The sequence below is a fragment of the Heptranchias perlo genome, chromosome 6, assembly GCF_035084215.1.
Source record: "Heptranchias perlo isolate sHepPer1 chromosome 6, sHepPer1.hap1, whole genome shotgun sequence".
NCBI classification, from domain to species: domain Eukaryota; kingdom Metazoa; phylum Chordata; class Chondrichthyes; order Hexanchiformes; family Hexanchidae; genus Heptranchias; species Heptranchias perlo.
In genome coordinates this window covers 59,655,162-60,176,946 of record NC_090330.1, presented here as the reverse complement: position 1 = coordinate 60,176,946, position 521,785 = coordinate 59,655,162, and the positions used below count along the sequence as shown (strand labels likewise).

The window sequence follows — 521,785 nt, the reverse complement described above, 5'->3', positions numbered from 1 at the left end:
GCAGGCTCTTCAGCCGTGGGGGAATCAAAACCCAGCCTGATTTTGTCCTCACATAATGTCCCACACACGTGCACTTTCACTGGTATCAATCAAAAAGAGGAACCTTTTCCCCTCCACCTGGAAACTATGGTCAAATGTAGCACCCCAGCTACCGTGGCTGACTTCACGGATTGAGCCTGGAATCGCCCTGTTTTGTATGGCTCAGTACTACACCACAAAGGGGAACTACTCACTAACTCATTGGGAGGGCCTACCACAAGGTCTGACTAACTGCAAATTCTGAAATTCCATACAACTTGACTCAAAATTGTTTGACTGGTCATAAATGTGTTGAGCTAAATTTTCCACTGTGGACATTCTGACTGCAGTTAAGTTTTTGGGTTTTACACTACATATTCTATTTGGGGTTGGCATTACCGACCACTCCCATGAGTGGACCTTGCATCCCCTATGATTTAGCATGTGCCTTTATATGCCCAATATCTAGGTAAATGATAGTGAGACCCAGGGATCAAACAGAGAACCCTTGCCACCGTGCGCTGGCTTACTAGAATGTATCACATGCCACCACATGATTCTCCTTGTGTGTGGTAGGTGGACTGAATAGACACTCTATCAGATCAAGAGTCAGGCTATAAACCAACAGACAATTTATATAACATTTACACGACAGGTAAATGAACAGTAATCAGTACAAAACAGTAATTTAAATTTTTTTCTGTTTTTCACGAGGCATACCAAAAGAATAAAGGTACTTCTCCCTGAGTTACCTCTCTACGTATATTGAATCTTGAAAACGGATGTTGACTTCTTATGTGGTGAAACGGTACCACAGAGTCAAAGTAGTCCAGACATTCTGCTAACTGTAGACTGATGAGCCAAGCGCTAGTAGCCCAATATAAACCTGTCCATCAAAAAGGACTACAGCCTGTCATTGACCCTGCTCCTTCCCAAATATCTTAGACCCAGCTGTCAATCAGAATCATGGCCCCTAGGCTGACTTGATTCTTTGATCTGTTTTGGATGCTTTGAAACTGGCAGTTCCAGAATCTGTGAAAACTCATCAGAACAAAGGACATTAACAAACCAGCACATTGAATTACAATTGTCATTCTTTGTCAATTATATAAGATGTTTGTCCCCCAGCTTGAAATATTTGTGATTGTTGGAGCTTACCAATTTGTCCATCCAGCTGTCAAAGATACTGTACGATACAGTAGATTCAACCCAATACCGTCTCATTAAATTCAACATTAGCACATTAAAAGTATCTTCTGTTTCAACAAGAACCAGTCACAGGCATAATAAACATCTTCCCATTGAACAAAAAGCAAAATACTGCAGATGCTGAAAATCTGAAACAGAAACTGAAAATGCTGGAAATACTCAGCAGGTCAAGCAGCATCTGTGGAGAGAGAAACAAGTTAACATTTCGAGTGCACAAACTCTTTGTTAGAACTATCAATTCCCCTATTGATATCCATCCGGGCAACCTGCCTGGGTTGTCATCCATGTGCGTGGCAACAATCAGGCATGGATACCTTGGACTTCCTGAACTATGCCTTACCCTTAGATGTGAATATTAACCAGACTGTAAACTCCTTCTAGCTTGCAGAAAACAATTAGCATTGGTGATCTTAACCCTAGGTGTTGATTGTTACTAGTAATAAGGAATTCCAATCAATAATCTAATAAAAACAAGAGTACCTTTTTGTCACAGTAGTTAAGAAGTGAGGCTAAGGGATTCGCATGCTGGCAAAGCCCAACCAGATTCTATGGCCATATTCTTAAACATAAGAAGCACAAAAGTACAATTCCCTCTAATTTTTGTCCTTCATCCATTCCCCCACTTGAAGGGAAGTATTTGCTTCCCTACTTAGCATCTTCCTACTGTAACATAGTTAAGACCAGGAACTCAGTTGAGCAGAGAATCAAACCTGCATTCCTTCAATCTGTGTTTTCATTTTAAGAATTGTCATAAATATTTATGTTCTTCGGAACGTAGGAAGAGGAGTAGGCCAGTCACCCCCTCGAGCCTGTTCTGCCATTCAATTAGATCATGGCTGATCTGTACCTCAACTCTATTTACCCGTCTTTGCTTCATGGCCCTCGATGCCCTTGAGCTGTAAGCTATCATTTCAGATGAATGAAACGCTTTCCCATTTTTTGTATGTAGGTTTAGCATCAAGCACTCTCAAGGCAACTCTAGAATTTGCTAGAGGTAGCATAACGCTGTAATCTGCCCCCACACTGTGCCATAATACCAACCTCAGTACTGTATGCCTACACTAGCTATCCTATGGCCTCTCTAAATGAGATTGGTAACTTAATGCCAATTAGTGCTGAGTTTAGGCAGTTTTATGTCATGGATTATGTGTCAACTCGAAACAGGGTTCAAACTATTCAAACTCATTTCATGGGGAACCCCATAGTCCCAGAGAAGAAATTTTCATCATGTCAGCCTGACTCAATTGTGAATCTAACTTGTAAGAACACTTGGGGCATGATTTTAACTCGGAAAAATGGGTGGGTTGTGGGTGGGGGGGGGGCATTAAAAATTTTTAACATCTATAACCTGCCCATTTTCAGTTTGAACAGAGGCAGGACGAGGGGCGGGTGACCAACCCGCTCTCAGGAGATGGGTTGGTCACTGAAAGCTTTCAAGGAGGCTGTAGGACTCCATTTTAACAGCTTTTTTTGTTTTTAACCTCTGGGGACCGGGGTTCCCAGGCCTTCCACTTCACACCACGTGAGAGGAGGTGAGAAGGCTCGAAACAGCAGGTAAGTGCCTTTGTAGAACTGCTTGTGGGCCAGGAGCCCTAGGCCCAACAAGCCTATCTGCAGCGACCCTCCCCACGACCTCCGACCTTCCCCATGATCTCTGACCTCCCCCACAATCTCCAACCCCATGATGACCCCTGACCCCAATGACTGAGCCCCTCCAATGTCTGAGCCCCCCCAATGACTGAACCCCCCCCCAAAATGATTGACCCCCCTTGTGACTGAACCCCCAGATGACTGACCCCCCGGTGACCTCCAATGCCTTCCCGATGACTGAACCCCCCATGACCCCCGAACCCCAATGACTGACCCCCCCTCCGGTGACACCTGACCACCCCCCGTCAGGACTGATCCCACAATCCCCCAATGACTGACGCCCCCCCCGGATGACTGAAACCCCCGATGGATCCCCAACCCCCCCACCCGATGACCCCCAACCCCATCTAACACTTACCCATTCATGTCCTCTTCCTCTTCTCCCGTCCAACTGAAGCCGCCTATCAATCTGGCTGGCCTGTCGGGCGGGAAACCGTCAAAAAAAAAAGTCATCCTTACGTCAAAGTCGTAAGAACATCCAGGAAACCCGTACTTCCGGGTTTCCTGTCAGGAATTCCATCCCCGCTCTCTTCTTGGCTCCCCGATAAAATCATGCCCTGCGTCTCGGTATCCCGACAAATATATGTTAAGGAACCAGATGAATCCTTCACCCCCTCACCATAACTCCTTATTAAGAAACCATCTGGGTTTTACCGCCCAGCTTAAGTCTAGGAGTGAATGATGCCTTAATTTGACTCATGGGAATGTCTTGCATCACCCAGTTCAGATTGAATTTGAGTTTACATTACCAACTCGAATTAGGATACCCAGCAGTCACTGGGTGAATGAATTAACTCTTTTTTGCCAAATCATCAAGGAGGTCAGACAGCATATCATGCAGTGACAATTATTTATTGACTTTAAAATCATAATTATCACTACTTAAACTTAAGGGCCCCGATTTTTGGATGGCAGAGCAGGTGCGTTGGGGGGAGGGGGGGGCTCCTAAAATTGTAGAAATCAGGAGTGGGTTTGGAGCCCGGCTCCAACCTGCTGACTTCCGGGTTCCCCAGTGACACGTTGGGGTGCACATGTGTCTCCCAAATGTGGGACTCCCACCGGCAATTAAAGCCGGAGGGATGATGATTTACATACCTTGACAGATAGCTAAGGTACATGAGATACCTGATTGAGTAGGCATTTTGGCAGGGGTGCAATTTTGAAGGATACTCAGCCTGTTTCCCGTGCTGTGGGAAACACTCCCTGTTGCAACAGACGTGTTTCAGCCAGCAGCCAGTGGGATTTGCAAATGATTATTTGGCAGGTGGGGAGAAAACATCATTTATTGCAGCAGGGCCCTCTCTCACTTCAGACAAAATTTTGGCTGCAACACCTTCGTGTTTCCACTCAAAATTCTTACTTTCCACCCAAAACTCTGCTGTGAAAACACATTTACCTACTTTGCAGACCCCCTCAAACTCACACCGTCAGGATGGGGGACGCCATGGTTGCATTCATCACTTCGTTCGAGGACGAGCAACATCACCAGCCTCGCCAGGCATGGCGTCCACCTCCGCCACGTGGAGCTCCACAACACAGTGTTGCGCCACAGATACCTCTACAAGAGCACGGAGGGCAACAACAGAGAGAGCGGCGTCGCAGGAAGCACTACCCTAGCCAGAGGGTCTACAGACCAAGGCTCAGCTTCCTGGACCTCTGAGGAGAAGTGCATATGGAGGCTCAGAGTCAGTCGCCAGGTAGTCGCAGACATCGGCAGCCTCCTTCATGCTGAGCTGCTTCAGGCTGGGCCGAGCAGCATCTCCTTACCTGTAACTGTCAAAGTCACCACTGCCCTCAACTTCTTCACCCCCGGATCATTCCAGGGTGCCACCGGGGACATCGCCAGGGTCTCTCAGTTGTCTACACACAAGTGTATAAGGCAGGTCACCGACAGCTTGTTTCGTAGGGCCTCGCACTATGTCAGCTTCCCCATGGACGACCTAAGCCAGACGGAGAGGGCAGTGGGATTCCACACTGTGGCTGGCTTCCCACGGGTGCAGGGTGTAATCGATTGCACCCATATAGCAATACAAGCACCTCCACACGAGCCAGGACTGTTCATCAACAGGAAGAGCTATCACTCCATCAACACTCAGCTCATCTGTGACCACCGCAAGAGATTCCTGCGCGTGTATGCCAGATTCCTGGCAGCTGCCACGATTCCTTCATCCTCCGGGAATCCAACATCCCGCCCCTCTTCCAAGCACCGAGCACCCGCAAGGGCTGGCTCCTCGGCGACAAGGGATACCCCCTGCACACGTGGCTCATCACACCTCTGAGGAACACTACCACCAAGCAACAGTGTCGATATAATGACAGCCACATCGCTACAATTGAGCATACTATAGGGCTGCTCAAGATGCACTTCAGGTGCCTTGATAGTTCTGGGGGAGCGATTCAATACGCACCAGACAGAGTGGGACGCATTATAGTCGTGTGTTGTGCCCTGCACAACATGGCACAACAGAGAGGGGTGCAACTTGAGGAGGCCCCATCCACATCTGCCACCCACATTGAGGAGGAGGAGGAGGAAGAGGAGGAGGAGGAGGAGGAGGAGGCAGAGGCGGAGGAGGAGGAGCAACCCAAGGGCAGAACAGCGGTTCACCTGGTTGCTCGTGAGGCCAGGGAGTCACTGATTTGTGAACGGTTCTCCTAACATCAGACAATGTGAAGATTCCAGTCCTCACCACCTGGATCGAGCAGCGGCCACACCCCCACCCCCCACCCTCCCTGCACAAAACAGTCCTGCAATTACACATATGCCAACTGTAGAGTGACCCAATGGGTGGCATCAAGTGTGGGCGTTCATGGTGAACCTCATGAAAGGGCCTTATTACAGAAGCCAGTCAAGAATGGCCAAGACGCGGCAGTAGTGGTCATAATAATAATATTTAATGTGCGATTAACAAAAAGCAAATATAAGTAAAAAACATGACTAACCATCCAACACCCTTGTGCATCCCCTTTGCGCTTACCAAGCTTTCGCCTTTCGCTTCTGACTACTTCTATGTGGTGCATCCCCTGTGGCTGCAGCAGAGGTAGTGGCAGGTTGCTCTTGTTCATGCCCCGACCGATTAGATGCTTTGGGCCGATGCCCTCTGGGTTTCAGTGCCCGTGAGGGCCCCTCCACAGACTGCTCCACCTGCACCTCTGCAGGAGCAGACTCGGCCACCTGGAGAGGAGGCAGCATTGGTTGAGAGGGGGGCAAATGGTGGGACGTGGGGGCGCTTTGAGTGGCATCCCCACTTCCATGTCTCCTTTCACCATCATCCCCCCCCGGACCAGGCCCACACCGCTCCTACCACTCTGCTGGACGACATTTTGGAGGACATGTGTGAAGCCTTGTAAGGCCAGTGCTAGAGTATCTGCCTGCCTGTTTAAGGCGGCAGAATGTTGTTCACCCTGAGTCCGAACGGCCGATGTCAGGGCTTGAATGGACTAATTTGTGAGGCGTGCTTGAAGCTCCATGGAGGCTAGCTTTCCCTTCATCGCAGACATTTCTGCACTTACCTGCGACTCTATCTCAGAGATGCCCTCACGTCCCTGTGACAGTATCTCAAAGATTCCCTCCTGTACCTGTGCCACCATTCCACTCATGCAGGAGTTGGACTCCTCCATCCTCTGCGTGATTGTGGAGAGTGTACGTGGCACCTGTTCCAGCACCTCGCAAATGTGCTGCTGCTCCTCGATCATTCTCCTTTTAAAGGATGGCCCCTGGGGTTCAGCATCTGTGCCCAGCTGAGCAGAGCCTGGAGAGGAGTGCTCCCACCGACACGGACTCTCTACAGCTGCCCCTGTCACCAGTGTCTGCTTGTGCTCACATGTGTGTGTTAACTCACCATGTGTGACACCAACTAACTGAGGTCGGGGACCCACCGAAGTGTGTATATCTGCGCTGGTGGATGGCACGCTCAGATGTGACGGTGCCCCCTTAGAGGCCGACAGGTCTTCTGAGGAATCGCCCTCCCCCGTCACAGCGGTCGCTGAAGGCCCTGTAAGAGAACAGAAGGCAATATTAAGCATGATGACAAATGTTGAGGTGCTGAAGCTGGCAAGGGATGTTAAAAATCAATTCATATTGTGTGTGCTGAATGTTAAAGTTCTGTCACCAGACGTTTGTCAGGTGCCAGTGTCGGCGTCCCCGACGGATAGGCACTCGAGAGTGCGGCTGATCTCCAGTGCCTCCTGCTCTGCATCTGTAAGCACGACTATCTGTTGCAGCCCCCCTCCAGTCCTCGCCCTCTCCCGTGCATTCTGGGCTCTCTTCTCCTATAAGGAGAGAAAGTAGAGACGTGTGAGTGAGTGATGGTGACGTGGCCAACCGCTGAATGCATTGGTTTGGGTGCAGCTGACAGTGAAAGAGATGCATCAGAGGGTGAGTATGAGACAGAGCCATGACATTGTATGAGGATTGGGTTGAGTGGTAGTGGTGGGGTGAGTACTGGGGAGGTAAGTAAGTGGTGAGGAAGTGCGGGTAAGTTGAGGATGAGCTTTGAGTGGGTGTGAGGAGTGATGTGATCGAGTAGTGTTGGCAGTGCAGAATGAGTTGGGGGGTAGGGGCGGTGATGTGGAAGACAGAATGTAGGAGAAAATGTAAGTGTACTCACTTTGGCTGACCCAGTTAGGTCATTGAAGCGCTTCCTGCACCGGATTCAGGTGTGGGAGATGTTGCTGCTGCTGGTGACCTCCTCTGCCACCTCGAGCCAGGCCTTCTTGGTGGCAGAGGCAGGTCACTTCCTCCCGAGCACCGGGTAAAACACATCCCTCCTCCTCCTCACCCCATCCAGTAGCACCTGGAGTGAGGCATCACTGAACCTTTCCTCTGGGCTGCTCCATTGTGCTATTTGGGTGTTTGCTCCATTGGAGGACTGCCCCTCTAAATAAAGCTCCTCCAGCTGACAGCCTGTGATGCGGGTGCGCTGTCCGTCCGCTGTGCAGATCTCAGACGCCAAACCCGGAAGCCACGTTAAGTGGCTCCAATTTACCCGCGATCGTGTGGGGAACGGACAGATTTATTGGGCGGGTTACCCACCCGCCCAATCGTCCCCCACTGCCATCCCGCCTCCCCGCTAATATCGGGGCCAAGGTGTCAGATTTGGCTCACTGGTATCACTCTTGCCTTGGAGTCAGAGGTTTTGGATTCAAGTCCCTCCCCAGAGACATGAGCACATGATCTAGGCTGACACTCCAGTGCAGTACTGAGGGAGTGATGCATTGTCGGAGGTGTCATCTTTCAGATGAGATGTTAAACTGCGGCCCCGTCTTCCCTCCTGGATGAATGTAGAAGCTTCCACAGCACTATTCAAAGAAGTGCAGGGGAGTTCTCCTAGTGTCATGGTCAACATTTATCTCTCAACCAGCACCTGATTTCATTGCTGTTTGTGAGACTTCACTGTGCACAAATTGGCTGCTGCATTTTTAAAAAATTTTTTATTCATTCACGGGATGTGGGCGTCGCTGGCGAGGCCAGCATTTATTGCCCATCCCTAATTGCCCTCGAGAAGGTGGTGGTGAGCCGCCTTCTTGAACCGCTGCAGTCCGTGTGGTGACGGTTCTCCCACAGTGCTGTTAGGAAGGGAGTTCCAGGATTTTGACCCAGCGACGATGAAGGAACGGCGATATATTTCCAAGTCGGGATGGTGTGTGACTTGGAGGGGAACGTGCAGGTGGTGTTGTTCCCATGTGCCTGCTGCTCTTGTCCTTCTAGGTGGTAGAGGTCGCGGGTTTGGGAGGTGCTGTCGAAGGAGCCTTGGCGAGTTGCTGCAGTGCATCCTGTGGATGGTACACACTGCAGCCACAGTGCGCCGGTGGTGAAGGGAGTGAATGTTTAGGGTGATGGATGGGGTGCCAATCAAGCGGGCTGCTTTATCTTGGATGGTGTCGAGCTTCTTGAGTGTTGTTGGAGCTGCACTCATCCAGGCAAGTGGAGAGTATTCCATCACACTCCTGACTTGTGCCTTGTAGATGGTGGAAAGGCTTTGCGGAGTCAGGAGGTGAGTCACTCGCCGCAGAACACCCAGCCTCTGACCTGCTCTCGTAGCCACAGTATTTATATGGCTGGTCCAGTTCAGTTTCTGGTCAATGGTGACCCCCAGGATGTTGATGGTGGGGGATTCGGCGATGGTAATGCCGTTGAATGTCAAGGGGAGGTGGTTAGACTTTCTCTTGTTGGAGATGGTCATTGCCTGGCACTTATCTGGCGCGAATGTTACTTGCCACTTATGAGCCCAAGCCTGGATGTTGTCCAGGTCTTGCTGCATGCGGGCTCGGACTGCTTCATTATCTGAGGGATTGCGAATGGAACTGAACACTGTGCAGTCATCAGCGAACATCCCCATTTCTGACCTTATGATGGAGGGAAGGTCATTGATGAAGCAGCTGAAGATGGTTGGGCCTAGGACACTGCCCTGAGGAACTCCTGCAGCAATGCCCTGGGGCTGAGATGATTGGCCTCCAACAACCACTACCATCTTCCTTGGTGCTAGGTATGACTCCAGCCACTGGAGAATTTTCCCCCTGATTCCCATGGACTTCAATTTTACTAGGGCTCCTTGGTGCCACACTCGGTCAAATGCTGCCTTGATGTCAAGGGCAGTCACTCTCACCTCACCTCTGGAATTCAGCTCTTTTGTCCATGTTTGGACCAAGGCTGTAATGAGGTCTGGAGCCGAGTGGTCCTGGCGGAACCCAAACTGAGCATCGGTGAGCAGGTTATTGGTGAGTAAGTGCCGCTTGATAGCACTGTCGACGACACCTTCCATCACTTTGCTGATGATTGAGAGTAGACTGACGGGGCGGTAATTGGCTGGATTGGATTTGTCCTGCTTTTTGTGGACAGGACATACCTGGGCAATTTTCCACATTGTCGGGTAGATGCCAGTGTTGTAGCTGTACTGGAACAGCTTGGCTCGAGGCGCAGCTAGTTTTTTTTTTCCTACATTACAATAGTGATTACACTTCAAAATTATTTAATTGGCAATGAAGCACTTTGGGATGTCCTGAGGTTATGAAAGGCGTTACGTAAATGCAAGTCTTTCTTTCTTAAAGTTAAACATTGAGTATGTAAATAGTTGTAGGCATAAATAGTTGTAGATCGGATCACCTAGCAATTTGAATAACAAAATAATTAAGATTTACTGAATAAAATAAATGATGGTGGTTGTAAAGGCAGTTTTGTGCATTACCATAATTCAGCATTAATTACATCGCTCACCATTAAATTATAGTTGAGATCAGTGCCTGAGATTGATATAAATTGGTGTGATTAATCTAGGATTAAACTATTTAGATAACTAATAAGTTAACAGCATTAGATAGCCAGTCAATTAGATAGACTAAAGTCTATGTGCTGGTGGTTAGCATTATTTCCAGAGCTTATACAACCTCGTCCTTATAAGCTTCTGGAACACTGAGTTGATGAGCCCTCTTCGGTGGGGGAGTTATCTTACTTGGATCCTCTGCTCCAGATTAATCCACTTTATGAACGTGTGACTGTATCGAGTTAGCTGGCTTAACTCTCACCTTCCTTGATCTCTGACAACTTGTACAATTAAGTGATCCACTTATCTCTGCCTATAACTGGATTATATAGCCGTACAATTTGACTTCCATCACCGCTTATTCCCTGTCCTGTATATACTTTATACTTGTAAAGGTACCCTTCTACATTTGCTCGTTCTAGATTACAACAGAAGAAGACTCGAGAGGACAAACAGCATCTAAATCCAAGAAAACAAAGAAAATCTTCTTTTAACTAAACATAGAGAATTTGCTGAGAGGTGTGCCAACTGCCCTCTTATATACCTCTTCATTTAAATTGATAGAAAAACCTCATTTTATTCAATTGACTGATCTGAGTGACACGTGTCAGGAAGGTTTACCTTTTTTGGTGTCAATCACCTCTAACAGCTATGTTAGTGCCCTTGGGGTCCCCTAAGTTAATGAGCCATGTACACCTGGGCATTCTCCGGCAAGGACTCGATGAACCGAATGGCACCCTTCTGTGCTGTAACCATTCTATGATTCCAAATCACATTTTTACTCCCTAGCTCCTCAATCTTTTCTTTAACTAAGGGACCGACAAAGGACCAGATAAGGCATGACATATTTATATCCCACTGATGAGCTATCTCTGGGCCTGGGCCTTCAAAATGGGCCTTCCATCACTAGTAAGGAATGTTTTGTTTATATACACAAGTCTTTATGGCTTAGCCGGCTTTAGAAACTTTCATGGTTTTAATTAGTTTCACTTTCCCTGCTGTCAGTTTAACGACTGATTCCATTTTGGATACCCTTAAGCTAAAACTCCATTTTGAGAACATTTTTCAGGGAATGTATGGGGCATTTTCCCTACAAGGTCTAATTGATGAAAAAGCTGCGTTCTGACTCTGTACACCCAATTCCTTCAAGCAGAATTACTTTTTTTGGCAGGGGAAGCTGGAATAATATCCCTAATTGCTAATTTTAAGAGCTTCCCTGTATTCACCATATCCCCCAAGTAATCATACAGGGTTAATCTGGTTTATAATTATTGCTAGTAACATTAACTTCAGAAAAATATTGAAATGTATCAAATTAATGATTTGAAACCCAGAGCTTTCTCTACACAAATGGTAACTAGTTCAGAGACTCAAAGAGCGTAGCATAAAGGCAAACCCATTGCAGTTTTCGCAGTATAATATAATTTGTGTGGAATGCTAGATATCTGGCAGTGACCTCCAAAATTGTAACTGAATATTTCTGACAATCTCAATCTGTGAAAGCAAATCCTGAGAACTCGCAGAGTGGCAAAATTGAATTACTGTTTCAAACGTGCTATATCACTGACTGCTAATGTACGGTGTAGGCTTTGTTTTTAAATGATGTCTATTTTTACTTTACTTTCCATGATGTGACTCTTACCATAGAGGTAGCACAACTTGTTGAGGTTATAAAACTGTCAATGATGTAAAAGTGAAAGGTGTTTGACAGTAGGATACTGGTACCAGTGTGTCCAAATCAGGATAGTTGACTTTTCCTGTTTATTTTCTTTATACACGCAGGTGGAAAGCACCTGAAAAGTATGAAAAAAACATTGAACTGTTAAGACGCTTTGGTCCAAGGTTTTCAAGAAAATTACCAAAGAAATGCCGGAAAAGAATGTGTAGTGTACAGGAAAAGTACATTTTTTAGATATTACGATCCTGAATATACTCACCATTTTTGCCAAGCTTGTGGCTTAAAATGAGCATACCGACATTTTTCGAGGGGGAGTCTGGGACAGGACCAGTTTCCACCATGTTTCCTCCCTGTAATGGCTGTGCTATCATTTCTATCAGAGCCTGGGGCCTTCCGTGTGTGTTCAATGAAACTGCTGGGAGCTCATTAGCATTTATTAAAAGAAGGAATAAAACGTTGGATTTCCCAAGTCCTTAACCACAGTACAGTGTGAAGGATCACTTGTGCAGCTAATAAGTTTAGAGAGTGAATGATGCCCAAGGAAGAAAAGTGACAGATACCAGTGTGTTACCTTGTCTGCCCTCGTCATGTCATTGAACTTTTTCTGGCATTGGTCTTCAGTCCTGAGGGTGAGAGAGGTGACGCTCAGTGCCACTGCTATCCCCCTCCATATGTCATGCTGGACACTTTCCTGAGATTTGCTGGATGGGCACCCCAAAGTGTTTGTATCCTTTGCTGTATTTTAGCCAGGAGTGTCTGAAGGTCGGTCTCATTGAAATTATGTTCTCTTCTTTTCTGCCTCCTTGCAATGCCCTTCTCCCTTCTTTGGCTGCCTCTGCCAGGTCCTTCACTTGAAGACATACTTTCAAAGTGCCATAAAATCACACAATGCCATCCATTACAGCTACCTGATAAACAACTCACTGAGCTAAACACGTTTCTACTTACCTGCTGCTTCCCCAGCCTGCTGCTGCAATCTTCAGCTGTTTTTGGTTTTTAAAGGTTGCACTCCTAATTTCCAAAGTCCTTCTATGTACGACTCCCATAGAGTATAGTTGATCTGGGGTTAATTGGCACCCTTAAAAAAGGGCTGGATCAATATCTATTGAGAAGTGGGATAAGGGTTATAGAAATTTTAAAAATAGAGTACAAGATTATTTTTCTTTTTATGGAAAATCATGGAAGGAAATTAGTGCTACAGGAAGCAAAGTATCAGAGGAAGAATAGAAGGAAAGTCCACAATAGAATATTCATAAGCAAAATACTGCAGATGCTGGAAATCAGAAATGAAAACAGAAAATGATAGAGAGGTTCAGCAAGTGAGGCAGCATCTGTGGAGAAAGAAACAGAGTTAACGTTTCAGGTCAACGACCTTTTGTCAGAACTGAATATTCATAGAATATTCATACGTGGTTTCTGGATGGCATGGGCTTGATGGACTGAAAAGCCTTTTCTCATTGGATTTTCTTGTTTGTATAACTTCCTTTCACTGAGCACTGAATATCTTTTTAAAATGAGCCTTGTAATGCCTACTGTATACTGTAGGGTTTCCTCCAACCTCTGGAACGCTGTTGTTTGTAAATCAACAGTATACATAATCTGACACTCTTGCTCCTTGAAGCAGCAGCAACCTCCTTGAACAAGGTTTTCATTCACTACCTTTGACCAAAAGTGTTGCTGGTGGCAAACATAAATAGCATATCTGTGGCACATAACTTTCGGCGTTGCTGGCCTGTACCTTGGAGATAATTCATGTCCAGACTTCCATTATCACAATGGCGGCTTTCTCACCATATGCAGTTTCCCTTTGTTACTAACTCTGCTCCACAGTACAAACACTGCAGATTCAGCTCAACAGAAACTGGTACAATTACTGAGCCGCTTCCATTAGAAATACCTCTGTGATGTAAAAGGCGTATAAAAACTTTCTTCTACTATAGCTTGTAAGAACAACAACAACAACTTGCATTTATATAGTGCCTTTAATGCAGTAAAACTCCCCAAGGCGCTTCACAGGAGTGATTATCAAACGAAATTTGACACCGAGCCACATAAGGCGATATTAGAAAAGAGGTAGATCTTAAGGAGCATCTTAAAGGAGGTGAGAGAGGCAGAGAGGTTTATGGAGGGAATTCAAGTGCTTATGGCCTAGACAGCTGAAGGCATAGCCGCCAATGGACATGGGAAGGAAATCGGGGATGCCCAAGAGGCAAGAATTGGAGGAACGCAGAGTTCTCAGAGGTTTGTAGGGCTGGAGGAGGTTACAGAGATTGGAAGGGGTGAGGCCATGGAGGGATTTGAACAAGAGGATGAGAATTTTTAAATCCAGGTGTGGCTGGACCGGAAGCCAATGTAGGTCAGCAAGAACAGAGGTGATGGATGAACAGGACTTGGTGTAAGTCAGGATATGTGCAGCAGAGTTTTGGGTGAGCTCAAGTTTACGGAGGGTGGAAGATAGGAGGCGGGCCAGGAGAGCGTTGGAATAGTTAAGTCTAGAGGTACCAAAAACATGGATGAGGGTTTCAACAGCAGGTGTGCTGAGGCAGGGGCAGAGATGGGCAATATTACTGAAATGGAAGTAGGCAGTCTTGGTGACGGAGAGGATATGGGGTCAGTAATGGTCAAATAGGACATCAAGGTTACAAATATTCCGGTTCTGCCTCAGACAATGTCCATGGAGAGGGATAGAATTGATGGCTAGGGAATGGAGTTTGAGATGGGGCCAAAGACAATGTCTTCGGTCTTCCCAATATTTAATTGGAGGAAATTTCAGCTTATCCAATACTGGATGTCAGACAAGCCGTGTAACAAATAGATGCAGTGGAAGGGTCGAGATAGGTGGTGGTAAGATAGAGCTGGATGTTGTCAGTGTACTTGTGGAATCTGACGTGTTTTCGGATGATGTGGTCGAGGGGCAGCATGAGGATGAGAAATAGGAGGGGGTCAAGGATAGATCCTTGAGGGACTCCAGAGGTAATGGTGCAGGAGTGTGAAGAGAAGCCATTACAGGAGATTCTCTGGCTGTGACTGGATAAATAATAATGGAATCAGGCAAGGGCAGTCCCACTCAGCTGGACGATGGAGGAAAGGCGTTGGAGGAGGATGGTGCGGTCAACCGTGTCAAAGGCTGCAGACAATTTGAGAAGGATGAATAGGGAAATGCACCATGGTCACAGCCACATAGGATGTCATTTGTGACTTTGATAAGGACCAATTCAGTGCTGTGACAGTGGTGGAAACATGATTGGAGAGGTTCAAACATGGAGTTGCGGGAGAGGTGGGCACAGATTTGGGAGGAGAGAGCTTGTTCAAGGACTTTGGAGAGGAAAGGGAGGTTGGAGATGAGACGGTAGTTTGCAAGGACAAGGGTGGGTTTTTTGAGGAGAGGGGTGATGACGGCAGATTTGAAAAGGAGGACAGTATCAGAGGAGAGGGAACTGTTAGCAATATCAGCTAACATGGTGTCTAGGAAGGGAAGTTGGGTGATCAGTAGTTTAATGGGAATAGAGTTGAGAGAACAGGAAGTAGGTCTCATGGACAAGATGAGCTCGGAGAGACCATGATGGGAGAAAGGAGCAAAACTAGAGAAAGTTGCGAGTTCAGGGCTAGGGCATGCCCTTGGGGGAAGTTTGGATTTGTGGGCTAGAGGAAGGGAGTGATGTGGCAGAGGTAGCTGAATAGATGGTCTCCATCTTAGAGACAAAGAAGTCCATTAGCTCCTCGTACTTGTTGGAGCTGAGGGTGGGGGGGGTGGAGGGGGGGCACGGTAGAGGGTGGAGGAGAGACACTGGGGGTTATCTTTGCATTCCAGGATGAACACCAAGGTCAATACCCTGAAAAGAATATTCATCAAGAGCACCAAACAAATCCTTAACTCCTACACCTTAACTCCTCATCAAGGAACTCTGGGAGGATGGTGTTAGCCTTCTGAGGTGAAGAATGATGAGCCTTCATTTGTAGAGGTGCTATCTTTTCTTCCTGGATCCTATGCTCATGCTGTGAATGTCCCTGGTACCTTCCATGCTGCTAGCTATATCTGTAATAGCTGGCTTAAATTTTATCCCCTTTGACCTCAGGGAAACTTGTATGTCTAAGTGATCTACCAATATCTGGCTGGTATAGCTGTACAATGTTAACTTTTGTTACCTTTCTCTCTCTCTCTGGCGGAGATGCACTTTCCGATTTTACAGAGTCACTCTTCTACATTTAATAGCAAAAGAACTCCTACATTTTCTATTACAAAGAGTACTGCAATAACTACTAAAAGAACTAAGGACAAGGCTGAAGACTGATCTTTAGTGTCAAAAACACCATGTTATATTTCCTTAATTACCAAAAAAAACTCTTCACTCCTATTGACCAATCTGAGTGACAGATATGTTCGAAGAGTTCAGCTTTCTGGTTTCAAGCACCTCACACAGCCTTGTTGGTACCTGAGATAGCCAGTGTGCGAGATCTCATACTAGCTCTGCTACAGAGGACTCAGATGCTGACTTCCACGGTCCAGGCTACTGATGGGCCTGCACCAGTAAATGCTAGGTGCACTGGACAGCCTGCCTGTGAGCTTGTGCACAATCCCTCAGAGCATGGAGGATTCCAGCTCCAACTTGTGTCGCGGCTTCGCGCAGAGCATGAGACCATTCCATCCGACATTGGCTGAGAGGTCAACTCCATGAACACGACAGTGGCACCCACCATGATGCAGCCGTTGCTGACAGCTCTCACAGCTTCCATGTTGAGAAGATCTGAAGGCTGCCAGCTTAGCTCTAGGGGCCAGAGTTGACAGGTACTTCCAGAGCGTCAAATCACTCCTGCACTCTGTTCTTGTGCAGAGCCCTAACAGTGCTAAGACGCAGTGACCTTGGCTCCATGAGAGAAGTGCTTGCTGCCCTCTCTCAGGATGACAGGTAAATTGGAATCAAAGATTGGCAGGCAAAACTGTAATTGAGCCTTTAAGGAGGAGATGATTCCGGGTACAGTCTAGGCACATTCCCACGAGGCAGAAAGGTAGGGCAACTAAAGCCAGAGCTCCCTAGATGATAAAAGAGATAGTGAGTAAGATGAAACAGAAAAAAGGGGCTTATGACAGATGTCAGTTTGATAACACAAGTGAGAACCAGGCAGAATATAGCAAGTTCAGAGGGGAAGTGAAAAACAAAATAAGAGGGGCAAAGAGAGAGTATGAGAATAGACTGGCGGCCAACAGAAAAGGGAATCCAAAAGACTTCTACAGGCATGTAAACAGTAAACGGGTAGTAAGAGGATGGGTGGGGCCGATTAGGGACCATAAAGGAGATCTACTCAAGGAAGCAGAGAAGATGGCCGAGGTATTAAATGAGTACTTTGCATCTGTATTTACCAAGGAAGAAGATGCTGCCACAGTCTCAGTAAAGGAGGATGTAGTTGAGATACTGGATGGGCTAAAAATTGATTAAAAAAGAGGTACTTGAAAGGCTAGCTGTACTTAAAGTAGATAAGTCATCCAGTCCGGATGGGATGCATCCCAGGGAATTGCGGAGGTATTGGCCATAATCTTCCAAACATCCGTAGATACGGGGGTGGTGCCAGAGGATTGGAGAATCGCAAATGTTACACTCTTGTTCAAAAAAAGGTGTAAGGATAAACCCAGAAACTATAGTTTACAATTTAATCTCAGTGGTGGGGAAACTTTTAGAAACGATAATCTGGACAGAATTAACAGTCATTTGGACAAGCGTGGATTGATTAGGGAAAGTCAGCACAGATTTGTTAAAGGCAAATCGTGTTCAACTAACCTGACAGAGTTTTTTAATGAGGTTACAGAGAGGGTCAATGAGGGCGATGCAGTTGATGTGGTGTATATGGGCTTTCAAAAGATGTTTGATAAAGTGCCGCACGGTAGGCTTATCATCATGATTGCGGCCCATGGAATAAAGGGGGCAGTAGCAACATGGATACAGAATTGGCTAAGGGACAGGAAACAGTGAGTAGAAGTGAACGGTTGTTTTTCAGACTGGAGGGAGGTGTACAGTGGTGATCCCCAGGGTTCGGTACTAGGACCACTGCTTTTCTTGATATATATTAATGACTTGGACTTGGGTGTACAGGGCACAATTTCAAAATTTGCAGATGACACAAAGCTTCCTCCTTTTCACATTCCGCCTCGTTCTCCTCCTCCTCTTACTCCTGTCCTGCTCTTGTTGACCAGGTGGTGGTAAGGGTTGTTCCCTCATGATGGCAAAATTGTGCAGCATGGAGCAGACAACCACAAATCTGGATACCCGCTCAGGGGTGTACTGCAAAGCTCCTCCCGTGTAGGGTGTTTTGGGGGTGTTCTCACCCTATTGATCGGTGCCGATATCTGGGCCCCGGTCTAGCCCAGAAACACCTATACCTCACGGATCAGGGTCCGGGAAAAACGGGACTTATGCTAACGCACCCGGTGATGGATCACATAGCCGAATATCGCAGAGAACACACAAACTCGGTGTTTGATTTTTGAATTGGAAGGTTGGTTTTATTGTACCGCCAACGCGAAGAAAATGACGATTAAAATGGTCCTACGCAGTACATTGGGTTACACACACACTACAGTACACTACCCTACTAAACTAAGAGGTTGGTGGGGACCCTGGAGACACCTATCACACACACACACACACACACACACAAACACACACACACACACGTGGTCGAGGCTCACCAATCCTTGCGCACTTGCAGGTCTGGCTGATCTGTTCTCTCACGTGGGGTTCGTTGGTTTCGCTGGAAGCCGCTCTCCTCTCTGGAGAGCTCGGGTGGCGGAGGATTCAGCCCAAAAGTCAGGGCTGAGTTGCACGAGTGAGGAATCCGAGAGATAAGAGAGGAAAGGGGGTTTCGGGCTTCCACTTTTATACCCCTCTCTTACAATGGTTTTTAACATTAACAAGGTTACTTCAATGTTCGTTTAAAAGTTCTTTCAAAGCCTCTTAAACGTCCTTAATGGGTTTCGATCGCCCCTCGTCTTGCTGCAGTTGCCTCTCTCGATGGGCTATTGTTCTTCAAATTAATGCTGATTGTTGATCACCTGCTATACAGGGCTCCTTTTGTTTCCAACGTTGATCGGTTTTGCTTTAAAACAAAGACATGGCCCCACCATGTCTGGAGATGTGATTCACTGGGTGGTGGCTGTTTAATTCAACCTTGTTTTTTTTCCCCACATTCCACTGTGTTTTGTTGATTCGTTTGGTGACCTTTCAACTGCACCTTCCATCTTAGAATTTTGGTCAATGGCCAAATTTTACAGACTCAGGGAAAAGGTGGAATTCACTGAATTCTACAGTATGGTCCGGCAGTGGAAGTGATGCTTGAGCAGGCCGACTGTCTGTTTGTTGATGTTTCTGGTGCCAGCATGGCTCTCATTGTAGGCCACCTCTGCAGCTGTATGCAGGTTCCTGACTGTAGTCATGAGCTAATTCTGAAGGGGATAGCCCTAGTAGTCAGCCTGTAACCTGACAGCCTGGTTAGAATAAAGGTTCAATAAACTAAGTAGAGCCCATGACAGTGCAAGTGCTGTGACCTGTTGGGAGAAACAAATTCAATAGCTTTTCCTGGTTCCATACTTTCTTTCAGTCTACGAGATTAATAATTATAATAGTTTAAAAAACTGTTTAAAAACGGGTTGTAAAAATAAAGCATTAATAGATTATGGGCCGGAATTTGTCGTGAGAGGTGCCACTCATTAGACTTGCACTTGTCCATCGACTTTCTATGAGCTTTTGCACGGCAAGTTACTGTCACTGGGACAGCCAAACGGCGTGGCATCCTGTACAGGGCATCTGGGACCTGTGTGAACAGAGCAAGCAACTATGTATCTCCTTAACCCATCTGATTGAAGAATTGTTAATAACAGCACAGTCAGATCTAGGAAGTGTAAGTTAGAATAGTGAATTCAATGTCAAATCAGGTACAGAAAGTGAAATAAAGAGAGGGAAAGAAAGAATGGATTAAGAGACAGATAAAAGAGACAGGAAGAAAAAGTAAAAGAAAATTATTTACATTTTTTTTTAAATGTCCAACAATAATTGAAATCTGAAGGAATGAGACTCCACACTTGTAAAAGTTAATTTTCAGTGCCAGAGAAGTTGTTTGGCAGTAATTAAGACTTACCAAGCCGTTAAAAGGGTACTTAACGTTTCTTGGCACGTTTATTCTGTATCGATGAGGTAAGTACAGAAACTTCACGCCGTCAATACATTTGAATGGTAAGTCAGCCAGTGAGACGCTGTTTTTGAGCAGCCTTTGGAGGAGCATCGCATCTCGAACAGCAACTTCCCAATTTCCCATTTAACTGCGCGTGCACGGTCGCCGGAAGTTACTGTTGAATTTGCACATACGTAACGGTGAGCGCTGTTAGCCTCACCATTATTTTTACAGAAAATCTGGCTCACTACAACTGTGTCTTTGTTGTAAATGGTTGAAAATTTGCTTCTTAAACATGTTTACATTTGATTACAATTTTTGTAATGTTGTTTGATAGTGGTTAGTACAAAAACATGTTCTGTGCATAGATACAGATAATGCATCAATGAAGCTCACTTTCAGATGCATAAGTACCTGGTTAGGAAAACATTGATTAATTAAAATAATTACATGAGCAAAGAAAGACAGCCATTATTTTTCCTTAAAGCAAGACAATTATGTTCCACTGTGATGCAGTTGCCGCTGTTATAATTCTTGATGCCTGTTTATACAATCCAGTTAACATTTTTAATATAGATTGAATGGCCCTCATCCAACCTGAATTAAAATCACTATATTGAGGTAGAATATACTTCATAGTTAAGATTGCAGCCCTGCTAGTTACATTGTGTGTTATTGTCTCTTGCAGCTAATGGTAGTTTCCGACTTTTGCCACATTTTGTTTGTTATATTCTCCTCACTCTTTTAAGTATCTTTTGCACTGGACCTCAACTTTCCTCTCTAAGGTCATCGAACATGTTGTTGTCTTCTATCTCCATGCCCATCTCTTCCATCATTCCCTGTTTGAATCCCTCCAGTCCAACTTCCACCCTTCTCACAGCATCAAAACGGCTTTAGTGAAAGTTGTGAATGACATCCTCTAGGCCTGTGAGCATGGTGACTTATTCCCCCTCAATATTTCTCCAGCGTTCACTATAGTTAACCATGTCATCCTCCTTCAATGCCTCTTCTCCAGCTCCATGGATAGATTCATTGCAGAGATCCATTCTTATCTATCTGAATGCATCTATAGCAATGGCTTCTCTTTCCTCCCCTGCACTGTCACCTCTGGAGTCCACAAAGATCAATCCTCAGCTCTCCCCTCTTCCTTATTTCCTTGCTGCCCCTCAGTGACATCATCGGTCGGGATGGGGTCAGCTTTTACATGTGTGCTGATGATACCCAACTCGACCTCTCCACCACCTCCCTCGACTGCCTCTGTTGAACTTCCTGTGCCATTGTCTTCATTACCCACCAGAAACTTTGCATCCTTCCCATTGATTCCATTCATTAACCCTCCCCCAGGCACATTCTTAGGCTGAACCATATCATCCATGACCTTGGAATTTTGTTTGATCATCAGCTGAACTTTAAATCCCACATCATATCCATCACCAAGACTGCTTACTTCCACAACATTGCTCACTTCTGCCCCTAACTCTTCCCCTCTAATGCTGAAGCCTTTATATATCCCTTCATCACTTCCAGGACTGACTACTCCAATACTTTCCTTAATGGTCTCGCATCCTCCACCCTCCACCCTCCATAAACTCCAACTTGCCCAAAACTCTGCCGCACCTGTCCTGTTTTGGACCAAGTCCCACTCAACCAGCAGCCCCTGTACTCACTGGCTTATACTGGCTCCTAGTCCCCCAGTGCATTAAATTCAAAATCCTTGTCCTTGTCTATAAGCCGGTCAATGGCCTTGCCCCACCCTATCTCTACAATATTCTTCAGCTCTATATCCCCTCCCGAAAGCTCTATCCTCTAATTCTGGCCTTATGTGCATCTCCCCCTCCTTTGTCTCACCATATATCTGATGTGCAATCTTACAGATTAATTCCAGTTCTTTTTGAAAATTAGATGCTCCCAAGAGGGAGAGGGTGTTCGCATGGCGCACATTTTGGGAAGTTGTGGGCGCACAGATATTAATCAACGGAAAGAGCGATTCCTCCGAGCACCATTCCATTCAGGAGGTCCCAGATTGCAGAATGGTCCCTCTAACTTTGAATGGGTTAACGCTGCCATTAAAACAGCAGACAAGAGAATTTCACACAAACACATTAAACTTAATATTTGAACAGACCAATTTCAATGGGACTTTCTTTTCGCTCCTATTTCATGAATCCAACCTGCATTGGTGGGATGACAATTTTCGTCTTTCCATCAGTGTATAGGTGCTACATAAAATGAGTCTGGAAGTCTCACCCAATTCCTGGAAACATAGGAACAGAAATCAGCCATGTGCCCTATTGAGCCTGCTCTCTCCACTGTTAATCAATTTGGCTCTATCCTTTAAATCTCAATTACCTGCCCTTTCTCCATAGGACCAATTATACAGTCCTGTTGCAGTGCACAAGAAGTGCAAGTAGTGTGTACAGCTGACCTCAAGTCATTTTGCAAGGTTAGCCCATTTTAATAATTATTGTATGCTCTTTGCATGGATTGGCGCTCGAGGGAGGAATATCTAATGAGTTGGTACTTCTTAAAGGCCTGCTGCTCGCAATTAAAACTGAACTGCATGTTGAAAATGGTAAAATTTTCCTGATAGCACCTTTGTATGAGGGTGTAGATGTGAAAGGATTTTCTGGATTCATGCAAATTGACATGGTAAGAGTATCTACACTTTGCTACCTTTTAGTATATAGCCTTATGTTGAATGCCAACAGAAGTTAACTCTCACCTTGGTGCTACTTCAATGATGGCAGTTGCAGAGGCAGTCTGTAAACACCATGTATTATTCAATATGTATAAATGCGTAGGCTTCAAGGAGATCTTGAAACATTTACCTGAGGAAGGAGAAAATCTCCGAAAGCTTGTGAATTTAAAATAAAATTGCTGGACTATAACTTGGTGTTGTAAAATTGTTTACTACTTCAATGAGGCAGCATGCAAAGCACTCATGCAACCTTTCAACTGTTTGACAAGTAAACATACAGCCCATGTTGCTGCAAGGTTCACTTTGTTGCTGGCATTGAAATATGACTCTAATGTTGCACAGAAATATTGCACGTTAGAATCACAGAGCACCCCGTCCACACGAACTACGTGCATGCTGCAAACTCATGAACTCACACAGGGTGCATTGTGAGGGTGGACACTTGGATACCACTGTCTTTGCTTTTCCAAATTCCAACGTGTGTATATTTTGTATCTGCTTACAGGAAAAGGCGGCACATAACAGGTGGGAACAATTTTGGAACAGAGTGGAACCTTGCAAGTATGAAGAGAGAGTCCTACAAATTCATGGAGCTAGTGAGGGAGGGGACATTTGAGGCCTTCATGATGCTTAGAGCTAGTATAACTCTTTGCTTATTTTTCCCACTCCTTACTCACTCAGTGATTCAGTAAGACACAGGCATGTAAGATACATTCACCACAGCAGCACAGCACTCAATACCTAGCCATATAAACTCTCTTTCCAGAGGTTCTTACTGTCAGTATTCTAACATATTTTCTTTTGATCCAATAGATGCCCATGAGGAGGTGAACATAGAGGCTAATGTTCACCCTATTCCCAAAACCTCACAGCACCCTGTGTCACTCACTGGAACAGTGATAATCACCACCACAGATACATCCACTCCGGGGATTTTGCTAATGAGTTATAGGAGGGAGAACTGGGTGAATCACAGAGCATGAGTGAGTAGTAGCATAAAGGTTACAAAACTACTGACCAGAGAGCCACCTGGTGAGCCCAGTGGTTGGGATCTCATAGGGCCTGTCTACAAACAAAGTCTCACAACTGAGCATGAGCGTTTCCATTTGAGTGTGTGCCAAATACCCTGCAAATCTGGGGGTGACTATGGAGGAATCCACTGGTCACATCAGCATCATGATGCTTGACCACCCAATCAATCTGCAGAAAACCACGAAGAGAGTAGCCACTTGAGGGCCAATCTGCAGTAGAGCCCCTGTGACTGAGGTCTTCAGCTCATTTCTCTAATGAATGCCCATGTTTCAGCCTATAAACAATTCCAATACATTGCAGTTCCTACATGCTGCATTGGATTGAAAGAAGCATAACACAATACTTCGAAAACCTTGTTGATGCTCAATGGTCTGCACCCACACACCTCATTGAATAAGCTGAGGCAGTGCCTAACAGTAGGAAAATGGCAGGAGACGGCATGGATGATTGAGCTATCTCTCAAGGCAACGTCATAACTATCCAACACAACTGTCGCTCAAATGACTTATGCTGTGCCAGACACTGAGCAAGACCAGGTTGTCACCACAACAACTATATGTGTCACCTGCATTTTCAGGGCCATCTACTGACACAGCACAAATAGCTATAGGACTACCTCCATTCCAGGGAACACACACTGACACCCAACAAGGAGAAGCACTGGGATAAGATACAAAAAACCTCATGGTATTAGGGAGAATAAAATGGCTGGATTTTATTTGAATTGTGTCCTTAGAGTTCACTTGGGTTGGGCAGAGTAAGATAGGAGCAGTAGAATGGATTAATATCCATATAAGTTGCTGCAGGGCAGAGGGCAGTGATAGGGATGAAGTATTAGCCCACTTTATTGGGCTCGTGTGGATGTTAGTGTTTGAACATTGGGTGGAATAGGCATTTAAGTGAAAATCTCAGTGATTAGATACTGCCTTAGACTCTTCCTTTTTGCAACTGGGGTTCCTCAGGCATAGTTTCTGACATGCTTAGATTATGTACTGGACAACAGACTACAGTGATCTTTGAGATCTTTTAGCATCTGAACTCATGTTTCAACATTCCAGTGCATGATGATGATCCTGGTGGCTTCATGTGCCTTGTTATATCATACTGGCTCGTATTTATGGCTGTTTCAAGGGGTATAAAGGATATCCTTGTTCCCTGAGGAGCCATCCATCCAGTCTTCCTGCTCCTTCAATTAATGGTGGCACCATAGATTGCCATAAAATGAAGGAATCCTTACTGCTAATGATGTGCATTCATACATATAATTTTATAACTATTCTCATAGGCCTTAATGGAGTGGAACCCCTTTCTGTTCATGAAGGCTATGGGATTGGGGCTAAGGGTTCATATGACCACTTGCAAGCCATCAATAATGCCCTGCACTTTAGGGGATGATTGCATCTGGGCCATCTCTTTACATAAAGGGCTGTGAGAATCTGGAATGCACAGCCCTTTGTGTAATTTTTTCCCCCCGGATTCACTTTTAACTGACTTAGTTCTCATTTTAAAATTATGTTCCCTTGTTTTGAATTCCCCTATGAGAGGAAAGATTTGTTTCCTATCTACCTTTTTAATTCCCTTCACTATTTTAAGCACCTCCATCAGATCATCATAGCATACAAGGCTACGGACCAAATGCTGGAATATGGGATTAGAGTGGACAGGGCTTGATGGCCGGCGCGGACACGATGGGCCGAAGGGCCTCTATCCGTGCTGTATAACTCTATGACTCTAACTCTATGACACCCCTTAACCTCCTCATGATCAGGGAGTACAGCCTCCAAGTTTACTCAATCCTGCTCAAGTTCCTCCTCAATGTCAGCTCACAACACAAAACTGACCATAATTTGGCACCAAGTGGCACTCCCATCTAGAGAGAACAAAGGGATATTTGGTGTGGGAAACAGAAAATAAGTAAGGGGGCTCTTCTGAGGTTGGAGTTCGGAAACATTGGTGTAAGAATTCATTTGGATGCAATGTTTAGCAACATCAGAAATACAATTGTGAGGATTTCCTCTGTTTGCAATATCTACCGAAAATATAAACATGTTCTAAAGCACTTGGCAGTCTGAGAGTTCTTACCCCATTGTTGGGACAACATAAAAAGAGTCCTTCTCTCTGCATTGCCTTTATGGATCCTATGTGGAATTAATATTGGCGCTCTCAATCCATTTTCCTGTTGGTGTTGGTCCTTAGCACTAAAGTGCTGAAAATTTGGGCCAAATTGGTGCTAAATTGGTAATCTCAGATCATAAGGATAGGTGATGTAGGAAGTGGAACAATTCACATTGTTGTATCTTCTGAATGTGGGGCTTGATCCTTGTTTGGGCAGAGTAGAGGAAGTTTTACTCTGCACTTAAAACTTTGCTTGATGCTAATATTGAATGGTAAAAGTGAAAATGTTCCATTCTCCAGCATTGGCATCTTTCATCTTAGCAAGCACATAAATTTATTCCTGCAAAATTCTAGTTTATTTATTTCTTAGGACTATCTATAAATACACTATAGTGGCAATTTTAACCCTGCCCACTTGGCAGAAACCAGTGGGCGATCGGTTAAAATCGGCCATGGGACTCACCTGCCGACGTCCCACACCGATGTGGCTACGATTTTAACCTGATCTTCTGAGCTTGCGAGAGGGACACCAATGGCGGGGTCCTTCTTTAAATATGCAGATCAGGCTCCAATGACATCATCGGGGCCTGACTGCTATCTTAACTGTGGGCCTGAGGGGGGAAGTGGTTATTGCTTTCCCGCCAGGTCGGAAGACGTCAGGACCAGAAGAGACCTCAAAAGGTAAGTCCTTTTACTTTTGTTTGCTTTCCTTGTGAGGCCAGGAAGAGTAGGAGTGCTCCTCCAGGCCACGCAACAAAAGTTTAGCCCTCCTCTGCCCCAGGCTTCCCCGTCCCCTCCCCAATCAACCTACCTGAATGCCAGGGACGTTCCTTCGGTCTCCAGAAGCAGCCTCCTGCTGCCCGACATTGTGCTCCCACTTGCTGGCTGGCTGCCACTTCCCAGGCTTCACACTGCTGAGGTCAGTGTGGTTTGCCACCCTGCTCAGCCCCTGCCCGCCCGATTACTGCCCTGAGTTAAAATTGGGACTTACATATTTATATCATAGTTATTTATAGCCCTGCTTACTGGAAAATCCTAGCTAAAGTGAATCAGTCTTATGCAAAGTAACTTTACTCCACTCTAAGAATGGAAAAAATGTACTGGTAGGTAGTTTTCAAACAAACTGTCACCTACAGTAGCTTATTGACTGATACAGAAATTTATGACCAAACCACTTTGAACAACTCAGCAAAGTGTCTGGCGTATAGAAGCGAAGGTTAGGAACCACTACACTGGTCTCTGATCTTTAATGCACTTTATATGAGTGAATTTTTAATTTGTAAACTGTTAAAACATTTTTTGTGATAGGATGTGTGGAGAACGTTGCTGAGCGTGTGCAAGCACACATTCCCTACATTCTCTGGCAGCTGGCTTAAAGGAGCTGGGAGTCTGCACATTTGTCTGCAATCAGTTTGGATTTATTGCCAAGTCAGTGTTATTGGTGGGGCAATGCTTTCTAGGTGCAGAAAGTGTCAACCCTAATGTAGCTTTATGTTGTGTATTAATAAAGTAACAAAATGTGAGAAGTTTTCATTACATGAACCAGACATTACATTCGCAGACATTCTTTAATGTGATCCCAGACTTTAAAGGGCTTCTCTGTTTGAGTGTGAAAATGAAAATGAACCTTGTACAAATAAAACTAATCTAATGACCAATGTGTATTGAATTATGAATAACTTAGCCTGGTGCTTAAAGGAAAACTGTATATTAAACATGTTGCTTACAACTCCTCTGATATCTAATTCCTAACACTAATTAATTATCATTGTATGCATACAAAGTAAAATAAAGCTTTGAAGTGGATGTTTTCCCCTTTGCTGAGATTAATTGCTTTAATAATCGGGACGTCAATTGTTTCTGACCAAAATACAGGAAACTAAGCTTTTTATTTTGCAAGTGTCTTACAATTATAGTGCGTGTTGTATTCAACCTTATAGTGTTTTTAAGCATTATATTTGCAATAGTTTGATTGCAAATGTACAGTTGTGTGTGGCTTAGAGATGACCCTGGCAGCTCATGTAAATGTTTACTATGCTTCTCTGGGGATCCTTTGGGAGATAACTAAATTAATGGACAAGAACTATGCACTGGATATAATTTACTTCTATTTTCAGAGAAATTGATAGCATTCAAAAGATCGGGTCCAAATAAATGAATTTGGCTAAGTAATGGCAGATTGATATTAGTGGGTAAATGTAAGCTGATGCACATTGGAACAAGAAACATGAATTAAGTGTTCCCCACGGAGGTGTCCTATTGTGCAGTGGACTGAAGTGGAACTGTTGAATCCCACATGGATGCATTAAGTGCCTTCCCTAATCTGGAACTCGCTCTCCCAAAAGGCTGTGGATGCTGGGTCAATTGAAATTTTCAAGACTAAAGTCGATAGATTTTTGTTGGGTAAGGGTATCAAGGGTTTTGGAACAAAGGCTGTTAAATGGAGTTGAGGTTCAGATCAGCCATGATCTAATTGAATGGTCAAATGTAAGGAATCTTTCAACACCAGGTTATAGTCCAACAGTTTTATTTGAAAATCACAAGCTTTCGGAGCTTACCTCCTTCGTCAGGTGAGTGAGGGGTTCTAAAAACGCATAGCATATATTAGGCTGGGAGACGATCACAGCAATCAAAGATGTCGTTGGTGTTCAGACAGGTTAGCCACGGAAAACATTACATCCCAGTATACTGAACACACAATGGGTCAGATTACAAAGACAAAGAGAGAAAGAGACCCGAAAGGCAGAGAGAGAGAGAATGTCCAGTTGTATTAAAAACAGATAACTTTTTTTTTCTGTTGGTGGGGTTACGTGTAGCGTGACATGAACCCAAGATCCCGGTTGAGGCTGTCCTCATGGGTGTGGAACTTGGCTATCAATTTCTGCTCGACCATTTTACGTTGTCGTGTGTCTCGAAGGCCACCTTGGAGTACGCTTACCCAAAGATCGGTGGCTGAATGTCCTTGATTGCTGAAGTGTTCCCCGACTGGGAGGGAACCCTCCTGTCTGGCGATTGTTGCGCGGTGTCCGTTCATCCGTTGTCGCAGTGTCTGCATGGTCTCGCCAATGTACCATGCTCCGGGGCATCCTTTCCTGCAACATATGAGGTAGATAACGTTGGCCAAGTCACAGGAGTATGAACCATGCACCTGGTGGGTGGTGTCCTCTCGTGTGATGGTGGTATCTGTGTCGATGATCTGGCATGTCTTGCAGAGGTTGCTGTAGCAGGGTTGTGTGGTGTTGTGGTCGCTGTTCTCCTGAAAGCTGGCTAATTTGCTGCGAACGATGGTCTGTTTGAGGTTGGGTGGCTGTTTGAAGGCGAGTAGTGGAGGTGTGGGGATGGCCTTAGCGAGGTGTTCGTCGTCATCGATGACATGTTGAAGGCTGCGGAGAACATGGCGTAGTTTCTCCGCTCCGGGAAAGTACTGGACGACGAAGGGTACTCTGTTGGTTGCGTGCCGTGTTTGTCTTCTGAGGAGGTCTATGCGATTTTTCGCTGTGGCCCGTCGGAACTGTCGATTGACAAGTCGAGCGTCATATCCTGTTCTTACGAGGGCGTCTTTCAGCGTCTGTAGATGTCCATCGCGTTCCTCCTCGTCTGAGCAGATCCTGTGTATTCGCAGGGCCTGTCCATAGGGGATGGCCTATTTATTGTGGTTAGGGTGGAAGCTGGAAAAGTGGAGCATCATGAGGTTGTCTGTGGGCTTGCAGTAGAGTGAGGTGCTGAGGTGCCCGTCTTTGATGGAGATTCGTGTGTCCAAGAAAGAAACCAATTCTGAGGAGTAGTCCATGGTGAGTTTGATGGTGGGATGGAACTTATTGATGTTATCGTGTAGTCTCTTCAGTGATTCTTCGCCGTGAGTCCATAGGAAGAAAATGTCATCGATGTATCTGGTGTATAGCTTTGGTTGGAGGTCCTGTGCAGTGAAGAAGTCGTGCTCGAACTTGTGCATGAAAATGTTGGTGTATTGGGGTGCGAATTTGGTCCCCATGGCTGTCCCGTGTGTTTGGGTAAGGAATTGGTTATCAAAGGTGAAGACATTGTGATCCAGGATGAAGCGGATGAGTTGTTGGATGGCGTCTGGAGATTGGCTGTTGTTGGTGTTGAGTACTGAGGCTGTTGCAGCGATGCCGTCATCGTGGGGGATACTGGTGTAGAGTGCTGAGACGTCCATCGTGGTGAGAAGTGTTCCTGGTTCAACTGGTCCGTGGGTTCTGAGTTTTTGTAGGAAGTCTGTAGTGTCGCGACAGAAGCTGGGGGTTCCCTGTACGATGGGTTTCAGGATGCCCTCGACGTATCCAGAGAGGTTCTCACACAGGGTTCCGTTGCCTGATACGATAGGGCGTCCGGGTGTGTTGGCTTTGTGTATCTTTGGGAGGCAGTAGAAGTCTCCCACGCGGGGAGTACGTGGGATGAGAGCGCGTAGGATGTTTTGAAGGTCTGGATCGAAGGTCTTGATCAGTTTGTTGAGCTGGTGGGTGTGTTCTTTGGTCGGATCTGCGGGTAACCATCTGCAGTGTTCCTGGTTGTCCAGTTGTCGGTATGCTTCTTTGCAATAGTCCGTTCTGTTCTGTATGACGATGGCTCCTCCTTTGTCCGCTGGTTTGATGACGATGTTGCGGTTGGTCTTGAGAGCGTTGATGGCGTTGCGTTGTGCTTGGGTGACATCCTGGACTGTCTTGTGAGTGTGGCTGATGAATCTGGCATTGACGCATTTCCTGACAGCTTGGGCATACATGTCAAGCTTAGGGCAGCGACCCTCCGGAGGAGTCCAGTTTGACTCTTTCTTCTTCGGTTGCTGTACCGCGGATCCCTCTGTCTGCTGTTCCGGATCGTTGATTGTCTCATTGGGTTCGCTGCTGAAATCTTGGGATTTGTGGAAGAATTCCCGGAGCCTCATTCTCCTGATGAATTCCTCTGTGTCCGCCGCGAGACCAATGGGGTGGTCATTTTGGTGGTGGTGCAGAAATTGAGCCCTCGGCTGAGAACTTCGATTTCGTCTGGTTGAAGGGTGTAGTCGGACAAATTGCCGATAGACTTCCCCGTGGTTGCAACCATGGTACCGGGGGAGGCTTGGTTGATACTGGTGGTGATGCCGAGTTTCTCAAGCTTCCTGCTCTTGGTTTTCATGTTTGGCGGTGTCTCATAGCTGGTCTGCTGTGTCCTGAGTACAGGTTGAGAGTATGGACTCTATCTTGGTTTCGAGGTTGCGGCGTCTGCTGTAGAGTTGGTGTACGAGATGGTTGCGGAGTGTGTGAGAGGTACGACGGCAGAGTCTCTCAGCGTAATCTGAGTTGTATGTCGACTTGAGTGGGTTCGTGATCTGTAGTCCTTTCGGGATCTTGTCTGCTTTCTTGCAGCTCTGTAAAAACTTGATGTCTGTGTCGATATGCGCGACCTTCTTGGAGATCCTCTCCACTGTGAGCCGACAGTTTGTGGTGTTGATAGTAGCCATGATGTGGAGATGCCGGTGATGGACTGGGGTGGACAAATGTAAGGAATCTTACAACACCAGGTTATAGTCCAACAGTTTTATTTGAAAATCACAACCTCGGAGCTTACCTCCTTCGTCAGGTGAGTGAGGGGTTCTAAAAACGCATGGCATATATTAGGCTGGGAGACAATCACAGCAATCAAAGGTGTCGTTGGTGTTCAGACAGGTTAGCCACGGAAAACATTACATCCCAGTATACTGAATACACAATGGGTCAGATTACAAAGATAGAGAGAGAAAGGAGGGTTCCCTCCCAGTCGGGGAACGCTTCAGCAATCAAGGACATTCAGCCACCGATCTTCAGGTAAGCATTCTCCAAGGCGGCCTTCGAGACACACGACAAGGCAAAATCGTCGAGCAGAAATTGATAGCCAAGTTCCGCACCCATGAGGATGGCCTCAACCGGGATCTTGGGTTCATGTCACGCTACATGTAACCCCACCAGTGGAAGAAAAAGTTATCTGTTTTTAATACAACTGGACATTCTCTCTCTCTCTCTGCCTTTCGGGTCTCTTTCTCTCTTTGTCTTTGTAATCTGACCCATTGTGTATTCAGTATACTGGGATGTAATGTTTTCCGTGGCTAACCTGTCTGAACACCAACGACACCTTTGATTGCTGTGATCGTCTCCCAGCCTAATATATACTATGCGTTTTTAGAACCCCTCACTCACCTGACGAAGGAGGTAAGTTCCGAAAGCTTGTGATTTTCAAATAAAACTGTTGGACTATAACCTGGTGTTGTAAGATTCCTTACATTTGTCCACCCCAGTCCATCACCGGCATCTCCACATCATAATTGAATGGTGCAATAGGTTCAAAGGGCTGAATGGCCTACTCCTGTTCCTATGAGTCTGCCGCTGATTACTCATGGAGTGGTGTCAACTTAAACTGATTCATTTTTTTCAGACAAAAGAAACAAAAAGTAACTAGAAGAACAAAATTAAATTGAAGCAATTTGATCAGGAAGAATCAAACAAAATATTGCCCACTGCTCACAGAACACATCCAGAGAACTGCACTTTGAAAATGTTAAAGGATGCCCCAAAGCACTTCATGGCCAATCAAGTACTTTTTTGAAGTGTAGTCACTTTTGCAACGAACAACAACAACTTGCTTTTATATAGCGCCTTTGATGTAGTAAAACATCCCAAGGCACATCACAGGAGTGATTTTCAAACAAAATTTGACACCAAACCACATAAGGAGATATTAGGACAGGTGACCAAATTGAAGGAGCGTCTTAAAGGAGGAGAGGTAGAGAGGCCATGTAGGGAAACATGGCAGCCAATTTGTGCACAACAAAGTTCTACAAACAGCAATGAGGCAATGACCAGATAAACTGTTTCAGTGTTGTTGATTGAGGGATAAATATTGCCCAGGACAGCTCCCCTACTCTTCTTCTAATAGTGCCATGGGGTCTTTTATGTCCATCTGAAGGGTTGATGGAGCCTTGGTTTAACATCTCAGCCAACAGGCACACTGAAGGACAACAATGTTTGCTAAGTGTGGGAGTTCGGTGAAGTGGGGGAAGGAGGTGCTGCTTTGCCTTGCTTTTCCTAACTTTTTCCCCAGAGCGGCAGTGGACCTGAGCGTAGAAGACTGAGATTGGGGAATAAAAGCAGCAGCAGACCTGCAACAAGAGACAATTACTGTGCGACGTCACAGGTGAGGCAGGAGAGTCGGAGAGTCTAAGGCAAGTCATGGCAGCACAGCTCGCACCCGTGATATGCTCCTCCTGCACTATGTGGGAAGTCATGGACACTACCTGTGTCCCTGGCGACCATGTGTGCGGGAAGTGTGTCCAGCTGCAGCTACTGGCTAACCGTCTTTCAGAGCTGGAGATGCAGGTGGATTCACTGTGGAGCATCCGTGATGCTGAGATTATCGTGGATAGTACGTTCAGTGAGGTGGTCACACCGCAGGTAAAGATTACGCAGTCAGAAAGGAAATGGGTGACCGCCAGGCAGAGTAAAAGGACTAGGCAGGTAGAGCAGGAGACCCCTGGGGCCATCTCCCTCTCAAACAGATATTCTGCTTTAGATACTGTTGGGGGAGATGGCTTATCAGGAGAAAGCGGCAAGAGCCAGGTTCGGGGCACCACGGGTGGCTCTGCTGCACAGGAGGGGAGGAAGAAGAGTGGCAGGGCTATAGTGATAGGGGATTCAATTGTAAGGGGAACAGAAAGGCGTTTCTGCGGCTGCAAACGTGACTTCAGGATGGTATGTTGCCTCCCTGGTGCTAGGGTCAAGGATGTCACGGAGCGGCTGCAGGGCATTCTGGAGGGGGAGGGTGAACAGCCAGTAGTCGTGGTCCATATTGGTACCAACGACATAGGTGAAAAAAAGGGATGAGGTCCTGCAAGGTGAATTTAAGGAGTTAGGAGATAAATTAAAAAGCAGGACTTCAAAGGTAGTGATCTCAGGATTACCACCAGTGCCACGTGCTAGTGAGTATAGGAACAGGAGAATAGACACGATGAATGCGTGGCTGCAGGGATGGTGTAGGAGGGAGGGATTTAGATTCCTGGGACACTGGGACCGGTTCTGGGGAAGGTGGGACCTGTACAAGCGGGACGGGTTACACCCGAGCAGGACCGGGACCAATGTCCTCGCGGGGGTGTTTTCTAGTGCTGTTGGGGAAGGTTTAAACTAGAGTGGCAGGGGGATGGGAACCTGAGCGGGGAATCAGAAGGGAATAAAGTTGAGATCAGTAAGAGAGGGGAAGACCCGGGGGAAATCTACAATACAAATAGTACAAACAGTTGTTCAAGAACAAGTGAAAGGGAAAAGCATAGAGCAGCGGAAAGAAAGTGTACTTTAGGCACGACTGATAAAATAAAAACTAGAAGGCGTAAGGCGATTAACCCAGCATCAAAGCTGTGGCAGGGGGTTGGGAACCTGAGCAGGGAGACAGAGGAAAGCGTGTCAGGAAGGGACAGAAGGTATGGAGTAAAAGGTAAAGTGTTAAAAAAGGAAAAAGCAGGAACTAAGTGTCACAAAACATATTTGAAAGTTCTTTATCTGAATGCACGTAGCATTCATAACAAAATGGACGAGTTAACGGCACAAATAACTACGTATGGGTATGATCTTGTGGCCATTACAGAAACATGGCTTCAGGGTGACAACGACTGGGAATTAAATATGCCAGGGTATTTAACAATCAGGAAGGACAGGCAGGAAGGAAGGGGAAGTGGGGTGGCTATGTTAATAAAGGAAGGAATCACTGTAATACAGAGAAGTGATATTGGGACAAAGGATGAGGATAATGAAACAGTTTGGGTAGAGATAAGGAATAATAAGGGGAAAAAAACACTAGTGGGCGTAGTATATAGGCCTCCTAGTAGTTGCAACTCTGCTGGAAGAAGTATTAATCAGGAAATATTCGGGGCATGTAATAAGGGAACAGCTATAATTATGGGGGATTTTAACTGTCATATTAACTGGACAAATCAAATTGGGCAGGGCAGCCTTCAGAAAGAGTTTATTGAGTGTATTAGGGATGGATTTCTTGAGCAGTATGTAACTGATCCTACAAGGGGGCAAGCAACCTTGGACCTGGTCCTGTGTAATGAGCCAGGATTAATTAATAATGACCTAGTTAAGGATCCCCTTGGAATGAGTGACCATAACATGGTTACATTCCATATCCAATTAGAGGGTGAGAAGGTTGGTTCTCAAACAAGCGTACTGAGCTTGAATAAAGGAGACTATGATGGTATGAGAGCAGAATTGATTAAAGTGGACTGGGAAAATAGATTAATGGGTCAGACGGTACATGAGCAGTGGTGTTCAGTTAAGGAGTTATTTTACAACTTTCAAAAAATATATATTCCAATGAGGAAAAAAGGGTGTAAAAGAAATGACAGCCATCCGTGGCTAAGTAAAGAAATTAAAGATAGTATCCGACTAAAAACAAGGACATATAAGGTAACCAAACTTAGTGGGAGGATAGAAGATTGGGAAGTCTTCAAAAGACAGCAAAAAGTAACTAAAGGATTGATTAAGAAAGGGAAGATAGATTCTGAAAATAAATTAGCAAAAAATATAAAAACAGATAGCAAGAGTTTCTATAGTTTTATAAAAAGAAAAAGGGTGGCTAAGGCAAACATAGGTCCCTTAGAAGATGAGACAAGGAAATTAATGGTGGGAAACATGGAGATGGCAAAAATGCTGAACAAATATTTTGTTTCAGTCTTTACGGTAGAGGACACTAAGAATATCCCAACACTGGACAAACAGGGGGCTCTATGGGGGGAGGAGCTAAATACGATTAAAATCTCTAAGGAATTGGTACTCAGTAAATTAACGGGACTCAAGGCGGATAAATCCCCTGGACCTGATGGCTTACATCCTAGGGGCTTGAGGGAAGTGGCAGTAGGGATTGTGGTTGCTTTGGTAATAATTTTCCAAAATTCTCTGGACTCAGCAAAGGTCCCGGCAGATTGGAAAACTGCTAATGTAACACCGTTATTTAAAAAGGGTAGTAGGCAGAAGGCTGGAAATTATAGACCAGTTAGCCTAACATCTGTGGTGGGTAAAATTTTGGAGTCTATTATTAAGGAGACAGTAGTGGAACATTTGGATAAACATAATTTAATAGGACAAAGTCAGCATGGTCATGTCTGACAAATTTGCTTGAGTTCTTTGAGGACATAACGTACAGGGTGGATAAAAGGGAACCAGTGGACGTAGTGTATTTAGACTTCCAGAAGGCATTCGACAAGGTGCCACATAAAAGATTATTGCTCAAGATAAAGAATCTCTGGATTGGGGGTAATATTCTGGCATGGGTGGAGGATTGGTTATCTAACAGGAAGCAGAGAGTTGGGATAAATGGTTCATTCTCAGACTGGCAACCAGTAGCCAGTGGTGTTCCGCAGGGGTCGGTGCTGGGTTCCCAACTCTTTACAATCTATATTAACGATTTGGAGGAGGGGACTGAGTGTAACATATCAAAGTTTGCAGATGATACAAAGATGGGAGGGAAAGCAGAGAGTGAGGAGGACATAAAAAACCTACAAGGAGATATAGACAGGCTGGGTGAGTGGGCGGAGATTTGGCAGATGCAATACAATATTGGAAAATGTGAGGTTATGCACTTTGGCAGGACAAATCAGAGAGCAAGTTATTATCTTAATGGCAAGAAACTGGAAAGTACTGCAGTACAAAGGGATCTGGGGGTCCTAGTGCAAGAAAATCAAAAAGTTAGTATGCAGGTGCAGCAGGTGATCAAGAAGGCCAACGGAATGTTGGCTTTTATTGCTAGGGGGATAGAATATAAAAACAGGGAGGTATTGCTGCAGTTATATAAGGTATTGGTGAGACCGCACCTGGAATACTGCATACAGTTTTGGTGTCCATACTTAAGAAAAGACATACTTGCTCTCGAGGCAGTACAAAGAAGATTCACTCGGTTAATCCTGGGGATGAGGGGGTGGACATATGAGGAGAGGTTGAGTAGATTGGGACTCTACTCGTTGGAGTTCAGAAGAATGAGAGGCGATCTTATTGAAACATATAAGATTGTGAAGGGGCTTGATCGGGTGGATGCAGTAAGGATGTTCCCAAGGATGGGTGAAACTAGAACGAGGGGGCATAATCTTAGATTAAGGGGCTGCTCTTTCAAAACTGAGATGAGGAGAAACTTCTTCACTCAGAGGGTGGTAGGTCTGTGGAATTTGCTGCCCCAGGAAGCTGTGGAAGCTACATCATTAAATAAATTTAAAACAGAAATAGACAGTTTCCTAGAAGTAAAGGGAATTAGGGGTTACGGGGAGCGGGCAGGAAATTGGACATGAATTTAGATTTGAGGTTAGGATCAGATCAGCCATGATCTTATTGAATGGCAGAGCAGGCTCGAGGGGCCGATTGGCCTACTCCTGCTCCTATTTCTTATGTTCTTATAATGAGTTAACCCCTGGTGTGAGGCTTTGCTTGCTGAGAGCCAAACCGCAGAACGAAGGGACCTCGCTGCAAGAACAAGGAACAAGGATGTGGTCAAGAAAAAACAAACTGTTTAAAGTGACCATTAACACCTGAGCGTAGCAAAAACTTGCTTGTCATCTGCTAACCTTATTATCAGACAATGGGGTGAGATAAGCCTGTGTGCGGTCAACCGTCAGCAGGTATAGATGGCCTTTGTGCCTCTTACAGAAAGATTAAAACCTGTTTAAAAGGAACAAAGGCATAAGTTGACGATGTGGAGATGCCGGTGATGGACTGGGGTTGACAATTGTAAACAATTTTACAACACCAAGTTATAGTCCAGCAATTTTATTTTAAATTCACAAGCTTTCGGAGACTTCCTCCTACTCTCCATTTACCTGAGGAAGGAGGAAGTCTCCGAAAGCTTGTGAATTTAAAATAAAATTGCTGGACTATAACTTGGTGTTGTAAAATTGTTTACAATAAGTTGACGAGATCAGCCAAGTCGGCCGCCAGCTTAAAGGGATAATGTGGAAATCAACATTGCGTGCGAAAGACTGAATAAGAATGAACTGAGATCTGCAGTTGAGGACTGGAACCACAACCAGTCACAGGAAGCAGGTAGAATTCGTTCAGCTCTACCAGGACCTACATCGCCGTCAGAAGACCAACCACGGGATGATTGTAAGTATTATACTGGAAATAGCTAGCTAAGAGGGGGATAATCTTGGGACTTTCTCCTCATACGGATCACGCACGCAGCTGAGTGTAAGCTTACTGTAAGTTGGAAGTAAAGTGGGAACTGTTCAATAAAGACTGAGAGTTGACTTTTAAAATTGTGCATTCGTGTTGTTCTGTTGAACCTCGATATACTCACCATAATTCTCGGGTCACGAGCTTAACAGGATCATCTCCCTACAGCACCACCAACAGTGCAGCACTCCCTCAGTTCTGCCCACGAGTGTCAGCCTAGATTATGTGCTCGAAACTCTGGAGTGGGGTTTGAACCCATGACTTTCTGACTCAGTGGTGAGAGTGCTACCATTGAGTCCAGGCTGCCACCGAATGTAAACAACCTACTTGCACAGTGTTCAGGTGTCCTCCCAATACTTTGCCATTTTGCTGTGAAAGCAGGTTAATCTCCATAAGCAAACCTACTCTCCTCAGGACCAAAATCTGCATCCTTATGTGTACTGTCAATGGGATAGCCTGTCACAGGACTAACAATTGCCCTTTAATCACAGTAAAACATACCAGCGACCACGTGGGATGCCCACCACATTCTCCTGTCTACTTCAAAAGGTGTTAAATACCATACTTTCATCACATTGTGTTCATGTTAAAGCTAATTATCTTATTTACAAATAAGATAATTACACAAAAGCAGAAAAACAAAGCAAGCCACTGCTAGTAAAAAAAAACTTCAGAAACAAAAAATAGAATCATTCCACAGGGGTTAAAATGTGTTCTTCACAATGCATTTTTTACACTTTAAAAATCTGCAAAACTTTTAGAAAAACGAGATTCTTTCAATATCCTGATTGGAAGTTTGTAATGGATATAGAGATTCTTAGTTATCCAATATAGAGATTCTTAGTTATCCAATAGGGTCAATGCCAGGAATTTTCTCGGGCCAAGATAACTTTGGCGTAAACCCCGTGTACTGGTTTTTCTGCCCATCTTCTGCTGAAGTTACAGTGGTCATTTGGGAGAAAATTCCCAGCGCAGGTGTCATTGATAGTGAGGATCATAAGAACATAAGAACATAAGAAATAGGAGCAGGAGTAGGCCAATCGGCCCTTCGAGCCTGCTCCGCCATTTAATAAGATCATGGCTGATCTGATCCTAACCTCAAATCTAAATTCATGTCCAATTTCCTGCCCGCTCCCCGTAACCCCTAATTCCCTTTACTTCTAGGAAACTGTCTATTTCTGTTTTAAATTTATTTATTTAATGATGATTTATCACTAGATAATGATCAGGAGCCAATGTTTCCCTTCTCTAACGCAGGGACAATGAGACCAATTGTAATGCTCCTATCATTGCTTGGCTGTGATCAGCTACCTGAACAGGTATTGAACCTGGTAGCTTCCTAGTCTGCATGGCTCAGTTATTCACTGGATAAACTCATAAAGGGTAATTTAATTAATTTGTGTTTCCAGTGCAGAGCTTCACTCATGGGAGTGCATATCTGAAATTTGGGCAAGGAGCTGAGCAGGCTCCACAGAATCATTCATACATTAATTTTAATGTGCTGAAAATCCTGCACCACAATATCGGATATTCATCCCTGGTGGGTACACCAGGAGTGAGAATGTATAAAATATATACTCCTGAGCCATCAGGATATCTGTGAACAGTCTAAACGTTGTAATCATTGTATAAAAGCCTTTGAATGAAATGAGTAAATGAAGACATATCATGTGTGGGGAAACAATATTGACTACTTTCCACTAAGTGACATTAAATGACCTTCAGTGTTAGACGGTGGTAGTTTTTACGAACTGTCTATTGACACCATTGTGTCAGCCAACGAGTTGATCTCTATCTTTACATCTCTCATCCTAGGATACTGACTCAGCATCTACACTGTCACCCTGGCATCCCTGTGAAGCACCACACAGACACAACTTTTGTTCCTCTTCTCTGTCTCCTTAAGCCCAAGTGGGTGGTGCTTAGCCATTGTTAGCTTTTACCCTCCTTTCCTGCAGATCCATCTCTGCAGCAGGCAGTACCGAAAGAGGAAGATGTTGACGAAGGTGAAGAGGATGATGAGGACACGCCACCCTGCTGTCGCAGCTGCATGCTACTGCCGTCCCTCAGGACAGCAACACATGCCAGGCCTTCAGCCGATCTTTCTTAGCACTACACCTGTGAAACGTGGGAGGCAACACCAAGCTGCCAAGAAGCAAGCTGACATGAGACAAGGGCCATGGGCCTTCTGTAGAACATGAGCACCCAACCACCTCCTGTGATCCTGACCCTCAGGTGGCACTTAGAAGAAGTACAAGATTAGGTGCCAATTGGGAATACCCTACCTGCTCCTGAGAAGCCCTGATGGTGGGTTAAGGGTGTAGGCGATCATGAAAACCTGCTGGTGGTCCGAGCTTGTGAGAAGCAGTCGAAGCAACTGCAGGTGTCTGCAGATGGCATAGCAAAAAAAAACTGCTTTAAAAATCATTTCCTATCCGTAGCAATCTGAATTTATAGATCTCCAGCCACTTCTATTTCAGGAACCCCTCACTTCCGCCTTGAACAGCTGATCCTGACAGCTGCTGTTCCTCACTGAGCTGTGTCTAACTTACCCCAGGCAAAGCAGTAGTCCAGCTTCAGGAAACTCAGAGGTGTTTCACCACTGGCTGTCACTTTGACATATTCAAATGAGGCCAGTGGTGATTCTGCGGGCGGAATACAGGCAAGCTGCAGAATTGTAAGGAAACTCGAGCAAAGTTGTTAAATGCAGAATTTTGGGCAGAAATAGCTTCCACCCGACACCTTCCTCACACAAAAAGTTTCTTACACCATTCCAACACGGTAAGTGTGCGGAAACGGCGGGGAAATTCACCCCCAAATCTTTCCACTATGTGGCACTGTGTATTAGTGATCCAACATGCAGTACCACCCCACTGTTGGGAGTACAGAATGATTCATGCTTTCATTCAGTGAATTAATAAGCAATTTAGTCAGCTAATATGCCAATCACAGATAATACGGTGGTTTACTGCTTTGCTTTTCCGCAGAGTGGTAGGATGTGGCTTTGTGTTCGTTATTCTCCAAATTGTAAGTTGCAGATTCTTATGTGCCATCTGGCAAAGTAGAAAATAGAGGCTAGGTATTTCTGCACAGTGAGAAAGGAGGGAAAAATTAATTGATGAAGTCACCGTGAGCCGTTATTGCATACCTCTAAGTGTCCTGGAAGAGGAAAGAGAAGGGAGATAAAATATATTTTAAAATAGGGTAACATTTTTTAATAATAACACTTTCAACTTTGGTGAAATTTAACAAATTAAGAAAGTAAAATCACCAGGGCAAAGTTTTTCACATTGCAAGTTTTTTAAAGACTTGGTAAAAACAATCCGTGAAAAACAGCAGAATACCATTTATCACCCATATTGATTATAAGATATAAAAGTGGAAAGAATTAGAGATTAAAGAAACTAACTTATCAATTGTTCTCTGTTCTGGTTTAAATCTCAATAAATGGCTCGAATGCACTGTTCCACAGATTTTTGGGTACAGGTTTCCACCCATTTTTCTTCAAGTGGTGTGTTTTCTATCTGGACAGTATCATGGAACGGCCAGGAAATGCCCCACAGGGAGAAAAGAAACTAAAAGAGCAGAATCACCCTAGACTGCTGTGATGTACCTGCTAATGGTCAGTTATAGAGCAGCCTTGGCTCCTGTACTATAAAATATAAGATGTCAATTTTTACTAGCCCACCAATATATTTACTGCACTATAAATAGATCCTTTAGGAGAAAAATGAATGAAACTCTAATTAATCATGAAAAAGAGAGACGAAGAACTAGGATTTATATCGTGTCTTTCACAACCTCAGGACGCCCCAAAGCACTTTACAGTCAATGAAGTACTTTTGAAGTGTCCATTTCCCCCCATCTCTCCTGAAGATACTGACTGGCGGGCTCAGTCTCAAACTCTGCAGTGCATTTATCCACTGAGCCATCATGGCACCTTTAAATATTATTTGTTTATAGGCACTTTTCCAATGTTCCTATGTTCCATTGCTGTGCTGTGCGGCCTTCGAGACACACGACAACACAAAATCGTCGATCAGAAATTGATAGCCAAGTTCCGCACCCATGAGGACGGCCTCAACCGGGATCTTGGGTTCATGTCATGCTACATGTAACCCCACCTGACGTAGAGTCATCCAGACTCAAGTCGTAGTTGGCTTGTTCTCCATACACAGATGTGGCCGGACCTGCTGCGATTTCCAGCAAAAAAAAGTTAACCGTTTTCAATACAAACCCCAGCATCTGCTACATTTGACCCCTTGTGACCCCACTTCAGTATTCTTGGATGTAATGTTTCCCTGACTAACCTGTTTGAATACCATTCACTCCTTTGATTGCTGTGATTATCTCTCTGCTGAGGTGTGATAAAGGGCAGTTACAAAGATTATCTGTAATCACCAGGCATTGTTCTCTGACTATATATGCTGTGCCTATATGCATCTCTTCACTTCACCTGACGAAGGAGCAAAGCTCTGAAAGCTTGTAATTTCAAATAAAGCTGTTGGACTATAACCTGGTGTTGTGCGACTCCTTACATTTGTCCATCCCAGTCCATCACTGGCATCTCCACATCATGTGCTAGTATTGGGAGAGCAGTGTTATGCTAGCCCAACCAATATAGGGCTAGTATAACACTGCCTCCACCACTGCTGTCCATCATTTACATTTCCAGCGACACCATTCTTTGTCAGACTTCAGGTCGATTTGCTAACCTGGCAACAGTCTGCAAGACCCACAGAAAAGTGGTCTCTCTAGAACAAGGTAAATCAGGAGGTTAAATTTCTAAGTGCTGCTGATGGCAAAAGAGCCATGTGTTTTCCATTGGCTGCAGTTTTACAATGTAAAAGCACTCTTAGGATTGAGTGCTTGAAAGAGTTAGTCTAATGTTGTGAGTGGCTTCAATTACATAAATGGCTCCAGGCAGATGGGAGTGCGTCACAACTATATGGGAGAAGCTAAATGGACCAATGGGTCTTTTCCTGTCTGTCATTGTCATATGTTCATATGTTCGCAACAACTGAAATGACAAGCTTGCTGAAGCATCTTATGTTAATGACCCCATCACCCCGTATGGATATTCTGTTCTCTCACACAACTGGTCTCACTGGTTCATCCTACTCAACCCCCTGATGATGTCATCAGCACTCACTGATTAAGCAACAGTAATATGAACAACATTTTAAAAAAAATATTAACATTAATCATAATTCCTTGTGTAACCATTTGATTTTTGAGCAGAGTACTGACCAGGGACCTAAAGGTACAATAAGTTAAAACAGCACCTTTTCACATGAGGAAAAGGAACTTTCACACTGGTATAGTAAGAGCTGCACTGCTGAGAATGAAAGAAAGAACCTGCTTTTAGGGTGTCCCAAAGTGCTTTATTCTCAACGAATTATTTTTGAAGTGTTATTTAGCAGGTAAACATGGCAGCCAAGTTGCACACAGTAAGGCACCACAAATGGCAATGAGATGGATGACCACTTCATCTGTTTTTAGTTGTGTTGGGTGAGGGATAAATATTGACCAGGAACTGCTCTTCTTTGAACAATGCCTTTTATGTCCACCTGAGAGGGCAAACTTCGTTCGACATCTCATCTGAAAGATGGCGCCTCTGACAATGCAGCATTTCTGAAGAGTCATCCTAGATTATGTGCTCAAGTCCTCAATTGAAGCTTGAACCCACAACCTTCATACTCAGAGTGCTACCACTGAGTCAAGGCTGACACTTTGGAGATTATTAGATGGATATTTACCTTTAATCTGACGTGGGAGTGCTGAGACTGACCTGGGATAGAGAGTGGAAAGCTGTTCCATTTGCAACAATGATATTCTTCACCTCAAAAAGCACAAAAAAATTCACCCAAAATGTAATACCGATGGCAATTCTCCTCATTTAACCACTTTGAATTGAATATCACACACACATATACAAACACACAAGAAATACTTCTTCTGTACCTTGCCATTCTACTGAATGTTATACCATTGGACTACTCAATTCTTCAAATTAAATATTTTTCACATCATTTCAGCTAAAATGGCTCCTATTTCCAACCGTACCATAAATTTATGGTCTTTTGCTCTATTACTGCAATAACAAATATTAGTTAAAAAAATTGTGATTACACTCAGCACAATTGTGAATTGTGAATGTGTTTATAATACTAAAATACCATGTTTACTGTACAAAGCACACTAATTGCCTGCTGAGTGTTATTACAGATTGAAACTATTTCCTGTGACCAGTATATTTTTGTAGCTCGCGTGTTTGACTGCTTGGGTTAGATTTCATTTTCCAGGACCTGTTCCTTAGTTCCCATTCTTGTTCTTTTCCTGTTTTAAATTCCGCACTGCTGCCTCCCACCTTCTCATTTTAGTCACGGCATCGTCACAGCAGCCACTCTGTGACTGGCTGACAGATGGTGGACTTCTGCAAATTGAAGTGGTCTTTCCTCTGCCTCCTACTGAGATGGAGGACTCCATCTCATTCCACTGTTTCATCTGTTGACCTCCCCAAGGACTGTCCATGGTTTGTTCCTTTGGTTTCATTTGAAAGTTAAATCTATGTTGCAATAATTCATCTATAAAAGAAAATGGATGTTAGAACCACACAGGTTTCATATGGAGCCAAAAACTGTTTACCAAAGGTTCATAACCCCTTCCCCCTTATACATATGAGGTCATTTCATAAACCAACTAGTCTCCTATGTTACAACAGTGACTATGGGCTCGATTTTCCAGTGAAGTAGAGGGTGCGTTGGGGACGGGGAGGCTCCGAAAATCGGGACAATCCCGTTCGGGTTCGGAGCCCAGGTTCCCCATTGATATGTCTGGGTGCGCACGTGCCTCCCGATTGCGGAAGTCCCACCGGCAATTAAAGCCGGCGGGCTGATCATTTACATAGTTGTTGAGGTAGTTTAAGTATTTGAAGTACTTAATTTTCTCCACATTTTGGCAGGGTTGCGATTTTGAAGTATCCTCAGCATGTTTCCTGTGCTGTGGGAAACACTCCATGTTGCAACAGATGTGTTTCAGCCAGCAGCCAGTAGGAGATTCAAATGCGTATTTAACAAATGGGAAGAAAAGGTCACTTATTGCCGCACGGCACTCTGTTATTTCAGACGAAGTTTTGGCTGCAAGATCTTTCTGTTTGCACTGAAAATTCTTACTTTCCACTCAAAATTCTGCTGTTCAAACATATTTAACTACTTTTCAGACCCCCTCAAACACACACCGTCAGGATGGGGGGGCGCCATGGCTGCATTCACCACTGCATCTGAGGATGAGCAACATCACCAGCCTCGCCAGGCACGGCGTCCACCTCCGCCACATGGAGCTCCACAACACAGTGCTGCCCCACAGGCACCTGCACAAGAGCACAGAGGGCAACAACAGAGAGGGGTGCTTCTTGAGGAGGCCCATCCACATCTGCCACCCACATGGAGGAGGAGGTGGAGGAGGAGCAGGAGCAACCCATGGGCAGAGCAGCGGCTCACCTGGCTACTTGTGAGGCCAGGGAGTCACTGATATGTGAACAATTCTCCTAACATCAGACAGTGTGAAGAGTCCAGTCCTCACATCACCAGGAAAGAGCAGCACCCACACCAGCAGACCCCCACCCCCCACGCTCCCTGCATAAAACAGTCCTGCAACTACACATACACCCACTGTAGAGTGACCCAATGAGTGGCATCAAGTGTCGTCGTTCATGGTGAACCTAATGAAAGGGCCCTACTACAGAAGCCAGTCAAGAATGGCCAAGACATGGCAGTAGTGGTGACAATAATAATATTTAATGTGAGTTTAACAGAAAGCTAATATAAATAAAAAGCATGACCAACCGTCAAACACCCTTGTGCATACCCTTTGTGCTTACAAATCCTTTGCCTTTCTCTTCCGACTACTTCTACATGGTGCATCCTCTGTGGCTGCAGCAGAGGTAGTGGCAGGTTGCTCTTGTTCATGCCCTGACCGATTAGATGCTTTGGGCCTACGCCCTATGGGTTTTGGTGCCCATGAGGGACCCTCCAAAGACTGCTTCACATGCACCTGTGCAGGGGCCGACTTGGCCACCTGGAGAGGAGGCAGCATTGCAGGTACTGGTTGAGAGGGGGGCAACGGGTGAGACGTGGGAGTGCTTTGAGTGGGGTCCCCACTTCCATGTCCCCTTTCGCCATCATCCCTCCCCTGGGCTAGGCCCACATCATTCCTACCACTCTGCTGGACAATAGTTTGGAGGACATGTGTGATGCCTTGTAAAGCTAGTGCTAATGTATCTGCCTGCCTGTTTGAGGTGGCAGAATGTTGTTCACTGTGAGTCCTAACGGCTGTTGTCAGGGCCTGAATGGACTCATTTGTGAGCCGTGCTTGAAGCTCAATGGAGGCTAGCCTTCTCTCCATCGCAGATAATCCCGCACTTACCCTTGACAGTATCTCAGAGAGTTGCTCACGTTCCTGTGACACTCTCTCAGCGATTCCCTCCCATACCTGTGCCACCATTCCATTCATGCAGGAGTTGGACTCCTCCATCCAGTGCGCTATTGTGGAGAGTGTGCGTGGCACCTGTTCCAGCACCTCGCAAATGTGCTGCTGTCCCTCGATCATTCTCCTTTTAAAGGAAGGCTCCCAGGGTTCAGCATCTGCGTCCAGCTGAGCAGAGCCTGGAGAGGAGTGCTCCCACCGATGCGGACTCTCCACAGCTGCCCCTGCCACCAGTGTCTACCCGTGCTCACATGATTCTGGTAACTCACCAGGTGCCAACCCAACTAACTGAAGACTAGGACCCACCGAGGTTTGAGTATCTGCGCTGGTGGATGGCTCGCTAAAATGTGACTGCACACCCTCAGAGGCCGGCAGGTCCTCTGAGGAATCGCCCTCTGCCATCACAGCAGTCGCTGAAGGCCCTGTAAGAGAACAGAAGGCAATATTAAGCATCATCACAGATGTGTCATTTTGCAATGAGCAGACTGAGGTGCTGAAGATGGTAAAAAATTAGGTAAAAATGTTGGATTTAATGGCGTTCTATATTCCCATGTGGTTTGATTCCCGTGCAATTGAAGGCAGTGCAACTGCTAATTAGTCTATTTAGTGTGATGTGGATTATGTTGAACATTGTGTTCAAATTCAATTTCAAAGGAAAGTTAAAAATCTATCGATAGAGTATAATATGGTGATGAAAAATACTTGCTGGACGTAACACCATCCTACATGGGTGTGATATAGCTTATATGTTACAGAGGAAATGCAAAGCTTTAGTTGCCATTGTGTGGCACTGCTCCTGAAAATGTATGGTATATTTCTATGAATTATAACTGGGCAGCACAAAGTGGCAGGATGCAGTTTTGTGCTCACAGCCGTTCATGTGCTGAGTTCTCAGTCTCAGCTATGGCACTGTAGGAATGTGGCAAGCCAGATGAAAAATAGGAGGAGACATATGGGTTATTCTCCAGACCCCCTGCTAATTAATTTCAGAGTGGCACTGGCAGAAAGATTTTTTTGTTTACAGAATGAATGCTGATGGTATCATTAAGAGGTAGTGGCTTGGAAGGATTGTTGCTGATTTCCAAAATACCTTTGATAAAATGATGCACAAAAGGTTGTAAAGTAAGGTTTTAGTCTATGGGATCGATAAGCAGATTGAATGCTGAATGGTGAATTGGTTGCATTCACAGAGGGTAATAATTAATGGAAGCAGTCTGCATGGGGTCGTCACTAGCGGAGTCCCACTGGGATCATGTTGGGACAGTTGCTCTTAACCATCTTTATCAATGATTTGGGTGAGGGCATCAAGGGAACAATTCTTAAGTTTGCTGATGACCCAAAGATATGTGCAGGAGTTAGGAATGTAGATTAAATGAAACGACTGCATGCTGCTTTAGATACACTGGGGAATGGGTCTGTTTGTGACAGATGTCCTTCAAAGTAGATAATGTAGTGTGATACATTTGGGTAAGGGTAATTCTAGGCATGTGTATACTATGTAAGCTTATCCACTTAAGGTTACAGAATGGGAGAGGGCCTGGGGGTTGCAGTTGACAAAACAATGATAGTACACGCAATGTGTTGTGAAGCTTTAGGGAAAGCAAATAGGGTGACATGGTGTATAGGCGGGAAAATTCAATATATATCTAGAAATACAATACTTACCTTATACAAGGCCTTCGTACATATGCATCTAAATAGTGTCCAGTTTTTGTCCCTTTACATGGCAGAGGGTATTGGGACCCTGGAGAAAGTCCAGACAAGAGCCAGTAGAATGATTCCTAGTTTTTTTTTATTCGTTCATGGGATGTGGGCGTCGCTGGCAAGGCCAGCATTTATTGCCCATCCCTAATTGCCCTTGAGAAGGTTGTGGTGAGCCACCTTCTTGAACCGCTGCAGTTCATGTGGTGAAGGTTCTCCTACAGTGCTGTTAGGTAGAGAGTTCCAGGATTTTGACCCAGCGACGATGAAGGAACAGCGATATATTTCCAAGTCGGGATAGTGTGTGACTTGGAGGGGAACGTGCAGGTGTTCCCATGTGCCTGCTGCCCTTGTCCGTCTAGGTGGCAGAGGTTGTGGGTTTGGGAGGTGCTGTCGAAGAAGGCTTGGGGAGTTGCTGCAGTGCATCCTGAGGATGGTACACGCTGCAGCCACTGTGCGCCGGTGGTGGAGGGAGTGAATGTTTAGGGTGTTGGATGGGGTGCCAATCAATCGGGCTGCTTTGTCCTGGATGGTGTCGAGCTTCTTGAGTATTGTTGGAGCTGCACTCATCCAGGCAAGTGAAGAGTATTCCATCAAACTCCTGACTTGTGCCTTGTCGCCTCAGAATACCCAGTCTCTGACCTGCTCTTGTAGACACAGTATTTATGTGGCTGGTCCAGTTAAGTTTCTGATCAATGGTGACCCCCAGGATGTTGATGGTGGGGGATTCGGTGATGGTAATGCCGTTGAATGTCAAGGGGAGATGGTTAGATTCTCTCTTGTTGGAGATGATCATTGCCTGGCATTTGTCTGACACGAATGTTACTTGCCACTTATCAGCCCAAGCCTGGATGTTGTCCAGGTCTTGCTGCTTGTGGGCACTGACTGCTTCATTATCTGAGCGGTTGCGAATGGAGCTGAACACTGTGCAATCATCAGCGAACATCCCCATTTCCGACCTTATGATGGAGGGAAGGTTATTGATGAAGCAGCTGAAGATGGTTGGGCCTAGGACACTGCCCTGAGGAACTCCTGCAGCAATATCCTGGGGCTGAGATGATTGGCCACCAACAACCGCTACCATCTTTCTTTGTACTAGGTATGACTCCAGCCACTGGAGAGTTTTCCCCCTGATTCCCATTGACTTCAATTTTTTAGGGCTCCTTGGTGCCACACTCGGTCAAATGCTGCCTTGATGTCAAGGGCAGTCACTCTCACCTCACCTCTGGAATTCAGCTCTTTTGTGCATGTTTGGACCAAGGTTGTAATGAGGTCTGGAGCCGAGGGGTCCTGATGGAACCCAAACTGAGCATCGGTGAGCAGGATATTGGTAAGTAAGTTCCGCTTGATAGCACTATCGACGACATCTTCCATCTCTTTGCTGATGATTGAGAGTAGACTGATGGGGCAGTAATCAGCCAGATTGGATTTGTCCTGCTTTTTGTGAACAGGACATACCTGGGCAATTTTCAACAATACTAGGGCTCTTAGCTTTCAGGATAGGGGCTTTTTTTATTGGAGAAGTGTTGACTTTGTGGTGATATTGTTAGGAAAGGGTTAATTCATTATATTAACTTTTTGCTTTTTCCTGTTAAGTAAGTTTCTGTTCGAAGGCTGGAAATGTCAATTTTGGTTTCATTTCCAGTGAAATGAAAAGCAAAGACAGGGACATGTAGCTGATAAGGCGATTCAGCAGAGGCCACAAACGGTCTTTGTTCGCTCAGCCTTGAGAGCTACCATAGATATCTCTCAGCAGTGCGATATCTATGGACGTGTTTTGACCATAAAGTCGAGAAGCTATGGCTTCAGATAATGACTCCTCCGAGGACAGCTGTGTAATGTTCCTATAGAGGGCCTTTGTTCTCTGTAAATGTCTCCAGTTGAATTACTTGATTGACAGTTCAGTCAAGGTGAAGGCTTGGGGAGTGATTCTTGTTAAAACTGAAGTTATTGCAGCTAATTGGATGAGGTAATGTGGAAACAGACAGATTCTCATGTAGGCAGAGTGAAAGAAAGGTTTAAAAGGTGGATGATTAGAATAGATACTTCAGAATTCGACACGGCCTGATCAGCCGTTAACCCTTCGAGCTCGAGAACTGTAAAGTGTGAATTCTCCGGTAACTTGTACCATAAATGTGTTAAGTATATGTGTAATTATTATCAATAGTAGTTATCATTGTATACTTATTTCCTGTGTAAGCCAATAAATGCCTTTGAACCCTATTGTCTTGTGGAATGATTTATAAACTTGTAAGAAAGAACATCCATTCCCTCACAATGTGATTTAACTATATAAAATGAAGAGAATAGATTCTGTTCAGGTGGATAGGTTATTTGAGCTAGATAGGGATGGGAGAACTAGGGTGCATCAGTGTAAAAGATGAAAATATGGTTAAGTTAGATATCAGGAAGAATTTCTTTTCACAGAGCATCATTAATCTCTGGAATACATTCCAAAAACTTGCAATAAGTGTGGGTTCACTGAAGTTCTTCAAAAGGAAGCTAGACAAATTACTGAGAGTCGAGAACATCTCCAGTTATAAAAGGTATGTGAAGGGTAGTCATAGATATTGATTTCAGTTATTGCAGTCTCCTGGAGCCTGTTGATTGTCTCCATGGATTTGGAAAGGAAGGTCCCAGAATTTTTCCCTGGTTTTTTTTGCCTCTCCCTGAAAATTGTGTGACGTGGGAGGGGGGGGGAGGGAGGGGATAGCAGTTTTGAATCTGCTGCCATTCGTGGGGTTAACTTATTTGCACAGTGACTGATGTTGAGGCAGAGCAACTACGGTGTAAAATGGAACTACAGTGCTGGGGAGAGGAGGGTGTAAATTTGTTCCTGCATCCTTTAAGAGCAGCCATAGACTGAGGGAGCAGCAGGTAAGTACTGATAGCGCTAACAGCTCGGATTGCTGGTCAGATTTTTGTGGACAGCAGTCTGACTGGAGAATTTCTATAATTTTCTAAGAATGGCTTCAACTGCTGGAGGGAGCCAAAGAAGAGAACAACATGCTGCAAGGAAAACAACCCTAGCCTATCCAATCTTTCCTCATAGCTAAAATTCTCCAGTCCTGGCAAAATCCTCGTAATTCTTCTCTGTACCCTCTCCAGTGCAATCACATCTTTCCTGTAATATGGTGACCAGAACTGTATGCACTACTCTAGCTGTGGCCTAACTTGTATTTTATACAGTTCTAGCATAACCTCCCTGCTCTTTTATTCTATGCCTCAACTAATAAAGGAAAGTACCCTGTATGCCTTCTTAACCACTTTATCTACCCCTGCTACCTTCAGGGAACTGTGGACATGTACTCCAAGGTCCCTCCGTTCATCTGCATCTCTCAGTATCCTCCCATTTATTGTGTATTCCCTTGCCTCCCCAAATGCTAAACCTCACACTTCTCTGGATTGAATTCCATTTGCCACTTTTCTGCCCACCTGACCAGTCCATTGATATCTTCCTGCAGTCCTCCTCACCATCCACCACATAGCCAATTTTTGTATCATCTGCAAACTTCTTAATCATGCCCCCTACATTTAAGTCTAAATCATTGAAACATAGCACAAAAAGCAAGGGACCTAGTACTGAGCCCTGCAGAACCCCATTGGAAACAGCCTTCCAGTCACAAAAAACACCCGACCATTACCCTTTCCTTCCTACCACTGAGCCAATTTTGGATCCAACTTGCCACTTTCCCTTGGATCCCATAGGCTTTTACTTTTCTGACCAGTCTGCCATGTGGGACCTTGTCAAAAGCCTTGTTAAAATCCATGTAGACTACATCAAACGTGCTACCCTCATCAACCCTCCTTGTTACCTCCTCAAAAAATTCAATCAAGTTAGTCAGACACGGCCTTCCCTTAACAAATCCATGCTGACTGTCCTTGATGATCCTGTGCCTTTCTAAATGATGATTAATACTGTCCCTCAGAATTGATTCCAATAATTTGCCCACCACTGAGGTTAGTCTGACTGGCCTCTAATTACTCAGTCTATCCCTTTCTCCCTTTTTGAACAACAGTACAACGTTAGCAGTCCTCCAGCACCATGCCTGAAGCCAGAGAGGATTGGAAAATGATGGTCAGAGCCTCCACTATTTCCTCCCTTGCTTCACTTAACTGCCTGGGATACATTTCATCCAGGCCTGGCGACTTATCTACTTTCAAAGATGCTAAACCCTTTAATATTTCCTCTCTCACTATGTTTATCCCATCCAATATTTCACACTCCTCCTCTTTTACTACAATGTCTGCAACGTCCCCCTCTTTTGGGAAGACAGACGCAAAGTATTCATTAAGAACCATACCCACATCTTCCGCGTCCACAAGTAGGTTACCTTTTTGGTCTTTAATAGGCCCTACTCTTTGTTTAATTATCCTCTTGCTCTTTATGTATTTCTAAAACATCTTTGGGTTTTCCTTGATTTTACTTGTCAGTATTTTTTCATGCCCTCTCTTTGCTTTCCTAATTTCCTTTTTAGTTTCACCCCTGCACTTTCTACACTCTTCTGGGCTTTCTGCAGTATCGACATAAGCTCTCAGCATCTGACATAAGCTTCCCTTTTTTGCCTTATCCTACCCTGTATGCTCCTTGACATCCAGGGGGCTCTAAATTTTGTGAGTCTCACCCTTTTTCTTAGTGAGGGTTCAGAGCAAATAAGTTCCCACTATCTCCTCCTTGAATGCCTCCCACTGCTTTGACACTGATTTACCTTCAAGTAGCTGTTTCCAGTCCACTTTTGCTAAATCACATCTCAGCTTAATAAAATTGGCCTTTCCCCAATTGAGAACTTTTACTCCTGTTCTATCTTTGTCCTTTTCCATAACTACGCTAAATCTAACTGAATTATGATCACCACCACCAAAATGCTCTCCCACTGATACCCCTTCCATCTGCCCAGCTTCATTCCCTAAAACCAAGTCCACAACTGCCCCCTCGCTTGTTGGGCTTGCTACATACTGGCTAAAAAAGTTATCCTGATTGCATTTTAAAAATTCTGCACCCTCTATACCTTTTACACTGATTTTATCCCAGTTAATATTAGGGTAGTTGAAATCCCCTACTATTACTTCCCTATTGCTTTTGCACTTCTCAGAAATTTGCCTACACATTTGCTCTTCTATCTCCCTCTGACTGTTTGGAGGTCTATAGTACACTCCCAGTAGTGTGATTGCCCCTTTTTTGTTCTTCAGTTCAGCCTATATGGCCTCATTTGATGATCCTTCTAACATACCATCCCTCCTCACAGCTGGAATTGTTTCTTTATCCAATATTGCCACCCCTGCCCCTCCTTTTTTATCCCCCTCTCTATCTCATCTGAAAACCCTGTAACCAGGAATGTTGAGCTGCCATTCCTGCCCTTCTTTGAGCCATGTTTCAGTAAAGCTATGATACCATACTTCCATGTGTCAATCTGTGCCCTCAGCTCATCTGCCTTATTGACTATACTCCTTGCATTGAAGTATATACCATTGAGCACTAGCAAACTCCTTTGTTGACTATTTTCTAGCCTTTGTTTCCTCTGCCTTCCAAACTCGCTTACTAATTTTCTGCCTTCCATTTCTAGCTCTGCTTCTCTCCCTTCTGAACCTACGCACTATCTGCCTGGTCCTCCTTGTCCGTCTGGTGGTCACCCATTCCCTCTCTGCTTGTACACTCTTAAGCTGCGGGGTGACCGCCTCCTGAAACATGCTATCCACGTAGATCTCAGCCTCGCGGATGCACTGCAGTGACACCAGCTGCTGCTCAAGCTCCAAAACCTAGAGCTCGAGCTCCTCCAGCTGATGACACTTCCTCCACATGTAGTTGTCCAGGACACGGGAAGCGTCCTGGAGTTGCCACGTGGCACAGGATGTGCATTCGACGGGACTGAGGAGCCTGACCATGCCTCTATTGATTAGATTATTAATTCAACTTACCAGAAATAAACTTAAGACTTGTCCCTGATCTGGACCAAAAAAACCAGAAACACTCACCAATGAGCTCCTTCCCTTTAAGTGTTTTTTACCTTTTTCCTTGACGCTCTTGCTCTTGGGCCTCCTTTATTCGCCCTCATTTCGTTCTCAGGCCTCCTTTATATCCACTCTCCTCTCATTCGCCTCGTTGATACAAGAGGACAAGACCAGGCTGCCCAAGCACACACACGAGATACAGCCAGCATTGGCTCCTTCCAAGGACATACCTTGGGGATGGAAGAGTCTGGGATGTTGGCTGAAAGGCGTCAGGCTGTTGCTTGACTCATCTATGGGGCAGCTCTCCCAATTTTGGCACAAGTCCCCAGATGTTAGATGAGGAGGACTTTGACAGGGTCAACTGGGCTTGGTTTGCCTTTATCATGTCTGGATCCCAGTGGTCCATCTGGTTTTATTCTTATTATGACTTTTTGTAGTGAGATTGTACAACTCTGTGGTATGCTAGACCATTTCAGAGGGTGATTAAGAATTGTAAACAATTTTACAACACCAAGTTATAGTCCAACGATTTTTATTTGAAATCTACAAGCTTTCGGAGGCTTCCTCCTTCCTCAGGTAATTGTCAGGAGCTCCTTGAAGCCTACGCATTTATACATCATAGAACAATATATGGTGTTTACAGACTGCCCCTGCAACTGCCCGTTGTCAAGGCAATCACTGTGTTCAGACAGAGAGGTGTCACCTACAGAACCCCCGAATATACATTCAACAAAAAAACAAACAGGAAAAAAAAACAGAGAGAGAGGCAGAAACATCCGGAAGGCAGAGAAAGCCAGCAAATGACCCATTATATTAAAAACAGATAGCTTTTGTTCGCTGGTGGGGTAACGTGTAGCGTGACATGAACCCAAGATCCCGGTTGAGGCCGTCCTCATGGGTACGGAACTTGGCTATCAATTTCTGCTTGACGATTTTGCGTTGTCGTGTGTCTCGAAGGCCGCCTTGGAGAACACTTACCCGAAGATCGGTGACCGAATGTCCCTGACTGCTGAAGTGTTCCCCGACTGGGAGGGAACCCTCCTGTCTGGCGATTGTTGCGCGGTGTCCGTTCATCCGTTGTCGCAGTGTCTGCATGGTCTCGCCAATGTACCATGCTCCGGGGCATCCTTTCCTGCAGCGGATGAGGTAGACAACGTTGGCCGAGTCACAGGAGTATGAACCATGCACCTGGTGGGTGGTGTCCTCTCGTGTGATGGTAGTATCTGTGTCGATGATCTGGCATGTCTTGCAGAGGTTACCGTGGCAGGGTTGTGTGGTGTCGTGGACGCTGTTCTGCTGAAAGCTGGGTAATTTGCTGCGAACGATAGTCTGTTTGAGGTTGGGTGGCTGTTTAAAGGCGAGTAGTGGAGGTGTGGGGATGGCCATAGCGAGGTGTTCATCGTCATTGATGACATGTTGAAGGCTGCGGAGAACATGGCGTAGTTTCTCCGCTCCGGGGAAGTACTGGACGACGAAGGGTACTCTGTTGGTTGCGTCCCGTGTTAGTCTCCTGAGGAGGTCTATGCGATTTTTCGCTGTGGCCCGTCGGAACTGTCGATCGATGAGTCGAGCATCATATCCCGTTCTTACCAGGGCGTCTTTCAGAGTCTGTAGGTGTCCATCCCGTTCCTCCTCGTCTGAGCAGACCCTGTGTATTCGCAGGGCCTGTCCATAGGGGATGGCCTCTTTGACGTGGTTAGGGTGGAAGCTGGAAAAGTGGAGCATCGTGAGGTTGTCCGTGGGCTTGCGGTGGAGTGAGGTGCTGAGGTGCCCGTCTTTGATGGAGATTCGTGTGTCTAAGAAAGAAACCGATTCTGAGGAGTAGTCCATGGTGAGCTTGATGGTGGGATGGAACTTGTTGATGTTATCGTGTAGTCTCTTCAGTGATTCTTTGCCGTGGGTCCATAGAAAGAAAATGTCGTCGATGTATCTGGTGTATAGTGTTGGTTGGAGGTCTTGTGCAGTGAAGAAGTCCTGCTCGAACTTGTGCATGAAAATGTTGGCGTATTGGGGTGCAAATTTGGTCCCCATGGCTGTTCCGTGTGTTTGGGTAAAGAACTGGTTATCGAAGGTGAAGACATTGTGATCCAGGATGAAGCGGATGAGTTGTAGGATGGCGTCTGGAGATTGGCTGTTGTTGGTGTTGAGTATTGATGCTGTCGCAGCGATGCTGTCATCGTGGGGGATACTGGTGTAGAGTGCTGAGACGTCCATCGTGGTGAGAAGTGTTCCTGGTTCAACTGGTCCGTGGGTACTGAGTTTTTGTAGGAAGTCTGTAGTGTCGCGACAGAAGCTGGGGGTTCCCTGTACGATGGGTTTCAGGATGCCCTCGATGTATCCAGAGAGGTTCTCACACAGGGTTCCGTTGCCTGATACGATAGGACGTCCGGGTGTTTTGGCTTTGTGTATCTTTGGGAGGCAGTAGAAGTCTCCCACGCAGGGAGTACGTGGGATGAGAGTGCGTAGGATGCTTTGAAGGTCTGGATCGAAGGTCTTGATCAGTTTGTTGAGCTGCTGGGAGTGTTCTTTGGTCGGATCTGCGGGTAACCGCCTGTAGTGTTCCTGGTTGTCCAGTTGTCGGTATGCTTCTTTGCAATAGTCCGTTCTGTTCTGTATGACTATGGCTCCTCCTTTGTCCGCTGGTTTGATGACGATGTTGCGGTTGGTCTTGAGAGCATTGATGGCGTTGCGTTGTGCTCGGGTGATATTCTGGACTGTCTTCTGAGTGTGGCTGATGAATCTGGCATTGACGCATTTCCTGACAGCTTGGGCATACATGTCAAGCTTAGGGCAGCGACCCTCCGGAGGAGTCCAGTTTGACTGTTTCCTCTTCGGTTGCTGTACTGCGGATCCCTCTGTCTGCTGTTCCGGATCATTGATTGTCTCATTGGGTTCGCTGTTGAAATCTTGGGGTTTGTGGTAGAATTCCCGGAGCCTCATTCTCCTGATGAATTCCTCTGTGTCCGCCGCGAGACCAATGGGGTCCATTTTGGTAGTGGGGCAGAAATTGAGCCCTTGGCTGAGAACTTCGATTTCGTCTGGTTGAAGGGTGTGGTCGGACAAATTGACGATAGACTTCCCTGTGGTTGCAACCATGGTACCAGGGGAAGCTTGGTCGATGCTGGTGGTGATGCCAAGTTTCTCAAGCTTCCTGCTCTTGGTTTTCATGTAGGCAGCGTAGTTTCGTTGCCTCATCTGTTTGGCGGTATTTCAACATGTCATCAATGACGACGAACACCTCGCTATGGCCATCCCCACACCTCCACTACTCGCCTTCAAACAGCCACCCAACCTCAAACAGACTATCGTTCGCAGCAAATTACCCAGCTTTCAGCAGAACAGCGTCCACGACACCACACAACCCTGCCACGGTAACCTCTGCAAGACATGCCAGATCATCGACACAGATACCACCATCACACGAGAGGACACCACCCACCAGGTGCTTGGTTCATACTCCTGTGACTCGGCCAACATTGTCTACCTCATACGCTGCAGGAAAGGATGCCCTGGAGCATGGTACATTGGCGAGACCATGCAGACACTGCGACAACGGATGAACGGACACCGCGCAACAATCGCCAGACAGGAGGGTTCCCTCCCAGTCGGGGAACACTTCAGCAGTCAGGGACATTCGGCCACCGATCTTCGGGTAAGTGTTCTCCAAGACAGCCTTCGAGACACACGACAACGCAAAATCGTCAAGCAGAAATTGATAGCCAAGTTCCGCACCCATGAGGACGGCCTCAACCGGGATCTTGGGTTCATGTCACGCTGCACGTTACCCCACCAGCGAACAAAAGCTATCTGTTTTTAATATAATGGGTCATTTGCTGGCTTTCTCTGCCTTCCGGATGTTTCTGCCTCTCTCTCTCTCTCTCTCTCTGTTTTTTTTTCCTGTTTGTTTTTTTGTTGAATGTATATTCGGGGGTTCTGTTGGTGACACTTCTCTGTCTGAACACGGTGATTGCCTTGACAACGGGCAGTTGCAGGGGCAGTCTGTAAACACCATGTATTGTTCTATGATGTATAAATGCGTAGGCTTCAAGGAGCTCCTGAACATTTACCTGAGGAAGGAGGAAGCCTCCGAAAGCTTGTAGATTTCAAATAAAAATCGTTGGACTATAACTTGGTGTTGTAAAATTGTGAACCCCAGTCCATCACCGGCATCTCCACATCATGATTAAGAATCAACCACATTGCTGTGGGTCTGGAGTCACATATAGGCCAGACTGGGTAAGGACAGCAGGTTTCCTTCCACTAAAGGGGATTAATGAACCAGATTGGTTTTTACAACAATCTGGTAGTTTCATGGCTACTATTATTGATTTTATTTAATTAATTGAATTTAAATTCCCCAGTTGCCATGGTAGGATTTGAACTCATAACTCTAGATTACTAATACCAGTAACATAACCACTATGCTACTGTGTTATACAATATGTTACACTCTCTTTACATTGTTATTTATAGAGCTCATAATGTCTTGCTGGTTCTTGTAGGGGCAAAAAGGAATGATCCACAAGGAGGCTCTAAACCATTTTCTGGATGACGAGATATTTAAGCAGATGAGAATGCATCAGTAATAACCTGGATACTAATCCTTCTTACAGTGGTCAATGAAGAATCAACAACAACGTGCATTTATATAGTGCCTTTAACGTAGTAAAATGTCCCAAGGTGCTTGACAGGAGCGATTATCAAACAAAATTTGACACCGAGCCACATAAAGAGATATTAGGACAGGTGACAGCGGTAGGCTTTAAGGAATGTCTTAAAGGAAGAGAAAGATGTAGAGAGGTGGAATGGTTTAGGGAGGGAATTCCAGAGCTTAGGGCCTTGACAGCTGAAGGCACAGCCGCCAATGTTGGAGCGAAGAAAATTGGGGATGCACGAGAGGTCAAAATTGAAGGAGCACAGAGATCTCGGAGATTTGTAGGTCTGAAAGAGGTTACAGAGATAGAGAGGGGCGAGGCCATGGAGGGATTTGAAAACAAGGATGAGAATTTTAAAATTGAGGCGTTGCCGGACGGAGAGCACAAATCCTCTGAACGATGGTCCTCGTGAGGGTCCACTCCATGATTCTCTGCCTCCAAAGCAGCTGTGACCATCTCCATGTCCGGGCCTATTTGAATTACAAAGTTGTGAAAGGCACAGCAAGCTACCACTATGCAGGAGACACAATCAGCAGCATATTGCAAGGCCCCTCCTAATCTGTCCAGGCAGTGAAACCTACTCTTCAAAAGCTCTATAATTCTCTCAGTGACCACTTGTGTTGATTAATGCGCCTTGTTGTCGCGTTCATTAGCTTCTGCTCGTACCACTTGCCGAGTGATCATGATCCATACAAGCAAAGGATAAGTCTTATCGCCCAAAAGCCATCCGGATACTTGACTTCCTTCCCTAAATAGTTCAAGATGCTAGAATTCCTGAGCACAAAGGCATTGTGACAACTGCCGGTAAATTTGCAGAATTCTTTGGAGCTGGTCACAGACCATTTTCACATTAAGCGAGCGGTATCCCTTTCTATTTAGCAAGTTCAAAGGGTTCACTGTTGGAGCTCACAGTGCAATGTGAGTGCCATCTATTGCACCCTGAACTTTGGGGAAACTGCAATATGAATGGTCCTCTCATGCTGCTGCTTTGCAGTCATCCTAAACTCTGAATTCCCTAGCTCTGCTAAAGATTGTATCTGCAACCTGGCGAATGCATGCTAGGCAGGTGATGTTGCAAAGGTCTCCCATTACTTCTTGAAATGAGTTGGTGGCAAAAGAAAATGAATACATTGCAGGGGTGACTTTCACAGCCACTGGCACAGCTGTTCAGACAGATGATCTTGGCTGTAGGTCTCCTTACAGCAGCTGGCAGAGTTCAGCTTTAGCCTCTTTACTGAACTCACTCTTCCCTTGCAAAGCTCCTCACTCAGATCTTGATAAGATCTGTATGACCTATCGACTCTTTGTGGGGTGTAATATCTAATGGACCACATCCTCCTTCTGCTCCATTAATATGGCTAACAAAGGAATCCCTAAAGGGAAACCTATATTAATAATGGAAAAGAAAACCGGGCGAGGTGTAAAATGAGCTGACAATTTCCATCATCTGTCTTCGCCTGGCGATAAAAGTTAAAATTACCCCCAGTGCATAAATTCAAAGCCACTAGTATCTCTACCAATGATAATTCAGCTCCCTCCCAGTTGGCCTGATGATGTTAGGAACTATTTTTTTTTAAATGACAGAAATGAGTGGAAACAAAATAGTTCTATGTATCATGTTGATGAGAATCCCTCTTTAAGATGCTCCAGTCATTTCACTGTAGCTTCAGAACTGTTTTTGGAAGAGCTGATTCGGAGGTCCTGGAGTCAAATCAGAGATGAGTCCAATTTCCAAAATGTTACTTAGGTGCAATGTCTAATTTTGCAGCAAAACTTCCTCTTGTGTGGTACATATGAGTGTATGTTTTACAGGATTTGACTTTCTCAAACTATGCACTCATGCATAACATATACATGTGGGTGTTTTATAGCTATGTATAATTAACAGTCTTTAGGGTAAAAGACAGCTCTCATGTGGGTAGTGCTGCTTTTGAAAGGAAACATTTTATGAGCACAGTACATGAATAAAACCACATGTTCACAATGGAGGGTTTCCCACATCAGAGAAAAAAAATCTAGCCATCTCACCTCAGAGCAAGTGTACTTCCTGTTGGCAAAGCTAGGAAGTGTTATTATCTTTGGGGGTTATGGTTGGGAGAGTTTGTGATCTATTTAAACAGAAAAATTTTGTTCCCCTACCTACCTATTCACAAACGATGCAGGTGAGTCCCAATGGGTCCTTTTTGTGGATAAGGTAGTTATGTGGGCGATAATTGAGCACACAAACAGCTTGGATATGTGAGCTGAGGAAGATGCAGCCCGTGGATAATGAGGCCATCTGGCCAGTTTCATCAAGGCTCAGGCACCTGGCTTTTTTTCTTGTCATCTACCAGTAGAAGTGAACTTCTGGGGTATTGCATCCTTTAATTTGAAAAAGATCTGGTATGTCATGCCCTTGACTAAACTGGTTGTTCCTGCATGGGCTCTCAACTTTACAGTGCACAAGTTGATGCTTTGCCCCATCTTCTTTCTAAACCTATGCTTCTATACATTTAAACCTTCTATGTGTAAGATAGTGCTACTTCTCACCTTGGTCTCAGAGATCAGTGAGCAACTGGCCCTAGGAATCGAGGTCCTTTGCCTCATTGGAATGAGGATTAAACATTTATTTGTCAACATCCCAGAATTCTATTTAAGGTGGTATCATATTTTCATGATGGAAAGGATCTTTCGCAATTTGGAAAACAGACAATTACATCACTATTTTGATAGAAGTATCAAGCATCTCAGGAAATCCTACCAGGTTTTGTGTCCTGTGGGATTAGAACATTAAAGCCCCAGTTCACACCATGCTCATGCCAAGCACCCACCCGTCACTTTAACAACCAGATTTTGGGAGGCATCAGGGCACCGAGTAAAAATAGGGCCTCAGCTCTTCGTCCCTTAGCCAAATGCTTATGCATTAGGCAATGGATCACATTGTTCTCTATTACCAATTACTGGTAGGCAAATCCCATTAGTGGCATGAAGGGGTATTCCACAAGAGCAGAGCCCAGCCCTGAGGAAACCTTTTTCAGATAGGATTGTGAGGCATTCGCTTACTTTCACCAAGCATTATTGCATTGTCCTTAGTGTCAACTTTTTTTAAAATTTCAAAATATACCTAATTTCATAAAATTTAAAGATACCACAATTCCAAGGGGATACAATTCAAAACAATACAACGCGGATCGTACACAATACGCAATACGATTCCAATATTACAATTTAAAACACAGTACTTATCTTCCAATACATGTTGTACAATACGAGCCTTTGCGTAGGTTGCACCTCACCTCAATACGTCCTGCAGCACGTACTCCTGGACCTTGCAGTGTGCCAGTCAGCAACAATTGGTCGTGGACAGCTCCTTCAGCTGGAAGACCAACAGGTTTTGGACGGACCAAAGGGCCTCCTTCACCGAGTTGATGGTCTTCCAGCAGCAGTTGATATCTGTCTCGGTGTGTGACCTTGGGAACAGCCCGTAGAGCAGTGTCCTGTGTTACCAAGCTGTTGGGGGTGAACCGGGACAGATACCAATGCATCTCTCTCCACACTTTCTGCGTGAAGGGGCAGTCCGTCAGGAGGTGGACAACGATCTTGTGTCCTTGGTGTCAAAAACACATAATTTAGCATTGCTGTGCTTCTATCAGCCTGTAACACTTTTCACATGAGTCTTGCCTTCTCCCAGGAGGATATCATTGTTTAGTTTACATGTGGTATATGCTTTATGGAATATACCAAGCTAAGACAAAAAGATAGATTACTCATCTTTATTTATCAATTCTCACTGTGCTTCAAATGAAGATATAGGAATCAATTATATGATCGGGCATGCTGATCCAATCGCAAGCATATTATCAAGAGAGCAGTTTTATGCTTGTTTCTTACCCAATGAGCACAGAGAGCCGACCCGTGCAAAGATTGTGAGTTAAGACAAAGAGGGATTGTACTTTCCATGCAATCACTTCATTAAACCTTTAAATATTATGCAAATAGATTTAAAGGTACCTTGCACTAGGTTACTTCACAAGATAGAATCTTTTGGTATCAGAAGAAATTTGACAAGCTGCATTAGGAATTGGCTCCAATCCTGCAACCAAGACATTGTAGTAAACGGATGTGGTTACTAGGGGTGTCCCCCAGGGATTGGTCCTAGGCCCGCTGCTCTTCACAGTCTTTATTAATGACCTGGACAGTGGTGTTGGGAGCATGGCAAGTAAGCAGATGACACCAGAATCTGTGCAAGGGTTAAGACGGTAGAGGAGTGCAATCAAATCCAAAAAGATTTAGAGGTGCTAGAGGAGTGGGCCACACATTGGCAAATGGTGTTTAATTTAGATAGATGTAGTGTTATGAATGTTGGTAGGGCCAACACAGAATACACGTATCATCTGCATGGAACAATACTGAAAAAGGTTGAGCGACAAAAAGATCTTGGTGTTATTGTGCGCAGATCACTAAAGGTTCATAACCAATGTAGAGAAACTGTAGCTAAAGGGTATTGGGTTATATTAATAGAACCATTCAGTATAAATCAAATGATGCCATTTTGACACTGTACCAGTCGCTGGTCAGACCATATCTAGAGTAGTGTGACCAGTTTTGGTCCCCCCACATGGTGGGTGATATAGTGGCCTTGGAAAAGGTCCAGAGGGGAGCTACAAGAATGATTCCTAGCTTAAAGAACCTCAGCTACTCAGGTAGACTCAAGGATCTTGGTCTATTTACTTTAGAGCAGCGTAGACTTAGAGGTGACCTGATGGAGGTCTATAAAATAATTAATGGGCTGGATAGTGCCCGTATTGATAGATTATTCCGGTTTGACAGGTTGGGAAGGACCAGGGCACACAAGTTTAAACCATGGAAGAGTAGGAATAGATTGGATGTTAGGCTGTTCTTCTTCTTTTCCCAGAGAATTCTGAGCCTCTGGAATACATTGCCAGTTGGTGTGGTGGGTGCCGTCTGTCTGCATGCCTTCAAGAGGGAGCTGGGCCGGGTCCTGACTGGGGCAGAGGTTGCATCATATAGAAGGTAAGTGTCTTTATAGATAGCACTTGGTCCATGTGATCTCCTGGACTGGTTTCGATTGCCTGAGGGGGTTGGAGAGGAATTTTACAGGGTATTTTTTCCCTTATTGGCCCTGGGTTTTTTTCTGTTTTTTGCCTCTCCCAGGAGATTACATGGCTGCAGGGGTGGGTGTGAGGGGGGAGGTCAGGGGAGAGAAGAAGTGTTTAGTCATGATAGTCTAACCATCATGGTGTGGGGCAGGCTTGATGGACCAGCTGGTCTGTTCCTGCCTGTCAATTTCGTATGTTCGGAAAATATCTGTTGGCACCATTTAACATGTTCAGTGCTGAGAAAGTACTGAACTCTTTCAGCGCGATTTTAAAATGGGCGCTGCTCTAAAGGCCCCTTCAGCCATTTTAGAGATGGCACTGTGTGCCATTTTTAAGTGTAGAACTCACTGTTCATTCAGTTTTTTTGCATTACTTTCAATACAGTTCTTGCTGGTTTCAGTTTGGGCTTTGTCTTTATATTTTTTTGGATTTTTCAGCAGCTCCTTATTTTTCATGTGTGGCATAGTGACAGCTGAAATTTCAGTTTCCACAGCCACAATTCTGAAAATAGGCAGTGTCTTCATTATAATTCATTATTTGCCGGTTTTGGAGAAGGATCTGAGTCATGAGAGGAAGATGCATTTACACCTAAAGTGGTCTTACCACACCTGATCTAACCTGGTCACCTGTGCATACAAACCAAGGCACACTTACCTAGACATGTCTGAGCAAGATGTGTCTTTACCACTTATACTTCACAATTGAGATAGCCGCAGAAATTTGCCACCTCCTTGGGCCAGGTTCCAGGACAGGGTTGGCTCTACCAGTGGCTGCCAAGGTGACTGCAGCCTTGAACTTCTTTGCTACTGGATTCTTTCAAGCAACAGTAAGGAATATCTTTGCCAAATTTCACAGGCACTGATGCACCCAGTAGGTGTCTGATGTCTTGTTGGCCAGAGTTAACTCTTCCATCTATTTCCCCATAGAAAGCAGCCAGCAGTACAAGAGAACACTGCACTTTTTGTGGTGGGTTTCCTCAAAGTACAGGACATTATTGATGGTGTTCATGTGGCTATATGGGTCTCTACCTACAATCCCACAGCCTTCATGAACAGAATGGGGTTCCACTCCATCAATGTGCATCTAGCCTGTGACCATCGGCACATAATTAATCAAACAAATACTAGCTACCCTAGTAGCAGTTATAACTCCTTCATTTTATGGCAGCCTATATTTGTCCTGAGATGCAAAGAGGACAGGCTGGAATAAGAAGAAAGCGCCAAAGTCTACCCACTCTGCCTCCTCCATCAGCAAGTCTCCACAGTGCCTCCTCTTATCGACGCTGTGAGCAGCCCACAGCCCAGCCAGTGCCATCTTAGCGCAGGAGTGGTCACCGTTCAAAGAGAAGCAACTTTATCAGCGCAAAAACTTCTGGATAAAATGTTGGAGGTAAAAATGTCTGTTTGCTAAATCTATATTGTGCATTTTACTTTATATATAAACTTGAACCAGTAAGGAGATTAGTGGCCTAAGCATCTTAACCTTCCTAGTTTTCAGTTTACTTCCATTGGAGAGTTTGCTGGAAGATAATATTTTAAAATAACTTTTAGATTTTGTGCGAGTTCTTTGGCACAGCAGACTAGATTTTGGTTGATACTCCGAAGGGCACTCAAAACCATAAGAGTTGGACAATAGCTATGGTTGTACACAAAGGGCTACAGTATTTTTTTAAAGGAAACCAAAACATTTTACAAAGTGACACGCCAATAAATGAAAACTGAAGAACTTATATTGGGTGTATGCTTAAACAGGCTGGATTTTCTGATTGGTGTTACTTTAACGCTGGAAGTTTATATTGGTGTTAAAATAATGTAATCATAAAGACCAAGCTGACATCTCATCCTCAGCATTCATTTTAAAACTTCATTACATCTTTGTTCTGTTCTATCCTGTGCTTTTTCAAAAATGATCTTAAATCTTAACTATGATATTAATCATGTTAACTGCTTGATTTTGAAAGGGGCACTGATGGTGAGACCTTTTTTGATACAATTGTTAAACTTCACAAGAAATGTGGAAGATACAAACTAAGTGTACTCTATGTCTGCAACACCTGAGTTCCAAAACATTAAGTGCATGATGATCTGATAGGATAAAACAAGCCTACCATTCCTCTGACTGATTTTGATATTTTCCACTATTATTTCATTTTTATATTCCTGATTTTCCCTCTATTTTTTCATACTTGCCCCCTTTTTGCGCCATTATTTTCTTTGTCCCACTTTGGTGCTTTTGCTATGCAACTATTAAATTATTTTCTTGTACAATACTTATGGAGCAGATCACTGCCTGAAACGCTGATTTTGGTAATTTTATCAGGTGTGATGCAGTCTCTATTTCAACCAACATTTAGTCTGTTGTGCCATATAACTCGTGCAAAATCTAAAAGTTAGTTTAAAATATTGAAGATAAAATTCAGATTTGGTTTTGCACAAGAAGCGTGCACCCTAGCCGAGAAGCCTATGGCCAGCTCAAAATCAGGCCTCAAGCCTCATTAACATTTTAAGCATGAGCTGCCGGCGCCTGTCGTATCTCCACAGGCAGCTCGCACATTTGAGGAGCACAATTGTTGGGCAGCTTGCCTCGCTAGCAGCGGGCCGAAGGTAAGTCCCAGGAGGGGGCCTGGAGCGGGTAACAGGGTGGATGATTGTGATGACTGTGGAGGGGAGGGGGCAATCCTCAAAGCTCCACAGGAAGGTTTTTATAAAAATTTCCATTAATAAAACATACTTTTGGCTGGCGGCTGCAACGGCTGCTGAAGAATCCTAAGCAGGAAAGGCCCGACGCCTGCCCTGCTAATCGCGGCCAAATTTCAGTGAGGGGACCTAAAACAGGCATTAGACCCTTCACTTACATTGGTACGGAACCTAATGCCTGTTTTAGGTGGCCACCAGGCGTTTTTCAGGCGTCCTTTGGGTGTAGGACATTGATCCCCGAAATTGGGCCTTGTTGCTCCGATTTTACATACGTAAAATGACCGCAGTAGGGTCCAATCTCTACCCTATTATCTACCAGCAAGCTCTTCACGGAACTGAGTTGAAAAATAGGAAGGGTTAGAGTGCGGGAAACGATCTACTGAAGACAGTGTTATCTGGACTTAATTCTGATTTCACTGATTTCTACAGACCTTTGCAACTGTATGCAACCACAGGGTTAGAGCTCAATGGAAAACTTCTGGAGAGAATGTTAAAAAATCGATGCTATCCAATGGGGAAAAACCTCTGGGTGGGTGGTTGATGAAATAGGTGTGCTTACTGGAGTAAAGTAGTAAAAGGTTTTACTGGGCTATTTCGCTGACATATTTGACAAGCTCAGTGAACGAGACGCTCTCTTGCAAGGTAAGAACTGTAACATTTTCATTATGCACAAAATTGAACAGTGGACAGCCTTTAAGGATAGTTCTGTTATAGTCTAGGTACATTCCCACGAAGGAGAAAGGTAAGGCAACTAAAGCCAGAGCTCCCTGGATGACAAAAGAGAATAGTGAGTAAGATGAAATGGAAAAAAGGGACGTATGACAGATGTCAGGTTGATAACATAAGTGAGAACCAGGCAGAATACAGAAAGTTCAGAGGGGAAGTGAAAAAGGAAATAAGAGGGGCAAAGAGAGAATATGAGAATAGACTGGCAGCAAACGTAAAAGGGAATCCAAAAGTCTTCTACAGGCATGTAAACAGTAAACTGGTAGTAAGAGGAGCGGTGGGGCCAATTAGAGGCCAAAAAGGAGATCTACTCATGAGGGCATGGCCAAGGTAGTAAATGAGTACTTTGCATCTGTCTTTACCAAGGAAGAAGATACTGCCAGAGTCTCAGTAAAGGAAGATGTAGTAGAGATACTGGATGGGCTAATAATTGATAAAGAGGAGGTAATAGAAAGGTTAGCTGTACTGAAAGTAGATAAGTCACCTGGTCCGGATGGGATGCATCCTAGGTTGCTGAGGGAAGTAAAGGTGGAAATTGCAGAGGTACTGGCCATAATCTTCCAATCATCCTTAGATACGGGGGTGGTGCCAGTGGACTGGAGAATTGCAAATGTTACACCTTTGTTCAAAAAAGGGTGTAAGGATAAACCCAGCAAATACAGGCCAGTCAGTTTAACCTCAGTGGTGGGGAAACTTTTATAAATGATAATCCGGGACAGAATTAACAGTCACTTGGACAAGTGTGGATTGATTAGGGAAAGCCGGCACGGATTTGTTCAAGGCAAATCGTGTTTAACTAACCTGATAGAGTTTTTTGATGAGGTAACAGAGAGGGTCGATGTGGGTATATGGACTTTCAAAAGGCATTTGATAAAGTGCCGCATAATAGGCTTGTCATCAAGATTGAAGCCCATGGAATAAAGGGGGCTGTAGCAGCATGGATACAGAATTGGCTTAGTAACAGGAAACAGAGAGTGGTGGTGAACGGCTGTTTTTCGGACTTGAGAGAGGTTTACAGTGGTGTTCTCCAGGGTTCGGTACTAGGACCACTGCTTCTCTTGATATATATTAATGACTTGGACTTGGGTGTACAGGGCACAATTTCTAAATTTGCAGATGACACAAAACTTGGAAGTGTAGTGAACAGTGAGGAAGATTGTGATATACTTCAAGAGGATATGGACAGGCTGATGGAATGGGCGGACACGTGGCAGATGAAATTTAACACAGGAAAATGCGAAGTGATACGTTTCGGTAGGAAGAATGAGGAGAGGCAATATAAACTAAAGGGCAAAATTCTAAAAGGGGTTCAGGAACAGAGAGATCTGGGGGGGTATATGTGCTACTCTTTCCTTAGCTATCCTCTTGCTCTTTATGTATTGATAAAACATTACTTTGGGTTTTCCTTGATTTTACTTGCCAGTATTTTTTCATGCCCTCTCTGCTTTCCTAATTTCCTTTTAATTTCACCCCTGCACTTTCTATACTCCTCTAGACTTTCTGCAGTATTGCGCTCTCGGTATCTGACATAAGCTTCCCTTTTTTGCCTTATCCTACCCTGTATGCTCCTTGACATCCAGGGGGCTCTAGATTTGGGAGTCCCACCTTTTTTTCTTTGTCGGAACATATTTGCTCTGAACCCTCACTATCTCCTCCTTGAATGCCTTCCACTGCTCTGACACTGATTTACCTTCAAGTAGCTGTTTCCAGTCCACTTTTGCTAAATCACATCTCAGCTAAGTAAAATTGGCTTTTCCCCAATTGAGAACTTTTACTCCTGGTCTATCTTTGTCCTTTTCCATAACTACGCTAAATCTAACTGAATTATGATCACTACCACCAAAACGCTCTCCCACCCCTTCCAACTGCCCAGCTTCATTCCCTAAAACTAAGTCCAGAACCGCCCCCTCTCTTGTTGGACTTGCTACAATAAGACAGTTGGCTGCAGCGTTAAATGCCAAAATGGTGTCTATCCCTTTAAATCAGTGTTGCACACTGAACTAACGCATGATCTCCTTACTCTACATGCAGCCGGCGTTCGTTATCTGGGCCTGCGCGAACCCCTTTACCAAGATGGCGCCCAGCGCACCTAACGCTAGAAGCGTGCGCGCACATTCCGGACGCCATTTTGGAACTTCAGGAGGCCGTATAGCGCCTATAAAACTGGTGGTACATGGCCAAATTTCTAGCCCAGTGTCTCTTACAAAGGGGGGGGGGGGGGTGGAATCTCTGAAGGGGAGCTCAGCAAAAAAGTTTGGGAACCTCTGCTATAGGTGATCAGTGGCAGAAAGTTCACAGTGGGAATGGGAGAGAGAGTTGAAGGAGTGAACCATAGGGAGATCAGAATCATTCTTACAGGCAGAATGGAACATTCAGCAAAACAGTTACCCAACCTACTGGCTGCCCCAATGTAGATGAGACCTCTGTTAGCATCAAATGCAGTACAATAGTTTGGATGGAGTATATGACAATTGGTTTCTCACATGGGGGTCTGAACAATGGTTTGGAAAGAGGTGAATGGACATGTCTTGCATCTGGTGCAGTTGCACGGAAAAGTACCAGAAAAAGAGTAGCCAGACATGGGTTGATAGATAAGTGAACAAGGGTATCCCAAAGGGAACAGTTCCTCAGAAAAGTAGAGAGAAGGGGGAAGGGGATATTGTGCTTGGTAGTGGGATCATGTTGTAGATGACAGAATTGTGAGTGTGTAACAGCGCAATGCAATCTGTCTTTATCGTGGGAAGAGGAAGATGCTGTGAGAATGGAGGTGCAGGAAATGGGGTAGATGTGGTCAACCACAAACAAGGGAAAAAATTGGCTGAGAATAAAGGAAGGCATTTCAGAATCTCTGGTGCTAAAACTTGAGTCATCGGTGCAGATATGGCAAGGAGAAAATCAGAGAAAGGGATTGGGTTTTGGAAAGAAATAAAATCTGAACCCAGACCATTTTTTACTTTCTTTACTGCTACCACATATGGTTTCAATAAACTATCCATGAGTATTCAAAAGATTTCTAACCTATATTGTGTTTGTACATTAATAGAATTTAGATATAGTCCTATTGCTTAGTCCCGTTCCCAGTTTCTTTACTTTGCATTTATCTACATTAAAGAACATTTCCCATTTATCAGCCCTACTTCCTAATCTGTCCAAATTCCTTGTTTTGTGTTATTTGAAACCTCCTCCTCCCCACTTTGATATCATCAGCAAATTTAGACAACTATGTTTCTGCCTCACTTCCAAATTATTTATGTACATTGTAAACAATGAATAGCCCAAGAAATGAGACCTGAGGCACCCCACTAGTCACTTTCTTCCATGTCACTATAGTTCCATGTACAGAAAATCTAATTCCTCTGATTCAGCCAATTTCTACTTCAGAAGTTGTGTTCCCCCTATTCTGTGCTTCTCAAACTTGTAGAACAATCTCTTGGGTGGCACTGTGCCAGAAGCTTTGCTAAAATCTACATAAAACATCCATTGATTTCCCTAAGCCTGTTACTTTGAAGATTTCTTGTAGATTTATCATGCATGTTCTCCTTCCCTCTTAATATTCCATATTTTTCAAGGCGCTTCATTATTCTCCTTCAACACGCACCATAATGTTTAACCTTTGGCCTATAGTTCTCAGAATTATCTTTGTGTCCTGTTTTATGAATTGGCATTACAATTTTCCTTCTCCAATCCTCAGGCACCAATCTTGTTTCCAATGATTCTTTAAAGATACCCAGCAGAATATGTCTGACTTCATTGGCTACTTCATTATGTACCTTACTGCAAAGGTGTCCAAGCTTTTTATCATTATGGGCCACTAAGGCGCATACCATAGAGCCTAGGGAGCCATATATAAAGTTTAAATCCAAGTTCCCATTAATTGCTCCATGTAGCTCTCCCGCAGAGAGGTAGGAGTGATGTGCCACTGGCCCAGGAGGCAAAGGGGGACATGGAAGTGGGAACTCCTCTCAAAACATTTCCACGTCTCACCTGTTGCCCCCACCTCAAACAGTACCTGACATGCTGTCTCAGTCTGCCCGTGCACAAGTGCAGGTGGAGCAGTCTTTGACGGGCCCTCATGGGCTCCAACACCCAGAGGCTGTCGGTCGCGAGTATCTCAGAAGTCATAGCAGGAATCAGAGCAGCCTGTCACTACTCGACAGGGGTTGCACCACAATGGAGTGCCAGGGAAAGAAAAAAGAAAAGCTTTGTAGTTCACCGAGGGTATGCACATGGGTGTTTATGAAAATGTTTTGTAAGTTTCTTTAATTTATTAATTCACATAAAATTTATTAATTCGCACCACTTTCCCGTGTTCACCGTTCTTGCTTGCTGAGTGCCAACTCGGGTTTTCAGTTGTTTAGTGATGAATGTGAAGACATAAATTGACTGAGACCAAATGGTGCATGTGCAATGGGTGGATGGTTGGTTACAGGACTGTTTTGTGTAAGTAGGGGGTGGGGGAGGAAATGTTATAGTTACTTTGATCCAGTGTGAGTGACTAACTGAACCTTCGAGCTATTAGGGCATCGCTGGCATCCCGAGCAGCAATGTGATCGGCTGGTCTAGCGTTGGGGCCCTGCCTTTATCTTCCTCTTCCTCCTCCTCCTCCACCTCTCTATTGGAATCCTCATCAGATGAAGAATGCTGAGCAGCTTGTTCCGCCTCCACCTCTGGTCCTCACTGCTGTGTTATGTTGTGCAGAACGCAGCACAACATGATTATCCTAGAGACTCTCACTGGTGAGTATTGAAGGGTGCCTCCAGACCCATCCAGGCACCTGAAGCGCACCTTAAGCATGCTGATGGGTTGTCATATGGCTGGCGCCATAACGTTCTTGGGGTTCATTGGTGGGATTCCTCAGAGGTGTCAGCAGCGAGGTTTGAAAGGGGTATTGTTTATTGTCTAGCAGCCATCCCTTAAGGGTGGTTCCAGGTATGAACAGGTTGGGGATATTGGACTGCCGCCGTATGAAAGCATCATGACAGCTCCCAGGGAATCTGGCGCCGACCTGCATGAACCTTTTCTCATTTGTCAGGTGAGTGACGAAGGAGGAAGCCTCCGAAAGCTTGTGATTTTAAATAAAGCTGTTGGACTATAACCTGGTGTTGTAAGACTCCTTACATTTATAGACCCTGTTGGGTGGGTAGTGCCTCCTATGAAGTCGACCCCTCTGTTGCTCCCCTCTCTGTTGTCCACCTGCAGCACCCTCCACAACACGACCTTACTGCTGTGGATGCTGATTGTCTTCCTCATCTGAAGTCCAATCAAAAGCAGCCGTGACCCCAAATTTCTCCTTGTGAACACCTCCAAACTGTACAAATAAGTCTGTAACAACAAGTAAGTACTCTCACCAAACCGTTTCCCAGAGGGAACTGAGAAAGCAGCAAAGCACTGAGCCTTTATTCATATCTGGATTCCTTACTTATTAACATCCCCATGAAGTGCTGCTCAATCTTACCTCTGTTTCGTTGACGAGTTTCTCGAACCCGTGCAGGAGTTTAAATCGCTACGAAAATCTCGTGAATGGAGCCTCATTTAAATATTATAATGATGGACCCGCCTCCCCAGAGCGGGTTATTCAGACGCTCCGATATCCGCCGCAGTGTAAACGGGCGCGTGCGTGGCAGGTTAGCGTCGGGTTTCTCCAATTTGACGATTTGACCCACGACCCTCTCCCGCCCGTCGTGGATGGGGGGGGGGGGTTAATATCAACTCCAACATTTCAGGTTGATGACCCTTCATCAGAACTGGTGTTTTTATTACAAATAGAACTGAGTTGTCTGGGACAGATTGCCATAGCTCAGGACTGCATATGACTTACAGGCCACTGTTTGGACACCCCTGTCCTTGAGTGCAATTCATCTACGTTAGGTACATTGTCCTCTTTTGGTGCCTTCAGCCTGTCCATCAACTCTTTATTTGTAATTTCTATCATTCTTAATATTCCCTTGTCTTGTTCTAGAAATTCTACCAACTATATTTGAAGGGTAGCTTGTGCTTTCATTCATGAACACAGACACAAAGAGATAATTGATATCCATGTTCACAAAGGAAACCACGGCTGATTTAATAGTGGGTGTGTCGGAGAAACTTTTTCCATTTGCCTAATTTTAGTATTTTCTTAAATTCCAAGTTAAGTACTGAGTGGCTCAATTTTCACATGCTTTGTTTTAGAGTTTAAAGTAACCCTCGTTAAATAGTGAAGATTGCACACCCAGAGGAGACAAAAATTAAAAGCACAAGATGGTAGGTCACAGGCTGGGAAAGATCGCAGTCTATCCTTTTGAAGTAAGATAACAAGGTTTTTTTTCACACGTTTTAAGGTTATTAACATCCTGTAGCTTTTTAAAAATGTGAGTTTAGGTCATGTGTAGGTGAGTAATGAGTCAAAGTACAAGACAAAAGGATGTAAAGTCACCTGATGTCACTAGAGTGCACTGCAGCTGAGAGAACAAGTAAACCTATAAGCAAAACAGCTTGCTGAGCTTCAATGTTGCAATGAACAGGAACTGACCCATAAATGAACCAAGCTTACTCTTTAGCTGAACTCCATCACAACCGCATTTTTATTGCAAAATGTTTTCATTGTCTTCAGCAAAGTTTACATTATCCAAGACCAGTTCGACCAAACCTGTCCCAGTAGATCTTCCAATTAATGGGAATAAATTTGGTGTAATCAATGAAAAAAATGGGTGGAGATCTGTTACACCAGATATCTGGCCATTTAGTGCCCATTCCAATTTTACAGGCAGGTTTTGTACTGGCACCAGAGTGCCCACCAGTCTGCAATTAGGCCCTAACGACATTATTATCTAGCATTTTCAAACGTATAGTGCGCATCTATATCCCCAAACAAAATGGGCATCCAAGGCTGCTAGGGTGTGCTCTTTATGGAAGTGCAGTTAAAGAATCTTATAGTAAGATTTGTAGCAGCATTTTGAACCTTTTCTTTTTTTATTTATTCATTCCTGTTTTCACTTAGTTGGTTAGGAGGTTTTGTGCCAAGTGTTCTGGCATAACCATATTTTGATATATCCAAGATATTGGGACAGTGGGTTTCCCAATGGGAATCCCTCTTTACTTATGCCAGCCAGGTCAGGCTGCACCAGAAGCAGAGTGAGCCCAGCTGCCTGTGACCCTCCCAGCCATATTTACAGGCAGAAACGCACCCACCTGGAAATTACTGTGTAGACCTGGCTTACAAGCACTAAGTCAGCAATCAGCTAGATGTAGAGCTATGCCGTCTACTGCAAAGATACTTGCAGTTACCATGTGCCATAAGGCTGGTACTGCCTTTGGTAGTAACAATCAGCTATGTACTGAAGTCCTTTTCATCCAGATGCCCCTGGAGTAACAAGTAGGGCCACTCTCCTCATTACCACCTTATTCTGTACTTTGCCAGCCATGAGACAGGGTTGGAGTGTTGCATCGTTCCCTCACTTGGCCACAGACTTCGTTTCCTGTTGCCACATTGATTATGCCAACAGCCCTTTCAAAGGCTGAAGTAAACACAAAAAATATTAGTAGCTTTTGTAAATCAAAATTTTTAACTCCTGCATACTGCAGCCACTTATCTTTAAATGACTGCGTCCTTTTAAATTTAGCCATCAACCCTTGTAAGCAGCACTTTAATCCCACACACACCCTCTTCTGACGAGCTCACAATACCAGGGCCAAAATGAACTGGGAGTCCACCTACACTATGTACAGGAGGGAAACTATGGGTGAATTTGAGTTACATCACTAGAAATTGGGGTGAATTTCTACGGCAGTTCTCCCGCTCAATCAGGCAGAAGAGCTGCAGAAATGCCAGAAAAATGGCATATTTACTAATTTCGTGCAATTTGGCAATATTTATTACCCATCACCCCTGTGCTCATTGACCTACACTGGCTCCCAGTCCACCAATTTTAAAATTCTCATCTTCATGTTCAAATCCCTCCATGGCCTTGCCTCTCCCTATCTTTGTAACCTCCTCCAGCCCGAGAACCCTCGGAGATCGCTGTGTTCCTCCAATTCCAGCCACTTGTGCATCCCCGACTTCCATCGTCCCGCCATTAGTGGCCATGCCTTCAGCTGTCTAGGCCCTCAGCTCTAGAATTCCTTCCCTAAACCTCTCCATCTCTCCACGTCTCTCTCCTCCTTTAAGGCACCGCTTAAAACCTATATCTTTGACCAAGCTTTAGGTCACCTGTCCTAATGTATCTTTCTTTGGCTCAGTGTCAATTTTTTTTGTCTGATTACGCTCCTGGGAAGTGCCTTGGGAAGTTGTTATTGTTGTTGCACTGTATAAATTAAGTTGCCTCTTCCACACTCCCAGGCTAAATAACTCCACTGTGCTACTTTCTTTGATGTTATCAGTACTTACAATTTAAGTAAAGAATATGTTAAAAATAAACAGAAATGGATAGAGAATAAAACTGGACCTTGTACTGTGATAGACCAGGCATGTTCCCTGCTCTGTGATAAGTTAACTGATTTCAACCTGGTTGGCAATGGGATGAAAAATGGACATCGACATTCCTCAAGCTAGGTGGGGGTGGGGGGGGGGGTGGAAATTAACCGGGGTACCTGCTTCTGATTTCTATCCACTGATCAAGTTCAGCTGAGTTACAGTCACTTCTGTAGAACATAAGACAGGATTTGGGGGGCCAGAGCTCCGCTTGGAATTATACCCATTATCATTTTCATGAGTGGAAATACAAGATCAGAAAATCAGAGGAAATTAGAACAGGAAAAAGATCCTGGCCAGGAAATTCCAAGGGCTGTGATTGCGACAGCTGCACTGGGATCTTACCCAGCGGTGCCCCTCAATACAGAAAGGAAAGAAGAATCTGCATTTATATAGCATCTTTTCCAATCTCAGGACATCCCAAAGTGTTTCACAGCCAATTAATCTTTTACATCCACCTGAGAGAGCTAATGGGCCTCAATTTAACTTCTCATCTGGAGTAGCTGTACTAATTAGAGATAGAGAAAAAAGGGACATAACTAACAGAAGGATAGAAACAGAATCCATACGGATTGAAATAAAAGATAAGAAGGGATCGATCATGCTAATAGGGGTATACTACAGACCATCTAATAGTGGAAAGGAGGTGGAAGAAGAAACATGTATGCAAATATGTGAAATGAGTAAAGAACATAGAATAATAATCATGGGAGATTTTAACTTTCCCCAAATAATCTGGCGAGAAGATGTAAGTAAAGGGGTACAGGGAATGGAGTTTTAACAATGTGTGCAGGATTCCTTCCTTACCCAGTATGTAAAAAGCCTAACAAGAGAGGAAGCATTGCTGGATCTAGTAATGGGAAATGAATCATAACAGGTTAGAGAAGTAAGCATTGAGAAACATCTAGGCAATAGCAATCACAATATAATCAGGTTTAAGATAAAAACTGAGACGAACATAAGTAAGACAAAGACCAAAGTAATAAATTGCAAAAAAGCTGATTTTCAGAGGATGAGAATGGAACTAGGGAAAATAAACTTTAAAAATGTACTGATAAACAAAGAAATAGAACAGTGGGAAGCATTTAAAATGATGATCAATAGAGTCCAGGAAAAATATATCCCACTAAAAAGCAAGAACAAACTAGTAGTAATGATACACCCTGGATGAATAAAGAGATAAGGGCAGAATTGGAACGAAAGAAAAAAGCATACACTAAATACATAGACAACAAAGGAGAGGATGTCAAAAGGGAATATGAAAAGGTTTGGAAAGAAGTTTAAAAAAAAACAATTAGGCAGGCAAAGAGAAACTACGAAATTAAATTATCAAGGAATATAAAAAGAAATAGTAAAGTATTCTACAGACACATAAATAACTAAAGAAAAATCTGGATAAAGATAGGGCCACTAAGGGATACACAAGATAAACTCACAGGTAATGACAGCGAAATGGCAGAAACATTAAATAATTACTTTGCCTCAGTATTTACCAGGGAGACTAACATGGTGAGCATAACATTAAAAGAAGAGATCAAAAAAGATATAAAGACATTTTAGATAGAAAGGGGGGAGATAATTGATAAACTAATCAAACTTAGAGAGGATAAAACCCCTGGTCCAGATGGATTGCATCCGCGAATATTAAAAGAAGTTAGGGAAGAGATAGCAGACGCACTATTATATATATATAAAAATTCATTAGAAAAGGGAATAGTGCCAGAGGACTGGTGGACAGCTAATGCAATTCCTGTATTTAAAAAGGGAGATAGAACCAGTCCAGGGAATTATAGCCCAACTAGCTTAACTTCGGTGGTAGAAAAGATAATGGAATCCTTATTCATGGATGTAACAGAAAAACATCTAGAAACTGAAAATATAATAAAGAATAGTGAGCACAGATTTCAAAAGGGGAGGTCATGCTTGACCAACCATATTGAATTCTTTGAAGAAGTAACAGGGTAGACAAGGGTAATGCAGTAGGTGTAGTATATTTGGATTTTCAAAAGGCCTTTGTTAAGATACCGCTTACTAGACTCATGACTAAGGTCAGAGCATGTGGAGTCAGGGGACAAGTAGCAGAATGGATAGCAAGCTGGCTACAAAACAGAAAACAGAGAGGAGGGGTTAAAGAACTCAGACTGGCAAAAGGGTGGAAGTGGTTCTCCACGAGGATCGGTGCTGGGATCACTGTTGTTCACCATTTACATAAATGATTTGGAGTTGAGAATCGGAAGTACAATTTCAAAATTTGTGGACAACACCAAATTGGGGGGTATAGTTACTACCGAGGAGGACTAAGACAAAATATAGGAAGACATTAATAAACTTGCAGAATGGGCGTGTAATTGGCAAATTAATTTCAATATAGATAAGTGTGAGGTATTACATTTTGCTAAGAAGAATAAGGGGGCTACATACTGCTTGGATAATAACAGTCTAAATCGGGTAGAGGAGCTGAGGGATCTGGGGTACAGATACTCAAATCACTAAAAGTAGTAACGCAGGTTAATAAGACCATAAAAAAGCAAATGAAGCTCTGGTGTTTATTTCTAGAGGGATAGCATTGAAAAGCAGAGAAGTTATGATAAACTTGTATAGAACCTTGGTTAGGCCACACTTGGAGTACTGTGAACAGTTCTGGTCTCCATATTATAAAAAGGAAATTGAGGCACTGGAGAAGGTACAAAAAAAGATTTACTAGGATGATACCAGAACTGAGAGGTTATACCTAGCAGGAAAGGTTGAAAGGCTGGGGCTCTTTTCTCTAGAAGAGAGAAGACTGAGGGGTAACCTCTTAGAGGTCGTTAAGATTATGAAAGGGTTTGAAAGGGTAGACATAGAGAAGATGTTTTCACTTGTAGAGGAGACCAGAACTAGGGGCCATAAATATAAGATAGTCACTAATAAATCCAATGAGGAAGTCAGGAGAAACTTCTTCACCCAGAGAGTGGTAAGAATGTGGAACTTGCTACCATAAGGAGTAGTTGAGGTAACGAGCATAATGCATTTAAGCTAGATAAACACATGAGGGAGAAAGGAATAGAAAGCTATGCTGATTGGGTTCGATGAAGTGGGGAGGGAGGAGGCTCTTGTGGAGCATAAACACCGGCATGGACCTGCTGGGCCAAATGGCCTGTTTCCATGCTGCCCATTCTATGTAATTCTATGTAAAAAGATGGCACCTCTGAAAATGCAGTACTCCCTCAGTGTCAGCCTAGATAATATCCCAGAGTAGGGCTTGACCTCACAACCTTCTGACTCAGGGGCAAAAGTTCTACCACTGAGGCAAGGCTGACCCCTTAGCTTGATGCCGAAGTTTGCTGGTCAGTGGGAGGGCACCTTATATTTACGGGGCCGACAGGCGCAATATCACTTCGAACACTTCAGTAACATCCAGCTGCCCCAGGTGTCTGGAAACTGGGATAGTTGCCCACCCGTGGGGATTACCCAGCCTCCCCCCCCCACCCCCACCAATCCTGCCACCATTCCTATCACCCTGCGCAAGGGGGCAGATCCAGGAAATGTTCTTTTATTTTAAAATTGTCCTCTTTGGGGAGTCCAGCACCCTTGCCAGGCCAATACCCTACTCGTGGTAACCACATACAACCCTATGGAGGCCGGTACCTCTCATCTATCTCGACTACCACTGCGAATGATATGCCAGGCCCCTGTCCAGGTCCAGGAACGGGAACTCCCAGCATAAGGAGTATTTGCCCCTGCCCATCATTTGCCTTTTAAAGGATAGATGGAATTTCTGTCTTTTACAATTCCATATGGAAACTGGTAGAAATGGCGGAGATCCAAAGTAACCAAATCTCCCCCATTTTCTTGGGGTTTGTGCCAGTCTCTCTCCACGGTTTCGGTGAGAAATCTGTGGAATTTGAGGACCCCTAAATTTTGAAGGGATAGCAAAAAACTATTTAAAATCTGCAAATATCCAGACTGTATAGGCATATATGCATGAAAAAGAACACCAACCTTCAAAGTTGTCATACAACATCTGTCCCCATTCTGCCAGTTAGTCTCTGGCCCCTTGAAAGGCTTTTGTATAAGATGAAATTTTAGATACCCAATCCTGGACAGTTGCCACATAGTTTTTTCTCATCAGTGGCTAACATAAAAAGGAATCCAAAAATCTTCTATAGGATGTAAACAGTAAACGGGTAGTAAGAGGAGCGGTAGGGCCGATCAGGTACCAAAAAAGAGATCTACTCATGGAGGCAGAGGGCATGGCCAAGGTACTAAATGAGTACTTTGTATCTGTCTTTACCAAGGAAGAAGATGCTGCCAGAGTCTCAGTAAAGGAAGATGTAGTTGAGATACTGGATGGGCTAATAATCGATGAAGAGGAGGTACTAGAGAGGCTAGCTGTATTTAAAGTAGATAGGTCACCCGGTCCGGATGAGATGCATCCTAGGTTGCTGAGGGAAGTAAGGGTGGAAGTTGCGGAGGTACTGGCCATAATCTTCCAAACATCCTTAGATACGGGGGGTGGTGCCAGAGGACTGGAGAATTGCAAATGTTACACCCTTGTTCAAAAAAGAGTGTAAGGATAAACCCAGCAACTACAGGCCAATAAGTTTAACCTCGGTGGTGGGGAAACTTTTAGAAACGATAATCCGGGACAGAATTAGCAGTCACTTAGACAAGTGTGGATTGATTGGGGAAAGCCAGCACGGATTTGTTAAAGGCAAATCATGTTTCACTAACTTGATAGTTTTTTGATGAGGTAACAGAGAGGGTCGATGAGGGCAATGTGGTTGATGTGGTGTATATGGACTTTAAAAATACGTTTGATAAAGTGCCGCACAATATGCTTGTCATCAAGATTGAAGCCCATGGAATAAAGGGGGCAGGAGCAGCATGGATACAAAATTGGCTAAGTAACAGGAAGCAGAGAGTAGTGGTGAATGGTTGTTTTTCGGATTGGAGGGAGATATACAGTGGTGTTTTCCAGGGGTCGGTACTAGGACTACTGCTTTATTGATATATATTAATGACTTGGATTTGGGTGGACAGGGCACAATTTCCAAACTTGCAGATGACACAAAACTTGGAAGTGTAGCGAACAGTGAGGAGGATAGTGATAGACTTCAAGAGGATATAGACAGGCTGGTGGAATGGGCGGACTTGGGGCAGATGAAAGTTAACACAAAATTGCGAAGTGATACATTTTGGTAGGAAGAACGAGGAGAGGCAATATAAATTAGAGGGCACAATTCAAAAAGGGGTACCGGAACAGAGAGATCTGGGGGTATACGTACACAAATCGTTGAAAGTGGCAGGGCAGGTTGAGAAAACGGTTTAAAAAGCATACGGGATCCTGGGCTTTATAAATAGAGACATTGGGCTCCATTTTAGCACCCGCTATCGGGTTTGTTCCTGGCGGGGTGGCTCCGAAAATCGGGGGAATCCCGGAGCGGGTCGGGAACCCGGCTCCAACCCACCCACTTCCGGGTTCCCCACAGACGCGCCAATTGTGGGACACCCGCAGGCAATTAAAGCCAGCAGGGTGCCACTTGAGAGTATTTATCTTGTCATTTCAGGTCATTAACAGACCTGATTAAGGGAATATGTCAGGAGGGGTGGGATTTTAGAAACAACTGGGACTGTTTCCCATACTGGGGGAAACACTCCCAGGTGAAATGGACAAGTTGCAGCTATCAGCCTGTGGCAGCTGCAAAGGTCCATTTGACAGCTGGGGGGGGGGAGACCCTCACTCATTGCAGGAGGCCACTCTGTCACTTGGGACAAAGTTTGGCCTCCACCACCCTCCTCCTGACAATCAAAGTCACCAACTTGCACACTTACCCCAGGGTCCAGACACATGTACCTACCTTGTGGACCCCCTCAGATGTACATCTTCCGGATGGGGGCCGCCATAGCTGCAGTCATGACCTCCTCGGAGGGCGAACACCATCACCAGCCTCGCCGTCCACCTCTGACACGTGGAGCTCCACAACAGAGTGCTGTGACAGATCCACCTGCACAGCAGGAGGGAGGGCAACTGCAGAGAGAGATGCGTCGCAGGGGGCACTATCCTCACCACAGGGTCCACAGACCGAGGCTCAGCTTCCTGGACCTCTCTGAGCAGCAGTGCACACGGAGGCTCAGAGTCACTCGACATGTAGTCATGGACATCTGCAGCCTCCTTCATGCCGAGCTGCTCCCGACTGGCCCAAGCACTATCTTCTTACCTGTCACTGTCAACGTCACCACTGCCCTCAACAACTTCTCCTCCGCATCCTTCCAGGGTGCCACCGGGGACATCGCCGACGTCTCTCAGTTGTCTGCACAAAAGAGCCCTGCAAATACACCTACACCCACTTTGCAGTGACACAATGGGTGGCATCAGGTGTGGGTCTTCATTGTGATCCTCAGGAAAGGGCATCATTGCACAAACCAGACAAGATTCGCAAAGACGTGGCAGTAGTGGTGTCAATATAATATGTGATGTGAGTTGGTCAGAAATTAAATATAAGTAAAAACCACGACAAACCCTCAAACACCCTTGTGCATCCCCTTCATGCTCACGACACGTTTGCCTTACGCTTCCCACTGCACAAATGTGATGCATGCCCTGTGGCTGCAGCACAGGTCGTGGCAGGTTGGGTGAGGCTGACCGTGAAAGAGATGCATCAGAGGGTTTGTCATGGTTTTTACTTATATTTAATTTCTGACCAACTCACATCACATATTATATTGACACCACTACTGCCATGTCTTTGCGAATCTTGTCTGGTATGAGATAGAGCCATGAGATTGTATGAGGATTGGGTTGAGTGGTAGTGGCGGGATGAGTACTGGCGAGGTGAGTAAGTGCAGGTAAGATGAGGATGAGGTTTGAGTGGGTGTGAGGGCTGATGTAACAGAGTAGTGTTGGCAGTGCAGAAGGAGATGTGGGATGGGGGCGGTGATGTGGCAGACGGAGTGTAGGGGAATGGGTAAGTGTACTCACTTAGGGCATTGCAGCGCCTCCTGCACTGTATGCAGGTGGGCGATATGTTGGTGTTGCAGGTGACCTCCTCTGCCACCTCGAGCCAGGCCTTCCTGGTGGCAGAGGTAGGCCGCTTCCTCCCGCCCGCCGGGGGGAAGATCTCTGTCCTCCCCCTCCTCCTCACCCCATCTAATGATACCTGGAGTGAGGCATCATTAAACTGGGAGCAGCCTTCCCCCTGGGCTGCTCCATGCTGTAATTTTTCCTATTTGTTGCAGCATCAGTCAGTGGAGGACTGCCCCTTTCAATAGAGCTCCTCCAGCTGACAGATCTTACTGCGCCTGCGCAGTCCGCCCGCCGCGCAGCTCAGCAGTGGGGAACCCAGAAGACCAGGTAAGTGGATCCAATTAGGCTGCGATCGCGTGCGGGGCAGACTGATTTCACTGGGCGCGTTACCCACGCGCCCAATAGCCCCCCCCCCCGCCGCCCTGGCAATATCGAGCCCATAGAGTACAAAAGCAAGGAAGTCATGTTGAACCTTTATAAAACACTGGTTCGACCACAACTTGAGTATTGTGTCCAGTTCTGGGCACTGGACTTTAGGAAGAATGTGAAGACCTTAGAGAGGGTGCAGAAAAGATTTACTAGAATGATTCCAGGGATGAGGGACTTTAGTTACGTGGATAGACTGGAGAAGCTGGGTTTGTTCTCCTTGGAACAGAGAAGGTTGAGAGGAGATTTGATAGAGGTATTCAAAATCATAAAGGGTCTAGACAGAGTAGATAGAGAGAAACTGTTCCCATTGGTGGAAGGGTCAAGAACCAGAGAACATAGATTTGAGGTGATTGGCAAAAGAACCAAAGGTGACATGAGGAAAAATTTTTTTGCACAGTGAGTGGTTAGGATCTGGAATGCTCTGCCTGAGGGGGTGATGGAAGCAGGTTCAATCATGGCTTTCAAAAGGGAACTGGATAAGTACTTGAAAGGAAAAAATTTGCAGAGCTACAGGGATAGGGCGGGGGACTGGGACTAGCTGGATTGCTCTTGCAGAGAGCCGGCATGGACTCGATGGGCCGAATGGCCTCCTTCCGTGCTGTAACCTTTCTATGATTCTATGATCAAGTGTCACCTACATTCCTTTAACGTTACACAATCAACATTTGTGCAAATCTGCAAAATAAGCCAAGACTTCAGTTTGCAGCACTCCCGATCTTGTTTTTTTTTCATTATAACTTGATGTACTGTATGTAATAACTTATCAAATTAATGCATCCGTCTCTGCTATCCAAAAGATTTTTCAATAGCAATTGTCATGCTCTGCTGAGGTTTAATTGACTGTTCAGCAAGCTAGACTAAACGATGCTGATTCTAAATGTGCCAGTTCTTTCAGCTGTGTTGCCTTCTGCCACAGCCCCAGCAGCTGGAAACTTGTCTGAGGTAACTTGTGAAGCTGAGCTCCGCCTGCTGCGGTTCCATGGTTTGTAAAATCAAAAGCAGACGGTTAGTTTAATAAGCTATGAAAGTTATGATGTAAGATCACACTCATCAAACATTTTTCCATTGATAATTATTTTACGTGTTTCTTTACAACAATAATAACTTGCATTTATATAGCGCCTTTAATGTAATAAAACATTGTTGGAAAAGTTTTTGGTGAAGTTTATAATGGGCTGGATTCTACTGTAAAAATAATGGTGAGGCTAACAGCACTCACCATTATTTCTGTGCAAATCGTACAGCAACTTCCAGCGAGCACACATGCCCAGTTAAACGCGGAAATCCAGAAGGTGCTGTACGAGATGTGATCCTCCTTCATAAGCACCGTGAAAACAGCATCTTGCTCTCTGGTTCCCATTCAAATGAGTGGAACAGCGTGAAGTTCCTGCACTGACGTTGTAGATACGGACTAAACTCGTCAGATAAAGTTAGTGCTTGTCAATTCCGATGCAAGTACCCTTTTAACCGTGGTAAGTCTTAAGGACTGCCAAACAACCTCTCTGGGTCTTATTCATTTCGATTTTAATTGTTGTTAGCCATTTATTTTTAATTAAATTTTTTATTGTTTTACTTTTTCTTTCTGTCTCTTTTATCTCTGTCTCTTAATTCGATCTTTCTTACTCTCTCTTTATTTTGCTTTCTGTACCTGATTTGACATTGAATTTACTATTCCTGGTTCAGTCTCTGTGCGGTGTATTAATGATTCATCAATTTGGTTGGTTAAGGGGATACACTGTTGCTTGCCCTGTTCACGCAGGTCCCAGTTGCCCTGTAGAGGGTGTTGCGCTGTTTGGCTGTCTAATTTAGAGGAAGTTGCCATGCAAAAGCTCATAGAAAGTCTATTGGCAAGTGTAAGTCTAACGAACAGCTAGTGCCGTTTGTTCGCCGCTCATAGCAAAATCCGGCCCATTGTATCATAAAATCAAATATTTTTCTGGTTAAGCTTAAAGTGAAAGGGACAGAAATGCTGCCTGAAAGAGATAAAAAGACAAACTGGAAATACTGATAATTTAAATTAAAACAGAAAACTCTGGAAATAATACAGCAGCTAACTTTTCTCTCTCTCCTTCACCTGAGCGTAAAACAGATGGAGCACTGCATTACTGCACACCAACCGAACGCACCTAGACCTGCCCGTGTTTATGGGTTCAGGTGATTTATATATTGTTAAAAGGCTGTAGCAGTTTAAAGGCACATTATTTCTTTTGTGAATTTGGTTGCCTCTAGTTAAAAGCTTTTTTGGGGGGGATTTTAGACACAGTCCAAGTTAAACACGCATTGTTCGGAGCTTGTTTGCATCTGGTTAAAAGCACGTTGCTCCTTTGGAAGTTGCCTGAGATGCTTGACAGCAATGATGGAAGAAGCAGGTCCCTCTGCTTTGATGATGAGGTTATTCAAATCTTGCTGCATGAGGTACAGCTCAGGAGGGAAGTCATATTTCCTGGACATGGTAGTAGAGTATGTAAGCCAGTGGGGAAGAGAGCATGGCAGGAGATGGAGGACAGGATTAATGCCAGCCGCACTATCCAGATAACATGGCTGCAATGTGGGAAAAAATGCTGTGGTCTCATCAGAAGAGACAAGGTAGGATCCCATAACGTCAACTCATATTTATACCCTGTATCAGTGATAACTATCATGAGCTCTTCCTTCTTACCCATGTATCTCTTCACCTACTCTCCACCTTGCCATTAGCGACCATGAAGTTGCACTGTGCACTTCCCAGCACTTCACTGACCCTGCACCAGGAGACCCATGGCAATCCTTTGACAGCTCCTTTTGTGACCAGTATTTGCATGCTGCACTTTTCTGTCTTCTCAATAACTACAGAGAGCACCTTCCACAGATATGGGTAGGGAGATCCCCTCGCTGTGAATCTCACATAATCAATGCGTGCTTCTGCTTCTTTAGGAGAAGGCAGCACTTAACAAGAGGCAGATGTCTGCAACCAGAGGGAAAGTACCAAGCTTGCATCTCTGACTACATTTGAGGAGCATGCACTTCAAATTCAGGGACAGAACTTGGATGGGGAGGCAGGAGATGGAGAAGAAGGAGGAAGGCCCCATCTCATGTTTTGTACATTTAACCATCTTTTACATACCATTCTATTTATTCACACGTGCGCTAACATGTATGCTTACCTACATAAGCAGTTCCAGCTGGTTGGCAAAGGCTGCTGCCAATAAGTTGTTCAGAGGACATGCTCCTAACACTATTCCTCTTTCTGTGCCTGCATTTGTGAGGCTTTTGTAAGAACTGCGGTGTGAAGAGGTGTGGTCTGTGTGAAGGTAAGTTGGGTAGTCAGGAATTGTGATTTATTGCAAAAGACAGAGAAGATAGTGGGAGGAGTGCAAATGGTAAGGGTTGGAGCTTTTAAGTGAAAGTGTCCTGAAATACGGTCAGGCAAAGGTACTTATGCTACTGCCCAGTCTGCTTGCTCGGGCTCCTCAGCCTCGACCTTCAGCTGCTCTTCAGAAGCTATTGTGTAGCTGCTTCATGTGGATGCCTTTTTAATTGCCATGTTAGGAGAATGCAGCAGACCACAATGATCTGGGAGGCTTGGCTGGGTTATACTGTGGCCACTTGTCAACGCAGTGGATGTGCTACTTCTGGTGCCTATGGTATGCTTTATAATGCATCTGGTGGAGGCATGCACCTTATATTTTTGCTTGGATGGGGTGTGGAAATGCCACACAGAGATCATAAATCAAGGCAGAATAAGGTATCCATGGTCACCCAGGTTCCAAACCTTTACTTACTGGGTATTAACAAATAATGACAGCACAGTGGACTGGCATAAAATAAAGGAACCATGATTGTTGCCAGAGAATCAGGCATTTACCTGCAGTATCCAGTCCAAATGGCCACACACAATCTGTTTTACAATTGTAATTTTAAAAATGTTGGGTCTTGGTGGTGCAATGGGTTAGAACATTATTCTTTGACCTCGGGGTTCAAATCCAACTCAGACTGATGGGGATGAAAGATTTCTGTCTGCATAAAATAAGTTTAAGCAGTCTCAATCCACTTCCGAATAAGTGCAGATTCACAGCACATAACTGACCACTTTGAAACTAAATTGGCAATCTCCTTCAGAGATAAAGTGACAGGTAGGTTACTCACCCTGATCACTCAGCAGGTACCTGCTATTAATGGAACCATACCCTCGAGGGTGAGTTATTAAAAGGGGAGATAAGACATGCAAAATGTAGGAAATATTAGAAGAAAGGGGGGAAAATAAACTTAAGGATTACTTCTCAGTAATTGATCCTTCAGTGTGGACTTCTCACATTAATCACATTAGGGTCCATGTGACATTTGGTAAAAGACAGACTCAAAATGAAACAAAAGCATGATCACTAATATCACAGTATATAATATAAAACATGATTATGTGAGTGTGACTCAGGCTGTAATTACATCTTATAATTAGCTGATGGTTGTGTACTACTCAAGCATCACTCTCACGGTTTATGACGATAATCTGATATCCCATTTATGTTATATTGCTGCCAATGATGCTGTGCACATCCGGTAGAGGTAGGAAATCAATGGGTGCTAAATTGGGCCATGTAGCGCCCATTGTTACATAAGAACATAAGAAATAGGAGCAGGAGTAGGCCAATCGGCCCCTCGAGCCTGCTCCGCCATTCAATAAGATCATGGCTGATCTGATCCTAACCTCAAATCTAAATTCGTGTCCAATTTCCTGCCCGCTCCCCGTAACCCCTAATTCCCTTTACTTCTAGGAAACTGTCTATTTCTGTTTTAAATTTATTTAATGATGTAGCTTCCACAGCTTCCTGGGGCAGCAAATTCCACAGACCTACTACCCTCTGAGTGAAGAAGTTTCTCCTCATCTCAGTTTTGAAAGAGCAGCCCCTTATTCTAAGATTATGCCCCCTAGTTCTAGTTTCACCCATCCTTGGGAACATCCTTACCGCATCCACCCGATCAAGCCCCTTCACAATCTTATATGTTTCAATAAGATCGCCTCTCATTCTTCTGAACTCCAATGAGTAGAGTCCCAATCTACTCAACCTCTCCTTATATGTCCACCCCCTCATCCCCGGGATTAACCGAGTGAATCTTCTTTGTACTGCCTCGAGAGCAAGTATGTCTTTTCTTAAGTATGGACACCAAAACTGTATGCAGTATTCCAGGTGCGGTCTCACCAATACCGTATATAACTGCAGCAATACCTCCCTGTTTTTATATTCTATCCCCCTAGCAATAAACGCCAACATTCCGTTGGCCTTCTTGATCACCTGCTGCACCTGCAAACTAACTTTTTGATTTTCTTGCACTAGGACCCCCAGATCCCTTTGTACTGCAGTACTTTCCAGTTTCTCACCATTAAGATAATAACTTGCTCTCCGATTTTTCCTGCCAAAGTGCATAACCTCACATTTTCCAATATTGTATTGCATCTGCCAAATCTGTTACGGCGCTACGCGGCCTCTCGAACATCCAAGATGACGTATTGGCTGCGCATGCACGTTTCCAGTGTGACATGCGCCGGACGCCATCTTGATATAGGAATTAGCTCATGCGCAAATATCGAACACCAGAAGCATGTAAAGTAAAGAGAAAATGGATACAATCAGTGTGCAAAGCTGTTTTAAAGTGATAGGCACCGCTCAACTCAACGCACAGTCTTAACCCCGACCATCTGAACGTGTCTTAGAGTACCTGGAGGACCCCCACCACTGCTATTTAAAGGGACCATGCAGGATTTACAGGGTAGTGGCTGTATTATTGCTTCTGGCTGCTGAGACATTTGTAACTGTTTTTGGAAGTCTCCTATGCTTGAATACTAGGACTAGGGGACATAGCCTAACATTTAGAGCCAGGATATGCAGGAGTGAAGTTAGGAAACACTTCTACATGCAAAGGGTGGGAGAAGTTTGGAACGCTCTTCTGCAAATGGAAGCTGATGCTAGCTCAATTGTGAATGTTAAATCTGAGATTGATAGATTTCAGTGAACCAAGGGTATTAAGGGATATGGAGCTAAGGTCGGTATATGGAGTTAGGTCACAGGTCCACCATGATCTCATTGAATGGCAGAACAGGCTCGACGGGCTAAATGCCACTGCCACTTGCTGCCTCCTGTTATGTGCCACCTTCTTCTGCAAGAAAGTGGGACATGTGCCTCTGTGATGTGCCTGTCATGGTTGAATAGCTGCCAGTGTGTGTGGCCTGTGAGCTGTGGGTGAGCGGCTTGCAACAGTGGTGATGTGTAAGGGTAAGAGGAAGCATCTGATTGAAAGAATTGAGTACTGATGGAAAGAGTTTGTTGGTATGTGGGTGATGGGGGAGTGTATTGTGTGGAGCAGTGGATGTGGCAAGTGGTGCAGTTGGTAGGAGACGCCACTTGACAGTTGACCTCACTCAACGTGACCACTCATGTCAAAGCATTGAACTTCTTCCTGCACTGCATCCATGTTCATGATGCTGTGCGCCTGGCATTGACTTTGTCCCCCGTTGCCTCCCACTGTCTTTTGGCCATATGTCTGGAGGGCCTCTTGCCGCGCCCCCCCCCCCCCACCCCCCCGCCCTCCCGCCCTGCAGATATAGGATGTCCCTCTTTCTGTCCATCTCTTGCACCGTGCCTCTAGTGCATCAGCAGAGAACCTTGGTGCATGCACTCTCGCAGGCCTGGTACCAACTCATATCGGCAGATTGGTGAGGTCTGGCATGCAGATTGAAGAATGTGGGATTTAGTAGTGCGCAACCTTTAGTCAATGTTTTAACATAACTCATTAGTGTGTAAACATAGGGATGGGACCTGCATCTGTGTTTTATGTGTGCGATATCAGATCTCCATTCGGACTCTGTGCAGGCAGCAGACTGTTATTTTTAGCAAATAACAGGTACCAGTTACCTTTAAGAGATTGGCGCTCCCCCTGCTGGTGGAAAGTGCGAATTGCGTTGAATTGACATGCAAGGCTTGGACATCAACGCAAATTGACGGCGAGTACCGAGGCTGGACGGAGTTCTTGTCCTGCCTGCGCAGGGGCCAGTGGGTGCTGGTTAATAGCGGATCACGCTACCCGTGCCCAATAATAGGCCTTATCTATTTTTTTCCCCCCCATTATCTTCAAGAGTAGTTTTGTCCCCTGTTTCCCCTGATGTATGCAGTGGGAAATAGCTGCAAGATTGCATGTGTTACAGAATCCACCTGCAGTATAACTGGGACAAATACAGTCCCATGGGAATTGGGTGTTGCAAAACTTCTTCAAGTGGATGTGATTCCATAACATAGCTGGGGATTTAATCCATTAATATGACTACTGCCTTATAATCTTCTAGCCTATCTACGATCCCTCATCTTCACCAGATGTAATATCTATGGAGACAGTGAAAATAACAATAGCCCAAAATTTACAGAAAAAATAATGGCGTCTGAACGACACAAGCCGTTATTAATCTCATTGGTTAAGGAGAAACACTGTTTGTCCTGTTGTTCACCAAGGTTCCAGATGTCCTCTAGCCCTTGCCACGCCATTATCAGCTCGCCCTTCCAGCAAAAATGTTTTGAGCTGAAGGGTGCAGGAACAAGTCTAACTAACAGTGCATGCCGTGAGATACCCTGCTCCAGCAAATTCTGGGCCATTAACTTCCATAGCACCGATTTATATGAAGGAGAATATGCATGTGTTTCCAAAGCTACAAAGGCCATTCAATACTCAGAAGGCTTAAGTACAGCTAACAGAATTGCCAATGGGCGATTTTTAATCATTCAAGAGTAATACAGAATGTGTAGACACTCCCAAGTGACAACTATGTCTGTGCTCTTGTAGATAATTAGGCAACTTAAGTCAATCTGTATCATGCTGAGCAAAGTAAGTGCACACTCTGTCACATTTATTGCTGTCTGATGTGAAAGCATTATACAAATTAAAAGTGCAGGAAAAGTTTTGAAAGTAAAACTGTCTGTCCTGATGACCCAACTGAGTTTATCGAGTGATACACAGACCAGAAAAATCTCACGTTCAATCTTTGGTCTCTGCTGAATTTGCCAATCTCAGCTGGGACGACAGTAGGTGTATTATAATTTTCCTCAGTGCTCCCAGGTTAAGTATCATAAAATCTTACAGCACCGAAAGATGCCTTTCAGCCCATTGTGCCTTGCTGGCTCGTTGAAAGAGCTATCCAATTAGTCCCACTCCCCTGCTCTTTCCCCATAGCCCTGCAAATTTTTCCTTTCCAAGTATATATCCAATTCCCTTTTGAAAGATACTATTGGATCTGCTTCCACTTCCCTTTTAGGCAGTGCATTCCAGATCATTTCAACTCGCTGCGTAAAAAAAATTCTCCTTATCTCCCCTCTGGTTCTTTTGCCAGTTATCCCAAATCTGTGTCCTTTGGTTACCGACCCTTCTGCCACTAGAAACAGTTTCTCCTTATTTACCCTTCATGATTTTGAACACCTCTATTAAATCTCCCCTTAACCTTCTCTGCTCCTTGAAGAAAAATTCCAGCTTCCCCAGTTTCTCCATATAACTGAAGTCCTTCATCCCAGGTATCATTCTGGTAAATCTCCTGTGCACCCTCTCCAAGGCCTGGACAATCTTCTTAAAGTGTGGTTCCCAGAATTGTCCATAATACTCCAGCTGGGGCCGAGTGTTTTATAAAGGTTTAGCATAACTTCCTTGCTTTTGTACTCTAAGGATCCTGTATGCTTTTTTAAGAGCCTTATTAATTTGTCCTGACACCTTCAAAGATTTGTGTATGTGAACCCCCAGACCCCTCTGTCCTGCTCCCCCTTTAAAATTGTACCATTCAATTTATATTGCCTCTCATCATCCTTCTCTGCATTTCATTTCATCTGCCATCTGTCTGCCCATTTCACCAGTTTGACTATGTCGTCCAGAAACATAGAAACTTAGAAAATAGGAGCAGGAGTAGGCTATTAGGCCCTTCGAGCCTGCTCCACTTTTCAATATGATCATGGCTGATCCTCTATCTCAATACCATATTCCCGCTCTCTCCCCATACCCCTTGATGCCTTTTGTGTCTAGAAATCTATCCAGCTCCTTCTTAAATATATTCAGTGACTTGGCCTCCACAGCCTTCTGTGGTAGAGAATTCCACAGGTTCACCACCCTTTGAGTGAAGAAATTTCTCCTCATCTCAGTCCTAAATGTCCTACCCTGTATCCTAAGACTGTGACCCCTCGTTCTGGACTCCCCAGCCAGGGGAAACATCCTCCCTGCATCCAGTCTGTCTAGCCCTATCAGAATTTTATATGTTTCAATGAGATCCCCTCTCATTCTTCTAAACTTGAGTGAATACAGGCCAAGTCGACCCAATCTCTCCTCATATGACAGTCCTGCCATCCCAGGGATCAGTCTGGTGAACCTTCGCTGCATGCACTCCCTCTATGGCAAGTATATCCTTTCTTAGGTAAGGAGACCAAAACTGCACACAATACTCCAGGTGTGGTCTCACCAAGGCCCTGTATAACTGCAGGGAGACATCCTTGCTCCTGTACTCAAATCCTCTTGCAATGAAGGCCAACATACTATTTGCCTTCCTAACTGCTTGCTGCACCTGCATGTTTGCTTTCAGTGACTGGTGTACCAGGACACCCAGGTCCCTTTGTCCATCAATATTCCCCAATCTATCACCATTTAAATAATGCTCTGCCTTTCTGCTTTTCCTTCCGAAGTGGATAACTTCACATTTACCCACATTATACTGCATCTGCCATGTATTTGCCCACTCACTCAACTTGTTTAAATCGCCTTGAAGCCTCTTTGCATCCTCCTCACAACTCATGATCCCACCTAGTTTTGTGTCATCAGCAAACTTGGAAATATTATATTTGGTTCCCTCATCCAAATCATTGATATATATTGTGAATAGCTGGGGCCCAAGCACTGATCCCTGCGGTACCCCACTAGTCACTGCCTGCCACCCCGAAAAATAAGCATTTATTCCTACTCTCTGTTTCCTGTCTGTTAACCAATTTTCAATCCATGCCAATATAGTACAGAAGTAAATAGTACAGAAGTCTGCTACTATCTCAGCCATGGTTCTCACTTGTGATTGCTATCCTGCTGAAAGTGTGCGTCTCTATGTGTCAGGTGAGAACAAGATCAGGTGTTTCTGTGATGCTCCCTTGCAATCAAATATCTTTCTGGAACTTACTGTGAAGACGCACACTTGAATAATGGTCAGTTGGTCGAGGTACCAGTGGGTGCCCAGTGCCTGTGAAACTGGACCCAGCAAAGTGTTAATGTATTCAGGAGGGAATCAATGGATGAATTTGGCAAAAAGAAAGAAAAAAGAGTAGGGAGAAAACTTCAGGGAAAAGAAAGCAAAGACTGTTAAAAACAATAAAAAAGTAAACTGAAGTGGTAATAAATATGCTGTTCCCCTGACCCTGCTGAAAAGCTTTGTGTTGTACAATGCAACAAAGAGTATGGCTTTCCTTTCTTAAAATTGTTTTCCCTTCACTCTTGAAGATATGGATTTATGCTGGGATATTAATCCACAGATATGGCTACTCTCTCATACAGGTACTTCTCCAAGTGGCCAATCTTCATGCCAAAACCCACACGCCAGCCTTGGCTCTGAGTCAGAAGGTTTAGTTATTTATGTGCTTTATGCTAGGCTGATAATTTAGTGCCCTACTGAAGGAGTGCTGCACTGTTAGAGGTGCCATTTTGGAGAGGAGGCAGTAAACCAAAGTCCCTTCTGCCCTCTCAGGTGGATATGGCACTACTTGTAGACGAGCAGGGGAGAATGTGAGACAGGGCTGCTTTAAAATACCCAGGATTAATACTTTGAGCAATTGGAAATATGAACAATGCTCACAAAAGTCTTCATTTGAAGAGTGTTGATAAAAAAGGATGCAAAAATAAAAACAGAAAATGCTGGAAATACTCAGCAAGTTAGGCAGCATCTATGGAGAAAGAAAGTTAATGGGGCAGAACTCGCTCCCGAAATAACGGAGGACATCAACAGTGCTGGCAGTTTTTAGTGGTGAATCAAAGGAGCAAGTTCCCGCATTTGCACACGCGCAGTAAAACGCTAAAATTGTAAACTTGCTCCCAGTGGTGAGCAGGCGATATGACAGCTTTGAATTGAAGGGCCATCGCACGCTGTAATCAGGGAAATCATTGATAAAGTGTAAACTTGCTCATCTGCCCAGCTGGAAAGTAACTAATTACGTCATCAAACAGGTACGCTTAAAAATACCAGGTGGTCTTCGAGCCACTACTGGCAGCGAATGAGGGAGCAGCATTGCTGGAGAGCCCAGGTGTAGGCCACCTCACCTCTTGGGAAAACCAAGACCAGGGGGAATAATTTTAAAATGAAGGGACTGAAAATTAAAAATGTATGGCTCCCAACAAAAGAATGCATTAATTAAATCATGGCCCTCAAAAGGGAACTGGATAAGTACTTGAAAGAAAAAAATTTGCAGAGCTACAGGGAAAGGGCGGGGGAGTGGGACTAGCTGGATTGCTCTTGCAGAGAGCCGGCACGGACTCAATGGGCTGAATGGCCTCCTTCCATGCTGTAACCTTTCTATGATTAAACTAACTTTTAACAGCACAGATAGTCTTAATGACTGCCAAACAACTAAAAATTAACTTTTAAAAATGTGGAGTCTCATATTACTCAATAATTTTAATTGATTTTGGCCATTAAAAAAAATCTAAAATTAAAGAAAAATTTAAATTTTTTTTACTTTTCCCTTCTGTCTCTTTAGTTTAATGCAATTATTTCTTTGGCTTTTTATTTAAAAAATGAAACTTTTTATTTACAATGACATATAGAATAACTAACTTTAAATAAATGAAATCTGCCTGCCCGCTTGAGCAATGGCGCCTGAATCTGTGGACGTGACTTCTCTTCCTGACAGATTTTGTGAGCGTTGCCTTGCCGCTCTGCGATAGCTTCAGGTCAATGACCTTTCGTCAGAACTGAAGAAGTTAAAGATTTAGCAGTTTTTAAGCAAGGGAGGAAGGGGAGGGGAGGAAAGAACAAAAAGGAAGGTCTGTGATAGGATGGAAGGCAGGAGTGATAAATGACAAAAGGGATGATGGTGCAAGGCAAGGAGGACGGTAATGGGACAAGTAAAGAAACAAAAGATGGGTCTAGAGGAGCTGTAAATGGCAATAGCAGAACCATTACCAGCACCTGCTGTCCGAAAAAATAGGAGCTGTGGTTATGATCTGAAGTTATTGAAATCAATGTTGAGTCCCGAAGGATAAGAGGCCAAAGGGAGGGGCATTGTCTAATGCCCACCTTGAAGAAGTTCTGCTCTTCTCTCCGACAGGATTTCCATTTGTCTCTTTCACCTTGTTCACCATCGTTGCTTTCTGATTTCCTTCTCGTGTTTGATCAGGTATTTACTAAAACTCGCTTTCAAGGCCACATTTCTTTCCTCAGCAACTGTCTCCAGATCCGACTTATTCCACGTGGCTTCCAAATTAAATTCCACCCTTCGTGTTTCTGATCCACCCATGATTACAGATATCTCCATGATATTCAGCGTTCCTTGAACCACTGCTCTCACTGCTTCCTGAGATCCTGCTCAACGACATGTGCCACTACATGCACACTCTCGACCTCTCTCTTCAGCAGCACCGACTCACTCTATTTCAGAGCTGTCCTGATCCCCAGTTCCATTTCATTCTTCGCCTCATTTGGCGCTTTAACAAAAAACGTTTTTCTTCCTTTCAGATATCAAGGACAGCAAACAACAATACTTAGATACCAACATCCCTCTTTATCCTTCTTCCCCTTCACTTTCCTCTGACCCCATTCCTCCTTCCAATCTCACCCTTTGCCGTGTTTTCACTATCCCCTCTGACCTTCCCCTCTCTGACCCTGAACGATCAGTCCTCAGCAAAGGCCTTAGCTTCATTCCCTTGCGCCCCAATCTCAATGAATTTCGAGCTCGACATGATGCTGAGCTCTTCTTCCGTCGCCTTTGCCTCCACGCCCACGTCTTTGGTCCCCGTACAGTGGACCCTTTCTCCCGTTTTCAGTATTCTCGTTCCACCTGGACCCCCTCCTCTGGCCTCTTACCCTCTCTCGATCTTTTCACTGGGAACTATCGGTGTGACAATGGCCGTCTCAATTTCTCCACTTCCCTCACGCACTCTAATCTACCTCTATCTGAACTTGCAGCACTCCATTCTCTCAGGCCCAACCCTGATACTGTCATCAAACCTGCTGACAAGGGCAGCGCTGTTGTTGTTTGGTGAACAGACCTCTACCTTGTGGAGGCTGAATGCCAACTCTCCAACAACCCCTCCTACCTCCCCCTGGCACCATGACCCCACCACAGAACATCACGTCATAGTTTCCCAGACCGTCACTGACCTCATCTCCTCTGGAGATCATCCCTCCCATGACCTCCAACCGCGTAGACCCCCCAACCCCGCACAGCCCGCTTCTACCTCCTTCCCAACATCCACAAACAGGACTGCCCTGATCGACCCATCATTTCAACCTGTTCTTGCCCCGTGGAACTTATTTCTTCCTATCTCGACTCTATTCTTTCTCCCCTTGTCCAGTCTCTTCCAACCTACATCCGCGACTCTTCCGACTCCCTCCGCCACTTTAACAGTTTCCAGTTTCCCAGCCCTAACCGTCTCCTTTTCACCATGGACGTCCAGTCACTCTACACCTCCATCCCCACCAGGATAGCCTGCGGGCTTTCTACTTCTTCCTTGAATGGAGGCCCAAGCAGTCCCCATCTATCACCACCCTCCTCTGCCTGGTTGAACTTGTTTTTATGTTCAACAACTTCTCCTTTGACTTCACTCACTTTCTCCAAATAATAGGTGTCACTGTGGATACCCATATGGGTCCTAGCTATGCCTGCCTTTTTGTGGGATATGTGGAACATTTTTTGTTCCAGTCCTACTCAGGTCCCCTCCATCACCTCTTTTTCCAGTACATGATGACTGTATCAGTGCCGTTTCCTACTCTTGTCCTGAACTGGAAAATTTCAACAACTTTGCTTCCAATTTCCACCCTTCCCTCGCCTTCACAAGGTCCATCTTTGACTTTTCCCTTCCCTTCCTTGACTTCTTTATCTCCATTTCTGGGGATAGGCTGTCAATCAATATCTACTATAAGCCCACAGACTCCCACATCTCCCTTGATCACACTTCCTCCCGCCCTGATTCCTGTAAGAACTCTATTCCATTCTCCCAGTTTCTCTGCCTCTGTCTCACCTGTTCTGGCGATGCCACCTTCCACACCAGTGCTTCCAATATGGCTTCTTTTGTCCTCAACCGAGGATTCCCCTTCACTCTAGTTGACAGGGCCCTTGACTGTGTCCGTCCTATTTCCCGTGCTTCTGCCCTCACCCCTTCCCCTCCCTCCCAGAACCATGATAGGGTCCCCTTTGTCCTCACCTTTGACCCCACCAGCCTCCACATTCAACGGATCATTCGCCGCCATTTCCACCACCTCCAGCGCGATGACACCACCAAACACATCTTCCCCTCCCCTCCCGTTTCAGTAGTCTGAAGGGACTGTTCCCTCCACAACACCCTGGTCCACTATACAAGCCTTTCCACCATCTGCAAGGCACAAGTCAGGAGTGTGATGGAATACTCTCCACTTGCTTGGATGAGTGCAGCTCCAACAACACTCAAGAAGCTCGACACCATCCAAGATAAAGCAGCTCGCTTGATTGGCACCCCATCCACCACCCAAAACATTCACTCCCTTCACCACCGGCGCACAGTGGCTGCAGTGTGTACCATCCACAGGATGCACTGCAGCAACTCACCAAGGCTTCTTTGACAGCACCTCCCAAACCCACAACCTCTACCACCTAGAAGGATAAGGGCAGCAGGCACATGGGAACAACACCACCTGCACGTTCCCCTCCAAATCACACACCATCCCGACTTGGAAATATATCGCCGTTCCTTCATCGTTGCTGGGTCAAAATCCTGGAATGCGCTGCCTAACAGCACTGTGGGAGAACCTTCACCACATGGACTGCAGCAGTTCAAGAAGGCGGTTCACCACCATCTTCTCAAGGGCAATTAGGGATGGGCAATAAATGCTGGCCTTGCCCACATCCCATGAACGAATTAAAAAAAAACTCTTCTATTACCCCCAACATCCGCTCCCTTTCCCATGGCACCTTCTTGTGCGAGCGCAGGAGATGGAACACCTGCCCTATCACCTCCTCCCTTCCCATTGTCCAGGGCCCCAAACACTCCTTCCAGCTGAAACAGCAGTTTACTTGTACTTCTTTCAATTTAATATACTGTATTCGCTGCTCACAGTCGGTCTCCTCTACATCTAGGAGACCAAACGCAGATTGGGTGATCGCTTTGCTGAACACCTCCGCTCAGTCCGCAAGCATGGCCCTAACCTGCCAGTCACTTGCCATTTTAATTCTCTGTCCCACTCCCACTCTGACCTCTCTGTCCTCAGCCACTTACACTGTTCCAATGAAGCTCAACATAAGCTTGAGGAACAGCACCTCATCTTTCGTTTAGACACTTTACAATCTTCCAGACTCAACACTGATTTCAATAACTTCAGATCATAACCACTGCTCCCATTTCTTCGGACAGCAGGTGCTGGTAATGGTTCTACTGTTGCCATTTACAGCTCCTCTAAACCCCTCTTTTGTTTCTTAACCTGTCCCATTACCACACTTCTTGCCTTGCACCATCATCCCTTTTGTCATTTAATCACTCCTGTCCTCCACCCTATCAGAGACCTTCCCTTTTGTTCTTTCCTCTCATCCCCTTCCTCCCCCTCTTCGCCTGGCTGTGTACTTGCTTAAAAACTATTAAATCTTTATCTTCTTCCAGTTCTGACAAAAGGTCTTCGACCTGAAACATTAACTCTGTTTCTTTTTCCAAGGATGCTGCCTGATTTGCTGAGTACTTCCAGCATTTTCTGTTTTTATTTCAGATTTCCAGCATCCACAGTATTTTGCTTTTGAAGGATGAAAAAATATCTTGGCCAACATTTATCCCTCAACCAACATCACCAAAAACAGATTAACAGGTCATTTATCTCATTGCTATGTACATTTGACTGTTGAATTTCCCAATCACATTGGGACTTCCTGAGGTCGTAAAAGGTGTTACATAAATTCAAGTTCTTCTTTTCCTTTTAGATAATGTCTGTCGGATGGCTATTCTACTATGATGCGTATCACCTCCACATCCAATTCTGTTCTCACACAATTTGTACAGGAACATTTCCCAGCATGAGTGACAAATCAAGAGTGCGTACCTTCCTAGTTCAGTGTTCATTTGCAATACCATGTCCCTGCTCCAAGTAATTAGGTATAGAATGAAAATCGAACCTGGAATCTTCTTGGTCTGTATGGCTCAGTTCCACGCCAGACAGTGCATGCACCAACTAAGCTATTGAGAGAGCTGTGACAAATACTTGTTCATTGATACTCCCTTGACTATATAGTTAGCTCTGACAGTACAAGTGCTACCAAAGCCTGCTGGAGATATCTCAGGAAACTCCCTCCAAAGGGACATTTTAGTGGTTCCGTGGTTGCTAGAAGCAGCACTTAAGTTGGCTCTGTAGCCAAATGACCTTTCTGCTCGCTCATGCAGACCAGCAATGTGCTTTGCTGTTGCTAACCTGCATAAACCCTCCTACAACATAGGGGAAGGCCCTAACTAGACTTTGCACTAATTCTGTATGCACGAAATTTGTACAGGGGCAGTCACTAAAATCATTTCTGTAACTTTGGAGCTACTGCACAGGGGCAAATCTCAAACATGCACAGTTAGCCATTGTTGCCAAGTTCACCTACAGTATAGACAGCAAGGAAACTGGCACATCTGTGTAGAACCACTTTCAGTGGACAAATGTAAGGAGTCTTACAACACCTTTGTCAGGAGGACGAAAGCTCCGAAAGCTTGTGATTCCAAATAAAGCTGTTGGACTATAACCTGGTGTTGTAAGACTCCTTACATTTGTCTACCCCAGTCCATCACCGGCATCTCCACATCATGACTTTCAGTGGAAGCAGATCTATAATATAAATAGGATGTGAGACAGGGCTGCTTTAAAATAGCCCAGGAGTAAGACTTTGAACAATTGGAAATATGAACGATGCTCACAAAAGTCTTCATTCGAAGAGTGTTGATAAAGAAGGATGTAAAAATCATTTAAAAAGTAACCAAAACCTATCTGTGCAAAATTTACTGAAAGGTTTATTGGGAACGCCTGCAGAAAGCACGATAAAATGTAAAAATGTTTTGTCTATTTTGTCCTTCAGACAAAAAGTAAGACCAAAGTGAGTCAGTCAACAACTCCCCGTCCCCTTCCCAGTCTAATCAAACCTTAGTCCCAGAAATGTTTAACACTTCAGGAACATGGGAGTGATCTTGTAACCGTTTATTTTAACAGACCGGAACTTGATGGAAAAATAACGATATGTGAAGGACGCAAGCCGTTATTAATTTACAGACTGGCCACCGAATTTAGGGGATTAAGAGGTACACCGTGAGTTGCGAATCTCCAGATTTACGCTGCTCCGCCATTTGCTTTGCACAAACAGCATCTCGCCCTTAGCTGCCCCGTTATTTTTATGAACTTGCTGAATTTGTACATTAATTGCCCATTAAACTGGCCACAGAAAGTTAAGTCTAGTAATTAATAGTGTAAGTATTCTTTTAACGTTGTGATAATTATTAATGACTGCCAATCAGATTGGAGGAGGGGTCATAAGTAGCAGGCTCATCTGGGAAACTCCATTCCTATACATCTTCAGGGCCAACAATGCAGTCCCAGCACCACTGTTTGGGCACTTCATGAACCTATAGCCCTATAAGCTGATATTGCGCCATAAATGCAAGGAAGTCAACTCCTTTATATAATAATGCAATAATCCTGGTGCACAACACATTAAGCAAAGGGAAATAATCCCTGTTAGCAGCACTTCTTAAAGGACTGCTCGTCATCTTAAAGCTGCACTGCTATTGAGGGATAGAAATGGATGCTGCAACACCAAGATGATGAAGTCGCCTTTTAAGGTGCAGCCTTGCTCGAGAAAAGGATGGTTCTTTTTGAGTTGAGAGGCATCCCCCTGTGAAGAGTAACATTAGAGCAGCTGAGAGAGTGAATGGTGTTTCACCTGTGACCAGATTTGGAAGCAGGTGAGGAAGAAATTTGCTGCTCTCCGAAAAGCTGCCTAGGTAAATGTGCTCATACTTTGCTTAACTTTACAATGTTGCCTTACAAAGCATCTTAACAATACTTTACTGTAAGCCTAATGGAGCATCACACAGGGAGAATAGACAACATTCTGGCAACTTTTCACCTATTTTCCAAATGCACAGGCTGCCCATGGATTGGCACTGCACTCTGTACTGATGCCATGTGAAGGGATCTGCCCTGTGGCCTATGAAATGTGGCAAGGAACAAACACCAAGCATGCAGGCAATATATGCTCTATGTGTATACTAAATGTTCACAGACTTATATAAGTTGGCTGATGGCTAAGTTCCACTTCTACCAGTGCTTGAGGCAGGTTCTCTTCTTATCCATCTGTTCCATGACAATGGCCCTTTGCAGGGGAAGCTCGTGTAAGGTGCATCAGGTTGCAATCCCCTTGTATACCTAGGCTGGCCTGCATTGCATGCCTCCTCTGATCCTGTCCTCCCTCTGCTCAAACCAACAAATAGAGAGGGATGAACAGCAGGATACCCATACATCCCATTCAAACAGAGCTTAGTTACAATCACTTGACTAACACCCATAGGGAGCAGATGGGGTACAGCTTTCAGAAGGTGTGAATAGCTGCAGAATTGAAACCCAAGAACATCATGAAATAAACTATGTGTGATGTATTTTACACAAGACTTAATTATACAGATAAGTTACAAATGAGAAACAAAGGCTTCGGAGAGTTATCTCCTATGGGGAACCATCTTAGAATCAGGACATAACAATAGTAGCAATGAAAATTATTTTCAGATTTGATTCCCTCATATCACTATGTTCCCAATCACAGCTGTGCAGTTATGGAAAGCCACTGAATGGAGGCCAGAGGAAGGGAAAATGGGAAGAAGTATGAATCATCCCTGTGCTTTCGTCCTAGAGCTGAGTTGGCAGAGTCCAGGAACAGGCCAACTGTCCTATCTGAGTTGCTGGGAGAATAGGATTGGACAGATCACTACAACTGTATTATTGTAATAGGGGCAGTGCTTACAAAGGCCGGGAAATTTTTTTGAGCTGATCCAACTTCGCCGCCATACCTTAAAGTGCATAAATAGGGTTTCCGTCACACTTGCGGAGAAGTTATGGCAGCAGAGAGGGAGCAACGCTGCAGAAAATCCCAGCCATAATGTCAGCGTGAAAATAACAAGAGCTGCTCGAACGCCATATTTTTAATTAATTGTACCATCCCTTTCCCCCACTCCATCTCTGCTGCTATAATCTGCCACCAGATTTCCTCTTTCAACTACAGCAGCAGAGCAGCTTGGCCCATAGTGCACCATACCTGCTGCCAGTGCTGTATTGTGACTGTGAGTGGCCAACAAGAGGTTCACAGAAAGGTTGACTGGGTCCTTCTAGTAGTTTTCTCCCTTGAAACAAAGCATCATATTATCACAAAAAATCCAACTTAAAAGCCTAGGATTTATAAGGGTAGATGTAGACTGATATGGTCAAATACTCCACAATCTGATGGCTGATGGTTCTTGTACTGTTGGGTGCAGGGCAATGTTGTCATGATGGACACCAACCCAGGACTGACTGTGAAGATGTGTAGATGGGTGATTATTCTGGAGGTTTACCTGATGACATTTGGAGATCAGGGAATATTTATGCAGAACTTTACCTCAGGCAATTAAATGGAAGAGATAGAGTCCATAATAAGGTAGATTGTACATGATCTAATTCCATACGTTCTTATGCTCTAAGCATCACCAAGATATATTTCCATCCAGATGTGAGTTAAACCCATCCAATAATTAAACCAAGAGATATCACTCCCTTGGATCTGGCTAAGAACTAACAATGATAGACCAGGCCCAAAGCACTGAAAGAGGAATGTAAGGAGGAAAGAACTTACATTTATAATACACCTTCCCTCATCTCTCAAAAACATGCTAGCGTATTTTGCATACAGTGAAGTTCAGTCATTGCTGCTATGCAGGCATGTAAACGTTTTGAGCACAGCAAGACTCCACAAACAGCAATGGGATGAATGACCAGTTAATCTGTTTTTGGTCAAGGGAAGAATGTTAGTCAGAATACCCTACTCCTCCTTGAATAGCGTCATTAAATTTTAAAGTCCACCAGAGCAGACAGACGGATCTTCAATTTAATGACTTCTTCAAAAGGTAGCAGTTCCGACAATGCTACACTCCCTTATTACTGCACTGAAGCGTCATGTTGTTAATGTGCTGAAGTCATGGATTGGAGTTTAGAACCCACTGCCTGTGTGTTTTAGAGATGCGCGTGTTATAAGATAAGCCAAGCTGACACTCAAATAGTAATCAGATATATTTCAAATGACAGTCAGATGGAATTTCAGGCCCAGGATCTCCACATGAGAATGGTATTTTATCATTAAACTGACCAGGCCTTCTACTACTTACATACATTTCCTTCATGATGCTTATTTATATGTGCCAGATTTAATATGTGATTGTTAATTTGATCAGTGAGTTCCAAACAGATAACTCTTCAATAGAAAGGATGTTTTATTAATGAATAAAATAGTTTTAAATCATCTTTTTGGCCTTGTGGCGTAAACTGGTTTCAAAAGTCCTTCCCTTCACATCAGAATGTTACAGAAGAGTGAAGGGGGCTAAAATTCAACTTCAGCAGGGGCTGAAGTCAATGGAAAGGAAATTCAGGCAGAGTATACAACTGCTCATTTTGCACCCCCGCCGAAGTTGAATTTTACCCCCAATATTTTCAAACAGTCAACCTCAGAAAATAGTTAGTAAGAGCTCACAGCAGAGGACAGCTCACCTCCTTCTATACCAGACAACTCCAGAAGTACTAAGGCCAATTATAGCACTGATGCCCCATCTGAGATCAGCAAACTCAGTTTAGGCCAGGACTTTCTAGTCTGGAAGGTTGAGTTTCAATGTACTGAGTTATTGGGGAAGCCCCCACCTGAATCCATTTAATAGTATCTTTGAGGAGTCTTGAAATTATTTATAAAATGCACACCAGCTGAACTTGTTCATATATTAGGTACATAATTGAATTCAAATAAATTAAGTTAAATTAAAGTAAAGGAAAATAATTTTAAAATTGTACTGGTTGCAAAATTGGTGAGATATGACAAAATAAATTTCAATGGGTTTCTAATAATAGAATCTATTTGGAGCTGATGGGTACTAACTGGAGTATCACAGGGTCTATCACTGTTTCGCTTTTGAATTCATTCTGTGTTTTCTATTTATCTAGCGTTGATATATATGAAAAGATTTACTAGAATGGTTCCAGGGATGAGGGACTTCAGTTACGTGGATAGACTGGAGAAGCTGGGGTTGTTCTCCTTAGACCGGAGAAGGTTGAGAGGAGATTTGATAGAAGTATTCAAAATCATGAAGAGTTTAGATGAAGTAAATAAAGAGAAACTGTTCCCATTGGCGGAAGGGTCAAGAACCAGAGGACACAGATTTAAGGTGATTGGCAAAAGAACCAAAGGCGACATGAGGAAAAACTTTTTTACGCAGCCAATAGTTATGATCTGGAATGCGCTGCCTGAATGGATGGTGGAAGCAGATTCAGTCATGGCTTTCAAAAAGGAATTGGATATATACTTGAAGGGAAAAAATTGCAGGGCTAAGGGGAAAGAGCAGGGGAATGGGACTAACTGGACTAACTCCTACAAAGAGCTGACACTGGCTCAATGGGCCAAATGGCCTCCTTCTGTGCTGTAACCATTGTGATTCTTTGATTTCTATGTTGATGAGCATACGTCGATGTTTACATTGTCCTCACTAAATTATTATGCACACATTTTATCTTGATGAGACAGATCAGCATGTTATTAGATAGCTGAGTTTATGGTTATAGTAAAAAGAATACAATTTTAAAAAATGTAACCAGAACAGGGGAAAGAGGAGAGGAATTCATGAAATGTGTACAAGAGGACTTTCTTGATCAGTATGTTTCTAGCCCAACCAGGAAAGAAACAGTGCTGGATCTAGTTCTGGGGAATGAAGTGGGGCAGGTGGAGTATGTTTCAGTGGGGGAGCATTTGGGGAACAGTGATCATAATATCATTCGGTTTAGAATAGTTATAGAAATGGACGAGGAACAATCAAATGTGAAAATGCTTAACTGGAGGAGAGCGGATTTCAGAGAGTTAAAAAGGGATCTTGCCCATGTGGATTGGAATCAAAAATTGGTAGGCAAAAGAGTAATTGAACAATAGGAGGCCTTCAAGGAGGAGTTGGTTCGGGTACAGGTTAGACGCATCCCTACAAGGGGAAAAGGAAGGGCATCCAAAGCTAGAACTCCTTGGATAACTAACAATATAGAGCTTAAAATGAAACAGAAAAAGAAGGTTTATGACAAATGTAAGGTTCATAATATTGTGGAGAACCAGGCTGAATATAGAAAGTACAGAGGAGATCTAAAAAAAGGAAATAAGAGGGGCAAAGAGAGAGTATGAGAATAGATTAGTGACTAACATAAAAGGGAACTCAGAATTCTTTTAAAAGCATATAAATAGCAAAAGGGTAATCAAAGGAAGGGTGGGACCGATTGGGGACAAAAAAGGAGGTCTCCTTGTGGAGACGGAGGACATGGCTGAGGTACTAAATGAATACTTCGCAACCGTCTTCAGTGGGGAAGAGGATGCTGCCATTGTAGCATTAAAGGAGGAGGTAGTAGCGAAATTGGAAAGGATAAAAATAGATAAAGAAGAGGTACTTAAAAAATTGGCAGTACTCAATGTAGAAAAGTCACCCTGTCCAGATGGGATGCATCCTAGGTTACTGAAGGAAGTAAGGGTGGAAATTGCGGAGGCTCTGGCCACAATCTTCCAATCCTCCTTAGATATGGGGATGGTGGCAGAGGACTGGAGGGTTGCAAATGTTACACCCCTGTTCAAAAAAGGGGAGAGGGATAAACCCGGCAATTACAGGCCTGTCAGCCTAACGTCGGTGGTGGGGAAACTTTTAGAGACAATAATCCGGGACACAATTAATTGGCACTTGGAACAGTATGGGCTAATAAATGAAAGTCATCATGGGTTTGTTAATGGAAAATTATGTTTGACTAACATGGTTGAGGTCTTTGATGAAGTAATGGAGAGGATTGATGAGGGTAATGCGGTTGATGTTGTGTATATGGATTTTCAAAAGGCATTTGATAAAATACCACATAATAGACTCGTTAGCAAAATTAAAGCCCATGGGATTAAAGGGGCAGTGGTAGTGCGGATACAAAATTGGCTAGGGGACAGAAAGCAGAGAGTATTGGTGAATGGTTGTTTTTCAGACTGGAGGGAAGTATACAGTGGTGTTCCCCAGGGGTCAGTATTAGGACCATTGCTCTTTTTGGTATATATTAATTTGGGTATAGAGGGTAAAATTTCAAAGTTTGCAGATGACACAAAACTTGGAAATATAGTAAACAATGTGGAGCATAGTAACAGACTTCAGGAGGACATAGACAAACTAGTGAAATCGACAGACACATGGCAGATAAAATTTAACTCAGAGAAGTGTGAAGTGATGCATTTTGGTAGGAAGAATGAGGAGAGGCAATATAAACTAAACGGTACAATCTTAAAGGGGGTGCAGGAACAGAGAGACCTGGAGCACACATACACAAATCTTTGAAAGTGGCAGGACAAGTTGAGAAGGCTGTTAAAAAGCATATGGGATCCAGGGCTTTATTAATAGAGGCATAGAGTACAAAAGCAAGGAAGTTATGCTGAACCTTTATATAATACTGGTTAGGCCTCAGCTGGAGTATTGTGTTCAATTCTGGGCACCACAATTTAGGAAGGATGTCAAAGCCTTAGAGAGGATGCAGAAGTGATTTACTAGAATGGTACCAGGGATGAGGGACTTCAGTTATGTGGAGAGACTGGAGAAGCTGGGGTTGTTCTCCTTAGAACAGAGAAGGTTAAGGTGAAATTTGATAGAGGTGTTCAAGATCATGACCGTTTTTTATAGAGTAAAAAAGGAGGAACTGTTTCCGGTGGCAGAAGGGTCGGTAACCAGAGGACACAGATTTAAGGTGATCGGCAAAAAAGCCAGAGGCGACATGAGGAAACATTTTTTTAAGCAGCGAGTTGTAATGATCTGGAATGCACTGCCTGAAAGGATGGTAGAAGCAGATTCAATAGTAACTTTCAAAAAGGAATTAGATAAATACTTGAAGGGAAAACATTTACTAAGCTATGGGGAAAGAGCAGGGGAATGGGACTAAATGGAAAGCTCTTTCAAAGAGCCGACACAGGCACGATGGGCTGAATGGCCTCCTCCTGTGCTGTACCTATTATGATACTATGAATTTAATATTGCTGCATTATGTACTATAGCATAAAGTGTTGGATGCACCATGATTTTCCCTAGTGTGAGTTCCTGATCTTGGCAATATCACTAAGGGATACACAACGGCATGCCTGGAGGACTCATATTGGGAGGGATAGAAAATCAGTGAATTAGACAAATACTGCAGCTGTTTGGCATTCCACAAACAGCAATGAGATCAATGACCACTTCATCTGTTTTTGGTGATGTTGGTTGACAGATAAATGTTGGCCAGGACACTGTGAAAACCCACTGCCCTTTTATAAATAGTAGAATTCCACTTGAACAGACAGACAGACCTCATTTTATCATCCCATTCTAAGGATGGCACCTCTGACAATGCAATGCACCCTCAATACTGCACTGGAATGTCAATGTCAAACTAGCTTATGTGTTCAAGTCCTGGAGTGGGGTTTGAAGCCACAATTGTCTGATTGAGGTGAGATTGCTATGAACTGAGCCAAGCTGATACATATTTTAATTTTACACATTTTAATTTTAAATATATTTAGCATAGCATGCCTATAATTCATGAATAATTAATGTTTGCACAAGTTTGCAAATCTCAATTTTACCTTCCACCTCCTTCCCACACCCCCCACCCCCCCAACCCCATGCAAATCAGGAATAGCACAGCAGTTAATAAATGATTCTCAAAAAATATTGGCCTGGAATTTCCTGGAACTTTTCAGCGTAACTATAGCATAAGAGCAGAGTTGCACCATTTTTTTCCCAAGGAAATTTGTGCGTAACTTATTTACGCTGTTTTAGGGCTGACCATCGTTACCCACGAATTTCCTCAATGGTTTACGCCAGTTCCGAGATATGTCCGCTGAAACCCTCTGCCAGCTCGGCCCCACGAGCAAAAGACCAGCTCATGCGAGTTTCCTGCATTTATGACAGTAATGCACGGACGTAGATTTAGCCCCCAAAATTTAGGTGCAGCAGCAGTTGAAGTCACCTGGTATCGGCGTAACTGGAAGAGTAACTGCATTTCTCTGAAACTTTAATTTTTTTTAGGAAAGAGACACTTTTATAATTATTGATGCTCCCTTGTTCAAAATATACCATTTTTATTTCCTTCAATATAAATAATTTGAACTGATCAATAGAAACTACAGTTTCTGCCCTGGAGATTCAAGTATTTTTTCACGTTCCCCTCCAGCATCATCACGTTATTTAAATGAACATTTAACCTGAAATACATAAATTGCAAGATCCAGAGCATTCTCTGTAGAACTGTATTAGTGCATATGTGTCATTTCTACAGAACTGTGGTCATAAGATTTCATTCTACCACTTACATTTTGTAAATAACTAAAGCACAACTGCAGAGTTCTTAGAGTCGCTTACCTCTTCATTATGGTGATTCGCTGAAATGGAGATTGATGCATTGGGTAGGAGAGATTTTGCAAGTATATATCAAAATAAATACTGGTCCAATTCAGCAATACAATTATAAAGGTGGTTGTATGAAACCGTGTGATCCAGTTATCGCTGCAATTCAAATCTGGTTTTCTAAAAATTCACATTTGGACTTCCTGAATTAGTTGCACTTATCAAAGACTAACATAGTGAAGAATGAAGTTTAATTTATCAGCAAGTGTAATTATTTAAATAAATTTACAACGAAGCTACAATGTTAGCGTACATGTTTATAGTTTTGATCAACATTATTAGGACATGACTAAAACACCCATTAACTTAAGGCCCTGTGCAGCCATTTAGAATATAGATATTAGAATGTAAGATGACACCACTGAATTTGCACTTGTTTTACGCCAGTTTTAATGTTTGATAGTTGGCAAATGAACACCACAGGAAATTTGGGTTTAAGTTCCCAGCAGTAAGATCGGCGCAGAAACTGCCGTAAATTTCTACGTAATTTCTGCGTATGTGTGATCCAGGAAATTCTGAGCCACAGTGTCATGTCAGGCTAACTTTCGTAATTACTGCTCTACTCACAATGGTGGACCTGCCAAAGCACAGTGAGGAGTTCATGATCATGATTTATATTTTGTTACAACTGTAGCAGTTGTCACAGTGAGAATAAACCTTATTTAAAATTTACTTCCATGTCATGACAGAGAAAATACTATGCCAGTGAGTCCAATTGTCCTTTCTTTAATTGTATTGACTACAGACTATTTCCCATTTGAGAGAGTGAGCAAAGGACTTATTCCCAAGCCTCTAACAGCGTAGTTCTATAACTGGCCAAATTGGAAGGCGGCTCAGGAGTTTGTTATTTACTGTGATATGGCTTTACAAATAGTAAAAAAAAACAAAGTGAAAGTACTGTTGAAAAAAAACATTATCCCAGAAATTGCTGTAAAAATAATGTCACGTTCACAGCGCCTTCCATTATTAGTGCATAAAAAAACCCAGCAATTTGTAGCAAAGAAGACATATACCATGAGTTCCGATACGCCACCGAAAAAATTACCATCTCGCTGTGAGCCTTCCCATTGTGTATCATGAAATTGCTGGATTTGAACCATTATTATGAATTAATCTCACCGCAGCCATTTAAGGCTGGTCATTTATGTCGTAAGGACCCTGTTAATGACATGATTTATGTTCCTGCAATGCCACTCAACCTTGGAGGCCTAGGTAAGGAACAATGAAACTGTGGAGTCTCACTCCTGCAGGTAGTAAATTATTCCTAGAGGTTTATAAAATTTTACATTTTACATGTTTTTATTTTTTTCTTACTTTTCCTTTCTATCTCTTTTCTCTCTCTCTTTTAATCTAATCTTTCTTTCCCCCTCTTTATTCCTCTTTCTGTATCTAATTTCATACTAATTCACCCTATTTCCTTTTCTGTAATTCTCTCTGTTTCTTTCTCTATCCTTAAGTGTCATTGGTTAAGGAGATAGACCATTGGACCCAACATTCAGAAGGTCCCGTATGTCCCACAGTCACCGTGCTGTTATCAAATCGCATTTCCAGAAATTTGCGGTGCAAAAATAATCCCATCTGAAGGGTGAGGTAAAAAATCCAATTCATGGCATTCGCCTTGAGATACCCCACTCCAGCAATTTCTGGACCATTATAATACTTCAGTAACATTAAAAGAGTAGTGGGAACTCTATGAATAGGCTGCAAACCAGACTGGTGCTGCATTGGAAGGTCACAAGTCTTAATATATTCATATGTTTATTTGTGGACAAATTTTGATAAGAAAGGAATTATGGAGTTCAGCTTTAATAATGGTGCACAATTCAAGTTAGTTAATGGATAACTCTGTTAATGAGAACGTTCCAATAAAGGGAACATTTTGCTCAGACACAGATTAATTCCCAATACATTCTGATGGAAATCTGCTGGTTTGTAGGAATAGTTTAGACTGGAACCACTGCTTCGTCTGTATGACTCAGACAGCACTGTAACTGATCCACGACTGGCTTAGCAGACATAAATATTTTAAATAAACGAAGCCTAGTTAGAATAGATTTGGTACAAAGGTCAGCTAATGCCACAAATTAAGCCTTATCCTATGAAGTTACTGTATTTCTTTCACAGCCTCGTGTTGTCTAAGAAAGACTTGGTTGAGGTATTAATGCCTTGGCTCAGTCATAGCACTCTCGCTTCTGAGTCAGAAGTTTGTGGGTTCATAAGCCCCATTCTGGAGACTAGACCACATAATTTAAACTGGTACCTCTGTCCAATACTGAGAGAGTACTGCACTGTCGGAGGTGCCAATTTTCAGATAAGATGTTAAACCAAGGCCCTATATGCTCTCTCAGGTGGATGTAAAAGATATCCAGGCATTATTCAAAGAAGAACAAGGAAGTTCTCCTAGTATTCTGGCCAATATTTATCCCTCAACCAACACCTAAAACAGTTGATATGGTCATTGCAGTTAGTAAGACTGTGTGCAAATTGGCTGTGGCGTTTCCCTGCATTACAACAGTGACTATACTTCAAAAAGTACTTCATTGGCTGTAAAGCGCTTTGGGATGTCCTGAGGTTGAGAAAGGTGCTATATAAAGGCAAGTCATTCTTTCTTTAATTTTGGGTTTTTTCTTTAAAATTATAGTTGCAGCATAATGCCTCAAAATGGCAGCATCATTACAACTCCCTGGGGTCGAAATTCCATAGAAACTCCGTCAATCTCCTGCTGTAACTCCGCGCGCACACAGGTGGGTCCCTGGGAAACTCGTAAGTTGGCGGGTTGGAGCCGGCTTCTGAACCCGAACGGGATTTCGACGATTTTCGGAGCCCCCAACGCACCAGCAATTGTCCCCTAAAATTGAGCCCTAGGAGTGGAAACCTTGCCCATTTTTACCTTTCCCTTGTCCAGGGGTGCTAATGCCTAGTGATATCGGGGTGAAACCTCTGATACCACCTCAATTGAGACCAGCTAACTCTACACAAACCAGGGATCAGACCAAGGAGCTTGCTGGTCTACATGGCTTAATAAAATATTATTTACTCGCTAGCCATTGCCAATCTATTTCATCCTGTATGGTTTCTAAAATTTCCTAGAGGTGTTTACTCAGCACCAGTTGAAAGCACTTTGGTCCTAAAGATTGGCAGGATTCCATCATTCTCATTGTCTGTGTATTACAGTTGTGTGATTCCCATTACTGTACATAATTTGTAATTTTGTAATCGGATACATCCCCAAAGCATGTCATCTGTTTCATGTTGCTTCATGTAAAGGTAAAATACCTCTTCAGTCAGTTTTTACAAGGGACCACTTTCCCTGCGTCTACCACACCCTTCATAAAGCTGGTTTTGTAGAAGCAGTTCACGGGGCAGATCAGGCTAATCCTTTGATAAAGTGTGTAAGAAAAGCCCAGTTAATCCAGTCTAGGGTACTGTATTAAGTGTCTAACAGTAACTGCCTGAGATCATTGTTATTCGTGCAGTGACTTGCTCCACACTTGATAGAATCAGATGGCATTTCACTGTACTGGAACTGCTGAATGCCATAAAACAAAATGTCTTCATTGACAGCACTCTCAATAAACTTAATTGAATTGTTAGTGTTTAAAAATTTGCAGTTTGGTGGAAAATAAAATCAAATTACTCTAAAAGTTTTTTTTAAAAATAGGGACTTTTAATAAGTCAAGTTGCCAATGGGATCGGCAAAGTCAAGTCCCTTTTTCCTGAATTAAAATTTAACAATCAAACTGGTTTTAGCATAGGCCTGTTGTATTTTCAGAAGTAATTCATTTTCATTCTTTCTCAACCTTATTCCTCGTCTTCGTACACCCTAACACCCTCCCAAATGTTGAGCATGAGCTGGTAAGGTTTACATATATTACAGAAGGCCATGTTCTAATATGCTTCTCCTTATGCTCAGACGATTAGAGTACTGCTGCTGGGTATGGAGTATCATTGGCGAGCAGGACGAGACCACAAGCAGAATTAACCTATAGTATCCAAAGACAAGCTGAACATCGTTGCCAGGGAGAATCTGACCTCTGGAAGCATATTAAAAGTCATTGTTCTCAAAAGATTAAAGACCATGGATTAAATTTTAACATACGGGCGGCGGGGTGGGGTGGCGGGGGTCAATACGCACGTGGGACACCCGGAAAAATTTTGTGTGCATTGTCTCAAGTGATCGCGACTCAATTGAAAGCCCTTAATGTGACTTCCGGATTTCGCATCTCCAAGCTGTGCAGTGGGCATACTGTGCACCTGAATGATATGCTGGGAACTGGAGTATTTAAAGGGCCATTGCAACCATGGATTTTGAGGGAGAAAGAAGGAATTTCAAGACATGGAGCAACAAAGGAAGAGGCCAGCACCCTGGTTCAGTGACTCTTCTCTTGAGTTGCTACTGGTCGGTTTGAGGAGCAGGAGGGACACACTGTACCCAGCTGAAAGGAGGAAGCGCCCTGCCTCTGTCACCAAGAAGGCCTGACTTGAGGTGGCAGAGGAGTTGAGAAGCAGAAGCATGGTGGCAAGGTCATGGATACAGTGCAGGAAGCGCTTTAATGACCTAACCAGATCAGGAAGAATGGGTATAGTTACTGATTCACCTACATCCTGTGGTGCACATTACGCTACCCTGCACCCTCCTCACTTTGTCCTGCCAAGCCTATTCCACCACATCATTCCTCATATAAGAACATAAGAAATAGGAGCAGCAGTAATCCATACAGCCCCTTGAGCCTGCTCCGCCATTCAATCAGATCATGGCTGATCTTCAACCTCAAATCCACTTTCCTGCCCGATCCCCATATCCCTTGATTCCCCTAAAGTCAAAATAATTATCTATCCCAGCCTTGAATGTACTCAACAACTCAGTATCCACAGCCCACTGGGGTAGAGAATTCCAAAGATTCACAACCTCAGTCTTAAATGTCCGACCTCTTATCCTGTGACTATGCCCTCTAGTTCTAGAATCTCCAGCCAGGGGAAACAACCTCTCAGTCTCTACCCTGTCAAGCCCCCTCAGATTCTTATATGCTTCAATGAGATCCCCTCTCATTCTTCTAAACTCCAGAGAGTATAGGCCCATTCTACTCAACCTCTTCTCATAGGACAACCCTCTCATCCCAGGAATTAATCTAGTAAACCTTCATTGCACAGTCTCTAAGGCAAGTATATCCTTCCTTAGATAAGGAGACCAAAACTGTACACAGTACTCCAGGTGAGGCCTCACCAAAGCCCCGTACAATTGTAGTAAGACTTCCTTACTCTTATCCTCACATCCACTTAAGGCTCATTATCAACTTACCTTCACTATCTGTGCACTTCCGCACCTCCCTATTTGTGAACCCACCACTGCCACTCACCCCAATCCTGATACAATGTCATGAATCTGTCTGGCACTCAACCTCTGATGCATCTCTTTCATTGGCAGCCTCACCCAAAGCAATGTATCCATCAGGTGACTCCATCACCCTCACTCACTCACTTGTCCTTTCTCCCCTTGTAGAAGAGAGTGCAAAATGTGTGGGAGTGGAGTAGGTCAGGAAGGGACCACCAGAAATAGTGCCCCTGACAGAGGCGGAGGAGGAGGCCATGGAGCTGAGCAGCATGGTTGAATGCCTGGCCATCGGAGATGGCGAGACTGGCAACCCACAAACGGCTGGTGACAGAACTTTAACATCCTTCACACCTCAGGATGCGCATTGCAAAATATCTTCTGCGATGATTGTTAATATTGCTTTATGTTCTCTTCCAGGGCCTTCAAGGATTGATGAAGCAGCGTGCGACACAGATGAGGGTGATTCCTCAGAGGAGCTCCATTCCATTACATCATATCCAGCCATGCTCCAGCACGGATACTCACACTTCGGTGGGTCCTGTTGGGCAGATAGTTGGGTTGTCATCTGGTGATTCATCACTCACAAGTGAGCACGAGCAGACACAGGTGGCAGGGGCAGCTGTGGAGAGTCCGCGTCGGGGGGCGCACTCCTCTCCAAGCTCTGCTCAGCTGGATACAGATGCTGAACCCCGGGGATCATCGTTGAGAATGAGAATGATAGAGGTAAGGTTGCACCTTTGCGAGGTACTGGAATACATGCCATGCACGCTCTCCACAATAGCGGAGAGGATGGACGAGTCCACCTCCAGCATTAGTGGAATGGTAGCACAGTTAAGTGTGGGAATGTCTGTGATGGAGAGAATGTCAGCCTCCATTGAGCTTCAAGCACGGTTCACAAATGAGTCCATTCAGGTCCTGACAACGGCCGAGAGGTTTGAGGCTGCCAACTTTTCTGCTGCCTTAAACAGGCAAACAGGTATTTTAGCAGTGGCCTTACAACGCATCGCAGATGTCCTCCAAGCTGTTGTCCAGCAGGGTGGTAGAAGTAATGTGGCCATGGCACTGGAGAGGGATGATGGCGAAAGGGGATGTGGAAGTGGGGACGCCACTCAAAGTGCACCCATGTCTCACCCGTTAACCCCCCCCTCACCTCAACCAGTATCTGCAATGCCTCCTCTCCCGATGGCCGAGGCTGCCCCTGCACAGGTGCAGGTGGAGCAGTCTTTGGTGGGGCCCTCATGGGCTCCAAAACACAAAGGTTGTAGGCCGAGAACACCTCAGCAGTCAGGGCAGCGACCTGAGCAACCTGCCATTACCTCTGCTGAAACCGCAGGAGATGCACCACATGGAAGCAGTAGGAAGAGGAAGGCAAAGATTTTTTTTTATCACCAAGGGTATGCACAAGGGTGTCTGACGGAATGTCATGTTTTTCATTTATATTTGTTTTTTGTTAAATATTATAATTCTCACCACATATTGTCCATCCTTGAGTCTCTTTTGTAAAAGCACCTTTGCATGTGCTTCATCATGAATGCCAAGGTTTGATGCCACCCATTGGGCGCGTTTAAAATGGGTGTATGTGTGGTTGTAGGAGTGTTTTGTGCAAGTGGAAGCGGGGGGGGGCGGGGGGTGGGGTGGAGGGCGGCGGGGGTTGGTGATGGTGGTTGTTCCAGGCAGTTTGAGTACTTCACTATCTCCACTTTGCAGATCTCCTTATGAGAACCGTTTAGATATGAGTAACTCCCTGGCATCACGAGCAGCCATGTGTGCCACTGCTCCAACGATGGGTTGCCCCATCTTTGTCATCCTCCTCCTCCTCCTCCTCATCTTCTTCAATGTTGCCGGCAGATGAGGATGCTTCATGAGCGCATTGGAGCCCCTCTCTGTTGAGCGATGTTGTGCAGGACACAACACACGACTATTATTCTGCACTGGTGAGGACTGAAGGGGCTCCCCCAAATCTATCCGGGCACCTGAAGCGCATCTTGTGCATTCCAATGGCTTGTTAAATGACAGACCTGATGATGTTGTGACTGTCATTGTACGCAGCTGTGCCTCGTTGGTGGGGTTTCTCACTGGTGTCATGAGCCATGTCTGCTGGGGGCATCCCTTGTCTCCAAGGAACCAGACCTTAAGTCTGTCTTGTGCGTGGAAGAGGGCTGGGATGTTGGACTCACACAAACTGAAGGAACCATGGCAGCTGCCAGGGAATTTGGCACACACCTGCAGACACCTCCTTCAGTGGTCGCAAATCAGCGCAATGATGGAGTGATATCCCTTTTGGTTGATGAACAGTCTCGGCTCATGTGGAGGTCCTCGGATTGCTACGTGTGTGCAATCAATTGCACCCTGTACCCGTGGAAAGCCAGCCAGAGAGTGGAAACCCACTGCCCTCTCAGTCTGGCTGATATCGTTGCAGGGGAAGTTGACGTGGTCGGATGCCCTGGCAAACAAGGATCCAGAGGCGAAGAAATTGAGGGCAATGGTTACTTTAACTGTGACAGGCAATGAGTGGCCACCAGGCCCAGCCGGGAGCAGCTCTGCATGAAGGAGCATGCAGATATCTGTAACCACCTGGAGACTCAATCTGAGCCTGCGTAGGCACCGCTGCTCAGAGAGGTCCAGGAAGCTCAGCCTCTGCCTGTACACCATCTCATGTGGGTAGTGCCTCCAACGACCATGGCCCCTCCATTGGTTCCCTCTCTGCTCTTCTGCAGTTACCTTGTGGCGCATCTCTGTCTTGTGAAGCTGCAACTCCCAGAACTCCACGCTGTGCGTGCCACAGATGGTGATGTGCCTCCTCCTCAGATGTACTGCTGAATAAATCCATTGCGTCCCCCATCCTGATGATGTCAGTTTGAGGGGGTCCAAAATCTAGGTAAATATGTCTGAACACAAGAATTCTGAGTGTGAACCAAGAAAGCTCAGTCTAAATACAAAGAACTCCCAGCCAAAGGTTTGTCTGAGCGAACTGATTGCCCTGCTGCAGAACCTCACCTTTTCTTCACATGTGTCAATCACTGGTTTAAATGTGTGTATGAGGGCCGGCTGCAACTCGCTTCTTTTTCCATGGTGTGTTTATGAGGCCACAGGAGACATGTTCAGGAGCAGTTAAATTGTCTTGTGTAGGTCAATACACAAAAGATTCACAGGTTTAAGCATTTCAAGTACCTCAATTGGTCCTTTAAATATTGTCGTGCCGGCGGGACTTCCGGGTTTCAGAAGCGCCCGCACATCTAAATGCGTCTGGGTCAAACCTGGAAGTAGGTGCGTTGGAGCCGGGATGCGGTCCCACTCTGAAAACAGAGAATTTTTACTCCCCATCTGCCCCAAACCCACCCATTCTTGGGGGTTAAAATTTACCCCCATCTTTTAGAAGTAAACCAAGACTCCGTCTGTTAGTTCAGGTGAACATTAACGATCCAATGGCAATTTTCAAAAAGGAGCAGGGAGTTCTACTGGTGTTGTGGCAACATTCCTCTCTCAACCAACAACACCAAAAAAAGTTATCTGGTCATTCATCTCATCTGCAGTTTGTGGGACCATGTTTGCAAATTGGCTGCCATGTTTGTCTACACAACAACAGTGATTTCACTTCAAAAGTAATCCATTAATTGTGAAGCTACTTTGGAGTTCCTGAGGACATGATAAACCACTAAATAAATACAAACTCTTTCTTTCTTTGACAGTTTTATGTAATGCAGAATTGGCCTGTGATGCCCATCCAATTTTTTAAAAATTATTTATCTTCTCCCCTCTGGTTGTCTCCTGAAGGCACTGACTCTTATTTGGGTATTATTCTATAGTCTCTGACAACCCATTAGTACTTCACACATACAGCCAACTTTCATATGTGAACCTAGACAATGAGTGTCAGAAGGCCATTCAACTATGTAGGATATCACAGCCGAGCCCAATTCTGTCTTTGCCTAACATCCACTTTCCAGCAGGCATTACTGGTTAACAATCAGGAACAGGAACCCCAGCTGATTTTTCTCTTCCCTAGACCAGGGGTGTTGAGGGAAATTTCTGCCCTTGATAAAATCAATGAATTGAGCACTAACCAGAAATCAAACCAGGGAGTGTCTGGTCTATATGGCATAGCACTACACTGGGTGATGCCTTTACCCATTAGGGGAGCTATTTTATCAAGTTCAAATAGGGAAAAATTGCTGAGCTTGGAAATGGAGGGGGTCAAAATTTGTCTGGGCCCATTTCCGGGCCCTGAATTGGTACAGTGTAGGCAGCGCACGACCCATCTGGGATGCCCGAGGCTGGGCCAAAATTGTGCCTCGTGCCTCATTTCAATAATGTAGGCAAACTGCAAGCACTTAGCGTGCCTCCACAGGCAGCTCGCCCTTTTCAGCGTATGAATCTCAGGCCACTTGCTTCACCAGCAGCAGCCCTGAGGTAAGTGCCAGGAAATGGATACTAAGGAGCTTTTTCCCTTCGTTGAGGGTTCTATAACAAGGGGACATAGATTCAAGGTAAAAGGCGGGAGGTTTAGAGGGGATTTGAGAAAGAACTTTTTCACCCAGAGGGTGGTTGGAGTCTGGAACTCACTGCCTGAAAGGGTTGTGGAGGCGGGAACCCTCACAACATTCAAGAAGCATTTGGATGAGCACTTGAAATGCCATAGCATACAAGGCTACGGACCAAATGCTGGAATATGGGATTAGAGTAGACAGGGCTGATGGCCGGCGTGGACACGATGGGCCGAAGGGCCTCTATCCGTGCTGTATAACTCTATGACTCTATGAGTCTATGAAAGCTCCTCCTAGCTCCACGTGACCTTTTTAAAAAAAGTTAAAACCTACCCTTTCAGTGGCAGTCGGTTCCTAGGCCCCATCCTAGCAAGGAAAATCTGAGAGGAGCAGGCCCAGCGCCTGCTCCACTCAGAGCAGCCCAATTTCTCAGAACAGTCCTAAAACAGGCATTAGCCCCTCATTGACATATGTTTTAGGCAGCCGCCCCGAGTGCCTGAAAATCGTCCGAGGCCAATATGGCGTTGGACATTTTTCAGGTGCCCTTGAGGCATATTTGGAAAACGGGCGCAACAATTACCAATTTTTACCCCAGAGTCTCTTTACTTCCCCCAACACATACAAACTAGTGCTGTTTGTCTGTCTCAACCATTGTCAATGTTATAATTACAAAAGACTGCTATCTGTACTCTTGCAATTGGAAACTGTGTGATTTGATTGGCATTAGTGGTATGGTTCAATTGGCTAGCACTCCATGGCGATATATAATACTGATCAATGGACCCAAAGGAAAAAAAATAACTATTTCTATTCAAAATTTGATAGGAGATTGCTGAGCTCAGCTGTTAGGCACTCCAGATGTGCTCTAGATATGATTGAATAATTCCATTCTGCAAAGGTTATTATGAAGTGGAATTTTAATTATGCAAAATCATTCTTACAGCCATCAGCAAGCTAAATAATGGCTTTTAGTTTCTAGAAGAAATACAAACATAAGAGATTTATCCAAAGATGAACACATACAAGATATATTAAGCTACAATGCATTAACAAGTCAATAATTTGTGAAGCAAAAATCATCACATAACTTGTGTTTGCCAGCAACAAGTCAGGTTGGGTTGCTTCTTATGGGACATCTATTTATATATTGTACAGAAATAAATGACAAGAGGACATGTTACATCAGTGTTAGATTTACCATCTTGACCCCAATAAAGGGCATAAGAAGGATTTTAAAAACAATTATCGCGACAGAAAATCCTCAGCTCTTCTGGTGCACTCGCGCTGTAACTTCAATGGACTGGAATTCTTTTTTCATTCATTCTCGGCATGTGAGCGTCACAGGCAAGGCTGCCATTTATTGCCCATCCCCAGTTCCGCCATGGCATATCCGAGTCTCAGCCTCACATTGGAGTATCCGAACAGACTACTAAAGGACGGAGCCCTGCCCACTCTGTACAAGACCATTAGCATGAGCAGGGGCAGGGCTGATGCATGGACTCACTACCCTCTCCTGATGTGTGGTTTGCACACAGCTGATGGCAACCCCAAAGAAAACTTGCCAGATTCTCTGTGGCCAGCCTTCCCGGCCATTGACCTTAATGTGTCCAGTAGGTTTACTTTGGACTTCTCACCAGCTGTGCGAGACCTGCACATCAGTAGCAGTGGTATTCCCAAATGGAAGAGAAATACTTGAAGGAAAGTCACTGTGGGCCGTTTTCAAGCTCCTACTGGCAGCAGGCTATAGAGTGGCATTAACAAATGTCTTTAGCCCGGCCCCTCCTCAGGGAAGATACATGGCATGGGGAAACTCTGTAAAAGGAAAAAAGGGGGAAAAAAGCCGAACATTTCATTAAAAGGTAAATCATAGTTCACAAGGTTCAAACAAAAATACAACCTGGACCAGCTTGATTGGTTAGAGTTCAGATTTGTTGTAAAATGGTGGGATTGTCCATCAGAAGAAATTTGAAGCTGAACTGCCAGAAGTCTTGGAGCTAGGCCAAGGTTCCACTTGAACTATTGATTTTGGTGGCAGCAGTTTGGCTCTGGCTCTAAAGTCTGACAGGCTGCGGTCAGCTTGAGCTTGAATTGAAGTGAAGCTGAGTCATTCATCCCTATTAAATAACTTAGGCTGCGGTAAGATTCTGAAAAATTCTCTTGTAAACAGCCTGCAGTCATTTTGCATTTGTTTTTAACAATCCTAAATTTGAAAGTGTTTCAAAGCAATCGATAATTTTGAGTTCTGGAGACCTTGAGGCTCTCACTGGCCCCATTATTTGGACATACTGCTGAATTACTTTGTTTCCATGAACCCATTAGTGTCAAATTAGTTTCAGATCTGGTCAACAACTTTTTAAATGTGCTTTGGATTGGAACTGGCTCAATAACTAGCTACCTACTGATGTGTTGGTCAAAGAAATTGTGGCAAAAAATGTTGTCAGGGGTTACCTGCAATGGATTGATTACTGTAGATGATGTCCAGTGTTGAGTTCTTTATTTAGAGTAGTTCAATGAAACATTAAGATCCATATTGGTACACAAGTCCAATTTAAAACGAGAAGGAATAACGGAATAGATTTTAACTATCGAGCGGCTGACCAGCGGAGCCCGCCCAATCGTGCCAATGGGGGGCCTGTTCTGTTTCGAGAGCCAAGCCTCATTTACATATATGTAGCGAGCTGCGTGGCCAGAACAGGTGTCCGGATACAACCTGTCGAGTCTGGACTGGCGCAATGTCAAGTGACCCAGAGGCCGACCCAGCTAGGAACAAGGTAGGTCGGTTGGGGAGCCGGCAGCAAAAACGACCCACGTTATTCTTGTGGAACACTCCTCCTGGCTCCACAAAAATAATTTTAGCACTTAGCTTTTAGGGGCTCATCTGCTGTACCGCCAGGTTTTACTGAACAGAGCATTCATGGTAGACGTTGTCCCCAGCAGGCAGTTAAAATGGCATCAGGGTCCTATGTACGTCATAGGACCCCGATTTGCATAGATTAATGAGGCTCTTGCCTGATTCAGATGGTTGCCTGGGTTGCCCAGTGAAAGGCCTTGGGAAAAATAACCACGGAGTAGGAATGGGGCAATAAGTCCACCACCATTTTAACTCCACAGCGGCTCCTTTCCACCAAGTTATCTTGAGACTACAGCACAGAAACAGGCCATTCGGCCCAACTGGTCTATGCCGGTGTTTATGCTCCACATAAGCCTCCTCCCTCCCTACTTCATCTAACCCTATCAGCATACCCTTCTATTCCTTTCTCCCTAATGTGCTTATCTAGCTTCACCTTAAATGTATCTATGCTATTTGCCGCAATTACTCCTTGTGGTAGCGCATTCCACATTCTTACCATTCCTTGGGTAAATAAGTTTCTCCTGAATTCCCTATTGGATTTATTAGCTACTATTTTATATTTATGACTTCTGGTTTTGGACTCTCCTACAAGTGGAAACATTTTCTCTACGTTTACCCTATCAAACTCTTTAATTTTCCTAAGGACCTCTATCAGGTCACCCCTCAGCCATCTCTTTTCTAGAGAAAAGAGCCCCAGCCTGTTCAGCCTTTCCTGATAAGTATATCCTCTCATTTCTGGTATCATCCTTCTGAATCTTTTTTGCATCCTCTCTTATGCCTCTATTTCCTTTCTATAGTATGGAGGCCAAAACTGTGCACAGTACTCCAAGTGTGGTCTAACCAAGGTTCTATACACGTTTAACATATCTTCCTTGCTTTTCAATTCTATCCCTCTAGAAATGAACCCCAATGCTTGATTTACCTTTTTTTATGGCCTTATTAACCTGCGTCGCTACTTTTAGTGATTTGTGTATCTGTACCCCGAGATCCCTTTGCTCCTCTATCCTGTTTAGACTCTTATTATCCAAGCAGTATGTGGCCTCCTTATTCTTCCTATCAAAATGCACCACCTCACACTTATCTATATTGAAATTCATTTGCCAAACACCCAATCTGCAAGTTTATTAATTCCTCCTGCATTTTGACACACTCCTCCTTTGTGTTAACTACATCCCCCAATTTGGTGTCATCCACAAATTTTGAAATTGTACTTCCGATTCCCAAATCCAAAAAAGGTGGAGTGAGTTAAAATCTCCCCCAATTTGTCTAAGAAATAAATCCAATATTTGGTGTGATGCATGTAAATGGAACTTTTTGTAACATAGAGAACTTAAAGAAAGAGCTTGCATTTATATAATGCCTTGCACATCCTCAGAATGTCCCACAAGGAAACCTAAAATAAAATAAAAGCAAAAGAACCAAAGGCGACATGAGAAAAAATCCTTTTACATAGCGAGTAGTTATGATCTGGAATGCACTGCCTGAAAGGATGGTGGAAGCAGATTCAATTGTGGCTTTCAAAAAGAAATTTGATAAATACTTGAAGGGAAAAAATTTGCAGGACTACGGGGAAAGAGCGGGGGAATAGACTAACTGGATTGCTCTAACAAAAAGCTGGCACGGGCTCGATGGGCCGAATGGCTTCTTTCTGTACTGTAACACTTCTATGATCCTATGACCTGCTGGGTCTTTTCTGGCCCACGATCCGGCTCCCGGCAGGTTTGGCCTGACGGGGAAGCCATCACTGCTCCTCCGCTCAGACCTTCAACTAAAATTGCTGCTTCTTTAAATATGCAGATCGGGTCCTGATGACATAATTGGACCAGATCTGCATATTTAAAGAAGCAGCCCGCTGCTTTCCTACGGGTGTCCCGCTCGCCTGCTCAAAAGAGCAGGTTAAGATAGGGAGATGGTGGGAAGGCGGCAGGATCAGAGGAGGTAAGTGACTGGCCTCATTTTAACTGTCCCCCCGCCTGGCGGAATCGAGGCCTTCAGCTCTCATTTTTAGCAACAACAATAACATTTTTTCTTTTTTGCTGCTATCAATGGAGCACGTAGCAGCTGCATTGGAATCTGAAGCAGACCCGCACATCAGAAGTGGCCAGATGTCTCCTTCTCCACAAAAGTACAAATTGCAGCTCTGGTGACATTAGGGGACAGTTAAAGAGCACCCTGTGTACCGGCTTGCAGATCCTAGCGGATGTAGGCCATTCTCTTTCAGGGCTTTCAGAATCTGATAACTCTCATTAGACCAATCAGGCTGCTGATCAATGGGGACAAAAATCCAGGGCCCTATGAAATGGCAACCATTGGAACAGACCTGCCTGAGGCTGTCATTTCTCAGGAGAGCAGCACATGCCAGTCATCCAGCCTTCCCCCTCAGAGCACAAAAAACTAGAAGCATGTAAGAGGTGCCAGCTCGCAGCCCAGTAACAAGCTGCAGCCAGGAGCAGTTCCCTGCCAAGAGCTATCATCATGAGAGGCAGGCCACCTCTGTCCCAGGGGTCTTTTGTCATACAGGAGCAGCCAACCACCTCTCATGACATTGGTCCAAAAGTTTCACAGTGTCAACAAAGAGTAAGTTGGCTTCTGTTCAGTTTGGAGTTTTTTGTATTAAAAGAGAATGTGCAGTTGTGTTGCGCTTTATTATTTATGGAGGTTTGTCAAACAGGAGAAGGTGCACTTATTTTGAGCTGACTTATTCAACCAGTTGATTATTATTGGCCAGGTCATATCGGGGCAAAGTGATCTGGTGTTTTGCAATGTTCTAGGATGGGTACTGGATTGAAGGATTTGTTTCTTTATTCAAAGATGGGGGGAAAGGCATTAAAGTGCTGGTGTCAAAGGTGGATTATATTAAATAGAAGAGAAGACCTTAATGATCGGTTGTGTTCTGATGCCCCTTGCAGCAGTCACTAAGGAGTCCTCTGAGCGATGGTCATCCTAATGCTCGCTTCCATGTGCTTCTGCCTTCAAAGCAGTTTAGGGCCATGTTCAAACCTTTTTTGAATGGCAAAGTTGCACTGCAGGTTACAACTATATAGGCACATGACCTAGAGCATACTGCAGAACCTCTCCTAACGTGTCAAGGCAGCAAAAGTACCCCTTTAATACTCCGATGATCATCTTGATGACCACTCTGATAGAGGCATGTGCCTCATTGTAGTACTCCTCTGCTCCTGTTTGTGTAACCCTTAATGTAGTCAATAACCATGGGAGCAGAGGGGTATGCCTTGTCGTCCATATGCCACCCATTGATATGATTTTCTTCTTTAAAGAGCTATGGGATAGCCAGGTTCTGATGGATGAATGCATTGTGACAGCTTCCAGCAAATCTCATGTTGACATACCAGATCCTTTACATGTTGTCACACACAAACTTTCTGTTGAGAAGGTAAAGGAAACATTTTGGGTGTCAGTTATTGCACCGATGTTGTTGTGCGAGCTCCTTCAATTGGGTCATTGGAAAAGCGAGCAACCCCATAAAATTGGATGGCTCTTCCTCAATTGCTGTTATGCCAAACTGAATGAATTCCCCAACTTGCAAACCAAAGTCAGAAAACCATGCACAGCAGGTGACAAATTTCTGACAAGCTTTCCCAACAGCCAAGGCTCCCTGCTGGGAGCACGAAGTTGGACAATTACTCCCAAACTGTTGGGCACAGTGAAGGAAATTTTGTAAAAATGATTCTTCCCTACAGCTTTTCTCTTCAAGGCTGAATCATGCTGGAGAATGGTTCCACGGGCACTGATCACCCTCCACTACTTTGGCCATGTGGCCATTTTTTATGTGTGAACCCTAACTGATATTCTGTCTCCCTAGCCTAGGAGCACTGGGGTCAATTGTAACACCAATGCTATCACCTGGACCTTCTAATCTGTATGGCTAAGCAACACTGACTTTTATCAACTAAACCATCAAGAAGCTGCCAAGGGAACTTTACTCGGCATTTAACCTATGTTATGCCTAATCTTGGAATACTTGATGTTGACATTGGGCAGCCAAAATAGGAAAATGTTCCACTCCCCCAATATTGACATTTCTCATCTTCATTTTGACAAAAATTCAAGAAAAAACACTGAGAAATAATAAAATTATAAACAGGGAAGGACTTTTCATAGAACTGTTATGACTTCAAGCATAAAGATTGTTCCAAAGATAGTAGTAGGCAAGTGATGTAGTAGTAGGGAAATTATGACAGCAAAAACATTTTTTTACATCTACATATTTAAAACTTTCGCAAACATAAAATGGATGCCCTCAATTGTTGATTCATTATGGAAATGTTTTCTTCAAATGACACATCAGTTATCTCACAAATAGATCTGTCAATTTATAAAAATGACTTATGAAGCATTCAAAATTATTTTTGTAAAGATTGAGAGAAGTGGCATATTTTGCTTAGGCTCATGACATTCGTTTTGATTTTTGATCATTTCCAATTATAGCCCATGGTGCTAAAAAATATATATATACGGGATAACACAGTGATGTCCTATTCCTGAAAGACCAGGAACATGGCATTCATGAGTTATGCCAGCCTTTGACATAAATCGGCAGGTAGTTATCATTCATAACCATATCATTTAGTCCCCCTAACTCCAGTGTTCACTGATCATAGATTGAGGTGTAACAATGACTGCGCTGTGCGAGAGTGCAGAGTTTTTATTTTACATGTCCTGATGATGCACCGATACAGAAGCTGGGTCAGATGCACATGCTCCAATAGCATCCTCAAGCATTTACACTCCAGTGGATCTGATTGGATGACTGTGTGCCAAAAGCAGCTCATTTCCAATGATAGATGTATGACAATGATAAGTGTCAGCATTGCATCAGTGATGACACTACTGATACCAAGTTATCATGGACACAAATAACTATGAGGTAGGGATACTGGATTTACATCAGCCTTCCTTTTATGGAAAAGAATTAACTATAACACATTGAGCTTTGTGTTAGAAATACAGTGCAGCATATTTAGTTTCCATTATGACTGACCAAGCTGTCTCTTGTTCAGAGTTTTTTGTTTTCTTTGTTGCTTTCTGGCAGATGAACTGAAGTACAGTAAATATAATGGATTTACATGGAAATTAAAGCCATACCTCTCAGATAAACATGACTGCTATCAGAAATAAAATGGATTGGCACTGTCAGCTGTTTCAATGTGGTGTAAGGATGTATTCTCTGCATGCCCTTAATCCTTTCAACACCCATTGAAATTTTCAAAATTCATTTTTGACTCTTAAATAAATTTCTATATTTAACAAAAACACTGTATTTTTCCCCCTGCACTCCTCTCCCCACCCCCCAACCCCACCCAACAATTTACTCTGCTCCTCTTCTGAAGGTGCTGACTCACACTGGGTGGAGTATGGTGGTTGCACAGACAGCAGTGTGAGCTGTATAGAGCCTGAGGATTTCTTTTACTACGTAAATATCTATATGTAGATTGAGGGAGCCCTGGCACATTCCAGGAAAGAAGGAAATCATCCCGGCTATTCTTTCACACACATCCTTACAACCATTTGAAGGATAAATAGCAGTTCACCTGGCTGTCCTTTTAGTCAGGGAATGGTCAATGATTCACAGGTAATCTAAAAGAGATAGTTGGGAAAATTTGCCTTTGCTGCTATATATAAAAATCTAGTTAAACTGCAAAGGGAGCCTTGGGAGCAGGAGGAGGGCATTGAAAGGTTTATTCCATTCTGCCAAAGAAAGCTGACCTATTTACTCATTCTGATTCAGTGGATAAATGTACCACCTAGTGTGACGCTGAGCAATACAGAACAGTTCCTCCAGCACCTTACACAAGTGCCATTCATTATGTGTGAGCTGAGATAGTGAGGTGTCGGTATGTTATTTTACCCATGATGTGGAGATGCCGGTGATGGACTGGGGTGGACAAATGTAAGGAGTCTTACAACACCAGGTTATAGTCCAACAGCTTTATTTGAAATCACAAGCTTTCGGAGGCTTCCTCCTTCTTTCTGAGGGGGCTTGAGAGGGTAAATGCTGAGAGATTGTTTCCCCTGGCTGGAGAGTCCAGAACTAGGGACATAGTCTCAGGATAAGGGGTCAGCTGTTTAAGACTGAGATGAGGAGGAATTTCTTCACTCAGAAGGTTGTGAATCTTTGGAATTCTCTACCCCAGAGTGCTGTGGATGCTGAGTCATTGAGTATATTCAAGGCTGAGAACGATAGATTTTTGGACTCTAGGGGAATGAAGGGATATGGGGATTGGGCGGGAAAGTGGAGTTGAAGTCGAAGATCAGCCATGATCTTATCAAATGGCAGAGCAGGCTCGAGGGACTGCATGGCATACTCCTGCTCCTATTTCTTATGTTCTTATGTTTTTATCCTCGGAAACACCTTCTGATCTACTTGTACAATAAAAGAAAATTCCAGACTGTGAAAAGCTTATATTTAACATGCACCAAATACTCTTCCAATTCCTGGTTCCAAGTGTTAATTTAATCTTTTAAAAGGGTATTGTCATCCTAAAAATTGGTCAGGCAATTTCTTTTGTGCTGATTATAAATGCACAACAATGTCAATCAGGCTGGACAATGTGAAAATCTTGTTGCCTTGTTTCCACTTCATATCACTGTAACTAACATTAGCTGCTTTTATGTTGTGTGAGACCCATGCTAGTAGGCTTTGCGCAGCCAGCTGAAAGTAACCTTGTTGGGATTTGTTGAGGCTGGTGGCTGGGAAGGGCCAGTATGGTAAATGTAGTGAATACAAATTGCTAAGCAGCTATTGTTGATGTATTGGTGTTATCAGGAATGGGGGGAAGAATTGATCTGGTGACTATGTGCAGCAACATAATAACAGCTGGGATTTAATTATGACTTCTCCACACATTGTGACCAGAACAATTTAATGCACATGATTAACAGCCTTTATCACCAGGTGATATGCTCTGATCAAATTTACTACAAAACTGTCGACACAGGCTAATTTTAATTAGAAGATTTCATAAGAATTGTTGCTTTCTGCTAATTAAACAGGAAGTGAGTTTTCTGGACATTCATGATCAAATTGCAATCTGTTGAAATTAACATAAACCCTTCCTTGTAATTTCAGCTCATAGAGAGCAGAGCAAATCTGTCAACTAAAGACAAAAGCCTGCTAGTGCTCTCTACAAACCAGTTAATGGTTGCCTACAGTAAGTGGGACACATTCACAATCACATTGGTCTTCTTTCTGTGTAGGTGAAGCTCTAAAAATGGATTCATGCTAGAAAATAGATACTGGAATCTGCAGTTGACTTCCTCCCATTTTCTCTCCAGAATGCAATGACTCATGTTGGAGTATGGTTCTGCAGGTACCAGCCGCACCTTGCCATTCTTCATGTATGAACCTAGACAGTGAGTCTCAGAAGGATATTCAACCGTAAGAGGCATCACAGGGGCAAGAGCACTTGCCTTTTTCTCTTTAGTTTGAAGTCATGGAGATGAATAGTTGAATCCGACTACCACCCTAACTTAAGACAGTGCAGAAACTGAAGTTAGAACCTTCTTGCACCTGTATGCTTTAATACCACATAATGGTAGGTTTTGTAAGGTCGCACCAGCAGCGCAGGACTTTGCATGCAGCCACCACATATCAGATAATCATGGATGCACTGTCCGTGATTTTCTGTCCTTTGATTTAATTGGATGGAAAATCATGGGCAATGCATCAGTGATTATCCAATATGGTTCCCCTGATGCTCAGTGGCTACCCTATTTACCAGTTAGTATCAAGGAAATCATCTTCAGTACCAGTTCAAGGCTATTGACTGTGGGCAAGTACAAGTGCAAAGAGGTTAAAAAAAAACTATGAAGTTGACACCACTCGACTGGCAAATGTTTGGATCAAACCAAGCATATCCATACGTTTAGAAAGAGAGATATGGCTTCCCCAATGTTTCATTTGGCTAAGACTGGCTTTGTACCTAGAGGCGTAGAATTCAAATGCAAAACGGTAAGGTTGAACTTGCACAAAATCTTAATTAGACTGCAGTTGGAATATTGTGTAGAATTTGAGCACCCCATTATAGGGAGAATATAAAAAGCAATGGAAAAGGTGAAGCATATATTCACTAGAATGTTACCAGGGATAAGGGGTTACAGTTATGAAGGGAGACCTGAGAAGGTAGGGCTTTTTCACTGGAGCTGAGAAAATTGAACAGTGATCTGACAGAGATCTTTGAGATTATCAAGGGTCATGATAAGGTAAATAGTGATAGATTGGTTCCACTGTTTGGGGAGATGGTAAAAAGAGAGCACAAGTTTAAGATAATCACACAAGGAATTAAAGGGAAGTTAGAAATCAAAGCATGTGAGATTGTGAATTTTCTGTCACAAACCATTTTTGAAGCAGTCCATGGGGGTAATTTTAACCTTTAGCAATAGTGTGAAACAGGCAATATTGAATTGGCATAACATTATACACCTCTCCCGATTTCCCTTTCCATTGAAGTCAATACATTCTTTTAAAAGATAATTAGAAAGTTACTTGAAAAAGAGGAATATTAAAGGGTATGGGGAGTGAGCAGGAGAATGAGATTAGACTAGGTGCTTCCTGAGGAGAAAAGCACTGACAGACTTATTGGCTCAATTGGCCTATTTTTGTGCTGTAGCATTCTATGATTCTATAAGACAGTGTACAACTAAAACATATAGATCAGTAGGTCCCAGGATCGATTCCTAGACTGTTCTGAGCTAGCTGATCTTAGACCGGATAGAAAAGGGGGCATTACAATTGGCCCCAGCTAGGGAGTGGAAAATCAGTCAGGAGTCCCAATCCTAATCACTAGTCAATAATCACTGCTGGATAGTGTGCATTTGTTGTGGACAACATGTGAGGAGAGGACAAGGTTTGCCTTTGATGCCTGCATGGTCAAGTGCATAGGAACATAGAAACATAGGAACAGGAGTAGGCCATTCAGCCCCTTGAGCCTATTCTGCCATTCAATTAGATCAAGGCTGATCTGTAGCTCATCTCCAAATATCCACTTTTTCTTCATACCCTACCTAACAAAAATCTATCAATCTCAGTCTTGAAAATTTCAGCTGACCCAGCATCCATAGCCTTTAGGGGGAGAAAGTTCCAGATTTCTACTACCCATTCTATGAAAAAGTGCAGCCCGATTTCACTCCTAAATGGCCTAGCTCTAATTTTATGATTGTGCCCCCATGTTCTGGATTCCCCCACCAGAGGAAATAGTTTCTCTGTAACCTGCTAATAATTGTGTAGGCTATCACATGAAGAATAACAACTTTGGTGAGCTACTGGAGTGTACTAGTGCCTGCAGAACCATACCCTGTAAAGGTTTGGTTCATTCAGGAAAGAAGGGGTAAAAAACAGAAGTATACTTCACTGTAGGAAATGTTTTTAAGAAATATATTGTGAACCATATTATCAAGCCTTCTCAATGCACATTTAAACTATTGAGGTTGATAGGCAAGCAATTCTGGCCAGAAAAATGAGCCCATCTAAATTTGGTCAGTTCAGGCGAATTTGATTCAGTTCAAATTTTTGCCATTTCGGATAGACCCAACTTTTTGCTGTGTTGGACTACGTGCAATAGCACCTATATAAGTGCACCTGTCCAAAGTCCGTACCTCTGAACTGGTATCTGCTGTGAACCCCACAAACATCGAGACAGTATTTTCTGAGAAATTGCTGAGGCTCAGGGTCAAGTAAGTGATTTCGCCTTCAAGCTCAGATCATTCGGGTTAAAGGGATAAATTTTGTCTATTCTCAATTTTTAAAATTAAATGAGTTGAAATCTTAAGTCATTTTGATTTTAATTGTATTTACTGCATTCCAGCTTTTAGTTTTGTAAAATCAGCAACATCTTGATGTAAGCTGAAAATATTGGAAACAAACACTATTACTTGGCTTTTTTTTGCATTAACCTAATTAAAATGAAAATGATGAATTATGCATGAGATTGTGCATGAACCAAGGCAGAGGAGGTTGTGCTCTGTAAAATATTATATGATTTCTCATAGCATGTTTCAAACTGAGTCACGAGGGAGAAGAACCAGAAGAGATGGACATCATTGAAATTACAGTCATGTCACCCACTAGTGATACAAGCATGTTTCAAGGAATAATTATGTATTTTAACGTGATTTACACCATTGTATCCTGTGTTATCCATTTTCATCTCCAGTCGACCTGACCTCATCTTTTGTTTCTCACGGAAAATCAAATTTCACCTCTTTCTGACTCTCCCCCTCTGAATTTCCCTCCAAAGCCTGATCCATGTGCTTATGTTCATTCTGATATCCCAACTGATCACATTCGTCTCTTGAAATACCTCACTTGGATTTTCTCTGGCTAAAAATATATTTCACTCATATCACTAAATTCATTCTCATAACCGTGATAACTTTCAAACTTTTTGACAAGCAAACACAAATCTATCAATTCTAATTTCCCCTCTTGGCAACTTCAAGTTTTACCATCATCAATGGCTCTACAGATCAGCCCAGTGCTAATGCCAAGTCTTCTGCCTTTCCCTCACATCCAATCCAACCCTTTATAATCTGGGTTTTTCTGATCTCTACCTCATATCTGCCTCTTGGGGAATGCCCTGTAACGAACGAGTCACATTCTGTAGAACAGTCCCAACTTGTTTGGCATTGTAGGCCTGACTTTACAAAATTGAACTCCCAACATTGAGCCTCGCCCACTGGGAGCGCATATCAGGAAATTACGGTCGCACTCCCTACGATTTGTGTCAATTAATCTAATGGATACAAAACTGTGAGGGTTGTGCCCATAATTTCCTGACATGTGCTCCTAGCAGTCAAGAATCTCTGCTGGAAGTGTAATTTCATAACATTGCCCCTTGTAAGTCAACCAACTGGGAAAGTCTTCAAGAATTCTTTGCTGCCTTTCCCTGCTGCAACTGTTACTTTGACTCCTCTGATCCTTCTGTTTGTGCCGGTGAAGTAACTGGAAGTATTCTAGCTGAGATGGAAGGTTTCATACCTCATTCTTCCCTTTCTGTCAGGTATGTTACTACATCTTGGTTCACTCCCCCTTGTTGTCCTGCTTTCTCTTGTTAACATTTTGCACCTGGTGTCTTGATCACTCTGAAGGTCTCAAGCCCATTTTATTTTTGTTCACAATTTCTATAAATCTACTAATAGAGCTTTTAAATAGGACTTTATCGAAAGGAAGTGTCAGCTGATATTTCTCTGCCATTTTAGCATCCACTCCTTCTGGTACCTTGCTAAAGCTGTCACTCATAATTTCTAAATGCTTGTCTTCACCATCTTCCATTCCATTTTAATGGTATAAGAGAAACTTGACTTTTTGGCTTACTTTTCTCTTCCAACTATAACTTCAGTAAAAAACCTTTCTTCATTATTCCATTCTGTTCAATTATTATAACCGACACAGAGTTTCATCTTCATCAGGACTGTTGACTCCTCAGTTCCCTCAACTTCAAAAACACATCTAGTCCTGATGATATCCCTCCTATTGTGCTCAAGATATGTAGTTTCTGAACTTACCCTGTCCTGTGCCATGTGTCCAATCTCTTTTTCAGTCCGTCTTTCGTTCTGCTTTAAAATTTGCTTAAAGAAAGGTGACTAATTTAACCTTCAAGGTCCTACCCTATTATCTTTACATTGGTACTTTCTAAACGTATGGAAGCTGCTGCTAACTCTTAAAGTGTCCATTATATTGAAAGATTTTGTCTAAACATTGATTTCTACTTTCTTGCCTACCACGCCTTTACCCTCTCAATAAATTTAATTCTCTATGGAGCCTGAGTTCATTCATACTGAATACCTGGGGAGACTCTTGCATCACCTCTCTCAACTCCTGGACAGGACATTCTTTTCAGCTTTTGTGGTGTCCTGCACAATGGGCTTTGGCCCTTCACCTTGGTTTCTTAATAATAAAAAGTTTGTCAAGAAAAAAAGGTTTGTCAGCCACTTTATCAAGGAAATAATACTCCCTTAAATTTGTCAAAATGTATTCCGCAATTGGGATGCCATCAAATTAATGTTCACTGATCAGGTCCCTATACCTTACCTCAACAACACATTATTTAAAACTGTTTCAGAATACTTTTTTTTCTACAGATTTCTGGAATCCAATACTCAAACTGTAAGTAAAGTGAGGTTAATCCTGTGTCTTCATGATGTGATCCAGTACCATAAGCCACAATGCACCTTACTCCCTCAGAATTCTGCAGGTTGTAAGTCCAGGGCTGCAGGTCACTCAAGCTCACCTACTAAAATAATAAATATCAGGGCATATAATGGTGGTTGGCAATGGTAATGGAAAATTTGGCAGTGGCATTGTGAGACATGGCTACAAACAACAAAAGGTGGGAAATGCTTACAAAAAATGGACTGAAATCTTCTCCACAGCAAGAGACCAAAACACTTCCTGTTTTTAAAACTATTTTTATGGTGGGGGGAAGAATATGGATATGTTTTCCTTTTTTTCCATAATTTACCCTCTTTCTTTATCTGCCTGGCCTGACAACCAGTTCCAGACCACTGCCAACGACCTCTGTAACTGGCCAACAGGAAGCACCAAAAACTGCCTCAGTGTGACACTCACTTCTGAGGTTCTGTCCCTCGGAGTTAGTCGCGACGGCTTCAGCTTGGTGCCTCCTCCAATGTAGTTTCTTCATATAACAGATCAGGTACTGAGCGGAGTGAAACTTGAACATGTGTCCACCTCTGCCCCATGCCATTCAATGTCCGTGCACTAACTCCTAACAACATCTAGTGTCACAAAACCATGTTCTTCAAAAAAATACTAAACGTCAGCCCACACAAGCTGATGGATTTTTCTGAACAACACAGATATAAGTATCAGCAGTGCAGAGCTGCCTGAATGTTTAGTGGGTAAGTAGATCATCCAGCGTGATACTGAGCCATAGAGACCAGGAAAGTCTTAGGTTTGATCCTTCATCTGTGCAGCTAGTTGAGATAGGAAGGGGAAAATTCAGAAGATAAATATGAATGAGGAAAGCCATCTTAGTTCACCCAATCAAAAGACCCTCCATCCCCCGTTGCAGCATCTAATTATTTCTTAAATTATTCCAGGATTTTTATCTTCACTTCTCAGTCCAGGAGTCCATTCCATGTATTGATCACTGTATTAAGAACTTCCTGACATTAGTCCTAAATTTTCCTTTTCTTAGTTTGAATTTGTGTCCGCTTGTCCTACTCACACAATTTATTTTGAAGTCATATTCTGGATTTAGTTCTTCAATCTCATTTATTATCTCTATAAAATCACCTCTCAGTCTTTTCAAGGCCAAAAAGTCCAAGTTTCTCCAGTCTTTCCTCATAACTCAGACCTCTGAGAGTGGAACTGAGCCTTCTCTGAACTGCTTTCATGGTTTAAGTGCCTTCTTTGTGTCTCAGAGACCAGAACTGGACACAGTACTCAAGGTGTGGTATGACTAGGCACAGTGTCTGCTGGCTATACAGTTCAGCGTCAATCAAAATTCTTGCTCCTGATCACTATGTATTGATCCCTGTTGGAAAAACCTAAACTTGTGGATATTGGGTGAAGACAGAATCTGGCTCACCTGTGATGTCTCCCATGGTAAAATAGTCTGCCAACATTCATTGCCTAGATTTGCAAATGAAAAATGCTCATTTGAGGGCACCCATGGAACCGTACCCCATAGCCAGCAGGAGTCACTGCCTTTAAGAAAAAGTGAAAATTGAAAAGATATCAGCTGAAAATACTTTGAAAAGTTCTCAGATATAACAAGATACATTTACACTAATCACTGAGCTTCCAAGAAAGTAGAAGTTAAAAGTAAAGATGAGACTCCAAACAGCTGCCAGTTTGAATAACTACATCTTGCATGTTCCTGTACTTTAAAGGGTTAAAAACTGTCCAATTCTATTTAATAAATGCTGTGATCATAGCATGCGCCAGAATCTGCAGCACTGGATGTAAGTGCCAGTAAACTGTAAAAGTCCTTACATAACACACAATGAAGTATAAAAGCCAAGTGGCTCACTTCAAAGAAATGCCATTAACACATGCATCACTCGTTACATGATTTCCCAAGCACTCCTTCTTCCCTACCACTGCCAGTATCTTTCTCATTCAATTTCTCGTGTCTCCATCTTATTCTTTTCACTCAGCAGATGGTTTGGAATTAAAACAAGCATGAAAGACAAGTTTTCTTTGCTGCATTAAAAATGTAATTCTGATACCTGTATGAAATAAAACTCAAAAACTATGGAATGGTAAATATTATTGTGAAGCCAAGGCCAATCTGATACGTGGGAAAGAAACATGAGACGATAGAGATAACAGCTCAAAGTCATCCATTGAACTAACATTTTGCACTATTTCTAACCAACTTTTTACATTGTAAGTTCAATTGGTTATGGATTACAAGCGGTATCATTTTGGACAACAAAACAAAATAAATATGAAAAGGATGAAAATTAAATTTCTCCCAATGGCTCAGTTGTAAAGGCACTGTGTAGGTGAGCTGTACACACTAAAAAGTTCGCAGTTTGATTTCCAGTCTGTGCTGAAATAGCTGATGTCAGCCAGCGTATCAGTTTGGGAACTACAATTGTCCTCAACACCCCTGAGTTAAAGGTGGGAAAATCAGCCAGAGTTCCCACTCCTGATCACTATCCAGTGACCCTAAATGGAAAGTATGTGCGTGTGGATGTGAGGACAGGATTGGGCTGAGCTCTGTTCTCTGTGGTTGAATACCCTGCCAATGCTCACTCTCTGGTATGAGACTCTTAGATGAGGTAGCAGTGGGCATCTTACACCTGTGGAGATATATCCCAGAATTAGTCATTGGACCTCACCTGTAGGTTAGGAGGGAGAAAGTTAGATAAAAAAGAAAAACATGTATTGAACAGTAGATCATGAAGGTGATGGAGCAGACAATGATGTCGCAAAGGCATAGAAGATAAGACCTCAACATAAACCAAAATCCCTTGAAAACAGCTGTTGAGATTTACACATGCCGCACTTAGCTCCCTAATACCATGTAGAATTATAGACGTTTACAGCACAAAAGGAGACCTTTCGGCCCGTTGTGTCTTTGCCAGTTCTTTGCTGGATGGTGTGACATTTAGCCATACAGGCCATGAAAGTTCCAGATTTGAACACTTGTGTCATTTGATAAGTTAGTTGATCTCACCTGGAGTGGCAGTGGTGCCTCTGGGCTAGAGAAGGGGAATATTGTTCAGGGGCTCCAGTTCCTAATCCCTAATCAATGACCATTGCTAGTTGTATGAGTGAATGTCAGATGAGGATAGGATCAGGCTTGGCATTGAAGCCCTACACAAAAGAATAGCCTGCTGTCTGGCAGGATCACTCATGAAAAATGGTCAGTTGATTGTGGTACTGGAAGGCATAACATCATTCATAATGGGGTTGAATTTTCATGGGGGTTCTCCTGATTGTCCATCATAACTTCGACGGAAAATCCGTGAAAGCCCCGAAGAAATGCCATAAATATTTATGCTGTTTCTCCAAGGTTCCCACAGATCTCCTGCCAATGTTCTGGTGGCCAATCAGAAGAAAGTCTGCGAAGATTCAATCCCAATGTGTTTAATCTCATAGATTGAACAATAGAAATCATGGTGTAATAGACTGTACCAGATTTGCCACTCTCAATAACAGTGAAAAAGAAAGAATTAACATAACTACGGATTCAAAAAGATAACAAAAAAAGGTTTTCGGCTTGGTCCCTTGGGTTTTTCTGGTAAATTGAAACCATGAAGTTTGACATTCGTAGAATGCATCTGGACTGCTACTATTGAATTTTGGATCTCAGACTTCTAAGGTTCAGAATTAAAACATGTTATTAAGTGCTGCAGCCTATCAACACTGATTGTGTGAGTTCACATATGAAGGGTGGCTACTTTGGCAGATTGCCTGAAGACTGGCAGTGCTTATGGAAACCCTGCCCCATAATGAGTCACTGAATTCAGGAAAGGAAGGGTAAGGAGAAAAATAATGGGAAAACATTGAGGAAAAAACACAGAGAGATAAAAAGAAATCTAATGCCCTTCAAAATTATAAAGCAAAGGTTTTGTCTTAACATTTCCATATTAGTTCAGTCAGATAGTACTTATGCAAATCAGCAATTCTAATATGTGGTAGATCTTCTTGGATCACCAGGCAGTACCTGCCATCTCCCATAGACACTGGTAAGTCTTACAAGGATGTTCCAGTATCTAAAAGTAGTCTTTTTACTCTTTCTACCTTTTCGTCTATCCAGCCCCTTTGTCTCACTAACCACTACATAACTAAATTTAAAAGGTGTTGGCTCACTGACCATGGGGTCATCAGCCCATGGGAGAGGGTGTGAAGAAAGAGGTATATCAGATCCACACCTTCAATGCTTCTAACCAGTCTTGCTGTGCAGAATTGGACCAGTGGGTGGTATATTGTCGGGACTGCAGGAAGTGGTGTTTCCACGGAAAAGATAGGCATCAGTAACCAGTGGCAGATGATCCCAACCAGGAAACAGAAGATGCGCCTGCACACAAACTGGTCACTCAGCAAGAGTCTTAAGGTAGACTCTCATAGATGACACATTTAGTTAAATGCCCAAAAGATCCAATGTACAACGCTCATTTGCACATGTGCTCAATACCCTTGCCAAATAAAGCAATGTACCCATTAGCCATAGCTGTACATCAAAACTCATAAGTAAAACAGCATTTCACTCCAACTACATTAATCTATCTCACACCAAAGGAACTGTCACAACACAATACGGTATTAGTCATCCTAAATATTATTACCTCATATAGTGCACGATGCAAATGCATTTGGTGCCGTACTCCAACTTAGTGAAAGTATGGGATCGGATTTCAGTCGGGCTGGGGAGGAGGGATTGGGGTGAGTGTAAACCCCTGGCCTAAGTTTAGAATCCCTCTCTACAGCCAAATCATCCTAATACTTCAGGATCATCCTGGATAGCAAGGTAAATTCCAAACTTTTCTTCTCCACTATAAACCACTTTGTTCAAGCTCCTTCCCCTGCATCTTCTGTCTTTATGTTTGAGCCCAGATGCGAGGAGCTCATAGATTTCTTTGTCTCCAAAACCAAGGCTATTAGCTCAACTGCTTAGTCTCCTCCAGCCCTCTGCTATATCTGACCCCAACCATAGCTTCTCCCTTATCTCCACACCAGCCTTCACCACACTCATTTCTTCTATGAGACCCAACTCAGGTTCCCTTGACCCTTTACTGGCTCAGTTTTTCATCACTCAACTGCCCCTCCTTGGTCCAATGCTTGCAAGCATAATTAACTTCTCCCTCTCTTCGGACACTGTTCCCCTCCTTTTAAAGTTGCCATTATCGCTCAGCTCCTTAAAAAGCCTAGCCTTTACCCTCTGTCCTCTCCAACCACAATTCCATCTGCAACCTTCCTTTCCTCTCTAGGAACATAGGAAGAGGAGTAGGCCATTCAGCCTCTCGTGCCTGCTCCGCCATTTGATAAGATCATGGCTGATCTGTGATCTAACTCCATATACCTGCCTTTGGCCCATATCCCTTAACACCTTTGGTTGCCAAAAAGCTATCTATCTCAGATTTAAATTTAGCAGTTGAGCTGGTATCAATTGCCGTTTGTGGAAGAGAGTTCCAAACTTCTACAACCCTTTGTGTGTAGAAATGTTTTCTAATCTCGCTCCTGAAAGGTCTGGCTCTAATTTTTAGACTGTGCCCCCTACTCCTAAAATCCCCAACCAGCGGAAATAGTTTCTCTCTATCCACCCTATATGTTCCCCTTAATATCTTATAAACTTCGATCAGATCACCCCTTAACCTTCGAAACTCCAGAGAATACAACCCCAATTTGTGTAATCTCTCCTCGTAACTTAATGCTTGAAGTCCGGGTATCATTCTAGTAAACCTACGCTGCACTCTCTCCAAGGCCAATATGTCCTTCCGAAGGTGCGGTGCCCAAAACTGCTCACAGTACTCCAGGTGCAGTCTAACCAGGGTTTTGTATAGCTGCAGCATAACTTCTGCCCCCTTGTACTCTAGTCCTCTAGATATAAAGGCCAGGGTTCCATTTGCCTTCTTGATTATTTTCTGCACCTGTTCATGACACTCCAATGATCCATGTACCTGTTTTTAACTTTTTACCATTTAGAAAGTACCCTGTTCTATCCTTTTTTGATCCAAAGTGGATGACCTCACATTTGTCTACATTGAATTCCATTTGCCACAATTTTGCCCATTCACCTAATCTATCAATATCGCTTTGTAATTTTATGATTTCATCTACACTACTTACAATGCCACCAATCTTTGTGTCATCGGCAAACTTAGATATGAGACTTTCTATGCCTTCGTCTAAGTTGTTGTCTCTAACTCCAAGCCCACCACACCTTGTTTGAATCCCTTCAGACTGGCTTCTGTCTTGCCCATAATACTAGACTGCCCTGGTCAAAATTACCAGTGCCATTCTGTAGCTGATATATATTTTTCCTCCTTGTCCTCTTTGACCTCTGGGACAAAAAAGTATTTTTATCTGCATTAGATTATTCATTTGAATTCCTTATTACTGGTAATGGAACACATCTGAATAATTATAGTTTCTGTGGGGTGTTTTAGCAAGGTACAGAAAATACATACTTCATTCTGGTCATCAAATGTAAACTCATATATATCTATGATGTGGAGATGCCGGTGATGGACTGGGGTTGACAATTGTAAACAATTTTACAACACCAAGTTATAGTCCAGCAATTTTATTTTAAATTCACAAGCTTTCGGAGGCTTCCTCCTTCGTCAGGTAAATGTTCAGGAGCTCCTTGAAGTCTACGCATTTATACATCACAGAACAATACATGGTGTTTACAGACTGCCCCTGCAACTGCCCCTGCAACGGGCAGTTGCAGGGGCAGTCTGTAAACACCATGTATTGTTCTGTGATGTATAAATGCGTAGACTTCAAGGAGCTCCTGAACATTTACCTGACGAAGGAGGAAGCCTCCGAAAGCTTGTGAATTTAAAATAAAATTGCTGGACTATAACTTGGTGTTGTAAAATTGTTTACATATATATCTAAATCTAGGTTTCTTCCAAACAAAGAGACGAATATGTTAATGTCAACTCAATCTAAGGACTAGTATGTTGTATATCTTTTTAAAGAGTTGCTTGAATGGTTCTGAGCTGTACAATGTGTTAAGGGCTATTGTTCTGACATATCTTCACAGGACAGGTCGGTCAAGGTAATTGGCTCAGATCAAAGAATCAGGCCAGCTTTGAGGTGGTGATTTGACAGCTATGTCTGTGGTCTGTAAGAAGGGGCAGGGCCAATGATTGACTGTGGTACTTTTGATGGAAAACTCTATGGCTAGGGGTTTCCAATTAGGGCTGTATATTGGGCGACCTATGCTCAGTTCATCAGTTTACAGTGTACAGCCAGCAGGGGGTCTAGACTAGTTTGGCTTCATGCCGGTATTTCGTCATGTAAGAAGTAAACATTCATTTTCAAGGTTAAATATATGTTGGGAGATAGCCCAGGGAGAGGTGTCCTTATTGTTTTGGATATATATTGTTGAGTGCAGCAAAGTTTGTATATTACTATAAATTCACTGCTTTAGGCTGAATACTGTTCATTAATCAGTTCTATGTTAAAAAAGTTTTCTGTCGGTTTATAGCCCTGAGTCTCTGTCTGATAGAATGCATATCAATGCACCGACTGAAGGTTTGGAGAATCGCATGGTGGCGCGTAAGCCAGAATAGTGTGGCAAGGATTCTCTGTTACAAACCCTGTGACTTGCTATCAGTTACCCAGATTTTGGCAGGTAAAGGCCTACTGGATTGTAGGGGAATGAGCTGCACTTAAATGAGTGGTCGGTGATGCTGAACCTGAATCAAGTACAGTAAAAACCCAAAAACATAACACCACTCTGCAGCATTCAACATCGTCTTCCACCCACAGCTTTCCTCTGTGTCCACCTCCGTGGTATTGCCCTCACACGGCTCTGATTCTACCACAGGAGCCAGCACATCGCCTGCAATGGGATCTCCTCCTATATGTTTTTTTATTTGTTCACGGGATGTGGGCGTCGCTGGCGAGGCCAGCATTTATTGCCCATCCACAATTGCCCTTGAGAAGGTGGCGGTGAAGGTTCTCCCACAGTGCTGTTAGGAAGGGAGTTCCAGAATTTTGACCCAGCGACGATGAAGGAACGGCGATATATTTCCAAGTCGGGATGGTGTGTGACTTGGAGGGGAACGTGCAGGTGGTGTTGTTCCCATGTGCCTGACGCTCTTGTCCTTCTAGGTGGTAGAGGTCGCAGGTTTGGGAGGTGCTGTCTAAGAAGCCTTGGCGAGTTGCTGCAGTGCATCCTGTGGATGGTACACACTGCAGCCACGGTGCACCAGTGGTGAAGGGAGTGAATGTTTAGGGTGGTGAATGGGGTACCAATCAAGTGGGCTGCTTAGTCCTGGATGGTGTTGAGCTTCTTGAGTGTTGTTGGAGCTGCACTCATCCAGGCAAGTGGAGAGTATTCCATCACACTCCTGACTTGTGCCTTGTAGATGGTGTAAAGGCTTTGAGGAGTCAGGAGGTGAGTCACTCGCCACAGAATACCCAGCCTCTCACCTGCTCTTGTAGCCACAGTATTTATGTGGGTGGTCCAGTTAAGTTTCTGGTCAATGGTGACCTCCAGGATGTTGATGGTGGGGATTTGGCGATGGTAATGCCGTTGAATGTCAAGCAGAGGTGGTTAGACACTCTCTTGTTGGAGATAGTCATTGCCTGGCACTTGTCTGATGCGAATGTTACTTGCCACTTATGAGCCCAAGCCTGGATGTTGTCCAGGTCTTGCTGCATGCGGGCACGGACTTCTTCATTATCTGAGGGGTTGCAAATGAAACTGAACACTGTGCAATCATCAGCGAACATCCCCATTTCTGACCTTATGATGGAGGGAAGGTCATTGATGAAGCAGCTGAAGATGGTTGGGCCTAGGACATTGCCCTGAAGAACTCCTGCAGCAATGTCCTGGGGCTGAGATGATTGGCCTCCAACAACCACTACCATCTTCCTTTGTGCTAGGTATGACTCCAGCCACTGGAGAGTTTTCCCCCTGATTCCCATTGACTTCAATTTTACTAGAGCTCCTTGGTGCCACACTTGGTCAAATGCTGCCTTGATGTCAAGGGCAGTCACTCTCACCTCACCTCTGGAATTCAGCTCTTTTGTCCATGTTTGGACCAAGGCTGTAATGAGGTCTGGAGCTGAGTGGTCCTGGCGGAACCCAAAAGGAGCATCGGTGAGCAGGTTATTGGTGAGTAAGTACCGCTTGATAGCACTGTCGACGACACCTTCCATCACTTTGCTGATGATTGAGAATAGACTGATGGGGCGGTAATTGGCCGGATTGGATTTGTCCTGCTTTTTGTGGACAGGACATACCTGGGCAATTTTCCACATTGTCGGGTAGATGCCAGTGTTGTAGCTGTACGGGAACAGCTTGGCTAGAGGCACAGCTAGTTCTGGAGCACAAGGCTTCAGCACTTCAGCCGGGATGTTGTCAGGGCCCATAGCCTTTGCTGTATCCAGTGCACTCATCTGTTTCTTGATATCACGTGGAGTGAATCGAATTGGCTGAAGACTGGCTTCTGTGATGGTGGGGATATCGGGAGGAGGCCGAGATGGATCATCCACTCGGCACTTCTGGCTGAAGATAATTGCAAACGCTTCAGCCTTGTCTTTTGCACTCACATGCTGAACTCTGCCATCATTGAGGATGGGGATGTTTACAGAGCCTCCTCCTCCCGTTAGTTGTTTAATTGTCCACCACCATTCACGACTGGATGTGGCAGGACTGCAGAGCTTTGATCTGATCCGTTGGTTGTGGAATCGCTTAGCCCTCTCTATAGCATGTTGCTTCCACTGTTTAGCATGCATGTAGTCCTGTGTTGTAGCTTCACCAGGTTGGCACCTCATTTTGAGGTACGCCTGGTGCTGCTCCTGGCATGCTCTTCTACACTCCTCATTGAACCAGGGTTGATCCCCTGGCTTGTTGGTAATGGTAGAATGAGGAATATACCGGGCCATGAGTTTACAGATTGTGCTAGAATACAATTCTGCTGCTGCTGATGGCCCACAGCGCCTCATGGATGCCCAGTTTTGAGCTGCTAGATCTGTTCTGAATCTATCCCATTTAGCACGGTGATCGTGCCACACAACACGTTGGATGGTGTCCTCAGTGCGAAGATGGGACTTCGTCTCCATGAGGACTGTGCAGTGGTCACTCCTACCAATACTGTCATGGACAGATGCATTTGCGACAGGTAGATTGGTGAGGACGAGGTCAAGTAAGTTTTTCCCTCGTGTTGGTTCGCTCACCACCTGCCGCAGGCCCAGTTTGGCAGCTATGTCCTTCAGGAATCAGCCATCTCGGTCAGTAGTGATGCTACCGAGCCACTCTTGGTGATGGACATTGAAGTCCCCCACCCAGAGTACATTCTGTGCCCTTGCTACCCTCAGTACTTCCTCCAAGTAGTGTTCAACATGGAGGAGGACTGATTCATCAGCTGAGGGAGGGCGGTAGGTGGTAATCAGCAGGAGGTTTCCTTTCCCATGTTTGACCTGATGTCGTGAGATTTCATGGGGTCTGGAGTCAATGTTGAGAACTCCCAGGGCCACTCCCACCTGACTGTATATCACTGTACCGCCACCTCTGGTGGGTCTGTCCTGCCAGTGGGACAGGACATACCCAGGGATGGTAATGGAAGAGTCTGGGACGTTGGCTGAAAGGTATAATTCTGTGAGAATGACTATGTCAGGTTGTTGCTTGACTAACCTGTGGGACAGCTCTCCCAATTTTGGCACAAGTCCCCAGATGTTAGTGAGGAGGACTTTGCAGGGTTGACTGGGCTTGGTTTGCCTTTGTCGTGTCCGGTGCCTAGTGATCCAATGCCAGGTGATCTGTCCGGTTTTATTCTTATTATGACTTTTTTTAGCGAGATTGTACAACTGAGTGGCTTGCTAGGCCATTTCAGAGGGCAATTAAGAATCAACCACATTGCTGGCAAAGCCACCTTTGGCACGAGTCGAGGTTCTATCTTGGCCCCTTCCTATTCCTTAATGATACACTGTCCCTTGTTAACATTATTCATAAATATTGGATGAGTTTTCATTTGTATATCAATGGTATTCTGCTTTACCTCTCCACCACACATGATTTCTTGACTATCACCCTGCTGTCCCACTGTCTGTCCAACATCAAGAACTTTGTGCCACGCAAAAATGACAATACTGAAGCCATCCTGTTTACTGCCGCCAGAAACACTGTGCCATAGCCATATACTTCATCCCCCTTCTTAGATGCGCACTCATGCTCAACCTGATGGTGCACAACCTCTTTGTGTTGCTCAACCCTGAGCTTAGCTTCAAGTCCCACATCCAGTCCATTACCAAGACCACCTAACTCCACCTCCAGAATATAATGGGGAATAAGGAAATGGCAGAGATGTTAAATAAATATTTTGTAACTGTCTTCACAGTAGAAGACACAAAAATAGTGGGGAACCAAGGGTCTAATAATGTGAGGAACTTAAAGTAATTAAGATTAGTAAATAAAAAGTACTGAAGAAATTAAAGCAAACAAAAGGACCAAAAGCCAACAAATCCTCTAGACCTAATGGCCTACATCCTAGGGTTTTAAAAGAGGTGGCTGCAGAGTTGGTGGATGCATTGGTCTTGATCTTCCAGGGAGAGAGGAAACAGGGAACTATAGGCCAGTTAGCCTGATATCAGTAGTAGCGAAAATGCTAGAATCTATTATTAAGGACGTAGTAACAGGGCACTTAGAAAATCATAATATGATTAAGCAGAGTCAACACAGTTTTATGAAAGGGAAATCATGTTTGACAAATCTATTAGAATTTCTTGAGGGTGTAATCAGCAGTGTAGATAAGGGGAAACCAGTGGAAATAGTATATTTGTATTTTCAAAAGGCATTCGATAAGCTGCCACACAACAGGTTGTTACACAAGATTGGGGCTTATGGGATTGGGGGTAACATATTAGCATGGATTGATGGTTGGTTAACGGACAGAAAACAGAGAGTAGGAATAAACGGGTCATTTTCGGGTTGGCAGGCTGTGAGGATCAGTGCTTGGGTCTCAGTTGTTTACAATATACATCAATGACTTAGATGAGGGGACCAAGTGTAATGTATCCAAGTTTGCTGATGATACAAAGCTAGGTGGGAAAGTAAGCTGTGAGGAGGACGCAAAGAGTCTGCAAAGGGATATAAACAGGTTAAGTGAGTGGGCGAGAAGGTGGCAGTTGGAGTATAATGTGGGGAAATGTGAAATTATCCACTTTGGGAGGAAGAATAGAAAAGCAGAATAGTTTTTAAAAGGTGAGACAGTAAGAAATGTTGGTATTCAGAGGGATTCGGATATCCTTGTACACGAATCACAAAAAGTTAACATGCAGGTACAACAAGCATTTAGGAAGGCAAATGGTATGTTAGCCTTTATTTCAATGAGGTTGGAGTATAAGAGTAAGGAGGTCTTGCTGCAATTATATAGGGCTCTGGTGAGACCACACCCGGAGTACTGTATACAGTTTTGGTCTCCTTACCTAAGGAAGGATATACTTGCCTAAGAGGGGGTGCAACAAAGGTTCACTAGATTGATTCCTGGGATGAGAGGGCTGTCCTATGAGGAGAGATTGAGTAGAATGGGCCTATATTCTCTGGAGTTTAGAAGAATGAGAGGTGATCTCGTTGAAATATATAAAATTCTTAGACAGCTTGAAAGGATAGATGCTGAGAGGCTGTTTCCCCTGGTTGGAGAGACTAGAACTAGGGGCCATAGACTCAGGATAAGGGGTCAGCCATTTAGGATTGAGAGGAGGAAAAATTTCTTCACTCAGATGGTTGTGAATATTTGGAATTCTGTACCCCAGAGGGCTGTGGATGCTGAGTCATTGAGTATATTCAAGACTGAGATTGATTGATTTTTGGACACTAAGGGAATCAAGGGATATGGGGATAGGGCAGGAAAGTGGAGTTGAGGTAGAAGATCAGCCGTGATCTTATTGAATGGCGGAGCAGGTTCAAGGGGCCGTATGGCCTACACCTGCTCCTATTTCTTATGTTCTTATGTAATATCACCTGTCTCCATTCCTACCTCAACCTCACTGCTTTTGTCACCTCAAGATTCAAATTCTCCAATGCCCTCCTTCCTGAACTCCCGAGGTGCATCCCTCATAAACTCCTCCTCATACAGAACTCCACTGCTTGCTTCTTATCCTGCTCAAAGCCCACTCACTTATCACCCTTATCCATGCCAACCCTATTGGCTCCCCTTGCCTCAGCACATCAACTTGAAAATTTTGTGTTCATCGGTAAACCCTTCCACAGCCCCGCTCCTTCTAACCATCTCTACGGGCTCGATTTTTGGACGTCCGAGTGGGTGGGCTCGTGGTGGGGGGGTCTCCGAAAATCGGGGATTCCCAGGGTGGGTCCGGAGCCTGACTCCAACCTGCCCCCTTCCGGGTTCCCCAGTGACGCACTTAGATGCACACGCAACCTCAACCCTGGTGTGCAGACACATTTACCTACCTTGCGGACCCCCTCAAATGTACATCTTCCAGATGGGGGCCGCCATAGCTGCAGTCATGACCTCCTCAGAGGACGAACAGCATCACCAGCCTCGCCGGCCATGCCTCAGACATGTGGTGCTCCAGAACACAGTGGTGTGACACATCCACCTGCACAGCAGGAGGGAGGGCAACTGCAGAGAGAGATGCGTTGCAGAAGGCACTACCCTCGCCACAGGGTCCACAGACCAAGGCTCAGCTTCCTGGACCTCTCTGAGCACCATTGCATATGGAGGCTGAGTCACTCGACATGTAGTCGTACACATCTGCAGCCTCCTGAGCTGGCCCGAGCACCATCCTCTTACTTTTCGCTGTCAAAGTCACCACTGCCGTCAACAACTTCTCCTCCACATCCTTCCAGGGTGCCACTGGGGATATCGCCGGCGTCTCTCAGTCGTCTGCACAAAAGAGCCCTGCAAATACACCTACACCCACTCTGCAGTGACACAATGGGTGGCATTAGTTGTGGGTCTTCATGGTGATTCTTAGGAAAGGGCATTATTGCACAAACCAAACAAGATTTGCAAAGATGTGGCAGTAGTGGTGACAATATAATATGTAATGTAAGTTGATCAGAAATCAAATATAAGTAAAAACCATGACAAACCCTCAAACACCCTTGTGCATCCCCTTCATGCTCACGACATGTTTGCCTTACGCTGCCTACTACACATATGTGATGCATGCCCTGTGGTTGCAGCACAGGTCGTGGCAGGTTGGGTGAGGCTGACCGTGAAAGAGATGCATCAGAGGGTGAGTATGAGATAGAGCCAAGAGATTGTATGAGGATTGGGTTGAGTGGTAGTGGTGGGATGAGTACTGGCGAGGTGAGTAAGAGCAGGTAAGATGAGGATGAGCTTTGAGTGGGTGTGAAGAGTGATGTGATAGAGTAGTGTTGGCAGTGCAGAAGGAGATGTGGGGTGGGGGCAGTGATGTGGCAGACGGAGTGTAGGGGAATGAGTAAGTGTACTCACTTCGGCTGACCTACTTAAGTCATTGAAGCACCTCCTGCACTGTATGCAGGTGCGTGGTATGTTGGTGGTGCTGGTGACCTCCTCTGCCACCTCGAGCCAGGCCTTCGTGGTGGCAGAGGCAGGCCACTTCCTCCCGTCCGCCGGGTGGAAGATCTCCCTCCTCCTTCTCCTCCTCCTCCTCACCCCATCCAGTAAGACCTGGAGTGAGGCATCATTAAACCTGTGAGCAGCCTTCCCCCTGGGCTGCTCCCGGCTGTAATTTTGCTTATTTTCTGCAGCATCAGCCAGTGGAGGACTGCACCTTTAAATAGGGCTCCTCCAACTGACAGCCTATGATGCGGGTGCGCAGTCCGCCCGCTGCGCAGCTTTCCAGCGCGAAACCCGGAAGCCAAGGTAAGTGCCTTCAATTAGGCTGCGATCGCGTGCGGAGCACCCCAAATTCACTGGGCGCGTTACCCACGCGCCCAGTCGACCCCCCACTGCCAACCCGCTTCCCTCCTAATATCGAGCCCTGTGTGTCTGCTCCATTCCAATTCTGATCGACTGTGCATTCTCTCCTCGCTCCAAATTGACACCAACCTGTAAACTTCAGCTCTTCCGAAACTCTGCTGCCTGTATAATATCCCGCACCAAGTCCAACTCGCCCATTACCTCTGAACTTCCTGACCGACATTTATACTTATATGTGAATGCATTAAGATGGTTCTGAGAGGCATAATAAGACACTATAGAAATGCAAGTCTCTCTTTCTTAACGTTGCAGTTTCTTTGCTTGATCTCCTTGTCGTGCTTTATTTCACTGACCTCAATGGCATGGATGTTAAAAATGCCAACAACAACTTATATTTCTATAGTGCCCTCACAAACAGAGAGACATCTTATGGTGCTTTTAGGGCAGAGGAAAAAAATAGTGAACGCTGATCAGAAGGGAAAAAGGGGACAACAGAAAGGTTGATGAGGGGGCAAATGCATAGTCAAAGAGAAAGATTCTGAAAAGACTTTTGGAAGTGGCAAGGGAGGTGGCGAGGGGTAAGAGTTTAGTGAGGGAGTTCCAGAGGTTGGGGCATAGTGAAGAAAAAGTGGAGGAGAGGGAAAGGAGAATAAGGAGTGTCAGAGGTGAAGAGAGTGCATATGAGGACGCATATCTGGAGGAGTTTGCTGAGGAAAGTTGGGTGAGGTTGGGGAGTGAATTGAAGGTGAGGACAAGGATATTGAAATCAATTCATTGGGTCAGTGGTGAAAGAGTTGCAATGATAGAGTTGTGAAGGGTGGAGTAAGCCATTCAGTGCCTCAAACTTGTTCCACCATTCAATTAGATCATGGCTTATCTGTACCTCAACTCCACTTATCCACCTTTGATTCATATCTCTTGATAACCTTATCTAACAAATAATCAACGATCTCAGTCTTGAAAATTTCAACTGAACTAGAATCCACAGCCTTTTGGGGAGAGAGTTCCAGATTTCCACTACGCTTTGTGTGAAAAAATATGATATGATTTCATCCCTAAATGGCTTAGCTCTAATTTTAAGATTATGCCCTCTTGTTCTAGATTCCCCCATCAGAGGAAAAACTTTCTATATATCTACCCAATCAGAACCCTTTATCATTTTAAGCACCTCAATTAGATCACTGCTCATCCTTCTAAACTCAAGAGAATACAAGCCATGTTTAGGCAACCTGTCCTCATAATTTAACCCTTTAAGCTCCTATATATTTCCTGAGGTTCATTGCCCAATACTGAACACAGTACTCCAGATGGGTCTGACCAAGGCTCTATATACCTGAAGCATCTGAACAACTGTATACCAAATCCCTTGATATAAAGGTCAACATTCCATTAGCCTTGTTGATTACATTTTGTATCTGTGCAGCAGCTTTAGTGACTTGTGTACATGGACACTTAAATCCCTTTGCTCCTCCACAGCTCCTAGTCTCTCACCATTAAGAAAATATTCAAATTTGTATTTCTTAGATCTAAAGTGGTTGACCTCACAGTTCCTCACAATGAACTCCATCTGCCATAGTTTTACCTACTCATTTAGTCTGTCTTCGTCCCTTTGTAACTTCCAGCTCCCATCTACACAACTTACTGGTCTGGTGAGCTGTTCCTGCTAGTGCTATTTGGTCCGATAGGTGCCTCCTTACTTAGTGTTGTCTGCAAACTTGGATATATAACTCTCTGTTCCTTCATCCAAGTCGCCAATATATATGATGAAAAGCTGAGACCTCAGTACAGATCTGTCAGCAACACCACTTGCCACATCCTGCCAATGAGAAAACTTTCTCATTATCCCAACTCTCTGTCTCCTACCTCCCAACCAATTACCGACCGATGTCTCAAGATTACCTTCAATTTTGTACACTCTAATTTTTGCTAATAGTCTCTTGAGCAGGTGGATGCATGAAACTTGACTAGAAGGGCATTTGAGAAGTTGAGCCTGGAGGTGATAAAGGTGTGGGTTGGGGTTTCAGCAGCAGGGCTGAAAGGGAAGAGGCAGAGGTAAGTTGATGTTATAGAGGTGGAAGAAGGCAGAACAGAAGGGGGAAGGAAGGTCAGTGTGGAGTGAAGGAAAGCACTGTAGCTGCCTCAGAGGGTCTCCAAAGGCAGCGCTGCCAGAAGGCAACATAAACACAAAGCATCTTGCGGTCAGATGCAAAGTTAGCTATGATGTTTTCTGGCTGCCTGTGGGCTGAGGGACTCAGCCTGCCTGAACAGGCCAATGAAGTGATTTTGGCCTGTTCCTACATTTCCTCCACTGTCGATGAAGGTATGCTGGCCAGAAACAAAGGCACAAATCACAATTTATAAACCACTGTGCAGGTGCAGTTGTTTTTTCTGTCCTTCTGACTGCTCTGGAATCTGCTGCGCAATAAAATGCAGCATTACAGGTCAGGGTCATCCCTCGTTTCACATCCTTAGATTTATGTGTGTAATTTGCTTTGTAAAACTTTACATTCCCTTTATTAATCCTGTTGGAGTTTCCTTAACGGAATGACATGCGCTTTATTTGATGTTAATAGTTTTGACTGCAATTCTATCACCAACAATCTACCAATTCAAAGTGTATATTTGTTTTATATTCATTCCAAGCTACATCTATTTAAGTTATTGGTGGACTGTGAAAACTGTGGCTGTGTATGCTGGCCACCTGCAGCCTGACTCCCACCACCACCCCTCCATCCCAAGTCCCTATGTAACAAGTGACAAACTCATTATTGCATCTATCACTCCAGCTGATCTGAAGAAGGTAGGGTAGTATCAGCTGGGTTGGGTGGGGGAGTAGAGTTTTATTATATAATTTTTAAAAGAACATTTCCAATGCAGAAATGAATGTACATTTTGCTCTGAATGTAATAGGTAAATTATTAATAAATTGTAATCTGTAAGTAGTGCACCTTTAATATCACTGCCTGGCAAATTGAGTTTGATAATAAGCTCATAGACACTGTTGTTAAATTCATTATTTTTTTTTGCCCAGAGGCTGATACTCTGCTTCTGGGAAGTGTCCTACTTAACTTACCCACTGGTCTGGTGAGCTGCTCCTGTTAGTGCTATTTGGTACGACAGGTGCTTTGCGCTAATGTATTATGTAAATGCCATTCAAATCTATAAATAGGTTAACACCATCCAGAGTGTATTTTAATTCAAAGCTCAACACAGAATTGTATTGGTGAGGGGTTGGTGAAACTTTTGCTTAAGAACTAGTGAAATACAATACAGACACCACAAATTACTCCACGTCATTTAACACCAGCAGCTGAACCATGCTGTGGTAAAGTGAGCCTAGTAACTGCCACACTATTGTACTTCTCTCCCTTTCTCCCCCATTAGCCATTTATGGGCTACTGTAGCATTTCTGCACTCAAATAAATTATTAAAGAAGATGGCAATTGAATAACTTGTTACTTGGAGCAAAACCAATTCAAATCTTGGAGGTAGGGATATTTTTTCCATTTGTTTTTATTGACTATGGAGGTTAACTTTTAACAAATTGCACCAGCCACTCCACTCCCTGCCAATGTAATTAAATGGGATTGTGGTATGTCACTGAGTTATACAGACCAGAGGTTTCTAGATTTTGATCCTTGTCGCAAAAAACAATTATAGCCAATATAATGTTAGAAGCTTTAATGTGCTTGGGTTCGGATGTTGAGCTATTGATCAAGGGTTTCGTTGCTTGCTGCTATTAAATGACTCCTATTGGAAATGTACATCAACAACAACCTAAACTTACATCGGGCAAGAACAGGATTGGGCTTGGCAGTGATGCCCCCCCACCCCAAACAAACTGTCTGCTGACACTCACTATTCTGGCTCACAGATGAAGAATGACAACTTGGAAAAGGTCCTGGAGGACTGCCATTACCTGTGGAACCATAACCAATCAGAATTCACTTCAGGAGAACAGAAATATCAGGAAAAGAGAAATAGAGAAAGTTTGAGGAGAAAAAATATCCCAATAATAACATGTTACATTGTCAGGGCCTAGCAATCTCACAGCTGTATGCACTATTATAAGAATAATGTGAATTAAAGTTGTATTGTTATCAAAACTTTCTGACTTGAAATTGTCAAATTACTACTGAGGGTTAATTAACACTATAGGTATCAGTCTGAGATCGGTAGCTGCATTTTGGATTCCAGCCAGGCAGATCCCTGTTTACACTGCTTGACTCATGTCTGGCTGGAACTTTAACTGTTCTGTTTAGAAGAAAGGTTCAAACTTTTCTGGATACATGCATGTGCAGACTGTAGAACTGTTACCTAAAAGTTAAAAGTTTCAATGTTTAGAAAGTGGGGAGGGGAATTTCTGCTCTCTAAACATTTATATTCAGATCAGGTAGGTTTACAAACAGTCTAGGGGGCTCAGTGGACCCCATAAGCACGTTGCAAACCAGATTTGACACGGCACTGGATATACACCCAAAGGCCAATTCTGCACTTGGGCCAAAAAAGCCAGCATTTCTGAGGCTCCTGGATGCACCTGCTCTTGTTGATTTAAAAGCTGATCTCACTGGGTTTTGCAGGGTCAACTCATTTAAATTGGCTCTCGACACAAGTTTTACATGTGTGGGGAGTATTGTTGTGGTGGGGGTGGGGGGATGGAATCAAAAGTACAACAGCTCTTAAAGGACTGCTGCACTGTTAAAGGGAGGCAGCATTTTTTATTGGAGACTGACCTAATAGACAACATGGCTGTAGGAGCACCCAGAATTGTTCCCTTCAGTAAAGAGAGCCTGGAAACTTTATTAGAGGCGATAGCCCTGAGGAAAATGGCAGTTTTGGGGGAAGAGGGATATCTTTCAAATAGAGCAAACATGGCAGGAGGTGAACAATCATTTGAATGCTGTCTCCTGGACAGACCACTAATAGGAGGAAATGAAAATAAAGATCTCTGGACTCAGGAAGAGTATCTAGGTAGAGAAGACTATTGGATGCCCACTAAAAACAAGGAGGTGACTAAACTGGTATGCAACAAGCACTCTTCCAAAAGTATTCTACCACATCTGCAATGCAGCCTGCAAACCGATGATCTCAATTCTCACTTTAAATGCCCATATATTTCAAGCTGCAACTCCAAGTTGGTGAGTGCCAAAAGGATCAATGTCCTTTCACTCAAACAACTCTGGTATGTTTTCTCACCAACTCACTATATTGGTCCTGGAACTACTTGCATTCTCTCTACTCTTCCTTTCACACGAGGTGTAATGTAAATTGTTCATTGGGGTGCTCTTCCTGTTTACCCCCAATGCTCAAAGGGTCTCTTTTTCCTTTGTTCAAAGGAGAAGGCAGCACATAATCATAAGAAATGAACCCTCACTGTTTTTGCAACAGCCAACCCGCAACACCACACTCACTGTGAGAAGCAGACCCTCCAAATAATTAGGGCAGATGCCAGTGAGGCAGTGGGCGAGCGAGACCATGGTGGCTTCGTGCCAGCCTAATAAGGATTCACTTCAAATTCCTCTTTTTGCTAGTACAAAACAATCAGTGACACATTTGTGGTATTAACTCTGTGTACAGCTATTAGCTACCTTCCCTTTGCTAACACCTGTTCCCTTTCTCCTTATGTAAGATGGGAAAGCTAGAACCAGGGAAGAACAGGAAGCAGCCCCAACACATCAGCATCTGTCACGCACTGCAAACCCTGCAAGCACCAACCTAGATACATTCACTTTGAGGAATTAGGTAGGGGAGGTCGGAGGGAGCATCCTGTGAAGCAATTAGCGCCACTGAGGAGGAGCAACTGGAGATGCAGCAGACAAGTAGCAACCAGAGTATGGGAGGATTAGGGTCAACAGGCAGCTGCTGTGGGATCCACTAACTCATACCTTACAGGGACTGCATACCGAACTACACTTATTAATCAGCAGAAGTTCTTCATGCAGTCCTTTGAAAATCTTCAGAACTTCCTGCATGGAAAGTCAGAGAACAAATAACCCTGTTGCTCCAACATCTGCGTAGGCTTATGAGAGGTTTCCAGGAACCTGCAGAGTGCCTTGGAGTGAGTAACAACTCAGCATCCCAAGGATACAGGGCCAAGGATACAGAGCCCAAGTGCTGATGCAGTTTTGCTCACCAACACTGTGTCTACCGAAATGGAGATCTTGGGCTCCAACTTACAGGAGACTGTTGCTTCTGGTCCACAGAGATTAGGAGACTGGCTTGAGAGCACTTTGATGGCAGGCTTCACGTTCTTTACAACAACAACTTGCATTTTATAACACCTTTACTGTAGAAAAACATTACAGTGTAAAGAAAGGACACCAAGCAAAGAAGAATGGAGATATTAGGTGGGCTGATCAATATCTTGGTCAAAGAGATGGGTTTTAAGGAGAGTTTTAAAGGAGAAGAGGGAAATGGAGAGATGGAGGGGTTTAGGAAGGGACTTTCAGAGCACAGGACCTAGATGGCTGAAGGCACAGATGCTGATGGTGGGGCAAAGGAAGTGGAGCATGCATAACAGTCAAAGGAATGGAAAATTGAGGGGGGAAGGTTTTAGGGCTGGAAGAGGTTACAGAGATAGGGAAGGGCAAGGCCATGATGGGACTTAAACATGCGCGTGTGAATTTTAAATTGGAGCCATTGGGGAACTGCGAGCTAATGTATGCCAATGAAAACAACGGTGGTGGATGAGCGGGAAGTGGTGCGGCATATGATATGGGCAGCAGAGTTTTGGATGAACTGAAGTTTGTAGATGGTGGAGGATGAAACGCTGGCTAGGAGACCATTGGCACATTCGAGTATGGAGATGTTAAAGGCATGGATGAAGGTTTCAGTAGCAGTTATGCTGAGTTGCGTTAGAGGCGGGAGATGTTACAGAGGTGAAAATAGGCAGTCTTTGTGATGGAGAGGATATAGCATTGGAAGCTTAGCTCAGGGTTCGTTAGGATGCTGAGGTTGCGAGCAGTCTGGTTCAGACAGAGACACTGGTTGGAGAAGAGGATGGAATCAGAGGCAGAATTACGGAGTTTGTGGTGGGAGCCGAAGGAGATGGTTTGAGTCTTTCCAATGTTATCTGGAGGAAATTGCGACTCATCCAAGACTAGATGTCAGATAAGCAGTTTGACAACATAGAGGGAGTGGAGGGGTTGAGAGAGGTGGTGGGGAGGTAGAGCTGGGTGTCATCAGAGTACCTGACCCCATGTCTTGGGATGATGTTGCCATGGGACACCGTGTAGATAAGGAAGAAGAGGACACTAAGTATAGACACTTGGAGGATTTCAGAGGTAACGGTGAGGTGATGGGAAGAGAAGCCATTGCAAGAGATGCTCTGGCTATGATCGGACAGATAAGAGTGGAATCAAGCGAGGGCAGACCCACTGAGCTGGACAATGGAGGAAACGGCGTCGGAGGAGGATGGTATGATAGTCTGTGTCAAAATCTGCAGAGAGATTCAGGAGGATGAGCAGAGAAAATGCACCAAAGAATCATAGAATCATAGAGCACAGAAGGAGGCCATTCGGTGCATCATGCCTGTGCTGGCTCTTCGAAAGAGCCTGCCAATTTGGTCCCACACCCCAGCTTTTTCCCCATAACCCTGCAAATTAATCTTCTTCAAGTGCATGTCCAATTGCCTTTTGAAAGTTCCTATGGAATGTGCTTCTTCCACCCTTTCAGGTAGTGGGTTCCAGATCTTAAAAACCCTCTGTGTGAAAAAAATTCTCCTAATTTCCCTTCTAGTTCTTTTGCCAATTATTTTAAATTTATGACTTCTGCTTACCGACCCACTTGCCAGAGGGGACAGTTTCTCCCTACATGCTCTATAAAAACCATTCATAATTTTGAATACCTCTATTAGGTCTCCTCTTAACCTTCTCTGCTCTAACGATAACAATCCCAGCTTCTCCAATCTCTCCACATAACTGAAGTCCCCATTCCCTGGCATTATCCTGGTAAACCTCCTCTGTACCCACTCCAAGGCCTTGACATCCTTCCTAAAGTGTGGTGCCCAGAATTGTGCACAATACTCCATCTGAGGCCTAACCAGTGATTTGTAAATGTTTAGCATGACTTCCTTGTTTTTGTATTCAATGCCCCTATTTACAAAGGCAAGTATCCCATACACTTTCTTAACTGCCTTATCAACTTGCCCTGCCACCATGGTCACAGTAACATACAATATTGTTTTGTGACTTTGATTAGGGCTATATTGGTGCTGTGGCAGGGGCAAAAACCTGATTGTAGACATTCTAACATGGAGTTGTGGTAAAGGTGGGCACAGATTTGGAAGGCAACCAGGACTTTAGAGAGGAAAGGGAGATTGAAGATGTGGTGGTAGTTTGCAAGGACTGAGAGATTGGGGGTGGGTTTTTCGGTGATAGGGTGGTGATGCCAGTTTTGAAAGGGAGAGGGACAGGACCTAAGAAGAGGGAACCATTTACCATGTCAGCTAGCGTGGGGCCAGAAATGGGAGACAGGTGATCAGCAGTTTAGTAGGAAGTGGGTCAAAGGAGAGGAGGAGTGCCTCATGGACAACATGAGCTCAGAAAGGGTATGAGGGGTATGGAAAAGAAACTAGAGAAAGAGGCAGGTTGAGGTCTAGGCTGGGGGAGGTTTGGCTCGGTGGGCAAGTGGGATTGCGGGGGAGGGAGCAGGAGAGGTAGATGGTCTCAATTTTAGTGACAAAAGTCCATGAGCTCCTTGCACGTTGTTGGAGGTGAGGATGGAGGGGGCAGGGTAGAAATGTTTAAGGAGATGGTTGGTAGCGGAGAAAAGAAGCTGGGGGTTATCTTTGCTCTCCAGGATGATCCAGCAGTAGTGGGCTGTTATTGCAGAGAAATGAAATCCGATAACACTTGATTTAGTCCAGCCAAATCCGGTGATGGATAGCTAAACCAGTTGTGCACCAGATACGCTCAAGTTTTTGAGAGAGATGAGATGGAGGCCTTACCTGGGGGAATGACTGGGATGGGAGAGAGTAAAGAATTTGCTGGGAACATGGACATCAAGGGCGGAGGTGAGGGAGTCATTAAGCAGATGGACGGCTGCAGAAGTATTGTGGTGAATAGGTCAAAGGCTAGGCAATTGGCAGTTTGAAAGTGAAGTTGCAAATGGCTTGAGGAGAGTTTTTTCCAAGGGCAAATGGAGAAGGAAATGGGGTTTCGGAATACAAGGAAGTCATTGAAAATGGCCTTGTCTGTGATCACGAGCCTAGGGATAAGTCATAGGGTATGGTAAGATCAAGGGGGTGGCCCTGAATATGGGTAGGAGAATTTATAAGGAGGGAGAGGTTTAGGAAGAACATTAGGACAATGTAAGATTTCTAGACACAGAAGGCATCAAGGGGTATGGGGAGAGAGCGGGAATATGGTATTGAGACAGAGGATCAGCCATGACCATATTGAATGGCGGAGCAGGCTCGAAGGGCTGGATGGCCTACTCCTGCTCCTATTTTCTATGTTTCTATGTAATCAGAGGAGAGAGGGCTTGGGGCGGTAGACAACGAGTATTTCAAAGGGAGACCAGCAGGGTGGAATAAGGTGATGTTGTTGAAGGAAAAAGTACAAGAGGGGTAGGAGGAGATACCAAGGTGTGATTTGGTGATGAACACTACACTGGCACCATGATGGTTTGGGCGGGGCAGATGGTGGAAAGTATAGCTAGGCCAAGGTGTGTGGGCAATGGTCAAGGGTCTGTACCCACAAAGATCCTGGCCATCTGCAATGGGCAATCAGCAGCAGAGAGAGTGATGAGGACTTCACCTCTCAGTGAGGACCCTTCTGCCCCCCAGAGGATTGCAGTATTGGCAGTGGGGGACAGCAACAGCAACCAATGCAGATGTGAAGGTGCTGGAGGTAGAGGTAGGGCCATCTCATAACCCAGCAGGAACAGAGTATGCAGCACAGGCAAGTCACACGGTCCCCACTGAAGAGCAGTAGCATGTCACCACACTTGCTCTTCTCACTGAGATGGCACTTAGGAGAAGCAGGAAGAAGACACACAAACCACACTATAACCAAGGGTAAGCGCTGGAGAAGCAAATGTTGATGCAAGGACTTTCAGAGGAATATATAGTGATAATTTGTTGGCCAGAAGGAACATATAACTGTTTGTATTGGGGTCAAACATGTAGGGATAGTAGTGAAAGTAGATGGAATTTGACCCAGTACATTAGTACAGAGTGTTTAGAGTATGGAGAGGCCCACATGATTGCTCAAGTAGAGGCTGCAAGGTTGCTTTTAACTAAAAGTCTGGTCAATCAGTCCTTGCCACACTAATCTGTCTGTCCATACATCAGATAGGGCCACATTTCCTTTTTTCTCTTCCACCTCCTCTTCTTCTCTTTCTCCTCTACTGTCGGTTTGCCTTTCAGTCCTTCAAGCTGCATAAGTTCCCATCCTATAATGGAGAACTTCTGCAAAGCACCACAGACGCAAATGATCTTCGACCCTTCCTCAAGCTATACAGTAAGACTCGCCTTATATGTCCAGACATTGGAAGTACTGTTTCAAGATGCTGATTGTTAATGTCTTTGAGAATTTGGGTGAAGGCAGGAGCCTCATTGCATTTCCATTCTGCGTTGGTATGGTGGCTTTAGACTAGGGTAGCAATGGGTATTGCTGGTTGCCCAGCAGCCATCTGTCCATTTGTTTTGATCCTTCTGACAGTTACAGTGGTGACTTTCACTACAACAGGCAGGACTGTCCCTGTGCTGAACGTCATCTGCAGGTCAGGCTCCAGGATATGGCACAACTCAATGACTGTCTCCCTGCTGAAGTGCAGACGGTGAAGCCAGGTCTCTACTGACACACACACGTCGTTGTGCCTGATTGTACGATTTAATATTTAGGCCACCTGCAGGTGGGTGCCAGATGGCTGCCGTGCCAGTACACCTGCTTCTCCTCCCTCCTCAGGAATTCCTATTCCTCCTACAAATCCATTGGCAGGCCTAATGGAATACCATGGTCATCTTTGCTTGCACTGGTGAAAGCAGGAATGTTGCTGTGTGCACCAAAGGAGTGCTGAATTGAAGAAAAAAAAAACAGCGAATAACAGGCAAAAATTATTAGCAGTAATGCACAAACTCATGATGAAAATAGCAGCCAGAAGGCAAATTTCAATAATATGGCAAGCTAGTTTTAAGTGGTGAAGCGCTTCAATGAACAGCTTTCAGGCTTCCAAGCACCCATTTTATACAAGTGCTCAGCGAAGTAATATACATGGGGAATCTCAAGTGGTACCAGTTTATATTAATTAATATAACCTTGTGCTGTAGTCTTCTCTACCTAATTGAGGGCTACTAGTGAGGGGCCATTACCCGAGCGCACCTCCCCAGCATCGACCCTTCCATGCAGTGTCAAATCAAAACAGTATGAGATTACCCCTTCAGGGAGTTTCACTTTGCTTTACTCCAGAGTCAGGTCATAGAAACATAGAAAATATCAAGCCTGCAAAAGACCGTAGGCCCATCTAGTTCTCTGCTTTGCCGTTGTATCCAATTATGTGTTACTTGTCCAATTTTGCCTTGAAGAGATTTAAGCTACTACCCTGCAAGCCCCCTTGATAAGCTATTGCAAAATCAACCAGTCTCTTCATCATAAAATTCTATTCAGCTCGGGTCCTGACACCAGGTTTACATTGCTAGTTTAATGTTGGTGCAAAGTGGAAATCACTTCACACTGATGTTAAACATGCAGTGCAAGTGCATCCCAAGTTATCTTTGAATTGTTGCAATGTGTGTGATCTACATCAAAATCTTTAACATGATGAGTATGTGGCACAGTGTATCAGTGTACCAGTGCAGATTGGAGAGGGCACAGGTGTTTGCCTATCATTCCCCACTTGGTGACTTCTGATCTAGATTTGGCTGTTGTGGTAAGAGGAGGTAAGGTGCTTCCTCGCTGGGCGGTATGGTCATCCATCACACTGTGTGTTGATGACACACCTTCCATTGGCTGTCACAGCAATGGATTGCCAGTGGCTTTGTCGGAGTAGGAGAACGTGCAGTAGCAGAGACCTAAAAAAAATTGGGGAGAGAGAGATTTCGACAAAAAGTGGAATAACACTATTTTATTTAGAAAAAAAACAGCATTTATCTATGAACCGGGGTCAGTGAGGTCTGCTTTGTAATGAGGCATTTGGGATGCACTCCTATTACACACCAGGATTTCCAACACTGCCCCTTCAAAGCACGTTTCATATGTGTTCATGCATTTCTCCAATTGTATAGAATGTAAATATTTAACAGAGAGAAAACAATCTCTAATTCGAGGGGAGGGGGCTAAATCAGATTGCCTCTAGAAAAAAAGAAACATTTAAAAAAAGTTTCCCTGTTTACAAATTTACGCAAAATTGACAAGAAACTTAATCGTGAAAGGAAAGCTGGAAGAATCGTTGAATAAAAGAGGGGGGGAGCCAACTCCAAAAGCTCCGTGCAATGGCAGAGGGTGAAGCTTCCACTTTTTTGGAGGTTTACTTTTTTTCAATGAATCTGAATCCTTTTCTTAAAATTTTTTTTAAAATCCTACTTCGCCCATTTTGTTTGCTATTTGGAGTCTCTGGTTTTATTTTTCTTTCCCTTCCCTTGTTTACTCAGGCAGTGGCGGTATCATTCCGCTAGTCTCTGGAAAGAAGCGCCCCCTTTCTCTCTCTCTCTTTCTACACAATACCCGCCTGTGACTCCAATCTCCATGCAATGAGCCATCAGACGGCGGCGGCAGCAGCCGACACCAAACAAAAACAGCGCCGAGTCCCACTGCCTCCTCTCACCGACAAACTTGCCGGAGATCCCCGCCGGCAGCACTGAAAAAACTCCCGCATCTGGATGGACGGGAGCAGCAGGACAGACATCCCGACCCGGATTCCGCCTGCAAGTTAGCAAGTTTCAGCGCGATCTGTTTTTTTTTTCTTGAAGACTTTTTTTTGTGTTGTTGTTGTGTCTTTTCTTTTTCCTTCCCCCCCCCCCCTCCTCTCTCTCCCCTCCCCTCACAATTTTTTTTCTCTCTCTCTGTCTCGAGTAGTTTTTTTTTGCCGGACGGGACAGAAGAGGGGATCGTGCGAGCAAAGAGGGAGATCCAAACATATCTCAGTGTGTGTGTGTAAAGAGAGAAAGAGAAAGTATCTGTGGGTTGATTAAAGGGGCCGGTGTCACCATTGCGATCGTCTGAAGGAATATTACAGTGACACAGGAGGAAAATGGTCTTCAATCATCTTGAAGGAGGTGGATTTAAGGGTGCAGAGTGTTTTTGTTAAGATTTTGATTTAATTAAAACAAAAAAGAACCCAAGACTTTTTGATTTTTTTTATTGCAATTTATTCCTTTGCAATCGCTCCGGGAAAAAAAAAATAAATCAGAATACAAAAAAACTTGTCAACATAGTGTGCTGGGAGGTTAGGATGGGGGATTACAACATGCCCCCAAACCCGAAGCACAGCGCGATCGTGGAGAGGTTGAGGCAGCGGATCGAGCTGTGCCGCCGGCACCACGCAGTCTGCCAGGTCCGCTACGAGCAGAACCAGCCGCAGCGCATCGAGCAGGAGAGAAGGGACAAACTCGCCCTACACCAGAAGTACCTGGAAACACGCAGTAAGAAGACCCCCAAAGCCAAACAGCAGCAGCAACAGCAACAACACGAGAGCAACCGAGCCACCAAAAACTGCGACAGCGAACAGCCCACAGGACCTAACGCATCCAGCGAACACAGGAATCTCACTCTGATCGCTGTAAGTTTGCTTCCTTTACTTGCTCACTTTTCCACTTATCTTACCGTTCAAGAAAAAAACGACACGTTCTGTTGTTCTATTTAGAATTCCCTTTGTTGTTGTTTTGGTTGTTTGTGTTCAAAAGAATTGGATCTGCATAAGCAGCTGTTAGTTTTTTTCAAAACGTGCAATCAGACTTTGAAAAGTGTGTCTTAAAGCTGTACTGTCCCCAGTTTCCAGCTTGTCGACAGACAAGACTTAAAATTATTTGCATGAATTTGTGAAAAACAAAATGTCAGTTTGGATTAATCTTAAGAAAAATGCATTGCAATGTTCAAAAAGGCTCTCCCCTTGGAAAATAGTTCTGTGTCACAGTGTTATATTGTTACCATATTTCTTTAAAGTTCCACAAGTGTTATCAAAGAAGCCCGGTCTATTGGTTCCCTTAATCTATTTTGTGAAATAATAAGCTGTGACCTGAGTGGAGGGTTCAGTCTTTGGTGGATACTTTGAAAAAGCCTGCCTGCCTATACTGAACTGAATGACCCCCACATCTCATTGGAAGAAACAGCCGACCAGACATGTGATCAATAAATGGCATTTGCTCACTCAAAACTACTGAATTGGCCAATAAGTTACACCTGCTTACATTAATGATTGGTAAACATTAGGATAAGAACTGCTTTGATTTAAGCAAGTTTGTTGATGTTTTTATCTACAGTTTTGAATAACAGTCACTGATTGTGTGCATGTTGTACAGAATAACAAATGACAATTTGGAAATCAAAGGCAGTTATATAATCCTCAGGGTTTGGGTTGATGTACATTGCCTGACTTATGTTTCTGTAGTACCTGAACTCCTTAGTTGTGTAAGTGCTTTGTAGCACACTCATAACTATCTGTTAATGTTTGTGTGTATGAAAGATAGTTTCTTCATCAGCTGAAACCTTTATGAATGTACAGCATATCACCAGGACTAAATCTTGTTGATGTAGGTACATTATCTTTCTGCTCTTTGAGTCATAGTTTTGTGAAAGACATTTCAGTATCGTACACCTGTACATTTTCTTTCCTCATCAATTTTCTCCCTTGTCCCCTCCTCCTGAAAGTGCTGATTCCTTACTGGGGTGTGGATCTATAGGTGCCCTCTGTATATTACCTGTGCCCGTTATTTATGTGAGCTTTGACAATGAGTGTCAGTAGGATATCTAACTGGCTGCAATAAGGGCACATCACAACTGCGCCTCTTCCCTGGTCTCATCTGATGTCCGCATGTGCACACTTCCAACGAGAGTTGCTGGGGAGTGAACATGAACCCCAGTGATTTTCCTTCCATAACCCAGGGTACTGATGCCAATTGTAGTGCCCGTACCATGCTCTGGCTGAGATCAGCTAACTGAGTACAGAAAAAGGATCAAACTAGGGATCTTCCTACTCAGTATGGCCCAGCTACTCACTGGATAAACTCATGAGCCATTAGAGAAGCTCTATCTGTACGCATATATATGTATATATAAACATACATATTTATATAAATAGTTACAAAGCTGTAATTCACTCAAGCAATTGTGATGACATCTCAAACTGTGAAGTTGAAGCTTCAGCAGATTATAAACTTCAGCACAATGTTGAGATTGAATTACAGCCTTAAATTCAATGCCAGCTATTTGTTTTTATATCATTTATACTAAATAGTTAAAAATCACTTTTTCAAAATAACTGCTTATTGACTCTGTTTTACATAAAATAGATAGTTTTACAAGTTGTTTTAAATTATAAGTCAACAGGAAAACAGTATTTAAGAAGGAGAAACATAAGAGAAAATTAAATAAGTACAATAATTATATTTCTACAGGTTTACATAATGTTGACAAATGACTTATTTAGGGCATAGTATTAGTACTGTATAAGAAAAATCATACTTAAAATCTTTAAGGTTGTAACAATACACTTGTGTGATATCTTAACTCATTACCTCAAATTGCTGTCACCACTACCACCACCTGTGGTAGACCTGTAACCATCAGGATTTTAGTTTAGTGTTCTCTTCCTCAAAACATTCTCTTCAGACACAAATTAAGTTTGGGAAAACAAAACTGAACAATTTTACTGCAGGATTTTTTTCACAGTTCAAGTGGTTAAAGCGTGAAAAATTCACATGCACAGCATTGCACTTTACTTAAGTCCTGTTGTCAACATTATATATACATTCAATATAATTATACATAGTAGCCATTATCTTTGGACAGCTTAAATAACAAGCTCTTGGTAAAAGGAGTATGAAGACTTGGGCATCAAGGGAATCCAGTTCATTATCATTCAGATAAAAATGAGGAAAAGGTCTGTGACATGGACTTTCTCAAAAGGAGAAATGTATGTTTTAAATAATCTTACCTGACCATGAGAGATGGCTTGATGACAGTAAAGGTGTGATAATATAGGAATAAATGAACATAGGAGCAGGAGTAGACCATTGAGTCCCTCGAGCCTGTTCCACGATTCATTTAGATCGTGGCTGATTTGTACCTCAACTCCATTTACCTGCCTTTGTTCCATATTCCTTGATATCCTTACCTAACAAATATCTATCAACCTCTGTCTTAAAAATTTCAATTGACTCAACTTCCATGGCCTTTTGAGGGAAAAGAGTTCTAGATTTTCACTAGCCTTTGTGTGAAAAGTGCTTCCTGATTTTAGTCCTAAGTGGCCTAGCTCTAATTTGAAGATTATGCTCCCTTGTTTTGGATTCCCCCACCAGAGGAAATAATTGCTCTGTATCTAGCCTGTTGAGTCCCTTTATCAACTTAAAGAACTCGATTTGATCACCTCACATCCTTTTAATCTCAAGGGAATACAAACCAAGTTTGTGCAACTTGTCCTCATAATTTAGTCCTTTAAGTCCTGGTATCATTCCGGGTGAAAGAGTAATAAAGCTGAGATAAATTGAATCACATGCCCAACTATAGTACTGTGTGGTTGCAACAAACTCCTGAGTCTAAAAATATTTAGCTACATTTGCACATATTGTGACATCTTGTGCATAGTAGATTTGATTGTGAATACTTTGGGAGACTCCCGAACTAGTTCTACGAACAAGAATTATTAATGAATGTATTTAATGGGCAGTGTTTGCTTTATTGCTTTTAAGTATAAAGAAAAGAAAGAACTTGTAATTATGCAGCATATTCAGTATGTTCCAAAGCACTTCAAATCCAATGAATTACTTTTGAAGTCATTAATGTTATGTAACAAAATGGCAATAAATTTGCACACTGCAATGACCATTTAATCTGTTTATGGTGTTTTGGCTGAAGGAGGAATGTTGATTCGAACACCTCCCTGCTCTTCAAATCTTTTTTTTACATCTACCTCAACAGGCAGACACCCGTAATTTAACGTCTCATCTAAAAGACAACACCTCCAAAAGCATAGCACTGTTTCAGGACTAAAGGTATTAGTTTAGATTGTGTGCTGGTGGAGCAAGGCTTGAGCTCACAACCTTCTGACTCTGAGGTGACAGTGCTACTGAGCCAAAGTGACACTGTGTGTATAGGATGATACAGAGATTAATAGCCAGGAGCTGGATCTCCACCTCCATTCTTATTACATACATTACATTGATACTGTTTTGTCTCCCTGAAGGCATTCAGAAAAAAGCTGTGGCACAAGAGTACCACAGGCAGTCCAAATCAATAAATAAACTTTCATGGACACATAATAAACTGGAAAAATGTAGCAAGACCATCAGCATCAGAAAAGAGAAAAAATGCTGACTCTTAAATCAGCTTTCAACTGTAATTTTCCAGTTGGCATATGGTGGTGAGAACATGTTTTAATGTCTGGACAGTTTGTACCAAACTTTTTTCTAAGTGTCTGTAATCATATCAAACAGGTAGACAACTTTTTTTTCAGATTTGATATTGTGTGTAAAAAGTCAATCTCTACCTGTAGAATCTAGTTTTAAATCACGTTTTCATTAAAACAATTTTATTTTGCAGAATTTTTGTTGAACTTTAAAACATTTTTAGTCAAAAAATGGATTATTATTTAAAAATCTATTAGTTCATAGTATCATAGTATGGTACAGCACAGGAGGAGGCCATTCTGCCCATTGTGCCTGTGCCAGCTCTTTAAAAGAGCTATCCAATTAGTCCCACTCCGCTGCTCTTTCCCCATAGCCCTGTAATATTTTTCCCTTCAAGTATTTATCCAATTCCCTTTTGAGAGTTACTAGTGAATCTGCTTCCACCTCCCTTTCAGGCAGTGCATTCCAGATCATAACTTGCTGCATAAAAAAATGTTTCCTCATGTTGCCTCACCGTAACTCTGTGTAGTCTGGTTACCAACCCTTCTGCCACTGGAAACGGTTTCTCCTTATTTACTCTATCAAAACCATTCATGATTTTGAACACCTCAATCAAATCTCCTCTTAACCATCTCTGCTCTAAGGAGAACAACCGCAGCTTCTCCAGTCTCTCCACATAACTGAAGTCCCTCATCCCGAGTACCATTCCAAATCCAATTTTACATCTCTTCTCCACCTCTCTAGGGCCTTGACATCCTTCCTAAAGTGTGGTGCCCAGAATTGAGCACAATACTCCAGCTGAGGCCTAATGAGTGTTTTATAATGGTTTAGCATAACTTCCTTGCTTTTGGACTCTATGCCTCTATTAATAAAGCCAAGAATCCCATATGCTTTTTTAACAGCTGTCTCAATGTGTCCTGCCACCTTCAAAGATTAGTGTATGTGCACCCCCGGGTCCCTCTGTTCCTGCACTCTCTTTAAAATTGTACCATTTAGTTCATATTGCCTCTCCTCATTCTTCCTACCAAAATGTATCACTTCACATTTCTCTGTTAAATTTCATCTGCCATGTGTTTATCCATTTCACCAGTCTGTCTATGTCCCCTTGAAGTCTGTTACTATCCTCCACATTGTTTACTACATTTCTGAGTTTTGTATCATCTGCGAACTTTGAATTATACCCAAGTCCAGGTCATTAATATATATCAAAAAGGGCATTGGTCCCAATAATGACCCTTGGGGAACACCACTGTATACTTCCCTCCAGTCTGAAAAACAACTGCTCACCTCTACTCAGTTTTCTGTCCCTTAGCCAATTTTGTATCCACGCTGCCAATGTCCCTTTAATTTTGCTAACAAGTCTATTATGTGGTACTTTATCAAATACCTTTTGAAAGTTTATATACACAACATCAACTGCATTACCCTCATCAAACCTTTCTGTTACTTCATCAAAGACCTTAATCAAGTTAGTCAAACACGATTTTCCTTTAACAAATCCGTTTTGACTTTTATTTATTAGTTCATTCTTTTCCAAATGCCAATTAATTTTGTCCCGGATTATTATCTCTAAAAGTTTCCCCGCCACCAATGTTAGGCTGACTGGCCTGTAATTGTCGGGTTTATCACTCTCCCCTTTTTTGAACAGGAGTGTAACATCTGCAATTCTCCAGTTCTCTGGCACCGCCCCCATATCTAAGGAGGATTGGAAGATTGTGGCCAGAGCCTCTGCAATTTCCACCCTTACTTCCCTCAGTAACCTAGGATGTATTCCATCTGAACTGGGTGACTTTTCTACTTTAAGTAGTGCCAATCTTTTAAGTACCTCTTTATCTATTTTTATTCTCTCCAATATCGCGACTATCTCCTCCTTTACGTTGGCAGCATCCTATGTAGTGAAGACCGATACGATTTATTCATTTGGTGCCTCTGCCATACCCTCTGCCTCCACAAGAAAATCTCCTTTTTTGTCCCTAGTTTGTCCCACCTTTCCTTTGACTACCCTTTTACTATTTAAATGTTTATAAAAGACTTTAGGGTTCCTTTTTTATGTTAGCCGCTAATCTATTTTCATACTCTTTGCCCTTCTTATTTCCTTTTTTAGATTTCCTCTGTACTTTCTGTATTCAGTTTGGTTCACTACAGTATTATGAACATTACATTTGTCATAAGCCTCCTTTTTCTGTTTCATTTTAATCTCTATCTTTAGTCATTCAGGGTGCTCTAGCTTTGAATGCCTTCCTTTCCCCCTTGTGGGAATATGCCTACTCTGTACCAAACCATCTTCTCCTTGAAGGCCTCCCATTGTTCAATTAGAGTTTTTCCTACCAATTTTTGATTCCAATCCACCTGGGCAAGATCCCTTTTTAACTCACTGAAATTAGCCCTCCTCCAGTTAAGAATTTTTACTCTTGATTGTTCCTTGTCCTTTTGCATAACTATTCTAAACCTAATGATGATATGATCACTGTTCCCTAAATGCTCCCCAGTGAAACATGCTCCACTTGCCCCACTTCATTTCCCAGAACTAGATCCAGCACTGCTTCCTTCGGCATTGGGTTGGAAACACACTGATCAAAAAAGTTCTCTTCTAAACATTTCAGGAATTCCATCCCCTCTTTTCCCTTTACACTGTTACTATCCCAGTCTATATTGAGATAATTGAAGATCCCCATTATCACTTCTGTATAGTTCTTGCATCTTTCTGTAACTTGCCTGCAGATTTGCTCCTCTATTTCCTTCCCACTATTTGGTGGCCTATAGTATACACCCAGTAGGGTAATAGCTCCTCTATTATTCCTAAATTCTAACCAAATAAATTCTGTCTTTGACCCCTCAACTACATCATCACTTTCCAGTGCTATAATAGTTTCTTTGATCATTACTGCCACCCCCTCCTTTCTTTCCTTCCCTATCTTTCCTGAATACCTTGTAGCCAGGAATATTAAGTCCTCAATCCTCCCCTTTGAGCGGGTCTCTGTTATTGCCATTATATAATAGTCCCATGTGGTGACTTGTACCTGCAGATCACCAACCTTGTTCACCACCCTACATGCATTTACGCACGTGCCCTCGAAACTCATCTTAGATTGCCTTGCATTTGCCCCCTGTACAAACATATTTTTAACCTAAATTTGAAATGGGTTTGAATTAGACCTCAAATATCCAATTTTGTCAAGACCTTGACTTTAAATGATTGCCCAGCAAGCCCTTTTCAAATATTACAGTATTTCAAATTAACCAATGAAGAATGTATTGGTACATGACATGCAAACTTTTTCCCCCAACACTGGGGATTCAGATCATATAATGTACTTAACCAGAAAATAACTTTTGTTACTGAAATTATTTGATGTAATTTCTTTTTAAATCAAATGTTAAATATTATATTTCATGGTAATTTTCAGGTGCCTTGCGTGTATTGATGTCTAATTTTTTAACTTTTGTTATTGACGTAGAATCTCAACAAAATACCATAGTTTTTGTATTTTTTCCTCCTACATTTTATTTCCAGAAACTAAACATTATATAGTAAGTTGAAGCAGGAAAATTGGGAAGCATCTAACGGTTAGCAGCTCAGGTATAAATTTTTTTCAAAATTAGTTTTTTTTTAAAGCGAAAGACAAAAATTTACTTTGATTTCATATTGATAAAGCATCTGTGTATCTATCTTGGTGCCTATGACAGTCAGTTAAGATGAAAGTGAATGTCGTGCATTTTTCTATAGTTCACAAGTTTTCCAAGTGGAGGTCGATAAAAAGCTAATTTTGAAAACTACTGAGCTGGGTGGGGTCTGTGGTATTGTTCCGGCAGTGATCTGAGGATTTCCAGTGGGTCCTAAAGACAATTCATTGAGTGCGAATGAAGCCTGGTTCATATCTGTCAACTTTCCCCTCAACCCCATTTAAAAAGTCCAGAAAATGAGAGTTAATTGCTGGATAATGTAGGAAATAGTCTATTACATACAGCATGACATATAGGCTAGAATATTAATAACATATACTATAATTTATGTGGGGTTCAAGTGACATCGTAAATCACAAAAGCAAAGATTGAAGAGTATTATCAATGTTATCAGAACCCCAAAGAGTTCATATGAAATATACTTTGATCTACGGTATTCTACACTCTTGGCAGTCGGCATATTCACTTTTTTTGGCAAATATTTGGTAGTTGCCACCAGTAGGCTCCCTCAGTTGAATTATGTGAATTGAATTTTCACCTCTGGGACCTTGCTTTGAATCCAGTCCAGGCTGACAGGATGAAAGTTTCCTTTTTCTGCTGGTCCCTACTTGAAATACGTTTGGGCAATCCCAGTGCAATTTGTGGTGGGTATGGGCCCAGAGCACAAAGATAGTCATCATTTTAATTAACACTAAATTAGCGGTTGCACTCAGGCTAAAGAGTGGTTGGTGTGGAAAATGGGCAAGATCACACTGGTGCTGCTTTGACAGGGTTAAGCTGAGCTCTCAATATTGGGAAAATGAAGATGTTAGGAATGACAACTGTGACACAGACACAAATGTAGAGCTGTGTTTATTTCTAAGAGTAATATAAAATAAAATAGGTCACAAAACAAACACTTCCTTGACTATTTTCTCCCCTGCTCTTCAAAAGGCATTGTTCTCCTAGGGTACAATTTCACGGGCACCAGTCACTCTCTAATGATTTGGTACCTGAGGTCATGAAAGACGCTATATAAATGTAAGTCTCTTTCTGAGGGGCCAATTCTAGTGTCCGAACTGCTGTAATGGCTGAGATCAGTTAACTCTGCAGAGACCAGGGAGCAAACTTGGAACCTTCTTGGCCTGTATGCCTGTTTCTAATTGGATAAATCTGTTGAATCATTGGGGAACTAATTCGCAGTTTTAAATAAAAATGAGTGATTGCCAATCTTAATGAGTGACATTCAGCCTATCTGGAGTAGAGGGAGCTTTATCTCTGCAGCTGGCCATGACCCGAGAGTGCTTGATGCTGACACTGGATATACAGAATGAAAAACTGTTCCATGCCTTAACACTAACAGCCCTCACATTAATGAGAACAAAAATTATAATAAATAATTTTATACCACGTGACTGCACTAGACTGATGAGGTTTTATGTCACTATATGGAACAGGAGAATCAGACATGCTCTGTAAATAATGTGAAAAGGTTACATGATTCATTTATATTTTATTTTAAAATGTAGTACTTTGAAATTAAATGTCTTGATAAAACGTGAGGAGGTGTGTAATTAAAGGTTTATCAAAAACAGTGCCTCCCATTTAATTCCATAGTACTTAAATCACATATGAGCCCAATGTCCTGATTTTTCCTGTTACTTCTATGATCATAATCCACTTAATTGAATGTATAAACATAAATGGCTAATTTGGATAACGTTTTGGATTTCCAGTAGTTCCCACCCACTTATTTACATGTGTGATCACTGCTTGAGTTTCTGATGCTGTTTAAATTGAACTGATTGACAGTCCTGTCAGTGACCTGACAGACAGGGTGGCCAGGCTGCACTATTTCATGAGATTAAGAACGCAGTCCTAGCACCCCTTGATGACTCAATTGATAAAGGGAGTATGTAGCTGAGCCGTTCAACCAAAAGGTCCCAGATTCGATTCCCAGTCTGTGTTGAGTAGCTGACCTCAGCTGGGGTGGCAGTTGGCACAATTGGCTTTAGCATCTCTGGGCCAGGGAGGGGTAAATCCAGTGATCTGTGCTGGAACGTGCCAGTGTCTGGATGTTGGGTGGAGACAGGCTAAGACTTAGTTGTGATGCCCCTGGCAATTAAATAGTGTGTGGACACTCATTGTTTAGACTCCTACATGAAAAATGGCTACTTGGACGAAGTAATGGTGGGCTGCCAGCTTTTGTGGGATTGTACTCGACCATGAACTTCCGAAAAGGAGAGGAAATCTGGGAAGAAAGTTAATTTATAAAAGAAGTTATTTTTTCTTTCAACACTCTTGACTATCTCTCTGACGTTCTTTAGAAACACTCGCTCAGATACAGAAGTGGAAATGTTTGTCCAAAGGATTGTGGTTGTGGCTCAGGCCATGTCAGTGTAGATTATATAATTGTATAGAAGTCTCGTCATTGTGAAAGTAAAGAGAAGATAGCAGGCCATTAATGCACTGTGGTATTTATACTCTATATACCAGCACTGATGACATGTAATGCCCATGTTCATGCCTTCATGTATTTTACACTTATTTCTTATGCCTAGTAAGTATATTTCATACATAAGAGCAGGAGTAGGCCATATGGCCCCTTGAGCCTGCTCCACTAAGCATTTGGAGTAACACTATTAAAACTCTTGTAAGCATTCTGCATCAGCTTTTCCAGCAAGATTTTACTGTGCCTCTTTGGTGGGGAATGAAGCAGTGTCTGAAGCATGCACCAATTCTTCATTATGTTACAGACAGAGTAGCTTTGTCCATGGGCAGTTGAACTGATTACTTCGAAGTTGTTGTGGTGAGATGCTAAAGGCCAATCTGTTCACTTTGGATCTTTTGACACTGAATCAAATGACCAGAGGATGAGTGGGCTTCAGTCAGAGGAAGATGTTTCAGAGGCATCCTTCAAAAAAAGGCACCAGTTATAGGAGCTTGCACTCCTCTTCAGGTGGGAGAGTCTAACCCTTTGATCTGTTGCATTTATTGATAATCACTTCAACATCTTCAAGTAATTGGATTGAAACCATTTTTCATCTTTCTTCAACTGTGTCCTGATACGGTGGGTCTGGAATAGAAAGATAATGACTTGTAAAAACTGCAGATTACTTGTGTCTGCTGTACCCCAGATCACATTTACCAACACTTTATCATTAGTTTATCATTGGTGGCTGCTCTTTCAGCCACTATTCTCCTGCCCACTGAGACTCCCTTCCTAAATCCATCTGTCTTGCCTCCTTCCTGTCTGCTTGCCTCATAAAAGCAAGACTCATAAAAACCCTTTCCTTTAACTGCGACTTTGCTTGCCCCTAACTTACTATCTTTCCCTTATTTCCCTTCTACTCAGTATCCATTCATATCCTCCATCCTGTAAAGCAACCTCAGATCTCCTCTTGTCTCTTTTTGTGAGGAATTTTATAGAAATGTAAGTTGGTAGATTTATTGTCGATCAACATTGTAGGGATAACCCAAGTGACAATTGATTGTCTGTGGAATGGTCTCAATTTCAGACGGTAAATAAAGGACGGTAGCTATTGACATCTGCTGCCATTTCCTTCAGAACGGAGTGATCCGTGACAGCAACTTGTCCTGCCTTGTTTTCCAAGTTTGGAAACTTTGTTCCGTTGTTTTGGAGTTGCTGGTCGTATCTGTTTGCAATGGGTTGTTACAACTCAGTCGCATAGATTATTCCAGACAAATTTTATGGTTTAACTCGGAGTTCCGTTTGATTATACTTACTAAACAAAAGTCTAATCACCATCACTATTTAGATCGAGAACATTTCAAACCATATCTCTCTTCCTTATTTTATTTATAATTTTTTAAAAAAACTATTGAAAGTCCTGTGCCATTTTGTACACAACACAATAATCTTCAGGAAGTACCTTACTCCTTCAAGAGAAAAAATTGCTCTTCAAAAGAAGATGATCTTATCCAGTCTGCCATCTGCAGGATGTACTTAGCAGCCTGGAAAATCTTTCTTACAAAAATGGGAGACATACACTGATGGAAACTCAAACCTTTCTGAGAACTGTACCCCAGAATATAACAGAATTAGATTTTTCCAAGATGAATTAGATACTTAAAAAAACAATTTCAGTATCCACTGTCCTTTAGCATGTACGTGTGCCTATATACATGCAAATGTTTTTGCGCATGTGCTCGCTGGCACTGTCCTCAGGTTCTCCTACCTCCTTTTAGTGTATTGATGTTTGCACATTTCACTGTATTGGGTGTCTGTTAGCACAAACCTTTAACCCCTCCATTTCTAAGCATTTCAATCTTTTGCATGTGTCTTTCCATTGCCAATTTACTAGACATTTGGACGGAAAGCTCTCTAAATGTATTCAAAATAATGAAAATTGTTTTTTATTTAATCAGTGTGTTGATGTCTTAATTGCAATTGCTGTGGTGATGTCTGAACCTCCCATAATATTCACAGTAGCTTTTAAAGTCTTTCCATCTTTTTCATTTTCAAATATGGTACATTAATAAATGCAAGAGCTCCCCATCTCTCTCACACATTTTGTAATTACTGAAATTTATGCATGTGTTCAGCATTTTGCTTCAAATAAAAATGAAAATAAATGTTTCAGGTCACGGAATGAATGAGCTACCAGCGTTGTCAGGTGGAAATCTTGTCATTTGCACGTCTCCAGACGCTGGACACATGTTGTAAATTATTCAGAGGCACAGTCAGTACCCTGTGACATGGTAATTAATGATTATCAGGATTAGTGCAAGCAATGAACTGTCATGCCTTGTCCACCTGTTAAAGTACAACTTTCAATTTGATGATCTCTTAATGAAACCTATTCACATTATTAAACAAATCTGTAGCTTGGACATCAGATAATCACTAAACTTTGTTACCAGGTAGACAATCATCCTGGGGCCCCTGGTTTTTGGATTTGGAAGCAGCTGCAGGTGTGTGGCTGCAGTTCACATGCTTTGTGCTGCAGTCTCAGGCAGAAGTTAGTTTGGTATAAAGTTGCTTTGATATTATGACAGAAGTTCACTTCTCCGAGTGGAGTTTTGAAACTTGACGCCTCAGAACCTGTTCAAATGGATAGACAAGTAGAACCTAACACAGGGAGCATTTTAATGTGACTCCTCGACAAAGGTGTTGAGAGCTGATTGTTGCCAAATAATTGCCTCATCAGATAAGTAATTCAAGAATACTTTCTCATTCTGGGCAACCTATTGCTACAAATTGGTAGATAATGTACCAAACTATAAATATACTTTTAGATGTTTCTTGATGTGTTATACTCTTATTATAGATACATTTCTGTACCTGAGTGCTTACAGGAAACAATTCAAATGTGTTCTCATAGTGCTACAGTGTAAATAATTTGTTTAGTTTTTTTGTTTTGAAACCATTTTTTAAACAGATGTTTGTGACATTCTCCCCTGCCCCCAAGGCAGCAACTTATGGTGGCATGCAGTTCCATGGGTGCTTGTGGCCTTGTGGTACTTCACTGGCCATTCTTCAAGTGTAGTATTGGCAGTGAATGTTGGTAGACAATTACACTGTGTGAGAGGGACATCACAGCAGAGCCCAATCCTCTCTTCAACCATCATCTGCATTTCCAACAGATATTTCACACTGTATGGTGATAAGAAGTAGGGACTCTGGTTGAATTCTTTTCCTCACTAGTCTCAATACCCTGAAGAAAACTGTAATCATGCTATAGTCACCTCCTTGTTTTATTTTTTTCCCTATTTTCTCGCTTTTGTCTCCCCTTCTCCTGAAGGTGCTGATCTTGTTGCGGTAAGTTCCACAGGCAATACCTTGCCCATGTGGCCATTCTTCATATTTGAAGCTTAAATACTGAGGGTTGGCAGGGCGTCACAGCAGAGGCCGATCCTGTATTCAGCTGAAGTCCACAGGTGCACTTTCCAGCAGCCATCACTGGATAGCAATTAGGAACACAAACCTCCTTTCTTGAGCCCAGGCAACTGGGACCAATTGTAGCATCCCAGCTGTTGGCCCGGCTGAGGTCAGCTAACTCAGGAAAAGCTGTGGGATTGAACTTGGGACCCTCTGGGTCTGTATGACTTATTGCCACAGCAGGTAGTGCTGTCATTCCTACCTTGAACACGGATCTGGACCAAAGCTAGTTGGTTGATGGATTTATCGTCGTGTTGGGTGATGTTTACACCACCCTGAATCAATCTATTAATTTTTGAGCCGGTTTTATGAAGGAAGCCACACTATTACACTATTGTGAATAATGGAATTCTAGAAAGCCACAAATATTAACTTGATGCTGAGTATGAGCTTGTCCTATCTGTGTCAGAATATCACCAAATACTACAGTACAGAAACAGGCCATTCAGCCCATCAGCTCTGCACTGGTGTTTTCCCCACGAGCCACCTAGTTTAATCCCACTCTTCTCACTTCCCTTAACTTTAACAGTCCTCTTTTTCAACATCTGTCTGATTCCTGTTTAAAAGAATTTAGCAACTCTGCTTCAAAAACGGGTTATAGCAGAGAATTCCACTTTCTAACTACCGTTTGGTGAGACCAGAGCACAAATATAAGATAATCACAATCAGTGGAAACAATCCATCACTATTTACCTTATCATAACACCTCATAATCTTGAAGATCTCTATCAGCTGTAGTGCAAAAAGCCCTAACCTCTCAAGTTTCTCTTTGTAACTGTAAACTCTCATCCCTGTGAATCTATGCTGTGTTTTTTCATTTGCTTTTTATAGCTTTCCTATATATTGGGGTGCCCAAAAGCGCACAGAAGTCTCCAGCTATGGCCTAAATATAAGTTCAACATTACTTCCTTGTTTTTAAGTGTATACCTTTAGATATAATTTGCCTCTTTTAGGGCCTCATCAGCTTTTGCTGCCACATTTAAAGACATGTGCACCAAATCCCTCTGCTCTACTCCTTTTAAAATCTTATAACTAAAGATGTATTTCCTTTTCCCATTAATTCCAAAATTTGTCTACATTGAACTGCTTCTGCCACATAGCTGCCTATCCTTCTAACCTGCAGTTTTTCAGAATTCTCATCACAACTTTTTCATCCCTCTCAATTTGGTGTCAATTCTTAAATCCAGATTTATTACGTAAATAAGAGCTGCCTCAATGTAGAACACATCTTTTCAGTCTAAGAAACTCTGTTTAGCCCCAATCCATTGCTCTCTGATCTTCAACCACCTCTCTCCTTAAATTCCATGTTCCATTTGTATTTTTGTGTAATTTTCTTATTTAGCCTGTCAGTTACCATTTTTACTGAGTGATCTGCCATGGTATTGCTCACAGATTTATAAGGATTGGCCTCTTCCCTTTGTCTGTTGCAGATGGGCAGTGTGCAATAGGCCATGATCAGAAGGGAAGACCTTGTTCTTTTCCTCTGCCTCCAAATCTTTTTTCTCATTCTGTGAGCTCATTCCCTGCTCTTCTCTCTGTGATTGTTTTTATTTTAGTTTATAGTTCCACAGCCGTTTTTAACTTGTTTTGCTGTACATTATGCGCCTTCTGGCCTGGCTGCTATTCTGTCCTGTTTTCTGTTTGTTCCACTCAACTACATGGTTCAAAAGTCAGGAATTCCTCTTGACATTTTGTGCATGCGTCGGAGGATGCCTAATGTGTTGCTTAGTCAGCTGGCTGGTTTACACGTCCGTTGGAGGAGTCAAGAGGTGTCTAAACACTGGCAATCGGCTCAACGCTTTGTGCATGCTACAGCTATTTGGTGCTTCCAGAATTTCAGTCTAGTCGAGGGATGTGCATTGAACTGCTTCTCTGAATTTGGAGAGACAGTCGGCCATGTGGAAATCCTGAAGTATGCAGGGGTGGGATTAGATCTAAGAGTTCAGGATATTAGAGGCTGGGGGTGGGGGGGGAGAGGAATCATGCTGTTTGAAGAGGAAGGGAGCTGTTGGAAATATATAGATAAGTTTGTGATTATTTATATTGCAGCTGAGTCATTAAATGGATCCCCATCTGCCCTTTCAGGTGGATGTAAAAGATCCTACGGCACTATTCGAAGAAAAGCAGGGAAACTTTTCTGCTGTCCTGGTCAGTATTTATCTCTCAACCAAAAGAGATTATCTGGTTATTTATCTCATTGTTATTTGTGGGACTTTGCTATGTGCAAATTGGCTGCTGTGTTTTCCCTACATTACAACAATACAAAAATACTTAATTGGCTGTGAAGCACTTTGAGACATCCTGAGGTTGTAAAAGCTGCTATATAAATGCAAGTTCTTTCTTTTTAAAGAAATGGAGTAGGATGGGTGGGGCTGAAGAGGGGACTCTTAATGCCAGGCCTCTCAATTGATTAGCAGTTCTTTGGCATCCATTATGCCTGGGTGAGACCAGGTGTACCAGGCTGCCATATGCTGGAAGTGGAGTCTACCTGATGATCCAGGCCTGGTTCACTGCCCAAGACCCTGAAGATTTAACGGGTAAGATTTTTTTTGTTTTATTTTAGCATCGGCCCCCTTCCAAAAGTAGCAAGAAAGTATTCCTTCTGGGGGGGGCGGGGGTATTCTTTCCTCAGGGCTGCATGGTAGATAGGTATGTCCCTAGTGGTATATCAAGGGACCTCTCATTGACCCCGCAAACGTCAGTGGGATCAGTGCTGAAGGTTCCAGGCAGGCACATCACAGCACTTATGCAGGGATACCCCCCACACTGTGGATTTTCACCCCAGAGATTCAATAATTTGGAAGAAGCAAGTTGATTTGCCATAGACTAGATTCAACATACAAGACAAACACCAAAATATTATAAAGATGTGAGTTGATTATGTTCAATTTATATATCGGTAGAATCATAGCAATCATCATTGTTACTTCCAGATGTATTGTCGCTGACTTTCAGCAGTGATTTTGCACTTTGTTTTCATTATGGGATGAAGTGTTTCACTTGAGGAAAAAAGTGAAGAAATGCTATTTGAAGTAGTTTTGAACCATTAACCACAGTTTGGATAGAGGTTTAAAAATGCTGGTACAGCAGGACACTCTTCGTTGTCTTCTGCTCAGCAGTGAGAAGGGGGAGATTGTAGAAATGCTTCAAAAGGGATTCAAGAGTTATCTAGACAATCAGTGCTATTCACATGTTAATGATGGAGCTGTGCCTACTTCTAGGTGTAAATAGATGTTGGAGAGTTTGCATTTAAATAAAACTAAAGCTAGTTGTTGCTCGGTGAGGTGACTTTAATGACACAAAACCAGCTTTTTCATGACATAATCATGGGATTAATTACCTACAAATAAACAAGAAATGGTTGTGTATCTTGATGTTCTAAAATAACACCCCTTATGATATAAATTGGTACATTTTGATTGGGACATAATGTTATGGTGATAGGATTATGATAATATGATTGTAATAATCCAACAAAACTGGTCTGTAATGACTATCTATGAGCCTAACCTCAGGTGATAGTTCCAGGTAGGTGGTCTCTATTAAGTATGTGGTAGGGACCAAATAACTTGCATTTATATAGCACATTTCACAGCCTCAGGACATCCCAAAGTAGTTTTCAGCCAAAGAATTACTTTTGAAGTGTATTCACTGTTGTTTTGTAGGCAAAGACAGCAGCCAATTTGCACACAGCAAATTCCCACAAACTTGCAATGAGATGAATGATCAGTTAATCTGTTTTTGGTGGTGTTGGCTGAAGGATAAATGTTGGCCAGAACTTCCCTGCTCTTCTTTGAATAGTGCCATGGGCTCTTTTGTGTCCACCTGAACAGGCAGACAGGACTTCGGTGTGACATCTCATCTGAAAGACAGTGCTTCTGACAATGCAGCACTTCCTCAGTACTGCACTAAAGTGTCAGTCTAGATTGTGTGCTCAAATCTTGGAGTTGAGCTTGAACACACAACCTTCTGACTCAGAGGCAAGAGTGCTGAGCCAAGGCTGACACTGTTATGTGGTGTTTGTAAAACAGCTTTTAGTGTGAATAGATTCTGATAAGAGGAGCTTTTGGTGCTCCCTGTTTACCAACAATTACACAATGTGTCCCTGCAGTTTTGTCTCCATCTCTCCTGAAAGTGCTGTGATGATTTAACAGGTGCTGCTCACCTTCCAGTACTTTGCTTAAGTGAATGCTGAGGCCAGTTATAACATCTATGCTGCTACTATGGCTGAGATCAAATAATTCGGTGCAGACCGGGTATCAGCATAGCACTTTGTGGTATGTAACGCTCAGTAACATTCTACTTTTACCAACTGAATTGGAAAAACTTGGTTGAGGCCTCTTATGTGCAATGTCAACCTTTACTGTTGTAAACAATTTTACAACACCAAGTTATAGTCCAGCAATTTTATTTTAAATTCACAAGCTTTCGGAGGCTTCCTCCTTCGTCAGGTAAATGTCAACCTTTACTGTCACATGGCAGATAGCAGTAACGAGGAAGCACATGTCAAGGTGTCATAGGAACAAAAGGCAGTAAATAGTGAAGCAGAGTTTCTGAAATAACTTTCTTTAAGGAGATAATAACGTATTTATTCCTTACTCAGTAGGTTTGCATCTTGTTAACCAGATTAAGTTTATAAAGCAAAGTCGTTCTGAACAAAGACATTGTTATCGTGTAATATTGCACACTGTGCATAGGATTCAGTAGTGTGCCTGTTGTGTTTTATGCATGTACAGTAAAAATGAACAGAAAAGACTTTTTTTGCCATTTTCCTCCTGTTCTGTTTCCTGAAGGCGTTGACTTCTTAATGTGGTATGCTTCCCGCTCGCACCTTGTCCATGTGGATGGTGTTCATGTATGAGCCCTGACTGTAAATGTCAACATGATATTCAACTGCATGGGGCATCACAGAGGAACCTGTTTTCTCAACCTACATCTATGTATGGGTACTTTTCATCATGCGCTAATGCTTAATGTTCAGGAATGGAAATTCTGGCTAATTTCCCTCTTCCTAACCCAGAGAAGCTTAGGCCAATTGTAATGTGCCTACCAATGCCTTAGTTATGATCAGCTTACTTAGCAAAGATAATGAACTGAACGTGGTCTGTTTGGCTCAGCTACTTGTTGCCATTACCAGTTGTGTGATAGGGGAACTATTGCAGCATTTTTAAAAAATCCCCCTTCTTAATTTGTCCTGGACCTTGCATCTCCGATGCCAAGAGTGCAAACAAATGATCTGCTTCCAGACCTTTGCTCATTTGATAGAAAGAGTGAATTATTGCTCAGGCTGGACTACCGTGTCCAATTTTCCTTCCCTCCGCTGGGAGATGTTGCAGGTTCTGCTTAGCGTTCACCTGCTTGGTATGGCTCAAATAACGAATAATGTGGGATTGAACTTGTATCCTCTCACTTTGTAGCGCAGAGAGTTAATGCTCAGTGCAACTGTGCTGCTCTTGGATCATACACTGTTAAGTGCTGTAAGGTCTCTTGTTTGTGTGTGTTGGGTGTTTTATGTTCCACATGCTCATTTTCTCAGCCTGTAGCTGCAGTTAATTCAACAAAGAAGCCTGGACTGTTTGGTGTAGCTGATGGGAGCTTCTTGAACTTTAAATTGTCAGCGTTGTGCAGATCTGGATGAGGCAAGAGCCTAATGGCAGCTACATGAACAAAGTGGAGTTGCTCCACATGACTTCTCTTTCCATCTCTTTGGGTCTGAGTTGTGCTGCCTGGACACAAAGGAACGCTGCATGGAGGGTAATGTGTGACATATGGAATACAGTGATTGATAGCTAGGAGGGAGATACCAGGCTAGTAACACAAAGCCACAAGAGCAGAGTTTGAGCATTTCAAACAAGTCATTTGAACCCCTGAGGTTATGTTACTGCTGTTAACTCCCTCCTAGCTGTGGGCTACGTTTCCCTAATAACATCTTACAGAAATGTTTTATTTTGAGTCATTTAATTTATAAATTCCTTTACAGTTATTCTTAATGTATGGGGATAGGGTAATTCTTTATTTTGTGAACTGCTGTAGATCCTGTGGAGGGAGTGCAAAGTACAAGGCTTTATGATGTAAGCAGAGGCATGATCTTCATGGATAGACTGGTAGAAGGATATTATGGTTATTTTATTCCAGTGTTGTAACATGATTAATTTGTTTTTGTCCTAATGCTGGTTATTCACTGCCTTGAATGTTTTCCAGTTAGAGATTTGCTGATCTGTTAGAAAGAAAATGTCAGAGTGACGACTCCTGTGCCTTTTATTTTGGCTGGTTTTCAATACGAACAGTCTTAATAACATATACTAGTGATCCAATTCCAAAGGGCTGAAGATACCAGATAAATGCCTGCAGTTCTTGCCGATCCTTAATAACTGATGGTTTAATACTCAAAGGCCACGGATGTCACCTATAAGTAATTGGTGCACCATTGATGGATGTTGTTACTTGCAGATCTGTCAGTTGTGGCTTGGTTTGATGCCATTGTTATATGTGTGGTATTTTAATACATAATTGCAGGACTAGTGCTTTTAACCAATGCATTTTTATTACAATTAGAACTTTTTGCATGGTTAGGAGTACTTTGGAGGTAGATTCAGGCAGGTTATGCGGAAAGTTCATTGTTTATTGTAAGGCTATTCACCAACGGAACATCAAGGTGAGGAGAGTTAACATACCAGTGGTTGTATCCTGTAATCCCTGAGTAAAGAATTAATTATGCAGTCCAACTAGTTGACTGCAGGAATGGCTTCTTCCCACTCTGCATTAGGTTATTTGCAAAGTCAACCTTGGCTCAATGGTAGCATTCTCGCCCATGAGTCAGAAGGTTGTGGGTTTAAGTCCCATTCCAGGCACTTGAGCACAAAATCTAGGCTGACACTCCAGTGCAGTACTGAAGGAGTGCTGCATTGTCGGAGGTGCTGTCTTTCGGATGAGAAGTTAAACTGAGGCCCCATCTGCCCTCTTAGATGCACGTAAAATATCTCATGGCACTATTTCGAAGAAGAGCAGGGGAGTTCTCCCCAGTGCCCTGGCCAATATTTATACCTCAACCAACACTACTAAAACAGATTATCTAGTCGTTATCACATTGCTGTTTGTGGGACCTTGCTGTGTGCAAATTGGCTGCTGCATTTCCTACAGTGACTATACTTCAAAAGTACTTAATTGGCTGTAAAGCATTTTGGGACGTCCTGAGGGTGAGAAAGGTGCTGTATAAATATAAATTCTTTCTCTTCTTTCTTTAGGTCTGCTAGGACTGAATATGGTGTGTGTAAGTGAGACTAGCTGTCATATTGCTCCTGCACAAAAAAAGTTTATTGAAGCTTTAGATACATATGAGTAAAAGTCCAGAATGACTGTCAAGAAAGTTGTTTATAAAAATTTGTTTTTGGGATGCAGGCAAGATCACATTTATCGTTCATCCCTAGTTGACCTGAGAAGGTGGTAATGGGCCCTTTTGAACGACATGCAGGCCGTGACCCCCACCCCCATATCACTTTGAAATCAGCTAAGTTTGTGTGAGAGGACTTGGCCTAAACTGACTACAAATAATTTATTGATTTAACTTTGAAATTCCCAATCGCGATTGCGTTGCTGTTTTGAGTCTGACACGAAGTGCAGTGCAGCATTGGAGGACATTGTTGTGGCTGTGTTGTGCCAAGTTGGACTGACACTCGCTTCCCCCATTCCTTTGATCATAGCTCCACCCTTATTAGGTAGGGAATTCCAGGATTATGACCCAGCAATGAGGAAGGAATGGTGATGTATCTCTGAGTCTGGATGGAGTGAGACTTGAAAGTGAAGATGTTCTTGCAACACTTCTGCTCTTGTTCTTCTTGGCAGTAGATGTTGCAGGGGAGAGAGGTGCTGTCAAAGTAACCTTGGTGAGTTGGTGAGTGACACGGGGCCACTTGTAACATAAGACCATAAGACATAGGAGCAGGAGTAGGCCATTCGGCCCCTTGAGCCTGCTCCGCCATTCAATGAGATCATGACTGATCTGATTTTTACCTCAACTCCACTTTCCCGCCTTTTCCCCATATCCTTTGATTCCCTTGCTGATCAAAAATTTGTCTAACTCAGCCTTGAATGTATTCAATGACTCAGCCTCCACAGCTTTTTTGGGGTAAAGAATTCTAAAGATTCACGACCCTCTGGGAGAAGAAATTCCTCCTCATTTCCGTCTTAAACGGCGACCCCTTATTCTGAGACCATGCCCCCTAGTTTTAGATTCCCCCATGAGGGGTAACATCCTCTCAGCATCAACCCTATCGAGTCCCCTCAGAATCTTGTATGTTTCAATAAGATCTCCTCTCATTCTTCTAAACTCCAATGAGTATAGACCCAATCTGTTCAATCTTTCCTCATAAGACAACCCTTCCATACCCAGAATCAACCTAGTGAACCTTCTCTGAACTGCCTCCAATGCAAGTATGTCCTTCCTTAAATAAGGGCACCAGAACTGTACGCAGTACTCCAGGAGTGGTCTCACCAGCACCCTGTACAGTTGTAGCATGACTTCCCTGCTTTTATACTCCATCCCCCTAGAAATAAAGGCGATAAACATACTGCAGTCCTGGGTGAGATCCCTTATCTCAGAACAGACTACAGGTTGAACCTAGTCTGGTCTGACTAACTGGGGCAGGGCAGTTACCCAATAAGTCATTGAAGGTTAGAATGTGTATTATGGCATCACCTTAGTCCCTGGCATTGGGCGAGCTGGCTATCAAATATTACAGTGAACAAATGTCCATTTCTTTCAAACCTTCTCGTATCTGATGCACTTCCTGCACCACTGCCAAGGAGAAGAGGACATGGTGAGCCGAGTGTAGCTTCACAGCACCAACACTATCAAATAAAAAAATAATTTGCTGAGCATTGATATAGCTGCATTTTACAAGGATGTAAAGCAACTTGGCAGGATTATTAAGTGAGCTGTTTTCCATTGATCACTGTAATCTGTAGCAGCTCTTTTCCCTCCTCCAGGTTAGTATTCAATTGTTTGATGAATATTAATATCACTGGCAATGCAAGGCTTGTTTTTTCTGGTGACGTACCTGAGTGGATGGTGCTAACTGACAGTTGCAGCTTAGTGAGGGAGAGCAGTCCTGAATTATTGATGTGTGATTGCCCATGCTGGCATCAGATTTCACTCTTTATTGTGTATAATTTTTTTTTGTTATTGTCTTCAATTACTGCAGCCTAGGTTTTTTGATCAATGTTATTTAATGCCAATGATAACCCTTAAATGGGTCACTGCTGATGTTGAAATAAAGCTGATCATAATGTCTAGGCTTGTGTGTCCATTTGTCTGGGGCAGAAAGGGGACATGCATCTGTAGGTACCCTTTGTGGATTGCGTTTCCCCTTAGTTTGTGCACAAGAGAAAATAAACAAATTAAATCAATGATGCCTTTTCTGAACTGGTGCTGATGATGACAGCAGCTGCAGTCTCCCTGCAGGATTGCCACTAGCTGTTAAGTATTTGTATGTTAAAGGATTTACCTTGAACTCTAAGCTTTATGTGGTGAGGATGGAGGAATGGAGGAGGCGATGATCTCCACTTGTGCTGCTTTAAGCAGATACCCTGTTGTCACTGAATGTTGGTGTCTATTGAGGGTCTGTCAGCAGACCCAGTTTTTCATCGCAGCACAGAATGATGAAGTAGTTGGCCCCTAAACACCCCTCTCCAATTTGTGTGTGTGTGTGTGTGTACACACACACACACACACACACACTCTTTAGTTTGGGCTGGAACAGGGAGTTTACTCTAATCAGTAAGCATTCTTGGGATATTGATGCAGGCTTCAGAATATTTGACTCCCTTTTGTTTAAGGTGCTTGGGGTAGGAAGCTTTGAAGGTCTACATCCTGATCTAAGATATATTGAGGACATTTTGAAAATGTCCAGGATAATTGCCAAGTAATTGCTTCAGCTGCTGTACAATATATATTTTTTAAAGGTACTAATTTTTCTCTCGGAAATACCGAAGAGCACTGGTTTTGAATAAAATCTCCTCATTTGCATCTTGCTTTAACCAAGTTTCATTGAAGTGTTTGTCCTAGTTTTGTTCCGGTAGTTTTTCATTCCAGAAAGAGTTTACCTTAATGAAGCTAATCCATCACCTAAGGATAAATGCATAATTAAATTTATTACTGTATTACAACAAAGCACTAATAAGTGCAGGGGTGCTTGCTGTAGATTACTATGTGGATATTATCACACACTGATTTTAATAGCAGCCGTTTCATAACTTGCAAAGCACAGTTCTTAATGAGCTACAGAAAAGTCTCCATTTCTCATCAGAATTCTCTGCACTCTATATCATTGATTTTCCCTGTTGTCATTACTCCATTGATAAATATTAACTGTGGTGTTCTAAATGTTATTACTTTGTACAATTGCTGTTGTAATCAGCTTTTTTTTAATTAAAAGGGTTCGTGGCAAATATTGTATCTGGTAGGTAGGTTATTTTTTTTAAAAAAGTAAATATTATTAAATTTTACTGATGCGTAACTGCCCCTGGCAAAAAAAAAGAGCATTGAGTATTAATAGAACGACGTATACAAAGGAATGTGGAATGTATAAAGCACTGCCTCACCCATTAAAGATAAAAAGAAAAAAACTGCAAATGCTATGTGATACAATAGGGATTATCACATGGCACTGTGTACCTTCAGGTCAAAGGTCACAGTCCCCAGTAATGATATCCACATGTACTCTGATCACAAACTTCTCTGTTGAAATGCATAAAGGCTGGTGGATACCTCGCAGTGAATTTGAAGGCATTATTTCAGTTGAGAGCATTGCTCAAGCCTGTTCCACATTGCTATGCAGTGATGCCTGATAGAAAATGCATGTACGTGGTTAATATAGTGCAGAATAACTTAGGACATAAATACCTTCCATTTGTGAACAACAAAGAAATGTGTAGTTTCATAATCTTCCGCTCAGTAACCATAACACAAAAACTTTTGTAATTAATTGATATATAATTCTATTTCTGCCCCAATCTGACCTAATAAAGAGGTATTGCCCTAAATGTTGAGTTCTGATTACAAAGGGCTGACTACAGTCTTGCAGTGGTTGGAGCAGATGTGTTCCAAAGTTCTTCTGTCAAATACAGGATTCAAGGACTGGGGATAGAATTTAAAGTGAAAGGTGTTGAAGAAAAATAAGACATTTAGACAGTCTGTTTGAGCAAGAGAGTGATAGAATTATGGAACAGCAGGGGTGAGGAACAGAAAGACATGGCAGATTTTCTAAAAGGACTGGATGAATTCCTGTTATTAAAGGGGATGCAGGATTACTAGTTTAGAAACTTGATAAGGAACCTGACGGGAGGTTTAGAAGGATAGGCTGGATGGACCAATGGTCTTCTCCTGCCTAAAACATTACTGATTGGTCAACTTTTTAGTTAGTTAATGGTTGGCAAAGTGAGCTGATAAGCATAGCACTTAGGGTGAGGTAGTTGTCATAGAGGAAGCACCAGTACAGTATGTTTATGATATGTACAAGCTGATCTGGGGATAACTCAGAACTCGTCTTCCATGGGCGGAAATGAATGTCAAGTCAATTGAGTCCTGATCCACGTTCTCCCCCTCCCTCCTCCCCCACGGCTTTAAAAGCCACCATGGCCTATCTTCCTGATGAAACAGGTTAGGATTACTAGCCTTAATCTCAAAGCAGATCTCTTCCTCTCTCTGCATAACCTGATGACTAGGATGGAGAATTGGAAGATGATAATTAAATGGTTAGTTTAATCCTGGGCTGTAGAAATGGTTTTGAAAATAAGATGGTAAATGAGGTCAGATTACCTGATATACTGGATCCCATTTGAGGCAGAGCCCTGCGCTAGGCAAAAAAACTTACTGTCTACCCCCATTCAACCAAGAACAGCAAAAAGCAACCCTTCCATAATCCTTTAAAGCCTTCTCAGAATACTTCAGCTGGATGTTGGATGTAAAACTAAATACCATTTTTACCATAGAAATTGTTGTCCCCCCTGAAAGAACCTCTAGATCCAGTGAATGAGAACATGGCCCATTCACTCCAAATGACCGCAAGTTGACTTTGTGGCCAGGGTTTTCTGCTTGTGCGCTTGCTAGGCCGTGATTTGCCTCGCCATTAAAATAGTGGAACATTGTGGGTTGGCGAGCATGCAAGCCGATGTGTATATTTACAGGTAGTGGCAGTGTTAGTGGATCACTCTTATTATGCCATCTTTATAAACGACAAGAAAGCAGTGCAACCTCTCAGTAATGAATGTCAGTCATTTTGAGACAACATGATTTCCTTAATGTTCAGTTATACAGGGACTACCCTATGTATGGCAACCCAGAGGAGCCATCTTGGAAAACCAGTTTGTTTCCATAGTGCACTTGGTTTGCTTTATTCAGCCATATATAGTCAGTGACTTTAATTCACCCAGTGGTCAAGGGGAAGGATATTTAATACACTGTGCAACCATAATAATAGGTGTGGTTCCATTATAGTGGAGAAAACCAAACCAAAGACATTATTGTACAGTCTCCAATCACAAAAATGTAACAGGATGTGTGGGATAATTAGGATACATTTCTTTTCTACAGTAACTTTACATATTTAATAAGTTTGTGCCTGCAGTTATATACAGTAAATTAAAATTGTGTGAGTTAAACTCCCTTGGGTTTTATGGTAACATTGTTTTACAATGAAGTCCAAAGTATGTCAAGGATAGTTTCTTCCAGAATACAGTAAATCCATGCACTGTACTTAACCTTTTGCCCTGACCAGGCCATTCTTTCACAATGTGAAGCAGCAGTTGTGATAGTGTGGGAACAGAAATAAATAAAAGGCATATGAAAGCATTCAGAATTCACAAGCATTTCAGAGCCTGTTCCTTGGCTGCAGATTTCAAAACAGAGAATTATCCCTGCAAAGTACATCCGTTTACTTCAGACAATGAAAATCAAACTAAGTTCAGCACAGGTTGCCATTAAATTAGTTTCTGTGCTTCAGATATATTCGCACAGAGTATTTCCTTGCAAGAGCCTTAACGTTTTCTTTAAACATACACTCGACATTGTCAAATTTGCTTTGTGCCACTGCCGTCCCGCTGTGAGCTGCAAAGCCTGTTGCTGCTTTGTGGTTGTTGTTGTGCTCCCTTTTGAAGCTTGCTTTTGTTTATATTTAACTAATAAGTTTGTTAATTTTTTTTCTTCTTTTTCTAATTCAGTTTTAATGTGTTTCAGATGTAAAATTTCCTTCCAGTAGTTGCATGTTCGTAAGGGAACGTCTCAATATTCAGCTCACATACACTTAGTTTTATTGTGGCCTTGCCTTTTAAATATGTCTGTTTCCCCTCTCCCCATTTCTTGATTCCTTGCTGACAGGAACAGAGGGAAGACCTATTTTTAGATCTCTGCCTATGCAACCATAAGCCTATGGGCTTGGAATAGGTTGACGTAAATGCAGGTTTTTCTCCCTCTTTCTGGGAAGGTATTTCATGATGATGATGATGATGATGATGTGGGGCGAGCTGGGTTGGGTGAGGGCAGAGTTGAGCTCTGCTGCATTGCATCCCATCACCAAGTAGCCTCCCAGCACTCGCTGTCAAGGATCACACGTGACTATTGGCCAGTCAGGTTTTTTAAACAGTAAAAGCTGATGATGATATGGAGCTAGCTAGTTGGGAAGGATCGCTGAGCTCAATAGTGTGAGAGGGACTGATGTATTGTCAAGAAGAGGTGCACTAGCTTTTCTATTGGGTTTCTATGATGCTAGTGTCATCAGCTCCCAGTACATGGGCCTCCTGCAGCCAGTGGCAACACCAGAGTAAACCTAATGGATTTGCTAACGTTGGAAGCCGAGAAGACCCGGTGAAAAGAAAACACGACTTCCCAACTGCTGGCACAGCGAATGCAGCAAGTTTACTATGGGGTTGCCATTGGGAGCCAGCAGCAGTAGAAAGAAAGACTTGCATTTAATACTGCGCCTTTCACGACCTCAGGACGTCCCAAAGCGCTTTACAGCCATTGAAGTACTTTTGAAGTGTAGTCACTGTTATAATATAGGCTGACATGAAACTAATAGAAAAGCAACTGCTGCCATTAGCACAGCATTCTGCGGTGATCGTGACTTATGAATGTGTATGTTAATTCAGCTCTCGCTATCGGGTTCAGTAGCTTGATCAAGCTGCTGTCCTGATAACATTAACAGTCTTCCCTGTTAAAATAACAACACTCAAAAAATGACCAGAAATATGTAGAAAAAGGGAAAAAGGTTTTAAAGTGAATCATTCTTTGTAAAATAACATGCAAGTGTTGGACCTTCACTCATCTAACACCAAAGATGAGCTGAGCACTGACTGGAAATAAAATTCTATTATATTAGTAAAATTCTATTAAGTAAAATTTTATTATATTAGAAGAATGTGAAAATGTACTTGCCACTGAGGTGGAAATAGCAATTTAGCTTACAGCACAGAAGGAGGCCATTTAGCCCATCATATCTGTGCCGGCTCTTTGCTAGAATAATCCAAAAATAAAACCCATTGTCTTTCTCTCTTTTGTGGCTCTATATCTTCCTCTGACTCAAATATTTAGCTAATCTTCCCTTAAAAGGTGTATGGTCTCTGACTCAAATATTTTCTGTAGTAAAATATTCCACTCTATCAGAATTTAAAAAAAACTCTATTAAATCTCCTCTTAGCTTTCTCTGATCAAGTGGAAAAGTCCCAAGTTTCCCCTCATAACTATAGTTCCTGGTATTATGCTGTTGAATGTAAGCTAATCTCTATGGCTTTAATGTCCTTTCTATAAAACTGCACACAGTACTCTAACCGTGACCTAACCAATATTTTGTACAAGTTTATCATTACTTTGCTCTTGTATTCTGTGCCCCTATATATAAAACCCAAAATGCTATTATTTTTTGTTTTGCTAACCTGCCCTTGCACTTTAAGGGAAATATGTACTTGAACCCACTAGGTCTCCCTGATAATCTACACCTTTCAGTGTCATTCCATTGAATGTATATTTTAATTGTAGTCCAGCCACTACATAGATACAAAGTTTAATTTTCAGCCAGTGACAGGATCAACCCTGATATCAAGTGAGTAGAGGACCTATTGCTCACTTCTCTACTCGGTGACCAGCACTCTCACAATTTAAAGAACAAAAGTGAAGATCAAAATGGACTAATGGCCACAATTATCCTGGTGCACAAGACACCCACTCATGGATTTTTAAGGCAGGTAAGTTTAAACATCAACAAGTACCAGGTGAGGCCCACATATATCTTTTGTAGGCCTTCCCTGGAGTACTTTTCTTGAGACACTCTATCATGTGAGAAAGTTTGGGAAGCTCCCTAAGAAGTAACTTGCAGTGCAAACTCACACATAGGCTTACGTCATGTAAGGAGATCTGGTTCCAACCTAAATATAGAGACCTTTCAGTTAAAAAGGCTAAAAAGCCTGGCTTGTTTTTGTGATTGAGATGAATCTGTCGGCTGACAAGGCTGAGATTTTTGCAAAAGCCTGAATGCAAAGGTCAAAACTAACAAATAATACACATGCTCTCCTTTCTCAGATTGTGAATCAGTGGTATTTACTGTTTCTCTGGAATTTTCCCACCAACATACACGACGTTGTACTTGATGATTATTCAGAGGTTTGGCTGTAATACTCAAGTAATGGGCTCTTATGAATAAAAGTGAAGGCTTGATGGCATTAATCTGTCAATGGTAGCCTACTGTTTTAAACTTCAAAATTTAATCCTTCAGGCCATCCAAACAGTGGTGTAAATTATCAGTTGGAACACCACAGAATTGTGAGCTGATACTATTTTACTTTTGTCTTGGTTCCCCCTTCCTCCACTGTAATTCCCTCGTTTTCTGTTTTTCCAGACTGTCGTACTTTTTTTTTAATCCAGGAAGGCAATGTGAACAAAGTAATGAGGGACTGCTTGACCTTCCTGTCAATACTGCAAGATGCACTCATTTAAACTGCAGTTCTGCAATATGTCAATGCTGTAATTTGACCTATTTGCAACAAAAAAAACAACTACCATTGCGATTTTAGCTGCGTTTATGTTGCGCTTAGACCTGTGTTTTTTTTTACTGGGTCTTTCCACTGCCAATCTTGGTAAGTCCCAGCAGATTTACTTTTAGGTTACAGTTGGCCATGCGTGATGCCACGTGTCAGGAGCTGCGCGACTGGCACAAGTCTCGCCCCAATAGCACAGCGTTCTTTTCCTCATCACCGGATGTTCCACACTGGCTGGAGAAAACTGCACTGCTGGCCAGTACAGGGAGGCTGTGTACCCAGCAACAACAACAACTTGCATTTATATAGTACCTTCAACATAGTAAAACATCCAAAGGCACTTCACAGGAGGGTTATCAGACACAATTTGACACCGAGCCCCATAAGAAGATATTAAGACAGATGATTTAAGGAGCGTCTTAAAGGAGGAGAGGTTTGGGGAGGGCCTAGGCATGGCCACCAATGGTGGAGTGATGAAAATCAGAAAAGCAAAGTCAGAAAATGACCCTTTACGACTGAACCACAACCTTGCACATGCAGCAGTGTGCATTTTTTCATTTTCTATTCTACCCACCATATTGGCCTCTGTTAACAAGACTTCCACATTTTAAACAGTTTTTTTTCTGGCGAAGATGCTTAAGGAAGGGAATTCCAGAACTTAGGGCCTAAGCTCTGCCTGCCCATAGCCAGAAAAAATGATGGGCTGTGCAGTAAACTGCAGTTTACATTTGTCACCTGATGTACATTTACAGGACTGTTACCAAACTCAGGGCAACTCTGTGATGGAAATGGAATGATAGACAGGCTGTTCTCTCTTTCCCCCCACCCCCCCAGGAGGGAGAGCTGACATTACTTTATGTGAATGAAGCTTCTGGATTTCTGTAGCCTAGGTATGGGAATCATCGCACAAATTCTTTAATGCACAAATAACATCAAACGGAATGAGAATATTAAGAGAGAGGGAGGGTGAGGCAAACATGACAGAGGTGCAATAAACTTCAGTGATGCCCTTTACCCAGAATTCATGATGGGGAAACAGGTGTTCCAGCAGTCAGAGGCTGGTTTGAACATGAGAACTAAAAACTGCAGAGACACGAGTGGGAGTTGAGAAACTATGAGAAAAGTCAAGGATACAATGCAAGGACAGTTTTCACCCAGTTATGGCAGAGTTACATATTTTGTTAAATATAAAATTATCAACAGAAATGTGTCCAAATACGTAAGCACAATAACTGCTACTTTTTGATTCTTTAAATCCTCAAAATACTAGGCCACATTTCTTAATTTACTTGACAGCATTAGGGTTGACTGTTCATATATTGTTGAGATATGATGGCTCAGTGAGTTGATGCCCTGAGTGGTTGACTCACAAGGAAGGTCCCAGGTTCGATCCCCAATCTGAGTTGAGTTGGCTAATCTCAGCAGGGGTAGGAGTAAAGGAGTTCACCTCAGTACCCCTGGGTTAGGGTGGGGAAAATCACTCAGGATTTCCATTTCTGATTACTATCCACTGGGCCCTGCTGGAATTGTGCTTGCATACATGTCGAGTGATGACAGAATGGGCTAGGCTGTAATGTAGATAAATAGCCTTTTGACACACGGGGGTGGGGGGGGGGGGATGCAGAAGAATTTTAACTCCCAAGAAGGGGTGAGTTGAGGGTGGGTGGTTAAAATAATTGATTTTTCGAGCGCGACCGCAACCTGGCTCCAATGCGACCCTAATCCCCGCCCCCCAGCCCCGAGATCCCCCCTTCCCTGTGTCCGCCTTCCCTGAACACGGACTGCCCCCCCCCTCCCCACTTGCCACCCCAACAATCTTGGACTGCTTGCCTCCCCAATAATTCAGACTTCTCCTAACCCCCCAGTGATCGCACCCCTCTTCCCCATCCAACCCCCAAAGATCACGTTCTTTCCCCGGCACCCCCATCCAACCACCAAAGGTCCCAATCTCTCCCTGACCCCTGCCCTTGCGCCATCCAACATCCAAAGGTCCCGATCTCCCTCTGACTCCAGCCTTCAACCCCCAAAGATCCTGATCTCTTTTTCCGCCCCCCCCCCCCCCGAACCCCCCATCCAACCCTCAAAGATTCGATCTCCCCCCGAATCCAAACTCCGGCTTCCCTTCCATCCACTTCCTGGCTGCTTTCCTGCCTGACAGGCAGACAGCCTGTCAATCAAGCTGGCTATCAGGCGGGAAACCGTTTGAAAAATTTAAAAACAGGTCCTACCATTAAATTCAGTGGGACCTGTGGGAAACCCTTACTTCCGGGTATCCCTCCTGGAAACCCCCTCTCCACCGCCCACCCCCCCCACCCTGCTCTCTTCCCGGCTCCATGTTAACATTGGGGCCACACTGTCTAGGATTATTCATGAATAATGGTTACTTGGGTGAGGTGGTGGAGAGGGCTCACCGAGTCTCTGCACTGCAGCAATGAGTCAACATCTTGAGACGGTGAGGTGTGAAAATTGGCAGAAACAGAAGAATTGTACCATGTGCCGAGCAACACCAATGTATTTAAAGGTTGTGTCTGTGCTGTGGAAGGTGCATACATTCAAAATTCAGGCGTATCCTGAGAGTAGGCAATACCAGTGAAGTTCATTAACAAAAGATTTTAGTCTTGTTCAGCAACTACAATTATTCAGTCTTTTTCACTTTGTGTATAAAATTTACAAGCTTCTCCACCATACAGTGACGTGTGTATGACCCAGGCAGGTGATGCGGGGGGATAGGAGGAGGGATCAGTTCTAAGTCAAGAGATAAGTAATTCTCATTCTAACTGTTTTCAGGTATTAAACAAAAAAAAACTCGACAACACTTGTAGTTGAATTATTAGACATAATTAATGTAAAATGTTGAGGCAAGTCCCCAAGTGTTCCTGGAGGATATCATATCCTTTGAAACTCAAACATTTATAGAGCTCTGGAGGCGTGTCTGGGAAAAGCAAGGGAAAACTGACAGCCAAAATATTAAGAAGTTTGCTCTCAGTGTAATCTCCAATCAAGTACTTAGCGAATGTGGAGGTTCTTTAGGCGCCTGTCAGATTAATGTCATCCTGCTATATTCGAAGTGGCAAGGAGGTAGACTTAAGCAGGAGGCTGTGCTGATATTAGCTGTAGTCTGCATTGACACAGAGTAATTACTGCTAGTTCACGAAGGCTGTCTGCCCTGAAATGCTTTGCTTAGCTGAACGGATGGAACCATTGTGGGTCGAACAATTGTTTGCAACTTGGATGAATGTGATGTTGTCATGGAAAAGCTGAAGACTTAAGGGAGGCTGTGTTTCCTTGGGAAGCATGCCAACCTTGTATGATTTACAACTTGGTGACTGCAGCGTTATTAAAGGGAAGCGAGTTATGGAGAAGGTAATTCAATACAGGGGAGAAGAGAATATACCTTTAATCATGCCGTAGGAGAATCTGTGATGTTTACTCCCTTTAGATTTTAAGAGCTTGAAAAATCAATCTGTACTGTCCCCGTGCTGTGGTGGGAGTAGTTTTAGAAGCAGGTCATGTTTGAGCACATACATCTCGTGTCGTAGTCAAGAAAGAGTTTATGTACACGTTAAAGTAAAGATTTTTAATCAGTTTTAAATTCTGTTTGAGTGGATTTTTTCAGACATTGTAGTTTTAAAACAAATTTTTGTTTTCCTTGATTTTTGTTTTAAGTTTTAATTTTCTTTACTCTTTCACTCTTCACGTGTCTCCTGCCATTCCATGGGAGATGATTTTGAAATATGGTGGCCCAAGAGGCAATATGGATTCTGAAATTGTATCTTTGGCAGTGGTGACGACTTTGCGGTCAGCATGCTAACTGATGTATTGCAAATATAAAATTGCTTAAAAACAACATAACAGAGATCTTAAATGCAGATTGTTTTAAACCAGTAGTTAGTTCACATTAATGTTCTAGGATAAAGAGAGTTTGGACTGAGAATACCAAAGTTAGCAGCCAGAGAAAAATGAGAGCACTTTCTACCTTGTGAAGACTGCTTTTTAAAAACCATTTGAAGATTGATTTTTCCGTTCAGAATGTTAACCTTTTCTATCGTAAATGCCAAAATTATTTTGTGTAAATTTTATAATGCTGAGTGAAATTGGTTACATGTTGGTGCATTGGGAGTTGGACGTGATAAATACATTTCTTCACCATATTCTCATCTATTCTTTAAAACAACTTCTTTTCGGAAGGAAGGAAATATAGGAATTGGAGTAGGCCATTCAGCCCCTCGAGCCTGTTCCACCATTCAATTAGATCATGGCTGATCTGTACCTTAACTCCATCTACCCGGCTTGGTTCCGAAACCCTTAATAACTTTGCCTAACCACAATCTATCAATCTCAATTTTGAAATTTTCAATTGACCTAGCCTCAACAGCTTTTTGGGGGAGAGAGTTCAAGATTTCTACTATCCTTTTAAGGATATTTTCTCTCACTGCTTCAGTTCTTCTATATTTTTGAAAACATTTGTTCATGGTGTACTCTGTATAACTATAAACATGTTAATCCTGTATTTTTAAATTTGGTGGAGAATGTTACTGCAGTCCTCAAATGGTTAACAGTGTAACCGTCTGCATTCAACACTGGGCTGGGAGTTACCTCCCATAAGTTTTAAGTAAGGCAGCTCCTTTCTCTGTTGTGAAATTTCCCAGAATATGCCAATATACAGTTCAAATGTGCCAAATCAGATTTGGTTCCACATGAATAATTTGGGAATGCACCAGCCATGAGCATAAGCAATTAGGGCAGTACCAACCAGTTATTTTGGTAATCAAATATCCTTTGATTTTTAAAAAAAACAACTAATGACTATCCAGACAGGTTAAACTGTTCTGAAAAGAGCAGGGCCTGCTAGTTAAATGCACGCAGAATCCATGTCCTAGTGCTTATGTCGAGGGACATAATCCAGTTCATTAAGATAGCTTTTTATGGTCCTAAATTTTGATGTTTGTTTGTTTGTTTTGTTATTGTGCTGACATTAGCAGGTTTCGGTAGACAGATCGGGTGGTCTCCTTTATTTAATTTTAATATAAACGTGCTTAATGCGTTATTTCCTGGAAATTAATGGTGGACTGTTAAGTTTGCAGTGATTCTGCCACAATCATTATTTCTTAGCTCATCACAAGACATGGAGCTTTCGGCTGTCAATGATTTGTGCCAGCTAAGGAAAAAAATTGGACCTGAGATATACATATACATAAAATATTTAGGCATTTCCTATTGTGTTGCTGATAGGAAGTCAGAAGCGCAATGAGCGATCCATTGTATTGATTGGGTTATACCCTCCAGACAAATGATTGCTTTAGTTTGGATTGGGGTGACGCAGTGATGCCACCAGTGTGGAGAGGTTACAGCGGGGCATAGAATGTGACTAGGCCTGAAGAAATAATCACAGGAGCTGGAGGGAAATGGGAGTGGGGAAACATTTTTTATATTTAATGGGAGTGGGGCAGAAGCAGAACTGGGAGGGGAGCCAGGAGAACTGTTGGCAAGGCAGGGCATGGGGGAGGGGAACTGGAGGTTCAGAGAGGCTGGGAAACATTGATCAGAGTAGGGCTGGAGGTAGAGCCAGGAGGGGAGTGGGAGCTGGAATGCAGAAGAGGTGGGTGTGGGACCAGCTAGAGGCATAGCTACAACAGGAGTGGAGGTTCCTGTCCTTACTGCACTTTCACAGAACCTCCTAAGAGTAGCCTGTGACTTCCCCAGAGCCTTGGGTGGGTGCCAACATTGTGCAGGAACATTGGAACTTGGAAAAATATACATATTTTAAATTTAAAAATAATTGTTACTCTGTGAGAAGGGGGCCTGGGAGCAGCTTCAGGGCAGGCTGGGGAAAAGGAGCAGCTGGGGGTTGAAGAGTGGTCCCGGAGATGGAGAGAATTTTCGTAGGCCACGGCGGTTGAGGAAAAGGGAGGAGGCCTGGGAGTGGCTGTGGGGCAGGTTGCAGTGGGTGCAGGAACAATTAGGGGGAAGGCGGTCAGGCAACATAGGATGTGAGAGCCAAATTAATTGGAAAACCAGCTTGGGTCAGGAATCAGATGTCACATTACTGAAAGGACAGGAAGGCAGCAAAAAATTAATTCATTTTTAATTCAGAATAGGCAGCAAAAATATTTATTTATTAAATTCAAATATATTTTACTTACAAAATTAAATAGATGGAACAAAAAAATTTGGAGGAAAAATAACAATGGAGGGAGGACCTGAGTGACTCGCAGTACAGACCACCAGCGCTTTTTAGGGGCTCGCAACTACACCAGGACAGGCAGATAAGTTTTTTTTTCGCCATTATAAAAAGTGTTGCCATTGCTCTTCATACCTTTTTCAATCATAAATGTTTACATAGTGACTTTCATTGTTATTGTTGACATGAAAACCATTGAGCAAAAATCATGACAACAGGAAGTAAGGTTTGTGGGCAGGAAATGTGTGCAGTTGCAGATTTTTAATAATTATATATTATACTCATTCTAAAAAGCAAACAGGGAGTGATTTCAAGGCAGGCAAAATACTGGATTTGAGGGTACAAGTGCACCACTAAACCTTTGCTGTTGGGGTTTATGATCTGAACCCCCTGATGAAAGCACTCCTGAATATTCTTCATTCTCTGTAAAGTGTAATGTAGAAAGGACATGCTGGTTCTTGTAACATGGCATTAAAATAAGAACATAGTTACACATGCAGGGACTGCTGGTGGAAAATACTTGTGTGTGTTTGTCAGTGAGGACAGGATCAGGCTTGGCTGTCAGCCTTCTACAGTGGAATAGCCTGTCAGCGCTCACTGTTTAAGACTTAACCTGAAGAATGGTCACTTGGGAAAGTTACCCGAGGTTTGTTGGCATCGCTGATGCCATACGTCAGAAAGACTCCCTGCTTTCAAGACCGGCAGAAAATTGGTAAAAGTGACAAAAAACCTAGCTGGAGAATTGGAATTGAAATAAACTCATTTCCAGGTACTATGTAACATTTTATTTTAGTGGAAATTTTAATCAATAATAAATCAGTTGACTGATGTTAAGTTGCTGCCCAATTCTGAAATTTGATGACATTTTGCAACATATATGAAATGTTGTTGTACCACCGGTGGTGACAGGATGTTATCACTATTGGAAACCTCAGCTAATGTGTGTTATTTCAATAGATGTGTATAATATGAAACAAATTTAACATTTTTATTTGACTATTCCTTTCGCCTAATTTTGCTACCATTGTCAAGTTATTAAGGAACAGTTATCACATAGGTCAGCCCATGGTATCAGCTTATACAGAGGTGCTTTAAAGGGAAACAGTTCTGTATTTACTATGTCTCGGTGTTTTAGAATACACCCCATTAACATTGCGGAGCAGATTACAGAGGTTTGCTGGTAATACAAAAATAATTGTCTGTGCTTTTGATATTAACAATTGTGCCTTTAATCTTCTGGCCATGCACATTACCTGATATGGGGGAGGTCATGTACACAAGCAATACAACACAAAACTGCTTGTGGCCAGAAATAATCATGGTGTGGTACTCTGTGCCAAAGGAGGCACTAGTGCCACCTCATTTATATTATAGCACCTATGCTTAAATTGGGGATGCTGCACATGGCAGATCCACAATATATGTGCAGCAGCAGACTTTGTATATATACTGTTAAAGTGCTGAAACTAGTCTGCATTTTTATCTACTAGGTATGCCACTTTCGTACTCTGGTAACAAAGGTTTTTATTTAAAAAAATATTTAAATGGTTTTCTTGCCTCTGCAACACAGTTACAACACAGATTGCTTTGGTAAGCAAGCTGTACAGGCTGCGCGGAGAGGTCTGTTTGCAAAGCCTATGTTCTCGTGTCCATCCATCTTCGAGTATTCCCGAGTAGACAATCAAACAGTGATAGATCTGCCGAACTGTATAGCAACGTGTCCATTTCAGGAGTGTGCTTACACACTGAATCTTCTGCCCACTGTTCTGAATTGTTCATGGTGAAGTTGTGGAGAACTCTGCAAACACTATTTTTTCACCACATGTCTGGTAACATTTTGGCATCTTTCCACGTACCTAGTCAAAATGGCCCCTGGCAGCACACATTATCTGAAGTGCTTTACTGCAATGGTACTTTGCAACCCGTGCAGTGAAAAGATTTGGTTTATGAGTAGACTACTGAAAGGCATCATTTTTAAAAAATGTGTTGAATTGTCCTTTAAAAGGGCTAGTACCTGCTTTTTATAACTACACAACCGTAGAATAACAAACAGGAAGAGTGAAGCAACCAATGACTTTAAAAAAAAAATCAAATCCTATTGTAGTTGGAGCAGAAAATCCACAAAATACGTTAATTAGGAATGTAGTGTAGTCATTGAAATATTTACTGTAGTGGATTCTGTTGTTATTGACTTTGGGGAGGGGTTACCCAGTCTTTTGTAGTAACTAAGTAATCCTTTTCATGCTGTACCTGTGACAAATCAGGTGAGTGGAACCAGGAAGGTTAATTGCATTCTGCTAGAAGATAGATTCTGTGCCTGTTATCTAAAGTGAAAATAGTTACACTTTTTAATTTCCTCTTACTTGTAATATCTAGAGCCAATTATGGACAAACTGTTCAGGCTGTACAAACATGCCCTTGTCAATCAATGCTGCTTTATCTTTGTGTGCAATGAAAGTTGTCAGTTTCATATACTGGCAGGGTAACCTCTATATCAGAAAGATTTTCCTTGATGTCACGGAGGGGGCAAAATATCAAAAGCAGCCAATTTGTGCAAGTACATTGCATGGTATTGTAACTGAGCGATACAGAGAGGTTTGATCCCTGGTCCCACTGAGTTAGCTGAGCTCAGCTGATGGGGTACCACAGTTCATCTCCGCGTCTCTGAGCTAGGTTTCTCCAATGCAGTTTCCCTACCTACGCGAGTGGGTGTCCTTGTCGCCTGAGCAGGTTAAAATTCCGAACGGTTGGCTCTTGGCAGCTCCAGGTCAGGCAAGTAAGCTACGCCAATTTAGCTGTCCAGCTTCTGCTGAGCGGGTAGGGTTAAAATTGCCTCCCAAAGCATGGACTTGCGTGGGCACCTGTTGCCTTCTGATACCTAGCCCAAGTGGCTACTGTTCATGCGTGATCCTAGATAGTGAGGCTATAGGACTACAAGGGCATCAGAGATAAGTGTCCATGCACTTTCAGGAAGGATTGCTAGATAGTGATCAGGCGAGAGAACTCTGGCTGACTTTTTTTTCCCCCCTAATTGCAGCACTCCTGCTGCTATCATGGCCAACAGCACCTAACTAAGCACAGACCAAGGATCGAACCTGGAACTGCGCTGGTTCGTATGGCTCAGGTACTCAACGGATAAGCTCATTCAGGCTATTTTGGTTTTTAATCAAGTTTTAATAGCTACGGGTCGGGTCTTATAAAACCCAACAATGCCGAAAAGGGTTTGAGCCATTAGGACGTGGCTGTAGTGGCTGCCAGTGCATCTTTACCAGTAACACTTTTTAGCTAGTATGGGCTGAGTACCTACAGCATTCACACCTATATTTCTCTTAAGTTGTATTGGTAGGGACAACTGAAAGGTGTAAGCTTGCTTGTTTTTATGCTTGCTATGAATTTCCACACTTAGAAACATTGCTAATCTGGCACTGGAGTGGTAGCCCTTGCAGTACCGTTGTAAATTGTTTGTTTCTTCAGATGGTGATAATAAAACTATCTTTGTTTCTATGAGCTTTTTGTTTTTTAAACCATCACATCTCGATCTCTTATTTAGAAACCTTGTAATTAAGTTTTTTTCCTTCAGAATCACGTAACAATGAAAGGAGCATTCATATAGCAATAATTAAAGTAATGGTGTAATGTAAGGATGGAATCACAACAAAATGAAGCACTGATGAAAAACACATCCAACATGTTAAACTCAGTTTTACAGAGCAGCCATTTATGAAAGAAAGACAGAAAATTCTAGAAATACTAAGTAGATCAGTCAGCATGTGTGGCGAGAACAGACAAGTTAACGTTTCAGGTATAGATCCTTCATCAGAACTGGAAAAAGTTACAGATGAACAGTATTTAAAAAGGAACAGAGCAAAGGGAAGGGGAAGGGGGAGGGGAAAACAAACACACACACACACACACACACACACACACACACACAGTAGAATGACCTGTAAAGTACTTTGATGGAAAACAGGAGATACTTAAATGTCTGAAGTAATTAACGTGAGACAGTAGGAAGAGACATAATGAAAGAAATTAAAGACATTTAACAGACACCGAGAACATGTGAATAGTTTAGGTGATGGGTAGTAAGGCAGGTCTGAAATGGAAACAGGAAAAGATGGCAAAGTGGAACTGAATCCAGCAGCCTAGGAGAAGAAAAAAGCAGGATGACACCAAGGGTGCAGACTGCCCCCCCAGGATGATGCTCCATTGGAGGGTCCCCACTCCAACTGCCAGCCTGTTTTCCGCCCTCCCCCCTCCAAAATGCTCTCACACCCCTCTCACATTGCCAGTATCCCCTGCTACGAAGAAAGTGGGAATTGAAGTTAAGGTCTGAAGTTACTAAAGTCAATATGAAGGCCAGAGGGCTGCATTTATGAATCTCCCTTAAAATCAAAAGAAGAATACAGTTGCGCAAAGCAGATTCAGTCCTCACCGTATTTGGAAAGCAAAGGATATTAAAGACAAAGAAATCTTAAAATGCTTGTTGGTTAATGATGATTTCAGAACTGAAATACAAAATTCTATTTTTTTTTCACGTTGTTTGCCGTAGAGTTTTAGACGTGGGACAGAGAGAAAGCTCACCTGTGTCCTGCTGATTGCCGTTCTCGGTGGGACGCAAGTTACCCAATTGTTTTGAATTACCGTCCTGTGAAAAGTAAATCGCTTTTTCAGATGGAAGTGAATTGTATGTCTGAATGGGAATTCAGACTGCATTGTACAGAGGGCACTGCATGCTGGGCTGAGACTGAGATTCCAGCAGTTAATTCAGAAGTAATGAATGGAAGTAGACAACCTATTGAATGGTTTAGGAAAAGTATTACACTCTGTGCTGATGCAACCTTTTTGATGCACTGTTTAAATTTGTGAAGAGGTGCCCATTGGTCACATGGAATTAGTCTGACCAATAAGAAAATATATTCTGTTTGCTGTTGAGAATTTGAAAATTGATCAGTTGGATTAAATTAAAAAAAAACACAATTTGGGTCTTTTAACATTTTAGGCATTACAACATAGCGATTTGTAGTGTTTCTTAAATCTGAGTGTGTATCATTGCAGCTTGTGGTTAAGTATAGTTGTGTCTAATTTATACTGGTGTTTTGTGTAAGGATTTTTAAGTTGAGCTTTTTTGAGCCTCCAAGAAGGTGTGGTTCTATTCACAAGAGTAAGGTACGGCGCAGCCAATGATAGCTAGAAGAATCAATGGCATTTCCAGAGTTATGTGCAAATTTATAGAAAAGCTGTTGGTCTAAACAAAGCTTCCAGTCATATTCAGTTGTGAGCAAAGTAACTGGCAAGAACTTAGAGCTGGCATAATCAGCAAAAGCACCCCATTAAATTGCCAAAATGTGCAACTCTACAGTGCACTGAACAGCACCGTTTGAATGGACACTTGGATTTAACTGTGCTTTGATCTTTGATGTAGTGGGGACAAGTACCCCTTTCAAAGTAGGACTTTTCCAGTCTAGACTAATAACTATTTATAGTCCCTCTGTGTCTCAGTCCCCTCCCCCTCTCTCACCCGCCATGCTGACTCTTCCAGCAACTCTGATGTTCATGGAGTCCATGCAAGTGTATGAGTGGCAACAACCAGGATACTTGGATGTTTACATTGACTTGTTCAGTTCTTCACTGAGTCTCGAAGCGGTGGGGAATGTACTTTAAATAAATACATTCAAAGTTTTTCTCCTATGGATATCTATCAGTTGAGAAGGAGCACTACATTAATTTTGACTATGTTACTTTAGCTATCTTAATTTGCATTTCATTTGCTTGTCAATTCACCTCCACCCCTTTTCTGAAACTTATACTCCTTGTTGGGATATGGCTCGACGGGCAACAGTCATCCTCCTATGCCTCACCAAAGTCGTCATTATCCATGTGTAAATCTCAACACTGAGTCTCTGCAGGCTATTCCACCTCAGCAGACACTGTAACTGAGCCTGGTGCTGTTCTCGACCTACATACATACCTACCAGTTAGCAGGAACATACGTTTATTCCCCTGGACACTCTCTTTGCTGTATTAAGTTGCTAAGAGTTTTGACTTCTTACTGTTCTCTCCTCTGTCCTTTTCTCAGGCGGTCCAGCAGCGGAGCTCTGCTTCCTTACCATGCCAGTTCTGATGAAGCATTCCATTCAGAACATCAATCTGTCTTTTCAATTGTTATCTTTCCAACAATTTTTTAATAAAATAAGTTTGTCAGTCTCCACGCAGTTCTAAATGGATGTAACCCATTCAAAGTCTAAATAATGACTAATAATGGATATTTGATGAATGTTTCATAATTTTTGAGGAGTAATGGCATTCTCCTGAACCCCCCCCCACCCCCCACCCACCCCACCGTGGTAGCACGGTGCCAGTGTGATCCTAGAATCACACTTCAGATGTCCCAAGGGTTCTTGTATGACTCGTATTACACATAAAATGACTTGTACAGAAGTACTATACCGTATCTGATGCTCTATTATACTAACAATTGGAAATGAGAGCGCTGTGAACTTCCCCATTAAACCCAGTTTCCAATTGCTAGCGAAGATTCTACTGAAATGATTCATAGCAAAATGATTCGATTTTTAGTTTCTTTGGGAGTTAGTCCGCTTCACTTTCCAGGAGAAATCGTCCAACAATTTTCCTGTGACCAGTTTTTCTGCTTTGGTTTGGCAAGTATTTAAATGGCCAATGCAGCAATACAATTACATTGTTTCAGCACCATCAACTGATAGATACACATGAAGACTGGGAGCTCTTAATGAGCTCACTATGTGGAGCTAATTAAAAAGCTAGAGATTCTAAAAACTGGTTACTGGAGCAAACCAGCATGGTCTTGAGCTTCTTGATCTTGGCACTTGATGTCAGAGCACAGTTTGAGTTAAAATATGACAGAGATATTTGTTAATAATGGCTGTATCGAGTGACTGCTTATTCAGCGAGGTTAAGGAATTTTGATGTGAATTAGTCACAGGAGCTTTTCAGATAGCTATTCTTGCTTTAAGAAACATAACTCCACTTTGTAAGGGAGAATGTGCTGGCTCTAAGTGGAATTACTCCCTTGTACCAATTTGTCACCTTAGTGTAAATGTGCCCGTATTGTTTCCTGTGTTGTTGTACAGTAATGCTCGGTTGCAGTTAATGTTTTCTAGCCCATCTCCGCCTGCGTAGTGTCACAATTATGGCGCCAGGCAGTAAAGCGTGCTTCCTGTGTCTCAGACTGACAGTGGAAAAGGGCTTGGTAATGAAACACATTTATCATCACAGCACCAAAAGAACAGGCATCTAATTTTTTACAACTCGACACGGAGCAGGGAAGGATTTGGCTCATATTACACTCAACTTGAGGTGTACTTAATCCTTTGAAGACAATTGGAATTGCACCTTTTTATTTTACATCGAGATACATCGAAATTACAGTACAGAAACAGGCCATTCGGCTCAACTGGTCTATACCAGCGTTTATGCTCCACATGAGCCTCTTCCCTCCCTACTTCATCTAATGCTATCAGCATACCCTTCTTTTCCTTTTTCCCTCGTGCTTATCTAGTTTCCCCTTAAATGCATCTATGCTATTTGCTTCAACTCCTCCTTGTGGTAGCGCGTTCCACATTCTTACCACCCTTTGGGTAAAGAAGTTTCTCCTGAATTCCCTATTGGATTTATTAGTGACTGTCTTATATTTATGACCTCAAGTTTTGGACTCCCACAAGTGGAAACATTTTCTCTAGTCTCCCCTATCAAAACCTTTCATTATCTGAAGGAACTCAATCAGGTTACCCCTCAGCCTTCTCTTTTCTAGAGAGAAGAGCCCCAGCCTGTTCAGTCTTTCCTGATAAGTCTATCCTTTCAGTTCTGGTATCAACCTTGTGAATCTTTTTTGCACCTATGCATCTGTATCCTTTCTGTAATATGGAGATCAGAATTGTTCACAGTACTCCAAGTGTGGTCTAACCGAGGTTCTATACAAGTTTAACATAACTTCTCTGCTTTTCAATTCTGTCCCTCTAGAAATGAACCCCACTGCTTGATTTGCCTTTTTTATGGCCTTAATAACCTGCGCACTACTTTTTAGTGATTTGTGTATCTGCACCCCAAGATCTCTTTGCTCCTCTATGCCATTTAGACTCTTATCCAAGTAGTATGTGGCCTCCTTATTCTTCCTACCAAAATGCACTACCTCACACTTATCTATATTGAAATTCATTTGTCAATTACACGCCCCTTCTGCAAATGTATTAATGCCTCTTGCATTTTCATGCATTCTTCCTTTGTATTAACTACACCTCCCAATTTGTTGTCCTCCACATATTTTGAAATTGTACTTCTGATTCCAGAATCCAAATCATTCATGTAAATTGTGAATAACAGTGGTCCCAACACTGATCCCTGTGGAACACCACTTCCCACATTTTGTCAGTTTGAATAGCTACCCTTAACCCATACTCTCGGTTTTCTGTTTTGTGGCCAACTTGCTATCCATTCTGCCATGGGCCCCCTGACTCCACATGCTCTGACCTTAGTCGTGAGTTTATAATGCGGTACCTTATCGAAGGCCTTTTGAAAATCCAAATATATTACATCTACTACATTACCCTTGTCTACTCTTTCGGTTACTACTTCAAAGAATTCAATAAGGTTAAACTTGTATAGAACCTTGGTTAGACCACACTTGGAGTACCGTGCACAGTTCTGGCCTCCATATTATAGAAAGAATACAGATGCATTGGAGAGGATGCAAAAAAGATTCACAAGGATGATTTTAAATCAAAATAATGAGTAAGCCCTAACCGTTCAGTTTTAATTGGGCGAAAATGAACAGATGTAAAATATATACTGATTTCCAGCAAAAGTCACAGGATAGCAACATGGAATGGGAAACCAAACAACTCTTCTCCCCACCCCATGGATGCTGAGGCTAAATATAATGCTGCTATTGTCATCTGAGTTGAGATCAGCCAATTCAAAACAGATTGTGACCAATCTGGGACCTCCTGGTTTTATGATTCAGTTCCATACCAGGCAGTGCACTAACCAACTGAGCCATCGGAGGTGCTCTATAAAGTATTTTTAAATTAAGATTTTTGTTTAGTAGTAGCCGTGAAACTGAATGCTTACTGCCCCATTCTGGGGTTACACCTTATAAAGCACATTGGTGATTCATCAGCTGAACAATTCCATCTAGAGGAAGAATATTAAGATATGCATAGGCATGTGTAAAAGTGTTTACATGTACACGGCATGTGGTTGGGAGAAGACAACAGATGAGCATTTTCACTTCCTTTCTATGACAGTGAAAGCTGGAGCACCATTCGACAAGCACTTCATCTGTGCGCCATGTCAGGTGAGAGCTGCATATAAAAAAAGGCCAAATTTGCCTAGTCTTTCCTCGAAACTCAGACTGTTGACACTAAGAATCAGCCCGTAGCTCTTCTCTGTACTTCATCCAGATGCTTCAAATGTTTTCCTTGTGCATGGTACTCAAGGCGTGATCTGACCAGATTTCTGTACAGTTTGATCATGATTTTATTTGAGTTGTATTTTATCGTTTTTGCTACATAGTTCAACTTTCTGTTGGCTTTGTTGATTGTTGCTGTGCATTGGTTGACATGTTGAGTATCAAGTTTATTCAGTAGATTCATAAATCTCCTTCCACTTCATACTAAACTATTACAACATAATTTATGGAGTACATAAATTGCCCATTTTCCTTTCCTAGTGCAGTCCTTTACATTTATCTGCATTAAATTTAATCAGCCATTGCTCTGCCCATTTAGATTTGGTGCAACTCATTGTGATTTTTGAGCTGCCTTCCCTGATTGCAGTGCCCCTGTTAGTTTAGTAAATCTGCAAATTTGATCAGTTTACATTGGGTTTCTAAGTCAGCATCTCTGATGTAAATTAGAAACAACAGTGGTTGCAACTCTAATCTCTGAGGTACCCCACTCTCACCCACTTCTCCCACCCTGCTGTAACTCCACCAATGAGTACCTCTTCTTTCATACCCTTGATTTATTCTGAATCCCCACAGCTTTGAGCTTCACTATAATGCTTTTGTGTGGAACTTTGTTAAGTGCTACCTGGGGGAAGTCGAGGTACAACATGTCGTAGGGCTTACCACAGTCCACTTGGGATGTTACTTCCTAAAAGAAATGAAGAAGGTTCATCAGGCAGGGTCTTCTCCTTCTGAATCCCTGTTGCTTGCTGTTTACTGAGTTATTGTACAAATAGTCTTCAAGTTTACATCTGATAATCAATTCAATTATCTTACACGAGACTGAAGTAAGACTGATGGGTTTGTAGTTGCCTACGTCTGATTTGTTGCCCTTTTGAAAATGGGCACCACATTTACCTGTTTCCAATCTATTGGTACCTCTGCAGTATTACCTGTTTCCGTTCTCGTGGTACCTCCCCAATGTCCACTGACTCCCTCATGATGATTGTTAATGCCTCAAAAGTCTCCTCCCTAGCCGTTAAGCATTCTAAGATAAATACCATCTGTCCCTGGAGATGTTTTGTTTTTGAGCTCTTTCAGCCTGTCCAGGACTTCCTTTCACTTATATCAAAGTCACTAATTATGCTTGGATTAACTTTGGGTCGGGCACATTGCTCCTGAATTCGCTTGTGAATACTTCGGGGAAGTACTTATTCAGAATATTGTGCTTGTCCTTAATTTTGAGTCCGTTTGCATTTGTAGGGTGAATGATAATAGGACTTGGCTGTGCCCCCCCCCCGCCATGAACAAATAACTTACTGTCCAGGCTTGCACATGAAGATTGGCCACTTGGGTGAGCTATTGGAGGTGTCTAGTTTCTGTGTACCTGTAGCCCAGTAGGACTCGATGCTTTCAGGCAAGCAGGTGAGAAAATTGGAGGGAAAACATTAAAAAATAATTTTAGTGGTAGCTGTCTTACTGCTGAGTCAGAAGGTTGTGAGTTTAAACTTTACTTCAGGAATTTGAACACATAATGTAGCATGACATTTCAATGCAGGCTGGGAGAGTGCTGCATTGTTGGAGATGTCATGATTCAAGTGAGACATGAAACTGCTGCCACGTCTGCTTGTTCAGGTAGACTTAAAAAGTCTGATGTTACTATTCACAGAAGAGCAGGGGAGTTCACCTGGTATCCTGGCCAACATTTGTCCATCAACCAACAATTCCAAAAACACATTAACTGGTCATTTATCTCGTTGCTGTCTGTAGGATCTTGTTGTGCACAGATTGCCTATGTTTGCCTACAAAACAATGGTGACTACACTCAAGAACAAATACATTGGCTTTGAATTGCTTTGGGATTTTTTTTTTATTCGTTCATGAGATGTGGGCATTGCTGGCAAGGCCAGCATTTATTGCCCATCCCTAATTGCCCTTGAGAAGGTGGTGGTGAGCCGCCTTCTTGAACCGCTGCAGTCCGTGTGGTGAAGGTTCTCCCACAGTGCTGTTAGGTAGGGAGTTCCAGGATTTTGACCCAGCGACGATGAAGGAACGGCGATATATTTCCAAGTTGCAGGTGGTATTGTTCCCATGTGTCTGCTGCCCTTGTCCTTCTAGGTGGTAGAGGTTGTGGGTTTGGGAGGTGCTGTTGAAGAAGCCTTGGCGAGTTGCTGCAGTGCATCCTGTGGATGGTACACACTGCAGCCACAGTGCGCCGGTGGTGGAGGTAGTTAATGTTTAGGATGGTGGATGGGGTGCCAATCAAGCGGGCTGCTTTGTCCTGGATGATGTCGAGCTTCTTGAGTGTTGTTGGAGCTGCACTCATCCAGGCAAGTGTAAAGTATTCCATCACACTCCTGACTTGTGCCTTGTAGATGGTGGAAAGGCTTTGGGGAGTCAGGAGGTGAGTCACTCGCTGCAGAATACCCAGCCTCTGACCTGCTCTTGTAGCCACAGTATTTATGTGGGTGGTCCAGTTAAGTTTCTGGTCAATGGTGACCCCCAGGATGTTGATGGTGGGGGATTTGGCGATGGTAATCCCGTTGAATGTCAAGGGGAGGTGGGTAGATTCTCTCTTGTTGGAGATGGTTATTACCTGGCACTTGTCTGGTGCGAATGTTACTTGCCACTTATCAGCCCAAGCCTGGATGTTGTCCAGGTCTTGCTGCATGCGGGCACGGACTGCTTCATTATCTGAGGGGTTGCGAATGGAACTGAACACTGCAATCATCAGCGAACATCCCCATTTCTGACCTTATGGAGGGAAGGTCATTGATGAAGCAGCTGAAGATGGTTGGGCCTAAAACATTACCCTGAGGAACTCCTGCAGCAATGTCCTGGGGCTGAGATGATTGGCCTCCAACAACCACTACCATCTTCATTTGTGCTAGGTATGACTCCAGCCACTGGAGAGTTTTCCCCCTGATTCCCATTGACGTCAATTTTACAAGGGCTCCTTGGTGCCACACCCGGTCAAATGATGCCTTTTATGTGTAAGGCGCTGTAGATATGCAAGTTACTTAGTTCTTCAAATATACTGCAGGAAGATATCAATGGACTGGTCAGGTGGGCAAAAAAATGGCAAATGGAATTCATTCCGGAGAAGTGTGAGGTGATGCATTTGGGGAGGGCAAACAGGCAAGGGAATACACAATAAATGGTAGGATATTGCGAAGTGTAAAGGAACAGAGGGACCTTGGAGTGTACGTCCACAGATCCCTGAAGGTAGCAGGACAGGTAGATAAGGTGGTTAAGAAGGCATACGGGATACTTTCCTTTATCAGCCGAGGCATATAATATAAGAGCAGGGAGGTTATGCTAGAACTGTATAACACACTAGTTAGGCCACAGCTAGAGTACTGCATACAGTTCTGGTCACCACATTACAGGAAGGATGCTTGCAGTAGAGAGGGTACAGAGGAAATTTATGAGGATGTTGCCAGGATTGGAGAATTTTAGCTATGAGATAAGATTGGATAGGCTGGAGTTGTTTTCTTTAGAACAGTGGCGGCTGAGGGGAAATTTAATTGAGGTGTATAAAATTATGAAGGGCCTAGATAGAGTGGATCGGAAGGACCTATTTCCCTTAGCAGATGGGTCAAAAATCAGATGGCATAGATTTAAAGTAATTGATAGAAGGATAAGAGGGGAGTTGAGAAATCTCTTCACCCAGAGGATGGTGGGGGTCTGGAACTCACTGCCTGAAAGGGTAGTAGAGGTAGAAACCATCATCACATTTGAAAAGTACTTGGATGTGCAATTGAGCTGCCGCAATCTACAAGGATACGGACCAAAAGCTGGAAAGTGGAATTAGGCTGGATAGTTCTTTTTCGTCTGGCATGGACACAATGGGCCAAATGGCCTACTTCTGTGCCGTAAATGTCTATGATTTCTTCTTCAGAGTGCGGGTGGAGGAAGGCAGATTCTGCTGAAGTTGGTTTGAAATTTTTTCTTTTCTAGTGCTATGAGGATTATTATTGTTCACCTCTGCAAATTCAGCAGCTAATTGCTTTATTACTGGTATTGTGCGTTAGCAAATCTAGAGCGGGTTAGGAAAGCCGCAAAGCAAATCCAGCACTTGTAGGGTTAATGCCACTGAACAAACCAATGCACAGTAACGGTCTAATTATTAACAAATCTTTGAAATTGAAGCAAATTACTGACGTACGGCTGGGAAAATTACAGGTACGTAATCCGATCTTTGATCACATTGGTGGACAATATTAGGCAGGGGTGACATTTTTTCAGACCCGAGAGGTACATATTGAAGGCCTTGCCCTGAATGACTAATAACTGCAGTGCATCTTTGGATTTTGAACAAAAAAAATGCTTACAGTAAGAGTTTTGTCACTCTTTGAGTTGAGTGAACTGCGGCCAATCAGATAACCTCATTGGTAGCGCGAGTCTACTTCTTATTCACAGTAAAAGCAGATGTTTTAAACAGATTAGCTCACCTGACACTTCCAAATTTACCCTGTGCACCACCTTGAGGATTTATAAATTTTATAAAGGTAAGCCCACAATTTCATGGTGGTTTATTAAATATTAGTGTACGGGGTAGTTTTGTTATGGAGGGTGTGCTCTTTCATGGTGTCTTGCATGACATTTTGCTGCCCTTCTCACTTGCCTGTGCTTGAGGCAATTTCTTATCACCATGACAATTGCAGTGTGTAAATGTAGAAAGCCCATTACAAATGCTTCGATAAAGAGAGGGTTTGTAGCATAATTGTAAACAGAAATGAGAATCAGCGAAGCTGAAATGGTAGCCCTAGTAATGGTGTCCTCAAACTGATTTTTCTTCTTCTTCCTTCCCGTTACCATCAGCTCTGGTGTACCTAGGACTTAATCTTTGGTTCTCTCCTGTTCATCTCCTACATGCTACCTTTTGTCATTTGCAAGGAAAGGTTCAGCTTTCACATGTGTACTAATGACCTCCAACTCTACCTTTTTTGCCACCACCATTGATGCTGCTGTTGTACTAATCAACTGCCTATTTGTCATCAAGTCCTCGATGAGTAGTCAATCACTTCTTGCAACTCATTGTTGCAAAACTGAAGCCATCCTGTTCATTGCTCAACAAAGCCTATATGCCAGTAGCACGGATTCAATCATCCTACCTGGCTGTTTGGTCAAATTGGGCCCATTGGTATGCAGCTTCAGTGTTCTGTTTGACCCTGAATTGAGCTATCTACCCCACATCTAATCCATCATCAAGACCACCACCTTCCAGCTCAGGAACACTGTCGACTTACACCATACCTCAACTCCTCCACTGATCAAATACTCATCCACTCATTCATCACCTCAGCGGTCTGTTTCTCAAATTCCATCTTTGCCAGCATCCTCCCACACCCTTTACAAATTTTAGTTAATCGTGAACTACATGGCCCGAGTCCTCACCCACACACCGTTCCCATACACCCATCACCTTTGACCTCACCTAGCTGCAATGAGTCCTCTGCCTCAGTGAATCTACTTCATGATCTGCATACTGAAAAATGAAAAATTTTCAGTATTGTTTCATTTTTCAGCACTGTATATCAAATTTGAAGGGACAAAAATAAGAGAGGGTGTGTCAGTAGCTATTTTATAGTGAGAGAAATCTAAATGATTCAGAACTGTATAGTTTTTGTTAGAAGATTTTGTGATTTTTTTTATTCGTTCATGGGAAGTAGGCATCGCTGGCAAGGCCAGCATTTATTGCCCATCCTCAATTGCCCTTGAGAAGGTGGTGGTGAGCCGCCTTCTTGAACCGCTGCAGTCCGTGTGGTAAAGGTTCTTCCACAGTGCCGTTAGGTAGGGAGTTCCAGGATTTTGACCCAGCGTCGTGATATATTTCCAAGTCGAGATGGTGTGTGACTTGGAGGGGAATGTGCAGATGGTGGTGTTCCCATGTTCCTGCTGCCCTTGTCCTTCTAGGTGATAGAGGTCGTGGGTTTGGGAGGTGCTGTCAAAGAAGCCTCGGTGAGTTGCTGCAGTGCATCCAGTAGATGGTACACACTGCAGCCACTGTGGGCCAGTAGTGAAGGGAGTGAATGTTTAGGGTGGTGGATGGGGTACCAATCAAGCGGGCTGCTTTGTCCTGGATGGTGTCGAGCTTCTTGAGTGTTGTTGGAGCAGCACTCATCCAAGCAAGTGGAGAGTATTCCATCACACTCCTGACTTGTGCCTTGTAGATGGTGGAAAGACTATGATGAGTAAGGAGGTGAGTCACTCGCCGCAGAATACCCAGCCTCTGACCTGCTCTTGTAGCCACAGTATTTATATGGCTGGTCCAGTTAAGTTTCTGGTCAATGGTGACCCCCAGGATGTTGATGGTGGGGGATTCGGCGATGGTAATGCCGTTTAATGTCAAAGGGAGGTGGTTAGATTCTCTCTCGTTGGAGATGGTCATTGCCCGGCACATGTCTGGCACGAATGTTACTTGCCACTTATGAGCCCAAGCCTGGATGTTGTCCAGGTCTTCTTGCACGTGGGCACGGACTGCTTCATTATCTGAGGGGTTGCGAATGGAACTGAACACTGTGCAGTCATCAGCAAACATCCCCATTTCTGACCTTATGATGGAGGGAATGTCTTTGATAAAGCAGCTGAAGATGGTTGGGCCAAGGACACTGCTCTGAGGAACTCCTGCAGCACTGTCCTGGGGCTGAGATGATTGGCCTCCAACAACCGCTACCATCTTCCTTTGTGCTAGGTATGATTCCAGCCACTGGAGAGTTTTCCCCCTGATTCCCATTGACTTCAATTTTACTAGAGCTCCTTGGTGCCACACTCTGTCAAATGCTGCCTTGATGTCAAGGGCAATCACTCTCACCTCACCTCTGGAATTCAGCTCTTTTGTCCATGGTTGGACCAAGGCTGTAATGAAGTCTGGAGCCGAGTGGTCCTGGTGGAACCCAAACTGGGCATCGGTGAGCAGGTTATTGGTGAGTAAGTGCCGCTTGATTGCACTGTCAATGACACCTTCCATCACTTTGCTGATGATTGAGAGTAGACTGATGGGGCGGTAATTGGCCGGATTGGATTTGTCCTGCTTTTTGTGGACAGGACATACCTGGGCAATTTTCCATATTGTCGGGTAGATGCCAGTGTTGTAGCTGTACTGGAACAGTTTGGCTAGAGGTGCGGCTAGTTCTGGAGCACAAGTCTTCAGCACTACAGCTGGGATATTGTCGGGGCCCATAGCCTTTGTTGTATCCAGTGCACTCAGCCATTTCTTGATATCACGTGGAGTGAATCTAATTGGCTGAAGACTGGCTTCTGTGATGGTGGGGATATTGGGAGAGATGGATCATTCACTCGGCACTTCTGGCTGAAGATGGTTGCAAACGCTTCAGCCTTGCCTTTTGCACTCACGTACTGGACTCTGCCATCATTGAGGATGAGGATTTTCACAGAGCCTCCTCCTCCCGTTAGTTGTTTAATTGTCCACCACCATTCACAACTGGATGTGGCAGGGCTGCAGAGCTTTGATCTGATCCATTGGTTGTGGAATCACTTAGCCCTCTCTATAGCATGTTGCTTCTGCTTTTTAGCATGCAAGTAGTCCTGAGTTGTAGCTTCACCAGGTTGGGACCTCATTTTGAGGTACGCCTGGTGCTGCTCCTGGCATGCTCTTCTACACTCCTCATTGAACCAGGCTTGATCTACTGGCTTGTTGGTAATGGTAGAGTGAGGAATATGCCAGGCCATGAGGTTACAGATTGTGCTGGAATACAGTTCTGCTGCTGCTGATGGCCCACAGCGCCTCATGGATGCCCAGTTTTGAGCTGCTAGATCTGTTCTGAATCTATCCCATTTAGCACGGTGATATTGCCACACAACACATTGGACGGTGTCCTCAGTGTGAAGACAGGACTTTGCCTCCACAAGGACTGTGCTGTGGTCACTCCTATCAATACCGTCTCAGACAGATATGTCTGCAACAGGTAGATTGGTGAGGACGAGGTCAAGTAGGTTTTTCCCTCATGTTGGTTTGCTCACTACCTGCCGCTGGCCATGTCTGGCAGCTCTGTCCTTCAGGAGTCTGCCAGCTCGGTCAGTAGTGGTGCTACCGAGCCACCCTTGGTCATGGACATTGAAGTCCCCCACCCAGAGTATATTCTGTGCCCTTGCTACCCTCAGTGCTTCCTCCAAGTAGTGTTCAACATGGAGGAGGACTGATTCATCAGCTGAGGGAGGGCGGTAGGTGGTAATCAGCAGGAGGTTTCCTTTCCCATGTTTGACCTGATGCCATAAGATTTCATGGGGTCCAGAGTCAATGTTAAGGACTCCCAGGGCCACTCCCTCCTGACTGTATATCACTGTACTGCCACCTCTGGTGGGTCTTGCCTGCCAGCGGGACAGGACATACCCAGGGAAGGTGATGGAAGAGTCTGGGTTGTTGGCTGAAAGTTATGATTCTGTGAGTATGGCTGTGTCAGGCTGTTGCTTGACTAATCTGTGGGACAGCTCTCCCAATTTTGGCACAAGTCTTCAGATGTTAGTGAGGAGGACTTTGCAGGGTCGACTGAGCTTGGTTTGCCTTTGTCGTGTCCGGTGCCTAGTGGTCTGATGCCAGATTGTCCGTCCGGTTTTATTCTTATTTGTATATTTATTCTTGTATGTTTGGAAAGGGCAGCAGTGTGGGACACTTTGATGGTTTGCCAACATGCTGCAGCATGGAATGTTACGATGCTCAGATTTGCCACATCATGTGTTCTGCAGCTCAATCAAAACATTGGTGGGTGGCATTGAACATAAGATGGAAACTTCATAAAACGTAAGGAATTTCGAACAAGAAAATGCCATTCAACCCATCAAGCCTGCTCCCTCCAGAGATTCTGTATAGTTTAACCTTTGATGCACTCTACACTGCCCATTTGATCCCAGGAGATACTGAAAGGTACTTGAACAAGCCACCCCAGGCTGCTCTGGTGTGCACCTCCTAGCTGACAGTTACACAGTAATACAGAGAGGCAGGTCTGGGAGCAGATTTGGCATACGCTATTTTTGAACCATTCATTTTGGAACTTGAATATAGTGGACAGTAGGTCGCTGTTAGCATTTGATTTACAGGCCAGGATTTTAACCCGGAGCCGGAAAGGGGGCGGGGGATCGAATTGTGGATGGAAAACCCCGAAGTACGGGTTTCCCAGACGTCCTTAATATTTTGAGGTAAAGACGTCATTTAAGGAAGAGGACGACTTCAGGTAAGTGTTCAGGTTGTCAATTTGCTAAAAGCAAAGAAGCTATTTTGCCCATTAATATATTGGCCAATGCTGCATTCTCCTAGCTGCAACATCAAAGGAGCTATCAGTTTGCCAACATTGTAGTGACTGACTGAATCTATGATTTCTGATCTGGTACCAGAATTCCAATGGGATAGATACTGCAGGTGGTGTGGTAATGGGAGTTCTTTTACTCTCCATAATTTACATTACAGTTTCGTTAAGGAGCTACAGACAGTCATATGCACCTGTTCTTAGGGCTGAACAGGCTGATTGCATTAACACTGTGTGCAAGTTTCTGTATTGTATGGAGCATCTGAAAGAAACATTCCCTGTGTATTTTGTAAGGCTGAATATTAGGACAATAATCACAACTACCAGGGGGATGAAGCATAGGTGCTTTCAATTTTTTGGGTGTAGATTGTGTTACCCTCTTCCCATTCCAAACCCTGGAATTACCCCTGATGTCCTCCCCTTCTTATGTGGTTGGACTGCTGGAAAGGCCAGCCTTTGCACTTCATAGCAACAGGCTCACAATTGACAGGCAAGGGCTTGGGAGGAAATTGTTTGTCCTCACCTTTGGTCAGAGAATAGTAGTCATGTGAAGGATACAACCCGAAGAGACAAATAACTTATAATGGGGTGTGGGGAATCAAAAAAAAGCAGTGTAAAGTAGAACAATAGAAACATATAAAACATTTCTTGATGCAAAGTATTCTCAGGGCAAATGAAGACAAATGTAACACTGATGAATTTATTTAGAATGTTTTCTTGGTCTTGATGTTCTCCTTCAGTGTCAAAAGGGTGATTTTATAGTTATATTACAGTATGAACTTGGATTAGGTGCTGGAACTTATGGTCAACTGATCACTATGCTTTGGATGACTTCTGAGGTTTTGGAGGACTTCAACTCCCGAAGTTTGATTTCTCCATGTTTCGTTATTCGGGAAATTTTAATCTTCTTCAGGGTTCTGAACCTGATCGCCATAGCTGCAATGTAGTGAATTTAAAAACTCCTCCAGGTTGTGTTTTTATGTTGAAATTTGTCTATTAGGCACCAGCTTTTGAGGTAGTTGGGGTTGACCAAGAGGCTGCTTACTCTGAAAATTGAGCCAAATGCCTCCTGATTCACAGGCAATAGGAAGTTTAATTTAGCACATCTATACTGACATAATTTTTATCACAGAAAATTTAAACAAGATCCATTTTCTCCATGAGACTTTCTATAATCATTTGATGTCCTATTTCTGGTCCAATATGAAGGAAGAGAGCATACAGGACACCATGTCCTCATTGCTTCTGGTTCATGAACAGCATTTCACCAATATAAATGTTTACGGCCTCTGATTGCATCCACTTAGCTGTGTAGTCCAAATCAACAGGCATTACATGATGCCATCTAACCAGTTAATCCAGAAGAGTGACCAATAACCCGTAACATGTGTTGGCTGCAAAAAGTCTGCAGATCAGTGGTATAAGTCTGTCACACTGATGGAGGGAGTGTTTTCACTGTTCACAGTGCAGCACGAGACTGTAATGACACTTTGAAACAGCACAGCCAACTTTCTGATTTTCTTTTCCTGTACATGTTTGTGTAAAATTATTTTCTATTTTCCGAACTTGCTTTCTTTCAAGCTCCTCCTGCCACGTGCCATCTCCCACCAAGAAGGTGGTTCCTCAGTGTTGCACTGTAATTGACTGCTAGGAGATGACACGAGATGCCACTCTGAAGTGATTCACTGTTGGCTATTCACAGAGATGAAAAAGCCTAATCGCCACACACTACCATTTTGCATGGCATCACCTGTGTGTGGAATTATTGATACCAAACCATGTTCTACCACATGATGCACTGGAGCTTGGACAGCACTATGCCCCCACATCACCTTAGCCTTCTTCCATTGAATAGTGTTAACAGCATTCTCAAAGATTTTCAAGTCACAAGCAAATTCCGATGGTAGTCTGAAAAGATCACAAAATTTTTATCAGTGATTTAAAAATAACCCTAACATCTTGCTTAGCAAAAAATGAGGCACAAACTGATATTTGCAGGCAATTTCAGTACTTGCTTTTAGCCACTCTCGTACATTACGCTATTTTGTCGAGAACCAATAACTTGGCTGTGCTTAACATAAATACTGCCTGGTAAATATTTCAACTCAAACCGACCCCACAGGAATGTGATTGTATCTGACTCGAAAATGAAATTAATTTGTTCAACGTTTTACTTTAAAGCGCTAGAAATTCTGTTCAGAGCAAATGCTGACCACTGACAAGTTTTTCTTATGTCCAGATAGAATGTACTCCTCAGACACCTAACCCGTACCCTGATATGTAAAAGTGAACTGCAAAAAAATTGCATAAGAAATGCTTTGAGGTGGAATCTGATTCCAGGGCATTTTTTTTTGCTGCTACTAGACTCTTTTGCAGTTTGAAATTTTGTAGTGCAGAGTTTAAGAACATAAGGACTGGAAAAACCCCTGCAGTCCATCTGGCTGATTCCAAAAACGTTACCTTTCAATTACCACTCCCTCAAATATGTATCCACTTGTCCCTTAAATGCTTCCCTAACTGCTTCCCTAGGCAGTCCATTACTTGCATTCGCTAACCTCCGTGTAAAGTAAACTATATAGTAGCGTGGGAATTTATATTATTTTAACAATTGTTCTTAGTTGGGGAAAAGGTTTGTGTGATATTTAGCTTGATGATATCATTCTGCACCCTTGTCATCATGTACATCTGCATTTATAAACTGAGCTGGATGGCTAGGAGGAATCTTTCATTCAGGCAACAGTACCCCTTTAAATGATGCAACTGTAAAGCAGCATCAATTGCATTCCTTTTCACTGACGTCAGTAAGTAACCGACCCAAGAAAGGAATGAAAGACTGGCTGAGTGATTTGAGCAGTCAGTCAGCAGTAGGAACAAGGAGCAGACCAGTGCACTAGTCAGTGTTCGTGCACTAGGAAAGGGTTACCTGACCTCTGGGTACAACAATAGGAATAGGTAAGACCAGACTAGTTAGTGTTGGATCAATGGGTTACTTGATCTCTGGATACAGAAATACGACAGGTCGTTGGAACAGATATGTCAGCAACGAAAAGCAAAATATTCTCAGCTCATCGGATTGTAATCTTTAAACCTACATTATCTTCTTTTGAAGAATCAGACAGACAATACTAAACCGCCAGAATGGAGCTGATCCACTTAGGATTAAGATGATGGGAATTTAGGGATAAAACAGTATTTGATTTGATTCTGTGACTTCCAGAATCAGAGTGTTTTCTATTGTTTTAAGTGTGCTGATTTATAAATATTTTCTTGGATACAAGCTTCAACTTGTGGTTCATATATCTTACATGACCCCTATCTAATCAGTAATGTCTGAATCCAGAAGAAAACATGTTCTTTAAAAGTCCTCACTTGGACCTAAAAATGAGATGTTTGTCAATCTCTGGGGTTTTGCTGTTTGCGAGCAGCACAACAGTGATCAGATCGGTGATGTGTGATTGACTTGGATACAAGGGACAGTCTGTCTCAAGCTTCAAATGCAGCAGCCTCCTGGTGCAGGTGCAAGGATGGTGACGTTAATAGGAAGGTTGGTGATGTAAGTTCTGGTGACGTGAATAGGAAAGATGGTGATATCAGAGCTAGTGACATTACTGGCACGGCGGTTAGATTTCCCAATAAGCATATTGTGTTCTCAAGAAAGCTCCCCAATGGCAGCCCAAGTAAAAATGTAGTTTTAAATCGGTCTGGGTTATTCAGTGCAATTCTGGTTACAGTCAACGGAGGATTAATAGGACAAACATGAAGCAATTTGAGAGGAGTGCTTTGATGTTTAATCTTGAGTTCACCGTAACCAAAAAAGCATAGTGCACTTCTTTAAATTAACTCCTCAATGCAGATTTCTACAGTGTTTATGACTGATTCTTGTTACATATTTAGTTTTCTGCTATCTAATTTTAAATTTGACCTCTTTTTATATTCTCCACTTAACTCCCCTTTCCCTCCACACTTACCTCCTGCAGCTAGAAAACTAAGGTGGTCTAGCCCATGCACTTCTTCATGCCCACAGTCAATGTCACTTTGTAATCAAAACATTCAATTGTGAAAATGATGCACAATGGGTCAGTTGGAACCTGAAGGAGAATAGGTTAACATTTTGGGTGTGACCCTCTACCCTGGAGATTGAGCTTTCCCTCCATCTTCAGGTGCTTTATGTAGCCTCCAGGGAAGCAAGGGTGTATTGTGTAGATACTCTGTTGCTTGATGGCAGTTTTTCAACTCTGGGCATCCAGCACTCTCTCACCAGGAGCTGCTTTGTTTTCTTTTATTGGTGATGTCCAACAGACGTGTGGTGATGTGCAGTGATGTAGTAAGGCTCTGTGAACTTTGACCCATGTAGCATAAAATCCCTTTTTGTTGCTTAGTTTCTAGCCCTTGTGCCTCACTCATGTTTTTGGTTCACCTGATGGGTAAGTGGCTACGTCTTCTTTATGTTGTGGTACTGAGCCATATAGATTGTACAGGTGATTTCCCCCTCCCACTTTTATATTTTCTCTCCATCTCTCCTGAAGGCTTGCTGGGTACAGTTTTATGGGCATTAATCACACTCTGGTGCCTCAACCTCATAGCCATTCTTCACGTGTGAACCTAGACAGTGAACATTGACCAAAGGGAACATCACAAGTAAATCTAACCCTGTCCTCATCTAAATTTCACATCTGTGTACTTCCAACATGGGTCACAGCATATAGATGAAGAATGAAACTATGACTGATTTTCCCCTCATTAGCCAGGGGTGCTGAGGCCAACTGTAGCATCACTACTGTCACTCTGATTGAAATGGGCTAACTCAGCATGGACCAGGAATTGAAGCGGTGACCTCATGATCTTTATGTTACACATACCCAACGATTAACAATTAAGCCATCGTGGCACAAGAAGGGGTTTTATCTTGTGTTGAGTTAATCAGTGGTCTGATTGCCAACTAGACTTTTTGACTTCTGCTAGAAAGTGCATGTGTGAGCATTTGTCATGCCCTACATAGCCTGCCAACCTTCAATGTTTAGGTTCACATATAAGGACTGGTTACTTGGGCGAGGGACTGGAGGACTGTTGTTGCCTATGGAACTCTCCCTCAGCTTGAGTGAGTGCCTTTAGAAGGCAGAAAATTGTTGGATGGGGAGAAATCTCCTATTTAGAGTAAAGTGTAATCCAATTTTTTTTCATTTATTTATCCTTTTGCCACTTTTTTTCCTGGTCTGTACAGCTGAGTTGCTCACCGGGGAGCTGAAGTGCAGTCTTTACTTAAAGCCGTCCTCTGCGTAGCCTTGGAAAAACATTTAAATCAAAGTGAAGTGTTTGTAATAAAATCTAGAGGAGATAATATTAGAAAAAGACAAAAATGTCTCTCAATCGATCTTTGAAGTGACTGAGTTTGTGGAAATCACTGCCAGATAGTGGATGTGTTGTGAAAGAGTCCCTCCACCTGATCAGCAGAGGGGGTCTGGTTCATTTCTACTTAAATAAAATGGCTGTCTTTTGGGCTGTACTGAAGAGACCTTCAACCAGTGACTACTAAGAAAGGAGTTTGTTAAATATGTGGAACATGCAAAGTACTAAGTGCTTTAGATTGAAAGGATCGTCCAGTTTCCCTTTCCTTTAACTTGTACAGGATTTGAATATCACTTTAGAGAGCTCTTCTCAGATGGGCGTGTATTTAAATCCTGGCTTTGTGGTTTGGCGCCACCCAATATTATCAGGACTTTGATTAAATTCTCGGCTCTTAAATTAGTCTGAAGAAATAGCAGTCTTCTACAGTTAACCTCTTACAATATTGTAAGCCAATTAAAAAAAAAATGTCCTGCTTTTTAATTGTTTTCAGTGTTCTAAGTAGCATTTTCTTTCTTCACTCCTATTCCCCCCCACCCCCCGCCCTCCATCTCAAAAAATACAAAAGCTGAAACTTTATGATTTATGCATTTCTGCTTTTCATTGGACAATTAGAACTCCTACAACTGCAGTCTTTAGATTTTGTTAAGTCTGTAGCAGGAGTCCTTTTCCCTCATCGAACTCCCAGAAACTAATTTTCCCAGAAAAATCCTACAATGTGGTGGCCACAGGCTGACGAAACTCCATCGTTGTGGGTTACCACATTTAGCCAAATGGCAGTTCTGTTATTGTCTGAATTTTTGCTGTCAGTCGGATTTCTAAAACAACCGTGTCAGAATTTGTCAGCTTTTGCTGAATGGCATAGATGAAATAGAAAAGAAAACTGCTTGCTAGCTGAAGGCAGACTTTATTTTAACACTAGTTTTGTGATATCAGCTTTGAGAAACTGAAGACTGCACCTAAGGCTGATTAAACCTGATATTGTGATTCTTCTGATACTCTGATTCAAAAATGTCACAATGATATCTTTTAAATATATTGTTTATTATAATTTACTAGTAGGTCTCCTGTGGCATTGCTGATAAGTATCACCGGGCACAGGCTGGGCAGCACAATACTCAGGGTCCACGTGTGCAGATGGCTGGGAAAACATATAATTAGAGCCAGTCAACATGCACCTTATGGACATTTTGGACACTTTGGGCTTCATTTTATGACCCGCTATCTGGTGTGTTCCTGGCGGGGGGGGCTCCGAAAATCAGGGAATCCCGGAGTGGGTTTGGAGCCCGGCTCCAACCCGCCCACTTCCGGGTTCCCCACAGACGCGCCGACGTGCACGCGCAGCCCCCGCATGTGGGACTCCCGCAGGCAATTAAAGCCGGCAGGGTGCCATTTAAGACTATTTACATTGCTATTTCAGGTCATTAACAGACCTGATTAAGGGAATATGTGATTTTATAGGGTGGGATTTTAGAGACAACTGGGACTGTTTCCCATACTGGGGAAAACACTCCCAGTTGAAATGGACGTGTGGCAGCTGCAAAGGTCCATTTGACAGGTGGGGGGGGGAGACCCTCACCCATTGCAGGAGGCCACTCTGTCACTTGGGACAAAGTTTGGCCTCCATCACCCTCCTCCTGACAAGAAAATTCACCAACTTGCACACTTACCCCAGGGTCCAGAGACATGTACCTACCTTGCAGACCCCCTCAGATGTACATCTTCCGGATGGGGGCCGCCGTAGCTGCAGTCATGACCTCCTCGGAGGGCAAACAGCATCACCGGCCACGCCGTCCACCTCTGACACGTGGAGCTCCACAGCAGAGTGCTGTGACACATCCACCTGCACAGCAGGAGGGAGGGCAACTGCAGAGAGAGATGCATCGCAGAGGGCACTACCCTCGCCACAGGGTCCACAGACCGAGGCTCAGCTTCCTGGACCTCTCTGAGCAGCAGTGCACACGGAGGCTCACAGTCTCTTGACATGTAGTCGTGGACATCTGCAGCTTCCTTCATGCCGAGCTGCTCCCGGTTGGCCCGAGAACCATCTTCTTACCTGTCGCTGTCAACGTCACTACTGCCCTCAACAACTTCTCCTCCGCATCCTTCCAGGGTGCCACCGGGGACATCGCCGACATCTCTCAGTCGTCTGCACAAAAGAGCCCTGCAAATACACCTACACCCACTCTGCAGTGACACAATGGGTGTCATCAGGTGTGGGTCTTCATTGTGATCCTCAGGAAAGGGCATTATTGCACAAACCAGACAAGATTCGCAAAGACGTGGCAGTAGTGGTGCCAATATAATATGTAATGTGAATTGGTCAGAAATTCAATATAAGTAAAAACCATGACAAACCCTCAAACATCCTTGTGCATCCCCTTCATGCTCACGACACGTTTGCCTTACGCTTCCTACTGCACATATGTGATGCATGCCCTGTGGCTGCAGCACAGGTAGTGGCAGGTTGAGTGAGGCTGACTGTGAAAGAGATGCATGAGAGGGTGAGTATGAGATAGAGCCATGAGATTGTATGAGGATTGGGTTGAGTGGTAGTGGCGGGATGAGTACTGGCGAGGTGAGTAAGTGCAGGTAAGATGAGGATGAGGATGAGGTTTGAGTGGGTGTGAGGGGTGATGTGACAGAGTAGTGTTGGCAGTGCAGAAGGAGATGTGGGGTGGGGGCGGTGATGTGGCAGACGGAGTGTAGGGGAATGAGTAAGTGTACTCACTTTGGCTGACCTACTTAGGTCATTGCAGCCCCTCCTGCACTGTATACAGGTGCGTGATATGTTGGTGGTGCAGGTGACCTCCTCTGCCACTTCGAGCCAGGCCTTCGTGGCAGAGGCAGGCCGCTTCCTCCCGCCTGCCGGGGGGAAGATCCCTGTCCTCCCCCTCCACCTCACCCCATCGAATGATACCTGGAGTGAGGCATCATTAAACCTGGGAGCAGCCTTCCCCCTGGGCTGCTCCATGCTGTAATTTTTCCTATTTGTTGCAGCATCTGTCAGTGGAGGACTGCCCCTTTAAATCGAGCTCCTCCAGCTGACAGATCTTACTGCGCATGCGCAGTCCGCCCGCCGCGCAGCTCAGCAGTGGGGAACCCGGAAGACCAGGTAAGTGGATCCAATTAGGCTGCAATCGAGCGGGGCAGACTGATTTCACTGGGCGCGTTACCCACGCGCCTAATAGCCACCCCGCCGCGAACCCGCAGCCCTGGTAACATCAAGCCCTTTACCTTTACCTACAGACAGGTTGGACACTTTGCTGCACTGTACAGACACGTCAGACATGTGGTAGATACAAAACTTTGAATTGTTTAGATAGATCTGTGACTGCCAAATGAGCAAAAGATTGGGTCTTGATGTGTTGCCCCTATGATGAGACAGCTTGCTGGCATTCACTCTTTGGCTCACACATGAAGAGTGACCATTGGGCAAGGTACCAGAGGGCTGCCAGCACTCAATTAGTTACAAAAATATATACGTCTGACATCTGGAGTCCTCAATGAGATTGCTTTTGTGCAATTGTTTCCATCCGTCCACTGGTTCTCCCTATCAGTTGCAAATTGTGACATTTGAAGTTCAGACACCTCCTCCCAATTTGCTACTTCTCAGATTTGTCTCACCTAAGCCTATATAATACATAAATAAGTTCTTTGTTTTTCTTTGTCTGCCTCAAAGGTCTGATTCACAGTGACATAAATCTGGTGTGAAATTGGACCGATACTCAGCTATGTCATGTTTGATGTCTGAAGAAAGTGTTCTTTGATTCCTGTTTTGTACTGCACAAGCTCTTCAGGTAGAAGCAAATGTGTAATCTACTGGAGTTTGCACAGTTGTTTGAAAGTTATCAAATATTACTTTTTTTCTGGCTGAATTTCTGGAATTTCCCAGATTTTTTCCCCCCAAATTGGCTTGGGTTTTAATCTGATTTTTCGTGCTTCCCAGGAGATCACATGGTTTTGGGTGGGGTGGGGAGTATATATTGTGATACAGGTATCACAATTGTGTGTGACAAGCTTGATGGACCAGATGGTCTTTTCCTGTCCATCATTGTTCTTATATTCGTAACTTGCATTTATATAGTGCCTTTAAAATAGAAAAATGTCCTTAGGAACTTCACAGAGGTGTAAGGAAAAAAAGAGGAGAGATTAGGACAGATGGTCAAAGAGGTAGATTTTAAGGAGGGTCTTGAGGAGAGAATATTGGAGAGGCAAAGGGAGGGGGATGCACAAAAGGCTGGAGTCAGAATAACGGAAGGGAGGGGAGTTTTAGGGCTGGATGAGGTTAGAGATAGGGAGAGGCAAGGCCACAGAGGGTTTAAAACTCCAGGATGAGTTTGATGGGTGAGCAGGACTTGGCGTGAGATTTAGATGAGCTGTAGTTTACGGAGGGTGGAAAATAGGAGTCTGGTCACGAGCGCATTGGAGGTGACAAAGGCATGAGTGAGGGTTTCAGTGTCAGATGGGCTGAAGTAGAGATGCAGGTGGGCAATGTTATGGAGGTGGAAATCGGCTGTCATTGACTGGATGTTGGATAGGCAGTCTGCCAGCTCAAAGGCACTGGTAGAGTTGGGTGTCATCAGCATACATGTGGAAGCTGATCCCATGGCTGTGGATGATGTCCTCAAAGAGCAGCATGTAGATGAGGATGAGGAGGGGACCTCAACTACTCCTCCTTGAGGTAAATTTCATTGTTTCCAGAGCAGCAGCGGTACCTTGTTTAAATTCTAGCACCAACGCTGCGATCAGTGCTGTAATATAAAGGGGCCATATAATTTGCCAGCACCTGTGTAATAGCCCTAATATGGCAGTTCTCATGAAAGAAATAGCCACGTAGAAGTAGCTGACCTGGATCTAGACATCTGAGCACGGTTACTGGCCAATGTGCAGCATTTTGATGCTCTACCCCCCTTTTATTAATAGTTGACTTCCTTTCAGAGTGGAGGCCATTTTTAATGCATTGCCACAAACATTAGTCCTGTCCATGAAATGAGTGTTCGTATCATGGTCATCTCCCAGTGAGGGCAGAGGGAATCCTGACGAGAAATCACGTCTGGGAAATATTTCCATCAAGTTTTCTGCTCTAAAAAGAAAAAGGAAAGAACTCATATTTACGTAACACCATACCATATTCTCATGGTGTCTTAAAGCTCTTCACAGCCAATTAATTACTTTTTATGATATTTAGTTACAATATTGGACAAATCTTCATAGTTCTGACTTTACATGTGCCCTTCTGTGGTCTTTGAGGTTGTTGTTTAATATATTAAAACAAGAGTCCTTGTTGCCCACATAATTAAAATGTATCCTAAGGGGGTAAAGTGGTGAGCACTGTGAATTCAACTTTACATCACTGCATAAACTCCGTTAAGGCTGGTAAATCTCTAAGTGAAAGGAAAGTGTGAGTCAGAAAGTGCCTATTGTTTGCTGGAATATGACATTTCAGCAATTCCTTGAGCTATTTATAGACTTCTGTCAGGAATCAAAGATAGGGAAGGAAAGAAAAACTATTTTGAACACTTTAAGTACTTCTGGTAACCTTGTTGCACCAATGACAAATGAAACAGGATTTTGATCCTTGGGGTATGTGGCTTCGCTAATGCTGCTCAATGCACAGAAGCCTCTCTCATCGAGTTCACTTCCTGTTAAGTTCTTAATCGTTCTCCCCTTTTCATAGTATGGAAAAGTATTCCATTGCAGATGGTAGATGAGGCAATTGAAAGGCTTCTGCTTTGCATGGAGATTGGAGAGATTCAGTACTTGAAGAGTTAAAGTGTTGTGGTGACAGGGGCATGCAAACAGTTGACCACAAATACAGTAATCAGACCCCTGTGCAGCTAGTAGCAGAAGAAAGATTAACCACCATTCCCCATGGAAATTAGCCAAATTTGCCCCACCCCCACCTCAACTAACTACCTCTGCTAAAGCCATCACCCGCAAACAAACACATGGGTTTGATTCAAGAACAGGGACAAGGATTCTGCGGGCATAGGAATCAACAAACAGATCCAACAGGAAGAATTTAGGAGAAAGGGCTAAGTACGATTTCATCAGGGCTGTGAAGGAAACATAGCTCATACATTCAAAATGATGAAACCAATAACGAGAGTAGGTGAGGGTGGGCGCAGAATCAGGAGGGTAAAGGTTAATGTGGATTTGATTGTTCGCCCACTAAATGTTAGTTTACTGCATATCACTTGTTCTACCTGGTTTTCATTTTTGAAACTAACAGTACAATTGCGGAAGATTTCATTGCTCCCCTGATGGTTCATTGAGTTTATCCACTCAATAGCTGCGCCATATAGACCAGAGAAAGTTTTGTCGTTGATCTTCAGTTTGTCTGAGCTAGCTGTTCTTAGTTGGACTGGTGGTAGGGCACTACACTTGGCCTCAGCATCCTTAGTTTAGAGGGAGGGAAATCAGAACAAGGTTCCTGCTCCTGGCGGTATCCGGGAGCCAATACTAGGCATATGTGTAGATATCAGGTGAGGACAGGACCATGCTGAGTTTAAGTGTCCCCCCACCTGCCATGTCTGCAGATGCTGTTATGGCTCACTTGTGAATAATGGCAGCTTGGGTGAATGAATTGAGGTGATTAGTGCCTGTGGAACTGTACCCCAAAAAGAAGTGAACACCTCAGGAGAGAAAAGGAGGGAAGGGGAAAAAGTAGTGATAAAAAGGGAGCTTCTGACTTTGTCTTACATGGAACATCAATGTGGCCAGACAGGTTCAAAATATTTCACAGCTGCCATTCATTCTGTGTGACAGTTTCTCATGAAAGCACCTTATCCTATGATTTTCCCAGAAATCCTGTGAGCTAGATACTTGACAGGAACAGGAGTAGGCTATTCAGCCCATCGAGCCTGTTCCATCATTCAATTAGATAATGGCTGATCCGTACCTCAACTCCATAGTGCAGTGTGTTAGGCACTGGCCATTCACCTTTAGAGCCTGGATCCAGCCCAGAAATGGGCAGAAAGTCTGCTCTGACTGCTGGCATTAAGAGTCCTAAACAAAAGAAAGACTTGCATTTTCATAGCACCTTATCCCAACTCTTCGTACATGAAACACAAAAAGTCAACATACAGGTGCAGCAAGTAATCCAGAAGGCAAGCGGAATATTGGCCTTTATTTCTAGGGGGATGGAGTATAAAAGCAGGGAAGTCATGGTACAACTGTACAGGGTGCTAGTGAGACCACTCCTGGAGTACTGCGTACAGTTCTGGTGCCCTTATTTAAGAAAGGACATACTTGCATTGGAGGCAGCTCAGAGAAGGTTCACTAGATTGATTCTGGGTATGGAAAGGTTGTCTTATGAGGAAAGATTGAACAGGTAGGGTAAACTCATTGGAGTTTAGAAGAATGAGAGGAGATCTTATTGAAACATACACTATTCTGAGGGGCCTCGATAGGGTTGATGCTGAGAGGATGTTACCCCTCATGGGGGAATCTAAAACTAGGGGGCATAGTCTCAGAATAAGGTATAAATCAGATCAGCTGTGATCTCATTGAATGGCGGAGCAGGCTCGAGGAGCCGAATGGCCTACTCCTGCTCCTATCTCTTATGTCTAACTCTAAGAAACGTCACAAAGTGATTCATATAAATTACTTTACGAATGCAGTCACTGTTATGTAGGCAAACCTGGCAGACAATTTGTACATAATGAAAAGGCACAAACTGAGACACTTGACTTGTTAACCTGTTTTTGGCGGCATTAATTTATGAAGGAATGTTGGCGAGGGCACCAAGAGAACCCCCTGCTCTTCTTTGAATAGCATCATGGGATCTTTAATAGTCACCTGAAAAAGCAGGTGGTGCCTTAGTTCAATGTCGCATCTGAAAGACGGCACCTCTGACCATGCAGCATTCCCGCAGTACTGAAGTGTCGGCCCTGATTACGTGCTCAGCTCCTGGAGTGAGGTTTGAACTCGCAACTTTATTAGTACCCTTCTTGCTGAAGAAAAATATTAGTGAAAAAAGGGGAAAAATGTTTGCTGTGTTTGACTTAGCACTGGAAATGGTTAAATAATCCTGTTCATAAAGCTTACTGAGGGGTAAAATTGTTCTATGCCAGTGACCTCAATGGAAAAGAAAATCGAGCGCAGTGTAACGGGCTGCCGATTCGCCCATGAGACCATTTTGCGCTCCTGGCGTAGACCAATTTCATCCCATGTCCAGGCTCAGAGTTTTGCTGCCATTTTATTGGAGCAAGTCTGTCAAGCTTTCTGGAATGTGTGATCTCCTCCTTCAGGCCCCAGAAAGCTACTTATTACCTTACCTTACCTTACACTGGAACAACTTGATGATGTATCATGCTGTATACAATATTGTGGTTGGTGTATTTTCCAGCAAAACAGCATGACAGACCATCTGCTATGGTTCCATATTCTGACAGGCACTTGTCTTCCAAATATAGAAAATGATCCCTCTGTCATCTTTTTTGTTGATATTCTTAAAATAAAGATAAACAAATGACCTTGTTCAGACATTCACTCCAGAGTTATGGATTTGACTGGTTACTGTCGAGTAATTGGAGCCAGTGGCCCATGCTGCAGAGAAAAACTTGGGTGGAGGCGGGGGGGGGTGGTGGTGGTTGTGGTGGGTAGGAGGAGGATCACATTTGAAACCCATCTGAATGAGGCTGTGTGGAGAGCAGGGATGCCACAGTGTGACGGTTTGGTGCCACAGTGGAAAACGAGTATCGGAATATTCAACCCTCGGTAATAGGCCAGAAATAATGCTTAGTCTGGCTAAGAACAATTGTAAAAGCCACAACATAGACGCATACATATAAACACAGTTTCCCCCGCCTCAGATTCTTTCACTGTTTTGCCTCAGAGCTGCTGCTGTGAAGTCAAGAGCATCACAGTTAGCAACAGAAAATGTAAAGATTCTTACAGAGATAAACGCTAAACTCATACACCCTACCCATAATCTAATGAACAGGAAAGCATATGTTCAACAATGATGTGGAGATGCCGGTGATGGACGGGGGTTGACAAATATAGAGAATCTTACAACACCAGGTTATAGTCCAACAATTTTATTTGAAAATCACAAGCTTTCGGAGGCTTTCTCCTTCGTCAGGTGAATGTGGAAATCCTTGAACGTTTTGCATTTATATTCAGAGAACAATACCTGGTGATTATAGATAATCTTTCCAACTGCCCGTTGTCAAGGCAATCAAAGTGTTCAGACAGAGAGGTGTTACCTACAGGACCACCGAATATACAAACGGCCAGAACACAAAACAGAGAGAGAGAGGGAGAAACATCCAAAAGGAAGAGAAAGACAGAAAATGACCCGTTGTATTAAAAACAGATAACTTTTATTCGCTGGTGGGGTTACGTGTAGCGTGACATGAACCCAAGATCCCGGTTGAGGCCATCCTCATGGGTGCGGAACTTGGCTATCAATTTCTGCTTGACGATTTTGCGTTGTCGTGTGTCTCGAAGGCCGCCTTGGAGAACGCTTACCCGAAGATCGGTGGCTGAATGTCCTTGACTTTACGGTTCTTTTACGGCCACAGCGAAAAATCGCATAGACCTCCTCAGAAGACTAACACAGGACGCAACCAACAGAGTACCCTTCGTCGTCCAGTACTTCCCCGGAGCGGAGAAACTACGCCATGTTCTCCGCAGCCTTCAACATGTCATCGATGATGACGAACACCTTGCTAAGGCCATCCCCACACCTCCACTACTCGCCTTCAAACAGCCACCCAACCTCAAACAGACCATCGTTCGCAGCAAATTACCCAGCTTTCAGGAGAACAGTGTCCACGACACCACACAACCCTGCCACGGCAACCTCTGCAAGACATGCCAGATCATCGACACAGATACTAACATCACACGAGAGGACACCACCCACCAGGTACGTGGTTCATACTCCTGTGACTCGGCCAACGTTGTCTACCTCATACGTTGCAGGAAAGGATGCCCCGGAGCATGGTACATTGGCGAGACCATGCAGACACTGCGACAATGGATGAACGGACACCGCGCAACAATTGCCAGACAGGAAGGTTCCCTCCCAGTCGGGGAACACTTCAGCAGTCAAGGACATTCAGCCACCGATCTTCGGGTAAGCGTTCTCCAAGGCGGCCTTCGAGACACACGACAACGCAAAATCGTCAAGCAGAAATTGATAGCCAAGTTCCGCACCCACGAGGATGGCCTCAACCGGGATCTTGGGTTCATGTCACGCTACACGTAACCCCACCATCAAATAAAAGTTATCTGTTTTTAATACAACGTGTTATTTTCTGTCTTTCTCTTCCTTTCGGATGTTTCTCCCTCTCTCTGTTTTGTGTTCTGGCCGTTTGTATATTCGGTGGTCCTGTAGGTAACACCTCTCTGTCTGAACACTTTGATGGCCTTGACGACGGGCAGCTGGAAAGATTATCTGTAATCACCAGGTATTGTTCTCTGAATATAAATGCGAAATGTTCAAGGATTTCCACATTCACCTGACGAAGGAGAAAGCCTCCGAAAGCTTGTGATTTTCAAATAAAATTGTTGGTCTGTAACCTGGTGTTGTAAGATTCTTTACATATGTTTAACAAGATTTTACATCAAGTCTTGTACCAGGCCAACATGATCCCTGCTATCCTAAAACAAACACTGAGCATGCACATACTTGTTTACCTGTGACTAATTCAGTCAGGCAAAAAAGCAGATTTACTGAAAGGTGTAATCAGTTGTCAGTTGGAGACAGTTGAACTCAATTGAAAATTGCTTGAAAATGTCCTGCCAAGTGGAGATTTTTTACTCCGAAGCGATCTGTATTGATATGGGTCAGTAATTATGGCTAGCGAGGGGCCTCCAGAAAGATGCTAGTGTCCGCAGGAGAGGTAAGCCATCGGGAGAGTAGTAGCAATGTGTAGTCAAGCACTGTATGTGAGGGAATGCTTCCAAAGATAACTACTGTCTATTTATTCTGTTTTTCATAAGATTCTTCTACATGGACTAAGCTAGAATTATTGGCGGTTGGCCAATCATCATGATATTGCTGCGTTCATTGATTAATGATAAAATTAGAATCGATGTTCCAGTGTGTTGTATCCTGGAATAGAGGGACTAAATTAATTGAAGTACAAGATTATTAATATATGGTCCCAATAAATAAACCGTATCTTCAGATGTTTTACTGACTTGAAAACTTAGAGGTGTGGCTTATGTGAGAGTTCTTTTGTCAGCTTTGACACGATTGTGACTGATACAAGAGATGTTACGGTGGGAAATAGATAGGACGATAGTGAGTATGAGCACACTGTGGCTTTTTAAGGATATGGGATTGCTGTGCTTTGAATCTTTAGATTGAAGTAACTGCCTTCTTGCAAAAAGTACTGAAACGCCAGAGGTTTCAAATGCATCATACAGGGAATTAACTGAGCCTTGGAACTTTCTCTGACTGGCTTACTAACAATCTGCCATATTCTGCCAATGTGCTAATGTGCTTATGTTCTTATACTTCAAAAAACTGATGAGTCTTTACATCTAAAATGTCCTTTATGAAGACAGTTTTTCACTTTACAAAAATAACACTATGTTTTCCAACCAGCTATGCACCTGATCTTCAAAAGCTCAAATTCTCTCCCCTCCCTCCCTCCATTTCCATCAATTTTTATGGAAGTCTGTTCTGTTAATTCAGTGCTTAAAGTATGGCTGATTTTCTTGTGAGTGGGTGGTTACATAGTATGTAAACGTTAGGGGCTATTAATATGATGGCAGGAACTTGATGGGCTTCAGTGCACTGGGAGTCTTCTCCCGCATCATAGGGTACAGAAGCCAGAGGCCGTAACATGCCCGAGGAGGCCCGATGCAGATGGCAAAAGCTGGGAGCCTGCCCACAAGGCTCATTAGGTCACCAACTTTCAATCAGATTTGATGGCCATCCCGTAATGCAGCTGGAGTTTAGAATTGGTGCAAAAACAGGGAGAACCCCTAGTCACCGGTGCCCAGTGCAGAACAGGTAACCGGCAGCTGCTGGTGCCTGACTTTCTGACCCTGGTTCTCACTTTATATTAGGAGTGACCCACCCCGAAGCACCAGGAAATTGGGTAAATGAGCTGACCCCACATTATCCAGAGAGGCCAGCTAGTTTGTGCAAAGGCACATGCTGTGCTTGGATGGCAGCACTGCACAGGGGTCATATTATCAACCCCATAAAGTGCACTAAAACAGATTAATGGCCCCAATCTCGAGCTCACCATTTTTTCCCAACTTTTCCCACATCTCTCCTAAAGGCACTGGCTGATTCTGACATGGGTACAAGTGAGCATCCCAATACCTTGCTTGAGTGGCCATCCTTTATATGTGAGTCTGAAAAATTAGAGTTGGTATACTATTTGACCAGCCAACCCTGATACTCAAATGACATCCAAACAGATTTGCGTTAAAGTGGGTGGGGGAATCACATGATAGCGATCGGAAGCATGAACCTTGTTTCTTTCCACCCCATCCTAACCCCCAGGCATTGAGGGCAATTATAGTCCCTCATTGGTGCCTTGCGATTAGTTAACGTAGAATAGACTATAGATTAAACCAGTGACCTTCCTGTTCTCTTTAGTTCAGATGGTGCATTTGCCTCAGTTGATCACAAGTCCTGCTTCGAACTGCTCATTTTAGTAGTTGAAAGCCTGGTTTTCAATGGTTTCCTTTTTTAGAAATGAGGTACGTCCATGGAAATGGACCCATTTTGTATTCGTGTTTGCAGCATCAGATGTATTTCATTCATGTGCGCAGGTTTTTTTTAAAGCACTGGCCTCCTTGCGGAGAGATCTGTTTCCAGTCCCACCCTTACTAAACAAAATTTAATGGGGGTGAAATTGGTCTTCGCCAGTAGCGTGAAACGGGCTCATAGCGATTCGGTAGCCAGTTTTACATGGCATCCGATTTTCTTTTCCATGGAATCATTGGGGAACTCACGCTTGTGAATTTTAATCTGTTAGTTGTTCACCTCATCAGGTCACTGCTGACATTTATTATTAACTATCACACTGCATCTGAGTGTAGCACCCTCAGGAATACACACTCAAAACATTTAAACTTAACCTCTGATTTTGAATTTTAGCCATTTACTTGATCCACTTTTCTTGTAGTAGTAGTTCTGCTCTGATTTTGAAGTGACATAAAATTGTTCACATTTAAAACATATCAAATATTAACAATATTTCTTCATACATAAGAAAGCACTAATAAAATATAAAGTCAGGGTTTTAACTACATCAGAGGTTATTTTAGAAATCGGCTTCACCTTATGCCAAAACAATTCCCAAGATGGTAAAACCTTTGATACACTTTTGTCTTGTCATTCCTTATTACAAAAATATTCATTACTAGCTGATTTTAGTGTCAGACGTCAAACTGTTTTAGCTGTGCTCAAGGGAGGTTTTCTTTTAGATAGAAAATATTTCTTATATATTTGTTGCACTGAGATCAGCAATCAGTCAGTTCACTTTCACATTTCAGTCAGTACCTGAGAGCTTATCTTTTTATTTGTCAAATGAAAAAAGTATTCAAAACAGACACGTATATACACACATGCAAAAAAACAAGCTTGATGAGAAACTGTTGTCTTGTTCAAGGAGTGTATGCGTGAGTGCGCATGTACGTGTATGTGTTTGTTCAGGCCCTTTTGAGAAACAGGGACACATACTGCACAGTTTTGTAAGCTTTATCAAAGTTGCTTGTGGAAATGAAAATATCTCAACCTGTGCAGTGATGTTCTTTCAGGAGCATGATCTTCATATAAAAGATTTTAGATGGATATCAACCACCTCCATCTCCCAGAACCCACTTTTGGTGAAGATGTTTGGCTTCCCTTCTTCCACCATCTTTGACTGAACTGAACCTTTATGTAAATAGCTTAAACTGTACTAAGCTGTTACCATAATCACACTGCCTCCCATCATCTCCGAGGAATGCCTCATAGCTTTCAGTAAGGAGAAAGTCACCTCGAGGTTCCCATGTACTTAAAAAGTTAAATAATTAAGTTAACCTTTACCTCAACATTGTTGGGGAGTTTTCTCTGTGGTTACAAAGCTATTTTAAGGATGTAAATTACAGAGTAATCAACATGACTAGGCTAGAGTGGAAGAGGACAATACATAAGAAATAAAGAATGTGAAAAGCGCAGCCACAGAGAAAGCTATCCTGTTAGCTGAAGCTGATATATGATAATGTCACTTGTTTGAAACTGAGGTACAAATATAAGCAAAATGTACAGAAGCAATAGAATTGTTGCTATTGTGCTAGACTAAAATGCAAAAAAAAGTACAGGATTTAAAAAGTATTTTAAGAAAGGAATACCAGGAACTTTGATTTTTAAAATATATTTGTCTCTTTGAGGATTTCAGTAGGGGAGACGTAGGTGACCTTCCCGGCCTCTACCGGTGACCACTAAGGGCAACATGAGAATGACCTAAGGGATCCTCCCTCAGTTCAACATCTGCACATATTGGCATTATTGAAATTGGGAACTCGCTGTGAACCCACATTCTACCTCTGTAACACAGCACCACAGTATTGCACATCTCATTGTCGCAGGGTTTTATTATAAAAATGCTTAAAACTATGCCCTGCTAAATTTGTTTTTTTTTTCTTCGCCTTTATACGTAAAGGAGATCATGTTCAGTAATTAAGACAGGATTTGTTGTATTGAATTTCTTTATGGTCTCGTTGAACTTCTGTTGTCCTCAAGTATTTTTGACATAGTTTTAATTTGCTGTTGCATGGCTGGAGCTTCGGGGGAAAATGCAAGTGTAGCCTGAAACATTGCACCTTCCACACAAACAGCTGTGGGAGCTTTTGAGAACAGAAGACAACATTCCTTTCTCACTCCCACTCATTTGTGAGGTTCTTGAACTTCCTTCCTGTTTCCTTTTTTACATTTTGTGTATTTTCTCACATCTGGCATCAAAGGATGTTTTGTTCCTTTTTTGTGTTGGTTGGTTTAAACGCCACAGAGATAATGGACTTCATGGGTCTCCACCATGACTGCAGGGACTTAATAATATAGAACCAAGAAAACGACAATATTTGCTTCGGCAGAGCGAAGCAACTGTGACTCCGGATGCACTGCCTGCTGTATTTCTGAACCCTATCATAGTGCTTCACAAAAGCTTGTTTTTTAAATGTAAAATTATATTTATTAGAGTAAACATAAACCCTCGAAGTTTCTGCTTTGTATGCCGATCTTGACTTGAATTCTGCTGTGGGTGGAAATTTGACTCCACATCCCTTTTTCTCTCTGTTTACCTGTCCCTTGCCATGATTTTGCTTGTCAGTAGTGGAGTCCATGAGAACAATAACAACTTGCATTTATTAAGTGCCTTTAATGTAAAAAGACATCTCAAGGCACTTCAGAGGTGTAAGAAAAACTGGATGCTGAGTCAAAGAACATACGAACATAAGAAATAGGAGCAGGAGTAGACCATACGGCCCCTCGAGCCTGCTCCGCCATTCAATAAGATCATGGCTGATCTTCTACCTCAACTCCACTTCCCTGCCCTATCCCCAAATCCCTTGATTCCCTAAGTCTATCAATCTATCAATCTCAATCTAAAATATATTCAACGACTAAGCATCCACAGCCCTCTGGGGTACAGAATTGCAAAGATTCATAACTCTCTGAGTGAAGAAATTTTTCCTCATCTTGGTCCTAAATGGCCGACCTCTTATCTTGAGACTATGATCCCTAGCTCTAGACTCTCCAGCCAGGGGAAACAACCTTTCAGCATCTACCTTGTCAAGCCCTCTAAGAATTTTATGCGTTTCAATGAGATCACCTCTCATTCCTCTAAACTCTGGAGAATATAGGCCTATTCTGCTCAATCTCTCCTCACAGGACAACCCTCTCATCCCAGGAATCAATCTAGTGAACCTTTGTTGCACCCCCTCCAAGGCAAGTATATCCTCCGTAGGTAAGGAGACCAAAACTGTACAGAGTACTCCAGGTGTGGTCTCACCGGAGCCCTATATAATTGCAGCAAGACCTCCTTACTCTTGTACTGCAACTCCCTTGCAATAAAGGCTAACATACCATTTACCTTCCTAATTGCTTGCTGTGCCTTCATGTTAACTTCCTGTGATTCGTGCACAAGGACACCCAAATCCTTCTGAATACCAACATGTCTTAGTCCCTCCCCTTTTAAAACTATTCTGCTTTTCTTCTGAAAGTGGATAATTTCACATTTCCCCACGTTATACTCCATCTGCCACCTTCTCGCCCACACACTTAACCTGTTTATATCTCTTAGCAGCCTCTTTGCGCTCTCCTCACAGCTTACTTACCCACCTAGCTTTGTATTGTCAGCAAACTTGGATACATTACACTCTGTCCCTTCATCTAAATCATTGATATATATTGTAAACAGCTGAGGCCCAAGCAGTGATTCTTGCGGCACCCCACTAGTTACAACCTACCAACCCGAAAATAACCCATTTATTCCTAGTCTCTGTGTTTTCTGTCCGTTAACCAATCCTCACTCCATGCCAATATATTACCCTCAATAGCATGAGCCCTAATCTTGTGTAAAAATCTCTTGTATGGCACCTTATGCCTTTTGAAAATTCAAATACACTACATTCACTAGTTCCCCATTATTTACCCTGCTAGTTACATTCTCAAAAAAAGTGTAATAGATTTGTCCAACACGATTTCCCTTTCATAAAACAGTGTTAACTCTGCCTAATCATATTATGATTTTCTAAGTGCCCTGTTACTACGTCCTTAATAATAGATTCTAGCATTTTCCCTACTACTGATACCGCTAACTGGCCTATAGTTCCCTGTTTTCTCTCTCCCTCCTTTCTTGAATAGCGGGGTTACATTTGCTACCTTCCAATCCACAGGGGATGTTCGAGAATCTAGGGAATTCTGGAAGATCAAAATCAATGCATCCACTATCTCTGCAGCCACCACTTTTAAAACTCTATGATGTCGGCTATCAGGTCCAGGGGATTTGTCAGTTTTTAGTCCCATTAATTTCTCTAGTACTTTTTCTTTACTTAATTACTTTAAGTTCCTCACTCTCATTAGACCCTTGGTTCCCCACTATTTCCAGTATGTTTTTTGTGTCTTCTGCTGTGAAGACAGATACATAATATTTGTTTAATGCCTCTGCCATTTCCTTGTTCCCCATTATGATTTCTCCTGTCTCTGCATCTAAGGGTCCCACGTTTACTTTCATTAATCTCTTCCTTTTTACGTACTTGTAGAAACTCTTACAATTTGTTTTTATATTTCTTGCTAGTTGCTCTCATATTCCATTTTCTCCCTCTTTATCAATTTCTTAGTCATCCCCTGCTGATTTCTAAAACCCTCCCAATCAGCAGGCTTACTGTTCTTTTTGGCAACTTGGTAAGCATCTTCTTTTAATCTAATACTATCCTTAACTTCTCTAGTTAGCCATGGTTGGATCACTTTGCCTGTGGAGATTTTATTCCTCAAGGGAATGTACATTCATTGAGAATTATGAAATATTTCTTTAAATGTTCGCCATTGTTTATCTACCATCATATCTTTTAATCTAATTTCTCAATCTACCGTAGCTAGTTCGCCTCTCATACCTATGTAATTGGCTTTATTTAAATTTAAGACCCTAGTTTCGGACTTAACTCCACCACTCTCAAACTCGATATGAAATTCTATCATATTATGATCACTCTGCCCCAGAGGATCCTTAACTATAAGATTACTAATTGACCATGTCTCATTACACAACACTAGAATACTAGATTTAAAATAGCCTATTCCCTGGTTGGTTCGTTGATATATTGTTCTAGAAAACTGTTTCGGATGCATTCCATGAACTCGTCCTCCAAACTACTTTTGCCAATTTGGTTTGCCCAGTCTATATGACTATTAAAGTCCCCACGATTATTGCATTACCCTTGTTACATGTTCCTCTAATTTCCTGATTTACACTCTGTCCAATACTAGAACTACTGTTAGGGGGCCTATAAACTATTCCCACCAATGTTTTCTGCACCTTATTATTTCTTAGCTCCACCCATACTGATTCTACATCCTGATTTTCTGAGCTAAGATCCTTTCTCGCTACTGCCTTTATCTCATCCTTTATTATCAGGGCTACCCCCTCCTCCTTTTCCATTTTGCCTATCTTTTCTAAAAGTCAAGTGCCCTGGAATATTTAGTTCCCAACCTTGGTCACCCTGCAACCACGTCTCAATAATGGCTACTAGATCAAACCCATTTATCTCTCTAGATGGTGATGTTTTTGCTGGAGATGAGGGCATTGAAGGTGGAGGTGAGGGAATGATTGAACAAATTGACTACTGCTGAGGTATCATGGTGAATGGAGGTCGAAAGGCTAGGTGGTTAGGAGTTAGGGAGTGCGCTTGTAAGCGACTTGGGGAAGAATTTTTCCCCGAAATGGATGCAGAAGGAAGTGGGGTTGAAAGAGAGCAAAGAGATGCAGCTGGTGATGGATACAAGAAAGTGTCAGAGATGGCGGTGATTGAGACCATGGGAGTAGAGAGGTCACTGGAGATGGTGAGGTCGAGAGGATGGCCGTGAATCTGTGTAGGCAAGTTTATATGGAAAGAGAATTTTAAGGGGAATAGTTTTTAACGAAATAAAACCATTTTCCCAGTGGTATTCATGCAGGTGGCAATTGATTACCACCTGTGTGAGGGAAATACGATAATGAGGAGCTAGCTGCTGGAATTACTGCCTGGTTTGTGGTGTTCAACAATTTTGCAATAAGTGCTCTTGAGAAAAGATAGAGATAGCCCTTATCAATGCGCTGACAATTTATCTTATCTCTAAAGCTACTTTTATATGCTAGCATGTTCAGTTTCTGCAGAACAGGCCATGCGCAGACGACTACAACCCAAAAGTATGGCTACCTGAATTCCTAAGACCAGCTGCCAGGTAAAAAAAAAAATGGGTCTACCTGACCACCATCCTTAGTAAATCCTGGCAGGTTTACCTTCCGATCTCAGATAGCTGGTATGACCTGCGTGTCATGGTACTAGCATTGTGTAAAATCAGTTTGATTTTCTCTCTTCTGATGACACTGAGTCACCCAAGTCGCTTGTGTAAGCATAAACAGTGAATGTTGGCAGGCTGTTCTACTGTGGAGGGTAGCACAGCTGAGCGTGTTCCTGTCCTCAATCACTCGTTTTTCAGCAGGGGTGGGTGCTACAAAGCAATCAAAAATGGGAACCCTGGCTGAATTTAGTTCATCTCCTGAGCCCAAGGATGATGAGGCCAATTGTGGCTCCATTGTCGCCCTCCAAGATCTGCAAATTCAGCAGAGTCCAGGGATTGAAAGGCAGCTAAACCCATGTCACAAGTGTGTTTGCTGAAAGACTATTTGGTATTATGGTCAGTTGGTGTTTTTGCTCAAACAAATAGCTCCTCTGGTATCTGAAACATCATGGAGCACATGTCAGTTACTAGCTCATCTCCATTAAAGATGATAGGAGAAAATTCGATAAAGGCCATTTTCGGGCGCGGGTAACATGATGCACTATTACCGCCGCCCGATGGCCACGATGCAGGCCGCGTGTGAATTTTGAGCTGCCTTTAACTTACCGTGATATCTCCATGCAGCCAGCGCTACTTGCGCTGCTAAGAGGCTGCACAGAGAATAAGGAAGTCGGAAATAGGGCGTGCTCAGCACACGTCATCGGCAGCCTGCACCTCTTAAATGCATGGTGATGATGCAGTAGAGGCCCTGGTGGAAGGGTTGGATGAAAGGAAGGCCGACATGTACCCACAGGATGACAGGAGACCCTCCAGACTGCAGCTCCGCAGGCATTGGCAGGCTGCGGCGCATGAAGTGAACGCCAGGAGCATGGCACCACGCATGTGGGTGCAGTGCCGAAAGAAGTTCAATGATTTGACACGAGTGGTCAAGGTGAGTGAATACAAGTGTCAAGTGGCACATCCTGCCAACTGCACCACTGCTCCATGCATCACACTCCCCATCACCCACCCACCAATAAACACTGCCCATCCATATGGAATACTGCACTTGGCATGCTGCATCTCACCCGCATGTAATACCAAACTTGCAGACCACTCAACCACCAGTCACGGGTCACACACACTGGCAGCTATTCGACCCCGACGGGCACATCACTCACACACCTTGCAGGATACGCACTGACACACTATCCTCTGTCTTGCAGGAGAAGGTGGCGCATAACAGCTGGTAGCAGGAGCGATCTGAGGGTAGATGGGGACGCTTACACGTCCTCCCCTAGAGGAGACAGTGCTTCGGATCATTGGGCGGGCCGTCACTGCAGCCGTGACAACATGCCGCACTGGAGGTCCCAATGAAAGGGGTCTCTGCATATCTAATACTCCTTCTCCCTTCCCCACATCTCCCTCCTCCCATAATCTTTTCTGACTCACGTGCTGCAGATACTGTCAGCACACACCTCTTACTTTCTCCTCTCCCCACTCCACAACTCAACCTGTTTCCTTTTGTCATTGCAGATACCCAAGAACACGTGGTGGCACCGTCCAAGGAGGAGGACACTGAAGCCGCACCATCACTCGATCTGACACTCTCATCCACCAGCTCAGAGACTGACACTGCGTGTATTTTAGAGGTTAGGTTAGAGGAGGGATCTGCACATGCTGCGACACTGGGCACAAGTGTGCAGGAGCTGGGGAAGGAGGAACAGATTCTACAGGTGCCAGCTCGCCGGAGGGCGAGGTCGCTCACTAGTTCTGCTGTAGAGGAATCAGATGAGGACTTCGATGGGCCAGGCTACAGAAGACAGCTGATGGGCGTACACCACCAAATTGTGTACAGAAATGGGCACTGGAAAGTCTGCCAGAAAGCCTGTGCACAGTGAGAAGGGGCATGGAGGAGTCCAGCTCCAAATTGGCACAGGGCTTTGTGCAGAGTTTGGAGCCCATCCTTTCCAAAATGGAACGGGTGGTCACCTCCATCAGCATACCTGTGGAACCCACTATGATGCAGCGTCTGATGGCCAATGTCGCGGCTTCCATTGCAGCACAAACAGATGTCGTCAAAGGTCTGCAAGCTACGGTTGCTGCTCAGACTGCTGCAATGGAAGCTCAGACTGCTGCAATGGAAGTTCAGACCGCTGCTATCGTGGCTCTGGGGACAACGGTTGAACGGGGCTTCCAGGGCGTCACAGCACTCCAGCAATCTGTTCTCCAGCTGATCACCAGGATTGCTGAGGCGCCGCACCGAGAGAGTGGCAGTGGTGCCATGGCAGTCGGACCTGCTGTCCTGTCTCAGAACGACAGCATTCCTGCTCCCTGCCACTCTGCCAGTGCCCCTGTTGTTGCCTATCAGCCAGCCAGGTCAGACTGCTGCAGCCCATACTGAGATGGTGCAGTCTGAAGTCGGGCCCTCTCGGCCCAGAGCTGCTCGTCCTCCAAGGCCATCAGCACACTCCTTCGTTGACGGCCCAGCAGCCTCCCACCACCCATGCTCCAGCCACTGGGGAAGCACCTCGTCGGAGCATTAAGATTAGTAAAGGCACACGAATAACAGGCACTAAGGCAATGCACAAGGGTGAATAGTTCTGTTCTTTTTCCATAATTTCATTTATTCATTGATAAATGTGACTTTGAATTTGCATTTGGTGGTGGTTTTAATTTGTGTGATGAGCTGAGGGAGAAACCAATGTGTAATCAGATGGAGGGCAATTTTATTGTCTTGTGGTAGGGAAAGGTGGGGAGTGTAGGACTGTTGGTGAGTTGGGGGATGTAATTGACATTATTGATAGCGGGTACGGATCAGGCAAGCATACAGAGCCCTTGCAGACTAGGCATGTGGTCCCTGTTGCACCCTTGCGTCTTCCTCCACTTCCTCTTTTGGCTTCTCTTCCTCCTCAGCCTCTTTCTCCTCAGCCTCCACCTCCTCCACCTCTGGCTCAGGGTCTTCTTCGATCATTGGTGACAAAGGCTGGTCCCTCATGATGGCGTGGTTGTGCAGCATGCAGCAGACCACCACGAATCTGCCCACCCGCTCAGAGGAGTACTGCAGGGCTCCTCCAGACCGGTCCAGGCAACGGAAGCTTTGTTTGAGGAGGCCTATGGTGTGCTCCACGACGTTGTGTGTGGCAGCATGGCTCTTGTTATAGGCCTGCTGTGCACGTGTGCGTGGATTCCTGACCAGTGTCATGAGCCACATCATGAGGGGACAGCCCTTGTCGCCCAATAGCCAGCCTTTGACTTGCCGAGGCGGGTGAAAGATAGCTGGCACGTTGGACTGCTGCGTGACGAAGGCATCATGACTACTCCCAGGGTAGCTGGCATCGACCTCCATCACTTTATGCGTGTGGTCGCACACCAGCTGCATGTTGAGGGAGTGGAAGCCCTTTCGGTTGATGAAGACGGCCGAGTTGATATACGGGTCAATATGCGTGCAGTCAATGGCATCCTACACCATGGGGAAGCAAGCAATGCGAGCGAACCCCCGTGCTCGCTCGTACTGTTTGTCTCTGTCAAGAGGGAAAGTGATGAACCTGTTCCTCATCTGGTACAGTGTGTCTGTGACCTCCCTTATGCACTGCATACTGCGAGATGTTGCACATGTCGCCAGCAGAGGCTTGAAATGATCCTGAGCCATAGAATTTCAGTGCCACGGACCCTTCACAGTCACAGGCAATGCTGTCCTCGCCCTGCTCTGAGGCTGCAGTTGTGGCTGCACCAGTTGACAGATCTCGGTCATTGCTTCCTTGGTGAACCTCAGGCGTCAGATGCAATCCTCCTCGGTCAGGTTGAGGTAAGAGAATTGTTCCCAGAAGGCCCACATTGGATAGGGCTTCCTGCTCATTGCCCTGCGCCTCCTCGTCCTCCCTCTCCTCACAACTTGACCTGCTCTGTGCGGCCTCTCTGCGTGCTCAATGCCCAGCGGAAGCCCTAGCAGATCACCCATGGTTGCCAGGAATGTTGTTCAACCATGGTTGTAACTTTCCGAACCGTAAGGCAGTACCTGCCAAACCACTCTCAAATGTACTCTAGCAACTCTCAGTAAGTATAGGGAGCTTCAAAAAACACTTTCTAATCCACCAGCAGCCAAAAGCAATAATCCAACAACTAACCTACAACACTTACATGGTCCCTTTAAATAGCATTGGCGGGGGGTCCTCCAGGCACTCTAAGGCACGTTCAGGTGGTCGGGGTTAAGACTGTGCGTTGAGTTGAGCGTTAAGTGCCAAAATGGTGTCTGTCACTTGAAATGAGCGTTACACACTGCACGCATTTTCTCCCTATTTTACATGCTTCCAGCGTTCGGTATTTGTGCATGCACTAATTCCTATACCAAGATGGCGTCCGGCGCACGTCACGCTGGAAACGTGCGTGCGCAGCCAAGGCGCCATCTTGGAGAGGCCGCTTAACGCCGAAACAACGGCCGCTACATGGCCCAATTTAGCACCTGATGTAACTGAAGACAGGAAGTAACTTTTGTAAACACATCTGGGAACAAGCATCCAGAGCTGTAGAATTGAATTCTGAGAGCTTTTTGAATTGGTTTCTTCTGTACGTCTGACTTAATAGCGAAGTGGCCTAAATCATTGCAACAAGACTTCCTCTGTATTACAGGAAGTGCTTGCAACATGAACTTCCTTTTCTCCACGGCACAGTCAAGCTTCCACCAGGGAGAAAGGTGGAAGCCTAATTTAAAAAATACGAAGCAATGGCTCTAGTCAATCGGCTCAAAACTTAACCTATAGTGATTAGTGACCATTTGTAGCTTATACATGTGGTTCAGGCTTGTTAACTTTTAAGGGGCACCATCTTGATGAAGAAGTTTTTGGCAAATTTAGCTTTTAATTTCTGTGGAAAAAGACAACCTGATAATGTAAATCGGATAAAACTGTATTGTTACGCCACTTGTTTGTGATGGGAATCACACAAGTTATGACATTTTGGGGCAATCAACAAATCATTAGGTTTTCTAACTTTTTCTGTGCACCAGATAATTAGAACAAGTCATTATTTGTACATTTGTTGACAAAGTGTCAAGCTATGCTTAAGCAGATGAGAGAAATGATTTGTCAACGAAGCCAGTGTTGTAGACTTTGTTTAAGTAAGGCCACTGTAAATAGTTCCTGAGCTGGGCATAAAATGTTCCCAGATTATTGATGCTTTCATCGCTCAACACACTGGGCAGTGTCAGCTCCCTAAATGTCAATCCTCTTCTGTACACTAAACAACTTTTCAAAGATCATTCATTGTTTTTGCAGTAAAGCGTTTCTGCTTTAGATTCAATTACAACAGATACGATTAAATGGGCTGAGACACAAATATTCCAAATGGGTCACTTGTTATAAGCAGGCTGTAGAAATCCCGATCCAAGCACAAGATGAATTGGCAAGCTCGCTCACAAATGTCATTTTGCACCTAGAGAAGTTAGCCATGGAAAATTATCTGTTAAGATATTCAAAAGAGAGTTCCCCTGATGGAATAGTGCGTAAATGCACAATGCTGTGTCATACTAGTCCATAGGTGGTAATTTTAACCCCCAAGGATTGGGTGGGTTGGGGCAGGTTAGAAGGTAAAAATTGCAAAACTATAAAACCCAACCCCAACTCGCCTACTTCCAGTTTTAATGGACGCGGGACGAGGGGTGGGCGACCAGTTTGCTCTCAGGAGGTGGGTTGGTCAGTAAAATCTTTTAAGGAGGCTGCATTCCTCCAATTTTATTTTTAACTCCTGAGGTCCGGTATTCCTGAGCCTTCTGATTCTCACCACGTAAGAGGAGGCGAGAAGGCCCGGATCAGCAGGTGAGTGCCTTTATTGCACTGCTTGTGGGTCAGGAGGAGCAGGAGTGTTTCCTCCAGGCACAACAAGACTACCTGCCGTGATCTGACAAATGGGATTGGCCGACCCTCTCTCCCATGTCCGACCTCCTTGATATATCCACGCCCCCCGCCGATAACCCACCGACCCCACTCCCCGATGTCCGCTCCCCCCACCACCCCGTGTCAGACTAACCTGGCATCCGCTCCCTGGCTGCTTTCCTGTTGGACAGACAGCCAGCCTGTTAATCTGGCTGTCGCGCGGGAAACCTGCTGATAAAGTTTAAAAGACATCTTGTCGTCAAAATTGGCAGGACGTTTCCCCCTGCTCTCTCCACGGCTTGGAGTAAAAATCCAGGCCATGATGTTTTGATTCCCAGTCTGTTCTGAGTTAGGTGATCTCAGTTGAAGTAGCATTTGGGGAACTACAGTTAGTCTCACTATCTGTGCACTAGGGAAAGGAGGAAAAATACCACTGACACCTGGAGCTGATCGCTCTCCAGCAACTCCTGCCAAAAAGTACACCTGTGTGGATGTTGTGTGTTGGGTGAGGACAGGATCGGGATCAGCTGTGATGCTTTCTGTTGTTAGTAAGTCTGTTGACATTCACTGTCAAAGCTTTTACGAGAAGAATGGAACTGTACCACCACAAAAGTCAATGCATTCAGGGGAGGAGAGAAAATTGGAAAGGCATTTTAACAAACTGACTGCTCTTCATGGCTGTTTAGTGCCAGAGAAAAATGAAAGTGCTAAATAGCACTTGTGGGTTTTACAGAAATTCGTCGATAACAGATAGGTTTAGCAAAAATAGCTGGGGTTGAATTGTTGGGTTTAAAAGGGACAGGAAGTGTGAGGAAATGTTTTGCTCGTGTGTGGTTTGCATTAATGGCCGAGCTGATAATATGTACACACAGGCTTCCTACAGTAAGTCTCACTTTCATTCCTTGTGAATTTGAGGTTTATAACTAGTTGTTCCAGGGACTAAGTTGGTTAGGTCATCTGTCACACAGCCTTTGGGTTCACGGTTCTTTAGAACATGACACATTGGATGACATTTCGGGAAAAACTAGCATTTGTGTATTGCAGTTTCCAGCTTTGTGAACTCATGAATTATCAACGAGAACAGAAATTTCCAGAAAACAGTATCACTTTCAATAGTTTGGTAGATTAATAATAGGTTGTTGTATGCAGTTTACTCCTTCATACAACAACCACTCTGTCCCCTTAGAGTCAATGTCTTACTGTAACAGCTTGCTAGTTGCTTAATTGAACAGTAACACTGATTTCAATGGAAATGAAAGTCGGGAGAGATGCATAACGGGTGGCTGAATCGAATTTACACCATTACCCAAAGCCAGAATTATCCCCCTTGTCTCTCTCAGCTCTCTGGGATAAATATCATCTATCCCTAAGACTGTATTTATCTTCAGCCCTTTAGGTTTTCTAAGATTTCCAACTCATTTATATCAAAATTATTGATTTTATTTGATACCTCTGTTTGCAGAGGGCATCTTATTCATGTCTTCCTTTGTGAATACTTGGAGGAAGTAAATTATCGGCATGGCGTTGCTTTATAATGAACAATCCAAATTCTAAATCCAATGGCACTGAATTCAACAATTGTTGTGATGAGACACTGCAAATTGCTGAGTTTGTAAAGATTATTTTTAAACTTGGCATCTTTGGCGGTAAGGCTGGTGAACAATGGAGCTGTGTGCTGACTGCCCTTCTACAGATATAAAGGAAATGGTTTTGACTTTGGGTGATGGTGTAAATTCAATTCAGCCGCCTGTTATACATCTCTCCCGATTTTCATTTTCATTGAAATCAGGTTAGTGTGTGGATCCCAACACCAGTAGTGTGCCTGGTACAAATGCCTCTTTAACATCTTTGAATGTTAACACAGTAGCTCCTAGCCTTCTTCATTTTCTCGTGATCTTGTAATATTTTTAGGACACTCAAATCAGTAACAACACAATCTACTGTACCTATCCCCAGATTTGATTAAGTTCTGTATCTATGTATTGTGAGCCAATTGATAGCACAACAACAATAGAATACATATTTAAATCACCGATTTAAAAAAAACTAGTTACATACCCCCTCGTAAAATAAAACAACAAAAATTTGGTGAATGCTGAGATACAGTTGATTGACTTTATTTGAATAATCACACTAGCATGAGTGTAAGTTGTTAGGAAGTGGGGATATTGCAAAGGGACTCTCTAATTTCATGTCACTTCCCTGTGCCCCTTTAAATACTTGGTTGATGAAGTGGAGGCTGTAACTAACATATTTAATTATGAAACATTAGGTTTCCAAACACATCTGGAGGTCAGTGCTTCCCAGTCATAGACTTGCCCCTAGAGTTTCCTTCCCCTTTACAGATGACCGTTTACAACAAGTGAAAGCATATCATTTGTTGGTTGCTTGTCTAGAATTGAATGTAAAGTTTCAGGAAACTTGCATTTGTGTCTTTGCTCATAGAAATAAAAGATTATGATATTCATCCAGTTGCAGTCATGTTAATCATGTCAATTTGGCTCAGTGGTAACACTCTCAACTCAGAGACTGAAGGTTGTGGGTTCAAGCTGCACTCCAGGACTTGAGAACATAATCTTGGCTGACATTTCAGTGCAGTACTGAGGGAGTGCTGTAATGTTGGAGAGTACTGCCTTTTGAATGAGACGTTAAACTGAGGCTCTGTGTGCTTGTTAAGGTGGATGTTAAAGGTCCAATGACACATTCCAAGAAGAGCAGGGGAGTTCTTCTGGTTCTTCTGGTGTCCTGGCCAACATTTATCCCAAAACGGGGTACCTGGTTGTTATCTCATTGCTGTTTGTGGGATGGTGCTGTGTGCAAATTGGCTGCCATGTTTGTCTACACAACAATAGTAACAAGTCAAAAATAATTCATTGGCTATGATGTGCTTTAGGACATCCTGAGGGAATGCAAGTTCTTTCTTTCTTTTCTGTTAGTTGTCTTTCCTGTGTTCTTCCACACTATGGGGGGGGGGGGTGGATTTTAATCCCCCATGATGGTGGGAGAGTGTCGGTGGGGGGAGGTTAAATTGGTAAAAATGTGAAACCTGCCGCAAACACGCTCACTTCCGGTTTAACTGCTGCGCGTTTGGGGGTGTCTGAGTAACCCACTCCGGAAAGGCAGGTCCGTGATTATAATAATTAAATGAGGCTCTGTTCCACAGATTTTGGAAGCCATTTAATGACGGGGACCAGGTTTCCCAGGGCTTGCTGAATCCAACAGCTGAAGGGAGGCGGGAGCTGCCAGATCCAGCAAGTAAGTGCTTTTTATAGTACTGCTTGTGGGCCAGGAGGAGCAGGAATGCTTCTACCCGGCCCCTCAAGCAAATCCTCTGCTGCGATCTGCCCCCACTCCCCGCGATCTCTCACTCCCCGTGATCTTTAGACCCCTAACCCCTGCGATCGGCCAACCCCCCACTGCGATCTCTCCCTCCCTCCTCGATGCCATGCTTCGAGCCCCCCCGACGATACCCCGATCTTCCCTGATACAGGGACCGTCCCCAATGATCCCCAGCTGCGGCCTTCTACTGATGGCTTTCCCAGCCAGTCAGCCTCTCAATCTGGCCGGCTGCCGGGCGTGAAACAGAGTTTTAAAAAAAAATGCTAATAAGGTACTGCAGTTAAATTTCCCCCCTCCCTCCCCATCTCCCCGTAAATATTGGGGCTATGTTTCCAAGCATAACCCTATAATACTTCACTATTGCACTGCTATTACAGAGGATCGGTAACTACTGTAAGAATCAGTTTTCTACAACTTGTGCCTATGAAGCTGGTGACTTCGGACCTTCCACACTCAGAAAGGGCCCCTGTAACATAGAGTCATCGGCGCAATATCCTGAATTTCCTTTTTTTAACCAAGCAGCATTGATCTGTTGTGCAGTGTATGATTCCAGATGGTGTTATCAGACCCATCACTTTTCATACCGTGTTTCCCCATTTGGATATTGCGACTGCCTATTCTTATGTCTGAGTGGGTAATGCACTGCATAGTGCAGTGTAATCTCGCTTATGATGGCAGTGGAGTTACAATGATTACTACGACCTTTGGTTCCCAGTTTAGGGAAAGGAAAAATCAGCCAGGAATCCTCTTTTGATGCATGTCCAGTGAACCCTGCTGGGTAGTGTGTCGTGCAGACAGAATTGGACTCGGTTGTGTTATTTTCTGTGGTTGAATAGGCTGGTGACGCTCACAGTTGAGGCTCTTGCTCAAAGAATGGTCACTTAGGGAGGTACTGGAGGGCTGCCAGTTGGGATTTCCACCTTCCAAAAAGGAGAGAGAAAAGGGAGAAGATTGGGTGGTAAAGTTTTGGAACTGTAACTGAATGTGGCTGACTGCTAAATGCTGCATTTCTCCTGAAGATCACAGGTATTCCCAGTATTTCTTTTTTTTTCTGCACCTAACAGCCACAATGGAAATTTTGTGCTTTCATTTCTATGATTTACATTGCATTTATTAAAATCTATAACAAAAATGTAGAGCACCCCTGATGTGAAAAGTGTGTTTTTATGCATTTATTTATTTAGCCAAGTGAGTTCAAGCCTTCAGAACTTGAGCCCATGATCGAGACTAATAAAAGGAGTGCTGCGTTGTTAGTGGGTCATCCTTCTGATGACACAAGACCCCATCTGCCTGTCTAATGGTTCTGGTGGATGTTAAAGATCCCATGGCAACATTCAAAAAGAGCATTGTTCCCTGAACCAACATCACCAAAAACAGATGAACTGGTCATTCATGTAATTTCTGTTTAGGGGATCTTACTACGTGTAGAAGGGCTGTGCTGTTTGCCTTCGTGGGAGAGGATTAATTTTGATTTTATCTGAAATTGCTAAGCAGATCATTAGGAAAAGGTGATAGTTCCAATTTGTATGTTGAAGTGATTGGAGATGTTTCTGGCGCTACATGAATGCAAGCTTTTCTTTTTAATCTAAGTCATTTATTTGCAAAATAAACTATTTGAACTATTTGCTTTGTGAACTGTTTACTGAGAGTCCAGCATGTTCATATGCCTATAGAAGTAAAGCATGTTAGTTCCCCAACCCTCCCAACCTAGCAATTTTCTGACTTGGTGTCCTGATTTTCACAGTATAAAATGAAGTTAGTGCAGGCCCACATTACTGCCATCATCAAGGATATGCAGACTCCTAAAAAGTCTCATTTTAATCCTTGGTAACCCTGTATTTAAACAATGTCCAGTCAAAGTTTCTGTGTAATTCTGGAAGCGTCTGCAGCCAACGCTTAGGAGCTGCTTATGGCTCTTCTGAATGGGGGAGGATTCATTTTGATTGGACCTGAAATTGACAAGCAGATGGTTAGAAAAAAGGGACAGTTCCAATTTAAGTCATTTCATTCATTCACAAAAAGCAGTGAAACTTGATTGATCCCTTTGGCTTTACAAGGCTTCTGAAACAGGCAGGGACTAAAAATGGACCAATTTAAATTTGGAGTGAGCTTTATTGTCGTCGTTCACCCCCTTTTCCTGTGGGGAGGAGGGAGTATTTATTTTCTTGCATTGATCTTTAAGCTGCTTTGGTCCGGGAGATAGAGAGGGTTTTTGCAAAACATGTTATTGACTGGAGCACAGGAAGTGAACTCTGCTTCCTTAGTAATCTAAATAACAGAAAGCTATTGGCATGCAAAACTTGGAGGTTCCAGTACTCAGTCCTTCGCCACCTCAATGTGGAAGATTTTGCTTTTTGTTCAATTTTCTAAAACCCAGGGCAGTTTCTGCTGCAAAATCTAATAGGGATCACATTGTTGTTGGTATCTAATCTTGGACTGAATTTTCCGGGCACTTTACAAACATTGCCAACCTGTTTTTTCATCACTTAAGAGAGATAGCAATGATGTGCAATGCAAGTATAAAGCTGCAGTGTATGTTCCATAACTAAGTAGTTCATTTTTAGTCTGCTGAGTCCAAAGTGTAGCCTTGGACTTCTATTTGGAGGGTCAGCAGTACAATCCCAACCATGGCTGCCATTCAGACTGATGTGCTACTAAACCATAGAGACTAGGAAGGGCCCAGGTTTAATTCATGGTTGAGACTCAGCTGGGCTAGCAATGGGGTATTAATAGTTGGCTTCAGGATTTCTAGGTTGGATGGAGAGGGGGTGATGAATCAGAATGAGTTATATCAGAAAGTACACGACCTTGGACATAAGTTGAAGACAAAATTGGGCTTGGCATGATCGAATAGCAACATCAGCACAAGCAAAGCTCATGCGTAAAGAATGTCCATTTGGATGAAGTACTGAAGACTGTTGATGCCCATAGAAGTATATTACAGCATGAATCAGTGCCCTCCTGAGAGTGGGTGGGGGAAAATAAAGCACTGTACAGTATTCCTTGACTGAGTCAAAGAGTTGAGGACCAGCAGAAATTACAAACAGTTAATGACACAAAACTGAAGGTATTAGTGACTGCATTCCCAGGTGCATACATGCGAATATCATTTTGTATTTGAGTGGAACTCATATGTCTGGTTAAGAAACTTTAGTTAACAACTAACGTGAAAAATTTCCAACCTTCGCTGATGGCCTAATAGATAAAGGCACCAGTCTGCTGTAAAGCTGAGCCATACAGACCAGAAGATCCAAAGTTTGTTTCCTAGATTGTGCCGATTTAGCTATGTCAGACAGACAGTGGGTTATATGCTACAATTAACCTCAGTACTCCTGGGGAGGGAAAAAGTCTCTTTTATGTGGCTTCTGATGAAAAGTCTGCATTTGTATACATTAGATAAGAACAGGATCTTGGTATCCTCCATTGTTTAGACTCACATGTGAGTAATGTTTTTTTGGTAAATAATGGAGGGCATTCGGTGAATATACTCAAACATACTCAAAGTAAACTGAATCATTGGAAAGAGTTGGAGGCCTCATTGCAATTGAGACAGTGGGGTACTAATAAATTTATATGTTTAACATAGGTTTTTTTTAATTAGCCAACCATTAAAATACAAAACTGATACTGTGCTGCAACGTCACACAACCACATTCGAGGAAAGGTCATTGGATAGCGATCAGGCTGGAAATCCTGGCTGATTTTTTCATGTCCTCAGCCCCAGATATACAGAGGCCATTCATATCACTCACAGCTAACTCAGTGCAGAGTGGGGATTGAACCTAAGACCTTTTTGGTTTGGGTAATACCTTTACCAATTGAGTCAGCAGGGGCAAGGTTAACTTTTGTTTTCTCTTAACTGAAAAATCTCAATACTTTATTGACATGATCTTTGCTTAATATTGTGAAGCCCAGCATTTTGGAACTGGGTCTCTAAATACCCACAACTCTAACCCCATTTTACATTTAGTGTAGTGCCACAGTGAATATTCATATTTTTAAAAGGTCATGGTTTATGATGGATTCTGCAAATAGGAAATTATAAGATAACCATTCCATCCATACATACTAGTTTAAAAATTAAGCAAAAATTGAAACATACATCTCCCTTAAATTATGGTTCAGTGAAAGGACCACACTCACTTTATCTATCTGATTGTAGTCAGATCATCTTTAGCAATGGCTTCTCTACCTGCCCCCATACCTTTGTCTCCAGATCACCCAAGGATCTGTCCTTGGCCCCCTTCTCTTCCTTACCTACATGCTGCCCCTTGGCGATATCATCCGCAGATATGGGGTCAGCTTTCACGTGTTCGTTTCCGACACTGACCTCTATCTCTCCACCACCACTCTCGACCCATCCACTGCCTCTGTGTTGTCAAACTGCTTGACTGATATCCTGTGTTGGATGAGCCACAATTTTCTCCAGTTGTATGTTGGGAAAACTGAAGCCATCATTTTCAGTCCCCGCCTCAAACTCCAGACCTCTTGCCACCAATTCCATTTCCCTCCTCGGCTGGCAGTCTGTTTGTAATATCAACATCCTATTCAACCCCGAGCTGACCCCATATAGTGTCCATCACAAAGGATGCCGACTTCCACCATAACCTTTGGCCCTGCCTTAGCACATCTGCCACTGAAACTCTCATCCACGCTTTGTTATCTCCACACTCAACTATTCCAATGCTATCCTAGCCAGCCTCCCATTCTCTGCCCTCTGTAAACTTCAGTCATCCAAAAGTCTGCTGTCAGTATCCTATCCCTCACCAACTCCCGCTCACTCATCATCCTGTCCTTGTTGACTTACATTGGCCCCCGGTCCCCCAACAACTCTGTAACTTCCTCCAGCATTACAACCCCTGCCTGAACTCTCTCTTCCTCTGACTTTGGCCTTTTGTGCATCCTCTGCTTTCCTTTGCCCCACCAGCTGGAAGGTATGTGCATATGAACATAGCATGAGGACAGAAGTGGGTTAGGTTGTGATGCCCATGCAGTGAAATAGTGTGCTATCATTCGGCTCACATATGGAAAATGGCTATTTGAGTGAGATACTGGACTGAGATCAATATCCGTGGAACCATACCCCAGCAAAGACTCAACTGAAGAGAAGAGGAAAAAGGCAGGAAAAGGTGATTTAAAAAAATCAATAAAACACAACCTGCAATATCCTAATCAAAGTGAAGTTGTAACCCCATCACCATGGAAAGCAAAACATTCAGACAATTCTATCTCTTAATTTAGCAATAATTAAGGCTTAGGTCATCAAACACTGATGTAGTGTTGCCAGTTTGGATTAAGTGCAGAAGCCTGTATCTGCCAACATTTCATGAAGAACATTGGGAGGCTGTGAGCTTCAGATTATCTTCACTGATGAGTAAAACTTTTAAATCAATTTTTATATAGCAGAAAAAAAATCAAAATCGGGTTCCTTCCTGCTGCAATCTGAACTCCAGCATTAAAATAAAAATGAGGACCATCCTGATCTCCAAGTAAGCAGCAGCCTCCACCCATTACCCTGTATAATATAGAACAGTCTCAAAGGGATTGGTACTTGATCTTGTCGTTAATAGTTACATGAATTCCTTTAAAATATTGTCATTGTAATATGCTTAATGTATGGCTTCTGAAAGAATGCATTACAGAGAGACCTAACTACCTTTTATTTGTAGCTCTATCAATTAGCCTATAACAGACCCAGACATGACACAAGGAAAACCCCAGTGGTGGATAGCTTTGGGAACCATAGGTCCAAAGTCACCTGTTCCTCCCAAGCATGCTAACTTACCACATGTCATGTCACAAATTATTCATACACAGTATCCCAAAATATTATTTTCTGAAAGAAATCTATCTAATTTGAATTTTAATGAATACTACCTGCTATCCTGCTGACCGCTGAATGCTCTGTTTTCTTTCAAATAGGTGGACATGATTGACTGTTCAGACAAGAAATATTTTGTACCACATTGGCTAATAATTTTGTTTTGAAAAAATATTTTTCTCTTGACCTACTTTGTATTCATAAGGCTAATTATCACTTGCATACAAATCATTCTTGTTTAGGGCTGAAAACAAGAGCTTCTCTGTTTTAAAAAAAACAATTGAATTCACTCCAAGTTCTTTTTTGTTAAATAGCTTCAGTGTCCAAGTTTAATTTTTTTAAAAAGAAGCAGTTTTATCAGTCACTGAGGTTCTGTTTAAGTAACATGATCCCCGTGATGTAGAATGGCTTGTCATTTACATAAGAACATTCCAACAACAATTCGTTTACAGGATTGAGATTTTAACAAACATTGGGATTACTCCCCAACTCTGAGTGGAAAAAGAAAACCCCCTTTAAATAAATAATAGAGAGCAACTTTACTGGACATGTGCAATGCTGTATGTGACACCAGAACACTTTTTTTAAATAGTGTCTTTAAACTGAGACCAGTTTCCACAATCCAGTTATCCTGTTGGGCATATCCGCTGATAGTCTTATTAAAAAGATTGCGCGTGCACAGTCTGGGTTGTTGAGTTTGGCTTTGTGCCGTGTGTAATGTGTGTCCATGTTCATGGGTAGATGCTTTTAATAGTTTTTAATTTTATTAATATAGTCATCTCAGAGGTGGAAAGATTGGTGGAAGGGAGAAATGGCGGATGGGCAAGCAAAAATAGTGCGCATTCAGTTGCCAGTTTTTTTAACAAAAAACATTTTTCCTGTAAGTGCAGTCTCCTGAGGTTTGGGAGGCAATTTCTGTCCCTGTGTTCTGGTAGGAATGGGGTGATAGTGGGCCAAGGAGTGCGGCGCAGCACTAGCCACTCTGTTCCCATTGACGACCAGCCCGCTGCGATTTTGGAGCGGGCAGGGAAACAGGCGAGCAGTGCCCCTGCCCAAAACAAGCAGGAGCCTATGGGCCATATGCAAATTGGGGCTCTACGTTATTTTTAGGACCCTGCTGCAATTTTGGCCTTTCAGTGGGCAGGGTGTGCGTTCAGCTCAGTTGGACTTAGAGATTGCTGCAACCCGCTCAGAAAAATAATAAAGAAAGCAAAGCTTTACAAATAATTTTTGTGAGGCCAGAAGGAGCGTGAATGCTTCTCCTAGCTGCACAAAAATCTTCCTGCTCACTGCCAGCCCTTCCATGGCCCATGTTCCCGGATTACCCACCCCTTTGAATGCTCCCAATTCAGGCTCAGTTCTACGGGAGAACTGCCGAATTTCCTAGCTCTCCGATTGGTGAGCTGCCTGTCCGTGCTTGTTCAGTGTGGGCAGCTCACTAATATTATTGTAATGAGTCCTGACCATGAAAATGGTTCAGGCCTCACACTGACATCATCGGCCTCGTATGTTGGACATGCGAATGGAAAATTTTCTCCATGGTCACATGGTGCTGGTCCACTTCAGGTACCGTGTCAAAGTGACCATGCTTCATATGTGAGCCTAAACGTTGAGAGTTGGTGGTAGGAAATTCAACTAGAGAACAATGCAGCTGAGCCCATCATTGTTATCCTCATTTGATTTGTGCTTTCCCCCACGCACTCCCCCACCCCTTCCTGCCCCGCACCCCCTATTAAAGAAGCTTTAATACTGGAACAGTGCTTCTAGTATTGCAATGGAAGGTTATGGGAAGGAATATTTTTTGAAAATGCAGTGGCTGTTGTATGCACAGTTAGTCTTGCTACCCACAACTTTCCATTGCTGCAGAGGAAACACTGTACTACTGAATGTTAGTAAAGCTGTGTAGATCACAGAACTAGTGGGCGTGGGCACAAATTAGTAAACCTTAAGCGAGATTAGAGATTATGTCCCTGAAATTGCAGGGACTGGAGAGAGCAGTTTTGTGGCTCAATGTCTGTGGGGGGCCGGGAAGAAGGACGGAATTTGTGGTGAAAGCCGGATCTGACCCCTTTCTGGTCCTGCTAAAAATTCTTGCACTTTTGGGGATGGGTTTATAATAGACACCCATGAGACCTTCCCGTCCAGTGTTCCTAGGGCCTTGAGTGTGGTAAGTTTTAAAAGCTGGTTTCAAAATGTAGTTGATCGGAGAGTAATGAATTGCATTGCAGAAAAAGGGGACGAAATTTGTACAGGCCTGAAAACATTCTCTTCCCCACCCAGCTCAGCTGGCACTCCAGTTGCCTCGGAAACGGCACGGGCACCTGCTCAGGACATGGATACTGGCCTGACACTAGTATTTACAACATGGTCATGGTCAAGGACAAGGTCAGTGAAGAAGAATTTTTTTCTCTGCTCCAGGTCTGCCCCCCCCCACCCCCCATCACACCCCTTCTCCAGGAATTTCAGGGCCTGGAAATTTTTCTTCCACAAAGTCTTAGATATATGAAATAGAATCTCAACAAATGTAATTAAAGTTGTGTCAGTTACCTCCTTTCAGAAGGACCTAAAGGAACATGACTGGATATTACAAGGGTAATTCAATATTCTATAGAACATTATGGTTGTTGTGGTGCTGGGACCATGGACCATTATCTATGGGGTGAGCTGATGAGGAATGAACTTTATGGATAATAATAATGAATCACTATCCTGGTTTTTCCCTCCTCAAACCTCTGCAAAGGCCCACTCCTACACTAGCCCTGATCCCCCATTTCTCTGCAATTCTTTCCTTAAACCAGTGTTGTCCAATAGAAATTGCTGACTAGTCACAGGTATGGTTACGGCAACACCATTTTAGCCACATGCTCTAATGTTAGTAGAAAACACCATATCTGCCATAATTCAATGTGAAAGTTTGCAATCTTTTTCACACAGTTTAATTCTGGCATTAGTTTATCAGTCACCGCACAACTCAGAGCAGCTTCTAGTTTTTTGTCCAGCAGTTGTGAGCGGTACTTTGACTTCAAAGTGATTGCTGAGAATATTGACTCACACAACGAGATGTGCCAGACCTGCCCCTGCTCTCCATCCAGAATGCAGTTGGATGCTGCTTGCTCTTTGCCATGACATACCCTATTGGAGCTGCACGCTATTGGTTGGGCTTGGTTTCTTTTGCTGGCCTGGAGTGGTTATCTCAATTGGTCGAGCTGACCACGATGACAGCTCCCCTCTTTATACAAAGTTGCTGGTGTTTCCACGATGCTGATCACCTGTGTTAAACACCATTTTAAAAGATAACCAATAAGCAGTAACAAAGGAAGTAAAGCATGTACATCAATCAAAAAGCACTCTGCATTTTGTATTACCATTTTACCAACAAACACACAAAAAGGTTAAAGTACACATTATACGCCGAGCAAATTTGAGTATTAAGATCACATGCCCAACAATGGTCTCTAGTAAATAAAAAAGAAGTAATAATCAGAAATACAATTAGCCACATCTGAATTCTGAATTAGCCACATGTGGCTAGTGGCTAATGTATTGGACAACACTGCCTCAAACCTCTTCACCTCTACCTGCCTCCCATTCTTTAAGACCCTCTTTAAAACCCATCTCTTTGACCAAACATTTGGCCACCCCTCTTAATATATCCTTCTTTGGTTGGGTTTTAATTTTCTGTTACACCTCTGTTGAACACCTTGAGACATTTTTCTACTTTAAAGGTGAAATGCAAGTTATTTTAATACCAGTAGTAGTATGGCTCAGTACTACACGGGATAGTGTGTGAGCCCACTGCGAATTGAATTTATGTAATCTCTCGAGTGGTGAGCCAGGCGCTAGCATGCAAGTCTGCAGTGAGTTGAGATGCATCTCATCGATGCTGATGCTGTTTCTGATTCTGTTTTGGAACGTGGTAGTTCATACCATGACTGGAAGTTTACTTTCTGGCTGAATCTATCCTCCTTTGTCACTGTTACTAATGGTTAAGAGTGCTTCTCTTATGTACTCTCAGGACTTTAAAATTAAATGGAATGAAAATACCCCACGTCCTTTAATACCATGTACAATAATGGCTTGCAGTTCTGTAGCGTGGGAAAGAGTTTTGAAATTAGCTCCAACCAACTATAAAGTGGTATAGGTACAAATCCCCACATCACACTAGTAGTGTAGAAATGTCTGAGGAAAGTATAGCTAGTCTAGAAGAATGTTTCTGAACTGGGGGGCCCAATCATTTTATTTTACATCCAACCAAAAAGGGTAGAAAAACAAACGGCTGCTAAACTGTTTGTAATTCGCCCATGTCATCTGGTGCTTTCTACTGTGTGCTGTTGCCTGTGGCTGCGTTTGCACAGAGCTGATGAATGGCTTTGTAGCTGCACAGCAAGTCCCTCCCTGCCAGTGATGGATTGGAAGTCAGGAAGTTTTTCTATTATTACACACTCTTCCTTTACATTGTTGTGCTTGTCAGATCTCTACAGGGCTGCAGGATTGTGCAGTTAGATTATATTCACACCAGCTCCTGCAGCTTCCAAGGGTGCGCTTATTTTAAAGATTTAACTGTTCACTTTATAATCATTCATGTGCTCAGCAGTGAAATGTACTTCACCGCGAGAACTCAGCTGCTCTTGCCTCCAGGCACTTCTCTGCGTTGAAAATTGCATGACCGTGTCATTGGAGGCTTTTTACCCAGACCTGTTTGACTGCTATGCAGGAGCCTCCCAGCTTTTTGACTGTAAGAAACCCCGGGGCAAGAGGCTTTTGAAACTAATAGCAAAGTTGTTCATTCAGTACCTGCCAGCTGAATCTCTGTGGAAGGTTGTTCCAGGGATGGCTTAAATGTCTGCAATGTATTTTACAGTCCTTTTGCACATTATTGGTGACACCCATATTTAAGGGTGACTCCGTTGTCCATTGCAGTGTGAGCGGAGGACCCTCAACAAAAGGACATCTCAATTTTGCTTTTCTTACAATGACATGTTGAGTTCTTTCCAGATATACACCTTGACCATAGTTGTCATACGTATTGTTCAGTGGTTTTTAGGAGAACACATTCAAACTGAAACTAATTGAAAAGTTCACAGTGGGTGCAGTGCAATGCTTCTCTTGAGACCAGGAGCTCACCATGTGTTTCCACCCAAATTCAGATTCAGAATTATCTTGCGCTGCTTATTGTGCATCTGTAAGGTAGGATGTAAGGATGTGAGTCTGATTCCCCACGTGGTGAAATCTTGGGCATTGGGGGAGGGAACTCCAATGTATTCCTATTCTCCATGAATGTTGCACAAAGTTATATGTTTCTTAACGTATTTAGTGATACAGGTTAATGAAACACCAAATGATTACAGTTCATCAACAGATGTTAGAACCTCCAACTAATACTGAAACATTATTTTAAATCAGTAACCTGAGGAGGCTGATCATTTCACAATTCAACAGGTTATGTATCTACATATTGAACATTAAAGTGCTTAAAATTGCTGCTCCGATGACTCAGCTGGTTGAGATAGTGAGTAGTTAGTTGTTGAGCCAACAGGCCCCATGTTTGGCTAACTCAGCACAGACTGGGGATCAATGAGGAGGCTGCAATGATTCCTACATCTCCATTCTATCCAATGACCGCTGCTGGAAGCATATGTCAGGTGACGACAGGACCTAACTTAGTGCCGATCTGCCCTTCTTGTCCCCTACCAATAATCAGCATCTAGGCTCTCACATGGCCACTTGGATCACGTACTGGAGAGCAACATTTGTTTGTGGCACTGTGTTACAAGACGGAGTCAGTGGCATCGTGAGCAGAGAAAATTAGCAGGAAAAAGGTGGAAGAACATTTTTAATTTAAAAATCATTGCTTCTTGAAATGATTCTCCCTTTCTCACAATGGGATAATTCCAGCTGGGGGAATTACCGGATGCACAGAACATATTTTCCACACCATTCTATATAATGTAACTCATACACCACTATTTCTTTCAACGGATCTTGAGAGATATTGGGTTTTATAATATATAAGGTATCTGAAAATAAGCAAAAACATTTACTTCATCAAAATATTCCAAAGCGCTTCATACAATGAATTGCATTTTTCAGACCAGTGTCTGATTTGGAGACAGAATGCACCCATGGATTAGTCAATTAACAGTGATTTATAGACACTTAAGTTTGACACAGATTGCAAAATAGACAGAAAGACCCCTCCCTCCCACACCAGTTCCCAATGGGAATCACTCTGCTTCCTTTCCTGTAAACAAAGTTATTAATTATTTTGAATTACACCTGATGTTGTGGGAGTGTTGTATTATCCCTTATGATTTATCTGGATTGGAGACTAACATGGGTCTTTGATGTACCTTTTCCACCTTCGAATAAACTTATGAATATTGATCCCTCTACTTTCTACATTAATTTGGGGGAAGGGGAGGGATGCATTATCTGCCAATTACTGAAATTTGCCTTGAAAAACTTGGCTGGCTGAGGAATGTTTATGCAAAATGGGTCTTCATCCTTGTCCAGCTTCTTTGCTGGAAACGTACTCAGTTCCATTCCTGTTACAGATACAGTTAAAGTTTTGTGTTGCAGAGCTGCTCAATAAATAATCCCATACCAATGTACTATGCTCTGCAGCTGAAAATTCTCAACTGTGTCCTTATTTTACAGGAAGTTTTGTCCTAAATGTATGGTCACAAGTTGTAAATTTGCTGTAAAACTAGCAGATATGCTCTGCCGATGGCTCAGTTGATCTGGGCACTGCTCATTGTGATGCTGAGCCATACAGACCAGCAAAAAAATTGATCAAAGTCCATGGAGCCATTCTCCAGATGTATGACTACCTTCAGGAAAGAAGAATTAAGGGGAGGAAATCAGCGGGCAAATTGGAGGAGGTGAAACTAAAGTAGCTTAAGATGTTTGTGAACTATTGATACTGTAATACATCTGAGACTAAAAGGGGAGTTGTTACTACCAAATGAAAGAGATGTTAGTTTGGCTTAGTGATAGCACCCTCTTCTCAGGAGTTAGTATGTTCAAGTGTCACTCAGAATTTGATCACATCATCCAGACTGGTACTTCGAGCAGTACTGAGGAAATGCTGCGTTGTTGGAGACACTGTTTTTCATAAGTGACGTTAAACTACAGCCCTGCTTATCTGTTTAAGTGACGCAAAAGATCCGATAATGTTATTCGCAAATGAGCAGGGAGCTCTTCCCATGTCCTAACCAACATTCCTTCCTCGTCGAATGTCACCAGAAACAGATTAACTGGTTATTGATCTCTTTCGCTAACAAAATTGCATGTTTCGAAGGTGAAAGTTCCCCACAATATTATTAGGTGCTAATTCCAGGAAAAGATGAACATTCAAAAGGATGAACATTCGTCCTTTTTTCGCCAACTTATTATCATATACCCTCTGTAACTGGCTTCTGTAAACTTCTAATTGTGAATATGATAGTGGCATAGCCTGTAAAGCAAAACGTGGTCAATCCACTTTGCTGTACAGTAGCATCCTGTAGTACTTGGGCATGAAAGCTATGTCAAACTCACAGGAATAGGCTAGGTTTCAAAATTGGTTTTATCTTGCCAGCCGTAACATCAGTTTGTCATTGTTGACCCATCTCGTGAAGGGACCGACCTGAACTTGGGGATTTACCAGGTAGGTTTAAATCCTAGAACAGCCTGCACAGAAAACTCCTGACGAAGGAGGTAAGCTCCGAAAGCTTGTGATTTTCAAATAAAACTGTTGGACTATAACCTGGTGTTGTAAGATTCCTTACATTTGTCCACCCCAGTCCATCACCGGCATCTCCACATCCTGAATTATATGTTCAGTTTTGTATCACAGTGATATCCTGTGATGGGTGCTTTTGTGAGAGGAAAACCAATCTTTGTTTTGAGCATTGCTTATGAGTGGACTGTGTTTTAAGACTGACTTCTTGTTTGTTTCTGTTGGCTTCGATGACAATACTATTTATTTGCAACCCATCCCCTGCATTTTTGTTGTTTTCTCCTTCCTCCTCATGCTCCAAACATGCTACTTCACTATTGGTTGTCTTGAGGGGAAACAGGAGATCTACCCCCAAACCTCTACCAGTTCTGCTCTGTAACGAACCAGCAGGGTCTACACCAGAGTGGGCCTGGGTGCGTGCCCGGCAGGGCAGTGACTTGCTGCCTGTTGACCAACCCCAAGATTGTAAGTTTTCTTAATGGTGAGAGAATACGAACTGTGGAGCTAAGGGATTTTGGTGTCCATGTACACAAATCACTAAAAGCTAGTAAACAGGTACAAAAAGTAATCAAAAAGGCTAATGGAATGTTGACCTTTATCTGAAGGGGGCTAGAATACAAAAAGGGAGGAAGTTATGCTTCAGTTGTACAGAACCTCGGTCCGACCCCATCTGGAGAACTACATTCAGTTTTGGGCACCGCAACTCAGGAAAGATATATTGGACTTGGAAAAGGGTACAGAGCAGATTCACCAGAATGGTATCGGGGCTTAAAGGGTTAAATTATGAGAACAGGTTTCATAAACTTGGTTTGTATTCCCTTGGGTTTAGAAGTTTGAGTGGTGATCTACTTGAGTTGTTTAAAATAATAAAGGGATTCGATAGGGTAGATAGAGAGAAACTATTTCCTTTGGTGGGGGAATCCAGAACAAGGGGGTACAATCTTAAAATTAGAGCTAGGACATTTGGGAGCGAAATGAGGAAGCACTTTTTCACACAAAGAATAGTTGAAATCTGGAACACTCTTCCCCAAAAGGATGTGGATGCTGGGACAATTGAAATTTTCGAGACTGGGATTGATAGATTTTTGTTAGGTAAGGGTATCGAGATAAGGATCAAAGGCGGATAAATGAATTTGAGGTATAGATCAGTCATGATCTGATTGAATGGTGGAACAGGCTTGAGGGGCTGAATGGCCTACTCCTGTTCCTATGTTGCACGGAAAATTATTGATGCAGTTGTGTGACACAGTGTGTTAATACACATTGCTGCACTAGAGTAGTGGGAAACCGCAAAGCTATTGCATAGGAGCCAGAGGAAGTACAAATGGGCTGTTTGGTATATTGAAAATTAGAATTAGCATTACTGATTCATTCATGATTCAAACACACTGTGGGACGTATGTGAAAGACAATGGGCTCAATTTTGAAATGGTGGCGGGTTGGCAGCGGGGTGGGGGGGGGGCGGCGGTGAAGGTGCGCATGGCAAACTCGAATTTTTAAAAATTACCGTTTCCGACGCGATTGCAATATAATTGATGGTGATTAAAGTTCTTTGTGGGTTTCATGCCTGGCAGCCAGCCTTATTGACAGGCTGGCTGTTGACAGAAGCTGCAACGCCGAGGGGTGGGGGGGAGGGGGAGCAGAGAGACAGCGAGAGAGACACGTCATCTGGTGCTGGAATGGAAGATCGGGGGGACATCGGGGGGAAGGGGGGAGATCGGGGAGGCAAGAGGGGGAGACCGGAGAGGGATACATTGGACATCGGAGCAGGGTGGAAAGGTAGGTTGATTTTGTGTTTTAACTTTGTGCAATGGTTTGTTATTTAATTTATTTTGTTTCTTTTTGCCTGATCCGGCCTTTCATGCCTGGTTTCACAGGCGTGAATTAGAAGCCGTGGGAAAGCAGCCCAGGTAAGTTTAAAAATCGTTCTAACTACCTAAACTTAGTGGGAGGATAGAAGATTGGGAAGTCTTCAAAAGATAGCAAAAAGTAACTAAAGGATTGATTTAAGAAAGGGAAGATAGATTATGAAAATAAATTAGCAAAAAATATAAAAACAGATAGCAAGAGTTTCTACAGTTATATAAAAAGAAAAAGGGTGGCTAAGGCAAACGTAGGTCCCTTAGAGGATGAGACCGGGAAATTAATGGTGAGAAACATGGAGATGGCAAAAATGCTGAACAAATATTTTGTTTCAGTTTTTACTGTAGAGGACACTAAGAATATCCCAACACTGGACAAACAGGGGGCTCTATGGGGGGAGGAGCTAAATACGATTAAAATCACTAAGGAATTGGTACTCAGTAAATTAATGGGACTCAAGGCGGATAAATCCCCTGGACCTGATGGCTTACATCCTAGGGCCTTGAGGGAAGTGGCAGTAGGGATTGTGGATGCTTTGGTAATAATTTTCCAAAATTCTCTGGACTCGGCAAAGGTCCCGGCAGATTGGAAAACTGCTAATGTAACACCCTTATTTAAAAAGGGTAGTAGGCAGAAGGCTGGAAATTATAGACCAGTTAGCCTAACATCTGTGGTGGGTAAAATTTTGGAGTCTATTATTAAGGAGACAGTAGCAGAACATTTGGATAAACATAATTTAATGGGACAAAGTCAGCATGGCTTTATGAAGGGAAAGTCATGTCTGACAAATTTGCTTGAGTTCTTTGAGGACATAACGTACAGGGTGGATAAAGGGGAACCAGTGGACGTAGTGTATTTAGACTTCCAAACAGCATTCGACAAGGTGCCACATAAAAGATTATTGCTCAAGATAAAGAATCACTGGATTGGGGGTAATATTCTGGCATGGGCGGAGGATTGGTTATCTAACAGGAAGCAGAGAGTTGGGATAAATGGTTCATTCTCGGACTGGCAACCAGTAGCCAGTGGTGTTCCGCAGGGGTCGGTGCTGGGTCCCCAACTCTTTACAATCTATATTAACGATTTGGAGGAGGGGACCGAGTGTAACATATCAAAGTTTGCAGATGATACAAAGATGGGAGGGAAAGCGGAGAGTGAGGAGGACATAAAAAACCTACAGGGGGATTTAGACAGGCTGGGTGAGTGGGCGGAGATTTGGCAGATGCAATACAATATTGGAAAATGTGAGGTTATGCACTTTGGCAGGAAAAATCAGAGAGCAAGTTATTATCTTAATGGCGAGAAACTGGAAAGTACTGCAGTACAAAGGGATGTGGGGGTCCTAGTGCAAGAAAATCAAAAAGTTAGTATGCAGGTGCAGCAGGTGATCAAGAAGGCCAATGGAATGTTGGCTTTTATTGCTAGGGGGATAGAATATAAAAACAGGGAGGTATTGCTGCAGTTATATACGGTATTGGTGAGACCGCACCTGGAATACTGCATACAGTTTTGGTGTCCATACTTAAGAAAAGACATACTTGCTCTCGAGGCAGTACAAAGAAGGTTCACTCGGTTAATCCCGGGGATGAGGGGGTGGACATATGAGGAGAGGTTGAGTAGATTGGGACTCTACTCATTGGAGTTCAGAAGAATGAGAGGCGATCTTATTGAAACATATAAGATTGTGAAGGGGCTTGATCGGGTGGATGCGGTAAGGATGTTCCCAAGGATGGGTGAAACTAGAACTAGGGGGCATAATCTTAGAATAAGGGGCTGCTCTTTCAAAACTGAGATGAGGGGAAACTTCTTCACTCAGAGGGTGGTCGGTCTGTGGAATTTGCTGCCCCAGGAAGCTGTGGAAGCTACATCATTAAATAAATTTAAAACAGAAATAGACAGTTTCCTAGAAGTAAAGGGAATTAGGGGTTACGGGGAGCGGGCAGGAAATTGGACATGAATTTAGATTTGAGGTTAGGATCAGATCAGCCATGATCTTATTGAATGGCGGAGCAGGCTCGAGGGGCCGATTGGCCTACTCCTGCTCCTATTTCTTATGTTCTTATGTAATATGTCATAAGTAAAGTGCCTTAAGTACCACAATGAGGTACATATGGTTCTTTAACTATCATCCCGCCGGCTTTAATTGCCGGCAGGACTTCCGGATTCGGGACACCCGTGCGCACACAGGTGCGTCTGTGGGAAACTTGGAAGTTGGCGGGTTGGAGCCGGCTTCCGAACCCGCTCTGGATTTCTGCAAGTTTCGGAGCCCCCCCCCCCCACCCCCGGCCGCCAACGCAACCTTAATTTAAGTTTAAAATTGAGCCCAATAAAACTGAGCCACTGCCTTTGAATGACTCTTAAAAAAGGGCTGCACTGGTTTGATTAATATTGCACTATAAATGGGTGGTAATTTCATTATAGCAGGGTTTTAGGTTATATGTCTTCAATTGTGACAACATGTAGCCAGTGAGCGAATTGGAGAACTGGAATGGTTTCATTAGGAGAGGTGTTACATTATGAATTAATTTGTTGCATACAGATTTCACTACATATAAAAGACAGCAGACACCAGAACCCTGAAAAGATTCTGCAGTCACCATATTTTCAGAAATAACAAAAAGAAATACGCCCTTGTTTTATTTCTATTTAATCCAGAGACACTGCTAATGGATGAATGTCATTTGATGAGACTAAATCCCCTCTCCGCATGCAAAAGTCCACTTAGAAATCTTTAAAAATAGAAATGAACCAGTGACAAACTGATGGTAGGCTGCAGCCGGATTGATTGTATTCCAGCAGGAGGAAACTGCCTGACACTAAAGGCAAATCTTTGTAAGATGAGCATTACACAAGCAGACCTGAGTACCGAGGAGATATATGCCTTAAGAAATGCTTGTATATTTTATGGACTTCTTAAAGCTACAATGGCTTTCAAACAAAATTCAGATGTACGTTTTACTGGGTCAATGAAAAGGATAATGATCTGGGATTATGGAAGCAGCATCTTTTGTACCTGTATCCCTTGTGCCACTCTGCTTTTCAGATTAGAAGTAGTCAAATGTTATGATATTTTTGAGGATTGTGTACCAACTTTCTCCCCTTGTTTTCTGATATGCTGAGTTATACTTTCAGATGCATTATTGCCCTCTACTACATCACCCATGTTGGGTATCCTTCGTGTGTGAGCCGAGATGGTGAATTTTGCAGGATATTTGACCATAGGGGCAGTACAGCTGAGCTTGATCCTGACATCCAGATGTACATTTTCCAACAATGGTCACTGGACAGTTATCAGGAGAAGAAAGCTTGGCTGAATTTTTCTCTCTCTGAGCCTGACTGTGGCACCGGTATTGCCACTTCAAATGAAATCAGCTAATTCAGTGAAAATCAGGGCTTGAACCTGGAACCTTTCTGGTCTGCAGTGCTAAATTACATACTGGCATAACTACCTGAGCTATCAGAGAGCATTGGCTCATTTTTATGCAACTGATAAGGTTCTTACTGAGCCCTAGAAAAGATATGTTAAGTTAAAATCATGACATTCCAGTTGCCCAAACCTATGTACATGGATTTTAGCAAGGCTTTTGACAAGGTACACATGGCAAACTGGTCAAAAAAAGTAAAGCTCATGTAAATCCAAGGGAAAGTGGCTAGTTGGATCCAAAATTGGCTCAGTGGCAGGAAGCAAAGGGTAATGTTTTTTTTAATTCATTCATGGGATGTGGGTGTCGCTGGCAAGGCCAGCATTTATTGCCCTTGAGAAGGTGGTGGTGAGCCGCCGTCTTGAACTGCTGCAGTCCGTGTGGTGAAGGTTCTCCCACAGTGCTGTTAGGTCGGGAGTTCCAGGATTTTGACCCAGTGACGATGAAGGAACGGCAATATATTTCCATGTCGGGATGGTGTGTGACTTGGAGGGGAACGAGTAGGTGGTGGTGTTCCCATGTGCCTGCTGCCCTTCTCCTTCTAGGTGGTAGAGGTCGTGGGTTTGGGGGGTGCTGTCGAAGAAGCCTTGGCGAGTTGCTGCAGTGCATTCTATGGATGGTACACTGCAGCCACGGTGCGCTGGTGGTGAAGGGAGTGAATATTTGTTTATGGTGGTGGATGGGGTAATGTTCAAGCGGGCTGCTTTGTCCTGGATGGTGTCGAGCTTCTTGAGTGTTGTTGGAGCTGCACTCATCCAGGCAAGTGGAGAGTATTCCATCTCACTCCTGACTTGTGCCTTATATACGGTGGAAAGGCTTTGGGGAGTCAGGAGGTGAGTCACTCACTGCAGAATAGCCAGCCTCTGACCTGCTGTTGTAGCCACACTAATTATGTGGCTGGTCAATGGTGACCCCCAGAATGTTGATGGTGTGGGATTTGACGATGGTAATGCCATTGAATGTCAAGGGGAGGTGGTTAGATTCTCTCTTGTTGGAGATGGTCATTGCCTGGCTTGTTGGTAAAGGGCCATGAGGTTATAGATTGTGCTGGAATACAATTCTGCTGCTGCTGATGGCTCACAGTGCCTCATGGATGCCCAGTTTTGAGCTGCTTCATCTGTTCTGAATCTATCCCATTTAGCACGGTGGTAGTGCCACACAACACTTTGGATGGTGTCCTCAGTGTGAAGACGGGACTTCGTCTCCACAAGGACTGAGCAGTGGTCACTCCTACCAATACTGTCATGGACAGATGCATCTGTGACAGGTAGATTGGTGAGGATGAGGTCAAGTAGGTTTTCCCCTTGCGTTGGTTCGCTCACCACCTGCCGCAGGCCCAGTCTGGCAGTTATGTACTTCAGGAATCGGCCAGCTCGGTCAGTAGTGGTGCTACCGAGCCACTCTTGGTGATGGACATTGAAGTCCCCCATCCAGAGTACATTCTGTGCCCTTGCTACCCTCAGTGCTTCCTCCAAGTGGTGCTCAACATGGAGGAGGACTGATTCATAAGCTGAGGGAGGGCGATAGGTGGTAATCAGCAGGAGATTTCCTTTCCCATGTTTGACCTGATGCTATGAGATTTCATGGGGTCCGGAATCAATGTTGAGGACTCCTAGGGCCACTCCCTCCTGACTGTATATCACTGTACCGCCACCTCTGGTGGGTCAGTCCTGCCAGTGGGACAGGACATAGCCAGGGATGGTGATGGAAGTGTCTGGGACGTTGGCTGAAAGGTATGATTCTGTGAGTATGGCGATGTCAGGCTGTTGCTTGACTAGTCTGTGGGACAGCTCTCCCAATTTTGGTACAAGTCCCCAGATGTTAGTGAGGAGGACTTTGCAGGTCAACTGGGCTTGGCTTGCCTTTGTCGTGTCCGGTGCCTAGTGGTCCATCTGGTTTTATTCTTATTATGACTTTTTGTAGCAAGATTATACAACTGAGTGGCTTGCTAGGCCATTTCAGAGGGCAATTAAGAATCAACCATGTTGCTGTGGGTCTGCAGTCACATGTAGGCCAGACCGGGTAAGGACGCCAGGTTTCCTTCCCTAAATGACAGATGGGTTTTTACAACAATTCGGTAGTTTCATGGCCACCATTACTGATACTAGTTTTTTTTATTCCAGATTTTATTTAATTAATTGAATCTAAATTCCCTAGCTGACGTGACAGGATTTGAACTCATGACTCCGGATTACTAATCCAGTAATATAGCCACCATGCTACCGTACCCGGTGCTAAATTATATACTGGCATAACTACTTGAGCTATTGGAGGTTGATGGCAGTTTTTGTGACTGGAAGGCTGTTTCCAGTGGGATCCCGCAAGGCTCAGTACTAGGTCCCTTGCTTTTTGTGGTATATATTAATGATTTGGACTTGAATGTTGGGGGGCTTGATCAAGAAGATTGCAGATGATACAAAAATTGATAGTGTGGTTGATAGTGAGGAGGAAAACTGTAGACTGCAGGAAGATATCAATGGACTGGTCAGGTGGGCAGAAAAGTGGCAAATGGAATTCAACCCAGAGAAGTGTGAGGTAATGCATTTGGGGAGGGCAAACAAGGCAAGGGAGTACACAATAAATGGGAGGATACTGAGAGGTGTAAAGCACGTGAGTGCAAAAGACAAGGCTGAAGCGTTTGCAACCATCTTCAGCCAGAAGTGCCGAGTGGATGATCCATCTCGACAGCCTCCCGATATCCCCACCATCACAGAAGCCAGTCTTCAGCCAATTCGATTCATTCCACGTGATATCAAGAAACGGCTGAGTGCGCTGGATACAGCAAAGGCTATGGGCCCTGACAACATCCCAGCTGTAGTGCTGAAGGCTTGTGCTCCAGAACTAGCTGCGCCTCTAGCCAAGCTGTTCCAGTACAGCTACAACACTGGCATCTACCCGACAATGTGGAAAATTGCCCAGGTATGTCCTGTCCACAAAAAGCAGGACAAATCCAATCCGGCCAATTACCGCCCCATCAGTCTACTCTCAATCATCAGCAAAGTGATGGAAGGTGTCGTCGACAGTGCTATCAAGCGGCACTTCCTCACCAATAACCTGCTCACCGATGCTCCGTTTGGGTTCCGCCAGAACCACTCGGCTCCAGACCTCATTACAGCGTTGGTCCAAACATGGACAAAAGAGTTGAATTCCAGAGGTGAGGTGAGAGTGACTGCCCTTGACATCAAGGCAGCATTTGACCAAGTGTGGCACCAAGGAGCCCTAGTAAAATTGAAGTCAATGGGAATCAGGGGGAAAACTCTCCAGTGGCTGGAGTCATACCTAGCACAAAGGAAGATGGTAGTGGTTGTTGGTGGCCAATCATCTCAGCCCCAGGACATTGCTGCAGGAGTTCCTCAAGGCAGTGTCCTAGGCCCAACCATCTTCAGCTGCTTCATCAATGACCTTCCCTCCATCATAAGGTCAGAAATGGGGATGTTCGTTGATGACTGCACAGTGTTCAGTTCCATTCGCAACCCCTCAGATAATGAAGCAGTCCGAGCCCGCATGCAGCAAGCCCTGGACAACATCCAGGCTTGGGCTGATAAGTGGCAAGTAACAGTCGCGCCAGACAAGTGCCAGGTAATGACCATCTCCAACAAGAGAGAGTCTAACCACCTCCCCTTGGCATTCAACGGCATTACCATCGCCGAATCCCCCAGCATCAACATCCTGGGGGTCACCATTGACCAGAAACTTAACTGGACCAGCCATATAAATACTGTGGCTACAAGAGGCTGGGTATTCTGCGGCGAATGACTCACCTTCTGACTCCCCAAAGCCTTTCCACCATCTACAAGGCACAAGTCAGGAGTGTGATTTAATACTCTCCACTTGCCTGGATGAGTGCAGTTCCAACAACACTCAAGAAGCTCGACACCATCCAGGACAAAGCAGCCCGTTTGATTGGCACCCCATCCACCACCCTAAACATTCACTTCCTTCACCACCGGCTGCAGTGGGGCTGCAGTGTGTACCATCCACAGGATGCACTGCAGCAACTCGCCAAGGCTTCTTCGACAGCACCTCCCAAACCCGCGACCTCTACCACCTGGATGGACAAGAGCAGCAGGTACATGGGAACAACACCACCTATACGTTCCCCTCCAAGTCACACGCCATCCCGACTTGGAAATATATCGTCGCTGGGTCAAAATCCTGGAACTCCCTTCCTAACAGCACAATGGGAGAACCTTCACCACACGGACTGCAGCGGTTCAAGAAGGCGGCTCACCACCACCTTCTCGAGGGCAATTAGGGATGGGCAATAAATGCCGGCCTCGCCAGCTAAGCCCACATCCCATGAATGAATTTTAAAAAAGGAACAAAGGGACCTTGGAGTGCTTGTCCACAGATCCCTGAAGGTAGCAGAACAGGTAGATAAGGTAGTTTAAAAAGGCATACGGGATACTTCCCTTTATTAGTGGATGATGTGGAGATGCCGGTGATGGACTGGGGTTGACAATTGTAAACAATTTTACAACACCAAGTTATAGTCCAACAATTTTATTTTTAATCCCACAAGCTTTCGGAGGCTTCCTCCTTCCTCAGGTGAACGGTGTGGAAAAAAAAACACCGTTCACCTGAGGAAGGAGGAAGCCTCCGAAAGCTTGTGGGATTAAAAATAAAATTGTTGGACTATAACTTGGTGTTGTAAAATTGTTTACAATTATTAGTGGAGGCATAGAATATATGGGCAGGGAGATTATGTTAGAACTGTGTAAAACATTGGTTGGGCCACAGCTTGAGTATTGCGTACAGTTCTGGTCACATTACAGGAAAGATGTGATTGCACTAGAGAGGGTACAGAGGAGATTTATGAGGATGTTGCCAGGACTGGAGAATTTTAGCTGTGAGAAAAGATTGGATAGGCTGGGGTTGTTCTCTTTCGAACAAAGGAGGCTGAGGGGAGATTTAATTGAGGTGTATAAAATACTAGATTGAGTGGATAGGGAGGACCTATTTCCCTTATCAGAGGGGTCAGTGACAAGGGGGTATAGATTTAAAGTAATTGGTAGAAGGAGAAGGATTAGAGGGGAGCTGAGGAGAAATGTTTTCACCCAGTGGGTGGTGGGGATCTGGAACTCACTGCCTGAAAGGGTGGTCGAGGCAGAAACCCTCAACTCATTTAAAAAGTATTTGGATGTGCACTTGAAGTGCCGTAACTACAGGGCTATGGACCAAGTGCTGGAAAGTGGGATTAAACTGGATCGCTCTTTTTCGGCCAGCACGGACCTGATGGGCTAAATGGCCTCCTTCTGTGCTGTAGTTTCTATGATTCTATGTGTATCACCTGGGGATAAGTTTTAACCCGGAGCTGGGAAGTTGGGGGTGGTGAATTCCTGACGGGAAACCCGGAAGTATGTGTTTCCCAGACATTCTTATGATTTTGATGTAAGGACGTCGTTTTTTTTTGGTTTCCCGCCCGACAGGCCAGCTTGATTGACAGGCTGGCCGTTAGTCGGACGGGAGAAGAGCCAGGAAGTGGATTACGTGCAGGTAAGTCTTAGATTGGGGGGGGGGTGTCGGTCATCGAGGGGGTCGGAGATCATTGGGGGGAGGGGGTTGAAGATCGTGGGGCTGCTGGTAGGCTAGTTGGGCATGGAGGAAGCGCTCCTGCTCCTCTAGACCCACAAGCATGCAATAAAGGCACTTACCTGTTGTTTCAGACCTTCTCGCCTCCTCTCATGGTGTGAAGCAGAAGGCCCGGGAATCCTGGCCCCCAAGAGTTAAAACTAACAAAGCTGTAAAAGTGGAGGCTTGCATCCTCCTTGAAAGCCTTCAGTGCCCGACCCACCTCCTAAGAGCAAGTTGGTTGTCCGCCCCTCGTCCCGTCTCCGTTAAAACCAGAAGTGGGCGAGTTGGGGGAGGGTTTTAGTTTTTTTTACAATTTTTACCTTGCCAACCCACCCAATCTTGGGATTAAAATTTAGGCCCAGGTGTCTGTCACACACGAACTAAAATGGCCAGTCAGCCAAATGGTTGTCAGTCACAGTGAATGACAATGGGGGTCTGTGTCTTTGGTTCAGTTCCTCGAAACCATCAATAACAAGGACAGCTTTAATTTGGAGCATTTTGAAAGTAAGTTAAAGCCTAAAAGGCAAGTTGTTAGGGAGTTTTCAGAATAGTAAAATTGATTTGAAAGAGTACTGCAGCTCCTCGTGGCTTCTCAGTGCCTGCCTATTGAACATGTTCTTTGTTAGATTAAGTCTGTCTCTGTAGCATGTGTAAAAAGCACTAGGCAGTGCTGTGAGGCTATTGAGAAATGACTGGCGGTTATATCAGGTGACAGCTCTTACTAAGTGTTTGTTCTTGCCAGCTGCAGCCTCGCACGCACAGAGTAGCCTGGCCTCCAGTTGCTCCTCCCTTGTCTCTTCCCTATCCTCGGCTGCCTGGTCTGATGGTTGGTTCTCTCCAGCTCAGACTGCCTCTCACAGGAAGTATTTGCCAAATAAGGAGAAAACCTAGACTCTGGCTCGAGACTGCTTTACGCAGCAGCTCAGGCAGCTCCTATTGGTCCCAAACCACTGTGTTGGGGCGGAAAGCAAGCTTCATTTAATGGAAAATGTCCATTTGTCAGTTTGAGACGTTCCAGAATATGAAGCTGAGTGGAAAAGACAGCAAAGAGGAAGCAATTAACCAGCTTTTAAATAAATCTAAAAACGTAACTTTGTTTATGTGGGGGAAATGTTGCATGTTGAAGAGGGACGTTTTGCTGAGTGGTTGTTTTCTTTACTGATGAAGCCACACACTTCTGGGTACACAGGAGAAGCAGATGTTTGGGAGGCTCAGAGGAAGTGGTTCTGACAAACGACACTGGGTTTTTTTTTGATTGTTCATGAGCAATCCTTTCCTGCCTGTAATTCAATCTGTCTCATTGTGTTTCTTTATGGAGGAAAAGTGCTCTGCCTCAAAGACAGGACAAAATACAATAATCGTTACACACTCACACTTGTAGATATGCAATCCTGTTAATGCATGTGGCACTTGTTAGGGATAGCATTCAAATTCGCTGCACATTTCACCCATCGCTGTTCATTATATCTCAAGGTACAAGTCACATGCATTGTATAGTGAAATGAAATACATACATCATACAATGACTATACATTATATAGTGAAATATCAACATTATATACAGAGAATAATTATCATAACAGTATAGATAATATTGAATTTGGAGAGTTTAGAATACTAATGATTGTGAACGAAAGAATATCTCATTCAGAGTTGAGGGCATGAAATACCAAACAGAAGACATTTAAAGGGCAATTGCCGCTGTATTTTAGAGTTTCAGGCAGTATCACGCTCAGTATCTGGAGTGGTCTGCTTTAAAGACTTGGCTCACCTGGTGCCGTATTAACTGCTAGAGTACATTTGTGCTGCAACAGACACTACGCCCCGATATCGTCGGGGGTGTGGGGGTGAGGGGGGCAATGGGCGGCTGCGGCCAGAAAATCCGGAAATGTGTGGAAATTAACGGCAGGACCTCATCTAAATTTTTTGTCTTTGTTTCCTGGCCGAAGGCGAACCAGTCAGATTGAGAGGCTGGCTGGCTGCTGTACGGGAAGGCTTGCGGCACTAGGCACCAGCTGGGCGAGGAGAGGAGGTAGAGATCGTGGGTCGGGGGAGGACATCGTGGAGGACTGGGGAAGCGATTGTGGGGGTGGGCATCAGATCGCGGGGAGGAAGCGTCTGATTTTGGAGGGGGTCTGGTTATGTGTGTGGGAGGGTCGAATTGCGAGGTGGGGGGGTCAGCCGATCGTGCGGAGGGAAGCAGGTTTGTTGGTGGGCCAGGGGGAAGCACTCCTGCTCCTCCTGGCCCACAAGCAGTATTGGAAAAGCACTTACCTGCGGGATCCGGTTGTTCTCGTCTCCCTTCAGCTGCCTGGTTTCCCGAGGCGTGGGAAACCTGTACCGCAGCAATTAAATTTAAAACTGTGCTAAAATTTGTGGCGCGCAGCCTCATTAAAATATTTAAATAACGAACCCGTCTCTGGAGAGCAGGTTAGTCGCCTGCCCCCCAACCCGCCTCCGTTAAAACTGCGTTGGAGGTGGGTTGGGATCGGGTTTCAGATTTTTGACATTTAACCCCCCCTCCTCATCTCCCGCCTGTCCTGGGGGGTTAAAATTTCCCCCAATATATCTGCCAAAATCTCATCACCAGTCATACTACTGCACACTCCCCTGTGTCGGTACAAGATACTTTTAAGCAACATTGTCCTTTCAAAAGAACAGTATACCATAAATTGAAGTTGAATGTGATTTTAAGTTGGATTATTATTTATGCTCACCTAAGGATATTTATATCTTTAAATCTGAATTATGGTGTTGCATCTTCAATTAAATCAATTCTGAGGTAAACTGCTTCAGTGTGTTAAAGAATTGTCTAGTGCAGTACTGAACCACATGGACCTGGAAAGTTTCAGTTGTGATCCACAGTTTGTGCTCATAGAATTATATAGCACAAAAGGAGGCCATTCGGTCCTTCGTGCCTGTGCCGGCCTCCTGTGGTTGAGTTATCCCACCCTGGTCAGGCCTAAGGGAAAATTATTCTGGGGCATCTTGGCCTAAGAAAATGAAAAAAACAGTCAGGACCCCCAACTCCTGCTCGCTTTCTGGATATTGTGTAGTCTTTGGTTGAGAACTTGATCAGCCTTGGCTATCATGCCTCCTCCTCGTCCTGTGGTCAAATTACCTGCTGTCTAGCTCACACGTGAAGAAAGGGTATTGGTGTGTACTGGTTGGTCAATAGTGCCCATGGCACCATACCCCAGCATGATTCAGGATGGGAGCCCAGCCTGGTGAGCATTTGAATAGTCAAGATTGGAGGTGACAAAGACATGGCTAAGGATTTCAGCAGTAGATGGGCTGAGGCAGGTGCGGAGGCAGGCAATGTTATGGAGACGGAAGTAGGCAGGAGAAGTGAGGAGACGAGAGAAAATTAGGCAATGATAAAAAGACAACACTCTGAACTATAGCCCAGTCAAAATAGAACATCAAGCTAAGCTTCGGAGCATACCATGTCAGGTCGGATATTTCATTTTAAAAAGGTGGAAATGTAAAGTGTGGGGTTAGGGAATAAGTTTGACACCACCAATAATACAGTAGTTTGACACTTTTACTATATATCCCTTTTCTGATATTTCTGACCCCATGTCCTCTCCCACCACAAAGGCTGCCTACTTCTGTCTCCATAACATTGCCTGCCTCCGCACCTGCCTCAGCCCATCTACTGCTGAAATCCTTATCCATGTCTTTGTCACCTCCAATCTTGACTATTCAAATGCTCACCAGGCTGGGCTCCCATCCTCCACCCTCCATAAACTTCAGCTCATCCAAAACTCTGCTGCCCTATCCCGCACCAAGTCCCGCTCACCCATCGTTCCAGTACACACTGATGTACATTGGCTCCTGATCCTCCAGTGCTTCCAATTTAAAATTCTCACTCTTGTGTTTAAGTCCCTTCACAGCCTCGCCCCTCCCGATTTCTGTTACCTCCAATAACCCTACACACCAAACTCTCTAGACCTCTGACTCTGGCTATTTGTGTATCCCCCCTTCCTTTGCCTCCGCTGTTGGCAGCTGTGCTTTCAACTGCTTAGACCCCATGTTCTGGAATTCCATCCCTAAAACCCTCCACCTCTCCATCCCCCTCTGCTCCTATATGATGCCCCTTAAAATCTATTTCTTAGACTAAACTTTTGGTCACCCCTCCTAATAACTCCTTTGGCTCGGCGTCCATTTTGCCCCTAAGAAGTGCTTTAGGATTTTTTTTCCTATGTTATAGATGTTATATAAAAATAAGTTATTGTTCAGTATGTGTTATATATGCATTTCATTATATTATAAAATATCACTTTATAATATGTGTATATTTTCAGTATGGAGTGTTTGCTTATGCACTGTATGCTTTAAAAGCTAATCTAGTGACGATGCTTGCTCAGCACACTTCTCGCTCTATCCTGCATTGTTGCAGTAACCAGTGTTATTTTTATGAAGTTGTGAGACTATACAGACTTCAGTGCCCAATTTTCAAGATTGCAGTATTGGATGCAAGAAGTCAAAGTGGAGAAAAGTTGGTGCATTAATGATATGCCAAAGATATCTCAGGCACACTTTGCAAATATGACAGGATACAGCAGCTAGCAACATCTAGCGGCAGAATGATAATACTGGCCCAATCAATATTTGTATTGCTAAGTGCTCCTATTTGGACAAGTTTGTTCCTTTCCGTGGAGTACATTTCCCCAGGCCTCGGCAGCTCTCTGGTATCTCACCCCAGAGCAATTCTTTGCTTGTGAGTCGTAACAGTGAGTCATAGAATCATAGAAATTTATGGCACAGAAGGAGGCCATTCGGCCCATTTTGTCTGTGCTGGCTGAAAAAGAGCTATTCAGCCTAATCCCACTTTCCAGCTCTTAGTCCGTAGCCTTGTAGGTTACGGCACTTCAAGTGCACATCCAAGTACTTTTTAAATGCGGTGAGGGTTTCTGCCTCTACCACCCTTTCAGGCAGTGAGTTCCAGACCCCCACCACCCTCTGGGTGAAAAAAATTCTCCTCAACTGCCCTCTAATCCTTCTACCAATTACTTTAAATCTATGCTCCCTGGTGATTGACCTCTCCGCTAAGGGAAATAGGTCCTACCTATCGCTTCTATCTAGGCCCCTAATAATTTTATATACCTCAATTAAGTCTCCCCTCAGCCTCCTCTATTCCAAAGAAAACAACCCCAACCTATGCAATCTTTTCTCATAGCTAAAATTCTCCAGTCCTGGCAACATCCTCGTAAATCTCCTCTGTACCCTCTCTCGTGCAATCACAATGTGATGTTGGTAGCCATTAAACTGAGGAGGGCATCACAACTGAAGCCATTCCAGCTTTCACCTCTGTGCAGTATTGAGTGAGTGTTGCACTGTCTTTCAAATTAAACATTAAACCGAGGCCCAGTGTGCCTGTTCAGGTAGATGTTAATGATCCCTTGGCACTATTGGAGGAAGAGCAAAGAGTTCTTCTGGTCTTCAGGCCAGCATTCTTCCCTCAACTACCACCACAGATGAACTACTCATTCATCTTATTTGCTGTTTATGAGAACGTGCTGTTCAAAATATTTCTTCCTTCCGGACATGAGGCTAGGTTCAATCCCCAGTTTGTTCTCCATACACGGATAATGGCTGATTGGGTAAGATATTGGAGAGCAAATGGTGCTTATGGAACCATATACCAGCAAGAGCCGAAGGAGAAGAGTGGAGGGGAAAAAAATGTAAATAAAATTCATGAAAAATGTATTTTTTTCAAGGGAGCCTTCCCTACATTTTTTCTGCTGAAAAACATTTATTTTGAAAGTGTCATTTTTAGTATTTTGCCAGTTTTAAATTTTGTAGAATTATTTTTGCCATGTAAAATAATAATCTTGACATTGATGGCACTGAATTACACAGCTGTCTTCTCCATAATGCCTGAGTCCAAGATAGTCAGATTACTTTTTTATGCTTTTATTTATTAGTATTTTCTTCCAGCATTTAATGTTTCTGACCAGTTATGTGGAGCAGAGTTTTTATTTTGCACTAGTACAAATCAAGCGGGGTACTGTGCATTGAAGAGTGGCTGATACCAACCCAAACTTTTTCTTTAACTTGTAGATGTTTGTGTGTGACCTGAGTTACTGATCACTGTGATATATTTTCCTGGCTACTTATGCAGATCACACGTTGCTACAGAATGGAACGTGGAAGATGCACACGCAGTGTTTAGATAGCGTGTTTTGTCTTGTGCATTGCCGTACCTTCCCCACTTCTCTCAATACTGTTTAAACTGAAGATCAGACAGTACTTTTAAGAATATGTGATTGAGATTTACAGCGTAATATGTGTACATAACCCTATCAGCAGCAGAAATCTATGTGTATGTTTGAGCAAATTACCTTTGAGACACTACTCCCTTGAACCTGAGCCAAGAGTGTGTTTAACCTAAGAGCTGGAAATAACTTTTTTTCCCATTATCCCATGTTATTTCTTTGTTTTTCCTTTCTGTCAAGAGTTCCTTTTTTTCCCTTCTGCTTTATTTTCGTTTTTTTCCCTTAGCTTATTCCTTTTTAATTCTCATTGTTCCTCAGTTTTAATTTTTTTTGAACCCTCAGTTCTCCATGTCCTGGAACTGTACACAGCCCACACATTCATGGTATCTGATTTCTGATCTTCTGGGGGGAAATCTCGGGTTCATTTCCTAGTATTGACATTTACACACCTGCCAATAGTGACTGGGACTGTTTGGATGGAAGATGCTGCCTGTTGTATGGAGCATTTGCAAGTGTTTTTCCAGGAACTTGGATGTCTCCTTGAACCAGTGTGCAAGCTCAGGCTTCAGCTGCTTTAGTTGCTATATTTCACATTATGGTAGCTGGTAGGCTTGGCCTTATGTACTGAAGGCACTTTTCAGGCATTGGGACTGTTTTCTGCTGTAGTGGAGATGCCCAAAGTCATGCATGGAGGACTTCTTTTGCACCAAACTCAGGAGTTGCAACAAAATTATATTTGCATGTGCATGTGTATCAAATTTTAGGAGCTGTCAAAACATTACTGACTGAGAGTAGTGGAAAATCCAGTCAGTGAATGAAGAAATAGGAACAAGGTGCTTCTGTTTTCCTCTAGCTTAGTGCAGTGAAAGTCTGCAAAGGTCCACTGATGTCACAGCTGTCATTTCAAAGTAGACCAAAATAAGTATTTCTCGCTTGTACTGCTGATAAACCAGTTAAGTCCCGTTGAAACCAATATGGTGGCATCACTCTGAACCTGAGGTTACATCACAGTGTTGAAATCAAGAATATTGCTGTTTAAGATATGATTGCTCTTTACAATATTCAGGCATTGGGATTTCTTTTAGATATTATGAGATATTGCACCTCCTGAGAACTAAAAAAAAGAATATTAAGAGTTAAGATATTCCACATGTTTGCCACAGATATTTGTAGTTTAGATTTCTTGGCTTCTTTTGTTTGATACATAATATTTTTCCTTGTCTCTCGCTCTGTATGTATCTATGTGTGTCTCATCTCTCTCTGTTTCTCACTCTTTTTCTCATATCTATGAAAACAACGGCCACCAAAAGAGGGCGGGGAAAAACTCTTTCGTCTTCTATTTAACAAGCGAGCCTCCTTTCATCCACAACTGGCTAGAGCCCAGGTTCAGTGTGTTCTTACTCTCACTGGTTAGCCAGCTGGAATGGAGCCCTTTGAAGGCTTCAAAAAGCTCTTTGTAACTACCTCTTCAAGTTTAACTGCTGAAGTACTGCAAGTAACAACTTGTAGTGGAATATTTTTTTTGTTATTAATTATTTCTAATTTGTCTCATGCTGCTACTATACAATAATCTCAAATCATAAGACAAGATCATTTGTTATTTCAGCTGTAAATTGTCTTTTATTCAAACATTATACAAATGAAGGCATTTAACTCTGTGTGTGCATAGGAATGCACATGGTGTGTTCCAGAGTGCTATAAACGTAAAGAAATAACAGACCTTTTAAAGCAGGAGTGTTCCTCAACATGTAATAATTACAAATCTGGTATGTATAACTAATTGATAACCGAAAGTAAACTGTGCATTGCGCCACAGCTTTCCATAATGATAAACAAGTTGGAGTAGCACCAGACCATAGTGACGCCAGTCTGATGCTGCCATGGGCTGTGACCCTGTGGGTGGAGCTGAAGGCTTGGAGCCTATGCAACTGTCTGCATGCACAGTCTGTTTAAGCAACGCCCTCAGCTTCAGAGTAGTGTGGTATGTTAAATGATTTCTCAAATTAATTTGAAATCATATTTAGTATGAAGTTCATTCTATTTTTAAAAAAATATAATTTATTGAAATATCTTTACATTTAACAAACTGTAACTATCCCCATGTTCATGGGTTACTTAGTAGATCTATTTATACTAAATATTGTGCAGTTTATTTTCACATTATTTACCTTAAATGTTAAAGTGGATGTTCTTCCTTACCTGCTGGTGTCAAATTCCTAGCGTAACCATAATCTTATTGCATTATGTCCTAATAATCTTTTGAGTTGAGTTTTCCTTCCCTTGGGTTTTTCGTCCAGGCAGCTTTTGCCTGGAATAAGAACTTCTTTCGTACCCTTTAATGCATTACCCGTTCCTCCCCTACCCTCTAGCCAAACACTAAATACCAAGCCTTCAAACTCCATTATCTGCAGCATCTCTGCTCTCCATCTGGCAAGTCTGATGAGAGTTGGGTCCTTCCATGTACATAGTATTTTTTTTTGGCTGCCAGTCTGACATGTTGAAGAATTATTTTAGGAAACTTTCTACTACCCAATCTTCAAAATTGTTGTTCAGGAAAATGATTAGTCCTACAATGTGTATTAACTTAATGGGGGAAGATTTCCTCTGTGTGCTATGTGTAACAAAATCGTAATTTTTTTTATATTGAGAATGGGTTTATGATTTTGTTCAAAATATGATTTGGCGCAAAAGAAATCTTCCTCCCTAGTATAAGTAATCCAAATGTGGGTCTGTGCCTGGTTCTGGGGCACCAGCTTTTAATACTTAAGCCCTTGGACTGGAAAGATAAACCTATTGCCTTTTTTCTTGGTTCCCTGAATACCCACGATAAGGGACAGCAATATTTCTTGAGTTCAGTGCTCCAAGTATAATCAGTTTTTTGGGTGTTTAATCATTGATGGTAGTGATTGGTGGAGTATTTCCTGTTTCCCACCCTGCCTGCCAGAGGCCTTGCTCCATTATTTTGAGACTGGACTCAAAGCTATTATTGGACTACCCAAATCCCAATGTTTTTAAAGTATATTTTTTAAAAACACCTTCCTCTTGTAGAGCTGTAGTTTTATTTTTGTGATCCCCAACTTAGGGATTGTACAATGTTCCACTCAGTTTTAATATTTTGTTTTATTTGAGTTGTGCCATAAAACTATATGACCAACATAACAAAGACCTTAACACGATTCAATTATTGAATTGTCGAAATCTACAAGAAAGAATGGCCACCTGTAATTATCTCTGACTTGCTAATGTATTGAACTGTTAAGCTGCCCAAGGTGGTGTAATAATGCTATACACGTGATTTTCAGAGTAGCTGTGGAACTCTTTATAGGGTACATATATGGTGAATTCAAGATCTGTTTTGGTGAGCTCCTGGAGGAACTTTTGACACATGCAGTAAGTGACAGAACAAACAGCATCTACAAGAGAACCTTTAGCAGCAATGCTGAGAAAAAGGGCAATTTTCTTTGAATGCTACAAACTGAACCTTTTTAGGTTACTAGAACAGTAAATCAGTTGAAACACTGGACCCGATTTTATATTTTTACATGCATTCAGAGAAGGATCCCTTGCAATGAACACTTCTATCCCCCCCCCCCCACTGATGCATATTCATTTTTAAATTAAAACAAAATTTGAAAGAAATAATCTGGTTGCATATATGGTGATAGCCTTAGATTTCCATGTAGTGAGTGGATGGAGTGACTTCAAAAATGTGATATTTGTAGTCATTGTGCTTCAAAGCTATACTAGTATGCCCATTGAAGTTCATTTTATATCAACACTATAATTATTAAAATAGGACCACATATCTCCATATTGTGTTCTCTACTAAGCTTCAGAGTTCTTTTGCATAATTAGTCATTGATCCACGTGGTTGAGAGAAATCTGTGGCAAAATCTTATTTTTTCTAAATGTTTTTTTCCCTTAATCAAAAAGCGAATTCTTAAAAAGTTGCTTGAAAAATGATTTAATGACATGGAAAGATTTTATGTTTACTGTCATGAATTTTAATAATTTAAACACTGACATAAAGGAAGAAAGAGATGGAGAGGTTGAGGACTGACTGCCTTTTTGCAGTGTTGAAGTGTTTGTTAAATGTAATTTTCCAGAGGCATTAACAAATGCTGCGTTGTTTCAGACCATTGATAGTGGTGCATAACTCAACTCACTAAGATTTTTGCATTCCTTAATTCACATTTTGACGAAAACAGCAGTTTCAATAGTTTTGCTTTCCCTAATTTTCTTGTGTATTATTTGCCCTGTGAGGTGAGAAATCAGCAGCTGTGTTATTCAGGTACTATTTTTCTCTAGATCGCACAGGTAATTAACATAAAACAGCTTAACTGTCAGAGTTCTTTAAACTCTGATTCTTGTGTTAAACACTACCTACCGTTGGATATGGGAGTGGTGCCAGAGGACTGGAGGATAGCAAATGTTACAGCCCTATTCAAGAAAGGGTACAGGGATAAACCTGGTAACTACATGCCAATCAGTCTAACGTCAGTGGCGGGAAAACTACTAGAGACCATTGGCAAGACAAAATGATTTCTCATTTGGACAAGCATGGATTGATAAGAGACAGCCAGCACGGATTGTTAAAGGCAAATCGTGCCTGACTAACCTGATTGAGTTCTTTGATGAACTATGAGAGATGGTTGATGAAGGTAGTGTAGTAGATGTTGTATATATGGACTTTCAAAAGGCATTTGATAAAGTTCTCCTTAACAGACTTATTTGGAAAATAGAAGCACATGGGAATAAAGGGATGGTGGTAACTTGGATATGTAATTGGCTAAGGGATAGGAGGCAGAGAGTAGTGGTGAATGGATGTTTTTCTGACTGGAGGGAAGTATGCAGTGGGGTCTCCCAGAGATCGGTATTAGGACCATTGCTTTTCTTATATATAAATGACCTGAACTTGGATGTAAGAATACAATTTTGAAGTTGGCGGATGATACAAAATTTGGCAATGTAATAAATAGTGAGGAGGATAGTAGCAGACTTCAGGAGGACATAGACAAACTGGTGAAATGGGCAGACACATGGTAGATGTAATTTAATGTGGATAAGTGTGAAGTGATGCACTTTGGGAGGAACAACATGGAGAGGCAGTATAATTTAAATGGTACTCTTTTGAGGGGGATGCAAGAACAGAAGGACCTAGGGGTGCATATTCACAAATCTTTGAAGGTGGCGGTTAAGACAGCGTATGGGATACTTGGCTTTGTAAATAGGGGCATTGAATACAAAAGAAGGAAGTCATGCTAAACTATAAAAATCATGGTTAGGCCTCAGCTGGAGTATTGTGTCCAATTCTGGGCACCACACTTTAGGAAAGATGTCTAGGCCTTGGAGAGGGTACAGAGGAGGTTTACCAGGATGATACCAGGGATCGGGGACTTCAATTATGTGGAGAGATTGTAGAAGCTGGGATAGTTCTCCTTAGAGCAGAGAAGGTTAAGGGGAGACGCAATAGAGACATTTAAAATAACGAGGGGTTTTGATAGAGCAAATAGGGGGCAACTGTTTCCACTGACAAATGGGTCGGTAAGCAGAAGACATAGATTTAAAATAATTGGCAAAAGAACTAGAGGGGAAATGAGAAGAATTCTTTTCACAGAGGTTTGTTAAGATCTGGAACTCTCTACCTGAAAAGGTAGTGGAAGCAGATCCATAGGAACTTTCAAAAGGCAATTGGACATGTATTTGAAGAGGACTAATTTGCAGGGTTATGGGGAAAAAGCGGGGGTGTGGGACTAAATTGGACAGTTTTTTCAAAGACCCGACACAGGCACGACGAGCTAAATGGCCTCCTTCTGTTCCGTAAGATTCTCTGATACTCAGTATGTTGAACAGCCTAGCAACATCTACGGTCTAGGCTCACACATGAAGAATGGCCATTTGGGAAGATGCCAGAAGGCACCTAGCACCTGTGGGACCATGTCCCAGCAAGGAGTCAATACCTTCAGAAAAGGAGAGAGGGCTGAAAATTGACAGGAATAAATACAGAAATAAGGTTGCCTTTTTACTTTTGGGTTAAATTAATTTAAACTAACACCTTATTTTAAACTTTCCAAATTGACTTTTAATAAAACATAATTATTATGGAACAGCATGATGGAACAGAATATTGGAGTTCCAAAGAATTGTATGTTGCTGCTGGTAAATCCTGTTGTGCTGAATTCTTGAACTTGGCTATGGGGAAGTACCAAGCAGTCTGCATGGGGAGGTAGAGAGGGATCAACAATTAGAGAGCAAGTCACCCTGGGCTCCAGTTACACAACTCAGTGGCCACCACCAACACCAAAAACAACGACAACTTGCAGTTATACAGGGCTTTACAATAGAGGTATATACTTTAGGTGCTTTGCAGAGATATAATCAAAAAAAAATAGACACAGCTAAAGAAGGAAATATTAGGAGGGGTGAACAAATACTTGGTTAAAGAGGTGGGTTTTAGCGAGGGCCTTAAGGAGGAGGGGAGGTGGAGAGCTGGGAGGGGTTTAGGGGGGAATTCCAGAGTGTGAGGCCTAGGAAGCTGAATGCACAGCTGCCAATAGCGGTGAAGGTGTGTTTTGCGGGGTGGGGGCAGGGGGGAATGCACAAGAGGCCAAAGTCAGAGAAGCAGTGGGTTCGGGGGTAGAAGGTTTGTACGGCCGGAGGAGGATACAGAGTCAGGGAAGGGCAAGGCCAGGAAGGGATTTAAACATGAGGATGAAAATTTTAAATTTAAGGTGTTCGAGGACTGGGGCCCAAAGCAAGTCAGCAATGACAGGGGTGAGAGGTGACTGGGACTTGGTGTGGGATAGAATACAGGCAGCAGAGCTTTAGATGAATTGAAATTTACAGAGGGTGGAGGACGGGAGGTCAGCCGGAAGAGCATTGGAATAGTTAAGTCTAGAGGTGATGGAGGCATGGATGAAGATTTTATCAATGGATGGACTGAGGTGGGGTAGAAACAGGTGATGTTATGGAGGTGGAAGTAGGCAGTCTTTGTGATGGCAGGATATCGGGTTGGAAGCTCAGCTGGTGGTAGAATAGGATGGTACAATTTTAAACACTCCTCTTCAATGTAGTTTAGGGAATATAACTTTAAGCTCTGTTGGGCATATATGTATATATCCAGTATTCTATGTGAAAGTCATGCACCCCACCCTGCTGGATCTCAAGTCTCAGACTCAAAACAAGTTAGCATTCACACAAAAATTATATTTAAAAGTAAGCAGTCAGGAATGAAAGTTTATGGTGATACCAGTCCATGTGGGCCCCACAAATTGTCACAATTATAAATCAAATGTTGCATTAGTGAATAACACTCTTGAGAAGATTGTATTACTTAACTTTGATAATTCTCTTCCTATTGGAGCCCTGCTCCAACCGCTCACTTCCGGGTTCCCCAGTGACCCGTTCGGGTGCGCGTGTAGCTCCCGCATGCGGGACTCCCACCGGCAATTAAAGCCGGCGGGATGATAATTTAGATACTTATTTAGCTAGTTGAGGTACTTGACAGACCTCATTGAGTGGAGGTTTTGGCGGGGTGCAATTTTGAAGGATCCTCAGCCTGTTTCCCGTGCTGTGGGAAACACTCCCTGTTGGAGCAGACATGTTTCAGCCAGCAGCCGGTGGGAGATGTAAAGGATTTTTTGACATTTGGGGAGAATACTTCATTTATTGCAGCAGTGCACTCTGTCACTTCAGACAAAGTTTTGGCTGCAACACCTTTGTCTTTCCACTCAAAATTATTAATTTATACCCTAAACGCTGCTGTGCAAACATATTTACATTTACGGACAGAGTCGACTACCTGGAGAGGAGGCAGCATTGCGGGTACTGGTTGAGAGGGAGGCAACGGGTGAGACGTGGGAGCGCTTTGAGTGGCGTCCCCACTTCTATATCCCCTTTCGCCATCAACCCTCTCCTGGGCCAGGCCCACATTACTCCTACCACCCAGCTGGACGACAGTTTGGAGGACATGTGTGAAGCCTTGTAAGGCCTGTGCTAGTGTATCTGCCTGCCTGTTTAAGACACCCTAGGTCCGTTGTCAGGGCCTCACTGGACTCATTGGTGAGCCGTGCTTGAAGCTCGATGGAGGCTAGCCTTTCCTCCATCGCAGACATTTCTGCACTTACCTGCGACTCTATCTCAGAGATGCCCTCATGTCCCTGTGACAGTATCTCAAAGATTTCCTCCTGTACCTGTGCCACCATTCCACTCATGTTGGAGTTGGACTCCTCCATCCTCTGCGTGATTGTGGAGAGTGCGCGTGGCACCTGTTCCAGTACCTCGCAAATGTGCTGCTGCTCCTCGATCATTCTCCTTTTAAAGGATAGCCCCCAGGTTCAGCATCTGTGTCCAGCTGAGCAGAGCCTGGAGAAGAATGCTCCCACCGATGCAGACTCTCCACAGCTGCCCCTGTCACCAGTGTCTGCTCGTGCTCACGGGTGTGGTGACTCACCATGTGCGACCCCAACTAACTGAGGACGGGGACCCACTGAGGTGTGTGTATCTGTGCTGGTGGATGGCTCGCTTAGATGTGATGCTGCCCCTTCAGAGGCTGGCAGGTCCTCTGAGGAATCGCCCTCCCCCGTCACGGCGGTTGCTGAAGGCCCTGTAAGAGAACAGAAGGCAATATTAAGCATGATGACAGATGTTGAGGTGCTGTAGATGGCAAGGCATGTTAACATCATTTACTATTGTGAGTGCTGAATGTTAAAGTTCTGTCACCAGCCATTTGTCAGGTGGCAGTCTCGGCGTCCCCGACAGACAGGCACTCGAGGGTGCAGCTCAATTCAAGAGCCTCCTGCTCCGCGTCCGTGAGGACGATCTGATGTTCCGGCCCCCCTCCGGTCTTTGCCCTCTCCCGTGCATTCTGGGCTCTCTTCTATTAGGGGAGAAAGTAGAGAGGCACGAGTGAGGGATGGTGACGTGACCAACCGCTGAATGCATTGGTATGGGTGAGGCTGACCGTGAAAGCGATGCATCAGAGGGTGAGTATGAGACAGAGCCATGAGATTGTATGAGGAATGGGTTGAGTGGTGGTGGTGGGATGAGTACTGGGGAGGTGAGTAAGTGCAGGTAAGTTGAGGATGAGGTTTGAGTGGGTGTGAGGAGTGATGTGATAGGGTAGTGTTGGCAGTGCAGAAGGAGTTGTGGGGTGGGGGCGGTGATGTAGAAGACAGAGGGTAGGAGAATGAGTAAGTGTACTCACTTTGGCTTCCTGCACTGTATCCATGTGCGGGAGACGTTGCTGCTGCTGGTAACCTCCTCTGCCACCTCGAGCCACGCCGTCTTGGTGGCAGAGACAGGCCACTTCCTCCCATCCGCCGGGTAGAAAATATCCCTCCTCCTCCTCACCCCATCCAATAAGACCTGGAGTGAGGCATCAGTAAATCTGGGAGCAGCCTTTCCCCTGGGCTGCTCCATTCTATAATTTTGGTTCTTTGCTGCAGGAGCAGCATTGGAGGACTGCCCCTTTAAGTAGAGCTCCTCCAGCTGACAGCCTGTGATGCGGGTGCGCAGTCTGCCCGCTGCACAGGTTTCCGATGGGAAACCTGGAAGCCACGTTAAGTGGCTTCAATTTACCCGCGATTGCGTGGGGAATGGACGGATTTCACTGGGCGGGTTACCTACGCGCCCATTCGCCCCCCCTCCCCCCACCCTGGTTGTCAACCCGCCTCCCTGGTAATATCGGGGCCAAAGTACCCAACTTGTATATATTTTTTTTAAAAAGCTTTATTATTTTTACATTTCTGCTTTGATAGGCAGGGAAACATAAGGCCTGATTTTAACTCGGGACGTGAGTGCGGCGAGTGGGAGTCGAGGCAGGCGGTAAACCCTCCATCCCCCTACAAGATAAGACCAGAGAGATTTTACTTCCCGGTCGTCATTTCAATGTTCTATGTCAGACTCCCGGCCAAACCCAATGGGCATGACGAAGAGGCCAGGTGGGAGTGGGATTTTGGGTGGTAGGAGGCCGCTGCCTTGGATCCGAGAGATCGGTCCCCAGGACTGAGGTAAGTGGTGAGGGGGCCCAGAAGCCCAGGGTTACCTTGTGGGACTGGGAGGAACACTCATGCTCCTCTTGGCGCACAAGGGAACCTTATAAAAAGATCAACTTACCCGGGCCTCTTCTGGCCACGATCCTGCTTACTGCTCGCGTTCACTGGTGGCTCCAGCACTGGGCGTCACTGCAGTGAAAGGCAGTTAAAATTAGGTCAGAGTCCGAATGATGTCATTGGACCTTGACATTTAAATATAAATGAGGCCCCCGCCTGCCTGTGTCAAGCGGGCGCGAATGCATCGGGAACGCAGCAGGAAGTACCCGAATGCCATTTTAACCACCCCCCGAGCCCCATTCCCGCCAGACAGACAGGGTTAAAATCAGGCCGAGGATGTTGCCTGGCACCCTGGAGTAGATCGGGAAGATTAGTGGACAGTTTAAATATGACTTTGAAGTTATAGCCGTTCTGAACTAGATTCAGACTCAATTGACTTTGCTATGAGTACAGTCTACTCTGTTTAAGTATACACAGTACTATACTTCATGGACTCATAGAAATTACAGAATCAAAGGAGGCCATTCAGCCCATTGTGCCTGTTCCACGCTAGACCTTCAGCAGAGTCTGTCCTGAACGAGGCTGCAAACAGCACTGGCAGTGAGAAGATCACCAATGAGCCATGGTGGGAATTCCTCATCTGTTGTGAGACTAGGAAATCCCTCTTGCAATCTGTAGCACAGTCTGCTCCCAAAGCAAAGCGATGGTGTCAGCTACAAGCTGCAGCTGGGGCCAGCAGTGAGAACATCATCAAGGACTGGAGAGGCAATGATTTCTTGCCAGATCTCGGGGTAGTCAGTTGATGTGCCATTCCAGAGGGCAAAATGTGTACAGATTTGCATTCAGTGCATTCACCTGGCTACATCATTGACTGGAGGTGAGTTGCCTCGTGGAGGGACCAGCATGGGGATGAAGTTGTAGGCAAGAAGAAGGCAAGGATGTCAGCGGCCATATAAGCATAACATATCCTCCAAGAAAAGAAAGAAAAGGAGGGACTCGTTCTTCACAGAACAGTGTTTCATGATAGCTATCGTTCAAATACTTTTAGCCTTCAGCTGCTGTGCAGGTGGCTGTCCAGAAAGCACAGACAAAGAGTTAATGTAGTGCTCTTTACACTTTCATCATACTGGGCAAGGAAAGTGGCTCCCCGGGCAACCAATCATGGATTGTGACAGCCCTGGAATGTCAAAACTTAAGAGGTTTTTCCCAGACCGCTGTAGTTCAGTGTATGTAGGTTTCTGTGTGTAGTTAACAGTGTGTAGGCCCATTTTATTCTTTCAGTGGTTACCATGTTTTAAATTGCACATAAGCCTCCTGGTAGTCCCAATCAATTGACATAATTGTGATTTAAACCAAAACAATTTTAAACAGTGTGCAACTTTAATGACAGTATAAAAAACATTTGTGTTACATTTTCCTTGAACCATGCAGAATTAAAGTTAAGGGAGATGCCAGGAAATGTAAGGTTAACAAAACAACAGAGCAGCCAGAAAATGTAGTGCAGTCGTGTGAGAAGTGGGAATGTTGGAATAATTAACAGAGTACCGTTTGATTAGTTCAGATCTGAGTGATCATCTTGGTCTGTAGCTTTCTAACTTTTTTGTTAACTGCTCCTTTTTTTGTGAATTCTGGGCTTTGTATTTCCGTTCTGTGGGATTTTGCTAGATTAACATAGCAGGGATCTGAATAAGAATCTCGTGCAGGATGTGTGTAGGGTTCCTTCTATTGCAAATTTCGTTTCAATGTTACTGTACCCATGTACAGTTTCTATCTGATTTCAGTTTCTATCTGATTTCTTTCATGCTGCGCATTCTGGCTTTCAATATTTTCGGACCTCTTGTCATTCAATTCTGTTTTGGTTCACACAATTTTTTTTCTTTCTGTACTCGAGGTCAAGAGTGTGAACCTTAGGCCTGGACAGTTGTTTGTAGTAAGTTTGACAGCTGTGGGATTAACAGTTAAGTGAAGTTTAAGTCAAAATTGTGTCTTTAAGAAGATTTACATGCAAATGTTTCCCCTGAGTATAGCAATCTGGTTTTAATACACCTAAAGAGCTGCTGCTTAGGATACTCGGGCTAGTTAAGCAGAAGTGATTGAGTGGCAAAGTACTGGCGGAAACTGAGAGGAAATGGGAAAAACACAAGGGAATGGGAGATTGGAAACACTTTGTTAGGCCATGCAGTACACCAACAGCTGTGAGGCAGCTTCTGGAGGCTCCATGGAGTACATTTGAGGGAGTGGCAGCACCAGAACTGAGAGCAGGCAGAGAAGACGGCACATTCGGAAGCTGCCGAGCCCAAAGAGATTAAACAAGTGAATCCAGCCATGTTTGTACAGGTAGCTTGGAGCTGAACAGCTACAAGGCTTAAAGTTACAACAATCAATTGATTTTCATGTCGACTCACATCCAGTAGAATTCTTTGTTTAAAATTGACTTAGATCTTTTGGGCTTTAAAATGAACTTCTTTTACATTTATTGAGGCTTCTGGTGCTCATGCATGTACTGGTGATTTTTGTGTCTGGGACCATCAGATGCTATGTTAGTGGTAAAGGATCCGGGTGAGCTACTTATAGAAATTTAAACTGGCAACCAGTACTATACTTCCTGTGGGTAGAAAAGAACCGGAAAGTGGGATCCTGCAGCTTTAACCCTTTCCATACAAAATAAAGAAAAGATAAAAATAGCTCATAAAAAAGACTGGAAATTCTTAAGAGTAAAATAGGCAAGTACAATTAACCAAATCTAATCACTTGATTGTATCCAAATAAAGAAGTTCTAAATTAAATGACCTATGACTGTCACTCTGAAATTTTATATGTAAAGGCTGCCACTATTTATATGGAAGCTGTTTAGCCTTGAAAGCACTTGTGGACCGTCTATTTATTCTCTCCTGATGCTCTTCATAATGTGAAAACAAGGCAGACTGTAGTTCAGAAGAAAGAGAACCTAAGAAAAGTATTGACTGCGATGTATAACAATGTTATGTAGGATCCATCATTCAGACTCACAATTTCTTTGCACATATATCAAAAATAATGATGTACCTCGTAGTATCAATGGTTTTAGGTAGGTGTTGCACAGTCAAGCCACAAGACATAAAAGGGAAATGGAAGGGGTATGATAGAGAGCACAAAGCATCAAATGGGATAAGAGTGGTTGCTGGGTCAAAGGGGTTGAAATGCAGCATGGCTTGGGGCATAAGCCAGTAGTGACTGGGGTAAATGAAACAATTTGGATGGAAATAACTGTACTTTGATGGGACTAGAATGAATTGTTATTTTTCTAGTTAACAGAATAAAGGGGTAATGTTAATTAGGCCAATGCAATGCTCATCAATATGAGCCTCGATGTACTGTTCACAAACAATTCATTAAATACAAAATGCTTCACTGGTTGCTGAGGTGCTTTCATGCCTGTGAATGGTCTTTTGGGAGACAATGCTACTTGTTGCTGGCCTGCCTGGAATATGGCTTAGAATCTACTGTGAATAAAAGCTGTGCCCCTTTGTTAATAATGTATTGTATTCTGATTTAAGATCCCTTGTACTAGTTAGTACAAAAATTAAATGATCATTACTAAAAGCAGTAGCATAGCAAGTGATTTTCAGTCACCTACGGTGTTGAGGGAAATTTACAAGAGTCCAAAAATATTTCTTTATTAATCCCTGCTTCTGAAATGTGTCCTGTAAAAGTATGAAATTTAGATACATATGATCAACATTTATACATGTGTGTGTACATATATATGTATAAATGGAACATTGACCTTCTTGCCCTAATGTCCTGTTATTACACATATGAAAACAATAGTTTATATACCAATCTTTTGGAAATGTAAAACTCCAAAGTGCCTTCAATCAGGAGATATTTTTGTAAAACAGCACCACAAAAATAGGTAAGTGGGAGGTAATATTATGGAGTGTCACAAGTCACTTTGTAGTGGTAGGATGAAAGCATAGCCAGTGGGAGGACAGCGTAGGGTGCTCGGAGGCAACACAAGCAGTGGGGCTCCATCTTTCCTTTTAATTTAAAAAGACTTGTGAGAGAAAGATTGGTTCATAGACCAGTTGGGTAGAGTGAAACCAGCTGGCTTGTGTCTGGGGAGCATAAATAGTTGTGTGTGGAAGGAGAGCTTGGCGAAAGCTGGCAAGAAGAAACTAGCTAGTGAAAATCAGCAGTTCTGGGGCTGGAGCCAGTGGGATTGTGTGCAGGAAACCTGAGGAAAAGCAGAACACAGGAAAACTTTGGGGATAGTGTGAAAACAAAAGGCGCATGGGGGAACAAAACTGTAAAAAAAACAGTAGCAGTAATGTGGAGAGATACTAGGACATGTAAAAGAGCACTTGGAAAGTAAACAAGGGAGTGCAGAACAGTAGGAACCGGGAGAGGAGAGAGAGAGAAAGAGGTTTTAGTGTGAGAAATGGGCCTGAGTTGGTGTGGGAGACCTGCCTTTGGTCATAGTGAAGGGAGCAGGGCAATAAGAATCGGGGTATTGAGACAGCATGGAAAGTGTACTAGAGCCTGGACCAGCAGTGAGAAATAGGTTGAGGTCAAGGGTATTAGTGAGGGAGGATGAGTTTGTGAAAGTAGCAGAGGGTGAGAAACACAACAGGATAGAGACACAGCCAGAAATTATATGGCAGAAATCTCTGACTGTAAGAATGCCTGAGCCATAGAGAAGCCCAGTACAGTGTAAGTGCACTTAGGAAAGCTTAAGCAAAGAGAGGGAAGAGAGCCCTTAGTGAACAGGCACAATTATTATGACTGGTCCCCACTGAGCCACAGGACTGGGAACTCTAGCTTAGGGGATCCCTGTCCTTGGTTCTGCCTCTGGCCTGTCAATTTCCTTGTAAGGGGCAGATGGAAGATCTGGCAAGCCAAGGAGAAAACTCCCAGAAACAATGAAGGCCTGATGTGACCGGGTCTCCCTGTTTCCTTGGGTTTTCCGCTGGACTTCTGCCGAAGTTACGACTGAAGACCAGTCGTATCCCCATGGAATTTTAAGGCAGTATGTGTACAATCTAATACATAGGAAAATTAATAGAATTGCCCTATAAAAATTAACAAATGCTCTTGGAAATTTAAACTGATGAATCTGAATACTATTTGTATGAGTTCAGAATGCAGTGCACAATCCAATGGAAAACATACAGTGAGGAATGATGTCAGGAATTCCATTTCCTGTTTTTGCCAGTTTTATTGCAATTGCTGACCTGACATTTTACATTTCAAGTTTTTAAAGAAGGAACATTGTTTATCCTCCCCCAATAACTCAGTAGGTTAATACACTGCTTGTACACTAATGAGCCAGTCGGACCAGGAATGTCCCAGGTTCAATTCCCAGTCTGATCACAGCCACAGCATCAATGATCCTGGGTTAGGAAATGGAAAGATTAGCTAGAATTACCACTCCTGATAACTGTTTATTTGTCTGTCAGCTTGGCTCAGTTGGCAGCATTCTTACCACTGAGTCAGAATGTTGCAGTTAAACATTGGGAAGGCCGAAGCCATCATCCTCGGCCCGTGCCACAAACTCCATACGGATTCCATCTCGCTTCAGGCTGAACCAGACCCTATCCACCAACACCCTCCTCCGCCTGGCTGAACTTGTTCTTACATTGAACAACTTCTCCTTTGACTTCACTCATTTCCTCCAAATAAAAGGTGTCACTATGGGTCCCATTTATGCCTGCCTTTTTGTGGGATACGTGGAATATTCTTTGTTCCAGTCCTACTCGGGTCCCCTCCCTCACCTCTTTTTCCTGTATTGATGACTGTATCAGTGCCGCTTCCTGCTCTCGCCCCGAACTGGAAAATTTCATCAACTTTGCTTCCAATTTCCACCCTTCCCTGGCTTTCAAATGGTCCATCCTGACTCTTCCCTTCCCTTCCTCGACTTCTCTATCTCCATTTCTGGGGCTAGGCTGTTAGCCAATATCTACTATAAGCCCACTGACTCCCATAGCTATCTTGATTACACTTCCTCCCACCCTGCTTCCTGAAAGGACTCTATTTCCTTCTCCCAGTTTCTCCATCTCTGTTGCATCTGTTCTGACGATGCCACCTTCCACACCAGTGCTTCCGATATGTCTTCCTTTTTCCTCAACCGAGGATTCCCCTCCACTGTAGTTGACAGGGTCCTCGACTGTGTCCGTCCTATTTCCCGCACTTCTGCCCTCACCCCTTCCCCTCCCTCCCTAAACCATGATTGGGTTCCCCTTGTCTTCACCTTCCACCCCACCAGCCTCCACATTCAATGTATCATCCTCCTCCATTTCCACCACCCCCAGCACGATCCCACCACCAAACACATCCTCCCCTCCCCTTCCCTTTCAGCATTCCGAAGGGACTGTTCCCTCCGCAACACCCTGGTCCACTGTTCCATCACCCGCTCTTCTCCCGAAGGCACCTTCCTGTGCGAGCGCAGGAGATGTAACACCTGCCCTTTCACCTCCTTCCTTCCCACCGTCCAGGGCCCCAAACACACTTTCCAGGTGAAACAGCGATTTACTTGTACTTCTTTCAATTTAGTTTACTGTCATCCGCTGCACACAATGCGGTCTCCTCTACACTGGGGAGACCAAACGCAAATTGGATGATCGCTTTGCTGAACACCTCCGCTCTATCCGCAAGTGTGATCCTGACATGCCAGTCGCTTGCCATTTTAATTCCCGTCCCACTCCCACTCTGACCTCTGCCTCTTACACTGTTCCAATGAAGCTCAACGGAAGCTCGGGGAACAGCACCTCATCTTTCGTTTAGGCACTTTACAACCTTCCAGACTTAACATTGTTTTCAGTAACTTCAGGTCATAACCACTGCTCCCATTATTTTTTTGTGCTGCTGATAATGATTCTGCTGTTGCTATTTACAACTCCTGTAGACCGATCTTTTGCTTCTTAACTTGTCCCATTACCACTGTTTCTTTCTCCACAGATGCTGCCTGACTTGCTGAGCTTTTCCAGCATTTTCTGTTTTATTTCCCATTACCTTGCCTTGCACCATTTATCCCTTTTGTCATTTAATCACCCTTGCCCTCTACCCTATCACAGATCTTCCCTTTTGTTCCTTCTTCCCCTCCCTCCCCCACCCCCCCCACCTTCCTTGGCTCTGTACTTGCTTAAAAACTGTTAACTCTTCAACATCTTCCATTTCTTCGACCCGAAGCGTTAACTCTGTTTCTTTCTCCACAGATGCTGCCTCACTTGTTGAGCTTCTCCAGCATTTTTTGTTTTTATTTCAGATTTCCAGCATCCGCAGTATTTTGCTTTTGAGTAAACGTGAGTTGTTGTTGTTGTTTGAATAGAGGGAGTACTGTTTTGTCAGAGGTGCCTTACATTAGATGAGAAGTTAAACAGATGTCCTGCCTATTCCAGTGGATGTTCAATTCTGGAAGGATAAGATCAAAGGGCCTTCTTCATCTGGTCACTGTTCAGTGCCCCTGCTGCAAAGGGCATATGTGAGGATAAGATCAGGTCTTGGCTGTGATGCCCTCCATGCTTGCATAGCCTGTACACACTTATAGTAAGGTTCATATATAAAGAATGCCTCTGCCCATCTAATGTACCCTGTGATTGTACACAGCAAAAGTCAATGCCTTTAGGAGATGGGAAAAAATTGTAGGGGGGTTGTCTTATTTTTCTTACGTTTCTGTCATTACTAAAAATCCTTGCTGAGAGTGTTTATATTAAAAAGGAAAAGCTGAGCACTTCAGTATATTGAAGATAAACACCAGCACAGTCCTCAGATGGTCAGCCTGAAACTGAACAACCCTTTGCTTCAAAGGTTTCATGTTGTAGTGTTTACGTTGTGTTTGGGCGTCACCCAGGAGAAAGTCAAGGAGCTGTTTGTCGGAGCAAGTGAATATGTTAACAATATTTAATCTCTGGGATTGCAGAGCTAAGCATCGAACTCAAATAGAGCTCAAAAGCAATGAAGTAGCTGGCTAAGAGAAAGAGGGCATTGGATAACTTGACCAAGGAGCCCATTTTATTTTCAGTGGTATCTCTTAGGTGACACTTAATGTAACAGGTTGCTAGGAGTGTGAGAAAACAGCATCGGTTGATTTGTTCTAATTATGTAAAAATAAAATTACTATTTATATTTGTGAATTTGTGGCAATCAAAGTAAGTGAAATATTTTCCATTCTGGATATCTAGGGTGGGATTTTCTTTTAATTTACTGCCTGTTTTTGGGCACTATACTTAGTAAAATGGGACAGTAAGGTGTACAGCCTCAGCTTTACTGGTTTAAAAAAATGCACCTCAGTTCTCTTCCGAAAAAAGTGCCATTGCCCTTTAATGCCTGGAACCAGCCATATTTAAATGGGCGTGGCCAACCTCCTCTCACAATTTCCCCAGCTTCCAACCTAAGCTAACCCAAATTAAAATCTCAACTGTATAAATGGTGGTATAAGCAGCATAGCAATTTCCTGAAGTGGACACTGCATTGAGGGGGCCATTTTGTTTGTTGGAGCTGGAGGGTGTTGTCACTTTGCCTGCGTATCAGTTTTAGTGGTTTGGTGTTCTAGAGGTTCCTTCACTTTTTCTGCCATTTTTTGTCTGTTGTGCAGAAAGTACAGTTTTGAACTGATTTCCCCATGAGAATTCTCTCTGTACTTATATTTTGAAAAGGAACAGGATGAGGATTTGGAAGAGGCTAGATTGGAGGCTCTTAGCGTGAAAGATCACAGAAAACGTTTGTTTCCTACACTTAGATCTCCAGTCACACAGTTTACGATCCTAGAAGATCTTACCTAATTTTCTGTGCATGTTAGTGCCTGTGAAAACTGCACTTTGTAATGGGGGGCTATGTCAACTGCTGGCTGAAGACCTGCTTCCCACTTCCACCAGGAGGACAGCATTGTCTGTGTCACAGAATCATAGAAAGGTTACAGCACGGAAGGAGGCCATTCGGCCCATCCAGTCCGCGCCGGCTCTATGCATGAGCAATCCAGCTAGTCCCACTTCCCCGCTCTATCCCCGTAGCCCTGCACATTTTTTTGTTTCAAGTACTTATCCAGTTCCCTTTTGAAGGCCATAATTGAATCAGTTTCCATCACCCCCTCGGGCAGTGCATTCCAGATCCCAACCACTCGCTGTGTAAAAAAGTTTTTCTTCATGTCACCTTTTGGTTCTTATGCCAATCACCTTAAATCTACATCCTCTAGTTCTTGACCCCTCCGCCAACGGCAACAGTTTCTCTCTATCTACTCTGTCTAGACCCTTCATGTCACTACTGCCTTTCCAACTGGATCCTTCCAGACAATATCTGGTGACTTTTGTCACATTAGTCAGGCAGCAGCTCACCATTGTATAAAGAAGGTTACTGATGCTTCTTCAGTCCATTTCCTTCTCACTGGAATCAGCTAAGTAAAAAGAGAGCTATCCAATTCTACAGACTGGCAGGGTGCCCACTGGCGCATGGAGCATTGCTGTGAAGGTTCTCCAAAGTCTTAGAGGCCTGAGGTTATTCTTGTCCCAATGAAGCAGCTGTCCCAGAGAGATCAGCTTCTGGCAGACATTCTGATCAAGGGGTGTTGGGCTCATGCCTGAAGTTCCTTCTTATGCAGGCAGTGAAAGGGGCCTCAAGGAAGCAGGCTCACTACAGGCAGCCATTGAAAAGCAGATGTACCATACAGTTTTGTGACTTTTCATGTCCCTAACCTAATGTGCTGTGTCACCATTCCACCTGTGGTGCGGTGGGTTTCCTTTTGGGTACTTAAATGTATTGTACTTGATTTTCTCTCCTTTTGATCTGCTAGGGGGTCACACACATCATGCAATCAGCGAGGCAAATGCCACAATCCACTTAGTTTCTTGTCTGGTTTGCATTTCACATCTCCCCACAGACAGCATGGCTGAGCTTGGTATCTGATTGGAGCAGTAGAGTTGAGCTTCGGGCTCCCAGCTCCCCTTTGTAATGGTGATCGTTGGTGTTCCAATGTGCTGTTCCACTGATATTGTGGGGTTATTATATTTAAGTTAGTTCAGTTATAACCAGGACAGGTCATAAATACATAACAAAGAACTTCCCTAATCCCATTGACACACTTCCTCACACGGTTTTGCAGGTTTCTTCTTAACAGCCAGGAATATAACATAAATAAATCTTAATGTAATGACTGCTTATTTGAAACTCAGTGCACCCGTAAAATTAACACATTTTAAAACGGGATACCTAAATCTATGGCTGTTATGTATTTGTGTGCATGAGCTGAGGAGACAAGAAACTAGTGTATGTGAATGGTCTGACAGGGAAAAACAGGAAGACAACTTCCTTTCTGCATATGTACTTTTTTCCTGATGAAGTTTTCTGAAAATGTTTTGCTGAATGTTATTGGGGGAAAAGGTACAGCACCAAATTAAAACGTCAGTTTATTGTAGATGCCTGTAGACAGACAGGCAGATGAGTTGTTCTAAGGTATTTACCATCTATACTTCAGTATGGATTATTAACTTTATCGATGTACACAATAATAGTTGATCTCCCATGGCATTGCACATGGTGTAATCTTCAGGTGAAGCAGGTATAATTCAGTCCCCATTTTAATGTCATACATTCTGTCCTTACTTTTGTATTATATTTTGATTTTATATTATTATTTATAGTTAAATAGCAAAACTCCACGCTATTCGGAAAGCAAAGTTAGTTGTAGCAAAAGAGCTTGTCTGCAGTGCAGGCTGAGGAGCTGGGAGATGCAAAACTGAGTTGCTTCAATACCATTACTGGTGGGAAGATGTAATTACAATGTGACCAATTTACATAGGCAGTTTCCACTATAAATGTGGACAGGAATTTATAATAGAAAAAGTTGACACAAATGTGTGACAAAAACATGATGACTGGAAGTAAGATTTTGTACATACGAAATGGACACATTTTAAGATTTTTAATATATTAATAGTCTATCTCCCATGGAGTTCAGAGTTGGAGAAAATGGTCTCTCTCTTATCTGCCTATGTTGCTGTTGTCTCTGTCTCTCCTCCTCTGATTCTGTGTCACTTTTTCTTCTTTTCTGCTTCTCTCCCCGTAACTCTCTTTTTTGCTTCTCTCTGTCTTTTTCTTCATTCCTTTTGGATGGGAGTTGATGATTGGTATGGCGTGGTTCAGCAGAGAATGGAGTCACCAATGGCTGCAGGCTGCATTTAGTGTACAGGTTATGGGGAAAGTGTGGTCCTCAGCAGTTCCCTTCCCAATGACTAATGTTTCCCTCCCACCCCCTCACTCCCATCATGCCCACTACCCATTCACCTTCCATCACTATCCCTACCTCTTCTTTTGAATTGCCTGCTCAACCACTTTATCCACCTATCCCCCTTACTCCACTATAACTCACCTCAATCTTAACTCCCCATCCACTTCCACCAAAGCCAGTCACCCCCTCTTCGTCCCCCCCCCCACCCCCCAAAGCAAGTGGTGAGAGGCTGGAGATTCCCCTTACCCTCAATCTGTTTCTATCCTCCCCTCTCTTTCCTATCCTACCTTCCTTTCTGTTTCCATCAAAGAGGCATTGTTTGCTTTCAAAATTTAACTTTAAAAAAAGGTCAAATTAGAATGAGGGGTAAAACTGCCAGTCTGCCCTTCTTTCTATTTGTTCCTTTCTCTCTGCCTCTCTTTACCTCTGTCTCATAAAATCATAGAATGATACAGCACAGAAGGAGGCCATGCGGCCCATCATGCCTGTGCCGCCTCTTTGATAGAGCTATCCAGTTAGTCCCGATTCCCTGTTCTTACCCCATAGCCCTGCAAATTTTTCCCCTTCAAGTATTTATCTAAAAACCATTGAAATGTATTATTGAATCTGCTAGAAATCTGTTAGAAATTAGAATCTCTGTTTCATCCATTAGGACTGACTTTCTACGTCAATAAAACACAGGTGAGGTAATTAGCCAGCTTCATAATTCAACTTTTTTAAAAAACTGAAATACCGTTACATGGAGAAAGGTACATTCTTTCTCTCCTTCAATCCCCTTTCCCTCTCCATCTCTCACTTTCTCACTCAATGGCTGTCGCTCTCGCAACTCCCCTCTGATCCCAGTCTATTTTTTTCTCTCTATCTCTATCTCTCTCTCTCTCCCTCTCTCTCTCTCTCTCTCTATCTCTCTCCCTCTATGTCACACACACACTTTATAAACTTTATATAACATGAAACAAAGGCTACAACAGGTGTGTAATCAGAATACTCATCATTTTTCCCACACACACCTGTTTTTCAAAATAAACTCAATATGAATTCTACCTCATTGAAACCATTGAAATTTGTCCTAGTTTTTCTTCAGATAATTTTGAAAACCTTTTGAGCAGAAACTGCTAGAAGCTACAGAAAAATATTCCTCAGTATAGCTAACTGAATGGTACTGATGCATCCCGGAAATTTAGGTACAGTGCATGTGTTCAGACTGCATAATCGAAGATCAGTTCACAGTATTACGGCTTTAGACAAAAATGTGAACCTCAAGTCCTGGCTGTGTACTGAAACTGAGGCCTTCAAGTAAAAACTTAAATGAAGGGATTGAAAGATACACGAGAAAAAGTCAAGAGGATAAATGCAATCATATTATTGTGAAATATGTAATTTAAAAAGATTATTTTGGTTAAACCATTATTATGGACATTAGAAATTTCAGTCACCAAGGAGAAAATGGCAGTTTTAAAAAAAAATTAAGAAAGTATTCTGAGAGAATTGTGTGAACCCAATGGCCAGATTGCGCAATCAGAGTGACTTGTTTATATAGACATTTTCCATTCTAAATGTGGACATAGGAATTTAGAATGGAAAGTTGACGCAAAACGTGCAACAAAAATGTGACAACCTGGAGTTCATTGTAGGTTATGTTCAGGGACAGGAAGTTTTTGCAAACCTAAAAATTTTAATACATTATAGATATATATATCGAATATATATTAAAAAAAAAACTCTTTGCCTTTTAAATTTTTTTTTTACCAGTACTTTGTTTTTGATTGAGTTTCAATGATTTGAGTTTTGAATATTTTAATCCCTACAACCCAATTCCCCGTCCCCTCTCATTCATTTCCATGTAACAAAATAGAGCATGATATTACGTTTGCTGTGTGACAGTGCTGACTATGTCATGATTTTAACAGCAGATAGAAAACACATAGAATGAGCTTCAAGGCATTTAATTTGAATCAGAACATCTTGGCATGTTCTGATTTCTTTTTCATGATCTGAATAAAGGCCCCATTTGGACATGCTTGTCCCTATTGAACCTGGTGCCATGTTGTGACACTTTGGTTCCTACTGCATGTGTTTTTGCACTGTTCTTTTGCTGTGAAATGTTTGGATACTACCACTTCTCTCATTTTCTTCCTTTATGTGGGTTTCTGTGTCAGTGGCTGAAAGGACGTGACAAGCAACTGGATAATGTTATGTTGTGGTGTTCACTATTGATCAAAACTATCTTGTGTCTGTGGTCTAGTGACTTTCACCCAGGCATTGTTTTTACAGTGGTGCAATGGATCTATTCACCTGTTTTACTGGCGCTTTCATTGGTGATGCAGTATTCTGGTTCTTTCCCTCATTCTGGGAATGGTTTCCTATAAACCTTGAAAATGTCAAAAATTGTATTATTTTGCTTTTAGAGCCTTTGACGTTTGAATTTATTTGAACATGCATTTCTCTGGGCAGTGCTTTTAGTTTAAAGTAACTATTAATATTCAGTCAAAAAGAGCGCAGCACTAACTTAGTTAGCACTTCATTTATAATGTGTTCGAAGGGTGTATTATTAAATTTGCACAGAATAAGGGAAAAACAAGTGGATGAGCACTTGACTACCAACCAGACAGTCACTGGTTCAAGGCTGAGAGCTGCCTCTTGTCACTTCACTCATTGGTCTGGTGTTGGTTGGTTAAGTTTCATCAGTACTCAATACGTGGAGATGCCGGTGATGGACTGGGGTTGACAATTGTAAACAATTTTACAACACCAAGTTATAGTCCAGCAATTTTATTTTAAATTCACAAGCTTTCGGAGACTTCCTCCTTTTTACCTGAGGAAGGAGGAAGTCTCCGAAAGCTTGTGAATTTAAAATAAAATTGCTGGACTATAACTTGGTGTTGTAAAATTGTTTACAACAGTACTCAATACCACATTGATGTGAGATGTTCCATTTTTTAGGAAGGGACAACTGACAACATCTGTAATTTCCCTTTTCCAACTGTTAGATGACATGGACTTCTATTGATGCTGACAATGGAAATCATCCTGGCCATTCTGTCCTTCTTGACAGCACAAGAGCAGGCAACACCTGTGAAAATGATGGTCATTAAAAGGGGTAGAAAGAGAATGGGAAAGACTGATGTAAAACTTTTGTATGTAGGAATAAAATTGGCTTAATATTGCAAAATGAAATTTTAATAAAAGTTTCCAGTGATCAGTCTTAATTGACAGGGATTTGTTGGTACATTGTTACTTTGCCAGGGTAAAGAATCTTTGCTGACCTGTTTTTAAGTGCTAGACAAGATGACTTCCTAGGGTAGCTGACATGCAATAAAGCCTTATTCATTCAAAATGTGTTTTTTTTATTTAAATGTGTGGGATGCAGCCATGGATGTAAGCAAATTCATAGATACCAGAATTATTAACCGGCCTCTTGTCTCCGTATGCTGAATGTGTAGTGAAAGCTCTCTGTATCCTGAATTTCAGCAGTAGGTAATTAGCCAGATTGTGTTAGAGTGAATGGCAGAAGGTTGTGGATGAATGGCTCTTTTGTTTCTCTAAGAAGGTCCTTCTTTGCACTTGTGTGCTAGTAGACGGGTGGCGCTGGTCACACTGAGGACCCTTTATCACATTAACGGCATAGAGTCATTGTTGGTGTTGCAGCAATTAGTAAAAATGTGCAGTGCCAGCACCTTTTCCTTCTGCGAACAGGAAACTGTTCAAGAACAGTGGAGCCCCTGATAAACAAATAAGCAACTTGCCAAGGCATTTTATTCTTGGATCAGGATTTCTATAGACTGTGTTTAGCAATTTTTATTCGAAATAGAATTAATCAGATTGGACTCTGTGCATCCCAGTCCTTTGGTCATTCATTGTACAACTGCATTCAAGCACAAATATTTTACAAGAAGATGCTAATGTCTGCAAGATTGGACTTGTAGCATGTGCTGTTGCCTTTAGGTGAATTTGGTCTAGACGTGACTACATTCAGACTGCTGAGGATTGGAAGCTCGAACAACAGGAGGAAATATCTTGCTTTGATGACAATGTACTTTAAAATGTTGCACCTCAATTGTGAATTCCATCAGATTGGAATGTATAGTGAGTAGTACTTTGGAATTCTGAGTATGGTTTGAAATTATGCTTGTAAATGGTGGTAAAACGCATAAGAGGTTAAAATATTGTTCACCCCTTCTTCTACCCGAGTGGCCAAAAGGTTAAAGGTTATCTGCAATGACCTGTGTAAAGGATTACTGGGTCATTTAGTCCAAACTGGTATTATTGCTTTGAAGACTGCCTTTTTTATTTAACTTTTGAGTAGGGGCGGGGGGGAGTAATGTTTATAATTGCCATCTCCCCGCCACCCCCCCCCCCCCATCCCCATACATCCTCTGTCCCAAATTGAGTGTTATTGATCCTGGCTCAGGCGTGTTCTCATTTATAGTACATCTCTGAGGGGAAAAATCTTAATCCTGAATTATTTTGTAAAAAAACTTAGCGTGGGGGTTAAATATACTTTCTCACACTTTGTGAGATGTAATATTAGCCTTTACAGTAGACTGTGCCACTTACCCAGCAGAACTTAGTCAGTGGTGGATCATGTTCCGATCTTTAAAATTGAACTAAGGGGAAAAAAAGACTTTCATTTATCTCACACTTTGTTTATCATGTTTCTCAAACATCCTGAATGCATACAATTGCTTTGAAGTGCAGAGGCTTATATTATGTAGGAAAATGTGGCAGTTGATGTACGTGGCAAGATCCCACAAACAGTAATTAGATGAATGACTAGTTAATCTGTTTTTGGTTGAGGACGGATGTGAGGCAGGGCATTGGGAGAATTCCCTGCTATGTAGGAACATAAAAAATAGAAGCAAGAGTAGGCCATACAGCCCCTCAAGCCTGCTCCACCATTCAATAAGATTATGGCTGATCTTCGACCTCAACTCCACTTTCCCGCCTCATCTCCATATCCCTTGATTCCCTTAGAATCCAAAAATCTATCTATCTCATTCTTGAATATACTCAAAGACTAGGCATCCACAGCCCTCCAGGGTAGAGAATTTCAAAGATTCACAACCCTCTGAGTGAAGAAATTCCTCTTGATCTCATTCTTAAATGGCCGACCTTTATCCTGAGACTATGCCCCCTAGTTCTAGACTCTCCAGCCAGGTGAAACAGCCTCTCAGAATCTTATATGTTTCAATAAGATCATAGAATCATCACAGAGAGATTACAGCATGGAAGGAGGCCATTCAGCCCATTGAGTCCTTGCCGGCTTTGTGCAAGAGCAATCCAGTTAGTCCCACTCCCTGTCCTATCTCCGTAGCCCTGTACATTTTTTCCTTTCAAGTACTTATCCAGTTCCCTTTTGAAAGCCACGATTGAATCTACCTCAATCACCCCCTCTGGCAGTGCATTCCAGATCCTAATCACTCGTGTGCAATAAAGTTTTTTCTCATGTCACCTTTGGTTCTTTTGCTAATCACCTTAAATCTGTGTCCTCTGGTTCTTGACCCTTCCGCCAATGGGAACAGTTTCTCTCTATCTATTCTGTCTAGACCCTTCATGATTTTAAATACCTCTATCAAATCTCCTCTCAATCTTCTCTGTTCCAAGGAAAACAACCCCAACTTCTTCAGTCTATCCACGTACCTAAAGTCCCTCATCCCTGGAATCATTCTAGTAAATCTTCCCTGCATGCTCTCGAAGGCCTTCACATCTTTCCTAATGTGCAGTGCCCAGAATGGGACACAATACTCCAGTTGTGGTTGAACCAGTGTTTTATAAAAGTTCATCATGACTTCCTTGCTTTTCTACTCAGTGCCTCTATTTTATAAAGCCCAGGATTCGAATGCTTTCTAAACTGCTTTCTCAAACTGCTCTGCCACCTTCAACGATTTGTGCACATATCACCTCTCATTCTTCTAAACTCATGTAAGGAATCTTACAACACCAGGTTATAGTCCAACAGTTTTATTTGAAAATCACAAGCTTTCGGAGGCTTTCTCCTTCGTCAGGTGTGAAGTGACTTCACCTGACGAAGGAGAAAGCCTCCGAAAGTTTATGATTTTCAAATAAAACTGTTGGACTATAACCTGGTGTTGTAAGATTCCTTACATTTGTCAACCCCAGTCCATCACCGGCATCTCCACATCACATCTTCTAAACTCCAGAGAGTACAGGCCCATTCTACTTAATCTCTCCTCATAGGACAACCCTCTCATCCCAGCAATCTAGTGACCTACATTGCACCACCTCTAAGGCAAGTATATCCCTCCTTAGGTAAGGAGAGCAAAACTGTACACAGTACTCCAGGTGTGGTCTCACCAAAGCCCTGTGCAATTGCAGCAAGACCTCCTTACTCTTGTACTCCAACCCCCTTGCAATAAAGGCCGACATACCATTTGCCTTCCTAATTGGAAGGCAAATGGTAAGTCGGCCTTTATTGGCTTGACGACAGAAGACAGAGGGTGGTTGTAGAGGGTTGTTTTTCAAACTGGATCCCTGTGTCCAGCGGTGTGCCTCAGGGATCGGTGCTGGGTCCGCTGTTATTTGTTATTTATATTAATGATTTGGATGAGAATTTAGGAGGCATGGTTAGCAAGTTTGCAGATGACACCAAGATTGGTGGCATTGTGGACAGTGAAGAAGGTTACCTAGGATTGCAACGGGATCTTGATAAATTGGGCCAGTGGGCCGATGAATGGCAGATGGAGTTTAATTTAGATAAATGTGAGGTGATGCATTTTGGTAGATCGAATCGGGCCAGGACCTACTCCGTTAATGGTAGGGCGTTGGGGAGAGTTATAGAACAAAGAGATCTAGGAGTACAGGTTCATAGCTCCTTGAAAGTGGAGTCACAGGTGGATAGGGTGGTGAAGAAGGCATTCGGCATGCTTGGTTTCATTGGTCAGAACATTGAATGCAGGAGTTGGGATGTCTTGTTGAAGTTGTACAGGGCATTGGTGAGGCCACACTTGGAGTACTGTGTACAGTTCTGGTCACCCTATTATAGAAAGGATATTATTAAACTAGAAAGAGTGCAAAAAAGATTTACTAGGATGCCACCGGGACTTGATGGTTTGACTTACAGGGAGAGGTTAGACAGACTGGGACTTTTTTCCCTGGAGAGTAGGTGGTTAAGGGGTGATCTTATAGAAGTCTATAAAATAATGAGGGGCATAGATAAGGTAGACAGTCAAAATCTTTTCCCAAAGGTAGGGGAGTCTATAACGAGGGGGCATAGATTTAAGGTGAGAGGGGAGAGATACAAAAGGGTCCAGAGGGGCAATTTTCCCCTTAATATTGTTTAGCATCTGTAATGAAGTATAATTAGCGAAATGTGATGGACTCAAAACATTCTAGTATATAGCATAAAAACCTATACTGGCAGATTTTTAATTTTAAAATATTTTTTGTATGTACTTCTGTGCGAACTACCTGCCAACTTTTTAAATTTGTTCTTGGGATGATGGCAAGGTGAATTTATTGCCCAACCTCTGAGGAGCTGGTGGTGGGCCTTCTCCGTGAACTGCTGCAGCCCTTGTGGTGCTGATGCTTCCACAATGGTGTTAGGTAGGGAATTCCAGGATATTGACCACAAAAAGCAGGACAAATCCAATCCGGCCAATTACCGCCACATCAGTCTACTCTCGATCATCAGCAAAGTGATGGAAGGTGTCGTCGACAGTGCTATCAAGCGGCACTTACTCACCAATAACCTGCTCACCGATGCTCAGTTTGGGTTCCGCCAGGACCACTCGGCTCCAGACCTCATTACAGCCTTGGTCCAAACATGGACACAAGAGCTGAATTCCAGAGGTGAGGTGAGAGTGTCTGCCCTTGACATCAAGGCAGCATTTGACCGAGTGTGGCACCAAGGAGCCCTAGTAAAATTGAAGTCAATGGGAATCAGGGGGAAAACTCTCCAGTGGCTGGAGTCATACCTTGCACAAAGGAAGATGGTAGTGGTTGTTGGTGGCCAATCATCTCAGCCCCAGGACATTGCTGCAGGAGTTCCTCAAGGCAGTGTCCTAGGCCCAACCATCTTCAGCTGCTTCATCAATGACCTTCCCTCCATCATAAGGTCAGAAATGGGGATGTTCGCTGATGATTGCACAGTGTTCGGTTCCATTCGCAACCCCTCAGATAATGAAGCAATCCGAGCCCGCATGCAGCAAGCCCTGGACAACATCCAGACTTGGGCTGATAAGTAGCAAGTAACATTCATGTCAGACAAGTGCCAGGCAATGACCATCTCCAACAAGAGAGAATCTAACCACCTCCTCTTGACATTAAACGGCATTACCATGGCCGAATCCCCCACCATCAACATCCTGGGGGTCACCATTGATCAGAAACTTAACTGGACCAGCCACATAAATACTGTGGCTACAAGAGCAGGTCAGAGGCTGGGTATTCTGCGGCGAGTGACTCACCTCCTGACTCCCCAAAGCCTTTTCACCTTCTACAAGGCACAAGTCAGGAGTGTGATGGAATACTCTCCACTTGCCTGGATGATTGCAGCTCCAACAACACTCAAGAAGCTCAACACCATCCAGCACAAAGCAGCCCGCTTGATTGGCACCCCATCCACCACCCTAAACATTCACTCCCTTCACCACCGGCACACAGTGGCTGCAGTGTGTACCATCCACAGGATGCACTGCAGCAACTCGCCAAGGCTTCTTCAACAGCACCTCCCAAACCCGCGACCTCTTCCACCTAGAAGGACAAGAGCAGCAGGTACATGGGAACAACACCACCTGCACGTTCCCCTCCAAGTCACACACCATCCCGACTTGGAAATATATCGCCGTTCCTTCATCGTCGCTGGGTCAAAATCCTGGAACTCCCTTCCTAACAGCACTGTGGGAGAAGCTTGACCACACGGACAGCAGCGGTTCAAGGCGGCGGCTCACCACCACCTTCTCGAGGGCAATTAGGGATGAGCAATAAATGCTGGCCTCGCCAGCGACGCCCACATCCCATGAACGAATTTTAAAAAAAGAAACAACAATATATGTCCAAGTCAGGATGGTGTGTGACATGGAGGTGATGTATGCTCTTATCCTTCTTGGTGATAAAGGTCGCAGGGGAGGAAAGTGCTGTCAAAGAAACCTTGGTGAGTCGCTACGAGCATCCTATCGATCATTCATACTGTGCCAAATGATGGAAGAGGTTGATATTGAGTCCAGTGTTAGGGACACCAGTCAAGCACACTGTTCTGTCTTAGAAGGTGATGAGTTTCTTGAGTGTCCAGGTGACTTGAGCATTGTAGATGTTGGAGAGGCTTTGAGGGGTCAGGAGCTGAACCACTTGTTGCAGAGTATCAATCTTCTACTCTGCTCTTGTTGCCACACTGTTGATATGGCTGGTTCCATTCCTCTTCTGGTCATCGGTGACTCCCAAGATGTTGGATGGGGGACTCGGTAATGGTGGTGTCATTGAAGTTCAAGGGGAGGTGACTGGGCCATCCCTTGTTCAAGATAGTCATTACCTGGCACTTATGTGGCATGAATGTTACCTTCCACTTGACAGCCCTAACCTGGATGCCATTCAGGTCCCGCTATAGGTTGGAATGGGTGGCTTCATTATTTTAGGAATTGTCAATGTTGCTGAATGCTGTGGAATTGTCAATGAACAGCCCCACTCCTGCCCTTATGACTGAGGGAAAGTCATTGATGAAGCAGCTGAAGGTGGTTGGGCCGAAGATGCTTGCCTGAGGAGCTCTTGCACTGATGTTCTGGGGCTATGATTGTTTTCTGACAACCACCAACCACTTTCCTTTGCATGAGGTATGACTCCTGCCACTGGATGGTTTTCCCTTTGACCCTCATTGACTTCTGTTTTGCTAGGGCTCCTTGGTTTCATACTCGGTCAAACACTGTTTTGATGTGCAGGTCAGCTGCTCTCACTTCTCTGGCTGTGATGAGGTCTAGAGCTGAGTGGTTCTGGTGGAACCCAAACTGACTTTGGTGAGCCGGTTATCGGAAAGTTGATAAGTATTGCTTGATAGCACTATTGATGACTCCTTCGATCACTTTATTGATGATTAGGAGGAGGCTGACAGGATGGCAATTTGTTGGGTTAGATTTATCCTGTTTTTTGTGGAAAGAATATGCTTGGGCAATTTTCCACATTGTCAGATAGATGCCAGAACTGGAACAGCTCTAGCACACAGGTATTTAACTTTTTTCATTATAAATTCCTATGTCCACATATAAACTTTTACACAATTTCCTATGTAAACTTGTCACATTGTAATTCCCCCTCAGTGGAGGCACTGCAGTACTATCACTGGCAGGAGGGTGTAATTATAACGTGACAAGTTTACGTAGGCAATTCCTATTACAAATGTGGACATAGGAATTTATAACGGAAATATAAAAATAAGGTCAGAATATATGACTTTAAGGTGGGGACTAAATTATGTCTGTGCCCCCGGATCTAATTATTCCCCCAGTCTCTAATCTGGCTTCATTTGAAGATTACACGTGGTCTTGGCTCGCTGTATGCAACGGCAATGGAAATTGACTAATATACACAAACTCACATGCACTTGCAGATCTCCAATGATGTTGCTCAACATCAAATGAAATGGATGATATACTGTATTATAAGGACAGGACTATTATATGAGTATTATACAATGCACAATGTTCTATCCCAGTGCTGCTGTGTCCTTTTAGGGTCACAAAGTCCAATTGTTAAGTCAACAGAGCTTGAGGTCAGTTGGAATTTAATTGTTTGGTGAGGAATTTTGCAGGATGAGATCATAGTTTAATTGATTGATGAGGCCAATCTATTATCGGGCCTCTGTGCATCCAGTTATGCAATAAATCTGTTTGCTTTGGCCCACTTTGGGATCATTTGTTAAGGATTAACGGTTAATGGTAAAAGCGGGCAATCTCAGTGAAGTGAGTGACCAATTATGCTGGCTGTAGTTTGTTATGGTGTTGTTGGGATTGTTAAAATTAGACAGTAGCATGGACATTTGGACCTAGCACTGAATAGCTCCTCTGGTAGTGTCATGGTTGTGGAGTTAATCCTGTATATAAACCATTGATTGTCAACATCTGTGATGATTAACAACAACTTGCATTCATACGGCGCCTTTAAGTAGTAAAATGTCCCAAGGCGCGTCAGAGGAGCGAATATCAAACAAAATTTGACACAGAGCCACATAAGGAGATATTAGGACAGGTGACCAAAAGCTTGGTCAAAGAGTTAGGTTTTAAGGAGCGTCATAAAGGAGGAGAGAGAGGAAGAGAGGCAGAAAGCTTGAGGGAGAGAATTGCAGAGCTTGGGGCCTAGACAGCTGAAGGCATGGCCGCCAATGGTGGAGCGATGAAAATTGGGATGCATGAGACCAGAATTGGAAGAGCGTAGAAATTTTGGAGGGTTATAGGGCTGGAGGAGCTTACAGAGATAGGGAGGGGCAAGATCATGGAGGAATTAGAAAACAAGGATGAGAATTTTAAAATCGAGGTGTTGCTGGACCGGGAGCCAATAAAGATCAGCAAGCACAGGGATGATGGGTGAACGGGACTTGGTGCGAGCTAGGATATGGGTAGCAGAGTTCAGGATGAGCTCAAATTTATGGAAGGTGCTAGGCCAGCCAGGAGGGCATTGGAATAGTCGAGTCTAGAAGTAACAAAGGCATGGATGAGGATTTCAGCAGCAGATGAACTGAGGCAGGGGTGGAGACGGGCGATGTTACGGAGGTGGAAATAGGCAGTCTTGGTGATGGAGAGGATATGGGGTCGGAAGCTCAGCTCAGGGTCATTTTGGATGCCAAGGTTGCGAACGGTCTGGTTCAGACTTAGACAGTGGCCAGGGAGAGGAATGGAGTTTGTGGCAGGGACCGAAAACAATGGCTTCGGTCTTCCCAATGTTTAGTTGGCGGAAATTTCTACCCATCCAATACTGGATGTCGGACAAGCAACGGGACAAATCAGAGGCAGTGAAGGGGTCAAGAGAGGTGGTGGTGAGGTAGAGCTGGGTGTCGTCAGCGTACATGTGGAACCTGACTATGTGTTTTCAGATGATGTCGCTGAGGGGCAACATGTAGATGAGAAATAGGAGGGGGCTCAGGATAGATCCTTGGAGGACTGTAGAGGTAATGGGGCGGGAGCGGAAAGAAAAGCCATTGCAGGTGATTCTCTGGCTATGACTGGATAGATAGAAATGGAACCAGGTGAGCACAGTCCCACCCAGCTGGACAGTGGAGGAGGATGGTGTGGTCAACCGTGTCAAAGGCTGCAGACGGGTCGAGAAGAATAAGAAAGGTTAGTTTACCACGGTCACAGTAACATAGGATGTCATTAGTGACTTTGATAAGGGCCATTTCAGTGCTGTGGCGGGGGCAGAAACCTGATTGGAGGGGTTCAAACATGGAGTTGCGGGAAGGATGGGCACGGATTTAGGAGACGACAACACGTTCAAGGACTTTGGAGTGGTAGTAATTTGGTGACTCAAGCTCCAGGAACCCTGTTTCCAGTTAGAGTTTGATCTGATGCGATTTCAAGAAAAAAAGTGATCCAGAACAAAACCATCAAGGAGTACTGGTGTTCTTTGTTTTATTTGTTCAGATTGAATGATTATATGAGGCATCAGAGACTGACCTTTTGCTGAATTTGGAGCTACCCTGATCAACAGTGAACAGCACAGGAGATGAGATGAAGTGAGATGAGAATAATTTCTGAGCAAAATCTGCTGTAAGAATAGGAAATTCTTAACTTAATTTGTATCATACTAATATGTACAGTTTGTATTGTGCTGTTAATTTAAATCAACAGTAAAGTTATCGCCATTATTTAAATGAGTTCCCTGGAGTTTTTTCTGGAGTATTTCCTTTTATGGTTTAATTCCATTGCACGTGGGAAGTGGCAGTGATCTGTAGCCAACTGTTGACTTCCTGTGGCTTCATAGGAGTATGTCTTTTCTTAAATCAAAACAAATATAAAATATTTTCGTCCAATTTTTAAAGCCATGCGGCTTCTTATTAAATTGCAGTAAGTATAACCTACCTCCACCCACCACATCTGTTGTCTACAACTGAGACAGAGAGGGTGTGTGCTTTGTTGGAGAGAATGGAGTAATGGGTAACCTTGAACCTTTTTTCATAATTGCCCAGCTCACTAATACCAGTTGCTGCCTTTTTGTTTTTCTGACTTTTCAGTGCTTTGTTTCCAAGGATTATCCTTGGCAAGATACTTGCTGTTCCTCGTGTTGTAATGAAACTGGAGGAAACTCAAAAGTAGTGAATCGTAAAATTTCAGCTTGTAAGAACTGATTTCAAATGAGTAGATTTGAAACTGTAGTCCAGGTACATTGTGAGGTATTTTTGATGTGGATTGCGACAAAGATGTTGATGTGAAATGATTCCATTGGAAGCTGGGCTTTATCTAACTAATGTTGCAGGGCCACATTAACGCAAGGGCCAGCCAAATATGTATAGCTCTATTTTAAACAGTGCCGCCTACCTGATTTTTAGTTACCTGAGTGGACACCCAGACCCTGGTACTGAGGAGATTGGTTACGCCTGAGCCATGCTGCCGTAACGTACTCCCAATGGCGGGAAGATGCGGTCGGAGCCTTTGAGCAGGGCAGATGACCATGGTGTCTTCTTCACAGCTCATAGTTCATGCCTCACTGTGAAAATGACAGCTGATGAAGACAGCATAGGGATGAATATGACAACAAATAAGGTGCAAGTTTGTCAAGTTACTAAAGAACCACAGTTCAAATGAGATTGAGAGTTTTGGTGGTGTCTGTCATGGACATGAATCCTTAAAAGATGTAATGTCAACCGTGGCTCAGTGGTAGCACCCTTGCCTCTGAGTCAGAAGGTTGTGGGTTCAAGCCTCACTCCAGAGATTTGAGCACAAAATCTAGGCTGACACTTCAGTGCAGTACTGAGGGAGTGCTGCATTGTCAGAGGTACCAGGTACCATCCTTTGGATGAGACGTTAAGTCGAGGCCCCGTCTGCCCTCTCAGGCGGACGTGAAAGATCCCATGTTACTATTTCAAAGAAGAGCAGAGGAGTTCTCCCTTATGTTCTGGCCAGTATTTATCACAGCCAACGTCACTTAAACAGATTATCTGGTCATTATCTCATTGCTGTTTGTGGGACCTTGTGTGCAAGTCGTGTTTCCTATACTACAAAAGTGACTACATTTCAAAATTACTTCATTGACTGTGAAGCGTTTTGGGATATCCTGAGGTTGTGAAAGGCATTATATAAAGAAAAGTGCTTTGTTTCTTTCAATGCAATTAGTGGTCAGATTTGTTGGATTACTCTTTCCCTGCAGTTCCTCTGGTTAAATCCACTTTTGTTGGCTTGCTTAGGTGCTTTATGTGAGTGTAACAAAATTTATTTTCGACTACTCATGGGTATATGTCATCATTGAGCACTTAAGTTTCACACAGGAAATACATCACTAGAAAATAATTTTCATCCAGATGATAAAAAGGAAAGTACTGATCTCAGTATTGGGGGATTCATTAATTCAGCAATGTGTGCAAGATAGGAGGCAAGAAAAACACCACCTGGTGAAGTGGAGGGTGCTTTTCAGAGACTGGGTTGAGGGTTATAATATCACAGCTATAAACAACTGCTTTCAGTTGGGGACTTGCTGCACACCTGATACAGAAGTAGAAATAACTCTGTGGGTGTACTGGGAAATTTCACTGCCCACAGAATTGTTGCTTCACATATGTGAAAATCTAGATTGTTATTTCTCATGTGTGAGGTAACACTTAATGGCCAGCCATAACACACACGATTTTAGAATTCTTTTAAAGGTCTGCCTAACATTCAATTCTGGAGTAGGATCAGTGACAGCAAGTTCGTGTGAAAGATGATCATAATTCACAAGTGGTGAGTTCTGGACCTTTCACACTTGTCAAATAAGAACTGTAACTCCTTCACTGGGAAGCTATCTTTTGTTATCCTGCCACTAGATATGGATTAGAACACTCTTTCCTTTCTCCAGCCGCCACTCTATTATCACCAAAACATTGGTTACTGGATATTTTATTTGGACTGCAACTAAAGTGTGTTTAAAGAGGCACTATCATTTTTTTTTGCCAATTTTCTCTTCTCCAGAAGGCAATGACTCATCCATGGATATGGAGAGCACTCCTTTACCTGGTGCAATTGGCTGTTCTTCACATGTGAAGGTAGACAGTGATTTTCTGCAGCCTATTTGACCATGGACGCTGTGCACCCAGAAGGACCCATGCATCATTTTTATATGTGTTGAACGTTTGCAAACCAGTGGAAAAAAGTTTGATAAGCCCTTTTTCATCGGGATGGTGCCACTTTAAAAATTCCATGGCTGGCCTGCACTGTGGGCACACTGATAATGGGTGAATGATTTATTTTAGCACTGAGGTCATATTGCAATTCTAAATGATCAAATAGAGCTGAGAACCCATCCACTTACAGGAGGACAATTGGCCACATCAAGATTTGCATATGGTTTCATGGGTGTGTTTGTGCTTCATATTACTGGCTGCTGATAAATATCACAGACTGGAAAGAATTTCCATTCTTTTAGTTAAAAGCTAAGAATTATAGTTACCCCCTTCCTTGCAAAGATAAATGGAAAAAAATGATTTTTAAAAAAATAAAAGCAAGTAGAAACCAATGTTGTAAGGAAAGTTATCTTAGCTGTAGTGATTCTGACCAGCTTCGTTCTGTATCTGGAGAAAAAAACTGTTCCTAAACAGTGTAGCTGCTTAGCTATGATGTACCAGACAGTTATTCTGAAGTTGGGCCATTACCAAGAGTTCACTTGGGTTTTCCAACAGCTCGTTGTTGGCTTTGTACAAAATGCTGACAGCTGGGATTTTTTCTGCTGTACTCCCAAAGACAATTGAGTGTATCTCTGAAAACAACTAATTACTGAAGCACACTGTGCATTGAAGAAGGTGCATTACCCTCTTTGAGTCTTTGATGAGCAATTTTCCAGTCCTGTCAACTAGTGAATTATTAGCTAACAATGGCTAAATTACATTTTGTGATCCAAGTAATAACTCAAAGTAGCAGCTTCCACTTTTAAAAAATTTTGGAAATGTGTTCATTCCAGTCCTTTCCTTTTAATGGGGAACTCAGTCCTATTTTTTGTGTGTTTCCAATATTTCCCTCTCCTTGCCTAAACTCATGCTAACGTACGACAGCAAATAATCAATGTATGTCAGCAGACTTTCTGATCGTGAGTGTTCTCAGTTGAGTCTGGGTCCTGCCTGTATTTAATCTCTGCACACATGCATTTTCCAGCAGTGGTCACTTAGTACTGATTTAGGGCTATGAACCCTGGCTGATCTTCCACTTTTTTGCTTGATGATAATGAAGCGAATTTATTGTACATCTACTGTCACGCTGGTTGAGATCAGCTAACGCAGCACAGTCCAGGGATTAAATCTAGGGCCGCCTTCGTCTGTATGCCTCAGTACCACAACAAGCCATGCATTTACCTTTTTGTATGATACATTTTCACTGGTTGCTATAGGGCCATCCATAATTGTCTTTCCTTTCATGAGCGCAGTGTGCTTTTCTGCTTTACCCTTCTGTGTCTACTCCAAAAGGTCTACTGTAAAAGACAAAGGAGCTTGATAATTTTCTCTGGTGGGAGAGTGTGATTGCAGCATGATGAGCTTACGTAGACAGTTTCCATTATAAATGGGGACATAGGAATTTATAATGTGAAAGGTTGACTGAAATGTGTGCAAAGTAAGACTTTTACTCTCTATATAAATAAATTCTACAAGGAACATTACCCCTACTCCCTCCACATCATATATACACAGGCACAGCAAAATATTTCTACTCTTCTAAACACGATGACGCATAGATGGCCTCTGACCAATGAAATCTTTTTTTCTTCTTTTGGTTCTTGCTTCTTTGTCTTGAAGAAATTAAGCCTTCAGCACTGCACTTTGTGACCTACTGGTTTCCTTGATTCAATCGTATTCAGGGTATCCAGTAAAAATAACCTTAGGTGGGACTTGCTACTGAGTGTTTGCATAATACTGCCCTTGCTTGTGGCTTGTCATCTTGAGATTGGGTTGGGGGGGAGGGAGTATTTATAATCCAAGGTTGAAATTTTAATAATTCCCTGCAGTTGTTGCAATAGGATCTTTTCTCAAAAAATTACTGTATTCATTATCATCTTTTCATAGACTGTAATGTAGTGAAGAAATCTTCATGTTTGATCTGAGTTAGTAACAAAAGGTCATCATCAAAGTTTCAGGAGGAATGAATTGCAGGAATAAACTGTTCCAAGTACTTCAAAAAGCATTTAGAAGCTGTCATGTGTTGATTTTGTGGTGAATAGGCCAGGTGTCTCAACACTCCTACACTCCCTCTCTTAAAAAGTGCTTGAATAATAAGTTAGCACTGACAAAAAAAAAGAACAGCAAACAAGGAAAGGAAGCTTGGGCCTTTATGAAGTTCTTTTGGGTTTTTTGAAATCCTTGAGACAGAACAATTCTGTACAGGAGCTGCTAACGCGTTGGACTCGAGTGCTGGAAATGGTGCCAAAATGTAAATGTGTTTACACTAAATTTCTTACCAGATGTACAGTTGTTTTGGAGCTTCTCCAGCTCTGCAGAACATACTACACTAGATGGGCTGAATTTTCATAACTATTATTAGTTTGCAAAGGTTATTAATTACATTTGTACATTTGAGGGAGATCTGAAAAAGAATAGTAAAGGGGTGGATCTGAAAATACTTTATAGATAGCTATGCTTTTCCTTTATTTTCTCCACTACCTCCAGAAGGCATTGAAGCACCATTCCAAAGCACTTGCAGTCCTCAGGTAACCTTTTCTAGTGGCTATACTTCTTTTGTAAATGTAGAGCATCATTGGCAGGCTTTTCAGCAGTGGAAGAGGAGGGAACAGCGTGGTTAATCTTGACCCTGTTTCTGCCAGTGTCCACAATTGGGCACTTGCATGTGGACAGTCCTCAAGAGTGGGAGCCCTGACTAGTTGTTCTTAGCAGCCCAGGGCCACTGAGACCAGTTGTACGACACACCACTGTTGCTCTGGCCAGGATCAGCTAACTTAGTGAAGATCTTTATGCTTCATATGACTCAGTCCCACACCTTGAATTGCACTTATCCACTGAGCCATCAGGATGGGGCTTTCTTGTCCTAGTTTTAACAAAGACTAAGAATGTGACAACTGTGTTGAGAAACTTCATGCCACAATAGATATAGCCTCTGTTGCAGTGTGTACATGCCACAGTATCCAGCATAATGGCTTTGCAGTAGAGGTTTTTTGTCTGCTCACGCCTTTGTGAAACACATTGAGACGTTTTTCTAGGTTAAAGGCACTACATAAGTGCAAATTGATGTTGTTTTTGGAGTAAGTTGCTCTTAGATCTGAGCCTGCCTGTATATGTCCCAATGTGCTGATGCTGCCCCTTTAAAGAAAGTCTTACTTAGGCCTGACTCTCCTAATTGTGAAAAATAGCCTGTGCAGGTAAACAAAATGGATATATCCTTTATAACTCTAATGGGTTTAAAAGGTGCAGAGGCAGCCTAAGCTAACCAGCATGCACAGGAAACCATGACGACCGCCTTTGCTAATGTATCAAAGCAGTTTATTTGGTCTTGAACAAGTGCTTGCAGCTATTACTCTAGTATTAATGATTAACACATTATTAAGCAGACTCTGCACCTTGTTGAACATAGGCAAAGGGTGGGGAGAGATACATACAGCATGTTTTTTTATTGAAACAGTAAGAAGTACAAATTACACGCTAACTGTGTTGTGATGTCAAATCAAAATAAACTGGTGTGTTTGATTTTACAGGCAAATAAAGCAGTGAGGATGGGATCTAGGCCTTGTTTTGTTATTGTAATTCGATACCCGTCATTTAAGAAAAAGTGTATTTTGGGTAAATAAATGCACATTATGCCAAGATTAAATGGGGAATGAGGTAAAGGCAATTACGAGAAGTAATTGAGCTGTGCATTATCTGTGATTAATGCACAGCCTCACACTCATTACTTGCTATTATGTTTTGTCAAACGCCATTGAAATGTAATGGGTAATTCATAAAACTGAATTACAATGTGATCTGATACGCAGCAGCAGTAATGATACTTTCTGCTTAATTCACATTGCAGATCCCTAGTGTTAATATATGCACATATTAATATATCGTCTGTGCAGGGTGTAAAAAAAACTTGCACTTAAACAGTGCCGTTTTGTAGCTGATGAATATGTAGCCAAACACAGCAGCCAATTTTACATTGCAAAATCCTGTAAATAGCTAATGAGATAAATGACCAGTTAATCTGTTTTTTTGGGGTGTTTGTTGAGTGATAAAGTTGGCCAGGATACTGGGATATCTCACCTGCTCCTCTTCGAATAGCATCATGAGATCTTTTGTGTCCACCTGAACAGGCAGGCAGAGCTTCATCCAAACATGACACTTATGAAAATGCAGCACTCCCTCATTACCGCACTAATGCAGCCGAGATTATGTACTCAAATCTTGGAGAGGGGTAAGTGTGCTACTACACATCCAAACTGACACTTAAGCCCCGATTTTAACCTGGGGCAGGAATCGGGTGTGCGAGGGCCAAAGTGGGCAGCAATCCTTCCAGCTCTTTGGAGCGTGAGGCCTGGGTGATTTTTAACACCCGGGCCACATTTAAATAGCATCGACACTTGTAGGTGGGAGCAGAAATTGGGTCAGGAGCTGGTTGCTTCCAAGGACCCATGGTAAAGGTCCTCCTAGCCTATAGGGAATTTTCACTGAAATGTTTTAAAAATACTTACCTCTTTTTGCCACTTTGTTGACTCCCAACGGATTTTGCTGGCAGCTTTGGTGCTTTGCAGGCCTCCCGATTTCTGGAGTGAAAATCGCGGTGTGACACCAATGCCATAATTGGGCCCTGACTCCAGCATGTTAATCAGGCCCTCGCCTGCCTGGCCGGATGCCCAGGTGGAGGCGTCAATCATCGGCGAGAGGGGTGGGTCATCGGGCGGCCTTCCCGTGCCTGAATTCTGCGTGGTTAAAATGGCGGGGGGTAGTCTAGGAAACACGGTGCAACCCCCCCCACTGCCATTTTAACGACTCATTCGCCCCCTGGGTTAATACTGAGGCTTTAATGTTTTGTGATCTCTTTTTGAATGAGGCAAATACTTGTGGTGGCAGGAAGGCAGCAATGTGTGTTGATTCTCAAGTGGTTATGTTATTGCCTGATTCTGTGTGGGGATCAGTTGTCAGCGCAGGGGTCACTTCTTGGAAGCAGAGGTTCCCACTTTGGGATGGAAGGACGGATGCAGGTATTGCAGTAGCACAGTAATGCACTGCTTCAGATGCTGAGAAATCGAAACCTGAAGGGATAGCTACCCTTCGTCACTTACTTATCATCTGTCCACTGAGGTATGCTGTGTGAAAATGAGAGAATTAAAAGCATAGAAACTTGAAATAACTGAAGAACATGACCCTAAGATGACTGCCTGCTCTTGCTCTGCTGTAGAAGAAATTCCTGTTGGCTGATTATTCAACAATATTGCCATTGGTCTTATGCATTTGAGTCTGAACTGCTCCACTATGAAAGGAAGCTGCATGGAGGGGAGAATAATCCTGTGAAAAAAATAAAACAGAGAATTGCAATTATATGTTGCCTCATCACATCTTTCAGAAGCATCTTGCATACAACGAATTAGAAATGCAATCACCATTGGTAGCCCTGCTCCTTCTGCTCTTCGCTATGCAGCATTTCCAATGTTGTAGGATCGGCATATCCAATCTTTTGGTGCTGAAGGCTGATATACGTGTTACAACCAGTGTAGTGGGCCACATATGGGCCGTGATTTTAGCCCACAGCCGGGAACGGGACGGGGAGGTCGAATTGCAGACAGGAAATCCAGAAGTACAGGTATCCCAGACGTCCGTACGATTTTGGCGGAAGGATGTCTTTTTTTGACGGCTTCCTGCCTGACAGGCTGGCCTGATTGACAGGCTGGTCTTAGTCGGACGGGAGAAGAGGAAGGAAGAGGACGTGTTCAGGTAAGTGTTAGATGGGATGGATGGAGTGGGGGGGAGGCATCATCGGGCATGGGGTCACCGGGTGGGTGGGGTCAGATATCGGGTGGAAGAGTCAATCATTGTGGGGAGGGCTTAATAATCGGTGGGGAGGGGTCAGTGATCGGGGGTTAGTCATCGGGGGGGATCGGGCGTCGGCGATCGTTGTGGGGGTCAAAGATCGTGGGGTGGGGGTCACTGCAGGCAAGCTTGTTGGGCCTGGGGAAAGCACTCCTGCTCCTCTGGGCCCACAAGCTGTGCTATAAAGTTTCGGGCCTTTCGCTTCCTCTCACGTGGCGGGAAGGAGAGGGCCTGGGAATCACGGCCCCCAAGGGCTAAAATCAAAAAAGGTTTGAAAATGGAGGCTCATAACATCTTTAAAAGCTTCTAATGCCCGACCGGCCTCCTGAGAGCAGCTTGGTTGCCCGCCCCCGTGAAAAAAAATGTGAGCCGCATACACAATATTATAAAACCCTCATACACAAAAAAATTTGAGCCCTTGTGCATAAAAACATGAGACACCCATGTATCTGCTACCCCTCCCCCCTGAAAATTCCTGTGCCACAAAATGGATCCTATTCTTTCCGGTCCAGGCCTCATCCTGGCACTGATCCTCAAGGTGAGCCCCATGTCTGCCATTCAGCAGCCTGATGCTCCACAATGCAGGAACTCCCAGCATAAGGAAACCCTGTTGCTGTCCCTGCTTTGTCACACGTTGGTGATCTTGTTTCAGGCTGATGGAGGCTCTGACTGCAAAAAGCTAGACTAAAACTCCGGGTAAGGTCAGATTTATCGGGTCGTGACATAATTTGCAGCCCTTCAGTCGAACTCCCACTGGGGTCACAGCTGGAAGGGCTGCAGATATTCAACTACAGAGATTGTTTAAAATATTTGCAAGGAAGATCTGAGTTAGACAAAACTGTTGTATCTTTCTTCACACTTCAGTATATTGGATGAGCAGAGAAAACCTTCTCAAGGTGACAGAAAGCAAATCTGAACCTGAAGGAAGCTATCATTTTGTTTTGTTAGTGACAGATAAAACATAGGGGTAGAGTATTGTAGACACAGAAACGTTATCAATATTATTTGCTGCGCTCACCAGCTATTGCTATGCATCAGAAAATAATAAACTCGGGCTCCAAAAGCATCTCTGTAGGACCTCAGTTTGTGCAAAACTCCATAGGGTACTGTCCCTTTTGTGGATACACCAAATTGACCAGTAATCACAGATGTTTATTGGCTGCAGACTCTTTTGAAACTGTGACCTGCACTAGTTAAAATGACATTAAACTGTGAAATTATGGGTGGCACATCACTTCAGCTGAACATCAAATCTTGCATTAGTGTCTGAAACTGGCACTAGCTACTAACAAATTTGCAATTCAATGTGATAGTCTGAAAATGTACCAGTGGCAATCGCCTACCAGTGAGCAGCTGCGCTGACAAAGGCCTGCAATAAAATAGCAACAGTAAGATCATAATAAAATTAGAGATGAGGGCATATGCACAAAGTATCTTTGGCTTTGCTTCTGGATCTCAGCCGCTGTTAAATTTTCATAGTGGCTCAGTAATTGGATTTTATTTTCAAGTGCTGTTAGTCAGCGGGGAATGCTAGTTTTGGTAGAGACTACTGCAAAGGGAGATTTGTGCCTGAGAGCCCCGTTCATTGGAGATCTGTGTAGCAGGAATGAGGCCTCTCGTTGCATCTTTGTTGAAGTGCTCACTGTGTTGATGGATCTCAGGCCTGCAGTTGACAGACTGCTGCTTGTAGAGTATCCCCCTGACTGTTAGTTTAAAGATATTATCAAGTTATTTGAGAAGTGTGAAGTCGGTGGCTGTAACTAAAGACTGTTAAAGGGCCTGTTAAGCAGTGTAGCACTAACAGCAGGAACAGCAGCAACAGCAAATGGGACTCCTTACTGCAGTTACCTACATTCAAACATAAGCCAGATGTTTCCAGTGTGCTAGAGGTTTTTCACTCTCCTAGTCCTGTTTTACACAAACTGTTTCTTTAAAAATATCTTTATTTCCCTTTCACAAGATTCTTTCTTGCTTGCCTTTTGTTTATCTTAGTACAGCACAGTGAGACAGAACTGTTTGGCCTGGAATCTTTGCATTCTGCGTCCTACTTATAGGGTGTACACTTTAACCACAGAGAAGAATGGTGCCTTCAACATGCAGAAAATGTGTGGTTATTGGTGGTAATGTAGTTGTAGATTGGCGACAAACCTGCATCAGCCTAACCCACGTAATCAAGTGAAGTGATTAATGCAAGTTCGGAGTTGGAATTTGGGATGGAGTCACAAGCTGGTAAATCAGTGTAGTTTAATATGTCCGTTTTCTGATTGGGGAGGCATTAGCCTTGGGAAAGGGGTAATATCCCCCAATCTCTGCCAAGTTTTGTGTACAAGTCCTCAGACCGTTGATTCCAATCATGCAGGCACACGTGAGGCAGGCATACATGAGGTGGGCACACCTGAGGCATGGTAGTGCAGTGACTTCATATGGTTCTGTTGATGCACCTTTTATTGTCTGAAGATACACAGCACAGATCCAAGGCTGATCTTGTCTGTCATTAGGACAGTTGTCCCCTTTTTTAAGGATAACATAATAAATTTGCATGATTTTCATAAGTGAAACAGTAAAGAAGCTTTTATGTTAGTCTTTTAATTTAAAACCTGGAACAGCACCAGGGAGAAAGTTAAATCTTGTTTCTATAGATATTCCAAAGGAAAATCAGGCAGGTGTATAATGGACGGCCAATCGATGCGGCCAGTTTACTGCCTCTGCTGAAGTTGAAAATTACCCCCATTGACTCTTGTGGGGGCGGACATATGAGGAGAGGTTGAGTAGATTGGGACTCTACTCATTGGAGTTCAGAAGAATGAGAGGCGATCTTATTGAAACATATAAGATTGTGAAGGGTCTTGATCGGGTGGATGCAGTAAGGATGTTCCCAAAGATGGGTGAAACTAGAACTAGGGGGCATAATCTTAGAATAAGGGGCTGCTCTTTCAAAACTGAGATGAGGAGAAACTTCTTCACTCAGAGGGTAGTAGGTCTGTGGAATTTGCTGCCCCAGGAAGCTGTGGAAGCTACATCATTAGATAAATTTAAAACAGAAATAGACAGTTTCCTAGAAGTAAAGGAAATTAGGGGTTATGGGGAGCGGGCAGGAAATTGGACATGAAGCTGAGTTCGGATCGGTCAATGCCCTGTGGGTGGCGGAGAGGGCCCAGGGGCTATGTGGCCGGGTCCTGCTCCGACTTCTTGTGTTCTTTAGATTTGTGGTTGGGATCAGATCAGCCATGATCTTATTGAATGGCGGAGCAGGCTCGAGGGGCCGATTGGCCTACTCCTGCTCCAATTTCTTATGTTCTTATGTTCTTATGGTACCTTTCCCAACTGGTTGTTATTTGTGTGTGAAGCTTGGTGGTGAATACCATCAGGCTACTAGAGCACAACTGAGTTTAATTGCATTCTCAACTAGTGTCCACATTCACTTGCTTTCTATCAGAGTTCACTGGATAACAGTCAAGAATGGGAACCCAAGCTGATTTCCACCTCGCTAATTCAGGGATATTACAGTCATTGCATACCCTATAGTGTTGCCATGGCTAAGATGAGCTAACATAGCTCCATAAATTGAACCTGGAACCTTCCTGCTCTGTATGGCTGAGTACTACACCATATGAAACATTTACCCACTAAACCATCAGGGCAGGGGGCTGTGTGGTGCACTGGATTAGATACTAGCCTTTCTCCTCTGGAATGTAGATTCAAATCCAGCCCAATTTGATGGCATGAAAGCCTTTACTGTTTTTTGGCAATTATGGTCCTACATGAAATGAGTTTAGACAATCCAGTTACTGTTGGGTGTGGTACCTCTGCACAAAGCTAATTTAATGCTAACCCTCTGAGTAAGAAGGTTCTGAGTTCAAGCCCCATTCTAGGATTTGTGCACGTAATGTATGCTGATAGTGAAGTAAGGAGGACTGGTTGTATTGTATGAGGTGCCTATTTCAGTGGTTCAGGTGGATGTTAAAGGAACAATGGCACTATTCTAATAACAGCAGGTAGTTCTCCTGTTGCCCCAGTCAACCTCACCCTAAAAGTTAACTGGTCATTGCTGTTTGTGGGATCTTGCTATGCACAAAATATCTGTCACACTTACCCATATAATAACAGTGACTGCATAATGGAATTCATTGTGTATGAAGTGCTTTTGGATATTCTGAGAGACAAGTTAGGTGCTATATAAATTTTCTTTCCTTCCTATCTCACTTAGAGAGACCATAGACTAGCTGGTGATGGAGGACTTGCTCTTTTGAGGTTGGGGCAGAGGCACATTGATGTGATTGACAAGAGGAAGCTTTCCTCTGCATCTAACCATGTTATTCCTGACCTGAGAGTATTTCATTCCCCAGCACTAAAATCATTCACTTGGATAAGGACAAAAATTCACACAAGAAAAATTACACATCAAAAACCATCTGGGGAACAGTCATCAAAATCCATTGTGCTTTTAGTAAAGCCCACTGTGTGTATGCTTGTGATGCAATGGCTAATCAAGTAAAATTGAAAAGATATGACTCCTGCAGCACATTGGAAGCATATAACTTTTCTTGATAAAATTCAAGAAAAAGATTTATCAACTTAATGGCTACCCCTTCATAGTGCAGAACTTAAAAATGATTGCTAAAACATTTCAAATGAATTTTGTTTTGACTACAAATGCAAGCTCGCCATTGGTTGGCAACAAGATTGTGCTTGCATTACCCAAAATTGAGTCATCGCATCATGCAGCTTTGTTACTGACTTCTTGGCTTGTACATTTTTTATACTAAATCTAATTTTAATTTATGGAACTTGGAAATTTTTAGTCATGTAGTGGTTTGTAGAGTTTCCCAGATTCTTGCATTTGTAAAATGAGTGGCAGTAGTCAGTGATTTTGGAAGTGTTTTGTAATAAGCAGGTCCATGTTTATGAGTGTACTGATGTAACTGCTAGAAGAGTTGTTTTTCAATAGCAAAGTCCCAACTTGCGCTATTGTCTTTTTGTGTTGCAGTATGGCCACTAATTTGATCAATAAAGAAAGAAGTTGCTTCAATCAGGAACCTGTTTAATTGTAGCCACAGAGTAGACATTTAGGATATGACTGAACCTAAGAAGTAAGTGAATTGCTGGCAGCCATTGTGAGAACATAAGTCTTAGCGGTGTGATGTTGAAGGCAGATGTCTTCCCACTGTTGCTGTTTCATGTCATGTGGATTGTTACCCTCTAGGAATGCATTTTGAGACAGTAGGGACTGTGTCCTATACCACGCTGCTGCAGCTCATCATGTTGATCAGTGGAGCCCTAAGGAGTCCGTGCTTCTGTACCTTGATTCTTGTTAATTCTTTATTGTGTTTGATGTACAGAAGCCAGTCCTGTTTGCCTTTTGGCTTTCTGCAATTTGACTTGTATTCTGTGTATCATACGAGGTGGCCCTGATCAAGCTTCACTAAACCAGGAAGGAAGCATAACTGCTTGAGTCATGATGTGAGTAAATTTACGATTGAAAAAAATCACAGAAATGACAATTTCTGAATGCAATTTGGGTCATTGATAAAGAGTGTATTTTTCCACTGCTTGCTCTACATTGAAAGTAAAAGACAATATCTAGGTACACCTTTCATACTCAGCTCCCATGTGAACAGAGCCCTACAACCACTCTAAAAGTACTCAGACGTAAGCCATGTATGTCCAGAATATAGGAAGGTCCGTGTGGCCACATGGTGACAACATATTGGCTTTCTCATGATAACTTCTCTCTCCTCTCCTCTTCCAATGGCACTAACTCATGTTAACAAGTGAAGAATGGCCAATTGAGTGAGGCACCAGGGGGCTGCTGGTACCTGTGAACAGCAACAATCAGTGCCTTTAAGAGAAGATGTAATAAAATTTGCAAATGAAAAGATCATGGACCAAATCTTCCTGGCCGTAATGGCGCAATACAACATCAGGCAGTGCCTTTATCCACTGATTCATTGGGTGATGGCTAAAATGTTCTCAGAGAAGCAAACTCAGATCTCATTGGGGCAGGATTCCAATCAAGTGAGCTGAATGGAACTAATAAGCTACCTCAAAAACACTTAAATCAGGAAAAGTGGCAGTGTGGCTGTCTTGAGCAGTACTGTGTATTAGCATGAAAGGATGCATGCCTACACACTCAACCCTTTATGGAAAATGTGAAATACTCCCAAATGACTTCTGTTCAGGGAAAATAGTATATTTGTTCAGTGATACAAACCAAGATTCTTTGCATTTACTTTTGCACGTGTGTCCAGGAAAGTGGGAAGAATTGGGAATCCTGGTCTTTGAGCTGCTGCCGCAAGGTGATGGATGATGACCTACAGTATATCTTTAATATACATATTTTTCATTCAGTAATGGAGGAAGATTGCATTTAAAAAAAATTGAACCCCTCTCCTTCTGTCTGATACCTGATGATGAACTGGTTTTGATTGGTTGGATAATTGTGACTCCATTCGAAGGTTTATTAATGTGGAGTGGGTTGATGTTCTGCACATGAGGCAGAAATTTAACAGGCAGCCACAAACTAGTAAAGCCATTATAATTAGTAATGCTGCCTAGTTCTGACAAGTAACACAAACTCAGGTTTGTTGTTCATTTCTCCTTGAGCGGAGCTGTGGAAAAGGAGTTTCATCTTCTACTAGGACATATAAATACACCTACTTGGTAGGAGGTTCAGGGTTAAATTTTTGGAAGACATTGACAAACTATTGAATATTTGTTTCCATTTTTCCCCCTTTTCTCTTCCTCTCCTGCAAGTGCAAGCTTACAACAATAACAATTTGCATTAATATAGCACCTTAATGCAGTAAAACATCTCAAGGTGCTTGCATATGGGTATGGTTCCACAGGCACCGGCAGCAATCTGGTACCTCTGCCATTTGCCTCCTACGGTTGCCCTGCTTAAGATCTGGTAACTTGGTATTTTTAAATTAATTTTTGGGTCGTGGGTGTTGGTGAGGCTACCATTTATTGCCCATCCCTAGAGCAGGCCTCTTGAGCAGGCAGCTAAGAATCAACCATATTGGTATGGGACTGGAGTCACATATAAGTCAGACTGGGTAAGGATGAACATTAGTGAACCAGTTTCATTTTCACAACAGCTTCATGGTTACTTTTACTGATGCCAGTTTTTTATTTCCAGATTGTTTTTTTGAACTGAATTCAGATTCTCGAACTGCCACGCTGGGATTTGAACTCCTGTTCTCCTGGATCAGTCTAGGCCTCTGGATTACTAGTCCAGTAACAGAACCACTATACTACTGTACCCTATTACCCTTTCTTGTCTCTATAGTTCAATATCACATCATGCAGTACATTTACCCACTGTGCATATGCTATTACCTTTTCCCCCCATTGCCGCCTCACAGAACTTGGTATTATATTGCAGGGGGATGAATTCCATGGAATTGTGAGAATCGGATCAGTGTCCTTGATCCACCAGCTGCTTTGTTCTTAATTTCAGCTATGCCAATGTGACAAGGTGCCGAATGGATTCAGATCCAGGGACAGAAGGGAATCCAGAAGTAGAATCTCTCTAGAAAGAAGAACGAACTTGCATTTAGATAGCACCGTTCACGACCTCAGGACATCCCAAAATGCTTTACAGCCAATGAAGTACTTCTGAAGTGTAGTCACTGTGCCAATTTGCGCACAGCAAGGTCCCACAAATATCTGTCTGCTGTCTTGGCTGTATATGGTGTGTGATGCAGGAAGACCCAAAGAATGCTTTAAATACCTTAAAAGAGGGAGCTTATCAACCAGACAAACCCCTAGAGAAGATAATGAATTAAAACTATAAATTCATGGCAATGTATGAGAAGTTCCTTGAGGTTTGTAAATCACCTTTGTTATTTTCGAGAGAATTTTGAGTTTAATGCCAGGTATGTGCTGGAGTTAAAGATCCTGCAATTTAGTGAAGCTGGCTATAACTGCAAAGTTACAATGGCAGACTGATGGCCTTAGTCCTATCAGTGATTCCATCATGATTAATGGTGTAGTTTTTGACAGTAATGATAATGGTGTGGCAAACCATGATTAGGTATTTTGACAGTTATCAATTACAGCAACTCGTTGCTAAGTCATGGGTGTTTGGAGCCAAGGGAACAGCCGTGAGATTAAAAAAGCAACCAGTAATTGAGGTAGATGATGTCAGAACCTATTCCTTTACTGGAAACCTACATAACCTACTCCAGTTGCTGCAATTTTAAATCCTAAACTCTTAAGTATAACTAAAAGGGAGAAAAAAAGAACAAAGACAATAAAACCACAGTGCTTGGGGCCCTTCTTCACTGTCTACCCTCCTCTTCAATGTGAAGAAGGTTGGCAGCTGAGGGTGGTCCATTGGGGTGCCAGTTTGGTGACATGGAATAATAAGTTTATGATTGCTTATATCATCATATTCCTGATCTCTACTGCATTGTTGTGAGGAAGTGCTGAAGATTCCGCCCGTGTCACCCAGAATTACAGCGGGAGACCAATGGAACTCCTGACGAATTTTAGGGTCATACTATCTAGGTTCACACATGAAAAATTGGCACTTAAATGAGGCACAGGAGAGCTGCCACTTCAGGACATGAGTCACCGCTTTCAGGAAGAGAGGGAGGAAAATTGCAAAAACAAAGAAAAACAACTAATTGTTCTCAGTAATGATTCATTTTTCAACATAATGTTGCTGTGTTGTATTTTTTTTTAGTAGAAACAAACACTACTGAATCGTCCCGGCACGGACTCGATGGGCCAAATGGCCTCCTTCTGTGCTGTAACCATTCAATGATTCTATGAATGCTTTTGGTGTTGTAACCAATGAACTTCTGCTATTGCTGTGAAGAAGCAGCCAGTTAGAGCTTGCAAAACATTAGGAAGACATTTAAAATTAATGGTTATGAGACACTGCTGCTTTCATTGAAAAAAAAGTCATAAATCATTTTCTTTTTCTCGTGTGACTGCTAATGTTGAGAGAAGTGGAAAGGTAGCTTGCGTTCAGTAAAACTGGTAACTGAATTGGCTCGCCCTTGGGTTCAGCACGAAACGTTTTACACAGGCATGTAAGATACATATGTTCAGCGTATTGAGAGTGGACATTTGAATAATTTGTTGACTATTCCATTACATGTGCCCCTGAACAACATATGTTCTCTTCATTTCTCCTATCGGAGATAGATCTGAAAACTCTGTACTGTGATACAATGCACAGTGCCATAGAGTGGCAGTCTGCCAGTTCTTGCCTGTGATTCTTCACACTTGAGCTGCCAATATTGGTATTGCCATCAGAAAAAGAGGACTTGCACAGAGATTAAGAACTTTCTGGTGGGGAAGGAAGGAAAATGGGCAAGTGAGTCATTGCAAGCTACCCTTGTGCATTTTGTAACAGGCGGCTACAGTGCAACATTGGCAGAGATTGCTGGCCCACTTTCTCTGCTGGCAAACGATGAGTGCACAGAGAAACCTAAAAGGAAGAGAGAAAAATAAAATGTTCTGAAATGGGAATTGAAACTGGGTGAATCCTTGAATGGTCCCAGTGGTATCTGTACATTTCAGACTATTGTGCAAAATATTTTTTTATGCTTATCTTGCTGAGGTTGCAGCATATGATTGAGGCGACTGCACACTGGAATAGGGCACAGAGAGCTGATTGAAGTACCCTGTAATAGTATCAGCTGAAGTCCTCTGTTCCATTGTAGAACTTCCTCAGTCAAACGTCGTAGACATTGCTGGCTGTTTAAGGTACATCAATTTTACATTTATTCCGATAAATATTTTGATTCCACTTTTTTGGTATTAGAAATTTTGAGATTGTTCTAAGACTATAACATATTTACAAGTTTGATTTTGTTGTTGAATGTCCAGCAATTGTTAAAAGTTGTCAGTTGTTTATTATTGCATTTCTAAGTCTTGCATGTTAGTTTTGTGTTTTTTTAAAAATTTGTCAATCATAATGATTTTCACTAAGAAATGAATGAGTTTTGGACAAAATGGTAACAAAACCATTATGATGTCAACAAAGATAATTAGAGCACTTGACTGAAAATGTACAACGCTGAAGTATTTAAACAAGTTGTTATTGATATTTAGTCAAAAAAGTAACAAATATTCGTGCAATTTTTTTTGTTTACATCTTTCAAGTGAAGTTTACTACACTGTCAAATAATATACTATTCAAGAGTTGATTTTAAAATAAAATTAGTGACAACAATATAAGGTATGACCACTACGATTCAAGGGGACACTGATAACAGAATGAGGAAGTTAAGTGGCCAAAAAGGTAGATAAAATGAGACCTAAGCATTGCCAAAGGTTGGATGAGCAGTCTGTAGTTTCACTGTACATTCTGATAGGGGAGGAATAGTTTTTCCTTCCCTTTCTCCCCCCCCCCCCCCCCCCCATTCTGAAGAAAAAAGGAAAGACTTATACAAATGCAAGGAAAAGTAGAAATCCAGTGGACTGGGAGAGCTATAAAAAGCAACAAAGGGATACAAAGAAAGTAATAAAAGGTGCAAAAAGGAAATATGAAAAAAAAACTTGCAAGGGATATCATAGCTAACAGTAGGAGTTTGTATAAATATGAGAGAAAGTGGTAAGGGGGAATGTGGGCCCATTAGCTGACACTATAATGGACAATAAGGAAGTGGCAGACTTGTTAAATTAATACTTTGTATCCATTTTCACAGTGGAGGAAGGGGACAAAATACCAGTGGTATAAGGGAACTTAAAAATAAGTCAATGGGAAGAATGTATTGGATTTAATATAAGTAAAAAATGGTAATAAAAAAGTAATGGGACTTAAGATAGACAAATCTCCAGGACCTGATGCTTTCTCCCCCCCCCCCCCCGCCACCCTGCCCAGGGTATTAAGATGAATAGGTGAGAAAATTGCAGGTGCATTAGTCATAATTTTCCAAAGTTCTCCAGATTCAGGAATTGTGCTTTTTTTGGATTGGAAAATTGTAAATATCACTTATTTAAAAAGAGATGGAGAGAGAAACCAGGAAACTACAGACGTGTCAGTTTAATATCAGTTGTGGAGATGCTACTAGACTATATCGTCAGGGACTGAGTGAGCACTTGGATAAGTATGAACAGATCAAAGAGAGTCAGCATGAATTAGTGAAGGGCAGGTCATGTCTGACTAATTTAGTTGAATTTTTTTGAGGAGGTCACCTAACGTGGTGGATAGGAGAGTGTCTATGAATGTTGTCCATATGGACTTCCATTGAATCATAGGATCTCACAGCACAGAAAGAGGCCATTCGGCCCATCGTGCCTGTGCCGGCTCTTCAAAAGAGCTATCCAATTAGTCCCACTTCCCGTTCTTTCCCCATAGCTCTGCAAATTTTTCCTTTTCAAGTATATATCCAAATCCCTTTTGAATGTTTTTTTTTAAAAAGGCTAATGGAATGTTGGCCTTTATCTCAAGGGAGTTGGAATGCAAAGGGGAGGAAGTGACACATCAGTTGTATGGAGCCTTGGCCAGACCTCACCTGGTGTACTGCATTCAGTTTTGGGCACCAAATCTCAGGAAAGATATATTGGCCTTGAAAGGGGGTACAGCACAGATTCCAAGGCTTAAAGGATTAAATTATGAGGACTGGATGCCTAAACTTGGCTTGTATTCCCTTAAGGTTAGAAGGTTGTGGGGTGATCTAATTGAGATGTTTAAAGGGATTCAATCTCTGGTGGGAAATCCAGAACAAGGGGGGCACAATCTTAGCTTTAAAGCTCGGCCATTTAGGAGTGTAATCAGGAAGCACTTTTTCCACATGAAGGGTAATGGAAATCTAGAACTTGCTCCCCCAAAAGGCTGTGGATGCTGGGTCAATTGAAATTTTCAAGACTGAGATCGATAGATTTTTATTAGTTAAGGATGTCAAGGAATATGGGGCAACAGGACAACAACCCAGGGAAAAAAAAATTGTCTCTTTTTTTCTGCTCTGGTGTGGGAGCACTGAATGCTAATTACGTTCCCATACTGATCTGATTTATCAGTAAACACAGACCTGAAATTTGGAATCTTAGTTTATATGGCTCAATATATGGTTGAACATCTTATTGACACTTGCTGCCTAAGCTCACTGATGAAGAATAGCCATGCTGGGTGAAGTACTAGAGGGCCCTTAATACTTCTGGTACCATACTCCAGCTAGGCTCTTCATCTTTTGCATATGAGGAGAGAAAAAGAAGGGAGAAGAAAACTGGATAACAACTGAAGGAGTCTATAAAACTGAGTTGCATTTTTATAATATCAAAATACTCATTTGGATTCAAACTTCCAAATTGGAGATGTGGAAATCTATTAAATTTAGATACTATAGACACCACTGACCTCAACATAGCAAGAGTTTTATTAGATGCTGGAAAATGGAGAATTTCCTTACCTACACTCAGGCAACTTGTTGATTCCACTTTGGTCAGTTTGATGAGTGTTTAACACAAGAATTTGAGAAAATGCCATTTGTGTGCCTTCCATGACCATCGTGTCATTTCCTGTTTCTTTGCTCAAGTCTTATTGCTATTAAAATATCTGTTAATGCCTACAGTCTCTTGTTGGGAAACGGTGGAGACATTTTGTCTAGCCTTAAGTTTTATGAAACATTGGTTTAGTGCTTATGCTATTTGGTTGTCATTTGGGTCTCATTAAAATACCAATAATTAAAGCAAAGTAAATGGGTGATTCGTAGTAGATAAGCTGTAGTCATAGGCTGTGGCTAGGCAGCAACAATGTTACGTTGATAAATCCCACTAAGGGGAAAAAGATGTAGCATTCTTCATAAGCCATTTGGGAATCTTTTTACTCTTCAATTTGTCCAATTTACCTATTTGCTAACCTGGTTTGTTGCAAAGATGGTGTTTTTTTTCTTGTCTTTATGAAATCTTGTTTAGGAACTTAGATAAATTTGCTTTTGAAGATCCTACATCAACTGCAGTGGAGCTATAGGACATGCGTGGCCCGTGGGAGCTTGGGAATGGGAAATAGGAGAGTGTGGGGGTCATTTTCAACTTCGTCGCCTGGGTGGTAACCTGGCTGAGTGGATCGCCCGCATGTTCTGGAACCTAACCAGTTTTTGTTCTGTTAACATCGTTGGAACGTAAAATCAGTCTCATTCTACAATGGGTGGGCAGTCCGCTCTGCCATGCAACAATGTTGAAAGTTACTTCCTATGTATCTTCATTAAAAAAAAGCGGTTGGACACATGGGCCTAAATGTTAAGCTGGAAGAATGGGTGGGTTGGAGGTGGGGGGTGGGGGAGGTGCAGTAAAAAATTTAAAAATCTAAAACCCGACCCCGACCTGCCCACTTCCGGTTTTAATGGAGGCGGGATGAGGGGTGGGCGACCATCCCGCTCTTAGATGGATCAGTCACTGAAAGCTTTCAAGGAGGCTGCGGGCCTCCATTTTTACAGCTTTTTTATTTTTAACCCCTGGGGTCTGGGATTCCCAGGCCTTCTACTTCACGCCACGTCAGAGGAGGCGAGAAGGCCCGAAACAGCAGGTAGTGCCTTTATCGCACTGCTTGTGGGCCCAGAGGAGCAGGAGTGCTTCCCTCAGGCCCAACAAGCCTACCTGCAGTGTTTTTCCACCCCCTCGCCGATGACTCCCGACCCCCGATGACTCCGGACTCATTCTTCCCCCCCCCCCCGCCACACCCTGCCATCTAAGATTACCTTCTTGCACCTGCTTCCTTCCTTTCCTCCTGTTCGACTGATGACCAGCCTGTCAGGCGGGAAACCAACAAAAATAAAGACGTCTTTGTCAAAATCATAAGGACGTCCGGGAAACCCGTCTAAAGAACCCAATAAGAAGATTCTTTGGCCAATTTGCAGCCAGTTCTCAGCTGTTTTTCTTTTCTTAGTTTGTCTTATTTTGATGGCCATTTAGGTTTCCAGGAGCTTTTTGATAATTGTTCTGCTGTCTATTTATTCCAGCAGCACCATTAGCACCGCAGTGGGTTTTCCCATGGGATTCCCTCTATCTCTGCTTTTTGGAGAAAGAAGAGGAGGACCATAGGAAGGATGCCAGGCACCAGAAGTTGCACCAGTGGTGCTCTGCACCCACCTGCTCGAACCCATTCTGGAATCTACAGGCGGAAGCGCACATACCTCCATTTGCCAGAGCAGCAGTGTCTGTGGAGACTGTGATTTATAAGAGATATCCAGCAGATCTGCAGCCAAACTCCTCCATAGTGGCTATTAATGCCACAGTGATCCATCCTTACCTTTATGCTTTGTGTTCATTTCAGGCTGCTGCTGGAGACAACATCAACAAAAGCCAATCGTCAGTCCAGAGAAATGTAAAGCAAGTGTCTGATGCCTTGTTTCATCAAAGAAACAATGTTGTCTATTTCCACATGGACACTGACAGCAACATGTACAATTTTATAGAGTGGTAGGATTTGTGAAGGCCCATAGGGTTATAGATCCTTATCCTTGTGATCCTATGTGCTCTGGGCACAATGCATAATTGACATGAGTAGGAAAGATTCCACTCTCTCAATGTTCAGCTCATTTGGAATAATCAACACCAGATTATGTAAATCAGTGTTCGTTTCCTGGGCAGCTGTTAAGATGCCTCCATTTTAAGGAAGCCCATCATCCTATAATGCAAGTGTCAGGCTGGCCCCTGGGCAGTCAAGATCATCTTGTTGATCCATGGCTCATGGCTTCTGTGTAGTATTCTAGGGCACTAGCTGAGCACAAGTATATAGAGGTGCTCTTACCTATTGGAGTAATTATCAAGCACATGATTGGTATGTTGAAGCAATGCTTCAGGTACCTAGATAAATCTGGGCCATTCTGCAATACAACACAGCTAAGATTTTAAGCATTATTGTTGTATGCTGCACGATGTACAAATTCACCCTGCAAAGAGGCATCATCGTGGATGACCCAGCTGGCCCACTAGGTGCATCAAGGGGACTGTGAAGATGGACAGCGAGTAGTAGAGGAAGCATTAAAGGGCCCAATTGAAGACTCCCAAAACTTCATCAACAGGAAAGGTTTTCATTTTCTGTGCAGTTTGTGAGTGATGCCAGACACATCATTCTGCACATGAATGCTTGATATCCTGGAAGCTACCATGATTCTTTTTTGTTCTCCGACAATGAAAGATACCTGTATTGTTCAGCCAGAGCAATTTGTTAAGATGGCTGTTTGGAGATCACAGTTACCCACTACAACCATGGCTGATGAGATCATCCACTACAACCATGGCTGATTGACAGCAACTACAGATTCAGTGAAGCCTTGTGTGGTACACGCATCATTACTGAATAGATCTGTATTCTCGACTCCCGCATCCATTGCTTGGATAGGTAGGGGGGTGCTCTGAAGTACAGCCCAGTAACAGCGTCAAGAATTATTATGGTATGCTGCATGTTGCATAATTTTGCAATTAGAAAGGGATTAGACCATCCAATGGCAGAAGATGAAGATGAAGAGGAAGAAGATGGAGGCCATTAATCCCCTTATCATGTCAAGGGCACCCTTCTTGGGTTCCAAATAGCCTTGCCTTCCTTCCACTTGTCTTTGCCAACATCACCTCCAAAGAATTTTCTGAGAATCTTGGAGCTTTGACCATAGAAGACACCCTGATGCTGGTTCACCATCTGTCATGCATGAAGGTTCAGCACACAATTAGGAAGGCAAATGGTACGTGTGTTGGCCTTTATTGGAAGGTGGTTGGAGTACAAGAGTAAGGAAGTCTTGCTGCAATTGTACAGGGCTTTGGTGAGACCACACCTGGAGTACTGTGTACAGTTTTGATCTCCTTATCTAAGGAAGGATATACTTGCCTTGGAGGTGGTGCAGTGAAGATTCACTAGATTAATTCCTGGGATGAGAGGGTTGTCTAAGGTGAGAGATTGAGCAGAATGGGCCTATACTCTCTGGAGTTTAGAAGAATGAGAGGTGATCTCATCGAAACAGATAAAATTCTGAGTGGGCTTAACAGGGTAGATACTGAGAGGTTGTTTCCCCTGGCTGGCGAGCCTAGAACTAGGGGACATAGTCTCAGGATAAGGGGTCGGCTATTTAAGAGTGAGATGAGGAGGCATTTCTTCACTCAGGGTTGTGACTCTTTGGAATTCTCTACCCCAGAGAGCTGTGGATGTTGAGTCATTGAGTACATTCAAGACCGAGGTAGATAGATTTTTGGAATCAAGGGATATGGGGATCGGGCAGGAAAGTGCAGTTGAGGTCGAAGATCAGCCATAATCTTATTGACTGGCAGAGCAGGCTCGAGGGGTCGTATGGCCTACTTTCTTTTGTCTTTCTCCTCTCACTGTGTCTTTGCCTCCTTTACAATTCCAATGCCTTCTGGCCCTTTTAGCTGCATTACTCTCCCTCTGAGTGCTAGAGAACCATTCAGCAGCAGGATTCCCACCTTGAACTTGTCCTACATATTAGCCCCCCCCCCGCCCACTTCAGCGAAATGCATTTGGGTGTCAGTAGGATCACATGAGCGAGCAGAAGTCTGTCCCACCACGTTTCCACCTGGCCAAGGATAATCCTGGCCCTTCTCTTACTTTGTAAATGTAGCTTTGACATTGAAGAAATGGGCCACTCTCTGGCATGCTCCACTTCTTACGGACATTGGGGGTTAAATTGGTTAACCCCCGAAAATGGGATCGCGGTGCGCGATTAACCCACGTCTGGTCGTTGAGATGCAGGCAGCACATAACATTCGTGCTGCCTGGTGATTGCTGCGTGTAGCCAGCAGGGGTCCTGAATATCGGGAGTGACTAGCGCTACTTAAAGGCAGACTGCACCTCTTAAAGGGGAGGTGCACTGTGGCTGCAGGGAGACCTGGAATTGGTGTGGCAACCAAATCTGTGGTGGAATATACTGAAGAATGGTGAGAGAGTGTGCACCAAAGTTCTCGGACAATGCACTAGAGGCCTTGGCGCAAGAAGTGGATGCACAGAGGGGCATCCTTTATCCGCAGGGGAGCCCTCCAGACACACGCTGAAGAGGCAGTGGGAGGAAGCCGTGCACGAGATGAATGCCAGGAGCATCGCATCACACACACGGATGCAGTGCAGGAAGAAGTTCAATGATTTGATACGAGTGGTCAAGGTGAGTGACTTCAACTATCAAGTGGTATATCCTACCAACTGCACTACTAACCTCATCCACTGCTCCACACACTACCTGCACCCCCCCCCCCACCCCCGTCACCTAACTACCAACAAACTCTCTCCATCAGTACTCAACTCTTCAAATCAGATGCTGCATCTCACCCTCACATAGTACCGCTCTTGCAAGCATATCCACAACTCACAGGTCACACACACTGGCAGCTATTCAACCATGACAGCCACATCACCCAAAAATCTTGCAGGACACTCACTGGCATGCTTCCCTCTTTCTTGTAGGAGAAGGTGGCGCGTAACAATAAGCAGCAGGAAAAACCCTGGGGGAGGACGGGCACACTTACATTTCCTCATCCCCACGGAGGAGACAGTGCTGTCCATCATTAGGCGGGCCGTTGCTGAGGCCGTGGCCACTGGCGGTGCTGGGGGTATCGATGATGAGGGTCTCTACATACCTAATCCTCCTCCTCGCTGCCCGCTTCTCCCTCATCCCACAATCTTTTCCGCTTCGTGCTGCAGATGGTGTCAGCATGCGCTTCTTACTTTCTCCCCTCACCACAACTCAACCTGTGTCCCTTTGCCGTTGCAGATACCCAAGAACTAGAACCGGCACCATCAGAAGAGGCAGAGGAAGATGACAGTGATGGTGCACACACGCTGTCACTCGATCTTACACTCTAAGCCACCAGCTCAGAAACTGACACTGCACGTACTTTAGAGGCTGGGTTAGAGGAAGGATCTGCATGTGGTGAGGAGGAGCCCGGGTGGGGGGACCGGATACCACGTGTGCCAGCTCGCTGGAGGGTGAAGTTGCACAATGGTTCTGCGGCCGAGGGGTCAGCTGATGACTTCGATGGGCCAGGCTACAGAAGAAGGTTGATGGGCGTACACAACCAAATGTTTGATGCACTGGAAAGCCTGCCAGAAAGCCTGTGCACAACGTCAAGGGGCATGGAGGAGTCCAGCTGCAACTTGGCACAGGGCTTTGCGCAGAGCTTGGATCCCATCCTCTCCTACATGGAATGGGTGGTCACCTCCATCAACACGCCTCTGGAACCCACCATGATACAGCGTCTGATGACTGATGTTTGTGCTGCAATGGAAGCTGTGACGTCTGACATCCAAGGTCTGACTGCTGCCTTGGAAGCTCAGACTAATGCTGTTGTGGTTCTGGTTCCACTTTGGAAAAGGGCTCCCAGGGCGTCACAGCAGTCCAGCAATCTGTTCTTCAGCAGATCACCAGGATTGCTGAGGTGCCGCCCCAGGAGAATGGCAGTGGTGCCACGGAAGACGAAGCTGCTCTCTCCAGACGACAGCATTTCTGCTCCTACCCCTGCCACTCCACCAGTGCTCTTGCCGTTGTCTGTCAACGAGTCAGACTGCTGCAGCCCAGGCCGAGATGGTGCAGTCTGCAGCCAAGCCCTCTCGGCCCAGAGTAGCTCGAGGTCGTCCTCCAAGGCCATCTGCACTATCCTCAATTAAAGGTCAGCAGCCTTTCACCACCCATACTCCAGCCACTGGGGATGCACTTCGTAGGAGCACTAGAATAGGTAAAGGCACTAAGGGAATGCTCAAGGGTGAATAATCTCATTTTGCTTGAATTAGTACATGTTAATTTATAAATTTTGAATTTGCATTTGGTGTTTGTTTTCATTTCTGCGATGAGCTGAGGGAGGAAGCAATGTGTAAGCATAAGGAGGGCGATTTGATGTTCATGTGGGAACGGAAAGGTAAGGAGTGTGGGACTCGTGGTGAATGGGGAGTTGTCGTTGAGATTACTGGTAGCGCTCATTATTAATCTGATCATGCAGAGCCCTGACAGACGGGGCCTGTCTACCTTGTTGCCTCCCTGCCTCTTCCTCCACTTCCTGCTGCATTTCCTCCTCTCTCTTCTCACAGCTTGTCCTGCTCTGCGTAGCCTCTCTACATGCTCCCAGTCATGTTTAATTCCCAGAGGAAGCCCGAGCAGGCCACCTATGTCTGGCAGCAACCTTGTTCAGCACACTATTTTAATTGCCACTAACAGTACTGCAAGATCACCCAGACCACTCTCTCTAAAATATTGCAACTTTTTCCAAGTATAGGAAACTTCCACAAACACCCACAATTGTACCAGTAGCCAGAATAACTAATTCAGCGACTAACCTGTAACTCCTGCATGATCCCTTCAAAATGGTGCTGATAGGGGGTCCTTCATGCCCTTTAACTCCTGTTCAGCTGTGCAAGGTTGGGACAGTGCGTTGGCTGGAGCGGGGATTTCGAAAATGCCGCCGGCCTTTTCAAATCAGCGTTGCACACTTATTAACGTCATAATCTCCCTACTTCACATGCTGGCGGCGTTCGTTAGGTGTGCATGCGCAAATGCCTTTACCAAGATGGTGTCCGGTGCCCGCCACGCCGGAAGCACGCGTGTGCATCTCGGATGACCATTTCAGGGCTTAGGATTCCGCGTAGTGCCTACACAACGGTCGCTACGTGGACCGATTTAACCCCCATTGTTTTTAGCTTCCTTCCAAATTGGAGAAATTAACAGACAGTGGTCACTAATCCTTCAGGAACATGCAATTTCACTCCCTTCAACAGACATGCTCTAAATTACAGGTGCTTTCCATCTGTCGAGTTTATCTAAAATATTAAAATTAGTCTGACACTGGAAACCCAGTTGTGGTCAGCACATGTCAGGTTGGGCATGTATGATTAGCGCTTGCACCCAATCAGAAAATGAACACCAGTGAATCTACATGCTGATTGCTGTTGACCATTTTGCTTAAGCGAAGCTATTCTTTTTCAGGTAAGCTTGCATCTGTACAAGAGTGCTCTTGGATTCTACCCCCCCCCACCCACCCAAAAAAAAATCTTACATGTTCAAAGAGTCAGGGATCAAATATCTCTTACTGGTGTATTTTAATATTACATTTTGATTTAAGAATCTAATAGTCAAGGCAGTGAAAATGGTGAAGAGATTTGTGCAGATTACAGGAGAGATAATGCAGCAGTAGTACTTCAGATATCAATGAGAAAGCATAAAAGGTTGTCTGTTTGCAAATGTAAATAGCAGCTCTTTTTCAACACCATAAGCTGCTGAAACTTGGATAACACGTGTTCTGTGGCACAGAAAACTTTGGACGCTGACAACAGCAGATTAGGGCTGAAAGCAGGGGAGGGGTTGAGCCAGTATAGTGAAGCATTTACAGACTCCTGTTAGTTTTTTGGATCCTGACTGAATATGGTATGAGTCATATCTTCTACGTAAAATGCAACAAAGACAGCATTCATGTAACATGCTGTGGGATGTTATGGCACAAGACTATTGAATTACACTGAAACTGGCTTATAATGGATGGTCAATTGATGGCCTATTAATGACCTTTATTGTACAGTGGACTGGTGTGGTATCCCTTCATGTGGAGCCATAATTTATCTTAGTAATGCACCATAATAGCAGCACATGACAGCCTGTTCCAGCCCCACAACCCCCACTACCAAGAAGGGCAAGAGCAGCAATATTGTGGGAATACCATCACCTCCATGGTCTCCAAGTCACACCCTACCTGGTTTACCATTCTGTCATCGATGCTGGGTCAAAAGTGTGGAATTCCCTATCTAACACCACTGTGGGGGCACCATCATCACAAGGGCTGCAGTGGTTCAAGAAGATCCACAACCACCTCCTCAGAGCAACTATGGATGGACAATAAATGCAGTCTTGCCAATAATAAAAAAAAAAGTTATACGCAGCAAATTAAACATTAAATAGGCTATGCTAATAATGGGCTTAGCAACAAGCTTACAATTTAGTAAAATATGAAATAAATGACATGAAATGTAAGACTCAAGACTGATTTTTAAAAAGTAGTCCCCCTGCACAATACAGTCCCACTGCACAAATACAATCAAACTGCAGTGAAAAGCAAATGAGATGTACAGTCAGCAAAAAGATTACTTGAAAGATCAACATTAATGTATTTGTATGTGGGCAGTATCAGCCTCCGTACGTTTAATTGCTGCAAGCTGCCATAACTCCACATTATATTAATAAGATAAGGAATCTCGCAAATAAATGGGAGCAATATTCATTATTATTAGCATATCAGCCTTGGCTCAGTGGTTGCACACTCGCCGTTGAACCAGAAGGTCATGGGTTCAAGCCGCATTCCGAGGACGTGAGCACAAAGTCTAGGCTGGCATTTCAGTGCAGTACTGCGGGAGTACTGCATTCACAATTCTGTCCTTCAGTGAGATGTTAAACCGAGGCCCCGTCTGCCCTCTTGTTTTGACATAAAAGATCCCGTGGCCCTAGTTGAAGAAGAGCAGTGAAGTTCTCCTGCTGTCCTGGCCAAAATATATCCCTCAACCGCCACCAGAAACAGATTAACTGAACATTTTTTTCATTGCTGTTTATAGAACCTTGCTGTGTGCAAATGGGCTGCTGCATTTAAAACAAAGACTACAAAAGTAATGCATTGGCTCTGAAAGTGTTTTTATTGTCCTGAGAATGTGATAGGCACTCTATAAATGCAAGTTCGTTTGTTCTTCTTATTCCTATTGGTACAGACTCTGAGACCATGTTTGCAGCTTGAATTTCATCGAATCGTACAGCGCAGAAGGAGGCCATTCGGCCTATCGAGCCTATGCCGACTCTTTGAAAGAGCTATCCAATTAGTCCCACTCCCCTGCTCTTTCCCCATAGCCATGCAAATTTTTTCTTTTCAAGTATATATAAAATTCTCCTTTTAAAAGTTACTATTCGACCACCCTTTCAGGCAGTATCACACTTGGTTCATGTTCTCCAGTGTTAAATAACTGCTTGTGAATATTAAAGAGACTGTCATGGAGTGGTGCAGTGTGGCTGGAAGGAGAGCATTTTACAACTTGTTGTTGTATATCAAGGACACTCTTCTGCAAGTAGTTAAGAGAAATCTGCAGTATCGAATAATGTAGGGTTTTGAAACTCTTTGGCAAATAGCTACTGACAAAAGATGACAAATTTGCTCATCATCAAGTATTGTTTATAGCCCATGTATACGATAGCTCACTTGGGACTTCCACATTTAGACGGTCACTCACTTGTGTGGACATAACCCTTGTAGTTGTTTGTGAACATTGGCACTATTTCATAGATGTGAGAGATCATTCCCAGTCCATGTTCCTATTCTGTTTAATCTTAGTATTTGAAAGGGTAGTTTAGTACATAAAGTCACAATCAAAGGTACGACATAGGTTATATCTTTGGAATTGTTTTAATTGGAACCATATTAGTTATGAAAGTGACAGTGGACTCAATTGTCCTCCACCATTTTTGAATACCACAAATTTGGCCGACAGAGGTTTTTCTCTTCCATAATATGTAGCCCCTTTAATCAGTACCTGCTGTTAATTAGTACCCGTTGCCTTCCAATTAGCAGGGTACAGTACATACACTTTGTACAAGTAGTGACAGAAGAAGAGGAATAATTGTACTGGGAAATAGATTCATTTAATTTGGTCCTTGAATACTGTATCTAGCTTGAAGTCACTTCAGTTGCTGATTAGAATGTTAATGTTGTGATTCATGCCTTTACCATGTTATAGAACAATGGATTCTGTGTAGATGCTTCAGGTGAAATGTGCATACCATTATTATACATAGATTTAAAAAAATCCCAGCTGGTACAAACTGTTTACTACAATGACTTGTTTGTCCAAATCTGCTCACAATAAAATTCTCAAAAAAATTGATTGTTCAATTACAGCAATATGTCAATCAGGAAAGTAGGAGATGTTTATTTTGTTGTAAACAATAATATTCTCTGAGGGTATGTTATTGAGGCTGTTTGAGCCTGCTTTAGAGTAAATGCAAAGTTGCGGTAGTAGATTTATGAATAGTGCAAAATGAGTGACCATCTCCAGAAGGTTCTTGTTGTTTGCAATAAAGACATTGCAGCATTCACTTAGCAACTGAAATATTCTGGAACGTTTATATGAATAGAATGAATTGATATTAAGAATGATGTTCATGGCTTAACATGTTTCTAATTGAGTTTTGAAGATCTTGACATTCAGGTGTTTGCAAAATGCAATCCTAATATCTGCAGGAAGTCACATGGGTTTCCTTAGACCATCCAGGATGAGTGACTAAAAGCTTGGCTAAGGAGGGCCTCAATGGAGGATGGAGAGGTGGAGAGATTTAGGGAAGGAATTCCAGAGCTTAGGGCCCGGACAGCAAAAGGCATGGCCGCCAATGGTGGTGTGAAGGAAGGCGGGGATGGAAAAGAGGCCGGAGATGGAGTAACGCAGAGTTCTTGGAGGGTCGTAGGGCTGGAGGAAGTTACAGAGATAGGGAGGGGAGAGACCATGGACGGATTTGAATTTTAAAATTGAGGCATATGTGGACCAGGAGCCAATGTACGTCAGCAGGGAAACAGGGATGATGTGGGACTTGGTGTGGATTAGAATATGGGTAGCAAAGTTTTGGATGAGCTCAAGCTTACGGAGGGTGGAAGATGGGGGGGCTGGCCAGGAGAGCATTGGAATAGTTGAGTCTAGAGGTAACAAAAGCACGGATATGGGTTTCAACAGCAGATGAGCTGAGGCCGGGCGGAGACTGGCGATGTTATGGAGGTGTAAGTAGGTGGTCTTTGTGATGGCGAGGATATTGGGTTGGAAGCTCAGCTCATGATCAAATAGGATGTCGAGGTTGCCGTCAGCCTGAGATAGGGAGGGGGATGGAACCGGTGGCTAGGGAACGGAGTTTGTGCGGGGACCGAAGACAATAACTTCAGTCTTCCCAATGTTTAATTGAAGGAAATTGCGGCTTATCCAGGATTGGATGTTGGCGAAGCAGACTGACAACACACAGGCAGTGGAGGGGTCAAAAGAGGTGGTGATGAGATAGAACTGGGTGTCGTCAGCGTACGTGTGCAACCTGATGTCATGTCTTCACATGATCTTTGAGGGACTCCAGAGGTAACGGTGCAGGGTGGGTAGAGAAGCCACTACAGGAGATTGTCTGACTACGACTGGATAAATGATTGGAGCTAGGAGTGAGGGCAGTCCCACCCAGCTGGACAATGGAGTAGAGGCGTTGGAGGAGGATGGTGTGGTCAACCGTGTCAAAGGCTGTAGACTGGTAGAGAAGAAAGAGGACTTTGATAAAAGTCATTTCAATTTCAGGACCCTCCTAGTCAATATGGTTCAGCTACTTACTGGATAAACTTGAGTTAACAGTGTTCTTCTGGCTCACCATTGGTAACAAAGGGGCAGATGAATCCAAACTTAAAACAATCTAAATTGGAGCATTTGCCAAGTTAACTCAAGCTAGTTCAATTCATCTCCTTCAGATTCAGATACAGTTTGCAGTTCAGTCCTCCATTCGTCCCTGATTGGTAAGAGAACTCTTTGTCAATTTATCTATAAGTAGTACATGTAAAAGTCCTGCGTGTATAAAGATTGAAATTGAATACCCCAGAATTTCAGTTATTGTAACTCTTGTATCTAGTGAATTAATATAGTGATTTAACAATTCCTGTGACATTTTTATAGGCCATATTGAGTTTAATCTCAATGTAATCTCTGATCAATAATGCTGTTTTGTATCAGTTGAATGTCACCATGCATTGCATGCAGCAATGAGAGCCAAATGTTTCAGGGGAAAAAAGCTAGTTAATGCAGTGAAAGTTTTCAATACAAGCCTTACTCTTATGGGAGTTAAACCCTATGAATTATATTAGCTGTGTCCAAAATGTTATGAGCTTGCCATTATGCTTTCTTCAGACTTTTAAAACGATCAGCTGATACAATCAAAGAACCTATTTTGAAAATCCTTTGCAACTTTTCTCCTGATAAAGCTGGACTTGTTGGAGTTAGCTTTTTAGTAAAGTTATTATTAGATAGAAATTATTTGCAATTTTCTACAACACTGGAAAATTATTTTTCAAGGTATTTTAAAGGAACTTCTTCCAGAATTTAGTCATGGAAAATCAGATTTTTTTCTAATCTTATAATTGAGTTTAAATACTACAGATATGCTTTACCCTGTCACTTTCTAATTTTGTTTCTGATGTATACCATTAGGTAATGAAAAGTGTTTACACAGTAGAGTTGGATTCTTTCACATTGTAAACATGTTCTCTACCATATTAGTTACAGGGAAAGGAGGTCAAGGTAGGGATATATTCTTGGTTGTCAATCTTTGAGACAATACCCCAGTATCACAAATCTAACATCATGATAAATAATTGTGAATGTGGTATTCATTGTAATACCACACACATGGACTTCCTTTTCATTCATGTATCGCACATTGTTTCCGCTATGATATCACTTCCAAAATGGCCATGCATCAGGAGACCAAGGCCCTGATATTAACAGGGAGCTGGGAAGAGTGTGGGGGAGCGCGCAATCAGCCTATTTTCTATAAATTTGCAGGGCTACAGGGAATGGGCGGAGGAATGGGACTAGCTGGATTGCTCTTGCATAGAGCCGGTGTGGACTTGATGGGCCGAATGGCCTCCTTCTGTGCTGTAACCTTTCTATGGTTCTATGATTCAATATTGTTGGTCCACCTCCCGCCTGGCAGCTGGCCAAATGGACAGCCTGGCTGGCAAGCGGGAAGTAAAGGTAGTGATACGAGGTCACAGATGGGGATACATGGGGACAGCCTCCGGCACACGGAAGGGACCATCAGCTCCAGGCTCGCAATCGGGGGTGGGGGGAAGTTGGAGATCAGGGCTGGGGAGGTCGGGGGTTGGGTGGTCTGCCCGCGATTGGTGGGGTGTGGGTGGCATGCTGGAGATCAGGGCTGGGGGAGGTAGGGGGCGGGGTCTGTCGACGATTGGTGGGTGGCAGGCTGGAGATCGGGGATAGGCTGGAGATTGGGCGGTGGGGGGGTTGGTGGGTGGCAGGCTGGAGATTGGGGGCAGGCTGGAGATGGGGCTGTGGGGATCTGTCCGCCATCGGGGGCACTGGGCGGGGGGGGGGGGGGGGGGGTGTGATAGCCTGGTTCAAGGGAGGCCCAAGATTTCCAAATGAGGCCCAGAGGAGCACTCCTGCCCCACAAGAAAACCTGAAAATAAGTTTAAACTCACCTGCTGGGCCGCTCCTGGCCCAAGATCCATCTCCCGGCAGGTTTTGCTTGATGGAGGATCCGACACTGCTCCCTCCCCCGCTCAGGCCTCTAGTTGAAATTGCAGATCAGTTCTTGATGACATCATCGGACCCAATCTGCAAATTTAAGACATGACCCCACTTCCTTCCCACAGGTGTCCTGCTCGGCTGCGCTAAAGAGCAGGTTAATATGGGGACAGGCCAGGAAAGAAACGGGATCAGTGGGGGTAACCGACACCCGTTTAACTGCACCGCCCAGTTTCTGCCAGGTAGGATCAGTTAAAATCAGCACCCAAAACATTAGAGCCCCAAAATAGCAAGGGTGCAGATCAGAGAATCGAGCATGGAAGTCAGCACGCCCAGTTTGCTGTGCTCTAGGTTTCCTGGCTATTAAAATTATAAGTTAGGGCTTAATTTTAATGCTGACAGCAGATGTTTTTTCCAGCTCGTTATAAACTTAAACTTAATTCTATTTCAAGTCTGATGTAAAAATTGCTAAAAAGCCATCTGCTGACGTACCACTAAGCCCAAAATGCGTAGCCATCTGTATCTATAGCAGGTGCATTTGACTGGTAGCGCCTGAAATTCGACTTTGGTCTCCTGTACATCTTCCTCGAACAATTCCTTGTAGCCTTCAGCTTCTTAACCTGTTTTCCTAGAATTGCCTCCTGAAACCTTGTCACCTATCCCACTTTTAAAAGCATTCTCAAGCTCTTTTTAACTATTGTTTTGGTCACATCTCCTAACTCTTGTCATCTAATCACTCCTATGTAAAGCACCTTGGGACTTTTTATTACATTAAAGGTGCTACATAAATGCAAGTTGCTGTAAACATAAAATCTTTCATCCTTTGGCAACATGCAGGGTTCATATCCACAATGCGCCACATAAGGAGTTGCAATAGGTGTGATTGGTGAGTAGAGACCAAATACTGCCTCGTAGGCATAAAGCCTTATTGGAGGGATAGTCATTTTGGGCTCCTTTTCTACACCTCCCAGATGGGTAATGAGAAAGACCTAGCTGATTGTCCACCATCTTGGGTAGAGTGGTGAGTGGGCTGGAAACACCTGAAAAGGGGAGAAAAAAGACAAATAAGAACTTACAAAAAAAATCTGCGATGTAAATATTTTGTAGTCCACTTAAAAAAAAATGCATTCACATCTGAATTTATTGATTTTCACACTCCACTAATATCACAAGACTCAAAGATAGTTTTAATTTAAATGTGTCTTGTTCATGTCTAGAAAAATGTTTATGGTAGGCTGGGAGTTCGTCAATAGTGTAACCACAAACTGTTGGTTCACAGTATAATAAATAATCTAAAAGGCTGTCTGAAAGAGCGGCAGCAAAGTGGAAAGGGCCCAGTTGTCCCGCCAGCTGTTAATGGGCAGGTGCATGGTGTCTGGAACAGCGTGGGCTGTTTTCCAGTGGCAGTGATTTCCGAGTGGTACCACTACCGCCAGTGAACTGCTGGGTGCAGGCAAAAGAGACTAACAAGTCTGGCACTTAGCAATGCCATCATGCTAGAGTACATACTATTACCTAAGTTCTTATTTTGTCTTTAAAAAAAGACAACTCAGCCCAGAAAGACCGTTCACAACATGCCTGAATATGACAGCTTCATATCATAGCATTCTAGCAGAATCAGACAAAGCATGGTGCTTCCTGCTTATGATTTTATCTGCCATTATTTCTTATGTAAACGCAATGCACATATTTGAATGCATTTATAAGGCTAAATCCCTTGTTTGCAGATCATTGATTCCAACTCACATATTTGCACCTTTTACGATGGTTTGCCTCATTGACTAACCAACTATCACACACTCTTCCCCTCCCCCTCCACTGGCTTGACACAGAACAGCAGAATGTACCACGAGTGAATGAAAATCGAAAAACAATTCACCTGAGAATTGAACTGATTGCTTTATCTTAACAGAGATAGTTTAATGACATAATCTGCTGGAGAGTAGAAAATTCTTCAGTCTGTGTTGTGCAAATAAGGGAGAAGTGGTATACAAGTAAATGTGGCGTTCTAACTTCTAAATCCTTTCTGTTTATTGAAGCAAAAAGACCGCAGTGTGTAAGTGACAGAACGCACGGTGGTGTCCTGCTCGGCTCCAAGGGGACTCAGTTCTCAGTAAGTTAATCATAAGAACAAATAGTCTTGCTTCCAGCAGTGCAGCCACATAGCCACAGGGTGCTTTGAGCTAATTCCAGGAACAAAGGAGAGTCTAATGCAATAAAAAGCCAGCGGCAGCAGTGACCATTTTATTAACAGTAACATGCATTCTTGGTAGCTGTGGTGAGGGCAGTGAATTAGAGCAGTTACTGAGCATGTCGGGGATGGGGTGGTCGCAGATGAATTGTAAACACATCAAGTTTTCCCAACATTAAGTTGGCAGCTGTGCTATCTGATGTGCGATAGAACATTAAGTAGTCTTTTTTGCTGACATGGAAGTACATTGCCGGCACAGGCAAGATGGGCCAAATGGCCTCCTTCTGTGCTGTATCATTCTATGTTATATATTTTTTTTAAAATTTTAAATGAGGAGACATATGCCTATCTTCATGTAAAGCTGTTTGCTGCTTTCTCTGGCTCAGTGGATGAATAAACTATGATCAAAAGCAAAATACTGCAGATGCTGGAAATCTGAAATAAAAATAGAAAATGCTGGAAATGCTCAGCAAGTCGGGCAGCATCTGTGGAGAAAGGAACAGAGTTAACGTTTCAGGTCAATGAGCCTTTGTCCAGAGCTGGAAAAAGTTGAAGATTAAACAGTTTTTAAGCAAGTACAGAGCCAAGGGAAAGTGGGGGGGGAGGAAAGATCTCTGATAGGGTGGAGGGCAGGAGTGATTAAATGACAAAAGGGATGATGATGCAAGGCGGGTGGTAATTGGACAAGTAAAGAAACAAAAGATGGGTCTAGAGGAGCTGTAAATGGCAACAGCAGAACCATTATCAACACTCGCTGTCCGAAAAAAAGGGAAGCGGTGGTTATGATCAGAAGTTATTGAAATCAGTGTTGAGTCCAGAAGGTTGTAAAGTGCCTAATCAAAAGATGAGGTGCTGATCCTCGAGCTTCCTTGAGCTTCATTAGAACAGTGTAAGAGGCCGAAGCCAGAGAGGTCAGAGTGGGAGTGGGACAAGGAATTAAAATGGCAAGTGGGTCAAGCTTGTGGACTGAATGGAGATGTTCAGCAAAGCGATCACCCGATCTGCGATGAGTCTCCCCAAAGTAGAGGAGACCAACTGTGAGCAGCGAATAAAGTATATTAAATTGAAAGAAGTACAAATAAATCGCTGTAATACTTAGTCATGCAAACCAGGAAGGCCCTAGATTTCATCCCTGGTTTGCACTGTGTTAGCTGATCTCAGCCGAGGTGATGGTAAGGGATCTACAATTGCCATCATTATTCCTGGACTGGAGATGAGAAAAATCGGTCAGGATTTCCTGCTGGGAAGTTTGTGTGTGGATGTCAGATGAGAACAGGATAGGACTCAGGTCTGCTTTTCCCCCCACTGTTGAATTGCCTGCCAACCCACACTATCTAGTCTCACATGTGTAGAATCACAACTTGGGGAGAGATGCCTCCACACAAGTCACTGCTTACAAGAGAGGAGAGGAGAAAATTATGTTCATGAAAAATTGTTCAGTAAGCCATTTCTCTCAGCAGAGAAGAGCAATGAGTCATCATCATGATTATTGGGGAAATTCATCAATCCTGAACACCCAGCAGTAATGAAGAGAGTGCAAGCTGAAAAATGGATGCTACAATATTGTAATCCCGTCTCTGACCCGCACTCCCTTGAGCTGGACTCCCCATTAGTAGCATGAGATTGGCGAATTCACACTTATATGTGTCAACGTGATTCACGTCACTGTGTTTTCAAACAATCCAAAAAAGATTGTTAATAAAGGTAATGATCCTCGATATAACTAAGTTGTTCGAACAATTATACAGAATTATAATTGTTCAATTATACAGAATTACATTGTACAGCACAGAAACAGTCCATCTGGCCCAACAGGTCCATGCCGGTGTTTATGCTCCACACGAGCCTCCTCCCTCCCTGCTTCATCTAACTCTATCAGCATATCCTTTTATTCCTTTCTCCCTCATGTGTTTATCTAGCTTCCCCTTAAATGCATTTATGCTAGTTGCCATAAGTACTCCTTGTGGTAGTGAGTACCACATTCTAACCACTCTCTAGGTAAAGAAGTTTCTCCTGAATTCCCTTTTGGATTCATTAGTGACTATCTTATATTTATGGCCCCTAGTTCTGGTCTCCCCCATAAGTGGAAATATCTTCTCTATGTCTACCTTATCAAACCCTTTCGTAATCTTAAAGACCTCCATCAGGTCACCCCTCAGTTGTCTCTTTTCTAAAGACAAGAGCCCCAGCCTGCTCAATCTTTCCTGATAGGTATAACCTTTCAGTTCTGGTATCATCCTAGTAAATCTTTTTTGCACTTTCTCCTTTCCTTTTTATAATATGGAGACCAGAACTGTTCACAGTATTTCAAGTGTGGCCTAACCATGGTTCTATACAAGTTTAACATAATTTCTCTGCTTTTCAATTCTATCCCTCTAGAAATGAACCCCAGTGCTTGGTTTGCTTTTTTATGGCCTTATTAACCTGTGTCGCTACTTTTAATGATTTGTGTATCTGTACCTCCAGATCTCTCTGCTCTAACCCAGTTAGACTCTTATTATCCAAGCAGTATGTGGCCCCTTTATTCTTCCTACCAAAAAGTAATACCTCACACCTACCTATATTGAAATTAATTTGCCAATTACATGCCCATTCTGCAAGTTTATTAATATTGTCGTGTATTGTGTCGCAGTCTTCCACGGTAGTAATTATACCCCCCAATTTGGTGTCGTCTGCAAATTTTGTAATTGTACTTCAAGTTCCCGAGTCCAAATAGTTTATGTAAAAGGTGAACAACAGTGGTCCCAGCACCGATCCTTGTGGAACACCACTTCCCATCTTTTGCCAGTCTGAGTAACTACGTTTACCCCTTACTCTCTCCTTTCTGTTTTGTAGCCAGCTTGCTATCCATTCTGCAATTGAAGGAATCTTTTTCCCATTTACTCGCATGTCTCATGTTCATGAACATTGGTCATTTAAATAATGAAATCAAATTGATTGAAAGTGTGTCCAGTTAATTAATGAGGCATTGATCCTTGATAAATGCTGTGTAAGACTCTTTAATGGATCAATCAATGGATTTTACATTAAATAGCCTTTGTTAAAATAGTAGACAGAGGAGCTTTATACAAACATGTTGAAGTGTTTGTTACTAATATTGCACTGTATGATTTTAATCCACAGTTCTAATGCTATCAACTTATTACTTTTACCTTTGTTGTAACTAATGATAAGATAAAAATATTAAAACCGCATTCCAAAGGTTTGTGTTGTAACAGATGCCAGTGCAGGCTGTTCCAGAAATTCAGCCTTTCTAAACCTAAGAGTGAGACTTTCTGTTTTTAAGCTATTTTCTCTTGAGTTTTTTTTGTCCTTCCTATGCCACGCACTGCAACTTCCATGGCCGAGAAAGCAGGTCGGTGAGCTTCCACCAGTGCTGCTCTTAAACCAGCAGCTGAATAAATGAGACAAGGCACTCAGCCAGAAAGAGACTGTGGGTGTCCCACCATCCTGTGGTACAACATGTTGGTGCTCCAACACACTTTGCCACCTGCCCATCATTTAAGATGAAGTAAAGATAACATTGTGCTGCTATGATGTCAGTACATTCAACCATGGGTGATGGAGAATTGTATAATTATCCATGCATTTTTAAAGTATTTTTATCATAAATGCCTCTTTTTAAGGTAATTAATAGCACTAATAGACTGCATGTGTTCCATCTTGCTAATTGAGAATAGGACAGGCAATTGACAAATTGGATCTATGGTCACGTCGTTCATTTCTCCAGTTTGTCAAAATGCTGTGCCAGGGATTACATCTATTTGAATACTGAAATCTCATTGGCTGACAGATGCCTTTAGCTGCACTTCAGTGAGAAGTTTGTAAAATTTATAACTGATTCAAACACAAGAATTGAGGAAGGCACATGCAAAGGGTAAGTGATTCATGTTAAAAACACAGAGGACTGATATAAAAATGGCAGAGACGTTAAACAAATATTTTCTATCTGTCTTCACAGTAGAAGACACAAAAAACATACCGGACGTAGTGGGGAACCAAGGGTCTAATGAAAGTGAGGAACTTAAAGTAATTATGATTAGTAAAGGAAAATTACTGGAGAAATTAATGGGACTAAAAGCCAACAAATCTCTGGGACCTGATGGCCTACATCCTTTTAAAAGAGGTGGCTGCACAGATAGTGGATGCATTGGTTTTGATCTTCCAGAATTCCCTAGATTCTACAATTGCCCCCTTGGACTGGAAGGTAGCAAATGTAACCCCGGTATTCAAGAAAGGAGGGAGTGAGAAAACAGGGAACTATACGCCAGTTAGCCTAACATCAGTAGTAGGGAAAATGCTAGAACCTTTTGCTAAGGACGTAGTAACAGGACACTTAGAAAATCATAATATGATTAGGCTGATTCAACAGTTATATGAAAGGAAAATCGTGTTTGACAAATCTATTTGAGTTTTTTGAGGATGTGACTAGTAGGGTAGATAAGGGGGAACCAGTGGATGTGGTATATTTGGATTTTCAAAAGGCATTCGATGACGTGCCACACACGAGGTTGTTACACAAGATTAGGGCTATGGGATTGGGGGTAATATGTTAGCATGGATTGAGGATTGGTTAACGGACAGAAAACAGAGAGTAGGAATAAATGGGTCATTTTCAGGTTGGCAGTTTGTAACTAGAGGGGTGCTACAAGGATCAGTGCTTGGGCCTCAGCTGTTTACAATATATATCACAGACTTAGATGAGGGGACTGAGTCCAGTGTATCCAAGTTTGCTGACGATACAAAGCTAGGTGGGAAAAAAAGCTGTGAGGCTGCACAGGGATATAGTTAGGTTAAGAGAGTGGGCAAGAAGGTGGCAGATGGAGTATAATGTTGGCAAATATGAAATTATCCACTTTGGTAGGAAAAATAGAAAAGCAGAATATTTTTTAAAAGGTGAAGACTAAGAAAGGTTGGTATTCAGAGGGATTTGGATGTCCTTTTACACGAATCACAGAAAGTTAACATGCAGGTACAATAAGCAATTAGGAAGGCAAATAGCATGTTAGCCTTTACTGCAAGGGGGCTGGAGTATAAGAGTAAGGAGGTCTTGTTGCAATTATATAGGGCTGTGGTGAGACCACACCTAGAGTACTGTGTACAGTTTTGGTCTCCTTACCTAAGGAAGGATATACTTGCCTTAGAGGGGGTGCAACGAAGGTTCACTAGATTGATTCTTGGGATGAGAGGGTTGTCCTATGAGGTAGAATTGAGCAAAATGGGCCTATATTCTCAGAAGTTTAGAAGAAAGAGAGGTGATTTCATTGAAACATATAAAATCCTTAGAGGGCATGACAGGGTCGATGCTGAAAGGTTGTTTCCCCTGGCTGGAGAGACTAGAACTAGGGGTCATAGTCTCAAGATAAGCGGTCAGCCACTTTGGACAGAGATGAGGAAAAATTTCTTCACTCAGAGGGTTGTGAATCTATGGAATTCTCTACCCCAAAGGGCTGTGGATGCTTAGTTGTTGAGTATATTCAAGATTGAGATTGATAGATTTTTGGGCACTAAGGGAATCCAGGGATATGGAGATAGGGCAGGAAAGTGGAGTTGAGGTAGAAGATCAGCCATGATCTTATTGAATGGCAGAGTAGGCTTTCGGTGCTGTAAGGCCTACTCCTATTTCTTATGTTCTTATAAAATGAGATTCTTATGTTCTTATAAAATGAGATGAAGGTGAGATTGAGTAGGAATTATGCATTTCATACTGTGACAATTTATGACCATTGATATACAGAGTATGTGAGCTTTGGAAATGGCTAGACCAAAGATGGAAGCTGCCTTTCCTTACTAAACTTCAAATTAGAAACTGGAGCTTAGCAGTTCCAAGTTGCAGGCTGGTTCTTTGATATAGATTAAGCAGGATACAGGGGTTTTATTCTAGAAGCCAATCAAATCATTGGTCCTTTGAAAGACAGCGGCTAGGTTATTTACTCTGGCTCATGCCAGTGAGACAAAGCAATGGTTTAAGTTGATGACAGCTGTCAAAATATGAAAGCTTACAGACAAATGCATTATATCCCAAATGGCTATATCATGAAGGGGACTTTACTCTAGAAATTTAAAACATTTCTAGTTTAAAAGCAATAGCAGATATGCAGGTACTGACAAAAATGGCATTTCAATCACTGTCAGGTGTCAAAAACAAATGGCCCAACAGATTCCCCAGAGACCACAGTTCGCACCTTATCTATTAAGAGTTAGAAACAGTTAATATTTTAATTGCCTTACTATTGAGAAGATTTAGTTTGATCATCAAAGGAACCTACTTTAACATCGAAGTAATGACAGGTATATAATTGGGGAACAGTTCTGTTGTTCGCAGTTCCCTCCTTTGTACAGCCGACATCACACGAGGCAGCCAAGAGGGGCTTCATGAAATCTTCTCCAAATAACACTCCATCATTCAGTCAGAAGCTACGAAGATTTCAGACTCTTTTTGTTTTGATTTTGAATAGTTATGTATTGCACTGTGGTTATCTTGCCTCATTGCTTCTTTGCATAATTTTGTAAATAAATCTATTAACTGTAGACTGAATGTAAGGGTCTGGCATTGTGACATTTACTACCTTTTAAAGTAGACAAGCAAGGGTGGTTAACTTCCCACATGGTCTTTCATGCATTATATTGTAATTAAGGGATAATTATTAGTCCTGTGGCACATAATCCCACTTATAGCATGTGTAAGAGTGCAGATTTTTAAAATTTTTTTTTATTCGTTCACGGGATGTGGGCGTCGCTGGCAAGGCCGGCATTTATTGCCCATCCCTAATTGCCCTTGAGAAGGTGGTGGTGAGCCGCCTTCTTGAACCGCTGCAGTCCGTGTGGTGACGGTTCTCCCACAGTGCTGTTAGGAAGGGAGTTCCAGGATTTTGACCCAGCGACAATGAAGGAACGGCGATATATTTCCAAGTCGGGATGGTGTGTGACTTGGAGGGGAACGTGCAGGTGGTGTTGTTCCCATGCGCCTGCTGCCCTTGTCCTTCTAGGTGGTAGAGGTCGCGGGTTTGGGAGGTGCTGTCGAAGAAGCCTTGGCGAGTTGCTGCAGTGCATCCTGTGGATGGTGCACACTGCAGCCACAGTGCGCCGGTGGTGAAGGGAGTGAATGTTTAGGGTGGTGGATGGGGTGCCAATCAAGCGGGCTGCTTTATCTTGGATGGTGTCGAGCTTCTTGAGTGTTGTTGGAGCTGCACTCATCCAGGCAAGTGGAGAGTGTTCCATCACACTCCTGACTTGTGCCTTGTAGATGGTGGAAAGGCTTTGGGGAGTCAGGAGGTGAGTCACTCGCCGCAGAATACCCAGCCTCTGACCTGCTCTCGTAGCCACAGTATTTATATGGCTGGTCCAGTTAAGTTTCTGGTCAATGGTGACCCCCAGGATGTTGATGGTGGGGGATTCGGCGATGGTAATGCCGTTGAATGTCAAGGGGAGGTGGTTAGACTCTCTCTTGTTGGAGATGGTCATTGCCTGGCACTTATCTGGCGCGAATGTTACTTGCCACTTATCAGCCTAAGCCTGGATGTTGTCCAGGTCTTGCTGCATGCGGGCTCGGACTGCTTCATTATCTGAGGGGTTGCGAATGGAACTGAACACTGTGCAGTCATCAGCGAACATCCCCATTTCTGACCTTATGATGGAGGGAAGGTCATTGATGAAGCAGCTGAAGATGGTTGGGCCTAGGACACTGCCCTGAGGAACTCCTGCAGCAATGCCCTGGGGCTGAGATGCTTGGCCTCCAACAACCACTACCATCTTCCTTTGTGCTAGGTATGACTCCAGCCACTGGAGAGTTTTCCCCCTGATTCCCATTGACTTCAATTTTACTAGGGCTCCTTGGTGCCACACTCGGTCAAATGCTGCCTTGATGTCAAGGGCAGTCACTCTCACCTCACCTCTGGAATTCAGCTCTTTTGTCCATGTTTGGACCAAGGCTGTAATGAGGTTTGGAGCCGAGTGGTCCTGGCGGAACCCAAACTGAGCATCGGTGAGCAGGTTATTGGTGAGTAAGTGCCGCTTGATAGCACTGTCGACGACACCTTCCATCACTTTGCTGATGATTGAGAGTAGACTGATGGGGCGGTAATTGGCCGGATTGGATTTGTCCTGCTTTTTGTGGACAGGACATACCTGGGCAATTTTCCACATTGTCGGGTGGATGCCAGTGTTGTAGCTGTACTGGAACAGCTTGGCTAGAGGCGCAGCTAGTTCTGGAGCACAAGTCTTCAGCACTACAGCTGGGATGTTGTCGGGGCCCATAGCCTTTGCTGTATCCAGTGCACTCAGCCGTTTCTTGATATCACGTGGAGTGAATCGAATTGGCCGAAGACTGGCTTCCGTGATGGTGGGGATTTCAGTTCATAAGAGACTTGGGCTGCTTATGGAGACTGCTTCTTTGCTGTGAACACAAATTAAAAGTGTTGGGAGAAAGCACAAACTGTAACAATATATGTTTCCCAACAAATGTGAAGATTGCCCAAGAACTGGATGGATATACTTCATCTCCTCCTTGAATTTGGCAGGAGAGTGGATGCATGTATTCATTTACTGTTAAAATGTATAAGTGAATATTCAGTGGGATAGCAGTAAGGCTGCTGGATTAGAATCCTGGAGCTGCCTGCTTCACAAATCCTACTATAGTTGCTAGTTTGCAATTTCGTCAGGCTGTGAATGGTGGAGTGCATCACAGAACTGCATCACAATTCATAACCAATATAACCACTCCTTTCTTCCTCTGTGAAATGTCTTGTATATTATATAGGCGCTGTATAAATTCAAATTGTTAAAGCGAGTATGGAATAAGAAAAGGCTGTTCTGTAATCAAGTCTACTGCTTGGAACAGACTGTGTGCATTGTGCAGTGTTGTGACCTCTCCCTGATGTATTTAATCTAAAGGGACTTTACAACTAAAGGTAAAACTTACATGAACATAAAACCCTGTCAAACATCATACTACTTTCTGAAGGTAATTGATCAAAAACTCCAGGATATAAATCTACATTTCACAGATGATAGTCCCATTATCCCAGCAAGATTGGAATTACTGTTCCATTGGATATGTGATCATCTGTGTCTATGACTTTTCCTTGTTTAACTTGAAGTTTCATCCAGCCCTTTTTAAAAATAAGATAGTAATACTTGCAGTTATATCGTACCAAATTGAAACGTCTCAAAGCACTTCACATTTTTGAATTACAGTGACTATTATGTAGGTAAATGTGGCAGCCATTCTAAGCCAGCAGCCTCTCACATCCATGAGATGAATGACCAATTAATCTGTTTTTGGTTGTGTTGGTTGAGGGAAGAATATGGCCAGACCACTCGGAATACCCCATGCTTTTCTCCAAATATTGCCGTGGGATGCTTAATAGATAGAATAGGTAGATGGGTCCTTGGTTTAATGTTTCATCCAATGGATATATTATGAATGCAGAATTCCCTCATTTCATTGAAATGCCAGAAAGGAGTTCGTCAGTGGTATCAATTACTATGGACGGGCATCTATTCCACATATATTATTGTGGGTGTGTGAGCGAGAGAGAGTGATGAGGATGGGGATTGTTTTGATCACAAGCCTTGCTTGAGGCTTGCCAGTCTTTTACTTGTGTCCTTCAATTCTGCAATCACAGTTTCAGTTGAACAATGCACTAGCGTGCACATTATCCACGCCTTTCGGCATTTTGGATCTCTCGTGATCTTTTTTTCTCTCCAGTCAAAACAAGTTCAATTTTGCAAGCCTCATCTCATAATTTAGAACTTAAGAAAGGGAAAACTGTGATTGACTGTTGATTTTTTTAAAAGTAGCATTAGCAGCAAGAGTGTTTAGTCGAGCCTGGATTCTGCACACTTCCAACTGCCATATATTGCCAGATACTACTATTGACTGTCATGCACAGTTGTATTATAACATTGAGAGTTTTGTTTTACCATAACTTCCATGTTTTAATATCAGTGATTCTACTGGACTGGATAGATTATCACCTCTTATAGGTAGAGTATTCCTTTAATTCAGTCCATCAAGTATAAAAGTTATTCAACTCTGTACAATGTTTTAGCATTTGTATTAAATCACAGACGGCACCCAGATTAGCAAACACCAGTAACAATAGTATCATCATGAATTGCTAATGCACCTATCAGTTCCTTTTGTGGAGTGGACTTCTCTACCACCCCCCCCAAACAAGCTCCTTCACTCTGTTACCCACGTTGCTCATTACTGTTCCCTGGTTTGGCAAAAGCTATGGGCAGATGGATTGAGCAAAAGAGGTCCATTTGGATAAAATGCAGCCTACTTTTGTAAAAAAAATCAAAATGCAAACTGTAGCAAATCTGTCTTCATAATAGCAAACAGTGTGAAGTGTTTCTTGTGCCAAATGAGGTTGCCAGAAAGTGTTAGGTTTCCTTTCATTCATTTTGCTGGGAAATGAAACTGATTCAAAGTTATTTCTGCAGGTGTTTGTGCCACAGCTTTAGTGCTACACAGAATCTGAAAAGTTTGTGCAACCATAACCAAGTGAAAACTTGCGAGAAAAATAAACTCTTGGGGCCACATTTTGAAATGTGCTCCCTTCTAAATGTTGCAATATGTGGGTGGCATAGTGACCTCACCAGCTCAGAGTGCATATTTCAAGCAGTGAATTTTTTGTCTGCTATTGCAAAAAGTGCTTTGTTCACACAGGAAGCACAGTGCACACCCATCTGTATAAAAGTGCTCCAGAGATAATAAACTAGATTTGGGTAACTAAGATTTTTGACATGTCAAAGAACGGAGCCAAAGGGTTTAATTGGGTTGCCAGCTCTTGATGGATAGGGATAAAGGTACTTTGTAATAACACTGAACCAAACAGATCAGGAGGGGCCCAGATTTCAGCCCTCACCTATTCTTAGTTAGTTAGTGCCTATACGAGTCCTACAATTGACTTCAGTCCTCTGGTTAGGGAGAGGAAAAATCAACCAGGGTTACCATTCCTCTTCACTGTTCAGTTACTTCCATGACGGAAAGTACACATGTGGATATTGGAGGAGAACAGGATCAAGCTTATGTTGTGGATCAAGCTCCACAACATTCACCTGAGGAAGGAGGAAGCCTCCGAAAGCTTGTGAATTTCAAATAAAATTGTTGGACTATAACTTGGTGTTGTAAAATTGTTTACAGTTGTCAACCCCAGTCCATCACCGGCATCTCCACATCAGGATCAAGCTTGGTAGTGATACCCTCCATTGTAAAATTGCTTGGAGATAGTATCCAGGCTGAGACATGCAATATGGTAATTTGTGCAAATTAGTGGAGAGCTAATAGTACTTCTGTAATCATACCCCAGTATGAGTCTCTGGGCCCGACTTTAGCACCCGCTATCGGGTGCATTCTCGGCGGGGGGGCCTCGAAAATCGTAAAATCCTGGATCCCGCCTCGATCCCGCCCACTTCCGGGTTCCCCGCTGACGCGCCGGCGTGCATGCGCAGCCCCCGCTGGTGGAAATCCCGCAGGCAATTAAAGCCAGCGGGATGCCACTTGAGAGTATTTATTTAGCTATTTCAGGTCAATAACTGACCTGATTAAGGGATCGTGTGTGATTTTGGATCAACATGGGACTGTTTCCCACACTGGGGGAAACACTCCCAGATCGAATGGACGTGTTGCAGCTGTCAGCCTGTGGCAGCTGCAAAGGTCCATTTGACAGGGGTGGGGGGGCGGGGGGGAGACCCTCACCCATTGCAGGAGGCCACTCTGTCACTTGGGACAAAGTTTGGCCTCCACCACCCTCCTCCTGACGGTCAAAGTCACCAACCTGCACACTTACCCCGGGGTCCGGAGACATGTACCTACCTTGCGGACCCCCTCAGATGTATATCTTGCGGATGGGGGCCGCCGTAGCTGCAGTCATGACCTCCTCGGAGGGCGAACAGCATCACCAGCCTCGCCATCCACGCCGTCCACCTCTGACACGTGGAGCTCCACAACAGAGTGCTGTGACACATCCACCTGTACAGCAGGAGGGAGGGCTACCGCAGAGAGAGATGCGTCGCAGAGGGCACTACCCTCGCCACAGGTTCCACAGACCGAGGCTCAGCCTCCTGGACCTCTCTGAGCAGCAGTGCACACGGAGGCTCAGAGTCACTCGACATGTAGCCGTGGACATCTGCAGCCTCTTTCATGCCGAGCTGCTCCTGGCTGGCCCGTGCACCATCTTCCTACCTGTCGCTGTCAAAGTCACCACTGCCCTCCCGAACTTCTCCACAGCCTTCCAGGGTGCAACCGGGGACATCGCCGATGTCTCTCAGTCGTCTGCGCAGAAGAGCCCTGCAAATACACCTACACCCACTCTGCAGTGACACAATGGGTGGCATCAGTGGTGGATCCTCATAGTGATACCCAGGAGCGGGCATTATTGCACAAACCGGACAGGATTCGCGAAGACATGGCAGTAGTGGTGCCAATATAATGTGTGATGTGAGTTGTTCTGAAATTCAATATAAGTAACAACCATGACAAACCCTCAAATACCTTTGTGCATCCCCTTCATGCTCACGACACGTTTGCCTTACGCTGCCTACTGCACATATGTGATGCATGCCCTGTGGCTGCAGCACAGGTGGTGGCAGGTTGAGTGAGGCTGGCCGTGAGAGAGATGCACGAGAGGGTGAGTATGGGATAGAGCCATGAGATTGTATGAGGATTGGGTTGCGTGGTAGTGGCGGGATGAGTACTGGCGAGGTGAGTAGGTGCAGGTAAGATGAGGATGGGGTTTGAGTGGGTATGAGGGGTGATGTGACAGTGTAGTGTTGGCAGTGCCGAACGAGATGTGGGGTGGGGGCAGTGATGTGGCAGACGGAGTGTAGGGGAAAGACTACGTGTACTCACTGTGGCTGACATACTGAGGTCATTGGACCGCCTCCTGCACTGTGTGCAGGTGGGCGATATGTTGGTGGCGCTGGTGACCTCCTCTGCCACCTCGAGCCAGGCCTTCCTGGTGGCAGAGGCAGGCCACTTCCTCCCGCCCGCCGGGTGGAAGATCTCTGTCCTCTCCCTCCTCCTCACCCCATGTATTGACACCTGGGGTGAGGCATCATTAAACTGGGAGCAGCCTTCCCCCTGGGCTGCTCCATGTTGTAATTTTTTCTATTTGTTGCAGCAACTGTCAGTGGAGGACTGCCCCTTTAAATAGAGCTCCTCCAGCTGACAGATCTTACTGCGCATGTGCAGCCCGCCCGACGCGCAGCTCAGCAGTGGGGAACCCGGAGGAGCAGGTAAGTGGCTCCAATTAGTGCGTTGCCTGCTACGATCGCGCGGGAAACCCACTAATTTCACCGGGCGCGTTACCCACGCGCCCGCTTGCCCACCCGCCGAGAACCCGCACCCCTGCTAAAATCGGGCCCTCTGTCTTCACAAGAAGAGGAGTGGGGGAGATTGGAAAAGGAATGAATGGAGAAGATAAAGGAGATTTGGAGATCCAGGGTGGTTCACTGGTGTCAAGTAAACTAAAGGTTGTACCCATCCTGCTTTAAAATAAAATTTCATAAGGAACTCAGCTTAGTCCTGTGCAAATCGTGGAACTGTTTATGGTGGCTGTCAAGTGATTTCCTGAAATATAGGGCTTGATCCTTCTTAGCAAAACCCATTTTAAAATCATGTTGAACATCTGTTGCTGTTAGTACCTGCCAACTGGTAGAGAACATTGTCAGTACAATGACTGGCCTCTTGTATTCTTGATGGAAGCTTGCCACCTTAGTCAGATATTGGCTTTAGTGCAAGATGCACATCAGAACTGGACAGCTCTTCTCTTAAACTACAATGTTTAGGTTAGATTGATCTTAGCAAAGGAGTGACAGAACGGCCTTTTCCATTGAGATGATACAGTTGGTCCAGCAATCATTACATAGCTGATGATTTTAGTAATACAGTGAATTAAAACATAAGAAAGCATAGTGGAAGAAAATGCTATTCAGTCCATCAGGCTTCGTCCTTCCACAGACCAGGTACACTGTAGTCTGCTCATCCTAAATATATAAATGATTTTCCACTATTTTTATACTTTGTACTTATCCAAGTTATACATGGGGAATGAATGTAAAGTAGACTTCAGTACAGATGGCATTCGATTGGTCAGCACAGTGATGCTATGTACTGGTGTACCAGTGCAATGTACATAGAATAGTAATATGTGAGTAGTACCTTGTGATTTTACATTGAACACAGCCGCGTTACTTGAACGAAGCAGCAGTTCATCACAGCAAAGCATTTTAAGGATTAAAGAAAGGTGAGTTAATATGTACCACTATCATGTTAGCTCGATACTGGCAAATAGCCTAGGAAGAGACAATCTGCATCTGCTTGCCTACTCAAGAGGGAAAGAAAATAATTCACAAAATGGGGAGCTAATTATGCACATTAATCCATAAAAATCCTTGCTCTTGCAGTATATGTTGTGAAAGAAAGAATTTGCATTTATATAGTCCTTTTCACGACCTTGGGATGAAGCGTAGTCACTATTGTAATGTACGAACAAGGCAGCCAATTTGCACATGCAAGGACCCACAAAGCAATATGCTAATGACCAGATAACCTGGTTCTTTATTAGTGGTGTTGGTTGAAGGATAGATATTGGCTAGGACACCAAGGGATAACTCCGCTGCTCTTCATTGAATAGTTCCATGGGATCTTTTACATTTGAGACGGCAAACAGGGCCTCTGTTTAACGTCTCATCTGAAAGACGGCACCTCCGACAGTGCAGCACTCCCTCAGTACTGTATTGGAGTGTCAGTCTAGATTTTTGTGCTCAAATCTCTGGGGTGGGACTTGAACCCACAACCTTCTGACTCAGAGGCGAGAGTGCTGCCCACTGAGCCACGGCTGACTGAACCCTTTGATGAGATTACTGCCTTGTAATTGTTCCCACGTCAGTTATTTTCTTTCTATGCAAAATCAAACCGTACTGGTTAAGACAGCAAAGGTGTCCTACTCGCTGCAGAGTCAGAAAAAACTGGCAAGGAATACATTGCTAACTCTGTTCTGAGGTGAGAGGACCAGCACGTGAACTGGTCCTGTCGCCTCAGAATAGATCAAGTTGTGCGTTCCTTGTCAGTTACCTTTCATTCTGCAGAAAGATGTAATTGGCTTACTCCTGCATCACTGACTAGCTCTATACCAGATCTTGGATGAGCACAGAGATGGATAGGACCAGCCATTTTGATGGTGTGCTTCTCTAATTACAGTACCAATGTTTTCAAATCAATTGTTAAATGGAAAAATACAATAGGCTTCTTGGCATATTGAACACAATGTAGAGATTTATATTTGGGATTAAACAATGCCTATTTAGGTCATCTTACAACACCAGGTTATAGTCCAACAAATTTATTTTAAAATCACAAGCTTTCGGAGATTATCCCCTTCGTCAGATGAATGAGTGAAAAGGTTCTCAAATCGCATATCTTATACTAGGCTGGGACAGCATCACACCAATCAAAAGGTGTCGTTGTTATTCAAACAGGCCAGTCACGGAGAACAGCACGTCCCAGTACACTGGATATACATTGTGTCAATTACACAGACAGGCAGAAAGAAACCCAAAATGGCAGAGAGAGAGAGAATATTAAAAAACATAATTTTTTCCCCCCTTTTTGCTGGTGGGGTTACGTGTAGCGTGACATGAACCCTACATGTAACCCCACCAGCAAAAAGGGGGGAAAAATTATGTTTTTTAATATTCTCTCTCTCTCTGCCATTTTGGGTTTCTTTCTGCCTGTCTGTGTAATTGACACAATGTATATCCAGTGTACTGGGACGTGCTGTTCTCCGTGACTGGCCTGTTTGAATAACAATGACACCTTTTGATTGGTGTGATGCTGTCCCAGCCTAGTGTAAGATATGCGATTTGAGAACCTTTTCACTCATTCATCTGACGAAGGGGATAATCTCCGAAAGCTTGTGATTTTAAAATAAATTTGTTGGACTATAACCTGGTGTTGTAAGATTCCTTACATTTGTCCACCCCAGTCCATCACCGGCATCTCCACATCATATTTAGGTCATAATTAAGCTCCTTTAAAAGGCTTTGTAACATGGCATTTGCACGGATGAACCCCTGATTGTTAATGAATGACGTGTGAAATCAGCATCGTTGAGGTTTGGGATTGATCCCATGAACTGGAGGGAGGCCCACTTAATGCCTAAGTTTAAAAAGGGGAGCAATTCAAAATCTGGGAATTATAGGCCAGTTAATTTGATGTTGGTTACATGCAAGTTATTAGAAGGATTATTAACGATGCACTTGTATGATCGAGCAAAGACTATTAGGGAATCTTAACATGGCTTTTAGAAACTGAAGGGCTGTCTCACCAACGTGGTCAAATTCTTTGAAAATTTCACAAAGTTAGTGGATAATGGTAGCCTGGCAAATATTGTGTATCTTGATTTCCAAAAAGTCTTTGATAAAGTGCCACACAGACGACTTTTAAGTAAGGTTACAGCCTGTATGATTGGAGGTCACATTTTAAGCTGGATTTTAAACTGCATGCAAATTGGTTGCATTCGCATAGGCAAAGGGTGGTTATTAATGGTAGCAGCTCTGCATGGGATACGGTCATTAGTGGAGTCCCACAGGGATCCATGTTAGAAATGTTCCTCTTCACCATCTTTAGCAATGATTTAGATGAAAGCATTGGCAGCACAGTCCTTAAGTTTTCTGATGGCATTAAGGCGTGCGCAGGAATTAGGACTTTAGACGAAATAGATAGACTGCAGGCTGATTTAGATATAATGGAGGAATGGGCCCAGTACCTCCAGTTTCTCCTCATAGCAATAGGTTTTCATCCTTGGTATCTTTCCACATAGGGAAGAGAAAAGCAAAAAATACAAGAAAAGACTAGGCTCACAGAAGCAATCATTGGAGTTCATCAACAACTCAGTGGAAAAATACACCTTGTGTCATGATATTGAGCCATACAGACCAGGAAGGTCCCAAGTTCAGTTCCTGCCATTAGTTGTGATATCTGATCTCAGAGGTGCACGTAAAGTATTATAATTGTCCCTAGATTGATGATGGAGAAAACTAGTCACAACTGCTCCTCTTGAGCTGCTTTTATATTGATCTTCGGCCAAAGAATCCCGTAGCCTGGGTCAGTGCTGCCAGCAGTGTGATAAGCGTAAAATGTCAGTCTAACTTTAGCCAGTGAAAGCAATGATTTTCAGAACAGCCCCATTTGATATCATGGTGTAACATGCTGAAGAAAGTCTGGGGCACTTTGCACATCATCTTTTTGTGATGTTGTGACAATTATGTTGTACATGCACAGTGACCAATGTGTAGCAGCAGCAGCATCATGCACAACCCCTTGGAATGCACTTTGCTACAAGTTCAGAGGAAGACCAGCAGTGCCATTACAGTGTAAATTTGGGAGAAGGGTGCCCATGGTTAGCTCCCCAACTGCAGTATAAAAGGGCCTCTGATTCTTTATTGATCTGTACTGGAATGTCCATGAACAATTTACATTGACTAAGGACAGGATCAAGCTTGGCTGTAATTTCCTTCATGATCAACATAACTTGCTTAAACTCAGTCTGGGCTCACATTTGAAGGACTACACTCCAGCATGAGTCACTGCGTTAAGAAGACTAAGGCAGAAATTTCAGGAGAAGCGCTATTTATTGCAAATGGGAGGGACTGAGGGAAAAAGCTGCACATTAAAGTAGTTTAAGTGAATGACAATAACAATGCTCCAGTATATTCACTGCATTTTGTTTTTGCTTTGGCATTGGGAAACAGAGAACTATTGGAAATAGAAATCATTTGTGAATAAACAGTTTATTGTGCAGGGAAATGGCATACAATTTGATCTGAATTGCTTGATTGTGATTTATTTATTTAGATCCTTTGTGCAGCCGAATAAAGTGTATTCTCAACATTATATATTCATATCAAAGTGTTACTGTTTTATCAGTGTGATTGAGACAGTAACAGGACCTTTTTCTCACTTTATCCTATTTTCCCTCCTTCTGTCCCAAAGACAATGACTCACACTAGGGTACAGTTTCAGAGACAGTAGCAGCCCTCTGATACTCCTCTGAAGTAGCTATTCTTAATGGGTGAACTCAGACAATGAGCGTCAGTGCACTGTTGCTGTCAGTTGTGATCCTGTCCTCACCTGACATTACAACACAGGCACATTCCAGCAGGGGTCACTGGATAACAACTAGGAACAATGACCCAGGCTGGTTTTTCTTTTCACACTCTAGCCTCGGGACACTGAGACCAATCGTGGTGCCCCCACCCCTGTAACAGCTGTGATCAGCCAACCTAACACAGATCAAGGATCAAACACGGGGTCTCCCTGGGCTCTGTGGCTCACTACAACTCTGGAAGTTTTCATTTGATTTTCTTGATGTACCTTTTAAATTTGTTTATCGGGGTGTCCCAATGACTCAGCAAGTTTATCAAATAAGTAGCTGAACTTTGACGCCTGTGTGTGCTGAGTCATCTGATCCCAGCCATGGTAGCAGCAGGGCGGTTATAATTAGCCTCACTAGGGTTAGGAAGGAAAACATCAACTAGGGTTCCACTCCGTGCTTCGTGCACCCAGTGATCCGTGCTTAAAGTGCAGGTTTGTAGATTTTGAGTGAGGACAGAATTGAACTCAGCTGTGATGCCCTCTGTAAGTGAATAGCCTATCTACACTCATTGTCTAGGGTCACTCATGAGTAATAGCCACTTAAGTGAGATACCAAAGGGAACCCAGTGCTCCAGCAAAGGGCTCCACCCAGTGCTCCATCTTCAGGAAGCAAATTGCTGGAGAAAAGGAAGAGAATGAAATTGTGTTTAATAAATCAGTGTGATTAATACTTCTCACAGAAATAAAGTGTGGTTTAATCTAATTTAGCTTTATTTACAATTAGATCAATTTATGTTGTAGTTTTAGTTTAAAGAACTGATTTTCCTCCTTCCCCCTATAATGTAATATTCAGAATGTATTTCTCAACGTACGACAGTATTGGGCGATTAAAATCATAAAATCATTGTTTATTAAGTGCCCATGGGGCTGTCTGTTGGTAAGACAATAACAGATAACCTTCAATAGAGTCCACAATGTGTTCTATATATTAAAAAATGACAGTTAGTAAAAGTGCAGAACAATATGTTAATCAGTCTATTAGAGAGGGCATTTTGACATGTGGAGGGACACTTCATACTTGTTTAGATGATTTTAAGCCACCTGGTGACATTATGACTGCCTTTTTAGTGAAATGACATAAACTATTAATTACATTTGGCAGCGCAGAACAAATATAACTCCCTCCATATCTGTTATCTTTACAGTCCAGGAATCTGTCGACATGACACTGCTCTGTGCTCCTTGAAAAGTACTACAAATAATATCAGGAAGCACGAGGCTGCCTAAGAGAGAACCCCCACAGATAAGCCTGTTTTAAGGAGGCACTATCAGTTGTGGTCAAGCTTATAAAACATTTCTGAAAAATTACACCTCTACAGTGTATATTATCATTCCCAGTTGGCACTCTGTTTGTATTTTACCTCATCCAATGTGTTTCAGAGAACTCAGTGTAAATGGTCAGGATATCCTCACTTCAGTTGCTCATTGGAGTACTGGGGTTGCAATAGAGGCATTATTGGGATGCATGCTCAACTCCCCATCAGAGGATTATGCAGCCAGTTTTATTCAGGAGCTTAGCTAATGCTAGGACTGGGTATATTAAGACAGTACCTGTACCAGTATCCTGCCAGGCTTTGCTGTTGTGGCAACATAGGTCCTAACACAGCGATTCTCATCAACTGCTGATGGCACTCTCACTGGTATCTGTGCATCTGTTATGACAGAGAATTTCAGGTAATGAATTACTTCAGATCAGTACATTTGTATCTGTGAATAGGGCAGCCATTATGACTGCAAACGAATCAACAGTGGTCAGTAAATGCACACCCTTCAACCACTGATATCACTGAATGATATCCAGAGTGACCAGATGGGTCCCACTAGGTATACAGTGGCCAGAGCTTTAGTTATGCTTCAGGTCTGAGGTCTGCTGTGGTATATATGCAAAGATTTTCAGGTTTAAAGCTTGGTTGGCTTGTCATACCAAATTGGCAGCAATGGACTACCATTGTGTCACTACATTGTATGGATGCAACTAGCACAGATCAAGCTTGGTGTCCATTGTTGCTCCTGATTAGGATTTTTGATTGCAACAACTCCAGAACCATGCAGGTGGTTTCAAAGATGAATATCTCTAGCAGTGTGACTTTAAGAGCATGTGCTCCAGCAGCATTCACACAGTAGGTTTCATTCTGGACTGGCACGTCTGCAGATTTCATCAGATACAAATCAAACTTATTTGGTCAAGGTGCCAGAGGGCTGCTAGTGCCCATAGATCAGCACCTGAGCAGAGGAGGGAAAAAAAACTTGTAACATCCCATCATAGTTATTTAAGATTATAATTATTTGGAGTTGGCACTCAATACTATTTTACATATATTGAGATGAGCATCACTAACACAATAGGACTTACCAGCCTTCAGGTTGAGTGACCATGTTATGTGTACTATGTAACTCATATTTAATGGTGTTTAAAATTATATAAATGATTTGAATCATTATACAGATCTTGTAAATTACACACTAAGTTAATTATGGAATTTTTCTCAAGGAGTGGATATCATCTGTATGTTGTAATGTTCTGAGCATGTATGAGCCTCTAAATCACATTTAACATCAAACAAAACAGCCCGCTGTGGTTGTCAGAGGGCACGTAAGTTCACTGTACCAGTAGGTGATAAGAAGTTGATTAGTGTTGAAGGAGAGCTCACCCTTTATTATGCTTTCATTCCCAGTGAAGGTCTGCTGGAGCCCCTTCAATCTTAATAGTTATATGCAGGATTTTTGTCCCATAAACAACTGGAAGGTTATTGAGAGATTCTGGTTGCAGAGTGGTTACAGTGATGACTGCCAAGGCTATTAATTGGCAGAGCTTTAAAATGGGCATGCCTCCCACAATACTCCTATGAGTGCCATAGATGGAGATATGCAGGTCCAGCAGAAATCACTTGTTCGGGAATCTCATGAAAAGTGCCACACTCACCTATGAAGAATTCCCAGAATTACGAGGTGGACTGCGTTCACTGCCCACAGTTATATGAAGTGCATCCTCTGGTGATCTAATGTTAAAGGGAGATTTCAGCGCATTTGATCAGATCGTTCATCTTGTTTAGCCAGACTTTTTCTAAAATAAGGGCCTGGGTTTGGTACCCATCGTTTCTGTGTCAGGACAGCAGTCAGGTATAACTGTTCTTTCAATTGTTCTGCCAAAAAGATAAAGTGTGGTGCCAGCCATTTGTCCTCAGACATGCCAGAGTTGGGAAAACAAAATAACCAAGTGATCATCCAGTTTATACATTAGATGCGATGACTCCCCTCCCCCATTTTATTTCCTTGAAGGCGCTGACTTTTGCTCAGGTATGGTGCCTTGGATGCCGGAAGCCCTGAAGTAACTTGCTTAATGACCATTCTTCACGTATGGGCTTGGAAAGTGGGTGTGAGCTCCTCTAGTGATCAGGCTCACGTATTTTCCGATTGGCATTGTTCATAGAATCATAGAATGGTTACAGCACGGAAGGAGGCCATTCAGCTCGTCGAGTCCGTGGTGGCTCTCTGCCAGAGCAATCCAGCTAGTCCCACTCCCCCGCCCTTTTCCCGAGGCCCTGCAAATTTTTTCCCTTCAAGTACTTTTCCAATTCCCTTTTAAAAGCTACGATTGAATCTGCCTCCAACACCCCCTCAGGCAGTGCATTCCAGATCATAACCAGACCATCACTGTGTAAAAAAAAAAGTTTTTCATCATGTCGCCTTTGGTTCTTTTGCCAATCACCTTAAATCTATGTCGTCTCATTCTTGACCCTTCCGCCAATGGAAACAGTTTCTCTCTATCTACTCTGTCTAGACCTTTCATAATTTTGAATCTCCTCTCAATCTTCTCTGCTCCAAGGAGAACAACCCCAGCTTCTCCAGTCTATCCACGTAACTGATGTCCTTCATCCCTGGAATCATTTCAGTAAGCCTCTTCTGCACCGTCTCAAGGTCTTCACATCCTTCCTAAAGTGCAGTGCCCAGAACTGGACGCAATACTCCAGTTGTGGCCGAACCAGTGTTTTATAAAGGTTCATCATGACTTCCTTGCATTTGTACTCTATGCCTCTATTTATAAAGCCCAGGATCCCATATGCTTTTTTAATCGCTTTCTCAACCTGCTCTGCCACCTGCAATGATTTGTGCACATATACCCCCAGATCTCTCTGTTCCTGAACCCCTTTTAGAATTGTACCCTTTATTTTATATTGCCTCTCTTCATTCTTTCTACCAAAATGTATCACTTCAGACTTTTCTGCGTTAAATTTCATCTTCCATATGTCTGCTCATTCCACCAGCCTGTCTATGCCCTCTTGAAGTCTATTACTATCCTCCTCACTGTTTACTACACGTCCAAGTTTTGTGTTATCTGCAAATTTTGAAATTGTGCCCTGTATGCCCAAGTCCAAGTCATTAATATATATCTAAAAAAGCAGTGGTCCTAATACCGACCCCTGGGGAACACCATTGTATACCGCCCTCCAGTCTGAAAAACAACCGTTCGCCACTGCTCTGTTTCCTGTCACTTAGCCAATTTTGTATCCATGCTGCCACTGCCCCTTTTATTCCATGGGCTTCAACTTTGCTGACAAGCCTATTATGTGGCACTTTATGAAAAGCCTTTTGGAAGTCCATATATACCCCATCAACCGCGTTGCCCTTATCGACCCTCTCTGTTACCTCATCAAAAAACTCAATCAAGTTAGTTAGACATGATTTGCCTATAACAAATCCCTGCTGGCTTTCCTTAATTAATCCCCACTTGTCCAAGTGAGTGTTAGTTTTGTCCCGGATTATCGTTTCTAAAAGTTTCCCCACCACTGAGGTTAAACTCACTGGCCTGTAGTTGCTGGGTTTATCCTTACACCCTTTTTTGCGATTTGAAATTTGCAATTCTCCAGTCCTCTGGCACCACCCCCATATGCAAGGATAATTGGAAGATTATGGCCAGTACCTCCGCAATTTCCACCTTTACTTAACTCAGCAACCTAGGATGCATCTCATCCGGTCCGGGTGACTTATCTGCTTTAAGTACAGCTAGCCTTTCTAGTACCTCCTTTTTCAATTTTTAGTCCATCCAGTATCTCAACTATTGCTTCTGTTACTGTGACCTTGGCAGCATCTTCTTCCTTGGTAAAGACAGATGCAAAGTACTCATTTAATACCTCGGCCATGCCCTCTGCCTCCATGCATAGATCTCCTTTTTGGTTCCTAATCATTTCCGCCCCCCACCTCTTACTCCCCGTTTACTGCTTATATGCCTATAGAAGACTTTTGGATTCCCTTTTATGTTGGCCCCAGTCTATTCTCATACTCTCTCTTTGCCCCTCTTATTTCCTTTTTTACTTCCCCTCTGAATTTTCTATATTCTGCCTGGTTCTCACTTGTATTATCAACCTGACATCTGTCATATGCCCCTTTTTTTCTGCAGCAATCAGGAGCAGGAAACATGGCCGTTTCCCCTCCCCCTCCCCCCGTCCAGGGGTACTGAGGACCAACTAACTTGGTCCAGACCAATAATGGAACCTAGAGCCTTTTTCTGTCACTAGCTTATGGTAGAGCCTGAAAATTATAATTTTCACATTAGACTGACTTATGTAGAGGTACTGAATAATATGGGGAAAAATCAGTTGAGGTAGTGTACTGTGTATTCTGTTTTTGAACTCTAGGGACAGTCAGATGGACCAAAATAGTATATTCCTGTCAAGTACATTCCTATAATAGGATATTGAATATACCTTTTTTATATCAACTAGCCACTAGACAGTCAGTTTGAACTTGAGGGTAACCACCAGCTAGATAGAAGACATTGATGGAAATATTTCGCAACGGCATTTATTTTTTAAAGAATCAACTTTTTATCTGCATAATTTTTTACATAAGCAGTTACTGGATACACTGGTAAAGATTGAACCGCTCCTATACTGAAGTTATTGGAATATACTAACTGGCCTCGTTTGTTTGGTTCAAGTTGACCAGCTCAGTAAGCTCAACGACCTGCCGAACGGCTGAAATTGCTGAGTCAGTGTCTGAATGGGCAAATTGATGTTTTCACTGTGAGATCAGCCTCCTTAAGAAGGAGTAATCTACCACTTTATAAGAAATCCAAATTCTAAACCTAACCCAAGCTTAAAGAAAAGTCAGTCTCAATTGAACCACCCAAGTTTACCTGAGCTTGGATTTTAGCCTCCTGACTTATCAGACAACAACAACAACTTGTATTTATATAGCGCTTTTAACAGGAGCAAAACATGGAGTATCAAACAAAGTAACCACAAGATAACTGTTCCCACATGGAGTAAACTGTGAAGCATACTGACCCAACCATATGTAGCACATACATAAGCTGACACACTCATAGTGTGACCTGACATAACATACTGACAGTGACTTGGACAGACACACAGTGATAGTCACATGGAGATGAAGATTGAGATAATTAGAGATTATGTCATTAATCATTTTAAGAGATCAGCAGCGGAATAGTGTATATATCCTTGGTGAATGAATGTAGAATAGTTGCAAATATGTACTTCAAAATTTTTTTTAAAAAGCATTTGTAACAGCTGGGGTAAGTGTGGAAGGAACCATGTACAATTTGCACTAACATGGAGCCTACCCAACTTATTGATTTTCTGAGAGAAATGGATAAACAGTAACCAATATTCCTGCAATTGTTTTTTGAATCCATTGACTATTTTACTAGCTCATAATACACAGATGTCAATGTATCATTGCTGCTTTTTGGGTTGGGGAAAGGAGCACCCACATATTGATATTCAAAGCACAGAATTGTTAACCAAACCCTTTTCACCAAACGTAACATATAGGTACAGAAGTAGACCATTCAGCCCATCGGGCCCTTACTGCCATTTTTGTTAGCCATGCCTGCTTTGTCTTTGAAATCCCAATTCCCTGCCTTTTATCCACATTCCTTAATACCTTTACTTCCCAAGTAAGTATCTATCTCCCATTTCCAACAGCTCAGTTGACTTGGCCTTCTGGGACGGTGCATCACATATATTTGCAACTCTTTGTGTGAAAATTTTTTTCATGGATTAATTTTTAGCTGGTTTAGCTGGGTCAGCTTCTGGTCGACCGGAATGGCAAATGCCTGAGAGAACTACTGCAATCTTTTAAAATATCCAGAAGCATCCGAGCGCACAGATGTCGCAGAACATAAAACGGGAAAAAGAAGAATATGTGGATCACAGACTGTATCGACAGCTGCGAATATTATAAGTAAGAACAAAATAAAATGGTGCAGTGGAACAATTCCTCTCTCCTAGGCTCTCAACGCTGTAGCTGTACGGTAATATGAAAGGGCAGAGAAAAATTAAAAGGGGATCCTTAGGAAATTTAAATCAGGTATTACTAAGTAGAAGTAATTTTAAAGCACCTGAATGAACTTAGTCAGGTGAGAGGAGCCAAAAAGGTAACGTTAGGGGGAAACACAAATTAAAGGAAGCACCTGAGAGAAGTTAACTAAAACAAAAGGAAGCATCCAAGAGAAATAAATAGAGCACCCTAGAGAAGTATAAACAAGTGGGGACACGACAGAAATGAAATTAAAAAGGAGCCACCTAGGAGAAGCAAATTTAAAACCGAAGCAACTGAGAGAAATACAATTAAGTTGGAAGCTATTAAGTGTGTTTGCAAATGAGAAGGTCAGATACAATGGAAAGATATGAGATTATGAAGGGTTTTGCTAAAGTGAATGGGGAAAGACTATTTTCTCTGGTTGGGGCGTCAGTGACAGTGGTCATCAATTTGAAATGATAACTAAGAGACTTAGGAGAGAGATTAAGTGGAAAAAGGTGTCTTGCATACCTTGTGACACTGAGTGCCACATCTCTCACCATCAGAGCTGCAGAACAATGGTGGAAGAAAGTGCAGTGACCTGTCGAGGTCAAACAAGGTAGCAGACTGCCACTTCACCTTTACTTCCTTGGTCAACATGGGTACCACCACGTTGTTCACTCTCTCAAAGTATTAGCCAACCATCTTCCCTTGATATTCGATGGCATTACCATCTCTAAATCCCCCACCATCAACATCCTGGGGTCACCAATGACCAGTAACGTAACTGGACCTGCCACATAAATGTCATGGCTACTAGTGCAGGTCAGGGTATTCTGTGGTGAGTGGCTCACTTCCTGACTTCAAAAGCCTCTCTACCACCTTCAAGGCAAAAGTTAGGAGTGTGATAGAATACTGTCCACTTGCCTGGATGAGTGCAACTTCAACGACACTCAAGAAGCTCAACACCATCCAGGACACAGCAGTCCATTTGATCGGTACCCCAGCTTAAACGTTATTCCTTCCACTGCTGGCGCACCGTGACCGCAGGGTGTACTATCTACAGGATGCACTACAGCAAATCACCAAGGCTTCTTTGGCAGCACCTCCCAAACCCACAACCTCCACCACCTAGAATGACAAGGGCAGCAGGTGCATGGGAACACCACCATCTCCAAGTTCCCCTCCAAGTTATACACCATCCTGACTTGGACATATATCGCCGTTTCTTCATTTAAGAACCTTCACCACATGGACTCTAGCGGTTCAAGAAGAAGGCCCATCACCGCCTTCACAAGGCAACTAAGATTGAGCATAAATGCTGGCTTTGCTAACGATGCCCATATCCCATGAATGAATTTTAAAAAAAGCTGCACAGATCATCCTTCATACTGCATTGTGGTTAAGGATTGACTGTATTTATGGCGACAGTCCTCTAATAGCAATTACTTGCACACAGAAATTTGGGCGAACTCGGCAGATCTATCACATCAGCTGTCTGATGCCACCCGGGCGACATCTCTCAAGTGCTACTCTTCACTTAATTCCCTCAATCTGTTTTTAAAAAAACTTGTGCACAATGCTGACGAAAGGCTGGGGAGTGAAGGGGGCATCCAGGACATCAGAAAGCTCCCTGCCTATGAGGAACAGATCATGGAGCTGCCGGGGCACCACTATGCTCTAGCCATGGTTGAAAGCAAGATCAAAGGGAGGGTGCAGGTGGCATTTTAGTGGGTGCACACTTAAACAGCTGCCATGGCATCCCTATGAAGCAGCAGTTTGCCAGAGGGTTTCACACTTGTTTTTAGCCCTTGTTTACTGCCCATCTATTGCAGCAATCAGGACAGAGGATGATGAGTAGGAGCAGGAGGCCTGTAATTTCTTCCTCATCAACTATATGGATGACAATGACGATAAGCAGCAGGCTGAGGACAAGGCCACACAAGAGTTTCTGGAACAACATCCTGCCCCATGTTCCTCTGCCACTACCCTCTCAATGTCACGCCCCCTGACATTTGCTTTCTCTCTTCCACGCACCAGCTCAGATCCTGTCAGCCATGGGGAATTAGACACTGTTAGCGGGGATGTGGCATGGGGATGCTGGAGGAGTGGGTGAGGATGTGCCACCTTTCCAGCAGAGGCAGAGTAGTAGCCTGAACATCGCTTCTGAATTTTGGGACCCGGGACCCAGAATCCAGGGGTACTCGCCTGAAAAGAAGGATGTTCAGATAATATCAGACCTACGTGCATGCTCTGAGCTCAGTCTGTAGGGATTTTCAGTAACTGCCAGCTGTGACTCTAGAGTCTACAGTCCTCATTTATGGTAACATTAAGGAAACCTTTGCGTCATTGCAGGCATCAATGAAGCATGTGGCAGCTTCACTGGATTCTGTAGCAGTCCCCCACCAGTAGGCATGGACCAGCCGGTGACACCGCCTCCATGGAAGCACAGACTGCTGCTCTGGCAGTAGGGGACCGATTATATAACACCCTACATACCAGCTGGGGGACGGAATGCAAACAGCTGTATTTCAGGATATAACAGCTGGTCAGCGGGGTTATAGATCCAGGGCCCAGTGGAATGATGATAGCCGGAGGTGACTTGCATGAGGCTGCAGTATCTTTAAAAATACCAGCATGTGCTACACATCCAGCCTTCCTCTTCAGAGGATCACACAAGTGACATTTAGGAGGTGACACCAGGCTGTTGCTGTGCAAAAATGGATAAATTTCACAGCTGTATTTTATAAAGTCTGTCATTGACCTGATGAATACATATCTGAAAGGTACCCTGGGTGACATTGTCCAGCTCCCCCATGGCTGCCTGAAATGAGCCTGTGGCATAAAAGTTGAGTGTGGTCATCGCTGGCACAGCTCCTCTATTGCCCGTTTGATGAAGCGCACTCTTTGTACACAGGGATCCTTGCTGAGATCGTTATACAATCTGCATGCCAAATTTGGGACCATTTTCACACACACCGATCAGTACATAGGATGGAGTCTTGGATAATGTAGTGGAGGTGAAAACCTTGGAATCATTTAAGAACCAATTGGTTGTTGCATTGGGGGGACTTTAGGATTACTCTGGATGGGCCCGACTTCCTTCATCCATAATTTTCTTCTGATCTTGTGAATTCTAAGGTTATCTCCCCTTATTATGGATTTCCCTACTAGAGGAAATAGTTGTTTCCTATTTACCTTGTATATTCCCTTCATTACTTTAAACATATTGATGTAGTTTGTGTAATTTTGTCACAGGAAAAATCATCGTCGTATGTGCCTCTTCTCCTTCCCCAACACTGTCCTCCTTTAAGTGCTTTCGTGCTGAAGCAGTATTCTCCTTTAAACAGTATCAGTTTACTCGTACAATTTCAGGGGATAACTAGCACTATTCTTCACATATGCAGGTGGAAAGTTTGGATTCATATATGCACAGTCGAAAGTGCTTGTTTATGGTTCAAACAAAAGTGAGGCATTTTGTTTCTGTCGAGCCCAGTTTACACAGAAAATTTGAATTGGGAGTAAAGTCCACAAAAGAAGGATCAGAATAAAATGGTTGAATGTTAACAGCAACAACCAGAAAATTAAATTTAAGGAAAACACACACAAACACAGGCCTGTCTGCCAGCATGCAACGAAATCAATGTATAAAACACTGCCAAAACATCTTAAGAAATGGTGATGGTGTGCACAATTCAGAAGATTTTGACGAAAGCAGGATTTCTCTGTGAGTGATGACTTAAGCCACATGTAGTGGACACAATCTTTATTGAGTACCAAATGCACAGTTAGCAACCCTTAAACTGCTCTGGATATTATTTTCCAATAGAAGTTGAATTAATGTTTCTGAGGTGAGGCTACATCACAGCAGTGGAAGGGGTGAATATATTTTATTTCAATTCAGTTCCCCCATATACTGTGAAGCTCTGGTCTTTGGTGTTTCTCCTCACTTGTAGAGGTGTGGAAACAGTGATGTGGGTGGAAGAGGAAAAAAACTATCAACTATAGCGCAGTAGTTCTTCCTGTCTTCAACTAACAGCTGTGGCATTTCATGAGGATTGGCTGTTTAGATAAACCGTACTTCTTGTTCTCAATGACCCAATTTTCCATTGTCATTCTGTACGCTATTTCTGCTCGAGGGGGTTAGTGAAAAACTAAGAACCCTGAAAAAGGTCTTGGCAGTGAGTGAGAATTGCTGGGACCATGATCAAGCCCTGATGTAAAACCCTGGCAATGAGTCAGTTTTCCTTTTCAATTGTGGAATAGTAAACTTTTTTCTTTGGATTTTACAGGACCTGGTACAGATTATCTGACAACCCAGACATAAAATAGCAAAGCAGAATAAAAGTAACTGCAATGTGATTGACCTTGGTGTCTGGATTTTCATTTATTCCAGAGGCCTCTTAGATGAGACCTTCTCCTCCTGTGTTAATCAGTATCCTCTCTTTATCCAATTGCAAACACTCTAGGTATGTGGAGATTAAAGCATAGTCTGAGCATGTGCTTCCTTTAAACACAATTTCCTCTTAAATGCACTTTACAAAGACAGGATGTCCATTAAATGGTTTATACTGAATTACCACTTAAATAAAACTTCACTATTTTCTGAAGTGATTCCACCGCCCCCCCCCCCCCCCCACCTCTTTAGGCCTCTCTACCTGCACCACACAATTCCCCAGCTGAGAGGACAGGAAAACAAAGTGCTCTCAGGCCTCGCTTGAATGTTGTGAGGTGGCTGGGTTGATTTACAGTATGATTTTCTCCCCCTCCCCCATTCAGTTTTCCCCTTAGTCCCTTGTAACCTGAAGTCAGTGGCGTTGGTCTCTCTCCAGCGTTTTACCTGAATCAGGATGTTTTTGCTTTGGGTGAAGATTGGATTGGGTTTAGCTCTGATGATTTTTTTTTATTCATTCATGGGATGTGGGCATCGCTGGCAAGGCCAGAATTTATTGGCCCTCCTTAGTTGCCCTTGAGAAGGTGGTGGTGAGCTGCCTTCTTGAACCGCTGCAGTCCATGCAGTGAGGGTACTCCCACAATGCTGTTAGGAAGGGAGTTCCAGGATTTTGACCCAACAACGATGAAGGAACGGCGATATATTTCCAAGTCAGGATGTTGTGTGACTTGGAGGGGAACGTGTAGGTGCTGGTGTTCCCATACTCCTGCTGCTCTTGTCCTCCTAGATGGTAGAGGTCGCAGGATTGGGAGGAGAAGCCTTGGCAAGTTGCTGCAGTGCATCCTGTAGATGGTACACACTGCAGCCACGGTGTGTCGGTGGTGGAGGGAGTGAATGTTTAGGATGGTGGATGGGGTGCCAATCAAGCGGGCTGCTTTGTCCTGGATGGTGTCGAGCTTCTTGAGTGTTGTTGGAGCTGCACTCATCCAGGCAAGTGGAGAGAATTCCATCACACTCCTGACTTGTGCCTTGTAGATGGTGGAAAGGCTTTGGGGAGTCAGGTGGTGAGTCACTTGCTGCAGAATACCCAGCCTCTGACCTACCCTTGTAGCCACAGTATTTATGTCAAATACCATGCCAGCACTCGCATATGAAGAATGCCCAATTCGACAGGAACAGCAGCTGAGGAGTGCTACAATGCGGTACATGCCTCTAAAAGAGTAGTCATTGAGAAGACCATCAGAGTCTTAAAGTGGCACTTCTAGAGCTGTGAAAGATCAGGAGTGGCTCTTTACTATGCATATTTCCTGCATAGTTATAGGCTTGCTGTCCCATGCACAATTTTGCTATCCAAAAAGATCTAGATATGGAGATTCCTGGAGAGGAGGTGCCCCTCGATGCCTTGGAGGCAGAAGACCATGGAGTGCAGAGTACCATTAGGAGCGTCACTCAGAGAACTCCTTAGTGATGACTGCAAGGGGAATCAAAACTCAACTTATCAATTAGATGTTCTCAGCTGTTAATCATAGTCTACCTTTATCACCATTGCCATAACTCCTTGTCTGCCACTTTCGAATAAATAACAAAACCTTCTATCCAGAACCCATCCAAGAACATTATCTCACACCACCTCAGACTTCTTTAGCCTTACAATGCCATACAAATCTTGATCATCTGATTGATTACCTGAGCATAACATAAGTTTACCCTTACCTGTATGACTATAATCTGCACAAATCCCTGGGCATGAGATAAGTGCACATTCTCTTTTATTAGAATGCGTTCAAAGGTGACTATAAGTCAGCCTACTATTTGCTCACATTTTGCTTCCCTTGGCTAGCTAAACATGCTTTTCTTTGTACTTTTTTTATTGCTTCACTTAGGTTCAAGCTGAGAGACAAGATCACGAGAGGTGATTGGTTGCTCCAGTGTAACAAAGATTCGTGGAACTGAGGTGGCTCTTTTCTAATACCATCATGGAACCGGAAGGAAGCTAATGCTGCCTGGCATCACTTCTCAAGCACCACTTGTGTGGTGCTCTATGGGAGAAGGCTAGATGCCTGGCATGTGTTACTCTCCTGAGAAATGGCAGCCAAATGCAGATTTATTCCAACCATCTCCATTTTTCTTGGCCTTGGACCTGTGTCTTTACTGATGAGTGGGCTGGCTCGTCTAATGGCCGCTACCCGATCCCGAAAGCCTCAAGAGGCAGCGGCTTGCATTCCGGTCCTTAAAGTTTGGAAGCCAGAACAGAGGGTGCTGTCTAATCAAGAGGGTTGCAGCAGAGGAACATGGAGCAGGATGTTGCTCCAGGGGCTCTTGTGTGCCCTTGTCCTCATCATCATCCTCATTTTCATCATCATAGTCCACAAGAAAGCAGTTTCTTTCCTCCTGCTCCTCTTCTGCTTCCTCATCACCAATTCCTCATCTTCAGCATCCTCTGCCTCTATTGCTGTGATGGAACTGAGGAAAGAAGGGCATAAAATAAGAATGGGTCAACGTAACTCCCTTGGGATTAAGGAGACAGGAAAGGATGTGGATGTTTCTGGCAGACTACTGTTGTATAAGGATGCCATGGTAACACTAACGCCATCGTGGCTAGAACAGAGTGCCTCCCCAACAGCTCCATGGCTTGCTCCATGTAGGGGTCAGCTCTCTGATGTCCTGAAAGACCCGTCTAGTCCCCTGCCTTTCATAGGCATTGTGCACGAGGTTCTCCTGTAACAAGATTAAGGGAATTAGCTGGAGGCGAATAATTGAGGGATGTCTCCCAGGTGGCATCTGCTGAGTTCATCCTGTCAAAGTGAAGGAAAGAGTTTTAAAGATCTTCATGCAAATAATTGCTGTTGGGGGAGGGGGGGATAGCGATGCATATTGTAAGATCCTGAGTTTGTGATCGCCTTGTGAAGGGTTACTTGTGTCGTTGATAATTTTAGAGTGTGATGTAAAAAAGCATACAGTGTTAATGACAAAAAAGCAGCTGTCTGAATTTCCTGTTTGTTTCAGCTCATGGTGTTGGGAACATGGGGTTGTTTTGCCACTTAAAGTAATTGTTTGTGAATTGGAAGATTTATAGGAACTTCTTACAAAGCCAAACTGATAGAGATGCGAGTGTGAGCTGCAGCAGCTAATCTTTCAGATTGATCTGATGATGTCGCTGAGTTGGGGAAATCCAGTAAACAATGAACATGCTTTTTTTTTCTTTTTTGATTTCTCATTCATTCTGCAGTGATGTGAAAAAAACGAGTGTAATGAGTCAGCCCTCGTGGGATTTCCCTTGGGGAAAGCCACAAAAGAGCATTTGGCATAAGATACAGTTTCACGCAAACTCCCTGAGACACCATAGAGTGAAAGGGATTGTGGGTGTACAGCTGTTCTTTTACTGATCATGGGCTGGAAAGTACTTTGACTCATAAAGATGAAGTATATGAATGAGTGGAAATTGTGGAGATGTCATTGAGCGGAGGTTGCTGTACTGCTTTCTCAGTTCTGATAAGAGGCTGATATGACAAAGAAAAAGTTACCTTCTCTTCCCCTCTCCTCATGCACATAGATGCACGTGAACTGATTGTAATGTGATTGTTTGCTGGAGGCCTGAACATGATTTTCTATAGATAAACACCAGTTAGGTATTAATTGTTTGGAGCGTAATTGTTTGGACACAGGATTTCATAATCATATGCTCCAGAAGTCCAGGCTCTAATGAATTGTGATTTTCATTATTCTGGTCAATAACATAAAACTCTTCATCTTGTTAGTAATCTTTGCCAATAGGAAACTAATAGACTGATGCACCTTCCTCTGTATAGTGATAGATTTATTTATTTTTCCCTCCAGTTTCTCCCTCTCCTCAAAGTTCTCCATTGATTGTTAATTGTGTGTTTTTGGAAATTCATCAGTCCACACTTGTTCCTTATTCTTCCAGGTTTATTCAGGAAACTAACTTCTGAAAAGATGTAATGTATTTTTATATACATCCTGTAAGTGTCGCACTTAACTTCCTGTAAGACTTTACCCATCAGACTTTGCCTATTACAGTCTTCTGACTCATTATGAGCAATACCACAGGAGATCTACTAGTATATGTTTTTGGTACGGTGTGCTTTTTTACCACCTCTTTACCACAGGTGGTCTCACTGCGCTGCTTGTCAGTTGATCAGTAGAGCCAGTAGCTGAGCTATACAGACTGGGAAGGCTGTAGACACAATATTCGGTCTGTGATCAGTTATTTATTTTCAAGCCAGGGCATCAGTAGTGGTGCCATAATTGACCTCACCTGATTGTTCTCTAGTGATCCCTGTTGGAAGTCCGACTTTGTGAATGTCAGATGAGGATAGGACCTGACTCAACTGTGATCACCTTCCTCCATCATGGTTGAATAGGTATTCACCATCAAGCTTCACAATTGACTAATGGCTACTTGAGAAAGTGTACCTCAGAAAATAATTATTTCCTACCCAATAGAAGGGAAGGGGAGAAAATTGTCGGGAAGCAATAGAATTCAAGAAAGAAACACCGGCAGTAACATTTCCCCCTTCTTTTGTAGGGGTGTGGCGCAGTGAGGACTGGCAACTTCTGCTACCTCACCCAAGTAGCCATTCTTGTGAGGGCCCAGATTATATACAAAAAAAAAGGTCAACTATTCATCTGTGGTAGGATGCAACATAGCCAAACACGAACCTATCCCCACCTCATAAGCATACATTCCAGTAAGGGTCCTTTGCTAACCATTCGAATCCTGGATGATTTTTTCACTTGTAGCCCAGGAGCACTGAAGCCAATTGTAAAACCTACCAGTCACTCTGGCTGAGATCATTTAACTCAGCACAGACTAGGGATTGAACTTTGGAGCTTCCTGATCTGTATGTTTCAGTATTACACTGAACCACATGGAGCATATACCCACTGGGAAGCCAACCTGATAACTTAAACAGAACTTCAAAGTAGTTCGAGTAGTTTCCACAAATGCTAGAGTGTAACAAGTAATGCCATGTCCTTGAATATTCTTTACAGTTCTATTTCCATCATTTTCCTTGTTGCATTCTCACTGTGTGTACACAAGAAAATGAAAGGGATATGATTCAGGTAGTGTATGGGGTACAGGAACAAACTGATCATGATCTGACAATTGCTGATTCAAACCCTCTACCCTGAAGGGCATATACCTATGCTGGCTGAACAGTTCCTTTCATTCCTGCTTTTCTATACCTCCCCCCCCCCCTTATGTCATGTGGTTCCTGCCTGAAAGGCACCTCACCCCTTATTTTACCTCCACATTAATGTACTTTGATGTTTAAGTGCAATGTACAAATAGAGAAGACACTTGCTAATCCCAACACACCATATATTTTCTTGGCCTTTTTCTTGGTTTTTGTGCAGTAAGCAAAATGTTGTCATTGTCCCACCCTCCTCCCCCCACGGCTGCTATTTTGACCTTTATTTTTTTATGGTTAAAGATCAAGAAAGACTCCTTTTTGGAAATGAGATTTGTGGGGAATCATTATGATTTAAGCTGTTCTACCAATTGTGTGGTGAAGCAGCAATGGTCTTAAGTGGGATTAAATGTAAATTAAACGGTTAGGATAAAAAAGGGGGAGTATCGCTTTCAAGTGAGGAACCTTAGAACATTAGTTGAAGGAGGAATCCCTATTAACCTGCAACACAAGAATCACTGAAGTTTCTCAAAAAGAAGTGAGACATATGTGCTGTTAGGGTCAGCTTGGCAGTGAACTGATTTATGCGTGTGATGATTACAGCCAGCAGGAATGCTAGAAACCCATTCACATTTCCCATGTCTTCTGTAGATCAGAGCTGTATCCTTTCCAATGGGTATATTATGATCCAAATTCAGCTATGTACAGTCTTCACCTTTCTGAGGAATGATGATCTTCAAATTTAAGTTTTAACAGCTTCTTAAGGAAACGAGCAAACTAAACATGCCATCAATTGTCAGGACTGGATCTCAACAACTTAATTTGACACTTTTGATATTAAGTGACACAGTTTCGCTACCTCCCAAAAACATAGCAGTAGGAATGGAACCCCTTTCTGATATTGATTTTTCATTCTCCCTCCTGCCCTTTGCGCTAAATCACACTTGACAATTGCTCACCAGTACTTCACCAAAATGGATACGCTTCACGTGTGACTGGACAACGAGGCTGGGATTCTCATTTTTTTTTTATTCGTTCATGGGATGTAGGCATCGCTGGCGAGGCCAGCATTTATTGCCCATCCCTAATTGCCCTTGAGAAGGTGGTGGTCAGCCGCCTTCTTGAACCGCTGCAGTCCGTGAGGTGAAGGTTCTCCCACAGTGCTGTTAGGAAGGGAGTTCCAGGATTTTGACCCAGCGACGATGAAGGAACGGCGATATATTTCCAAGTCAGGATGGTGTGTGACTTGGAGGGGAACGTGAAGGTGGTGGTGTTCCCATGTGCCTGCTGCCCGTGTCTTTTTAGGTGGTAGAGGTCACGTGTTTGGGAGGTGCTGTCGAAGAAGCCTTGGCGAGTTGCTGCAGTGCATCCTGTGGATGGTACACACTGCAGCCACAGTGCGCCGGTGTTGAAGGGAGTGAATGTTCAGGGTGGTGGATGGGGTGCCAGTCAAGCGGGCTGCTTTGTCTTGGATGGTGTCGAACTTCTTGAGTGTTGTTGGAGCTGCACTCATCCAGGCAAGTGGAGAGTATTCCATCACACTCCTGACTTGTGCCTTGTAGATGGTGGAAAGGCTTTGGGGAGTCAGGAGGTGAGTCACTCGCTGCAGAATACCCAGCCTCTGACCTGCTCTTGTAGCCACAGTATTTATGTGGGTGGACCAGTTAAGTTTCTGGTCAATAGTGACCCCCAGGATGTTGATGGTGGGGGATTCGGCGATGGTAATGCCGTTGAATGTCATGGGGAGGTGGTTAGATTCTCTTGTTGGAGATGGTCATTGCCTGGCATTTGTCTGGCGCGAATGTTACTTGCCATTTATGAGCCAAAGCCTAGATGTTGTCCAGGTCTTGCTGCATGCAGGCACGGACTGCTTCATTATCTGAGGTGTTACGAATGGAACTGAACACTGTGCAATCATCAGCGAACATCCCCATTTCTGACCTTATGATGGAGGGAAGGTCATTGATGAAGCAGCTGAAGATGGTTGGGCCTAGGACACTGCCCTGAGGAACTCCTGCAGCAATGTCCTGGTGCTGAGATGATTGGCCTCCAACAACCACTACCATCTTCCTTTGTGCTAGGTATGACTCCAGCCACTGGAGAGTTTTCCCCCTGATTCCCATTGACTTGAATTTTACTAGAGCTCCTTGATACCACACTCAGCCAAATGCTGCCTTGATGTCGAGGGCAGTCACTCTCACCTCACCTCTGGATTTCAGCTCTTTTGTCCATGTTTGGACCAAGGCTGTAATGAGGTCTGGAGCTGAGTGGTCCTGGCGAAACCCAAACTGAGCATCGGTGAGCAGGTTATTGGTGAGTAAGCACTGTCGACAACACCTTCCATCGCTTTGCTGATGACTGAGAGTAGGCTGATGGGGCGGTAATTGGCCAGATTGGATTTGTCCTGCTTTTTATGTCAGTCAATTGTACATTTGTGTCAGCCTATTGTACGTTTCCCTTCTCTGCACTCTACCATGAGTGCCAGAACCTTCAGCCATCTTGTTCTTACATTCTAGAATTTTCTCCCTAAGCCACTTCGTCTTGCTATATCTCTGCCTCACCTTCAAAAATGTTCTTAAAATCTACCCCTTCAGGTGTGCTTTCTTTTGGTCACTTCCATTAAACCTCCACTCACTTTTCATTCTCTTGAGAATATAAAAAAACAAAGTGATGAAGAATAGAAATATTATTTTTCACAATGTTATTTGTGGTGGAAAAAGAAAAAAAATCATCATAGTTCTTGAGTTTGTCATTGAAGGGTAATGGAACCCTGGTTATACTCAGATTTGGAAAACATGGAATTTCTAAGATCACTTCGACCTTACACAGTAAAATTTTCACAGTTTTAGTCCAACCAGCAGCTTTCAAACCCTTGGCTATACCACGAACATGTCTGTTTTGGAAAGGAGTAAAAGATTAGGCTGTGTGTATTTGATTTCTAAGAGTCTTGCAATGTGGAGTATGAAGCCCCACCAATCACCACACAGTGTGGTTACATTACAGAATTGAGGATTCACGGTCAATTTGTAAATTTGGGTGTTGGAGCTTTTAGTTCTCTGTAAACAGGATGATTCTCCCCTGGGAACTGCCTCTTTAGTTCACAACAAAGAGCTCAGATTATTCAAACAAGTGGCAGTATGAACTGGAATTTTGAAGTTTAAAGTCCAAATGATTGTACATTCAGCTACTCAAAGGAGCATTGCTGTCTTTCTGAGAAGGAACTAGTGACTATGGTAACTGCTTACAACTGTCTGTGTTGTTACCAATAACGATGGCTCCATTCAAATGGACATGTACATCTCAATCTTTTCTTTTCACCCCTAATTTTATTCCTCTTCATTTAAATTGGTGAATATTGCAAAGATGGTTTACAGGTGCTGCCAGCCCTACATTACCTCACCAAAGTGGCAGATTTTTTTGTGTAATCCTAGACAGTGAGTGTCGGCAGCCTATTACCATGGGTGGCATCACAGTTGAGCTCAACTTCTACTCTGGATAAAAAACAGGGTAAGAACGTTGCATGATTGTCCAAGGACACTGAACCAATTGTATGACCCTCCTGTCACCACAGCTGAGATGGGTTTAGGATTCAAATTGGGACCTTTCCAGCCTGTATGGATCAGTGCCACAATAGACATTGCATTTGCCAAGGAGCCACTAAGAGAGCCTATTTCAATATTTTCAGTGCCAGTACTTTGAAGTGTTGCAATGTTCATCTTTTGTGGGCATCTCTCCCTCTCCTCAGGCTTCAGTGACTCGCCTAGATAAATAGTCTCCTCGAGCTTCGGGGTTCTTCTGCCTTCTTTAACTGGTCCCCTCCTCTTCAGGTGCTGCAGTGGCCATCCTGCTGCAGCACTGCCCATATTTTCCAGCCTTGCAGTGGTGGGCTCCCTCTTGATTGCGGAAGTCCTGCAAGAAACTCACAGTGCATACTCACTGACCACTCCCCACCCCCCAAACCTAGGAAAATGGAGAGAGTCATGGCGGGGAGGAGGGGGGCTGAATTCCTTCCCCAATGCAGTAGCACCAACGGGAAGAGAATCCAGCCCAAAGTATCGAGGAAAGGAATCAAAATAGATTGCTGATGCTCTGCATTTTACACATGTCCTATTATGAAGCCAGGTCATGCAGTAAATATCACCATACCATAAATTGTTTTCACACAGTGATTTTTACAGCTCAATACAAAAATAGCCTGAGGTAGAAGCAAGTCATTACATATAAGTTTTCTTTAATCTGCTGCAAGTTTTGTGGTAAATAATGTTTCATGGCACAAGGAGATGCCTAATAAACCATGTTAACCATTAGTTGCAGCTTAACTAGAAAAAATTGTTTCGTTGTTGCTCCAAGAGGCAAATCCTTTAGGCCTCAATTTATACGCGTAGGCCAGGTTTGTTAGTGATACAATTGTTAATAATGCAATTTTATTACTGATAATTACCCAATTAAAGAATGATTTTTTTTAATAATTATTTTTTAAGAATCGTAATGTTTAAATTTAGTTCATTAAAAGCTAAATAAGTGCTCTTGTTATTTTGCCCTGTCACCATTTTCAGTGCGGGTGGATTGAAGGAACTGGCGTTGCTCATTCCTGTCCACCTGCATAAAAGCCTATTTCCCAGATTACCATGGTATGAGGAGAAAAACAATAGGCTTTTTTCATTCTAATTGTCTCCCTTTTTCTGACAACACTGACTCATGCTGGATTGTGATTCCACTGGGGCCAGTAGCTCTCTGGTATCTTACCCAAGTGTTCATTCTTCCTGTGCGAGCCTAAAAAGTGAGTACTGTTAGGCTGTTTGACAGTGGAGAGCATTACAGCCAAGCAAGATTCTGTCTTTACCCGGAATCTACAATGCAAATTTTCCAACAGAGATCAGGTACCTGGCTCAGTTTCCCTGTTGAGACCAATTATTAGTGCCCCTATTCCCATGCTGGCTGAGGTCAGCTAACTCAGTTTCGACCAGGGGTAAAACTCGGGTCGTTTCTGCTGTCTCTGGCCTAAGACCACACTAACTGATCCATTGGGGAAACTATCAAGTTAAAAACTCCTATGATGCGAGTACATCTGAATCCTCGAGCCAAGCGCTGGCATCTACAGGAATTTCCTAACCTAGTAACCACCTCCAGTCATACAACCCTCTAAGAACTCCACGTTCCTCCAATTCTGGCCACTTGAGCATCACCGATTTCCTTTGCCGCTCCATTGGCAGCTGTGTCTTCAGCTGCCTAGGCTCTAAGCTCTAAGCTCTGGAATTCCCTCCCTAAACCTCTCTACCTCTCCTCCTTTAAGATGCTCCTTCAAACCCACCTTTTTGGCTAAGCTTTTGGTCACCTGTCCTAATATCTCCTTAAGTGGCTCGGTGTCCAATTATGTCTGATAACGCTCCTGTGAAGCACCTTGGGACGTTTTGCTACTTTAAAGGCGCTATATAAATGCAAGTTGTTGTATCAGCTTAATTTGTCAAAATTGTGTTAATAAGATCTTAGTTATTTTCTTCAGATTCCCATGAACTTTTCTTTAATACTGATGAAGTCAATCTTGTCTGTTTCTGCCTCTTGTTATCTTTTAATTAAACTAGCTATCAGTGTGCACAGTCAGTGTAAAAAGAGATGGAATTAGCATTGGCTGAATGTATTACAAATGTATTAGGCTCAATTTGTTGCTCTGATCATTGTCATTTTAAATTGAATGATTTTTTAAAAAGAATATTATAAATATCCTTTGGAAAACGGTGTTGCATTTCAGATTAATGGAGTCTATGTTGTGCATTCATGAGGGGGGGCAGGCAAGTGACCTGTTCCAGCGGTCTCCTGATGTCACTCCAACCCTAGGAGGTGGTTGAGAACATCTCTAAGGATGACCCTACATGGGGAAGATCCTGGATTCCCCACGGTGACGTAGTTGAATTCAGAAACTCAGTGGCATGGGGAATCATGTTCGCCAACTCACATCTCACTACTCTGTGGTTCCATCAGTCGGCCTACAATGCCCTAAACTATAACGCTTGCAGATAGTTTTTTTTAAAGATTTCAAAACAGACTTAAATTTCATTTTCCTCACTTTTTCTTTTCATATAATCTCATTTTATCCCTTCATCTTCCTTGTTACTTTATATCCTCTAGCATTTTGTTCTGGTGTCAATTTCCTCTTTCTTCAATCTGTTCTCTCTGCTCCTATCCTTGCATCCTTTATTCACTGCTACTTTTTGCCTCTGTGAAATTATTTACTTTATATGTGAGAATGTTCCCACAGGCACAAATTGACTTTCAGAGAAAGTTCAAGCTCTGGGAGGATTGTGTTTTCTAATGTGCCATGATTTACCCAGTTATGGGACAAATGCAAGGATTTAAATAAGTACCATATTAACTTGCATATAGAGCACATTTTTTTCAGAGAGAAAAGATCAAGTTGGGGGAGTAATCTATATGCACATGAACATGGTACTGGTCTGCCTGACCAGATGGGAAAAAATGTGCTGAACCAAGTACAGGTTTAATATTCGAGTCTCTGACATATGTTCATCAGTTTTATTCCACTTACAGAGGGAGTTTTTAAGGAGCATTTTTAAAAATTCAAGTTGGTAAGAATTACCATCAGCTTCAACATTTTTTTAATTCCTCATGATCGAATATTATGTGCAGTTTTGCACACCCTACCTTCTGAAATATAATGATATGTTGGAGGGGCTCCTAGATGGACATCAAGGATGAATACAGCACTTTGGGATCAAAGTAATGCAAATATGCTCACAGAACTAAACTAATTTTACTAGAGAAAATAAGATTAGAAAAGAGAGTGTCTGCAAAATGATGATTGGTATGAACAATCTAGATGTAAGCAGACCATTTAACTTGGACTCTGTGTTGAACTGAATGATATGAATACACAACTAACGAGCCTCAAGCAAGACTAGTGATTAGAAGAAACATATTTTCCTACAGAGCGGTGGCTATGTGGAACAAGCTCTTAACAAAAGCAGTTAATGCTATGTCGATTAATTCTTTCAAAAATGAGCAAACAGCTCCCTCAATGGCCTAGTGAGTAAAGGCACCACGCAGTGTCACATCATGCTATACAGATCAGAAGGTCACAAGTTTGATTGCAGATATGTGTTAACGAAACATACAGAAGCTGTGACAATTAGCCTCTGTATTTCTGGGCTAGGGAAGGAAAAATTAGCTAGGGTTACCACTCTTGATCATATTCCAGTGACCCCCTCTGCTCAAAAGATCATGGCCCTAAATTTGCATAGGCCGTGAACTCGTTAGTTATACCTGGATCACGCCAGCTGGTGTCCTCTAGCATTGCCCCAGAGATGCATGTTGAAAAAACGCCCACCAGACCACACAGGCCAGAAACTCTGACAGCTGCTATCCGGTTCCCCCCCCCCCCCCCCCTCATTCCGAGAAACAATTTTTCCGCCCCTTCTTACCAGTTTTTTGGGAAGCCAGATTAACAACAAAGCTTGGAACCGCCTGGTAGGGTCCACTTGTGCCCTTCTGGAAGCCGGTATGCCTCATCTTACTGTGGCCTCCAATCTTACGCCAGATCACGTAGGGTCCCACTGAGGTTGGAGAAGCAGGAACTCCCAACATCGGGAAGCCCCGGCCCCTCTGACGTGGGGGTGGTATGTTTGGAGCATACAAGGGTTCCACTCCACACAAGAACATTCTAGTCATTCCCAGTGAAAGCCAGTGTATCTGGCTCCAGTTCTATTTTTTGGGCCTACTGCTGCACTTCTACATGAGTTACAGCAGGAGTCCACTACAAGGGCCCATATGTGTAGACATCAGGTAAGGATAGGATTGGATTCACTTGAGATTCCCCACCGCAATCAATTTGCCTCTCAACACTCATTGTTTAGGCTTGGATTTGAAGAATTCCCCTTTGGATAAGTTACTGTATCCCAGCAAAGAGTCAGCAGATTTTAGGAGAGATGGGGAGAAAATTGGAAGAAAAGAACTGGGTGCATTCAGTTTCTCCAGTGAGCTGTGTTGGTTGCGACTGAGTCAGATTCGAAGTGTCCTGAGTTAGGGAGGAGAAAAATGAAACCAGTAACCCCAACTGGAAAGTACTTGTTTGTGGACATCGAACGTAGACAGGAAAGAGCTCAGCTGATGCTTGCAGTGTCAAATGGCCTGCTGATGCTAAAGTACAAAAGGGATGGTCGGCACTGATAGGAGTTACTGAGCCCAGCTGATTCAACTATTGAGTTATGAAGAACATTTGAAATGACAAGATTGCTGAAACACTCCTGAATTAATAATTATATGCACTGACATTAACTCAGCTCCCCATCTCTGTCGAAACAGTAACTCTTCCCAGCACGATTCTGGTTAATGAAACAAAAATATTCCTTCCCCACCCCAAAATATTTTTCTTATCTTTGGTCTTGGCAGGCCCACTCTTCCACTTCTGAGTGAGTTAATCAGTTGCCTGCTCTCAAACCACCACCGGGGTTACAGGGTAGTAGCGCAATGAAGACTCGCCAGCCAATTTTCTCTCTCCCCTCCCAGAAAGGTTTCTCACCAAAATTTGAGATCTCCTTGAACAGCGCAGCTCAGATTGGATCAGGTTGAAGCTGCATTATTCAGCTGTGGGGCTGCACACTGGTACTTGAATGCCCAGCCCCAGAGTGCCACCCTCGTAGCCATTGTCAAACTGCAACAGAACAATGCTGGAAAGAAAAGAATGAAGACTGTTGTAGTCTGCACCAGTCTAGTACACTTAGCACAGTAATACAATGCTTAATATTCAGGTCAATACAATTTACTCCCTGTCAATGTGCAGTCAGCTTCTAGCCTCACAAATTTTAAACAAAAGATTGAACATTATTATGAAATGACAGCAGTGTTGAACTCACGAATACTAAGATGTTGAAGACTGCACCACGCTGATCCATATTGTATTTGCTTTCTCTCCTGTGCAGTGTTGAGTCTGTTGCCTGCCCTTGGGCAGTGAATTCATTGTAAACAAGCTTTCAAACTGAACTGGGTTATCCTGTGTAAATCTTTAATAAAACAAAGCAACAGTCTGGCTTGTTGTGCTTTTTATGTTCACATGTGTGACAGTATTTCTGTTTGAGTCTACGGCCAGTATTGTTTACTTGGGTGCAACAATTTTTTTATAACAGTCTGTTCCACAAGAGCAATCTGCTCTTTATTTCTTCCTCACCCGCCCCCCGATTTTCTCTGCTGTTCTCCCCATCCATCTTGAAGGCAGTAACTCATACTGGGGTGTGGTCCCCCAGGCATTGGTAGCCGTCTAATCCCTTGCCCAAGTGTATATTCTTCTTGTGTGAGACTGACCAGTGAGTAACCTAGGCTGCCATTGTGCAACGTACAGCCTGGGTGTGGCATTCACCCCTGAGTTCCTTCAATCCAGCCTACATTTCCCTCGTTTTCTGAGCATGCCAAGTTATAACATTGGGAGCTCTTGCACGGTTCAAACTTCCTGGACCTAGAGAATTAGAAAAGGTTGCTTCCTGATTAGTCCATTTAGACCACTGAAAAAGCAGCAATATCGAGCCAAGCAGGACGCAGTCTTTGAGCCCAAACAGTTTAAAAAAAACCTGAAATGAAGGGAGATCCACTGGTGGAAAGGCCAAGAGCAGAGCAAAACAAAGAAGCAAAAGTTAATTGATCAAGTCAAGCAGTAGAAGAGAACGTAGTGGAGCTGAGGATAACAGACCAGGAAGAGCAGAAGTATATGTAAGGTACAGCCTAATTTGGGGGGGTGGGGTCAATTTTTAATATATAGTCACAAGCTTTTTAGTGAATGGGTGTGGATTTTAGTGTGGTCCACTTAATGTGGATCTGGCCCTTTGCTCCCAAAGGTAGGCTACCTCTGTTCTAAACTATGGAGGGTAACACAGTTAAGATGAGTTCTGTCCTTATTTGGCACCGACACATAGAATCATAGAATGGTTACAGCACGGAAGGAGGCCATCCGGCCCGTCGAGTCCGTGCCGGCTCTCTACAAGAGCAATCCAGCTAGTCCCACTCCCCCACCCTAATAGAATCATAGAATGGACACATAGAAACATAGAAAATAGGAGAAAGAGTCGGCCATTTGGCCCTTCGGGCCTGCTCCGCCATTCAAAATGATCATGGCTGATTGTCTAACTCAATACCCTGTTCCCGCTTTTTCCCCATATCCCTTTAGCATTAAGAAATATATCTAATGACTTGGCCTCCACTGCCTTCTGTGGTAGAGAATTCCACAGGTTCACCACCCTCTGAGTGAAGAAATTTCTCCTCATCTCGGTTCTAAATGGCATACCCCGTATCCTGAGACTGTGTCCCTTGGTTATGAATTCCTCATCCATCGGGAACATCCTCCCTGCATCTAGTCTGTCTTGTCCTGTTAAAATTTTATATGTTTCGATGAGATCACCTCTCATTCTTCTAAACTCTAGTGAATATAGGCCTAGTCGACCCAATCTCTCCTCATACGTCAGTCCTGCCATCCCAGGAATCAGTCTGGTAAACCTTTGTTGCACTCCCTCCATGGCAAGGACATCCTTCCTCAAATAAGGAGACCAAAACTGCACACAGTACTCCAGATGTGGTCTCACCAAGGCCCCGTATAACTGCAGTAAGACATCCCTGCTCCTGTACTCAAATCCTCTTGCAATTAAGGCCAACATACCATTCGCCTTCCTAACTGCTTGCTGCACCTGAATGCTCGCTTTCAGCGACTGTTGTACAAGGACACCCAGATCGCGTTGCACCTCCCCTTTTCCCAATCTATCACCATTCAGATAATAATCTGCCTTTCTGTTTTTACAACCAAAGTAGATAACCTCACATTTATCCACGTTATACTGCATCTGCCATGTTCTTGCCCACTCACCCAACTTGTCTAAATCACATTGGAGCCTCTTTGCATCCTCTCACAGCTCACATTCCACCCCAGCTTTGTGTCGTCTGCAAACTTGGAAATGTTAGATTTAGTTCCCTCATCCAAATCATTGATATATATTGTGAATAGCTGGGGCCCAAGCACTGATCCCTGCGGTACCTCACTAGTCACAGCCTGCCACCCGGAAAAAGACCCGTTTATTCCTATTCTCTGTTTCCTGTCTGTCGACCAATTCTCAATCCATGCCGGTATATTCCCCCCAATCCCATGTGCTTTAATTTTGCACACTAACCTCTTGTGTGGGACCTTATCAAAAGCCTTCTGAAAATCCAAATACACCACATCCACTGGTTCTCCCCTATCTATTCTACTAGTTACCTCCTCAAAAAACTCCAGTAGATTTGTTAAGCATGATTTCCCTTTCAGAAACCCATGCTGACTTTGTCCAATCCCGTTAATGCCCTCCAAGTGTTCTGTTATCACATCTTTTATAATAGACTCTAGCATTTTCCCCACTACTGATGTTAGGCTAACTGGTCTGTAATTCCCTGTTTTTTCTCTCCCTCCTTGTTTAAATAGTAGGGTTATATTTGCCACCCTCCAATCTGTAGGAACTGTTCCAGAGTCTATAGAATTTTGGAAGATATCACCAATGCATCCACTATTTCCAGGGCCACTTCCTTTAGTACTCTGGAATGTAGATTATCAGGCCCTGGGGATTTGTCAGCCTTTAGCCCCATTAATTTCTCTAGGACTGTTTTTTTTACTAATACTGGTTTCCTTCAGTTCCTCCCTCTTACTAGACCCTTGGTTCCCTAACATTTCTGGCAGGTTATTTGTGTCCTCCTTTGTGAAGTCAGAACCAAAGTATGTGTTTAATTGTTCTGCCATTTCTTTGTTCCCCATTATAATTTCCCCCATTTCTGACTGTAAGGGACCTACATTTGTCTTCACTAATCTTTTTCTCTTGACATATTTATAGAAGCTTTTATAGTCGTTTTTTATGTTCCCTGCTAGTTTACTCTCATACTCTATTTTTCCCCTCATAATCAATCTCTTTGTCCTCCTTTGCTGAATTCTGAACTGCTCCCAATCCTCAGGCTTGCCGCTTTTTCTGGCAATTTTATGTCTCCTCTTTGGATCTAATACTATCCCTAATTTCTTTTGTAAGCCACAGTTGAGCCACCTTTCCTGTTTTATTTTTGTGCCAGACAGGAATGAATAATTGTTGTAATTCCTATACACGTTCTTTAAATATTAGCCATTGCCTATCCCCATCACCCTTTTAGTAACGTTCCCCAATCTATCATCGCCATACTTTTGTAATTTCCTTTATTTAGATTCAGGACCCTAGTTTCGGATTCAACTCCTTCACTCTCCATCTTAATGAGGAATTCTATCATGTTATGGTCGCTCTTCCCGACGGGACCCTGCACAACAAGATTGTTAATTAATCCTTTCTCATTGCACAATACCCAGTCTAGAATCGGCTGTTCTCTAGTTGGTTCCTCAACGTAGTGCAGTGTCCAAAAACATCCCTAGCCTGCTGAGGCCAATTATGGTACCCACCAATGCCCCAACTGAAATTACCTAATTAATGATCAAATTTGGAACTTTCCTTGTCTGTATTGCTAGTTTACCTACTGTAACATTGGGAAGCCTCTCAACAATGTCCTTTTTGAAATAATTTTTAGTGAAGTGTTTTATCTGTTCACTCGAGTTTAACTTGAAATCATTATTTTCCAGTCTACAACATATGAGCCAGCAGCAAAGATGACTATTAGACCACAATGTTTTCACTGAAAGAGTCTGTCACATTGGAATAAACCATGCTGAAATTTTATAGGCTTCATATAATAGTTCTCCTTTTATACTGTCCGTTACTACTATAGTCCTTCACAGGAATAACATAGAACACATAACTAGCCAAGAGACTGTGTACAGCCCAGTGAGATGAATTTAATTCCTATTGGAAGATACTACATTCTGGCACAACTAGGATTAAGTGTTCTCGTCGAATGTTTTTTTTCCATTGGAGGAAATTCATGCTCAAAGAGGGATGCCAGGAATTTCCTCTGGGATTCACACGATCAGCCACCATAACTTCAGCAGCAACTTCAGATAAACCGCTTAAATGGGGTTTCTGCGGAACTTCTGCCAAAGTTACAACATCTTTAACGTTCAAAACGTCCCTAGGTGCTTCAAATGTGGACGAGGAAGGGGGGAATAGACATTGAACAAGAGTTATGAACGGAATTGTGGTGACTGAATAAATAGTCAAAGAAATGGGCTCTGAGGAAGTTAGCAAGAGATATAGCAAAGTGGAGGGTTTTAGGAAAATAATTTCACAATGCAGGGCATGATGGATGAAGATTTTGCCGCCAATGGTGGAACGGAGGGTGGGGGTTGGGAGGCTACAGTACACCAAAGTTGGGAGAGTGGAGGGATTGAGTCGGGGTGCAAACCTGGAGGAATTTGCAGTGGTAGAGTCAGGCAAGGCCATGGATGGATTTGTAAATGAGGATGATTTTGAAATAAATGGTTTGAGTGAGTAGAGTCAAGTGGAGGTCAGTGAGGACTGGGGTAATTGGTGAATGGGACTTCGTATTAGTTTGGATGCAGGGAAACGGAATTTTGAATGAGTTGAAGTTTGTGTAGGGTAAAGCCCTGAGGAAATTCCCAGTGAGAGTCTGTCTGTTGAGACCTCATTTACAAGTCAAGTTATTTCAAAGAATGATGATCAATTGTAACATCCTCCTGATTAATGGTGTATATTTTTTGTATGAATAGTTTTGTTTGAATATGAGTATTGCTGTTGAGCTGGTTGGAAGAAGTTACCAATGGGGGTGGAGAACTAAATTAACATCAGTAGAGATACAATCATTGAGCCAGTGATTGAATTATTTTAACTGTGTTAATTTAAGTCCCTTCTGTTCGCGAACTCAATTATTCCTCCCAGCCAGTTCTCCTGATGATAATAACAATCTGCATTTCAACATAGATATTCAAAAGGTTGATCAAGATATCAAAAATACTGTTAATATTAACTGATATCTTGCTAATTTTTGTTTTTAAAATAGAGACATGAGGCAATATAACCCTCTCCCTCTCATTAAAATCAAGCTGTGAATTGCACATTCTCCATCTCTAATCCTACCACCCCCACCAGTGTTGAAACCCTCAACCAAACAGATGACTTCACTGCTGACCCACGTATACTTTCGGGGGTCAGGTGAGGGTTCCTTACTTTGCATTCCAATGGCTGGTGCCTGCGTTACTAGGGGTGCCTCTTGGGTGCCCATCGGCCATAGAGGCCAAATACTACAGTGTAAGCTTGCTGAGTCTGGGGGTTGCCGGGTTAGATTTATCCTATTTTTTTGAATAGGACCTAGCTGGGCAATCTTCCACATTGTCAGGTAGACACTAGTGTCATAGCTGCACTGGAACAACCTGGCAACTCACTCTGATGCACAGGTCTTCAGCATTACAGCCTTTGCTGTGTCCAGTGCACTCCACTGCTTCTTAATATCATGGGGCTGGAATTTGCTGGACACTGGCGGGAGGTTTAGAGGGGATTTGAGAAAGAACTTTTTCACCCAGAGGGTGGTTGGAGTCTGGAACTCACTGCCTGAGAGGGTTGTGGAGGCAGGAACCCTCACAACATTCAAGAAGCATTTGGATGAGCACTTGAAATGCCATAGCATACAAGGCTACGGACCAAATGCTGGAATATGGGATTAGATTAGACTGGGCTTGATGGCCGGCGCGGACACGATGAGCCGAAGGGCCTCTATCCGTGCTGTATAACTCTATGACTCCATGACTCTATGATAGTGGGGACCTTGGGAGTGGGCCGAGTGTGATTGTGAACTTGGCACTTTAGGCTAAAGATACTTGCAAGCACTTCAGCATTCAAGTGTGAGGCTTCACCATGATTGAAGATTGAGGTGTTAATGGAGCCTCCTTCTCATTAGTTGCCATTCTCAACTGGGTGTCATAGGGCTAGTGTAACTTGCTTTGATCCATTTGTTGTGCGACTACTTAACTCTATCTATAGCCTGCAGCCTTTTGTGTTTAGTATGCAGGTAGCCTTTGTTGTAGCTTCACTAGGTTTGTGCTTCATTCGAAGATATATCTGGTGCTGCTCCTAGCATGTCCTTTTGCACTCCCCATTGAAACAGAGTTATTAGTCTTCTGGCTTATTGGTGATGGAGCAATAAGCGATGTGTTGGGCAATGAGGTTACAGATTGTGGCATTTCTGCTGCTGATGATGGCCCACAGTACCCCTTTGGTGTCCAGTTTTGGGCTTCTAGATCTATCCTTAGTCTGTCCCAACTGTGGAGATGAGACTTGTCTTCGCAAGGTCTGTGCGGTGGTCAGTCCTACTAGTTATTGTGGACAGATGTGTCTGCGACAGGTAGGTTGGTTCCCTTATCATTTGACGCAGGGCCAGTCAAGCAATTACAACAGGAGTGTGCCAGAAAGGCCATGGATTTTTGGCCCCACTTAATGTATGTAACTTGTGTGCTGTAGTTTGTACATAAATAACATATTATTGCATAGTTCAAGTACAGATACCTACTGAGCTGGTTTGGTGTACATTATCGCTTTATAATCAACCAATTCTAAATTACCATGGCAAAATAGTGACACTATTTTTGCAACTTTCTTTTGTTGCCTCCAATTTCAGATTTCTTTCCATTGGACACATATTTCCATATGCCCAGTCAAGTCTCGCAATACCAATTGTAGTAGATGTTAGAGTTGTTTCATCTGGGTGGTGGGTGGGGTTGGGAGAGCAGAGGAAGCTACTGTAATAGCTGTAATGGGAGAGCTGCTGTTAGTATTTGGCAGTTCTAGCGTGCAAAAGCAGAAATTATTTGCTTACAGATTACATAACTTGCTAGTGCAATGTTTGTTTTCAGCAATGAAGTCAATTTTATATGTATTATTAAATCCAACAGCTTGGCAGATAGCACTAGTCAAGAGCTGGCAGGAAATAAAAACTAAAATAATCAATTTACAATCCTGCAGCTATCTCCTGATACTATCCCCCAAGTGCGATTCCTGCAAGATAATAAAAATTGCAAACAATACAGAATAATAAATTACTTGATTATCGAGGCGTTTACTTCAGCATCTGTAAGATTCTATGCTTTGTATTTAATTCTTGCAGGTTTGTGATTTCTTTGCTGGTATTATTTCCTGACAGATTGGATACACTTTTTTAAAAAAAAATTGACTTGTCAGAAAAGCATAAAGGATTAGCACTTTTGTTTGGGTTTTTCCACATGGGCTTTTTTTAATCCATGGCCCACTTGTAATCTGAGTGTTGTATATATTATTGTAATAGTTTAGAAACTGAAAGCCTCCAATAAGGCTGAATTCATATGGCCACTCGGCAGACTCCTAACTCCTGCAGGAATCTGGCAAAACAGCCCAAAAATATGTGGACAACTGTAAGTGCCCAATCTCTGCCTACACTAGAAGTTCCCAGTCAGCCTTGTAAGAGATGGAGCATTCGCCCTACACTGTGAGTTTGCACTTCCCAAATCTCAGTGGGACCCACCGTAAGGTTGGAAGCCAGCTATTTCAGCCTTCAGAAGGCCTTAAGGGAAACGGCCTGGGCTCCCAAAGCGGGAGGTAATTTATTATTGGCCTCCTTGGAAAGGGAGCAGAAGAAAATTTTTCTCCAGGTGGATAGGGACACGCACACCCCATCCCCATCCTCCTGGATTGCAGCCAAGTGGCGGATTTTCCGCTCTGTGGGACTGGCAGGTACCCGAGATGCACTCATAGCGGCATAGGTGCATGTTGACCCCATGCAAATTAGGCATCCTCCGACTGTCCCCACATACGCCACTGGGATCAGTGCCAGAGGATATGAGCAGGCGTGATCCTGTAACTACTGAGATTGTGGTCCAAGGATTTTAAAGACCAATATTTCTACAATGGTTCATTCTTTAGAAGGCAAGGACTCTTTTACTAAAGAGAGGAAGCTAAAGTTGAAATAACAGAAGTTCTGCAAATTTATGTTGTTAAAAACATATATACAAGGGTCTTCAATTGCCTGGAACATTACAAAACAGAAATTTCAACCCTAGTGAAAATTGTCCTCTTATAAAGAGGCTCAATTCAACTTTTAACCAATGACGCAACTGGACTTACTGCCTCTCTCACAAGTGGCTGACCCATGCAGCATTTCCTGCACCCCTCCACCGAGCGGGCACCCAAGATGTGCCGATACTGGCACGGCCACCCACTTTAAATTGCTTGACCCCAGGAATTCCGGTGGGGTCAGGATTGCAGGGTCACCAGCAGGGTGTGAATCCCATTCTGCCATAATAATGCCGTGGAGCATGGCTGTGGATTTTCTGCTCCATGTAGTGTGTATGTTTATCTCTGTATTTACACAATCTAGAGTTGTGGACATTGCTAAGAATCAGATATTCAATTGTATTGTTGTCACTAGTAATTCAGTAAAGCGTAATTGTGGGAATATATTTTCGTACTATGTTCACTTGATCTGTAAAACAGGCCAGCAGTACAATTATTGCTGTTATCTTTTCAAGCATCAATTGTGTCTGGAGAGAGCATTTTAAAATATTTAACAGTAGAATAAAATACCAATGGATGCAGGCCTGCCACTGGTGATGGTAGTGGTGAAAGTAATTTGAGGTGGTGAGAAGCAAATATTACATAGGCGTACTGCACGATATTGAAGAATGTTGACTTTTTGTGCATTTTTGGACAATGTGAATTTTTTTCCTCCTGTAATTAATTGATACCAATGCATTGAAAATGCTTGGAGGGTACAAATTCTCACCTCTACTCGCCCAACCCTTACAAGGCCAGTGATGCCAGGAGAACAGGGTCTCCCTATGATGGGAGTTCCTGCTTCACTGAATCAGAAGGAACTTGGCGCATTACTGGAGGCTCGTATGCTGAGATGAGGTGTATCGGCCTCTAAATGGGCACAAGTGACCCCCCCCCCGCCCCCCCGCCACCACCAGCAGGGTCAATTTCTTTTTTTAAAGTTTGGATTGGCCCCCTTAAAAAGAGGGGCCAAGGGGGAGGTGGATGGTGGCAAGCAATGGATTTTCCAACCGCATGAGACAGGCGGACGCTGGAGTTGCAGCCAAAGTGACATGGGTGCCCACCAGAACCATGGAGATGAGTTGCCCTCCCACTGACTCCTCAGACGCCGGTGTCCGAGATCCCAGTGTAACTGCCAAATTGTGGCACCTGGATTTTTGGGGCCTTAATGTTTAAGCATTAAATGATTCACTGGTAACATCTGAAATGTTTTTTTAGGGCGGGGTAAGGGAAGTGAAATATTACTACTAAAAGAAGTTAATACATTTTCTTTCTTTTAGTTACAGGGTTCCATAAAGAGAAAGCTGGAAGGAAATGGTTCCCCTGTCAGCAACGATAGGCAAAATGGCATCTCTGATGGGCCTTTCCAAATGGATATTAAGAGAATACGAGTCGATGAAGGTGGTCTTGCAATAGGCCAAAGTGGGCATCAGCTCAGTAATGGGCAAGGCCAGTCCATGCAGGGTTCAGTCACAATGGGACCTGGAACACCAGGAAAAGACGGTGCCTTGATTGGAAGCACTCAAGCCAATGGTGGTGATGTCAATTCTGGGTTCAACTTGCCACTCAACAAGGAGATGAAACAGGAGCCAGTGGAGAGTGTTTCATGCAGCAAGCATTTAAACAACCAAATCTCCAACAACAATATGTTATTTGAACCCAAAGATGATCTAGGAATGCAGTTGCTTGATCCGGATTTGCAGGATTTGTTTGATGAACTGACAAATATGTCAGGTGTTCCTCCGCTGAGTGATATTGACCTAGACAACATGTTAAACCCCAGCATTAGGAACGAAGAACCGTTCAACATGGACCTTGGCCAGCAGAACCAGAGCAGTACACCGAAGCCGCATTCACAGTTGGAAAATCTAATAGTAAAAACTGAATTCTCACCTGGTTTTACCCAGGCGCCAGCAGGGTCACCCCAAATGCGGCCTCCTTCCGCAGGGCCACCATATTCCATGGCAAATGCAGCCATGTCCGCTCCTTCACCCATCTCCTCAGCACCTCAAAGTCAAAACCAGCCACAGCAATCTTTACCTTCTGCAGCAAACAGAGCCTTGTCCAATTGGCATGACCTGTCTCATGCACAGCAGTTGAAAAAGATTGCGGACAATCGGCAACAGCATGCCATGCTACAGCACCAACAGCAAAATCAGACAGCTAGCTGGCCCCCTGCTCCACAGTCAGGCCCTGCGTCAGGAAATTTTGGCCAGGAGAAAATACCCAGTCCCTCCCTCCACCAACAGCCCTTTAGCCCCCAAAACTCTCTACTTACTGGGGTGTCAACCAACAGCAGTCAGGCGAAAAACATGAATAACTGCCTCTACAAGACTCCAACTGCAGTACAGACTAGCCACATGGATATGATAATTCATCAGCAGCAGCAGGCACACAGTATAAATCGCGGTATGATGAATACCAGTTCTGCATCACCAGACCAGCTTTCATACAATAACACCAAACCATTGTCTCATTTTGATCCAGAGCCAGGCCAGATCTCTTCAATACTGGGTTCCCAGAGCAAACCTTCTGTCTTGCATTACACACAGCAGCAGCCTTCAGCAACAATGCAGCAGCAGCCGCCACCACCAACAGGTCACCTCCAAAATCAGGCATTGCAGCGGGCACAGAGCATACCAATTGCACTGCAACAAAAGATGCTGCTGCAGAAGATGCAACAAAACCAACAGCCTTCGGGGTTGCAGTACCCTCTGCCCCAGCACCGACAGGTATGAGTTAGCCTTTTTCAAATGTCTGAGTGTAAGCACAAAATGAACATTACTTTCTTGTTCCCCCCATATCTTTTGAATCTGGAGCCATATTCAGCAAGTTTGTCACATCAACTGCTTAGAAACATAGAAAATAGGAGCAGGAGTAGGCCATTTGGCCCTTCGAGCCTGCTCCCCCATTCGCTATGATCATGGCTGATCCTCTATCTCAATACCATATTCCCACTCTATCCCCATACCCCTTAATGCTTTTTGTGTCTAGAAATCTATCTAGCTCCTTCTTAAATATATTCAGTGACTTGGCCTCCACAGCCTTCTGTGGTAGAGAATTCCACAGGTTCACCATCCTCTGAGTGAAGAAATTTCTCCTCATCTCAGTTCTAAATGTCTTACCCCACATCCTGAGACTGTAACCTCTCATTCTAGACCCCCCAGCCAGGGGAAACATCCTCCCTGCATCCAGTCTGTCTAGCCCTGTCAGAATTTTAAATGTTTCAATGAGATCCCCTCTCATTCTTCTAAACTCGAGTGAATACAGGCCGAGTTGACCCAATCTCTCCTCATACGACAGTCCTGCCATCCCAGGTATCAGTCTAGTGAACCTTTGCTTCACTCCCTCTATGACAAGTATATCCTTTCTTTGGTATGGAGAACAAAACTGAACACAATACTCCAGGTGTGGTCTCACCAAGGCCCTGCAGTAAGATATCCTTTCTCCTGTACTCAAATCCTCTTGCAAGGAAGGCCAACGTACCATTTGCCTTCCTAACTGCTTGCTGCACCTGCATGTTTACTTTCAGTGACTGGTGTACAAGGACACCCAGGTCCCTTTGTACATCAACATTTCTCAATCTATCACCACTTAAATAATACTCTGCCTTTCTGTTTTTCCTTCCGAAGTGGATAACTTCACATTTATCCTCATTATACTGCATCTGCCATGTATTTGCCCACTCACTCAACTTGTCTAAATTGCCTTGAAGCCTCTTTGCATCCTCCTCACAACTCATGATCCCACCTAGTTTTGTGTCGTCAGCAAACCAAATAATACATTTGGTTCCCTTATCCAAATCATTGATATATATTGTGAATAGCAAGGGCCCAAGCACTGATCCCTGCGGCACCCCACTAGTCGCTGCCTGCCACCCCGAAAAAGATCCATTTATTCCTACTGTCTGTTAACCAATTTTCAATCCATGCCAGTTTATTACCCCCAATCCCATGTGCTTTAATTTTGCACACTAACCTCTTATGTGGGACTTTATTAAAGGCCTTCTGAAAATCCAAATAAACCACATCCACTAGTTCTCCCTTATCTATTCTACCAGTTACATCCTCAAAAAACTCCAGTAGGTTTGTCAAACATGATTTCCCTTTCATAAATCTATGTTGACTTTGTCTAATCCCGTTGATATTTTCTAAGTGTCTTGTTATCATATCCTTTATAATAGACTCTACCTTTTTCCCTACTACTGATGTTTGGTTCCCTGTTTTCTCTCCCTCCTTTTTTTAAATAGTGGGGTTACATTTGCCACCCTCCAATCTGCAGGAACTGTTCCATAACCTATAGAATTTTGGAAGATGACAACCAATGCATTCACTATTTCCATGGCTATCTCTTTTAGTACTCTGGGATGCAGATTATCAGGCCCTGGGGATTTATCGGCTTTCATAGAGTCATAGAGTTATACAGCACGGATAGAGGCCCTTCGGCCCATCGTGTCCGCGCCGGCCATCAGCCCTGTCTACTCTAATCCCAGCACTAATTTCTCCAGCACTTTTTTTTACTAATAATAATTTCCTTTAATTCCTCTTTCTCATTAGACCCTTGGTTCCCTAGCATTTCTGGGAAGTTATTTGTGTCCTCTTCCATGAAGACGGAACCGAAGTATTTGTTTAATTGCTCTACCATTTCCTTGTTCCCCATTATAAATTCTCCCGTTTCTGACTGTAAGGAACCTACATTTGTCTTCACCAATCTTTTTCTTTTTATATTCTTATAAAAACTTTTACAGTCCACTTTTATGTTCTTTGCAAGTTTACTCTCATACTCTATTTTTCCCCTCTTAATCAATCTCTTGGTCCTTTTTTTGCTGAATTCTAAACTGCTCCCAATCCTCAGGCTTGCTTCTTTTTCTGGCAACTTTATATGACTCCTCTTTGGATCTAATACCATCCTTAATTTCTTTTGTTAGCCATGGTTGGGCCGCTTTTCCTTTTGTGTTTTTGCGCCAGAAAGGAATGTATAATTGTTGCAATTCATGCATTCGTTCCTTAAACGTTAGCCATTGTCTCTCCACCGTCATGCCTTTTAATGAAGCTTCCCAATCTATCATAGCCAACTCACTTCTCAAACCTTCATAGTTTCCTTTGTTTAGATTTAGGACCCTAGTTTCGGATTGGACTACTTCACTTTCCATCTTAATAAAAAATTCTATCAGGTTATGGTCACTCTTCTCTAAAGGACCCCGCACAACAAGATTATTAATTAACCCCTTCTCATTGCACAATACCCAATCTAGGATAGCCTGGTCCCTAGTTGGCTCCTCAATGTACTGGTCTAAAAAACCATCTTGTACACACTCCAGGAATTCATCCTTCACAGTATTATTGCTAATTTGGTTTGGCCAGTCAATGTGTAGATTAAAGTCACCCATGATTACCGTAGTACCCTTGTAACATGCATCTCTAATTTCCTGATTGATGCTGTCCCCTACATTACCACTACTGTTTTTTGAGGCCTATAGATAACTCCCACCAGTGTTTTCTGCCCATTGGTGCTTCTTAACTCCACCCAGACTGATTCTACATCTTGATTTTCTGAGCCAATATCCTTTCTCACTATTGCTCTGATTTCATCCTTTACTAACAACGCCATCACACCTCCTTTTCCTTTTTGCCTGTCCTTCCTAAATATCGAATACCCTTGGATATTCAGCTCCCAACCTTGGTCACCCTGCAGCCATGTCTCTGTAATTGCAATTATATCGTATCCGTTTACATCTATTTGCGCTGTTAATTTGTCTACCTTATTACGAATGCTTTGTGCATTTAGGTACAGTGCTTATCATGGTCAACCTATTGCTACTAAAGCAACAGGTCTGCCATACTGGCTGATAGGTGAGGTATATTGTTCACACATACTTCTACAGTGAGTTGCCAGCAAGAAGAGCACTGATGTTTATCACGTGTTAATGATGTAATGGGTTCAGTGCATCGTGACTTTATAATGCCAGATCTACTCTGTCAATAAATTATTAAAAATAATAATTTCAAAGGTCATTAAATGTCATTGCTTGGAATGTAAAAAATGATTCCAACAGAGAAATTTTTGTTGTGATACAGAACAATATTTTTAAAGAACTTTTAATTTAAACATAATCAATTAAAATGTATCTGAACTGTGCTGTTGAAATGATAGTGTGATTAAGTATTGCGGATCCTGAAATACCATGGGGATTCTACCAGTCCCCCACTGTAACATATTGCAGGATAGAGTGTAGGTGTTGGAGGTTTGGTTAACTTGCAATTTGTAAAGGGCAGAACTGAAGAGGCCGACTAAGAGCGCAGTGGGGTAATGAAGTCTGGAGGTGATGAAGATGAGGATAAGCGTTTCAGTGGCAGTAGGGTGAGGTCGGGGTGAAAGCAGTGATACAAGTGGAAATAGGTGGTCTTTATGGAGGAAACAATGTGGGGTTTGAAACTCATTTTAGTGTTAAACAGGGCACTGAGGTTGTGCACCATTGGGCATCTGATACAGAAATACCCGAGGAATGGGAATAAAATCAAATAACAAAGGAAACCTTGAATTTCAAAGTCTCGTGCAAGGTTTTGTTGCACATAAATTCTGATAGCTAATTGAGGTGGGGGATAATTGGACTGGATAGTGGAGGTTCCACTGTGTTAATACTCTATGCTGGAGGAACATGGCTGTTCATTAACTCTGGGACAAGGGTGTATGATTTATTAATAATTCAACACACCGAAACAGAAGTGTCAGCTGGGTTTACATGACGTGTGTTTAAATATTCACTTTTAATATTTTTGACAGCAGTAGATCAATTTTTCAGATATAATGAGCACTGTGGTGAGGTTTTAAACATGAACATACTTGCTGTCATTTAAGGTGAAAAAATTTGCAATGAACCTCAAAAGTCAACATTTTGGTTGTAGTTCCATAGCTGCTGGTAACCCTCCAGTGATTACAGTACACAGTTTTATGGTGTGGGTAACCATCCAGTGATTATAGTATACAGTTCTATGGTGCTGGTAGCTCCCCAGTGATTACAGTACACAATTCAATGGTGCAGCTAGCCCTCTGGTGATTACAGTACACAATTCTATGGTTGCTGGTAACCCGCCAGTAATTACGGTACTCAGTTCTATGGTTACTGGTAGCACTCCATTATTTATAGTACACGGTGCTATGGGTGTGGGTAACCTTCCAGTGATTACATTGTGCAGTTCCATAGTTGCTGGTAACCCTCACAATATGTTGTTCAAGTGTCCTTTCTTCATGAGCAAGTAAAAGCAGTGAATGCCAACAGGATATTCGGCCACAGTGACATCATAGTCAAGCCTGATTCTCTCCTCATTCGATGTCCAAATGTGTGGCTTCCACCGGGATCACTGGATAATAATCAAGAAAAGAATCTCTGATTAGTTTTTACCCTTCCTAGCCCAATAATACTGAGGCTAATTTTGGCTCCCTGACTGGTTTAGTGGGTAAAGCCATTGTCTTGTTTGTATTGAGCTATCAAGACCAAGAAGGTCCAGTGTTCGATCCTTACTCTGCTTTGAGTTAGTTGATCTGCTGACCACTCAAATTCCCCTCCTAATTCCAAATTCGTGCCCATCTTTCCCACAACTCCCTGTTTGAGCCCCTCCAATCAGGTTTCTGCCCCTGCTACAGCAGCAAAATGGCCCTAACCAAAGCCACCAACGACATCCTCTGTGACTGTGACCGTGGTGCATTTTCACTCTGCGTCCTTCCGGACCTCTCTGCAGCTTTTCATACAATCATCCTCCTCCAATGCCTCTCCTCCTTTGTCCAGCTCAGTGGGACTGCCCTGGGTTGGTTCCACACTTACCTGTCTGATTGTAGCCAAAGCATCTCCAGCAATGGTTTCTCTTCTGTCCTTGCACATGAAGAATGGGCCATATCTTGGAGGGCTGCCAGTGCCCGAGGAACTGTACCCCAGCAAGAATCACTCCTTCAGGCAAGGAGGGAAAAAAAAATCAGAAAAACATTGAAGAATGCCTTGTAAACAGGGTGCACAGTAAATTTTATGGGCATCACATAATTTTAATGTTAGAAATTCAACAAAAGTTGCAATTAAACAATAACCGCACCCCTTTTAGAACTACAAATATCTAAACTGGAGTGTGGTTTTTGCCAATGTATTTGCTTCCATCTGGTCCTGTTCTGTCTTTTCTACAGCTGCCACCAGTTCCTTTCTTGGATCCCACAGCCATTGTCTGTGAGGTTGTCCATGTGGACTGTCCTTTCAAAGTGCTGACCAGGACATTAATCCCTTCAAAAGTCACTCCATAATATGGCAGCCTTGTATAAAATATGATATGTTGGATGATACCCACTACCTATGTTAAAAAGTGTAATGGTGTGTTAATTAGCCAGTTCACTGAACTTTTTGCCAGAATGGTCAGGAAGGTAGTAGAGTTGATGATCCATGGAATCTGCCACTATATCCTCTCCATCTGAGAGAGGGTCAGTCCCTTTTTCTGAGTCTTCCCCACTGCCCTTAGTTGATGAGCTACAGATAATTATGTCATCCTGCCTCTGGCCCTTCTCCCTACAGGCCTCAGTCAAAGCAATGCCCTGTTTCCTTGGTGCCTTGTTATCCCCCACCTTAGAGATCGATTGTCCAGGGTGGTTTATCAGGGCATGATATTGTTGCCACCCAAAGCCATATTTGGGCCAGAAAACTCTACCTATCCAACCAAGAAAGGTCCAACTTTGAGGAATGGATGAAGAGGACCAATATTGTAAAGAAAAGAAAAAAATAGGATAGTATTGAGTAAACTGACAGATGGCTGGGAATATGTGAAGATGTCTTGAGTTCATTCACTCGCTAAGCTCTAAGTTTCTGATATCAGCTGACCTTTCATTATTTTCTAGTCCTGCAGCACACTTGCAGTTTTTTTTAACATACAGAATGACATATTATTCTCTTCATGCAATGTCACAACCACCTGCCACCAAAATGCTCATGCCAAGCAGCAGAGCAGTTGAAGCGAGGATTTGCTCTCCAAGCTAAGTGTCTGAAGTGCAAGCACAACATATTGAGTTAACTTCACAATTTAACTTGCTCATTGGCAAATAAAAAATCTTACCACTAAAACTCCAACTATATGGCTCTGCTAAACACACTGCACAGTGTGGAACAGAATCCTACAGACCAGGCAAGTCCCAGGTTTGATCCCCAGTCTGATCTGACTCTGTTGTCCTCAGCAGGTATGGTAGTAGTAGAGGCTACAATTTTTTGACAATCCAAATAGCCTGCTGCCCTCACTATCCAGGTTTACACTGAAGAATGGTCAATTGGGAGAGTGACTGGAGGGCAGCTGATTTCTACAAAACCATACTCAGACTAAGTCAGTGCCTTCATGGAAAATGGGGAGAAAATTGAGGGGGGGGGGTGCGGTGGTGGCGTTTGGGGAGGGCGAGACACATATTTGACAAGTCCCTAATCTTTAAAGGGGCACTGTCTTCCTGAAAATCCTAATTGGAACCATTTATTTTTATTCAGTAGGAAGAAGATTCAAAACAGTCATTGATCATTTTCATCATGATAATGACATTTTATAATCCATTTTATGACTTATGTCTTCACAAAGGGAAAAGATTTCCTCAGTACACTATGTGTAATGAAATTGAAAACCTGTTTCTTATAAATGGGTTTATGATTTTTTTACACATAGCAATTGAGGAAATCTTCTCTCTTAGAGCCTTTATAAACAGAAAAATAAATTGGCAAATGTTTATTTCATAAAGAGCATACTAATGTAATAAATATAAAGGTTTGATGAGAAAAGCTATAACTTTTGTGCATGGCTTGTGGTGCCACACTGACACCAAAGAGATGTTGTCTTTCATTTATTTCAACAGAACACCTTTAAAAGGAAACTTGTGGCTTTGTAAGGTTGCTGTTTTTCTACCATTCCTGTGCAAATGGGAAAGTCCCTATAATAAAAGCAATTAAAGCTATTGCCAACCGTTGACATAGATACTAAGGCAAATCCATTGTGTTGTAACATTCCGAAGTCACTTGCATGCCATTGACGGATTCTGACATGCTCAGAGGAATGAGTTTCACTGGACTGGCATGTTGATATTCCACATCTTGCTACTGTAACTCGGTGAATAAGGAAGCAACATAGTTGTCAGAGGTGAGAATATGCACACAACATGCTGAGTGTGCATATGTATGACTAACACAAAACTGTGATGAGTTGTTGCTGAGATTGCATTCTGTGGAGCCCTTTACACCTTTAAGACAGCAGCAGCAATATGTAACTATGGTTTCCTCCAGTATTCATTTAATTTCAGGTGTACCTTGTGTTGAATTTAATCATATAATCACTAATTCAAATTAAAAAGTAATACATAAGAAAAATAGTTACAAGAGAGTAGCGCTTCTAAACATGAACTGTCATTTTCAATATAGAGGATGCACATAGTCACCAACTGACTGGCAGACCTCCATTTAGTAGGAAGCATATTGGTCAGATGCAATCAGCTCGCTGTTGTATCTGTCACTGTGCCTGAGAAAACCTGAGGAAGGAGGTAGCCTCCGAAAGCTTGTGAATTTAAAATAAAATTGCTGGACTATAACTTGGTGTTGTAAAATTGTTTACAACTGAGAAAACCAGGCCTGGGTTTGCTATCATACCTTTCAAAATTAATTTTTAAATGTAATGTTTTTTTACATGTATATCTAAATGTGTGCATAAATCTCTGCACCTGCCCATAGATGGAGTAAAGGTCAATTATATATATTTTTAAATGGTTACAATTGTATGACCTTTAGGTTTGGCTAATATTTCAATCAGCCCCACGCCAGGTCAGGCCACATTAACTGATGATATATGGTTGTTGTTATATGATGCAGTGTGTACCAGTACGTTTAGCTTAAGCTGATTAAAAATAAAAGCAGAAAAATACTGGAAATAAACAGCAGGTCTATCAAAATCGGAAATGAAAAAAAAACATTTCAGGTAGAGACCCTTCATCAGAATTCAGTGAGGTGTGGGAACTGACACCTGAAACATTAACCTGTCTTTTCTCCTTCGAATTCTTCAGAACTTATGACAGGAAGGTGTGAGTGATTGTTCAAGCTTCAGCAAGCTGAGTCATTTCTAAGCAGAGGTCTGAGTCTAGTCAGAACTCGGGTGTGTTCAGTTAATGCGTCTCCTACAGCCTCAGTGGGAAATGCCAGCTTAAAGGGGGGGTGTAACTACATTGAGGTGTTGTTATTCAGGCTCAGTCCCTGAATAGCCAACTGTAGCTTGCTTCAAAACTTTCACTGTAGCAGTACACTGCTGACTACTGAGGAATGTTTGTGCTGTAGTGGATGCAGGTTTCCACCATGTTTAACCTTGTTTTTAAATCCTAGTGGCAAATATCCTCTTTGTGTACTACAGCAAAATCTTTATGAAGACATTTTATGATTTCACTACACCGAACACAAATCTTTCCTCATTATGATTACTTTTAGCTGAGATTAATACAGTGCGACATTACATCTCCAATCACACCATAGTGCTTTCTTCTACATGTAAACATATTGTAAGACCCTTTTTCATGGTAATATGATCTCTTTAAAGTTGCATTCTTTTATTATTAAGAAACATAGTTGAAGAGCCAATCCTCAGTGCAGGAAACCACCAAAGCTGGAAAGAGTAGGAGTGAACACAAGTTAGATCAGGAAGAGGTAATTCGGTAATGCTGAACTTGGATTTTAAAAGTCTGAACAAGAGGAAGGAAAAATTGTGGGAGGTAAAAAGTCCTATAGTTTCGAGGTCCTGTGAAAGGATGAATTAGGAAAGGAAGCAGCGATTAATTTTGATCTCAGCACAGTAAAATAGGGAGGAGGGAATGTGTCGGGCATGATCTCATCACTTTGGGGCTAAAGCTATCATCAAAGATTAAAATCAGTGTTAATTAGTGAAAGCTAATATTTAATCCGCAATTTTAACTTGGAGCAGGAGCCCTGTGAGCGAGGGTCAAAGTGGGTGACAAACCGTTCGGACCATGGCAGCGTGAGACCTAGGAGATTTTAACTCCCGGGCCTCAGCTATATAGTGAGTCTCCCACCGAAACTCAGGTGGGAGTAAGATGTCGAGCGGTCAGAGTCTGCTATCAGGGACCCAAAGAACAGTTACCAGCACTCGGGTAAGTGGTTGGGGTGGGGTTCGGGAAGGCCTCGTGATCGAGCGAGGGGAGATGAGCGGTGGGGGAAGCCCGGGACGGGGAAGGCCTAAACTTTCCTTGTGGGGCCTGGAGGAGCACGTCAGAACACGATCTGCATATATAAAGAAGGACCCCACTGGCTTCCAGCGGATGACCCTCTTGCCTGCTCAGAAGACCGGAACCCACAGGAAGACAGAGGGATCGGTGTGGGTAAGTCCCACAGGTCATTTTAACTGCCCGCCTGCCCGGTTTCCGCCGGGTGGAATGAGTTAAAATCGGCCCTTTAAATTTCTCTGAAATTGAAGTACGCCAGTCGCCACATGCAATGAAATGAAAGCAGGCTGGAGTGAGAGCGCAAAAGGTATGTGTTTTGCCCTTCAAATTCTATTCAGCAAACTTTCCGTTCTGATTTCACAAACGCAAAGTCTTGCAACACACATTGATTTTTGCCCTGAATCTTAGGCCAGTGGTTATTTGGTTCAGAATTAGAATTAAGAACTTCAATGAAATAAAACTGGTGAAGCTTTTGCTCATTGATCCACTTACAGCCTGTCCAGTGCTTTTTTATTTAATTCTACCGATTTTATATTAATTTTTATTTTGTAGACGCCCTGATCCTCTGGTCCCCACTATCGATTTTTGTCTCCATATCCAGTCTCTTTGCTCCATACATACAATCCTCCTTCAGCCAGGAATACAGGGTGGACTGAGTCATAGACTTCTCCACCATCACCATCTGTCAACACTGTTCCATCTTGGCTAACAGTAGTCGCACTCAGAGCTGAATTTTATTATTTTTATCAATGCCTTAGCAGTCATGCTGTCACCCTGTGCCTCAAGGCACTATTCTTCCTATATGATTTGGCAGCACGAAGTGCCAGTGTGCAGCAACAGATATTAACAAGGTTATTTACTTCAACTTCCAACATGCTTTCAAGTAGGTTTGCCAGAATGCCATGCATGTGGCTGGGGTGAATGATCTTAATGGAGTTGAGCAGGGCATTCAGAAGTCATTTGTCAACACCGCCCCCCCTCCCGCCCACCCGAAAAAAAACCCTAAAGTGTATTTATTAAAAAGGGGAAAAAATGCTATGAAGTATTTTTCATAAGTAAAAAATTCTAATTGCTACCTCGGCTCTGTAGGTTGTTGTGTTGTGGTTTTGGTACTCAAACTACCATTAGAAATTCTTAGGCATTGACTCAATACTGACTTTACGAATTGCACAACAGGGCAGATTAGATTCTGAATAGGTTGAGTGGTGTTGTGGCAAATGTTTTGGGAAATATGCACCACCATATCTGAGCTGTGATACAAACTGAATAAAATTCAACCCAGTGATACCCGGTTTGAGGTCTGTAGTAACATTTCAGCATAAAAAGTGGTTATTTGAACAAAACTGTAAATTACAACAATTCCCATGGATTTTTAAATTGCTTTAATTCATCAACACACACAAATATAATATGGTATACACTCACTGAACTACTTCAGCTGTTATTATGTGGTCTTTTTTTGAAATCAAGATATTTTGTATGCCAAGGGGTGATTCCCTCCCATATAACTGTAATAATCAGGGTCTTGGGTATCACCTCTTTAATTAACTAATATTATATTACTATCAAAGGTTCATTTGTGGATGCTTGTAATCATATGTATCGTGAATTTTTATAAATTAATTGGATTAGACAAGGGAAGCTTGTACAATTAATATTTTACTGTGATTGCTACATTTCATGACCATGATTAATTTCAACCCCTTTTGTAGAGTGTAAATGTGACTCAGTGCCAGAATGCAGGCGCCTTAGGCATTTAACATCATTGGTTTGAACAGTTAATACTCTGTTTTGCAGTTTTTTTAAGGTTCCCTAAAAGCATTTGGCTATGACGTAAGTTCCTGAGGCCTTACTAAATCAGCATACGGTGTTCATAATTTCTTTGCCTGTCATACTCACTTCATGTCAGATTTTCTGAGATAGTTAGTGCTGGGCTTTACTAATTGGAGGCCTCAAGCCCTGGGGACAACTAAATAAACTGTAATCTCAGCAAAGTGCTGAAGAGTGTACAGGAATTGCAAGCAATCACTCACTCACTCCCATGCACACACGTACACACAGCAGATTCCCTTGCAGAAGTAATAGTGAGCATTCAGTGGAGTTCCTGCATTTTTTTTGTCTGATTTCATCACAGAAGACATTTAAATGAAACGGGATGTGCTCTGCATTTCCCTTGGTTTTCACGGAAAGCTGAAAACCTTCCTGAGAGTTGAGACTTCAACATCATTTACTGTAGAGCCGCAAATTAATATTTTCTACAGAATTGCAGCTGCTCTGCAGTAAGTCCCTGATGTGCCCAGAGCAGTGATTTCAGTTCTGTGATCTGGACTTAGTGTATGAATCCATGAATTTAGTGAGTGGAGCTTCTTCATTCACACTTCAGGGGGTAATTCCATGGGTGTGATTTTTTGTAATGGATGCACGCCGCGTGTGTCTGGATATATTGGGTGGTGGACTCATACAAATGGATACTGCATGCATTTGTGCAGGCCAGAGGAAAAAAGTGAATTTGAAAGGTGGCTAGAAAAGACTGGTTTGAAGCAGATGAGACAGGCAGAACAGGGTAGCTAATCATGGGTAGGGGTAGAATAGATGAAACAGAGAGGATTTCTAAACCCATTCATCTTCCATTTGGCAGCAGAAAAGCTGTAGGTTGCATTAAATAATTCTCTACTGAAGTAGTGGCTCATCCTGGGATAAGGGTCCCCAGTTAATCATACAGAACAGGAAGGTCACACATTTGATCCCTGGCCTGTGCTGATTAGCTGGTCTCAACTTGGTGGCAGTAGGGGTGCTACTCTCACAGCTAAAAGCAGCATAGTTGTTCATGACCAATAGCAAGGGCACCTTTCCAAATATCATTAGACTATGATTCATTTTGTCCCTGTGAAGACGCTGACTCATGCTGTGAAACAGATCCCGGCAGCGCTCCAGTACCTTACCCAAGTAGTTACTCTTCATGCGTGAGCCTAATAGGGAGTATTGGAAGCCTATTCAGTTGTGGGGCATCAGAACTGAACTTGATTTTCCCCCTCCCCTTCACATCACACAGATGAATTAGGAGTATGTACCCTGTCTGATTTTCTTTCCCCCTCCTGAAACCATGAGAACCAGGCATATTAGTGCACCCCTGCTGCTACCCTGGCTGAGATCAGAAAACTCAGTAACATCAGGAATCTAATGTGTGACTTTCCTGCATTGAAAACCTAACGACGTACTTTTTAATTTTTGACAGCAAATTAATCCTGGATAAAAATACATTCTCTTTAGATTTCCTTCCTAATTATGCTCCCTGATACATATAAGGAAAAGAAAGGAGTTGCATTTATATAGCAGCTTTCACGACCTCAGGTCGTCCCAAAGCGCTTTACAGCCAATGAAGTACTTTTTTTTAAGTGTAGTCACGATTGTAATATAGGGAAACTGGGCAGCCAATTTGTGCGCAGTAGTGTCCCACAAACAGCAGTGAGACATCCGACCAAATAATCTTTTTTGTTAAGGGATTAAATATTGGTCAGGCCACTGAGAGAACTCCCCTGCTCCTCTTCATATAGTGCCATGGGATCATTTATGTCCACCTGAGAGGGCAGATGAGGCCTAGCTTTGATGTTTCATCTGAAAGATGGCACCTCCGATAGTGCAGCACTCACTCAGTACTGCACTGAAGTGTCAGCCAGCCAGGATTATGTGCTTAAGTCTCTGGAGTGGGGTTCAAACCCACAAGCTTCTGATTCAGAGGCAAGAGTGCTACCACTGAGCCAAGGCTGACACCTATAATTCTTGTACTGGATTACATCTTAGATATAGATTGAGATTGACAGATGAGAGGATGGTGGCAAGATATTTAAGATGACATCATCACTGGAATAGACTGTTGGGAAAAGAGGAAGTAGCAGAGGTTTGAAAATAAAATTAAAACTGCATAATTTGAATATTTTAATTTTAATAAATAATCTATTACTACTCAATTTTTTTAAAAGTTTGTTGTTAGTAATTTAGTTTGGGATTAACTTTCCAAAAAAAAGACATTTGTTCTTGTTTCCAAGTGGACCAGACATCTGGGGTCAATGCCTTAAAATGCCTTAACTATAGTTTGTGAAGAGTGCTACTTGATGGATTGAAGAATTGCAGAGGACAGTGTTGAAAACTTTGTAAATATAGCCAAATATGTATAAATGTAAATATATTTACATGAATTTTTAAAAATTTAGCATTTAAAATTGCATTTAGCATGTGTTTGATCTAATTTCTGAGTACTACTTCACTACTACAGACATGAGGAATCACAAAGCTGTAGAAATAGTTTCAGATCAGTGATGGCAGCTTGGTTGCACGGATTAAATGGGAGTGTTTGCACTGTGACTTTTACCTTGCAAATTTCAGTTTGCTCTAGCTGAGTTTGCCACAATTGGGAATAAAAGGCTGCATGAACAAGGCTTATTACTGACACTGCTTTTATATTAGTAAGTATTACACCTTCACACTGTATTTTTCTATGTGCTTTTCTGAAAAAACATACTTTTATATATGCAAGCTATTAAAGGTACTTTTCTATCCCACACTCAGTGAAATGAGCACAGGTTTACAGTAGCAGTTTAGAACAGTCTGAGCTTTAACCCACGTTACTAGTTTCAAGAATTCAGTTATGGTGATCGAAGTGCAGTTTCATCACTAATGTTACCTTCTGGGGAGATTGCATCAAGGTGAGGTGTCGATGGGAAGCAGAACATGTTCTTACTTTTGGCATCCAGTATCAGCATCCCAGGTCAGGGGTATCACAAACCAGTTGCAGAGTAATGAAGCCTCTGCCTTGCTCCAATAACGCCTTAGGCCAAACCTCAGAAGAGCACCGCTTGTGATTTTTTTTCCCCCCTTCCTTTTCACACTCTGAACCATCCTGTGATCTTTTGATGTGAATTAAGGATAAAAAAGACCATCAAAACTTATCCCTCTGGCATTCAGCTGCATTTTGAATGTCCCTAATGGTTTTGACACCACTAACTTGCTTGGCACATTGCTCCAGATATTTATCATAGTTTGAATAAAGGAGTTCTTCCCAACATCTGTTTTAAATGTACTATTTACTCATTAAATTTATGTCTTCTGGGTACTGTCCTGGCTTACTTTAAAGTAGTATTCTGCGTTTATTTTGTCTGTACCATTTATTTTGTATACCTTAGTGAAGTCGGCCCCTCCCTTAACAGCATTCTTGCTAGACTGTAGATTTTGACTATCTTTGATCCTTTTTCACAGCTAATTATTTTTACACTTATGATCAATCTTATTGCTCTTGTCTGTACCCTCTACTGTACATGTATATATTATCCCATGGTGAATAGAATTGAATGCAGTATTTCAAGTGTGTCTGATCATTGCAACATAAAACCTCAGCACATCATCTGGAGCATCGTATTCTAATATTCTGGCTGCATTTCCCAACATTCTGTTAGCCTTTCTTTCATTGCTTTATTGTATTGCCCACAAGCAAATGTCTTCTTAAACCCTTCCATCCTCACCTCCTACAACAATTGCGAGGAGCTCATGGACTTCCCTTAATGGCCCCCATGTTAGCTGATATTGTAAACGGTTCCCTCTCCTCAGGCACTGAGCCCCTCGCTTTCAAATCTGTCACTGTTGTCACCTTCCCCCACCCCCCAAAAAAAACATTCTTGACCCCTCCATCCTTGCAAACTACTGCCCCATCTCCAATCCCCCTTTCTCTCCAAAATCCTTGAACATGTTAACGATTTCCAAATTCGTGCCCATCTTTCCCACAACTTGATGTTTTCACCTCAATTGGGTTTCCGCCCCTGCCACAACTCTGAAACGGCCCTAATCAAAGTTACATGATATTCATTGTGACTGTGACTGTCGTGCACTATTCCTCTTCATCCTTATCAACGTGTCTGCAGCCTTGACATGATTGACCACACCATCCTCCTCCAGTGCCTCTCCTCCATTGTCCAGCTGAGTGGGACTGTCCTTGCCTGGTTCCGCTATTACCTATTCAGTCGCAGCCAGAGAACCTCCTGCAATGGCTTCTCTTCCCACCCAGCACCATTACCTCTGGAGTCCCCAAAGGATCTATCCTTGGTCACTCCTATTTCTCATCTACATGCTGCCCCTCGGCAAATCATCAGAAAACACAACCTCAGGTTTCACATGTACACTGACGACACACACAGCTAACTCACCACCACCTCTCTCGACCCCTCCACTGCCTCTGTGTCACAGGACTGCTTGTCCGCCATGAAGTCCTGGATGAGCCACAATTTCCTTCAGTTAAACATTCAGAAGACCGAACCCATTGTCTTTGGCCCCCACCGCAAACTCCATTCCCTAGCCACCAATTCCATCTCCCTTCCTGGCCACTGTCTCAGGCTGAACCAGACTATTCGCAACCTCTGCATCCTACTTGACCCTGAGCTGAGCTTCTGACCCCATACCCTCTCCATCACAAAGACCGCCTACTTCCACCTCAGTAATGTCGCCTGTCTCAGCCCATCTGCTGCTGAAACCCTCATCCTTGCATTTGTTACCTCCCGACTTGATTATTCCAATGCTCTCCTAGACAGCTTCCCATCTTCCACCCTACGTAAACTTGAGCTCATCCAAAACTCTGTATCCTAACTTGCACCAAGTCCTGTTTACCCATCAAACCTATCCTCTCTGACCTACATTTTAAAATTTCCATCCTCGTGTTCACATCCTTCCATGGCCTTGCTCTCCCTATCTCTGTAACCTCCCCCAGCCCTACAATGTTTCGAGAACTCAGATCTCCAAGTCTGGCCTCTTGGGCATCCACCAATTTCTTCGACCCAACATTGGTGTCCGTGCCTTCAGCCGCTTAGGCCCTAAGCTCTGAAATTCCCTTCCTAAACCTCTCCACCTCTCCACCTGTCTCTTCTCCTTTAAGACACTCCTTAAAACCTACTCTTTGACCAAGCTTTTGGTCACCTGCCCTGATGTCTCCTTCTTTGCATCAGTTACGTTCCTGTAAAGCGCCTCGGAACGCTATATAAATCAAGTTGCTGTCTGAACATTTTATTGTCTGAACATTGAAGTGAGAAGTCTACTATCAGCCTCACGTCCCTTTCTAAGTCTCCCACTGCCAATTCAGATCCATTCATTGTAAATTTACAATGCACATTTTTTTCACCAATGAACATTTATCGGTGTTCATTTTCATTTGACCTTTGTCTGCCGAATTATATAACTGGTCCACTTGCGTCTGCAAATCTTTAGCTGTATCCTCTGCCTCTACAGCTCATCAAATTCACAAGTTTACATTTGGTTTTTTTATCCAAGTCATTAATGTAGATTAGAAACAGCAGGGATCCAACACTGGCTCCTGTATTCTCTAATCAACACCTCTCCCCAGTCTGACATTACAGGGGTAAATCTCTGACTTCACACTTCTTTCAGAGCCTCACCTGCTGGCTGCACATATTGAAAAGTTGAGTGTATGCTGCACTTGTTTTTCTGACCTTTAGTTCTGATATACATTGCTGCTGGTGAGGTTCCCCACTAGTAGTGTGAAGTTGAAAAATTACCCCTTACATCTCTCACAGTATATTCTATTTCCTATTGTTTAATCAATTTTTTGTAAAGTCCCACGTTTTGCTTTGGATTCCTAAGGCTATTAATTTAATTAAAAACCTTTCACGTGGAACCTTTTTGAAAACATTCTGCAAGCCCAACTAAACTACATTATGGCGCATTGTAACGATTTACTTTATTGTCCAGCTGGGTGGGACTGCGCTGGCCTTGTTCCATTCTTATCTATCCATTCGTAGTCAGAGAATCACCTGCAATGGCTTCTCTTCCCGCTCCCGCGCCGTTACCTTTGGAGTCCCCCAAGGATCTATCCTTGGCTCCCTCCTATTTCACATCTACATGCTGCCCCTCGGCGACATCATCCATAAACACGTCAGGTTCCACATGTACATTGACGACACCGAGCTCTACCTCACCACCTCCTCTCTCGACTCCTCCACTGTCTCTGATTTGTCACACTGCTTGTCCAACATCCAGTACCGGATGAGCAAAAATTTCCCCCAACTAAATATTGGGAGGACCAAAGCCACTGTCTGAGGCTGAATCAGACCGTTCGCAGCCTTGGCGTCCTGTTTGATCCTGAGATGACCTTCTGACCAAATATCCCCGCCTTCACCAAGACCGCCTACTTCCGCCTCCGTAACATTGCCCGTCTCCTCTCCTGCCTCAGCTCATCTGCTGCTGAAACCCTCATCTATGCCTTTGTTACTGCTAGACTTGACTATTCCAATGCTCTCCTGGCCGGCCTCCCATCTTCCAGCCTCCATAAACTTCAGTTCATCCAAAACTCTGCTGCCCGTATCCTAACTCGCACCAAGTCCCGTTCACCCATCACCCCGAGCTCGCTGACCTACGTTAGCTCCCGGTCCGGGAACCCCTCAATTTTAAAATTCTCATTCTTGTTTTCAAATCCCTCCATGGCCTCACCCCTCCCTATCTCCGTATCCTCCTCCAGCCCTACACCCTCCGCGATCTCTGTGCTCCTCCAATTCTTGCCTCTTGCGCATCCCTGATTTTAATCGCTCCACCTTTGGCTGCCGTTCCTCCAGCTGCCTAGGCCCTAAGCTCCGGAATTCCCTCAGTAAACCTCTCCACCTCTCTACTTCACTTTGTTTAAGACGCTCCTTAAAACCTACCTCTTTGACCAAGCTTTGGATCGCCTGTCCTAATATCTCCTTATGTGGCATGGTGTCAAATTTTGTTTGAAAATGCTCCTGTGACATGCCTTGGAACGTTTTACTACGTTAAAGGCGCTATATAAATGCAAATTGATGTTGTTGTATCTGTAATGTCTCTAACGGAGCAGGTTTGCCAGACATGATCTCTCCCTTCTAAATCCATGGTGGCTGGCTAGTCCTTTATTGATTTACTCATTCAGCTCACCCCTTAGAATAGTTTTTATTAATTTATGTATTATTTATAGGCTTATCATCGCATGGGGCAGATTTTCACCCTTCTTAAAATGGGTGCTGTCAATACCTGATGAATCTGTTGGCATGATGATAGCCAGTGATCTCCACTGCCCCTCCCACCCCCCAGCCCAAATTTACTCCTTGGTCTCCTTCAGAACCCTATCTGTTCCAGTAAAGCTTATTGATTTAATAACCTAAACCACAGCTCTCATACATACAGACTGCATTATACACCTCACTTCCCTAAAACTGAGACAGAATTTTGAGTATGATAAACACAACCCTTGTCAAGCATGTAACCAGCTTCCCACAACCGATACATGTTTATCATGGTATATGTTTAGGGAGGTCCACATGAGCTGTGCTGTTTAATATTTACAATAATAGGCATTATGGCAATTTGGCACTGCGTTGTGACCCTACCAGCTCTCCTTTAATTACATTTTTTTTTAAATGCCAGTTTCTCTTGTTTCTATAGATGACTTCTGTTAAGAGAAAATTACCCTCATTATACATTTAAGTGTTTACTTTTCCAGCCCACACCCCTATTCTCACCATTGCAAATGCTAATCTGTTAATTGTTCGGTTTTCTGCTTGAGTCTCACCAGTGTAAATCTCACATTTTAAACAGTCCTAAACTGCCTAATATTGTAAAAGTGAAATAGCAAATTCCCAAACATTTAGGCCCCGATTTTAAAAGGGGGCCAGAAACAGTGTTCGCGAGCCCCAAAGCATGAGGGGCACCCAAAGATTCCAGATCTTATGGCAAGACCTCATTTACATAAAAGTTCCCCGAGTCTGGAGTGGGAAGCATTCTGGATGGAGAGTTGTAGCCAGTGGAGTCGTAGCCAGTGACAACCCAAATCAACTGTGAGAAACTCCAAAAGTGCCTCATGAAAGGTTACTTTTTAAGCTCAAAGCTGTGGGAATTCAGGACAGAACTTAGGTATGAATAAGAAATTGGCTGAAGGGTAGAAAACAATGGGTACTGGTTAGAGTGGTAATGTTGAAGTTGGGGGAGGTACTAAGTGTTGTGCCCCAGGACTCAGAGTTAGAGTCACTACTATTTCTAACTTACATCAGTAAATTGGGTTCAGAAACTAAATACAAATTTGTAGATGATACCAAATTCAGAGGGGCAATGGAATCGAAGGACACAGCCCAGAAATTACACAATGAGTTGGACAAAACGTGGGTGGATCTAACAATTTAATGCAGACAAGTGTAAACTATTGCACATGGAAAGAAACAATGGGAACACACATACATTATGAACGGTATTGAAATAGCTAAGGATGAAATTGAAAGAGACCTAGGATTCAACACTTAACATGTCCAACCAATGCAGAGCAGTAAGGAACAAGCCAATAGAATGTTGAACTACATAGCCAAAAGAGTAAAATACAAGTCAGGGAGTTGTCATCAAACTGTCCAATACTCTAGTCAGACTACACCTTAAATACTGTGTCCAATTCTGGTCACCACGAGACGAGCACTGAAGGCAGTGCAGAGAAGAGCCACCATGCTGATCTCTAATGTCAGGAATCATGAGTTCTGAGGAAAGAGTGGAGAGACTTGGGGGGGGTTAAATTGGATAACCCAGAAAATGGGCGCGGGAATAACGGTACGCGATTAACTTGCGCCCGTTCATAGCGATGCAGGCAGCACGTTACATTTGAACCGCCTGCTGTTATAAAGGCTTGCTGCTTGCAGCCAGCACTACCTGCCCTGTTGATTGGCTACACACGGTCCTGACATCATGAGTTACTTGAACTTCTTAAAGTCAGCCTGCACCTCTCAAAGAGGAGGTGCATTGTGGCTGCAAAAAGTGGTGGGAGTCGTTTCAAAACTGAATCTGTGCTGTGATACTTTGAAGAATGACTGCGCCTGGGAGAGAGAGAATGCATCAAGGTTCTCTGATGATGCACTGGAGGCCTTGGTGCAAGAGGGGGAAAGAAGTAGGGGCATCCTGTATCTGCAGCGAGGCAGAAGGCCCTCCAGACGTATACTGATGAGGTAGTGGGAGGAAGTAGGGGAGAAGGGAAATGCCAGAAGCATAGCTCCAAGAACATGAATGCAGTGCAGGAAGAAGTTCAGTGATTTAAAACGAGTTGTCAAGGTGAGCGAGTTCATAGAATCATTGAAAGTTACGACACAGAAAGAGGCCATTCGGCCCTTTGTGTCCGTGCTGGCCGAAAAAGAGCTATCCAGCTTAATCCCACTTTCCAGCATTCAGTCCATAGCTGTGTAGGTTATGGCACTTCAAGTGTTCATCCAAGTACTTTTTAAATGAGTTGAGGGTTTCTGCCCCTACCAGTCATTCAGACCCCCCACCCTTCGGGTGAAAAAATTCTCCTCAGCTCCCCTCTAATCCTTCTACCAATTACTTTAAATCTATGCCCCCTGGTCACTGACCCCTCTGCTAAGGAAATAGGTCCTTCCTATCCACTCTATCTAATCCTGTCTTAATTTTATATACTTCAATATACCTCCACATTAGGAAGCTATGTCTTAATATCTGTGTAGGTGAAAGTGGTGACAGACTCACGAGAGCTGCTAAAGTGCTGGAGCAACTCACTGGCCAGACTCCAGTGTTTTCTAAAGCTCGCTATACTGTACGACCTTTTGGTATCAGCCTCCTTTGTTCCAAAGAAAACATCCCCAGTCTATCCAATCCTTTCTCACAACTAAAATTCTCCAGCCTTGGCAACACCCTCGTAAATCTCCTCTGTATCCTCTCTAGTGCAATCATATCTTTCCCGTAATGTGGTGACCAGAACTGTACACAGGACTCAAAGCTGTGGCCTAACTGTAGCAGGGAGGTTATGCTACAGTTCTAGCAGAGCCGGCACGGGCTCGATGGGCCGAATGGCCTCCTTCTGTGCTGTAACCTTTCCATCATTCTATGATTCTTTCAGTCATGTTCAGCTGTGCGAGGTTAAGATAGTGTATTGGATGGAGTGTGGAGTTCCAAAATAGCAGCGGTCCCTTTAAATCAGCGTTGCACACAGATTCGCGTCATAATCTCCCTAGTCTGCATGCTGCCAGCGTTCGTTAGGTGCACATGTGCAAACCCCTTTACCAAGATGGCGTCCTGCGCACTTCCCTTTGGAAGTGTGTGCCCACATCTCGGACCCCAATTTTGAGGCTTAGTTGGCCACGTGGCACCTAAAGAAAAAGAACAGTCGCGAAACGACCCAATTTCACCCCCTTGGGCTTTTCAGTCTGGAAAGGAGGCATCTGAGAGGTAACATTAGGATGTCAGGAGGTTCTTCATGAAGAGAGTGATGAACGTATAAAATGGAATTCCAGGGAGAGTGGTGGAGGCAAAAAACTTGGAATGATTTAAGAAACAATTGGAATTCATCGAGTTATATCGAAACTACAGCACAGAAACAGGCCATTCAGCCCAACTAGTCTATGCCGGTGTTTATGCTCCACATGAGCCTCCCCCCTCGCTGCATCATCTAACCTTATCAGGATACCGTTCTATTCCTTTCTCCCTGATGTGTTTATCCAGCTTCCCTGTAAATGTATCTATGCTATTTGCCTCAACTATTCCTTGTGGTAGCACATTCCACATTCTTACCACTCTTTGGATCAAGAAGTTTCTCCTGAATTCCCTATTGGATTTATTTTTTATTTATTTTATTTTTTTTATTCGTTCACGGGATGTGGGCGTCGCTGGCGAGGCCAGAATTTATTGCCCATCCCTAATTGCCCTTGAGAAGGTGGTGGTGAGCCGCCTTCTTGAACCGCTGCAGTCCGTGTGGTGACGGTTCTCCCACAGTGCTGTTAGGAAGGGAGTTCCAGGATTTTGACCCAGCGACAATGAAGGAACGGCGATATATTTCCAAGTCGGGATGGTGTGTGACTTGGAGGGGAACGTGCAGGTGGTGTTGTTCCCATGTGCCTGCTGCTCTTGTCCTTCTAGGTGGTAGAGGTCGTGGGTTTGGGAGGTGCTGTCGGAGAAGCCTTGGCGAGTTGCTGCAGTGCATCCTGTGGATAGTGCACACTGCAGCCACGGTGCGCCGGTGGTGAAGGGAGTGAATGTTCAGGGTGGTGGATGGGGTGCCAATCAAGCGGGCTGCTTTATCTTGGATGGTGTCGAGCTTCTTGAATGTTGTTGGAGCTACACTCATCCAGGCAAGTGGGGAGTATTCCATCACACTCCTGACTTGTGCCTTGTAGATGGTGGAAAGGCTTTGGGGAGTCAGGAGGTGAGTCACTCGCCGCAGAATACCCAGCCTCTGACCTGCTCTAGTAGCCACAGTATTTATATGGCTGGACCAGTTAAGTTTCTGGTCAATGGTGACCCCCAGGATGTTGATGGTGGGGGATTCGGCGATGGTAATGCCGTTGAATGTCAAGGGGAGGTGGTTAGACTCTCTCTTGTTGGAGATGGTCATTGCCTGGCACTTATCTGGCGCGAATGTTACTTGCCACTTGTGAGCCCAAGCCTGGATGTTGTCCAGGTCTTGCTGCATGCGGGCTCGGACTGCTTCATTATTTGAGGGGTTGCGAATGGAACTGAACACTGTGCAGTCATCAGCGAACATCCCCATTTCTGACCTTATGATGGAGGGAAGGTCATTGATGAAGCAGCTGAAGATGGTTGGGCCTAGGACACTGCCCTGAGGAACTCCTGCAGCAATGTCCTGGGGCTGAGATGATTGGCCTCCAACAACCACTACCATCTTCCTTTGTGCAAGGTATGACTCCAGCCACTGGAGAGTTTTTCCCCTGATTCCCATTGACTTCAATTTTACTAGGGCTCCTTGGTGCCACACTCGGTCAAATGCTGCCTTGATGTCAAGGGCAGTCACTCTCACCTCACCTCTGGAATTCAGCTCTTTTGTCCATGTTTGGACCAACGCTGTAATGAGGTCTGGAGCCGAGTGGTCCTGGCGGAACCCAAACTGAGCATCGGTGAGCAGGTTATTGGTGAGTAAGTGTCGCTTGATAGCACTGTCGACGACACCTTCCATCACTTTGCTGATGATTGAGAGTAGACTGATGGGGCGGTAGTTGGCCGGATTGGATTTGTCCTGCTTTTTGTGGACAGGACATACCTGGGCAATTTTCCACATTGTCGGGTAGATGCCAGTGTTGTAGCTGTACTGGAACAGCTTGGCTAGAGGCGCAGCTAGTTCTGGAGCACAAGTCTTCAGCACTACAGCTGGGATGTTGTCGGGGCCCATAGCCTTTGCTGTATCCAGTGCACTCAGCCGTTTCTTGATATCACGTGGAGTGAATCGAATTGGCTGAAGACTGGCTTCTGTGATGGTGGGGATATCGGGAGGAGGCTGAGATGGATCATCCACTCGGCACTTCTGGCTGAAGATGGTTGCAAACGCTTCAGCCTTGTCTTTTGCACTCACGTGCTGGACTCCGCCATCATTGAGGATGGGGATGTTTGCAGAGCCTGCTCCTCCCGTTAGTTGTTTAATTGTCCACCACCATTCACGACTGGATGTGGCAGGACTGCAGAGCTTTGATCTGATCCGTTGGTTGTGGAATCGCTTAGCTCTGTCTATAGCATGTTGCTTCCGCTGTTTAGCATGCATGTGGTCCTGAGTTGTAGCTTCACCAGGTTGGCACCTCATTTTTAGGTACGCCTGGTGCTGCTCCTGGCATGCTCTTCTACACTCCTCATTGAACCAGGGTTGATCCCCTGGCTTGTTGGTAATGGTAGAGTGAGGAATATGCCGGGCCATGAGGTTACAGATTGTGCTGGAATACAATTCTGCTGCTGATGGCCCACAGCGCCTCCTGGATGCCCAGTTTTGAGCTGCTAGATCCGTTCTGAATCTATCCCATTTAGCACAGTGGTAGTGCCACACAACACGTTGGATGGTGTCCTCAGTGCGAAGACGGGACTTCATCTCCACGAGGACTGTGCGGTGGTCACTCCTACCAATACTTTCATGGACAGATGCATTTGCGACAGGTAGATTGGTGAGGACGAGGTCAAGTAAGTTTTTCCCTCGTGTTGGTTCGCTCACCACCTGCCGCAGGCCCAGTCTAGCAGCTATGTCCTTCAGGACTCGGCCAGCTCGGTCAGTGGTGGTGCTGCCGAGCCACTCTTGGTGATGGACATTGAAGTCCCCCACCCAGAGTACATTTTGTGCCCTTGCTACCCTCAGTGCTTCCTCCAAGTGGTGCTCAACATGGAGGAGGACTGATTCATCAGCTGAGGGAGGACGGTAGGTGGTAATCAGCAGGAGGTTTCCTTGCCCATGTTTGACCTGATGCCATGAGATTTCATGGGGTCAAGAGTCAATGTTGAGGACTCCCAGGGCCACTCCCTCCTGACTGTATATCACTGTACCGCCACCTCTGGTGGGTCTGTCCTGCCGGTGGGACAGGACATACCCAGGGATGGTGATGGAAGAGTCTGGGACGTTGGCTGAAAGGTATGATTCTGTAAGTATGGCTAGGTCAGGCTGTTGCTTGACTAGACTGTGGGACAGCTCTCCCAATTTTGGCACAAGTCCCCAGATGTTAGTAAGGAGGACCTTGCAGGGTCGACTGGGCTTGGTGTTTTGCCGTTGTCGTGTCCGGTGCCTCGTGGTCCGTCCGGTTTTATTCTTATTGTGACTTTTCGTAGCGAGATTTTACAACTGAGTGGCTCGCTAGGCCATTTCAGAGGGCAATTAAGAATCAACCACATTGCTGTGGGTCTGGAGTCACATATCGGCCAGACCAGGTAAGGACGGCAGGTTTCCTTCCCTAAAGGACATTAGTGAACCAGATGGGTTTTTACGACAATCCGGTAGTTTCATGGCCATCATTACTGATACTAGTATTTTAATTCCAGATTTTTATTTAATTAATTGAATTTAATTAATTAATTGAATTTAAATTCGCCAGCTGCCATGGCGGGATTTGAACTCATGACTCTGGATTTTAGTCCAGGCCTCTGGATTACTCGTCCAGTAACATAACCACTATGCTACCGTACCCGTGGCTATTTTATATTTATCACCTCTAGTTTTGGATTGCCCCACAAGTGGAAACATTTTCTTTACCTGTATCCTATCATTATCTTAAAGACCTCTATTTGGTCACCCCTCAGCCTTCGCTTTTCTGGAGAAAAGAGCCCCAGCCTTTTCAGCCTTTCCTGATAAGGATGTTCTCTCAGTTCTGGTATCATCCTTGTGAATCTTTTTTGCACCCTCTTCAATGCCTCCATATCCTTTCTGTAATATGGAGACCAGAACTGTGCACAATATTCCAAGTGTATGAAACCAAGGTTCCATACACGGTTAACATATCTTCTTTGCTTTTCTATTCTATTCCTTTAGAAATGAACCCTTCATTTGCCTTTTTTATGGCCATATTAACTTGCATTGCTACTTTTAGTGATATGTGTATCTGTACCCCTACATCCCTTTATTCCTTTATCCCATTTAGACTTTTATTATTCATGCAGTTTGTGGCCTCCTTATTCCTCCTGCCAAAATGCACCAGCTCACAATTATCTATATTGAAATTCATTTGCCAATGGAGGGTGTGCAGGGTTGTACTGGATGGATGAATTAAGGTGACCCAAATGGCTTTCCTCATCCTTAAGTATCTTGTGAGTTTATAAATATGTTCAAGGCAAAATTGGACAAGTACCTTAAAGAGAAACATATAATCAGATACAGCTGGTAGGACATGAGGAAGGAGGACTAAATGGACCTATGGGGATAATTTTGACTGTGCAGTAGTGTAAAACGGGCGATATCTGATCGGCCGCCCGTTATATATCTTTCCCAATTTTCATTTCCACCGAAGTCTCGGGAGCGACATATAACAGGCAGCTGATCCGATAACACCCATTTTACACTATCGTCCAAAGTCAAAATTACCCCTATGGTCTTTTCCAGCCTGGGCTTATTAAGCTTCTATTTAAAATATTTCTACTTGAAACTGTCAGTTAATGCACATAAGAATTTTTTGAAACAGAAAAAGATCATTAGGCTCAACAAACCTATGCCTTTTTGATCTCCTTCCCTTTTCATCATATTCCCAATCCCTTCTGTATCCAGAAAACCATCTCATGGCGTCTTGAACCCGTGTACACTACTTTCTTCAGTGGCCTTCCATTGTAACTTATTCCACAATTCCATTACACTTTGTGTAAAGTTGATGCATTTCACATCACTATTTGCTCCTAGTTTCCTAATTATAATTTGTGTTCCCTGCTTTTTGGACACTTTGCTCAGAGGCATTTTTACATTTTTTTTTATTTGTTCATGGGATGTGGGGATCGCTGGCAAGGCCAGCATTTATTGCTCATCCCTAACTGCCCTTGAGAAGGTGGTGGTGAGCCGCCTTCTTGAACTGCTGCAGTCCATGCGGTGAAGGTTCTCCCACAGTGCTGTTAGGTAGGGAGTTCCAGGATTTTGACTCAGCGACGATGAAGGAACGGCGATATATTTCCAAGTCGGGAAGGTGTGTGACTTGGAGATGAATGTGCAGGTGGTGATGTTCCCATGTGCCTGCTGCCCTTGGTCCTTCTAGGTGGTAGAGGCCGCGGGTTTGGGAGTTGCTGCCGAAGAAGCCTTGGTGAGTTGCTACAGTTGCTTCAGGAAAGTGGTACTGAAGAGAGCCGAGACTTCCAAGTCCCACTCTTCCATTTTCATTGTACCTGTGTGCACTGGCCTCTCATTGGAGGACCAAGACAAACAGCCCTGAAGAGTTACCAGAATGGCTGAATGAGTTCACCCAGTAAATAACTGAGCAGTGCAGACCAGGAAGGTGTTAGGTTTAATCTGCAGCCTATGCTGAGTTAGATGTGGAGTCAGTCGGGGTTCTATAATTGACCTCGGTACCCTTGGAATGTCAATAGGAGTCCTTTAATTGGCCTCAGTAGCCCTGAACTCGGAAGAGGAAAATTGGCCTGAGTTCCAGCTCCTGATTGCTATCTAGTGACCCCTACTGGAAGTGCATATGCGAACCTTCTCTCCATCATAAGGTCAGAAATGGGGATGTTCGCTGATGATTGCACAGTGTTCAGTTCCATTCACAACGCCTCAGATAATGAAGCAGTCCGTGCTCGCATGCAGCAAGACCTGGACAACATCCTGGCTTGGGCTGATAAGTGGCAAGTAACATTCGCGCCAGACAAGTGCCAGGCAATGACAATCTCCAACAAGAGAGAGTCTAACCACCTCCCCTTGACATTCAACGGCATTACCATCACCAAATTCCCCACCATCAACATCCTGGGGGTCACCATTGACCAGAAACTTAACTGGACCACCCATATAAATACTGTGGCTACAAGAGCAGGTCAGAGGCTGGGCATTCTGCGGCGAGTGACACACCTGCTGACTCCCCAAAGCCTTTCCACCATCTACAAGGCACAAGTCAGGAGTGTGATGGAATACTCTCCTTGTCTGGATGAGTGCAGCTCCAACAACACTCAAGAAGCTCGACACCATCCAGGACAAAGCAGCCCGCTTGATTGGCACCCCATCCACCACCCTAAACATTCACTCCCTTCACCACCGGTGCACAGAGGCTTAAGTGTGTACCATCCATAGGATGCACTGCAGAAACTCACCAAGGCTTCTTCGACAGCACCTCCCAAACCTGCAACTTCTACCACCTAGAAGGACAAGGGCAGCAAGTACATGGAAACACCACCACCTGCACGTTCCCCTCCAAGTCACACACCATCCCGACTTGGATCCCGACTTGGAAATATATCGCCGTTCCTTCATTGTTGCTGTGTCAAAATCTTGGAACTCCCTTCGTAACAGCACTGTGGGAGAACCTTCACCACACGGACTGCAGCAGTTCAAGAAGGCGGCTCACCACCATCTTCTCAAGGACAATTAGGGATGGGCAATAAATACTGGCCTTGCCAGTGACACCCACATCCCATGAACGAATAAAAAAACATCAGGTTTGGGTGGTTTATTGCGTCCCCTTGGTTACTCACTGTCACTCATAATTAATGGCAAGAGTGACCAGCAACCATACCTCAGCAAGGGATCAACACATTGAGGGAAGGAGGAGAGAATTTTAAAAAAATTATCTGCCCTCCCATTATCTATATTCTCAGATATCCATGAAAGTCGAGCTAATAGTGGCCTCTCAGGAACACCAAAAGCAGCTTCTGAACAAATCATCAATAATAGTGATTTTTAATCTATTTGCTTAATTGTTTATAATCCAACATTGGAGAGGCAGCCACCAATTCAGTCTCTGAATCCATTTTGATCTAAAAGCTGGATTATGATAATCATATACGGCAAAGTTGACTTCAGCATCATAATTGTGATTTTGATGCTACAAAACTTTACCTAGACAAATTAATGTTGTGTTTCTCAAGCAGCCTGCTAAAGTGCCTTGTTTAATTTTCAGGATCTAGATTAAGATCCCACTGAAGATACACACTGCAGGGTACTTACTGATGCATGTTATGAGTTTTGGCAGTTCACCTAGGTCTCTAGGTTAGGTGCCCTACCTTGGAGAACACAAAGCAGTCATAGACATCTTGTCTGGTGAATGTGCATTTCTGCCTTTGCAACTGCACATTACCGTTGGCATCCAAAGCCATAAATGTCTTGTCCGCTCACCTGCTTTCCAGCCTGTGGGAGAATGGTGCGTTAACACTGACACGAGGACTTCATTATTCTAGTATTTTAGGATTGATTCGGAGTGAGCACAGCGAGGAGAAGCCCCACATATTTGAAGTTCCTGGTGAATATTTGAGCTTATACCCTTCCTGGCCTGTAACCTACTGCAGGTTTGAAACCAGGGCAACTCCCCATTGCCAGTTATTATCAGTGGGCTTTCTTCTGACCTCTATGATTGAAATGGATTATCCCTGGATTAATGTTGCAATGCTAATGCACTTGCAGTCAACGTAGGCTAACAGGGAGCAGCTTAAATGAGAGAAAAACGTGTGGTAAAGAAGTTGTGTGGAAAATAATGATGCTGGACTCCTTGGGGTTAATAGAACTAGATTTTATTGCATTGTAAGTGAAAGATGTTGCAAACATTAGGTTCTTAGATACTTTAATTAATCATGTAAGTTTTACTACAGAATTTTAATTGGAAAGTGAGGATATGTCATTGTGTTGCTGTTACTAACTGACATTTTATAGCCCAAAATCTATGGGAAGAAGTAGGAGGAGGTGAGAGGAGAGTGGATATGTTGTGAGATTGGAAGAGACCAGCCAGAGCTACACTTAAATGGTGGAGAGCACAGCAAATTACTTGTTCAGCATGAAGGTTCTCCATTGTCGATGAGTTCATGAGAGTTTTCTTGCAGGATACTGTATTGTATTTGAAAATCAGGAGTCGGTGAAAGTCATAATTGTTTAGTACAACAACAGCATTACAATTTAAATTACCTGTACCACAACTGCCAAGATTACAAGCCAAATAGAAAGAAGACCTTCAGAGACAAAGGATTTGAAAAAAACCTGAAAGTGCAATTGTGCTGGTGCTCCAATCAACAATGCCATTAAGTGTCAGGGTACACAGTTCCTCATGCAGAGTGTGCGTGATCCCAGATATTCCAACAGGGAAAGACAGTAATCAGAGACTGGGGGGGGGGGGGGGCGGTGGGCAGTGAAAATGCTAAGTTTTTGGAGCAGGACTGCATCCCGGCTCCAACGCAGCCACTTTTGGGTTTGACCGTGTGTGCACAACAGACACCCGGAAGTCCCGGCGGGCCGATATTAAAGGGCCAATTTAGGTAGTTAGAACACTTAAGGGGATTGCATTTTTGTGGATTCTGCAAGTGAATCAAATTTAACTTATCCTGAACATGTCTGTCGTGGCTTCTAAAACACGCCATAGAGACGGAGGCGAGTTGCAGCTGAACCTCATTTGAACCTTTTAAACCATTGATCTGAATAAAAGGTGAGTTCTTGCAGCAAGGCACTCAGTTCTCTCAGACAAACCTTTGGCTGGCAGTTCTTCGTGTTTAGACTGAGATTTCTTTGCTCACGCAGAATTCTTATGTTCGGACAAATTTGCCTACATTTTGGACCCCCTCAAACTGACACCATTAGGATGGGGGGGGGGTGTAATGGATGTATTCCACAGTATATCTGAGGAGGAGGCACATCACCATCCACGGCAGGCATGGCAGCAGTTCTGAGATCTGCAGGTGCACAACAAGGACCTGGAGAAGAGCAGAGAGGGGACAAACGGAGAGGCAAAAGTCACAGGAGGCTCTACCCACATGAGAGGGGGTACAGGCAGAGGATGAGCTTCCTGGACCTCGCTGAGGAGCAGTGCCTACGTAGGCTCAGATTGAGTTGGCAGGTGGTCGCAGACATCTGCACCTTCCTTCATGCAGAGCTGCTCCCGACTGGGCCTGGTGGGCACGCATTGCCTGTTGCAGTTAAAGTCACCACTGCCCTCAATTTCTTCACCTCCGGATCCTTCCAGGACGCCACCAGTGACATCTCCAGGGTCTCTCAGTTGTCTGCACATAAGTGCAGGTGACAGATGGCTTGTTTGCCAGGGTATCCGACTATGTCAAGTTCTCCCGCAATGACATCAGCCGGGCTGAGAGGGCATGGGGTTTCAACTCTCTGGCTGGCTTCCCACGGGTACAGGGCGCAATTGACTGCACGCATGTAGCAATCTGAGGACCTCCACATGAGCCAGGACTGTTCATAAACCTAAAGGGATATCACTCCATCATTGTGCAGCCGGTTTGCAACCACCGGACGAGGTTTCTGCAGGTGTGTGACAGATTCCCTGGCAGCTGCCATGATTCCTTCATTTTGCAGAAGTCCAACATCCCCGCCTTCTTCCATGCACAAGACAGACTTAATGGCTGGCTCCTTTGAGACAAGGGATACCCCCCTGCAAACGTGGCTCATGACACCTGTGAGAAACCCCACCAACGAGGCACAGCAACGGTACAACCAGAGCCACATCACCACCAGGACTGTCATTGAACAAGCCATAGGAATGCTGAAAATGCATTTCAGGTGCTTGGATAGATCTGGGGGAACCCTTCAGTACTCGCCAACAAGGGAGTGCAGAATAATAGTCGTGTGTTGCGTCCTGCACAACATTGTTCAACAGAGAGGGTTACAGGTGGAGGAGCTCGAATGCGCTTATGAAGCATTTGCATCTTCCTGCAACATTGAAGAAGATGAGGAGGAGGTGAATGAAGTTGGGGAACCCATCACCAGAGCAGTGGCGCACACGGCTGTTTGTGATGCCAGGGATTCACTCATATCTAACAGGTTCTCATAAGAGATCTGCAAATTGAAGAATGTGAATTATTTAGGCCGCCCGGAACAACCACCACAGCGCCCCTCCCCCTCCTCTGTTTGCACAGAACAGTCCTTCAATCACGCATACACCCATTGCACAGGCGCCCAATGGGTGGCATCATGTCTTGGCATTCATAATGAAACGCATTATTTTCACAAAAGGGACTAAAAAATGGACAAGACGTGGTAGTGGTGGTGAGAATTATAACATTTAATGTAGAGTTAACAAAAAGATATATAAATTAACAACATGACATTTAGTCAAACACCCTCATGCATGCCCTTAGTGAATTACAAAACCCTAGCCTTCCTCTTCTTAGCGCTTCTACATGGTGCATCCCCTGTGGCTTCTGCAGAGGTAATGGCAGGTTGCTCAGATTCATGCCCTGACTGAGATGCTCTCGGCCTACAACCCCTGGATTTTGGAGCCCATGAGGGCCTCGCCAAAGACTGCTCCACCAGCACCTGTGCAGGGCAGACTTTGACGTCGGGAGAGGAGGCAGCATTGCGGGTACTGGTTGAGGGAGGGATAATGGGTGAGAGATGGGAGCACATTGAGTGGAGTCCTCACTTCCATGTCTCCTTTCATCATCATCCCTCTCCTGGGCTGGCGCAACATCATTCCCACCACTCTGCTGGCCAGCAGGCTGGTGAGCAGATGTGCCGCGTTCTAAGGCCACAGCTGTTTGCCTGTTACGGCGGCAGATGTGTTGGCATCCAGAGTCCGCATGGCCTGCATGGACTCATTTGAGAGCCCTGCTTGAAGCTCAATGAAGGCTGCCACTCTCTCCATTGAAGACATTTCCACACTTAATTGCACCACCAATCCACTAGTGTTGGAGTTGGACTCCTCCATCCTCTGCGCTATTGTGGAGAATGTGCGTGACATCTTTTCCATTACCTCACAAAGGTGCAGCTGTACCTCTATCATTCTCAATCTCAACTATGTCCCCCGGGGTTCAGCATCTGTTTCCAGCTGAGCAGAGCTTGGAGAGGAATGGACCCCCCCGACGTGGACTCTCCACAGCTGCCCAGTGTCTGCTCGTGCACACTTGAGTGTTGAACCACCAGGTGACAACCCAACTATCTGGCTAACAGGATCCACCAAAGTGCCAGTATCCGCACTGGTACATGGATAGATGTCATGTCACGGTGCGCCCTTAGAAGAATTGAGCTCCTCTGAGGAATCATCATCTTCCATGGCGGCTGCCTCCTCATCAATCCTGATGGCCCTGGAAAACAACATAAAACAATATTAAATAATCATCAGAGAAGCTACAATCTTTCCAATGAACATACTGAGGTGTGGAACAGATCAATCATTGATAACATCAATTTATCATGTGTGTGAAGGATGTTAAAACTCTGTCACCAGCCATCAATGGGTTGCCAGTCTCTCCATCTCTGATGGCCAGGTTTGCAACCATTCAACTTATGTCCATCGCCACCTCCTCCACATCTGTCAAGGATACTGTTCGTGGTGGGCCCCCTCCGGTTCAACTCCTCTCCCTTGCATTTTGCGCTCTCCTCTCCTACAAGGGGAGAAAGAACAAACGTGTGAGTGACTGGAGGTGCCGTGATCACCTGATGGATACATTGCTTTGGATGAGGCTGACAATGAAACAGATGCATTAGAGGGTGAGTATCAGACAGATTCATCACATTGCACAGGATTGGGATGAGTGGTGAGTTCACAAATGGGGAGGTGAGGAAGTACAGAGAAAGTGAACATAATGATGAGACTTAAGTGCGTGTGAGGATGATGTAATGGAATAGGCTTGGCAAGACAGAGTGGGGTGGGGGGGTTTCTTTTCACAGAATGTGGGTGATTCACCAAATGCACTCACTTTTTCTGACCTGATTAGGTCATTAAACTGCTTCCTGCATTGCACCCATGACCTGGGCACCGTGCTGCTGCTGCTGCTGAGCTCCTCTGCCACCTCCAGCTACGCCTTCTTAGTGGCAGAAGCAGGTCACTTCCTCCTTTAAGCCGGATGGAGGACTTCCCTTCTGCTTCTGACACCAGCCAGTAGCAACTCAAGGGAGGAGTCATTGAAATGGGGTGCTGTCTGGGCTTTTTGTTGCTGCATTCTGGATGCTCCTCCTTTCTCCTTCAAAATCCATTTTTGCAATGACTCTTTAAATACTCCTATTTATAGCAGGTCATTCGGGTGCGCAGTATGCCCGCTATGCGGGAGACCCAAAACCCAGAAGTAAAATCAAGGGCCTTCAATTCAGTCACTATTGTTCAAACTGACGCGCAAAATATTTTTCCAGGTTTCCCACATGACTACTTATCCAACCGCTGACTTCCAGCCTCCATGTTAAAATCATGTCCTTGGTGCTTCCCCACAGAGAGAGGGGAAATATTGTTGAGTGAGTCGCTGTCCACCTTCTTAACTTATTCTCCTGGTGAATACAACATAGTCCCTGGAATATTGAGACCCTGATCTTCAACAAGTTGCATGCTTCTGTTATAGGTTAATAGATGACTCCAATGAGTTACAAGGCAGTAGTTCAACTGAACATTTCTGATATAAATGGTTTATGAACAGTAGCAGAACTATGAGATTGAACTGCCACTTTAAATTCACTGCCAATTTGTTCTATTATATTGTATGCAGTCAATGCTAATTATGTTTTTGAATATTATTGGTTATGCCACTCTGAGCATTGTAGAGATGGAATGGCATAGGTGAAAGGGTAACAGGATAATGATGATAGAGGATCTGGAGGTGTGAGCATCGAGTGACTGGTGAAGAAAGAACTTGCATTTATCCTCAGGATGTCCCAAAGCATTTTACAGCCAGCTAATTAATTTTTGAAATGTAGTCACTGTTGTCTTGTAGGCAGATACACCAACCAATAAGCACAGAGCAAGTCCCAACAACTGCAAATGAATGAATGATCAGATAATCTGCTTTTGTTGGTGTTGGTTGAGAGAAGAATGTTATCCAGAGATTAGAAGAACTCCCCTCCCTTCTTCAAATAGTGCCATTGGATCTTTTATGATCACCTGAACAGGCAGATAGGGCTTCGGTTTAACATTTCATTCGGTAGATGGCCCCTCCTACAATGCAGCACTCTGAACTGCAATGAAGTGTCAACCTAGATCATGTGCTCAAATTCTGGAGTGTGGCTTGAGCCCATAATCTTCTGACTCAGAGAGGAGAGTGCTGCCAGCTGAGTCAAGCTGACACCTTCTGGTTCTGGTAATGTAAGGTTCCCATGATTTTTTGGTTCTATAATATCCCCAATTTGTTTTTCAATTAAGGAGTATCAGAAAAATCTACTTCACACTATATGTGGTAAAAAGAGAGAATACAAATATTGGCACTCTGTCCTATTGTTATTAATGGGAACCTTAGATGAGGGGCTCAGATCTTTAATATAACAGCATTGAAAAGAATATGATAGAAGTTGAGACACTAAATGTAGTCATTGTTGTCTTGTAGGCACACGCACCAAAGGTTGTAGATTCTAGGAGGAAGGGGAGGCCTGAGGGACGTGATGAGTTTCACAGGATTGAATAACAAATAAAGTAATCTTCTTGTGATTTCTTTCAATAATCACTTGAGAGAGACCAGGAACTTGTGCTGTTTGATCAAGGATAAGGATGTTCTTCCTTAGATTTTTGAACATTTTTCTTATATCATTAACTTTGTCAAAACTTTGCTACTTATTGAATTTTAAGTGGTTTGATAACAAGAAATAGTTTTGAAGTATTTCTGTATATGATGGATTTCGGTGACTGACCACTGCTGGCATCACATAACTCTGCAAGAAAGCTTGAAGTGTGAGACAGTGTTTTACAAATATTATAAGTTGGGATTCTATCCAGACATCTGCATCTCAATATCAAAGCTATTTCAGATCAGAATCAGCATTCCTTCAGGTTCTGGGGTCGGAGTCGTATCAGTACATGTGTTTGCCAATTCAGTGAAGTGGTTTCTAATATTTTCCTCAGGGCAAGCCCGGCAACTGAATGAAACTAAGCCCCAGTCCCATAAACTAACTGATTCAGTTGGGGAAAAAATAAAAATGTGTGTTGTCATTAACCAGCCCTTTAAATATTTTTGAAACTTTTGGAGAAAAGTAATTATAGTACTTAAAGAAGTAGTTCCTCCATTTTATTCTATCATTGTAAAAAGAACAACTTCAGTAATCCATGCTTATTAAGATATAATTAAGACTAAACTTGATATTTTTTTCACTAGAAATCCACAGACCAGTGTAAAGAAAACTCAACTCAATACAAGTGCAACTTAAAAGCTGGACTAAGAATTAAAAATAAATTATTTATTTTGAATTTTTATTTGCTATCTCAGCAAGATTTAGATGTTTTTACCAGGAACCTTTTGAGCTCCCTTAGTTAGGCCACAACTGGGATACAAGACTATCTCTCTAACCAAACAGAGGCCTCAAATCTGATCAAAGCACAGCCCCTCAAATGATGTGTTACTGATGTAGCTAAGATGCTTTTCAGTGCTGGTTACCCCACCAACCCAGGTGCAACCTCTCAGATGATGTGCCTTTTAATCTTTTTATCCCAGCACTTTTTGTGGCTTCTCAGAAGTCTTAAGAGGAAATTCTCACTGCAGGCTACATATGTAAAAAAACGAGTTTTTATTATTGTTAATATAAAATATCCCGTATAAAAGTAGAAAACTGTGCTGTTGATTTGGCTCTCTCAGGTTCACAATGTTTAAAAGGAAAACATGATAAATGTGATACAGTTCTTCACACAGGCTGAACCTTTTAAGAGCTGCCCATGGGTCAGGGAGTGAGGAAATGAGTAAAATGTATGAGAATGTTACCCTGTTATTTGATGGTAGTGTGAACGTTGTGCCGATTTCCTGGGAATGGTGGTTGCTGCCAAGTTGACATGCCTAAGTTTTCCCCAAGGAGCAGTTCAGGCTCAGGAGAGGATACAAACTCTGTGAGAAATGGAGGAGGCAGTGATGTGGATTTAGATCTTTGTTTCTAGATGTCTAGAAGTGGCAGACAGATTTCATTCTTTGTATTCATAGTATCCAGTTGTACAGTTTTCTAAAATATAAATTGGAATACTGCTTAATCAGGTAACGTAATGAAAATCTATGTGTTTGCAATTAGAATTCTCTGTTGAACTTCATCACTTTTAAATTTCAATTTACTGTCTACAAAATTAAATCATCGTGTGTTTCAAGATAACAGCTGGAAAGTTGTGAATTTTCATGTCTGTTATGCTTGGGAAAATTGTAATAATACACAGTAATCTTGTGTCAACACTCACCTTTAGCAATTGCCTGTAACGTCCCTACGTGAGTATTTAATAGGATTTCCAGTGTGGTATGGCCTGACCTGTGACCGTTCCCTGTCACACCACCAAGTGGTGGAGAGCCGCTCATCCCCCGCCACAGCTGCATCTGCTGTATATTAATAAATAATTTGGACCACTCGGCTCCAGACCTCATTACAACCTTGGTCCAAACATGGATAAAAGAGCTGAATTCCAGAGGTGAGGTGAGAGTGACTGCCCTTGACATCAAGGCACCAAGGAGCCCTAGTAAAATTGAAGTCAATGGGAATCAGGGGGAAAACTCTCCAGTGGCTGGAGTCATACCAAGCACAAAGGAAGATGGTAGTTGTTGTTGGTGGCCAATCATCTCAGCCCCAGGACATTGCTGCAGGAGTTCCTCAAGGCAGTGTCCTAGACCCAACCATCTTCAGCTGCTTCATCAATGACCTTCCCTCCATCATAAGGTCAGAAATGGGGATGTTCGCTGATGATTGCACAGTGTTCAGTTCCATTCGCAACCCCTCAGATAATGAAGCAGTCCGAGCCCACATGCAGCAAGACCTGGACAACATCCAGACTTGGGCTGATAAGTGGCAAGTAACATTCACGCCAGACAAGTGCCGGGCAATGGCCATCTCCAACAAGAGAGAGTCTAACCATTCCGCTTGACATTCAACGGCATTACCATCGCCGAATCCCCCACCATCAACATCCTGGGGGTCACCATTGACCAGAAACTTAACTGGACCAGCCATATAAATACTGTGGCTACAAGAGCAGGTCAGAGGCTGGGTATTCTGCGGCGAGTGACTCACCTCCTGACTCCCCAAAGACATTCCACCATCTACAAGGCACAAGTCAGGAGTGTGATGGAATACTCTCCACTTGCCTGGATGAGTGCAGCTCCAACAACACTCAAGAAGCTCGACACCATCCAAGATAAAGCAGCCCGCTTGATTGGCACCCCATCCACCACCCTAAACATTCACTCCCTTCACCACCGGTGCACTGTGGCTGCAGTGTGCACCATCCACAGGATGCACTGCAGCAACTCGCCAAGGCTTCTTCGACAGCACCTCCCAAACCCGTGACCTCTACCACCTAGAAGGACAAGTGCAGCAGGCACATGGGAACAACACCACCTGCACGTTCCCCTCCAAGTCACACACCATCCTGACTTGGAAATATATCGCCGTTCCTTCATCGTCGCTGGGTCAAAATCCTGGAACTCCCTTCCTAACAGTACTGTGGGAGAACCTTCACCACACGGACTGCAACGGTTCAAGAAGGCGGCTCACCACCACCTTCTCAAGGGCAATTAGGGATGGGCAATAAATGTCGGCCTCGCCAGCGACGCCCACATCCCATGAACAAATAAAAAAAATGCATTTTGAACCATTTAATTTCAAGTTATATTTCTCCCAGCTTTTCCTTTGAGGTTGGCCCCTTCTGCCTCGGAACCTTGTTCTGACCCAACCCCAGGCCTCACTCCCTGGCCTGAACCCTCGGGGCGATTTTAACCCTACCCACCCAGCAGAAACGGGGCAGGTGGACAGTTAAAATGCCACAGGTTACTTATCCACCGGAAAGCTGCCTGGATCCCGCCATGTCCAATTTTAATCTGCTTTTCTGAGTAGGCGGCAAATTTGCCAGGCTGAAGCCGGCGTGGTCGGAATTGACGTATGTAGATCAGGGTCTGATCACGTCAATCGGACTCCAATGTCATTTTAACTCCAGCCTGAGCAGAGAAGCCGCTGCAGCTTTCTCACCGGGCTGCAGCAGGTCTGAAGAGGATTAGGATGTGAAGAGGCCCTGAAAGGTGAGGTTTTTTTTTACTATTCTTTGTGAGGCCAGCAGGACCAGAAGTGCTCCTCAGGACCCCACAAGGAAAGTTTAGGCCTCCCCTGCCCTGGACTCCCTCTCTCACCATTCCCTCATAAAACCCCCTTCCCTACTCATACCTGCATACCAGCCGACAGCCATTGGCTGCCTGATGTTCACGAGGCCGGCAGCCATTTCCCGTCCATTCTAGGCGAGAAGTCGATCAGTAGCATGATGATGATGCCCGGTGATTAAAATCGCCATTGCCTCGTTCTGCCGCAGGTGGGTCAAAAACTAACTGACTCCCATGGTTTCCTACTGGGAGTTAAAATTTGTTCCACCTCTCTCCTGAAGTGCAACTGCCCAAAATTCACTGCTTCGCTTAGGAAAATCTTGCCGCTACCCCTGCTGTATTGACAGGCCCCACTCATAACCCCGGCCCCGCCACTTAACTTCTCCTCTCCACTCTGGGGGATCTCTGCTGCTGCACAATCCTGGGCATGCTCTTCAGCCCTGATATCTTCATACTATGCTGCCGGTTGTGCTCCGACCCTACCAGCCAGATGACTGCCTCCACTTGCCTCTGGGCCTCGCTCTAAGGAATCCTTGCTGCCACCTGACCCATTGACGTACCATTTACTGCCCCTTTTGAGGTTTTGGCAGAGGCCGATGAGTTACGTCTACATGCCCTGATCCAATTATTCTCCAGCGTCTAACTTCTCATCTAAAAACTAGACTTGATCTTGACCCTCAACCACCACCCCCCCCCCCCCCCCGCCCCCACCATATGCAACGCCACGGGTGATCAACTCGTGTGTGTGTGTGTGTATGTGTATGCAGACAGTTATATATTACAGTGGGAGATTTTACACTTGCTCATGTTCTCCCTGGTTCCCAATAATTCAAATGCCAATTTTCTTCCCTTGCTTTCTCTCTTAAGGGTGTATCCTCCATGCTGAGGTATAGCTCCAAGGGCACCGGTTGCCCTCTCGTACCTTGCCTCAGTGGCCATTTTTTTTGTGTGACCCTTGATAGTGAGAGTCAGAAGACTATTGGATTGTTTTAAATGAAAAATGATATAAATCACATCAGACCATATCACTATGTTAGTTACATGTGATCTCACCATGATGAAAAGGATGCAGGGCTTGACAGGCTTTTTTAACTCCATACACAAAGAAGGGATTTGCTAAATGCTGATTAACAAAGGCAATAACCCTTTATAACTACTGGTCAGAGGCTGCCTGGCAACAGACACACAATGCAGAAAATTCTGTTCCAGTGATCCCCATCTGATGATACCACTAGAGCAGAATTTCATGACATCTTTGCAGAGGAACATTCTGCCTAAAATTACTTCTCTCAGGCTGCCTTTGGCCAACAGTTTTAAAGCATAAAGCATGAGTGAAAGGAAGGAATGAGAGCACCTGTAAAGGTGTGAATCTTTCTCTACAAACAGATTATGTGGCAGTGCAGCCTAAATCAATTTTTTAAAAAGTAAAAAGGCACTATGCAAATTAGCCTACTCAGACACAGTAATTCTACATGTTGCATAACCCTGGGAGTGTCCATATGGCTTATACAAGTCTAGTTTTTAGTGTCTTAAACATGTTGTACCTCCAATGTGTACAAGGATATTTTGCAGTAAATTAAGGTGTTGACTTGTACTATCTACTGAGTTACTGTATTGGTTGTTACTGTTCTGAAATATAAACTGGATGTTCAGCCGTTGAGTATATTCAAGATTGAGATCGATAGATTTTTGGACTATCTTGGGATATGGGGATCGGGCGTGAAATTGGAGTTGAGGTTGAAGATCAGCCATGATCTTATTAAATGGCAGAGCAGGCCCAAGGAGTTGTATGACCTACTCCCCCTCCTATTTCTTATGTTCTTATAAACAGGGTGTCTGAAATATAAACAAAGTGAGTTCTTTTTAAAATAGTTACACTTGGTTTGAAAAATTGGCATTAACAAACTGGCTGTGGAAAACAAATGCTTGGATGGTTGCAACGTGTTAATCCATAATACTATATTTTCAGTACCATTGCACTCACTCTCACCTATGGCCATTCTACTGGGAAATCCATTCGCCATGAAATGAACACATGGGTAGAAAGAAGGTGAAGCCTCTCAACATCGTGTGGTGCAAAAATGTAGTTGGAGTTGGATTCCTCCACAACACAGTAATAAATAGATTAAAACAGTAATGGAAAATTCTGCTTGTGAGCAACCTATTGAAATGTATAATTTTTCAACTTGGCTAGGTCCCCCCTTTTAATATTGGTACCTTTGGGCAGTGGTGGGACACTGTACTGATGAGACACTTTTCTGATGAGCCATTAGAAAAAGTAATATCTGGAACATATGTATAAAAACATCATGTAGTCGTTCTGAGCACTGACTACTTAGTATTCTTCTCCCACCAGCCAGAATGCACATAGTAACACTGTTTCTCTATAACCAAAATATAATGCAGAAATGATCCTATTCAGTACCCTCCTTTATGGTAAAAGGCATGAATCTCAGAAGACATCCAGTTCAACCTCCACAAAAGTCAAAACAATAACTATTGGGAAAGGTGTTTACATTTTTTTTAAAGTATTTGCTATGGTGCTAGATGTTTCAGACAGAAGTCTGCCCAGCTTTGGCTTGCAAGCCAAGAATTCCCACATACCAACAGGAAGTACAAGCAGCAGCTAGCGTGGAGTGTCAAAGAAAGGGAGAAGGAATGTGAAGCTGCCACAATAAATATTTTTCAATGACTTTCAAAACGGTGATGTTCAGATATTTTCCTCCAAATTAGCACCAGATTTGGGACGGTAAATGGCGTAAAATGGGCTCTTATGAGCTACCACCTCAAATCCACCGCAAAAAATCTGCATGTAAATTATCCTTCCAAGCACCAGTCCCTTTAAAGCCCCCAGGAACCCAATCCACCTCATGTAAATGTATCGGGAGCGCGGCTAACACTTCCCACCATTTCCCCCAACTTCTGCTCCAAATAATTAGAAGTTGCAGGAAGGTAACCAGGTCATGGAAGCCCTGCGAAAATGCCCTGTACAAAGCATCTATTGCAGCGCTGTTAGCTGCCACCCTAGAAGCCACCAATGCCCTTAGAAGCTCTTTCTGACATCTTGATACCGCAGAAATCTCCCAGGCTGTCACAGTCACAGTAGGGTGTTCTGCAGCTATGAGAAATTTCCTGCAGTGTGTTGCAGATAAGATCAGCCATATGCACGGAGACTGTCTCCATTGCCTGCACATGAGATCAATGCTCCCCACGGAACAGGCTCGAGGGGTTGGATGGCCTACTCCTGTTCCCATGTTCCTAGTCATAGCTCTTTTGAAGACTGTGCCCCTGAGATCTAGGGTCCCTAGGTTCCTGAGCCAAGGGTGGTCATTTCTCTGCCCTCCGCGGAGGCACGGCACTCATCTTTCCACTCCCTGGTTGTCATTCTTATTAACGCTCAGTGCTTCACCCAATGACATTCCACCTGATTCTCTAGCTACTTCCTCCCAAGTGAATGTCTCCGTGCTGCTGCTTTCACAAGAAAGCTGGCATGATGCAGTTGGTGAGGAAGTGGCAGCAGCTGAGGCTGTGGTTCCAGCAGCAAATTCCTCAGTGGAAGTGGTCATCGTTGTGGTTGCATTTTCCTGTAAGGCATCCCCTATGATGTGAAACACAGAAGACCTTATTTAGTTGTGCACACAGTGACATTCCCCCTTGGTGAAATAGTTGCTGAGTATGATTCTATGATTCTATATTTAAAGTAATTGGTGGAAGGATAAGAAGGGAGCTGAGGAGCAGCTTTTTCACCCAGAGGATGGTGAGGGTCTGGAACTCACTGCCTGAGAGGATGGTAGAGGCAGAAACCCTCAACTCATTTAAAAAGTACTTGGATGTACACTTGAAATGCCGTAACCTACAGGGCTACGGACCAAGTGCTGAAAATTGGGATTAAGTGGGATAGCTCTTTATCGGCCGGCACAGACGCGATGGGCCGAATGACCTCCTGTTCCGTAACTTTCTATGATTCTGTGATCAGAGCATTGCAATACTTTGAGAAAACAATTAAAGCTGGCACTACCTAATATGAACATTTCCCAGCCTTTACCAAGCTTCGCTTGCCACCTGGTGTCTAATCTCACTATCTCTCACAAGCTCTCCTGTTTATCTGTGATGTCTAACAGCTCCTCTTAATGTGAACCCATGATTTTTTGTGCTGATGCTCCTCCACCATTTCTCTGGTGCAGGTTATGGGCGAGAATTTCCTTTGGAGGCAGAGAACAATATTAAAGGCATGTGGGTGGCATAGACATTTCCCCATATGAGCTTATGCATTTCATGATGATGAGATGCTTGTTCATGGTCCCTTTAAATGAAGTGACCTTGAGGATTAGCAGAATTCCTTGTGGCAGGCAATGTGCGTTGCAGAATGGTTTTGAGTAAAGATAGTGTTTGACTATTTACAGAGGTTACCCTTTTCATAAGTGAGTTTCCCTGACACCCAGATGCTAAGAGAGAAAGAGTGTGATAGGTAAGGAAATGAGTGAAGCTGTCTGAGTGGTAGAGGATGTGCCTTGGCCACCTTGTGAAGTCATCAAACCTCCTCCTGCACCGTGATGGAGGTTGCACTGACCATCTCTGCCATCTTAGCCTGCACCACCTGCAGCCACCTATGGGGCTTCCTGCCATTAGTGCCCAATAATCTGGCTCTTCTAGACCTGACTTCTGCCAAAAGAAGCTGCTGCTGCTTCAGCCATTCTTGTACAAAGCAATGCTGACCTTTACCTGGCTGCAGCCTTTTAAAGGCAGTACTGGAAATGTATTTCCCTCCCTCCCAGTGGCAGTTTACCTATCAGGAATGGGATTATTGCCCCAAACTCACCCTGTATAACAAATGAGGGCCCCAGGAGGAAATTGCAGTGGGTCAGCGGCAGATTTACATTGGCAGGCAGTATTTCCACTCTACTGCTAACTTGCTAATAGGAGGCCAGCACCTCTGAAACTGCAGACACATGTCATTGTAAAAATTGGAACATCCCCATTATTACCTTTGACACTCCACATGGGTTGATACCCTCAAAATTATTTTATAATGTATTATTTTTATATTGTAGTCTATATTTTGAACAAGCTAATTAAAAAGCTGCAGATGTTTGTGATGAGAACTTTTTATCCTTCAACTATTCTGAAATAATTTCTGACAGAACTTAGATTTATAAAGCTCATTTCATGTCCTCGGGGCACCTCAAAGCTTTCCACAGAAAATGAATTACCTTTAGAAGTGCAGTCACTGTTGTTTTGTAGGAAAGCCCAACAGCCAATTTGCACATGGCAAGGTCCTACAAACAGCAATAGGGATAAATGATCAGTTAATGGCACTGAAATTCCAGCATGCCTGCTCCACCGCTGGAATGCAGCGGAGCAGGACTCGTGGCAGCGAGTTCTGAAAAAGATTGACCCCCATCCCAAATCCTGATTTCATTTAAATAGTTGGAGTGGGTTGTCCCCCACTGTAGAGATCATTCAGAGCCGCCCATCCCATTGCACTGGCAGTAGACAGAGCGGTACCCAGCCTCTCCCCTCCTGAGGCCCAGGTGGGCAAAGGTTTAAAAAAAGGTACAATTTTTTTTTAACACAGCTCGGAAAGATCCCACAAGGGCTTTTCTAAGGCCTAGTATGGTCCTTTTATCTGCTATCACCTGAGCTTGTGATGTACAGGGTGGAATTCCTGATAGCCTGGGAAAGCTCCCTGACACACCCTCAAAGCTTACATCATTTTAGGGCAGGTGAGTCATGCACTCCACTGGAATTTGGCCCCTAGAACGCATAGAGTGGAAATATGGTGGATCCAGGTTCACCGCAGGTGACCACCCCCCAGTACATAAGAAGAACATAAGAACATAAGCAATAGGAGCAGGAGTAGGCCATACGGACCCTTGAGCCTGCTCCGCCATTCAGTGAGATCATGGCTGACCTTTGGCCTCAACTCCACTTTCCCATCTGATCCCCATATCCCTTGATTCCCCTGAAACCCAAAAATCTATTGATCTCAGCCTTGAATATACTCAAGGACTCAGCTTCCACAGCCCTCTGGAGTAGAGAATTCCAAAGATTCACAACCCTCTGAGTGAAGAAATTCCTCCTCATCTCAGTCTTAAATGGCCACCCCTTATCCTGAGACTATGCCCCCTAGTTCTAGACTTGCCAACCAGGGGAAACAACCTCTCAGCATCTACCCTGTCAAGCCCCCTCAGAATCTTATACGTTTCAATGAGATCATCTTTCATTCTTCTAACGGGAGTATATACCCATTCTACTTAATCTCTCCTCACAGGACAACCCTCTCATCACAGGAATCAATCTAGTGAACCTTCGCTGTCCCGTCACCAAGGCAAGTATATCCTTCCTTAGATACAGAGACCAAAACTGTACGCAGTGCTCCAGATGTGATCTCACTAAAGTTCCTGTACAATTGCAGCAAGACTTCCTTGCTCTTGTACTCCAATTCCCTTGCAATAAAGGCCAACGTGCCATTTGCCTTTCTAATTGCTTGCTGTACCTGTATGCTAACTTTCTGTGTTTCTTGTACGAGAACACTCAAATCTCTCTGAACTCCAACATTTAATAGTTTCTCACCATTTAAAAAATATTCTGCTTTTCTATTCTTCCTACCAAAGTGAGTAACCTCACATTTCCCCACATTATACTCCATCTGTGTTTTTGGGATCAATTTGTTTTGATGGTGTTAGATAAGGGATGAATGGGAGAACTCCCTGCTGTTCTACAAATAGTGTCATGGACTCTTTTACATCCACCTAAACAGATAGACAGGGCCTCCACATATTCAGCCTAGGTTGTGTACTCGTGTCCTGGAGTGACGCTTGAACCCGCAACCATCAGACTAGGAGGTGAGGTGTTACCACTGAGCCAAACTGACACTGGAATTTTTGCTTGAAGACATGGGGGATTTTTAACTTGTCGCTCATGCAGAAAAAGGGCGTTGCGGATCGAATGCCCATTATACAATCCGCCCACAGTGAAATCAATGGAAATGAAATTCGGATGGTTTCTATAATGGGCGGCAAATCCACAATGCCCATTTTCTACTCGGGTAGCGAGTTAAAAATGCACTCCATGGAGTCCTCTTGTTCAGTTACTCAGAAATAAATATTTGATTACCATTATTCAATTTTTTTTATGGTGCTGAGATAAGCTGGCTTATATCAATGCTGATCTTAACTCTGGGTCTGCAAATTTTTTGGGCACGTTACTAAGGACATTCTTGATGAGGAAAGTTGCTTTACTGCTAGTAGCAGAGGGATGGATGACTATCCCATAGATGTAATTTTTGAGCTATTTGAGGTAAGGGATTATAACGAGTAGAACATGGTACTTAGAGAATTAAATTCTTCTCTGTGTTGAAGTTAGTTTACATGCTAGGTATGCACTAATTTATAGTAACTTTGCACGTTTGCAGTAATCAAACATTCACGTATTTTTGGCGTGCCCCTAAAATTCCTCTGGGGAGCAATCAAGTTTAGTGCACTTTAAAACACAGTCATGGCATTAATGATCAGCTTGTTAAGGACCAATTAATGATCAATGTGCAACTTTACTCATATTTGCCTTCAAGCATACATGCCATTAATGATGTCCACATTAAAGGTGGCATTAAGGCGGTGAAGAAAGTTGGCAGAGGTCCAACATGGAGCAGAGCAGGAAATGCTGTAAGAAGTGACTCGGCTGTTTCAGTCTGCACAGCAGCAAAGGTGCATTTCAATTTGCTGGACATATTGGAGAAAGAGAAGCAGCAGCAGAGTAAGCGAAACTGTCCCTAGACCGTAGAAGGAGGATCACAAGGACTTACTTCTACCTCAGACAGTGAATCTTCTGCAGACAATAGTTACCTTGGCCTCGCTGGGGAGGGTTGCCTCATCCATGAAGTCATAGATGAATTGTGCCATTTCCTGGAACTAGATCTACAACATCAGCACTCCTGCCTGTAACGGTAAAAGTGACAATGGCACTCAACTTTTTTGCCATAGGATCTTTCAAGTCAATAGCTAGAGACTAAGCAAGGAACAGCCATTTTACGGCTCACCGCTGCATAACTGAGGTCACAGATGCCTCATCTCAACCTGTTGGTGACGACATTAAATTTAACATCAGGGTGGAGCAGGAGAATCACACAAGACTTCATGAAATTCCCAAGTACACGTGCCATGGAAGGATCTGTGAAGCATCCCATAGAGTTCATCAACAGAAAAGAATACCATTCTATACATGTTCAAATGGTTTGCGACAAATAATTCTGCATCTTGATGGATGGTTTCCAGGGAGTGCCCATGTTGCTATATCTTAATAGAATCATGGATTCCTCATAGATTCCAGGGAAACAAAAATGACATAGCTTACTGACTCAAAATGTGGCTTGTGATGTCACTACACGCAGGAAAAAGCCAAAAATAAAGCACTTGCAAGAGGCAGGAACCTCATCGAGCAGATAGCTGACAGCTGAAGCAATGGTTCTGATGTTTGAACTACAATGGAGGTGCTCTATGATATGGTAATAGTGCAATGATATGAATGACAGGGGTGTAGCACATAGACATGGAACGAGATATACGAATGTTTGTGGATAAGGACCAGCAACAACTTTCTCACAGAAATTAAGCAATCCACAGCTGGAATGCCAGAGAGTGCTAATTATACCAGTTAAATAGCTGTTTAGTTGTGTAGGATTACCTCCCTAGAGCCTAGTGCCAAGATCAAACAGCCCCAAGTAAAAGAAATTTGGTTTGAAGTGGTAGATTTCTCTTCCATTGCTCTCAAAAATCAACTCAGTCCTAAGCTCAGGAGTGACCCCTCCAGTAATTCCTGGCTGAAATCAACTAACTTAACCCAAACCAGGGATCGAACGTGGGATCTTCGTGGTCAGTTTGGCTAACTTTCTAACTGCTATATCAGAGAGCCGCAAATGGAATTCTAACACATAGTGCTAGCAAATCTCGTACTTTTTGCAAACAAACAAGACCTTGGAAATTGATACAGAGAAACAACCATTTCCTGGGACATTGTTCTCTTAAAAAAAAATTACATCAAAAATATTGCAGATGCTGGAAATCCGAAGCAAAAACAGAAAATGCTGGAAATACTCAGCAAATCAGGCAGCGTCTGTGGAGAAAGAAACAGAGTTAACATTTCAGGTCGATGACCTTTTGGTCAGACCTGGAAGATGTTAAAGATTTAACAATTTTTAAGCAAGTACAGAGCCAGGCAAAGGCGAGGTGGTCTGTGATTGGGTGGAGGACAGGAGTGATTAAATGACAAAAGGGATGATGGTGCAAGGCAAGGAGGGTGGTAATGGGACAAGTAAAGAAACAAAAGATGGGTCTAGAGGAGCTGTAAATGGTAACAGCAGAACCATTACCAGCACCTGCTGTCCGAAAAAATGGGAGCAGTGGTTATCATCTGAAGTTATTGAAATCAGCGTTGAGTCTGGAAGATTGTAAAGTGTCTAATCGAAAGTTGAGGTGCTGTTCTCAAGCTTCCGTTGAGCTTCGTTGGAACTGTATAGGAGGCCGAGGTCAGAATGGGAGTGAGACGGAAAATTAAAATGGCAAGCGACCGGAAGCTCAGGGTCACGCTTGTGGACTGAGCAGAGGTGTTCAGCAAGCAATCACCCAATCTACGTTTGGTCTCCCCAATGTAGAAGAGACCGCATCGTGAACAGCGAATACAGTATGCTAAATTGAAAGAAGTACAAGTAAATCATTGTTTCACCTAGAAGAAGTGTTTGGGGCTCTGGACGCTGGGAAGGGAGGAGGTGAAAGGGCAGGTGTTGCATCTCCTGCGCTCGCACGGGAAGGTGCCGTGGGAAGGAGAGCGGGTGTTGAGGGTGATGGAAGGGCAGACGGTCCCTTCGGAATGCTGAAAGGGGAGGACGATGTATTTGGTGGTGGCATCGCGCTGGAGGTGGCGGAAATGGTGGAGGATGATATGTTGAATGTGAGGCTGGTGGGGTGGAAGGTGAGGACAAGGGGGACCAATGTTCTCTAAACATTGTCTTGCTTTTGGAGTACCTTTTGAAACTATTTGAGTTATCCTCTTGTTTCTTGGTGGGCGATGCTGGAAAACATCACTGATTAACTTTTCACTCTCCAGAAACTCTTGCTTGAACTTAAGCAGAGGAATTTAATTTTAGTAAAGAATATGAAGTAAGAAAGAACAGCAACAAGCCAGAATGATCTGGTGCAGCAATAACTGAGAAAGGAAGCAGTGGAGATGGTAGGAAACACATACTGGCTATCTTTTTTCCTTTGAGCAGACCCACCATATTGCAATATTACTGTTCTTCCCTGAATATTTTACATTTTCCTGTGTCTCTTCATCAAAGAAAGGTACAGCCAAGAGTCTGGGAAAGTAATGGATTGATGGTATCAGCCATCTTTCACTCTATTTTCTCTTTTACAAGTACTTGAGGCAAATGGCATAGAAGCTAGATAAACTCTTGAGGGAGAAAGAAATAGAAAGTTATGCTGATAGGGTTAGATGAAGAGATGTGGGAGGAGACTCATGAGGAGTATAAACATGGCATGGACCAGTTGGGCCGAATGGCCTGTTCTTATGCTGCACATTCTATGTAATTCTGTGTACATTGTCACCAGCATGGATGAGTCCAAATAGAAGCACGTTGCTCACTTAATGGTTCTTAATGCTATTGAGTTCTGGGGTTCTCCCATCACTAGGACACAGCTTCGAATGACAAACTCGTGTTTCTTTGTTTCCAAATATGCACAAGCTGAAATATCACCTGCTTGTCTCCTGTCCTCTTCTCAACAGTAGACAAACAAAATAGCAGCTTCAGGATGGAAAAACTTCTCATGTAATATTTGGTTATTTGAACAAAAAAAATGTAAATATTGGTCCCCAAAACATTATTTTTTATTCGTTCATGGGATGTGGGCGTCGCTGGCAAGGCCAGCATTTATTGCCCATCCCTAATTGCCCTTGAGAAGGTAGTAGTGAGCCACCTTCTTGAACCGCTGCAGTCAATGTGGTGAAGGTTCTCCCACAGTACTGTTAGGAAGGGAGTTCCAGGATTTTGACCCAGCGACGGTGAAGAAACGGCGATATATTTCCAAGTCGGGATGGTGTGTGACTTGGAGGGGAACATGCAGGTGGTGTTATTCCCATGTACTTGCTGCCCTTGTCCTTCTGGGTGGTGGAGGTTGCGGGTTTGGGAGGTGCTGTCGAAGAAGCCTTGGCGAGTTGCTGCAGTGCATCCTATGGATGGTACACACTGCAGCCATGGTGCGCCAGTGGTGAAGGGAGTGAATGTTTAGGGTGGTGGATGGGGTGCCAATCAAGCGGGCTGCTTTGTCTTGGATGGTGTCGAGCTTCTTGAGTGTTGTTGGAGCTGCACTCATCCAGGCAAGTGGAGAGTATTCCATCACACTCCTGACTTGTGCCTTGTAGATGGTGGAAAGGCTTTGGGGAGTCAGGAGGTGAGTCACTCGCCGCAGAATACCCAGCCTCTGACCTGCTCTCGTAGCCACAGTATTTATATGGCTGGTCCAGTTAAGTTTCTGGTCAATGGTGACCCCCAGGATGTTGATGGTGGGGGATTCGGCGATGGTAATGCCATTGAATATCAAAGGAAGGTGGTTAGACTCTCTCGTTGGAGATGGTCATTGCCTGGCACTTGTCTGGCACGAATGTTACTTGCCACTTATCAGCCCAGGCCTGGATGTTGTCCAGGTCTTGCTGCATGCGCGCACGGACTACTTCATTATCTGAGGGGTTGCGAATGGAACTGAACACTGTGCAATCATCAGCGAACATCCCCATTTCTGACCTTATAATGGAGGGAAGGTTATCGATGAAGCAGCTGAAGATGGTTGGGCCTAGGACACTGCCCTGAGGAACTCCTGCAGCAATGTCCTGGGGCTGAGATGATTGGCCTCTAACAATCTTCTTTTGTGCTAGGTATGATTCTAGCCACTGGAGAGTTTTTCCACTGATACCCATTGACTTCAATTTTACTAGGGCTCCTTGGTGCCACATTCGGTCAAATGTTGCCTTGATCTCAAGGGCAGTCACTCTCACCTCACCTCTGGAATTCAGCTCTTTTGTCCATGTTTGGACCAAGGTTGTAATGAGATCTGGAGCCAAGCGGTCCTGGCGGAACCCAAACTGAGCTTCGGTGAGCAGGTTATTGGTGAGTAAGTGCCGCTTGATAGCACTATCGACGACACCTTCCATTGCTTTGCTGATGATTGAGAGTAGACTGGTGGGGCAGTAATTAGGCGGATTGGATTGTCCTGCATTTTGTTGACATTGTCGGGTAGATGCCAGTGTTGTAGCTGTACTTGGAACAGTTTGGCTAGAGGCACGGCTAGGTCTGGAGCACAAGTCTTCAGCACTACAGCCGGGATGTTGTCGGGGCCCATAGCCTTTGTTGTATCCAGGGCACTCAGCCGTTTCTTGATATCACGTGGAGTGAATCGAATTGGCTGAAGACTGGCTTCTGTAATGGTGGGGATATCGGGAGGAGGCCGAGATGGATCATCTACTCGGTACTTCTGGCTGAAGATGGTTGGAAACGCTTCAGCCTTGTCTTTTGCACTCACGTGCTGGACTCTGCCATCATTGAGGATGAGGATGTTTACTTAGCCTCCTCCTCCTCCCGTTGGTTGTTTCATTGTCCACCACCATTCATGACTGGATGTGGCAGGACTGCAGAGCTTTGATCTGATCCATTGGTTGTGGAATTGCATAGCCCTCTCTATAGCATGTTGCTTCCGCTGTTTAGCATGCATGTAGTCTTGTGTTGTAGCTTCACCAGGTTGGCACCTCATTTTTAGGTATGCCTGGTGCTGCTCCTGGCATGCTCTTCTACACTCCTCATTGAATCAGGGTTGATCTCCTGGCTTGTTGGTAATGGTAGATTGAGGAACATGCCGGTCCATGAGGTTACAGATTGTGCTGGAATACAATTCTGCTGCTGCTGATGGCCCACAGCGGCTCGTGGATGCCCAGTTTTGAGCTGCTAGGTCTGTTCTGAATCTATCCCATTTAGCATGGTGGTAGTGCCACACAACATGTTGGATGGCGCCCTCAGTGTGAAGACGGGACTTTGCCTCCACAAGGACAGTGCGATGGTCACTCCTACCAATATTGTCATGGACTGATGCATCTGCGACAGGTAGATTGATGAGGGCGAGGTCAAGTAGGTTTTTCCCTCGTGTTGCTTCACTCACCACCTGCCACAGGCCCAGTCTTGCAGCTATGTCCTTCAGGACTCGGCCAGCTCGGTCAGTAGTGGTGCTACCAAGCCAGTCTTGGTGATGGACATTGAAGTCCCCCACCCAGAGTCCATTCTGTGCCCTTGCTACCCTCAGTGCTTCCTTCAAGTGGTGTTCAACATGGAGGAGGACTGATTCATCAGCTGAGGGAGGGCAGTAGGTGGTAATCACAGGAGGTTTCCTTGCCCAAGTTTGGCCTGATGCCATGAGATTTCATGGGGTCTGGAGTCAATGTTGAGGACTCCCAGGGCCACTTCCTCCCGACTGTATATCACTGTACCGCCACCTCTGGTGGGTCAGGACATAACCAGGGATGGTGATGAAAGAGTCTGGAACTTTGGCTGAAAGGTATGATTCTGTGAGTATGGCTATGTCAGGCTGTTGCCTGACTGGTCTGTGGGACAGCTCTCCCAATTTTGGTATAAGTCCCCAGTTATTAGTGAGGAGGACTTTGCATGGTCAACTGAGCTTTGTTTCCCTTTGTCATGTCCAGTGCCTAGTGGTCCGTCTGGTTTTATTCTTCTTATGACTTTTTGTAGCGAGATTGTACAATTGAGTGGCTTGCTAGGCCATTTCCGAGGGCGATTAAGAATCAAGAATGTGGGTCTGGAGTCACATATAGGCCAGACCGGGTGAGGATGGCAGGTTTCCTTCCCTAAAGGACATTAGTTAACGACAACCCAATAGTTTCATTGCCACCATTACTGATACTAGTTTTTTTACTCCAGATTTTATTCAACTAATTGAATTTTTAAATTCCCCAGCTGCTGTGGCGGGATTTGAACTCATGTTTCCGGATTATAAGTCCAGGCCTGCTGGATTACTAGTCCAGTAACATAACCACTATGCTACCGTACTCGGTTTGGCTGGTCTCATGGAACGCTCCGTAATAAAACAAGGCCCTGGTTGCGCAGGGTCTTTGCCGATTCCGATATATTCCAACATGCCTTGTAAGGAAGGGAACCTCCATCCGCTCCTTACAAGGCAAATATTTTCAGGGGTGCAGAACCTGGTGCAGGGATCCCCTACTTTGGGAGAGCCCACTTCCTTGCCTCAGTTAGGACTCAACATAGTACTGGAGCTAGGGAAACAGCTGGGATTCCCGAGAAAAGGTACAGAACATTTTTTAAAAAGTTTTCTTGATCACCCCCTTTCACGGGGGCTGAAGGAGATAGGACAACTGCCCTCCATGACAGGCAGGTGCCGGATTTCCTGGTTGCATGGGGCATACACATGCCTGGTATTTGCATCTTAGGGGCCTTCCCACTGATGCCAGCAGGGTTACCGCTAATGTTTTTCTCTCAGTTTTCCTGCCTGAAAACCTGAAAACTGTGCCTCGAGTTGAGTAATGGTTCCACACTGTCAGAAGTGTAGAAACTCTCTGATACTTTCCCAGTGGCTTTTCTTCACAAGACAGGCTCAGTGAAAGTGAACGTCAGCAGGCAATACACCTGTGGAAACATCACAGCTGAGCTACAGCTGGGTGTCAGGGAAAGGGAAGATCCTTTTCCCGGGGGTGGAAAGAAGAATTTCAGAGCAAATCAACCAAATGCAATTCTCACAAAAGTAAGACATAGAAAAGCACGAGCAGCTATGTCCTGGGTTTGTGTGGCTCCCGTTCTGTCTGCCCCTTCCCCCACCCCACCCAGCTTTAGTCAGAGAATTGTGTATAGGACAGAAGCACTGAATGGGGGAGAGAAATAGCAATAAAAAAGAACAGTGATGGAACAAAATTGAAGTTTTATAGTCTGCAAAGGTTTAAAGAAAGTTCAGTGTTTAAAAGGTGAAAGTTCGCTTTTAGTTCTATCGTTTTCTTTTTTTAAACTTGTATCTCTGTGTGCCTCCTTCAGTTGCCATAGTAACAAAATAAACATAAAAATGGCCCATTGAACTCCCTTCATGAATCATGGTACATGTAAATAAGATAGAAGGTGAAAGAAGAAAGAAACATTAAGCTGAGTTTCCAGGGTACAGGGATTTCAAGGCTTATGATTTAAAACTCAGCCACTTGAAACTGTATAGGTAGTAAGGACCCACCATGAATTGAGCCCTTTGATCCAGAGCTGCGCAAAGCTGTTTTTCAGTCTTTGTTCATTCTGCCAGCAGTGTAGACTTCTGAAAATGCCAATGGTGAGATTCATGAAAATGTGGGTCATTGGTTGAAAACTCTTGTTTGTGTGTGTTCCCCAGTTGGAAGCTCCAGTTAAATCTGCAATGCTACCATACTCACACTTATTAAAATTTATTAGAACTTACTGAAAAAAAATTTCAAAAGCAATCTGTTTCAGAGATTTAATTTAATATTGAATTTACAGAACTCCACAGTCACATCTTTTGTTTATAGATGACACTTAGTTCCACTTTGCCCTGACGGTAATTGCAAAAGATTCATATATATTAATAATCAACTTTAAAACAAGAAAGTGAGCTTTAGGTTAGACAACATGATGAGGATTGATTGGGGGAGAAATTCAACTCACGCTGGTTTCTGGCACAAAATGGGCAGCGTGATCCGAAAGCGACCTGAAGACGTCGGCCTAAGGCAGTGAGCTGTGGATGCCAATAGGGCCTTCCGATGCAGCTCATCGGTTGGGGCTTTAGGAAATTTGTCCAGCTCCGATGCCAAGCTGGCCCATTGGTAGGTCTTTGGGAGAGGAGGTGAAGCAGAGGGGGCAAGCCCAGGCTAGCAGCAGCCTGTAGTATTTTTGTGGAGCCAGGAGGAGCACCTGTGCTTCCCTGGCTCCACAGAAATATAAAGTATAAAATCTTTTCTTGCCTTTTTGTGGGCAGCCTCCATCGCTCCCTTTGAGGACCGCTAGTTAGGCTGCTCAAGACCCGGAACAGCTGGGCGGAGCATCAGGGTCCTACAACCGGCATTAAGACCCCAATTTGCATATGCAAGGCGCCTACAGCCTGTTTCAGGCGGGTGCCCCACATACTTGGAAGTCGCCGGTTTCAATTTGGTAGCTCGCGCACGTCCAGGGAAGATCGAGCGCAGGAGATTGCGATCTGAAATTCAACCCCCTAACGTTGATTTTATGCCTAAAAAACATGGTAACGATGTTCAATTTCTCCCCCATTATGTTTGTGTAGAATCTGTGCACGATAGAAGTGCTTTTTTGTTCTAAAATTCTTTGATTTCTTTTCATATTTTTGTTTCCAGTTTTCTCCACTTTTTACACCTTCTCTCCTGAAGGTGCAAGAACTGATTTTATATAATCACCCTTCTGGTCGGGTCCCTTTCCCAGTAGGAAGGCACGTCAAATGGGATATTATGGGGTGTATGTGCCCGAATTCACGGGGAAAGAAATACAATTTCCTAAAATCGTGCCTCGTGCTCAGATACAGTCACATGATGCTGGCAGCCTTTAGGCGCCCAGTGTTGTCACTAGAATTTCAGTCAAGTGCAATGTGAGATTTTCATAATTTTCCACTTAAACCATGCAAAACACCCAACAGTACAATTAAACTGTAGATTTTTGTCATTCCAAACTTGGGTTGGGTCTGGGAAAATAATTTTGAGTTTAATATAATATAAGGGTAAAGTATTGTTGGTTATAGATCTGTCATTTTGGTGATAGCAGTTTAAGATGATAAGTTGAGAGTATCACATAAAATGAAAGTTATTGGCAATTTTCTTTTGGCATAATCTTACCAATACATTAAATAACTGCAGTGACAACATTGGCACCTCACCAAGCGTGTGTGTGTGAGCCTAAACATGGCAAACTGGTCCACCCTGGAAGGGCATCACAGCCCTGTCCTCGCCCAATGTCTGTACACACGCACTGCCCAATAGAAGTCAGAAGACATTGAATAATGTTTCCTAGATTACAACAGTGACTACAAGAGTATTTAATTTGATGTAAATAGCTTTGGGATATCCTGAGGTCATGAAAGGCGCTATATAAATGCAAGCCTTTCTTTCTATTTCTGGCTGGCGTGCAGTGCATTTCCACAATTCTCAGTTTTTTTATTCCAAATGTTGCTAGTTCTAGAAATTATATCTATTCACTCAGATGTCCGTAAAAAATCCCATGGCACTATTCAAAAAAGAGCAGGGGAGTTCTCTTGGTGTCCTGGACAATATTTATCCCTCAACCAACATCACTAAAACAGATTATCTGGACAGTTATCTCCTTGCTGTCTGTGGGATCTTGTTGTGTGCAAATAGGCTGCCGTGTTTACCTACATTACAGTAATGACAACACTTCAAAAATATTTCATTGGCTGTGAAGCCCTTTAGGATGTCTTGATGATATGAAAGGCGCTATATAAATGCAACAACTTTCTTTCATTTCTTTAGAAGAGACGGCTTCACCAAAGAGACAGTAGGAGAGCTCTGCCACCTACTACATGAGAACCTGCAATCATAGTCATCTGCTCCCACTGCTCTCGCTGTGGCTTTGACGATGACAACTGTATTCAGCTTTTATGGCACATGGTAATTTCAGGCAGCCATGGGGGAATCTCTGTAATATCAGTCACGGTGCAGTACAGGCACGCAGTCGTAAGGTGACTGGCACACTTTACAGGGGAATTCATCGCTTTTGGCATCGCAGAAAGGTAGCCACAGGGCCGGACAGTTTTACAGGACTGCTGACTCTCCCAAGATCCAAGATGTTGTAATCAATAGTTGCTTTGTGAGTTGCTACAGAACCCACCCCCAACTACCTCAACAGGTAGCTTCCACTCCCTGAACGTACAGATTGTATGTGGCAACGTGCAGAGGATCCTTTGAAATTTGGCCCTCCCTGACCCCTTCAGGAAAGGGAATCATATCAACGGAGGCCAGTGAATGACAAAGTCGACCCCCTGCTCCCATGGATAGTGACATCACTAACAGTAGCAAGAACAGCAGCAGTGAAGCATTACAATGGGGCACATACCTCTACAAGAGTGGTTATCAAGAGCACCATTGGGGTCTAAAGGGGATGTTTTCGCTGCCTAGGAAAGCCATGAGGGACAGCAGCATGCATCACAATCACCGTGGTCAGGAAGCCGGTATGCAGGGTGCTGTCTATTCTATCCCCTACTGCTACCAGAGTACCATTTGTGCTTCTGTGGTCCGTGGTCGCTTATTAGGTGATGGTCTATTGCAGATAAAAGTATTTGAGTTGAGATTGAAAAAACAAGTGACACAGGGAGTGAGTTTGACAGAGATGGCACAGAGGAACATGGGAAGGTTTGTGCAGAAACTCGAGTCCAAATTCATCTCCTTCATCTTCATCATCATCAACATCATCCTCCTCGTCTTCCTTGTCATCATCTTAGTTCACAAGAAGGTAGTTGTGTCCTTGTTCCTCCTCCTGCTCATCATCTTTCCCCTCTTCTTCCTTATATGTCCCTTTTGTTGTGATGGATCTGCAGGAAAGCTTAGAATGAGTAAGCATTACCTTCTTGGGATTAAGGAGACAGAGAAAGAGATAGAGGCTTGTGGCTGTGTGATGCTTCACAGGGATGCTACAGTGATAGAATAGGTGTTCAGTCATTAACCTGGCACAAGCAATGTACCCCTAAGCTTGCTGTTTTCCCACAGCAAGAGCAGAGTGTCTCACCATGAGCTCCATGGCCACCTTCTAGTAGGGGTGTGAGGTGTTTCAGGTTGGGGATGCACCCTCCTGTGGCCAACCTCTAACATTGTGCAGCATTTTCTCCTACAACAAGATTGAGTAAATTAAAGGAAGGCTAACAATTCAAGAGTGTGTGCCAAATGGCATAGGAGAGCTGAAGTAAGATATGTGGTGATATCACCCTGTTAAAAGTGGAGGATGGGGTGTTGGTGTTGTGCTTGCAAGCAGGGGAGATAGGTAGCCATACTGTAAGATCCTAAGTTAGTGTTCCCTTAACCAGAATGCATTATGAAGGGTCAGTTGTACAGCTGTTACTTTTGAGGGTGAAGAATGCACTGGTGCCCAAGGAAGAAAAGGGAAAGTGGCAAGTGTGTTACCTTGTCTGCCCTGGTTAGGTCATTGAACGTTTTGCGGCTCTGGCCTGCAGTCCTGAATAAGAGAGTTGGCACTCAGTGCCAGTACCAGCTCCCTCCCTATGACTTCTTTGGTAGGTTCCTACCACAAATATCCAGCGTTCTGTCTCCCTATGCTATGTTGCATCAAGGAGTGTCCTTCTTTAGCTGCCCTGCCAGCTGCTCCTGTGTTAGACATTCTGGTAAAGTAAGAACAGCAACAGTCATGAGACATCCAGTCAAGGTAGCTGACAGTCATCTCACTGAACCAAGCACCTAGTCTGCTAATGCAATCTTCAGATGTGTGTGAGCCATGGCTCAATGGGTAGCACTCTCACCTCTGAGTCAGAAGATCGTGGGCTCAAGTCCCACTCCAGCAACTTGAGCACAAAATCTAGGCTAACACTCCAATGCGACACTGAGGGAGTGTTGCACTGTCGGAGGTGCCGTCTTTCGGATGAGATGTTAAACCAAGGGACCCGTCTGCCCTCTCAAGTGGACATGAAAGATCCCATGGCACTATTTCGAGGAAGAGCAGAGGAGATTTCCCAGTGTCCTGGCCAATATTTATCCCTCAACCAACATCACTAAAACAGATTATCTGGTTGTTATTACATTGCTGTTTGTGGGGCCTTGCTATGTGGGCTTGGCTTGGCTGCCACATTTCCTACATTACTACAGTGACTACACTTCAAAGGTACTTAATTGCCTATAAAGCGCTTTGGGACGTCCTGAGGTCGTAAAAGGCGCTGTATAAATGCAAGTCTTTTTAAAGACTGCAATCTAATTTCCATGCATCTCAGTTCATTACATGCATTTTATACGGGTTTTACACCAATCACTCCAGTGGATATGCAAATGAACTAACCCAGGAAATTCTGGAGTAAGTACCTCCCCAGAAGTAACTCATTTCCCATTGGCTTAAAAGTGGTGGAACTCAATAAGCCAGTATATTTTGAGAACACATTGGCTTGGCATAATTTAAGGTGGGAAACATTCAAATGTTTTTAAAATACTGCGTTCCTCGTATCTAAGTTCCCCACATCTAATTTCCCTCTAATTCCAAGATGGTCACCATGATATGTATGGCCATATTGATGTAATAAACTTAAAATTTTGGAAGAGGGTAGAAGAAATAAGATACTGGTTTTGCCTTCTAGCATGAACAGTAAGTGCTTGGATCACATTTCCTCTAGGGACAGAGCTGCACCTTTGCCATGGAGCAGTAGCAGGGAGCAGGCTTATTCCCTGCTTGAGCCTTCGGGAAGGGAGTGCCATACTGTGAAGCAGAGGTCAACGGGTTTCTCATTAAGGGAGAAGATTTCTTCTGGTCGCTATGTGACAATGTCAGAAATGTACTGGAAGATTTTCTCTGATAGCAAAATTTTAAACCCATTCTTTTATGATTGCTTTTATTGCTTTGCTAGAACTAGCAAACGTAGGAAATCTACTTCTATATTTACAATGCCATTAACACATAACAATGAGAAAAAATCTTCTCCAGTGTGGGGAATACCAGTGGGTTGAATCAGCCTGGGTTCCTCACTTATGCTGCCTAACAGCTGTTTCAAGAATAGCATTAGCAGAGGCCTGTGAGTGGGTAGCCTCCATGGCCTCTTGGCTGGGGAATGGGGTATGGCAAAAGTACTGGTTCCAAAGGAGGAAAGAAAGGCATTTTAAATAGAGCCAAGCAAAAAATAAAAATCAATTTTTGATTTATAAGATAGGTAGATATTGTAACTGCTGAGGAACATACAGACTTATGTTTTAAAAGGCCATTCATTGCTCATAGGGTTGATTGTGTAGATGACAACATTATTGCCCTTCTTGGTACAAAATATAGTAGTAGAGCACATTTCTAACAGTCACTGTCACAGTACCGTTTTCTGGACCTGTAAACAACTGCAGTTGATAAAACAGTTTCTCCAGGACAGTAGTTGGGCTTAGATCCATCTTTTATATGGTGACATGTTTTTTTCCTCAAAATGTCTTTCTTTCTTGCCATGGCGTGTGTGTGTCTTTCTTTCTTGAATACATACAGGCATCAGGGAAAGTAATAACTGAAAATTTTATGCTTAGATGCCAGTTGCTGTTACACAAAAAGAGCCAAATCTGTGCTTGTGGGCAGAATGTCCCAGCATGCAACAGGTATCTGGGCCGATGCATGTATCTGGCACAGCTCCCAGGAAAAGTGGATTTTAGCTACAGCACAGGAACAAACCCAGCTTGTATTCTTAAAGGATAAGGCATGATTTTTAATGAGGGGTAACAAACACAATCAGCTACCTTGTGATTGTGCAAGGGAAAAGAGCATGGGTTTAGATGAATATCGGATGTAAGTTAATTTGAAATGTAGCAATAGCAATGCATTTTCACTTTTGGAAGCCTTATCAATAACTATACTGATGTCTAACTTCCATTTATTTTACACATTGGCTTGCTTCATATTAAAAGTCCATTTACAGTGATTTTTTTTAAACTATGGAGTAAATTCTCCTTTATCAACGAAGATTTACATTTTTTGAGTAAGCAGTTTTCTGTCTTTTTCCCTATATTCTCTTTTAAATTTCACTTTGACATATGTTGTTCTCCAGTCAAGAGACCACAAGGAGGTACATGAAGCCTGGGATGGCTGTTTTACCTTCTCTTACTATGTGGCTGTGTGTGGGGCGGGAGAGGGGAGGGTTGACAGCTGGGCTTTGTGCAGTACCTCCCCATTTTGACATAGCTGAGATTGTGAATCCATAATGCCAGGAACTGTGTTTGTAGACCTGTGCCTTGCCAGCCAGTAGCATAATGCTGTTTCTCAAGTGGCAAGCTTTTGATTCGTTTCAGAGTTTTGATTCCCTTCCTCTGTTGATTCTTTGATTTTGCCGTGCTGTATAAACACTAACAGGGGCCTGGAGTCGCTAATCAAAAGGTTATGCTTTTAAGGCACATGTATAGCTACCCACTATGTCATATTAAAAGTTGTGCAGATGTCAGCTTGTGTTAAAGTACCAGATCATGCTCTCAATTAAAAACAAGAAATTCCAGCCCAAGGGAAGCTGACCTGATCCTCCTTCCGCTCAGTCCCCTTTCCCTGCACTATACAAATGTATCACTTGTTATATAATTGAAATTATTTTTTATTTACTCTACTCCAGGATCTCTGTAAATGGCAGTTCAAACCCTGGCTCACAGGGCAGCGAGGCGATCCGATCAAGCTTTTGTTTATTCCAGCCAGGGCTCTAGCTGCTTGGGGACTGGTAAAAACAAACAACTAACATTGCACTTTGATAAATTTAGATGAATCTCATTAAAACTGCAATGCCGTGTGATCACCAGAACCGAATGAAGGAACCTCACCTGCCGGAGAGAGAAAAAGATCATGTTCCTCATATGATTCCTTATGAAAATATTTTAATTTTTGTAGCTGAGATTAAAACAGAGTTTGTACACTCAGAGCACTGCCACCCTCAGCTCCTTGGCCAAATGCCAGGCTCCATGATTGGTAGAATCTGGTGTTGAAGATTGGAGGTTGGTGTCCAAGTGCACAAGTCTTGCATTTTTAGTTCAGCTACAGAAACCAAACATCATCTTAATGAATCACACCGGGAGTGTTACTTTTCCCACAGGTTAGGTTGGCCGTATCAATAGAAGAAAGTAGTTACTGTGCAGTGGCAAAGTTTTCATAATGTGGAGATGCCGGTGATGGACTGGGGTTGACAATTGTAAACAATTTTACAACACCAAGTTATAGCTTGGTGTTGTAAAATTGTTTACAAAAGTTTTCATACATAGGCTAAGGCATTCTGATAAAGGATTGCAATCCCAGCCCCAAAGAATTAATTCAAGTTGGAACTCAATGTCTCAACTAACCTTTGATTCACCTTATGAGAGCTCATCGTGAACAGAGTGGATTGTGAACCGAGTAGGAACTTGAGAATTTGGTGAGAGTGGGAATTAGGTGTAGGGGGAAAGGCGGTGCTAAATTTTTTTTTTAAAAACAAGGAAAAGACAAAACAGACTAAAAAGTAACTATTCATAAATAAATGTAGAATAAGATATAGCAGAGCAGGTGTGTGTCTGGACTGCAGTATGTGGGAGTTCGTGGACAGTGAGAATGTCCCGAGCGAACACATCTGGAGTAGTTGTCTCTGCCTTGAATCTCTCCAGCTCAGAGTCATTGAGCTGGAGTGTGAGTTGGAGACACTCCGACATATAAGGGAGGGGGACGAGTATCTGGACAATTTGCTTCAGACCTCGGTCACAGCTCGTAGAGAGTACAGGATCAGAATGGTATGACCGATGGTGTTCAGAGTAAGGGGAGCCCCAGGTGAGATAGAGAACGAGAATCCGCAGAAACTGATCCTATCCAACAGGTGCAATGTACATGCTACCTGTGAGGATAAGGACAAAGACTATCTGAAGGACAGCCAGAATACTGACCATGACATCCTGGAGCAGGAGGAGGAGAAGCGTGATGTGGTAGTTGTAGGGGATTCAATAATTAGGGGGACAGATAGCATCCTTTGTAAGCAGGATCAAGAGTCCCACATGGTATGTTGCCTACCTGGTGCCAGGGTGAAGGACATCTTAAACTGGCTTGAAAGGATATTGGAGAGGGAGAGGGAAGATCTAGTCGTTGTGGTCCATGTTGGGACCAACAACATGGGAAAGAGTAGGCAAGAAGTCCTGTTCAGAGAGGACCAGGAGCTAGGAGCTAAATTAAAAAACACGACCTCAAGGGTTATAATCTCTGGATTATTACCTGAGCCATGTGCAAATTGGCGTAGGGGTAAACAGATTAGGGAGGTGAACATGTGGCTGAAGGAGTGGGGTGGGAAAGAGGGGTTCCATTTCATGGAACACTGGCACCAGTACTGGGCCAGGAAGGAACTGTACCATTGGGATGGGCTCCACCTGAACTGGGCTAGGGCGGTCACAAGGACTTTAAACTAGTAAATGGGGGGCAGGGCTCACGTGGAAAAGGTAGTATAAATAATAATTCTAAAACAAACAAAAAGGAAGAGAGTAGAATTATAGTCAGGAATTATGCTTTAGTCACTACAGGTAAAGGGAAAACAAGAAGATGTAAAGTAATTAAATCAGGAGAGAGAAATAAAAAATGTGTGAGAAAAACAACATTAGAGCAGAAGGTTAGGGTGTGTGGCCCAAATAAGCGTTCTCTATACAAACGCACAGAGTATATGGAACAAATTGAATAAATTGCAGGCGCAAATTCAACTTGGAGGGTGCGACATGGTGGCCATTACTGAGACATGGCTGCAAGATGGTGAGGACTGGGAACTGAATATACCAGGTTATGAGGTGTCAGGAAGGATAGGGAAACTGATAAAGGGGGAGGAGTAACCTTAGTGATTAAGGATGAAATTACTTCAATGATAGAGAGGCGATAACGAGAGTTAAGCAGGCAGTGGAGACTTTATAGGTAGAATTAAGAAATAGAAAAGGGTTTAAGACTAGTGGGAGTTGTGTATAGGCCCCCTGGTAGCAGATGTGAAGTGGCAGAATGTATAAATGCAGAGATTAGAGAAGCATGTAGCAAAGGCAGTGTGGTTTTAATGGAGTATTTTAACTTTCATAAAAATAGGGATAAGCAGACGAGCTCATGTCAGAAAGGTAGCAAATTTCTTGAGTGTGTTCAGGACAGCTTTCTGTAACAATGGGCTCAATTTTAGGGGGCAATTGCGGGGGTGGGGGGGCTCCAAAAATCGCAGAAATCCCGTTCGGGTTCAGAAGCCGGCTCCAACCGGCCGACTTCCGAGTTTCCCGGGGACCTATCTGCGCACGGACGACCCGAAACCGAAGCGGGATGACAGTTAAAGAGCCAAATGTACTCTTTAAGCCTGACACCAGGTGTGAAGGGCCAGATCAGGGAACAAAAAACTAAATAAATTGAATAAAACACCATAGAAGGAAGTTAAAACACAAAATTAACCTACCTTTGCAGCCTGCTCCAATGTCCAATGTCTCCCTCTCCGATTCCCCCCTCTTCGCCCCCCCCCCCCCCCAATGCCCCCCACTTCACCCCCCCTCACCCCCCCGGTCTTCCATTCCAGTGCTGGATGACGTCTCGCTCGCTCTTTTTTTTCTCGCACTCTCTCTGCACTCCCCGCCCCCCCCCCCCCCCCCCCCAACCCCACGTTGCAGCTCCTGGCGGCAGCCAACCTGTCAGTCAGGCTGGCTGCCGGGCGCAAAACCCGGAGAGGATGTTAATCATCAGCAATCAACTTGCGATTGTGTCAGAAACCCGTCACCATTGCAAAATCGACCCCAATATGTCCTAGAACCAACAAGGGGACAGGCCATGTTAGATTTAATAATTTGCAATGAGCCAAATTTAGTTAACGGCCTAACGATTCGTGAACATTTATCTAATAGTGATCATAATATAATCGAGTTCAACGTTGTGTTTGAAAGGGAGAAACCCGTATCAGCTACTTAGATTCTAAATTTAGATAAGGCCAATTTCAACAGGATGAGACAGAGACTGTCCACAGTAAACTGGGCAAATCTGTTAATGGTAAAACGACAGAAGATCAGTGGGAGGTGTTCAAAAAAGAATTTAACGTGATACAGAACCAGTTTATACCCCTAAAGGGTAAAAGCTCTTAAAAAAAAATAGAAGCCAAAAAAAAGCCATGGACCACAAAAGAGGTAAGGGATAGCATAAAACTAAAAGAAAAAGCATACAAAAATGCAAAAAAAAGCACAGATCCTGGCGACTGGAAGAGATACCAAGAACAGCAAAGGGTGTCAAAACAGACAGTAAGAGCTACAAAAAGGGAGTATGAAAAGAAACTTGCAAGGGATATTAAAATCAAGAGCAAAATGTTTTACAATTAGGAAAAAGAGGGTGACCAAGAGTAATGTGAGCCCCTTAAAAATTGATAATGGTGATATTGTGAATTAAAATAAGGAAATGGCAGACATGTTAAATAACTACTTTTCATCAGTATTTACAGTAAGGAAAGAGGATAGCATGCCTGACACCCTAAGGAAACTAATTTTGAATCAGGGATGGGGACTCACTATAATTAATGTAAGCAAATTAACAGTATTGAAGAAAATAATCGCATTAAACAATGACAAATCCCCAGCACCAAATGGTTTCCATCCCAGGCTTTTAAAGGAAGTAGGTGAGAACATTGCAGATGTACTATCTATAGACATCCAGTGTTCTCTCGATTCAGGAACCGTTCTTTTAGATTGGAAAATTGCATATGTCTCTCTGCTATTTAAGAAAGGTGAGAGAGAGAAACCAGGGAATTATAGACCAGTTAGCCTAATATCTGATGTCGGGAAATTACTGGGGGGCTAAATTCAATAACCCCCGAATAGTCGTTGCAATGCTGGTAGCACGTGAGATTCGTGCTACCTGGTCATTTACCTGATTCCTGCATGCACCAGCAGGGGCCCAATATGGGACATGGCCAGCACTAATTAAAGGCAGCCTGCACCTTTAAAAGGGGAGGTGCACAGTCCATGTAATCGCTGGAGGAGGACAAGTGGAATGGCTGAACCTGCAAGAGAGCATGCATCGAGGTGCTCCGATGACGTACTGGAGGCCTTGGTGGATGAGGTGGACGCACAGAAGGCCGTCCTGTACCCACAGTGTGGCATGAGACCCTCCAGACACCAGCTGCAGAGGCAATGGGAGAAAGTGGCGCTGGAAGTGAATGCCAGGAGCATTGCACCACACACGTGGATGCAATGCACGAGAAAGTTCAATGATTTGACAGGAGTGATCAAGGTGAGTGAATGCAAGCGTCAAGTGGCACATCCTATGAACTGCAGCACTGCTCCACACATGACACCACTCGTCACCCACCCACCAACACACACTTCCCATCCGTATGCAATGCTGCACTTCAGATGCTGCATCCCACCCTCACATAGTGCCACTCTTGCAATCCACACACCCACAACTCACAGGTCACACACTGGCAGCTATTCAATCATGACAGGCACATCACCCAAACATCTTTCAGGACATTCACAGACACACTTCCCTCTGTCTTGCTGGAGAAGGTGCCACATAACATCCGGCAGCAGCAAAGAATGGACGGAGGGCAGGCATGCCTATACGTCCTCACCCCCATGGAGGAGACAGTGCTGGGGATCATTGGGCGGGCTGTCGCTGGGGCCATAGCCACTGGTGGCGCTGGCGGTATCAAAAATGAGGGTCTCTGCATACCTAATTCTCCTTCTCATTTCCCACTTCTCCCTCATTCCACAATCTTTTCTGACTCATGTGCTGCAGATGGTGTAAGCACACACGTCTTATTTGCTCCTCTCCCCGCTCCATAACTCAACTCGTCTCCCTTTGTCATTGCAGATGCCCAAGAACTGGAGCCGGCACCGTCCAAGGAGGAGGAGGTCACTGACACTGAAGCCACACCATCACTCGATCCAACGCTCGCATCCACCAGCTCAGAGACAGACAGTGCGCGTCCTTTAGAGGCTAGGTTAGAGGAGGGATCTGCACGTGGTGAGACACCAGGCAGAAGTGTGCAGGAGCTCAGGCGAGGTGAATGGATACCACAGGTGCCAGCTCGCCCGGAGGGCAAGGTCACTCACTAGTTCTGCTGCCGAGGGGTCAGAGGATGACTTCGATGGGCCAGCCTACAGAAGAAGGCTGATGGGTGTACACCACCAAATGCTTGGGGCACTGGAAAGCCTGCCAGAAAGCCTGCACACAATGTCAAGGGGCATGGAGGAATCCAGCTCCAACTTGGCACAGGGCTTTGCACAGAGCTTGGAGCCCATCCTTTCCCACATCAGTGCACCTGTGGAACCCACCATTATGCAGCATCTGATGACCGATGTCTCAGTTTTCATTGCAGCACAAACAGCTTCCATTGCAGCACAAACAGATGCCATCAAAGGTCTGCATGCTTCATTTGGAGCTCAGACTGCTGTATTACAGGCTCAGACTGCTGTTATCGTGGCTCTGGAAAAGACTGTGGAACGGGGATTTCAGAGCGTCTCAACACTCCAGCAATCTGTCCTCCAGTAGATCACCAGGATTGCTGAAGCACTGCCCCAGAAGAGTGGCAGAGGCACCATCAGTCGAACCTGCTGTCCTCGCTCAGGATGACAGCATTCCTGCTCCCACCCCTGCCACACTGCCAGTGCCCTTGCTGTTGCCTGTCAGCCAGCCAGGCCGGACGGCTACAGCCCATGCCAAGATGGTGCTGTCTGAAGCCGGGCTCTCGCGGCCCAGAGCTGCTCAAGGTTGTCCTCCACGGCCATCTACACGCTCCTCAATTGAAGGTTAGCAGCCTTCCACCACCCATGCTCTAGCCACTGGGGATGCACCTTGTAGGAGCAATGGAAAAAGAAAAGGCACATGAATGACGGGCACTAAGGGAATACACAAGGGTGAATAGTGTAATGTTGTATACAGGATTTCATGTGTAAGTTTATAAATTTGTATTTGAAGTCGCAGTTGGTGGTAGTTTTTATTTATGCGATGAGCTGCGGGAGGAAGCGATGTGTAATTGCTTCCTCCCGCGGATCTGGAATGCACTGCCCGAGGGGGTGGTGGAGGCAGATTCAATCATGGCCTTCAAAAGGGAACTGGATAAGTACTTGAAAGGAAAAAATTTGCAGGACTACGGGGAAAGGGCGGGGGAGTGGGACTAGCTGGATTGCTCTTGCATAGACCCGGCACGGATTCCATCAGCTGAATGGCCTCTTTCTGTGCTGTAACCTTTCTATGATTCTGTGTTTCTAATCATAAGAGGGATGATTTGATGGTCATGTGGGAGAGAACCGGTCGGGAGTGTAGGACTGTTGGTGACTTGGGAGGTGCCGTTGAGGTTAGTGATATCGCTCATGAATAAGGTGAGCACACAGAGCTCTGGCAGACAGGGCCTCTGCACCTTGTTGCCTGCTTGCCTCTTCCTCCTGCTCCTCCTTCTGTTCCTCCTCTTCCTCTGTCTAACTCAGGATTTTGCCGGATAGACAGTGGCAAGGGCTGTCCTCTCATAAGAGCAAGGTTGTGCAACATGCAGCATACCACGACGAATCTTGACACCTGCTCAGTGAAGTACTGCAGGGCTCCTGTAGAATGGTCCAGGCAGTGGAAGCGATGCTTGAGGACGCCTGTGGTGTGCTCAATAACGTTTTGTGTGGCCGCATGGCTCTCATTGTAGGCCTGTTCTGCACGCAGTCATGAGCCACCTCATGAGAGGATAGCCCTTGTTGTCCAGTAGGCAGCCTTTGATTTGCTGTGCCAGTTGAAAGATAGGTGGGACGGCCGGAGAATGAAGGCGTCGTGACTGCTGCCAGGGTAACTGGCATTGATGTGCTGCGTGTGGTCACACACCTGCTGCACATTGAGGGAGCGGAACGCCTTTCTGTCCATGACGATGGCCAATTTGAGATGTGGAGCATACGTGGCAATATGTGTGCAGTCAGTGGCACTCTGCTCCATGGGGAAGCCCACAATGCGAGCAAACCCTTTTGCTCACTCATTCTGCTTCCCTCTGTCAAGTGGGAACATTATGAATCTGTTGCGCAGCTTGTACAGTGCCTCAGGAACCTCCCTTATACAGCAGCGCATGCAAACTGCGAGATAAGAACATAAGAAATAGGAGCAGGAGTAGGCCATACAGCCCCTCGAGCCTGCTCCGCCATTCAATCAGATCATGGCTGATCTTCGACCTCAACTCCACTTTCCCGCCCGATCCCCATGTCCCATGATACCCTAGAGTCCAATAATCTATTTTTAAAAAAAAAATAATCTATTGATCTCAGTCTTGAATATACTCAATTACTGAACATCCACAGCCCTCTGGGGTAGTGAATTCCAAATATTCACGACCCCCTGCGTGAAGAAATTCCTCCTCATCTCAGTCCTAAATGCCCGACCCCTTATCTTGAGACTATGTCCCCTAGTTCTAAACTCTCCAGCCAAGGGAAACATCCTCTCAGCATCTACCCTGCCAAGCCCTCTTAGAATTTTATATGTTTCAATGAGATCACCTCTCATTCTTCTAAACTCCAGAGAATATAGGCCCATTCTGCTCAATCTTTCCTCATAGCACAACCCTCTCATGCGAGGAATCAACCTAGTGAACCTTCGTTGCACCCCCCTCTAAAGCAAGTTTATCCCTCCTTAGGCAAGGAGACCAAAATTGCACATAGTACTCCAGGTGTGGTCCCACCAAAGCCCTGTACAATTGCAGCAAGACTTCCTTACTCTTGTACTCCAACCCCCTTGCAATAAAGGCCAACGTACCATTTTCACATATCGCCAGCTGCAGCCTGAAAGGATCCAGAGCCGTAAAAGTTCAGCGCCACGGTTACCTTCACAGCCACAGGCGATGCTGTCCTTGCCCTGCTCTGAGGCTGCAGTTATGGTTCCAGCAGTTGACAAATCTCCGACACAACCTCTTTCGTGAACAGTAGCCGTCTGATGCGCTGACCTTCGCTCAGATTGAGGTAAGAGAATTAGTCCCTGATGGCCCTCATTGGATATGGCATCTTGCTCAGTGCCCTGTGCCTCGTCCTTCTCCTCCCTCTCCTCACAACTTGACCTGCTCTGCGTGGCCTCTCTGCATGTTCCCAGTCGTGTTCTATGCCCAGCGGGAGCCCTAGCAGCCCACCCATGGTTGCCAGAAATTTTGTTCAGCGCATTGTTGTAAATGCCACCAACAGTAATACAGGACCTGCCAGACCACTCTTTATATACTATTGCAACTTTCTGCAAGTTTAGGAAGCTTCAACAAACACATCCCAATTGTACCAGCAGCCAGAAGCAATAATCCAGCAACTCACCTGCAACACCTGCATGATCCCTATAAATAGAGCTGGTGCGGGGGTCCTCCAGGCCGTCTACGACTTGTTCAGCTGTGCGTGGTTAAGACAGAGTGCATTGGCTGGAGCGTTGAGTTCCAAAATCGTATTTGTCCCTTTAAATCAGCGTTGCACACTGATCTAACGCGTATTCTCCCTACTTTACACGCTGCCGGCGTTTTTTAGCTACGCATGCACAAATGCCTTTACCAAGATGGCGTCCAGTGCACACCATGCTAGAAGCATGCGCTTGCATTCCAGATACCATTTTGGATCCTTTGGAGGCCACGTAGCACCTACAAAACGGGTGCTTTTTGGCCCAATTTATAGCCCCTAGAGTCCATAATTAAGAATAGAGTGACTGAACATCTTGAAAATTTTGAGCTGATCAGAGAGAGCCAGCATGGATTTGTAAAGGGTAGGTCATGCATGACGAACTTGATTGAATTTTTTGAAGAGGTGACTAAAGAAGTGGACAGGGGAATGTCTATGGATGTTGTTTATATGGATGTCCAAAGGCATTCAGTAAAGTCCCTCATAAGTGACTGCTAGCTAAAGTTGAATGAAGCTCATGGAATTGAGGGCAAATTATTGACCTGGTTAGGAAATTGGCTGAGTGGCAGGAGACAGAGAGTAGGGATAATGAGCAGGTACTCAAATTGGCAGGATGTGACTAGTGGTGTCCCACAGGGATCTGTGTTGGGGACTCAACTATTCACTGTACTTATTAACGACTTAGATGACGGGATAGAGAGCCACATATACAAGTTTGCTGATGACACAAAGATAGGCATTATTGTAAGCAGTGTAGATGGAAGCATAAAATTACAGGGAGATATTAATAGATTAAGTGAATGGCCAAAACTGTGGCAAATGGATTTCAATGTCAGCAAGTGTGAGGCATCCACTTTGGACCTAAAAAGAATAGATCAGAGTACTTTTCAAATGGTGAAAAGCTTAAAACAGTGGAGGTCCAAAGGGACCTAGGGGTCCATGTACATAGATCATTAAAATGTCATGGATAGGTACAGAAAATAATCAAAAAGGTTAAAGGAATGCTGGCCTTTATATCTAGAGGACTAGAATACAAGGGGGTAGAAGTTATGTTACAGCTATACAAAGCCCTGGTTAGACCATATCTGGAGTACTGTGTTCAGTTCTGGGCAATGCACCTTAGGAAGGATTTATTGGCCTTGGAGGGAGTGCAGCGTAGATTTACTAGAATTATACCTGGACTCCAAGGGTTAAATTACGAGAAGATTACACAAACTAGGGTACCTGGAATTTAAAAGATTAAGGGGTGATTTGATTGAAGTTTTCAAGATATTAAGGGGAACTGATAGGGTAGATAGAGAGAAACTATTTCCACTGATTGGGGAGTATAGGACTAGGGGACATAGCCTAAAAATTAGAGCCAGGACTTTCAGGAGTGAAGTTAGGAAACACTTCTAACACGCAAAGGGTGGTAGAAGTTTGGATTGTCTTCTGTAAACGGCAATTGATGCTAGCTCAATTGTTAATTTTAAATTTGAGGTTGATAGATTTTTGTTCACCAAAGGTATTAAGGGATATGGGACTACGGCAGATATATGGAGTTAGATCACAGATTAGCCATGCTCTCATTGAATGGTGGAACAGGCTCGAGGGGCTAAATGGCCTACTCCTGTTCCTATGGGAACTTTCCACTAGTTTTTGACCACGTCAACGACACTGGGGGATGGCATGGGGAAGACAAAATCCGCAGCACCAGTGCTGCCCTTCAGAAGCTCAGCCTTTGTCTGCCAATCGATTAAAAAGCTGTGCATTTCTACCATTTTTTTTTCTTTTTGAAAGATGTTACCTTGAACTTCAATCTGAGAAACTCAGAACTGAGCACTAATAAAGATCTCACACAGCTATTTTGATGCCAAAAATCATACAGCCATCTGCAACCTTTTTTTTACAAAAAGCTGCATGTGATCACTGTGATGCCCCTGCCGTTGAACAGCCTGACAACACTGATTGAAGAATGGTCACTTGAGTGAGATACTAGAAGGCTTCCTGTGCATGTAGAATAAGAGCCCAGCGTGAATCAGGCATTCAACAGTGGAAGGGAAAAATGAGGAGGTGTGTGAGCTAGGTTGAAAAATCACTTACAATAACCACTTTATGTTTCAGTGCCAGAAATTATGTGTCGTCACCACGATTTTATCTTTAGATATATACATATATACAAGGCCAGCCCACTGTGTTTTCTTCTAGGGGTGATGCTGTAACCGAGGACACAAAGTTCCTGTTAGGAGCATTTCTGTAGTCACCAGGATCTCTTATTACAGAGGTTTCCTCCATTTCTTTATTCAATTGTTCTAGCAATATTGTCATCCCTAGCACAGGAAGCACACTATAACAGAAACTTCCTGCCCCATTTGCATTATCAAATCCTAACAGGAAGCCACGATATCACTGCCCTCCACTTAAATAGTAGTGACTGAGCTGCATGTAGTGTCCAGGGCTTTTTTTATGCTCTTCAAAAATAATAATTAAAAAATGGCCACAATAATAAGTTGTCTTTCAACTCATTGACAGTCCAACCACCAGGCCTTAGTTTGTGACATGTATCCTTGTTGCATTTGTCTTCTGGGTGCACCTGGCTGTTTGGCTAGGAAATCCTACAAACTGCCATGAAAGTTAAGATAAAAATAAAAAAAATACTGGAAATCTGAAATATACAGCAGGTTTCTCGGCATCTGAAAAAAGAAAAGTTAGGTTAACGTTTTGACCGTGCACCTTTCGTCAGTTCTGATGAAGGGTCTCTACACAAAACATTAACCTCCCTTTTCTCTTTTAGGATGCTGACAGACTGTGCGTTTCTACCATTTTTTTCTTTTTGAAAGATGTTACCTTGAACTCCAATCTGAGAAACTCAGAACTGAGCACTAATAAAGATCTTACAAAGCTATTTTGGTGCCAAAAATCATACAGCCATCTGCAACCTTTTTTTTTTACAAAAAGCCGCATAAATGCCCACACACATTGTTGTGATCTCAGTAATGTTGCTGGTCTGATTTCAGCATGGTCTATCTCATACCATATTTCTATTAGAGCACCTTCACTGTCAGACATCCTGACACTGTGCGGAACCACAAGAGATGGGTGAGATCCTGAATGAATATTTCACATCGGTATTTACGGTTGAGAAAGGCATGGATGTTAGGGAACTTGGGGAAATAAATAGTGATGTCTTGAGGAGTGTACATATTACAGAGAGGGAGGTGCTGGAAGTCTTAACGCGCATCAAGGTAGATAAATCTCCGGGACCTGATGAAATGTATCCCAGGACGTTATGGGAGGTTAGGGAGGAAATTGCGGGTCCCCTAGCAGAGATATTTGAATCATCCACCGCTACAGGTGAGGTGCCTGAAGATTGGAGGGTAGCAAATGTTGTGCCTTTGTTTAAGAAGGGCGGCAGGGAAAAGCCTGGGAACTACAGACCAGTGAGCCTGACATCTGTAGTGGGTAAGTTGTTAGAGGGTATTCTGAGGGACAGGATCTACAGGCATTTGGAGAGGCAGGGACTAATTAGGAACAGTCAGCATGGTTTTGTGAGAGGAAAATCATGTCTCACGAATTTGATTGAGTTTTTTGAAGGGGTAACCAAGAAGATAGATGAGGGCTGTGCAGTAGACGTGGTCTACATGGACTTCAGCAAAGCATTTGACAAGGTACCGCAAGGTAGGTTGTTACATAAGGTTAAATCTCACGGGATCCAAGGTGAGGTAGCCAATTGGATACAAAATTGGCTTGACGACAGAAGACAGAGGGTGGTTGTCGAGGGTTGTTTTTCAAACTGGATGCCTGTGTCCAGCGGTGTGCCTCAGGGATCGGTGCTGGGTCCGCTGTTATTTGTTATTTATATTAATGATTTGGATGAGAATTTAGGAGGCATGGTTAGTAAGTTTGCAGATGACACCAAGATTGGTGGCATTGTGGACAGTGAAGAAGGTTATCTAGGATTGCAACGGGATCTTGATAAATTGGGCCAGTGGGCCGATGAATGGCAGATGGAGTTTAATTTAGATAAATGTGAGGTGATGCATTTTGGTAGATCGAATCGGGCCAGGACCTACTCCGTTAATGGTAAGGCGTTGGGGAGAGTTATAGAACAAAGAGATCTAGGAGTACAGATTCATAGCTCCTTGAAAGTGGAGTCACAGGTGGATAGGGTGGTGAAGAAGGCATTCAGCATGCTTGGTTTCATTGGTCAGAACATTGAATGCAGGAGTTGGGATGTCTTGTTGAAGTTGTACAGGGCATTGGTGAGGCCACACTTGGAGTACTGTGTACAGTTCTGGTCACCCTATTATAGAAAGGATATTATTAAACTAGAAAGAGTGCAGAAAAGATTTACGAGGATGCTACCGGGACTTGATGGTTTGACTTACAGGGAGAGGTTAGACAGACTGGGACTTTATTCCCTGGAGAGTAGGAGGTTAAGGGGTGATCTTATAGAAGTCTATAAAATAATGAGGGGCATAGATAAGGTCGATAGTCAAAATCTTTTCCCAAAGGTAGGGGAGTCTATAACGAGGGGGCACAGATTTAAGGTGAGAGGGGAGAGATACAAAAGGATCCAGAGGGGCAATTTTTTCACTCAAAGGGTGGTGAGTGTCTGGAACGAGCTGCCAGAGGCAGTAGTAGAGGCGGGTACAATTTTGTCTTTTAAAAAGCATTTGGACAGTTACATGGGGAAGATGGGTATCGAGGGATATGGGCCAAGTGCAGGCAATTGGGACTAGCTTAGTGGTATAAACTGGGCGACATGGACATGTTGGGCCGAAGGGCCTGTTTCCATGTTGTAACTTCTATAAGCAGCACAATTGCCCCAGAAGGAATGTAAGGCCACCTCAAAAACTGATGTTCAGCTAGTCTTCCTCTTTTTCATCTACATGCTGCCCCTTGGTGACATCTCCCACAGACATGAGGTCAGGTTCCACAGATAAGCTGATGACACCCAGCTCTGCCTCTCTAATGCCTCTCTCGGCCCCTCCACTACCTCTCTGTTGTCAGACTACTTGTCCGACATCCAGTCTTGCCTGAGCTGCAATTTCCTCCAATTAAACCTATTTGACCCCGAGCTGAGTTCTGACCTCGTATCCTCTTCATCACAAAGGCCTCCTACTTCCACCTCCATAACATTACTCACCTCTGCTCCACCTCAGCCTATCTGCTGCTGAAACCCTCATCCATACCTGTGTCACCTCCAGACTCGACTATTCCAATGTATTACTGGCCGACCTCCCATTCTTTCATCCTCCATAAATTTCAGCTCATCTAAAGCTCTGCTGTCTGTATCCTAACTCGCACCAAGTTCTACTCATCTCTCACCCCTGTCTTCACTGACCTACATTGCCTCCTGGCCCGTCAATGCTTCAGATTTAAAATTCTTATTCTTGTGTTTAAATCCCTGGATGACTTCGCCCCTCCCTATCTCTGTAACTTCTATAGCCCTACACCCTCCTCCCCAAGCTGTCTGTTCTTCCGACTCTGGCCTCTTATAAATGACCCGCTCCTTTTGCCCTAAAATTGGCAAACGTGCCTTTTGCTGAATCGGCCCCACACACTGGAATTCCATCCCTAAATCCTTCTACCCCTCCACCTCTCCTCCTTTAATACTTTCCTTAATACTCACCTCTTATCTCTTTGTTTGGTTTGGCACCCATTTTTTTTCTGATTACGATTCCATGAAGTACCTCGGGGCGTTTTTCTCGGTAAAAGGTGCTATATAAATGCAAGTTGTTGTTGTTGCTCCCCCAGAGGCAGAGTACAGTCATCAACAAATGTAAATGGACAAGTTCTGGCAGCCAGACATGAAAGAAGTAGAATCCACCCTGCAGTGTAAATCAACTGCATTCCATAGCATTGGCAGTCCCAGCATATTCCAGAGCCACTTCTACGTGAAGCAGTTCTGTAATATAAAGGGGGCATCAGAGAAAATTGGATTGGCAAACTGGTAGTGGTCAGTTGATTACCTTGAAAGAGAGCCAAGTTGCAATGTAAAATCATTTATTGCAGGCCCCAAAACAGATTTGGTTCACTTTAAAGCTGCTTTTATATTCTTTTAGTTCAGATTTTGGGAGCTCTATGTCTGTGAACTGGCTCCAGGCATTTATACTGTGAATTCCGTAGCACAGCAGCAGACTCGTAGACCTAGTTTATTGATTCTACAGAAAACTGACTTAACAGTATTAACCTTGGGAGCCGGCTCTGGACCTCTGGCTCCCAGTATCTGAAATAAAACAAGACCAATATAAACGCAGCTTAAGACTCCAGCTTAAGAGTTTGAAATCAACATACAGTATCAGGAATGTGTCCTTTTAAAATCACTGGCATTAGGGCGTATTAGTCACATCACCAGTGATTGGTAACTGTTGCCACCAGAACATTGCACCAGCGTATTAAGAAACGACCGACAGAGACCTGTTTTGCACTGCTTTTTTTCAAAGAGAAGATAAAATGAAATAAGTGAAAGCTACTACTGCACAGCAGGATCCAGCTTTGAAAAGGAAAGCAAGGCTGACTTGTTGGTTTCCAACGAGTTGCTTGGACATGTGCAAAAAGACTTAGGAGCTAAGAGAGTTTAATTATTAATCACTGTCAACCTTTGTTCCTGTTAAAGACCTGATTATTGTAGCAAGCTGGTAATGAGGCACAGTTTATGTGTCTGTTGCTATGAGATTGTGAGGGATGATCTTTGGTCTCTGCAAGATATCGCTCTGAGCCCACATTTAATGAGTTTGGATGCAGCCTGTTATTGATAGAATGGTTAAGTAATACAGCTGCTTTTCAGCACTAGCATGCAGATTTACAAAGACAATATTCTCTTTACTTCTATCTTGGCTGCATTTCAAAGACATTGTTCAAATAACCTTTTAATATATTCCAACCTTTTTTTTCCAAATGATCACTGCAGTCTCTTTAAATGTTCATGTACTAAACAGCGTAGTCCATATTAATTACAGTATAGCGAGTGGTGTTGCTGCAGTGCTGATAAATGCATAACTAGTCTCCCAGGGAATGTTCTGCTTAATCAGGATTTCTGTGAACTGGGCAATTTACACCACAGCCACTTAAACCTCCATTCCTCCACAAATAAAACAAATTAAAAATTCAATAGTATTCACCTTTAATAGGTCAGTCCTGATAAAATCACTCTTCTGTTTTTTAAAGGATATATCCTAATTGCTAATGGTTCGCACAATATTAAGATAATTTAGAGGTTTTTAGATGCTAATATCTCAGTAATTATACAATTGCAAAAATGAGTGTTTTGAACACCCCTCCACAGAGCTTCAGGGCCTGATGGGATGCTGCTCCGTACATGTGATTCCCTGCTTAATGATTTAAAGTACAGTACTGTCCAAAAAGATGAGAACATTATATTCTTATTCCTTAAAAATAAATGTAAAAAAAAAAGGAATCTTTGAGCCTTTTCCCCAATGGCAAATGCAACATAACATGTGATGCTGAGAAGGCCCTAAGTTTTTGAACCCTGGTGTGTACTTAAGTCAATTGATATCATGATCTCAGGGTCATAGAGGGTAAAAATTGGCTAGGTTTCCTGCTCCTGATCACTCCCCAGCGACACCCCAGCAACATTTACTGAGAATGTCTGTGGATCGCAGGCAAGGACAAGATTGGGCTCGGCTGTGAAGGCAACCGGCAGTTCGATGACCTGTTGAATTAATCAAGTCAGGTTCACACATGAAGAATAGCCACAAAAAGCAAAACACTGCAAATCCAAAGCAAAAACAGAAAATGCGGGCAACACTCAGCGGATCTGTCAACATCTGTGGAGACAACATATAAGTTAACATTATTATGAATATTATGATAATTATGATGTTGTTATGATCTAGAATGCACTGCCTGAAAGGGTGGTGGAAGCAGAATCAATAGTAACTTTCAAAAGGGAATTGGATAAATATTTGAAGGGAGAAAATTGCAGGGCAATGGGGAAAGAGCAGGGGAGTGGGTCTAATTGGATAGCTCTTTCAAAGAGCCGGTGTAAGCATGATGGGCCGAATGGCCGCCTCCTGTGCTGTAGGATTCTATGACTTCAAGTGTAGACCCTTCATCAGAACTAATGAAAGGTCTACATCTGAAATGTTAAACTTACTGTTTCTCCCCACAGATGCTGACTGACCACTTGGGCAAGGTCAGAAGGGCTGCAGCAATGTGCGGAACTGTCCCCAGAGTTTCTGTCTCCAAGAGTGGAGTATACAGATACAAAACAGAGGAAAGGTTGGAGAATAAAGGGAAGGATCCAGGGGACTGGTTGGGTCAGTTTATCAGAACACTATGTTCTCTGCTCCAAAACCTGCGTTAGAATGTAATCTTAAATGTAGAAGATTTTGAAGGTGACAAAAGCTTTTTGCTGACAGTAAATAGCCTATGTGAAATCTGCTCAGGATTGTTGCAGTCATTTTCTTAGTGGGTGTTGGTTCACAGGAACATACTATCCACAATTCAACACTAATTAACAAGTGGGCCCACAAGGTTGAGAAATGGAAGAACTCATACAGGTGTAATAGAAAGTGGTGTTCTGAAGTTGGGGTTCAGAATCAAGGGAACATTTTCATCACTATTTACAGCAAAAAAATCAACTATTCTTTGCACTCACATTCACTATTTTGGCACAAATGGCAAACAGGGGAAAGCTTTCCCCATTGTTGGGACACAATAGGAGCTTTAATCTACATCTGGCTGTGGAAAACCAATGTGAGTGCGCTCAATACTGACACTGAGTGGCCAGAATGGAAAAAGCATTCCATTCCCAACATTGATAAGGTCAAAGAATTCACCCAAAAACTTTAAATTAAGGGATTTAATTCCTTTAAAAAGAATTCACCTGATCTTAACTAAATTTCATGACTAGCTTTTCACTGCCCCCATGTCCAGGCTCGAGTTTCTATAAGAAATGATGGGCCCAATTTCGGTTTGCCGTATATATAGCCGTGGCCGCACGGTGACATCAGTGGGAGGCCTGACCTATATTCGTAGTTGTGCCTCATTTTAGTATCAAGGTCAAACTGCCAGCATGATTCGCTCAATAAATTGGTCGCTCGCCCATTGGGAGTGTGGGAAATCCGGCAGGGCGCCCACGATATAAAGGCTGCCTGCACCTCTTAGAGGGGAGATGCACTTTTTTCATGGCTCAACACTGGAACAGTTTCTTCACTGTCAGAGAAGAAGATAACTGCATCCAGGTTTGCGGATGCTGCCGTGGAAGTACTGGTAGACCAAGTTACCAGTAGGAGGGAAGTGCTTTTCCCACATGATAGCTGCCCGGCACCCAGCAAACGCCCAGGCTTGGGAGTTTAATGAGAGTGATGTGCTGCTGCTCTATGGGAACATAGGAACAGGAATAGGCTATTTAGCCTCTCGAGCTTGTTCCGCCATTCAGTGAGATCATGGCTGATCTGTGATCTAACTCCATATACCCGCCTGAGCCCCATATCCCTTAATATCTTTGGTTAACAAAAACCTATCAATCTCAGATTTAAAATTAACAATTGAGCTAGCATCAATTGCTGTTTACAGAACACAGTTCCAAACTTTTACCACCCTTTGCGGGTAAAAGTGTTTCCTAACTTCACTGCTGAAAGTCCTGGCTCTAATTTTTAGGCTATGTCCCCTAGCCAACTCCCCAACCAGCGGAAATAGTTTCTCTCCATCTATGCTATCAGTTCCCCTTAATATCTTGAAAACTTTGATCAAATCACCACTTAATCTTCTAAATTCCAGAGAACACAACCTAAGCTTGTGTAATCTCTCCTCGTAATTTACCCCTAATGGTAGTGGTTCTAGCAAAGTGGCACAGCTTGCCCTCTCTCAAGATGACAGCCCATCTGCTCTCTCACTATTCCTTTTACCAATATCTGCTGTAGTGCTAGGAAGCCAGCTGGGCTGGAAAATATAAGAATTGGAGAAATCTGGGTCTGCGTTGAATGTTGTAGTGTGACTAGGGGATTGTACTTTTTAAGTTGTTTGGTGGTACAGGGCTTCCCTCTGGGCGGTTGAATCTCACTGCAGGGTGGAAGGATTGGGACAGGGCTGTGCATGTCCCAGCAGTGGACTGCATTTCTCACCTCACGACAGGACACAGCTGCAAGACTGCCTTTCTCTAGAACCACAGCCTCCTTACTCATTGCTCCTTCAAAAGCTGCAGGTATGAGATTTGGGGCCTGAAGAGTCAGGGTGGGTAGGGAGACCTCCTATCTCTCCCCTTCTGCCTTGTGCTCCTCCAACTGAAGCTGCACTCTGTGTTGTCCTTCCTCTGCTGTTCCTCCTCTTCCAGTCACAGTGGTAACCCAACCACTACTCCCACGCTGCGGGCAGATCCTCATCTCAGTGCAACTGACTGGAGAGGCAGTCCCAGGAATAGCAGCAAGTGCAGCAATCCAAAAAAGAACACTATCTTCAACTAGCAATCCAGTGATTTACCGTACATCAGATGACGATCCCTTTAAACAGCACTCAGAATGGTTCCCTCCTGACTTGCAATGTCAGTGAATTGTTGGCATGTTGTAGAAATGGCATCAGCATCACTACTACATATGAAAATAGCCTGGCAATGCAGGACCTCTGTTTGCATATTGATACGAGGCTCCCACCGTTTCTGGGCAGGAGTGTTGGACGCCTATTTTGAGGCCCTACTGAAGATTGCATAGCTGACTTTTCACTAGATCTAGCAGGATGCGAGTCGCACTGATTTTCGTGCCACTGCTGCCCCGTTCTTGCCAAGAAATGGGGTGACCAGCAGATGAAAATTGGCCCCCATGTGTCATCTCATTCATTTAAAAAAATCTTTTGTGGGGATTTTTACTTAATTTGACATATTATCGTCCTCTGGATCCCTTTTGTAAATGGGCCTGTTAGGAACTGTCAACTCATTGGATCATATGTCCATAAATATGCACTTTTCATGTCAACTTTATAACATTTTATTGAGCTTTCATCAAACCGGATAAAGAGCTTCTTTTCATAGTATCAAAGTAGGTACATCACAGGATGAAGTCATTCAGCCCATCGTGTCTGTGCCGGCTCTTTGAAAGAGCTATCCATTTAGTCCCATTCTCCTGCTCTTTCCCCATTGCCCTGTACATTTTTTCCCTTCAAGTATTTATCTAATTCCTTTTTGAAAGTTACTATTGAATCTGCTTTCACCACCCTTTCAGGCAGTGCATTCCAGATCATTATAACTCGCTGCGTAAAAAATTGTTTCCTCGTGTCGCCACTGGCTCTTTATCCACTGTATCCTCTGGTTACCGACCCTTCTGCCACTGGAAACAGTTCCTCCTTATTTACTCTATAAAAAACTGTCATGATCTTGAGCATCTCTATCAAATTTCCCCTTAACCTTCTCTGTTCTAAGGCGAACAACCCCAGCTTCTCCAATCGCTCCACATAACTGAAGTCCCTCATTCCTGGTGCCATTCTAGTAAATCTTTTCTGCACCCTCTCTAAGGCCTTGACATCCTTCCTAAAGTGTGGTGCCCAGAATTCAACACAATACTCCAGCTTGTGGCCTTACCAGTGTTTTTATAAAGGTTTGCATAACTTCCTTGCTTTTGTACTCTATGCCTCTATTAATAAAGCCCGGATTCCATATGCTTTTTTAATAGCCTTTTCAACTTGTCCTGCCACCTTCAAAGATTTGTGTATGTGCACCCCAAGGTCTCTCTGATCCTGCACCCCTTTAAAATTGTACCATTTAGTTTATATTGCCTCTCATTCTTCCTACCAAAATGCATCCCTTCACACTTGTCTGCGTTAAATTTCAACTGCCATGCGTATGCCCATTTCACCAGTCTGTCTATTTCCTCCTGAAGTCTTTTACTATCCTCCACATTGTTTACTACATTTTCAAGTTTCGTTCATCTGCAAACTTTGCAATTATGCCCTATATACACAAGTCCAGGTCATTAATATATATCAAAAAGAGCAGTGGTCCTAATACTGACTCCTGGGGAACACCTCTATACTTCCCTGCAGTCTGAAAAACAACCGTTCACCTCCACTGTCTGCTTTCTGTCCCCTGGTCAATTTTGTATCTACACTGCTACTGTCCCTTTAATCCCGTGGGCTTTAATTTTGCTAACAAGTCTCGTTGGTCTAGGGGTATGATTCTCGCTTTGGGCGTTTTTCTAAGTCCAGCGGTGTGCCTCAGGGATCGGTGCTGGGTCCGCTGTTATTTGTTATTTATATTAATGATTTGGATGAGAATTTAGGAGGCATGGTTAGTAAGTTTGCAGATGACACCAAGATTGGTGGCATTGTGGACAGTGAAGAAGGTTATCTAGGATTGCAACGGGATCTTGATAAATTGGGCCAGTGGGCCGATGAATGGCAGATGGAGTTTAATTTAGATAAATGTGAGGTGATGCATTTTGGTAGATCGAATCGGGCCAGGACCTACTCCGTTAATGGTAGGGCGTTGGGGAGAGTTATAGAACAAAGAGATCTAGGAGTACAGATTCATAGCTCCTTGAAAGTGGAGTCACAGGTGGATAGGGTGGTGAAGAAGGCATTCAGCATGCTTGGTTTCATTGGTCAGAACATTGAATGCAGGAGTTGGGATGTCTTGTTGAAGTTGTACAGGGCATTGGTGAGGCCACACTTGGAGTACTGTGTACAGTTCTGGTCACCCTATTATAGAAAGGATATTATTAAACTAGAAAGAGTGCAGAAAAGATTTACTAGGATGCTACCGGGACTTGATGGTTTGACTTACAGGGAGAGGTTAGACAGACTGGGACTTTATTCCCTGGAGAGTAGGAGGTTAAGGGGTGATCTTATAGAAGTCTATAAAATAATGAGGGGCATAGATAAGGTCGATAGTCAAAATCTTTTCCCAAAGGTAGGGGAGTCTATAACAAGGGGGCACAGATTTAAGGTGAGAGGGGAGAGATACAAAAGGATCCAGAGGGGCAATTTTTTCACTCAAAGGGTGGTGAGTGTCTGGAACGAGCTGCCAGAGGCAGCAGTAGAGGCGGGTACAATTTTGTCTTTTAAAAAGCATTTGGACAGTTACATGGGGAAGATGGGTATCGAGGGATATGGGCCAAGTGCAGGCAATTGGGACTAGCTTAGTGGTATAAACTGGGCGACATGGACATGTTGGGCCGAAGGGCCTGTTTCCATGTTGTAACTTCTATGATTCTAAGTCTGTTGTCGTGTAGGCAACCAATTTGCTCACAGTAAGATCCCACAAAACAGTAATGTCATGAGTTGCCAGTTAATCCAGATGACCACCGGTTCATTCTCTTGGTTCCCTTTGATATTAGAGAAGCTGGGAACAGCAGCTCAAGTGCCTAAGAACATACTGGTAATATGAAAGAATTTATTCTTCTGATCACCTGTATTATTGCAGTCAGATTCCGAATTTGATTCCCCTCCCCCCCGCTAAAATTTTCTTTTCTTCTTTTCTGAAGCTAACAATGGGGGCATAGTTCTACAGCCTCAGCAACTCTGCTCCCAGTTTGTACCACTACAGCTAGTCCCACTCCCCCGCCCTTTCCCGTAGCCCTGCAAATTTTTTCCTTTCAAATACTTATCCAGTTCCTTTTTGAAGGCCATGATTGAATCTGCCTCCACCACCCCCTCAGGCAATGCATTCCAGATCCCAACCACTCACTGTGTAAAAAAGTTTTTCCTCATGTCGCCTTTGGTTCTTTTGCCAATCACCTTAAATCTATGTCCTCTGGTCCTTGACCCATCCCTCAATGGGAACAGTTTCTCTCTATCTACTCTGTCTAGACCATTCATGATTTCGAATACCTTTATTAAATCTCCTCGCAACCATCTCTGTTCCAAGGAGAACAACTCCAGCTTCTCCAGTCTACCCACGTAACTAAAGTCCCTCATCCCTGGAATCATTCTAGTAAATCTCTTCTGCACCCTTTCTAAGGCCTTCACATCTTTCCTGAAGTGCGGTGCCCAGAACTGGACACAATATTCCAGTTGTGGCTGAATCAGTGTTTTATAAAGGTTCATCATGACTTCCATACTTTCTATTCCTCTATTTATAAAGCCCAGGATCCCATATGCTTTTTTAACCGCTTTCTCAATCTGCCCTGCCACCTTCAACGATTTGTGCACATATACCACCAGGTCTCACTGTTCCTGCACCCCTTTTAGAGCTATGCTCTAGTTTATTTTGCCTTTCCTCGTTCTTCCTACCAAAATGTATCACTTCGCATTTTTCTGCGTTAAATTTCATCTGCCACGTGTCCGCCCATGCCACCAGCCAGTCTATATCCTCTTGAAGTCTATCACTATCCTCCTCACTGTTTACTACCCTTCCAAATTTTTTGTCCTCTGCAAATTTTGAAATTGTGCCCTGTACACCCAAGTCCAAGTCATTAATATATATCAAGGAAAGCAGTGGTCCCAGCACCTCCCTCCAGTCCAAAAATTCTATTCCTTGTTGGAAAAATGCTTTACTTTTACTTAAAACACGTGCCAATTATGTATTATATCATTACTATATATACATTGCTTGCACAAACCTTCACCTAATTCTGAGTGCTTTACATTAGCATTTTCTCAGATTGAGGCTGTCAGTTGCTCTGGATGCCACTGAGAATTAACAAAGATAACTGCATGCATCTGTAGAAAGTGAAGCAACTGTATTAATCCAAATACAGTGATGACAATAAGTCAGTGAATATGTTTTCAATGCCCATGGTGTTAGAGTCTACAGTGGGATTATTTATTGATAAAAGTGGTGGAGAAACTGTTTCCTTCCAAACAAATCCTGTTGAAAAGTATCATCACAGCACTTTAGCCCTGATGGCACCATGATAAAAATGATACTGAGCTCTTCCAGCTTCTCATTTAGTCAAACACTTTCCATGAGGACAGTGATCATTTGATGGGGAATACCTAAATACTATTTATATGCACATGAGCGAGGATAATCAAATAATGAGTGGGAATGGAAATAGAATGTATGCATCGGGGTGCTGTTGGATATAGTCTTAGTCCAACGTGTGGACCTGCCTGATTAAAGCACAAAGCAGCAAAGTACAAGCAGAAAGAACAAAAAGTAATAGTATATGTTATAGCAGGTTAATCTAGCTCCCCTGGCAGCTGAGTTGGTAAATGCACCACATGGTGCAGTACTGAATGATACATCCCTGGAAGATTACGGGTTCAGTTACTTGACTGTCATGCATTAGCTGATCTCAGCTGGCATAGCAGCTACAGTTGTCCTTAACATTTTCTAATGCTGGATAGTACCTAAGTGTGGACTTCCGACAAGTGATTCTCCCTATGGTTAAGTAGCCTGTCAACACTCACTATCTACGATCATGCATGAAGGGCTGCCAGTGACCCTGGAACTGTACTCCCACCGGAGTCGTCACCTTCGGGAGAAGAGGGCATGGGATGAAAAAATAAAAAGAAGAATTTAGCAATGGTGAAATAATATTGTATCTATCTATTAAGAAACTAATATTGAAGATTCTTAAGGGAATAGATAAATTGAACCCCAATAATATGAGCAAAATTGCTAAAAATGCAGAAACAGGGGACACAAGCTCAAGCTTAAAATAGGGACGGTGCACAAACAGTTGAGATTAACTACTATACACAGAGGTAGTGAATATGGGGTATGGCTTGCCATGGGAAACATTGGAGGCAAAGAATGTGGAAAAATGTACGGTAGAATTGGGTAGATGTTTGAGGGAGTTTGCGATTGTGAATTATTTGTTTTTGAGACAGATGGACTAGAGAATGTTTACTGGTCCTGTACGTTCCTATTTGTATCCGGCACGTGTCCAACATGTAAGTAGCATATGATTATCTCAAATTTAACATTAATTAAAATGCAACCAATCAAAAAGACTCAAAGGAGACAAGCCTGAGACCCCCTCAAGAGATGAGGCCTATGCAGGGGGGAAGTTAGAACTAATCAAAAACACTCAATTATACTCAGTGCACTTCAATATATATATCACAAAAATTCCCAATCACATCCCTGGGAAAAAATGTCAAAGTTCTTTGAGTGGTCATGTTGATTCCCCACCCACCTCAAATTTATAACACAATAAACAGATTAAAAATGTCAATAGTTCAAACTTTTCTAATATTTCCAGGGATGTAATTGCAAATTTTTTTCATATATATTGAAGTGCACAGTGTATGTTTGAGTGTTTTTGATTGGTTCTAACTTTTCCTCTGCATAGGCCTCACCTCTCAGGGGTCTCAGGCTTGTCTCCTACTCCACGTTCCCCTCCAAGTCAACATCTTCCCGACTTGGCAATATATCGCCGTTCCTTCATCGTCGCTGGGTCAAAATCTTGGAATTCCCTGCCTAACAGCACTGTGGGAGAACCTTCACTACACAGACTGCAGCAGTTCAAGAAGGCGGCTCACCACCACCTTCTTAAGGGCAATTAGGGATGGGCAATAAATGCCGGCCTCGCCAGCAACGCCCACATCCCATGAACGAATTTTTAAAAATTCCAGTGTTCCAATTCTTCATTCTTTCCTCTTCATACTTTTCAGACCTCGACCATGCAGAATCTCAGTGTGGATTACTACCAGAGGCACGACCTCTGGCCCAGCCTCAGAACTGTCCAGCTGCATCCTTTACAACAGAAAAAAAGGCTCCACATTTAAAATCAAATAATTCTAAAACAAAACAGGAAACAAAACTAAGGAAAAAGCAAAAAAAACGGAAGTAGCAAAAGTGAAAAAAAATCAAAAGGGTTGAGCAAAAGCAGGACGGAATAAAATAGATGACCAAAAGAGGCAAAAGAAACACATAAAACAAATGAGGCAGAAGATAAGAATAAAGATAGGAAAAGACATAAGAAAAGAAGTAAAATTTGATAAAGTCAGTTTTTATAGACAAGCCTAATTTTTTTTTAACATTTTTCCCCTTGAGCAGATAGGTCACGAAACAAGTGAAAACAATATACCCATGATATTTTTGTACCTGGATTAAAGGGCTAAATTTCTAGTAAAAATACCAGGACTTGTGATTCTCCAAACCAAGTGATTATGAATATTTTGTGATAGTTTTGTAACAATTATCCTTTGATCTATGGTGTCAAAGAGGCCAGGTTTATACAGTAATTGGTTAAAGCAGCCTGTCCTTCAGGGAAGAGAAGTGGCAGCATTTGTGTTTGTACGGTCATGTTACCCATCTTCACGTTTTCTTTGCATGGCCTGTTGTGGCTCAGTGCAATAAAAGTGCAGATTATTGGGCAAGGAAAACTTTCACTAGGTGACTGCTGCCAAGAAGCAAGCTCAGCAACTCTCTGCAGACACAGCATTCCTTTGTGTTAGTCCAGCAACCTTATTCAGAGGAATAGCTCCTCCTCTTTCACCATCCCGCTCAAATTATGGACAATCTCATAATCGAAAGAAACCATGCATAACGTGCTTGGCGAGGATCGTTCAACCACAAGTAACGTAACCTTCAAGAAGCTACACTGGATTTGAAAATGGATGCAAAAATTGAGTCACAGCAATATTGCTGCAAGGAAACTGGGGGTGGAAATGAATAATCGCTTTGTATTGAACCATATGGATGCTGAATATTGTGGCTTTCACTGTAGAAGCAGATTCAGATTAATCAAGATATTGCAGGTACAATGACTAAGAATAAAACTAAAATGGACAATTTACAGCCCTCCAGATCTTATGGAGGTGTCCAAGCTTTATGTCTTTGTGAGCTGCTTAAGTGCACACTACTGAGCCTCTTGGGCCACATATAAAGTTTAAATGAAAGTTCCCATTAATTTGCATATACTTAAGCTGCAGAAACAGATCTCAGTATTCAGATTGAGGATTTAATCACTGATGAGGCAATAGTGCGAAGAACAGGTCTTTCCACACCCCCGGGGCATAAAATTCAAGCAGAACAAAACAGTGAGTAAAAAATATAAGTGTAGCATGTAGTTGCCTGAGTTTCATAAGCTGGGTTACCTGGGCTTGCAGGCTGCTTGTAGCCTATGGGCCATAGTTTGAACATTCCTGCTCTAGATGTTGCTAAGGGAGAAGCCTCCATGATGAAGAAACTGCAACCAATAAATTTTCTTGTTAGGATTTTTAAAAATGTATTCAATAAATACAGACTGCTGCCAATGAATTATGAAGCAAAAATTTAATTGAGCATTTTTACAGATGAGATAAACCATGAGAACAAAACGCATGAGGTTTATAAACATCGGCAGAAACACAAGATTGAATTGCTGACTTAAGCTCGCTGCAATGTTTGTGTTAATCTTTCAATGTATCTTCTACAGTCTATTTCAAAAATATATTTTTTTAAATGATTACCTTTATATGATGGTCACATTGAACTAAGTATATACATGAAAGGGAAATAAAAATGATACAGGTATGGGAGCTGCTGCCATAGTCCTACATTGTAATATATTATTACCAGGTGTTTATGGCTGGGCCTTGTATTGTATGGCATATATTATATATTTTGTAAGATAATACAGTCTGCTGTGTAACAAGGTAATACATTGAGGGGTTAAGATGGGTCTGGCCAGATGGTCTTTTCTGGTCTTGTACTATGTTCCTATGATGCCGTAAACTAAAGGGGGCAAAGCTCAAGTGGTTCATGATGTCTTCTGTACAAAGATGGTATTCGGGGAATTTTTATTTCATTCATGGGATGAGGGTGCCGCTGGCAAGGCCGACGTTTGCCCATCCATAGTTGCCCTGAGAAGGTGGTGGTGGGCCTTCTTCTTGAACCATTGCAGTTTAACCTTGCAGTTTAATCTTTTTAGCAGTTTAATACAACTAAGTAGTTTGCTAGGCCACTTCAGAGGGCAGTTAAGAGTCAACCATGTTGGTGTGGGATTGCAGTCACATAGGCCAGACCACGTAAGGACATCAGGTAATTAATATAAAGTTAATGATTTCTTGCAGTTTTCCTGTTTTAACTTTATTTTGCTGGTAGGGTACCATTGCGGAGAGCAATGGACAAACAGCTCCCACAGTTAAATTGTGTGACTTGACAAGCAGTGATAACTGGAATTTATTTAACTAAATGATCCTGGGGAATCTCATAATTTCTGTACATTTAGTCAGTAAAGGTTTTTTCATGGGAGAGAGTCAGGAATGATAATATTTTAATAAATTAAAACATAACTGTTTTCCATTTGGCAGTGGTCAAATATAAAAAATGACTGGACCTTCACAACCTATGAGTGATATACAGTCACAAGTGAAATAATATTAGTATTTAGCATTTGTCAATTAGATATTCTATTTGTTTTATTTAGAATTTCATTCATACACTAAGCCAGGGTCAAAAATCATAGTTTCATTTTCCTTGGCAGCCAGGCAACTGTTTCACGATCAGATTTAGTATCCTGGCAAAAAAAAATCACTGTAGCCAAAGTGCGACTGATCTTTAGGAGTGAAGCTTCTGCCCTTTGCTGGTAAAGCCTGTAAGTGGTCACAATCTAATTTTGACAGATTTTTAACCAGATGGCAAACTCATTGTCTGCACTGTGACGGTGTGATTCGACTGTGGTTGCCATGCGGTTGAAATGTTGCCTATTTAAGTAGATTTGTAGAGAGCAGACTGGACAGGCTAGACGGAGGACATTGAACTGCTAATTTTTGAATTGTAGCTATATGCTAGGTACAGACTACAGAAGTGATCAGAGATGCCAAAATAAAGGTAGTTTGTAGGAGGATGGGCAAATAAGATTGTTAAATGTATTCATATATATATTAGAAGGCATTTTGTTAACTTTTAGTATAGTTTGCAGTTTTTGCAAGAGAATTTATCATGTATCGGATTGGAGCAGTGAACAATGACATCAAGTGATAGTCACATTTGGCCAAAGCATGGTATAAAAGCACATTAACCATATCAACACTGAGCCTTCTTCACCGCTTCCAAAATCCCCAGAATCTTTCTTTCACATAACATCTGTAGTGAGAAAGTCCTGCCACATTTTGATGATCAATATTTGAAACTCAGATTTAAAAAAAAAGACAAAATAGAAGCACTGGACACTTCTTAATATCACCGAGTTCTCTGATCATTTTAAGTGTAGGCCTGGCTAGATTCTTATTTTGCATTTGGTCATCAGAATTGTCAATCTGACCTCAAGGGGTTTAATACATGGAATTTTCAAACCCTTATAGGTATCTTAAATGTGCCCCAGTTCTGGTTTTACTCTGAGAAAGGAATCCTGACAGCTTCTGTCAACACAGTATACAAAGCAAACTGGTTAGAAGAGAAAGAAAACATGTATATTTGGAATACATGTGCATGAGCTGGAGAAGCAAGGATTGTCAGGGCTACAGTGGGTAGCTTCAGTGAGTGTTGTCCAATTTAGGTTAAGTGGTATTCAGACAATAAGTATGCTCATTCCTGATATATTTTTAATAACAAAGATTAAATAGGGACTACTTAAGCTACTTAGGAATGATTAGAAGACATAATTTCCTCAAAAACCTTAGATAGCATAAACAAAGAGCACAATGACAATTTTTAACTATAATTTTGCCCCTAATGACACTTCATTCCAAGGTGCTCCCTCGATGGCTCAGTGAGTAAATGCCAATCAAAATGGTGCTGAGCCATACACACCAGGAAGGTCCCTGGCCTGTACTGTTAGTGGATTTCAGCCAGGACAGCAGTGGAGCATGATTTTAACTTGGAGGAGGGAACCCAACCCGTCTCTAGATATTTGAATGGGGAACCCGGAAGCCAAATGAGTGCGGCGCAGTCTGCAATCGGACCTCAGTTGAAGGTACTTGTGCTTCTGCGTTTCCCACGTGCCAGGCAGCCAGATTGACAGGCTGGCTGCCTGTTGGAAGGGAAAGGAGCTGCAAATCAGAGAGGGGGGCAGGAGGGAGAGAGAGATCGTGGACCCTGAAACAAATCAGAGGGTGGGGATCCAGCATCAGTATTGGGGATCGGGGTGGGGGGAGGGTTCCAGCATCGGGATCAGGGGGTCCAGCATCATGTGGGGAGGGGGGGCGCAGTCGGCCAATTGTGGGGTCATGTCGCGCAGGTGAGCTTGTTGGGCCTGGACAAAGCACACCTGCTCCTCTGGGCCCACAAGCAGTGCAATAAAGGCACTCACCTCATGGATCCGGCCCTTCCCACCTTCTTTCACCTGATATGAATCGGAAGCGATAGGAAACCCGAACAGGTACGGTTAACTTCATTTTATTGGACACATTGTAGCCAGGATGTGGTCCAAAAAGCAATTATTTTAACCTCCCACCCATCCCCAACCCACCCATTCTTGGGAGTTAAAATTATCCCCATAGTCTCAAAGGAAAAAGGTCAGTTGGAGCTCCTGCTCCCAATTGTCATCCAGTGAACTCTGCTTGAAATTGCAGGTGGGAGACTGGTGAGGGCAATATCGGGATTGGCTGTGTGCATCTCAGAGTTGACTATCCTGCTGACGTCAGTGTTTAGTCTCACAGGTGAAGAATAGCCACCTAAGCAAGATGACCATAGGCCTGTGGAGGAGAGAAAAGGTAGAAAATAAATTATAAGAAATCACTCAAAAATAACCATAAACTTTCTTTTGGAGTTTATAAGGAAATTTTGAATTTTTTTTGTTGGAGGTGGGTATCATTCCAACACGAGTGGCCTGTGGCTCCATGTTCTGCTGTATTGGTGCAAATTTATTGATAATCCATAGTTGATTACTAGGAAATAGTATGGACGATTTTCCCCTTACACCCCTTGTTTAGGTATCAGCCTTGGCTCATTGTCAGCCCTCTTGCCTCTAAGTCAGAAAGTTGTGGGTTTAAGCCACAATTCAGAGACTTGAGCACACATCCTAGGCTGGCACTTTGGTGCAGTATTGGCAGGGCCTTGTATTGGGAATGGAGGGTTGAAACAATGGTACATCTGGCCTTCAGCCAGACTCCATCCTCGAAGTGCTCCTCACACCCCTGCAGAAGATTTACTGGGATCTTGCCATTGGCTGAATCAGTTCTGTGTTCTTAACTATGATGTGTGTACTACTCTTCAACATAGCCAACCTTCAGTAATAAGCTCCGATAGTAACTAGTGTTCAGACCGCTGTTGAGTGTTGGTGCTGTGCTTAGCTTTGCTGAGAATGATGCTGACGTTTCTGTTAAATGCCACACTTCTGTTTCCCAGCACTCATCTGTTTACCCAGTTCAATATTTGTTGTCTATTCTGTGTTTACCTTTTTTGCTTCTGTGTAATACAGCCTCTCTCTCTCTTGTACACATGCAGGTACACACACTGATTATCTAGACCTAGAAGTGAACAAAGAAATCTAATTATTCAACCCCTTTCAACCTAGAATATGTTCTTTTTATCATTCGTTTATGGAAACTGTCTTTAATTGTTTTAATTTCTAGTACAGTCCCTTAAAGGAGCACAAAAATAGAGTCTGAAACTGAGCCAAACCATCAACAAGGTTAACACCGCCCCCTATCCACCCATGCTCTTATTTGTAGTAAAGTGAGCATTTTCTCCTTTTGTTCATTCTTATGTAAGCCCACTTGCTCTGACTCACAACTCTCCCAAGTTCCCTCCCTTCCCAGTCTTGTAGTTTTCACGACTCCCACCCTCTGCATATTATGTCATATAAAATGATACCTAAAATAAATAGTCAAGTGATTTTTCTTTTCTTTTTAAACTAGCTGAGTGATTTGTAAGCTCCTTCCTGTTTGGTTCCTCCGCCCATAAACCTTCAGTGATAATTCATTTATATATATTTACAGGAATTAGGATAAAAGCACATACACTTTAATGGTGACTATCTCCTGGAGTTGACAACAGAATAATAAAATCTGGAGGCAGATGGATGTGGGTGTTTTTGAAAGAATCTCATGAGAACATGAATTGCCTAAAATGCTGAAGTAATATGAACAAAAACACAGCAGGATCATCAATTTAAATTTATCAGGAATAAAATGAGAACACAAGCTGCCTCTTGTTTGTTGCGGAATATAGATTTATTAGACAAAGCTGTTAGGACATTGATAGCTGAGGCTAATAGAATTTGGGACTGTAGAGACTGACAGGCTCTGAATTCTAGGAAGCATTAGGACCTTCAGCTGCTGGTTTACAATTGACTTCAAGAAATAGGCCTTTTTTTTCTCAGAACAATGGAACAAAATTACTTTGAATTTCAGATGGTTCTCCCTTGTTTAGAATAGGGTTGGTAGGTTGCTCTACATCTGTTACTAATTTTTTAGTTGGGAATTTACAAGGAAAAATGGAGTACTGTAGGGGTTTTTGTGCAGCACTATAGTCATTAGCCAGGCCTTTCAAGCAGTTATTACTATGTTTGGAGGAGTTAAATTAGGAGGAGCGTAACTTGGATTGACACCCATCTATTATTTGGAGCAGAATCAAATATATGGCAACGGATCCTTAAGATCTGTTTTACTTTCCTGACAAAAAGATGGATCTGAAGTGGGACCTGTTCTGAAGACATACATTAATGTTGATTTTTAAAAATGAAAAGGGGGTTTGGAAGTGCTTGATTTCTACCATTAGATTGCTCCATTGCTTTAGTAGTTCGCCATAAACAGGCCTGCCTTTGAAGTCTGCAAAGCTGTGGGAAGATTTTTTTTCCAAATGAAAATCGTTACAAAATAACTGCACTATTGAACTTGAAGGCATTGCTGGTACAGGAGGGTAAATCTTACAAATATGCAGTCCTAGTGTAGTGCTTCACTGCTGGCAGCATATATTGGGAGTTTGGACAGGGAGGCCAGCTGGCCCTGCAGGATTTTCTGTACATTAGTATAAATTCCTGCTGTGCGTAAAACTCCATGCCAGGAGTGCAAATTTGTGAAATTACCCTTAGAGTATCTATTGAATAATCCTTGGATTAAAAGTTTTGCATATATTATGAGTCACACTTTAAATGTGTCCAGCACAAAAAAATCTGCCATGCTTTTCTGATTGTTTCCTGAGGAATTTGAGTCAACCAGAAAATACTTTACAACTGTCTATTTATATGAACTGGGTCATATTTTCCAGCAACCAGTGAAAGAAAATATTTCCTCATTATCCAATTAATCCACTGCCGCTCACCACACCTCTCACGAACTTCTGTATCTGCTAACTCACCATTTTCTTTATCCTCAGTTCACTAGTATGGTGGATAAGGAAGTGTCTATGGATGTTGTCAGATGGACTTCCAGAAGGTATTTGATAATGTTCCGCAGAAGAGAATATTAGCAAAAATGAAAGTACACAGAATTGGAGGTAACCTTGTGACATGGTTGGTAATTAGTTGGGAGGTAGAAGATGGAGAGTAGGGATAAAGGGGAGGTTCTCTGATTGGCAGGATATGAGCGGTGGTTTTCCCCAGGGATCTGTACTGGTGCATCAGCTTTCACCAGATATATTAATGCCTTGGATGAAGGAACAGAGAGTTGTACATCCAAGTTTTCAGATGACACTAAGTTAGAAGGCACAGAAAGTTGTGTAGATCAGAGCAGGAAGTTACAAAGGGATGTAGACAGACTAAATGAGCGGGCTAAATTATGGTAGTTGGATTTCAATGCGGGAAAGTGTGACATCATCCACTTTGGATCCAAGAAAAACAAATTGGAATATTTTCTTAATGGTGAAAGACTCCGAACTGTGGAGGAGTAGTGAGGTTTAGGTGTCCATGTACACAAATCACTAAAAGCTAGTGAACAGGTGCAAAAAGTAATCAAATGTGCTACTGGATGTTGTCCTTTATCTCAAGGGGGTTGGAATACAAAAATAAGGAGGTGATGCTTCAGTTGCACAGAGCCTTGGTCAGACCCCATCTGGAGACAGCGATCACTTTTGGGCATCAAACCTCAGTGCAGATTCACCAGAATTATCATGACGGGTTTAGATAAAGTAAATAAAGAGAAACTGTTCCCATTGGCGGAAGGGTCGAGAACCAGAGGACACAGATTTAAGGTGATTGGCAAAAGAACCAAAAGTGACGTGAGGAAAAACTCTTTTACGCAGCTAGTAGGATTGATCTGGAATGCATTGCCTGATGCAGATTCAATCGTGGCTTTCAAAAAGGAATTGGATAAATATTTGAAGGGAAAAAACTTGCAGGGCTATGGAGAAAAAGTGAGGGAATGGGACTAATTGGATTGCTCTTACAAAGAGTCAGCACAGGCTCGCTGGGCCGAATGGCTTCCTTCTGTGCAGTAAGCATTCAATGATTCTATGAATTATACCAGGGCTTAAAGGGTTAAATTATGAGGTTGCAGAAACTTGGTTTGTATTCCTTTGAGTTTAGAAGGTTGATGGGTTGTTTAATCGAGGTGTTTAAAATGGTAAAGGGATTCAATAGGGTAGATGCAGGGAAGCTATTTCCTCTGGTGGGGCAATCCAGAACAAGAGGACATAAATTTAAAATTAGAGCGAGGCCATTTAAGAGTGAAATCAGGATGCACTTTTTCATACAAAGGGTGGAAATCTGGAACTCTCTCCCCCAAAAGGCTGTAGATGCTGAGTTAAATTGAAATGTTCAATATTGAGATTGATAGATATTTTTTATGTAAGGGTCTCAAGATGCATGGAACAAAGGTGGTTAAATAGAGTTGAGGTACAGATCAGCCATGGTGGTGGAACAGGCTTGAGGGACTGAATGGCCTACACTTGATCCTATGAGTATGTATTTCTTCCTGTAAGGTTACTTCAATTTAAAAAAAAACACCAATTGAATTCTGAAGTCAACTAATTAGCTCAACTTTGTTTTGTTAACTCTTAGAAAAGGTTAGTGTTAATGGCTTACACTTGTGAGTGTGAGAGAGAGAAATTCTAATTTCTAACACCTATGAGACAGAGATAAAAAGGGACAAATAGAGAGAAAGGCACGCAGGCATTTTATTTCCTCATTCTGATTTGATTTTTTTTAATGTTGAATTTTGAAAGTAAACAAAGGTTCTGAGGGAAAGAGATGAAAAGTAATGTCGGGTGGGGTGGAGAGGAAATAAACTGGCTGAGGGTGAGAGTGCCTCTGGCCTCTTACCATCTGCCCTGAAGGAAGCTCGAGGGATTGGGGCGAGTGGATGGAGGATTAAGGATGGATTGGGTAATAGTAGAGGAACGGGGGAAGGGAGAATGTGGAGTTGAGCAGGTAGTTCAAAGGGGAAGAAGTTGGGGTAGTAATGGGGCTGTGGAAGTGGTAAGAAGGGAATGGGTGATGAGAAATTGAAGGGGTAATAGCACGATAGGAGTACGGCCATGGGGAAATCATGAATGAGAAGAGAGTCACTGAGGGTCACATTTACCCATCCTCCATTCCAAATGCACCCAGGAGCCGTTGGTGGTTCCTTTTCTCACTACACCAAGCCATACCACCCACCAACTCCCCCTCGAAATAAAAGAAGAAACAGAGAGACTGAAAGAGAAGCATACGAGGTCTTGAGGGAAGATAAGCAGAAGAAAAGAAAAAGACAAACAGAACTAAAGGAGGAGAGATAGAGAAACAACAACACAAAGACAGCAAAGGCAGAAAAAAGAGACCATGGGGTAAATTTTAACCCCAAGAATGGGTGGGTTGGGGGCGGGTGGGAAGGTAAATATTGTGAAAAAGTAAAACCCGACACTAACTCTCCTCCAACCCGCCCACTTCCGGTTTTAATGGAGACGGGTCGTGGGACGGGCGACCAACCTGCTCTCAGGAGGCAGGTCAGTCAGTAAAATCTTTTAAGGAGGCTGTAGGCCTCCATTTTAAAACCATTTTTATTTTTAACTCCTGGAGTCCAGGATTCCTGAGCCTTCTGCTTCACGCCACGTAAGAGGAGGCGAGAAGGCCCAGATCAACAGGTAAATGCCTTTATTGCACTGCTTGTGGGTCAGGAGGAGCAGGAGTCTTTCCTCCAGGCCCAACAAGACTACCTGCCGCGATCCCACACTCGTGATCGGCCCATCCCCTCCTCACTGATGTCCGACCCCCACCGCCCCCCCACGATCTCTGACCCCCCCCCCCCCCCCGAGGTCTCCGACCCTCCCCACGATCTCCGATGCCCCCACGATCTCCGATCCTTCCCTCTCCCGATAACCGACCCCCCATGACAGAGTCCCTGATGTCTGACCCCCACCCCCCCCCCCCCCCCCCACCGATCTAAGTCTTACCTGCTGGCATCCGCTCCCTGGCTGCTCTCCTGTCCAACTGACAGCCAGCCTGTCAATCTGGATGGCCGTCGGGCAGGAAACCTACTGAAAAAAATTTGAAAGATATCCTTATGCCAAAATCGTAAGGACGTCCGGAAAACTCATACTTCCGTGTTTCCCGTCTAGAAATTCCTCCTCCCGCCCTCTTCCCGGCTCGGCTCTAAAATTTACCCCCATGTTCTTTGACTAACCAGGGTAAAAATTCGTCTAAGGTTGTTTTTGCACCCAGAATTGGCACTGCACAAGCAGCACATATTACAACCAGGAAGCCCAAGGCCAGCTCAAAATTGGGCCTGGCCCTCACTTCAATAATTTAGGCGAGCTGCCGGTGACTCTTGCGCCTCAACAGGCAGCTTGCCCATTTCAGGAGATGAATTTCGGGCCACTTTCCTCACCGGCAGCAGCTCTCAGGTAAGTACCACATGAATTTTTTTAAAATTAAAACTTACCTTTTCGATGGCGGCCATTTCCGAGGCTGCATCTACTGCAGGAAAATCCCAGCCCCTGCTCTGCTCATGGAAACCCAATTTCTCAGAAGGGTCCTAAGACTGGCGTTAGGCTCCTCATTAGCATATGCAAAGGGCCCTACGCCTGTTTTAGACAGTTGCCTCGAACTCCTGAAAATCGTCCATGGCCAATAATTTTTAACAGATGAGTGAGGAGCATAAAATAATTAAATTATGTAAGTAGGTTGTATGAGGGGTACAGATTTATTTACATGTTCATTTATATCTTTTTAAGTTATTATTATGTGGGCAACACCACAGGCGAGTCACTACTATATTAGCATAATATATTCTACTCGCTGTGTTGTTTTGTAATACAGACTATCATTTGGTAAATTTGCAGTGCCTATATCAGAATAATTAATGATCATCAAAAGCAAAATACTGTGGATGCTGGAAATCTGAAATAAAAACAGAAAATGCTGGAGAAGCTCAATAAGTCAGACAGCATCTGTGGAGAAAGAAACAGAGTTAACGTTTCAGGTCAAAGACCTCTTGTCAGAACTGGAAGATGTTAAAGAGTTAAAGTTTTTAAGCAAGTACAGAGCCTGGGAAAGGTGGGGAGGGAGGGCAGGAAAGAACAAAAGGGAAAGTCTATGATAGGAGTGATTAAATGACAAAAGGGATGATGGTGCAAGGCAAGGAAGGTGCTAACGGGACAGATTAAGAAACAAAAGATTAGTCGGGAGTAGCTGTAAATGGCAACAGCAGAACTATTACCAGTACCTGCTGTCCGAAGAAATGGGAGCAGTGGTTATGATCTGAAGTTATTGAAATCGTGTTGAGTCCAGAAGGTTGTAAAGTGCCTAAACAAAAGATGAGGTGCTGTTCCTCGAGCTTATGTTGAGTTTCATTGGAACAGTGTAAGAGAGTGGAAGTGGGATGGGGAATTAAAATGGCAAGTGGCCGGCAGGTCAGGGTCACGTTTGCGGACTGAGCGGAGGTGTTCAGCAAAGTGATCACCCAATCTGTGTTTGATCTCCTCAATGTAGAGGAGATTGCATTGTGAGCAGCGAATACAGTATACTAAATTGAAAGAAGTATAAGTAAACCACTATTTCACCGTTGTTTCGGAATGATTAACCGTCATTGAGGACGTTATCATTCAGCACCTCTGCTGAGCGTCCACATCAATGAGATGTGCCCTGAAATCTGCCATGCACAAAAATAGAGTAAAACAGAATAATTGCACAGTGTACATAGATACAAAAAATAGTATTCCTGGGAATGATTTCTGGCATTAATCCCATTTTGGTGGTTTAGATGATAATTATAAACTTTTCCTGTGGTTTATGACATCATCTTACTCCGAATTTGGATTACTTGTTGACATTCCCGGGTAGCCATTATTTTCTATCCACATGAGAATACTGAAAAATTGAGTGGGGACCCTTTCAGGGGCTCCATATCCTCATACTAGATTGGACTTAAAGCACAGGCCGCATGTATAGTAGTAATAATGTAAAATACTTCATTTACAATGTCAGCTAGAGAGCTATCAAAACATGTGGGGCCTAATGTTCAAAGAACTTGCAGCTTTGTAGGTCTATTTGTAGAGCTTCTTGTTGCTTATGTGATTATGAGGAATTTTCAAATGTTGAGGTCTCTGGGTGTACGAGACTGATCCTAATTGACTCGATATCTGTCTGGTGTCTCTCAAGATAATTCAGCCAAAGAATTGGATCTGGCCACATGGAAAATGATGGGATGTGAATCTGCTTCCTACCAATCTGTGATGTTGTGCATCTTTTCTTTACTTTACAAGAGCAGTGTTTTGTTTGTATGGGTTTGGTTGGCAGCAGTCTGATATTGAAGGCCTAAATGAGAGTTTTCTGTTTAAGTTGGAATTCTACTGCATATCTGCTGCACCAAAACAAATGTGCTCCAGGGTCTAGATTCTGACAAGAGCCTGATCATTTGCTCATTGTAGTCACTCATTGTTCAGTTGTCGATGATGATTTGAAACTGACCTTAAATGTTTTTGTTCCATATAACAGGACAACTTTGTTGTTGAACTGTACTGGTTTTGTTTCTAATAATGATGGGAGTCTAACCAAAATATCCTTACTGATTATTGCAAGAATAATTTGGGTTTGTGTAGTTATGAAAACCTTCAAATGTAGCATATCAGAATGCATTGTTTCCACTGAGGTGTCTGACACAGGTTTGTGTGTAGGATTCCACCGCACAGTGACCTCTTGACTTCAGCTGTCATCATGGATGGTTACAGAGCACATTGATGTAGGGCTTTAAAAAGGTCACTTGGCCACTCCACGAATTGCAATTGCTTGGGAAAACCTAAGACTAAACTTTTTTTTAAAAAAGCTTACAAAGCTGTATACAGAATAAATGAAATTTTGTGAAACAATTCTGAATTAACTATAAATTATTTTTTTTCCAAATCTCACGCCATATTCCTTATGATACATTTTTCCCTATACAAAGCCAAAATTTATGAAGTTCAGCACAATAAATTACTTGTCTTTTCTTTCCTTTCTCAGGATCAGAACTCTGTGGTGGGGCCAGGTCCAGGCCCAAGCCAAACTCCTAATACCTGTCCAAACCCAAATCCTGGCAACAGCTACATTAACAACTCACACCAGGCTGTGTTGAAGCAGCAGCTGATGGAGAAGAAACAAGCCATGCAGAGGCAGATGATAGAGCATCAGAAACAGCTGCTCCTTCGACAACAATTACTGGCAGACTCGGTATGGTATTTTCCTGATCACTTTGCTAAAACGCCTGTATTTAATGAATAAAACTTTTATTTCTTTTTACATCAAATCACAAAGTACAATGTCTTCCCATCCATTTTTGTTGTTTCCTCCTGCCTCCAGCCCTTTATTAAGAGAGCAAACAGGTAGTGCTTCTCCTGGCCTGTGCTGCTCTGAAACTTGTTTTGCATTAAGAGACTGCCATTGACAGCAGACACAAGGGCCTCGATTTTAACTCCGAGTGGATTTTAGACGTGGGTAGCGAGATGAGCTGGGAACTCACCTGCTGCTCCAGAAATGAGGCCTGGGTTATCTTAACTCCCAGTCCTCATTTAAATGCGTCAGGCCAACTTCCAGCTCCTCTGTCTCCTCCGCCTAGCAGGAAACGGCAGAAAATCAGGTGGCCCAGAGGTCACAAGGTAAGTGGTCTCATGAACTGCCCTCAGGTCTCCAGTTACAGCTGGATTCCCTCCTTTTTAACAATGTGAATTACAGGGGTCCAGTCTCAATTAAGAACAGCAGCAACAAAAAGAAGTTAATGGGAGAGAGCAGTGCACAGAGGCTGTGGGTTTCCATTTGCACACAACTTCCCCAGGACCACTTTACATAGTGTAAAAGGGATGTTAAGACAGTCACTAGAAAATGATGCAAGTTTGCTGGCTTTCTATTTTTTTTTCTTTTCCTCTGGGTATGTACCTTATCTTTGCTGAAGTCTTATCACCAGAAAATAAGGCTCACCAGTAAGTTGTCGGCTGCTTTACCATTTTTAAACTTTTCAAGTAGCCAAACAAACTTATTGGGCCTGAAAACCCCTAGGCCCAACATCCTGGTTACCTGTGAACTGGTTATTGTCTGAGTGCACACAACATAGACTGAACACGCTTTGGTTAGTAAACAGTGAGGAGGAGGGCAATTTCTTATGAGGTGGAACATGACGTATCATGTTCCACCTCATAAGAAATTGCCCTCACCACTGCTCAGGGACCAAAGGACAGCACAGAAATCTGGAAAAGTGCTGATATAGAAATGTTAGGGTGGATTTTTCTCTGCCCTGCACCCAAATAATACCAGAGTTACTGACACAACGCGGAGGAAAAATAGACGCTAATCCCTTACCTCAACTCTGTGCCTAAATAGTGCTGCTGCTGAACTTGCTCTATGGCTTTTCTGATGCTTGCCTCTTCTCGTTCTTCCTACTAAAATGTATCACTTCGCATTTTCATGCGTTAAATTTCATCTGCCACACGTCCCCCGATGCCACCAGCCTGTCTATATCCTCTTGAAGTCTATCACTATCCTCCTCACTGTTTACTACCCTTCCAAGTTTTGTGTCATCAGCAAGTTTTGAAATTGTGCCCTGTACACCCAAGTCCAAGTTATTAATATATATCAAGAAAAGCCGTGGTCCCAGCATTGACCCCTGGGGAACATCACTGTACACCTCCCTCCAGTCCGAAAAACAACCGTTCACCACTACTCTCTGTTTTCTGTCACTTAGCCAATTCTGTATCCATGTTGCTACTGCCCCCTTTATTCCATGGGCTGCAATCTTGATGATAAGCCTACCATGCGACATTTTATCAAATGCCTTTTGAAAATCTATATACACCACATCAACTGCATAGCCCTCATCTACCCTCTCTGTTACCTCATCAAAAAACCCGATCAGGTTAGTTAAACACGATTTGCCTTTAACAAATCTGTGCTGACTTTCCCTAATCAATCCACACGCATCCAAGTGACTGTTAATTCCGTCCCAGATTATCGTTTCTAAAAGTTTCCCCACCACTGAGGTTAAACTGACTGGCCTGTAGTTGCTAGGTTTATCCTTACACCCTTTTTTGAACAAGGGTGTAACATTTGCAATTCTCCAGTCCTCTGACACCACCCATGTATCTACGGATGTTTGGAAGATTATGGCCAGTACCTCTGCAATTTCCACCCTTACTTCCCTCAGCAACCTAGGATGAATCCCATCAGGACCAGGTTACTCATCTACTTTAAGTACAGCTAGCCTTTCTAGTACCTCTTTATCAATTTTTAGCCCATCCAGTGTCTCACTATATCGTCCTTTACTGAGACTGTGGTAGCATCTCCTTCCTTGGTAAAGACAGATGTAAAGTACTTATTTAGTACCTCACCCATGCCCACTGCCTCCATGAGTAGATGTCCTTTATGGTCCCTAATCAGCCCCACCCCTCCTTACTACCCGTTTTCTGTTTACATGCCTGTAGAAGACTTTTGGATTCCCTTTTACGTTGGCCACCAGTCTATTCTCATACTTTCTCTTTGACCCTCTGATTTCCTTTTTCACTTCCCCTCTGAACTTTCTGTATTCTGCCTGGTTCTCACTTGTGTTATCAACCTGACATCTGTCATATGCCCCTTTTTTCCATTTCATCTTACTCACTATCTCTTTTGTCATCCAGGGAGCTCTGGTTTTAGTTGCCCTACCTTTCTGCCTCTTGGCAATGTGCCTGGACTGTACCTGAACCATCTCCTCTTTAAAGGCCACCCACTCTTCAATTACAGTTTTGCCTGCCAATCTTTGATTCTAATTTACCCGAGCCAGATCTATTCTCATCCCATTGAAATTGGCCCTCTTCCAGTTGAGTATTTTTACTTTAGAGTGGTCCGTATCCTTTTCCATAGCTATTCTAAACCTTATGATACTATGATCGCTGTTCCCTAAATGCTCCCCTACTGACACTTGCTCCACTTGTCCCGCCTCATTCCCTAGAACCAAGTCCAGCAATGCCTCCTTCCTCATTGTGCCAGAAACGTACTGGTTAAGAAAGTTATCCTGAACACATTTCAAAAATTACTCCCCCTCTTTGCCCCTTACAGTATTATTATTATTATCCCAGTCTATAGTAGGATATTTGAAGTCCCTCATTATCACTACTCTATCGCTTTTGCACCTCTCTGTAATCTCCCTGCAAATTTGCTCCTCTATATCCTTCCCACTAGTTGGTGGCCTATAGAATACACCCAGTAGTGTAATGGCACCTCTTTTATTTCTTAACTCTAACCAAATAGATTCTGTCCTTGATCCCTCCAGGACATCCTCTCTCTCCAATACTGTATTGTAAGTACTGCAATATTCTCCTTAATCAATACTGCCGCCCCCCACCCCACCTTCCTTTTTTCTTGCCCTATCTTTCCTGAACACCTTGTATCCAGGATTATTTAGTACCCAATCCTGCCCTTTTTTGAGCCAGGTCTCCAGTATCGCCATGACATCGTATTCCCATGACATCGTATTCCCATGTGGCTATTTGCGCCTGCAACTCACCAACCATATTTATGACGCTTCGTGCGTTTACACACATGCACTGCAAACCAGTCTTAGACTTTCTTGTACTCTCTCTTAGTCTGATCCCACCTAATACTGTACTATTACTTGCTCTAGTGCTATCTTTCTCTCCCAATCCTTTGTGCCCCTTGTTTCTCCTTTCCATCCTGGTGTCCATCCCCCTGCCAAAATTAGTTTAAACCCACCCCCACGGCTCTAGTGAACCTCCCCGCGAGGATATTGGTCCGAGCTCCGTTGAGGTGCAACCCATCCGGCCTGTGCAGGTCCCACCTTCCCCAGAACTGGTCCCAATGCCCCAGGAATCTAAAGCCCTCCAGCCACGCATTCATATGCTCTATCCTCCTACTTCTATACGCACTAGTGCGTGGCACTGGGAGTAATCTGGAGATAACTACCTTTGAGGTCCTGCTTCTTAATCTCTTTCCTAACTCCTTAAAATCTGCCTGCAGGACCCCATTCCTCTTTCCTTGGACCACGACCTCTAGCTTTTAGCCCATCTCCCTGAATGTTCTGCAACCGCTCAGTGAGATCCTTGACCCTGGCACCAGGGAGGCAACATACCATCCTGGAATCACGTCTGCAGCCGCAGAAACACCTATCTGCTCCCCTAACTATGGAATCCCCTTTCACTATTGCTCTCCTGACCTTTCTCCTCCCCCCCCCACCCCCGAATAGCTGAGCCATCCATGGTGCTGTGGACTTGGCTGTGGCTGCACTCTGCAGAGGAACCCTCTCCCTCACCAGTATTCAGAACTGAATACTGGTTAGAGAGCGAGATGTACTGAGGGGATTCCTGCACTACCTGCCTCGTCCTCCTTTTCTGTCTGGTGGTCACTCAGTCACTCTCTGTCTGCAATCTCTTAAGCTGCGGGGTGACCACCTCCTGAAATGTGCTATCCACGTAGCTCTCAGCCTTGCGGATGCAATGCAGTGACACCAGCTGTTGCTCATGCTCCGAAATCCGGAGCTCGAGCTCCTCCAGCTGACGATACTTCCTGCACCCGTGGTTGTCCAGGACACGGGAAGAATCCTGGCGTTCCCACATGGCACAGGCCGTGCATTCGACGGATGTGAGCTGCCCTACCATGCTTTGATTTATTAGATTGTTTATTAAACTTAACAAAAATAGATTAAGCCTTAAAATAAAACACTCGCCAGAAAAAGAAACGCTTACCAGCTACCAACCAATCAGCTCCTTCCCCTGTTTATTTATAGTTTTATTATTCAAATTAATAAACTAATTTAAGTTATTAAATCTAATAAACTAACAGCAGCTTTATGCTTCCAGCTTTTAATTTGATTTTACCCAATTTCCCAACTTAGAGGGAAAAAAGAAGCTGTAACACTTATCAGCCAATCACCTATTTGCTGTCCTGTGACGACACTCCTTGGTTTTTTTTCTCGATTCCTACAAGAAACAACCTCCTCCGCCATTCCCAGTGACTTTCGGCCTTCGAGCCTCGACGTTTAAGACGCTGCTTAAAACCTACCTCTTTCATCGAACTATTAGTCCCCCCTCCTAATATCTCCTTCTTTGGTTCATGTCAGTTTTTGTCTGATTATGCTCCTGTGAAGTGCCTTGGAATGTTTTCCTATGATAAAGGCACAAGTTGTTGGTGTTGAGATCACCCTCCCCCCGCTTCCCACACCATCATTATTGACACCCATACTTTTTTCCCTGTTCATTTAATTTAAAACTTCTAGACCAACAATAGATTACCAACAGTGTTGCATGTTTAATCCTGATCACATTGTGCTTCCATTTAACCCCTTTTTCCAAAGTGATGTCTGAGATGCGCTTCTACCTATCCAGTGCTTCTTCTAAGCGAACTCCCACTGACAGGGCACCAGGAGAGGGGACTCTGCTGTGTCTCCAGTACAATCTCTAGGAAGGGATGCTGGGAACTCTTTGAGCACTGATCCCAGATTGTCCCACTGCAGGCTATGAACTCCCTGCTGCTGTAATGATGGCCTGGCCCAACCTACCTTCTGGTTTCTGAACATTCATGAGGGGTGGACATAGGAGTAGTGTGGAAGTGCTGGTTATCCTGAGAGATCCTCACCTTTCATGGCCACTTCTGTCCGATCCCTCCATGTCACCATGCCATCTGATCTGTGAGTGTGCAAAATGGTTGGTGGCAATCACATCTTGGCGGTCCATCACTACCTTACACCTCATTTGGGTAAGCTCATTAGAAATTCAGCCCAATGATGTAGCTGGAGTGCAGCCCAAGGCCTGGATGGCACTGCAAACTCTCTGGTGAGGGGTTGCACTGCAGATAACCTTGGAATTGCCATTCCTTCCAAGGCTGACTGCAGGTTCTGAATGCTATCCCTCAACACCACCCTACCCACATGTGGCTGATGGACTCCTCTATACTTAACACCATTTGTTGGAAGCTTGGGGGCAGATTCCCCAATGACACCAACAAATTCTCATGCTCAAATGGCATTCTTTTCTTGAAAACCAGACAACAGAGTTCTGGCTTCCTAACTTTATGAGCTGGTGGGGGGGAGAAATGATCTCATTGTCTGAAAAGGAGCTTTCTACTCCTCTTCCTCCACCAGTTTCCACTCCTCTTCTTGTCCACCTGTGCTGTGTGCCTCACCCTCTGTGCTGCCATCTACTGAATATCCAACCTTCCAGAGTGGATGCCCCTCAACTGGTGAGTGGATACGTCAATGTAGTGACAAAGTGCAAGGTATGCCACTGCTACTTGGCAAGGGGCTGCTTGCCAGCAAGTGCCAGCTGGGGCCAGCTCCTCAAGCCTGAGAGAATCCTGCAAAATTACAAAAGGGACAGTGTTAATGAGAGGCAACTGAGATAATTGGTAATCTTGAACTGGCATTTTCAAGCACTTGAGATGGTGCAGCTGTTCCTGGAAAACATGTGTGGCAGTCCTTCTAATATAATGTTAGATTGCAGTGTGCACGAAGAAGCCTTCGGATACAAACCCTGCGCTAGGACTCATCCTCCTGCTTCTCCACTTCCAGTCAGCTCTTGGCAGAAGTATCCTTGAATCTTAATGGCCCACTTCTGAAAGAGGGTGAGGCCCCTGATGGAGGCTTCCCCACCTCTGGTTGCAGAGAGTTCCCTGTTACTATGTGCCACATTCTCCTGTAAGAGATGAAACAGGGATGCAGCAAATTAGAGAGTGTATAGGTGCCATTACCAAGCCCAGCGAGAAAGGAGACTTATAAGAGAGAGACGTGTATTATACGGATGAGATGCCTTACTAGCTTACTAGTGGGCAGGCTTGTGTAGGGGGAGAAAGCCGTGTTCAAGGATATAGAAAATAGAGACTAGTAAAGCCAGGATGATTTCAAGACCTGTACCAAACAATACAGATTGTGGGGACAGCATGCTTTGATCTACACAGAACCATCCCTTGTTGAAAAGAATAACCCACCATTGGCCTAACTTGTCCCTTCTGGTGATATCAGGGAACTTTTTCTAGCACTGCAGCCATGTTCAGCGACAGCACTGCCAGAGTTGGCTTGCTTCGTCCCCTCCTGCTACACTCTTTGGCCTATGGTCTTTTTTACTTTTTGCCCTTATGGTAGGGAACAGCACAGCCCTCCTTTGCTGTGCAGCCTGTAGCAACGTGTCAATAGTTTCATCGTAGAAATGGTGCCCCGATTCTTGTCTGTGGTACTGGCACCATCCGAGATTTCCGGAGAAGTAATACCACATCGACAGGGGAAGGCATATTAAAAGCAACATCAAGAGCAGAGGCACGCAAAGCAAAGGCAACAATAGATTCTAACAATTTAAAACATGCAAGAAAAGCTGAAATTATATCAAACCTGCTTCTAGAAACCTCGCTCATCCTCAAAATCTTAGTTTCAACAGAAGCTTCTATCATGGGGCTTCTCCTGCACCAGCCTCTTTAATGCAGGTGCTGCCATAAGGGCCCCAAAAGCACCAAACTTCCTCTTCCCTGTAGGTCTCTTCCCTCTAGGCCTTTGCCCAATAATGCGCCATTGCATGTCTCCCGTACACACCCACTGTGAGGAAGTTCATGCATTAGCGTCAAGGTCCAAGCAGAGTCCAAGTTGCACTGGGTAAGCTTTGGGAGAGGAAAATCTTTCCTGTTATCTGCATATCTCTCACCCCAGAGCAAATAATATATTAAACAAGGCTTCAGTGCACTGTGCCATAATATGAATTCACACACATGATTCCCCACACAGTGATTTCCTGATTTCAGCTGTGCTGCCATGTGGAAATGCCAAGTGGAAATCAGCTGCATCTCAGCCAAGCTGCTGCCAAACATCTCTTAGCAACTGGCTGATGAGCAGCATTGGTGGAGTCCTGGAAAGCACATGTCCAGCTCAGGTGTATGTCCACAGAGATTCAATGAAGGGGAGAAAAGAGGAAAAAAATAATCACCTTGTTTTCTGGAAAGCTCAATGACTGACGATTGATATTTTATTTATCAGGAGAAAATGAACACGCAGGATCAACTTAACAGGCATTTGACAAGGCCGCCTCCAGATTATAAAGAGCAGAGACGAAATCTGGTTGGAATCCCACAGCCAAGTCAATATCCAGGTAATAGAAAAAGCACTGCAAATTACAGAACGTAGCATTGCACGTTGAAATTTATTTTCTGTACATTGCAACATTCTGTACAATAAATATTATAATTTTTTTCTGGATAGGTGTTTGTTTAAGACTACAAGTTGCACATAATGCCTGCAGCATACACTTTTTACCCATATTTAAAACAAAAACTGATGCCACTGTTTGGAAGTTAAAATAAGAGGGTTTTCTTACACACAAGTATGAAATTCAGGATTTCAGGTGGGGGAGCACTTTATATAGGAGGTAGCCTTTCCACTTATCCCTACTTTAAAATGAAAGGAAAAGTGTAAGATGAAAGTTGGAAATGATCTCTTTATCACTCTACTTGGGCTGTAAGTGGGACTCGCTCTGTGTTCTGCTGCTCCTGAAGCAGGTTGAGTACTGTACATGCAGATCGTACATGTGATGCTGTGGTCACACACAGAGACCAGCCATTTTAACTCCCAGGTCTCACAGAAATCCCCTTAGCCAACTCCCCGCCCGTTCTGGGTGGGAAGTCGGCGGGAATTGTGCGGCCCGCCAACACAATTTAGGTGACAGGATCGGATTCCAGGGACGTTTCCCAGGAGTCTTGCATTAGGAAAGAGGGGGAGTGTGAGACATGGTAGGCCTAAGCTTTCCTGGTCCTCCTGGAACTTTCCTTTTTCAGCCTCTACTGGGGCTGATCCTCTTCTGACCTAACTCAGGCCTGAGCTAAAGTTGCAGTCCTGTCAGGATGACATCATTGGGACCGGGCATGCAGATGTAAAGAAGGACCCCACTGGCTTTGGGTGGGTGTCCTTGCTGCCTGCTCAGGAGAGCAGGTTAAAATCTTGAATGATGGGATCCTGGCGGATTTCTGGCAGGTAAGTAACCCGGGTGATTTTAACTGCCCACCCGGCCGGTTTTCTGAGAGCTTCTGGAAAGAGGAGGAGGTGGCATGGTGTTTAGAGGCCTGTGCTGGTAGCAAATGGGAAGAAAAAAGAGATAACCTTCAGAATAAATACAATAACAAAAAGGGAAGAGACTTCAAATAGCATTTGTATATGGGGAGAATTCTTACCATCTTTTACTATTGTCTCTTAATTCATTGCCAGCACGCTGCTGTTCTGATGTCACTTTCTACAGCCCAGCTCTGTTCTCCACAGTTGGACTAATTATGCCACCTGGTGCCTTCCCAGAACTAAAGAAGGCTGTGGGGACAATGCCAACTGGTGTCATTAGTAAGAATTGATTAGTGACCAGCAGCACTGCAGCACATTCTGTGTTTATCATAGAAAAAGATTTTTATTCTTTTAAATTGGTATTCCCAACACCCAGAAATTGATGTTTATTTTAATTTATTTATAGATTTCAAGCTAATTTGTCACAGAAATGGTAATGTATCTTTAATTTCTTTAATGGCCATTTATGTTCTAAAGTGCCAGAACATTTTGCTCTGACCTTTAAGCCCCGATTTTTAGTCGGAGCAGGAATCGGGTGGGTTGGGGTCGAGTCCGGCAGGGTTAAAATCGGCCCTTTAGTGTTTTTGCAGCCTCTTCAGCCAACAAGAATTGGATATGTTAAAACTACCAGAATTGTTGAGATCCTGTTGTACAGGATTTTAAAGTGGAAATAAATAGACACAGTATTTGTGGAATTGTGTGTATGTACAATATTTTAAATTTTACATTCAAATTACTTTGATACAGTATTTGATACAGTAAACATTTTCAGAGTGAACTTTCTTTTACATCAAGTGGAACTTCTTTTTTACTGAAAGTGGAATAGACTTGAGGAACAAGTTATCAGGGAGAAATGGGCTTAAGATGCAACATAAGTGAAATTCAACTCAGGCAGGGGCACAAAATAGGCAGTAGCAAAAAGGCTGCCAGTTATACAATCGCCCAATTTTCCTTTCCATTGAAGTCAATCCCCAATTGGTTTCACTATTGATGAGAGAGGGTTTGAGAGATAATGGTGAACAGATAGGTAGTTCTGGTAGTTTTAATATATCCAATACTTGTTGGCCAAAGAGGCTGCAAAAACACTAAAGGGCCGATTTTAACCCTGCCGGACTTGAACCCACCCGATTCCTGCTGCGACTAAAAATCGGGGCTTAAAGGTCAGAGCAAAATGTTCTGGCGCTTTAGAACATAAATGGCCATTAAAGAAATTAAAGATACATTACCATTTCTGTGACAAATTAGCTTGAAATCTATAAATAAATTAAAATAAACATCAATTTCTGGATGTTGGGAACACCAATTTAAAAGAATAAAAATCTTTTTCTATGAAATCTAACAAAAATGGACAAGCTTATTGTGCTAGTGCCTTTTCCAGCTCCCTGGTTGATTTTTTCCTCCTCTTTAGCCCAAGAACACTAAGAACACTGGTAATGCCCCACAGCCTACCGACCCAGAATCAGCTAATTTAACACAGACTAGGGATTAAACTCAGCGATTTCTTGATTGACCTGTATAGCTAAGCAAATAATAAACGGTACATTTACCAAATGACCCATTGGTCAAACGATCCAGTTTATTATTTTAAATAAGATACAGCTGTGAGCTGAGAGATAATGTTGCCTCTTCCCCTCACTTGGAATCCCAGTCATCAGCTATATGTAGTTACACTGATTTGTGCACCCTGTGTGGTGAATTTTATACCTTCACGATCATCCCTACCACCACCCCCACCACCCCCCCCCCCCAACCCCAGCATCCCCACTCAACCTCCAAATCCTGGATCCACTCTGCTGACAAGTTTCATTAGAAATAGAATGATACAGCACAGAAGGCGGTCATCCAGCCCATCAAGCCTGAGCCAATTGGTAAAATTTCAACTACGAAAGGCCTTGCTACTTTTCATTAGTAGCATTTAACCTATTTTCTGTATTTATGTCTCTATATTACTGTATATTGTATGGTATTCTATTTCTGAGTATGTATTATGAAAATTAATTACTTTCCTTTAACCTTACAGGTGCTGCAGCTACAATGGGATTGAACTCCTCGCAGCCTCTGTCAAACCCTGCTCCGAATCACCGTGTGATGCCTCCAAACCCTAGCCTTTTGCAGGTGAATCCACCAAGCAGCCAAGGACCCAGAATGCCTCCTATATCAGGAACTCAAAGTGACAGAACCATAGGAATATATGGAAGTGTGTCAGCTTCCCAGCAGGGAGCATATACTGTTGCTTCTAGTGTTAATCAGCTGCAGCATCACACAAGCCAAAGTCAAATGGGAATGACCCAGAACAGCGTAATGATGCCAAGGCAGCCAACATTAGGTCAAGGGAGCACATTGTCTGGGTTTGGCACTGGATCTGTTGGGAGTTCTGCCATTTCTCAGCAGCAGATGAGACCAGTTTTGAACCACATAAACACCAGTATGTCCGCACAGAGACTTACAAATATGATGACCAATTCCAGTATGGCACCGCAAAACTGGACACCCCAAGGGGTGCAGGTAACTCCAAAACAGACACAAATGGGACCTAATGTAAGATTTTCAAATAACCCTCCTTTCCCAAATCAGTCTGTGCAACCTAATATGTCCAATCAACATTTTGCTCAGCGAGGCATGGCACCACCAAACCAGATAGCTCCAGGAGTTCAGATGCGACCTTTGACCCAAATGAACCAAGCTATGAGTGTACAGACAATAGGCTCACAGAGTGGGCCATCTCCAAGAGCTAATCAGCCAAGACCACAACCACAAGCTATGTCTGTAATGAGCCAGTCAGCAGCAAGCATGGCTGTAATGAGCCAAGCGCCTTCAGTGCAAACATTGCCCACAACCAATTTTCCTTCCACCAACCAGACCCCTAGAGGTTACCAGGGAACAAATCACAACAGTGACTTGGCATTTGACTTTCTTAGCCAACAAGGTGACAATGCACTGTCTGGACTCAGCAGTGACTCTGATTTCCTTGACTCATTGATAAAAAATAGCACTGGCAACGATGACTGGATGAAGGACTTAAATCTTGATGAAATTTTGGGGCAGCATTCATGAAAAAGCCTAAGGATTGGTAAATATTATCCATCTGTTGGAGAAGTACTGATGGTCAGAATTTATCTGTGCCTATAGCCAGCTGGCAAAGAGCCCCACAGCAAATCGCAGGTGTGCACAGTTGTGCCCGATTAGATACAGGTTGTCGAATGGATTACCAATGTAAAAACGTACCAGTACCCCCTCCCCATAAAGTGTATAATACTGGGCTCAAAATGCATAGATTTTATGTGCTTAGTAAAAAGAAGTTTTGTAAAATATGTTTTTTACTGAAAATCATATTCTCTGTAAGAAGATTATATTTATACTTTTTTTCTGAAAAAAATTCTGTGAATCATTGTAGTGAAACATTTTTACTTACAAAAATTAAATTGTACATGTTTGTTTTCTGTCATAGTTTTAAATTGACTTACATGTTAGATCAGCAGTCTACTTATTACCAGTTTCAAATGCATACAGTAGTTTGCTTTTAAAGTGTTTTACAGTATAGTTATTGTTTTATAAATGACCTGTTCTGGTTTCATTGATTTTGTTACAGTCCCACCAGTGTATTTTATCTTCACTTACACCACATTTATCCATTGTGAACTTCTGTGGCAAAACTTCTTAAAGCTATTAGTTTTAATGATAAACTCCATTATCATTCAGCCACTTCAGCCTGTGTGTAAGTGATACAGTGTCACATACAGTGACACTTTATCACACACATGATAAAGTGTCACTGTATGTTTCCACTTCATCATGAAGAAAGGATGTGTTTCTCAACTATGAATATTTATCAACCAGGGTTATGTTAAACAGCTCACAGACACAGCAGTGTAGCTTTTGCCAGTATAAGAATAAGCCTCTACAGTTCCAGGTACAAATCTGGAGAGACGGTGACATTCCAGCCTGCCTGCTACATATTGTTTGAGTTTCCTCAGTTTTCAGCTTGGCTTTGTGTTGGAGCAGCCCATCTGGGAAATGCGACTTCCTTAAGATTTTCATTTCAGCACTTGTATTTCCATGGAACACTGTTATAGTTAATTTTGCAGAGTGGTTCCCAGTTTGAAGTTTATTGTGGAAGTGAGACACCTTAGAAAGCGGGTATGAGAAAATGGTTATAGGTTGCTCAAATACTTTTGCGGATTCGTGGCATTATAAAGTGTAATTTTCTAACTTAAAGGTGACACCCTTAACCCCTGATAAAGCATTGCTAATGGCACTAGTACACATAGTCATCTGATCCCAAACTCTTATTAAAATGTTTCAATTCAACTGTAGTAACATTGTTTTTTGTATTTTCAAGGACAATGTAATTGTGTGTTAACACAACAACCCATTCCCAGCCAATAATTTAGCCACGTTTCATAAGAAAAGTGGTGCTATAACAGCAGATTAAAATGGCCTTCACATTAAAAGGTGCACTGATCGAAAAAATTACTGCTGTGCAGAAGTTAACCAAGGGTCATAAATTAAATCAGTTCCAGTAAAATTAACCTCAATTGGCCATGTTTTATGCCCAAATGTTGCAGATGTGTAGAGAATTGAAATTGTGTTCTCTGGTTGAGGTTTAGGCTACAAAATTAGACCTTGTAAAATATGTCTGACATTGGTGTTCAGTTAGGGCAATGCTAGCTAATCACCAGATACAGGTTGGAAACACATGTCATTCTCTACTACAATCTAACGTCAACAGAAATGACAGCACTGTACTTTTGCATGTGTTAATAAAAAATTTATCCACTTAATGTAAGTTTAATATTGTTGATAACATTAAACATATGAACATATCAACAGATGGGTCAGAAATAAAACACTAGAATTGTCATCTTCCTTCTGCATTTTTCAGTGCCGAGATTTGGTGTGATTGATTAAATAAAACCGTTGACACCACTCATCTTGAGACTGAATTATCTGAGGCCTGGGCATTTTGTTTTTAAAGCAGATTTGAAAACTAATGAGGTAATTTAATCATCCTTTGTTATTGGGCCATTTCGTATCTGTTGTAAGTTATTTCAGTCAAACACCCTTATTCTGGTTTGGTTTTGTGTTAAGGTTAAATGCGTACAACCAATAAGTCTTTCTCATTTTCAGCTAGGTGGCTAATGATGTTGGAGTGTTCAGTTCATGCCACAAGGTCGACTTGCAAACTGGAACAATCAATGAATATGACAGAACCAAGTCTTTTAGATATGCAGACCATGAGGAATGGTACTTTTGTATAATAGATTTTGTAAAAGTTCTATTGAAACAATATTATTATACTGCATTTTGTATTTTATTGTAATACAGTATCTTTCTTGAAGTATTTCCAAATACACTACTGCAGATGCAACAAGCAATGTGTCATGAAACTGCTGATTTATTTTTCTTTGTAATTAAACAACATGCTATTCTGATTACAGACCACATTATACACATTCAATGAACTTTAGCTCTACCAATGGTACTGCCAACTAAAATTTTTCAACAGTATCTTCCAAAAAATTTGAGAGTCTAGGGAGGCCGCAGGCTTGATCCCTAGTCTGTGCTGAGTTAGCTGATCTCAGCCAGGGGAGTATTGAGGGTGAGACAATTAGTATCCTGGGGTTAAGGGTGGGGAAAATAAATCAGCCAGTTCTTTTTCTTCACCACTGTTTTGTAACTCTGCCTGGAAAGGGTGTGTATGGACTCTGAGTCAGAACCAGACCAGATGCCTCCCATATCAATGGTGGTGACTTACTCCGTGGAGTTCAGTTCCACAGGCACCAGTAGCTCTTCAGAACATCATGCAAGTGGCTATTCTTCATGTGTGAACCTAGATAATGAGTTTCAGCAGGCTATGTCAACAGGGGGAATCACGTGGCCAACTTTCTCCTCCTTAACGCAGGAATCTATGAACAGAAGTAAGCCATTCAGCCCCTCAAATCTGTTCTGCCATTTAATTAGATCATGGCTGATCTGTACCTATACTCCATTTACCAGCCTTTGTTCCATATCTCTTGATACCCTTACCTAGCAAAAATCTATGACTAAGGCCAATTATAGGTCTTCTACCCCATTTGAGATCATGGTGGGGTTCAGTATCACACCATATGGGGTGTTTATCCGCTGAGCCATTAGGGGAAAGCCCAATACTCTTGACAGAAAAATTATTTGAATTTTTTTCCTCACGGTTCTGAATGAATTCAAGATCTGTCACTTTGCTCTGAGGAACTACGGAGAGAAGCGCAGTTGTTTCCCCAAAGGGAAATGGGAAATATTGGATGGAGAGTCATTCCTGGGATACTCTGGCCTAGAGTTTCCTCCTTGGGCGCAACCGGAAGTTGCACCCAAATTTGCATCTGAAGCTGCG

General features: G+C 43.5%; 1 protein-coding gene across 1 annotated transcript; it reads left to right on the top strand.

Moving 5' to 3' along the window:
- The first annotated feature begins 161,468 nt into the window (after positions 1–161,468).
- On the top strand, positions 161,469–520,789 carry zmp:0000001236 (mastermind-like protein 2). The gene is made up of 5 exons (XM_067986378.1): positions 161,469–162,522; positions 404,868–406,319; positions 506,379–506,585; positions 514,351–514,462; positions 517,439–520,789. The coding sequence occupies exons 1-5, from the start codon at positions 162,196–162,198 to the stop codon at positions 518,470–518,472; spliced, it is 3,132 nt and encodes a 1,043-aa protein (XP_067842479.1). The 5' UTR covers positions 161,469–162,195; the 3' UTR covers positions 518,473–520,789.
- Positions 520,790–521,785: the final 996 nt, after the last annotated feature.

Bases quoted from the DNA above. Each gene is read 5' to 3' on its own strand.
- zmp:0000001236 (XM_067986378.1), top strand. From the start codon at position 162,196: ATGGGGGATTACAACATGCCCCCAAACCCGAAGCACAGCGCGATCGTG. The intron at 162,523-404,867 runs GTAAGTTTGCTT...TCTTTCTTTTAG, and splicing joins GGAATCTCACTCTGATCGCT to TTACAGGGTTCCATAAAGAG. The intron at 514,463-517,438 runs GTAATAGAAAAA...TTAACCTTACAG, and splicing joins ACAGCCAAGTCAATATCCAG to GTGCTGCAGCTACAATGGGA.